Genomic DNA, 569580 nt, shown 5'->3' with positions numbered 1-569580 from the left:
CAGCGTCTAATTGGTCCAAAGGATCGTTGACATCACAGAAAAGCTAAAGGTCAGTCTGGGCCAACCTCGCAGATTCTTTGGTGCCAAGTTTTGTTTGAGAGTTGCCAGGTGTGAAAAGCTTTTCTTGTTGTTTTTGGGTCCATGTGAACATCTGTGCAACGCTAAACAGCCAGTGGACAGAAACAGAACGCTCAAGGCTTCACCGTCACACAGACGCAGTAGTTTAAAGAAAAACACATTAATAAGTGCAGAGGATGACAGGGAGTACATCGCCTTGATGTTAGGTTTCAGTATTATATAATGTGACACATCTGAGATTATTCATGCTTTATGCATCTTAAGAGGAGGCTGTCTTGCTTGTTGACAGAGATGAACTTGCTGAGGAGTTTGACGATGTTGAGAAAAGCTCCATAACTGGGAACAATTTAGTGACGAGAAATTTAATAAAACTGCTTAGTCGTTGATTTTAATATGCTGTGATGTTTGGGTTAATCTGCAGGTCAAAATGGTAAGAAATTAATCTAAACAGGCAAACTCACCTGTTCTAAGGAAGCTGAATGATTTTTTTTAACTTAAATGTGTTTCGTAAGCTGAGTACAGTTAAAACCCCAAATTACCCCAATATCACTTGCAGATTTAAATCTACATTTTTTTCTCCATTCAACCAACATATAGTTTACAGATTTGAAACGACAAAGGTGTCTCCCAAAATATGAAAAAGACAATTTTCCAGTTTTTTTTTATTTACATGTGAACCAAAAAAAAGCCAAATCCATCACACTTTTTTTAATATTCAATGGTAAAGCCTGTTTTAGCTATTACAAAATGCCCATCATGGATAAAAAATGAATTTTTTTGCACGTCATCCATGATTTGCTGCATCGTCTTCCTCCAACTACTTCCTGTCTTCTTCTTCATGGTTCGAACCAGTAGTAACATCCTGTTGTTGATCATGTGACTCATATGATGCGATAAAATAGTGTGGACACTGGAGCTTGAAGATATTCAGTTAAGCTGAAATGAAAACCCCAGGTTCCCACCAAGCTCTTCAGTTTCAGACATGACTTCCCCCAAGCACCAGCAGCCATAACTGAGCTGTTTGGATATAAAAATCCAAACACCAGATTTTTATATTGACCCTTACAATAATTTTTAAAAAAAATCAGATGATGTTTATATCCAAGCAGCTGGAACATCTGCCAAATTTCAGATTCAAAACATAAAGTTCTACAAGTTCTTTGCATGATAAAAATAGAAACTGTTCACTCATGCGTCCAGCAGTGTACCGCTGCCCCTGACCCCTACAATAAACACAAGATGGCTTCTTTCCTCACTGACCCAGAGGGTACAGGTGGCCGGCACGGACACCTCAGTATGGGTTCTGACCTGGGTTCAAAGGTCAGACCCTCAAATGATGGCCTTCCTTGCTGCCTCTAATTGCCCTGTTTATTTTTAGTCCACAGTGGGCCGTGTCAAGCTATTAAAAGAAACATGAACATGAGGCTGTCTGCTAATTACTGCTGGGCCAGGAGACCCTCACTTTCCCCCAATTGTTACCACATGCGAACCCGAAGAGGACTCTCATCTGTCACCTTCACTGTCTGTCTGTGTTTCTCTGCTTACAAAACTCTGCTGGATGGAACGGCATAGCAAGAAGGTATTCTTGACATAACGTCAGTGATGCCTTATTATGGTAAATAATAAGTAATATCCTCTAAAGGTAACAGTCAGCATTAGTATCAGCTGAAAAGCCTCATTAAGAAGATAAAGTCATGCATGGCTTAGGCAAATCAAAGCCACCAGTTTCATCGCATTGCTTTGAATGCTTCTCAGGTCACTGCTCACACAGGAAGTAGCGTTACGCTGCAAGACAACAGAAGGAGCAGATAGCACTGGGGAATATCAGAAAATCTTTAAGGAAGCACTAAGTAATTGGGTCGATTTAGGCCCATTTGTTGTCAGAAGGAGGTTGAAACAAAGCAGCAAAGGAGGCCGGTTTTCTGGAGATGAGAAGTTTACAAAGGTTTGATTGCAATAGGAAGCTGGTTCTGTGGATTAGAGTAAAGGCAGCACGTGCAAGGAGCTGCATGTAGAAGCAAGTTCCGCTAGCCTAGAAGGATTCTGGATACTTGGATCCTCTAGCTAAAGACCTTCTTTTGGGTGTCACAAAGGTATATACTGTATATGACTTTTGTCGTGGGTACATATAAACCCAAAATTCCAAAACCTTGTGGGAAACTATTTCATGTTATGATCTATCTGAAACAATACGTTTCTGTATACAACCTAGATCTGTTTGTTTTGTATTCTATATAAATGAACTGAATCAAATTAAATAAAACCAAAGCTAAGTTTTAAGGCTACAATTCCATTGAATTTGCTTGGCAAAAACCACAAAAGCAAGACCAAAAGAACTTCCTACGAACACGGGAACCCTGCAGCTTCATGTGAAATCAACATTTTTGTAGTTTTACATCATGTTATAATGATATTCCCTATTTTAAAAAATACATGGAGTGTTGCTTTGATTCTTTAGACTTAGACTTAGACTGACTTTATTGTCGTTTTGCATGCACAGGGTGTATACAGAACGAAATTTCGTTGCATACGGCTCAGGACAATGTTTTGAGCTTTCAATTGTGAGGTTACTCCAGAATAAAATAAAATACAGTATAAAATATGAATATAAAATATAAAATATAAAGTGCAGGAGTGACAGTAAAATATAAGTTATTTGGCTCTGTACATGTGCAAGGTATAAAGTGGAGACCAGATTTTAAGTGCAGAGAATCAAAAACTTCAACCTACTAAGACCAATGCATGTTTTCTTTCATGCATGTTTGAGAAAACCTTGAATCTCCATGTCAAGCTGTGCAAAATGTCTGGGTGGACCTAGCCCCGCCCTCGAGAGGCAGCTCCTCCTCTGAGCTGCAGTTTCCAAGATTTGCACTATGTGGCTGGAGAATACATAAATGTAGACAGAGTTTATTGTCATTCAATTGTACATTTAAGAATGTACAATTTTAATTTTATATAAAGCTGCCCCTGGGATTTTGGTTAAGGTAAAAGGAATTATTAACGGTTAATGGAAAGTCAGTTTGGATCCAAAACCTTCCGAAGTCTGCTAGAAAGATGAAGAGGAAGAGGCATTTTATTCAGTGACCCAAAGCATGCATCTAAATCCACAAAACAGTGGTCTACCCAGAAGAACATCCTGTTTAGGATAGCTTTTGAAAACATTTGCCAGGTAGAGTGGCATGCTGATTGACTCCAACTAACAGAATCCTGACATTAGACTAAAATGTCCTTTAAATGAGTATCAGTTTGAGGGTTTTCACACGTCTGTAATCAGGTTGTTACAACTTTTTTTAAAGTACATTTTTACACTCTTTCCCTCAAAGAGATGAGTTGGTTTTTCAGACAGACTGCATATGATATACTCTACCTTACATCAAAAGTGAAAACATTTTTTACATCGCCAGGCATTTTCACAGGGTGTGTAGAAAAGTAGGTTTTGCTCCGTTCTCCTGCCTCCTCCTTGTTCCTGTGAGTGCTTTAAGAAAGCGCTGCGTGTCAGCTGTGAACGCGGCGCTGTCAGGAAGGCCTCTGGACTTCGTCAGGCAGGAGAAGCCCACCCGATTCGCCTCGCCATGATGGATCGAGTTTCATCTACACCCAGATGAACACAAACCTGCAGCTTCCTGCAGACATGAATCACTGGGTGAGTGAAAATAGATATTCACTTAACAGCAATGCATTATACTATTAACACTTTTTAGGTGGCAATTATGTGTTGCTATGTTTCCTGACTTTCGAAACATCACAGTGAAGTTTAGTTCAGACCAAAAGGAAGGCCTTTGCTCAGTGATGGCAAAGATCTAAAAGAATTGGGACAATAATTATGACTTCATGTTTATCCATGTTTATTTATATGCCAGGCTCTACAGCAGGACAGCAGGGCTTCTGCAAAGTCTGTAAGAGTCATGAAAAAAAGTCTTGAATAGCCTCAGAAGTCCTACATTATGTTTTAAATTTGTGTGCTTACTTGTTCGTTTGCATCCTGATTCATTTATTGCTTCCACTGCAACTATATGATTAGAGATGCACAAGTTAACTGACCCCAGATCAGTTTTGGTCAGCTTCCTCTTGATTGACTTTAATTATGAAATATCTGATCAAACACAGGTAAATTGGATTTTACTTCTCTATTTATTCATTCAAGACTAAACACAGCCGCCATTTTCAGTGCATCAATGTATCAATCAACATGACTTTGCCGTACTTTCTAGAGTTGAATGCAAATCAGATGAAGGTTGGGAACATTCACGCCGATGTATTTACAGGGAAAGTTTTTTCATTTCATTTTCAGCTGCATTCAAAACATGTGACTCCATCAAGAAACATGAGGTAAATATGTTTATCTTAAACTAAATACTGAAATCAGTCCAAACTGAAATTGGCCTGCCAGACAAAGAACTGCTCATCTTAAATTACAAAGGAAGTTCATTTTAAATGATTGAGAAAATAACAATTTCTTAATTAATGGAGTTCTATTTAAACTCCATCTGTCTTTCAAGGCGTTTAAATAAAATCATCATGGTTTAAATTAAACTTGATGAGACTTGTGTACATTATTCACATTTATCTTAGTGGGACACAAGATGTATAAAGTTGGATTAACAGCCGTTTTCAATCTAAAATATTAGCAGTACATCTATGCTTCGGTAATAAAACCAACTTTCACCATCTAGATTACTTGGTTAGAATTAATAAAAACATGTTATTTTTGTTAGATACATCAGTCAGAGAATCAAAAGCTTCAACCTACTAAGACCAATTTTAGTCAAATTGTATTCCTCTTTAAGAATTTTTATTATTTATATATAGTTAAATATTGATTAAAAAATTTTCTGGCATTCCCACCATGAGGCAGAGGAGATGTCACACTGTGTGTGTGGGGGGGGGGACTGGGGTGGGCGCGTGTGTGTGAGAGGAAGCTTCAACTGTGAACAAAGGGTTCAAAAGCTAAAAAAACAACAACAAAAATCAAACAAAGCAAAGTTTGTGTAGTAGGTTCAAGTTGCCTAAAATCTTTCAATTGATCAATATGGTCCTTCTTGTACACAAGGTGGGTACAAATTAACGCTAGAGCCATTATCGTTTACGACTGTCAGCCTTTACATGTTGAGATCCAGGTTCTGCCTTCTGGCCTCCGGATCAAACGTCTCAGTATGAAGCAGCTAAACTCTCCTTCATCCTTCAGTAATTTATCTTTTTAATGCAGGACAAGATAGGAGGACTCACATCTGATTGTTGGGGCTGATTTCTATCTTTATGTATTCCTTACATGTTACATGTAACTGTCGCTGCTGCTCGTCCTCTTCCTATCGATTTTTATTTGATGTTGCTTTGCCACCCTGTATTGTCCCTCACTTTGTAAACTTTGATTGTTTGTCTCTTAGTTTTTATGTCCCTTTTTATATAAATACTTGTTGTCACATTACTTTCCATTGAGACTTGAATAAACCTGAATCTGACATCATGCCAAGGCACCTTTTCAAGTTGGGCACTAAAAAGACCAAAACTGCGTGAGTACTAAAGTGAAATGACCAATCTCTCCCAAAGCATTCTGAATGAAGCGTCTCAGTAGACAATAGTTTCCTTTTTAAGTAGCTTCATAAACTTTGAGATTCCCCTTTATTTCAGTTTTAAGCACAACTCTGTCTACCTCTGAGTCTTCTTCCTAACAACTGCGACAGTCAAGACTGTTATTAGCGTAACCTGGTAACGCTTATTCATGGAGTCTTCGGAAAACAGTTTGATTGTTAACTTTCCAACCAGCCTTATTATCATTAATGTGACAGTTCTATCCCCAACAATAACAGGCTGTTTTGCTGTGGTTCCATTTAGGGTTTGGTAAGCTTTACAAGCTATAGCAGCTATGACTGATTTAAACAGGAGACAATCTTCGTTCTCTAACTCTGACTGAGAGCTGAGGTTTTCTCCCTTCGTAAGCTGACATGTCCTCTCTTAAAGTGTATGTTTCTGTAATGCAGGTCACATCTTTAATGTGCAAAAACAAAATAGTTATCAACTGTCACACTTAACCAATGCAGAACACCTGCATCTTTAAGTTGGACACAAAAGCTACATAAGGTACAAAGGCACTGAAGAGCGATAACCTGCAGACACATGAATATGTTGCAGCAGCATCTGGCAATAATTTGTAATAATGGCAGCTAACCCTGGTTATCTGGACTGGGCAATGTGAATTACTCTTTTATCTCAGTGCTGGAATTTCAGACTCTGTGAAAGCTTTCATTGTAGAAAAATCTGACGTTTTCCTTTTCGGTTGGGCTTACTAAACTAACACCCAGCTGTTGTCGGGGTCTTAAAATCTGGACTCCATCACAAGCTTTTCTTGCCACTATTGCTGTTGTTTGTCTTTTCACTTGTGAGGAACATGGTGTGACTTTATATGGCTGAGGTAATTCCTAAATGTGCAGTGCAGATGCACAGTAGATTTCCTTGCAGTACGTTTCTTCCTTTCACTAAAACGTTTTTTTTTCGTTGTTGTTTACCATTGATGTCGACTTCGTCGCGATAACTTTCGATACTATACCTAAAGTTAGTATCTAAACACCTATAATCTGTCTGCCAAATGATATGTGTTGCTTTATTGCAGAAGTATTCCTACCACTTGGAGTTTTTCCATATTTTGTCACATTACAACAACAAACCTTCGTTCATTTTATTGGGATTTTATGTTAAAAGTCAACACAAAGTGCTACATAATTATATGTGTCAGTTTTTAAAATTCTTCTTACTGATAAAAAGTGTGCCAGGCATTCTTATTTTCATTTGTTTGCTCTGACACCCCTATCTAAAAGTCAGGGTGAGGAATGGCTTTCAGAAGCCACATAAAGTCCACCTGTGTCCAATTTAATCCCAGTATAAAAACAGCTGCTATGTCAAGTTCCCAGTTTTTTGTTGGTTTTTTAAAATAAAATATTGACTGGGTGGTGGCAGCATTATGCATTGGGGATGGACCAGAAAATTTGGCCAACAAAGGTCCTGTTGACAGAAATACAATTAGTTGTGTTCACAAAATTTGATTTTGGGACATAAAAGTCATTGTTGAAAGAAAGCCATAAGAAATCCCGTCAAACATATCGTCACCTTCCTGAGGGAAGTGGTGATTTTTTAAAGATTTTTTGGGGGAGAGGCACGGGGGGAAGCAAAAATAACTCTTGGCAAAAAATGACTTAGGCCATTATTTTAGGAAGGTGACAACATGAGGTAAAAAGTCTCCAGAAGTGTTAACCCGGTCGATAGACATCAAAAGACTTGCTGCTGTAATTGCAGTAATTATACAACTCAGCATTCATTTTATAAAAAGGTAAATGATCTGTACTTGTATAACACCTTACTAAGTCCACAGGGTCCCAAAATGCTTCACACTACATTAAATCATACACACATTCACGCACTGATGTCTGACAGGAGAGGCTGCCATGGGCCCTCTGACCAGCACCAGCAGGCAAGGCGGGAGGAGGGTCAACGATGGAGACGTTGACCCTCCCCTCAGCTCCAACAGGCAACCCACTGATTCCAGCACGAACTCCTACCACCTCTACTGAATTACCTCTTTAGTATTTCATCAGGTTTGGCACAGATTTGATTCAGGTGTGTTGGATTATAGGTGGATGTAAAACCTGCAGGACATTAGAGTGGGAGACGCCTGATCTATTTCATAAAATCTGCATAAAAAGTGTAAAAATATATACATGCAAACACTCACGATGATTTGTAACACTGTGGCTATGATATCACGCCTCTTTTGGAAGCGGTGGGGACCAGAAGACATCAGCAGACGGCGTCCCGCTGCTGCCACCTGGACCTGTGTTGTCGGACCCCCGGCCCACCTGAGCAGTAGAACATACACCTGGTGCTGCGCGCTGTTGTTCATTTGATTCAGGAGCCTGGCAGACAGCTGGACTGCTGATTTCAAGCAGAGCTCCAACATCAACACGGAAGTCAAGGGAAACCAAATTCTGAAAACCAACCTCATAAAATCGCAAGTCACACTTTAATGTTTTCCTTCAGAGTGTTGCCACTGAGGAGGGCCCGCTCTTAATAAGGCTGCGTTCAGTTATGCATAATGGCAGACACCATAATATAAAACTGCTGTGCAGCAGTTGCATGGGCTTCACATTTTTGAATAATCGCCAAACCAGTAAAGCATGAAAAAGTCTACAAGGTTGCTGCTGTACAGCATGAAATTTAAGACTTGTGTGTTCCAGACCTGGTCCCTGTCCAAAATATTCCCCAAACAGGATCAGCAGTTTGCTTCACGAGACACTCCCAGTTCCTCCGCTCCACTAATCTCCCTGAGAAACCAAGGTGAGACGCTTGGGAGAAAGGGTCAATGGCCCCCCCACCCCCAAGCATTCCTGGCTTGGCAGGGGGGCAAGGGCTGGGCTGAAATGGAAGAGCAGGGTGAAGCATTGAGGTAAGCATGGGCATTGTATATGTAGAGGAGGTGACTTAGTTGGGTTTGGTCCTTTGCCTTTTGTCAATTTTTTGTTGTCATTGTTGGCCAGGCCTTAACTCAACATTCCACAGCAAGTGTGTAGTTAAGAAAGGTACCAGTCAGGGGGAAGATGACAAAACAAATGGGATTTTAAATCTAATTGGAGACAATGGAAGGTGGTCCCTGGAGCAATACCGGGCCTCTGTGGGCTTCAGGGCCTCAACTAGAAAACTGCATGACAATAACAGTAAATAGGCAGATACATTTTAGTGACCAGTAAAAAGGCAATAGGGACCATCAATCAAATATATTTATTTGTTGGGCAAACTTTTTGAAAATTCTAAAAAATAAAAAATAAAAAAAAAGATTAGCGCTCCTCTTTAACGTGTATAAAGAATTTCAAATTAGATTTTTTTTTATTGGTAAACAACATTGCAAAAATTGACTGACAATCAAGAGGTCATTCATAAACCATTTCTCATAGACATTTTTCAAAATTAGAATGAAAAGAGAGCACTGAACTGAAACGAGGCAGATATACAAGCTTAGGTCAACCTCCTGACCTAAGCCTGTCCATATTTACAGACAGAGCAACATCTGCAAACTCTGGAACATCTGTACCTGGGATAAACAAGGCTGGATGAGGATTCAGGTTTACAGTATGATCAGGTAGAAGTTAGAGAACTGCAGCAAAGACTGGCAACTTGGAGTCGCCAAGTCTCTACAAAACCATTAGATTGTTGATGCCCAAAGTCAGGCATCAATTATTTTGATTGCGGGTTGCACCCACAATCCACAAACAAGTGTGGGGTTGTGGGTATGAATTTGAAAAAATCAATAAGATTTTATGGAAAGTCAAGTCACATCTTTGTTGTAGCTGTGTCACCTTTGATGCTCTCTCATTCCAAATAATGGCGTGCAATACGATCAGCGGAATGGAATTCAGTGTTCAGTTGGGGATGTTACTTATGCCTTAGCAAACCCATATTCTTTTATTACTTTTGCTTACTAATTATAGATCACCTGAACATTTTACTCCAATGCTCTGCCCTCAGATGGTCAGATATTTATTACTGGAATAATTTTGAAGTAGGTCACTCAACCAGTTTCAAGCGTCCCACTTGCCAACATGAGTAATGCCTCCACATAGCACAGCATGAAATTATGGTACCATTAGGTGTTTGCTGTAACATGACCACAAATAAATTCTTTAGAAAACCTGTGAGCTGAACTGGAGAGAAGGAAATATTAGGCTGGGGCTTTTCCACCAAAGAGGTACCGGTTCTGTAAACCAGTTTAGAAAAAAAACTGATTGCCTTTCCATCACCCAAGAATCAAATCAGAGCCATGTCATTACACACACCTCATTGACCTATTTAAAACTTCCTGATGTGTTAATTAAAAATAAAGCAGGAAGATAAACGACAGTCATCTTCTCATCCAACATATCATCCTGGCTACTTTTTTTTTTTACCCCTCCAGGGGGTCTTTTGTGGGCTCTAGTGTCCCTTAAATTACAGTAGGCTGACAGGAAATGGGGAAGGAGAGGGAGGAAGACATGCGGTAAATGTTGTCGGGTCCGGGAGTCGAACCCGCGACGAGGACTCAAGGCCTCCAAATACAGGTCGCGCTAACCGCTACGCCACCACGGCACGCCCCGCACCCTGGCTACTTTTACAGCTTTCATGTCAAAATGAAACTAAACTCCAAAATCTTAAATAAATCTTTTAATTTTACCAACATGATTCTTCTGGCTGGAAGTAATGTTAACCTGTTAGAGTGGCTCAGTCATTGAGCTGTCGAATGGAAAAGAGATGCTTCAGTCATTTTGTTCATTTATATTCGTCCAGAACACACAGAATTAGCTTCATAATAAAGGATTTCAGTTGAGAGATATTTCAAATCCAGATCAGGTGGAGTTTTTCTTCTTGTGAACTACTCATAAAATATGCTTTGAGCTCCTGTCTTCAGATTGGTTTAGTTCTTTTCTCTTTCTGCAGGTGTAGAGGCAGACTTCTAGAATGTTGACTTGTATTCTCTCTATGCTTCTTTCTGTAATCTACTCATATCTCCTCTTTTCCCTTTAAAACATTTCCCTGCTTTTCTCCCTTTCTTTCCTCCTTTCTTTTTTGTGTCCATGTCAATTATATTTGTAATAAATCCAAAGCAATTTCCAATAAAGTGTAATACACATATATATATCAGGTGGTGCATGACAAAAGGACAGGACACGTGAAAAAAAAAGATCAACCATATTATTTTCCAGGTAATTTATAAAGTATAATCTGAGAACAAAAGTGTATGAGTTATGATACTTTTTGACATAGACAGTTCAGTCACACCAGTTGTACATGTTGAATTTGTTCCAAGTACACAGCATTATTCTTCAAAGGACCTACCGCTTCTCTTTAAAGGCACGGTTAGTAATTTACTTTGAAAAGCTTTTTTTTTTAATCACCAGCTTGAAACAACAACACCAAGAAAGAAAAGAAAAAAACATCCATTTGCCTGAAGTGACTTGGTTTGGACTAATAGGGTCAAAGCTTAGCCAATTAACACTTTAACAAACTCCTTGTCTTTCTGTTTTTCAGATCTTGACTCGGGTTTCATAAGGCTGAGTTCGTCAGGCAGCATGGTCACCTGTTTGGCCTTTGCCAGCTGTGTTCTCTTTCTTCTTCTTCTTCTTGGAACAGATAACAGTTCTGTTCTGTGACAGAACTCTAGAGCCTTCTGTCACAGAAATATTAATGCGTTTGAAGTGCTTCAGCTTCTACGCGGCCTACGATACGGTTGCATGTTTTGGTACGAGCAGGATCCGTCAGCCTGTCGGTGTTACAGCCAGCGTCCCATCATGCCTGTTAAAACTCATTTAAATTCCAGCTCAGGTGAGCTGTTCCTCTGGATCCAGGTCCTACTTTTAAAGAAATGTCAGCGTGGATGAGTCGCCACAGATAATTATTTATAACGACATAATTTGCATGCATGGGTTTGGCTAATTGTGTGGTATGCCTGCCTTATTATGTAAAAATGTAACAGATACTTTCAGTTGTCTAACTACGACATCGTGTTTGTATTTGTACATCTGTCACGATGCTCCAGCTATTTATTTTCTTAGTTTTTGGGTTAGGATGTTTCTCTTGAAGCATATCTGTGTAGTTGCCCGGCTGAGGTTTTTGAGACAATCCCCGAGGAGCAGATTACGACTAATGAGGTCCAACCTTACATGACCGGCGAGAATCTGGCCCTGGTTTTCAGCTTTTATCACAAGATCTCTTCATGGAGCAGATTGAGGGACAAACCCACAGGAAGTACATCACTGCTGACGCCAGTCACGTCTGCTACAAATGACCTCAGACGACTTAAAAGGACATCTTGGAAAATATAATTAGGGTGACCAGCACATTTTTTGTTGTTGTCTTGAAAGTGTTTTCTTTTTCAGCTTCATCAATTTGCCTCATTTGTGATTCAGGAGTGTGCTCTAAATTTCAGGGCCTTCCAAAAGTATTCACAACCCTTGAACGTTTTAATCATTTCTCGCTTTACAACTACAAATCTCAAAATGTGTTTTTTTTTGTTTGTTTGTTTTTTGTATCAGTGATAGACAAACATAAAATATGTGCATAACTCTGAAAGAAAATGGTATATGGTTTTCCAATTAAACATTGTTCAAAACAGTGGCTAAATATATCTAAATATATATCAAAATCTAAATATAGACAAATCCTATTACTTCAATGTAAAAACATTTAATTAAATATTTTTTGGCAGTGCTCCCTAATGACAATGGCTATTTTTAGAACTTGCTGACTGACAATGTTCCCTCGGGCGACCAGGTGCCTGCGGGCACCGTGTTGGTAACCCCTGGTTTAAATATCGGCAAAACAAAGAGGCAATATTGCCAGAAGAAGGTCGTTAAATTAAAAATCTTCGATAGAGTGATATGTAATGTGACCCATTCAGTCTGGTTCTTTCTGTTAAATAAAAACTTGTTTAAACAATCGTTTCAAAGTCCTGGGGCTGAAAATTTGCTTCTGATGTGCTAAAACATTTAGTACTTGCTCATTTGTTAAACCAATACCAACTATAACCTTACAAGACCCTCAGTATTCTGCATAAATATAAGCAATATTGCTGTAAATTTTTACACAATAAATGTTAAGCACTATGTACCTTGTGGAAAACTAAACACAAGGTAGAAGCTGACAAGTAACCAATGCTTACAGTTCTAAACCGTTTTACTGTATTAAGTCTAAAAATGCAAATCCCAGTGAATCATTTGCATTTTGTTTCTCTTTCAAACTGATTAGTATTGATTAAATGTTACTGATTCACCCAATAAACTGATTTTGGAAATTATTTTGAGATTTAGAACAATAAACCAGCGGTTTTGATAATGTCATACTACGCCGGAGCCAGTGGTTTGTACAGATCAATTATTAAATATGAACAGATTTGCAACAGTATTTCAATTCTGGGGAGGGATAGTCATGGGGCGGGGGAGGTTGTGAAAAAAATTTGGATCACGGGGCATGACAGAAAATAATTGAGAAACACTGGATTGAGATATGGACTTTGACTGGACCAATCCAACACATGAATATGCTCTTATTCAAACAACTCTTCTGTTTGTTCTCCATTGTTCTCGAACACAACGCCAAGCCCTTCAGAGAACAGCTGCAATACTACTGAGGTCAAACTCTGTTTTCTACATCTGTGACTTCTGAAGGCAGTTGGTTGCATTGAATAATTGGGGATAATTCAGAAAAGAGCGGGCTAACTACAAAGACACAGCCCACTTTTACAAAAATATATCTAAAATGTGAAAACCATCTAATGTTTTCCTTTCACTTCACAATTATGGACTCCTTTGTGTTGATCTGTCACATAAAATTCCACTAGAATAGCCATCGCCTTCCTACACAATTCCACTTGATTCTCATTCCCTTTCAATGTTCCATCTGGATTTGTCCCATTGAGCACAATTCCTCAGGATGTTTTTCATCTTGGCCAATCAGCAAAGAGAAGGAAGAGTTTTGGATGATGACACTGAGTTGGTTGTATGGTTGTATTTTGGAAATGGTAAAGGAGGAAGTGGAAGAAGCCATTCAGTCCATGTTGACCTCGCTTCCTCGCTTTGCTGGCAAAGATGTAGATCGTTCCTCTCTTTCCAGTAAGGAATGTTTGTTTACAGTTTCTTCCCTGATCAAACTGGCGCATTATATACATCATGGATTGGCGATTGGGTAAAATCAGATCTAGTCATTAAAAACCTAAACAGAGCCCGCTCCTCCAGCAAGCAATCGTTTTCAGTAGCAAAGGGCCCAGGCCAGGGGTCAGCAACCTTTATGAATTAAAGAGCCATTTTTCTTTCAGGCCAGACAAAAAAAGAGAAAATATTTAGGGTCACAGATGTTACATGACCTTTTGAAAAAAAAAAAAAAAACATCTTATTAATTTAAATAAATACCTTGTTGTAGGTTTTTCTGTTGGATGGAAAATGATGAAATGATGAAAAAGCACATTCCATCTAGCATAAGACAAACAGCTCTAAAAACTTACTACTTTCAGTGTCTTTTTTATTTTGGGGGTAAAAACTTGATGAAAGTTTTTGCATGAAAAACTGTTAAAGCCCTGCATTTGTTATTATATCTATATTTAACAGGTTAGCTGATTCTTTTTATGTTTTAGCCAAAGTTATGAAGAACCATGGTGGAGGGTCCAAAGAGCCACATGAGGCTCCTGAGCCACAGGCTACAGACCCTGGTCCAGAACCTCTCTACGGAACAAGGGGCTGGTTTTTACCAGGTTGTTACCAAACAAATGGGCAAAAGTTGAAGGGGTGTGAATACTTTTGCGAGGCTCTGAAACATGACGAGACTTCAACACATTTCTCTACTTGTAATGTTCAGACCAGCTGATTGTTCCTCGTTGGGGTTTTTGTTCCCTGTGTGAACGCTTGTTTTGCCTTCCAGCTGCTTCCTCCTGTTGCTGCTGCTGACAGACAGACAGACAGAAGTGATCAGTAATTGTTATGAGGCTCTGTTGCCCAGAATCAATTATTTTTGCCTCCCTAGTGTTAAACCGCTCAGTTGGTTTAAACACAAACTCCCCCTGGGTAGGTCATCAGGCCTAATTGAGACCTGAGGCACTTCACCCAAACATGATTTAGTTTTTACGTGGTTTTTGTTTTGCCAGCATTTATGATAATAATTAATGAGGTATTTATAATTCTGTGTTTTGTGGGGGAACCACATAACCACATAACAAGAGCCTAACGCCAACACAGCAGCATCCTTCAGTTTTGACTTGATATGAATATTGTTAATGGGCGAGCAGCAGGTGGGGGAATAATCTGAGACCTGGAGCCCCCATTCACACACTCCCTGAGCTGCTCTGCTTTGTGTCGCTGATGCTGAGGAGGAGCAGAGGAACAAGACAATTATGACATTATGGTTGGGTGGTTGAGCAGCTAGTAGTCCCAGCTGGGGAGAGCAGCAGAGCGAGGGCTCCCTGAGGACAGCAATCCACCACATGGACACTCTGATCAGCCATCAGATTGTTTCTGTGGCTCTGCATCACGACTGAAACTACTTCAGTTGACATCTTGTTGTCAACAATGGATTTAACCAGAGTTTTAATCAGATTTAACTGGACTTTGAAGACTGATTTGAAGACTGCATAAAATTTGTTTAAAATGCAGGTCATACAAAATGCAGCCCGAAATTCAAAGGCGTGGGTTGAAAATAATATCACAGGCAGAGGTGAGTAGAGGAGCCAAACTGTACAGAAGTAAGGCTAGAGTTACTTCAACTTATTTTAACTCAAGTAAAAGTGAAAAGTAGATTTCAAATAAATTATTTTAGAATGAAAATGTATTTATTGATCTTATTGATCTCTAACAGGCTCAGCAGATAGAAAATAACAACAGCACCATGAACCTGGTATAAAAACAGGAGTACTCTGTGTCTCTGTGTGTGTGGGGGGGGGGTGCGTAGGCGTGTGTGTAGGTGTGTGTGTGTGTGGGGGCGGGGGGGTCTGATGTTTGGTGCTATGCTACCATTTTACCAACTCTTATTACTTTTGGTGTTTCTTGACATTTTAGTGAATTTAAAACTCATCCATAAATTACATTGCATTGCATGAACATATAGTTTATGATTGTGAGACTTCCTGTAGGACACTTGGCTACAGCAGATGTTCTATACATCTACATTCATAGAGTCTACATTTAGACAAATGATTTTGGGTCTAAGATCTTGGAATGTGTTTCCCTAATGACATCGAAGAGACCTGAATATTTTGGGTCTTTTTATTCTCCTTTTTTACATCCATATTCCCCATCTACTTTGTGACTATGCAATGTATTGTATTAGTTGTTTTTATTTTAATTCTTTCACCATTTAATAATAAAAAATGAAGATAAAAAAGAAATGAATTTTCCTGTAATGTCCCACTGCCAGTAGCAGCTTCTGTGCGCCTACAGCTACACGCATTGACACCTGAGTTATGTTCAGCAGTTATTATTTTCTCCGAGGTGGCAGACCTGTAATTTATTGCCATAAAAGAGGCGGCTGTACAGACATTACCGACAGTAAGAGGTGTGAACTCAATTGTTTTTGCCTAGAGTGAGATGCTAGGCACCACACTGTCTGTTAAAAATAATACATTCACTTTCCTTTTGTTATCTAAAGTTTACAGGCAGCTCTGCTGCTGCTCCTCTCTAAGTGACTTTTGCATTTTGTGTTAGAGAAAGTGTTGTAAGCTTAACATAGTTTCCCAGCAGTAATGATAGCAACCTGTGTGTCAGTGTATATTTATAGAATTGACTTCTGCAAAGTCGTCTGTTCTAATTCATGCACATCCTCTCTCTCCTATTCTAAATATTCTATAAGCAATAATGTTAGAAAAACCACAGTTGTAAATGGGTCATTCATTTGATATTTTCTCATCTTACAGTCACGCATTAACTCTGGAGGAGCTGCAGAGATGTTGGAAGAATCAGCTGACTGGACAACTATCAGACTTGGACTCCAGGGACCTGAACTCAGACTGCTGGGAAAATGTTGATAATAAAAACTGAGAGTATTTACGCCATATTTGGAGCACAGGAATCATTTGGAATATGATTTGTTCACACAAATGTAACTTTCTTGTTTTTGTGTAAAACGCTCTATGTGGTGGAAAACTAACACTGTACTCCACCCATAACACACTTTCCTCACTGTAAAGCATGGCGATGGCAGCCTCATGCTGTGGTTATGCATTTCCCCAACCGGCCACAGCTGATTGGAAGATGGATGGAAGTAAAGACAAAGAAAACCTGGAAGAAACTTTTTAGAGGCTGTTATACAGAATTTCAGTTAGGATGATATTACACTAGAAATGCTTACATTCTGCTGCACACGATATAAACTACTCTGTTGGAATAGGTCCAGAACGTCCAACAACTAGTTTACATGTTTATGCTTAATTTATGTGAATGTGTTTTATGTAGGTTGATAGATTGTTGCCTTTGTAGCATAAAGGATGCCTCAGCACAGAGAAACATGAATCATTTTTATGTTGACAAACTGGTATTGAGTACCACATCATTCATGTTGCAACTTACAAGACGTGCTTCATTGGTTCTAAATTGCTGTTTGAAGTCGCCAGGTTTAAGTTAAACAATCTTGTGGTTTAAACAATATATATATATATCTCCTGCCAGCCAGTCCCTAAATACATCAGGGACAAAGCCTCAACAATGTGCTCAGTGAATGTCTCAGACAACAGGTTGAGGTACCAGAGATACCATCATGGGAGGACAAGCCCCTACATGGGATGTACCACCAGCAAATAACCCAAGTGGCTGATATCAGTAAATCCTACCAATGGCTGGAAAAAGCTGGACTCAAGGACAGCACAGAGGCCCTCATCCTGGCCGCCCAGGAACAGGCCCTAAACACCAGAGCAATAGAGGCCCAGATCTACCACACCAGACAAGACCCAAGGTGCAGGTTGTGCAAGGAGGCCCCTGAGACAGTCCAGCACATAACGGCAGGGTGCAAAATACTGGCAGGGAAAGCGTACATGGAACGACATAACCAAGTTGCAGGCATAGTGTACAGAAACATCTGTGCAGAATATGGACTGGAAACCCCGAGATCAAAGTGGGAAACACCCCCAAAGGTGGTGGAGAACGCCAGAGCTAAGCCCCTGTGGGACTTCCAGATCCAGACAGACAAAATGGTAATGGCGAACCAACCAGACATTGTCGTAGTGGATAAACAACAGAGGAAAGCCGTTGTGGTAGATGTAGCAATACCAAGCGACTGCAACATCAGGAAAAAGGAGCACGAGAAACTAAAGAAATACCAGGGCCTCAGGGAGAAACTGGAGAGGGCCTGGAAGGTGAAGACCACAGTGGTGCCTGTGGTCATCGGGGCCCTCAGGGCAGTCACCCCCAAACTGGACCAATGGCTACAACAGACCCAGGAACAACATCAGACATCTCAGTCCAGAAATGTGCAATCCTTGGCACAGCCAAGATACTGCGCAGAACCCTCAAGCTCCCAGGAGTCTCGTAGAGGACCCGAGCTCAGAGGATAAGAACCACCCGCGGTGGGTGAGAAGGGAATTTTTTATATGTATATGTATATATATATATTGTTGCCAATATGACATCTGCTTTCTAAAGCCTGAACTGCATTCCTTTGCAGCCCTGCTGGGTCCAGCTGTTGGTGTCTCCAGCAACATTGCCCCATCCTCTGAATCCAATATTAAAGCGCAAGTGTGTTGTTCCCTCTCCACGCTTCAAAAGAATGTCACGGTAGAATGACCGTCCTGCCCCAGGCCCAGGAAAACAGAGACCTGAGCAGGAGCTGGACAGACCTGGTAGATTAAAAAACACATGTCTATCCTTGTATAAGTAAGATTCTGTGCAGATTCTGGATGGGTTTACTGGACCAACAAACCATAAACATTTTGAGACGCTAGGCAAGACAAGAAGTAGTGTGTCATTTTAATTATCACAACCAAGAGGTCATAATGTTAGCAGCCATAAAAGAAATTCTACCATCAATATCGAGAATATCCATGAAAATATTCAACAAGGCGAGGCACTCTGATGTCTCTCATCTTGGACATAAACGTCCACTTGCTTGGAGTTCACTATTAAGGGTCAGTGTGTCCTCCCTCTGCCCTGTCCAGTTGCATACCTTAATTGGCACAGTAGCTAATAAAGCTCAGCCTCTTTTGATGTCGTGTCCCACCCAGAGGCCTCTACTCACAAGAAAACAATACTCTAATTCATTACTAGACCTGCCTCTTCAAAGCTCAGCCATTCTGCTCTGGGAGACACTAAACTTAGGCCCCAGACAGGCTCTTTTAAATGCCTGTTCACCCCCCCACCCACCCTCCACCACCCTCTGGGCGAAGAGGTGGTGGCTGGATGAGTCCACATAAGTCGCGGTAGCCTGCACATATCCCACCCCCCTTCCTGAACCCTGCAGCACCACACCTATCCCCCTCAGGTGACAGATGTATTATTGAGCAGTGGTATTTCTGCATTATCCTATCCTATGAGCACTACCACCCCCAAATTCCCTCACACACACACACACACACACACATGCCCACCCACACACACACACACACACACACACACAGTCCGTTACGGAGTGTGGGAAAGCTTGGGACCTGTTGAGGTATTTGCTTTTCCAGCTTGTTAATGCAAACTCATATTCTGCTGTTGTTGTGTTATGGGCAGATTAACATAGTTGCCTGAAATCCAGTTTCAGTTCCTCATTCTTGTGTGACCACAATAAATCACATCACAACTGGATATTTGTTGTTGCTTTGTAATCCTTTGTTATGACCTCAGATGCTTGACTTCTCAGCCACTCTATGGCCAATTGAGCCACTTGAGTCAAACAGAAGCAGAGTAACTCCTCTGTTATTGACGCTCTCAACCAACAGCTACTTTGTCAACAGTAATTGTCTTCATTTGACCTGGAGAGTACAAAGCTGTCCTAAACAAACACTTGGGGGAAAAAAGTCAGTTTTGTACACTGTGCCTTGTACGGTTGCTTTTTGGAATGAATCAATGACAAGGCAAAAAAAAAAAATAAACTGTGTGGTTCAAGGTGAAGGAAGATGATACAAGTAAGACAACTGGAAAAGCCAACAGTAGATGGACCACGGCAATAGAAAACAACAACAGGCTATAATTCAAACAAGCTCACCAAAACTGGACAAGAGCGGACTGCAAGATGTTTCCTGGTCTGACCAGTTATGATTTGAGCTGCAACATGTCAGAATCTGGTGAAAACAAAATCAAAGTCCTGATCCAGCCTGCGTCGCATCACTAGTTCAGGCTGGTGCTTGTGATATGGCGGATGCTTTCTTGCCAAACTTTGAGTCCTTTAACATCAGTTGAGCATGACACAGCTTGTGTGAGTGTTGTTGCTGACCATGTCTATCCCATTATGAAGAAAGTGAAACATTCACTGCTGTACTTCCATCAGGATAACGCCCCATGCTACAAAGCTCAGATCATCTCAAACTGAGTTCTAAAACAACGACAATAGGTTCCCAGTACTCCAATGGGTTAGAAAGTCACCAGAACGTAATCAGAGCATCTTTGGGATGTGGTGGAATACTTGCATTAATCATGGATGTGGACAGTGTTGTATAAAGTACTGAAATCTCAGAGTCAAGTAAAAGTACAAGTACCTCTCCAAAATATGACTTTGGTAAAAGTCCAAGTCACTGACTGAAATGTTACTTGAGTTAAAGTCTTAAAGTATCTGAAACTTCTTGTACTTAAGTATGGAAATTACTGTAAAAATGGATGTACTCAAGTAATGTAATGAAAAGTACAAGTAAAAAGTAAAACAAAGCAAATGAAGTTTGAATGACATTTTTTATATTTTGGTAAACGTGTCAAATACACTTAAAATAATGTACACAACCAAGTGCAGGCAAAATTAAACCTGCTAATAGATATACCTGCAGGCATCATTTAGTTAAGAAAATTAGGTGCTTTACCAATAGCACAAGGTTAACTTAACCTGCTTTACAACTGAACCAGCTTCTTAGTAAACCCTCCAGGACAGAAAATACAAAGTTTTTGTAAGCCTCAAGTTTTCCCTTCAAGTAAGGTCAGTGCTGAAAATGAGAAAAATAAATAGTACAGAAAATGCGGCCAACATGAAGAAAAAGATCTGTTACGATTACTCTACTTCACAAATCAGTGAATCAGTCAATGCTACAGTCAGTAGGTGGTGCACACAACTGGTCATTATGCAAAAGAAAAAAAGAATTGGGAGGGAAATGCAGCTTATTGGCATCTGTAAACCTGGTTTTGAACTTGCATGCCTTTCCTATATTCGTTAAATTTAGTCTAAATTGCTATCGCTATGGCTTCTGTCCCCCCTTGAACAGAGGAGTCTAGGTAGCCTGCTACAGTCAACATTAAGCCTAAGCTAAATACACCACGTGTGGAACTGAAACAATGCCAAACAAAGTTCATTTATGGTCAACGTTTCACAATACAGTAGTGTCTAGTGACCAAGCTATAGTTACTGAAACAGGAGGATTATAACCATTTCATAAGACGTTACCTCGATGTGTTTCTTCAAGTTGGACGGGGAGTTTTTCTAAGATAGAATTTCCACATCTTCGGGCAGGAATAACAAACTGCATGCGGTACGACGAATTTTTAACACCCACGAAAGAGTATATTGTGTTTAAATAAGGCCATGGGCTCTCATCACCAGCTGGTGGTTCCCCTGGAGCCGTGTCCGACGTAGTTGCAGTCGTTGTGGTCTCCGTCTCCTCCTCCATGTGGCTGCTGCTGATTGCGAGACTTGCTTTGTGTTTAATGGGAGAAGTGAAACAGGTGTATCCTATTGGAGGTGAGTGCATGTTCTTACATTGGTGGTTATGCATAAGAGGAAGCTGAATTTGTCAGCATCTGATTTCTCCTGCTGTTTCCCTCTGTGTCCTCCTCCCTGAGCCTGTTTACCTCCAGCGTGCCAAGTCTGACGTCAGGCCAGCAGACACACAGGGTCCCAGAGAGAGGGTACAGTTTCTGTTTTGACACCTGCTCCTAATTACACATGTAAATGATTGATCACCTGAGCTCAGCGGAGGAGCGGTGGACATGGAAGTCCCTGCCACAAGATGACTCTGCGATTATGGCCAAAGTCCTGGACAGTCACTGGGAACATTGCCTGTAATGGCCCATAAAGAGCTTGGAGATTAACTTCTGTGCAACAAGCAAAGCTCCTCCTAACTAAAGACCATTGAGGAGCAAGTCACACAGGTGTGGTGAGATATCTGTGGCTCTTTGTTGGTTCTAATCTGACCTAAGTAAAACCAAGCCCCACTGCCTGCAAGTTTAAGCTGATTTTATAACACCTGAGGGCCCGTGGCCGCTGGACTGAAAGCAGAACACAACTACTTTTGTGAAATCTGATTTGGCTAATTGATTTTGGAGTGGCCAGTCTAAGATCGCCTGCAGGGGGAGAAAGCACAGGGAAACAACTAGGACCCTGGGTAAAATTAACCCATTGCTGCAACTGCTTTAGCGCCCTGCTCTCAGGTGCAGTGTATTAACTCCGAAATACAGAGTTTTAACCTCAAGTCTTAAAGAAAACAAATGAGTGAAAGCCAGAAACAGACTTGTGCTTTCACAGATGGGGTGAGAACTTCTGTCTGGCAACAGCTGTTGGCTTGACGGAGCTTTGACCCAGGTATGGAGCCAATCTGGGGCCAGGGGAGGTTTTAACCCCAATCTTCTCCTCTCTCTCGTCCCACAGCCTGGCACACATGAGCTGTGCAGCTGGGCTTCCCATTGATGTCCCGGGATGCCGGGTTGACTGGCTGGCAGGAGATAGATTGGAGGGGAAATGGCTTAATTGTCCTCTCTCTTACAGCTGGAATGCAAATAGCTACCACTGCTGGGCTCTGCTGTGAAAAGAAAAGATCCTCACACTGAAATGGTGGAAACTGAATAAATATAATAAATTGTAAGTTTATATATTACTTCATTTTAGACTAATCTACCTTTTGTCCAGTGATGTTTGATGACAGTAGCGTTCGGCACCTAGAGGGTAGAGACGGGCATGACTTGTGTAAAAGAGGTAAGACATGGAAGAGTTAAATGCTGAGGTGTATGTATCCTGTCTGACTTTGATCTCTGCCTCAGGTCGCTCTTCCACAGCCATCAATCTTGGCGGGGAGCTGATGGGCCCCCCACCCCCTTGGAAATGGGCTTGCTCAGACCTGGGCCGTCCCCTCGCCATAACACGGCACCATCTGAGTCACTTCGTTTTTCAGACAAGAAAACAGGAAAAACAACAACAAAATCCATGAAGGACTTTCTCCGATCGTATTCTCCCTCTCTCCTTCTTCTGGAATGCTTTGCAGTTGGTGGCGCACGGATGCAGGCAGGAAGGCGAGCTGGGAGGGCGTGGCTTTGGTGAGGTTCAAAGATGCACTGAGTGAGTGTCAGAGGCTTTGATGTTCCTTGGCAGGCTTCAGGCAGCCGCTGACAATCCACTGATCTGAGCTTGGGGTGTGGGGGTCTGTGGGAGGGAAGATGTCTTTCTTGAATGCCGGCCTCCGTCGTCTAGCCCTCCTGAGACAAACACTTTAATATGACAAGGTTAACCACCTGAAGCACTGCAGCAGAATGTTTCGATGAAGCCAGGGTCACTGGAGCGCCTACAATTTGCTCTGCAGCTGAATATCACAGTTAACTTGTCTTTAGTTCCATTTCACTTACAACCATCGGTACCCTGTAGATAAATACTGGATCACATGGTTAGTGTTAAACTAAATGATCATGTTGGTTGTGACTAACTTCTTTGGAAGTTAGTCACTTCTTCCCAAACAAGGGGTGGGGGCTCCAGCCCTACCTCTTGTTTTTTTGTTTTGTTTTGTTTGGAACATCTTTAAACATGTTTTTGTGGAATCCAGGATCTTTCAGATTGAATCACTTAGACAGACAGATCTACCTTTCTAGCTAAACTGAAAACCTAGTCACTCTGTCAAGGCGTTGGTTCTATGTCAACTTTCGTCTTTGTCAATTGTACCTTCATTTTGTACCCCAGGCATTGTCCCTCTAGGTAGGTAGTTCATAAATTATCAAGTTGGCTAAATTTGTCCTTACGTAATTTATAGAAAAAAAAGCCTCTATTATTTCCTGATCATTTTTAACCACACCCTGTTTACATTGAATATGTTTCTGATCCTTGGTTTGGCCAGCCGTCTGAAATATTGATCAATCAGCTTTTATTCATTTGTAAAAAATAAAAACAAAGACGCTCCGTCTTGGCATACAAGACGTCTTGGCGTCTCTTGACCATCTGAATCATTTTGTTCACGCAACTTTGCTAGAAGATGTCAAAGACTGAGAAGAAATGGTCAAGTGGATGGAGGAAAACAAAAGCTTTGTGAGAATGTTTAGCTTAGCGCTGCTTTAGCCATGCTCGACTTTCAAATTTTGCTTTCTTTAATATCTGGATTATTGTCACCTGATAAAGCATAGCTCTTTGAAAAACACCCTTGGCCACTAAGGAACCAAGGTACAGTACAGATCAAAAATGTCTAAGAGGAAAAACTAATATTTAAAGTTTATTTTTTTAAAATATGGCCAAAGGTTTTTGTAGGGATCTTCACGAAATTTTCAGTGTTTTTCATCCTAAGTTTTCCTCTTAGTAAATATGCAACAGGTGTCCATGACTACCTAGTAAGTCTTCTTGTGTATTACTTAAATATTGTAACTGAACACATATTAGGATCGCACACAGAGTCACACTGATGAATATGTAAATTTCTGTTTGTAGAGATTATTTTTTTTATAACTAATCAACTTGAAGACGTCATTAAATTTGCTCAGTTTAACTCTATTTTTCACTTTTTCTGTTTTCTTACTTAAGAGAGCAAACAGTTCTCCAGAACCACTGATTTGTGTTAACTAAAACAACTTCCATTGGTTGAGACTGTGTCCAGTGGTGAAAATCTGAGGCGACTTAGCATTTTAAAGACACTTGTTTTGTAAAACTTTCAAACATTATCACGAGTTTCAAACCTAAACACATACACGCATATCGCTATAACCATTTGCCAAGTTTTTTTCTTCTTCTTCTGGGGGACACCTGATAGGGAGCATGTTAGCTACTGGGCCCTGTGGGGCCTTTGTGTTCCATTGTAGGTCACAATGGAACTTAACACTTGACAGAGTCAGGCCTTGTTGTCAGGAGCTGAACTTGATCCTGTCAAGTTGTTCTCATTGAAGAGCTATAAAGAAAAGGCTTTGACCTCACAGCTTTGAAAGCTCTGTGTGCAACCAAATATTTATCCACTTTCAAAAATATCTTTAGTGTATCATCTGCAGATGGGTAAGATTGTGTACTATTCAGCCAAAAACCTGTTATGGCATTTGTCTTTCCACAGAAAGTCATTTTTTATGATCATTATGCATGTTAGGAGATAGATGTTAACAATCCACAGCCGTGTCACTTAACCTGGAAACAATTCAGAGATGACCCGTCCTGCTGCCAACACACAGCATCCAGAGTGTTTTCCCACATCGAGCCCTGGCATCCCACCCTAACACCCTGCAGAGCATAAAACGAGGGGGCTTCACGTTACCAAAGGGCCTGGTAACTTCAGATGGATAATCCTGGGACCTGGTAAACCGGTCTTCAACCTAGAGCCGTGTTATTGTGTGTCAATGTGTGTGTTTGTGTGTGTGTGTGTGGGGGGGGTGGGGGGGGGTGCATGTGTGTGTGTGTGTGTGATTCCCCTTGGTAAATTTTTGTGTTTAACATTAGCACCTCCACCTGTCAGCCCACCTTATATAAAGAAAGAGCAGAAAATGTAAAGCTGTTTACTCACTGTGAACAGCTTTCCTATCCGCACACATGTAGTTTGTTGGAAATGTCCGTCTTTAACGTGATTTTATAGACAGCTCGATCTTTTTCTTGCCTCTACTGAGCAAATTTATAGACTGTTCACTCTGACTTCCATCATGGTGGATGATTTGAAGGAAATCCTGCTGTGATGCCATGATAAAGTCCTCAGAAAGCTGTGCAGCGGCAGGCGATGCCACTGCTTCAGGATTCACACACTTTGTCCCCTGCCACCATTCCCTCCTGAGCAGCTGAAGTGTTTTGTTGTCTCCCTCCCACCCCCTCGTGATGCACTGTGGACAGGATTTACAGTGGAAAATAGCCTATAGTTTTTCTCCCATGTTGAGCTGCATAAGTTTGGAATGTGGTTTTTTTTTGGCAAGATTTTTTTTTTATGTCAGTGTGAAAAAACAAGAGGGCTGTAAACACCAAGGGCATGGTCCCAGACAGGGTTCCTTCTTCCAGATGTGGAGCAGACACACAGCTGTTTGTGGAGCCCAGAGCTGTAAGCCCCAAAGCGGTGCCAGTGCTGTGCCCTCCATGTCCCCCTTACTCTCCCGGCCTCCTGCCGGGGTTTCAGGGAAGGGTGACGGCCTAACCAGGCGTGTGTAGGGGTTCCACAAAACACCAAACCTCGCGTAGTTTAGACTAATGACGCCATGTTACTCCACTGCCCCCACGTGACACCAGACTCAGCACGACGGACTTGAGTTTACGATTACGGTAAATGGAATCCAGATTTTTCTTCTTTTTTTTTTTCATTACCGTTAGACCTTCATTCAACCAGCCAGGAGTTTAAATGCGACAACTACTGGACCAAAAATAAAACAGAAATAAAATGAAACAATGATGATAATAGTAATGAACAAAGTCTGGATATTTGCAAGCATTAATGCTCACGGTGTTACTTTATGTTGTATTGACAGAAAAAAAGCTATGTGTTATTTATAATCTGTTTGACTTTGACTTTAAGACCTATATAATATATGAAATAGAAGATCAAATATATATCTTTGTTTTCTTTTTTATTTTAGATTTTTGTTTTTTTTCTTGTAGCTACATAGACCATATTATATGCATAAATATATGAATATGATATTGTTCATTATTATTATTAACAATAATAATAATAATGATTATTAAACAATGAAATGACAGATTACTGATATTTTTTGTCTGAAGATTAAACTTAAAGTAAAGAAAATTTTTCTTTATTTTAAATATTTTGGAAGAGAGAGAGAGAGAGAGTAAACAGTCTGTACCTTATGGTTCAATATCTGGTGACAATAATAAACAGCATTGAGCTTCACAATAATACACATCAGTGAGTGTATGTTAAAAATAGACGTATAATAATATTCACCATAATAATCGGCAGTTGGAGCATTTTGCAGGTCAAAGTATAAATGGTGAGAAAAATAAACAAAAAAACAGAAAAGGTCTCATATCATAAATAAAACTGACTGCATATAATAAAACAATAAATGAAAAATCTAGTTGTTAAACAGAAATCACATTATTAAACTGCAACTAAGACTTTTAAATACATATTGCCATATGGATACAAACATGAAGATTTTGTTTCTTCAGAATAATCATTTCTAAGAGGAAACAGAAATCAGTTCATGGAATTAATGGGATTCTTCTTTGGTAATAAACTTGTCACTCGCAGTGTAAAGCAAGACTCCAGAAGAACATTATTAACGTATTCCTGTTTTTACTCACATGAGTCAGAATGTAGAAAGAAAAAAAAAACATTAGTCTGCAGAAGTGATGATCCGATTGTGCTGAACCCTCGACCCAACATGCCAGAACTATTTCTGCAGATAAAAATGGCTGCACTTGAGGAATGGGATTGGGGCCGATGGAAGCATGAGTGTTCCAGTGTGAAGACGCCCAGAGGACAGATTAGGGTCGATCATCCTGTGCCCTTACTGCGGCTCCTCCTCAGCTCCTTTTGCCTGCAGCAGAAAACAGTCATAGAAAAATGTCAGCCCTTTTGTTTGCCTTGGCTTTGTTGATGCATAAAGGACTGACAGCCGTCTTGTTTAGTGTGTTTCACTGCCAGTGAAGGCTTTTTTTTCTTCCTCCATACACAACAAAAACGTAGCAAGAGAACAGAAAGGATATTCACACTCATTCAAATTGGACAGGCTTTATCTGCTTTAGAATCATAGCCAGACTTGCTGTGCGATTAAATGGATACCTTCCTGCTTCTTGTAGCTTGTTTCACAGGGATGCACCACTGCTTTAGAAACCATGGTAACGTCCTGCATCAGGAGGGACACGCAGGGTTGCGTATGTGTCCATGATGGGGGCCTGAGCTCGGCCCCAGCAACAGAGGGTTACTTGTAGAACATGACGTACCAGAGAGGAAGATCACAGCTGCAGCAGTTGCATGGGAATGTGCTTTTAGTTTGTACACAAAGAATGCTGTCACTCTGCATCAACTGGTGTGTGTGTGTGTGTGTGTGTGTGTGTGTGTGTGTGTGTGTGTGTGTGTGTGTGTGTGTGTGTGTGTGTGTGTGTGTGTGTGTGTGTGTGTGTGTGCGTGTGTGTGTGTGTGTGTGTGTGTGAGAGAGAGAGAGAGAGAGCACCTCTATCAAACACACCTCCAGCAGCAGTATGAACCGTGCCAACTTTGCAGCCAACAGACGCCAGAAAGTCTGACCTGCATTCAGGCCTGTGACTGTTCCACACTTCCAGCCCTTTTTGGGTTGTGCTGGCAGGGCAACGACCCGGGCCAGGTCCTGCACAGCCCTGCATCATGACTGCAGGGCTCATCTTTGTTCTCCACCCGTAATGCTGACATAATTACAAGCCTTAAAAAAAAAAAAAGGTCCTCCTCCTCACCTCAGAGTCTCTGTCCCAACACCTCCTCTGCACGCTGTTTGGCTGTCACAGTCTGGTTCCTGTGCTTTCAGATGTCGAAGACGCCTCAGGATAGCCACCATAGTCTTCCCGGTCTTCAAAGAGTTCTATTTTGCTTTCAGTGCATGTGTCTGAAATGGAATTTCAGCTCACAGTGTTCTGCTGAACAAAAACGTAACGCAGAGACTAGTTTGTACCAGTGTGTTCCCACCGTTCCCACAGCCACGGGTTTGGGTTACATCTGCAAGGCCTCATATGGATGAAGTCAGAAATTTGTCGCCCACAATCATCTCCCCCCTTCCCTCTAAGTTGGCTAAATTTTTTTACAGTGATAATAATTTGTGGCTTTGTTCCGTCTTAAACGCTTGGAAACGGTTCAACCACCCCCTCCTCTTCTTGGGAGGACCGTCGTTTGATGCCACGGGTTCCCAGTAGCAGCACACAGGGTAGGACATGACCAAAATGACGGGGTTGGACAGCGGCTCGGCGCTGCCGCTCAACCCACCAAAGTTCTGTTAGTAATTTCGCTGCAGCACACATCGTGGGCCCAGTGATTTATTTTAGAGTAGAGGAGGTATCTGAATAAGCCGGGACACGAATAAGTGCGTCCAGGCGCTGTGGGGGAATTTTTCTCCACCTGTGGATTTGTTCAGCCCTCCAAAGAGTGTAAATCCAGGCTGAGAGGTGGACACAGGGGCATTCTACACTGCTGCGACTGCAGTTTCCTCCCTACTTCTACTAATTCTAAATAGAAACAGTAACTAATGAGTTATATGAGTTATATTCCTTTTATTAAAACGAGACGTCGTTTGCACTTTTGGATATTTCTGTTCCTGCTGTCCTAAGACTTGATCATAGATTTGAAGAAGACTTTCTGCAAACTCAGCGTATTAATAGTGAAACAAGGCAATACTGGAACTTGAAGCATCAGTATGAACAAATGAATGTTGCTGCTTCTGATTTACTGATGGTCAGTTGTGTTGTACCACAGGGATCTGTAATAGCCACCATATATATATATTTTTTTTTGTATTACAAATGACATGCGATGCATCAAATAGTCATAAAATATTAACCTTATTTGCATATTATTTAATGCCTGTGTACATTCATCTGATAGCTTCAAAAACAATCACTTACAAAATGACTGCAAAATAAAGATTTGTAATATTTAGCAATAAACAATAGTAATGTAAAATTGAAAGAGTGTATGAAAGCAAATATTTTGGAAGGAAAACTGAACAAATAAATAATGTTTAAAGTAGAACAAGTAAAAATACTAACAATAATTACACAAAAAATACATTTTATGGCAAAAAACATTATTCATTGTAAATGGCTAAATACTGATCTAATGCATGTACATACTAAGTAACTATACTATAATAACTATAAATGGTTTAGATTACTCTGATGCAATGAAGTAAGTAGACATCATTTTATGGATTCTATTATTTAGTGGAATTTAATGCTGGACTGGTAACGTAAAAAAGAAAAGCCCTCTGAACGATATTCAAAAATTGCTTCAATTTAAACAAAAATTTCAATTTCAATGTTTTTGGAGTTTTTTGTGTTTGTTTGTTGTTTTTTTGTTGGTTTTTTAAGGAAAATATTTTTAGCTAATATCGATTTGTTCTGAAGATTAATGTGTGGAATAACTGATACAGAATGAATTGAGTTGTAGATTTGAAAAATAAAAATATTTATACATTTCAGAAAACGCAGATAAATCTGTTCTCTCATTTCTGTTGTCTGTCTGCAGGGTTCAGCCTGGATGTGTTGCTGCTTTGGGACGTAAGTTTGCTTTTTAACTTTCATTTAATGAAAAATATTCATATTCCTCAAAGACAAAGTACCATATTATCTGGCCACGTTTTGTACTATGACATAAACCTTTTAGGTTGCACGAATAAAATGATTATGAAAATAAAATACTGTAGACTAAAGATGATCCTTTATTTACAATTTGAAGAGTTGTTTTTTTAAGTAAAATTAAAAACATGATTAAATACATTAAATGTTTTTTTAAGTGGAAATTCATTTCAATTTGTTATTACACTTTTCCATGAGAGAATATGGATTTTCTTTAAAAATTTGCCGAATTTTATTTTCGTTTGATCCATTTGATCTTGAACAGTGTGTTCGTCCGTCCTCTCGGAGCGCTGTGTGTTTAACCCGGGACTGATCCATGTATTCGCTGATCGATGGGAGGAGGTGTTCCCTGGCTGGGTCCCGTATTAATGAAGTTAATGGTGCAGCTCCGGTGACAGCCGACTGCTGCAGACCAATCAGAGCGCTCTGCGATGGAAGGCTGCGCGTTTGAGGCGCTGCACGCCCGATCCGTTTGAAGAACCATGTCAGCTCCTCTTCTGACCTAAACCCGGGACACCTTTCGCTTTTCATCTCCTTCCACCTCCTAGAGACACCTGTCAAAAAAACATGCCCGGCGCGACTCCGTCCTGCGTGGATGTTTGCCTCTCGAACGGCGCGTCGGATTCAAGCGGGGAATTGCTCCAGTTTTCTTTTGCTTTCTGACAGAAACTCATGAATTCCTCCTCAGAGCGGCAGCTTTATGGACTCGCGCATTAGCTAAATGATGTCTATGGGTTTCATGCCCGACAGTGTGAACGGCTCCGATCCCTCCAAGTCGGCCTTCCTGGAGTTCGGCCACGGACACCCGGCGCACCAGCAGCACTCCCCGGGACTCTCACACATTTACCCCGTGCATGGCCTCCACGCTGCGGGACATTCTCAGCACGAAGGTCCCTTTCCTGGCAACGCGTCCTACGGCCCCCCGCTGGGATACGCCTACCCGGGCACGGTGAACCCTCACCCGCCGTCCGCTTACTTGTCCTCCTACCAGCACAGCAGCCACAGCAGCGGCGGCCTGAGCCACAGCCGATTAGAGAGGACAGGTATGAGAGAAAAACTGCAACAAAAATAAATCAGTGCTAAAGTGTAACTGCGCACTCTGATATAGAATTTTATTTATACATATATATATATATATATATATATATATATATATATATATATATATATATATATATATATATATATATATATAAACCTTCTGTTTTTCTATTTGAATAAAACGGCTGCGGGTCGCCTGTGACCTCTCCAGCCTGCAGCCATACTTTAGGCCCGTCAGTCAAAAGGTCAAAAAGTGTCTAATAAAACTTTTATTGTTTTTATTATTATTATTATTATTATTATTATTATTATTATTATTATTATTATTATTATTATTTATATTATCTTTATTTTGTTTTTGTTTTGTTGGTGGTTTTTTGTTTTTTCTCCTGTGGTCTCTTTTAGATCCCAACAAATCCGGGATGACTGAAAGCAGGGACGTCCGTCTGGTGAACGGCAAGGGGAAAAAGATGCGGAAACCTCGGACCATCTACTCCAGCCTGCAGCTGCAGGCTCTGCACCAGCGCTTCCAGCAGACCCAGTATCTGGCTCTGCCCGAGCGCGCAGACCTGGCTGCCAAACTGGGCCTCACGCAGACTCAGGTGGGTTTTCCGCTCCTCCGCTGATCGTCACTGATCTACGTATCAATAAGTAGGTCAGGAGCTGGACTGACCAGGGATCCAGTTGGTTGCAGTGATATTCTAACGCACCAGCCAGAGCCGGCCGAGTTGTTTCACTGTGTTGTCTGATCAGGCGTGTGCAGCCATGTGGCTTTGAACAATAATGTTGAGCTCTGCTAAGTGAAGAAAGGGAAACCTTTTTATTCAGCAGTATTATCAGGGATCGCAGAACAAACCTGATCCTCGATCCTTTAATGCAGCTCTCATCTGTTGGCTTAATTTGCTGCTTGCTTTTCCCTTTGTTAGACATGCGGGCCTCCGCACGCGCAAATCCCCCAAATTAATAATAAATACCAAATTTAGTCAGCCAAAAAATGTATTTATTTATTCACTGACTTTATTATTAATTATTATTATTATTATTATTATTATTATTATTATTATTTGGGGGGGGTTAATTGGGTTGGAGGTGCCAGTCTCGTGCATGCGCTTCGGTTCTCGCGTGTTCCCATAAAACAGCAGGTGCAAGTGTCAACTAATCATCTTCAGGTGTCCTCGCGCTTTTTATTTGGCGTTCAGCTTTCAACAGAAAAGAGAAACAAAGGCAGACAGACAGACAGACAGACAGAAGTTGATCGATCTTTTTTTCTTGTCTGAGCCGCCTCCTGTAGTTTTCTTTAGACAGCAGAGTTTGGCTGTTTAAACGTCTGTAATATTCACCTCTTCGCATTAACTGTTAGAAATAAAACACGCATAATGTGTGTAATCATTTGAATCTCGTTCTGCCACCAGCGCCTTGGGCTTGTTTTTATTTCTTAATCCTGCTGATCTCGGTCTGAAGCTGCTACACTCACGCACCACTGGCTTTACAAAACAACCAACAATAGGGGATCTCAGTTTTAATAAGTTTGGAGTCACTCAACTATTATGTTTGTTTACCTCATAAAAAAAGTCTGGGATTTACAAAAGTAACTCTGAAGCTGGAGACCTGCCGGAGAAATGAATTGAGGGTTTTTTTTCCCCCTCCAATAATAATAATAATAACTGTTTTCATCCTTCTTTTCATTTTTTTAGGTGAAAATATGGTTTCAGAATAAGCGCTCCAAGTACAAGAAGATCATGAAACATGGCGGCGGCTCAGAGGGGGAGCACCTCCACAGCTCCAGCTCCATCTCCCCCTGCTCCCCGGCCTTACCCCAGCTCTGGGAGGTCTCCATGGCGACCAAAGGAGCCCCGATGCACCCGAACAATTACATGAACAGCTTTGGCCACTGGTACCCGAACCACCACCACCATCCTCACCAGGACGCCATGCAGAGGCCGCAGCTGATGTGAAGTGAACGGACCGCCTGCAGGAGACATGAACTCATTTGTCCTGAGGATGAACTTTACGGTTGCTCGTGCGCGTGCGTTTTGACTTCAGAGTTTTGCTGCGAAATTCAAATTCATGCAGCAAAAAAAAAAAAGAAAGAAAAACATATATATATATGTATATATATATGTTTTCAAGCGTCATCCTGCACGGCCTCACGTCCTTAGAATGTGGACTTTGTGTTTGAAGCTTAACTAGACACTGCATAAAGGAACTGTCGTGAAAATATGTGTTCGTGGATTTATTTCAGAAAGAAAGAAAGAAAGAAGAGCTTCATGTGTGGAAGAATATTCTGCTGTGTGCAGTTTGCTTTTAAACACCTTACTGCCGTTTTCTAAAAACGATTTTAAATCGTTTCAGTGCAACCTACTTTTACTTTCTTGATCCCGATATAATTTGTGAAGCAGTTCAGGATTTATGAGTCTCACAGTTTTATGTTGTTTTAAAACCACCCGGAAGCTTTAAGTTATTCCAGATTCATTGACTGATATATTTATCTACAGTCAGTTGCTGAAACTGATCATCTCTCTGAACTGAACTCCCAGAAACTTCTTTCAAATGGAAAACATTTGATTACGTGCTTTATTTTGTTTGTTTGTTTTATCAAGGTGTTCCATCAACGCATCGACTCTTATCTTTGAGAATTTTCCTTCATTTCAAAGTGAAATGACATAATTTAAGGTGCCGACTCTCTGCGCGGTGCTTAGGATTGGTGCAGCTTTTACGCGCGACTCCAAAGTCTTTAAATAGTTCCAACACATTCAAACTGTTGTCTAACGGGGATAACTAGTCGTTTTTTAATAGCTGGATATGAGCCTTCTCGTCTTCCGTCGGAAAAGAAAGGCTTGCATCTTTCTTTCCATTTCGCGTGAGAGGAGAAGAGCGCATGTTGAGCAGTCAGCTCAAACAACAAAATCACTGCTGTCATAATACAGTGACAAACGAGTAGACTATCCCCTCAGCAGACTGCGCACTGATTTGCCAATTCTTGCTGCTTGCATACAGTTTAATCAGGCTCAGACTGGGGTATTTATGTCTTCGCTGGTGCTCTTGATTAAATGGAGAGCTGATTTCTGATTAATGAAGCTGAAAAGTGCGTTAAAGAGCCATCCAGTGACTTTCTTTTTATGTTTTTCATTCATCACCCCGAACATTTCGGGCTGTCTGGCAAACATTAGGAGCAATTTGTCTGATGTCACATACAAGGATTAGAGGAATAACAAACTATGCATGCAGTTTTCCCCAAGATGTTTACCCTAATATTAGTAGTAACTGCTCGGGAGTTCACTGACTTCAATTCTGGCACTGTTAAAACAAACTGTTAGAATTTAACCAATAAAATCTGCGTGCCAATTAGTTTGTGTAGATTTTTTAGTGAGTATTTTTGATTTAAGAGCTAAAACATACGGAAATGAATGAGTAAAATGACTCAACTAATTCAAATTCTAGCTAATTAGGATCATTTTTTTCTCAACTCATTTGACCTCCAAGGTTTAAAAAAAATTTTAAGTTTTTTTTTGTAAACAAGGTGCCATGTCAGGCTTTTTTTGGACAGATCTCAGGCAATGATCTGATGAAGACTTTAGAGCTATCACTCTAATCATCCTGGATTGTATAAAACATTAGCTTTTATCGCTCATGCACCATTTCTGTTTGAAAATTTAATGTCGAAAATTGGTCAGTTTCCATCAACATTAACAGCTTCCACTAGATAATACTTGAAACCTGTTGGTCCTGTCAGCTATTTTTCATTCTGATTTGACTTTAGTGCTACAGGCTACAGCAGAGAACGGAAACCTGATTGTTTAGTCTGAGTTGCCTTGCGAGTGAATTTCTGTACTTAAAAGTATCGAAGACTTCCGGTTAAGAAGATTTCTGTATTCGTTAATGCTACAGAAGAACGCGCAGAAGAACCTGCTAGCAAGCTGAGCTTCTGAACCCTGAGCAGTAGTTGTTAGTGTGCAGAGCAGCAGAGCTGTGGTTGCTAGCTTTTCAAGACAACTTCAGAATTGAGAAGCTAAGTTGGCTAGCAAGTTAGACTTTGAAATTAGCATTGTCACTAAACCAGTCTACAAACTTAAATTAGTGTTCAAACACAGAAACTCTCTCAGCCATAAAGTCTTATGAAAGTTCTTGACTCCTAGCTGTTGTGAATTATTCATTTAACCCATATGAACTTTTTTTTATTTTTTCTATTTTTTGCTGGGCACCAAACACAACAAATAAAACGACTGACTGAACCAACATCTTCAGTTGAATTCTAACCAAAGGGTTTAGCTAGGAGTTGTAAACAGCAAAGCTGATAACATTTTTAGAATCTAAACATTACAAAACATAAAATGTACAAACTATTCTAGATTGCACTTTGAATATTTTTGATGGTTAATATAAGAATAGCTTCTACTTTCTGTTATCTAGTGCAGCATTAAGTCGAATTTGCTAGCAACCTGACCTTAAAGCTCAGACAAGCATATTAAAATTAGAAATCAATTTAAGAGTTTTCTACCTGTTAAACAGGCAATTTCTGCTCATAAATAATGACTGAAATATATTCAGATACAATGCATAGAAACATATACACTAAATTTACTGATTAAACTGTTTGTTTTTCAGTGTAGCAATTTTGATTTTAGAGATGTCACTAAGCTGGACAACAAAAAATGATTGCCTGGTCTTAAAATAAATTCTAATCCAAACATGAGAGATATTTCTGTTGGAATGTAACCATCACTGGAGGTCAAACTATAAACTGACACATTTGATTCCTTTTTTTTTTTTAATCGCTAATATTTAATCCCTTCAAAAAAAACATTTTTTATAGTGCAAATTTCCATTCTTCTGTCTCTCTGCTTCATGCAACAAAAATATGCAACTTCAATTTGACATCTTCTTTTTTCTTTTTTTTCTTTTAAGAGGACTCAGCTGTGAAGTTCGAGGAAGAATAACATTTCTAAGTGGCTGCCGCTGCCTTTCCTGAGCAGAACACTGACTCATTCAGCTCTTACCTCGCCCGAGGAGCACGTCCTCATCCAGGAGCTCTTCAGCCATCTGCCGTGTTTCCGTGAAGAACAAAGCGCACGCCAGAGCCGGCGAGTTTTTGAGCCCCTTTCCCAGCTGATTTTTCCTCTCATAACCGCCAGTTTTGTGGCATATTAACATCTCCTTCTTTGTGCATCCCTGTTTTACCTCCTCATCATTATGTTGCCTTGTTAATAAACATGCAGGAAGACGAGGCAAGCGCTGCTTGTGCGCTGAACCAAGCTGACGGAGGGGGGCATTGGGGAAAATTATAGGCAATTTCACATCTCTAGATTAGAATAATGGCTCTGTGGAATTGGACAGAGAAGAGTGGGAGCTTTCAAACGGAGGGGGACCAATTATCACGTAAGCAAAAGTGAAAAGGCCTTCCCCGTGTAATAGACAAGCTGAGAGGAGCGGATGGAAGGTTGGGCTGACGGCTGACGGCTCCTGATAAAGGAAGTTCTGACTGTATCAATGATGTGGAAGCTCAGGGTTATCAGATATGAGCCGTCTGATGGCTTTTAATTGCAGGATAGCAATAGGAGGGAAAATAGCTTGTTATTAAATCTCTGTTGCTGTGAATGGGTGAATGGCAAAGCAGGTCTCCAGGGTGATTATTGTTATTAACTTGAAGGATCTGACATGTAGGGTAATTGTAAGCAGCTTCCCCGCAGGAAGAGAAGTGAATGTGTGGTTTCATAAAATAGGCCGTGACTTTCTGGTTTGGGGGCCATGCTGCACAAACACACTGGAGGGGGAATGAAGGCTTTTACATAAGCGTGACCTATAAGCAAGCGCGGCATCAAAAACACGCTAATGGTGCATGCTGCGCCTTCTCTTCCACTCCAGCCTGGACTTGCCCTGCGCTGGCCGAAAACAGAGGTCAGCCAAGGTTCAGGACTCCACAGCTGTCCACGGTGCCTTCCTCCCTTCACTTCGCCCAGGTTTACAGCGAAATGACCAGCCTGAGTGATGCTAATGCAGCTGAGGACGAGCCCGGCCCTGGACAGCTGCTGGGAGTCTTTCCGTAGCCGCCGACCTCTGCCTCAACCCGCACAGGTGCACTCGAGAGACGAGCTCTGACACCACCATGTCGACAGCGGAGAGGGGTCACGGGGACAGGGCCTTATTTGTGGCCCTCCAAAACGCCACATGTTCGTGGACGTTTCTGTTTCATGACAATCTAAGGTTGGAAAGTCCTCATATTTAATTAAGCCATGGAAAAAAACATTATAATGTTGTAGCTCACTGGACACTGGAGACATTGGACAACCCTCTTTATGTGGTCAGGTTATTTAATTGTCACTTTCAACCACATTTACACGTCAGCATAAGTCTTTATGTAAATGTCTTTTACAAGGTGATTGTTTTTCATTATTTCTATAGAAGGAAACATCGTTTTCCTTGGTAATTTTACCCAAATGTCCAGGGTCACACTCATGTTCAGCTCTTCCCCAGCCACACCCACACACCCTCCACTGCTGTCACACTTGAACTGTTCACAGACGGCGCAAACGGCAAATGTCTCCCCTGACGGCGCACAGTCCAGGAGGCCCACACACACTGAGGGAGCCACCGGGGGGCGGCGGGGATCACATGTACTTTGTGATGAGATTTCATTGATATCAAAAGGCAATAGTAATCATGCCGCTTTTGTCAAATCAGCACTGGGTACATTTACATGCTGACTGACGCCACAGACAACTGGTGTTGAGTTCAGTGGATATAAAACAAGAAGGGGACTCTAGGGGGATGGGATTAAGGAGTTCTGAAACGTTAAGCTGTTTGTAGATGAATGTGCAAAGAAAAAAGATGTGCTGGCAGTGTGGTGCCAAGAAAATTACAGGTCAGAAGGGACAAAAAACTTGTTAACAAAAGTGGCAACAGGACATTTAGAAACGCTTTTTTTCTTCTACTTCTTTAAAGATACAACAGAGCGATACGAAAAGTTACATTCATATCAAGTATTACGGAGATAAATTTTGATAGGTTTAAACACTTATATTTTATTTAAGGGTGTGAAGGTTTTCACTGAGTGTTAAAGTAACATTTGTCGCCATTTTAGCTGCTGAATAAACCTCTTTAAAGGCCTTTTACGAAGCTGTTAAAACCTTTGCAGGTTTATTATCTTTTGAAGTTTGACATGACTGACAGCAATGAACCCATTTCAGAATTAATTTTAAATAGCGTCATAATTCAACACCTTGGCAGTATTAGCAGTAATAACAGTTATCACTGGTGCTGCCTGTAAAAGCAGGCCACTTCAGGAACAGCGCTGGATTAGCACTCAGGTCACATTAGGTGCCACATTTTTAGGTTATTAAAAAACTCAGAGAAAGTTAAAAGTGTCCTGCCCCATCTAGAAAATTATTGTCAAATACAAACAGAAAACATTGCAAAAAAAAATGTTTGAAAGGTGAAAGTCAAAATAAGAATGTTGGAGACTGAAAGGTAATCTCCACTGATGTTTAAAAGTGGTTTAAGGAAAAGAATTGAAAGTAAATATAAAGATGGCAGTGGATTTGTAAATCCACTGCTATATGAATATTGAAGTCGAATGAGGTTGAAAAGTAAAAAGGAAAGTCAACTTGTCTGGGTTGATCAAATTAACTTCCCAAACTAAGCTGGTTTTATGGTCTGGACGGAAAAAGTGGAGCAAAACAGTCTCATTTTGAACACACGTTTTGGGATTAATTAAGATGAGGACAGCCGTTAAAAAGACCACCAGGATACGGAGTGGGTTGTGACAGACACGACCCTGGTGTAGAACCGAACAGCAACACCTCCACGGGTGAGCGCATACCACTGCAGCTACTAAAAGCAGCAGAAACGATTCATTAAAGAAAAAGAACGAAAAACCCACCGTGGGTGCATTTTCTCTCCGTGTGTAATGGCGCACTGGTGGTCCATGTGGACGAACTCACAGTCAGCAGTTTCTCCATCATCTCTACTTTCAGCGTGTTTGGAACATCAACCAGCTTCTATAGCTCACATTAATAACGATAGGAGTTTAAAGAAGCGCAGCTGTATTGTTGTCTTTCTCGTTTCCAGTGTGACATGGTGTCTAAAGAACTCGGTAACATCAAAGGTTTTCTCACCGAGCTTCGCAGTGTCCCACGTTCCAATTAGAACATGAGAAACCTCCCCTACTTCCGGTCGTACGGCCATTTTTATCTGCAAAGATTTCCTCTTCCTGTAGAAACAAAGATATTTAAAAAAAAATTTTACCTAGAGTATTTTTTTAAAGGTAGTGTTTCAAATCAAAATTGTTTAATAATTAAGCACGTAGTTGTACTGTTTATTCATGTTCAATACGCTCAGAGGTGCGCGTGCGTCTATGACGTCTCGCCGTCTCCTTGCCAACGTGCCCTCTGATCCGGCAACAGAGCAGCAATTAAATCCACTGACTCCGGCATGTCTGCAGCTATAGTACCGAAAAAAATACATTATTATTATTATTATTATTATTATTATTATTATTATTATTATTATTATTATTATTATTATTGATTGTCCGATTTTCAGATTTGGGGACCAATTTAAAAAGCTACACAATAAATAGTCTTTTATTTAGTCTTTGTCTTTGTGTTTTTCTTCAGTAGAACTTCCGCGGGGTTTAAGGGTTTTTTTTCTATTTTTATTTTTTATTTTTTATCCTTTTACATAATCACATGCTCCAAACACTGGGCATACGGACGTCTTGTTGGTGTGTTTTTCAGGTTGGCGTATCTTGTCTTCATACCCACAAATATTCCACGGATCCATTTCAGATTCTGCCTTAACAAGGACATTGAAGGCCAGGCTTCAACCTTCCCACCACAATTAGACAACAGACGTATTTTCACGTCCCAGTTCATCACATTTACTTAGCATGTTCCTTTGAATTCCCAAACCACTTTCTTGTGTTTTGTTTTTTTGTCGGACAAACTTTGCTTCTGTTGCGCTCTTTAAAACGGTGTCTTGATTCCTCCAGCCGAGCCTTTAAATCTGTAGGTTTCTTTAAAAAGGGCTTGAGACACAGCGAGCATTTAACACCTTTATTCATCAGACAGGAAGGCAACAGTTGGACTCATTACATGAATATAAAAACGGTCTAACAGCACCACAGTGCTCTTTCTTGTTCAAATATGATCATAGTGGTTCTGCATATATATTTATATAAAAACATTTATTTACAACCTTCAGCATTTTTTTATACAAATCCTTATAAATATGTCCTGAGTTCTATTTTTTTTTTCTCTATTTGTAAAGTTCTCCACAAACCCACATGCACGATTGGCTGCAGCAGTTTTGTGATTTAGTTTGTGTTTAGGCTATTTGTTTTGGGGGCGGGGGGGGGGACACTTTGCATATCATTTACAAAAGGATTATACGGTAGAGGTGATAAATAATTTAAAAAATAAAATACGCCAGATGTCCCTTAAATATGCTGCCAGAAGTGATTAGAAATCCCTTATGTGCTTTAAAAAATAAAAATCTGGAAGTCCAGCTCTGAAAACTCTCTGCGGACATCAGAGACAGAAAGCAGGATTTGGTTTCCGGCCTCCTCTGGCTCCATTAGAGTTCACTCTGCAGAGTCACTGTGGGGAGAACTCGTAAAACACGACGTGGGTCTGGCGCCCCGAGTCCGAGTTAGTAAACGGCTCCCACGCTCTGCTGCGGCACCGGGTGGTGCACGGTGCCCGGATGCTGTAGGTGCGATCCCTGCTGGTACCAGTGGTTGGTATAGTCCTCCAGGTAGGGCGGCGACGAGCTGTGCGCCGGCTGCGACACCTGAGGCCGGCTGATCGGCGTGTTCTGAGGGGTGCTGCTGCCGTCCCAGACGGCGGGGGAGGGCGGGGAGTTACAGGCCATGGAGTCGCTGGCGTTGGGACTGTGCTCCAGGGGAACCTCGCCGTTTTTGTACAGCTTCTTGAACTTGGATCTCCGGTTCTGGAACCAGATCTTGACCTGAGACGAAAAAAAAACACAAAACAAACAAACAAAAAAAAAACAACGGGAGTTAATTACTGATCTAAAATAAAAATAAAAAATAAAACATTTGATGCCTTAATATTGCTAAAAAAAAGAAAAAAGTGTTGAAAACATAATTTTAACTAGGTTGTTTTTTTTTTATCTAAACATGTTTTATTCAATTTTTGTCCACGTGGGGGAAGTTTTCCTTTAAAAGGTTCTAAATCAGGAGCAGTCCGCGCAGCTCACCTGAGTCTGAGTGAGGCCGAGCTGGGCCGCCAGCTCCGCTCTCTCCGGCAGGGCGAGGTACTGCGCCTTCTGGAAGCGCCTCTGCAGGGCGGCCAGCTGGTAGCTGGAGTAGATCGTCCTCGGCTTGCGGATCTTTTTCGGCTTTCCGTTCACCATGCGGACCTCCGGCTCTGGTTCTTCTTTGACTGTAAATTTACAGCAAAAAAAAAAAACGAATGAATCAAACTGATCGCACATCATAACTGACGAGTCACAAAATAAAGAGGAAAGAAGAAGAACGGGAACAGTAAATGAAGCCTGACCTTTGTGCAGAGCGATTTTAAATGTAAGAGGATTTTTTTGTTGTTTTTAACTCAGAGTTAATTACTAATATAAAATGAAAAATATAAATTAGATATTCATGACATTTAATAACGTTTGACAAAATAAAATTTTAAAAAAGAAAAAACAACAAAAACAAAGTACTAAAAATAAATACAATTGTGAGTAAAAATTCCATGAAATCTAATTTTCAACTGAGCAAAGCAGCGCAGTACAATAACGTCAATTTTTCATTTCGTCTCTTTTTTCCCAGCTCCTATTAAACGGCTTTTATAGCATGGCCCAATCAAACCGTTTCATCTGTTTATAACTGTGTTATAAACATTTATTTCACTTAATTCGCAATTAAATAGTTCTAATATATTTTCCAACTTCGGATCAAATTTTGTCTTATTTATTTACCAAAATTCTAAGAGGGAAACGGTCTCGAAAATCTCTGAGGACATTTGGAATAAAAAATAAATAAATCATTTTAAGCATAAATGAATTCGAGCCAGAGGGGGAAACACTGTCGTGTTCTGGTTTACCTGAGCCTGGCGGTGAGGCCTGCAGGTGATCTCTGTTGTAATGTCCGTACTGTCTGTAGCTGTTCGTGTAGGGATACTCGGATTTGGTCGCGTACGCTCCCGCCGCTCCCATCCCGTTCAAATTGAACTGGTGGTGGTAAGAGTTCATGGGCTGTCCGTACGGCTGGCTCTGGTAGTACTCGTGGTGGCCGTGAGCCGTCTGTCCGCTGTAGTAGCCCATGTCCGTCACCGAGGACTCTGGGAGAGTCGGGGAGTCCTTGGAGCTCGGGTGGCAGCCCATAGATCCGGGGAGATCCGTCAGAATACTCGCGATCTTCTTCTCGTAGCTCTGTCCGGCGCTCATGGTGAAGGAGGCGCTCCGGAATTGTTCAAAACAACGAAAAGGAAGACAAATAAAGGAAGAAGAAGAAGATAAATCCTCCCCCCTCCCCTCCTGCTGGATTGATTAGCTATGAGGTCTCGCGTAAGGAACAGCAGTGTGTGCACTCCAAGAACGCGCGGAGGTGTTGCTGAGGATATAGTCCACTGAGACTCTTCCAGCTGCAGAAACTTTCTAATGGCATCGCTCAGCCTCTGTGGCACAGAGTTATAAAGAGCCGAGCTGCTCTCCGCCTTCCTATTGGCTGCTCGCTCGCCCCCTCTCCTCCCTCCTTCCTTTTGCGCTCCGGGCAGAAAGTCTTGATGGAACCCAGCCTTCAGCCGGGGGCGCATATGCACTCGTTGCCCCCCATAAACTCATTTTTCTTAACATTTTTACCTGCGAGCCGCGCGGGGCTCTGCACACATTAAAACCAGGTCACCGCCGATTTCACCCCCGTGACGTTGCAACGTGGTGCGGCGGGCATGTTTTCCAAAGACTAATCCTGCAGCCAGACCGTCTCCCTAATGTTTTATGCAATGATTTCTTAACAATGACTTGAGATCACACTTTAGTGAAAGACTGCCAGCCGGCCTCCCACTGGCTGCTGTTGTCATTTAAAGACAGCAGAGGACCGGGAAGTTTGCATGAAATGCGAAGGAAGAGAGAGAAGAAGAAGAAGAAGAAGAAGGTTAAAATAAAGAGTTCAACTGATGTGTCCTGAGGGTGAATTCCTCTGCTCTGCTCATCTTGTTTGTGAATATGCAAAACACCACTGCTACAAGCTGACCGGACTGAAGCGAGCAGTGCCAGAGGTAAAGGAGATATTCCTCTACACATTAAAATAATACAAATATTTAGTCAGTTTTATTTAAACAGCTCTTTTGTCTTTATTTCTCTCGTGCGTCTGTTAATAATACGGTGCACAGCGCCTCCTTGTGTAACAAAGTGATACATCTTTTTTTATTTATTTCAGCATTAAGGTTTCTGTTTGTAAACATAGCGCCAATTCACAAGTGTCTTAAGAAGGTAATAGTTAATTTTATGAAATCAACTAATAAAAAAAAGAATAAAATGGGGCTTCACTTTCTTTACAGCCTTATGCAAACGTATTTCCGCTTCAGCCATCTGCAACCAGCAATTTCTGATACAACACTGCCCTCTTCTGGCGACAACCGGAAATTCACACTACTATTATTATCACGATGATGATGATGATGATGATGATGATGATAATGATGATGATGATGATGAAACCAAATCACATTTACCTATCTTTAAAAAATCCATGTTTTGTGCGTAGAGTTTGGAAGAAATATTAATTTAACATAACATTTGAAAAAGTATAGAGCTGCGCTGTGAATATTTGCTGGATGCAGTGAACACGGGGGTTTTAGTGCTAATTTGAACAAACTGTGCACTCTATTTGGATATTTCTTGCCTAAGAAGGACTAAAATGCTTTATTTTGGTGATAAATTTGCTATATTAAAATAGACACTTATATATTCTTACACATATTGTAAATTCTTTCTGACAAAAGTAGCTCCTCAGCTCAGAACAATGGTCCCATGAAATGTAACCACAAATTCCTCATTAGCTCTTCTGGTCCTCTTCATGCATCCCGTTTCTCATTTCATACATCGATAAACGCGTTTCTGTTGGGAGCCAGCCATGATGGACTGAACCGCATCCAGGAGACGAAGACTATGACCACTGTTAATCCCAGAATGCATTGCATTAACCCATTTTCAGTTTCTAGAAGGAGCAGGAAGCACAGCAGCTTAAGCGCCCAACATGCTGAGTCAACTGGCTGCTAGTGTTGCATTCCAGTTAACTGGGACGTGGGAACTCAGAGCTGGGTTTGATGTCACACCCCAGGTAACAGTGTTCTAGTTAAGAGGTCAGAATTGTAACTTGGTTCCACTCACAGACATTGTTTGTAGTAACTCTTACAAACATTTTAATGTTTACTTTCCATAAGCAAACACCTTTAATTTGTTCAGTTTAAGAGTTGCGGCCACTACATGCAATATTGATTTTAGACGCGCCCTCACAAAGGTGTCTTGTAAAATAAACGTGTTTTCACAAGATCGTACTAAATGTTGATGCCAGGAGCGGCCATTTTGAAACGCAAAGTGAGCCTCAACAAATCTTAATGGGGTAGCAGGAGTTGCTCCCATACTTCCAGACTTTGGAGGGCCTTTTAGTTGATTTTTTCCTTTCTCCGACCTTGAAGTGAGAATTTCCCATTTTTGAGTACAACTGGAACGCAGCAACACTTCCTGCCTCTTTATTGCAGGGAACTGCAATGGTGAAGCACAGACAAGCATGTGACCCCCCCCCCAATCTTTGTTGGTAGAGAAGGGGAGAGTTTCATCCTTTAATGAACCCTGAATCTAAAGTAAAAATTCTTTCTACCATCTGTTAATCGGTGACTGCATTCTGTCTTGACCCAGCTTATTCAAAATTCCGCAGAAGGACTCTTTAAGTCACAGATTTCCTAAAGAGAGACGTCTCTGAATGTTCTCTCTCCACTGTCCTGTGACAGAAGACGGCGTCACGCTGGCTGCCATGCTGCCCCAGCTGCTTGTTCCTCCAACCAGCGCTGCTGCCACCGTCCTGCCCCACGTCAGGGACAATCACCAGCCAGGTGACCACAACTGGTTTTCCTCACTGAGATGCAAAAGCACCTCTGATCACTCTTATGATGGATGGATGGATGAATGGATATATTTACTCTTACCAAGAATTTCAAAGAAACACAGTGTACTTCTAGATTACCTGTGAAAAATCCACCCACACATAACAGCCTTTAAACCTAGAAACGGTTTTAGTCATGCTTTTTAAATCGTGGTCTTAGAAAAAGATATTTAAATCACGTGCATTTTCGTCCTGCGGCTTAAAACTACTGCAACACCACATTCTGCAATAACGACACACCTGTTTGGCTAATGGGACTTCAAAATGATTTAAGCTTGAATAATGCAATACTATGTTTGCTTAATAGTTGACTTTGAAGATGGCATGCCAGTGTAGAGCTGCAGTGTGTGCACCAACTCCTTCCATCATGGAAATTGTCTTGCCAAATATGAATTGAAATCCCACTTTGGAACACAAGCAGAACCTGTGAGGACCTTTTCATGGTGGGACATGATCTGGAAGCACAGAATGAGCACCCAGTCCCGAAGCTGTGCTCTGTCAGGTTAGTGTTGTAGTTCTAGGTGTTGTAGTTCTAGGTGACCAACAAGCTGTTAAAGAACACCACCTGTGTAGAGCTGTTGAAGTCATTGGCTGAGTTTCCACTATACACGTAAGACAAAGTAAATCTTTGTCCATATTCTGCTAATGTCAAAAAACACAATTTTGCAATTATAATTTCCATTAAGTAAGAAATTAAATCAAAAAGACACATGAATATGCAAGTTTATGCAGGAAGTCATTAAACATAATGGCAGCAACCACATCAACAGTTACATGAGATATATTCATAATTCAGCCATGTCGTTAGCGCTCATCTATCAGCCAATCAGCGTTTTAATCAGGCGTTGGAGGCTCTAGATCATAATGGAGCCACACACATATAATGTATCGGTTTTAGATGAATAAACTGGTGTTCACATGTATCATTTATAATAAAGAGGAAAATAAATGGTTCAGATGCCTACAGTTGGTAGTAAAACAAATGCACACTGAATGTTTGAATTAGCTGGTGGATGTTATTTCTTTTGGCAGAAATTAAATTAATGGCATGTTCCCAGCATTGAAGAAGAAGAACAGACAACCAACTCTTCTTCTACTGAACTCCAGAATTCAAGTTCAGGAGGATTTCCAACAACATTTCAGATGGTGACATTTTATGTGGCCAAAATGGAATCAGAGCAACGTTTCTGCCAAATAAAGTGTTACCAAAGTCACTCCCAGAGATGTTCACATCCAACTACATACCAATACTCATACAAACATTCACACTCCCATAGATTATTCAGCACTCTGACATCATAACAACTCAAGTCCAACTTCCCACACAACATCCCACAATGACAGTTCAATAGCAGTCACAGCGGCACCAGGAAAATCTAAGGTATTCCAACTACTGCCCCAATACAGTGTAGCAGATACATTTACCCACACAAACTCTACCATCATACACATATATACAATTCTGTTTGCCGTGTTAGAAGCGTCCATTCAATTTTAACCTCAGATCTTCATTCCTATTGAAAATCATCAGTCTGAACCTTTTCTTAAATAAACTTATATTGAGACATTGCTTCAATTCTAGGCTGTCTATTCCAGATCCTTACACCTCTGACTGAAATGCACATTCTCTTCATGGCTGTTCTGACCATCCTGGTTCTAAAGTTAAGGTCTCTCCTGTCATCATAACACTCCTCTCTATCAGTAAAAAGTAACAGTCTGGTTTTCAGAGACACCTTCTAAATCGACCCACCCACCAACGCTCCCTGCTTCATTAATGACCAGGTAAATGAGTCCGTTGAGATGAGAAACCATCCCGTCTGAAACATAAAACCTCATTCAAATTCTTTCTACAGAGTTGAGGTTTGTAATTCTGCATCAATATCGTCAGGGTAGCCCTCAGGGACCGGTGGGACCCAGTCGAGATCAGGCCATCCAAGGGTCTCATTGGCAGTTTGCTCTTCCAGCCATTTTGTTAGGGGGTCAAAGTATTTGAGTAATGAGGTGGCATTTATTTCACGTGTGCCTATGGCCTCCTGGAGCACGTCGGGCCAAGGCCTTGAAGAGCCCGCCTCGAGAACTTTCCTAGGGAAAAAGGAACACACATTGCAACACTGAAGTAAAATTTACTCATTTGTGGATAAAAAAAAAAACAGAAAAATAAATCCATTCCTACTTCAGGATGGCTCCAGCTTCTGTGGAACGGTAGATGTCACATGTGTGCAGAGGGCCGGTCTGATTGGCCACCTCACAGAGTTTCTCATGAAACTGAAATCGGAGGATGAAGCTAACAAAGTACCTGCAGGGGAAAGAAGAACTTCAGAAAACAAAAAGCCTCCCAAGCCTTTTTGCCTCCTCCTTCTGCTCCTACTTCCATCTGCAAATATAAACGGCTTGATCAGAAACCAAAACCAGGAGGGACTCATTGCTGTCGATCACACTTATGTGATGCTCACATCCTCCCCTTGGCTCTTTACACTGAAGCCTGCCATGACTGCTCACACTAGTTAACATGAGATGGATGAGGCCAACAGAGGGAAAAAGTCACTGTGTGGCCCAGGACTGTTTTCAGTGCACAGGTTGGCAAGTCTTTGGAGAGGCAGCTACATATGAGGGAGAGGCGGACCTGGATTAAAACACATCTGCAAGGGTTCGGAGATGCAGCCTTCAAGGTTACACACAAACAAAGAGCTAGGATTCTAGAAGTTGATTTTCTCCCCACGTTTGAAGACCACAATACTGTTGGTCTATTATTTCCACACCGCTTATGTAGTGCATTAATGCAAGTTGAAATGATAAAACAAGACGCAATTTCAACACCCATTTGGTTTTCTGTGGAAGTCTACCACCTAATAAAAAAAAAACAAAGGCTTCAGACTTCCAATAATGGGGGAAATGAGTTATTAGAGAGCTCATTAATGCATTTTTTACAACCTAGGTGGAACCTTATGTATGGTGTGTTTCCAGGGATGTGGTACTTTGCCCCAGCATCAAAGTGCTCCTCTGTGCGCCTGGTAGGAGGGCAAATTCCTTGGTATTTTGTTCTGTGAAGAAATTTAGAAATCACAAATGGGTCAACAGGTCCAGCTAAGATCTGGAACCACACAGTCAGAGTGACAGCAGAGAAAGTTTCCATAGGTTGTTGTGGCTCAGACTCTCTGTGAAAGTGATTTTATAAAAAAACAAAAAAAAACACACCAGTCCTAAAATGCAAGTTTTACTTGGTCTCACCTGAGGTTCCACCAAGCAGAGTTGTACTTCTCTGGAGGAGTGTTTCCATTGAACACATCCCATCTCCAGAGGTCAACAAGATAGCCAAAAGGAAGGAAAGCTATAGTCTCCAAAGCAGTCTTCAACAGGAAGTTCAGGTCACTTTCTGGTAAGAAATAATAATAATAAAAATTACAGAATGGTTATTCTGTTTAAGAGTCCGTCTGAATTAATGAGAGGATATCTGGTCAGTACCACTGTCAGAGGTCACAGACTCCAGCAGATTAATCTCATGTAGGTGCTTGGGCGTTGAAACTGAAAGTGACATAACGTCACCGATAGCTTCATGGAAACCAGGGTTGGCTCCATCACGGAAGCCCACAGGCTGATCCTTGTACTGCAGGTAATACTGGATGTGGCCCATCTCATGGTGTACAGTGGAGAGGTCTTCCATGCTTACTGTGGTGCACTGCTTAATCCTGCAGGAATGAAATATCGACCAGATTACTGGCATTTGAAATTGCTTCCCCTAGCCCCCAGCAGCTATAGTTTTCCAGGTTGCAGAGCAAGTGGGTTAGCTACCATAATGTCACAGGTTAAAAATTTTACCTGAAGTCTCTGCGGTTATGAAAGTCCCAGGCAGACGCATGGCACACAACCTCCCGATCTTCAGGCTTAACAAGCATCGACCCTTCCCAGAACTCTGGAGGCATCTCCTTCAGACCCAGAGAGGTGAAGAACTCCTCGGCCACACGGAACATGTGTGTGGCATTGTAGCCCTGCAGAAAATAAATGAACATTTTAAAGACTGTGAGAACTAGCTTTCTCCAAACTCAGTCCTTCATCCGCACCTGTCTGACCATCTCATCAGTCACGTCTAGGAAAGGTTTGGCAGGAAATGGGACCATCATCTCATAGAGGTTGTTCCATAACTGGGCCCACATATTTCCTGTTGGGATTAAGATGTAGTGGAGAAATCCTGAATTACTGTGAAAGACTAACTGGCACTGATGGAAATATCTTCATAGAGAAGGATCATTGACCATTTAGTGTCTCCATCGTGGCGTGGAGCTTCACTTGTCTGTAACACATGCATCTTACCCAACAGGTGTGCAGGGATGGGTCCCTTTAGGTTGATGTATTTGGGACCATAGATGTTGTAGAGTTTGCGTCTTACAAAGGCATGCAGGTTCAGGTAGAGCGGTTCAATCGTCTTGTAGAGCCTTTCTAAATCCTCCTGAAAGGTTTCCGTCTCATACAAAGAGCGCCAAGAAGCTCCAGTGTCATTGAAGCCTGAAAATGATTATTTTTTAAGACCCTGTCTGGATTTTTGCCATTTTATTTCAAGCCCATAGTTCTTACCATCCCCTTGAGAGGCTTGGTTGCTGAGCTCCACAAGCCTGGAGTAGTAACCCTTAACAGGCACACCTGAAACATTGTGCCAGCTCTCCCAAGCAAAGAGTAGTTTCTTATAGCTTCTGGACTTGGCCAGAATTTCCGAGAGCTCTGAGATAAATGACAGTTACCCATTAGACAGAAAAGCCAACACGTTTCTGCAATACGGGCATGAGTCAGATAACAGTCAAAAGCTTATTTTAATTATGAAGTTTTATTGTATAGCTTCCTGCTCATCAAGGGGATAAAAGTCCTAGCAACAAGAAGTTAGGTCCTGTTATGTCAAGACCATGTTATCAGAACTCCAAATATCATTTCAAACAACCAGGTTAAGACAAATGTGAAAGTTCATACATGGCATCTTCAGTTACACTGGATTTCTCCTATATTTGCAAAAGTGATTAAACAGACAAATGCATCATTGACAAAAAGGATCTCATTTTAGTTTCTCAGTAATTCTTTTAAGCAATTTTCCTTCATCTTGTCCATGGAAGTTTCCCTCTTCCAAATGCATTCAGCTCGTTTAGCCAACAAAACAGAAGGTCCAGTGATTGTGTCAACATTTCTCCTCTAGTAATTATTTGACGCCAAGGCACTTGTGTTATTAATATATAAAAAAATAATGATGAATTGTTCGCCACTTCCAGCTCATAAACATAGCATAATAAAATTGCAGTTTATTGATGTCGCCAACTAAAGACACTTGTAAATGTGTGATTACCAGGCTCCAGGTTCCAGGTAACATTTGGCAGTGGGCACACTTTACTTGTTGAATAAATATTCTCCATGGTGTTCAGGATGGTGTTATACTACAACGAGAAGCAAGTTTATGGGCATTAATAGGTCAGAAGAGACCATGTTACCGTAGTTACAGTGCATAAGGGCTACTGCACCTCCACTCGCTCGGCCTGTGGAAGGTTGGCACTACCCAGAAACTTGACACCAGCAATCAGCCTTCTGTCCTTCTCAGAAAGAGATTTAAGTACTTCCTTAGAGAAGATCTGCTTGGCCTTCATTCCCCAGGCTTCTGAGAAATTTTGATACACAAGGCTTGCAGCTACCTAAAAACAAGAGGCACCGCAAGTCAGTCAAACTCTAAACAAATGTTTAACATGAACGCCTTGAAACTCCTGCTTAAGTTAGAGGAAAGTTTGAGCTTTTTTTAAAGATGTCATCTCTCCTGTTGGGGCAGCAGCATCAGAGCCATCAGTGACTGCAGTGGAACGTCAAGAGATGAAGATTCAAAGATGAATTTTACATTAAAAAAAAGAAAAAAAGAAACACCCTATTACAACTATTCCTCCCACTGAGCCCCCAAACTAAAAAAACAGTTCAAACAACTTGAATCTGATCATCTATGGTCATTTTGTACCTCCATTTGTTGGGCTTGTTGTTCATTAAAGGTCGTTTTGAACTTTTGTCTGAAAATGCATTTCTGTGGAATTTTTTCCAGAGTCCAGTGAATTAATCTTTATTAAGTAGATAAATAAAAAGTCATAATTACTCGATTTTTAAGACAATTCGTATCGAAACATTACCCAGAAATGTTAGGTAGATTTCATCTAATTTCCTTTGGTGTTTCAGAGTTGTTGACTTTATGTTTCTTTAGTTTCTGCGTTCAGAGTGTGATGTGAAGTTTGTGTCGTGCGATGGAAAAATACCTGAGGGGCAACGCACGTCAAAACCCAACAACACAACCAATTTATGACATTCAAAAGTTCATTTTTTTAAAATCCACCAAACTATAGGACTGTTCATTATAATGCCTGCATTTGACTTTAAATGTCAGTGTTAAATTTACCCAACCAAACTAAGTGCAAATCGTTACATTTTCTTTTCTTAAAAACAAAAGGGGGTGTAGAGAAGTGAGTTCTATAGGTTAGAAAAGTATCAGAAAATGTCTCAAGTCAATATTTTGTTTCATTTCCCCATAATTCATGGAACAGAGTAGTTTGATGGCTTTTATCTAAAAAACAAAAAAAAACACCAAGTTCGACCTGCAGCCTGGAGTTGAATTCCGTCAGGTTGCTGTTGTAGCTCCAGCTGGCGGACACCAAGTTAAAGTAGACCTCCTCTGCAGTGCTGTTGTAGTCACTGAGGAACCTCAAGGCGTCCGAGGCTGTGTCCGCATAGTCCCCTGGCGTCCAGCGGACGGACAGAGCTTCAGACAGCAACAAGACGGACAGCAGCGGCAGCCAGGCTGATTTGACCAACCTGTGGACGCCGGGAGCCATGGTGGCCGGCGCAGGAAGAGAGGAGGGACAACTGGTCAGGAACGAAGCGCCTTCTGCTCCTCAGAGGCCACAGAGAGCTTTATTTAAAGTAGCACGATGACTCCACCCACAGTCTGGTTTCAACCCTCCCTCCAAATCAGAGCTGAGAAGAAGTGGCGGGTGATTGTGATGACCTGTCACTTTTCCAAGTGAAGCTCTGCCTCCTTCCCTCCGTTCAACTCCAGTTCCATTCGGTCGTGTTGACCAGAGGCGCTAGGGGGCGCTGTAGCTCCTTCTGGAGAAGTCATAGCAGAAAATATCAGATTATTATTTTCTTTTTCATCTAATATCAACTGATATTCTTTAATATGTGGTTGTTGTGATATATTCCCCGCAAAACACAACTAAGAAAAAAAAACAAAAAAAACAATGATTATATATTGAGTGAAAAAAAAAAAATCCCATCTCGCAACCAAAAATGTACTTGTGCCTATTTTCACTTCCGGTAAATAATAAAAATGAGCACGTCATTCTAAAATGGATCATTTTCTACTGCTCAATTCTCCAAGGATGGCAGCAACAGCTCAACGGGAAACTATGGATAAAACAGGGAAGGTCACATGTCAAATATTTAAAACAAAATATTAATAAATAATTATTGATACTGACTGATATGTCCTTTTCAGCCATATTGTCCATCTCTATATATGTTTTAATTAAACAGAATATCACTATCTACCATATTGGTGACTGTAGATGTCTGAGTCCTGGATTCTCCTCTGTTTTGTTTCTGTTTGCTGAGAACTGCAGGAACTAATGATCCTTCATAGCACCCTCGGTGGTTAAAGGCTTAATCCTGTGTTTTAAACTCAGAAAACTTGAGATCTCTAAAATGTTCCTTAGTGTTCCTCAGTGACTACAACATGACTGCAGAGGAGGGGATTATTTTTTTGGAGCATTTTACCTGGAGTAGAAAATTTGTGTCAGAAAATCAATTGCAGTTGAGTAATTGTTAAAAAGTTTCAGAGGATTTAAAACACACACTAACTCTGATCTCTTAGCAATTCCTCTCACTTTGTCCCGTAAGCCCACACGCTGCTGGCCACGGGGGAAACAACTTTCACAGCTGAATATAATAAGAGATAAAAACATTTTTTTCCATCTCTAAGTCCTTTAGGTTGGGAACTGCTTCCCTTAGAGGACAGTAGAAGGATGGAGATGTGGTGAGAACAGTTCCAGGATGCTGCATCTCCTGCACATTGACAGAAAGTCAGGATTTCTCAGACAACGGATAAGTTGATTTATTCTTTATTTTATACAACCAAAGCCAAATTAGAAACCTGAAAATGGGCAAAGTGGACACTGTAGTGGAGAAAGAGCAGGTGACTGAGCATCTGTAGTTTCTCCTGCAGTCTCACACATAACTAAAGTCACACTCACTCCTCTGAGAGTTTATTCTGAGAAGTAAAATAATTATATAAATAAAAAACTATTAAAATCGTTGAAGTTTTTTTGTCTGCTCACAGATAAAAGGCTTCCTTTCCATCAGATTAGATTTTAAAAACGTTCCTTCATGTGTTCAGTAATCCAGTTGAGGTCTAGCGAATCTGTCAGGAAAATATTCTGTACATCCGTTTTGTTTGTGTCATTGCTGTGTTCTTGGAAGAGTCAACTCCACTGACCGTCATGTCCACCCACAGGTCGGAGAATTCTTTGCAGATTTATGACTAAACTGCTTTGAAAAGATGCTGAAGAGCCTTCAGGTTACAGACTCTCTAAAAATGTTAGCTCTTTACCAGGAAACTGACTGCAATCCCATAACTGGCAAAAATGACAAACATGTTATTTACTCAGAACTCTTTCCTGTCGGTCCTCTCCTCGATGCCCCCAAAAAGCCGACACTCAGCTGACCTCAGAGGATCATTTCTGCAGGTAAGAAGAGCAAATTATTGCAGATTTGATCTTCCACCAAAGTATTTCTGATTCTTTTTCACAGCAGTGTTACATCAACCCCTCAAACATTTACCTTTTATATTATATAGTGGTGACATACTGTCAGGTTTGCATTAGTTAGTAAAGTTCAAACATGTTCTGCTTCAATGTTCAAGTTCACTATAGATGGTATTTATTGAGGTTTGAAGCTCCTACATCAGTCTGAGAAATAACTTCTGTGTTTAGACCTGATTCATCTGAACCACGTCCCACATAACCTATTTTTGGTCGATTGAAAACTAGCCAGAGGCTAAAATGTGACATTTACATGCAAATATTTATTCATTTGCTCTGTTCCTAATGTACATCATTTGATCCGAGTGGGGAAAGAAAAACATGATGAGGATTTGAACGTTTCAGATCCAGCTTCACCATCACAGCCTCCAGGCTCAGAGTCACAGAGAGACTCCCTCACTGGGTCCGGAGTTTCAGCTTCCTGATAAAAGTGCCTCACTGCTCACGCAGCTTCCACTGGACCGTCACTCGGCTCGGCAGACAGGGAGGAAAATCCTTCTGGTTCCACCTGAAACATTGCAGCTGCAGAGGCCCGTTCTGGTGGTTTCTCTCTCTGGTTTCAGAATGAACATGAACATTTATCAATACCAAATGTGTCAGAGCAATCAGAATAAGAGTAGAGACACGAATAGCCTAGTCAAACACTAGATAATATTTTGGCCTGTTGTGCCTTGTGGTATCTTTGACATGAACGGCTTTTTATCCACCAACTTCAGAAGATATTCCATATTCTTGACTGATCTACTGGAATAAAAAAACATATCTATGGCATATATCTCTAATTTGATAATTTAGTCTTCTGCACTGTTAAAATTTCTTAATCTAAAAAAAAAAAAAAATCAGAGCAACTAAACTCTGCCTTATATTAAAGAACTGAATGTTTCATATGATCCTAACAGAGCATTAATGCTCTCAGGATGAAGGTTTACAAATGGTTTATGGTTTTTAAAAAGTAGAATGGGGTTTTCCACTTCCTGTCCATGAGGTACACCCCTGTCTACGTTTGAGACTGAGGAAAGTGTTTTGATGCAGCTGGGGCTCGGAGTGGCTCCAGGTATCCTGAACTAGCCTTACAGTTGTGTTGCTGCAGGTTTAGGTCACCACTATTCTGCATTTATGGCTTTTTGTTGCCATCAACTATTCTTTGCCGTTTTATCTCTGTAGAGCAGGCATGTCCAAAGTCCGGCCCGAGGGCCAATCACGGCCCGCGGTCAGATTTCATACGGCCCGCAGCTTCGGTCTTATAATGTATTATTTATGGCCCGCCTCCACTGTCAAACAGAATAAATAAATCATAAAACTTGAAACTGTAATTCCTCCTTTCACCAAATGGTGGCAGCACCACTTTAATACTATCAGTCTCTGCCTCCGTGCAGCGAACCGCTCTCCGTTCATTTCTGCCACTGCAAAGAAAACAAGTTTACAGTGAGGGCCGCCGCTTTCAAGAGAGACGGGAATTATAACACTTCTTCACTGAAAATCAAGGCAATTGTGCTTGTCTAATTTGTGAGACGGTTGCCTTGTTTAAGGATTTCAACGTAAAGAGACACTACCAGACTAAACATGCTAACACATACAACAAGCTAACAGGAAGTGACCGTGCTGAAAAAGTGAAGCAGCTCCAAGCTGCACTGGCATCACAACAGCGATTCTTCACGCGGGCCTGTGAGTCAAAAGAAAATACCAAAAAAGCAAGATACGAAGTGGCCATGTTAATAGCTAAACATGGCAAACCTTTTACTGAAGGTACATTTATCAAAGACTGTGTTATGAAAATGGTGGAGAACATTTTGCCCTGAGAAGAAGCAAGAATTTGAGAAAAATGTTTGCCTGGCACGTAACAGTGTGGCACTGAGAGTTGAGGACATGAAACTGAATGTTTTGAACGGCAACGTCTGTCACTATCAGCAGTGAAAAGCCAAAAGAACATTTATGTACCTGGATTTATGGCACTTATTTTTATTAAACTCTTGAGTAAGATTTGGTTATTACTGTTGATGTTATGAACCTGTAGATGTGATACAAACTAAACTTTCTGAAAGATATTGTAAATGACAAGAGCAAAATTCACTTGTTTTAAGATTTAATAATAACAGACAACTTTGCATTACTTATAACTCCTGTTTAAAATGTTCTTGAGGCAAAGATATTTTTAAACTCATGTAAATTTAAGGTATTTCATACAGTTTGTTCAATGTTATCTGACTCTCCAGATATGAATGAAAGGCAGAATTTGGGTTTTTAGAGTTGTTCTCATTTGCCTGAGTGGCTTATATTTGGTTATTTTGTCATTTGAAAAATAAAGATAATTGTGACAATGAAAATTGTTTTATAACGGTGTGTATTTGCATGAAACTTTTGTAGTTAAAAAATGTCCGAACAAACTATTGGCCCCCGGGCATCTTCACTTTATCAAATCTGGCCCTCTTTGCAAAATGTTTGGACACCCCTGCTGTAGAGGGAAGAGCTGGTTCCACTTTCCTCCTAACACCTCAATGCAGTGAGCTGGGTTTCCTCTCCAAGCCTTTCACTGTAGAACAGGTTTATCATGAACTGAATCTGACTGGATTCCATTCCAGCTGGACTGAACCAGCATGGTTTAAAACTCCACTTGGACGGACTGGGGTTTGATTACAAAATAATGTCCTGTAAAGTGTTTAGATACGTCACTTGTGATATGAAGACATATAATCTGCAGTGAGGTTTTTTTTAAATAGTTACTTTGTATTGAAGATCCATATTTGCAATCGAAGTTCATTTGTTTTATTTATTGTCTTTTTGTTTCACAAAAGAGGCAGCCCCTCCCCCCACTTGCATTTAGTGTGTATGCAATATAATGTACAGTTTTGTTATCATTATGGTCATGTAGTATTAATCATGGCTTTAGCCATTACCACTTCAATATTTTAGCTTAATGTGTTATAATAAAGGGACTGTATGATGCTCTTAGTAGAGCATAAGCCTCATTACACCGTTTTTACTGAGCAGAGACAAAATAAAAACAAAAACTGCCAAAACCTAACTAGTGCAGAAGTTACATTTAACTTGGTTATAGGTTTGTTGGGGAAATGGTGCAAAGTACTTTGATCTACAATTTAATAAAAAAATGGACGTGCTCATACAACTTTTGTGTGCATGTGAATTCAGTGAAAAAGTTTGACTCACCAAACATAACCAGTCTTTGGTTGTTTCATATATGGAAATAATACATGTGTGACTCAAGCTGACCAAGAGGAGATAAACAGCTTGTGTGTTATTTGACCAAACCTGAATATAGTGGACGTGTGGGAAGTTTACCGTCTACATTTAAATGGAACGAGAAAATATGTTTGTTCAACAAGAAGGCTTCGGTACAATCAATCAATTCTCTATAATACAAAAGGTAAATAAATCCAACATATCAATCAACGTTTGTCATTCAACACAGCTTGTAAACAAAGTCCAAAGACAGAAATTACAATTTCTGACATTAACAAATGTATTTAAGGCTTTTACCTTACACAATGTATAAATTCAGACATGCTAAAATAAAAAGGTATAACAGCAGTTTCCTCAACTTCTTCCTAAAGTTGAAAAACAAAGAAAGAAATATCCTCCCCTTACCCCATCCTCACAATCCCACCCCCAAAATCTAACCACATCCATTAGTGACTTGTGTCCAGAGAATATGGTCAAAAATCAACACAAATCCTTCTACAGACAAAGCAAGAGGATCCTGATACAGGCTTTTTACTTATAAAAATAACTGATAGTACAGTTCAAAACTCAACTTCACAGTATATTTCATGATGCTAGAAGACACAAACTGTATTTTTATCTTTTTTCAAAACTAAACACAAATGGTCCACAGTCGTGAAAGAAAAAAAAAAATAAAACGCTTTTCTTTCTGAACACCTTAAAAAAAACAGGAGAAAGAAATGCAATTTAGAGAGAAAACTCAAACGGTTTAAAAAGGGCGTCTTAGGCGTCAAGAGGGGACATTGTTGCAAAAAAAAAAAAACAACAACAAATAAAGCAGATAAATGTCCTCAAGTCTGTCCAGGGTTAACATGGAGGTATCGCTCAACAAACCCATGTTCACACCACTGCATTCATCCGCCTCATTCAGAAACATGCCCCCCTCTGGTAGTTTGACCACAGGGTGGATTCGACAACAAAACAGGTGAGAAGTAAAAACATTGCAGCTGTGCAGATATGGTGACATCTTCAACATCTAAACATGAAGAGACTCAGTCTTTTTTACACAACACATTCTCCCTTTTGTTTCATTCTTATTTGAAGCATGTGGATAAGTGATTTCTGTTCCAAAGGGTTTGAGTCCTGAGTTCCGCTGAGCAGCAACTGAGATATTTAAGCGCCAGGCTTGGTTTGTACTCAAATAACTATATATTATCATCTTTTAGACCTAAATGTTTAACAAGTGATTTTGTTGTTTTTTAACCGTAGGAGAATAATCGTAGTTAAAGGAACACTGTTAAAATTTGTACTTTTGCACATTTAAAACAATAGTACTGTTTAAAAAAAAACAAAAACAAAACTGATTTATTCCCAGTGAAGAAGCACCACTTCAAATAGTTTTGTGATATCATTCCTCTGCTGTTGTCAAATGTTGCAGGTGGGTGAGGGGTCTGTAAGGAGAAACAAACACGGAGTTGTTACATTGACTGAGCGTCTGAGCTGAGCTCCAGGTGGAATCTTTACAGCGGGTTGGTACTCACAGTCACTGCTTGAGGCCACTGGAGCATCCGTGGAAGTCACCATTGGTTCGACCATTTCCTGAGAAACAGGACAACCTCTCAAGTCTAACTGTGACACGAAACATGTTTAACTTCAGTGAGCAGCTGTGAATGTGGCAGTACCTGTGTGTCCGTTGAGATGTTGGTGAGCTGAATGGTTTGAGAGAGCGTTGTGGTGAGGTGGGAGAGGCTGGTCCCTGCTGCCATCGCTGCAGTCTGTGCGCTGACGTTTCTCCGGTAAAAAGTCTTTGTCATACCTGGAGTCCTTGGTGTCAGAGTGATGGCGCTTCCGGTTCTCTCTTTCTTTGCTGCTTCTGTTGGCGTGGCCCCGTCCGGAATCGGAGTCGCTGTCCCTGTGCCGCCTCTTCTTCTTTTTCTTCTTCCTGCTCTCGGTGGCTCTGTCTGAATCCGGGTCAGAGCTTCAAGTAGAGACAAACAAAACTAAACTGAATAACCCATTCGACAATCCAAGAGTCAGTCATTTTGTATGGCACCCTCCCAAAAACAGGGGTGGAAATTAGCCCCCGCCACTGGCCAAACGCGGGTAAAAGTATGAGGTGGCGTGTAAATTGGAGCTAACGCGAGAGGGCAGGAGGTGATGTGAAATACAGTAGTTTCCCAGACAAAACGGGAGACTTGACAGGTATGGAGATAACACAGGAACCATGACGGCCCGTGGAATTAATAATGAACACATGAAAACGTATCAAGTAAGGAACAACAAATAGAACAGTTAGAAAACAGCTTTTGATACCATTTATGTTTAAAAATTACTAGACATATCTTCAGTAAATACTATCTCGGGGAGTTGTATCCAAAATGTGGAAATGTTCAAAATAGGAAACGATCGCAAGAATGTTAGGGTTGTGCAGCTGAAGTTTGCTGTTAGTAATTACTTCAAGTGAACGTATTGCACTACACCTCTGTTAAGGTATCCATGCTTTATGTTAAATTAGTTTGTATTTTATATATGTATGGTAAACTTATTTTGAGTAAATTGGTTTTCATAGAGTTAAGAATAAATTATGTATTTTATGTCATTACTGGTGGGGTTTGTAATTGAAAGAAAAAAAAACAAAACAGTGGCCGGTAAAAAATCTTTTTTAATTTCTATCCCTGCCCAAAAACAGCACCATATTTTTTCTCCCCAGCTGTTTGGAGGAAAGAAAAACGTTACTGTGCTGCTCAGCTGGAAGAATGTAACTGCTCCTCTAATGCTTGCAAGAAGAAAAGAAAATCTCCCATACTACAACTATTCCTGCTCACAAAATCCATGAGCTGTCAGTGTGGAAACATAAGGAGCGCCATCTATCACTCTTAATAAGGTAATGCAGTTTAAATAAGGCCCATATGCAAAGTCAGCAAACAAAAGCTGTGACTCTGTTACAATAAAAAGCCAAAATACACAAACGTTTGATCATTTGCACAATTAACAATTATTACTACTAAAAGTAGATTTTTTTCCTAGATTTTCAATATACATAACAAATACACATTAAAAATAACATGAACAAGTCTAGTCAGAGCGTTTTTAGTTATTTACAGATTCAGAATGTGTAGATTCGATGCTTTCCAGTGCTGTCAAACTATGGCTGAAACAATTCCTTGAGTGATTCGAGATCTTGATTATTAAAATTCTTTGGGGCAAATTAGCTACCTTGAAGGTTCGTTAAATTATGTTTTACTATTTATCGCACTGTGTTCCAACCGGGTGATTATTTATGTTGTACAATGCTTTCACTCCCACCTGTGAGTTGTTGACGGCTGACAAGTGCTAGCAACATAAAGTCCAGTTTTCAAGTGGGTTGACTAATGTGTTGGAGATGTTCATGAGTCATGTGTTTACTTCAAACTTGCAACTTATTGGGTGAATCCAAAACAAAAGCGCGTGTTTAGCCAATAAAGCCCAGTATGTTGATCAGCTATGAGTTTACTCTGACACAGCTCAAATTTACTCTGTAAATAAGCTGAATTCAAACATTATGTTTACGATTTGTAAACCTCTGAAATTGCTATTTAAAGCATGGATTGGTTTCTTCATCACTTGAACTAGCTTTGCAAAAAAACAGAAATTGGTGGATGTTATTCTTTATTCTCCAGTTCCTCTTTTGACTTGTTTATACATTTGCAGTGGCGCTTCACATATTACTTGGGCTGCATGATAATTGGAAAATGTAACTGTGATTTTATAGGTGAATATTGTGAGGTGTGGAAGTTGTGAAAGTTTAACCTTTCTGTGTTGTCGGGTTGATCTGTTCTGACCCACTCTACAGAACAAGTCTACAACAGCCTGACCTAAAAGCCTGAGTGTCCTAGAACGTTTTGACTCAGCTACATTGAGCCATCTAAACATTTCAAAGACATTTATAAGACACTTGAGTCCTAACATTAGGCAGCACCATGCTGTTGCTAGGGGACAAACCTTGATTTGAGCAGGTCTTACCTGCTCTCGTGGTGCATGTCTTTATCTTTTGACTTCTTTTTCTTCTTGCTTTTTTTGTGTTTTTTGGAGCGGCGGCCCTCTGAGCTGTCCTCTCTCTCCTTTCTTAGATGAGCAGCTGGCCTCTTGTCACTCGGCTCCTCCCTCTTAAGAGTGGAGTTAAAATTACAGAGGCGGTCCCAGGGGGGGGAAACCTTGGACTTGTTTATTTCTAGAGCAGTAGCAGCTGGGGAGGAACTCCTTTCTTCCCTATCCCACCCATTCCTTTTGTCCTTCATTGCCCAGGATTCCCGACTGTCCTTTTGCGACCGCCAGTAGCTGTGACACTCTTGAGGTTGTGGGTATCCCCTCCTCTCATGGCTCCCATCATACTTGTGGTAGTAATGGCTGGAATGGTACGAGCGCCGGTCACGATCGTGCTCCCAGGAGTGCGAGCCGAGTCGTTCCTTGCGGCGGTCGAAGTCCCAGTAGCTCCGTTCGGGAGGAAATCGATCCCTGTAGGAGCGATGGTGATCCCGGTAGTCTCGCCTATACCGATGGCGATCGCTGTAACTTTCTCGTGGTGGACTTCTGTCCCTGTAGTGTTTGTCTCTGTCTTTGCTATAGTCAGAGTAGAATCTGTCTCTGTCCCTGTCATGGGAGGACTGCCTTTCATGGCCTCTAGAACCGGGCTTGGACTGGCTCTGCCCCTTGTTCTCCGTACCACCGTCTGTCCGTGCTGATGGGCCGTTGGTCTGCGAGGAATCCTTAACTTCTTCCTCGGATTTGCTAATATTCTGAGCAGCTGTAGAGATCCCATTAACACTTTGACAGCAGACTGGCTCTGAGGGGAAGGCTGACAGGTCTCTGGGTGCAACAGCGTGCGTCTTGGAAGTAGTAGCTGAAGGTGAGGAGCTAACAGGAGAGGATGAGGTGTGGTGAGGAGGAGGAAGAGGTTCAGGCAGCGTTTTAGCCCTTTCATCAACAGCAGCAGAGAGGGGCTCTCTTTCATTAGCAGCAGGAGGAACGCTCTGAGCTGAACAGGTCTGCGATGAGGCCAGGTCAACCAGCTCTTTGCTGGGAACACAAAGAACAGAACTGTTTGAGATAAGTTTCATGGTTCACAGAGTATCTGTAGTAGGGATGTACCGATGCACTTTGTTCACTTCCATTACCAATACAGATATCTAAGGTTTAGTATTGGTAGATAGTTTTTTTTTTTGTTTTGGACAAGAGTTTCTTTTTTGGATAATGTGTAGTTACTTAGTTTCCATGAGGGAACAATAAAGTATTTTTGAATTTAAATTTCAAATAATAAATCATGACGTTGCTCGGGGGACAAAACATAGAATTAGACTGAATAGATGTGTTAATAGATCAGGGAGATTGCAAAGATTTAGGGGATAAAAAATCAGTTGAAAAAAATAAGGCAATTATTAATTGCAGCATCTTGCAAGAGCATTCAAATTAATATATATTTTGTGAGTTTATGTGACAAACCATGTTGGGTTTGTATTTGGTCCCATTTACTCCATCCCATATTGTCTAAATAAAGTGAGCTTGCCTTCCGTCAGAGGTCACCTGATCAGAAAGGAGAGTCCCATCATGTTTAGTCTCAGTATTAACACTGAATTCTTTACTGACATAAAAATATAACAAAATGTTGTCAAATGTGCAAAGCTGGAAAAGAAATGCCCCGTAAGTTATGCAGATGGAATTGTAGCAAATGGCTGCTCTTCCATTTGCTACAATTGAATTTTTATCACAATTCATTTACCCGAGTATCGACTCAAGAATGCTGAATGAATATGCACAGCACACTTTTCAGATGTTTGAACAAATGCTGAAAGTTATTTATTTTATATTAGAAATATCTAATCACGTATCCTTATTTTAAAAAAAGCTTTTCCCATACTTCAAGCTTGAGACAAAGTTAATTATATTATAAAAGGCTGTTTACTAAATGCCTACATTTAAGTTTGCTTGGTAATAAAAAAAGCTAGTGAAAGGTGTTATTTTTCATTTGCTTTTGTAGATTAAAAAAACATTTAATAGATCAAATGTTTCCTTATTAAAAACAGGAACTACTGACTAGCAATCTCTCTTTTACATATTTCTTTTACTGACTTCTACAGAACAGGACAATTTTACATTTGATTATGGACTTGATCTGCAGAATAACTGATAGATCACCGATTACTAAAATAGTTATTTTCGAATAGCCCTAAAATGCTTTGAGCCTTAGGACTGTAACATGCCTATAGGTGCATAAATACTTATGCAAAGGACTTTGTTGTTATATGTTGAAATGTAAACATGAATCAGACACATTAATCTTACTTGGGTTCATTGTGGTCACTGCCAAGTCCATTGGCAACAGCATTCACAGCTGAACTGTCCTGATTATGGATGGATCCCTGAGGAGCACACAACGCCGTTACTACTGACATCACACTATTCTAGCAACAGATCCTTTGCATATTTTACAGATCACACATGCATAATTTACCTTCTCATGTGTGTTGTGTCCATTAACTTTGTGGTGCCCATTAAATTGTCCATTTTGGTTTGTTTTCGTAAATTCAGAGGTTGACCCATTCACTTCACTGCTGTTATAACAGACATCTATTTCACCATTTGTGTTTTTAGAAGAAGAGGCACACACATCTCCTGTTCCATTAGTTCCCTTCGTCTGAGGCTTGGATATGCAGCCAGCATCCTGAGTGGTACCGTTCTCCTGGTCGGATTCTTCAGAGGACTCTTGACTGTACGGCACCAGTAAAGACGACCCGTTGCCCCTGGCGGGTTGGTCGCCGTTACTGCTGGGTGTGCCGTTAAAGTGGTTTAGCTGACGCGGAACAAAGTGAACGTCTGAGGTAGACTGCGAGGAAGATAACGAGCTGGAGGAGGAGCTGCTTGCAGAGGATGGGTGGCTGTAGGCGGATGAGGAAGATGCTCGGTTCTGTTTGCCTTGTCCAATAAAAAACGAAAGCTTCTGTCGTTTCTCTTGGTCTGGGATGGATGTGGGTCGGCTGATTGAGGAAGAAGCCAGGCCGTGGCTGGGTTTGCCAACTGCACTGCTGCTGGCCTTAGAACTGCTGGGATAGTCCCTCAAAGACCCATTCCCATTAACATGGAGAGTGTTCTGAGGCACAAGGAAAACAAAGAACAAAAGAGGATCACATGCTTGAATCTTTAATAATAACTAATCCTCAAACATCAGAGGGAACTCTTTAGCCCTACCTTGGTCATGTGTGGTGGTAGTTGGGGGCCGATGAAGCCAGTGTTGCCGTGGTGAACGGCGGTGTGGATACGAGGAGTTACCACCGGCCGGGGAGACGACTGACCAGACATACCTGGGTTATGGCTCACGTTGCTGAATTCCCCAGTTTTCTTCACATTACACGACCTGACAACAACAAAATGCAAGCCAATATTTTATTCATCATGTTTGAATTTTTTTTTAAAAGTTGCATCTGAAATATCTTTTATTACTAAACTATAATATTACAATAGCAATAAAAGAACAAAGTAAAAAATGTCAGAATCCTTAGATAATTTTACACAAATATCCACTTTGGTTACTTATAATATCTCACTGATAGAAGATATGGTAAAACTCTTTATGTGCCTCTCAACCTGCCTGCTTGGTGATGTGCTGAACCCTAAATATAATTTTATTGTCTTGTAAATCTTTTGTAGATTATGTCAATATCTACATTTATTGACCCTTAAATAGACAGGACAAACTCATAAATAATATATTATGTTAATAACTACAAGTCATTTTAAAGTTACAGTCTGCATTATAAAATTTGAAGTAAACGGATTCTTTTAGAGGTGCACTTATCACAGCACCCAGTCCTGTCCTATTCCTGTTCATTTCCAGTTCAACATTATATTTGACAATCAAATTATTAGCTAATTAAAACAATTTTATGATCTTTTGGAGGGAGGCCCACCTCATCTTCTAACTTACTTACAGACTTATTGATTCAGTGAAATAACTTTCCATTTAAATCTGCCAGGAATGTGGATAAATTGGGGATTAACAGTGTTAGATGTGAGCAGAAAATGCTGGTCATACATCACTTCTTTAGAGAACAAACACTTTGAGCAGCAATGAACTGAAACCAAATCTCACAAGCATCATTGTTGCCATTTCTGAATAAACATCCTAACTGCTTCAACAGTTGGTCATTTTTAAATTGCTTCTACATATTTTAATATAAAAACACCACCTAACGTTTGTTAATATTAATATTTCCATCCCAGTTTCTTAACCTATTGGAGGGTTGGAGTCTTTTTATCACAATTCATTTTACCTACAATGAATATTCTGTTCTGTCCATTTCCTATTTGTAATGTTGGACCCTTGCTGAGTCATGGTTTACTCACTTAATGTAGAAAAGGACGTAGGCCTGTTGGTTGAGGACTGAGCGGATGTCGCTCACAGAGACAGACGAGTCGTTCATCTGGTACCACTGACCGTTGCTGGCCTGTCACAAAACACAGAGGAACACTTTGATTCCATTTCAGAAAATGAAATGAAACGTTAAAACATAATGAAAGCAGCTAAACATTCAGCACAAACAAAGCAAAGCTGAACTATGCATTTGCAGGTTGGTGCGTTTTGTGTTCTATCTCTCTGTATGTAGATGTGTGTACAAGGCCAAAGCAGCGTTCTGACAGATGATTCACCTTAATGTAGCAGAAGTAATGGCCAGCGTGGCAGCTGAAGCCGGAGTGGACCAGCACAGCGTACAGGCCGTAGATCTGAGGCTCTTCTTGAGACTGGGACATGAAGGGCCGCAGCTCCAGGTACTCTGGATATTTAACATCCTAGTAAAGACAAAAAAAACTGTTGACTTTGCTCCGTTTCGCTAATCAGGACCATCATTATTGAAAATGATGCATATTGTAGCTAACAGCAATAAAAAGCACATTATCTAGCAGGTATTTTGACAGAGCTCTGGTCCGTGAGCGTCCACAAGGGACAGGTATGCTTTTATTTACATTTCTTTATTTACAATTGATTTTTTATAATTCTCATTATCACTTTTATTTGAAAAACATGAGAATTTTTTGAGGGACTCGTTATTGCACTCTATTGTTAGTGCTGCCGATACTTTCTAATGCTATTCTTACATGAAGGTCTTAAAGGGCCGGTGCAGTATGTGATGTAATACACAGGAAGATCTGTACCTTTGTGATTTTTCCTCCAGTGAAGTTTGCAAATCGTTTTAGTGAGAGAGTGAGCACATTAGGACTGCGGTGGATTGTGAATCTCTTTGAGGCTGTAACCATTTTTTTGCACCTAAAAAAAAAAAAGAAATTTGTTTTAATTAACATATTGATGCATAAAAAGAAACATAAAAAATGAAGATCTGTGCTTAGGGGCTTGAAGAGTTACTTGGTGCACTTGTAGGCGTTTTCTCCATCCAGCTGTTCTGGTTTGACAAATTGCTCCAGAGCTTTGGAGACACTGGGTGCTGTCTACATGGAGGAAAAAAAACAAAATCAAACATTTTATAGGTTCAGTATTAAGAAACAATTAATTATTTGGATTTGTTTGTCAATGGTGACAACGGATGTGGTCAGATTACCTTAATTTCCAGCGTGATGTCCAGAAAAGGATCAAATGTATCAGAAACTGATTTGCAGTTCAGACATTTCACTGAAAAAGAAACATTAGAAAGTTAACCAAATAACAAGATTCAACAATTTTTCTGCCAAAAACAAAGAAAAAAACAGGACAACAAATCAGCATTAATATCTCACCTCTGGACCTGAGGTACCCTCCAAACACTTGATGGATGAAAGTGGTGGCCTGCGTTTGCCTGTCCAATCTGCCACACAAGAAATGAGAGAAATAATTTCATAAATGAGTCATGAATGTACTTGCATGTGGCTACAGAAGAACAGCTGCACATCTCCTGAAAATCTAACAGACAGAGATCCTTCAAATACAACCCAATACAACCCTTCTGGCACAGCAGAAAGTGAAGAGGCAGTCCATTAATGTTCTTCACCTTGTGTTGTTTGAAATATTTTGGTTTTAGGTAAATTGAAGAATTAACAAATGTCAAATGTTTTCGTGTGTCATATATAACGCGATGCAATTACCCAAAATAAACATTGACAGAAAAATAGAGCTCACGCAACAAAACCAAAAATATGATCATCATATGCCATAAATCTTAAGATTTGTAACTTTGGCAAAATAACTTTCACAAAAATAGCTTATAGATTGGGGAAATATTAATTTGTTGAACACAAAGTGTAATTTTAAATAACAGCCAACTGATTTAATATTTTTTTTGTAAGGGTGCACTGATTGCAGTTTTCTGCTCTGTCACTGATCTTTAAAATCCTGACTTGCTGATTCTGATTTTGGCCCATATCTTTTTTTTTTTTTAATAACTGATGCTGTCGGGTGTTATAAGGTTACACACCTTTAAGGATCCAATCTCACTTTATTGGAAAACACTAAACAAACATGTATCAACTGCACATGAAGTATTGCTCTCAGATAAAAATAAAAAGTTTAGAGTGTCTCTGTCCAAACGACTAAGAAAATAAAAAATTTAAAAAAACAAAAAAAACGCCCCCGTTTTTTAAGTCTGTAATTTTTCACATCTTAACTTGAACAGGTTAGAGACTAAATATCTGTTTTGAGCCTCTTACCAAAACTAAAGAGCACAGAAGTATTTATTTGTATAAAATCAAAAGGTTTGTGATTTATTGATGACTAACAAAATAACTTAAACCACTAATAAACTATCCTAAGTTTATTAGGACACTTATAAACACTTATAAAGAATTTTGTTTTTCTTGTGGTACAAAAAAAAATTGCCCAAATGCAGCAGCTTTATGACTATTTAAATATAGATAGGATTGGTTTTTACATGCAAGTATTAGTGCACCTCTAGTTATTTTGCTTTTTATAAATCAGTCAAGTCTGAGGAACAGATTCATTTTGACTGGAAAATGTACAAGTGTCCATCTGAACTCAGTACCTCAACTGCAATTGTAATTAAATGTAAGATTTTTCCATTAGTAGTAAAAAAAAATTTATGAATGGTGTCTTTGGCCAAAAACACAGACTTGATAGAGATCCTTAATTAAACAGAACTCTGTGGTCCACCGCGGGGTAAAAATACCACCCTTAAAAAAATGCTGTAATTAGCCACAAGTGTAATCACACTCACTTGGTTCCAGGTAAGCAGGACTTTTGCATAGCGTCCACTGTGTACCGCAGGAACTCATGAGCATCCTCCTGGCTTCCATAGCGGAAGTGCTTTGCAATTCCTTTTGAAGGGGGGAAGAGTACATTCATAACAAAATCATCAAAATGCAAGGAAATATCTGGCTGTGATTAAGCACAGGACTGTTCCATTGTTGCTTGTTTCATAATTGCTGTATTATGTTTTTTATCCTGTGAAGGACTTTTTATTGGTGTAGCACCTTAATGAAATGTGCTACACAAATAAACCTGGCTTGAAAACATAAGAAAAAAGTTTTTTTTTCCCCCATCTGCCAATTCTATCACAATCAGAAGATTTCCCTCCATAAATGACAAGAGGTGACAGTAGTTTTAGCACCAACACCACCTACTTACTTTTAAGCTCATTGAGGACACCGATTGGCTTAATGACATTCCCAGAGTTAGCAAAAACCTGAATGATGTGGTTTTGCATGGTGCACATCATGCAGAATCCAGGCTCATGACCTAAAAGAGAAAGATTAATACATAAAACTACATTAAAAATGCTCAAAAAAACTAAGATAACTGATTATTTTTAGGTCAATCTGTTGCAATAAAAACACCAAAAGACTGAGCCTACAGGTTTTGGAGTGCTCTCTTGACAGCATGAAGCTGGCTAGCGGTGGAGTGTAGGTGAGGCACTGCAGGGCTGAGTTGAGGAAGCATGTGTTCCCCATGTTCTGCAGGCCGGCACCAATGCGGTGAACTTGGATCCACTTCAGGCTGAGCCGCTCTGGAGGAAACAGGACCTTCTGAGGCAGCTCTATGCCATCTTCACTGCTCATCACTGGGCAAACATGACAAGAGCTACAATCACAATCAGTGCAGAAAGTTTCTTTTGTTTCTAATTTTAGCTCAACCCAGCGACTGCATCACAGGCTTAAGTTGATTGATTGTGCTCCTGCTTTTAAACTAGCTGTTATGTAACTGGATGAATGAAAGAGCTGAAGGAGAACAAAACGCCCACATGAAGCAACGCGTCACACATGAGAAAACCATAAGCAGAGTGCAGCTTTTTAATTATTCACAAGTCATAATACAACCAATTTTACTTTGTTTTGTAGAAATACCAGCATATATATTTCTGAAGTGCGTCCTGTATATTTGTGTATAAGTCAACACTGTAAATCACCATTTTTCACTAGACTAGAAAAACAAACTATTAGCTAAAGCTGGTTTGGTGTGTATTAGTCCTGTTTGATCACATGCATCAGGTAACTCGGTGTTTGCTCTTTCAGAGGTGTGTGTCACTCATGCAGGTTCAGGTGTTTCCCTGTACCTTGGTCCTTGGGGCGGTCCATAGAGGCGGGTGTGCCGTTATAGACGGCAGCACCCGGGGTCGGACCCAGGCAGCCTCCTGAAGGCTTGAGCCTAGGAGAGTCACCGGGCATGCTGGGACCCACTGCCCAGCTGCTGGAACAACTGCCGTCCATCCCCACGTCTCCACTGGTGAAGGATCGGTTAAATCCAACTGACTCGTGGTCAGATTTTTCTGACAATCTGTCAACTATGGTCATTGTTCATAGCTGCATAGACACAAACAGAATCATACAACTTTAAAAGCTGCAGACAAGACAAGAATACAGCTTTAATCTGTAGTATTTGGAAAGAAGCAACAGCAAGAATAAAGGTATCAATAACAAAACAATTTGACATTAGGCCAATAATAGGACTTAATTTTCTGTGAAAAAGATAAAGCTGTACATCTAAGCTTACAACTGTTTTGGGAGAAAAAGGACGTCAGGAACAAAAGAAGGACGTCTGGTACAACTTCCTTTGCTTTGGAACGACCAGAGGGACTAACGGCTAGCGGTGGGCATTTATTAGGATTCATTTCTTATAATAATTAGAATTTATTGTTGTCATGATGAATTCCACTTAATGTTGTTTAACCACTCGCCCTCCAAACTGTTTGGATTACTAGTTAAGCTTTTTTTTTTTTAAAAACTGTTCATTCAATAAATTTGAAAATATGACTAGATACAGTTACTGTGTGTGGTCTAGTGATACAAATCGCACTTTTCCTAAAGAAACCGATTACTAGTGGGAATGTTTTCAGGAGAAGTATTTGTGTTGCTATGATTGCTGTGCCATGCAGTTACAGCCACACATTTACCTAAAACATAGTAATAAAAAGTTCTTAATGTAATTTTTATTGTTACCACAATAATACCACAAACTATTGTGGTAAAACTTTAAATCCATAACAACCACCCCTACTAAAGACAGACATGGTGTGTCTGTATTGAAGATGAATTTGGAGAAGACATGGCAACTCTCCTGACATTTTGTGGTTTGTTACTAAGGAAATCAGTGGGTATTGTAGGCACCAGCACCGCTCGCGACCCAGTAGGGATAAACATGTAAGAAAATGGATGGATGGATTAAGCTTTGGCCAGTTACCGGTATAAACTGTAACTGGCCAAAGTGAGCTTTGGCCAGTTACTTTTGCATTTTCAGTCATACTGTTTTTAGAATTTAAATTGAGTTGAATAAGAATCCAGAAACAGACTGGAAGAGCACAAAAAAGCTTCAAATGAAATACTTTTGGTTGTTGTTTATTTTAACCCAAACAAAGCAGGAGTTCTCAATTTTGATACATTTAATGAATATTAGGAATAAAGGATTTGTCAGTATTTGACCTGCCATCCTTAGCCGATTCTCATCTATGGCCGACTGATGAGTGCGTCAATAATATGTATTTCATATGTATTTAAGACTACATATGAAAATCCCTGTACGTGGTAAAGATAAGTTAACTAATTCAACATTTTAGTAGCAGGACAAAATGTGTTGCTATTTTTTTTTTTAAAAAGCAGTAAGATTGTATAAAATTGAGATTTTTGTAGTGATAATTTGTATCGATTCACTGAAGACAATATTTATTCAGCAGTATGGTGAATCAAAACTTTGGATTAAAGAAAATGTTTTAGACAATTCAAGACTTGAACTTGGCATCACAGGAAAACAAAACTAAAAAAAAAATCACTGTAATTGTCCTGATCAGTTTGCCGCTGACATAGTACTTGCTATTTTTTCCCTTCAAAACTAAATTATGTATGACTATTTCATTTATGTATGACTAATGTGAAATAATCATACATAATCATTGAAAAAGAATGAGCAAAGTAGCGCAAAAAAATCTTTTTTTTTAATTTAGACTTTAAATAAAACAAATATTTAAAGTCTAAATTTGTTTTAGGCGTCTGTAAAAAAAAAAATCTAAAGATTTGGCGTATCAAGAAGAAAAAGTAAATATTACCTGTTAAAATTGATTAAATTTGAAACTTGTTACGGGCGCAAGGGTTCCCAACTACCCCTGGAAGTTACACAACCCAGACGGGAACATTTCCTCGTTAGCAGCACGTTAAACTGCAGCTGTTCCCTCCCACCCGCTCCAACAGACAGACTAACAGGCTAACAGACGGTAGCAAGGCCTTTAACACGCAGCGCCTTTAAAACCGAAAGAGAACACGCAGTAACGCTCAGCTCACGTAAGAGGGCTCCAGATGTGTGTACATTTTTTTGCGAACATTGGAAAAAGACGGAGTTGTGATGAATAATCTGTTGCCAAACATTATAAAGGAGGCGGAGGATAGAAACGACAGCAGCGGCACAATTCCGGCTAATGCGGCTAACGGAGCAAGCTAGCTAGCAGTCTTAGTTGATGCTAGCTGACACCGTGATGAGTCCCGTGGCTAAGAAGTAGCATGTTAAAGAGACCTTGGCGGGCATGGTTTTAAATTGTACCGACTTCCATCAGTGTGGAGATTACAAACAGGTTGTCTAGTAGGATTATTGAAGAATGGGCTCCACACCGGCGGCTGTGTGCGTTTACTGCGTTGCTCTCCGACATGACATAGAGAACCGGTGTTGGGCTACTACAGCGAATTCCAGCGGTTTGGGCCAACTAATGTACCTCTGTTATCCACCAGTTCTAACATTAGACCGTAAAAACAAATCAGCACTCACCTGGAGTCTGTTATGAACACCTTAATAGCGGTTTTAAATCCATTTCTTATTTCCAGCGGGTGTCCGCCGGTGAACAATGACGTAGCTAATTGCCCCACGGCTACATCCGGGTACCTGCCATGAAACGACGTCTGTGATAGGTCCATCCGACACATATCCGTGAAGAACGTGTTTCGGAAATATCCGACGCATGTTCTTAACTCTGACCTTATTGTGCCTTTTCCACTACAGTGACAATCTAGCAAGCACTACAAACACGAATATTTCAGCACAAATACGATGAAATGATATTTTCCGAAAACTTTTGTGGTCAGAGCGAATCGCATTACATGTAGCCTGTACAAAACCATCTTTTAAAAACTGAGATTGAATAAATACATTGAATTGAATAAACTTGCGATAAGAGCATAAAAAGATGTTAGAAAAAAAATCAAAGTACTTTTACATTGTACGGAGCACCGTAACATTGAAACTGTCCTGTGGATGGGAGACTCAGGTTGAGAAAGACATTTTGCATAAACATTAAAATCAAACTAAATATCAGTGTTTTTGAAACACCTGAGATGGTTTATTTAGCAGCTGGATAAAACAAATGTTAAAAAAAAAAAAAAAAGGAAAAGAACACTACCATCTATAGTACAATACACTTAAATGTTCACACATGCAGGCATTTGTATCATGTCAAACCAAGTAAATTAGGGGCTCAATAAATTAAGTTTAGACAATCTGTTGATGTTTTTGAGGCTCAGGTTTTGTCCAGTTCAGTGAAGCTAACGGTGACTTTTGAGTTCTGAAGCTGACTGATCTGCCTCCTCAGCTGCATGATCTCCTCCTCCTGCTCTTCCACTTTTTTCTGTAAACCGTGGATGACCTGAAAAAGAAGAAAATAAATATTACAACTGGTTGGTAGTTATTATGGGAGCTTTAGCTCCAAGTGGAACAAAGCACAAAAAAGATGGCACTTTTTTGCATGACAAGTTGAGAACTTGAAACTAGGCTTGGGCCAGCAGTGACACTGGAAAGTAGGTTATGATGACAGTTTTACTTTCAGTTTCAAGCAAAGGAGACTCAGAGGAGAGTGGATCATGATTAGGGCAGACCAAACATTTGAACAGTGTCGCATGAGATTAAGTAATGTCAATATTTGGCCATTGCTGTGATATTAGAGTAGTAGTTGTGTAAATGCTACTGAAGTGGCAAATGTACAGTATATATGGCATGTGAGAGTTATGGAATTTTTCAATATTTTTGGGAGCCTGGCTTGTGTGGTGACTAAACTGTGTAGGCTTCAGTGCTGAAAGTGTAGGAAGGTGATGCTGGAGCATTATGTACATAAGGCAACACATCTCTTAGTGACACACAGTTGGGGCATAAGCAAAACATAAAAAGTTAGTAGTAGCTTAGTAGTGCCTGCAGCTGAATGTTAATTAGTGATGGGACTCTTTGAAAGGAACCAAATATTCAGGATCCATTTACTTTAAAGTACCTTTCAAAGGATTCATTTTTGAAAAGGTACATTTTTCTAATAAGTCCATTTATCCCTAATACAGTTTTATATTAATTGGTTTTGTGGATGAAGTTCATATAAAAAGTTCAATTATATGTATTAAGTTAAAACAAAAAAACTCTCTGGATTTTATTTATTTGCCGTTTAAATAAATCAAATTTTAAATGAAATAGAATCTTAGGCACTGCGATGTGTGCAGAATCCTATCGTACAGGGTAAAGAGCCGTTCAAAAGAATCAGCTCGTTTCTGAACCTCACTTCACTAATTACTGAACACCAATGTTCAGTAATGTATCCTTAAGAAAAAATGTCTTTGTGAGGGAAAAATGTAGTAGTAGAAATAGTTGTCTTTCAGCCAGATGACAGTGTCCAGAAATAGCCTAGACAGATCTACATCTAGACTGATCAGTCCAGAACTTTCTCTGGCGCCTCATTTGAAGTGCTTTAAATGAACTGGATGATGGCACATGTATGCCATTTTGTAACTTTGTAAACTCTACTATGCCTTAGTATCTGAATCTGGCCCAAACCTACTTCAAACTAAACACATGTGCTGTATGCATATGCACTGTAATCCAAAACTATATCTGCATACTTCAAGATTTCTGAAGAATTAAATGAACAGTATTAGGTAGATATTTATCCCGTACTACCATGTCTTTATTGTGGAACAGTTCACTCTCTAGCAGCTGGCTGGCTGCTGGCCGAAGGCTGGGGTCTTTGCTCGTCAGCTTTACGATGTATTTAGTCAGAACTGGCCATCTGTGGCAGAAGGAGTCTGGAATTTTCCCTTCTCTCAGGTCCCCGAGGGTCCGGACCCGCTCCATCTCTGTCCCAAACGGATGGAACAGCTCCAGAGCCAAAACCCCAATGCTGTACATGTCTGACTGCAAGAGTAGCATTTATACTCTTAGTGTTCAAAAAAACAACATGTACAGAGAAGAATGTGTTTAATCTAAAACATCATCCATTCATAAACTATCTAATCACAACACAAAGATGTAACAGTTTTAATTACCTTTGAATCATAATGAGAGCCTTTCAGTTGTTCTGGTGCAGCGTAGACAAACGTGCCGACACCTGATGTATGGGTGGAACCTGAAAACACAAAGAACCATTCAGAGGAAACGGCGCCATCTACTGGTGTGTTGTGAGAATGTAATAAGACGAGAGTTTAATAATTTACCATCACCAGGTGAAATTGTTCTTTTATGGTCATCTACTATCATATCCCTGCAAGCCAACCCAAAGTCTCCGATTCGAACATGGCATTCATGACCGTGGAGGAAAATGTTCCTGGGCTGGAAAAAACAAAAGAAGGAAAAATTATTAGGATGGTTTACTTAATAACCATCCTAATAACTGGTTCTTAGGCTTACCTAAGAACCAGTTATTAGGTTTACTGATAAACCTAATAACTAAAACCTAAAAGTCTGATCAGTTGTAAAAGTGGAGAAATCCAAAGTTTCAGGGAAAACATTTTTTAACTCTGCTGCTGCTAACACATCATCTGCCGAGTATGCAGAACGTGTCCACATGTAGGATTCAGGCTTTCAGAGAGAAAAAGTGAGACATTTGTAACCACTGAGACATGAGAAACAGATTTTGAGAAATAATGAAATAGTAGTGGGATCGTCTCACTTATGACTGCTGCAGAACTTTGCCAAAAGGATCTTATTCTTAGTTTTTTTTTATGCCTAACAGTGGTTTAAAAGTTAATGTTTTCAAGTGCTTGTAAATTTAAGATCAATTGATATAAAACATTAAGCCCCTGCAAAAAGTATTCTCTACAATTTTAAAATACTTTAATACATATATACATTTTAAGACATACATACATTTTGCATTTAGGATAAAAAAAAAACCTTATTTGTCTGTAAATCTCTTTTACCCAGAATTCCTCAGGTGGCAGAGCTTTTGCTCGACCTTGGTTCAAATTCTGCAACAAGAAAATCTCCTATTATGAACCTTTTGCTATTCAATCTTTTATCTGATAATTCCAAATATAACCACCAGCTTAGCCCTACTCTGTATTGATGTTAAGTCCAGCAGAAAGTGCGGGAGCTTTTCACATGTTGATGTCAGACAGATTTTTTTTTTTAGCTGCAGGTGCATCCTTTGCTACAAATGATGACGCAGTCACTAAAGGAATGCTGTTCATGCATTTATGGCAGTAAAATGTTCATTTTCTTATTTAAAAAATGAATTATTTGTTTATTTGAATCTTATAAAATATACTTCTAAAATTGTATAATCCAATTAATTGTCAGAATAAGCAAATAGTAAAATAATGGGTAGTCCCAGCTCCAATTTTTTTTGACACAAACATTCATGAAAATGTTGAAATAAAACAAAAAAAAGGAGTTTATTTTTGAAAAAAAAAAAAAGCAATATTGAAAGTTTTTGTCAAGCAGTAACTCCTCCGATGGGTGTCAACAGCCCCCATAACAGGCCCCGAATGCAGCCAGAGTTATCAGATCGGTCTGGGCCGCAACAGTAAAGTAAGGTCAGAATGACTCAGTACCAAACACAGAAGGAGAAGTAGTTGATGAGAACACCAAACACAGGGAAGAGGAAGTTGATGTTGACATTTCTTTTTAGATTTACTCTTTACTATGATAAACCAGAATAACTAGAATCAAACCAATGGAAGTCTTGAAGAAGACTCTCTAAGCAGTCAGTCGGCAATCCTCCACCATGGGCGAGGACCAAAGCAGAGATAAGAGAGATAAAATTATTAAGATTTACAGAAATGAATTCTACACTGCCGTTCTGGATGAAGATGTCAGAGGAATAGAAGACATGGTAAAGAAGTATGGGAGCAACAGTCAGATAGAGATACAGGACGGTTTATCAGGAGGAGTGTTCTGGAAGGTAAGGCCCTTCTTTGGAAATGGCTTCTAAGAGAAACCATTTTAAACTTAAATTAACAAGTAGCACCTTAAAAAGGCTAAATGCTAACAGAAATGCTGCAACTTCATGTTTAATGCTTGAAAATAAAATAAAGGTGGCTCAAACACACAGCTGGTCCATGGATGTCTCTTGTTGCATTAGGGCTTTGCCATCCTTCCCCTCCACCTGGCTGCTACGTACAGAAGAGTCCACAGCCTGCAGAGTTTGCTGTCAGCTGGAGCCGAAGCTCAAGTCAAGTGCGTACAAACATCCCAGATACGGGTTTACAAGTTCACACACGTTGCAACCAGAACCTGAGAGCTGCTGTACTCTACCATATTTTTACACTACCTGCTAAGAGTGCAACCAGGAAAAACGAAACAAAACCACAAAGTCTAGACAGTGAGCGCACTGGTCTGGTTTTGGAACACAGATACCAACGATGCCTTTTCCACAGGGACAAGCTGGGTCGGACGTCGCTACATTTGGTCATCATCAACTGGCCAATCACCACGACGACCCGGACAAAACCTTCCTCCAAGTTCTGGACCACTGTGGTGAGAGCAAGCAGGCAGGCTGAAGCCTGTTTACGGCTGCTCTGTGAGCACGGAGCTGACGTCAACGCGCAGGTGAGGTTTAACACGTCCTACCCAAGTTCTGAACATGAAATAAAATAAATAAATAAACAATGTCATTTTAAAATAGAATTTTGCAAATGTCAATTTGTTGTTTCTTACTAGATGGATGATCAGAGTCAGCAGACGCCTCTCCATCTGTCAGTGCGTTACAGAGCACTGTCTGCTGTGCGGCTGCTGATCAGCTGCGGCGCCAACGTGAACGCAGTGGACAGTAGTGGAATGACACCTCTGCACATGGCAGCATCAATCCTCCATCAGGACATAGCATCTAGTTTAATCAGCCACGGAGCTCACGTCAACATGGTTGGTATTTACGCACACACTTCAACTCATACCTATAAGTATGAGTTAAAGGGGCGGTATTATGTATATTCCAAGCACATAGTGCCATTTTACAGCACAATCATGTAACTGTGTTACCTTAAGTTACGATGCTGTGTATGTCATACATGACCTCTCACAGCCAGCTGAGCAAAGTGGGTGGCACCGGCTAACTCACTCTTTGGTTACCTAGCAACAACCTTTTGAGTTACTTGCTGGAGCAGCAGTTTCGGGTGCCGTGCCGCATAGCTGCTTAAAAATAATAAACAAGGGTGTGGAGTGAAAACTGGACAAAACAGGAAGTCACGTCCCTAGTGTGGCAGCATTTCAGATATTCAAACCAAAAGACTAATCAATAACTATCGATATCAACTGATTTTAAACAGTTATATGGTGATATGTTTTTCAGCCATACCATCCAGCCCCAAGTTGGCCTCTGTCCCTGAAGCTACTGCTCTTTCACTCCACCTTCAGCATGTCATTGTAGCAGTACTTCTCAATATGCCTTTTACAACTGTTCTTGGGAGGGCTGGACTGAGAAAGTAGTTGGGATGATAAACTCAGCATATGTGAAATTCCATCAGGTGTTTGCTAATTGCTGCTGGTCTGGAGGAGCTGATTGGAGGTGGTGGGGGTGAAGCTCAGCTAGAGACTGCAGCTCAGAGGAGGAGCTTTGTGAAAGCAAACATTTAGGCACCCCTGAGTGGTTGCCATGGGAGATTAAGGGATTCCTCAAACATGCATAAAAGAATCAAAGCAACACTCCAGATATGTTTTAACAATGGAATGACATTGTGACATGACATAAAGCTCAAAAAGGTGAATTTTACATTACCTTCCCCCTTTAAAGAATGCTATTTTCAACTATCTATTGAATGAAACTTTGTTTTCCAGAGGATGCATCACTCTGGGAACACTCCTCTGCACCTCGCTGCAGTTGCAGTGATGACAAAAACAACCAAAGTCCTGGATGAAGACGTGAGCTGCGTCTGTGAGCTGCTGGAGCACGGAGCGAAGCCAAACATTGTAAACGAGGCCGGCATGTCGCCATTCCACCAAGCGTGCAGCCTGGGGAACGAGCAGCTGGTGGACCTGCTGCTGAGATACGCAGCTGGTGTCAACAAGCCGAGCGCAGCAGGGGAGAGCTGTCTGTTCCTGTTCCTGAACCACACGCCTAACATGAGGAACGGCTCCCTGCTGATCAAACTCCTCACCCTGAGCGCCCCGCTCACAGTCTGCAGCCACGACGGCCGCTTACCCTCCACCTTAACTTAGCCACGCTTCTTTAAACAGAGAGAGCAACTGATCCAACTAACCCAGCAGCCAAAGACACTTCGGGATATTTGCAAAAGTAATATTTATCTGAAACACATCAGAGGAAGAAAGGAGGAGCTGAGAAAAGTTATTCCTGAAAGCTTGTACAACTTTGTCTTCAACCAATGGAAGATCCAAAACCTTTCGTTTGTGACAGAGAGTGAAGAGGCGGCAGGGCAATGTGCATGTACCTGAGCTACAAGATTTGAACCATTCAGCTGAGATGAGATTTAATGCCTTGCTAAAGTATTCCTTCACCTTAAAGATTTTCACTGCCTGTCACATTAAAAACACAAACTTCCTTGAATTTTATGCTGAGCAGTACATAACTAAACTGGAGAACAAATTATACTTTTTTTTCCTCAAATAAAATATCTAAACACAGAGGTGTGTTTCTATTGAACCTGTTACTCTAACACAGGGAACTGCAGACTTTACAAACCAAAGAGACACTTTTCCCCTCAGATAAACAAAAGCTACTTAGAGCCAAAATATGTTACATAACCTTCTCTGAAAGGCAAACTTAAATGCTTTAATAAATATTAATCATAGGAAATGTGTGGTCGTTCTTAAAGAACCCTGATTTTGTTTCTGTTTTTTTGGCTTCAAAACAAAAAAAAACACAAAACATTTACAAAAAAAGACTGATGCATTATTATTCTACGGGAAGATAATGTTGTGGAAAATTATGTAAAACATAAAAAAGACTGTTTCTAAGGTAATAATGAAAAATAAATAATATTACTGACGGTTGTGTCATTTTGTTGTGAAACTTCAAGACAGAATTGATTAAATACTGAAAAACTGTTAAAAATTTTACAGTTGTTACATCTCTACTAAAATAAAAACATTTGGTTAGCGAAATTTGTAAGAGCCATTGTGGATGTTACAAAGAGCTACTTTCAGCTCACAAGCCGCAGGTTGCAGACCTGTGCCCTAATGCAAATATTAAGACTCCAGTGTAACCACTTACCTTCTTTAAAAAAAACAGAGTACCTCAGAGAGACTACTGGCAAGTAAATGGTTGTTCTCTTGGGGAGGTAACTCACTCTGTCAGAACAAGCAGTTCCTCTCCAGTTGGTGGCAGCAGTGATGTGTGCTCAGTTAGGTGTATATCTATTCAAAACTAAACGTCTCACGGAGCTCTGAGAAACGCATCAGCCACAACAGGAATGAGTCAGACTTGGAGTCAGTCAAGAGACCAGTGGTACCTCTGGATGAGTTGCAGAGATGCACAGCTCAGGTGGGAGAATGTGTCAACAGGATAGATAGAAGTTAATTCCGATAATGTCACAATCTCTGCACCCCACAAGAAGTGTAACTGTAACTAAACAGGCAAACATACATACATGTACAGTATGTATGCCTACATATATAGATGCATAGATTCATACCAGTATTAATGTGGATTTGCTCAAAGCAATGGTTGTGACATGTCTGGAATGAATGAATAAAATCAAAATCAATCAATAAATAATTGCAAAAGGTGGTTCAACAGAGTATTGACTAATAGAGGAGCTGTAGAGAAATCCTAAAAACAATCCATAAAACAACCATCATTCTCCTTCCACCTCACAACTGTGCAAAGCTTTGTGTTGGTCTATCTCATAACGTTGCATTAAAAAAAGTACTTCATTTAAAATCTGTGGCTGTAGTGTGGCAAAATGTGGAGAAATTTAAAAAGGTTGTCCACACATTTGTGGACAATTTCCAAATTTGCTTTTGCAAAACAATTAAAGCTGTAGAAACCTAAATGAATAACATGAGAAATAAAATCTAGTGCGGTTACCTTCAAGTCTCGGTGCATTATTCCTCTGGAGTGAATGTATTCGACCCCTTGAAGAATGTTCCTCAGCAGGTTCAGTGTAAGTTCAGCATCAACACAGTCATAAGGAGCTGCAGACACATGCAGAAAGCAGAATTGACTGCTGAATTGAAGCAAAATATTCTATTTCCCAAATGGCATTCTGGAAATTGTTCAAAGTAGAGAATTCATTTCAAGTTGTATAAATATGAGGAAACTGAGTTTTTGGTGGATTGTAGAGAATGTAAAAATATTTACATCTTGGGATGTGTTCCTCTTGTGGCCTGGAGTTCCTGTCAGAGATCCAGTCCTTTAGTGAGCGCTCACACAGCTGCATCTGGATGTACAGCATCAGGTGGAACTGAACCTGCACATAGAAAAAAAAAACTAATATTAAATGATACTTAGGGATATACTGATCCACTTCTTTCATTTCCGATATCTGAGCTTTAGTGTCCACAGATACCGATCTGATACGTAAAAACAGCTGAATTAACTCAAAACATTTCTTTTTTAAACAGACATAAAAGTACTTACTAGTACTAGTAAATGCATTACTAGTTCATTTACTAACTGCACCAGGACAGCATACTGAAATACACAACAGCTCCACAAGTTTGGCCAAACATGTAAAAACAACTTTAATATATTCAGTCAGTGCAAATAGGAGCAGAACAACCAATGTAAAATAAATAATAAATAAACAAAGTAATAAAATCAATAGGTTGACTACCTTGGTCAAACATTCAAAAAATAAACTAACAAACCTTTCTAATGGTTCAGAAAGTGCAATTAGGAATTCTAAATATGAAGTAAAATAAATAATATGGCATGACGGTGCTCAGAGCACAAAGCATAGAATTAGACTGAATAGATCTGACTGATTGTACACATTGCTACCAATACCCAATCTGGAATTGTTTTCAAAATATGGAGGCCGATACAGATATTAATATCGGATCAGTGCATCACTATTGTTTATGATGTTTTGGTTACAGAAAAATTGGGGAGAAAAAAAAAAGACAAAGTAGTGGTTATGAGATTTTAAAACACCCACATCTTTAGAGGATCTTCTGGTGTGGATCTCAGCCCACTGCTGATGGTCCTTGTCAACACAGGAGTTGTTGTTCAGCTCAACGCTGCTCCTGCTCGAGTCCTCGTCCAACATGGCCGATCGATCCCAGCCCATTGCAGGACACTTGGAGCCATTTCTGGGCTCCCCCTGTCCCAGGAACACACAGGGGACGTAGTTCTCCGGGAGGAGGCGCACCGTCTTGGGACACGCCACCTGGCGGTCCTGGGCTGAGACTAAGGCTCTGATTGGCTGGCTCTCTGTTGGAGGTCCTTTAGCACTGGAAGCAGCACCAGTCTCTCCTTGACTGTGGCTTTGGAAAACTATAGAAGAGCTGCTGCTGCTACTGCTGTCAAGGCTGTCATCGAAACTGTGAATGAAATAATGAAGATATAAAGCATAGGAGGTGTACTGTCAGTTAGGGACAGCTGCAGGCTAATGCAACTAAAGGATATTGAGAGAAAGTAATGACTAATCGTACCCATCTTTTTGTCCAGGGGATTCCAGAGCAGGAAGGTGGGACTCAAGATCTACAACAAAGGAGGTCATTAAAGCCAGAGTTAGGACAGATCAGTCTAAATCTTCTCTCATTAATGTTGGGTCAACTTGTTTCCTGATGAAGACTCACGGACGGCTGGCTGAACATGTTCCATCCATGCAGTGTGATAGCCCACAATGTTTACATGCTGCAAGCTGGATAACACTTTGACTTCTCTAAGGACCTAGAATACACACAGGGGCCCGGTTAGATTGAGGCCCCGTCATAGATCAGGAGGAAATGTTAAACTCAAACATTTCTTTTGAAACAATTCAAAAATAAAACCCCTATCTAACAATCTAACAGCCTGATCCCCATCTAGCTGTGTGCCAGGTTCACATGGCAACATTTTAAATTTGTTGATTGATTTTCAAAGCCTGAGAGCCTAAACATGATGACAATAAATCATAGATATAACTGGTTTGGTCCTGCAGTGTGTGGTGTTCAGCCACACGCCTAAGACAACACACCACACACAGATAGATTCCACTCACCAACATTCAGATGATAGTCAGGAAATCTCACAAAAATCTCAAGATCAAACGTGAGTTCAGAGGAAATAAACATGGCCGACTGAGAACAAACAATGATAATAGTTTGTGGACTATTTTTAAGAGAAAAAAACGCTACAAAAAAGGTGCTGGTTAGAGGAGTGGTGCTCTAAAGATTATCTTTATAGTATCACAGTAATCAGATTAAGATTGTCAGAAGAGGAAAATTGGGTCAAACGTTAAAAATCAGCATAAAGATCTTGCCGTGTGAACCAGGCATTAGAAATACGTCGCCTTCCAAAAGGATTCACACTCATTGAGGTTTTTTAGACATTTTGTGAAGGACCCACACACAATTATTTTACTATTGTTCGTTATTGTTTAAGACTTTTACAAACAAAATTGAAAAGTGTGCTGCTTTAACCCTCTGGGTAAATTTTTTGTTGGACCACCGTTTGGGATGTGCCTCTACCAGCTTTGTCCATCTAGAAACATTTAAACCAACTGTTCTTTCCAAAACAAAAAGTTTTGTGAAACATTTTTAAAGTCAAATCCATATTTCTCCCACATGACAAATCTGAACTACTTTGTTTGGTCTATTAAATAAAGCCCCAATACAATATACTAAAGTTTGTCATTTCTGAGTAAAACTATAAATAAACAATGCTCTGTGAGGTAGTAATTGATAATATTCACAATTACATCCAATAAACTTCAAATAATTGTCGCAGCGGGAGCAAAACACTGTTGATCCCATGCCAAAGGCAAGCAGATGACCAAACACATGGATGATTTCAATTCATGTGTAAAAATGAAAATAAAATACAAAAAAATATTTTCTGTTGAGTAGGGTGAGGCATATTACATTATAAATGATACAATGCAGTTTAAATCTTTAGTTTTACAGAAGACGGGGAAGCCGACCTTCATGCAGTCCTCCTTGGAGACTCTTTTGATGAGAATTTTCTTCACAGCATAACTCTGGCCATCCAGTTTGTTTACAACCTACAAAATGATGACAAGAAATCACAGTTACAATTATATTAAAATAAATTAAATCTGAACATGAAAAAAGTTTTTAAAAAATTTGAAAAAAAAGATCATCGTAATACCTTAAAAACATTTCCATATGATCCTTTTCCAAGCCGACATATTTCTTCAAACTCACTAAGATAGCGTGAAGTCTGGGCTTGAAACAGCCCCTCCTTTGGCCTGTGGTCAGATCAGGCTGTTAGACTGCACAAAAAATAGCTAGAAAGGAAAACAGAAATAACTCTAGGCACGTTACCTTACAGCTGGGTTATGTGGATTTGTGCCAAGACATTGTTGGCCCTGTGAATAAAACAAAAGTAACAATAAATTAACTAATTTGATAAAGCAAAAACTTTTTTTCTTCCCCCCAAAGTGTCAAACACCATATCCACAACTTCATTAAACATCTAAGCATCCATAACACCTTCATCTTCCTGACATTTTGTCACAAACTTCAATGCATTTTATAAAGACTCTATGTGGCAGAGCAACACAAAGTAGCACAAAACTGCATTTACATTCCCCACAAGATTTACAGCAAAATGTGAAACTACAAATATAATAACTCAGATGTGCTGAACAAAAGTGCACACCAAATAGTGTTTTCATTCTTATTTGTAAACAACAACTCCTGCGATGCTTTGTGTCGATCACATTGATTTCCAGTAAAGTACATTAAACTCTGCTGTTGTGATGAGACATAATGTGTTCATTACAAAACTGTTGAACTGTACCTGTGGATAGAGCGAGGAGCTGGCGGCGTTAAGTAGCTCAGTGAACGCTCGGTTGTGCTGCAGTCTAATGGTGCTGAATTCATCACTGATGGCCAAAGGTGACAGAAGGTTCAAGGCTGCCAAACGCTGGCCGATCACTGTCAGAGGAGGAGAGCAATTCAAATAGAATAGCTGCTTTATGTGACGGTGTGTGAAACATGAAGCCTGCTGAGCGGCTACCTTTGAACAGCATCCGCGAGCGCGCCGGATTGCTCTCGTAGACGCAGCACAGGTGTTCCAGCAGCGAGCCGAGGAGAAGGTGGTTGGGGATCGCAGAGGCAAACTCTTGTACGGATGGGTAATGTCTGCCGGCCATCAGGAGCTCACAGTTACTCTCCGAATCGGAAGCTGAGCATACACACAGACAATGAATATTCTTTAAAAATATATATATATTTGGTTAATATTTGGAACATACTATACTTTAAGTTTAGCCACATACCTTCTTCAATTACTTTTGCTATCATTTCAACAATGTTTCTGTCTCCTAGGTCCATGTCTGACAATGAAAGCTTTAATGACTGTTCCCTCTGACTGCAGTACATGAAGTGAACTCATCTTGTTTTTACATAAGGGAGCGCCCAGCAGTCAGGCTTATCTACCATGTCCAGTGGAGACCAGCCCATCCCCTCTTCAACACACACACACACACACACACACACACACACACACACACACACGAGTAAGATGAGATGTGCCAAAAAGGGAAGGGAGTAGGGGGTTGCGGGGGCAAATGAGGCACTCGCTTTCTCCTCATGACGCAGAATGTGTGTGTATGTGTGTACCAATTGAGTGTGTCTTGATAGTTTTCAAAATACTACAAAAGGAAATCCAATGGAGCAAAGAAATAATATGAATATTTTTTAGAAATGGGGATTTACCAACAAAATAGACACAAGAAGCTTACTGGTATGAAAGCACACTAAGCTTTTTTATATATATATATATATAAAAAAATATTTTAAAATCCACTGATAGAGATCCTATAATTTCAGGCTCTGTTAAAGAAACGTCAGAGGAAGTGCCAGACTGGCCGGGAACTTTCCCCGGCTTCACAGAGAACTGAGAAACGGAGCGATGCTCTGCAGAAGTCAGAATAAACAAACTGTTTATTCATTCAGCTGAGTTTCTCGGAGTAGGGCTGCATTTTCTAGGATTTAAATTGTCCATTTATTTACTACTGCATAGCTTTTGTATGACTGTTTACTGTACTGTATACTATTTGAATAGAATAATCCTCCATTTGACCCTGACTGGGGACATTTAAGTTTATCGGAAGCAAAGGCACACAGGTAGCAAAAAATAAATAAATATATAATTTAAGTTTTAAAAAAAAGAGGCTGCTCAGTAATGCCAAAATGTATGTAAACATGATTATTATAATTAAGAAATAATAATAATTAAGAAGTTTGATTCAATTCAAAGATACCTTACCTAACCCAAAGAGAAATGAAATGTCATCATCACTCATATCATCTAAGTCTCTTCTAAGAGGCTTTGTGGTTTGCGATGCTGTGGGCAGGAAGGATCTTTCCTTCCAGGTAGCAGTCAGTCTCGCAACAAATACAAAAAAACCTCTGACTGAAGACAGTTGCAGTATGACAGCCTCACAAGTATCATGACATTCTAACAACTCCATTTCCAAGCAGCAAAGATGAGATTCCACAGTAGCATCTTTGATGACATCATCAGTCCATGGAAAGCTCTGCTAATCCTCCTCATTTGCTTTTGCCACTCTTCTTTAAATCTGTGCCTGGCCATACGGTTAGAAACCCGGGCAGATAAACGTTGGAGTCAGGATATGATGGTTTGATCTTCCTCCTTCTCGTTCTGCTCTGAATCCTCAAAGCCTCTTTTTCAACTCTGGGAACTGAGCTTTTTGAGACGCTGATCAGAATTGTAAAAACTATACCTTGTTGCCATGGCCATAATTGTCCAAAAGTTAAAAAAAGAAAAGAAATGAAAAGGCTAAAATTCCTCAAGAGTTGCACTGCATTCAAAAACAAAAAGTATCAAAAGTCTACACAAAGAACAAGTAAGAGCTGTTCCAAAATGCTGACACAATGAGCACTTGAATATGAAAACTCTTCAAATTGTGCTTTTAATATTTGTTTCAAAATACTATGGAAACCAGTACAAAGAATGGGAATGTTGAACGTTTTTTAGGTCAGTTTAAAGCAGTGATGGCTACACAGTGTAACACCTGCTGAGAGGAGTATCACCTGGGAACGCTCCTTTGTCCATCTGGATCACTGGAGGATCCATCTGGATCACTGGAGGATCCATCTGGATCACTGGAGGAGGTCCTCATAATGGTACTTCAGCCACAACTGAACAACAGCTGTTTGGCTTTAAATTAAGCAGTAGCTATAACTTTCCATTTTTTTGTTTTAAACTTTTTAAATACCAAGATACAGTGGTACTGTTGCCATCACCATGGAAATCTCATTACATAGTGGACATTACACCCAACTGCAGATTGTTGGTTTGGAATAATAATCTCTAAACCTTTACCTAACCCTTTACTGAATAACAAAAAGCCCAAAGTGCATCATAAAATGAGACAAAAATGTTAAAAATCACACGGATAACTAAGCTTAATAATACTGGGGAGAAAGAGGACAAACAGGATAATGTTCTTCATGAGCTACAATTGCAGGTAGTCTAGTCACACATAAAAATATGCACAACTTTGATCATTTTAATCAAGAAGTGTAGTTAGTCAATATGGCCTAAATTCCTAATATAGATAGCTTATTAACCATAATGAATAATATTTATGCTGGAAAGTTGTTTTTGTGAAAGCCATTAATTTGTTTTTAAGCAATAAAAAAAATATATATTATATAAATCATATATATATAATCATATATGATTATATATATAATTATATATGTATATATGTAAATTATTTCATTTATCACCTCTGAAATAGTAAATTAATTTAAAAATATACAGAAAACAGTTCATTCCCCTAACAGTTGAAGATTTTTAGAGCTTGCATCTTAAAAAATATAATAATGGTTGAATGTTAAAATTGTGATTATTTACTCCACAAAAGAATAATTAATTAAGATAATTCATTAAGAAAATTGGACAACACATCTGTTATGTCAATTTTAACTGTCATATCTTGAATCTAACATATCTTAAATTCATTCATATAATCAAATAAGGTCATAGTGATGTCTCATGGGTTGCAGCTAGCCTCGCGGGATCTGGAAAACCTGCATCAATGAACATTTTTTATTTTATTTATTTTGATTGTGTATCTACAAATGCGATGAAAACGAATTATTCGGTAAAAATGACACTCTTATAAAAGAAGAAAAGCTGCCTACTGTCAAACTGGACGTCTTCGTCCTCTTCGCTCGCCAAACTTAACAAGCTAATGCTGCTCTCAACCTGCCGTCTCCGGACAGATCTGAGGTTCCGGTGGACCAACAGGTTGCTAGCGCTGCCAGAACATTCCTCAGAGCGCATCAGACCGTTGTCCGGCGTCGAACTGTACATTTTAAACGCGAATAACAAAAAAATAAAACTAAACCATTTTTCTACAGTGTTACCAAGTTCTCAACGGCTAACCTCATGTTAGTCGCTAACTACGGTTAGAGAGTCGCTTTTAAAACTTTTACAGAACTTGTCAGAAATGAAAGCTGGGGGGAAAGTCCCTCGCGTCCCCTGTCAACTGTCGGCCATGTTTGAGGAGCAGCCGGTTTAAAGGGACCGTCATAAAATGCGTTAACTACAATAAGAAGACAGCCTGTTCCTTAATAATCATTCTCCAAAACAAGAAACACTTCAAAAATTAAAGTAATTATCTAATCATAAAAGCAAATATTTAAAAAAAATAATTTGCATATTTGGTACAATTATTTACTAAACATAATAGTATTCGTTTTTTAGGATGTACGACAATTATCCATGAGCCCTAACACCCGATGATGAAATTCAACAGAGGTTTGGGAAATAGTTTTAAGAAAAGTACCACAAGGTGCATTCTTTGTTTTATATTTGGGTTCTAATTACACGTTTTGTGTATTCTTTATAGAGCTTAACCTTTACATACTTTTCCTTCTTGTGATAGTAAGCTGCGCAGTGTTGCGCGGTAGTAATGCTCACGAACATTGTGCGTAAACGGCGCGGGAGAGCTTCATTTTTGTGTTTCTGTTTCACAGGGAATCGAGAATCAGTGAACACAAACTATATGGTACATAACCAGCTGATGTAGCGGTCCGTTTGAGTTCAGGCTGTGGGGATAGGAGGAGGAAATCCGGGGAAAGATGTCCGATGTTTGGTAAGTTAACCGTATCATTTTAGTTTTTCCCCTCCAGAATTATTGGTCTTTTATGACTTGAAGCTGTAGTCATTTTAGTGCTTCAAGTCAAAAATGAAGGGCTCTAAAGTCCAGGGGACCTAACTCTGTGAAACTGCCTTTGCTGTCTAAATCTTGCACTGGCAGTATACCCTCTCATTGACCTCTTTCATATTTGGTGGTTCGTAACTGAAAAGTAGCAGGGAAATAATGAGTTGTTTTAATTTTATTTGTCTTGTTGTGAAACCCCTGAAAAATGTGAAATTGTGTTCAGCCTCCAAATCACAAACTAGAACCTGTTTTCATTGTAATTAGGGCTGCAAGTGTCTTTAATTGTTTCTCTACTTGCTGAAATTTCTGCCCTCTCTTCAAGCCCAGTTTGATGAAATGGAGAGCATCTCCAGGCATTTCCAAGACTTGGAAATTGGTGCAGTCTTTCAATTGGATTTAGGTTTTGACTGGGCCATTCTTATATGTGTTTATGCTTTGATCACCTTTCCAAAACAGTGGGCGGGCTCTTGGGCTCTTTGTTTGGTTAGGTGAATGTCCTCTCTGCTCTCCAGTCCCTTGCAGCGTCTAACAGGTTTCCTTTCATCAGTGCTCTGTATCTCTGTATCTAGCTCCATTCTTCATCTCATCAGCTTCACACCTGCTTCCCAGTCCCACCACATGTAACCGTAGGTTGTGTCTGTTCAGGCTAATGTGTACTGCTAGTTTTCCTTCACACACATTTTTTTGCATGTAGTTGAATTTTGGTCTCATCAGACCAATGCAGGAGAACTCTGTATGTATTAGGTGACATTTTGAAGTAAAAGGAATTAATCTTAATGTTATTACTGTTTAAAACTTCATTTATTTTTGTCTATGGCAACATGTAAAAGTCCATGGTGTCTATTGTCTATTTTTAGCATGAAAAGTTTTCCACCTGCAGCTCTCACTGCTCTTGTTTCTTCTCAGCACTTCTGAGCCTGCTGGAGCCATAAGGGCCATCGACAAGCACTCAGTGCATCGGATCTGCTCTGGACAAGTAGTTCTGAGTCTGGCCACGGCCGTCAAAGAGCTGGTGGAGAACAGCATTGATGCAGGAGCAACCAACGTTGGTGAGCAGGGCACAAAGTGTACTTCTGAAACACAAAACAGATGCTTTATCTCATAATCTAAACTCTAGAATGTATCTCTTTGTGTATTTAACAGAAAGCTTTGCACATTTACCTTTTAGTTTGTTTATCTGATTCTCAACATTTCTACCAAACCATTAGATGCTTGTGTTATTAATATGCTTCTAGAAAACTAAGGCTGCACATGTCTGCTTGTCTTATTAACATACCATCGTTTATTACTCCAGAGGTCAAGCTGAAGGAGTGTGGTGCTGAACAAATAGAAGTGTCCGACAATGGCAGAGGTGTCGAAGAGGCGAACTTTGAAGGACTCGGTATGTGGGATCTTTGTAATTCCAAATAATTTAGAAAAATCTGGAAAAGTATGGGATTTGCTTTTTGGATAAGTATAGACAAATATTTCCAAGTATTTCCAGGCTTTGCTCCCTTACGCATTGTCTAAATGTTTGTTTCAGGTCCCCCTTGAAAATGAGATCTAGATCTTAACGGGGTTTACCTGATTAAATAAAGAAAAAAAACATGTTATATCCGTCCGTCCGTCCATGCATCCATCATTTTGTTTTTAAAACCAAACCTCTCCAGAATCACCTGTAGTAAATTCAAAGTCCATTTGATCTGCAACTGTACTTGAACTGAAGTTTGAATTCTGGAAATCTGGATTAGAAAAAGTAAGACATTGTGAGATGAAAAACCTCTATGAACCGTGTGCACATGATGCTGTGCCTTCCTCTCCTGGCCGCTCCACAGCACTAAAGCATCACACGTCAAAGCTGAGGGATTTCTCTGACCTGATCCACGTGGAAACATTCGGCTTTCGAGGCGAAGCCTTGAGCTCTTTGTGTGCTCTCAGGTAAAGTCACATTTATTCTGTTCACAAAGCCCACAGCAAAAGTCAAATTATAATCACTCCTTGTCCCAACTTGTGGTTGCAGTGACCTGAGTGTGATTACATGCCATGAGTCCAGCCAAGTAGGCACCAAGTTGGTGTTTGACCACAAAGGTCACCTTGTGCAGCAGTGCCCCTGTCCCAGGCAGCAGGGCACCACGGTAACGCTGCAGCAGCTCTTCTACACGCTGCCCGTCAGACACAAGGAGTTCCAGCGGAATATCAAGAAGGTCAGCAATTAAACAGTTTATACTGGGATGTCCATGGTGGAATGTATATAACAAGTCATATTTACACTAATTCTTTTTAAAAAATTTAGCAAATGTGTACTTCTAGTTGTAGAGTTGATTTGTTAGCTTGATGATCAACAATATGGAAAGATCTTAGAATACCCAGTATGTTGCTTCCCTTCTTAAAGGATTTTATGCTGTAATCTGGTGATCAGCGATTGCAGCTGAGAAAAAAAAAAGCAATCAATCAATTACAAAACCAATTGCTGAATTATATTACACAATGTGAACTAAGAACAACATGTGATGTATAACAGAAGGTCTCTTTGACAAAAATATTGTTAGCTTCATATAAATCTTCAAAAGGTTCCAGGAAACTTACAAGTGAAAACACAAATGAAAGAAAGAATAAAATGATGAAGCTCATTCAGTCTGACTCTGTTCTGGAGCATCTGAAGATGACATCGCTCAAGGGATTCTTCATAAAACACAGAACATTTTGGACACAACACTGATCAGACTGTCATCCAACAACAAGGTGTCTTCAGTCAGAGGCTTCTTCAGGTCCTCTAATATTGACTGCTATAGGAGATCCTTCCCACCCTCAACCAACAGCATCTACAAAAACCCTTTGATAAAAATTCTGTAATACAACCCACAAAATGTAATTTTCTTTTGGGATTAATAAAGTATATTTGAACTCGATAGAATGAAATTGTACAGATGGATGGATAGATGGACGGATGGTACACAGCTGGATGTTTTCCAATTTTCTTTCCCGCTGCATCATTCCTTATTCCCAAAATGTATAAGTAGATTAAAAACTTATCACCAGATGCTCATAGTACTTTAATCACCCACTAATTAAAGATTGTTGTTGTCATCATGTTAAATAATCAAATAACGTTTTTAAAACAATCTGGTTAGAAGTCAGACATGTTCTCAGCTTTGTCTCAATTTTTACCTTAACTGTGTTACGTTTCCTTTTATTTGAATGTAGTAAATACATACCCAGTTGTTTTCATCCTTAATCTGAAACGTTGCTGTGTTTTCAGGAGTTTTCCAAAATGATCCACGTCCTGCAGGCCTACTGCATCATCTCTACAGGAGTCCGCATCACCTGCTCCAATCAAACGGGCCAGGGAAAGCGCAGCGCTGTCCTCAGCACCGGCGGCAGCCAGAGTATGAGAGACAACATTGGAGCCATATTTGGACCAAAACAGGTTCTGGCTTCTTTTACCCTAATTTAAGGCAGCAGCACCAAGATATTCCCGAAGCCAGTTTTCCTCATCACTGGTTTTCCTTCCGTGCCCTGCAGCTGCAGAGTCTTCTCCCGTTCCGGCAAGTTTCTCCGCTAGAGAATATTATGGAGGAATATGGACTTAAAGACGGAGACTTACCCAAACAGCTTTTTACGTGAGTGCTCTGTTTTTAATAAATGACACCGTTCCTATTGTTGTTGCTTTAAATCCAAATGCTTTGTGCAGGATTTCAGGCTTTGTGTCCACCGGAGACCACGGCGTGGGGCGGAGCGCCTCAGACCGGCAGTTCTTCTTCATCAACAGCCGCCCATGTGACCCAGTGAAGGTCATTATTGTTGAGAGCTTTTAACTGAGTTAGTATTTTCCACCTGACTACTTTTTTTTTTTTTTTTACCTTGTAGGTCAGCAAACTTGTGAATGAAGTGTACCACATGTACAACAGACATCAGTATCCATTTGTTGCCCTGAACATAACTGTTGCCTCAGGTGAGAAAATTAACAAATTAAAACGTTGTTCCAGAAATAAACTGTCGAATTATAGGTTCATTTGCCTCCTACAACACCATGAAATTTTATTGAAGCGTTTTCCAGCTCAGTTGAATTCAGTTTCAATTAAACGTTGTCTCCAGACACTTAACAAAGACAATGAATGAAGCAGCCGGGACACACAGAGAGCTGAGCTAACGTGGCCATGGTGCAAGCTGTCCACTAATTAAATATAGTCACATTGGGATTTACAAGGAAAGAGAGAGACTTGTCTAGTTCTGATTAGGATAAGGTGAATAATTAAATGCGTTAGTTAAGTAAACAAAATATTGAATATAAAGGTAAAAGTGTACTTACATTAACAGCAGTTAATTAGATACAGTGCATTTCTGAATAAAATATTTCCTAATTAGAATCAAGTTATTTATAAGTTACACATTTGCTTATGAAATACACCCTGTACATAATAGGTTAAGCTAGAAATATTATTATTTGTTTAATGAAAACCTTCTAACAACCTCACATAAAAAAAATGTAGTTAAATAGAAGAATCAGAGTTTGGAAACATGTTAGTATTAGTAGGGCTATTGTCGGTAGAAAGAAAACAAAATTCTCCCAAAAATGTCAGAAACTTTGAAGTTATTCTCAGAAATTAGAAAAAAAAACCTTTGAGTTTCAGTGACCAAAGGTTCTTGACTTTTGGAAATTTTTTGAATTTCAACCCTTTGGAACTCAGAAATGTTCTTGTTTTTTCTACAAAATTTCTGTGATTATTCTGAAAATGTCTGAGTTTTTTTATGGAAATTTACTCTTTTTTAAATTTTTCTATCTATACTGGCTCTAATACGTCGTTGTAGTGATCTCTAAAAGTTAAATCCATCCATTGTCTTTACATTCTCCTTTTTTCAGGGTAAAAATCGAGTGTGAAAATAGAGTCTTCACAAGAAATGTGGTAACTGCAGGGTGTTTTCTGTGATTTTTGGTTGGTTGTTGTTCCCAGACTACGTGGATGTGAACGTAACGCCTGACAAACGACAGATTTTCCTTCATGAGGAGAAGCTCTTACTCGCCATCCTAAAGTCTTCTCTCATCAACATGTATGAAGCTGGAGTAAATAAGCTCAGCCTGAACTATACACCGAGTGAGAACTTGTCTTTGCACACTTCTATAGTGTTCTTATTTTTATTTTACGTCTTTTATTTTGAAAGTCTCTGTTTTCTGTCTCTCTCTAGCTGTATCGTCTGCATCTAAAGAAGTTCACCTTCCTGTCGAAGACAAAGCAGAACCTGCGGAGAACAACCAACCCGGGACCCTGAGCCCAATGTCAACCTTGAACCTCGCTGCCCTCAAAGCTGCTTTCTCAAACCAGAACAGCGCCCTCTCTGGGAGTAAGTCAAACTCGGAAAAAGCTTCCAAAAGTGGGCCAAGCCAGAAAACGCTGCAGTGTTTCTTTAAGGGCTCAGTTAAATCACCAGTACGACCCAGAACAGAGGCAACTAAAGGCAGCCTGGGAGCGCGGGTGGAACTCCATGGGTTCAGGAATGAAGGGGTGTCAGTCAGGGAGAAGGACTCTGAACGATTCTTGGCAGTGGAATCACCAGATCCACAGCACCCAGACTCCTCCGAACCAGTTGTTGAAAATGTCACACACGACTCATCGGTGAGCCAGAACCTCCCTGAGGACCCAGGGTTCCAGACCGAAGCACGTTCACCTGTCGAGGACTCCGTCATTATCCCCGATGCTAAAAGAGCCAGACGAGACGATCCACGTTTCACCGCAGAGCAAACGTCCGACACGGCTTCCTCCACGGCCGACGTCCCCGTCTGTCTGCGGAGGAAGACCGTGCCGCTGCATTTCTGTCTGCAGGCCCTGGCAGCCGGCATCAAGAGGCTGCAGCAGCAGCAGAGACAGCGAGCTGCAGACAGGCAGCGCTACAGGCGCTTCAGGGCCAACATCAGCCCTGGAGAAAACCAGAGAGCAGAGGACGAGCTCCGCAGAGAGATCAGGTGGGACTGTACTCGGTCAGGGCTGGACGATATGGACTTACAATTTTATTATGATGTTTTCTGTTGCTATAGGGATGAGGATTAAAAATGATTTTCTTTTCCTACTTTTTGAGGTAACTGTATGGTCATGACTGCATATAGCCCCACAAATCCTTTTTTTGGAAAATCATTTCCATGATTTGCTTGAAAACCAGTTATTTAAAAAAACAAAAAACTGTGATTTTTATCACTAATCCGCACACAGTAACTGCATTTATTAATATTTTCTCCCTTTACTGATATTTATTGTTGCTGTTGTGGAATAAAGAATGAAGAAAACAGTAAAATTAACATCTCCAATAATACTTTTTTTTTTAAACATTTTTAATTCAATGCTATCAAGACGCTGCTCACTTTGAAAAGCCCTGGTTTAGATCAGAGACTACTCACATGTCAGAACAACTCAGTCAAAGCCCAAATAAATCATAATCTAACCTCACTGAGCTAGAGAACCACAAAGCATCTTTTTATTCCCAAAATCCAATAGAAAACCATGTATTGTTCTACTACTGCTTCACAAATATTAGTACTTTGTGTTGATCTATCCCATAAAATTCTACTAAGCAATAAAAGGTTTGTGGTCAGAACCTGACAAATGTGGAAACGTTCAGCTCTAATCAACATATCTGGCTTTTCTTAGCAGGGTTTGTGTGCAATTTGTGTTAGAGTACAAATAGTTATGTTTTTTCTACTTTTTGTAGTAAGGACATGTTTAAGGAAATGGAGATCATCGGTCAGTTTAACCTAGGCTTCATCATCACCAAGCTGAACTCAGACATCTTTATGATTGACCAACACGCCACCGATGAGAAATATAATTTTGAGATGCTGCAGCAGCACACTGTGCTCCACGGACAGAGGCTCATTGTGTAAGCTGCTAGCATACTGCAGTCTACTTGGTATTGTGTCCAGACTCTCCAATCTGTTTTGTGTCTTATGGCTCCAGCCCACAGAAACTCCACCTGACTGCAGTCAGTGAGAATGTGCTCTTGGAGAACGTCGAGATCTTCCAGAAGAACGGCTTTGAGTTCCTGATCGATGAAGACGGTAGGACTGTCATCAGAGGTCTTCTTCAAGAAATGTTCCTGCATATTCTCACTGTGAAGTGATTCCCTCAGCCCAGGTGATGGAGCGAGTGAAGCTGGTCTCCTTGCCCACCAGTAGGAACTGGACCTTTGGGCCGGCCGACATCGAAGAGCTGATCTTCATGCTCAGTGACAGTCCGGGCGTCATGTGCCGCCCGTCCAGAGTCAGGCAGATGTTTGCTTCTAGAGCGTGTCGCAAATCAGTTGAGCTCACTTTTAACGCACACACACACACAGACACACGCACACACAGAGAACTTACAATTTATTATATCAGTTCCCTGTTTGATGAAAGCCAATAGATTCCTTACACAGTTACGTTTTATATGCAATACTAATAGAGATAAATAATGAAAGTAAAAGTGTGAATGTTTTTCTGTGACAAACTTTCAAGGGCTATTATTACTAGTAAGGCTGTGACTAATGATTATTTTAGTAATTTATTATTAATGTGCTAACTGATTGTTAGCACATTCGGTTTTCATTTGACCACTTAAGTCTTTTTTTGTACAATATTAAAAATACATAATAAGATGCAAATACATTAATAATTCAGTTACTTTTTATTATAACAACATAAACATCTTATTGACTAAAATTCAATAACAGCATTTCTTTAGTGAACTCTTGATCATGTGCAGCAAAAGAGCTGCAGCTAAATAAATCCTTCTAACATCAACATGTGAAAAGCTCCGTCTTTCTGCTGGACTGAACATTAATGCAGTTCTGGGCTGATCTGTTTTTTTGTCTTTTTTCAATTAACTGATTTATAGTTGGATCACAAAAGGTGATTAATTTTTTTTTACAGAATTTGAACCACGTGAAGCTGAAACTAGAGCATATTTATATACAAAATATATACTTTTATTTTATATGGAAAATGTTTGTATATTTTGTACAGTTTTGGATTAATTCTGCTCCGACTGTTGTTCTGTAAGCAAATGGCCTTTTTTGAATCTTTATCCTCTAATTATCAATTAATTGATTACGAAATTAGTTGATGATTATTTGAATAATCGTTCATCAGCTAATTGTTGATCAACTAATAAATTCAACTAATTGTTTCAATCCTAATTATTAGACTGAAACTGACGAAAAATTACCGGACTGGGCTAAAATTATTTGCTCACCCATCAAAATCAATGAGTTCATTTGTTCAGTCGTCACTTCCATGGCAACACGTCTATAACATCAACCACCAAACTTTAAATGAGCTTTAGACTGGCTGAAGAACATTGTGCAGAGAGCTTCATGGGATGGGTTTCTATGGGTTACTGGATCCAAACCTTCCATCACTAGTTAGAATGCAGAGTTCTGGATACAGTGATGTGAAGCAGACTGCTGCTGGGCTCTAGAGTAGTGCTTCCCTAGAGTGATGAATCATCATTCTACTCTGTCTGGTCCATCATATCCCAGGAGAGCAGCCTCCGCCTGGCTGCAGTTGGTCAAAGTTTACGGTTCAGTTTGGGTCTGCTTGACAGAATTTGGGTCCCTTTGGTCCAGGCACAGGAATTCTCAAAGACTCAGCATGCAGAGACATTTAGGACTTTTTCATGCTGTGGAAATGGCCCTCCGGCATGACAAAGTATTGCAGAAGGTACTGCAACAGACATGGATTAATAATAAAAATAATAATAATCAATTTTATTTATTTTTTATCAGAGAGTTTGATGCGTAAGCACTTGACCAGCCAGAGTTCAGAGTCCTGACCTCAACCCGACTTGAACACCTTTGGAAGGAATAATATCTGAGATTGTAAGACAGGGCAGCTTGTCCAACATCAGTGTCTGACCTCACAAATGTGCATCTGGAAGAACGACATAGGTGCAACAGGTGGACCAGCAGAATGTTCAATCCTATAGGCTAAGAATGGAGAGTTACTCAAGTCAGTGTGTGTGTTAAAGCAGACAGGCAAATAATTCATAAATCTAGTGTAGATGTAACTGTGTTAGGCAGTAGATAGAAATATAGATTGATAATAAGTTAGAAGTAATCTGAACTGTAAAATCCTTTTGTCAGACCATCATTTTGTTGAGTTGTCTAACAACATGTAGACGGTTAAAGAGTTTTTATAGTTGTTGTTTTGTGTCGCAGTATTTTCTCAAAAACCTGATTGTTTGTTTCTGCTGGTATCTGCCTCCAGGTGATGATCGGAACAGCTCTGAGTGTCGGGGAGATGAAGAAGCTGGTGATTCACATGGGAGAGATCGAGCATCCATGGAACTGTCCTCATGGCAGGCCCACCATGAGACACCTCGCCAACCTGGAAATCATCTCACAGGACTGAGTCCAGAAATAGACGAAACACAAACTTTGTACAGACCAGACTGTGTGTAAATGTTCTGACACTTCTGTCATAGATTTATCTTGTAATTTTTACCTTCTTTTTTGAATGCTAGTTTTCATTTAGTTTGATTTTTTTATATTAAATAGATTATATAATTTTTTATTGTTTATATCCAATAAACAATGCACAAACACATGCTTCTTACGCTTGTTGAACTGAGATAACAGATCATTTATTATTACAATGTAAAGAGGTAATTCTGAATAAACACTGGGATATTGATTGATAATGTGTCAATTAAAGAGTCCTGAATTGTGTTCAGAGCTAAGTCAAGCATTTTTTCTCTTGCCAATTAAAAGGTTATAGATTGATTTCCAATTAGAGAGGCTGTGGTGAAATTTAGATTAATTGGAAGTTAATTAATGTAAAGATAAACATAAACGTTTACTTATAGAAGTTATGTTCTTTTTAATGTACTTGTTTTTGTCACAGCAAACGTGAACAAGTAGTATTTTTTCTTAAAATGTCTTTCAAGTTAAAGGGCAAAAACTAACCTGGTATGCTGTTTATATTGATGTAACTGTGGACGTGAAGGGAAGTGAAATGTAAAATGTTTTCTTTTTTATGTAAAACGTTTCTGTTTATGCTTGATTATGTGTACGATTTAAAATGAACAGCTGTCAGGTTTGACACCTATTAAAGACAAATTAAACAGACACAGAAAATATAAGAGAATTAGATTCTTTTGATCTCGCGAGGAGAACGGATAGAGATGTGTTTCCAGTCACAAATCTCCAACCGCTCTGAAAACACATTTGTCCGCTCCTCTCTTTTTATTACTTTCGGAGTCCCTATCACAGAGAACACTGCAACTCTAAGGGGTGGGGGCAAAACACTTCATCACTTAGTTGCAGTGCTAATGACAATCACTAACTAAACACATGTTATCTTGCACTAGATTATTCGGTTCCAGACACAGAGTAAAACAGAGCAAAGTTGCGACGGTTTTATTGCTATCTAACAGGTCAAAAGAAGAAGAAGAAGTTCCTGCTGAGTAATAAACCCTGTGAGCACGGTTGTCACTGCTTTTCTTCAGGGAGGCCCTCTTGTAAAAAGGAAACAAAGTAATTCAACAACACAGAAACATTCTTTATGCTGAAAGAAAAGAAAACAATAAAGGCATATAAGACAGATTATTATATAAGCAACACTGTTAGGATACATGAAACAACAAATATTTGATAATATATACATTTCACCTAACAACAGCTTACAAAGGTTAAAAAAGGAAGAACTTAGCGTTCGTTAGTTTTGCGCTTTTTGACTGACTTAGGCTGCCGTAGTTAGAAGCTTTCTCGAACGTTACCATAGAGACGTTTCAAGTCGCTTGAGAAACATAAAACGAAGGACATTTGAGGGAGTAAACGTGGCCATGGAGGTTTTAAATGCTGAACTGTGCGACGAAGAAATATGTATGGAAGCAGAAATTGAAAACAACGAGAGTGGCGGTGAAAACTTAGATGAAAGCTTGTTAAGTTTATCAGAAAGAGTAGCTAATATTCTGCTGAGGGGCTCGGAGAGTAATGACCGAACCCAAACCGAAGACATTTATGATCTCCCTGATATAATTTGCCTGAAAATACAAAGGTATCTTAAATAGTTATTAACCTAACATTTAATAAAATGTTTTAAAATGTTCTCAAATTGTAATTGCTGATAAATCACTAAATGTAGCAAGATTCATTTTTTCAATCGGATTTGACAAAATGGCAGTGCAGGCCTCAGGTTATATCTGGCCCTAAGCAGGTTTACATTTGGGGCCCCTCTTTCTGGTGGTACCTGGGAGGGAGAAGGTGTGGGGAAGGCAAGTTGAACTAATTGATCTTAAAAGCAATTAAGAGATTATTTGATATCACTTGCTTAGATGTATTTGTGAATAAACCGAACTCAAAACACAAAGAGAACAGATTGTAACTACATCTACAAAACAATGGAAAGTTATTCTTTATAGTAAACTTGCCAATTCCTTTTTTATCTTAAATAAAAATTCTAAGCAGTTCAAAAACTTGTTGATCTGTGCTGAAAATATACTTTTGCAAATTTGACAAGCCCTAAGCGTCATCATCATAGTTGGCTTGTGCGTTGGACTAGCTCTGCTTAAATCCAGTAGAGTGTATAATTTTGTCAACGTCGACAGGTACAAAGGAGAAACCAGTGATGGACAGATCAATGGAGAAGGTGTTGCTTCTTTTCACAGAGGACATGAGTACAAGGTGCATTGACTGACACACAAAAAGTTGGATATTTAGATTTGCCTCCACGTTACACAAAGTCATTTTCATTTAAATTGATTAATCAGTTATGTAAATTGTTTTGTGAAGGGAATTTTCTCCAAAGGACTCATGGAGGGATTTGGTACCTTCACACAGGCAGATGGTGTGAAATATGAGGTATGTTCCCTAAGTGATGCATATAATCACTGCCTAAACATGTGGATTTAATCATTGTATCTGCTCAACAAAAATGTCAAAGTGAGTTAAAATTTTCAATGTTGGCAGGGAGACTTTGTGTGCAACTTGCCAATGGGCCAGGGAACTTTCACATGGCTTGATGGTAGCACCTATACAGGGGACATCAGCAGAGGTATAAGACATGGAAGGGGAACCTACAAGTGTCCCAGAACCGGTATGTCTTACAGTGGGCAGTGGGACCACAGCAAGAGGCATGGAAAGGTAGGATTTACTCTTACTCTTTCTTCTCTTTTTAAATGTTTTTTTTTTCTCCACACAGAATGGCAAAATTAATGAATATGCATAGCATATACATACACCCCACTGATGTTTGAATAAATGTTCCTTAGCAGTTCCCAGGGATAGTAGTTGGTGGCTACTTTTGTAGCCACCAACAACCTACTGACATGGCCGTGGTTGAACAGTCGGGTGCTCTTCTTCACAGATTTTGTAAAGCTCATTTAAATTAGTTACCTAGACCAGACTTTTTAAATGTAGACCTCAAATTTACAGCTTAATATTAACTCGCTTCATCCAATCCGAAAAACGTTTTGGGGATAATTTTACTGCTGGACCGCTTGACCATGTGATCATAGAACATCCTCGGTAAATTTAAACTTGTGCATCCGGTCCTTCTATAATTCATACTTTGTACGATAAATAAAAGATCAATTTAACGTTAATGTGACACTTATCCCCATGATGGGTGGATGTCAGCTTTTAACCTGAACTCTGTTTATTTAGGGTAAAGTGTATTATAATGAGGACCAGACCTCCTGGTATGATGGGGACTGGGTGGTGAACAAGAGAGACGGATGGGGAGAGAGGGGGTAAGTGTGTCCTTGATCACTTCCTACCTTGTAGTTAATATTAGTGAGATAATATTAAGTGGGTTTTAACAGTTACCCGTCTGGAAACACATACACTGGTGAATGGAGGAACAATCTGAGGCATGGAGAGGGAACTATGAACTGGACCAAACTGGGACAGCAGTATGTTGGGAGCTGGAAAGATGGTGTGCAGGTATGAAAGAACTGAACTGAACTGTGAACTGAACACATATGTAGATACAGTAATTAATTATTTAGTTTTAATTAACCCTCTAACCGTTGACCTGGAAAGAAACTGCCGGGACACTTTAGTCATTTTGCAACAATGCCATATTTTAATGTTTATTACGAACTGGATTGGAGTCTTGGTTCTTCATCTTCCAGCATGGTTTGGGCACACACACCTGGTTTTTGAAGCGCATTGATGGATCCCAGTATGCCCAGAGCAACCAGTACAGTGGGGAGTTCTTTGAAGGTCAGCGTCACGGAAAAGGAATCTTTTACTACGCTGGTGGTGCGATCTACACAGGAGAATGGAGGAACAATAAAAAACACGGGCAGGTTAGTGTTCATCTGAGAAATATAGAGGCTTTAAAAATGATCTGAAATCTGGATTATAAATCAGATGCAGACTCTGATAAATGTGTTAGTACACCTGGTAAACTTGTTTATAGATTTTACTGGAGTAATATAATCTCACACTTCCATATTTTGTATTTAGTTTTTATTATCAGTGGCACCAACAATGTCTTTAAAATGAAAGCTTTACTTTTAGGTTATGTTGTTTAGTAGCTATGTGTATAAAAATATCATTTTGAGGAGGATGCACTGCTGACTTTACTAACCCATCTTTACCAGTGCTGTCTATGGGGTATACTAGAAGAAGTTATCTTGTTGGCAGCTACAGATGAAGCTACTCAAATCTCCCAGGAAGAGTTTTGATCATTTTGCTTTTGTAATATTTGAAGCGTTCTAAGATGTGTGTGTCCCTCGGATTTCAGGGCAAGCTCACTGCGAGGAGTGGCCGTGTATTTGAATGCGACTTTGATGACGATCTGATCTTAGCCAGCCTGAATGAAGACAGAGCTTCACTGCCCCTCGGTAAAGAAATGCCCCATTTGAGCGAACATTCAAAATACATTTCCCAATTTTCACGGTTTTACAGTCGCCGTCGCAGGCATCCTTCCGCTGTCAGACAACGACTCCAAGATACTAGGATCTGACATGGCTTTCAACATCCAAGTTCTCCTGAATAAGATCCCACAGAGAGACCGTGAGGCTGAGCGCATGAAGGTCAGCTCCTCCGCCTTTATGACGCCGTTCCGCTGCTGTTCCCCGCCTCGCACTGTGTCTGTGCTGTCTCAGGTGGAGTCTGTGGTGATGAGCCAACACGTGGAGCTGAGGCTCATCTTTGGTTTCTACAGCAAACTCGGCCTCTCCAGTCGCTCCAGTCCTCCTGACAACATCTTCCTGCTGTCCCACCTGCAGTTCTGGCGCCTGCTCAAGGACTGCAACATCCACCGTCACAGCGTGACGCTGACACAGATAGAACGTTTGATCAGAGGTGAAGGAGTCTGGTTTGTAACGATCGCTATCCAGGACGGGTTAGCTGCTGCAGACGTTTAGGAAGCTTGTTCTGTTGTCTTCCTTCTGTGTTTCAGAAGATAGAGGTGTAGCAAAGACCTGCTCACCTTTCACGTTCATGCCGCTTCATGAGTTTCTCATGGGTCTAGTGACGGTGGCCTACTACATCTACAGGGAAGATCTGGTGTAAGGAAAACATCTCCTCCAGTAGATATTGTGTAAAAACATTCAGCTTCAACCAAAAGTGTCACATATTGTGAAGAAATAAAGAAAATAATTTTTTCAAGAAACCTTCTCAGAAATAGCGTCCTCACAGCATGATGCTGCCACCGCCGTGTGTTACAGTGGGAATCTGCAGTTTTAATATTCCACCATATGAATTTTGCGTTCATCTGAATGAAGTGTCTTCTTCCACATTGTTACTGCGATCAAAAGTTCAAGCAGTGTAAATACTTCAGCACAGCCCTGTTGAATAATAAAATAACTTAGATTTAGTTATGATCCATCTGGGTTTAGAAAGAGAATCGAAAGCAGATGATCTGAAAGAAATGTATAAAACCTCACCAGGAAACATTTTTATCCTGCTTTTTAGTTGTGCAGAAACAAAGAAGACATGATGAAATATTAGACACCGTGAGAACTTTAGAAAAAATAAAAACATAACGTCTTCTCTGTTTGCAGGTCGGAGAAGCACCTGTTGGCCGCCTGCTTTTCCAAACTGATGACGAACGACGTCCTTCCAAACGCCAGGAATGTAAAAGGTGCTGATCTATTTTACTGGTTCCCAAAATAAAACAGAACAGAAATATCCAGCGCAGTGGAGAAATTCAGGTGTAAGAGCCGCATCAAGGCATGTAGGCTCATACAAAAGATCAAAACGTACATTAAAACAAGATTAACAATAATAATAGTAATATACTATACAAGATTAAAACATAAAAAAATACTACAATTATCAGAAATAGAAGCGTCAAACTCTGAGCGACCTGCAACTCAGTCGGATGAGCTTTCTTTTTATGTACATAATTTATAAGTGTATGGAACATTAAAGACAACTGACTACTTACAATACAGCATATCAGTGCAGTGCAGAAAAAAGACAGAAGTGCAATAACAGCAGAAATGTTATTTAAGATTGAGTAAATGACTGTAAATGCCAGCAGGGATGATGGACTGGTAGATTCTGTTGGGAGCAGTGATGGTTGTAGAGTCGAACTTCTGCTGGGAGGAAGGTTCTGTGAAACGCTCCTGGTTGTTTAGTTTAAGGTTTCCAGGGAAACCCAGCAGAGTATTCATGCAGACATGAATATTTGGTAACACTTTATTTGACGGAGTGTGCATAAGACTGGCATGACGCTGTCATAAACGTGACATAGCTCGTGTCATGAAGGTGAAGGAGTCTTCATGAATGTTTACGACTGTAGTCATGAAGTGTCATTCTGGAAATAATGACACCCCGCAAATAAAATATTACCGAATATTGTTTTTTTATATAGTTGTACATATAAAATGTCTAAATAATACAATGATAAACACATTTACTGAATACACATAAGTAAAGTATTGAATGGTCGGGCTCATACTAATAAAAAGTCATTCCCGTGTTGCCTTACATGTTGTCTTTGAGCTGATTTAATAACTGCAGCCTTTTTAACGCAGGCCTCCTGTTCAGCCAGCCAGACGTCACACAGGAAGCTCTGAAGTACCTGAACAAGTGCTGGGAAATCTTTCAGTATTTCTGCAGGATCTACTCAGCCCACAGGAACGAGACATGCATGACCTGCAGACACCTGCTGAGGATGTTCAAGGTGCCACAAGCTGCACGCATATCAATCAATCAATCAATCAATCAATCAACCAATCAATCAATCAATCAATCAATCAATCAATCAATCAATCAATCAATCACTCAATCAAGTTCATTTGTATAGCACATTTCAGCTACAAGGCAGTTCACAATGCTTTACATCAGAAAAAGCACACACACACAAATGCAAAGCTGTAGAACACACATCTGTGTGTTGCACTGATTCATTCTTTTACTTCTGTTTCTTCATTTGATAACCAGAGCCGTAAACCTACAGAGTGATTTTTTTTTTCTTGCCAGTTCTCTCAGAACAGCTTATGCTCTGTCAAAGTGGATGGAGAGGCTCTCATTTTAGGCCTTGTCACAGCTTTATAATTAGATTTAGTGCTTTGACTGGACCATTCTTACAAATGAATATGTTGTGATACAAACCACTACTGCTCTAGCTATTTCTAGCTAGCTTCCCGCCACCTCTAAGTATGTGGCTGTTTTTTGGGAAGAGAAGCCCATCCAGTTTTTTCAGAGGTGTGTGATGTGAGTTTTCCGCCACACAGGTGTTATTTTAGGATTTGACTATTCTGATGATTAATCAGATATCATTTCTGCATATTTTTCATGTACTATTTGGAATTGTTTTAGAATACAAATATTTTCATTCCTATTAATAAAAGAAAATGTCATTGCCTAAAAAGCAGTAGCAGCATTCCTTTAGTGAACACTTGATCATTTGTGGCAAAGGATGCATCTGCAGCTAAAAAGTCATTCTGACATCAACATGTGAAAAGCTCGGCCCTTTCTGCTCGCTGATCTGGTGATTCAATTTTTGGATTAATTGGAAAGCAAAATGTGCACAATATTAGATTTTTTATGCAAAATTTGAACCAGGTGAAGATAAAACTGTCACTTGATGAGTTCTGTGTAGAACAGATTACAAATAAATGTGACTTTTTAAAATCTGTACAGTTCAATTAATAATTAATGAATTTCTAAATTAGTTGGTGATTATTTCAATAATTAATTCAACACCATGTATGGGGTTAATTGTTTCAGCCCTGGTTGCTGGTTTTCCTACATGGCTTGTAACAAACTGCTAATGGAACTACTCTCCTTAAAGCCCGTGGCAGTGAAGCATCGATTGTCTCTGCAGGTCCTCCAGTCATTTTCAGGTGATAGACTGATAGAATGTAGATGGTTTTTATAATCAAACCTTTTAAGAACCTCTCTACCGCCTTCTATAGGCTACAGATTTAGTCTTCAGTTACTGTCTCCTACCCTGCAATATCTCTAATACATGGTTAAGGCATTAGATTAATAATGTTCTGTTACCTTCCCAGGACCTCGGACTGTTCGATCAGCGGCTCACCACAACAACATTACTGGAGTTCCTCATTGCAGAGCACTGTCTAAGCGACAACTGGCCTTCTCGTGTGGACCTGGAGGTCCGCCTCTCCGTTTCCAGTCAGTTATCATAATGTGCTTCATTTAGCGTTTCTTCACTAATGCTTTCGTGCTGATCTCATCTGTAGATTGTGTTCCTGGAGTTTTTTGAGGTGCTTTTGGACTGTGCAGAGTTAAAGTTCCAGCAGGTTTTTGATGAGCCAGAGGAGAGCACGGTCCAGATTGCGACCGACAGCCAGATTACAGAGGCGGAAGAAGCCTCGGGGGAGGAGGAAGCAGAGGCTACAGCCGAACATGTCCAGGAAGTGAGAATCTTTCTTCTGTTTACTGTCCTACATAAATAAAAATTGTATGAGTGATAAAAAATTCCTGCAGAGACGAGTGTTTCACATCAGACAGTCTAATATGCAAAATTCACTTTTGAAAAGTGTTGAAGTGGGAAACCAAATAATGTTGATATGATCAGCACCTATTCAATATTTTTCAAACCTGGCCTCTAATAACTGATTTTCTTTTACGTGGAAAAAGCAAAGTTTCTTGCTAGAACTTACTGTAGAATTGATCGAACTTATTTATATATTATATATATATACTATATATATATTTATATATAAAAAGTTCCATGTTTGTTTTGTATTTTGTTGAAAATCACAATAAAGCAAAGTTGCTTCACATTCCCTCTGGTGACATCATACAGGGATAATGTGAGCGGTGGACTTCTGCGTTGTGTGTGTGTGTCGTGGTGATCGGACAGACCACAACACACCAAGTCTGGGTTTGGAGGCGGTCTCCGTTTATTTAATCTGTCAATCAGGAGATATTAGCATTAGCACATAGCATGTGCTCCAGTTCTCCAACCCGATCTCGCCCCAGTGGAACGAATAAGAAAAGGGCCAAGCTAACATACCTGTCATTAATACAGAAGGAAAAATATAAATGAAAGGATTCCAATGGATTATAAAACTTGCCTCTCCCCGGTGGAATGAGTAACAAAAGGGAAGAGGAAATTAATAACTTAATATTTGTAATAGTCCTGGAGGACCCTGAACAAAAGAAGAAAGTAAGGCGGAGCTGGAGGACCAAACCCCTTATAGTAGACACAGAGGAACACAAGGACAGTCAAGTATAAGCAGACAGATACATTAAAGAACACATTTTGCGTACATATACAACTATTAATATAGACCCAGTTACACTAACGCAAATAATTCAGAAACTACCACCTGTCTGGCGTCACTTTTATACTTGTGCTTCTTGTGATGTCATCAACCCAAATAAACAGGAGAGTTAGCACCTTTATTTTCCTTCTGGATGCTTTTTTAAAAACATATTTGGTGAACTGTGTAGTGGAAGTCCAGACTTCATTACACAGCTGTGTTTTTTTTACATTTTTGTATAAAGAATAAACTCTACTGGATGCCATCTTTAATACTTCTGATTAATATCCACACAAATAGTCACCATAAACTAACTAATCATGTTGTTGTAGGAAGAAAATGACCCTGTGCCAAAAATGGAGAGTGAGGAAGACGAACCTGAAGAGCCAGAGGAACCACAGCATGCAGGTTCAGCCTGGTTTAGTTGTGTTGCCTCCATCTGCAGTTTATTTTAGAAATCCTTTTTTTTTTACACAGATTGTATTCAGAATAGAAAGGACATTTGACATTTAGTTCATAGTTTTAAAAAGAGCTAAATCTTATGATTGCCTTAGAAATCATCTGCAGGAATGTTTCATTCAGCAAAAATTTGGTCTGACTACTTCTATTTCTTTGCCCTAGACTTCTTAGAGGATCATAGCAAGGAGAAAATGAGCGAACATGAATCCAGAGACCATCAAGAACCAAGCACCATCCAACAGTTTTTTACCCACTGCTTCTTCCCTGCAGTTGAACATCATGTTTTGGTTACCAGGAAGATGGAGAAGCTTGCTGAGGAAGTCCAAAACACCAAAGTATTTCACTTTATAGAAAACTAAAGCTAAGAGGTTTTAATTCCTAAAATAACACCATCATGAGCGGGTAAAGCTAACAATTGTTAGCTTTGTACTTACTGTAATTTCCACTTTTTTTTCTTAATACTGGCTTAAACAATGATGCATAAGTATTTTCATTCTTTTAAATGTCCTAAACTTTTGTTCCGTTAACGAAATGATACTTATCCTCCATCATTGCGTTGCAGGAACCAGAGGCAATAATAAGCTTATATGAAGATGAGGAACCAGAATCAGAGGACACTTGACATCTTCAATAAAAGAAAAGCTTCTGTTCAATGTCTATTCTCTCCATTGCATATATATATATATATATATATATATATATATATATATACATAAAATTTAAAAAAATCTTTGGAAAGGCTTACAGCTGGTCTGTGATGGAATGTTAAGCAATTTCAGAGACACTTTGCAAACACAAAGTTTAATTCAAAAGAAGCAAAAGAAATATTTTCAACTGAATATATAAAATAAAAAAAAAAAAAGACAAATTTTTCTTTTTTTTCCAGACGTTGAACATGTTTAGTCAAAACAGAACAATGTAAGAGAAGCTTTTATACGTTTGGAGGGGTGAAGACCATGAGGTCACTTGGACAGGTGGACGGGCGTATCCGGTCCTTCAGGTCCGGGGTGAAGAGCAGCAAGGCCGACTGCGCAGTCTGCACCTACAAATACACAAATTAGATTCAAAATGAAAGAAACCAGTACCAGAATGGATTAGTTATTAATTATTAAAGCACAAAGAACTCTTGTGTGCTGGTTTAAGTTAGTATTTGTTTTTGTCTAAAGAAAAGTAATAAAAAATAAAAATGACCTGTGGTGATTGAGGACTGAACACTGAAGACACCGCTGAGAGTGCTGTTGTGACAGATGAGCAAAAAATGTGAACAAACCCCAAAGCATATCAGGCAGGCAGCAATAAGTAGGAGTACACTTGAAAAAATGAAAAAAAAAAAAAAATCAGAATTCATTAAGCAGAAAAATAACTAAATATATGTAGATTAGATTTTTGGTTGCAATTTTAATAAATTGTTTCTTGTAAAGTTCTTCATACAGCTCAAAATGTTTCACTCGTGTAATCTTGGGGGGATTTAAATAAGGTATAGCATAGCTAAAATGGAAGGAAAAGAATCCCTGCAGTTCAGTTAAAAATTTGCAGTTGTAACAAATAAATAAATACATTTTGTAGCTTCCTGCTTAATGAAGCTTTAACAGGTGGAAATCCCAGAAGTCGGAGCTCATGCAGCGTTCGTCATACCTGGCTCTAGATGAGCAAGCAGCTCTGCAGGTTGTCCTTTAGGACTCTCCATTTCTACATCCGCTCCCATGGATGACGACATCTCTATGGCAACAGTGTCCCCCGGTGACATACTGCATCTCTGCGACGGCTGGAAATAACGTTCAAAGTCCAAACCAGGAATTTCCTGCATTTAAATTACCAGAATAAAATCTGAGCAACACATAAAAAGGACTTTGTGTTGATAAATACATAAGTATTTGGATCAGACCTCAACGACTGAAACATCTGGAGTGGGAGAGCTGGGCGGCTGGGTCTCCATGGGAACCTGATCGGATGGGGAACGGGCCAGTGGTTGGACTGCAGAAGGAGTTTGACATGAAGACGGGGAAAGTCTGGCGCTGAAGACATCACAGGGTTTGTTGTCCACAGAAAGAGTTGAAAGGTCTTCGGACGCCATTTCCTGCTCAGAGCGCTGGTTGGGACTCGTCTGGTTCTGGGACTCGTCTGAAGGAACTTCCTTTACAGGGGAGAAGCAGAGAGAAGCGTTCTGCTTCTGGGAGGCCTGAGGAGCTTCTTGCTGGGATTTGTAGTCCAGGTGTTTCTGTGCAGAGTGGACAGGCTGAGCGGGGGGAGCAGGAACGGGGGTCTGGGTCAATGCAAGGGACTGGCGGGTGACTCTCCTGGGTGAGGGGTGAGCTGCCGCGGGGGAAGCCTGGGCCAACACCGTCTGGGGCAACGCCACCGCCGCCGCGCTCAGGCGGCTGGATCGCCGGGCTGAAAACACAAACATATGCGCCAATTAGAAAGATGATTCTAAACAATAAAGCATAAAGAAGTGAACCTGTATTTGTCACTCACTTGACGGTCTGGCTGGGCTCTCCAGCTGGGAGAGACCTTCCAGTGGCTCCTGCCTGCCAGCAGCGCCCCCTGTGTCCTCTGCCTTCTCTGCCTGCTGCCGGGCTTTCATGGCAGCTTTCACCGCCGCCAGGCGAGATTTGGCTGCAGCTTTGTTTCCTGGCGGCTTGGCGGGAACGGCCAACGTTTTCTTTAAAACAATCAGGACAGGTTAGGATTTTTACTGGTTAGAGCCTGACCTTCAGTACTTCAGTACTGTTCTGCTGTGCAGATAAACATGGGAGGGAATGGGACACAAATTATAAACTAAACTGTCTGGTCACATTCTGCTACTTAGATTTTATTTAGATAGATGCGACAGACTGGCGACCTGTCCAGGGTGAACCCCGCCTCTCGCCTGGAACGTAGCTGGAGATAGGCACCAGCAACCCTCCCGACCCCATTAGGGACACAGGGTGAACAGAAAATGGATGGATGGATGGTAGTTTGGAGGATTTTCAGTGCAAAGAACAACCAATTTAAAATGTATTTAAAGGAGGAGTTTTTTTATTTTGCTCTTTTCTGATTGGCTGACTGGTTTTAAGCTTTGCATTACGCTGCCCCCTATAGGATTAGCATGTTTAAAACTAGAGATGCACCAATACGATATTAATATCTGTATCAGTCCAGATATTGAAAAAAAGTTCTATATTGGGTATTGGTGACAATGTGTCCGATCCATAAGGGCATATCTATTTAGTCTAGTTCTATGCTTTGTGCTCTGAGCAACGTCATGCTTTATTATTTATTTTACATTATATTTAGAATTCCTAATTACACCATTGAGCCAGTTGAAAGAAGTTTATTTCTTCATGTTTGACCAACAGCATATTGTTTTTATTCGTTTCTTTACCATTTATCGGTTGTTCTCCTCCTATTTGCACTGACTGAACAATTTTACATGTTTGTTAGCTTGAAGCTGTTGGTGGATTTCAGTGTGCTGTATTGGTGCAGTTATGAAATAAATTAGGCATTAAGTACATCTATGTCTGTGTTAAAAAAAAAACCAAACATTTTGAGTTAATTCAGCTGTTTATCTGTATCGGATCGGTATCAGCCAACACTGAAGCTCAGATGTCGTTATCGAAAGTGAAGAAAGTGGATCGGCGTGTTCCGGTTTAAAACTCTCAGGGGGGATAGAAAGATGAAAACCTTTCTGAAACCAATCCCGTGTTTGTGATATTATTACTTTACGATGCATCAGAGGAATTTGTTTTTCCAGGCCTGTTCTGCAGAGCTCACCTTCACCGCTCTCCTCTGTCGTGGGGGCGGCTTCAGCTCCTCCAACCAGCCGCGGCCCTCTGCTTCTCTCAGGGCATCAAACTTCCTGTTGACGTCTTCCACCTGGAAGGTAGCACACATCTGGCTACTCTGCCGCGTTTGAATCTAAAACCACTTCCTGTCTGCCCCACAGAGGAGCCCTACCTGGAAGTACACCATGTCCCAGAAGCCCTGCAGGTCGGTGCAGGTGGTGACCTTCTCTCCGCGGCTCAGCTCGCAGTCGTCCACCAGGCCGCTGAACTGCTTGAAGCGCTCCTTCATCAGCAGCCTCGCCTGGCCTACTGCTGTGCGCATTCGGTCTCTCACTGTTACAGAGTCACAGCGGCGCTGAGTGAAAACGGCTCAGCTGACGACACGAGTCTGGGGTACTTCAGGTTTACACTCACTCTCTTCTGGGATGGTTTCGTCCTCCACTCTGGACTCCCAGCGGAGACAAAGGTCTGTCAGTCTGTCCGTCTCGTTGGACATTTCTGATCTGAACGAACCAGAAACCAAAAGATGCTTCAACTCTCCCAGCTTTAAAACGAGGAAGAGAGCGGTGAATTTCAAAGTGCCACTACCTGAAGTACGGCACGTCATGCTTTGACTCATGCGGGCTGGCTGAGGCCGAAGCGATGCGCAGAGGAGAGCGGCCGGGAGGCTCGGGCGGAGTGGGCTCTCCAGGCTCAGCTGGAGGTTCATCACTGAACACTGGTGCTGGTAGGGAACTGAAACTGGGACTGGATAGAACCAGAGCACAGCATTTACATTAAAAACAAGCCGACATTGGTGAGAATAAGAAGAATAATATCCGTTTGTCAGGGTTGAAAAACTGTCAGAATTTAAAGGTTTCTTATCAGTCAATATAAATAATTATTAGTTTTAACTATCTGAAACAGTTCCATGCTGGAACGCAACCTTTTCCTGTTTTATTCACAGTTCTCTCTCCATAACATTGTTTTTTTTTTAAAGCAGTTGTGAAGCACGATGCTGAAATCTGAAACAGCTGCTGAGCAAGTTTCCAGACAGGTTGTTGCTAGGCAATCAAAGAGCAACCTAGCTTAGCAAGCTGTGAGAGGTTAAGCAACTAAGCCTTTCCTCCGCCTACAACTCCCAGAATGCTGTGCAGTTCTGGATCAGAGTTCAGTGAAATTACTACATTTTCTATCAGATGTATTATCTATGGATATTGATCATGTCTATCGCAAAACATTTATTGTCCAGCCCAAGTTTATTTAAGCAGAAATGTATCCCCACTCTAATATTAACATTTCTGCTTCAGCCAGTAACCAGCATTGTTCACATTTCTCTACCTATTTGTCAGTGAAAACACACACAGAGCAGGCTTCATGTAAACTCCCCACCATCCTGCATGCATCACCATCACATGACCAACTTCCTCCCCTCACACACCCAAAACTGGCAACAAGAGGGAAAGACACATTGGTTATCGGAGCGCTACGATGTTAATGCCGATGCATCGAACCGAATCAGAATGTCAATCACCTCGGAGTGAGGAAGGCGTCTGCCGATCGGGGGGTGAGAGGCTCAAACTTGAAGGCCGACAGCCCGGCAGGGGCCTCAAAGATGAAACCGTCAGGGGCAAATGAAGGAGCAGCAGAACCCTCAGCAGGGGCGGCTTCCTCTGGAGCTGGGCTCACTGCCGTGGCTCTGTCCTCGCGGCCAGGCGTGGGGCATGGAGGACAGACTGCTTTCTCTTGTTCCTGGACCGGAGGTTCGGTGAGCTCGGCCTCCTACAAAAAGGAAAATGGCTGCAAACAACCTGATGTGTGTCTCTCTGACTTTAATCTCACTGTAATCCTGTGTTATGGGACACTGAGGGAAAACACTCACCTTGTGCTCATCAGGCTGGACTGTGGTGATGACAGCTGTAGAGATGTAAACACCAGAATTCATATTTAAAAATAATTTTTATGTATTTTTTTTTAATGGTGTATAGCTGGTGTATTTATTTTACGCCGTCTTTCATTGTGATTTGATGGTCGTTGTGAGTCGTTTATTGGAATTTTGCTAGATCCACTCAGGTGTTTTACACAATTGACTGGTTGCCATGGAAATTAAAGGATTTCTAAAACAGGCATGAAAGAGTCGAGGCAACACTCCAGGTGAGTTTTTGATGATGAAACATTATAACATGACAAATAGATTTTTTTTTAAAAAAGTCGATTTTACATTATAGTGCCCCTTTAATGCAGGTCAGACCTTTGGGAAAATACTTTGTACCTTTACAGTTCCTTCCTTCTCCAGACGAGGGCGGTAGAGGGTTGATAACTGCTCTGTTCCTTGTGGTTCTTCCATCTGAGAACAGAGACAGACTTTACATATTCAGTTTTCTGAACCAACCAAATCAAACAGCTCGTTAGCAGCAACTAGGAAGCCTGTGATTGTGTAACGTACCTTTGGCCTTAGGATTGTCTTTCACCTCAGCCTGAGCTCTAGTAACCGGAGGCCTGTTGGCCGATCTGGTGGATAACGCTCGGCCGCCTGGCCCTGACGCAGCAGGACAGCCTGACAGACACACAGATTGACATGCTAATATGGAAACACTATAGCTGCTGCCGAGGCGGGCGTCCCGTCCCGTCCAGCGGGTTACCTGCACTGGTCTTGGTGGCAGCAGAACGGGTCCTGGCCGGCTGGACTGAAAAGGAAGAAGGGAAGCTGTCAGTTAACGGCTCAGATCGATCTAAAACATCATCATCATCATGGAAGAGTTGGAGTCATCCAACTCAAAGGAAAGGTTGTTACACACACTACTTCCATTTTGATGATTACTGGTTACATCCAAAGGAAAAGCCAAAAATTCTGTTTCTCAAATCGTTTGTATTACATGACACCCATGAAGGATTTTAATTCAGAAATATCAGACTGCTGAGTCTGTTGAGCAGGTGTCAGGAGTTCCACATCACATTTCTTTAATAAAACTCCTGTTCTTACTGATATTATGTAATTTTCTGAAAACCCCAAATCATTTAAAATACATCCCACTATGAGCAACAATCTAAACAATGAGTTACACATTTTTTAACTTAACCACCAAAATAAATTCACTTTATGATATGCTAATGCACCAAGTTCCACTTAGGGAAAGAGGTATCCCGATCCGATAACTACATCGGAAATCAGTCCAATATCAGCCAAAAAACAGGTATGGGATTCTATCAGCCTGCATAGAAACTCTGTGATGCAAGATTAACGCTGATAGAATCACTCCATTCCAGCATTTAGTCTGCTCCTGAATTTCTGTCCTGCAGACAGACTGGTTGGATAATAAGAAGTGGGTCAGTTGTTCTCATCCTGATTGTTGTTGACTATCGTTCTGAGTAATATCACTTAATCACAACTTTCCTAACATTCCACTACATAAATTAAGTAATAAAAGCATATGATTTATACTGATATCAGGACGGATCTACTTAGGGTCGCACGACATATGGCCACTGATATCAGTATCAACTAATAGTTATATTTTAACACATTGGTATCAGTCTGATAAATAAAACTGGGTCGATATTTAGAACTGATTTATTTCCATTTTGTTGCTTTGTGTTTCTGTAGGTGCAGGGGAGCAGAGTGGTCATGTGACAGAGATGCAGCAAAGGATTGTGGGAAGTTTAACTGAAGCAATGCTGAAGTCAATGCTGTGGTTGTTTTAATCAAGGTTTTGAAAGAGTAGCAACATATATGAAATGTAAATACAATGTTGGTAAATATCTGTTATCGGCCATAACAGCAATATTTATATTGCATATCGATATCAGTGCTCCCCTCATTTCACTTGAAGGTGAACATGTTAAAATAAGCTGCTTGCTCCTGACTTACCTCTGTTCGCCCGAGTGTTCTGATGCTGCGTCACCAGAGGCTGCAGAAACTTTTGCAAAAGAAGAGCAATAAAATATGCTTTATATTTTACTTGGTGTATTACGGATGGATATCAGAAAATCCTCAGGATCAGAATCGGAGGACTTACCCTCTGTGGTTCCTGCTGGGCCTGTTTCATGGAGCGAGTGACTCTGCTGCTCTGGGGTGGAGCTACATTCATCTTTGTCTGAAAGAAAGCCATCATCAGACATTTATTTTTAGTCAAACGTGTTTTTGCTTATCTAATATATAAACAGGAGCCAGATGTGTGTGGGATGGGTGGATCAGCACCTCTCTGGGTCTGGATGTAGCAGACGGGACGGCAGGCAGCGGAGCAAAACTGAACATGTCTTTGGGTTGATAGAGGCCAGTCTTGAACACTCTTTTTGACTCCCTCTCTCTTTTTTCCTTTTCCTTCTTCAGCTCCTTCTGCTCTTTCCAGTTCTGTAGCCGCTGCAGCCTGTCTACTACTGCGGCTGTAGGAAAACACATTTCGAAAGCCACAATTAGTGGCAAAGAAGTCCAAAGAAGCCAAGAATCCAGAATGTGACATAGATTTTTAAAGCATCTCTAGAGATGCCCGTGTGTGGAAAAGCGAGCTCATACTGTTAGCTGGTGTGGCCTTGATCTGTGTCTTCTTCTGAACAGTGGACATGTTGGTAGTCACCGTGGAAACGTCCAGAGAAGACACGTCCCCTTCTGGCAGTTTGTCCAGCTGCCTGCGAGTGTTCACCATCCGCTCCCGGTTCTCTTTTTGGCACTGAGATCTCCGGCGTGACTGCTTCACTCGGAGCATTGACACGCTCATGTCTCGCCGCCGAAGGTCAGCAAATCGAGAATCCATTTTTGAGAGCTCTGCAGGAATGAAAAACAGAACGCATCCGACTTTCAGCTTCCACAAATGTTGACGAAATAAAGGAAATCTACTGCGAGCTGCTATGATCAAAAGGTACAGCGTGTGTGGAACATGGCAGATATTGGAAAAATAAATACTGGTTGAGATGTGGCTGCCAATAACTTCATGTTCCCATTCCATAGATCAGTGGTTCTCAAATGGGGGTACGCGTACCCCTGGAGGTACGTGGAGGTACTGCAGGGGGTACGTGAAGCTTTTCAAAATACCTTTAAAAAATCAGTAGGCTCCTCATAATTAGTCTTGGGAAAAATTATTTTGTAAAAAGTTCGATAAAATATAAATGTGTGTTCATACACTGAATTTTATATTCAGTATTTACAGGGTATTTACAGCACTGTACCTCTTTTTTTATTCCAAAAATGTTTTGCCCGTGTCATGGGGTACTTGACTAAAATTATATTTTTAAGGGGGTACATCACTGAAAAAAGTTTGAGAACCACTGCCATAGATGACCCAGTTGGTCCTGCCGTTAGGTGTTTGACTCTGTCTCCACATTACTGTAATTATTTTCTCTTTACTTTTTATTTAGGATTAAACATACTTCTGGATGAGTGCTTCTTTGTTTTTGTGCATCTGTTCTGTTCTCTAAACCCCCATTTGCTCGTTTACATGGACTCAGGGTATGGTGCTGCTGGAGGTTTCTTCCTGTTAAAGGGGAGTTTTCCTCTCTACCTTTCCTTTTTTTTTTTTTTTACACTAGCAAATGTACTGCAACTACTTACTACCCAGGTAGTAAGTAAGACATAACACATCTTTCTGGGCCAAAGTGACTGAATATACATCACCCAATCAGCCCTTATACGGTAAGACGGTCTAAATTCACTCAAACTTGCTGCAGTAATTTAACAACAATAAAATTAAACTAGAATATATTTATTTATAGTGGACGATCAAAAATAACCCAAAGCTAGCTAAGCTCATTGAAAACACAGCAAGCCTTATATTCCTTTAGCAGCCACCAACAAACAAATAAATACTAAATTAATACTAAATAAATACTAAATTAATACTCTACCTGATGTTCTCTCTAAGAATAATGCGTAAGAATCGTGTCTTCTTTTCAAAACAGCAACTTAAAATCCGGACGAGCCCAACGAACACAGTGAAAGCAGCCTGATTAAGAAACATAACAATAATGGCGGTTGAATTTTTTAAATCCTGTTAAAGTGACGCTGATTGGTTGCCTACCACAGGACTGGGCTTCTGATTGGTGCGTCTCATCTTCCTCTTTTTCTTGGCGGATCTCCAGAGGTGCATACTGCCACCTACTGTACATGTTTACCTCCACAGCCCCCCATGTTTTATTTTTTTTTTACAAAAATGCTTTATCATCCTGATTTTCTCCTCATCGTCTTTTGTTTCTAACATTCATTTTAAACTATTCTTTTCGTATTTTTCTTACTTTGCTCCTATTCTCCTTTAGTTGCATAAAACACTTCTGACTGGTGCTTTTTCTTTGACGTTTTCTTTAGTTAATTCACTACTAAACAGGAAGACATTTTCAACAAACAATCCTTGTCCTTGTTTGGTTGGAATCAGTAAATCAAGTGCAGAATGGTCTATAGGAAGTTTAGTTTAGCTGGTTAATGATGTCTGTTCCAGTGGTAGACTGTCTGGTATGAATTAAATTCCAAGATTGACAAGGACTTAGAGCTAAGAACTATCTTTAAAGTATAGGTCCTCAGATTGAGTGTTTTCTATATTTTAGGTACAACTTTACCATATCAAATTATAACTGCTTATTTGTTTCCAATTAATTGTAATTAGATATACTATTCATTAGGGCATATGTTCCCCACTAATAAATGTACAGTGACAACAAAATATCTGGCTAATGAAAAACATTTTCACTTAAGTATTTCACAAAATACAGTGTTTAAAAAGCTCACTGAAACAGAACAAAACAGCTGATTCGGCTTTGTATTTTTGTTGACATCACAAGGAGTATAATAATCAAGCTGCTGTGTTTAAACATGGTAGTAAACCACAATTTCTTTCTACGGTAATCTACTGTGTCCAGGAAATCCCTGTTTAAGCTTAATGTTAATAGTGACCCACAGATGCATGTTTCATAGCCTTTACTTGTGATCTAAAGCTAAGAGTAAAATGCAGTTTATACATTTAGGAAAATTACTTCATTTATTATTTCAAGTTAGTGCAGTTGTATACAAACCCTAACAATAGTTCCGACATGATGACATCTTAAAACCATAACTGATCACCAAATAAGACTGGAATGAACACATCAGTACATGTCAGTTTTTAAATTAGAATGAGACAATATCATGATCTCAATAAAAATATCCACAAATATATACGGGCAAACTTAAAACAGATGACAAAATCATAAAAATATGTACAGACAAAATGAGATGCAGTACATGTAAAGTCAAATCTGTATTTTCTTTTTTACAGGTAATTACAAGATAAAATTACAATTTTAGTCTATTAAATAAAAAACTTGGTGAGAAAGCTTTTCAACAATATTGTTTATTTTACAATGCAATTATTGCATTACGTTGATGCTGCCGCTGAAACCCTGACAGTTTTTAGTGTGATCAGTCGCCATCTTGTTTGCTCAGTCCAAGAAGAAAATGTTGTTGAATTGCGTCGCACAAAGCCTCTTCACTTCCTCTGGAATTCAAAAATGAAAATGGATGAGGTTGAAAACATGACAGCACATTCTGGTTAGAATACACAACTGTACTTCCTGCTGAAGGACATACCATTTACTTCAATCAGATTGGCGTTCTTTTGATTTAGGATCACATAGAGCTCTCTCTGGTCCGACTTCTTGCCGACGACCCAGTAGTCCGTCATGGCTTTTACTATGATTTCCTCATCTTCGTCAACCCTTGGGAGCAGATTGGTAGAAATCAGGATGAGGAAGTACATGCAGTAATGTTTATTGTACTTTGTATACAAATAGATTTTTTGAGGCTTAAAGTTGCAGTATGTAACTTTCATTAGCAAAATGTTTTTTTTTTTTTTTTTAACATATTTGTTAATACCGTCACCATGTCATGACTGTATAACATGAGAGTGATTATCTGTCTCCCTGTGACTTTACAGCCATCTGCAGAAATACAGCAGTCAGAAATAACCAATCAGAGCCAGGAGGAGGGTCTTAGTTCTGTCAGTCAGCTCGTGTTCGCTCTGCTCAAAAGAAATGGAAGTAACTAAAGTCTTGCTTTAGACCGCCTTCAGGGGCAGCGGAGCTGGACGAGACAGTTTAGCCTCAACCATGGCAGCACAATCTCTTTTTTTAAGATGGCAATGAGGAGAACTGCAGCAGGGATGATGCAAGGCATTTTTTGGCCATTTTGGTGCCCTTAGCAAAAGTCCTGCTGATTGGTTTTGTACATTTATGCTATTCTTTAAATTTTTAATAAAACTTGAAATGTAACGTCTTGGTATATTTTCAAAAAACAAAACATTTTTTGTGAAGGGCAACACAAAAGCTCACAACCCCTCCATATGACTCTCTGTGCGAGAAAAGTAGGTTTTGTCGTCCTTCAACATAATTTTCCATACATTTCAAATCAGATATTTACATAGTTACCCTTGATACTGGCCAAATGTATGTAAACTTGAATTTGAGGAAAGCTATAAAAAAGAAATCATTTATTACCAGGTTTTCTGGCATTTTGCAAGTAGAAATAATTTTGGGAATTTCTAACAAACCTAATACAAGAAAAGTTTGGTCAAATTTAACTTCAAACAGTGAGAAAAAATGTGTGTGTGTCTTTTCATTCAGTGTATGTAAACATATGGTTTCATTTGTACCCTACAGCTCAAAATACGGAACAAGGAATTGATCCCATTTCTGTAAAGTACACTGCTATTGTTTGTGGAATGTCTTTAATGCCAAAAATGAAAGCTTAAAAATAAACTAAACCATAAAAATTATAGCCATTTTATCAGTCATTTTGCAAAACTTGTAAAAACACACAACATAGAATCTCCAACGTGAAAAATCTCTCAGAATGATGTGGCTCTCTGTGGTGTTCTCTTACAGGAACAGAGCACTAAAAGGTTGACTTTCTCCAACTGAAACTAATCACTTGTATCTACTTGGTGCTTTCAGGACGGAGCAGATTGGCAACATGGCACTAGGAAATAAAAACACCACCTTGGATATTTGTTTAATAAAGCTCCAGGATCTGCTGCTGTACCTCGCAAAGTCACAGTTGATGTCTCCCAGGATCTTCATGAGGTCAGGGTGGACCGAGGTCAGACACACACTGGCGGTTTTCCTCATGTGAATGGTGCTCTTCTCCGCCAGGTTCATGTGGTTAAAGTAGATGAACTTGAACTGGGGCTCCTTCTCCGGCCTAGAGCAACAAAATGGGAGACACACAAACAGGACAGGATGAACCAAAACAGCTGAAAGTGGGTTTTAGTAGCAGTTTGTCATTCCTATGAAAGTGGGATCAATTTGTTTTATTCCAACAGGAAGTGGATCGCTGAGTGGAAGGCAGCAGAAGCCCAAATTCAGGATGGAGATGTGAATGATAGCTGAGGAATTTGGAACCTTATTATTTATTCAGCACATTCTTTACTAAGTTGATTACGAGGAGCCCATCGAATTGCCAGGGCAGGTCTAAGATTACGGATCTGGAGCTAACTGATGGGGTCAAAGACACATGGACCGGGATGCCAGTCCTTAGTGCTGCCTTGCTTGAGTTACCCTTTAAGAGCTGCAGTAATGTTAGAGTTCTGTCTGTGTCTGCCAGCCAGGCAGAGGTAACACATGATGACAGGTGAAATTCAGAACTGGAATCACAAAGCCCTCGCTATAGCAACAGCATTCAGGTTAAAGCAGCATGCAAACATTGCTACTTACAGTAGTTGTTCCACAAAAACATTTCTCCTGCCCTGATGGAGTCTTTTTTTTTTATTTTTGCTAATAGGCTACAGAAACAGTAGTACAAAATAATCACCTAACTGACCAGTTTGAGGAAGAAAAAAGTAAAAAGCTGGTAAGTGTTTATGAAAGCTGTGTGTGTGTGTGTAGGGTCAGTTATAAAAGTTGTTATAAAAGTGCTGTACATATTAAACATAACTTCAAAGAAATTTGACTTTGTAATTTGATGCCTTGAAATTGTGCCTCCGTCTCTTTAAAAAGCCCCCGTTCTTTCCGACACTGCCTTCAGAGCACCATCACATTAATACTCCTCCATGATGCCGTTTACAATGACCTTCTGCTGTAAAGAGTGTAGTTTTGCCAAGTGAATTCTATCCCAACATTAGTGGGACAGTATGCATCATTTTGACCAGATGTGCATCACAGAATATCTACGATAAACAATTGCTTTTCTTGCTTGCTACTATTATTACAATCATTTATTGTATTATCATTCAACAATGAAAAATGTGTCTTTAAAAGCCCAGAATGAATATAACATTCATAATCTTCATTATTAGTATGTAAACATTCGACTGAGTTGTATTTGTGGACCCGAAAAGGAAAAGGACAGTTTTAAGACAAGGTCTATTACTGAACACAGTTCATGCATCACACTGAGGCTTTTAAGATGCTTTATAAGTTGCATGACTATTGTTATTCATGCTACGAGACACTAATACAGCTGAGAAGAGGAGTAAAACTAAATAAAACTTTATGGGGGAGGAAGCGAGAAGCTGGCACTGACCCAGATATCCTGCGGTTTATTGTGAACTGTTCACATATATCTGATGCCAGCAGAGTCAGCTGAGGGCCCACCAAGCCGTCCAGCTGCTCACAGAACTCCCTGGTCAGCTCCACATTGGCTGGGAAAAGATGGCGGAGGGAAGAAATTCAGTTGCCACAGGATAAAAGGTCTTATTTCAGCTTAATATGAGGAAGAAGACAGCATGAATCGATTAAAATAACAAAACAATAAATAATGTAGGCTTTAACTTACCACTGATCATAAAACAAGCAGCGGCGCTCATCGCCTGCAATGAGAGAAAAAAAAAAAAGGAAACCAGTGCAGAATCTAGGTCAAAAAGGTTGAAAATTCACACTAATCGGATGATAAGCATTGCTGGAAGTACTTCATTTTAAAATTGAGCCACGTAATCCAGAAAAATCCATCCATAGAGAAGGAAGAGATTTAATCCTACAGCTACCATGATCAACAAGAACCAAAATCCCCTCCATTACAGATTAGGTTAGAAAATCATCCTGATAATGAATGACCTGGTCACTGATACATTTATAATATGAGCGAGGATATGAATGGATCAGCAGCAAAAAAACAACAACAAAAAACAGAACAGTGTCAGTTTTGATTCCACACACCTTGTAAACGATCAGATGCAGCTCCTCATATCCGTCTTCTGCACTCACAAATATTTTGGGGAATCGGAATTTGGCCTCTGGGTCTTTGAGGTTAGCAGGTCCTGTCAAAAACCTGAGGACACGCGGAGACAGGGGAGCGAGGACTGTGAGGTGGTCTGGAGTTTTACACCAGTTAAAAGTTACACAATACATGTAGTGGTTTTGAAATGATGACATATTCAACATCCATCGTCCAGAACCAAAGCAGGAGTCTTCAGCCGGAATATCAAAGCAGTAAGGAAGGGAGCTAATGTCAGCGTAGCACCGTCGTAAGCATAAATCCAGACAAAGATCCTCAGAAGAGTGAGATGCCTGTCTAATCTATAAGTTTTAAGTGAAAAATGTACCAGGTCATATAGACCCAACAAGTGAATGACAAAGGTACAATTATTTTAGATGAAGTCTTCACCACGGTGACTATGATTATTTGTGAATGAACTTAGCTTCTATTATATATCGGCACCTTTTTTTGTTTTTGCCAAAAGTGAGTTTTGTAAAAAAAAAAAACAACAACAACAAAAACCCACCTCTTTTTGGCCAAAATATGAGTCAGGCAAAAAACAGAAAGAAAAAGAAAATCACTTTTGGCAAAAAAAAATGACATATGCCATTATTTTAGGAAAGTTGTGATATGAAACTTGTTACTACAGATATCCTAATAATGAAATAGTACATTTTTAAGAACGCCGGTTTATCAGCACCCATTGCTCCCTTAGACAACCGTTTTTTTTAATAAATGCCTCTGAAGGGCTAAAAATGTTTCTGGTTGCCGTGTCCTCCCTAGTTTTGTTGCAGCCATCTGAGCCGGGCCGTAACAGCCACAATGACAAGAAATTAATTTAGGAAATTGGTTGTTTTTATTGATCTGCTAAAATGTTATCTTGGGGTTCATTAGGTATGAATTCCTTACTTTTGGGAGATGAGTGAGGTAAAGATAGGTTTTGAATAATGCCATATTTTAGTACAGTGACATAATCCACCCATCCTCTGTCCAAACCTGCCTATACAGCAGCATCAAACACAGACTGCTGAAAAACATGATGCAAAAATTCAATTAGCACATCCAGTGCATGCCGTGATGCACAGGGATGAGAGCAGCAGATGAATTCAAATGTTTTTTTTATTTTTTACAGAGTACAGGATTAAAGAGAAGATGGAATTACCTCCCATAATGCAACAGATTTCCTGTGACTTCAGGCCTCAGAGGAGAGTCCCTGCCAGCCAACTGCAGCAGGAAACAGGAAAAACACAAAACAGTTCAGTTTTAAAAGGTACAAGGCCACCAAAGTCATGTTATTGTAGAGAACATGGAAAACTATTAAATGCTCAAGATCTTGATGCAGGATTGAAACACGCTGTGAAATAATCCTGATAAATTCATTCTTTATGAATTCTGATTCTCTCTACTAAGGTGACTTGTGGAGGTTTTCATACCCTCAAACTTTTGGAAATGAGTAACAAAAAGTTGTCTTTATTTTTAGGTCCGGACTTTGAACGTACTTTGATCATTAGCATTCCAGTGCAGCTCTACCTGTATCCTTATCTACTTTAGGTGAACATTTGTCCGAGTTTCAAGTCTTCTCTTCTCACTTTGCTACTTTCTTCTTCTACTATTCTCCAATTTGGATCATTTGCTGTCATTTCAACTGTCAACTTTTTGTGTTCTCTCAGTTATTTTTCTCTCCATTAAAGCTGCACCCGGTGTGGCGTTCCGTTGGCTGTGGTTCCTTCCAGGACGAGGGAATCAGCTGACATAATGCTGCCTTCACCTAAACCTAAACCTTCTCCATCTCCTGCTGTTAACTTCTCATTAGCACAAAACAAACATCTTTATATCAGCTCATCTGTTTCTTTTCTGTGTCTCTGTGCTCACACTGAGCCAGGTTCTGGTTCTGCTGGAAGTTTCTTCCTGTTAAAAAGCAGTTTTTCCTCTCCACTGTCGCTACATGCATGCTCAGTATGACGGATTGCTGTAAAGTCAACGACACAATACAAGAGATCGTCTCCTGTCGCTACATGTTCATCCAGGAGTGAATGCTGCAAGTTAATGACTCGATTCAATCTCCTTGGTTTCTCTTAAATAGAAAACTTTGTAAACTAATTTGAATAATAAACTGAGCTTAATTTATAACTCACTGCAAAAACACAAAATCGTACCTAGTAATTTTGGTCTCACATCTAGAGAAAATATCTTGGTACATTTGAAATGAGATAAAATTAACTCACGAGTAACTTTTCAGCAAGATTTAGGAGTTTATTTTAAATAAGTAATTCCGTATCATTGATGAAAATATACTTATTCTATTGTCAGATTATTTCACTTATAAAAAGACATTTTTTTCATGCTATAAGTTAACTTATCTGCCAATGGACTAAAACCTTTTCATCAATAGGAATTATTTACTTAAAACAAGCCTCTACATCTTGCTGAAAAGTTACTTTTAAGTTAGTTTGTCTTATTTCACATGTACTGAGATATTTGCTCTAGAAATTAGACCAAAATTACTTGGTAAGATTTAGTGTTTTTGCAGTGTAGGATTAATTTGAATGTATGTGTGATAGAACTGAAATGACTTTCTTCTTCAGAGACGACATCTGTAGTGAATTGGTGCTGTGGAAATAAGCTGAACTGAGTCGACTGTCTTGTATTTGGCTTCATTGTCCCTAACAGCAGGACACTTCTCTTCTTGGTGATTTTGAAGTGTGTCATTTTAACACTAAAATGTGAAAACGTCCAGTAGGTATGAAGACATTTGCAAGGCCTTGTGCCCAGGGTTCACCTCCATGTACCTCGGGCTCTGAGTGCCTGGGAAACAGAGACGTGGTGAGATACTTGTAGAGGATCTTCATGTCGTCCTGCTCCAGACCACTCCTGCACACACAACCATGACAACAACAACAATAAAAAATGCACTTTTAAACCCTTTAAAAATGATTTTTTTTGTCTTGTAACTAAAGCTCAGGCGTGAAATGGACACTATGAGTAGACAGAGTATCTGTGTGCTAACTAAATAAACCCCCTCCTGTCTGAAGACTGTTTACTGTGAATCACCTTTAGTTAACATCCATGTATTTACCTACTGATCTAGCAGGCTGACAATGTGTGACCTGTCAGGTCGCATGCAAACCATAAAGAAGATCAGGCTTCTTGTTCAGTACCATCTCTGTTTATTCAGCATGTTTTTATGACTTAATCGTGGGATTATAGTGTTGGAAGTGGCTGCACACATGCAGGGTTGTTTTAAAGCAGTGGGAGTTGCCGATTCTGGTAAAGAGCGGATTAGCTGGATGAGCGTGTAAAGTTTTAACAGTTTCTACCAGATAAGCTGGTCGTTGTAGAGGAAGGCTGTGTATTTGATCAGGCTCAGGCTCTCCTCCACTCTGTTGACAAAGGACTGGATCTTCAAGTAGGTCATCTTGTCCAGGGGGAAGAAGCTGATGCCTCCAAAAACGTCCAGCAGGTCACAGGACTGCAGATGGAGCGTCTGCAGATACTGGACAGCCCAGAGTAAAGACGAGACAAAAACAACAAAGGATTAGTTTACAATGCAATAAAGAAAGCAGACTGAGAAGTTTTTGACCGATGTGATGCAGAAGCTCCTGCATCAGAGAGGGGATAAGATGTTCAGCTGACATTCAAGCTCAGACACAGAACACCGCAGCGTCTACTTTCTCTTCGTGTTTAGGTTACACGGTGGAGAGGGAAGCCTGGATCAATTTAAGGTCTTCCCTAATTAAAAATGAATTTTTTAAACTTTTATACAGAGTTGGTTAAGGCAAGAGTAGGCCTGTCACCGTGACAAATTTAGCTGGACGATAAATTGTCCCAGAAATTAAGGCAATAAACGAATGCAAGTTCGCCGTCTAAAAGGTTGACAAACACCAACTTTGCAAAGAGCATTTAACACAAGAACTTGAAGATAGTTTAAATAACCAAAAAAATAAATAAATAACCAAAAACAATAAAGTGCGGAAAAAAAGAACAAACATAACCCAAAGCATTTATGAAAAAGATTATTAAGTCTATAAATAAAATTGCCCTACAAAAAATATTAAAAAGAGTGAAAATTAATTATCTTATTTAAATTTATCATGCAATTAATTGATTAATTGGTCAATGTGACAGGCTTAGGCAATTATGTTGATGGTGAGAAGTGGACACAGTCAAGGCAGGTCGCTAAGGGCCGAGAAATGAACCATGACTCCAAACATCATCCTGCTGTTTACACACACGCTCGCACACACACACCGACAAAGTCTCTGGAGCCGAGGAGCCAAAACTCAGATGCTTATGGAAACACCGACAGGCTCTGGTGACTTGAAAAAAGAAGCAATGCTGGACTTAGTTTGACAAAGACAATATGTACAGTCCAAAACAAGGCCAAACAAAAAGACACCTAGCAACAGCAGTCGGCAACATTTACCCTGTAGAAGAATTTCTCAAGCTTCTGGATGAGCAGCTCCACTCCGCCGGATTCCATCACTCGACCGAAAGTCCCGTTAAACAGCTGCAGAACCAGAGAAATAACAAAATGATTAAAACTACGATTTAAAGAAAGTATGTTTTTACTGGTACCAGGTGGTCTAAAGCTCTCACCTTGTACATACTGTAGCACTGCCGGACCACCGCACCATAAACCGTATCCTTTAAAAAGAGAACATGGTGGCAAATTGGAAAAAATAAATAAACCACCTGAAGTTCATGTTTTATCTGTATCACATGACTCCAGTGGAAGTAATGTTAATGTTCTGGAGTGGCCAAGCCAGAGTCCTGAATTGAATCAAATAATCTGTGGAGCGAGCTTTAGATTAGGGTGATGGTTAGGAGGCTCTCCAACTCCAAAGAGCTGGAGCTCACTGCTAAGAATTCATTGATAATTAATGAATTCTTTTCAACATATGAATAATTTTCAACATCTTTTTTGTTAAATATAGAAAAAGTACATAAAACTTATTTTTTTTAAAAACTGACATTCCTTTTACATTTCTTCCTTATCTTTTAAGAGATGCTCGTCTGAATTCCTATCAGAACCAAACTCCTTGGTTGAAGGAAGATATTTATAAATCGAATATGCTGTAATATTGATGCATTTTGGAAATCCCTGAATTCAAGCTAAACCCTGGAAAATGTATACTGTTTCCACAAAAAACTGACCTGCTTGTCTGTCAATAGCTAACAATAGCATTCGATTGTCTATCCCTACAGAAGCTATAACAGGCCAAAGAATGAAAGAAGCATGGATAAGAAAAAATGTAAAAATTTTAGAATAAACTAAAGATAAAGGTCATTTAAAGGGGCACTACTAAGAATTTTATAGGTACAAAATATTTTATAGCACGATCAAGTGACTATATTACCTTGGTTAAACATGACTCAAAAGAAATATGACTTTATAATTTAACGAATTGAAATTGGGCCTGTCTCTTTAAGAAACTCCTGGTCTTTCTGAAACTCCGCCTTCAGGAAGTTATCACAACATGGCTCCTTTCTTAACCCTTTAACATTTTTACCAGATTTCTGCTGTAGTCTGTGGATTTAATTCTATACAATAATTAAATCTTAGACACAACATTTAATGACTGCAATAATCAGCATTATATTTTAGAAGCAAGTGAATGATTTATGATTTTTCTCTTTAATAAAATCAATAAGTTGAGAAGTTTTAAATGTTTTGTTAAAAACCCCTAACAAGGTACTCGTCATTAACTCACAAGTAGTTCTTCTTCTTGATACTCTATTGTGGGAGGTTTGCCATCTTTGTTCGGTTTCTCAATCATTGGGTTTCGAACCACCTGCGGAACAAAAGCACAAGAAAAACAACACAAAAAGTTACTCTGACTAAATATCAAAATAAGTCCAGAGGAATTGAGGCAATCTGTAGCTGCTGTATACCATGACAATCCAGAAATTTTCTTCTGGCTCAAAGAAAAACTGCCGATTCTTCTGTGTGTGAAGGGATTTTGCTGGTTTTGTTGGACAGAAAGTCCTGGAACAAAGAAGTGGGTGTGAAAAAGAGAACGCATTAAAAAAAGATAACTAACCGATCTTTTGTGGGTTTTTTGATGAGGAATTGATTATAATGTTACAGAGATATTTCCTCATTCCCGCCAGCTTTTTGTTTTTTCACAAAGTACCTGCAAATGTGGAACCATCAGCCTTCCAGTTGCAACTGCAGTAAAAATGAGCTTCTACAAAGTCTTAAAGGGGCAGTACTATGCGTTTTCCAGGAACATAGTACCATTTTATAGCACAATCAATTATGTTAGCTTCAGTTAAAAATGCTGTATATGTCAAATATGACTTAAAAGAAATCTGACTTTGTAATTTAACCCCTTGAAATTGGGCCTCTGTCTCTTTAAAAGCTCCTGCTCTTTCTGAAACTCCGCATTCAGGAAGTTATCACAACATGGCTCCTCTATTAACCCTTTAACAGGGACTTTACTACTGTTACACTAGGGAGTAGCTTATAATGAGCACTGCTGATACGAGTTCCACCAGGTGTTTGCTAATTACTGCTGGCTAGTCTGAAGGAACTGAGTGGGGAAGTCACAAGGAGAGGGTTGCTCTGTGAGACAGAAGCTCGATAGCTTGGTTCAGCTGGGTGGGATAATCAATGGAAAATTTTAGAATTATGTGGTGCATAGCCGTTGCTAGGTCCACCCAGGTGTTTTACATAGCTGAATGGTTGCCACGGGAGATTAAAGGATTTCTCAAACATGCAAGAAGAATCAAAGCAACACTCCATGTATGCTTATGAGGGAATAACATGAAGTAAAGCTCAAAAAAGTCAATTTTACATAGTAATACCCCTTTAACTCATGGGAGCTAAATACAAATACACAACCCACTGTCTGATTTTCAGTCATCGTTTTCCTTCCGTTTCATAACTATGTACAGCTTCATGTTGGTGCATTACATTAAATCCCAATCAATTACTTAGGAGTTGGAGGTTTTAGTGACAAATGACCTGAATATCGTTTTTGCAGAGGCATCGTGAAATCAAGTGTTAATGATGTGTTGTACCTGGTGAATTGAACAATGGCTTCACAAAGGCCCACATTTCTGATCTTCTCATTCTTCTCAATCTCACTGGGGTGATAAAACAAAATCTTTTTCTCTTCCTGAGAGAAAAAAATATGATATGAGAAACTTAGTCCAGAACAAGGTTTGGCAGAGAAGCCAGAGAGATGTCCTCCACTGAAAGCCCCCTCTCACCTCTCCTTCGCGTGGTCCAAACGTAGGGTTATAAATGAAAAAGCTGAGAAGGGATGGTGTGTACTGTTTGTCTTGTGTTCCTGAGGCCATTTTAGGACTGGGAAAGGACAAAGACAAAGAGTTTGGACATGGAAACCTTCAGTTTAATCCAGTCTGACCCAATGCCATCAATGAATCTTTCTTACCTAATCATTAACATTAGTGAAATTTGGGTTATGGTTTCCTTTCCTCAGGTGACAGTCTGGTTACCATGCCGTGTGCCTGCAGGAAGAGTAGTCATATTCTAGAAATTAGAATATAAGAGTCTCATTTGTCAGATCAACAATACCTTTTGTAAATTCCAACCTGTAAGCGGTTATTAAACATACTTTTCATTAAGCCCATATTTCTGCTTTTGAAAATAGTTTTTTATTGGTCTCACATAATATTCAAATTTTAAATGTCATGTTTTCATTAGCTGTTAGCAGAAATATCAATTAACTTGATAAAATCAATCTGTGTGGGATTAATCTATATATTTTCAATAATATTTTCATTTATTGAACAGGTCTGAGGGCTTCTGAGGGATTTACAATTATAGTATTTTTTTCAGTCATCACTCAAAATGTGATGACTGAAAAACGTGATCTTCGATATCAGAATTTTACACATCTTTGTTGACTCATGATAACATTAACTAGCATTAACCTTTATTTCACGTTTTCCCATGAGTGCTTTAGGGACTGACACAAAAAGGAGGAATGTTTATGATACAACTTACAACTTTACTTAAAAAAGACAGGCAAATAGGATTATGAGAACCTAAAAGACAGACTGCCTCTTGAGAAGCTTCTTGTTTCTTTGATGTGTCTCATAATAACACTTTTTAAGACAGATCACTCAGACAACAGCTAAACAGCAAGCATCAGTACAAAAGTCCTCTAAGTATATTGAGTTTTTAGTTGCGTTTTCAAAATGCTCAACAGAATCCACCGACCCCAAAGGGTAGAGGGCTTCAGAGTTCTTGGGCTCCTGCTACCTGGCAGAGACTGTGCTCACGTGACCTTATCTGCAATCTGTGGCTCCAGAGTCACATGCGGCCCCTGTGCAGATTGGCCCCTGCACAATCACTCTTCTTAACTACGACCACAACTGATAGAAAAACAAGAGTTGTCTCTAATACAGATGCAACAGCACGACTGGCTTCAACAGTTATCTTTATCTATGTGAGTTGATTTAGACATGAGGTTTTGAAAGACCCCCCCCCCCCCTCCCCCCCAAATAAGAAACACATTTTGCATTTGCATTGGGCAGCAGCAGTTTTTATTGATTTTCCAAAATATGGGAATGACTTCCGGTACTTGGATTCAAAATAAATAATTTTTATTAAAATTATTTCAATATAGGGAATGTTGTACAGCTTGACTAGTTTTATTTATTTATTTTGTGGCTCTAACTGATTTTATTTAGCAGGACCATGACTGGCTCAAGGGACTTTAAAAGTTGCTGAACACTGTCCTAGGGACATTCAGATGGAAACGTTTTGAGATCTATGCCAGAAACTGACTATTCAAAACCCTATAACTAACAACCAAAATCATAAAGTGATGCGCTTGAATGGATGGGGGCCTGTGGAGCAGGACAAGAAACAATGTGACATGAAAAAAAGTGATTTTCTCTGAAATCTGACAGCAGCATACTGTACAACCTGCAGACGGTCCAGGGCTGCTTTGTTTAGGCAGCTAAATAATGAGTTGCAGAAATGAAAATGATGAAGAAACAAATACATGACAAACAATTTCCAGTTCTGTTCTAGAGATGATACTACTTAACCTAACAATATTTCATAAGTCCAAATATACCTAAAGGTTCCTGATGGAAAGTTTCCATTAGAGTTGTGTGCTTTTCTGGAGCACAAATAAGTCCAGTTTTACCTTTGAGAAACATCAGACACAGTCTAAGCAGTTGTGCAAGACATGTTGTTCTGCTTCCTCATGAGGCCTTAAAGAAATGTAGAACTGAATATCATCCGTGTGATGATAGTGATGAGATATCTTTAAAAGTGCTCAAAATGTGCTCAAGAGGGAGCAAGTAAACCAGAAATAACAAGGGCCCTCTAAAGGCAGACGTTCCATGTCCGCAGAGTGAAAACTCACTATTTATTGTCGAAGTATTCAAGTCCCGCTTCCTAAAAAGAATTGATCTGCTCATGTAAGCAGTTAATTCGCTGTTTAATGTTGTCATCAAGTCTAAGACGGAGTAAAACCTACAAGCCGAGGCAAAATCTCACCAAAAGAAAAATAAGTAAATATGTAAGAAAACAAAACATTCATTAACGTCCTTTAAAATATTAGTGCTGCATCAAAATGTAACAAGGTGAATTCAGATGTCAGGCAGGTTAGAGCTTAACGAGGATCCTTTAACTTCTGCCCATGAACTGTTGCTCAGCCACCGATACAGCTAGCATAACCCGGCTAACAGGCTAACATGTTCCTGTAGCTCACCTCAACCGCAATGAAAAATGACCGGAAGCACTCACCTCGCGAAGTTTGCAATTAAGACGTCCAGCTGCACCTAGTTATTGTGCAAATAAAGGGGGAAAGTATGGAAATAACTCAAAGAAACAACATGCCGATCACATTATAGCAGTTTCCATCGTTCACTTCCTGCTTTTGACAGTGAAGGGTTACAGGCTTAGTTGTCCGGGTAGTAGAGACTTCAAGCGAATTAAAAGTTCCGACTGCAGTCGTGTATCAGGAGTAAAATGTCAGGAACTGTCCAACAGTGATGTTGTTTTATTCAGATCAAGGCATATATCTGAAAAATCTGGTGTCACTTGGAATCATCAGCAGTTAGTGCTAGACATCATATTATTCAATAAAGATAACCTCAACCCTCCGAAAAAACAACTTTCTTTCCGTAAGTGACTGGTGTCTGATTCGAGTTTTCATGTAGTTCTTTATATTCCTATTTAATTCATAATCAAATTCAGAATTTTAAGCGACTTACAGCAAGTCTGCAGCAAAAACGTCATGTATGTATGTATGTATGTATGTATGTATGTATGTATGTATGTATGTATGTATGTATGTATGTATGTATGTATGTGTTTGGCAACAATAAAACTCATGATATGGTTTGTGACTGGAATGACACAATTTCAAATCATATTGCCAATGCATCCATATTGATGATTTTCAATCTCAACTGTAAGAAAGAGAGTATCTTCTAGGTTTAAGAACCTAGAAGATACTCTGACATGACTTCGGTGTTCCCTGGGTTAGGGTTAGGGAACACCCTAATACGTTGGACTGTATGTCCAACAGCCATATCTACTGTTGGACAACCTGCAAGGTCATTGGTACAGTGTATCTCTGTGTTGAGCTGGCTATAATAACAAATTTAATATAAAATTTTGCCTGTTGTCTGACTGTTACACCTGGTGGGTGTGGAAAATAAATCAGTGAATGAAAACTATGCACATATATGCTTCCAGATGTTTATTTCATTCTTTATTACAGGCGGAATGTGCTTAGACAAGAAACAACGGACCAAGAGAAAAGACATCCTGAAGCTTGGAGTCTTGAAAAGGACATGTAAGATCATTTAAAAATCACGAGCACACACAGATTGAAATAGAAAACATTTGAAATTCCTGGGAATGGACGCTCCTATCAGAAGACTCCAGAGGTTGGGGAATGGCCAGAGGCTTCTTTCTGTTGGTAGACCTCAGGACAGGACCATTGTCTGGAATTCTGGAGAAAAGTGAAACATATTGAGTTAACCACGATTAAATTGTATTCAACATCTGAATTAAATGAGCCACAAGACAAATATTTTTTGTCTTTAATCTAATTAAGCACATGGCCTCTGATAGCCTGAAAACATAAAACTAGTATGTCTTAAATTGTCCTATGCACATAATGCTGTTGTCCTCCCCAATTGATTTTGTTTTTTTACAGTTCAAGTAAATTTATTTAGCTTCATTTCAAAATACATGTCATCTCAACAAATTTCACAAAGTTCATCTATATAATGTTCATTTATACATAACAATTCTGATATATCAAACAATGCAGTCAAGTTCAGTTTATTTTTCAAACTGGTTAAAATGCATATTCCTCCTCTAACCTAAATGCATGCACAGTGTCAAGAAAATCCGAGCTCATCCCACTTCCCCATGCTAGAGATTTTAGTTTAACAGTAATAATAAAGTTATCTTTAAAATGAATCACTCAAGTGATATCAAGGCCCAACAGTAGACTTAAGTGTCAATAAAATAAATCTGGTTGTGTGTGTTGTTTTTGTCTCATGCAAACTTTGCTTTAATTCTACTTTTTTCTATCTAATCATAAGAAATCATAGTCAGTCAGAGAGAGTCATTAAACAGGAAAAGCAGGTTTCCTGGAAAAAGAGGAAGTTTCCAGCCTGCAGATTTATAAAAATAGCTGAGACTATTTTAAAGCATGAAAGTTTTAAAAAATTAAATCTAAACATTATTAGTAATTGGATAAGATTCAAAGTAAAATACTTATATGAATATTGGTTTACTTGTAATAATACACTTATATTTGTGGGAACTACAAGAAAAACAAGTAACTGTAACTTTAGTAGTAAATAATTAGAATCATGTATTATTCTTGGTTTCTTTTCAGAAAAACATCTGTAATAACTCACATTAAGATTATAATAAGAATAATTAATAAGTTATGGTTATAAAATCATAAATGAATGATAGATCAGAGAAGCTGAAGAAAATAAATGTGATATAAGTTATGGTTATAAAATTATAAATGAATGCTAAATCAGAGAAGCTAAAGAAAATAAATGTGATATAAATGTGATTTTGACATTAAACTTGAAATGGTGTAAAAAGGTGTAACTGCAATTAAACATCACTGATATGTTGGAGGTAGAGAGTAGGTGAAAGGTTGTGCAGGCAAGGGACACAGGAGGTTGAGCAACCCTGAGACATTGGCACAGACATCAGGAAATGTCTGTAAGACAGTGATGGATATGAGATCATCTGTCTAAGCAGACAGCAGGCGCACCAGGGGGGTGGATGAACCCTATATAAGGTGAGTGCAAAAGAGGAACCTTTTGTTGGATCCTCCGGGCAGCTTCGAGCCAAGATCGAGATGGACAAAGAACTCTGCAGCTGAAGAAGAGCCGGGGCCACGGAGCCGGAGACTGTCCTGCACATGGAGACCAACCCGTCTGGCCCACAATCTGTGGCTTTGAATCGCACTTCTCTCATCGGCTGGGTTCAGACCCCAAAGACAAAGATGAAGACAAAGACAAGGAAGAAGAACTGGTGCCTTTTTTCCTGCCAGCACCAAGTCCTGTGTGACCTCAGCATCCATGCGGAGAGGAAGCTCATCAGACCTGCGGAGATCCTGGCCTTCGCCGATCAACATCTTCCTCCTGCTGCCACACCTTCTTCATCATCAAGCCAGGTCTGGGGTTCGAAACGCCAAACTCCGTCCGTCTCTCTCAAAGGTTCCCTTTTTTAGTTCTCAGTGTCAGCAGTAGGGAAAGATAGACTAGATGATTGATTTTACTTATTTGATTATTTCTGCTACTGAATTAAGCTGTACTGACCCTTGCAAAAATGCCTTACTAATAAAATATTTAGCATAAAGAAAATCTAAAAGATGTTGTGGACATTCAGTTAATGAGTCACCTTAAAGTTCTTTGATGGTTGTAAAATAGCTGTGATGTTTGATTCTGGAGAGGAAGAGGTGGAAAATGTTTTTAGGTTGCTGGTAGCCCATATTTAAAACCTCATCCTTGGGACTCGCCCGAGTCACTAAAACCTACCTGGTTCAATAACAAATGCAAGTTGCAAAATAGAGAACGAGCGACCGTTAACAGGTGTGCTCTGTGAAACTAGTTGGCTGTAGGCTGCTCAGTCTGGCTAATTCACAGGGGGAAGAAGGGTGGGACACCTGGATGTAGGCCGTCAGATAACCAGGCGAATCGTTTCTCGAAACCAGCTTAAACAGAGTTTACTTCAGTTCTGGACAGGGTAAATCCCAGCAGATTTAGGAAACTCAACGGACCCGTTAGACGGAGAGCTGGTAGCACATCTCCCCTCTCAGAAGAGGAAGTACGAGAGTGAGAGAGTAGAGACAGAAAGGAGGGGGGGGGTGTTGCGCAACAACAAGTGGCGCCCAACGTGGGGCTCGATCCAACGGAGTAGGAGGGCCCCATAAACCAAGTCAGTAAAAACAGATGTGTGATTCTGAATAGCTCACTTGGATGGTTAACTCTTAGGGAATAGAGTTAACGGTGACTGATAAGGCCGTCAGTCACAACCCTTGCAGTAACTGTATAGCATACAGGTGAGGGAAGGCTTCTACTGAGGATAAATGACCGGATCCAGACAGTGAAGCTAGTAGCCAACATAGTCTAGACCCATCCCTGCTCGAAGGCTAAAGAGAGGCTTTGGGGGATAGACAACTCGAACCGACAGAGAGACGGAGTGATGGATGATCACTTCGAGGAGGAAAATCTGGGGAAGAAACCGGAGGAAGCCGGCCGCCCAGATCGTTTGGAAAAGGAGGAGACCTCAACAGAACTGCATCAGCTTTCTGCACAGCTACCCAGGGCACCCAGGGCAGCGGATGGAAGGTTTGTTCATCAAGAGCACAGTCCCATGGGGTTCAGTCTGCATGGACGTAGCAGAGCCAATGGGGACAACAGGAAAGAGAGGTGAGAAGTACCTCTTGGTGCTGATGGACACAGTGACAACTGCTAGAAGAGCAGGTCTTCCCCTGCAGAGGAACTCCGTTCACATCACAGAAAGCAGGGAGGCGAAGACACTTCTCCTTTTTGCTTAGAGAAGGAAAAGGGAAGTTGCAGCTTGAAGTGTCACTGAAAACAGGGCAGAGAGTTTGGATTAAAGCTCAAGATCGGCCTGCAACTACGGTGATCAAGCTGAGATTCAACGCCCAAGATTTTGTAAAGTAAGTACTGAACTTCAACACAGTACTACTGATGAAGAAAGGGGTCCATGAGGAAGCAGTGCTCAAGCCAGTTCTTAGCTACAGCGAACCAGAACATTACAAGAAGATGGCCAGAGAATCAAGCACCATGCCATCCTACAGTAGACTGGTCACTATTACAGGAAGGTTGCCGTTCAAAGAACAACTTCAAGGCTTTGGACTGGGAGGGCCGTGAAGAAATTGGATTATGCTAAAGAAGAACTCCTGTCACAACCTGATGGATTAAAATGGAAAAGGATCATGATTACGGATAAAGCGTCATGATGCTTATGCTTTTTGCTTTGCTCTGCTGAACAGCCAGAATTTGATTTTTTTTTTTTGAGGCCTTCTGTCTCAGCCCATCTTCCCTAAAGAACCATTCCACATCCTGAAGAACCGACAGTTCATCCAGCGAAGGTTCCTGTAGAAGAATCAGAGCGATCCAAGTTTTCTTCGACATTCATCACCTCATGGGGGAAATCAAAACTCCAAAGAGGGGGTGTCAAGAGAAGTGGAGTTTTGATGACTACACTGAGCCCTCTGTGAAAACTGAGGATGAAGAATCTGCATCTTCACATCCCAGACGAACTTCTTCTCTTTCTAGGGGATGAGGACGGCGAACTGCAGGAGGGTGATGGACTCCCAGCATGTGAAAGGTCTGACCTCGTGGAGGGGGTGTCAAGAAAATCCGAGCTCATCCCACTTCCCCATGCTAGAGATTTTAGTTTAACAGTAATAATAAAGTTATCTTTAAAATGAATCACTCAAGTGATATCAAGGCCCAACAGTAGACTTAAGTGTCAATAAAATAAATCTGGTTGTGTGTGTTGTTTTTGTCTCATGCAAACTTTGCTTTAATTCTACTTTTTTCTATCTAATCATAAGAAATCATAGTCAGTCAGAGAGAGTCATTAAACAGGAAAAGCAGGTTTCCTGGAAAAAGAGGAAGTTTCCAGCCTGCAGATTTATAAAAATAGCTGAGACTATTTTAAAGCATGAAAGTTTTAAAAAATTAAATCTAAACATTATTAGTAATTGGATAAGATTCAAAGTAAAATACTTATATGAATATTGGTTTACTTGTAATAATACACTTATATTTGTGGGAACTACAAGAAAAACAAGTAACTGTAACTTTAGTAGTAAATAATTAGAATCATGTATTATTCTTGGTTTCTTTTCAGAAAAACATCTGTAATAACTCACATTAAGATTATAATAAGAATAATTAATAAGTTATGGTTATAAAATCATAAATGAATGATAGATCAGAGAAGCTGAAGAAAATAAATGTGATATAAGTTATGGTTATAAAATTATAAATGAATGCTAAATCAGAGAAGCTAAAGAAAATAAATGTGATATAAATGTGATTTTGACATTAAACTTGAAATGGTGTAAAAAGGTGTAACTGCAATTAAACATCACTGATATGTTGGAGGTAGAGAGTAGGTGAAAGGTTGTGCAGGCAAGGGACACAGGAGGTTGAGCAACCCTGAGACATTGGCACAGACATCAGGAAATGTCTGTAAGACAGTGATGGATATGAGATCATCTGTCTAAGCAGACAGCAGGCGCACCAGGGGGGTGGATGAACCCTATATAAGGTGAGTGCAAAAGAGGAACCTTTTGTTGGATCCTCCGGGCAGCTTCGAGCCAAGATCGAGATGGACAAAGAACTCTGCAGCTGAAGAAGAGCCGGGGCCACGGAGCCGGAGACTGTCCTGCACATGGAGACCAACCCGTCTGGCCCACAATCTGTGGCTTTGAATCGCACTTCTCTCATCGGCTGGGTTCAGACCCCAAAGACAAAGATGAAGACAAAGACAAGGAAGAAGAACTGGTGCCTTTTTTCCTGCCAGCACCAAGTCCTGTGTGACCTCAGCATCCATGCGGAGAGGAAGCTCATCAGACCTGCGGAGATCCTGGCCTTCGCCGATCAACATCTTCCTCCTGCTGCCACACCTTCTTCATCATCAAGCCAGGTCTGGGGTTCGAAACGCCAAACTCCGTCCGTCTCTCTCAAAGGTTCCCTTTTTTAGTTCTCAGTGTCAGCAGTAGGGAAAGATAGACTAGATGATTGATTTTACTTATTTGATTATTTCTGCTACTGAATTAAGCTGTACTGACCCTTGCAAAAATGCCTTACTAATAAAATATTTAGCATAAAGAAAATCTAAAAGATGTTGTGGACATTCAGTTAATGAGTCACCTTAAAGTTCTTTGATGGTTGTAAAATAGCTGTGATGTTTGATTCTGGAGAGGAAGAGGTGGAAAATGTTTTTAGGTTGCTGGTAGCCCATATTTAAAACCTCATCCTTGGGACTCGCCCGAGTCACTAAAACCTACCTGGTTCAATAACAAATGCAAGTTGCAAAATAGAGAACGAGCGACCGTTAACAGGTGTGCTCTGTGAAACTAGTTGGCTGTAGGCTGCTCAGTCTGGCTAATTCACAGGGGGAAGAAGGGTGGGACACCTGGATGTAGGCCGTCAGATAACCAGGCGAATCGTTTCTCGAAACCAGCTTAAACAGAGTTTACTTCAGTTCTGGACAGGGTAAATCCCAGCAGATTTAGGAAACTCAACGGACCCGTTAGACGGAGAGCTGGTAGCACATCTCCCCTCTCAGAAGAGGAAGTACGAGAGTGAGAGAGTAGAGACAGAAAGGAGGGGGGGGGTGTTGCGCAACAACAACAGTGATGAGGAATTGCATGTGAACTTCTGAAGAAATTGACCAGAAACCTCAATGTATTTTGTAAAGTGTAAAGAAAATAACGTATAGTTTAAACTGTTTGCAAGTAAAAATCTGAAAACCGACTTTGTGCATCTAGAAACGACATAGTTTGCCAATTCTTTGCAAAATAGCTCAAGGTCAGTCAGGTTGGAAAGGGAATGTCTGTGAACATCAACATTTCAAGTCCTGCAACAGAAGTAGACTTATAGTTTGTCTGATCTGAACTTTTCTGTTTAAACTCCAGCTGTGAATTTAGGATTGTTTTCTTGACAGAAGGAGAGATTTCTGATTGGGCATATCAAAGGAAAGGGACTCAATTTGAAGTGAAACATTTTGAAAACCATGCAACATTTTCCTTCCACTTCACAACCGTAAGCTACTTTTCATTGATCTATCATAAAATCCCATTTAGTAAAAGTTTGTCATTTTAAAAAATGTGGAAAACCTTAATGTCACTAAGGTGTAACACATCCGAGTAAATTTAGCGTCATAAATTTGCTTGGATGTTTTTTGTTTTTCTTTTAGTTCTATGATGGGAGAGTTAATGGAGTCAGCGCTTCCTGTCATTTTAAACCTGGACGATGTGAAAAATGAGACACCAACCATCCGCTCCAATTCTGCCATCACTGTTCTCATCAGCTGATGAGACAAATTTCTTGGTTTCTGCATCGCTCAGGGTCCGTGCACCAGGGACGAACCGCTGCAGGAAGAACCTACAAACACACACACACACACACACACCCGCACACACACACACACACACACACACACACACCCGCACACACACACACACACACACACACACACACACACACACACACACACACACACACACACACACAAACATCAAAATATGACATTGAAACACTCATCACTGAGCTCTGAGAGGCTGAATTATATAACAAAATATAACAAGAGTGCTTCTCCTGGTGTCTGACTTGTATTGAATTTTTGTTTTCTATCTTATGCAGTTTACTTTTACTTAAGAAAATGTTTAAAATCATTGGTTATTAAACATGTCTGTAAATGCTAAGTTTTTCAAGTTCCAAAAACTTTTACCAACATTGCAGCAAGACAAGGAATTGTTCAACTTATGGTGTTATGTCATGAAATTACAAAAAGAAAGAACATTCTCCTCCTCTGGCTGTTCTTGATTGATTGAAGGCTGTTTGCTGTTTTGTTTTTGCTTGAGAAGTTGAAATGTCCAAGTATTTAGTCTGAGAAATGAACAGAACGGTTCCTAAAAGCCTGAATTTTGATAGGGAATGTCCCAGTTTTCTCGTGCTTTAACCCAGACCTCAAAATCCAATATGGCTGCCTTACATTTAGAATTTGCTCAAAGTTGTGCAGCATTCGTATCTCACTTTATGTTTTCTTCACACAGAGTGTTACACAATCTCCATTAGTGAAGATGTTGCCATGGTAACTGAGAGAATAAAATGCATCAGAATAGAGTATTCTCATCCTTTAAGAAAATTACTGACAATCCAGAGTTTCCTCTTCATGAGATTGTTTTAGAATGTCAGAGTGGCTTCAGTCAGAGGCTTCTTCTGAACTGCAGTAATACAGACTGCTGTAGGAGATGCTTTCTGCCCTCAGCCATCAACATCAACAACTCTTTAAAAAAACGGCATAATATGAGTTACAAAAACGTTTAATTTAAGAAGAAAGTATTTTGGAATGAATTTAATTTATTGTTGCGAGTTAATCAGGTCTCTGAATGTATTGTTTATCAGATTTCATTCCCAAATCCGAGTTACATGTGCACTGCAAAGTAGCCAATTTACTCATATTTACCAAACAAATACTATAGCTAAACATTGCTGAAAGGCTGAAAACTACAGGAAGTACTAAGTGGGATTGTCAGTGTCTGAGGAATTACAGGCTCTCTGTCTCCCAGATGAGTTTTTACCCACTTGAGCTCAGATTCCTCGATGAAGCCGCTGTTGTCCTCGTCAAGGATCTGGAACACGTCTCGCACCTCCTTGGGTGTCTTTGAGGACAGACCACACAGCTGGAAGAACTTCTTATGGCAGAACGATTCTGGAGCTGCTCAAAAACACACACACACACACCCCAACACACACACACACACGCACACACACACACACACACACACGCACACACACACACACACACACACACACACACACACACACACACACACACACCCACACACACACACACACCCACACACACACACACACACACACATTTAAAGCAAACACAGAGAGTTTATCATGACCCTGACAGTCAGCTGGTTGGTCGCGGTTGTGAGGATTAAACCAGCATGTGGCTGTGTTCTTGTTTTTCATTTTTAAAAGCCCACAGACATGCCCGGTGCTACAAACGGAATGAATCTTTTCAGACATTGATGTAAAACAAAGTGTGGAGAGGATTAAATTCTTCTATGATGGAAAGTGCATTTAAGATATGCATAGCACTTTGAAGTATTTATCACATTTTGAAGTATTTATTTGAATCATTATTGACTTAATCTTACAAGCCTTCTGATCCTGTTGGGAAACTCAAGCTGAATTACTGATTGAACGATAATTGACTGAATTTAACAGGAGGATGTATTTTCAAGACGAGGTACCTTCACAGTCCTTGACTGCATTTTCAATGGCCTCTGCTGAAAGAATGGAGGTGAGTGACATGTTGGTCCTGTAACATACAAAAGAAAATAATAAATTGGGAACATGAACACACAAAACACGACTTTCATGCTTTATGTGTTTCCTCTGGATCTATTTTTGTGTCACAGTGTTTTAACCTTTCAGCTGTAATTAGGTTGACATCAGGACCCCAGAAAGTATCCACACAGACCTGTTTGCATCTGAACATACTTTTGAAAAATATTTTTTAAGTATGTATTTTATTAGAGTTTTAGAACTGTAATAAATTCTTTTGCATTTATGCTTGCTCCATGGGCTTCCTCATTAACTTTCCACACTTTGAGGAGCGAATGCTGCAAGTCTCAGGTAGAAAACTTTTTAAACGAATTTGAATGATGTACTAAACTTAATGCATCGTTTGATAACTAGGATTAATTGGAATGTTTGTATGGCTGAAATGAAATGACTCTTTAAAGTGGCTGAAGATGAATTCTAATGTGAATTACCATTATATAAATAAGTTGAATTAAATTAAATGAAATTAATGATTTGCAGAGGTTATAGGTTGAACTAAATAGAAATATAACATCATGTTTTGGTGTAAAATGTGGAGTTATAAAAACAGTATATCACTGTAACATGCACCTTTAAAATAGTAAAAAGGGAGTGGCTCAGTTGGGACAACATGAGTTTTTCTTTTTTTTTAATAAGCTCATCCATCCTCTACATAAACCACATATAATGCATTGAAACAGGTTCAGACCATGCTGGAAGTTCCCAGTTATTGGATGCTTAATGCATGAAATTTATCAATAATAATTTGAGTTAAATGCAGTAGCTGCAGTCAACTTACTGAAAAATGCACATTTCAAAGTAACATTACAGTTTTAACAACAGCTTTTATATAATCAGCAGTCAGCCTAACCTGTCTACTCTGCTGTTAACTACCATGTTATTACATTCATTTGATTCATTTGCATGTTGACAAAGAAGTCTAGGTAAAGTTTTAGATATGAAGTTCCATAGTTCAGCTGAACTGCTGAGAATAAATGTCATGCTGCACCTGACCAACTTCCTGTGCAGCTGTGGGACTCACCACTGTTGACTTGTTCGTTTCAGTCCAACTCCAGGGCAGCAGCAGTAGTTAAAACTGCTTCCTGCTGACAGTTGTCTTATATATTCCAGTCACAATGTTCAGAAGGATGCTTGAGTTTCTAATGAATCCGGGGATCAAATTCTCCTGCAGTCACAGCAGCCTGCTTCTCAGATTCCCGTGTCTCACCTGTCTTATTAACCTTTCTTGTTTATATCCAGCTCTGCCTCTGCCCTGCACTCCCTTAACTCTACTGGGTGGATTTTATCCAATCAACTTTTTTTGCGCTCAGCATCTCTCCCCTCCCTTTTGTTGCCTGTCCATCCTCCCTCTGTTCAGGTGCATCTAGAACCTTTAGCAAACAATCTCCTAAAATGTAGAGAAATACAGGCTATATATATTTAGTGTTGAATATTAGATCCTGTTTGTTACATTACATTGGTTTGTAATTTGGCTATGTAAAGAAATTTGGCTATGTAATTTAGCACCATGAGGTTCGGCCTCTGTCTCTTTTTTTGTCTCTTTTTCTGCCTTTTCTGAAACTCCTCCTTCAGGGAGTCATCAAAACATGGCTCCTTAATCAACCCTTTAACAACGTTTTTACCAGCGCTGCTCCTACAATGAGTTCAGCAGATTCAATTAAATTCAAAAGTACTTTATTAATCCCAAAGGGAAATTAAATAAAAATAAGATGTGCAGATTCACCCTCTGTTTGCTAATTGCTGCTTGCTAGTGTGAAGGAGCTGAGTGGGGGAGATGTGGGATAGGGCTGCTTTGAGGAGGAGCTGCTCCACCCGAGCAGATTGCACAGCTGAATGGTTGCCATGGAGATTAAAAGATTTCTCAAACATGGATGAAAGAGTGAAAGCAACACTCCAGGTATGTTTTTGATGAGGGAAAAACTTTATAACATGATGTAAAGCTCAAAAAAGTGGATTTTACATGATACAGCCCCTTTAACTTTCTGATACTGAAGGCGACCTGCAAATTTAAATGGTGGTTCAGTGGGAAAAGCCAGATCACAACTGCTCCAGAAAGAGCAGTTTAATATTTTAAACACATTTAAAATATTCAAATTGTGTTTTCATAATTTAAGAAATGATATTATATTTATATGCTAGTGTATGTTCAGAAAGTAGAGTGGGATCTAAGATGCTTTCATGCCAAAGTCTGGCCACTTAAACTGATGATCTTGTTGCCTGCCAGGGGAAACTTGTCAAACCATCTGACGCTCCGCCGTCCCTGGAGACTGCAGTCAGCAGTAACGGCAGCAGCTGGGAGGAACAAAACTGCTTTTCTAATGAGAATCAGGGGAATAAATCCTGCTTCCCCAACTCCACCTCCAACTTTTACTTATTACGTTCTAAATGAATTCTTTTTAAGTCTATTTTCTAAATCGTACACTTAACTCTTAAATCATTTGGTACATAAAATAAAAATGACTAAATGTGTCAATTTTTAGTCTCTATATTTATTTTTGAAGAAAAAATACCAACTTAAAATGTAGGTGACTTACTAGCACCCTCTTGTGGCTATTTTACATTAACGCAGAGCTTGTTCACACTTCTGATATAGGACTGAATCTCTGAAGTAGGCTATGTGCTGACTTTGTATTTCCTATACTAGGGGATTCAGAATGATTCTGTGTAAAGCAGACTTCGACTCTTCCTTATTACTTCCTCATAACTTCATGGCAGAGAGAGTTTATGTGTCACTCTCAAAGAGTTCTCTGTGTTCCCGGTTCAAATCTAATTTGCTCAACCTCTTTGTGCCTCATTAAAGTTGGAAGAACAAATATGATTATTATTCCCTCCTGATTGTTATTGTATGCACACAGTGGTCTTCCTGAAAATAATTCCATAATTATTTGGTATCTATCTTTAGTGATTCAGGGTATGTCTTGATATGCTTCATGTACTGTTCTTATGACTTCATAATGTTTAAGATGATTTATTACATATCTACCAAAATTCAGTCCTTAATTTAAGGGAATTTAGAGTAACAGATCTGTGGACTGTGAGCAGGGTTGGTCCAAGCCTTTTAGGGGCCCTAAGCAGATTCTCATGTGGGGCCCCTCAAACCAACAAGTCATCACCAGATGTTTCATCATTCCTAATCTGCTCCAGGTGTGAAATATATCTACAATCATTAGCATTGTTTGTAATTAGCTTGTATCATACCGCTGTTGTTATGACTGTTATGACTTTAACCTTACACGAGTGGCAAACCTCCCAAAAATATTGAATTTTGAAGTGCAGAGTGTTATGTAAGCATGCCATATTATTTTAGGAATTTGAAAGTAACACCAACTGATAATCACTAAATTTGCAATAAACAAGTTTGATGTCTTATATTTCCCTAACAGTAGAGGCAGCCAATAGCAAGAAGAGATTAACCATTATTTTTGTGGCAGCAACTATAAAAATAATAGAATCGTTTTCCCATGTGTAATAGCATTTAGTTTGTATTATTCCATGTTATTTTAAATATATATGTTTTTTTATCATGCTAGCTTGATGGTTTTGGGGGGCCCCTGGCGGCGTAGGGGCCCTAAGCAGCCCTGATTGTGAGACTAAAATGAGATTTTACTGTTTGACAATGAGACATAACAGTGGAAATTAGAACGCTAACATATTAAAGATGTAGCATTCTTTAAAGAAAAAAATTCAAAAGTATATTTTTTGATATATATTATTCAATAAATATTATTCATCCAATTAAATATTGGATGAATATTCAATTAAATGTTGAAAACATGGTCATTAATTCTCAATATGTGTCCTGATGAGAAAACATGACCTTTAAGCTAAGCAGATATTAAATATACTTTTCATTAAGCTCACATTTTCGTATTAAAGTATTTTCTTAATTGGTCTGATGTAATATTATAGACTTAAATGTCAATTGAAACTTATCATAATTAAGATAAATAAATGTTTTAAAACTCCATTCTCTATGTAAGAATGGAGTGTAAATGGTTGTTTCTTTATCACTTTAATTTAGTGATAAAGTTCCTGAACTGAATGAACTTTTCCATAATATTCTAAGTGTCAGGAAATGTCTAGTTTATGATAACTTACTTCAGTGACATCATATTGGAATGATATTGAAAAGATTATTTCATCTAGACACCAAATAACGTTTTAGTAAGATGTAGGCACTCGCTTTAAGTCAATAATTCACTAATATTCTAGAAAAAGTACTCGTTCTACGAGTTGATTATTTCACTTATAAAATAAGTGGGGAAATGTCTAAAATTGGAATTATCTATCTATCAGCCTATAAGTGAAATAACACTAATAATTCATCATTATTAGTGTTTGAATTCCTGATGTTTCAAGTTAATCTTGGCATTTTAGGTAATTTTTAAACTAGCTTTAAAATTTTGTTTCAAATTGTTTAGCATACTTTGTAACAGTTCTGAATAAATGTTTTCAGGCTCCTTATATTTGCTTTGTAATCCTGATTCTGGTCTCAACACTGCAGCTGAACGCCCAGAGGCATTTTCTAACTTTGGTACACAGTCAGTGATTAGCTTTATGGCTTTTCAAAGCTTACTTAAGATTTTTGCAAAACCTTTTAGCTAGTAAAACAATTGATTCAGACTGTTATGAATTAGATTTTTTTCTTAAAGTTTAAAACTAAAAGTATTTCCTTTTCTAAGATTCAATTCAGTCTGTTTGAGGTCAGTTTCTTGACAGCGATCTATCAACCCATATTGGCCCCAATTTTCTCTCGTGCATTTTTCCTAAGCGAACTGAAATTTGGATGAGCTGGTAGCGCTGCTGCCTTGCAGCAAGAAGGTCCTGGGTTCCAATTCCAGCCTCAAGTCGTTATTTCTGCATGGAGTTTGATGTTCTCCCTGTGCATGTGTCGGTTCTCTCTGGGTACTCTGTCTAGTTCCAAACACTATTTGGAACTAGACAAACAGTGTCTAGTAACCGATAGTAATCGGTTACTATTGCCTTAAGTTGAATGTGTGAGGATGGTTGTTTGGCCTGTGGGTGTTTGTGATGGATGGATGGATGGATGGATGGATGGATGGATGGATGGATGGATGGATTGATTGATTGATTGATTGGTCCAGCCTGTGCATTATCAGTTTTACCTCAACAGCCTATTAAAAAACAGTTTCAGAACGTTGTTATTGAAAAAGAACCTTTATTGTCTCATCGTCCGTCCGTTTTCCATAAAAGAGCATCATTGTTGATCTCACAGCATGCAAATCCCACACAGTAAAACGACGACAGAAGTGAGAGAGAGAGAGAGAGAGAGAGACACAAGTCAGCCACGCCATACATTTAGTCAGGTACATTCATCGTGGATAGCACTGGGGTGAGCACGGTCTGAGAGAGAGAAAGAGTTGTTCGTCTGGTCAGGGGGTCAAAGGTCAAATATATAAAAGTGTTGCAGAGCCTACAAGGGGTAGAGTGAATGGGAAGAGGAGAAGAGAAGAAGAGGATGTCTTTGGCTCATGTTGTTCCTTTAGAGTTGTGAAGCCAGATGTTGGTCAGTTTGTCCATTTAACCCTTGACCATGGCAGCGAACTCTGCATAGAGAAAACAAGAAAGGTATTTTTTAACTTTCACGCCTCATTACTCCAAATGGGTTTGGCCTAAGGAGGCACTTCCTCACCATCAACTCCGATCTTGCCATCACCATCAGAGTCACCAGCCTGCATTAAGGTCTTTGTCTCAGCATCAGTCAGAGCTCTGGCGCCGGCAGAGAAGTTCTGCAGGAACAGCCTGGAGAGGAAAAGGAGGGAAGTTTATTGAGTGATATTAACAACATGTTTTATTGTGTGCCTAACAAGTGTCTTAGCTCATTTGCTTGGGAATGTTTTACACAACTGTTTGATTGAGGACACAATTTATGGAACCAATTAATTGGTAATTCTGCTATTCCTTGAACTGACTACCAGCTGGACCTTTCCTGTTGCCTTTAGCTTGAAAGTTAATTATTTCTAAGTATTTTTATGATTTCTCTTGGACTTTCTTTGGTTACATTCTTTCTGAATTTACCCTCATCAAGACAGTCCATATCGTAAACCTTCAAAAGCTAAAGTATAAAGAGAGATTAGAGAGATTGGTTACTTCAGCTCATCCTCCTCAATGAAGCCGCTCTTGTCCTGGTCAATGATGGCGAAGGCCTTCTTGACGTCATCAGCAGACTTGGCAGTCAGGCCGACCTTGGCAAAGAAGTCCTTATGCTTGAAGGAGTCAGCGGCTGTGAGGAGACAGGGAGGATGATCACATCAGAAAGTCAAGAAATCATTCAACACAAACCTGCTGCTGGTGCTGTTTGCAAGGATTAGTATTTACTTGTAACAATTCTGTCTTAGCATCAGTCAGATGCTAAGCCAGACGTAAAAAAGGCTTTGCCACAATGTTAGTTTTGCATCTTTTTCAGTGTTTTAAAAGGTTGCAGCCTTTTAACTTGATGGTTGAAATAATATTTTTAATCGTCTGCCTTGCATAACAGGTCTACTAACATGTACAGCTTTCTAAGTAGCTTGAAGAAAGCGGAAAAAAAATTGACTTGACAGTTTTATTGCTTGGTTTACCTTGGCAAGCTGCAATGGCTGCACTAATGTCAGCATCATTCAGAAATCCGGCGAATGCCATTTTTAACTGAGAAAGAAGAGCAGAAGAAAAATCATCAGTCCAGGACATCAGCTTTGGGAACATCAAACACATTCAAACAGATTAAGTCTGGACCAAAGAACATCTCAATGTACTTTGAGTTTACAACGTATACACAACTATAAGTAATCTTCAGCCTCTAAGGTTGTCCGGATCAGTAAGTAATCCATGAAAACAAAAAGATCATTTCAGGTTGTCCAGGTTTTTCCAAAACCAAACCCTCCAAGATAAAAGATCAAATCTTCTTTTGGTCTCAACAGGTCGAGTTTTTTCACCCCTATTTTGTTTCTTTTCCAGTCCAAAGTCAGACACCGGGCCCCTGATGTTCAAGAAACAGACCTCTGTGGCCCTTCATTTGATTTATATCCCATTTTACGAAAGAACACCCTTTGAACCAGAGGCCACATTCGCCTGCAGGTCTGCCGCCCTCCAGTGAAACTCACCTCGAGGTTATCTCTAAGACTAGAGAGGATTCGCTCAGATGAATCTGCCGACTGCAGTGAACACCCTGGCCGCTCTCACCGCCTTATATATGCGCCGCTCAGCCGAAATATGATGCATAGGCCATGTAACGGACACTGTGTGCGAAGAAGTCGGCTTGAAAAAATGTGTCAAGTAGACAGAGCCGTTCTATTTATAAGTACATAAATGAAGATGCTTAAATGGTAGGCCAAGTGTGGGCCCAAGCAAAAGTGCTTGATATTGCATCAGGCTAATAATAAATGCTGCTGATTTGGGTAAAACACACTGTGCTAGCAGCCTGTTGGTCTGAGCTGCTCCTTGCAGAGTGAAGAGCGATCTGAGGCCTAGAGTTGTATCAAGAGGTGGTTCACATAATCAGACAGATCCAGCAGTATTAGTCTGGATCCTTCGTTAGTTTGCCTTTCAACAGGCCTTTTACTGTACTATAAAACAAAGCAGCAGTTGATTTAATATTTCTCACAAAGAAGGGCACATTATTGACTATTTTGGGACTGAATGTCTTCGTCTTAATTTAAAATAGTTTTGGTAGGACTTTTAAATGACAGTTTGACTTATTTTATAGAACCTGCTGACAGTCTCATGTCAGGAAGATGCAGCTGTTGTGACAGGACTGAAGCAGTTAAAACATTATTCTTAAAAGAGAACAACTATGAAATCTAAAGCATCACATGTCCAATCTACAGTCCTACTCAATAAATATACAATAACAGCTTTTAAGCAGATGTTAAACATACTTTTCATTACATACACATTTCTGCTGATAAAGGTGGTTTTATATTTGTCTGATATAGTATTCAAATCTTAAATATAATGCTTTCATTAACTGTAAGTAGAACATCATCATTACTAGCTCAAATGTTAGATACACACAGGACTCAGTGCTTCCTGTGTGTAATTATTCTACATAATGTGTTTCACTAAGTGATAAAGTTCATGAAATAAATGGACTTTTCAGTAATATTACATTTTTTTTAATGGTTCTATATGGTTTCTGTTCTTATGTGCTTAAATATAAAAGAATAATGTTTGACTTTCCATAATGATTATGACGCACAAATTGTATGGTAGTCAGAGGAAGTGGAAATTGATCATTCCTTTCAGTCACAAGTGAATTTTATTTCAGGCCTGAAGTGAAGGAAAGACCATTTAGGTCCATTGAATCCTATTTCTCCACCAGCTTGATTTGTTATGGCGTCGGTGTGACAAAGGACGATATTCGATATGCAAGAGGCCGACATACATGTATCTAGATAGATAGATAGATAGATAGATAGATAGATAGATAGATAGATAGATAGATAGATAGATAGATAGATAGATAGATAGATAGATAGATAGATAGATAGACAGATAGATAGATAGATAGATAGAAATAAAACACACTTGTGAGCTCTTATCTAAAACAACAGCATTTATAGCCAGACTTTCTACTTCACAGCTATGCATTACTTTGGTTTGATCAAATCGACTCCAAAAAACTAATCTGACGTATTTCAGAGTACTTTGTGAAAGAGTTACAAGGATAACTCTTTCACAGTTGTCATTTCAGGTAGTGAAATGACAATACTGTCATTTCACTACCTGTAAATAAAGTTTATGTTGCAAAAAACAAACACAGAAATCCTTAATCCTTTTGGCAACTATAGGATAAATAATGTTAGGAGTGCACGGCGTGCAGCAGCCTGCAGGATTAACGGGAATGTTTCAATTTAACCGTATCATCATCATCATTTACTGAATGGCACCGGACAGCTTCTATTTTTGGACCTGCTCCACTTATTCGGTCCATTCCTCCTTATGGGGATGAAACTATTTGTGATGCTAGTTTAGGAATCTTTAAAGGCTAATATGATCTGTCTCATCATCGTAGCTATTATCATCTTCCTCATCATCACGTTGACACCAGAGCTGGGTTACATAATGAGCTCACAGCCTGAACCTAAACAATGAGATTGAAATGGGGAGTAGCACAGGGGTCTTTCCTTGCCATATTTGCTCTGGTGGACTGGTCCAGGCTGCTATGTGTGTCATTTTACATTAGGTGGCAGTAGTGAAATAATTCCATTATGGTTGCAAATAGAATCGCTTTGTAAATACTCAACTTTAAAATTTTGGATCATTGAATTGCACTAGCTGCTGCGTTCTCAGCTGTAAGAGGAAAACTATAAATGTAGAAGCATTTCCAAAGTTTTTCTTTCCCTGTGTAAAACATACAGTACATGCTCTGGTTAAATGAGGTCCTCACCTCAAACGACTTGGCCACAGATACTGTAACTATTCCTGCCTGTCTTCAGTATCGTGATAGGATTACAAATATCTAACAGCAGGAATGACACCCATCAAGCAGGACTGTAATTTTATACAGTGCAGGAACATCCCTGTTACACTCTGAAATGCTCCCTACTAATAGTGTAGTGATGGGATTTTCTTTTTTTTAATAATTCGTAAATTTTTATAATCAAACAGTTTTTCATCTTTTTTCATGATGTTCTTGGTTTTAAGTAAGTTTTAGGCAATTACATTTAAATTATTTGCTCAAATCTCCACCTTTTCCTTCAGTTATGCTGCAAGCAGAAATAGATGTGGCCCCCTTGTTCACAGTCCCCCACCTTGAAAGAAGAGCTGTGAATAAATGTGACTCCCAGACAGAAGCCCTTTAAACTGGCTGGTTCAGAAACTCTACCCCGTTCCCAGACATTCCCCTGGGTCACCACAGGAGACCCGGCCTCCTCCCTGCACCAAGACTCTATAGAAGCAGTGCCAGACACCAGCCTCCTGGTCCTCCCTCTGCCAGAGCTCCAGCTGGATCCCATCTGCACACTTCTGTTCTCACCGATGATGGTTCTTGTCCACCATGTTGAGAGCGAGGTGTCAAATAGCTGGTAAATCCCTGGTACTGATCCATTAAACCCTGTTCAAAATAATTTATTCAGCAAATAAAATGGGGTGACTAATTGGGGCGACTATGGCTCTGCGGGTAGAGTAGTCGTCTTGTGATCGGAAGGTTGTAGGTTCGATTCCAGCTTTCTCCTGCCACATGTCATTGGTGTACAATTGTGTGAGTGTTTGTATGGGTGAATGTGTAAAGCGCTTTGAGTGGTCAAAATGATTGGAAAAGTTCAGTCCATTGACCAAAAGATAAACCACAAAAAAATCTGGCCATTTACTGTAAGTTTCTCTAGTCATATGCCCCATATTACTGGACCATATAAAAATATGTTTATGTCGTCCATATTGAAAGCCCAACTGTATTTTAAAATCTGTTCTCTCAGAGAAGAACTTTAGAACTGGGTGATGTGCTCTATCTTTCTGGTTTTAGTCAGCTTGCCAGCAGCAGCATTCTGGATCAGCTGCAACTGTTTGATTGAATTTTTAGACAAACCTGTGATGGCACCGTTGCAGTAATCAATGCAACTAAAGTTAAATGCATGAATGAGTTTCTCCGGATCTTGCTGAAACATTAGTCCTTAAATCCTAGAAATGTTCTTCAGGTGATAGATCAGTGAATTTATAAATGTCTCGATGTGACTTTGAAGGTTCAAGTCTGAGTTCAGCGCTAACCCAGATTTCAGGCTTGATTGCTGGTTTCTAGCTGTGATAACTGTGTGCTTTAAAGTACATATTTTTGTCAGCAATCTAAAGTTTATCTCATCTCAGTTTGTGTTGAAAAAGATAAGATGTAAACTACACCTGACTAACAGAGTGCCACAAAAACACACTTTATCAAGAAGCTTTGCTGTCTCGCTGCATATTTACTTTGCATTCATTATTAAACATTTTGACCTATTTATAAACAGTTACAGACAAGCACTTCCTACAACTTTTAAAGTCAAAATTTGCAGTGTGTTTCATAAAGGGTGACTTCACTTTGTCTTTCATTGTAGGTCATGTCTCGTAGATTGGACCCATAAACAGCAGGCCTGTACTGTCGCGTTGAGTTTTTGTGATTTTAATGAAAAGATTAACAAACTTACTAGGAGATCCAAAAAGTCAAATAGGAACACAGACATGAAATCTGGGGGAAGAGGATGACAGGGTACAGAAAGGAAAAACAACAGGAGTAGATGAGAAAATCCAGCAAGGAGTGACTGAGGATGAGGTGCTTAAATATTGGGGAGATTGAACGCTGAGACAAAAGACTGAATGCTGATGAGCTAACGAGTTGCAGGTGTGAGGAGAGAGTAGGAGGCAGACTGAGGAGAGAAAGAGAGAGGGAAGGTAGCACAGGGTGGCGACTAGACTAACAAAAAACTATTAGACTAGAGAAACTAAAAATAACTTGAATCAAGAAATGAACATAACTAGGAACATTAACTTAAGTAAAGTAAAACAGAAACAGGACTGATCTGATCAAAGAAAAGATTAAGACAGAATAACCAAACTAGGATAAATAAATCAAACTCCAAAACAACTGAACAACTCGGGATCCTAACAAGTCACTGTTTGTGTAGCCTCTCAACAAAAAAAATGCTTAAATATATAACTGCATGTTTGCTTTGGATGGTGTCTGACTTTATCATTTAATTGCTATAAATAACAAGGATTGCATCTTTTAGAGTTTGGAAGGAGCCATTCCATTGCAAACTGAAAACATTTGAGGTGCAAAATATAAAGTAACAATGTCAACAATGATGAGGTCAGCACCAAATTCTGGTGGAATAATATATGATAGCTGCAGTACTTTATCACAAAACAGCATTTTATCACAAAACTGTCTGCAGGTGTTTGGTGTCACCTGCAGACAGTCATTTTAACCTCTGCTGCATTATGTATTAAAAGAGGATCTGACATCATGCTGCTACATCCACCTGATCTAACCTGGGCAGGTACTGTAATGTGTGTGTGTGTGTGTGTGTGTGTGTGTGTGTGTGTGTGTGCGTAAACCGAACGGCTGTCAGAGAGGTTATATTTGGCATATCTGGGGGAAACCTGGCTCGGCCTGCGTTTCCTCTTCACTCGAGTTTCCAGCCGTGGTTGCTGACTGCTCGTGGTTGCTCTGCTCTGGCAGTGTTTCCTGAGGCTGTAAACATCCTGTTATTAGGGCCTCCGTCACTTTCAGACTTTACTCCATGGGCTCCCTCCGCTCACACAGCCACATTGTTTGCATATGCAACATTTAGGTCTGTTCACCACTGGGATAGTCTGTTGAAAATGGAATAAAGGCATGCTGTGGATAACATTCACCCTTATGTTTGAAGTTATGCGATTCTAGGTCTACTTTTTGTATATGTACACATAGAGATACAACCTGCTGCAAAACAAATGGAATAACTACTTTTGGAGAAAGTTCAACAAGTTATTCTACTTTGCTTCAAAAAAGGGATTGCAGATCTGACTTAAAATTTATAAGAAAACAAAATAAGCACAAAATTGTAGCTTTGTAAATCATATTGAATATAATAATAATGACACTGCCGCAATAAATGACAAACCCGTATTTTCAGATCAAGTTGAGGGAAAAAAATGTAGAATCATCTCGTAATTTGCATTTGTGAAACAACTACCTACATAAAGGTCTGCTTGCAGATCTTAAAAAAGTAGTATTATGTAAAATCCACTTTTCTGGGCTTTACATCATGTTATAAAGTTATTCAATCATCAAAAACCTATCTGGAGTGTTGCCTTGATTCTTTCATGCCTGTTAGAGAAATTATTTATCTCCCGTGGCAACCATTCAGCTGTGCAAAACGCCTGGGTGGACCTAGCCCCGCCTTCAAGACACAGCTCCTCCACAGAGCTGCAGCACCCGGCCCCTCTAACTCACCTACGCCACCAGGCGTTGGCAGCTATTAGCAAACGCCTGGTGAAACTGTGCATCTGCTGAGCTCATTATAGGAGCTACTTGTCAGTGTAGCAACATTACATGGTTAAAAAAAAAAATCTATATATTAGATTATGTATATATATGTATATATTAAATGAATCAAAAGATGTTGGTCATTCCCAGTCAGTGGCTGAAACTTGAAGCAAAGAAAAACATTAATGTACAGTATATGTAGGTAGACATTAAAATGTCAGGACAGAAAAGTCAATATATTATGGCTTGAAAATAAGAAAAAAAAAGAGTAAGAAATAAATGCATATAAATACATTTTGCATACAATCTATTTAATGTTTTATTGAATTTTTACAAAATCTTTAAGAACCTAAGACTAATAGCTTTTAACAAACACTTTCATTTTAAACCCTTTTCCCTTAGTAAAGATTCATTTTAACATACTTTCAAAATATAAATATATGTCTTGCTATCTCTGAGTCTTTGTGATTTGAGAAACTAGATGGTTGCAAGATGCTTTAACATGATGTCCTAGTAAAGACAGGACATCATTAGTTTTATATATCACTCAATCTATGGAAATCTATGGAAAACCCCATGCTGATAAATTCTCACACTGGCAGGTGGGCTGGAAGTTTCTGGTAGTTCCATCCAGGAAATGAATGGATGTTTGTTGGCAGACTAGTGTTCTTAGTCACCACTGGTGCTCCTCGTGGCATCTGTCAACACCACATTTGGACTCTCTTCACTTCCATTTTCTGCTCATTAAAACTTTCAGGTGCAGATGCGTAACAGGTTGCCGCAGCTCTCACTGCGTCACAGGACAGGCCAGTGAGAGTTGGCTCAAGGACCAACAGTGTGACGTAAGAAGGGTTTCCTCAGGATGGACTACGCTAAGGCCTGCAGCGACCAGAGGGGCATGGAAACGACAAAAACATCCTCTACCCTCCATCACGTACAAACCTGCCGGCCTTGTGCCTTTCCATGCGCTGAGGCTTGTTTTCAGGAAGAGCAGACTTCCTGTGTGATGGAGAGGTGGATGAGAGGAGGAAGAAGGGGGGATGGGGCAGAGAGGAAGAGACAGACACAGAGAGGGCCAGGTTGAGTTGAGGGGATGTCAGTTCAGCGTTCTGCTTGTTTGTTGTTGTTCTGTCTACGTGCAAGTATGAGGGAGGTGGAACATTTTAAAAGGGGAAATGACAAAACAGATAGAAAGCAGTGATTTTCTTGGTGGGATGCACCTGCAACATAATTTGTCTCATATCATCAAACCTATCAGAGGGTGTCCTTGGTTCTACTGGGTGTTTAAAGTAAGTATACACATGATTATGTTTTAAAATATTTTACATCCAATGCCTTTCTGTCATTTGCGATGGATGATATTGAATAGTAGGCAGAGCTAGAATCAGAATGGGATAGAATATGAATATGGCACATGACTAACAAAAAGACTTGGTAACTGTCCTATAATGTCACTATCCGGTGACCATTTCCAAGTACTTTGCTGTATTGGGTTAAATAGCTTGGATTGATTATCCTCATCAAGTATTCAATGAAAAAAACCTAATATTACCCTGTGAGTTGGGAGGCGCCATCATTTACATTGCATAAACTATTTGTACTCCAGATGGTTTTGGTTTTTTTCTCAACATGTCTTTTCTCTAAGGTTTAGTTTTCTGTGAAATTACCTACAAGGAAACAGAAGTGATATCCACTCTGTCATTCACTTACTTTATCATTGTTTGAATATGGTGAAAATTAGATCCAAAATATGAACATATGTAATAATATTCGGAATGATATACATGTATGTTAGTGACTGACTTTCAGGCTCTGTCTCTCCTTGCAGTAAAATTACTGAAGCGGTGTTTGACATCATGGGTTTGTTTTAAAGCCAGTTTCTTTTACCTGCTGAAGCACAACTTATTTGGACACTTAAAACCAATGTTTTCATTAGCTAATATGCTGATGGTAGTTTATTACATGTGCATGTGAGCTGTTCTCATTTTTAGCTGATGGTACCACGGCTGTTGTTGTGAACAAACCTACTAACATTACACATTTATAAAACTGGCACATTAGTTACTTTGCTTGTTGAATTGAGCTATTCCGCTTGATTCAAGTCTCGCTTACTGCACAGTCTGGGCTTTCTCCCATTCACTTGGGTTTCTTCAGTAGAATTTCAACCAAGCTATTCAGTATGTTTTCTTGCAACCGATTTAAAGTTATGTGGACAGTGATGTAACCACAGTGCCAGGTAAACTAAATATGCTAACAACCAAACAATTTCATCATCTCATACAGAAACATTGAAGCACTTTATTCAATATACCTTGATGTCTGTTCCTGTTTTTCCTGAGCTCAGTTACTTCCTCAGCTATTTCTGTTTGACCTGCTGTTGGCTGGGCATGCTGTTTACGCTTTCAAGTTCAGCCGAGACACCTGGCTATTAGTTTTTGTCCACCTCTGTCACTGTGTGGCATATGGCTGCCCAGGGGCGCTGCTTTGTGTCTGTCTGCCTGGGACTGTGGGTTGCAGGCCCTCCACTATTCTCACCTCTCTAAAACCTGTGCTCCTCCAGTTGACAAATTTGTCTGCATACACCTTCTCAATTATTCCTAATTAACTAATTAACTAATTATTCCTGCACATAGGCTAACCACTTCTAATATCTGAATACATTTCAAACTAAGCTCTGTTCAATGCATTATCTGAAACTGGAAAGAGGTTAATACAGTCAAAAACCATATAAGGCACAGCATTGCATCTGAACCAACAGACTGATTAACAAAAACCTACAGTAAATCACAGAAAGAGCCAAGAGGCCTGTGGCAACTCTGGAGGAGCTGCAGCTCAGCTGGAAGAATATTTTGAGGTGCAATGGTTCTGAAAATATAATAATAGGCTGTGATATTCATTGAAAATTAAAAATTTCAGACTGTTTTGTGTGGTTTTTCTAAAAATAATCTTCTGAGTCCTTTGATGGTGGATGGTCAGTCCATCACTTTGGGAGATATGAAATTTACCTACACTTTATGAAATATATACAAGAAAAGAGTTTTTGTATCTTTTCTTTCTTTATCTTCTGATTTGTGGGGCTGTTATCTTCATAGGAATATGAAAATATCTTATACAAATGAAAATATAATATCTTCTTTTTTGTGACTCATGGAACAAAAGGGGATCCTCCTCTGCTTCTTCAATGAAACACAGCCTTTCCTCTGCCCTGGCTTCTTGCCTCATCTCTTTGAAATGTAGCTATGAGGCAGCCCTGACTCATTGCATTTTTGACTTATATGTGGTCGCTGCTTTGCAACTGGATCGGAGGGCCTGACGAATGCCAGTCAGCTTAGGATGCAAGTGATACAGGACAGGGTGAGAGGGTTTAGTAGATTCAGGAACTTCCTCAGACAACTCTGAGGAGTGATGAGACCATGCTTACAGCAAATATAGAAGAAAGATGTAATCTGACAGTTATATTAGCTTTTCAAAATACAATTCTTCTAACTGTCACAAAGGTTTGCAGGAAATTTTCCTCTAAAACAATAATAATTTCATGAAAAAGAAAGGCGATCCCTTACCAAGTGCCTGAATCCCTCATGAAGATATTTCTGTTTATTCTAGACCAGAGGCTCATCGCTTTCAAGATTAGCTGCTGAAACTCATTTGATCTTATCCGTTCTGGCCTACGTATGCATGTAAGAGAGAGCTCTGTCAGCCCGTCTATAAACACTTCAAACCACTCAAGGAAACACTCAGCTGTCCCCAACTGTGCATGGTGAAGTACCTATATGCTTGTGGGGGAGCGCATGCACAAGTCAGAGGTCCAGGTGATGGGTTTTAACGCCGTCCTGATCCTCTACCCATCCGTTTCAACCATGCATTCTCTTGACATCTGCATGCAAGTGTGTATGTGTGCGGGGGTGCGTTGGTGTGTGTGTATGTGTGCGGGGTTGCGTTGGTGTGAGGGAGGAGGGGTATGTGTGTGTGTGCATATATGTGGTTTGGAATTTGATACATTGTAAGTACATACTACTAATACTAAGTTGTGGGGACGACTGCTCCTTATTGGACCTTTGGGTTCCCTAAGAAGAAGACTTGGTTTTGAGTTATGGGTTAGGGTTAGGACTAAGGTGTGAATTGAGTTTAGGTCAGCAGCACTGGGTGTGCTACAAAAATGTGTGAAAAATAAATGGAAATAGATCCAAAGTCTTTCTGAAGACAGAAAGACATACCATGTTTGAATGTGTGTGTGTGTGTATGTGTCTGTGTGTGCGTGATCTTGTTTTTAATCACATCATGGGGACTTCAATCTGTGTACACAGTCATGTCATGGGGACCTCCTCTCTCGTGGGTACTTAAAAGTTGGTCCCCATAAAGAAGGTGGGTTTAACTGACTGTATAAGCCCTTTTAAAGGTTCTTGTGAAGTTTCCACAATGGCCCATATCACATGTTTTTCTGTCACTTTTGTGTTAGGGTGTGTGACCCGATACTGCCCCCTTAAGGTTTTAGATTGGTACTGCACCTCATTGTAATTCACACACTTTTCCAAATATGGTGGGGTCCCACCTTCTTCCTGGTCCCCAAAAAGAAGGTTATGGCAAGAACTTGAAATTATTTGGTTTAAAAGACAATATAAACTTAAAAGATAAAATCCACAATGCAACTTAAAATTTAAAATTTTCTACAAAGATTGGCTCAACTGATTCAGTGTTTAGACTTTTGATTCTGTGAAAATACCCACCATCAAGAATTGTTCATATGTGTGTATATTGTCTGTTTACTGATCTTTGATGAAGTTAAGAAAAGACAAAAATGGGTGCATAGTTTGAATTTATTAATAACAAAGTATGAAACATAGTTCATAAAAGACTAAATGTGTAAACATTTGTGCAAATATTTAGTTAACTAATATTCAACACTACAGTTTTAGAGCAGTTTTAAGACAGCTCTATATATTTGTTTATCCAACTTTTTCAACTACAGTTATTTTGTAATGAAGTATGGGCAAGTGTTTCAGTCTCTAGATCTGCATTGATGTTGAAACCATAAGGTAAACAATAACAGCGAAAGAATTTGACAGCTTATTGATCGAAGTGCATAGTACACAAATGGAGAACTTTTCAGTTTTATTGATAAATTGTAAAAGAAAATATACAATATATTTCTTTAACTTCACAATTAAAATTTCTACATGTTTACTTTTAAATAAATTGCTCATAGCATATATTTAAGCTTGGGGTCATGAAACAAAAAATGTTAAAAGGTCCAAGGGGTTTAGATACTCTGTTTCTGGCAGTGACTTCGTAGCAATCACCTCTCCTAGATTGATATGTAGTAAATGGTTGTAGTAAATTGCATCAGGTGCTCATTGTGCTGAACTTCCTTCACCAATTCCTGATGTTTAGAAGGCAAATAGTAGCTGTGGAGACTAATTTTTTTTAAAACAAAAGAAACCTCTAGTAGAACTTAACAAAGTGTCAGTGACTATTTGCCATAAACAACTAGGACATACCTCCTCCCCAGAGCAGAATCTTTGGTGAATGCAGATATTAAAGTCTGAGGTTATTTTACAATATCTACATGCATTTAATTTTGATTCAAAAACATATTAGGATATCTAAATGTAGATACCAAAACATACTATATGCTGAGGTTGAACAAGTTAGCAAAGGAAGCTTAGTCAATACCTGCTACAACATTCCTGCTGTGATGCAACAAGCTACATTATTTTATTTTCTCTACTGCTTTTTTATTTTTAATGCATTCCTTCAAAGGGCAATGTTTGTCATAATATTCCTGGAATATTTCTAGAAATGTATCATAAGCTTCATTAATATGCTTGTGTTGACAGACAATGGAATTTTGTTCAAAATTGACAGACAAAATTCCTAGCATTCCTAGTAAATTCCTAGTAAAGGATTTCCTAGCATGCTCCCATCTTCTCTAGTGGTGCCACGTGACTCCCCTATTTTTAGCCTTTTCTGTCTCAAAAACTCTTTATTTAATGAAATATGGAGGGCCCATATCACCATAACATTTGATAGGAACAAGCTGCAGCAATGGGACTTACACTTCTGCAATTGTTTCAAAGATGAGATGTCAAATAGCTTATAATAAATTTGATTACATTTGACCTCTCCTTGGGCTGTCACCTTATCGTGGTGGAGGGGTTTGAGTGCCCAAATGATCCTAGGAGCTATGCTGTCTGGGGCTTTATGCCCTTGGTAGGGTCACCCAAGGCAGACAGGTCCTAGGTGAGGGACCAGACAAAGTGCAGCCCAATGACCCCAATGATGATTAAAAACATTGGACTTGGCGTTCCTTTGCCCACTCTGGAGCCAGGCCTGGAGGAAGGAACGACGGTAAGCGTCTGGTGACCGGGCTTTTTCCCATGGAGCCCGGCCGGGCTTAGCCCGAAGAGGAAACATGGTTCCCCCCTCCCATGGGCCCACCACCTGTGAGAGGGGCCAAAGGGGTTGGGTGCATTGTGAGATGGGTGGAGGTCGAGGGAGGGGGCCCTGGCGGTCCGATCCTCAGTTGCAGAAGCTGGCTCTTGGGACGTGGAATGTCACCTCTCTGGTGGGGAAGGAGCCGGAGCTAGTGTGTGAGGTTGAGAGGTTCCGGCTAGAAGTAGTCGGTCTCACCTCGACGCATGGCTCTGGTTCTGGAACCAGTCTCCTTGAGAGGGGCTGGACATACTTCCACTCTGGAATTGCCCAGGTGAGAGGCGTCGGGCAGGAGTGGGCGTACTTGTTGCTCCCCATCTCGGCGCCTGTACGTTGGGGTTTACCCCGGTGAACGAGAGGGTAGCCTCCCTCCGCCTATGGGTGGGGGGATGGGTTCTGACTGTCGTTTGTGCTTACGGGCCAAATGGCAGTTCAGATTACCCACCCTTCTTGGAGTCCTTAGAGGGGTTACTGGAGAATGCCCCTCCTGGGGACTCCCTTGTTCTGCTGGGGGACTTCAATGCTCACGTGGGCAATGACAGTGAGACCTGGAGGGGCGTGGTTGGGAGGAACAGCCCCCCCCGATCTGAACTCGAACGGTGTTCTGTTGTTGGACTTCTGTGCTCATCACCGCTTGTGCATGTTCTCATGCTTGAACATGTCCACACGTGCACTTGAACACTCTAGGCCGCAGTTTGATGATTGACTTTGTCATTGTTTCATTGGATCTGTGGCTGCATGTCTTGGACACTCGGGTGAAGAGAGGTGTGGAGCTGTCCACTGACCACTACCTGGTGGTGAGTTGGCTCCGGTGGTGGGGGAGGATGCCGGTCAGACCTAGCAGGCCCAAACATGTTGTGAGGGTCTGCTGGGGACGTCTGGCGGAATCCCCTGTGAGACAGAGCTTTAACTCCCATCTCCAGCAGAACTTCAAACACGTTCCTGGGAGGTGAGGGACATTGAGTCTGAGTGGACCATGTTCTGTGCCTCCATTGTCGAGGCGGCTCATCTGAGCTATGGCCGCAAGGTTGTTGGTGCCTGTCGTGGCGGCAACCTCAAACCCGTTGGTGGACACCTTCGGTGAAGGATGCTGTCAGGCTGAAGAAGGAGTCCTATTGGGCCTTTTTGGCCTGTGGGATTCCAGAGGCAGCTGATGTTACTGGCGGGCGAAGCGGCATGCGGCTCGGGTGGTTGCTGAGGCAAAAACTCGGGCGTGGGAGGAGTTTGGAGAGGCCATGGAGAAAGACTTCCGTACGGCTTCGAGGCGATTCTGATCGACCATCTGGCGTCTCAGAAGGGGGAAGCAGTACAGCACCAACACTGTTTACAGTGGGGGTGCTGCTGACCTCGACTCAAGATGTTGTGTGCCGGTGGGCAGAATACTTCGAAGACCTCCTCAATCCCACCAACATGTCTTCCATTGAGGAGGCTGAGTCTGGGGATTCTGGGTTGGGCTGTTCAATCTCTGGGGATGAGAGCGCCGAGGTGGTTAAAAAGCTCCTCGGTGGCAGGTCCCCGGGGATGGATGAGATCCGCCCGGAGTTCCTTAAGGCTCTGGATGTTGTAGGGTTGTGTTGGTTGACGCGACTCTGCAGTATCGCATGGACATCGAGGGCAGTTCCCCTGGATTGGCAGACTGGGGTGGTGGTCCCCCTGTTCAAAAAGGGGGACCCGAGGGTGTGCTCCAATTATAGAGGGGTCACACTCTTAAGCCTCTCTGGTAAGGTCTATTCAGGGGTCCTGGAGAGGAGGGTCCATTGGATAGACGAACCTCAGATTCAGGAAGAGCAGTGTGGTTTTTGTCCTGGTTGTGGAACACTGGACCAGCTCTACACCCTCGGCAGGGTCCTGCAGGGTGCATGGGAGTTCGCCCAACCGGTCTAAATGTGTTTTGTGGACTTGGAGAAGGCGTTCGACAGTGTCCCTTGGGGAGCCCAGTGGGGGGTCCTCCAGGAGTATGGGGTACCGGGCCCCTTGATACGGGCTGTCAGGTCCCTGTATGACCGGAGTCAGAGTCTGGTCCGCATTGCCGGCAGTAAGTCAGGCTCGTTTCCTGTGAGGGTTGGACTCCGCCAGGGCTGCCCTTTGTCACCAATTCTGTTCATTACTTTTATGGACAGAATTTCTTGCGCAGCCAAGGTGTTGAGGGGATCCGTTTTGGTGGCCTTAGGATCTCATCTCTGCTTTTTGCAGATGATGTGGTCCTGGACGTGATCTGCAGCTCTCGCTGGAGCAGTTCGCAGCCAAGTTTGAAGCAGCTGGAATGGCGATCAGTGCCTCCAAATCCGAGGCCATGGTCTTGAGCCAGAAAAGGGTAGAGTGCCGTCTCTGGGTCAGGGGGGGATGTCCTGCCCCAAGTGGAGGAGTTCAAGTATCTCGGGAGCTTGTTCACGAATGAGGGAAGAAGGGAGCGGGAGATCGACAGGCAGATTGGCACAGCATCTGCCGTCAAGCACTAAAATCATCAGTGTATCCCTCATTCCAGGTATCAGGGGTACCCACAACACAAATTTGGTGGCTTTATGAACTGCCAGTGCATAATGTCACAGGACATTATGCATCATGCACTGTAATGCAGTGCATAATACAGTGCATAATGCAGTGCACTACTAGATTGCACTGCAGTACATAGTTATCCAGTGCATTACCCAGTGCATTGGGTAATGCACTGGATTGCAGTGAATTATGCACAGTGCATACCCCCAGTGCATACTGCAATGCATTACAAAGTGCATTGGCTGATGCACAGGATTTTTTAGTGTAGTGCATTTTCCAGTGCATGATGTATTGTAATCCAGTGCATTACTGGATTACAGTGATGCACTGGATTATCCAATGCAGTGCGTAATGCACTGCGTTATGCACTGCATCATGCACTGGATTTTCCAGTGCATAGTGGATAATCCAGTGCATTATGCACTATGTGTTTCTTCACTGATGAAGAAACAAATAGGCTGGTTTTAGGACAAAGGGGATACAACGGTTGAGTGATTGAAAAGCTGACATTCTTCTTACACTTCTTGTTCTATATCATAAGTGTCGTTTCTTTTAAGCAACATTTAAGATTTATTGCAATTTTTTAAGTACTTGATTAAATTGATGTAATGCTTGGCTTGAACATCTGCAGACTATCTCAATCATCTACTCACTACTGCCATCCAGTGGAATGAAACAGTAGCAGCATACCACTTAATGGGACTAATGGATTGGAACGTGTAGTTCTGGTGGATTCCATGTGAATAAAGACCTTTTTTTAATATTACCTGGATCTGCTTGGATCTTTAAAGGTTTTAAAAGTCACATTTTGATGGGGCGTGATAGTGAAGACTCGGTCTCAAATCTCAAGGTTGAACAGATTTGATGTATAATTAAGTTATACATGGACCTGCCAACACATTTTGCAAAATATGGCAGCCATTCTTGTACCATATTGAGAGACTCCCAGACAACTCAGAACAGGGTCAACTAAGATTTGAGTTGTTTTTTTGTTTGTTTTGTTTTGTTCCTCTCTTTATGTAATAGATTTGTGTATTTGAGGTTGGATTTGAATATATAAGTAGTGGATTTATTTAGCTGAAAACTTAATGAAAATATTCAAATAGAACCTTTAGTCCCAACCACAATTTCATTTTGAACTCAGACTAGAAATAACTCAGGGTCTTTAATGGCTTAAGAATGAGAAAATTGTTTATTTTGGATTTTCATTTGATTATCCACTTTTTACTAACAGCTTAGATAAAAACTACCATTTTCTGCTGCTGCAATTATCTATTAAACATTGGATTGCTATGTAAACATACTAACCGTAAAAGTAGGTCCTGTACACAGAAAAAAAGACAAAAAACAAACTACAAATAAAAATGATTCCAATTAAATTTAGCAGTAGCGTTTAGATGGTCTGTTACAATAAAAGCAGCAAAACAATACTGCATTATCTCTTCTTTAAAGAAAATGATACTGAATAGCTTATGAAGTTCTGCTGGGATAATGTTACAGAATGAAACATGTAACCATGTCCTGCTTGGCACAGCTTGTACCTCAAACTTGTAGCAGGCACATGTTACAGTACAGCATGTTACACTGACTGCTGCAGTCAGTCCTAGTGTTTGAAGAGTGGCTAAAAATCCATGCAATTAGATTGTGACGTATTCTTTATTTGATGGCCGTGTTTCTCTGGCTTTTGTTACGGCTCACGAGTCAGGTCGTAACAGAGATCCATACATTCAGAGCCACTCTTAACCAGCAGACACACATCTTGGTGAATAAGTAAGATAATAAGAAAGCAATACATAGAGGACCAGATAACAAATTAGAAATAAGTTAATAATTAAGTAAATATCTAAATAGGTTCATAGGTAAGTAATTGGTAATTTATCAAGAAAATAAGTTGTAAACAAATCGATAAATAAGTTCAGTAATAAGAAAATAGCAAAGTAAGAAAACACATATGTGAATAAATAGGTAAATAAAAAAATATATATATAAGCCTTCATTGTAGCAGAGCTGTTAGAACCACTGCAATGCAACAGAGAAACTCCAGTTCAAATAAAGCGACCAGTAGTGTTTCAGCAGTACAGTACAAAAAGCACCAGGGACCACCTGGATGGACGGATGGATGGAGGGAGGCAGGGACTGTCACAGCTGCTGTTGTGCAGTGACCACTCGCACCTGATCATCATCCTCCTGATCTCCAGCTGCTGCCATATAAGGACGGAACTCTCCCTGCACGCGTCAGATTGTTGTGAAACCCTCAGCGGTAACACCTTCAGACCTGCTACTGAGACTTGAGCTGACTGCCCAGAATCTAACCTGTCTGTCTGTCTCTCCCTCAGCGATCCCTCTCCTGTCCCTGATCCTCTCTGTTGGAAAAGGACCTCCTGGCTTCGACCCCCCCGGCCTGTCTGACCGGATACCCGTTTTCGACCTGGGCTCTGGACCCGCGGGCTCGGATCCCCTGTTTGCCCGGCCCGAAGATCAGGGGCCGCCTGATCCTGATTTGATTCCCTGGTTCTGACCCTAGCCTGTCTGACTAAGAGTTTGTCGACCTCCCAATAAATACCTGGTTGTAATTTTCTGTTCAGTCCCTGTGTCCATCAGTGCCTGAGCCTGACAGGGACAGACAGACGGACAGACAAGATAGTGGATAAAAAACACAAACAAATAAGTATGTAATAAAAGAGGGAGTAGATAGAACAGTAATTAGGTTAAATAACATAATTCATATATAAAAAGGTAATGTCTTAATCAGTATGATTAGTAAGACAGTACGTAGATAGATGAATAAGTAAACTAAGAGAATCAAATAAACAACTTGAGAAAGAAATTAATAAGTAAGAAGAATGTAAATCGCTAAGCAAGTAATGAGATCAGGAAAAGTAGGCTGATTAAAGAAAGTAAAACACTTTGCACAAGATTCTCCTCCCTGTAGACTTTGTCCTCTATTCCATTTGCAGTTCCTGTAAAAAACTGTTTGTTTGTTTTTTATCAGCCAGATAATTACCTATTTATAACTTTTTTGAAATAACTATGGAAGAGGGCTATGGCCACTGGAAAAAAAATAATAATCCTGAATTTTTTTCTTTCTTTTTTTCTCAGAATTTTGACTTTAATCTTTTGAAATAAAAGTCAAATTTCTTTTTCATTTTTTTCAGTGGCTCCAAATTTCTTCCATAAATAATAAATAATGATCCATGAGGAAATGAGCAAAAACAGACTCATTGTAAAGCACTCCCTGCCCCAACTACATCTGTCTGTCTTCGGTCTGATGTCCTAAGCCCCGCCCACCTCCCCACATAAGGCATCAGTCCCTGCAGACGGCGTCCCTACATGTGGAAAGATGGGGAAGCAGCTGTGATCAGAAATATTCCAGATGAAGTGATTTGATCCACATTACAGCCACAAACAGGCAGAACTGGGTAATGTTTCCACTCTGAACAAAGTTTAGCATCCAAACAACACAAAGCTATTATGAAGTTGAAGCCACACACCTTGAACCAACAGGACATACCAGATTTACCACTTTAAGTTGTCTCTCTCTCCCAGCCCACAACCCCTGCACACTCTGCCGTGTCCAAATAAAGGCTGTGAACAGCACTTTCAGTGGTCTGACTGAACGCTGCACTGGCCCATATTACCCACAATCCATTGCCTCACTCCACAGGCCTCAGACAGAGACAGTGCTTTATTCCTTCTTGAACTCGCCCCCAGTGTATTTGGCATGCTCAGAATAAGCCCAATCCTCTCCAATTACACTCCCCTCACAGATTGTTGGGTGTCACTTGCCGTCTGCCGGCTGGATGTGATGATTCTGTGCCTGCAGTGTAAGTGGATACAGCACTTTTTGGCATGTAGTGTGTAAATTACAACTCAATCGGAGCAGTGGGCTACTGTGGTCCTAAAACAGACGGGTCATAAATTTCAAGCTACTTAACAAACGCATGAGAGAAACGTTGTTCTTTCCTTTCACACCCACTGAGGTGCATTTCTCTCTGGGAGAACACAAAGGAGCTGACTCTGATCGAATAAACTGTAACCCAGAGCAACAAGCTGCACACTAGTCAGGGCACAGTTCTGAAACCAAAGAAGTATCAATCATTCATCTGACATTTGGATTCAAAAGCCAATGGCATATCAGATTATGAGATCCTCACACTGGGCACGTCCATCATAGCTCTGATATGAAAGTAGACCAGGAAACAGACAAGGACAGGTCCATTCAGTCTTCACATGTGCTTCTGGGTCCAGCATTCGCTGTCCCGATTTGGGATTCATTGCAGAGGACGGACGCATGTCTGAATATGGGAGGTAGAACTGAAAGAAGTAACTCTACCATCTGTCCATCTCTTTGTTTCTCTTTTTCTAAGCATTTCCTATGGTTTTTTGGGGGGTGGGGGGTCATCTGCCCTCACTGGGAACCAGAGATGGACTGAATGGTGACATTGTTGCCTTCTGGGAACAACATCCTGATGTTGTCTGAGTGTGTGAAGCAAAAACTCCAGCATCAGTGATTTTGTTGCCAGCAGAAGGACAAAATCTGCGTAAAACTTGTGTGGAACACGTGTCCAGATTTATTGTACAAGTATGTAACCAAAAGGGGCAGTAATATCTATTTTAATTTAGAAAGAAGTATTCAGTATTAGTGGCTGGGAAGTTATCAGAAAATAAATACAAAGCAGAAAAAAATCATATACCCATAACCCATGGTATATATACAGGCTTTTTGACAGCTGCATTTCTGCCATTTCTCAATCATAACCTGAAGAGGGAGCCAATGCTTACTGATAAACGTCTACAGGTTATGCATTAAATATGGACTCATATTCAATAAATACAAATATTTCAATAACTCTATTCACTAAGTGAAAGATATTATGTGGATTAATTCCACAAACTGATGTTTTCAAGAGTTTATTTCTTTTAAGTATGATGTTTATATATGTTGTTCTAGCATTTAATTTTTACTGATAAAAACAATTATAGAAAACACAATATGATTAATTTTGTAATTGACAGGGTCCCATTTTAACTAATTTCTCTGAAAAAAAAATTGTGGAGGGCCCCCTGTTGGTCAGGGGCCCCTGGAATTGTCCTAACTTTTGCCCACTATATGGCGCCCCTGGGTAGCATAACTTATTTTATCCCTCAGTTTTGAACAGTTATAGAAGCCAAGCTAGCTACACTGATAACATGCTAACCAACTTCAAAACAACAAGTTAATGGTGGGTAACTATGGCAACCAGTGACAGTTTAAAAGTCCACTGACACTTTCTGCAGTCAGGTTGAGCGCGCATCCACTGTGATAGTAAAAAATCCATCAGACAAGCCCGCTCTGAATATGAAATGAAACTGTGACATCACAATGTGACATGACAATAAAACTCCAAAAGCAGAATTCTGACATCACCAGTGATTATATAAGTTCCTCACATCTATCTACTTTCATCACAACCTTTTAGCAGCCGTTGTTGATACGTTCCTCTTGAGAGTTTATTGAGCAGTTCACAGTAAGATCTTCAACTTTGTTTGGTGAACATTTCTTTTGGAGATCGACATCAAACTTAACTTGAAATCTTTACTGAGTTTTTAAAGAAGTGATTTATCTTAGAACCTGAAACAAGCAAAGGTTACAATGCAGTCCAACCAGCCTAGAGTTGAAGAGGTTGAATTCGACAAAATTGTCGAAAGGAAATTACAGCCACCCAAGCCACCCAAGCACAAGAAGAAGAAGGTGTCATTTGCAGTCTGGTGGGAGCTGCACGCAGCTGAGGAGCTAAAGATTTCTGCTGAAAATATCCAACAGCAGGACCCTTCACTGGTGGTTGAAAATGGATCGATTGCCAAAGCAAAGGAGACAGTGGATCACAAAGGGGACAGACCGACACCTGAGAGTGAGACCAATGAGAAGAACCAGGTACCATTTAAAACCTGGTCGGAGGAACATGTCCCCATTGACCAAGAGATTTCTGCAGGAAATATTGAAAAGCAGAACGATTCACTGCTCAGTGAAGAAGAGTCCATCACTAGAGTGCAGGAGACAATCAATGTAGTAGAGAAGGAACAGCCCTCTAAGTCTGAGGAACAGCCACCAACCACCAGGCGCCACAAGAAGAAAAAGATACCGTTTCATATCTGGTTGGAGAAACATGCCCCCACTGATCTAAGGATTTCATCTGAAAGTGCTGGAACAGAAGATGTTTCACCAGTTACTGAAAAAACATCGATCTCCGTACTGCAGGAGACAATCAATGTAGCAGAGAAGGAAGAGTCCTTTAAGTCTTGCCCAGAAAATGTTAATAAGCAAGACACTTCTCTGACTGAAGAGGAAAGTGATCAGGCTGTTTCCTTGAAAAAGATTTGCGCCGAGGAAACACCACTGGTCACTGAACAAGATTTCATCTCCAAAACACAGGAGACACTGTATCAGCAAGAGGAGGAACAGCCACCAACCACCAGGCGCCACAAGAAGAAAAGGATACCGTTTCAAATCTGGTTGGAGAAACATGCCCCTGCTGATCTAAGGATTTCATCTGAAACTACTGGAACAGAAAACGTTTCACCAGTTACTGAAAAAGCATCGATCTCCGTACTGCAGGAGACAATCAATGTAGCAGAGAAGGAAGAGTCCTTTAAGTCTTGCCCAGAAAATGTTAATAAGCAAGACACTTCTCTGACTGAAGAAGAAGGTGATCAGGAAGATTCCTTAAAAAATGAGATTTGCGCCGAGGAAACACCACTGGACACTGAACAAGATTTCATCTCCAAAACACAGGAGACACTGGATCAGCAAGAGGAGGAACAGCCACCAACCACCAGGCGCCACAAGAAGAAAAAGATACCATTTCAAATCTGGTTGGAGAAACATGCCCCTGCTGATCTAAGGATTTCATCTGAAACTACTGGAACGGAAAACGTTTCACCAGTTACTGAAAAAGCATCGATCTCCGTACTGCAGGAGACAATCGATGTAGCAGAGAAGGAAGAGTCCTTTAAGTCTTGCCCAGAAAATGTTAATAAGCAAGACACTTCTCTGTCTGAAGAGGAAAGTGATCAGGCTGTTTCCTTGAAAAAGATTTGCGCCGAGGAAACACCACTGGTCACTGAACAAGATTTCATCTCCAAAACACAGGAGACACTGGATCAGCAAGAGGAGGAACAGCCACCAACCACCAGGCGCCACAAGAAGAAAAAGATACCATTTCAAATCTGGTTGGAGAAACATGCCCCTGCTGATCTAAGGATTTCATCTGAAACTACTGGAACGGAAAACGTTTCACCAGTTACTGAAAAAGCATCGATCTCCGTACTGCAGGAGACAATCAATGTAGCAGAGAAGGAAGAGTCCTTTAAGTCTTGCCCAGAAAATGTTAATAAGCAAGACACTTCTCTGTCTGAAGAGGAAAGTGATCAGGCTGTTTCATTGAAAAAGATTTGCGCCGAGGAAACACCACTGGTCACTGAACAGGATTTCATTTCCAAAACACAGGAGACACTGGATCAGCAAGAGGAGGAACAGCCACCAACCACCAGGCGCAACAAAAAGAAAAAGATACCGTTTCATATCTGGCTGGAGAAACATGCCCCCACTGATCTAAGGATTACATCTGAAAGTACTGGAATGGAAAATGTTTCACCAGTTACTGAAAAAGCATCGATCTCCGTACTGCAGGAGACAATCGATGTAGCAGAGAAGGAAGAGTCCTTTAAGTCTTGCCCAGAAAATGTTAATAAGCAAGACACTTCTCTGACTGAAGAAGGTGATCAGGAAGATTCCTTGAAAAAGGAGATTTGTACAGAAGAACCTGTGATTTTTACAACACAGCTGGTCACCAAAAAGAAATCCATCTTGAAATCACAGAAGAAAGTGGATCAAAAAGGGGAGAAACAGACATCAAAGACAAAGCGCATCAAGAAGACGCCACTATTATGGAAATCTTTCCCCGAGTCAGACGCTTGTGTAGATCTAACGTTTTTGACACAAGATAGTGACGTCAATAACGGTCCTCTACCAGAAAAACCAAGTTATCAGTCAGCTTTGCCCAGCAGAGGAAAGAAAACATTTTGGAAAGTGTTCCCTGAATCAGAACCTCGCATTGACCTAAATTTCTTTGCTGAACATATCGAAGGGCAAGATGTTTCAGTTCCGGCAAAACACGGTGAACAGGTAGCTTCCTTGGAAAATCAGTGTTATTCCAAGGACACTGTGATTTCCACAACAAGTCAAGCAAAGTGTTTGTGTCAGGCCAAATCGAAGGAACCTGAATTGGGAAATATCGAACTACAGAAATACTTAATGAGACAACTTGATGAGATGTTTGACATAAATCGTAAACTAAGTGCTAAACTCAAATACCAGAACGATCTGTTGAAGAAAGTATTCTCAGAGCAAAGACAAAACAGGAAGTCAACGGGGTGGGGCCACGTGTGGGTTGAGTGATTGGTGGGAATTTAAAAAGAGCTTCTGATGTTGTTAATTGGACATTTTAGATAATATTAAAAAGCAAAGACATCAGTACTCATGTTCATCCATTGTAAGATTTTTATTTCGAATTGTAAACAGAAAATAAGACAACCACATTTATTAATTAAAGGGAGATTTAGAAAAAGAAAATGTAAACAACATGGAACAAAAAGAGCCTTTTAGAAGTTTAAACCTATACAAATTGGGGAAAATTTAGAAAACTATCTTTCTGGGAAAGATATATCTATATCTAAATATATCTATCTATCTACCTAGAACCTAGATAGATAGATATATTTAGATCTATCTATCTATCTATCTATCTATCTATCTATCTATCTATCTATCTATCTATCTATCTATCTATCTATCTATCTATCTATCTCTGTTTATCTGCATATCAATCTATATATCTATCTCTCTTTATACATATATAAATCTATATATAGATATCTATATATATCTACATATCAATATCAATCTATCTATATATCTTTGTATTTATATAAAGATATATATTGACATGTAGATGTAGTCTCTCATATATATGTCTATATAGATAGATAGATAGATAGATTATATACATATATACAGTATATATATATATATATAGATATCAATATCAATATTGATATGATATTGATATCATATCAGTATCATGATATTGAAATTGATATGTATATATCAATATATATATCAATGTATATATACTGTATATATATACTGTATATACAGTATATATATATATGTATATGTATATATATATATATATATATATATATATATAGTCAAGCAAAGTATATATATACTGTATATATATATACAGTATATATATATATATATATATATATATATATACTGTATATGTATATATCTTTATATACATCTGTGATATATATATATATATATATATATATATATACACAAATCTACATACAGATATATATATTGATATATCTACATATCAATATATATCAAGATATATATCAATATACTGTATATATATATATATATATATGTATATACAGTATATGTATATATATTTATATATATCTGTGATATATATCTCTCTATATATATACACAAATCTACATATATATATATAGATTTATATATAAATCTATATATAATTTTATGTATAAAATCATAATGCATATATATATATATATATATATATGCATATATATACATATATATTGATATATATTGATATATTGATATATATATATGTATATATATACACTGTATTTAAAGTATATATATATATATATATATATATATATATATATATATATATATATATATATATTGATATGTATATTGATATATACATATCAATATCAATGTCATATGATATTGATATCTAGATATATATATAAATATCTATCTATCTATCTATATATATATATACACAGTATATATGTATATAATCTATCTATCTATCTATTGATTTCTGTTTATCTGCATATCAATCTATATATCTATCTCTCTTTATACATATATAAATCTATATATAGATATCTATATATCAGTATCAATCTATCTATATATCTTTGTATTTATATAAAGATATATATTGACATGTGGATGTAGTCTCTCATATATATGTCTATATAGATAGATAGATAGATAGATAGATAGATAGATAGATAGATAGATAGATAGATAGATAGATAGATAGATTATATACATATATACAATATATATATACACTGCTCAACAAATAAGGGAACACTTAAACAACACAATATAACTCCAAGTAAATCAAACTTCTGTGAAATCAAACTGTCTACTTAGGAAGCAACACTGATTGACAATCAATTTCACCTGCTGTTGTGCAAATGGAATAGACAACAGGTGGAAATTATTGGCAATTAGCAAGACACACTCAATAAAGGAGTGGTTCTGCAGTTGGGACCACAGACCACTTCTCAGTACCTATGCTGTCTGGCTGATGTTTTGGTCAGTTTTGAATGTTGGTGGTGCTTTCACACTCGTGGTAGCATGAGACGGACTCCACAAACCACACAAGTGGCTCAGGTAGTGCAGCTCATCCAGGATGGCACATCAATGCGAGCTGTGGCAAGAAGGTTTGCTGTGTCTGTCAGCGTAGTGTCCAGAGGCTGGAGGTGCTACCAGGAGACAGGCCAGTACACCAGGAGATGTGGAGGAGGCCGTAGGAGGGCAACAACCCAGCAGCAGGACCGCTACCTCCGCCTTTGTGCAAGAAGGAACAGGAGGAGCACTGCCAGAGCCCTGATAACATGTGCAATGACCCTCCAGCAGGCCACAAATGTGCATGTGTCTGCACAAACGGTTAGAAACCGACTCCATGAGGATGGTATGAGGGCCCGACGTCCACAGATGGGGGTTGTGCTCACAGCCCAACACCGTGCAGGACGCTTGGCATTTGCCAGAGAACTCCAGGATTGGCAAATTCGCCACTGGCGCCTTGTGCTCTTCACAGATGAAAGCAGGTTCACACTGAGCACATGTGACAGACGTGAGAGTCTGGAGACGCCGTGGAGAGCGGTCTGCTGCCTGCAACATCCTTCAGCATGACCGGTTTGGCAGTGGGTCAGTAATGGTGTGGGGTGGCATTTCTTTGGAGGGCCGCACAGCCCTCCATGTGCTCACCAGAGGTAGCCTGACTGCCATTAGGTACCGAGATGAGATCCTCAGACCCCTTGTGAGACCATATGCTGGTGCGGTTGGCCCTGGGTTCCTCCTAATGCAGGACAATGCTAGACCTCATGTGGCTGGAGTGTGTCAGCAGTTCCTGCAAGATGAAGGCATTGAAGCTATGGACTGGCCAGCCCATTCCCCAGACCTGAATCCGATTGAGCACATCTGGGACATCATGTCTCGCTCCATCCACCAACGTCACGTTGCACCACAAACTGTCCAGGAGTTGACGGATGCTTTAGTCCAGGTCTGGGAGGAGATCCCTCAGGAGACCATCTGCCACCTCATCAGGAGCATGCCCAGGCGTTGTAGGGAGGTCACACAGGCACGTGGAGGCCACACACAATACTGAGCCTCATTTTGACTTGTTTTAAGGACATTACATTAAAGTTGGATCAGCGTGTAGTGTTATTTCACTTTAATTTTGTGTGTGGCTCCAAATCCAGGCCTCCATTGGTTAATAAATTTGATTTCCATTGATGATTTTTGTGTGATTTTGTTGTCAGCACATTCAACTTTGTACAGAACAAAGTATTCAATGAGAATATTTCTTTCATTCAGATCTAGGATGTGTTATTTGAGTGTTCCCTTTATTTTTTTGAGCATATATATATATAAATCTATATATAGTTGTCTAGATATTAATATCAATATTGATATGATATTGAAATTGATATGTATATATCAATATACATATCAATGTATATATAGTGTATATATATATATATATATATCTATATATATATATATAGATATATATATATATATATATTAATATATATATATATCGCTATATATATATATATATATATATATATATATATATACCCACAAATCTACATACAGATATATATATAGATATATCTATATATCAATATATCAATATATATCAACATATATATCAATATACTGTATATATATATATATATATATATATCCTGTGTTTCAGATAAACAGCTATGCCCTGCCAGTAATCAGATACCCTGCTGGAATAATTAGCTGGCCAAAGGAGGAGATAAAAGCCATGGATATTAAGACTAGAAAACTACTAACAATGAATGGAGGGTTCCATCCCAAATCCAGCACCCTGAGACTGTACACGAGCCGCAAGGAAGGAGGCAGAGGACTAGTGAGTGTGAGAACCACAGTCCAGGACGAAACAACTAAGATCCATAAATACATCAGGGACAAAGCCTCAACAGACAATGTGCTCAGTGAATGTCTCAGACAACAGGGAACGGAGGTTGAGGTGCCAGAGATACCATCATGGGAGGACAAGCCCCTACATGGGATGTACCACCAGCAAGTAACCCAAGTGGCTGATATCAGTAAATCCTACCAATGGCTGGAAAAAGCTGGACTCAAGGACAGCACAGAGGCCCTCATCCTGGCCGCCCAGGAACAGGCCCTAAACACCAGAGCAATAGAGGCCAAGATCTACCACACCAGACAAGACCCAAGGTGTAGGTTGTGCAAGGAGGCCCCTGAGACAGTCCAGCACATAACAGCAGGGTGCAAGATACTGGCAGGGAAAGCGTACATGGAACGACATAACCAAGTTGCAGGCATAGTGTACAGAAACATCTGTGCAGAATATGGACTGGAAACCCCGAGATCAAAGTGGGAAACACTCCCAAAGGTGGTGGAGAACGCCAGAGCTAAGATCCTGTGGGACTTCCAGATCCAGACAGACAAAATGGTAATGGCGAACCAACCAGACATTGTCGTAGTGGATAAACAACAGTGGAAAGCCGTTGTGGTAGATGTAGCAATACCAAGCGACTGCAACATCAGGGAAAAGGAGCACGAGAAACTAGAGAAATACCAGGGCCTCAGGGAGGAACTGGAGAGGGCCTGGAAGGTGAAGACCACAGTGGTGCCTGTGGTCATCGGGGCCCTCGGGGCAGTCACCCCCAAACTGGACCAATGGCTACAACAGATCCCAGGAACAACATCAGACATCTCAGTCCAAAAATGTGCAATCCTTGGCTCAGGTCAACTTTGTATCTATATATCTATATATCTATATCTATATATATATAGATATATATATATATCTATATATATATGTGTCCGAGAGGGACTCAGAGTAGTGCCGCCGCTCCTTCACATCGAGAGGAGCCAGTTGAGGTCAGGATGCCTCCTGGACGCCTCCCTGGTGAGGTGTTCCGGGCACGTCCCACCGGGAGGAGGCCCCGGGGAAGACCCAGGAAAACGCTGGAGGGACTATGTCTCTCGGCTGGTCTGGGAACGCCTTGGGATTCCCCAGGAAGAGCTGGAAGAAGTGGCCGGGGAGAGGGAAGTCTGGGCCTCCCTTCTGAAGCTGCTACCCCTGCGACCCAACCCCGGATAAGAGGAAGAAGATGGATGGATGGATATATATACGGATAAATACTGTATATAGCGATGGTGAAATTAGTCTCTGATTTACAGCTTATTTTTGTATTATTAAAACATGTGGACGTCTTTTGGCCACATGGAATTCAAAAGGTTCACTTTTTTAAATTGTTTTGAGTTTTAGGAAATATGTAAATATAAAATGAATGGAGGTAACTACAGAACTAGCCAGAGTTATAATAAAATGCTTTAAATCAACACGTACACATCTATTAGAATCTATTAAACAATTGGATTTAAGTCTAGGCTTAAATCCAGTTGTATGTTTGTAGTAAGTCTTGAAAAATTATTTTCATAGGTGATCTCCAACCAGTCTGTCTGTTGTTGAGCGGGAAGATGGGGCAAAGTGAAATGTTACCTGGTGAAGAAAGCTAAACCCACCATCCCACAGTGGAACATGGTGGTGGCAGCATTATGCTGAGAGGATGCTCTCCTTCTGCAGGGGTGGAGTTGATGAGAAGCTGCAGTCCTGTCATAAAAGCTGTTTGAGTCAGCAAACCACGTGAGAGTGTGGCAGAAGTTCACCTTCTGTTTTGGTTTATCACATAAACTTTATTGAACTTTCAGTGAAAAAGAAATTTAATAAAATGTGCAAAATTTCAATGGGTATCAATACTTTCACACAAAACTGTGACACCTACACTGTTGGTCTTTATAACTGGACTCTGTGTTACATTAGCGCTGAGGTTATTGATTGCATCCGGCGCTCTGCTGCAGAAAGGCCAGGAACCTGCTGGCGGAGAGACGGATATGTAAGCTCTTTGTCCTTTCTTTGTCCTCACACCGTTTTCATCCCTTCTATACATTCGCTCTTCTTCGCCCTCCTCCCTTCCATTTTCAGAGCATCTCCTCTGTCTCCTCTGCCCGCTCTGCCTCGTCTCTTGCAGGAAACTCGACAGGGTGCGCCACGGCATGGTAAAAGCAGGACGATGACTGAGCTCTGAAGGATGCAAGGTAGGGCGTGTTTGTGAAAAAGCTGCTGCTTTATCTTGTTTGTGGCTGCAGAGACACTTTGCTGCAGCATGTTGTGCAAACTCATGAAGCTGCAGATTTGAACACGTTCTGCGTTTTCAGAGTTGAACTACAGCAGGGGTGGAGCTGCCCTGGTGATTTCAGTGGACAAGTTGTTTTCAAACAGGAAATGCAGCCTGGACGAAATTAAAAGAAGGTAATTTCACGTGCATATGACTGGATTTCTGCATGAGGACACTAAAGATGTGAGTTGTGTCTTTTGCTGTTGAAGGCACCACAGTGTGTCTGTTTTTTAACTGGTTGTTTGGAACAGTCTCTTTCTCCCTCTTCCTCCTGAGCCCCTCCACCTGTTACACAGTGAGGTGTTAATTTACCCGAACGGGGCAGATTTTATCCTCCTCCCAGGTGTGTGTGTGTGTGTTTGTATGTGTGTGTCTCCTTTTACATCCCTTTACGTCACAGCTGCTGTGAGTCAGCTCCTCTCTTCCTTTCCTGAGTCACTTGTCCAACGGTTGCTTGGTTACTGCAGAGCAGTAAAAGTTTCCTATTGCGTCTTTGTCTCTGCAGACGGAAGACTGCCGATATTTATTCAGGCCTGGGACTGAGAGACCCAATAATGGACCCGTAAGTGTGCATGAGCGCGTTTGTGTGCAGAATGCGCAACAACTGGCAAATCTCTGTCGTTCAGACATTTAGTAGAAAGTCTCCTCAGATTACTCCAGTGTGTGATTCTGGGATTATCATAGTGTCTCTCCTCCAGTCAGTGAGCAGTGGTAGAAACCATGCCCTCTTTTTCCCATAAAGTAACAGTCCTCTCCTTTCTGCTTGTAATCTCACCAATCTGTGAATCAGTATATCTTCAGGTGTACTGAAACTGCCCTGAATCATTGATGCAGGAATGAAGAGGAGTGTGAGGACCATGAAGTGGGTTCCTGCATCTGTGTCCTTGATTGGACGGAGTGTTCAGCCCCTAACTCACAGAGAAACACTACGCACACATCAGATTGGCTAGCTTCATCACGATTTTGTTTCCTACAACTCTTCTGTCCCCCATCGGAGCTCAATGGACAGCTAAGGTTTTTAGATCCTGTCATCAAAGGTTTACCAAGCCAGGCCAACCAGGAAGGTACCACTTTCCATATGGCGGACATTTTTTATTGGATTAAAAACTTTTTGAATGAAGCAACCCAGCAGCATGCCATCGTCATGGATTCCTTCAACAGGCTCATCATTCTTTCTGATAATTATATAACTACAAATAAATTATGCCACGTTTACGGCTCTCGGAATTTGAGGACATTTATTAGACATAGAGGAAGTTCTGGAAGAAATAGCAAGATGTCTGCTGTAAAACACGACAACGCCCAAAGATCTTTTTGTCTCAAGACGAGCGGCGAGGACGAAGACAGGGACAGCTTAAGGACGTGGAACCCTGAGATCCATCAGAAAACCCGTCAAAATGACAATCATTCACAAAGACCATGGAGGAGGAGTAAAAGTGAGAAAATGAAAATAAAGAAAAGTGTTTCTTTTGAAGAGGACGTCATCGTCTACCTGTTTGATCAGGTAATGATCGATCATTTCAGTACAGTTCTAGTTTGTTGTGTTTGAAGGGTCCGGGGGGAGGGGAGACTTTAAAAAAGATTTATTAATTTCTCCCCTTTTGCTGGACATCATAAAATGAATGCTTAATGTTTCAGCTGCTGTCTGTGCTGTTTACACCAGACAGACATCTGTCAGGTCAGCACAGCCCACAGAGCAGGTGATGTGACACAGATGGAAAAACTCAGGCAGAAAACTGGTCATGATGTTTAAAAAATCTGGACTTATCTCTGGAGGTGACTGTTGCCCTGCAACAGATATCAGGAGTTGAGTTTAGTCTTTAGGCTCTGACACTGATCCTTTAAAAAAGGTGCTAAAGCTTGGGATTGGAGGGACGACCTCAATGTCTACTTTGGGGTTTTGTTGTAAAATCAACCATAATTTTCCTGTATTTTTTTTGTCTATGTTTTGACAATCAACTGTTGATTCTTAGGAAACACCCACTCTCAAGCTGCCTTCAGAACCCTCCACATCTCCGCCCTTCCATTTTCCCAGCATCCAGTCTGATGTTATGTCAGAGGACAATGGTAAGACTTAAAATGACCATATTCTAATTATTCCCAAATTGAATATCATTTACATATGCATAGTTGAAACCAGAAATTTCACACAGCGTTTTTTTCTAACTTTTTGACCTTCATTTTGATAAAAAAAAACCTTTGCTGCCTCAGGTCAGTTAAGATTACGGAACTTAATTCAATTTGCAAAATCCAAGCATAATAATCTTCTTATATTCAGAAGTTTACAAACATTACTATCAGTATTTGAAACAACTACTTTCTAAAAGTGCCTGTTTGTGGTCAAATATTCTCACAATAGTTTGCTGGAATATTGACCCATTCCTCCAGAAACATCGGCTTACACAAAACGTCTTATAACACATTTTGTACTGGACTGACATGACTGGATAATGACGCTCCGTCAGCCAACATCTTCGCAAAATCTATGATTGTCTTCAGATTTGTTGAGAAATTAAATCTTTTTGAAATTTGCTCTTTGCGACCCTGTGCCTTCAGCGCGTCATCACCACAAAGCTCCTTTATCGAGCATATAATTATGTTTTCACTAGAGTTTCGTTTCATGGCGATGTAGCTCATATGATGAGCTCAGCAGATGCACAGTTCTAACAGGTGTTTGCTAATTGCTGCTGCCGCTAGTCTGGAGGAGCTGGGTGGAGAAGTTGCGGGGGAGGGGTGCTGTGTAATGCAGAAGCTCGGCTTGGAGACTGCAGCACTGAGGAGGAGCTTTGTGCAAAAGGCAATGCCTGGTCACAGGACTTGTTTCTGCAAGCAGAGATGAATAGGGAGATGCTCAAAGCAGCAGTAAAGATTATTTTTTTCTTTTTAAAGGGATGTCGTTTTTTTTAATGCAGAGTTTCATGCCAAATATATACATAGATTCTTGCTGTAGCACTTAGACTTCCAAAACTTTTACACTTTTAAATGAATAGATTTCTTGTAATAGATTTCAAAATGGAAGAATCAAAGCAACACTCTAGGTGTGTTTTTTAATGAGGGAATAACATTATAACATGAAGCAAATCTCAAAAAGTTGATTTTACATAATACCGCCCCTTTAACACTTCAAGAAACTTTCGAGTGATAACAAAATTACATTCATGAATTGCTAATGTTGTTTGCGGCTTCAGGGTTGCAGTGGGAAGATGACTTCTCAGCGTTGGAGTGTGCTCCACCCTCTGGCATCGTGTCCCTGCCGACCAAGAGCTGGACTTCTCAGACCAGGCCAGAGCTTTGCTCTCTGGCCCAAACTTGCCTGTTCCTCACCTATGTCACCAAGTCAGACCTTGAACTATGACACAAAGTGTGAGTGACACACACACATACACACCCACACACACACACACATACAGTATATATATAATTTGAGCTCTGTGGTAATTTGGTGACATAGTGGTCAAAGCCACCTCTCTATCTGAATACCTCTCCTCAGCCAAGGGCTACCCAGCTGTCACCATGGCCTAATGTGACATCCACTGTTGTTTTTCTGTCAGACGGCCAGCCTTGACCAAACGGAAAACCTGAATAATCATCCAGATCTCAGTTCCTTCACCTGCCCCCCCCTTTATGAGTCAGGGATTTCAGCAGCTGCTTTCCCCTCTCTCTGCTCCAAAGCACTTACGGTTGATGACATCACATCCTACGTAGGGATGTGGCACAGTGCATTCAGCTCTCACTGCCATTAGTATGACACGAGCAAACAGCGTGTGACACAGTTCAATATGATGTAGTTACATAACTGATCTGGGGTCTTTCCAGTTGCCAACCAAGCTATGAAGGTTGCATCAAACATACAAGCTTTCAGAAGGAACCCCAGGACAGTCACAGTGATAGAACCAGCTTGTTTTAGTAGAAAAATTATGTGAAAGGCCTGATAGCTTGCCTCATCACTGAAGTGTGCTCTTCAGACCAGAATTTATCAGTTGCTGTGGCAAAACAAACAGTGTAAGCCGATGCAAGCAGAAACTGAGCAAACTAAAAAAGCAACAGATAATGTTTCTATTGTCCAACATTGGGTGAGGTTTGGTTGACTACATATGGTGTAACTGAGGAGGGAAGGAAACCTGGCAGGACCCAGGCTGTGATCATTAGAAAACAAACATATTCTTTCATTTCTACATGAGCAGAAACACAAGAACCTCACAGAATTCTTAAGAATCAGGTGAAACGGAAACCAGTTCCCATTTAGTATAGACTTGTAGCAGGTCCTCCAACGTTACTGTGTAAACAGGTGTATGTTCTCACACCTTGAGTAGTCGTCGAACACATATTGGCACCCTCTGTCTTCCAGCTCACACTTATGCACATGTTCACTCAGTTTGTTCAAGGACATCCAAGCCAAAAGTTGCTGTTTGCTTCTGAGAGCTGGGAGCACCACAGCTGTGATCTCACAAACTCGGCCCTCATTTCATAAAATACATACAAGTAACTGGAATTACCGTTCACCTCTGGTAGCTTCTGGATTTACAACATATATTTATGTGACAGAGAAAAAGTAATACAAAGATTTTTTTTTCCAACGTTCACCAGACTGTTTGAGGTGCCATGGGAGTTGCTTTGTCTCCTGTGTATTTTGGATTCCCCTGTGTGTTTCCATCACCGTGCTTCCTAATTGGCTACATGTCACAATCAGTAGCCTGCATGCTCATCTATGATCAGGAAACACCACATGAGCAACAACATCAGGCCAAGGCAATCCAACATGGTGAATATCCCCCAATCTTAGATCAGAGCAGTTCTGATGTCCTTCCAAGTGGAGCAGATTACTCTTAGCACACCACACACAGCAGGAATATCACTAGAGATAACTTAAAGGTTCATCTGTTTTTTTCCAGCAGATCCACTGTAGTCCAAAGATTGTATTCTTATGGTACTGCTGGTCACTTGAGTGTCTTGTCAGATTTGGCTTAGTGTTGACCTTATGTGTGGGTTCTCCTGGTTCTGCTAGGGTTCTATCAATTCCTCACTCAACCCCCTCAGTTGCCCTTAGGTCTTTGGTTCCTTCACAGCAGCAGCTGTTTGTAATCACTCGCTTGTGTTCTATACAAGACACTCCGTTCCCATAAAAGCATCATGCTTTCATCCACTGTCAGATTCTCCTCTTAGCTCCTTGTTATCTGTGCTAGCTTGATGTTTCAGCCCTTAGGATTCCTCACATTTTTGTAAATTTGGACTTTGTCACCTTTGATTAAACGTGCCACTGCATTTATAATCTGCCTTCCAACTACTGCCCTCCTGTACTTCCATTCTTCTCAACCTGCAATCATGTCTCTGCAAAGACCCCAAGTTTTTAGGCCATTCATGCTTATGGTGATTGTGATCAAACTTATAGGTTAACAACTGTTTTAAAGCCTTCGGCTTTTTGTCCTCTGCTTTTTAACTGTGTTGTTTGATGGGTGGATCTGTCTAAGAAAACACAGCGACACCATATACGTAGACTGGGTGGGGTGTGGATAATCAGAAGGTGGCTTCCCCTAAAGTAAAGTTAGAATGCCAACAACGAATAATCCAAACAGTGAAGGTGCTGGATGAAGAATGATCTTAGCTGTTTTACTTTCCTATTTATAGTTTTAAAATTTGATCCATGTGGCATTGCAGACACCACCATAAGGATGTCATCAGATTGTTTAAGAACACTCTCAGCTTAACTTGCACAACTGATGCTTTTCAGTTTTGCAGCGCTTTATCAACACCAGAGATAATAATCCCAACTGCCAACAGCTGCCAGCAGGTAAAACAGAGAATGGACGATTTACTCAGAAAACACATTCCTGAGCGGAAGGGGATTAGATTAGTGATTCCTAAAATAGGTAATCATTTAAATAATCACACTTCTAATGGTTTTTAAGAGTGTATTTTAGTTGGCATTACACAGTCATTACAGAAGTGATGATGTCCTAAAAGTTAGGGAAGGCAGATACTGTGACATGGCTTAAAAGGACCTACCTCTGGTCTGGCAGGTGGAACCTGGAAGACTATTCAAATGAAAGAGTGGAAGGCGATAACCCACAATGGAAATTATGTTAACTGCTGGACGCAACGAGCCTCCCTAAAAAGCTGAGCTCAACTCTGCTTTAGCAGGATTTCATGTACAGCTGTGTGTGTTAAAGCAATATGAGTTCATTTGAGTCATGTAAGTATAATATTCCTAATAATATTATAATTACATGTAAATAGTTCAGCAGGAATAAAAACGTGTACAGTTTTGTTTGCAGCTCTTGAAGAGTTCATGTGAGGTCAAAATTTCACTGAATGCGACAGTAAAAACCCAGATCACTCCCGTTTCACAGAAATGACCGTAGAACAAAAAAAGTGGTGAATTACATTATTTAGTAGAGAATATATTTTTATGAAGGTACAAAACAACCTCTATGATTGATTTCTGAGTTTGTTATTGCTGTAAAGCCTTAACCAACCTTGATAAAATCAACTCTGTACATGTGCATACTTTAATGACGTCGCTGAAGCAGCATAATAACCTTTCAGCTTTTCATTGTGTCATACATCATCTTCATCATTCCAGTTGACACCACAGAGAAACAGTAAGAAAAATGCAACCTTTTCACCAGGCAGTGAAAAGATCGGCTGACCTTGTAAAGGTCATACACACAGAAAACTGCATGGACCCCAATCAGATGGGAAAAAATCTAACAGGAATATTAGCATACTGGTAGCAGCAGAAGTTCATCATTCATGGCAGGATGCATCTTGGGAAAAGAGGAGTGAGGGAGGATTATTCATTTATATTCAAAAATACTTTTCATCCCAAAGACAATTCAACTGATGTCATAACTCACATCATCCAAGTATATTCAAAAACCTTCATTGCAAATGGTGATGCTGTCGTCTAGAAGCATCTCTGGTAGCAGTCAGTCTCGCTACAAATCTGCAGAGGCCTCTGACTGAAGACTGTCTCGTAACTGTCATGATGTGCTAACAGTTCTATTTTTGGGCAGCAGAGACAACTTTTCACAGTAACGTATCCTGGATGAAACCGGCAGTTATTGGCAACCACTGCTAATCCACCTCATTTGCTGCTGATACTTCTTTTTAAATCCTTGTCTAGCTTCTGCATTATGGTTAGAGTACCAAATGCAGAGAAACGTCCTGCTTTTTGCTCTGCTCTCTGGTCCTGCTTGGCATCCAGGAAGCCTCCTTTATAACACCTTAGGTTGTTGTTCTGGTTCTATTTGAGTTTTTGTGATGCTAATCAGCTCCCAGTTGTAAAAGTAAAGCTTAGTTGGTGGTACAGTAGAACAACTGGAGGTAAACAAACAAACAAATAAATAAATAAAGTAAGACGGAGATCACAGTTCCACTTTACAAATTCTAGTAATACCAGCTGAATTCTCCAGTCTTGTGCCTTTTATGATGTCATCAACTAAAATAAACACAAATACAAACTTTTGCTCCTCCTTAAAAAATTTTAAGACATTATGATTTGTGGAAATCAAAACTTCTTCGCACAGCTGTGTTCTCATTATCTGGACACATTTGTAAGTAAACATAAAGGCTCCGGTGGTTAGCAGCTTTAAAACCCGGCAGCAGCAGCAGCGGCAGTCTGTCGGGTCAGCGGCCTGCGGCTCTGCTGCTCGGGCAGACTGGGCTGAGTGGGCTGGCTCTCTGATTGGCTGAGCAGCGCGACGTGTACATCTGTCAGCTACAGGTAGCGCACATGTGGCAGTTATCTCCGCGCCGCGGTGACGCTCCGCAGCTTCTCTCCGCTGCTTTACCGACTTTCTGCTGCTGGTTTATGAACGGAGCGATTTTCAGTAGACGCTCAGCGGTAAGTCTCCTCAGCCCACTCTCCTTTCTCTAACCCACTTTCACGGCCGTTTCGTTTGCTTTCCTTTCTCTCTCTGTGAACCGTTGGCCGGAGTTGCTTCATGAGTTCTGCCGTTAGGTGATTGCAAACTGAGGTTAGGGAAATAAGGAGCTACACAGGGACGGAAAGATATCTGGAGGGTTACACTGTGTAACTTTTATTATTAAGCGCTCTAATCTATGTAAAACACCCAGCAGAATTTGTTTTCTACAAGGCTTTTCAGATCTCAGAATTAAACTACTTAATGTTTAAAATAATCCGTCTGCGTTATGCGTCATTTTCCTCTTTATTCTTCAATTAAGTAGTGAATTTATTCACATCTGGAGACTGGTAAGTTTTTGTTCTGCTGCTATGAATATTCTGCCTAGTTTGTCAGTTAAGTTACAGAGACAAGTGAATAAACGAAATGCATAGCAAGAAATATCAAACAGTAACAAAGAAAGTGATATATCTCCACTAGTGTGGAACAATTTGTTATTGCGACTGAGAAGACATGCACAATGTTACATTATGTCTTAAAAAATATCAACCATGTAAGCAAAGTTAATACTCACTGAACTATTTCACATAAGCTCTATTTATGCTCGAAAATGTTCCATCTGGACTCATTCTAAACACATATGAATGTTTGTGTATAAAATCAGTTTTTCTCAGGGCCAGCATTGGGTCCCTCGCGGCCAAAACCTCTATTTTTTTATTTTTTAGACCTCACTGTTGGCTGCTTCCCCTGTTTTCGTGAGCACAACCTTGAAGCTGACATTATCTCAGATGTGACGGGATAAAAGGTGCAACATCATGGCGTTTTCACACCGTCAGATCAGATACAGGAGGACGCCGAGCACTTTTAAACTAAAAATAGGTAAACAGACTAGGGTAGGGGCTTTCAGCTCTGGTTCTCGAGGGCCGGTGTGCTGAAACTTTTAGATGCGTCTCTGCTTCAACACACAAATAATGAGGCGATTAGCAGGACTCTGGAGGACCCGACTGCACACTGAGGAGGTGATTCAGCCCTTTGACTCAGGTGTGTTGGACCAGGGAGACATCTAGCAGCTGCAGGACACCGGCCCTCGTGGACAGCAGTCGAAGACCCCTGGACAAGGGACTCAACCGACCAACTAATCAGTTAATCAGTTAATTGGCACCTTTCACATGATTTCAACACAAGATAGTTTTTTTTAAAGTGACCCCAATATTGAAATATCTCAAAATGTCACGAGTTTTATTTAGGCCATTTAAAAGAAATAAATTAAGCAACTTACTAATTTACAGATTTGTGTTTTAAGTAACTATGCACCTGATTTGATTTGTTAAAACATTTTTTTTAGCAGTTTAAAAATGAGAGTTAATGATTTGTAGAAAATGCACTGTAGCTCTCTAATTCTGTTTTCTTAACTAATTATGTAGTCCTGGTTTTTTGGGGGGTCAGTCCCAGAAGTTATAGAAATTCAAAAGGTGCTTGTTCAAAAAACGAACAAAAAAAAAAACAACGCATAAATGTATAAATTAGTAAAAAAAAAAAAAAAGGTATTTTAACCAAAAACAGAATCTATAAACAATACCAGTCTGGTTTCTGCCAGTGTCACTGCTTAGAATCATTAATGCCTTTCTGATGGCTGCAGTTTCTGCTCTGGTTTCTCTTCTTACCCTCCTTTATCTGAGGACTTTGATTCCATCTCCCACAGTATTTTCCTCCACAGGCTTTCATCCCTTGGCAATACCCCCACACCCATTAACTCAAATCCGTCAGACCCCACTCTTCCTCTGTTAGTTCAAGTTGTCCCCCAAAGTTTTGCACTGGATCCCCTTCTTTCTTTACTAGCCAATATTTCCCATAAATTCAATGTCAAGCGCGATAAATTCAATGCTTGACCGATGACACCCGGCTCTTCTTACCCACTTCACCAAACTCCTCACTTTCACCCTCCTCCCTCACCACGTGTTTAGAAGAAATTAGAGATGCTCAATATATTGGCACTAACTGATACCTATATATTTTTAAACATATCTGTATCAGTCTGATGAATAGAACTGGGCCAATATTAGCAACTGATATTTACCTCCATCTTGTTGCCATTTGTTTCTGGAGGGAGGATGTTCAGGTTTTGTTTGTTTGGTCATGTGACAGTGACGGTAAAGCAGTGAAGGATTTTGAAGAGCTTAACTGAAACAGGGAAGCAACGGTGAACTCAGTGGAGTGGTAAGGCTGATAACCAATTTGGTATTGGTTATCAGCCTTACCACAATACCAATTTAGTATTGGTTATCAGCCTTACCACTAATATTAATATTGGAGATTGTAAGCTCAAACTTTCATTTCCATGCATCCCTAGCTGAAATAAAATCCTGGTTTGCATCAAACATCCTCAAACAAAACTCACTGGCACAGCATCCAGATTCTACCTGTCAGTTGACGACTCCTTGGTTTCTTTCTTGGTTTAGTCTAAGTGTCATGCTCGACAGCACTTTGTCATTTCATTCTCATATAAATAACATCGTCAGGACTGCATTCTACATAACATTGTAATTCAACAAAGGCCTTTCTTAGATGATGAATATCATTGAAAGAGGCAAGGAGTAATGAGTGAGACATGCAATCCGATACTGGGGTTGGTCCTTTAAAGTCAACCACCGAGGGACTCGAACCCTCAATCTTCTGATCCGAAGTCAGACAGCTTGTCCATTAAGCCACGTGGTCCTGGTTCCCACCACAGTATGGTAATTGGAATAGCCAAGTTCTGAGCAATTACTGAACCATTTAACTCATTCGGTGACCAGATAAATGCCCAAGGACAGATATTGCAGTTAGCTTAAACATAAGTGGTACTCTTGATATTCTTGAAATGAATCAAAATCTCAAGGTGTAAGGTCATTCTAAATGGTTTTGTTATATGAAGAAGCTTTGAAAAATGTCTGACTTGCAGTAGATGCACAAGGACATCAAAGGAAAACTTAGAATAACGGAAAAATAAATGAATGATGTCAGCATAAGGTCTTACCTGGTGCATTGTGTGGCCTAAATATTTTTTCTACAAACTGTACCACTGTGTTTGACTGAACATGGGTTCCACTACTTAAGGCTTTGACATGGAAGTGCTGATATTTTCAAGACGCAAGTCCGAAAACATGTTCTTGAATTGGCTAGTCTTGCATGAATAACATGTCAGATTCACTTTTTCTTTTGTGTCTTAATGTTCTTGTCTGTGCATCTAGGACTTTTATAAGTTGGGAGACTTGGTTGGAGACTGTGAGGTGAGAGGAAGCAGCACGATGAAGTCCAAAGAGAAGGCAGTGAGACCCTCCAGGAGGCCCTGGTCCGACCCGGAGCCGGAGAACGAACCGGACACAGAGCCGGGCTCCAGCGAGCAGGAGGGCTCGGAGGCCTCGGTCCGGATCGGCGGCTCCTGGAGGGGCTCCCTGAGGAGCCGGGACGGCAGGCGCCGACAGGGAGGAGGAGGAGCAGGTGGGGGAGGTGGGCGGCGGCGCAGGATGTACGGGTCCAGCACCAAGGAGCGCAGCATCCGGAGGCTGGAGAGCAACGAGCGAGAACGCCAGCGCATGCACAAACTCAACAACGCCTTCCAGGCGCTGCGCGAAGCCATCCCACACGTGAAGATGGACAAGAAGCTGTCCAAGATTGAGACTCTGACTCTGGCCAAGAACTACATCAAAGCCTTGACCACCATCATCGTGGACCTGTCGGGGGCCTGCCTGCCCGCTGAGGCAGGGCCCCCAGGGGCCAGGGCTGCCAGGCTGCTGCAGTGCTACCAGCAGCACCTGGAGGAGGAGGGGGAGGACGGCCTCACCCAGTACCTCACCCACATGCAGAGCTTCGGCCAGGAAAGTTAACAGCCTGAGACTGTAAAAGGGTTTGGGACCAGGAGCCCCCTGCTGGATGCGGCGCCCTACAACAACTGACTGCTGGCCCACAGAGCCTCGCAAAAGTTTTCATACCTCTTGAACCTTTTCACATTTTTTCAAGTCTCAACTCCAAGCTGTCAGGAAATAAATTAAATATAAATATTTATTCACATCCCTTTGTTCTGGTTCCCCAAAACAAATCCCAGGTTTGTTCTGAAATGGTCTAATTAGCAAAGTCAGCCCACCTGTATGATGTTTGTTATGATCCTGTTTCTTTGACGAGAAAACAGAACCATGGTGACCTTGGAACACAGCAGGTTAAAAAACTAAATGGCAAACTTTCCACATCTCGCAAAGCTCTGTGTGGCATCCCACCAGGAGGAAACGGAAAAAATCTGAACACAAATCTACCAAGAAAAAGTGTTTTTTGAAAGAAAGTCATAAGAAGTTCTGCTTGCAGTTTGGTACAAGCCATAAAGGCATGGGCTGAGCCAGGGGGTGGTGAAAGGTGGCCATGGTGACGCCTGCTGTTCCCTTTCAAAACAGCTGGTGGCAGTAGTGAAATATACTTATACAGCAAAAATGTATAAATATAGGCATATACTTATTCACTTCGAGAACATTTTTTCTTTCTTTGGTAAATTAGTTAGAAAATATAAATGTTGCGCTCTAAAGTGGCTCAGTTTTTGCCCGCCCCCCCCATGAGGGGCCACCCCTACGAAAATTGTCTGGCTCCGCCCCTGCATATTGGAGACATGTGGAAGAAGTTTCTCTAGTCAGATAAGAACAAAATGGAATGTACTGCACATCATTCCTTGTTGACGTGGTGGTGGCAGCATGATGCAGTGGGAAGGTTTTTTCCTGAGGAAGCTAAACAGAGCTGGTGGGAAGTAAAAAACCTTTTACGGCCTAAAAAAAGAGTTTAGCCTGGAGTGAAGGTCACCCTTCTAAAAGTACAGTGACCCCAAACCTACAGCCAGAGATACAACAGCATGACTTAGACTTAAAAACTGATTTTTACAAATGCTCAATCTCACCTCGAGCTAATTTGAAAATAAAAAGGAGAAATAATTTCATTATGTTCATTTGTAAAATGGTTAGACACACCGGAAAAGACCTGCAGCTATAATGGCAACGAAAATGTAGTTCTACAAACTACTTATTCAAATGGGCCAAATACAAATGCACACCACACATTTCAGATTTTTACTAATAAAACAGGTTAAAAAAGCCATGCATCAATTCGACTTTGCATTGGTCTGACACATTATTCTCATAAACGTACTGAAGCTTGTGGTTGGTAGTGACAAAAGTGGAATTAATTGTTCAAGAGATGAGAACATGGTTGCGATGCGTTGTAATCCTGTGAAACACACTGAGGTGGCCAGAGAAAAAGACTGCAGTGGACACCAGAGCAAAATGTGAAGTGCTTGTAAAGACGAAGGGCTCAACCGACCTTTTGCTTTTTTTTTTGCTGTTTGAAATGACTTTGTTCTCTTTTTCTACTATCTTATGATCTCCCTGTGTGTATGTGTGTGTTTTGTTAGGAAACTTGCTGAGTGTAAGCTTCTGGTCACAACTGTCACAGAAAGAAGAGAGAAAACGAGCAGCAGGTTTTTGTTGCACAAGATCGTGTGAGACCCCGATAATCAACTATGATTAAGCTGAGATGGCCTTTGCATTTTCTGCATCATAATCTGATTGGCTATGGTCAGCTTTAAAGTGTGTTTTGTTTTTCTTTATTTTCCTCCTTTGTTTCCATTTATGCCAAAGTTTCTGAAAACAAAAAAATCAGAAAAGAAGAAAAAAGCTGTTTGAGTAGTTGCTATCAATAAAACCATTTATTTATTGACTCCAACTTTTTTTCATTTTGGTCAATGCACAACTTGAACATATTACACAAGATGATTACTATTTACAGACAACAGCTACATATCAGAACACGATCAACATTTACTAATGATTCAGCAGTCAGACAGTAGGTCGCTATGCCAGTTATTAAAGCACCATTTTCTAACCTAATATATCACCCCAGTCCTCAGAAACAGAAAATCCATCTCTATACATTATCTTTACTTTACCAATGCTTGCTATATTTCTATTTACAATAACCAAAATAGTTTTTTCTTTACAGATGCTCAGTCATTGTCTCATCATCTGGTCAAAGGAAGTTAACAACATGCAGATGCAATCACCCCTGAGAAAGAGGAAGGGTTAGTTTAAGCATTTCAAATACCATCTTTTTTTTCAAGTAATCCCCTTATTTCCTTTTGATAATGCTAAATATTGCACATGCACAACAACTTTTCAAAAATAAAATATTTCAAAGTGGCTAGCTCCATTGACAGTCAGATGAAAGCAGTTGTGATACATGGGTGTTTTGTGTCTTTTACCATCTTGTTTTTTCAGGCTTTCTGCTGCTTAAAAGATTAAAAATGACTGTTTATAATTCATAAACTTTGCTGGGATCTGTAGCATTAGTCAACGAATCTTCCTGTTCCTGAACCGATTATCAAAATAAAAGAACCGGTTGGAGACGCAGTGCGGCTAAAAGGGTGTAAAAACAACAAAAAGCAGCTCCAAACAGAAGCAGCCAAAGAAAAATGGTTTGAACTTTGACTTTTTTTCCAGCCTGTTATTTATACAACAACTCTTAAATGTCTTCAATAACCGCAGAAAAACAAAAACGTGGACATTTTTCCAAGAAAGCATAAGGCTGCAAGACATCTCTTTTGAAGGAAACATCCAGAACATCATACCCAAGCTAAAACTGGTAGTGGCAGCATCATGCTCTAGGTTTGCTAAGAGAGGTTTTTGTCAAGAATAGATTCACATAAGTCAGTTTTGGCCCAAAACCTTCACCTAGAAAGCTTAACCTGCTAACACTTTTTTTTTCAGCTTTACAGTTGTTAAACAAAAATAACAATATCATGTTAGGAAAATGGCCAGAGTTCAGAACTAAATCCAACAGAAAATTTATGGGCAATTACTGTGCTGCCTAATTAAGTAAAAAAAGAACATTTTTCTATTGCCACGTTAAATTGACTTGCAGAGATTGACACAAACAAACCACACACACAAACACAAAATAAAGAATCCACGATTAGGTCTACTGAGAAAAATCCATCAAGCTTAGCAGCAAAATACAAACACCACTATCAAGGAACAAAACACACAGAAAACAAAAACTTACTTATAGACCTTGAATGTCTGGTAAAATATTAGACTGGCTCAGCTTATCTGAATATAACACTTGCCCACAACTTTAAACCTAAAAGGCCAAAGTGTCTCTTAAAAGTGAGTGCATTACAAAGTTATCCTGGAGTTTAACGGGACGGCTCCGTCATGGAGGGAAGACAGATCCGAGGTGGCTCCATGGAGTTTGCTCTCACCGTAATATGGTCCCATCCGCCCTGCAGAGGAAGTAGCAATTATAGTAGCAATTCTAGCAATTATAGGTTCATATCCCAGGAGTGTTTGGATGTTTATGACATTAAATTCCACTAGTGTCAGACTCCCATCCTGAATAGTTTTACCCCAATGCCATAGTCCCATGATTGTCCCTTGGGTTCCATGGGCTGGACTCCGAGTCGATGGCACACCGTCCCACAGCTCAGACTGTGGCTGCCCTGAACCTTGTCTGCTATGATCCACACCTACAGCAACACATGGAGCAATTCAATCAACCCAGGAAGCAACAAACAGGTGCATGCTAAGAACTGAAAATGTAAACACACATTCATCCAAGCCCCAAGCACAGAGCAAAAAAAAAAACTTATTTGTGTAAAAAAGAAATCTTTCCATCCCAAATGGTTTTCTCATCGTCTCTTTTTTTCTGGTGCCAAACAAAATGTCTGGAATATTCTTGAGCCCACCTGATCCAGGGGTCCCACAGAGACTTTGCGTACGTTGTTAGAGATGTGCTCCCAGGAGGAGCCCTGAGGGTAGCTGGGAGTCACTCCCTGTCTGTACCACAGGTTACCTACACATGAGCAGAGAAAGAATACAAAAGGCGCTCTGTACAGTCAAGTTGTTCAGAAGGTTTTGCCGTAAACACAGAGGCAGTGTCCTTACCATTTTCATCCACAGTGTAAACAGACGTCCTGCCTACAGACACCTGCTTCAGCTTCTGCTTAGCCGGAGAGGGGATGTGGTACCAACAGTCCCCTGCAGATGGAGACAGAGCACTTTGATAGTTGAGCGCTAGGCTATCTTTAATCAGAAGCAGCATAAGTTGCTATATTTAGCTTCTTTTAATTGGCTTGATTTTATATCAGTGTTAAAGTCTTTAAACAGAACTGAGACATTTTTTGTGATGTTCAGCTCATGGTTTTCGGTCTCAGATCCTCCTGCTGACCTGCTGGGCTTGGTCCTGAGACTGACCCCCGGTAGAAGGCAGAGCCGTCCCGGGCCACGCCCCACACCTGGCTGGCAGCCCCAACAGAGATGGACTTGAAGGGCTGGTCTGTCCCCACATGAAGCCATGAGGTTCCCTGACATACAGGCAGGAAGACATAACAACTACCACTTAGCAAAAGTATTATTCACACCCCATGAAGCTTTTCACATTTTACCACAAGTGGAAGTATTTCATCTGGACTTTTTGTGACAGACCAACACAAAAAAATGCATGATTGTAAAGTGGAAGGACAATAAAACATAATTTGAGAGACAGACAGACAGACAGCTGGATGTCAGCTGGTGTCTTGGTTCTTCATGACTTCACCTCCCTTTCTGTGTATTCGATACTTTTTCCCTCTGCCATTTTCTATTATGATACATAACTTAAATGTTGAACGCATTTGTTTTGGTTTCTTTCTATGGATGGACTATTTGAGAACATTTCATGTCAATAGCACCTTTAGGATATGTTCACTATAAAAACTTGTGATGTGTTCAAAAGTTATTTTACCTTCTGCATAATGAGTGACAAAATGACTGAACATTTTTCACTGTCTTCTCATTTTTGGAGTTGTCTTGCTTATTAGCCAAATATCATTTGATCACCTGGTTTCTGTAATCTACGTTCCCTCATTTTGCCCCAGAGCTTTCTGCCATTAATGTCTGATTAAGGCATTTAGGGAGCAGACAGTAACCTTTAACAGTGATATTACCCCTAATGTTAGAAAACTCTCATTGAAGTGGTTATTATGGATACTCATAAGGTGTCAGGCTGATGCTTTGAATGTCATTTTGCACATTAGTAACTCACAGCAGGTGTCAGCAGGGTGACTCCCAGTCGACACAGGACATCTCCTTTGTTGCTGATGGCCCACACAGGAACCGTATCCACACTGCTCTGAGCAGCACAAGGCAGGATTGTGACATCACTCAGTGGGATTGGTGGAATTTCTTGCCAAGGTCCTGTTGTTGTCAATTTACACTTCCTATACAGTGGGGGAAATAAAACAGAAGCGGGAAGCTTATGTTAAAGCTCAAAATTGTAAATTTTATTTAAAAAAATGTTTTTTTCCTTTTTACATATTTGTTAAAACTGTTACCATGTTGTGACAATATAATGTGAGACAGGCAATCTGTGAAAATACTGCCAGTGCCGTCTGAAGAAATACACCGCTGCCCAACAAAAACAACCAATGAGAGTCAGGAGGAGGGTCTTAGCGCTGCCAATCACTCTCATGTATGCATTGCTCAATGTGCTAATGGAGAAGCAACTTACTGTTCCAGGAAAACTGCTCCGCTGTTATCATTGGCAATGCTAACTAGCCTTAGCATTTCTGGCAGACTGCTATCGGGAAGAAGCTTTAGCATAGCAGAGGACAATGGGGAACAGCACATACACAAGTATGATTGACAGAGCTAGGCCCTCCTCCTGGCTCTGACTGGTTGTTTCTAGTTAGCACTGGGAGGGGGCAAAGAAGTTTACATTTTTTCACAGATTATCTGTTTCAAGCCATATTGTCATGACACCATCAGTTTTAACAAATATGTAAAAAGAATCTTTTATAAGACATCTTAAATATTCCAAACAAAACAAATACAAACATCAAGTCCCAACGATCCATTTAACCCACTAACAGAATACTTCACTCATCACTAGTTTGCTCTTTCTGTAAATACCTGGCCCATCGCCTACGCCGCACAAAGTCCTTTATGGTTTTGAAGCCATGATAGGACCTACCAGAGAACATGGAGGGAGTGGATGAATTAGAAAGAACAGAAAAAAAACAAATGAAAGATTAAATCCCTTAAAGTGTAGCCTGAAAGGAAACCTACGCTGGAAAATCTGCAGCATATTGCCAGCCCTCTCTGTCTGTTCCCCCGGAGACGCTGTAGTCAACAGCCCAGTCAGACACCTGGACACGGTAAAAAGAAGTGAAACATTTCATGCACCTGCAGCTGTTGGATTAAATGCTCTCAAAAATCAAGAATAAACACTAGAGGTGTGCTCAGATTACCCATGTCCACTGAGGAGAAGGGGGTTTTGTACCAGTCTTTGTGCACTCGTGTAATCCTGACGCATCACTCCACATGTAGCGGTCTGTTGGAAGGCCTCTAAAATGAGGAAAGCCCAATTTACACGGGTCAGAAAGAGCGTAATATAATTACTAAATAGTTTAAATCACAATAAGCCTAAGTGTGTTTCATTTATGATTGCTTTACACAAAGAACTTTAAACATCTGCATGTAAAACACCTGTTGGTGTAGCCAGTGACAGGGTTCCATCTCTGGTTCTCATAGATGTAAACGCTCTTGACGTCAGTCTGGGTGTAAATATTATCTGTGCTGCTGGCCAAGCCCTGGAAGAAGCCTCCTCCATACCCTTCGGTGTGGACCCAGGCGGTGTGGTCAAAGCCGATGCCCCACACTATCCCCAGACTGTTGCACTCCACTAAACGCAGGTGGCCTCCTACCTGCCGCCAGAACCTGCACCAACAAAACAGAAAGGCTCACAGCAAACTCACAACTGTTTATGCTCCAATGTATTGGGAGTTACATTTGTCTTCATTTGTATTCGTTCCTCTGGAACAGCATTGTTATGCTATACTCTCAAACTTCATTGTATTTTATTAGCATAGACCAACTCAGAGTAGGGCACAAATATGAAGTGAAAAAGAACTCATCCATGTTTTATTTTATTTTTTCAAAAAACAATCTGAATTTTTTTTTTTTAAAGCATACCCCAAATACAGTTACAGACAGAGTTTTTTAAAGGTACGTTTTTACCTCCATTCTATTTTTACAGATTAAAATTTTTGCCTATTCTTTGTAAATTAGCCAGAGTTCAGTCAGATTGGAAGAGTGAACACCACGTCTTGCCACGTAGGTTTGAAGTTTGATGGACTGACACTGGTAGAGATAGTTCCCCTGTAAAGTTTTAGCATGAAAAACCAAACTGGTCTCATCTTTAGAGTATTTGCTGCATTTCCTAAATGACTGTGGCAAACTGCAGACAGAATGTGTTATAGCTTTCAGACAACAACAATGTTCTGTGAAGGCCAGTTTTATTTAAGTACATCACAGGGGCAATACTAATGCATTCATTTATTCATAGATTTATTTATATTTTGATATTTTTGCATGTGCATTCTTGTTATTTTGTTTATTTATTTATTTTATATATTTATTTTATATTTAGTCATATTTAAATCACAATATCACACGTATGTATATATTTTTTTATAAATTTTATATTGCTTATGGTTATATTTGTATGTACCAATATTGCCAATATTGAACATACAATATTGGTACATACAATAATGGAGCAGCTGTCAGCATACAAGTAATTTCCCCTTGGGGATCAATAAAGTATATTCTAATCTATTCCACCTAACAATCATGGACTACCTACTGTTGGTCGGTCATATAATATCCTAGTTAAACACAATGGGGCTTGTGGCCTTAACATAGTTCATAGTGAATGCTCTTGGCGGTTTTTCTTACATTTGATCACAGGGTGTGGGGTAAGGCATGGCTTCGAGGGCAGAGGAAGGCTCACTGACAAAGATGTCCCCTTTACAGGTGATGGACCAGATCGCCTGTTTGGACGGAGAACCGTGGATTCCTCTGGAGTCACAGCAGGAAACACTCAACAAAGCCAGCTGGAGAGCAGAAAGAATTTTAAAGAGAGCAAAACTACTTTATATGACCTGCTTTTGTGTAATCACACAAAAAAGCATGGTAAAAGACATGAGCAGGTATTCATCTTCTTATCAACGTTGTGCCAACAGGAATTACGGGACTAAAATGTTTCATTTTTGATGTAGATATCTCCTTCTACACACCCAATCATACATCTCCAGCTCTGTGCCAGCTGCCACTCTTATTGGCCACCTCTGTTTGGTACGTTCAGGAGTGTAAATGGCAAACGTGTGCTTGGAGTCGTTGAGAACAGGAACCAGGATGGTTACTTCATTAATGAAGGCATGGAGGTACTGAAAAAAAGACAGAAAAACAAGAAAAAGTAGAAGAATGGAAAACATTCCTCTTTGGAGTTTTAGTCTTTAGACAAACAGAGACACAAATTCAAGCTGAGAATTTATGCAATGCAACCAGAGCTCATACACATGTATAGACAATAGCGAGTATAAATTAGACATATTATAAATGCATGAGTCAAATTCATGTTGCGAGCAAATTGCGTTTTTTTAATTAGTTTTACCAACTTTACATTCTCACCTTCTTCTCCTCATAATAATTGTAATAAATGAATAAGATCCCATCCTTGTGTCCCTCGGCTCCAGAAAACTGTTCCAGAGCAAAGTGAACATCGATCCACTTGTGCGGCTTCCAGTCTCTCCACCACTGCATGGCTCCCTTCTTTACCCACACCGACTGCCAACAGAGACAAGAGTACAAGTCAAATCGTGAATGCGTGTCAATGAAAAGATACTCTATATTATCTAAAGTCTTATCATTTTTCAGAGTGTACAGCATGCACCTGCTCAATGGCTTGTTCGTAATGTCTGAAATTATCCATCTCTCTCCTGGACCTTTCACTAAGCTGCTCAAAGATTTGTTTCCGCCAAGCAGCTGTCTGAGCAGGAGACACGGACAGACTCATGGACTGGACTGACTGCAGCATGGCTGGTGAAAGACAAGTAAGAGAAGAAAAAGCATCCTTTGCAAGAAATGGTCAAATGTTCGTTAAAGGAATCCTGTTATTGCATTCTAGGCAACAAAATCTACAGAATGTGCCAATTTTTTTATGTAGTTAATCTATTAATCGCCAGAATAATCAATAGATCAATCAAGTTCTAAAATAATCATTAGCTGCAGCCCTATATCTGGGTGTTTATGTATAATTTTGACTGCTGTGGGGGGGGGAAAATACTGAACTAGGGTATTGTATCATCAATCCGACTGAAAAAGAAAGCTTTAAATAATTAGAAGCCCAAATTTGATATGATATTAATGCACATGATATGTTTATGTAAACATCTGACTGGAATTAGACATGATATTTCAGAATTCTAGCTGTCAGAAAATTTCCCATTGAAATTTCACAACATAACATACATGTGTTCAAAGAGCAGCTGAACCAGTTGAGTTGAGAGTGGCTGTCCACAGAGCAGCCTCCTCCGCTGACCCACGCCCACAGAGGGTGCTCGTCCACCCCAAACTGATCCTCCATAGCCAGGCTGTAGGTTGCCACTGACGACAGGCTGCAGGAGTCAGCTGAGTCTGCTCCTGTTTGGCCGTGTTGGATCTGTGCCTCCTCCAGATCTACGTTACTCCACGGGGGGTCAGGAGGACCGCCAGACCCAGTGATGGTAACAGCACTGTTACTGGACAGAACGTCCGTCTCTCCTTCACCAGGGACGACCTCCTCTAGGACAGCGGCAGAGGCTGATTCAACACCTCCAGATGTCTTTGCTGGTTTTCGGTCAGAGACGAGTTCAGAGATAAAGCTGTCGCTTGTGACCTTGGGGATGTGGGGCTTGACGCACGGTTCTGATGAAGAGTTTGCAGGGGCATCTACAAAGGAGTCTGGGCAAGGGAACGTGACACTGCTGATGGCTCCATCCCCTGGTGGATGTTCAAGGTCTAATTCAGCATCGCTGACTCCTGATGGAGCCCGCACTTCACCAGAGAAAAAACAACCCGCACTGTGGAAAGGACAGAGATTCAAGGCAGCAGAAATTAAATCATGAATTAGCTCTGCTTTACAGGCATTTGAATATTAGCATGCATGTCTGTGGACACAGAAAAAGATGTTGGTTTGAGTCCTGTAGGATGCCTTTACCTGTGTTGACTGTTTGCACTGGCACTGGAGTGGGATCGCTCCCCATCTCGAGGAACGCTGATGGCCTTCCAGGTTTTACCGCTCAGCTCACTGGAGGTAACACCCTGTCTGAAGTACACCACCCGGTCCTCACAGCTAATGGCCCACACCTTAAATGGAGATGAGCCATGTTAAGACTTACTGACAATTTGGCAGAGCCTCACAAGATTGTCCATAACCCACATTTTTCCAACATAATGTGATAGACTAACAGAAAAAGGGCAGAAATGGTGGGATGGAAATAAAACAACTCATGATTTTAGCCCTTTTAAAAAAAATAAAAATCATGCATTTGTATTCAGCTGGAATATAGTCCAGTCCATCCATCTGCATAAAAAATATAGAGCCCATTTAATCTCACTTTACTTATGACAGTTTTGTAAAAGCTTCAGATGTTTGTTAGAAAATGTCGGTGAACCAAATGCATCATGAAGCCGGGTCAGGGAGCAACCCTAAACATAAAACATGAGTGACTTTAATGGTTTATGTTCATTCATATTCATGTGTTAGAATGGTCTAGTCAAAGTGCAGACCTAAATCCAAATGAGAATCTGACATTCAGAGCTTTAGTGGAAAGAAGAATGGAGCTAAACTTTAGCCTCTATTTGGTAGAAAAATACTCCAAAACACGTACTGATGAATGGAAAACAAAAAATCTTTAAGGGGGTGAATATACATCACACAACATTCTCCATATTTCTATTATACTGTATGTAGGAACAAAGTAACAGATATTCTTATCCACAGAAGAATTGGACATTTCTCTAACAGTTAAATATAGAGAGTCTGGATTTGTTGTGTCACCTGGTCGTTCAGGCCCACGTTGATCATAATCATTTCTCCAACCATGTTGATCCATCCGGAACCACAGGGGTTATGAGAGTTCACACCTCGCCTAAACCACACCTAGGTCAGCAGGGCGACAAGCTACTTCAACAATGATTATATTCCCATCATTCTTTGTATGCATTCATCAGTTAAAAGGTTTGTTTTAACCTTGCAATCCTAATCCTAAAGTCTTAACTGTAATAAATTTCACTGTAGCTGTCTACAGATGCTACTTCCTTTTTGCAACACCAGATGGTGTTTCAGTTTCCAAGCATAGCTAATTTTAGTCTTATCTAAACCTTGACATGATTTAAAGTTCTGAAGGCATGAGGTACAGGAGGGTAAATCTCGAGGATATTTATTTTTCTCTTACAGTGGTAACAGATGGCTACAGTCTCTCTTTTCTCCTCTGAAATCAGATAAGGTGATTTTTCTGCTTCTTCAAATGACCATCCACCATTGGGCAATTGGAAACATTTGGAAAAACTGATATATCTAAGTGTAGAGGTTCATACTTTTGTTAATATGATTATTACATTGTCAGAAAACAGTTTGAAATTAAGAATGCAAAGAAAAACATCAATACATACATCTATACAGACATGCCAATTTCTTACTGTATTATCTTTGGTCACAGCCCAGACCACATTCATTCCTACAGCGACATGTATAGCGCCCACCTCAGGGCTCGGAGACTCCACCTCTGCCCAGGAAGTACCTACAACACGCAGGAAACAGTTCTCAGACAAAAGCCACACACTTCAACACTACAGTACATGCGTACAGTTCAGTGTGTACCTCTTGGGCAGTCTCGACTAATGCCCTCCCTGACAATTAGGTGCCCCTCCCACAGCACAGCCCAGACCAGGTCCCCGGGGCCGCAGCTGATCTGGACCACTTCTCCAGGAGGAGGCACCTCCACCCAGGAAGAACCCTCAGGGTTCTGGTGAGAGATTCCTTCTCTGAACCACACCTAGATAGTAATAGAAACAGTATTAGATAATAACGAGTGACAGTACACTTGCTCTTTGGTCAACTGCATAATATTATTTGAATATAAGTGTCAAATACCACCCCAGGAAAGAACCACTGTCTGATTTGCTTTAAACAAGCTAAACAGGAAATAAACAGCAGAATAAAGTGGGCCGTGATTAGTGTTGTGTGTTGAGGTGAGCTGTACCTTTCCTTGCAGGGACACGGCCCACAGAGACAGCCGGCCCCTGGGCTCCTCACTGATCTCCCAGCCTCCACAGCTGATGTCACTAAAGGGATCCGGTAGAGTTGTCTGCTGTGAAGGGATCTGCCAAGACACAATTAGAATGAGACAGAGTAAATAAAAAAGTGTCCTAATGTCATAGAAACACCTTTGCCAGACTTTCTGGACTGATAGAGAGATCTCTTCTAAAAACGTTAGTTGAATTACAGTTTGTTCAAGACAGATAATTACTTTTTCCCCAAGAAAAAGGAGGATTTTTATATTTACTCAAGTTATCTTTAACCAATATTAAAACTTGTTTGATGATCTGAAACTTTTAATTGTGTCAGTGAAGCAAAAAAATTAAAAATAGAAGTATCCTGTAAGAGGGCAAACATCTTATTCACTATACTGTATGTGAACATACTGGTACAGATATTGTGACACACACACACACCTTAGTCCAGGTGTCCATGGCTTTGTACCTCCTGTAGCGGAGCCATCGCCTGCGACGGACACAGGAGTTCCACTTCTTGTCGTTGGTGTAAGTGGCAGGAAAATCCATGGCATACGTCCATCCCTGCAAACACAAACACTGAAGTTATTAGTACAAGATGAACGCAAGAGCAAAAAGGAAAATGAGTTCACCAAAACACTACCTCTTTTTCTGTGGGCTCTCCGTCAAGGTTTTCATCCACAAACCAGTCTCCCTCCCACTCCCAGCTGCTGGAAGGGAGCTGGAAGCTGGCTATGGGTTGATACTGCAGGCCTGTGATGTCACTCCACTGCCAGCGGTCACTTGGAAGCAGACGCTCTGAGAAACCGTCAACGGGATTCCATCTCTAAAAGAAAAGCAGGGAGAAATTATTTCATTTTCGTGTCTAGCCATCCATCCATCCATCCATCCATCGTCTATAACTGCTTATCAATGCGGGGTCTGGGACTACTGAAGACCTCTGGTTACTATCTTGAATGTTTTTGGGCAAGAGGATGGGTATACCTCAGACTGGTGACCAGTCCATCTCATGGTGACACAGAGATACACAGGTAAAATTACTTCATCTCTCCCCCAAAAAATAAATAATGCAGGAAGACTCTCATACCAAGAGTCAATTTTAGAGCAAATTTTAGTGTTTTGGATGAACCCAGAGTACATGAAGAAATACAATACAAGCAAAGGAAGCACATGCAAATTGCATGGAGAAACAACCCTCTTGGTTCTCTGGGTTTTTCTCTCTCTCTCTCTCTTTCTGCAGGTGTAGAAACAGACCTCTAGCGTGCTCTCTTGTATTCTCTTCATCCTTCTGTTTCTCCTCTCTTTTTATCTCCTTTCCATTTTAACTTTTGGTCTCACTTCTCTCCCTTTTTTTGTCATCTCCTTTGATCTATTGGGCCAAGATCTGATGACTTTTGAGACCAATGGAGGAAAGTGAACTAACTGTGAGGTATAAGAAGTCATTCGGACATAACTTAGCTCTGTGAAAATGATGCTTTGTCTCGCTGGAAGTGTGGAACTGGGGTCTATTTGTGTTAATCAATCAGACGTACCAAATAAAGTGTGCATGAGCTTAGCTGATAAACAGATCACTTTTGAAGATTTTTTCTCTGGAAAGTTTCTCCTAACTGAAATTTACTAAGTTCATGAATGCAATCTGGGGGGATAAAAGCAGCACAGTCCTTGTCAAGCTAATCCTCACATGTTGCAATGAGACAACATTTAAAGGAGCCTGACCTGATTTTCGTATGTGTCCTCTTGGTAGCGGACAGGCAGGTCAGACGCATGGACGTTCAGGTAGATGCTGCTGTCACAGGCAATGCCCCAGCAGCACTGCTGAGCTGCTGTCACCCGCTTGAACTCCATGTGGGCATTGCGGCAATGCTCCCATTGCTGTCCCACAGTGGACAGGCTGTAGACACGCCCGTACACGTCCACTGCCCACAGCAGGGAGATAGGCATGGCTTCACCTGGACCTGGAGACAAGCAGCAAGAAAACTGTAGATTTTTTTTTTATATGTATATACTGTATATAGTGCATAATGTTTAACAAAACTACACAATCATGAGCAAAATGTACCAAACTCGTATATCATTACTGCAGGAAGAATAATCAACACATTCTCACTCCCGACTCGTCATATATTGACGAGTTGGGACGATTTCTGACCATGCATCACATATTGACGACTTGGGCAGGGTCCTTCAGCGTCATATGTTGACGATTTGGGTAGGTGACATGTTTTACGTGGATTATTGACGCGAACGGTTCTCACAATCGCTGCCGAACCTTCAAAACCCGACGATTTGGTTAGGTTTAGGGCAAAAATTACGGTAAGGCATAGGGTAAAACCCCTCGAGTCATATATTGACGCGAAAGGGGTACCCTGCGCGTCAATATGTGACGAGGACGGACTGTCCGATGAGTCAATATATGACGAGTTGGGAGTGAGAATGGGTTGGAATAATACAGCATTGTAGTTTTCACAAAAAATGTCATTCTGTTGAAACTTACACCAGGAAAAAAGGAGCAAAGGGAAATCATAAAAATCCTCCTGTGATCATAACTTCAGTCTCAAAATGTGGTTTCCATAATAATTCTAAAGTTTACATTCATTCATCTGATAGACATACTCTATGTCCATCTCACCCAAATTCATATTTGCAGAATTCACATCACACAAAGGTAGCATGTCTTGTTTAGACACAGCCATAGAAACAACTAAATTAATGCTACTTTATAGAGCTTCTGATGGATATTATTAGTAGGGATATTATTAGCCAGATGGTTCTAATCAAAGTCATTTCAACAACTGATCACCAACAGGCAGGACCACCTCTATAAATGAGGGAATTTCCTGGTTGGCTGTTTGCTAGCACATCAACAGTGACTGTAGTGAAGCAACTGCTGCCAACAATTTGAGAAAGTTACCATGGGCATTGTCATGTAAAATAAAGTGTGTCATTCTAGAAAGACAAATTAGAAGTTGAAAACATTTAAAGTCACCAAACCTCTCAGCAAATTCATAGCAAATTCTTCAAACTTCAGACAGTTCAGCAGTCAAATAATTAAAAATAAAACCTAAAATGTTAATTATATATTACATGGACATCTGTTAACATGATAAATGTTTAGATTCATGACATTACAATTACAAGCCTGAGAAAGTACTGCTTGTCTAGAAAGGACGCAAGGAGATTCTCTCTACACAGAATATGAAATGTTTTGGATCGTTTCACCTGAGTGTACAATAAAACTTGTAGAGACTAAGGCAAATGTGACTGCTTCAAGTTATCCTGTGTAACTGTAGTTTGAAAAGAAGTATAATCACAGGGTCTACTTAGTTTATATATCAACACCCCTAATGTTGTTTTAAGAAATAATTTTCCTTTATTACTTTCTTACCATGATTCAAGGTTATTTTTGTTATTCTGAGACCAAATCTGTACTGAGTAGTTGGGGTTGTGTGTTGAAGGACTGCCTCTGGCTCTTGCTTTATACGTCTCACCTACATTTTGTTGATGTCACATAACTAAACTGAAGTACTAAAGTTTGCTTCCTCAAGATAATCCACTGTTTTTTATCCCTACCAGATTTTTCTTTAAAGATACAAAAGGACATTGACATGAACTGTGTATTCCACAAACTCTATAAAGAAGATCTGTATAAGTTATTCCAGTTTGGTACTTTTTCACTTATTTGTACATTCATTTCCTACAACATTCTCAACAACTTTTCCCTCGCCTATGCAGACATTAGGGCTGGACAATATGACTGAAAAACGTATCATATTGAAAGCATTTCATACCAGTCGATAAAGATAATTATTGATTAAACAATCATGCGCGCACACACCCATACCTAAGGAGAATTTCAGGAGATCAATCAACCTGACAGTCATATTTTTGGATTGTAGGAGAACCCATGCATGCCCAGGTAGAACATTCAGAAAGACCCCGGGCCGGGATTCGAACCCAGGTCCTTCTTCCTGCAAAACAACAGTGCTACCAACTGCAACACCGTGCAGCCCTTATCTATTATCTATTGATACTGATCATGGCTTATCGAGATATTGTTAATAATTTTCTGTTAATAATAACCCCTAGCGAGTGTGTTGTTTAAATTCTTATTCTACTAATAAAACAGATAAATTGTATATCATCAGCCTAATTTTATTACTTGCAAAATACTATATACATAAATCCAAATTTTTCAAATCACACATTTTCCTTCTTAATTTTTTTAAAGGAGTTTAAGCAATGCACAACACTTCAACATTCACAAAATAATACTGAAGTTGATATGTGCACTCTAACATGTTTGTGAATTGATTTTCATTTCTATCTGCTGTATAACCCTTGGCGTTATTGTTTTGTTATAAATTCTTTCTGTGATTGTGATTTTGATTTGGCTGTTTTTGCCAGCAGATTAATTGAAAAATAAAAAGTCACTTAAATTTCAGTCTACACTTGGAAAATTACAAACTGCTTTCAGTTACCGGCACAGTACACGTGGGATGCATTTAAACTGTATCTTAAATGTATGCCAACGCTAATTATAAAATATATGATACCTCATTTGGCTGCGCACAAAAGTGACGTACACTCGGTGCGTGAGGTTAGTTACATTGTAACAAGCTAGCTGTATGTCAACACCCTGTCAAGACAAGCCTCATTTACAGACAAACACGAGAATAATTTTTCCAAACAACTGCAAACTGTAACCTAAAACTGGCTTCGGAGTATCACTAAACTGCTGACAAATTCTTCTTATGTTTGGGCACGGTTTACCGTAAAAAGTAAAAGTGACAATATTTAAATTTAACGAACCTAGACCCGCCTATAAAACGTCCGCCGGTGTAGATAACAGGTCGCCGCTCTTTCTTCTAACAGCAGAAATAAATGGGCAGCTGGTCAAACCATGGTGTGTCAAGTGGCTGCTAATATTAACATCTCAGTATCTACCTGCTATGAAACCGGAAGCAGTAGTTCCTTATATCCTATTGGATTAGTTGTTTACAACGCAGACCTCCAACAGAGGGCGCTCTCTGCTCAGATTTTACTACTAGGTTGCGTTCACTGTTCAGCAAGAATCAAATATTATGCAAGTTTTCTGCTCAAAATTGTTAAACCTTTTTCAACTTTACTTATTTTCTTAGTTACAAACACAAATAGAAATCGAACTGGTATATCTTATTCTCTTATATAGCTGGTTGACTGATTGAAGATTGCTGAAAATAACACAGATGAACAAATTCTATACAATCTGACTATCCTGAGTTGTGTAGTACTTATAGCTCATATGACTTCCCTTGCTTGTAAGATGTTACCAAAATACACAAACTCAGTAAAAATAAATCTGATGTTTTAATGGGCAACATAATCAACATATGGTTGGTACGCTGACACTTGGCAAACGTTCTTTGCCACATCTTTCATACGTTCACAAAATAATAATAATCACAGTAATGATGATTTTAAAAAAGAAAACCCTTTGGAAAACCTAGAGATATCAATAGACCACTTTAAAAGAAGAATTGCTCTTACAATTTAAAACCGTTTGAGATTGTATTAACTACACACAGACTGATATTTTCTTGCTTTTATTCCTGTTAATTACAATGATTTTCTGCTTACGGCTATTGAATAAATGACATTAACGATTAGAAAATTCCACCAGACGGAAAAAACATGTCTAATACAGACTTATTTAGTTTAATATACATATTAAACTTAATGAAAAGTTTAATGTGCTTCATACATATTTAAAGGTTACTTTCAAAATGTTGCTTTTAACCTGACACAAAAGCTTTATCGGATCGCGTAATTTATCATATTGAAGCAAGAACTGAAGTTTGGCTCCAGAGACTTGCCGTTCCCTCAGCCCCGCCTACTCCTATAAAAAACAGCTGCGCCTGTCCTGTAGTTCTTCTCTTTCATTAAGCGCAGAGTGGATTGTCTGATTGCTTCAGCGGAGCTTCACTGTCGAGGTAATGCTACAAAATCATCCCTTTTTAGCAATTTTTATCCTCATTTTCAAGTGTTTCATAATTTGCTTGACTTCACCTTATTTCCTCTCAGGATTTTGGCACTTTGTTCAAAAATCTATTTATAACGCCATTAAAAACGAGTTCGCACCTCTTGTGACGAGTTTAAATCTTAAACATGCATTTTTGACTGCTCGCGCTCCTAGCCGGTTCCTGTGTCGCTAAAATAGAAGAGTCTGACTGCAGGCAGTGGGAACAAAGGGACCATGTGGCTGTTAAGGCCCAGACCTGCCCTGGTAAACTATGCGGAACTGTCTTCTTTATTTACTGCAAGTTCAAATTCGCGACCACCATCTGATAACGAGACGTTTCCTGTGAGGATGACGCTGGTGTCCGCCTGCCCAGCTGTCCAGGAGAATGCCGAAGCAGCCGGCGGATTTAGAGCTCACTGCACTGAGCAGGCAGGCAGGCAGGCAGCGCTGCAGAAGTCCAGGCCCGTGCGCACCTATCAGTTTTTGCCGCGTGACGTCCACGTCACAACACAGGAAGGAAACTATTGAAAATCACGAATGTTGACGTGGTGACGGCTGTCATTTATTTTAACGCAACTTTATTAGGAGAAAGAAATTAAATATCTTTTACTGTGTGCTAAACAAGTAGCTTGCGCTTGTAGCCATGAACTAAGTCGCAGATTGCGACTAATGATCTCTTTCACTGGAGCTCTGAACGCCACCCTGCTCCATCAGAGCATTAAACCTGCGGGCACACTATGCGACTTCTGTCCCGATTCCCTGTCGGGTTGTCTGGATCTCAGCAACTTGAACATTTATCTGTCACTGTGGGACGTGAAGACCACACCTAAAAAAAAAAAAAATCAATGTGTTTATTTATTTAATTTTTTTTTATTGCTGTGGGAATAATACAAACCATCACCCATCTAATTCTAATCATGTAGTGTTAAACAAAAATACAGATACATGGGACTTAAACTTGTTGGGCAACGAAGGGATTTATTGAAATAAGAAAAAAACTATTCGCATGTTGAACATCTGTGGGTTTAACTCTGGCATTTCTTAATGAAATGTTTTTCACATATAGTAAACATATTCAATATGGGTTCTTTATTTGCGATGTCCTACCCAAACATGTTGTCTAAGACTGAAATAACTGGTGATGCACCGATAAATCGGCGCCAGTTTCCTTAATTTTGGGAGATCACTCACTCACTTTCTGATCTTTTCCAATGATGTTATCTTCCTCAGCAACGGCCTAAAAATCAACCACTGTCCTCTTTCTCACTGCTATGAGAGGGTTGACTGATGGACCCACCAGGTCAAGTTTGCAGTTAACAATAGTCATTCCACTGTTGGAAAACTCCATGACTTTAGTTTCAGACAAATAAAAAATCAGTAGACCAAAATATGAATGAGCAGGTCAGGCTTTTTAAAAGATCTGTAATCTGTGATTGGCCAGAAAACGGGAATTGATGCACTCCTAGAAATAACCTTGTAGATTATAGCCAATATTGTCATTCTAAAGCACATGAATGTCCTCATGTAAATCTTCTAAACTCAAAATGCATATAACACATAATGAAACTATTCACTTATATGCTAAACTTGTCTTTCAAATCACATCTCTTTGATTTTATGTGGGAGTGGAACAGAGTGGGTACAGTCAGTGGTCTCTAACTCCGGGCTGGTGTCCTGCAGCTTTTAGACACCTCTCTGCTTCAGCACACCTGACTCCAGCATAAGCTCATTAGCAGAGCTCTGTCCAGCTTGACTGCATGCTGGTGAGGTAGTTTAGCCACTTAATTCAAGTGTGCAGGACAAAGGGCCCATCTACACCCCGACCCTCCAGGACCAGAGTTTAGCCTCCATTGTTGTACAAATTCTAAGAATGTCTTCTACTAGAACCATCTACTGTTACATTTGGAGCCTGATCTCTTAGCAGGTCCAGTTCAATTCAGTCTTAATCTTTTCATAATCTCTTATGTTTCCCAGTAGTATTAAAAAAAGTGGAATATATATATCAAATGGCAGTTCATTTAGTAAATATAACTGCTACGATTTACAATGCCTGTTTTATTTTTAGATGTTGCCCAATTTTGGATAAACATATCTTGATTTATAATGTACCATTTTTCTCACCACTTTATTTTGAATCATGCCCCCTCTACTTTCTATTAGCTTTAAGATCTTGGTCTGTTGAGTACAACATTTGGCACCAACATTAACAGTCAGAGTCCCTTTGTTCCCTCTAAAGTCACTTTAGATAATACTGTGGTGTTTAATAGGAACAGTGACAAATGGGGATTAAACTTGAGCTCTTGGCATCATGGCAAGGCTTCAAATGTGGAGCTAATAGTTAGCAGTAGCTCTCTTCATTCTGTAATCTGTGTGTTGTGCTTTATGCAACTTAGAATTGGAGCAGCACTTTTTATTCTGGGCACTAACATCTTGTGTCATTAGACAAGGAAACCCCTGCACTATAGAACTAGTTGACTGGAAATGCTTTAAATAACAGAGTTATGTCTGTATGACTGGATTGATTATTGGGGAAGGAGCATTTACTGTAGAGACTGTAAGATGAATGAACAGGAAGTTGTCTGTAGCTCCCCTGGCAGTGGTAAAACCTAAGCTGTGACCTTGTGTGGGTGTGGCTGTTGGTAGCTGCCGTTCTGTTCTGTCCGGGTGTCTGATCCTCATTGACCTAAGTGGAGCGTTACTCGGCTCGATGGGGTCGGTTCCCTCGACAGCCGGCCCCCCAGCTCCTCGTGCCAAATGCAGCCCGGTGCTGTGAGTGACTGCCAGGCTGGTTCCTCCGGTCCACCCCAGCTGTTCTGACACCCCCCTCTCCCTGTCACACACCCCCTCTGAGTCACACTGTCTGCTGCTTCGTTTCAGAACCATGGCCGAACTGCAGGAGCGTACCTTCATTGCCATCAAGCCCGACGGTGTGCAGCGCGGCATCATCGGCGAGATCATCAAGAGGTTCGAGACGAAGGGCTTCAAACTTGTTGGCATGAAGATGCTTCAGGTGAGGACAGACCTGAAGAGCTTAAGTCTTGTTATTTTGAGCCACGTTCACATGACTGTAGAGAGCACCAGCAAAGATCTCTGGAGAACTGATTAGCCATCTGATCTATTCCTGACTGAGGAGAGCTGGCAGGACCCCACTGCAGCTTTTAAATCATCTGATCTGGAACGGAGTGCTGTTGATCATGTAGTCATAAAGGGAGTTTCATTTCTACATCAGCTTTATGGAAGGTGTTTTTTTATTCACACCAGTGTGGTGTGAATAAAGTGCAGTTCTGGGTGACTGAGGTTAAGGGATTAAAGTAGCTGCTCAAGTGAAATCCTTTAGTCAGTAATGTACTGAACAGATTGAGCAGCAGAGGTCTCTTAGCATGTATGGACAAGGATTTGGATTATTGGACCCTCTCTAGTGTATGTGGAGCCAGCTAACCCAGGCAGGCCTCGTTTTGCTGCACTAAGTTTGATCTCTTACATGGATGTCAGTTTTCATCTGTGGTGCTACAGTTTGATGAGCCAGGGACTTTGTACAGTAGAAATGAGATGTATGTAGGATTGTGTAATTCCTCCAGTAATCGGATAACGGCATGCTTTCAGCAGATGTGTCCTCTGCCACCGGCACCTTTTTTTAGCAGAACTGTCCGTGACGCATTCATGCCCAGATCCCAGCCAGTGCTGCGGTCACATCAGGAATCTTCAAGTTTTTTCCAGTGTTATAATTTAAAAGTACATGATCAAAGGGTGGCTTAAAAAATGATTTGAAGCATTTTTCTCTAATTGTTTATACAATGTAGCAATTGTATTTTGCTTCTCTGGCCGCAGCAGTAGATGTATCAGGTCTGCAATTGTTTTAGGGGATTCTACAATGAATGCAGCACCTGCTCTGCATTGTGATCCATCACTTTGTACTGCTGCTCCATGCTACAACAGTTCTGTGCTGTGCTGAGTATGGCACAGCAGCTCAATAAAGCTCAAAGTTGAAATTTGTTGAACTTTGACCCTGGTGTGCTGTACGGGACAGGATGTCCATTGCGGTACTGCAGAGAGGGGAGCGGCTCAGTCGTAAGCTTGGCATGATGATCAGGGTCCTGCAGATACAAACTGTAACAAACGGTTTTGGTACTTTACAGATTGGATTAGCTTTTCAAAATAACTGTAGCTATTAGTCTGGGTTTAATTAATGTGTCTGACTGAAAACAAATGTGAAATTTGACATGATAAAAAGTGGTTTAATTTTAATTAGTAGAATTAAAATTAAAAACTACTAATTCACAGAGTACCTGGTACTCTGAAACTACAGAGTACTTGGTAAACAAAGAATCAAGGCAAGACTTTTTCTAAATGTCAGAATGCATTTAGAAAAAGATTTTATTCTTTGTTCGTGTTCAGTTTGCATTTCTTCAGCATTTGGTGAAGTTGCCTTCCATATTGTACAACTTGACTCCAATCTTTCAAGGTTTTTTAACTCGTGGGGGTAGTTTGCTGCCCCCTAAGGGCTTTAGGATGTCCTTCAGCGACTGGGTAACCAAAGTGATGGTTCCTGGTTGATGGCTTTAGATGCTGCTGAATTATTTCCATATGATATTCTTTCCTCATGATGTGCACTACTTCCTTCCTTGGTAAAAAAGCCACACAGCATGATACTGCCATCTCCGTATAGTTGGAATGGTGTCAGACTTGCAAGTGTTCCTCCAAATAAGATGTTGCCTTAAAAATCACCTGCAGGTGCACCTCCATTTAACTCGATAATAAAACGAAAGTAGACAAACCATAATGTCATACTGTAAATCTGTTTATGATCTGTTGTTCTCCGGTGTGAATAGGGAAACTGGTTCTTGCATGTAATAACTACAGCAGCTTTGTGAGATGTCAGTCATATGCAGGAAACTTTAAATGACGTTTGTCCTCTGCAGGCCTCTGAGGACCTTCTAATGCAGCACTACATTGACCTTAAGGACAGACCCTTCTTTCCTTCCCTCGTCAACTACATGAGCTCTGGTCCCGTGGTTGCCATGGTGAGAACCCAACTTGTTTTTTTACAGAAGAAGAGGCTGGTATGTTAACAGTCCTGACTGAATCCCTGCCCTTTATGTTCCAGGTGTGGGAAGGAAAGGGAGTGGTGAAGACTGGCAGAGTCATGCTGGGTGAGACTAACCCTGCTGACTCCAAACCTGGAACCATCAGAGGAGACTTCTGCATCGACGTCAGCAAGTGAGTGTCGTTTGGGTCCGTTCCATCAAAACTGTTTGTCTGCACTCAATTAGCCAAAGAGTAAAAATAAATAAATCATAATAGCTACTAAAGTACTAATTGATTAATCACAAAATCTGATTCAATTTGATGAGTGATTCAATCTTAGTGAAAAATGGTGAGTAAATTACAAAATGGGGATGATGCTAAGGAGACCATTGCCCAAAATGTACCATAAAAATTGAAGCTTTTTTTTAATTTTTATTATAAAGTAACAGGGTGATTTAGAGTTGAGACCAAAACTGAGAATTATTTCCAACACAACAATAGTAGGCTAGAAAAAATGTACAATTTAAAAAATGTTGCTTCCCTGATGGGGAAACCAGTAGAAAAATAACACTTAGCATAAGTGCTCATATCTTTTGTTTCCGTATGAACCTTTGAGTCAGTCATGCAATCATTTTATGACAACTTTTATGTAACTTCCTGCAGCGAGTTGAGTGACTGCCGCCTATTTGAACAGATGCAAACAAATCAATTTTGAGTCGAATGGTATTTTGAATAATTCAGTTTTCTGGTATGGAGACGTGGAATGTCCCCTCTGGTGGGGAAGGAGCCTGAGCTGGTGTGTGAGGCTGAGAGGCTCCGGCTGGATGTAGTCAGATTCACCTCGACACACGGCTCCGGAACCAGTCTCCTACAATTCATATTCAGGCATGCATTATTGATCCCAAAGGGAAATTAAATGTTGTAACTCATTAATATAAACGGCACAAAAGGTTTGCAGTCTTCAGCTGTAGTTCAATGGGAGAAGTGACTGACTTACCAGAATATTGTGGTTTGATGCCAGAGTCTCTTTCTATGGTGTGGATGTGTGAGAACTGCCTGAATTAGATGCTTTGATTAGCCAGGTTAACTAGAACAGTTTAGCATCCATTTACCTCTTCTTCTTCCTCTTCTTCTCCTCAGGAACATTATCCATGGCAGTGATTCAGTGGACAGTGCCAAAACTGAGATTTCCCTGTGGTTCAAATCAGAAGAGCTGGTCAACTACACAAGCTGTGCCTTCAGTTGGCTCTACTGAGCTGTTCAGGATCCCTCTGCTCAGACCCCTGACACTTTGCCTCAGTCTTCGTCTGTAGCTTAGATGAGGAATACGAACACGACCCACATTCCCCCACCCATCTACTCATCATGCTGTCCTTGGATGTGGTCATGAGGTGGACCTTGTGTCATTCCTGATTTCATTCCTGGGAGAAAAGAAACTAACATTCCATCAAGTCCTGAATATCTGTAACTATGACAATTTTGTTAAAGGTTGATCCGCTTTGCAATAAATGCACATGATCCTAAGTTTCCATTTACTATGTTTGTGTACACACACACCAGTTAGATGTGTGAAGAGGTTGTATTCTAACTTCGATAGAGCAGAGGGGATTTTTACTAAACTATATATTAAATTCAGGTTATTTATGCAGAGACTCTGACCCTAATTCAGTGTAGGTGCTAATTCACAACATGCTATCTCAAATCACTTAGTGGTATAGATTCCTCCTGTACATGGATTCCAAATTGATCCCAGTTATTGTTGTATGTATGTATATATATATATATATATATATATAATGGATTTTTTTTTCTTTTCAGAAACTGATTGTATGATGTCTTTTCAGCTACTTTAATATCATACATTTAAAAAATATTTTTACCCTAAATGGTCAGTCACACTGACGGGAAAAAATTTAAGCATATGATCTGTAATTCAGTCTGGCTTAACGGCTCTTATGGAAACCCCCCAGAGCATCCTCTGCAGTAGACTGCTTTACACTGTTTTTTTTTTTTTTCTCCAGAGTCACCCTACAGGGGTCCTTAAGGGCCACTGTCCTGCAACTTTTAGATGTGCCTCTGCTGCACCACACCTGAATAGAATAATTAGGTCATTAATACTCTGGAGAACTGATCTACACAAGGAGGTAATTAAGCCATTTCATTCCAGTGTTTTGTACGTGTGGTACATCTAAAAACTGCAGGACAGCAGCCCTTGAGGACTGGAGTTTGAGACCTGTAGACTGCTACAGGAGATCCTTCCTGCCTACAGACATCAGCATCCACAACAATTACATTTTCTTTAAATATTTGACTAATAGAAATCAACAATTACATTTAAATAACATTTATCATAAATACAGGCAACGTTAAACCCATTACGTTTTACTTGTTTTCCTTCATATTTGATTGGAATGAGACAAAATGTGGAAAGGTTCAAAATATATACTGCTCAAAAAAATAAAGGGAACACCTTAAGTGTTAAACACCTGTTTAAGTGTTCCCTTTATTTTTTTGAGCAGTGTACTTTTCCATTGCTCTCTGAGAGCACGTTGCCCGTTAGAGGCAGCGACTTCGGTTGGGTTGCACCCAGCGCTGACGTGAGCAGCTCAACGCTTCCGGTTAACTCTTCGAAATAAGAGTTTTAAGTGACGTCGAGGCCATGTATGTGACTCATAGATGTAGAAAATGATTGTATACATGAAACACTGTGCGTCGCGTTGTTTGCCACGCCGTTGTGCTCAGTCACTCCTACTGGAGTGATTTTGTTTGAAGGTTGAAAGAAAGTTCAGTTTCCGGTTTACTGCGAGCTCTCTGGGTAACTTGATGACTGTAACAGCCGGTGTTGATACAACCAGGAGATAGGCTGCTGCAGACGTCTGTAAGTGTCATTTATTAAAACATGTTCATTTGTAATTATTGTAGAGGATATTAGGCCGCAAAAATAAGCAGTACTGTTGAGTGTTTTACTGGGACTGTGTGCTTAACTGACCTGTATCTCTCACTTAGCAGCTACTAAACCTAGCTAATATTAGCTTATTTGACTAGCTGAGTGGAGAAAGTGTTGAGGGTTTTCTGGCTCATCGTCAGGACCAGGGTCCTCATTTAGCCGGAAAGCGGTTTAGTGACCGCCGTATAGTTCACTCAAATGTCACAGATACTCTTCGGTAACAGAGTCCCAGAGTTTAGCGTGGACTGGACGGCAAATTCTTAAAGGAAGTCGCAGCAATGCGTCAACTAAAACGTCAAATCTCTCAGACATGACGGGGAGCTGTTTAACTTTTAGCCCTTATTATTCACCTTAAGCTAAAAAGAGCAACCTGTAGCAATAACTGCCATTAAACTGTTTTTCTTTTTCTTTTTTTCATTTAAAAGCTCTTTGAAATTTCAGGTTTACCGACCAGTTAAGTATTTTTTTTACCAGTTTGTATTCATGGAGTAGAAAAGAATGTTCTGGAGATTTTTAACTACTTTGAAAGAAACAAAAGATCAAAACTGAATCAGTGTGACAGTCCCAGACTTTGGAGCAATAGTTAAATATTAATCCTCTATGGCATGACTTTTTATTTTTTTGGGGAAAAAATATTTTCCTGCATACTTTGGGAGCTTGGTGGTCCCCGGAGTACCTGGAGAGAACCCACCATGCACAGGGAGAGTTGTTTCATTGTAGCTAAGGTAAATTCACAGCTGCACACATGGGATAGAAACCAATGGAAACAACTTCATGAATGCTGTGAAGGAGGAAATAAGCTTCAGAAACTTCAATGACCTTGTTAGAGTTCATGGTAAAACATTTTAGATGGGATAAGAAGAAATTTGTGGTGTCAATGAGTTTTGGTCAAAACCTGCAGATACCCAGGATAACACCACAATCTGGAAAACTTTCAGCTCATCTGACTTACAACAAAATTCATATTCAGAAGTTTACAAGGATGGAGAACCATGGCAACAGTTATTGTCTGGAGAGTCTCTTCTTCTCAGCTGCTGAAGATTGTAACTCCTTCAGTGTTGTCATGGTGACGGAGTTTGTTCTTCCTGATCTCAGATTGTGATGTCGCATTAATCATGTTGCATTTTCCTTCAACTTTTTGATGAATGATTTAATGGAACTCCAGGGGATGTTTAGGACCTTTAGAATTTTTTTGTGTCCATCCCCTGACTTCTACCTTTCAATAAACCTTTCTCTGATTGGTTGGGCGTGTTCTTTAGTTTTCATGCCAGAAATACTGATGAACTTTCCAGACACAGCCGTCTTTATACTACAATCACTGGAGACAAACTCACTGCACTCAGCTGAACTCCAGTCCACTCAGTGTGGGACCACTAGTACCAGTTGGCTGGACCTCTGTTGAATTAGGTCAGTCACTTTAAAGTGGTGGGGAGAGTACTTCTTCTGTCAGTTATGTTAAATACATGAATCTTCATTATTTTGTAGAAATCAGTTTTCACTTTGGAATGAAGGATCTTTTTTATTGTGAAAGCCAAATTATGTTGATCATTATTGATTTCTAAGTGTAACAAAATAGTAAAATATCAAAGGAAGTGATTACTTTTCATAGGCTCTGTATGTAATAGAAAATCAACTTTTCCTGGGTGTCTCCACAAGTTCTTTCCTGTATCTACAGACCCATGCTATAAATTAGAATATGATTGAAAAGTCAATTTATTTCAGCAACTTTATTATTAAGTGAAACAAATTATATAGATGAATTACACACGGGTGTTTTGTCTTAATCATAATGATTTTCTGCTAACAACTTATGAAAACATGACATTTAAAGTTAGAATATTACATCAGACCAATAAAAAGTATTTTTAAAAACAGAAATGTGAGATTACATACCTACTGACCTACTTATTTTCAAAAGACATTTTAAACTGACAAATGAGACGTAGCTACTCTTAATTTATTCAATGTAAGATGACGGTGTAATTAAATTTTTCTCCAAACCACAAAGCCTTAACTCGGAAATAAGACACTTTTGTGTGATTTATTTTGTTACTTTGATTTAATTGAGCCTCCTTCATAGATAGTGATCCTGTATTTATTGCTGGGTGTCCAGGCTCAGCTGCTGCCATTTAGTTAAATGTTGTTCTCCTTCTGCCTGTCTGTCACTGCTTCTGATCTTAAATGACAAAGAAACGCTGGAGTTGCAGACACTCTTTTTGTCTGAATTCTTCTGAGATGGACGTTGGCGTGTCCAAGTCCCGCGTGTTTGTCAGCTACAGCTCCCAAGTCCTCCTCTCCAAGTGAGACAGGCCTTTGTGCATGGTGGTGCTGTGTGATCTGGAGTCATTCATTACCCCTCTCTGCTCTAAGTGTTGGCTCCTCATCTCACTTTGCTCAGTCTAAAGCATTATTTAGAAAAAACACACACAATGCATGGAGCGAACTGTTGGAATGTCTGACTGAATAAAGTGAACAGCATGAACCTGCAGCAGCTTTTGGTGCTTTTCATGCAGCAGTCAAGGTCAGGAGGGCTGTAGTTATTGACTTGGCTACAAGCAGTGTGGTGTGTGTGTGTGTGTGTGTGTGTGTGTGTGTGTGTGTGTGTGTGTGTGTGTGTGTGTGTACCACAGAAGCTAATTGTTAAATTAGAGGATGTTGTATTGCTTGTGATTGTTTGTGCTCAGTTTGTATCTTTTTTAACAGATTGTGATGAAGTGAAAATGGACACCTTAGTAATATTAAATGTTTCCTGAAGTGAAGTCTTCCTGAGAGTAAAATGAACAGCAGTGTTTAGTTTGTGACATTGTTCCATACTGGATCTGCTTGAATTCAGGCTTGCTGCTGCTTTTGTTTCTTTGCTGCATGACTGCTGCAGAGCTGTTCATCAAAGACAAACGCTAAAGACTTCCCTTGACCCCAACTAACACTGAAACACATTTGATGTTTTTAATAAGAAAACCTGAATTAGGGATGCACCGATAGATTGGCCATGCTTTCCTCAATTTATGAATGTGAAGTCGATCTTATCTACTGATCTCTACTATTTCTGCAAAGGTCTAAAAATCAGCCAGTGTCCTCTTTTGCTCTTTGTTCCGCTGACTGACAGATATTCCCCCGCTCCCCGTCCACCAGGTCACGTTTGCACGTGTGCGTTTAACAATAATCACCCCACCGTTGCCAACATGGAGACTTTGTTGCTATATTTAGTGTCCTCATCTGACCTCAAACATTGTGATTTGTGTAGCAAAATAATGCTGTGCACTTTATACTGTATTTGGTAAGATGCTCAAAACAGGCCTGCAGTCTAACCTGTTGTGCAAAAAAAAGGCCCAAGTCACTTATTTTTTTTTAGTTTACTTAATTTAGTAGTTTGCGCAGAAATGCTAAGCTTTTTATTTATATTGGAGAGCACTACATCATTTGCAGGTTAGGGCTGCAACTAACAATTGTTTTAGTAATTGATTATTTTGACGATTCATTGATTAATCAGGCTAAAATTAAAACGTATTTCTAACACATAATATTAGAAATACTTTAAAAAATGCAAATAACCAAATATTTCAGTTGATTTTTCAAATAAGAAAATAAACATGTTATTGCCTAAAATGCAATAACATCCTTTCATTTAGTGAATGTTTGATCATTTGTAGGAAAAGATGAGGCCGTCACAACATGTGAAAACTCAGTCTTTTCTGCTTGTCTTAACATCGGTACTGCATAGACTGATCTGGTGATGATTTTTTGGACCATCAAAAAATGTATTATTTTTTGATTATTTTTATTTTTGAACTTAACCAATTAATAATTGGATAGCAAAAGATTTTTCTTTTACAGAACTTGAACCAAGTGAAGCTACATCAGCCATGTGGTTTTTTTTTTTATTACTTAAATGCAATATATATATTTTAACAAATTTGACTTACTGCTCCAAGTGTGTTGTTCTTTTAGCAAATGGCAATTACTAAATTAGCTGACGATTATTTCAATCAACGAATCATTACGATGATTCTGATTAAACGTTTCAATCCTGGTGGGATTAAAGCAAGTTTATATTGCTTCATGGATACTATTTTGTGTTTTTCAGTAAACTAAGATTGGAACATTGAAAGTGGATTTAGGGATGCATGATATTGGATTTTGGTCGATATCTGATATGCCGATACACTAAAACTCATTTGGCCAATAACCAATATCAATACAGATATTTTTTTCCTATACCTACTTACTGAAACTATATGGCTTTCTCTACTGTGGAATTAAAATACTGCATCTTCTTTGTCAATTTAGCCTGCTACCAAATGCAAATGCTAAAAAGGAGGCTAAAATGACTTTCAACTTGCATTATGTTTAGTGTCAAATTTACACATGACAATGACAACACTCAAACAGTGCAAATTTGAAGTCGTGCTGTGCTGCAGGCATTATTGTCACTGGTTAGTCACAACACCTTTTATATCTGTGAGTTATTTTGATGGAATCACCAATGCCAGATATAAAATTTTACAGCTAATATCAGCCGATACCAATACCATGCTGAAAATATCGTGCATCCCTAGGTGGATTGTGACCTTTTTATTCCAGACAGTGTCAGTTATTAAAAAAAGTTGGTGTCAGCCAAAACCGCAACCTGCAGGTCAGACGTTTTAAAGATCGGTGATTGGCCAGAAAATTGCAGTCGGTGCACCCCTAACGTGAACATGCCATGAGAAGTGCTGGACAGCAGAGAGCTGTTAATGCCCTTGTGTGCTGTCTCAGGTGTAGCATCCCGCTAAGTGTGCGCTACGTCATGGATGCTGTGAAGGACGGACCCAGAGGGAAAATGGTAGCTCTGGCTGCAGGCCTGTCTGTTGGAGCTACGATAGGCTACATTGTTTATCGCCACATCAGCAACGCCAGCAGCGGTAAGTTGGTGCTGTTATAAAACAAACGCATATGAATGAATAGATAATCAACCACTAAGTGTATTTTTCATTCTCTGATCTCCTGACAGGTCAGGAGCCTGACGCTGAGGAGTTCAAAATGATTCTTCCTATTGAAGTGTATAGAAACATCTCCAGAGGCCATGCTGCATTTCTGGATGTGGTAAGTAGTTCACACCTTCGTTCATCTTATTTTGCCTTTAAGGAGTCTACTTATTATTGTGTAAGTAGAGGCCTAGGTAGTTTACTTTGATCAGGAAGTAAAGAAAGTAGGTAGGGTGGAGAAGTTGGTCACACTATTACAAGCGTAGTGCGCTGCTTGCACACTCTGCTCTGCAGAGTGATTCTATCACCGCAGAGTGAGTCAGGTGCAACACATCCTTGATGATTTGCACCTGACTCACCCTGCAGTGACGACAAGCGACAAGACAGAGCTGGAAGATGTTAAACAAAAGCTATTAACAGGAGTTGCTTACTCAAATGGTTGTCTAAAAATGAAAGTAATAAAATTGTAATTAAAATATGTCAGGTTTACTTTGGCGTCCAGCCTATAATTAAAGGTTAATTAGTTGGATTGGATTGGACTGGACTCGAACACAATGACTGCAGGCTCTGACTGGGTCAAGTTAAATTTTTTAGGCCTGATCTAAATTCTATTTTGGAGTCTTGATTCAAACCTGAGCAGAGCTGTTTACACTCATTTTCATTACCAGCACCAGAATAGATTTATACCCTCTCCACACAGAGACAAGCACGGAATATCTTTGTAAACGGTTAAGAAAAACTGTCAGGTCTAAATACCTATTAAACAAACACAGGAAAGACAAGAGAGTTAAATTCTTTGTTCTCGCGAGGAGAGCAGAGGAGACATGCTTTCAGTTACAAATCTCCAACCGCTCTGAAACACATTTGTCTGCTCCCCTATTTTATTGCTTTCAGAGTCCCTATCACAGAGAGCACTGCAACTCTAAGGGGTGGGGTCAAAGCATTTTAGTTGCAGTGCTAAATGACAATCACTAACTAAACACATGTTATCTACACTCTAGATCCCTTTTGCTCCAGGCACGGCGTCGAATAGGACACGTTGTATAGCTTCAAAGCAACGGCTTTGTAGCACAAAGAAGAACAGAGCAGAGTTTATTGCAGGACTGTAAAACTCTGCTGGGAGCAACTAACACCTCCATCTCCCAGGGAGTCCTGCTGAGAATATCTATCACCTCTCTCTCCCAAGGAGGCCTTAGGAAGGAATCAGAGCTATTTAACACACAGAAACATTACTTATACTAAGAGTAAAAGAATAAAAGCATATAAGTAAACATTATCTAAATGTAACTACAAGGCTACATAATACAACGAATATTTGACAATACTAGTAATACAATTTACCCAACAAAAACGATGTGTGTCCACATGACAGGATGCAGCACCACACAACAACAATGTAGTAGGTGGTGATGTAACATGGCCAAAACTGCACCATATTTGTTATTTGTGAAAGTGTTAGAGATTTAGATGCAACGTCAACATCAATGTTTAAAAAAAAAAAGACCTGGCCACCAGGAAACATGAAACCGCCATTCTGCAGTGGCGGTTTCATGCCATTGCAGAATGGCATAAAACTGCAATGATTTCATAAATGATCAATTCTGGTCTCCTAAGACGCTGAGTCCATGTGGATGCTCAGCCTAAACAGCACAAAACATTTTGTGGATACACCTAAAATCGTCTCCGTGGACAGGGCCTCGGCCTGTTATTTTCTCAAAACTGAACAACACAGTCATCATGTTTTACCCTTTATCTGGTACATGTCTCAAGTACACAGTGGTTCATCCTTCTCGGTAAGCTCCTGCCTCTTTCTGTTTCTGTTTGTTTAGGTGACCCAGAAGTCTGGAGCTCATGTGAGAGTTGCATCATACTTAGAGGAAACTGGCCAGAAGGCCGCTGTGTGTGTCCAGATGCAGGGCTCAAAGGAGCAGGTCCTGTTGGCCCGCTGTGTCCTGGAGAACCTGGCTACAGACTGTGAGCCAACAGTGGAGGTTTTAGAGGTTCCTCAGAACGCCTTTGGACGCGTTATAGGTACTCTCATTTATAGAGTCAACTTGTTTTCCCTAGGACCTTTTTTCCTTTACTGATGAGACTTTGGGTAACCAGATTTCCATGGTCTGCTGTTGGGAATAGAATAGAATAGAATAGAATTACTTTATTCATCCCAGCAGGGAAATTATTTCGCAGTTACAGCAGCATAGAGACAAGACACACAACCACCACCACTGAGTAGCAATTGTAGACAAAATAAAAATAAAAATAAAATGTAACATGCTGTCAATATAAAAAGCAGTTTAGAGCAGTCCTTGCAAAGATTCAAAAAAATGCAGATACAGTATGTATATGTAAATATATGTACAGCAAGTGTGCCACAGTGCAGTAAGTGTACAGCAGGAAATTAGCTAGTGGCTAAATTTGGTGAATCATCTTTGTGAGCATTTATCATATTGTTGCTGGAGTTTGTAGATGTGGCTGTTATGAAAGTGTATTTTAGGTAGGGCTGCATTTATTGTTTCTGTTTTACTAGAATAAAAAAAAGATGACTAGTAGGCCCCCATTTTTTTTGTTTGAGTTAGTCATTACAATAACAACACGATCAATACAATAAGTTTTTGAACTGATGTGGTTTAAGAAACAGGTACAGCGGACCGTCACTGACATAAAACTGCTAAGCGTTTATTGAAAGTCTCAATAATATTGCTGGGTGTAGTATAGAAAATGCAAACAATAAAATGGGCTGAATATGAAAACTCAAGAAATCCTACAGGTTAAATCTGCCTTCTTTTATTGAATATTTTGCAACTAGTAGTCGTGTTTGTGTGCATGTGTGTGTATCTATTTGTCTGTTACAGGACGTGGTGGTGAGTGTTTGAAACTAATCACAAGAAGCACAGGAGCCAGAATAGTTTGTTCCAGAAAGAAAAAGCACAGCCCTGGAGAAAAGGGGAGTGTGACCATCACCGGGAGTAAACAGGAGGTCAAGCAGGCCAAGGTGAACGACTCATTTGGATTTTATAAATTCAACTCTTTATTTAGAGTTAGACTCACTGCCATTTTTTTTACTTGCAGGAGATGATTCTAGAAAGAGTTGGAGCGGATGCAGTGGTGAGGTCAAAGATCTCACAGTCATCTGCCCTTCGCCAGAAACGTGGACATAAAGTCGTGAATCCAGATCCCTGCTGCATGGAACCCAAATGCCTCGTTGGTCTGAACAACAACGGCCCTGTCTCCTACACGGAGAAGAATGGACTTGATCAGTCCAAAGAAGCCACGACTGAATGTCTACTTCTCGAGATGAAGGGGCTGAAAGGCACAGATGAGCAGGAAGAGGAGAGCAGCGTGTCCACAGATACACTCTCTGAAGTGTCCAAGTTTGAAAGTCAGCTCACTTTAATCATGTCTCAGCAACTCTACCTGTATTAATTTTGATTCGACTCCAGTTGTTTGACACAAAGGATTTTGACGTCTTCTGTGTGCCCCAGTTCCCAGTCCAGACCTGAGCTTCCAGCCTGATGAACACTTAGAGGTTTATGTGTCTGCATCGGAAAACCCAAACCACTTCTGGATCCAGATTCTGGGCGTTCGCTCCCTCCAGCTGGACAAGCTGACAGAGGAGATGAACAACTTCTACACAAATGAAAACCCCACAGTAAGTACATGTGTGGAGTTAATCATGTCACACTTTATGGGTCAAAGGTAAAGCTAGCAGTTCATTGAAGAAGCATCATTTGTTATTAGCAAATGATGGTGTACTGTTGACATTAGCTTCTTAGCAGTTCTAGCCATGTTCCCATTCATGTTTTTTAGTGTATTTTAAAGGTTCACTACACTAGCAGACAGCAAAATGCTACTGCTGTGAAAACAAGGAGCAGGACGTTATAACATAATAAATTTATTTGTAAAATAAAGTTTGCAGCTTACTGCTTTGCTGTGTCTGTCATTTCCATAGTCAGAAAAAAACTCAATAAGATCAAGAAAAAGTACTATTTAACCTGCACTTTGAAGACTCTCTAATGGTGGGGGTATGTTAAATTGAGTTACGGTTTAACTCATCCACTTGTAGCTTCAGCATCTTGGAGTTTGGATTACAAAATTGCTGTGAGAAATACAAAACAAATTGGTTAGCTGGAAGTCCATGACCTTGTTTTGAAGTTCCAGAGCAAATACTGTGACATAATAGTTCAAAAGATGGAAGGAAATAGAAAAAAACTGAAAACGCAGCACTGGGAGACACTAAATAGAACCTTCCTTAAAGTACACAACAAAATGTGTGAAAGGGTGAAATAAAATTGCATTATCTTTTCCCTTTAACACTATTTAGTCAGATGTGCATTTACTTTGTCTTCCATCCACCTGATGTAAGACAGAGAAGCATGATTAGTCTCTTCAGGGACCCTTCCAACGTCGGCCCAACCCGACCCACTACTTTGTGACTGCTTGCTGTACACATTGTTTTCCTATCACTGATTAGAATATTTACTAGTGAGAAACTTTAACCACTGAACTAACTGGCTAACTGAGCTCCTAAATTGAGGCATTCTTTCATAAATGTTTCTAGAAGTCTTCATGCCTAAGGGACCAGATTTTATACAGCTGAGGTCTAGAAGGGCCTGGAACACCAGAACTGTCTACATACATTTGTTAAATAAACGTTGATGCAGCTGGTGTTGTGGGTCTGCAGGAGCAGCGGATGGATAGCATTTTGGTTGGAGATATTGTGGCTGCTCCATATCGAGACTACAACACATGGAACAGGGCCAGGGTGCTGGGGTTTCTGGGATCTGGACTGGTGGACCTTTACTATGTAGACTTCGGGGACAACGGGGAGCTTTCCAGGGACAGTTTGCGCCCCCTCAGGTAAGAGATGCCATGATTGTAAGGTGGACTTATCTCTAGAGGGAACAAACATGATTCGATTCCCAGCTGAATTTAACCCCCTTACTAATACTTGAGTTGCCAAGAGACAGTTTTGATGGTTTGGAAAAAATCTTTGAGGAGTGGAGCATCCTGCCAACACTCTGACCAACTACAACAATTGTCTTCCCACTGTTCTTACTAAATCAATTAGAATGGAAGATTAAAGATTTGTTTTACTGAAATACAAATCAACATAATAATATTGTGTTATTGCTGCATTTTTGACTCTAGTTTCCATGTAATTGTCACAAAAGACAATTTAGAATATGCATTTAGAGATCCCAGTTTGATCAGCTTTGCAACAGTACAATCAGAGTGATCAGCCTTAATCTGTGATTGGCATCCACACAATAAAGGAATTAATCTGCAAAAGAGAAACCTTTTACTTAAGAGTAGTTGCCTCAGGAAGCTATCAGGCCTGCAGGACCTGTCAGTGAGATGTTTGCAATGTTAAGAGCTCAAGTAAAGGACAAATAGATTTTAATAATGAAAAATACACAACGCTGAAATTGCATGTTTGGCCAGCTACATATGAAAACCTGTTCTTAAAAAATCCAACATAATTGGTTCACTTTCTTCTAGCAATAACTTTTTGACACTGAGCTTAAAGGCAGGTGAGTTAATGAAGAATTGGTCTTTTTTCCCTTGATGCTGAAACTTAAAACTGCAACATAAGTTGCTGTTTTGATGAGTACATGTGAACATTGTTTAAACAATATTTAGCTTCTTCCCAAAGATGTGGAGCTGCAGTTTCCATTTAACAACTTCATGACTTTCAGGACGCTGTAGCAGCTTGTCATTAACATTTCATTCCAAATGAAATGTCAACCAATGACTTGCTTTGTCCATGAATCTGTGACCAGACTAGTGATTTGTTTTTTATTGTAGTCTCAGAAATGGAAAGCATTATAATCTGCTCGGGTTTGCTACAAGAACCTCAGGGGATGTCATAATTATCTGAAAGGGGCATTATTAGGCAAAGTCAACTTTTTGGAGCTTTCCATCATATAATAATATTATTCCTTAATCAAAAGGATTGTCTTGATCTTTCATAATCCTTTAATCTCCCTGGCAACCATTCAGCTCTGCGAAACACCTGGTTGGACATAGAGCCATCTTTGAGCTCCTCATCAGAGCTGCAGTTTCCAAGCTACCACCTCACAGAGCAGCAATTAGCAAACACCTGGTGGTACTGCACATTTGTTGAGCTCATTATAAAAGCTACTTCTCAGAACAACGCTGGTAAAAACATTGTTAAAGGGTTCATAGAGGAGCCATGTTGTGATGACTTCCTGAAGGCAGTTTCAGACAGAGGGCCAATTTCCAGGTGTTAAATTACAAAGTCACATTTCTTTTAAGTCATATTTGATACATACATAATTTTTTCTAACAATTGAAGATAACTTAGTTACTTGATTGTGCTATAAATTGGCACTTTGTGGAAAATGCATAAGATTGCCTCTTTACATCTGGAGCATCATTTGTTGCTGTGTGAGAGAAATGGATTTTATTGAAGTGCAGTGAACTTTCATGTCTCCACTTTCCTGCAGGGCGCTTTAACTCAGCCAAGTTTTTGTTCTGTGCTCCACAGCTGCTGCCAAGAGCACATTCGCATGCAGCACCTGCTTCAAAACTTAATAACAGCTTCTTGCTTTTGCTCCACTAAAATTCCAGGAGCGACTTCCTCAGCTTACCATTCCAAGCTATTGAGTGCAGCTTAGCAGGAGTGAGGCCAAAAGGTAAAATATTCAGCCCAATTAGAATTACATTCACAGACATGCAGTTGAAGCCAGATTTCTATATACATTGTATGAAAAGACTCAACCTTTTTGTCTGACATCAATTCAGACTATCTTGAGTTAGGACAACCAACATATTTTTATTTCCTAAATGAAAGAATGAGAGAAAACTTTTTTAGAGAAGTTTTTTTTTTTAAAAATGTCTCTTCATATTCCAAAGTTTCCATATGTTTCATCAGTATTTGGTAGATTTACCTTTTTAAATTGTAGTATTTGGGTCAAATGTTGGGCCTTTGTTGTTCGTAAGCCACTTCGTTGGTAATCTGGTGGAATGCTGAAGGTCACTGTTTATTTTATAGACCCATTTGTGTCAAAACTTTTACTTCCTGCCTGATGTGTTGGGCAGTTGGTTCAATGTTTCCTTCATCCATCCTCCATTTGACTCAGAAGTTGTGAATTAAAGTAGCAGAATCTTGCAAAGCCATGACATTGTCTGGGTTTTCTCCGATTTTTGGCAGCCATAGTCACCTTAGAACATATCAAACTTATGACTTTTTTAAAAAATTATAAAAATTCTTCAAATATGTAGGAATCTATATATCTAGACCTCAGGAATGTAGCAAGTTTAGTGTAGATAATCCTAACTAAGCTAAAACTGGTCGGTTTTATGTCGGACAGAACAAAAGATTATGTCTCTTCTCACACAATGTATAAGCTTTAAATATTAAAAAAGCAATTAGAAGCTTCTTGTTATTCTCTTTTACATTGACTACAGATGTGCCTGTATTTTTCAGATGCTGTGTCTACAGACATGTTTCTGTTTTTTCATTCAGGAGAGTTTTGGACTGAAGCAGCTCTGGACATATTTGAACAGTTGACATATTGTGCTAACTGGAGACCCCTACAGGCCAAACTCTGCAGTTACTCCCACTCGGAACTCTCGTCCTGGCCCAGTGTTAAGCTGTATGACAACAGCAAAGGAAAGGTTAGTTCGTTTTTATGCTGTATTTATCCAGGCCAGTTCACCCATTTGTGAATTTGTTCACGTATTTCAGACCTACGCATTGCCGTTTAGCTCTGTTGCACCAATGTTGCTAAATAAGTTTTTTTTCTTTGTTGTTAGTTTATTTTCATGAATTATGAAGATAAACAAAAATGCTCTTTTTTAAGAACTGAAGATGTAACAAGGTGGCTTAATGCTTTCATGACTGTAGGAGCTAACCGAATTAGTTAGATGCAACTTATTAGGTAAGTAACGTATTAAGTTACTCATCTTGCTTAGGTTGCTATAAGTTAGGTTATTATAATTCACAAAATCAAGGCAAGTTTATTTTTACATCACATTATAGCAAGAGGGCTATTCACCGTGTTTTACATGATTTCTTCCTACCAGAGACAACTGTCACTTAATGGGAGCAAAGGAATCTATGATATTTGAAATTTTAGGATGGAAGTTATCTATCTACTCATTTACGGAGTTAATGAGTATTAAAAAACCTATTCCCAGGCGTGCCGTGGTGGCGTAGTGGTTAGCGCAACCCATATTTGGAGGCCTTGAGTCCTCGACGCGGCCGTCGTGGGTTCGACTCCCGGACCCGACGATATTTGCCGGATGTCTTCCCCTCTCTCCTTCCCCGTTTCCTGTCAGCCCACTGTTATTTAAGGGACACTGGAGCCCACAAAAGACCCCCTGGAGGGGTAAAAAAAAAAAAAATAAATAACTATACCCACCGAGATAGTGGGAAAAAAACAATGAGACAGCTCTTTTCAATGAGTCAGTAGAAATGATGTTTTCAAAGATACCAAAAAAATGGTCAGATAGGTCGACATCAGTTACAAAAACCTTTACTGATGATCAAATACACAGTATACCCCAATTTGTGTATTGACTGTTTCAACATGTTGAGTCAAACCAAGCACTTTAAGTGAGCCACTTAAAACATGTCCCTTCACCTCAACAACCAGATACTCAAAAGAACATATTTTTAGTGAATCATGAGACCCGGTAGTAGGAATGGAGAGGAGTAGAACAAATATATGAATTTGATTTCAACGTTTTTGAATAGGGTCTTAATTTTAACAAACTAAATTTTGCTGTAATGATTAGTCAGAGGAGCACATTTCCTTAGTTAAAAAACTACTTTTACTTTTGTCAAAGTAGGTGAATAAATATAACATAATACACGTAGATGATAGTTGTATCTGTGAAAATATTCCACAGTTGACAGCACCATTTCACAAAGGAAAACAATAGTACTTAAGACTAAAAACGAAAGGTAATAAATATGAAAGGGTGAAAAGACCAAGATGTGGACTACTTTTTTGTTGAAACATGTATTTAAACAAAATATTAAATCTGTTTCATTTAGGCTGTGGATATCGGTGAGGAGCTCATACGGCTGGGCCATGCTGTCAGCTTCCAGGAAACATTTAATGAGAAGGTAGAAGGAGACAATCTAGGCTGTTTGCAAAGGATGTTGGTGAGTCTTTTAAACAAAGTGTGAATTAAACTTAAATGTCTCCAGAGGTTTTACAAGAACTGGCATGGTTTTTTTGTTGTTGTTTTTTTTCACTCCTAGATCAGTTTTGGGCTTCATGGCCCAACATGAACTTACATTACATTTGTTTTAAATCTGACTATTTGAAAACATCTTCAAGTGGATTTGTTGTCTCCTTGCAGGATGATGTAATAGGAGCAACTTCAGAGCTCAGTCTGTCATGTATCAGTTTGTCAGGTGAGTGGAAAAACTGGAGGTAGGTGTGAAGAGGGGCGTATGTATATTTATACACACACACACCAAAATACACTAACCAGAGTCTGCAAACAGCTCATATAGTATTCAGAATAAATCCTATGTTTATCACTGAAACACAAAATCTTGCTGTGTTCAGTGATTACTTGCTATGTTTGAGATGAAAACTTGCATTGTGGTTAATTTTTCTTATTTCTTGGAGAATATTTTTCAAGCAGGTTCTAAGTTACCACATGAGGACAAAACCCTAAAAACTTAAATCTGGGAAAATATGAAAATGTATTTTTTCTAAATACCCTCAAAGGTGTGTAATTGATGAGTGCTGTTTGTCTTGTCAGGTGGAAAATCCTCCAGGTGCAGATTTTAGCTGTTTGATAGTACTCATTAAGCGGAAAACCTGCATTTCAGCTTCAGTCATGTCACAGGCAGACAGGCTCTTTCTAGTGGGATGTGACTTCTGACGTGTTTGTCTTTTATCCCTCAGAAGCTGCTTCAGTCTCTGGAAGTGTGGATGACGGTGTAGAAGATGAGCTCCTCTGAGGCCAAACAGATACATAAAGGCATTTTTTTTTTTTTGCTACTTAAACATTGTATTTGTTGAAAATGATGACATTATGCCTCCTGTGCTTCAGCTTTAACTAAGCACTCTTTTCCGTTGGTCCAGGTTGTATAACAGGAGGAGCAAGAATGTTTGTCCCGTGTATAACCCCAATGTGGAGCCTTCCCTACAAGTGGAACACCGTTTGTCCAGCCATTTTCATTTCCTTGTTTTGCTTAAGGGTTTTTGTACCCTGTGCTGCTGTGCTTGAAAAAGTTTGGGAAATTTGTGTTTAAGATTCCTCAGACGCACTGTTATGAGACTTAGTTTACTTGAAGGAAAAGGGTTGAGGCATTTTTTTTTGTATATATTGTTTATTATATATGTTAGATATATTGAAGTTCATCTAATATTTTTGAAAAGAAGTCAGGCAGTATTGCTGAATGAACAGAATCGGTTCACTTTAAAAAAAGGTTACATGAAGTGGTCCATTAGCCATGAAACATTGTTCTTCACAGAAATATTATATTGACCTATATTACAAATATTGACCTTATTTTATTTGACAGAGATTGTATCTTTATTTTCATTTCACATTTCTAAAGTAAACTGAATAATAACCACAATGCAATAAAATAATGTTCTTTCTTCATTGTTCATCGGTTTATGATTAAATTGTGGTGGCCATTCATTCGTTTCCTTTAAAGACTTCTCTGTTTTGTTTGTGGATCTGTCGATGACCTCCATTCGGAATTGACCAATCAAAGAAAAGTAGGTTACGCTCGCTCATGCGCAGTTGGGCCAGAGTAATTTGTTGATATCCTATTCACTAGTATTCATTTAGACCTTCGTATTCTATAGTCAGCTTTATCCACAGCGCGGGAGTTTAATTTACAACAGGAAGCAGAGCTAAGATAAATGTTTTCTATATGAGGGGCTGATGGAAGACGCACGGGATTTGGTGAGTGACTTTGAGACATGTTTGGGCCTGAGTTAGCGCTCCTCCTTTGTTGTTATCGCTTACGCTAGCAAGCTAATGCTTCTGACAGGGTTGTTTATTTGAAAGCGTTCATAAAAGCTTTGTGGTATAACCAAAATGATCGAGATTGACCTTAACTTTACACAAAAATGTATGTTTTATTTTAACGCAATAAAAACTGCTTCTTTGGCAAAAACAAAATTAAGAAAAAACGATTTCCGCTAGCTAGTTGTGCTAGTGCTTCTCGACAGAACTAGCATAACAGGCTAGTTTCAAAGTTCCTCTTATTTTTGTTTCTATTCTTTTTTTCTTAAATGTTGCAGTCTTCTGTTTTGTTCATGTATATTTTTATTTAGACTCTAATTGATGGCAGGAACATTTGCCCAGCATCTTTGTATGTTTCAGTGGGCTCAAATTCCACCTGTAATAAACTAAAGAGGAAGTAGGAATGTTTTGATGGCACTAAATGCTTAAAATTTGTTCAGGTGTTTGGAATCGACTGGCGAAGAATGTTGGCTTTCAAAACATCTTTTAAAATATGTAGATCAAAAAATCAGGATTTTTGTGATTAGTAGGAATGATCAAACAGATGCAGAATAGACCGGGGTAGTCTTATTTTTAGTCTTGAAAGCTTGCTTAAATTATTTGGTCAATATTAAAGTATATCAAATTGTCCACTTAAAATGTAAAGATATGTTGATCATTTTGGTGATGTAAAGTCGATGTTTTCAAACTATTCTTTTGAATTTTAAACTCTTATTTACCTCGAGCAGCAGAATCATAACATGAAACTTTTACATCAAGATCCTGCAACCTTTACAGTCCCAAAAGCAATGTTTGACCTCTGTCTACTGTAGTTATTTAAAAAGTCGCGTTTAGAGCTGCAAACGTTACATCACCATTTGATAAAAGACAATGTATGATTTTAACCATTTATTGTAGCAGATATGCTATTTATAAAGTATCACTATTTTATTGTTAGGTGTAGGTTCTAGAATAAAAAAAAATAACAAAAGAACGTTTTGCCAAAGGGGATACATTTTCTTCCATGGCATGTTACCTGAGCAGAATGCTAAAAAATAGACATGGTTTTAGATATAAAATAACATTCCTAGTCCTGTGTCATTCTGTATAAAAACTGAAACTGCTAAAACGCACATTTATCATAATATCTATATTTAAAATAATTTGTTGGTGCCTTATATATATTTTTATATCCAAACATAAACACATTGCTCAAACTTTGCCCAATTACTTATCTACACAGTATAATGGCGCTCTTTTTGCAAAGCTCCCTTGCTCCTTCGCCATTTCCTACTTTTGGGGTGTTTGTCCAGAGAACTGTTCGGACTGCAGATGAATTCATTTGCTGACAATTGAGGCATTTTCTGTACTTGAAGTTTGCTGTATGGAAATTCACTTACATGACTGATGAATATACAGGAATATCTCAGCAAATGATTCCAGTGACATAAATAACTTTTGAAAATAACCTCTAAGGTGGTATTAAACATATTTTTCACTAAGACCATATTTCTGTATTAATAGTGGGGTTTTTTTTTATTGGTCTGATGTAATGATCTTAAATGTTTTAACTGTAAGCAGAAATAATGGCCTGAAAATATCAGTCTGTGTGGAATTAATCTATATAATGTGTCACCTGGTCATAGTTACTTAAAATAAATTCATTTCCAATAATAATTTAGGTGCTAGGAATCACACCCTCCTTTCTCCCCAAAAAACTAATGTGGTTTAATCCAGAGTCAATACAATATACAATTAAAATACACAAGAGGTTTAATCATTTTTGAGACTTTTTTGTATACTAATAGGTTGGTTAATAAAATACACATAGTAAAGGACAGATTGGCAACAACAGACCCTTATTTCTGGGTATGAAATGAGGGTCTGACTTTGTGGAAGTGTGAACTGACCCACTTTGTCCCTGTCCAGTTGCCATCAGTGCCACAGTCTTAGAGAAGCTTTGGTTTAGCAAACTGATTAGTCTTTACCTTCTCCTTGTCTGAATAGTACAAACCTAACCACACTGGTTAAATTAAACTACATTATTTTTAAAACTAAACATTTACATAAATATCTTTTTAACCTTCAATGCCAATTTCCCGTTTTGGTGAAATGCACAAATAGTTATTTCCATGTTGATTTTATATTGATTTTCTCTTAATGAGAACAGAACCATATGAATATTCATCAGCTGCTCTGCTTCACTTGATAAACTTGAACTGTGGTTATCAGGAACAACCATGTTGACAGTTTGTTTCTGGCTGTTACAGTCCAAAAGATATAAATATGGGTGTTTCACAAATTTATTCCATTGCTGCACTTGACATGCTTTAATAATAGGCTCACATGTGCATCAAAATGTGTTTGGTATGACTTAGTTATCACAACATTTAGCAAATAGTTTTATTTTTGTTGTTTTTTCAGTTGATATCAATATTGTCATTGATGCCTCTTGGTACCTCAGCTTTAACTTTGGGAATTATTTTAATTATTTGATCCAAAACCTGCAGAACTAAAAGAAATCTCTGAATTTTCACTGCAATAATTATACTTCTTACTCCAGCAGGTATTTTTATGCAAATATGTGTTCACACATCCTCAGTCGACTTTAAAATCCATGACCTGTCTGTATTTTTGCTTGAAGGTAATCATTCAACAATGGTGCATTACAAATGATGCAACTTAAACTGGTGGGCCTGTTTTACGGGTCATGATGTATGTGTGATATTTGTGTAGACATTTTTTTTCCTCTGATCTTTGCCGTTTTCCTGTCAAGGCTGAGCGCACTGCACGTTCAGAGCGGAAGCGCCGGGACTCATTCGGGATGTTTGATGGCTACGACAGCTGCAGCGAGGAGTCCACCAGCAGCTCCAGCTCAGAGGACAGTGAGGATGACGTTGTGCGCTCCATCCCAACCAGCCTGCCCATCATCAAGAACAACGGACAGGTCTACACCTACCCTGATGGCAAAGCTGGGATGGGTCAGTACATAACAACTGCTTCCTTTGCCTTCTGTTTGAGAATCTTGACAAAACATGTTGAAATGGCACTTCTAGATGGGGATCACTTGGGTTGTTTACCTCTTTTCTTAAGCATTTATTGTTTTAAGTTAGAATTATTTTTAGTTCTCTCTCTTTAAACACTTTATGGAAAGTGTCCATAACGGTTCCACAGTTTAGACTAACTGAACTGGGAACAAACAGCTTTGTTTCCATGGTTTCCGTGAACATTTCTCCTGTCAGGGTCATGTTTCAGCTACTCATTCACATATTTGGTCTGGCATTTGTATTATAAAAGGGAATGCCTTAGTTTTTATACTCATCTGCTTGGTCTAAGCAGTTGCAATGGCAGGTATATGTTATATATATATATATATATACTTTCCCACTTGAATTAAATGTTTGTGTAATCTATTTTGTGATCTCTCCAGCTACATGTGAGATGTGTGGAATGGTTGGTGTTCGAGACGCTTTTTACTCCAAAACCAAGCGCTTCTGCAGCGTTTCCTGTTCCAGGAGTTATTCCTCAAATTCAAAAAAAGCTAGCATTCTCGCACGACTTCAGGTAAATCATCTGGATTAGGAGCTTGCCAAATCCTGGTATTTCAGTTCACTGACCCTGATGCCTGGCTCGTTTCGTTCCACAAGGGCAAGCCTCCGACAAAGAAGGCTAAAGTCTTGCAGAAACAGCCTCTTATGGCAAAGTTGGCAGCTTATGCCCAGTACCAAGCAAGCCAACAGAACCAAGCCAAGTCTAAATCTGGTAAGTCAGCAAAAAGCATTGATTGTATTTGATGAGTGTATGAGTTGTAGCCTGACCTTCACCTTCCCTGGACCTTCCTAGTCATTCCTGCAGAGAGCTTTGACTGGGGAAGGTATATCTGCAACAGTAACACGGTGGGAGCTCCCGTCAGCTGTTTTAAGCATGTAAGTTGCAGCTGAATATCAACAGGAGAGCCATGAGCTAAACTGTCTTGACTGAATATTGTGCTGATTTCTGTGTAACATCAGGCCCCTATGGGGACATGCTGGGGAGACATAAAGGAAGGAGTGAGGATTGAAGTGCCCAACTCTGACACCAACCTCTCCACTAAGGTCTACTGGATTGCAGAAATTATAAAGCTAGCAGGTAAGACTGTCAGAAAAGGTAAATGGTTCTAGGGAACAAGCTAGTTTCTGTGCAAATGATTTGTCAGGATATAGGAAAAAAGATTCCAATAAAGTTTTTTGTCATTTTCTAATAGTCCCTAGATAATTTCTCTAGTATGTGTAGGAGGTACACAGATGGTGCAAGAAGATGGCGCTAGCCAGTATTTTATTTTTTAAAAAAGTGTTGACTCGACATTAGAAATGCAAATCTTTCAGCGTCTTTTGATTCAGAAATGATTTTTAACTCGGAAACCAGTTTTTCTATTCAAACGGTCTACAGATTCTGTTTAAGTTATATTACTGACAAGAAGAAAAGACAGTGTACACAAACAGAACATTTATATAAAAATATTGTGTAAGATTTATTAAATATAGAATTAATTATATGTTCTGCAACTAAATTCATTCAATTTATTTTAAAAACTGGAAATGATTTAATAAATTATTTCATGTTCCTGAACTGAAGCACATTATGAATGGATTTCGACTTTTACCAACTTCACCAATCAAACTCAGTGGGCGGGATTAGAACTGAGACCCTGGCTTCTGATTGGCTGCTTCAAACAGCAAGTCAAGAGAACTTCTTCCACGTTTGCTTTGACTCTGTCATAAATCATTTATTTATTTGTTAATCTGACACTCTTCACTCTCATTATTAAACTAGTTAATTAGTTAAATTGTCAAGTTGAAAAAAGGAAATAAATGGAAGACGGTGGATTTTTAAGGCTGTTTTTTTCTGACTGCATTTTATAAAAATGAAGTGTTTTTTACAGGGAGACAGTAAATAATGTAGAAAATGAATCTAGTGGTTAAACGTAAATTCCATGTGTTTCCATGTTAAAGCAGAGGGTTGTGTTCTGTGGCTCTGCAGGGTTCAAGGCACTGCTGAGGTATGAGGGCTTTGACAATGACACCAGCAAAGACTTCTGGTGTAACCTGTGCATCCCTGAGGTGCATCCAGTAGGCTGGTGCGCCTCCAGCAGCAAACCACTCGTACCTCCAAAAAGTGAGCGTTGCTCCTCACTCGTTCAGAGTTTGATCTTGAAGCTGCTAAGTCTCCTTCTCGTTGATGCTAACTGCTGCTGTGACATCTGTCACCTCTCACCTCTAGGCATACAGCATAAGTACTCTAACTGGAAACCCGTTCTTGTGAAGCGTCTCACTGGAGCCAAAACACTGCCAATGGACTTTACTGCCAAGGTGAAACACGCAGCTTCCTACGGTTGCAGCCCAGCTTTGCCAAAAGCTTCTTTAAATCAACCGCTAACTCCATGCAGACAATTTCTGGTCATCTTCCCAACTTCAGGTCCGTGAAAACATGCAATTCCCATTTAAGAAGCTGATGCGGGTGGAGGTGGTGGATAAGAACTACTTGTGCCGGACACGGGTGGCTCTGGTGGAGCAGGTGATCGGAGGACGCCTCAGGCTGGTCTATGAGGACGATGGCCTTGATGACTTCTGGTGCCACATGTACAGCCCTCTGATCCACAACATCGGCTGGTCACGCAGCATTGGACACCGCTTCAAACGATCTGGTAGGAGGTGAAAATATCTCACACACTTTGCACTCCAGTCCATTCTGAGACTGGGCCATGTAGCTAAATGTACTGGATCATTTGTCCAAATCCTTGATTTCTGGTGTATAAAATCCAATAGTTAGTCATGCAGACTGTTTCTATACACATTGGGTTGTTCTCAGGAGCTCAGTGAACTCCAGCGGTACCATGATAGGATGAGAGGATGAACCTGAGCATTAAGTCTAGTGATTAAAGTTCCTAGTGATTAAAGTTCCTCACTACTAAATATTCCACAGGAGGCTACAGTCCTCCACCTGGCCGTCCTGAGTTCAAGCCTCCATCCTTGGCCCCTTTGTTCCTCTAAGCCTCCTCTCTGCCCCTTCCCCTCTGATTGGCTAATAGATGATGACCGCTAACACCATGACTGAATTATGAATATATCTCATGTAACTGTTTACATCTATCGCTGCCATGATGTTTCCCAACTTGCCGCATGAACAGGCTTATTCACGTGTTTTTAATTTAATTTTGTATTTGATGGAAGCACTGAAATTGTGAAAGTTTTGACATTAACAGGATATCAGCAAAGATTTTCTCACTTTTGCAGTGGAAACTGAGCTATGACAGGACTAGTTTAATTCATTCATTCTTTTTGCTGATGTAGCATTTTGTTTCCTCAGATGTCCCAAAGAAAGCTGAAGGACAGGTCGATGCCCCCACACAACTCTTTCAGAAGGTAAGAATGTCTGACCTTCCAGTGGTGCAGGACGTGCGTCATCAAGTGTGGTGAGGCGTCTCCTTAAATCAGGGATTCTGTTTAAATTAATAGTTTAAATGAATTTACATTGTTTATGACAACCATCATTAAAACTGTCTCTTCTTCCTTAATTCTTCCTTAAGATTGTAATGTACCATTTTATTATGCAATCAAACCTTTTATTGAAATGTGTCTGTTCTATCAATATTATTATCCCAGGTAAAAGACGTTGAGCAGAGTGAGGAATGGTTCAAAGATGGGATGAAATTAGAAGCTATAGATCCCCTCAACCTCTCTGCTATCTGTGTTGCCACGGTAAAAAAGGTGAGCGTGTTCACTTGACGTGATGTGGATGAACAAAGCAACTGATTTTGTTTTCATATTTTGATCACCTTTGAGAGGCAGCCTGATTGACATGTTGCTCTGCAGGTGCTGGCAGATGGTTACCTCATGATTGGTATTGATGGCTCTGAGGCCATCGACGGATCAGACTGGTTCTGCTACCACGCCATGTCTCCCTCCATCTTCCCTGTCGGCTTTTGTGAAATCAACAACATTGAACTCACGCCTCCAAAAGGTACACTTCAGTTTCTCAGCCCACTTTAAGTTTAACCAACACTGTGTTTCAGTAACTCCATTCAGAGGCAGAGTCTAAGTGGCTTTTTGCCCTTGACTTGTCAATAGAAGTAGTTACAGCTGATATGTAAGCTGGGCCCAGCTGGCTTTCAGATGTAGGGACAGATGATGCATGTGAGACCAGGTTTTAGATTTAAAACCCTAAACACATGCTTAGAGATCATTTGATAGAATTTGATGACCAAAAAGAGGATCACTGCATCCAACATGCATCGTGTGTGTAGAGCCGAACCGCTCTGACGGTTTTATTTCTGAAAACTCACAGCAGTGCGGAATATTAACATCTCTACTTGTTTCTAAATGGGCGGAGGGAGTTCAGAGCTCTTTAGCTTTATAAGGCTATGTTCACAGCAGGGCTTAATGCTCAATTTCATTTTCATATTATTAAAGACGACCGCAATAAGACTTTACATCCCCACCGCGACCCGCATGCGCAGAAGAAGATTGTAAACGTCACACAGCAGCGCTCTCTTCACAGGTGTAATAATGGACGCCACCGTCTATGGTTTACGTTGGTTATTCAGAGCCGTCAGCATCGTCACAGGATCATAGCAACACAAGGGAAGCTGATGAAAACAAAGTGCAACTGTTGGCAATCAGTTTTGGTTTTTTTACTGCGGTGAAAAACTGGATTTGGGTTGTGTTTTCCGGCTTTGTGTACGTAGCCTAACAGATGTTAGGTTCTGATTGGATCTTTTGTTTCCTTGGCTGTTCTCCAGGGTACACTAAGCTGCCATTTAAATGGTTTGACTACCTCAGAGAAACGGGCTCAGTAGCTGCACCTGTCAAACTCTTTAACAAGGTAAGATTTACTGGCCTTCTTTATCCTCTGGAGTTAGAAGTGACCTCTTGATTCAGTTCCTTTCCTTCCCTTGGTGTGTATAAACCGCCTCTACCATGCGGCTTCCAGGAGGTTCCCAATCACGGTTTCCGGATAGGCATGAAGCTGGAAGCCGTAGATTTGATGGAGCCACGGCTGGTGTGTGTTGCCACGGTGACGAGAATCGTCCACCGGCTGCTAAGGATCCACTTTGATGGCTGGGAAGACGAGTATGACCAGTGGGTGGACTGTGAGTCACCAGACCTCTACCCAGTGGGCTGGTGTCAGCTAACAGGCTACCAGCTCCAACCACCTGCCTCACAAAGTAAGAACCTCATGCAGCCCGGTTCCCTCATCCTCCTCTTTCTGCACCTGGATCCTGGTTCCCTGCTTCATATGCACATACACATGATGACGCATCAAAGAGTCAGGCAATCAGCAGGTCTGCTGACGATTCAGTCAGCAGATTCAACAGCAGGGTTCAGATCCTTCTGATTCTTCACATTTCTGTGACATCGTTTCAGCTCCAGAGCTCAACGACATGAAAGAAGGAACTGAGACTCAGTAACGTGGGACGATGCCAAAACAGCATCAACCTACAGAGATCCTGAACAATAAGACCTCTCTAAAGTAACTTGCACATTTTTATCAGTTCATGAAAACTGCGAGGCGTTAATGTGATGGCGCTATCCACTTATGGAGAGATTTTGTGTTGTTGCATGAGTTATTTCAGGACATGGTGTCTGCTGTAGGGTCAGTCTGATCCAGAAAGGATGAAATGTGACCAACATGTTAGAGAGAGATTCACATAATCATGTAACATCCGGGTCTCCACTGATCAATACAGACTTGTGAAAGTCTAACATGTAAAACCATCACTGCAGATATCTGACCCAGTTAGTATCTGTTTAATGTAAGCTGCCAGCTAAATGAACTGTGGTAACCCTCTGTGGGATTATTTTATTTTTTATTTTTTACCACAATCCCTTCAGGTAAATAAAAGCTGCTACAAATGCTGTTTTTTTTTCTAATGATCAATTATTCCTTGGGGGGGAAAAAACTTATTTATATATTTACTTTTAATAATTTTTTTTTTTTTTTTTTAAATAATCTCTCAAAATAAAATGTACCGTAGGTAACATTTTTCATTTAACAGTGTCAGTTATTTGTATGACGTACCAGCTTTGACATGACAAATGTAAATGTTTTTATTTATAATTTAATTAACACGTTACTTACTTGCATGAATTTTGATGAGTAAAAGTTACATCGTATTTTCAGGGGGGTTTTTTTACATGCAAAAGTTCAGAGCGGAACCTTTGTATTGCGTTTCTGTCACGTCCACAAATCTGATGCACAAGCAATGTCTGCAAACAGCAGCACTGGATGACAAAGCCGCTTCTCTCTGCCCAATTTTAGTTCACTGCTGCTTCTAAAAATAATCTGATTGGATGTTGGAAAAGCCTATTGTGCTAGGAGAAGCTATTCAAACCTGATTTTTAAAAAAAGTTTAATTTTGTGTTGTTTCCTCCCCTCCTCCCACATCCTAGTTTGTGTCCTTTATTGATGCCATAAGTTTGAGTTTTGGTCTCTGTTTTCAGGTAACAGAGACACACCTCTGTCTGTGCCCAAGCAGAAGAAGAAGACCCCTCAGTACAAAGGACAGAAGAAAAGTCAGTATGCTCTTATGCTCGGTGTCTTTCCTCTTCCTCTCTTTCCTCTTCCTCCGCCTGTCACTCGCTACTTTGGTGCTGGAAACTCATGCAAAATGTTTTTATTGGACCCAACGTGTCACATTGCACAACGTAGGGAAAAGAAGAAAGTTGAGATAACTCTCAGAAGCAGGAAGGATTGTGTCAGACCTTTCGGTTTGTGTTAACATCACCCAAAACACAGTGCTAATGTGAACACTAGTGGACAGTGGTAAACTCGGATTAGTGGTCAGGAGGTTGAAGAGTTTCTTTCAAATCACGGGGGATGTTGCTGCATTTGGGGGGCTTCCACTGAAGATATGGCTTCCAGGGTCTGAAGGTTACCTGAGTGTGGACATCTGCAGTGGTGGAAGCTTTCAAACTGAACAAGGCTGTTAAGGGCTGGTAATCTCCAGGAACTCCTGAAACAGCAGATGGTTTTAATAGTGGTGGACCTAATGTAGTTGTAGGAAGGGTGGGAGGAAAACGAAGAGGCGAGGTTGAAATACTTTTGTTTGGCCTCAAGAAATATCAACTCAAAAGGGAAAATAGGGAGGGAAGTGAGTCCATCGCCAGGGGACAGTGGTGGATGCTGAAGGCGACATGTTTTTGCAGCATTGTGGTTGATAATGTGGCATTGAGGTCTGGGGCCGATCCCACTCTAAAAAAAAAGTCTATTCCAGACATCGATGGATCCCAGGATCTGTGAGAAAGTTTACTCCCTAATGTTGGTTGGGAGGTTCTGACCTTCAGAAGGAGCAGTGTGGCTTTCACCCTCGTCAACAAACTGACTGTGGAGCAGATCTACACCGTGGTGGAAGTTTGCTTGGCAGATCTGTGGGTCTGAAGAAGGTTCTGGTTCATCTGTGCAACATCTTGTGGAGGTGCTGCCGGGCGCCGGGTTCTGTTGATGCCTTAGGGCCGTCCTGTCCTTTCACAGGACGGCCAGAGCAAGAGCCGCCGCTGCTGCTGCTGCTGCTGCTGCAGATGATGATGATGATGATGAATTTGCTGGTCAAAATTATTTTTTTAAAGTATTTTTCCCAGTTAGTCGACAAGTCGATGTGTATTTGAATTCATTCATTCATTCATTCATTCATTCATTCATTCATTCATTCATTCATATCATATTGTATTTGACCTGGAAGAGCCAATGACAATGACAGTGTTTCATTGTTACAATGGCAATAAAGATTGTATTGTACTTTCCATGTTGGCCTTTTATATATAGAGTTTTAAAGAGAAAAATTATTGAAGCTGTTTTGGATTAAACCTGCAACATAAAATAAAAAGGTACAACAGTTGGTCATGTGTACCCAGGACAAATGTCTTCCTGTTGCTCTGAGTCCAGAAAGTGGTTCTGGTTTTAGCTTCCTTGTCTTTTTGGTAAATTATGCAGCATTGGGTGAGGCATTGATAAAAAATATACAAATATGTAAAAAAAATAATAATAATTCCAGTTCCAGTCAAATGCAGGGATTGCAAACAGTGACACAGAGAGAGTTTGTAAAGCTGCTGGTTTAATATCACTGAGACATTTTGGATGTCAATTGAAATCCGTACAGATGTGTACGGTTATAGATGAATGACATGAAAGCAACGGCATTAAAGTTTCTACTAAATCAGGGTAGAAACAGTTTTTTATAATTATACTGCTGATTTTTATGCAAGTTTACTCACTGTATCTATGGAAACACACTGGAATTGAAAATTTTCTAAAAAAACAAAATTAACTGCAATGAATTAAATTCAGAGGAATCATCATTTTTGCAGTAGCATCCCACCATACTGATGTCTGAAACTCGATGTTGGAGCTGCTTTTGACCAGACTTTGCTCAGTAGCTGTTCACATACGAGCTACATTTTCCACTAAATGTCTCAGCAAAAAAATAGATATATTTTTAGGAAAAATAAATTGACTAAAAGACAAATGTTCCATCAACAGTTTGAGGCCGTCACTCATGTCTCAGTGCGCCACCTGCTGGGCTCCCTTCATGAGTCTTTGTTTCAGAGTTCTGAGTTCTACCTTGATGTTTCTGTCGTGATGCGCTGTGATTGTTTTCCTGGGTTTCAGTCAGTGTATAACTCTGGAACGTCATCATGATAATGTGCAGTAACAGGTGCCTGTGCTGTGGGCTCAGTCTTTAGATCTTCCAGCGTTTCCCATCCTCTGAGTCCGTTTTCAAATTAAGAATACCGTAGAATATATGTCAGGTACAGAGTTTCCCCCAGAAAACCTGCGGAGCCCGATGTAGGGGCGCTAGAGCGAGTGGCCCACTGGGTCTTTGTTAAAAAATGTGAGATGCATGAGCAGGCATCATAATTCATCATAATCATAATGTCATATGTGAGGCCAACAGGAAGGTGCAGTGACGATGCATTTGGTCAGAATCAGAATTGCTATCGTATAATAAACAAAATTTGTTTTAGTCCAGCCCATCCAAAGAAACAACGTCAGACATGGGTAGACAGGCGCCTGAGGCTGCAGCCAGCATGGGAAGAGCTGCCCTTTCATTTGATGAGAATAAAAATATGAGGAAAGTTTGTTCAAACAAAACAACTGTTAAACTGTTTGGCCAAAAATAACGAGAAGAAAGTTTAGAGGAGTAAACTAAGATCAAACCTAAATACACTTAAATTAATGACAAGAATGGTGGCGGGATTGTGTGCTGGTTCTGTGTGAACTCCTGCTTTCCTCTTTTGTTTTTCTCTTCTTTTTCTTTGGCTGAAGGAGGAAACAAAAACCTCTGCACACGAGAGAGGACATTTGGGAGGTGTTTATTGCTATGCAGGGGTGTGTGTGTGTGCTGGTGTGTGTGTTTGTGAGTAAGTCTGTGAATACTGTCCCAGATAGCGACCCTCTACACCCCCAAGCATTAGTCCTTGATAGTTGGGAGTGTTGGGTCAGGTCCACAGAAATCATGGCAGCAGATAGCCTCGAGGTTTATATAACATCCAGGAGAATTTGAGATAGCCAGCCGTCCGAGGCCGACGCAGAGAGAGCCAGTTCAGATGACGGTTGCTTTTGATCAGGCTGGCTCTGTTCGTTTTTCCGTCTTGAATGTTGGAAAAGCCTCTTGTGCTAAAAGAAGCTATTCAATCCTGATTTGAAAAAAGTCCTCACTGGAATGGCCCATCCATCCACACACACACATAAAAACATACACGCACACACACGTTTGCGTGGCTATCTACAGCCTAAACCTTACCCTCACCCTAACCTTAACCAAAACTCAATTCACATCTTAGTCCTAAATCTAACACCTGGCCCAAAAACAGTGTTTCCCCTTGTGGGGCCAGGCTTCAGTACCCACAAGGGGATACACTGTTTTCTCCTTGCCTTGTGGGTCCCCACAACATAGTATGCATCAGGAAAATGGTCCCCACAAGGAATTACAAACAAACACACACACACACACACACACACCGGCCAGGCGGCCTAACTACGACCAGGACAGCTGCCAAGATGGTGCACACCCAGTTCAGTGTGTCAACTGTAACCCTAAATTATTTTTGTCTTTACTTCTACTGTTGTATAAACAAGCCTGTACAAAACAAACACTTAGTTTGGTGGGGAGGCAAGTAAAGCCTGGTGGCCCGCCAGGCTGATAACACACTGAGAAAAACCCTGAGGTAGTTCATAGTGGGCAGGATGGAAATATGGACGCGGAAAATATCAGACACTGGAAGCAAAAGGTATGAGGGAGAGAGGGAAGAAGAAGTAGGTTAGAAGTGTGCAAGGAAGGACAGAGAATGCAAAGGTAGGAGGGACATGAATGGTGGCAGTGAGAGCAGCTCACCAGGGGCTTATTCAGATGGGAGAGTGGATGATCTTCCCAGCACTGCTTCATTGAAGGTGGCATCCTGAGCTCTAACCTTTTACTTTCCTTCTTGGTTCATGATTGAACTGCTCAACTGAGCCCTGTGTGCAATAAGCCCCTGGTAGCTGACCCCAGTCTGGTTGGTGTTTAGAGAGGAAGATTCCGGTTGGTCGACGGCCCTTCAGTCAGTCAGGCAGGAGGAGGAGCAGCTTCTCAGGAGACGAAGAGCACAGCCCACCCACTTACTGTGTCCAGGGGCCTGCTCGGCCCCGAGCACACCTGCACCCCATCCACAAATCAGGTAATGGCACACTTCTGACTACATGAGATGGGCCAGGAGCCCCAAAGGCTCGGGAGGCGGGGCCTCTGTGTGGAGACGCAGGCAGCTGCTGCTGCTGCTGCCCGTCTCTGGTTGGACCCGTCGCTGTCCCCTTTTAGAAAACCTTTTATTTCTGTTTTACTTGATGTTCTCAGTGCTTGACCTCCGGGGGGCCAGTGGAGCACCTGCACTGCAAAAACACTAAATCTTACCAAGTATTTTTGGTCAAGTTTCTAGTGCAATATGTCAATATTTGCACTAGATATTAAGGAATCCATTAGTGGATTGTTTGACTTATGAAAAAAATGTCTTGTTATAAGTGAAATAATCCACCAATGGAACTAGAACATTTTCATCAATATTAAGGAATTATTGACTTAAAACAAGTTCTTGTATCTTGCTGAAAAGTTACCTGTAAATAATCTTTCTTATTTCAAGTGTACTAAGATATTTGCACTGGAAACGTGACCAGAAATACTTGGTGAGATCGAGTGTTTGTGCAGTGAGCTGCGTGTGCAGCAGCGTGTCTGATCCCTGCTCTCTCTGCTGTCCCCCTGCAGAGTCTCTGCTGCGGATGAAGGAGGACCCGGCCGACGGGGACGAGTTCACCTTCACCCAGGGAACCTCGGACCAAGAGAGCAACGGCTCAGGCAGCTACTACATCAAACAGGAGCCATGAAGGGGCCCCGACAGGAAGCAGACAGGGCCCCGACAGGAAGAGACGACACAGATCTGGAAGCCTGTCGGACCGGCTTCAGGATTACTGAGAAACCCAAACGGGAACATGTCTGAACTGCTGCTGCCCGGCAGCTGTGGGTACCGGATCTCTGAGTTCTGACCCGACCCACAGACTCACTGAGCAGCTGTCACTGAGCCAGAGCTTCAGTTGTGTTGTTGCTTCGGTTGGTTTTTGGTTTTTGGCAGACGACAGAGACCTTTCCTTTGGAGCAGTACGGACAGATGGCGTTTGGTTTGTTTATAGTACTTGAAGATTTGAATTGATTTCTACTATTTTTGGGGTTGTTCGTTTTTTGAGGTTTTTTGTGTTGTTTTTGTTGCATTAACTTCTTTGGTGGCTGTGTGGAAAATGTAACTTGTTGTTCCTTAAAATCTTTTTACATTTTTTTTTTTTTTTACTCAGAGGTTTGTGGAATCCAGGTTCCAGATGTACATAAGACAGACTGGTAGAGGTCCAGTGCAGCTCAGCATTACTCTTCAGCTCTTTGTGTTTCCAGCTCAGCGTTGTTCCACAGAGCGCAGCGTGTAAATCTCTTCCAGCTTGTAGGCTTCTGATCAAAGTTTAGCCAATTTCAGTCCCAGCAGCTTCCCCTCAACAAAACTTCTTCCTTTCATTCGTAAGTCAACCGCTGGTTTCCCACGACAACCAGCTTTGTGGGTAGGACGTCGACAAAAGCTGAGGGAAACTTTTTGGCGCAAGATCCCCATAATGTTCTGAATCCTAACTGTCCCCAAAAACCCTTCAGCCCATTCCGTCGTGTTTCCAATGTGTTGTTGTTAACTCTGCATGATGTTTCCATGGGAACAGGCTGCCAGCCGCCCTCCCTCGGTCTGATGCTGATGGTCTTAGCAGCGGCGGCGGTGTGATCAGACTGGAACGGAACGTGTTTCGGGGGGAGGAGCTGCGCTGCTCCTGTGGAGTCGGCTCATTTACTGTTTCTTTACTGATTAAACACTGAATGCGTTCTACTGAGGAACCTTTCTGCTCAGGCTGGAACGATCCAGCAGCCCTCTAAAGAAGCTGTTTTCATTATGTCCATTAGTAATATGTGGGTAATATTTAGTGTTTTTTGTTTGTTTTGTTTCTCTGTGCTCCTGTGTGTGAGATCTGAGCCACAGAACGACACGATGCACTGCTTCCCCTGCAGTCCAGGCCACAGGCAGGAACACACAGAGCTCCACTTCCACATTCATACGGTCTACACAGATATATAAATATACATATATAATAAGATGGGACTCGTTGGGTCGTTTAAGCTAGACTTTAGCAGCTGTTTATCTTCTACCTCGTGATGCTGACAGCTAACAGATCAACCACAGGATGAGACGGATGATGGCAGCCATATGCAAACACATCCTGATCCCTTAGTGATCCACACCAAACACATCCATTCCTTCTCCTGCATACCAGGTCGTCTCATGTCAATGTTATGCAATACCAGAGCTTATATTGTTTGGTTATATGAAATAAAATTTATCCCAGCTGCAGCCTCTCAGATCATTATAGAAATGTAAGGAATAGAGTGTCTAACAGAAGCTTCTAACTGTGATTATTCAGGGGTTTCCATGGAATTGGCGCCGGATGGAGATGCAGGGCAGACGGTAGAAGGTCCACACGTAGGCTCAGAGTCACTTCTCAGGATGTGTTCCTTTAGCTGCAGCTGGAGCTGTTGTTTAGGACCAGGGTGGGGGAGGTGGGGGGTTCAGGATCTGCAGAATTTTGGGAACTTGAATTGTTTTCATATTCATTATTCTTCTCTGGAGCCAAAGCAGTGAGCCGATGCGTCAGCCCCTCCACTGTCAGCAAATCCAAGTCAAATTCTCTTTCTGCTAAATCTAACTGACTAGAATTCAGTTTTTGGTTTCAGTTACAGTTATGTTAGCGGTAGGGTGCACCGATTGCAGTTTTCTGGTCCATCCTGGATATTTTATATTTTTCTCTTTCCTGGAAAGTAGCTCAGTTAGCAACAGTGTGGTGTTGCTAACTGAGCATGTGCAGACGTGACCTGCTGCACAGGATATCCTCTGTGCAGAGGATAAAGTTGACAGCAACTGATTTTCAGATTTTTCCTGTAGATACGGTCGAGTTGTCATGTAAATCTGAATGAAGGGCAGGTCTGAGCCATCGGTGCACCTGCACTTAGCAACTTTTACTCTTTTTGTCATTGGTGTGGAAAATATTTGACTTCTGTGATCTAAATGTTATTCAGATATGAGAGCAGGTTTGTGAATCTGAGGGAGAAGCAACAGCATCAAATCTGGTTTCGGCACAATCACAACCAAACGACTGTTAATCACATTTAAAATGAACTTTTTAACCAAGACTAGCTTGGAGTTTGTTTACTGAACCTTTCTCTGTTTTTAGTGCTGCTAAAAACACAACCAGATGCAATGACCCATCTACACTTTCAGCAATAATTTATAGAAGTTGTAATGATTCCAAATGAATTTATGGTTTAATTTTTTATCAAAGGAGATCACCTCCTTTAAGACTTGTGATAACAGCGTGCGCTGCGGTCACAGTTGTATTTGGTTCGGAAACATTTTGCCTCAGGTCTGCCAATCCTGAAAGGATCTGTGGTTTCCTGATGGATGCAGCTCATGTGAAACAGCTTTTAAAGGAGCAATAATCGCTGCACATTAGTTCTGTTTGAGGTAGGATGAAAGCATTAATGTTTTGGTCCCAAAAGCTGTTGCTGCTAAAGTAGGAGGAGACGAGAACATCACTGTTAGATCTAGGAAATGATTCTTGTAGATAAGTCAACACTCCAGTGTCAGCCTGACCCTGCTGCTCATGGTCAGCCGCACAGGACGACATGGAAGTGATGATTTGGACTCATTTGCAGAAGATTTTGTCCAGACGTGCTGAGCTGCAGGCCCTCTGCTCCCACCCCGTACACACCGTCTCTGTCCTGGGTCACTCTAGATGTAGTTGGTCGTCCTCCAGTCGGTGTCTGTGGTCAGGAGCATCTGGAAGTCCAACCCCACCAAGAACTGACAACTGTTTTTGGAAATGGGAAGCTCAGGTCTGCTTTTCTGCAGTTTAAAGGTTTCATTGAAATGTTGTGAAATTAGAAGCTAAATTTTGCCCAAGAAGGTCAACTGCAAATGAGTTTTTAACGGATTTCTAAAGAACCGGTAACGACCGCCTGTTCTTAGGTGATTGACTCGTTCTCTTGGGGTTTCCCTTGAATTCGTCCCTGGTGGTTCTCCCCCTCCCCCTGCAGATACTAACACGGGTCTTTTGTATGTAATAGCCCTCAAATAAAATCATGATATAGTGGTGCTATATATAAATATATATATATATATTTATATTTGATAAGAATGACATTGTCTTGTTACTGTCAGAAGATAATTGTGTGTTCAGATTATGGTTTATGGGGTAAAAAAGAAATCTATTTTGGATACAAATTTAAATTTAGTTGGGTAAATTTGTGCTGTGATAAATAAAGCTTTGATAGACTTTGTAAATAAAGCCAACAGTTTGGACCAACTATAATGAAAGGTTTTCTTTGTTTTCCTTGTGTTACGAACTGTTTTCCGCATGGCTGTGAAAGTTTATCTGGTGGTTTTTGTAAAATCGGACTTTTACACTGAATAAAGAGCTTATGACGTCCGACGCTCGGAAATCCTTTTTCTCAGAAAGTTGAAGGAAATGATTTTCTTCACACAACAGAAGAACACGAGTCCTTTACCAATGATCCGTTTAATCTTCAGATATAATCGAGACACAAACAAATCCGTCTGAATATACACTTTCAAATCTGCAGCATGTACATTGTTGACTGTCCTTATGGAAGCATCTCAGTTCATGCAGAACAACCAAACAGTAAAAAAAGAAGAAGTTTTCTTCTGTTCTTGTTTTTACTTTAAAAACATTCATCTGGAATTTCAAATAAACTTCTGTCTTTCAAAAAAACTCCTGCTGACTTTCAGTAACATAGAAAAGTTTCCAGCCACCAATAATTAGCTTTGCTTTCTTTAGTATGAAAGCTTTTTTAGAAAGCCTGTATAATATATGACTTTATATAACTGATGAGTTCAGTGAAAGCCCTGACCTCAGTGTGACCAGTAGTGATCATCAGAGGAAGATGACCAGCACACACCAGGCTGCTTGGCCTCAGGCTTTTATTTAAGTCTCAGTTCTGTCAGTGTTTTTAAAAACTCTGCATGAAATGCAACATGTAGTTATGGCAAGATTTCCAAATAAAATGATCAAATTCAAGCTAACAGCATTCTGTCACATTCCAGCACGGCCAGGAGCGATGTGTGTGTTTTTTATTTTATTTATGACGCTTATTTTAAAGTATTGTTTTGTCTGATCTGAAGACTGTAAGGGAGCGATCTGCTCTCAGGTTGACGCTCAGGTCCTTCGTGTGGCCGTGACCCCGCCGTGACCCCACTGTTCCCCGGCCAGCTTTCCCAGATTCACCTAATAATCAAAAATTTTTAGATTATTATAGGACCAGAATCTCTGGATGCTTTTTAGCCAATTCAGATATTAAATCTCTGCACCATAAAATTGACCTCTATAAGTTGAGATCCTTCAGCTGAGTTTTAGATTAAAACTAGAGGCTGAAGCAACTGAGGCATAAAATGCATCTAGAAGAATCTGGTAATTCAGCACAAACATCCATTAACAAAGTCATAATGTAGTAGATTTGGCTGAATGTAGGTATGAATAAAACAACTCAATCTGGATCCAAACGCAGCAGAGAGAAAAACTTGTGGGTCATGATGTTTTTAGAGGTAGTGACAATACATCCGTTAAAAAAAAAATTTATTCAGGTTTTATGGCAAGTTGTCACTTCCAATGAAAAGTTTGGTTGTTTTCAAGCACCAACAGATTCCGACGTTTCGGTACATTCAGCAGCAGCTGCAGGAAATAGTTCCCAACAAACTGGACTCAGTTTCCATGCAGACGGCAGAAGTTCTCAGGTGGTTGAAGAACAAGGAATTATGGGATTGTTCTGGCTCGATTAGGACTCAAAAGTCGGAAAAAGATCTTCACACCGAGCCAAAACTCAAAATCAACATGGCTGCCACGCTACTACAATAGTGACAGCTGCAGTAATAAATGGCTGCCGTTCTCTCAGCTCGCTCCATAAAGTCTGTGGCAAATCTGTTAGCGCACATTTTGCCCTCGCTCCTTTATTGTGGGAATGGCTAATAGCGGCTAGCAGTTAGCCGGTTACTGAGCTAAACGGAACAAATCCCTCTGGGTTTCTGACTAATGGAATACAAAAAAAAAATCAAAACAATAAATTTTTTAATCTTTTTTTTTAATCATAAAATCTCATCTCTTTTTCAATAATTATTAAAAGTATCCATTTAAATGCCGTTGTTTGCTGAAATGTTGTTTGCCATGCTCATCTTTCTGATTGGCTGCCAGTCAAATTTATGAACCTGCTTTGTTCCTCAAGCAACCATAGCAACCACGAAATGCACAAGAAATTCCAGGTGTGCCAGTAGGTTTTAAAAAATATAGATTTTATATAAACGTGCATATTGCCACTTTTGAGTGGAAATCACATGGCAGAAATATTTTACTATTTTAAAGAAAATTTTGTTTGGATCTTCTACAATTGTTATATACACGTGTATATGCATACACATATCTACATACATATGTATATGCCTATACATATGTATATGTGTATATATGTATCAAACCTATTGTGTGGCAGAACATGGGGACTGCATGCACCAAACACTGTGACACGCTGCAGACGGACACACCGGGCCAGACGGACACACAGGGACAAACAAAATGACCTCCAACATTTTATTTTCACTGGAAGTGGTTGTTTAACAGCAGTAGTGAGAACTCTAACCAGTAGCCGGGTTCATGGCATCCTATTGCTGAACTGTGCTGGTGCATGCTGGTCTCAGCTCGGGTGACCATGATGATCTCAAGTGATTGGCTGAGGAGGTCTCCAGGGAAACCGTTCATATCATGTTTGTAAAGAAGTCAACTAAAAATCCAAGAGATGAAATAAAAGCTTTAAAAAGTGTTTAAAGTTATTGAGAAATAGTTCAGGATTTACACTAAATATTCTCCACTTCCTTAGGTTACTATTTTTCTCCACAGCTTATTTTAGGCCATTTCTCTGAAATTCTTGCACACATTGAGGCTCCATAGTTTCAGGCGGTCATGTTTTTTTTTTGTTGTTTTTTTTTAGCCCTACATTTACATTTAAAGAAGGGTAAAAAAAAGGATGCCACGTTTTTGTGAAGACTGATGAACTATGATACACAGTGATGAGGTGAATGTCAGCTGCAGCGCTCTACGGGACGTGGAGCATTCCTGGAGAACATGCACATGGATCCTGGTGGTGGAGAACAGAGCGGAACCTGGGGAATATACAGTAAACATGTCCGACAGCGTTCCTCACGCCTCTACTACCACGTGGAGGTGCCGCAGGTCCGGCTCCGGCTCGGCCAGCTGCAGCAGCAGGTCAACCACTGTCCACCATGACACCTGCCCCTCCCTGCAGGGGGAGCAGAAAGGCTGCTGGTTTCTCGAGGGAACCAGCCGGCGCCCAGAGCTGCCAGAACATCATCGTCCTCTGATCAGGGCAGTGAGGTTGGGGGGGAGGGGGGGGGGGGGGGGCTTTAGAAAGGAGAGTTCATCCCAAGTTTTGTTTCAAACTGCAGCTTCTGTCTCTTCTGGTACCGAACCCGATCCCTGAAGAGAGCAGAGAGAGAAATGAGCTGACATGATGGAGGTGAGCAGAACCCTGCAATGTTTTTTTTTTTTTTTTTTTAGAAAACCATGCATGGTTAGAAAAAATAAAAAATAAATTAAAACAACTGTTTTACAGGATTTTATAAACATATGCTACTTCTTTTTTTAAAAAAAACCAAAGTGGGATATTTCAGATTTTCTTTTACTGTGTTTTATGTCTGATTTCTTGTCACTAACAGACACTTTTTCATTGCTGCTGCTGTTTAAATCAAAATGTTTTACTTGAATCGTAAAGGGAAACTAAACGTTGCAAAACTCTTCTGCTCTGACTTTGTATTTCAGCCGTTTGAGTTTTGTCAAGAAAATCCGAGCTCATCCCACTTCCCCATGCTAGAGATTTTAGTTTAACAGTAATAATAAAGTTATCTTTAAAATGAATCACTCAAGTGATATCAAGGCCCAACAGTAGACTTAAGTGTCAATAAAATAAATCTGGTTGTGTGTGTTGTTTTTGTCTCATGCAAACTTTGCTTTAATTCTACTTTTTTCTATCTAATCATAAGAAATCATAGTCAGTCAGAGAGAGTCATTAAACAGGAAAAGCAGGTTTCCTGGAAAAAGAGGAAGTTTCCAGCCTGCAGATTTATAAAAATAGTTGAGACTATTTCTTAGTTTAAAGCATGAAAGTTTTAAAAAATTAAATCTAAACATTATTAGTAATTGGATAAGATTCAAAGTAAAATACTTATATGAATATTGGTTTACTTGTAATAATACACTTATATTTGTGGGAACTACAAGAAAAACAAGTAACTGTAACTTTAGTAGTAAATAATTAGAATCATGTATTATTCTTGGTTTCTTTTCAGAAAAACATCTGTAATAACTCACATTAAGATCATAATAAGAGTAACTAATAAGTTATGGTTATAAAATTATAAATGAATGATAGATCAGAGAAGCTGAAGAAAATAAATGTGATATAAGTTATGGTTATAAAATTATAAATGAATGCTAAATCAGAGAAGCTAAAGAAAATAAATGTCATATAAATGGGATTTTGACATTAAACTTGAAATGGTGTAAAAAGGTGTAACTGCAATTAAACATCACTGATATGTTGGAGGTAGAGAGTAGGTGAAAGGTTGTGCAGGCAAGGGACACAGGAGGTTGAGCAACCCTGAGACATTGGCACAGACATCAGGAAATGTCTGTAAGACAGTGATGGATATGAGATCATCTGTCTAAGCAGACAGCAGGCGCACCAGGGGGGTGGATGAACCCTATATAAGGTGAGTGCAAAAGAGGAACCTTTTGTTGGATCCTCCGGGCAGCTTCGAGCCAAGATCGAGATGGACAAAGAACTCTGCAGCTGAAGAAGAGCCGGGGCCACGGAGCCGGAGACTGTCCTGCACATGGAGACCAACCCGTCTGGCCCACAATCTGTGGCTTCGAATCGCACTTCTCTCATCGGCTGGGTTCTGACCCCAAAGACAAAGATGAAGACAAAGACAAGGAAGAAGAACTGGTGCCTTTTTTCCTGCCAGCACCAAGTCCTGTGTGACCTCAGCATCCATGCGGAGAGGAGGCTCATCAGACCTGCGGAGATCCTGGCCTTCGCCGATCAACATCTTCCTCCTGCTGCCACACCTTCTTCATCATCAAGCCAGGTCTGGGGTTCGAAACGCCAAACTCCGTCCGTCTCTCTCAAAGGTTCCCTTTTTTAGTTCTCAGTATCAGCAGTAGGGAAAGATAGACTAGATGACTGATTTTACTTATTTGATTATTTCTGCTACTGAATTAAGCTGTACTGACCCTTGCAAAAATGCCTTACTAATAAAATATTTAGCATAAAGAAAATCTAAAAGATGTTGTGGACATTCAGTTAATGAGTCACCTTAAAGTTCTTTGATGGTTGTAAAATAGCTGTGATGTTTGATTCTGGAGAGGAAGAGGTGGAAAATGTTTTTAGGTTGCTGGTAGCCCATATTTAAAACCTCATCCTTGGGACTCGCCCGAGTCACTAAAACCTACCTGGTTCAATAACAAATGCAAGTTGCAAAATAGAGAACGAGCGACCGTTAACAGGTGTGCTCTGTGAAACTAGTTGGCTGTAGGCTGCTCAGTCTGGCTAATTCACAGGGGGAAGAAGGGTGGGACACCTGGATGTAGGCCGTCAGATAACCAGGCGAATCGTTTCTCGAAACCAGCTTAAACAGAGTTTACTTCAGTTCTGGACAGGGTAAATCCCAGCAGATTTAGGAAACTCAACGGACCCGTTAGACGGAGAGCTGGTAGCACATCTCCCCTCTCAGAAGAGGAAGTACGAGAGTGAGAGAGTAGAGACAGAAAGGAGGGGGGGGGGTGTTGCGCAACAACAAGTGGCGCCCAACGTGGGGCTCGATCCAACGGAGTAGGAGGGCCCCATAAACCAAGTCAGTAAAAACAGATGTGTGATTCTGAATAGCTCACTTGGATGGTTAACTCTTAGGGAATAGAGTTAACGGTGACTGATAAGGCCGTCAGTCACAACCCTTGCAGTAACTGTATAGCATACAGGTGAGGGAAGGCTTCTACTGAGGATAAATGACCGGATCCAGACAGTAAAGCTAGTAGCCAACATAGTCTAGACCCATCCCTGCTCGAAGGCTAAAGAGAGGCTTTGGGGGATAGACAACTCGAACCGACAGAGAGACGGAGTGATGGATGATCACTTCGAGGAGGAAAATCTGGGGAAGAAACCGGAGGAAGCCGGTCGTCCAGATCGTTTGGAAAAGGAGGAGACCTCAACAGAACTGCATCAGCTTCTACACAGCTACTGTGACTCAGACCTGAAGCAAGTGGGGAAGTTGGTTCCAAGAATGAGGAACTGAAACATCAACCCCTGACAAAGGAAAGCTGGCTCACTCTTGCTGGAGTGGTTCGTGATGTAATGCTGACCAGACCAGCCAGCAACCATGCAGAGGAGACGGAGAAAGGTGTCATCAGCCGACGATGGATGAGCAAGCACACCGCGTCCTCCACTGCAGCCATCGAGAAGACATCCGGCAACAGAGGAACAAACACCAGCAGCTGACATCATCACACAGACGCAGACATGGTTAAAGACATCCTGCTGGACCCGGAGCTTGAAATTGGGCCAGCACAACCCACCAGTAAGAAACGACCGCAAGAGACATCTGAGAAGCCAGAACAACCGGAATGGACAATCTACACCGATGGATCCAGAAAGGGGTCCGACCAGTCGGCATACTGGGGATTTATTCTGAAGCAGGATGGCAGAGAGAAATGCCGTCAGAAAGGAAAAGCTCCCGGTAGTGCTCAAGCCGGAGAAGTAACGGCAGTACTGGAAGGATTGCTGGAGCTGGTGAAAAGGAAAATCAAGAGTGCCAGGTTAGTAACTGACAGTTACTACTGTGCTCAGGCCCTTAGAGAGGACTTGGCCATTTGGGAAGAAAATGGTTTCGAGACTGCAAAGGGCAAGCCCGTGGCACACAAAGATTTGTGGAAAAAGATTGCTGAGCTAAAAATGCAGTTGGAGATAGAAGTTGAGCATCAAAGAGCACACACGCATGAGGGAGCTCATTGGCGTGGGAATGATGAAGTGGACTGTTATGTCCAACAAAGGAAGATCGTCTTTGTCGGTACCGAGAAGTGGGACAGTACTCCCAGAGGACGGGAGGTCCCAGAAGAGTACGTGGTCGAGGTCGTGCGGAGCGTGCATGAGGCCCTTGGACATGCAGGCGTGCGACCTACCCGTAAGGAGCTGGAGGAGCAAGATCTTTGGATCCCAGTGAAACAAGTCCAACGCGTGCTGAGGGACTGTGAAGTGTGTGGTCAATACAACGCAGGTCGCCGAGGGCAGCGGATGGAAGGTTTGTTCATCAAGAGCACAGTCCCATGGGGTTCAGTCTGCATGGACGTAGCAGAGCCAATGGGGACAACAGGAAAGAGAGGTGAGAAGTACCTCTTGGTGCTGATGGACACAGTGACAACTGCTAGAAGAGCAGGTCTTCCCCTGCAGAGGAACTCCGTTCACATCACAGAAAGCAGGGAGGCGAAGACACTTCTCCTTTTTGCTTAGAGAAGGAAAAGGGAAGTTGCAGCTTGAAGTGTCACTGAAAACAGGGCAGAGAGTTTGGATTAAAGCTCAAGATCGGCCTGCAACTACGGTGATCAAGCTGAGATTCAACGCCCAAGATTTTGTAAAGTAAGTACTGAACTTCAACACAGTACTACTGATGAAGAAAGGGGTCCATGAGGAAGCAGTGCTCAAGCCAGTTCTTAGCTACAGCGAACCAGAACATTACAAGAAGATGGCCAGAGAATCAAGCACCATGCCATCCTACAGTAGACTGGTCACTATTACAGGAAGGTTGCCGTTCAAAGAACAACTTCAAGGCTTTGGACTGGGAGGGCCGTGAAGAAATTGGATTATGCTAAAGAAGAACTCCTGTCACAACCTGATGGATTAAAATGGAAAAGGATCATGATTACGGATAAAGCGTCATGATGCTTATGCTTTTTGCTTTGCTCTGCTGAACAGCCAGAATTTGATTTTTTTTTTTTGAGGCCTTCTGTCTCAGCCCATCTTCCCTAAAGAACCATTCCACATCCTGAAGAACCGACAGTTCATCCAGCGAAGGTTCCTGTAGAAGAATCAGAGCGATCCAAGTTTTCTTCGACATTCATCACCTCATGGGGGAAATCAAAACTCCAAAGAGGGGGTGTCAAGAGAAGTGGAGTTTTGATGACTACACTGAGCCCTCTGTGAAAACTGAGGATGAAGAATCTGCATCTTCACATCCCAGACGAACTTCTTCTCTTTCTAGGGGATGAGGACGGCGAACTGCAGGAGGGTGATGGACTCCCAGCATGTGAAAGGTCTGACCTCGTGGAGGGGGTGTCAAGAAAATCCGAGCTCATCCCACTTCCCCATGCTAGAGATTTTAGTTTAACAGTAATAATAAAGTTATCTTTAAAATGAATCACTCAAGTGATATCAAGGCCCAACAGTAGACTTAAGTGTCAATAAAATAAATCTGGTTGTGTGTGTTGTTTTTGTCTCATGCAAACTTTGCTTTAATTCTACTTTTTTCTATCTAATCATAAGAAATCATAGTCAGTCAGAGAGAGTCATTAAACAGGAAAAGCAGGTTTCCTGGAAAAAGAGGAAGTTTCCAGCCTGCAGATTTATAAAAATAGTTGAGACTATTTCTTAGTTTAAAGCATGAAAGTTTTAAAAAATTAAATCTAAACATTATTAGTAATTGGATAAGATTCAAAGTAAAATACTTATATGAATATTGGTTTACTTGTAATAATACACTTATATTTGTGGGAACTACAAGAAAAACAAGTAACTGTAACTTTAGTAGTAAATAATTAGAATCATGTATTATTCTTGGTTTCTTTTCAGAAAAACATCTGTAATAACTCACATTAAGATCATAATAAGAGTAACTAATAAGTTATGGTTATAAAATTATAAATGAATGATAGATCAGAGAAGCTGAAGAAAATAAATGTGATATAAGTTATGGTTATAAAATTATAAATGAATGCTAAATCAGAGAAGCTAAAGAAAATAAATGTCATATAAATGGGATTTTGACATTAAACTTGAAATGGTGTAAAAAGGTGTAACTGCAATTAAACATCACTGATATGTTGGAGGTAGAGAGTAGGTGAAAGGTTGTGCAGGCAAGGGACACAGGAGGTTGAGCAACCCTGAGACATTGGCACAGACATCAGGAAATGTCTGTAAGACAGTGATGGATATGAGATCATCTGTCTAAGCAGACAGCAGGCGCACCAGGGGGGTGGATGAACCCTATATAAGGTGAGTGCAAAAGAGGAACCTTTTGTTGGATCCTCCGGGCAGCTTCGAGCCAAGATCGAGATGGACAAAGAACTCTGCAGCTGAAGAAGAGCCGGGGCCACGGAGCCGGAGACTGTCCTGCACATGGAGACCAACCCGTCTGGCCCACAATCTGTGGCTTCGAATCGCACTTCTCTCATCGGCTGGGTTCTGACCCCAAAGACAAAGATGAAGACAAAGACAAGGAAGAAGAACTGGTGCCTTTTTTCCTGCCAGCACCAAGTCCTGTGTGACCTCAGCATCCATGCGGAGAGGAGGCTCATCAGACCTGCGGAGATCCTGGCCTTCGCCGATCAACATCTTCCTCCTGCTGCCACACCTTCTTCATCATCAAGCCAGGTCTGGGGTTCGAAACGCCAAACTCCGTCCGTCTCTCTCAAAGGTTCCCTTTTTTAGTTCTCAGTATCAGCAGTAGGGAAAGATAGACTAGATGACTGATTTTACTTATTTGATTATTTCTGCTACTGAATTAAGCTGTACTGACCCTTGCAAAAATGCCTTACTAATAAAATATTTAGCATAAAGAAAATCTAAAAGATGTTGTGGACATTCAGTTAATGAGTCACCTTAAAGTTCTTTGATGGTTGTAAAATAGCTGTGATGTTTGATTCTGGAGAGGAAGAGGTGGAAAATGTTTTTAGGTTGCTGGTAGCCCATATTTAAAACCTCATCCTTGGGACTCGCCCGAGTCACTAAAACCTACCTGGTTCAATAACAAATGCAAGTTGCAAAATAGAGAACGAGCGACCGTTAACAGGTGTGCTCTGTGAAACTAGTTGGCTGTAGGCTGCTCAGTCTGGCTAATTCACAGGGGGAAGAAGGGTGGGACACCTGGATGTAGGCCGTCAGATAACCAGGCGAATCGTTTCTCGAAACCAGCTTAAACAGAGTTTACTTCAGTTCTGGACAGGGTAAATCCCAGCAGATTTAGGAAACTCAACGGACCCGTTAGACGGAGAGCTGGTAGCACATCTCCCCTCTCAGAAGAGGAAGTACGAGAGTGAGAGAGTAGAGACAGAAAGGAGGGGGGGGGGTGTTGCGCAACAACAGTTTATTGGGTTTTATGGTTTTATGTATCCACATCTCCGCCACCTCTTCTGCACACGCTGCGTTTACTGGGACGTTCTGGCTCTGGTGTCAACGTACCGTATCTCATGCAGCTTCACCACTTCGTTGACCAGCACTACCAGCAGCGGGGACAGGGAGGCCAGCAGCCACACCTCCAGGGGAATGCTGGCCAGGCTGAAGGTCAGAGGGCTGCTCTGGTCCCGCCACAGCTGGTAGTCCACTGTGGCCTGAACGCCCTGGCCCAGCAGTCTGGTGACAACGTGAGCAGGTTAGGAACTGATCTCAAGAGGAGCTGTGTATGTGCTGGACATGAGGAGGAGGACTTACACCACGGGCACAGTGAGGCACCACCAGGTGTTGTTGAAGGGAGTCTTCCTCCACAGAGGCTGGGAGCGGTGGACGTAGCTGAGGGAGATTGCCACTGAAAACAACCGCAACACTCTAAATGCACAAAGAACACCAACCGCGCTGCGCCTGTGTGTGCAGTGGTGGGCATTTATCGTATCGCTAAGTATTTGTATCGGGATAAATTTCTCAGGATAAAAATTTGGATTTATTGTCACAATAAATCTAAATTAGTTTGAAACCCCACAAAACTGTCCGCATTGCTGGAATTGTTAGTGTTTAGTATTTTCTCCACTGTTTGTTCAATAAATATCAATACATTTGAGAATATGATTAAATTCAGTCACTGTGGGGAGCTTTGTGATACAAATCACTTTGTTACGTGACTGGTCACCTAAAGCAGCTGATCACTAATGATCAATATTTATGTTTTTGTCTGATTGCTGTGTCATGCAGTGGCAGCTAGAAAAGAGGTAACACATTGTTTTTATTGTCACTTTCATCGTTATCACGATAATATCACTAAATATCGTGGAAAAACTTTGCGTCCATTTTGCCCCACCTGTGTGCAGCACTAGAAAACCAGCCATGAGCTTCTGGGTCAGCAGCAGGCCGTTGGACAGATCACCAAACCACTCCAGAGGCTGTTGTGATGAGCTGCAAACACACACACACACACACACACACACACACACACACACACACACACACACACACACACACACACACACACACACACACACACACACACACACACACACACACACAGGTCAGACATGTTTGATATTTCATGTTTATTACCGATTCGTCTCCTGGTACATACCTGGCTGTGAATATGGAGCTGCATGTTATGGAGTTGTTACTCAGGGTGAGGTTGGTGCCAACAGGGCACACAGTCTGCAGGGTGAAGCCGAACACCAACAGGTACACACACACCGAGAGGCCGAACTTTAAGAAGAAACAGCCCAGGAAGTAGTTCTGAGTCTGGAAGGACGGGAGAAGAAGAAAACAGTCAGACTCACCGAGAAACGTTCTGGAAATTTTTTGTGCAGGAAAGAAACTTTTCCAAGAACTTTGATGAGATGTTTCTGTCAAACCAAAACATGTTGGGATTTTTTATTCAGCCAGATTAAAACCAGCTCCAGCACTGCCTCTGCTCTCAACTCATTTCTATTCAGAGGTACTTTATCATTCTTAACAGAAAATGAGGAATTGTTGTAACTCCTATTATCCAGATTTCTTCAGCGAGTTGTTAATGGTGGCGGCTGTGGACAGAAAGGATCGCCTGTAGCAGTCTGTATTACAGCCATTCTAAAGAAGCTTCTGACTGAAGACACTATCTAGCTGTATGACAGTCTGATGAAGAGGATGCTCAGGGTTGATCCTCCTCCTGCTTAAAGCCTGTGATCTTCTTCATCACTAACCACACACACATCTCTGATACTGATTCTCTGTAGTTTGCTCTTCAGCCTCTCCTTACTGTTTATAATTTTTACTTTAAGTGTACCCCCTAATAAACCCCTTGTCCCTCCGTCAGTGCTCTACTGGGAAACCATCTCAGTGTTTTGGTTCTGATGGTAATGTTCACACAGACATTTATATGACAGTCAGTCTGTTCATGTGGCTGGCACAGAGCGTCCCAGTCAGTAACCTGAAACAGCCCTGAACCTTCTACAGGTTCATCTAACCATCTTCTTACATTTAGCTTAAATGATTCTGGTCTAGATTCTAGTACAAAATTAACTTATAACAAACTACAAAGGGCTTGTTTTAAGTCAATAATTCCCTGATATTGATGAAAAACTATTTGTTCATATTGGCAGATTATTTCACCCCTAATATGGAGAAAATGTCTTGTTATAAGTGAAATAATCAGCCAATGGATTTGCGGAGTGAGTTCAGGTATTATTTGAGATTTTGAAATGTTGATCAGCTATCAGGTTATAAAATAAAAAAACACTTGTTGTTATGGTTACACATCATAACTTACGGAGCCTCTAGGACATGGGGAATTTTTTTTTCTTGCGTTCCCTTGCAATACATTTGCGTTTCCTCACAAAACTGTACTGGTCAGTTATGCGGCATAATTGAATACTGTAAGCCTTTCTTACGGTGGGCGCCGTACTTTTTGCTTTAATATAAGGTTATTTGAGGTTTTTCCATGAATGTTAATATCTCATTGTGAAATATCTGAAGTTTTATATCTTTCTTTAGGGTAGAAAGGCACCACAAACCTACGATATAAACAGAAACTTTTCGTAAGTAGGAAAGAAATAAAAATACATTATAATTTAGACTATTTCGGAGTTATTATCGCGGGTAATAAATCATCTGACAGTTTTGATTGTGTCTCTGTTGTGTTCGTAGTCTGAATGGTTTAAAGAGCTGCTTTCAGTTCCATCTTAGCCTTAACAGACATAAACATGCAGTGAATAAATCGACTTTCAATCAGGTTTTTTTTTGCACCAAAGACTAAATAATAATAAACACATTTTATTATTAAAAACACGACAAACTGGGGTGCTGTGCTGGTCAGTACAGTACTGTGAGGAAACGCAAAACAAATTTTTTTCCCATGTCCACTAGAGGGCTCCGGAACAACTATCCAGCAGTAAAAAAAAAAAAATGTTAAAAATCGCCAAACATTCCAGCTGTAGCAATATTTCCAAAATCACAGAGAACAACTGTTCAAAAAAAGCAATGTTTCAACCAGAAAAAGAGAAACAATTAAAAAACATAAAAATAAAAAAGAATCACAATGAAAGTAACAAAGCTTACCCCCTTTCTGAAAGAAGCACACGTTTCCATTACTGGACCTGGAGTGACCAGTAATGGTCACAATTTTGTTTTCTATTACAAAGCTCCTCTCAGCTCATCCTACCTTCTTTGGGATTGAATCCAGGTTCTTCCCTGTGGCAACTGTCATAACCGAATTGTCCGGTGGCTTTCCCAACAGTGACACACTGCCAAAACAAATTCAACGTTAAAACATTTGACAGATCAATTAATGCGACTGATTCATCATCGACATGCGACGTGTGTATGTACCTGAGTAAAGGGCAGCAGAAGCAGGACATCCAGAGGATGTCAGTGGTGTTCATGGGAGGAGGAAGCTGAGCGAGGCAGGCCAAGAACTGCACAAAAACACAACACACACTTTCAGATGACGCATGGCACAGACAGGCCTGACATTTCTGGGGTTTACTGTCCCACCTGAAGAATGACCAGACTGAGCTGGCACTGCAGCAGGAAGAGAAAGCACTTGCGGATACTAGACGTTGTGTGTCGTGCCTGCAAAGTAGTTCAGCAAAGGTAAAAATCAGTATCAATTGAAGATGTGTATGTGACTCAGTGACTGCTCGATGTGACAAACCTGCTCTATGAGTTTAATCAAGCTAACGCTGTTTCCCTGGTGGAAGGAGACGGAGCAGCCCAGGCTGTTCAGCTGTCCTGACAGTCTGAGAGGAGAGAGTCCTTCAACCTCTCCGCTGAAGCCTCCTCCTGTGGCGTAGCCAAAGGTCTCCCATGAGCACTGAGATGGATACAGAGGGTCCAGCCCAATGCTGCGGAGCCCAGAGAGTGGACAAAATGGCGTCAGCTGATGCGATGGGGACGATTCGGATGTGCTCGGCTTCAGAAACGTTGTGAAAAATGTGGAGAATGAAAGCCACCTCTGTACCTGAAATCGCTTTGCAGAAAGAGGCGGCTGTTGCGGAAGTTGGCGGAGCTTCCCAGACAGCAGGTCACCTCCCTGTTCTCCTGCATGATCTTCATCATCTCACACATGGCTGCAGAGAGGAAGACCAGCCACAACATTTCAGTTTAGTTTGTCCCATGGATAACAGAGTGGGCCTTGATGACTCGGAAGATTTACAGCTCTGGAAAAAGTGAAACTGAACTGAACCCCATTAGAAACCTCCTGGTTATTCCAAAGATATTGATTTCTGAACTCTTCGAGATAAAATATTAGTATTGTTGTTTCTAAATGAATATGAACTTGTTTACTTTGCATTATTTAAGGTCTGAAAGCACTGCATCTTTTTTGTTATTTTGACCATTTCTCATTTTCTGCTAATAAATACAAATGTTTTGCTTGGAATTTCAGAGAAGTGTTCATTTTACTCAAACATATGCCTATGACAAGTAAAATCAGAGAAACTGAAACTTAATTTTCTCCAGAGCTGTATATATATACGGAAGAAGACTGGAGCTACTGAGAAAAATAAAAACTAAATATTAATTCTGACTTTTCTTTTCAGAATTCCAACTTTAACCTCAGAATTCTGACATTTGATCTTAGAAGATTGTCTTTTCCGTGGCCCTCGTCCATGAAGCTATTCTCTCTTTGTGCTGATCTCTGCCTTTGTGTAAAACATGGTTGATTTGTTAATCATTTTGTCAAACAGGTTGACTGATTTGTCTAACAGATGTTTGACAAGTTCTTACGTTTCTGTCAGAACAGAACGCTTCAAATCCATGAAGCGAATTGAACACAGCAAAAACCAAACGGCTCGTCCGTTGGCTATATTCTTGACTTGTTTATGGTTTTGGGGAGAGTGTAGAGCTCTTCATGTGATTCTATTGGAGAAATTGAAAAATACAGTTCAAGTATTCAAATAGTAAATGTTATTGATTTTTACCCAGCTGCTGTGGAAACCCACAGCAGCAACAATTACGTGCTTAACAATAAGTCTTTAACAGTCTATATCAATGTAAATAGTTCTATACTTATAATAATGTTTAGTTTGGAAATGATATGAAGTTATTTCTTATAATCTTTTTATCTTAGCTTCTGTAAGACAGGGTACAAAAAAAGCACAATTCTTATTTCAGAGGAATGACTGAATTTTATTCTAGATTTATTTATTACTTTTGTGAAACCAGGACTTGGACAAACCAAATCCAAGCATCAAATCAATTCATTCAAATGATTAAAAATGCTATTCTAAAAAAAAAATGCAGTATTTGATTAAATACATATCACGGTCTTCAGGCTCCATGTTAGTTTTGATGTTGACGTCTTTGTGCTTGAGCTAAAAATGCAAATGAATGAAACTGTAGAGGTAAAAACTCTCCTCAGTCTCCAGAAGGATCATTAAAAAGCCTGTGGATAGTCAGACACCTGGAGGCAAAGACTCACTGTCGGGGGTGCAGTCGGTGAAGAGCGGCACTAAAAGAGGCACATTGTCGATGTTCTTCAGATGAGGACGGACCTGGTGGATCCCCCGAGGCAGCTTGGCCTGAAACAGAGCGCAGCATGTCAGCCAGAAAACAACAGCCTGAGTCAGGACGGCGCTGGACAAATCCAGTTACAAACGATCTGAAACGTTTCATTAGCACAGAACGCCTGGCAACAAAGGCAGAAGGTCTGCTGAGATGAGCCCTGCTGCATAATGTGACTGAGGTGATGATTACTCTGTTACAATCCTCCAGGAAGCTTGGCACGTCGCTGTCTGTCGGCTGGAAGCTGGCCCGGTCGGACTGGGCCTCCTCCTCCTGCAGCAGCGGACCCTCCGCCTCGTCCCGGGAGTCTTCAGGACAAAAACGCAGGAAAATGGACACAGTACAGATGATGACAGATCTGTTATATTGTTGTCATTGCCTTGATGGGACCATTCCAGTTTCTAAGTGGTAACAGCAGAGATCAGAAGTCAGTATGGCTGCTAAGCCTCTGACTGCAGGGCAGAGCACCAGCCTGGGTTTGACAGCCTGCAGCAGCACCGAAACTTCTTTTTGGCAAGCTAGCGTCTCTCTCATTGAATACAAAAAACATAAATAAAAAAATCGCGGAGAGGGACAGCCCACATACCCTGGTGGAGGTCTTCGTGCAGGGAGCCGTGTCCCGGGCTGGACGGAGGCCCCTCACAGGGGCCGTCTCCGTTTGGAGTCAGAGATATGTGACAGTTCCAGCCTGTCTCTAAACCCATCTTCTCTGCAAACACCTGCACACGCACCCATACACACACACACACCCCAACGCACTCGATGAACCCACAGCAACTTAGCTTTAACACACTTTATGTGCCAATATGGATATGAATAATTGTCCCAAAAAGACTAAAGTCGACATGAAGGACAAATCATAACTAACAGAACAGATCTACCTGACACACTGCCACCATGGGAGGAACAATTCTACAGCTCAATGCTTTCACATTATGTCCAACACTTCTTCCAAGATGTTTGCTCACCTTGCTGCGCAGCTCATCCTCCATGGAAAAATACACAAAGCGGATGCAAGCAGTGACCAGCGCGTCGATGAGACGGACCGTGTCCAGCTTGGCCTGGAATTGAGACGACACCATCCCCATGAAGATCTGTCCACTCAGCGCCTGGACACAGTCCTCCCGCTCCGCTCCCTCTCCGATCCCCTCTGACAGAAACACACAGAGTCCATCAGAACCTCGGCCTGCGGGTCTGAAGGCCCCGCCCCGCCCCGCCTTGTCCCACGCCCACCGTCTGAGCTCCAGCTGTTCCTGCACAGGTTGTGTTTGATGGGCGTGGTGGAGGGCAGCTCAACGCCAGAGAACAGGCAGGGACCGAAGGCCAGCTCCACACACTTCCCGTTCAGCTGGCCGGACAGCGACACCTGCATGGGTTTGTAGGAAAAGGCGGAGCAGTAACCTGACAGGCAGGCACGCTGGTAGAAGTCCAGCACCTTTTTCCTGTAACACAGAGGGGAAAAAAATTAAATAAAAGAGGTTAGATGCTCAGAAAGACAAAAACAAATGTGAATACCAGCCTGAAACTCCAAAAGCAGACCTGTCTGAGCCTGAAAGGGGGTAGATATCAGTTCCATCCCAGAAGTCAGTGCAGGCCTCTAGGATCAGGTCAGCTGAACCATGTGACAGCATCTGGACGCTGTCTGCAACAACACACACACGTTTTTATACCCACAGAGCAGCTGGCACGGGCCATGCACACACACCATGCAGGACTTACTGGAGGAGGAGTCTCGCACACACAGGGACATGAGGTGGGAGATGGGGGGCTGGCGCTTGGTGAAGGATGGGAGGCGACGAGAAGTGAACTCCTTGGTCTTCTCTCTGGATGGCAGCTGGTAGAGGGTCAGGTGGTTCTCCTGTTTAAACAGCTCCCTGGCTCCAGGAGTGAAGCCTGAGACACGAGCAGCAGGACAGACATGATGGGAAGTTATTTACACATGCATAGTCTGCATATTATACACATCCATGAAAAAGGTCTGTTCTAAAAAATAAAGACTATCCTCGGTTCAAAGCTGTTGGCTCATCGTCGTCTCATCGTCTGTGTGTTTTTCTATCATATTTAGATGTATGGATACTAATAGTCAATTTTAACGTTACTAGACAATTAATTTTATATTACAAGCAAACAAGCAAAACTAAAAAACAGAAGTTTTTAAATATTATGTAAAATGCTACTTTAAAGAAATGCTGTTTCTGCTATGGATAAATCATATCCACTTATTACCACTAAGAAAAGCCAAAATCACATGAAAGTAAAAGATATCAAGTCAACATGATCAGATCATCAATACTCTGGGATGTAGCAGGAATCAGGGTTCAGTAAATAGCTTGGGTTTAAAGTTACAGTACGCTTCAATCAGGACAAGAAAAAATATGTATTTTTTAACTTTAATCTTCATTAATGAGTTACAACATTTTATTTCCTTTTGGAATTGGTAAAGTATTTTTGAATTTGAATTCAACATTGAGCAAAGAATGTTAGCATGTTCTGACAATCAGTGGATTTTAAAAGTATGATCAAGAATTTAAAAACATCTGCTTCTTAAAATGAAGAAACATTTATTTTCCAACAATAAAGTCACTAGAAAATGGTGAGAGTTGTTGTTCAGACAGCTTTGTGTTAAAATTTAGTTATACAATGTATTCCATAAAGTTCCAGTCCAAAGTACAAGGTGTGACACTATGAAGCACCCACTGAGAGGCTGCAGGTAAAACCCAAAAAAGATGCATTACCAGAGAACAGGAAGGACATGTAGACGTGCAGCGCTGCATGTTTTACCAATCAGCCTGGAGAGCTCACAGAGGCCCCAGGGAACGTAGACGGGCAGCACGGAGCCGTGGCTCTCCTGCAGGGCCAGGTTGGACAGATGGTCTGAGAAGCGGCACAGCTGCTGGGTGACCCCGGCGTTGCACAGGTTCAGCATGATGTTGAGGCCCAGCGGCTTCAGAGAGGGCAGGTGGCACTGCCAGGAGAGATCGTCGAACTGGATGCTGGTCGGGTTCTGCTGGTCCTGAGACAAGCTCAGCATCTCCAGGTGGTAGTCGCACACAAAGTCCTCTGCCTCGGCTTCTGGACAGCCCAGAGCAAAATCCTGGACGACCAAAACCAAGATACAGAAGAGAGAGATGGAATCCTCACATAGGGCTAAACCTAACATTTTTCATAACCCTAGAAGATTTTTTTTTTTTTCCTATGCTGTTTGGCCCATTGGGCTTTTGTTTCTTCCTGCAGTTACTATTATTATTTTTCTAAATATCTTTGATCTGTATTTGATTTGTGCAAACTAAATCAAACTAATTATGGAATATGAATGCATCAACATTATTAACTAGATTAATTTTCTTGCAGCTGCATACACTCATTTCTTAGACGTCTTATTTTGAGATCTCCTCACATGTTGTTGCACATTAATGAATGCTGCAGTTTGTTTTCAGTTGGGTTTTTTTAGTGCCAGCTGTTTCAGTCTCGCTCCCCGGCCTGTACCTGCTCCTCCTCGCCTCCCTCGGTGTCGTGGCTGAAGCTGACGTTGGATCCAGAGTGATGTTTGGTCCGGGAATGTGTCGTGGGCTGAACAGGCCGCCGGAGTCTGACCGTCTCAGATGGGCGAGCCGCGTCATGCGACGTTGTCTCAGTGGGCTCGGCTGCGTCCCCCAGCTGGACGGCGGGCTCCTCCGGGGGACAGAGCAGAGTCTCTGCTTCTTGAGACTGCAGCAGAAAGAGGATGTTAAGAAAGGGGGAGCTAGAGTAACTCACAGTCTGTCAGGTAGACACCTCATCCCGGTCATCTTCGGTTTCCATCCGGCAGTAGGAGTTCACCGACAGGTCGTCTCGGAGGTCGTCCTGGCTGCTGTGAGGCGGTTCCACTCTCCCACTGAAGAACAGAACCGTCTCTGGACTCGGGTTTGGCCATGACAGGACGCCCTGCTTGTCCACGCAGCACAGCACCTGCATACGGAGGGTAAAACACAGGATGAACCAAAGGTAAAAAAACATGAAACCATAGCAACAAATCGACAGCATACTTCCTCCTTCCTGCATTCAGCAGAATTCTGACATTTGAGCTGACTTTCCTGTTATGCGAGATAGGATGAATTGTTTCACGATTACACTGCATCCATATTTAAAAGCTAAACAGTATCTCAAAGCATGACACATCCACCTCCATGCTTCATAGTTGGTATGAGGTTCTCTTCCTGGATTCCTGTGTTTGATTTATGTCAAACATGTCCTCTGTTCTGTGTCCACATGATTTCATTTAGACTCATGACTTCAGAAGTTCTGGTCTTTGTCTGCGTTCTCTCTGGTGACCTTCATGTTTCTCTCAGACAGTAAAAGTTTCCTCTTTGCACAAAACCCAGGAAGGTGAAACTTGTTCAGTAAAGTTTAATCCTCATCTCATATCCATCAGGCATTTACCGCAACAGTCAAGAATTACTTCATGTAGAGGAAACAAAACATATATGTAAATCATACCTAACTATAAGTCACAGGCTCAGTAAAACTATGAAAAAACATGCAACTTGCAGTCCATAAAATATGGTAATTGTCATGTATAAATAAGCAGAGCTTTTTAAAATCACTGAATGTTCAAATTTCATTGAAATTTAGTTTGATATTTTTTTTATCTGGAGTAATTTTTGTACAAACATTAAAGTGATTATATCATAAACCATGGTATATCTAGAAGTGAAGAAAGAAATCAAAACTTGGCCATAAAAACAAGAGAAGGCCTTCAAAGAGTCGTACTCACAGTGACAGAGCCCAGAGTGTGCAGCAGGCTGGAAGTGTAGCACAGAGTCTCAGATTCTCCCTTCAACACGCCAACCATGTGTCTCCAGACACAGCGCAGCAAATCCTGCATCCGTAACAAATACCAGCAGGTTAAAATGACACACCACCAAAACCAAGAAACCTCCTAATAAAAGAGCAGGAGTTTGTTACTGAGGAGAATACTTCCCAGCTCTAAATCACAGAGAATTCCTTCATCAGTTCTGAGATGAGAGTAAAGCCTGTAGAGTACAAGTCAAGGAGGTGAAGTGGTCAAAACAGGCATTCAGAGACTCAGGCTCCGATTGGATGGAATCAATGAAAACTTTTCCACAGGAAGAAAAAACAATCACAAAGAAACCATTCAGTATATGGACGCTTTAGCTTTCCAGTGCTAACACAACATGGCAGTCAGACTTAGCAGTGAAACTGGACAGTTTGTGTTGAGTATAATGAAGAAACCACACTGTGCATCCCTATGTACAGATCCAGCTCTCAGTGATCTGAAGTCATGTTTGGTTTTCAGAGGGATCTGCTTGTATTCTGTACGGCTGCAGAATCCTCCTGACCCAAATGTTCGGAACACCAAAAGGTTTCCAGGTAAGTGACTTTATTTCACTTTATTTCTGCTCCTGCTAATAATGATCAGCTAACACCACTTCAGTGAAATCTTTTCATAAGAACAGGTTCAACTTGTAACATGATGATAAGTGGACTAGAAACACTTTACTATTCTGCCCTAGACTGTTAGGAAAGGCTTTGAGCTTCTCCAACTGCTAGGTCTATGTTTATCAAATGATTTTATTTAAAGGCATATTAGTATATGTAAAATAAGTCTCTTTAAAACCTTCCAGTGGTCTTAGTGTGGTAGATGTCAGACAGCAGGGAAATGGGGGGAATGTCCCATCAGACCGTCAGTTCCCGAAACCACACACTCAAAAAAAAGAGAGAAAAAAAATTGGTAAAAGTACATTCGGGGTCAGTACGACCCCACCAGGTAAAAAGCTCATGGGTCCAAATGACTCCATTTCTTAAAACCGTGGGAGGGTTAAATAAGGTAAATATTTTTTTTTCTGCTAGAGGAAAAACTCAGCACCACCTTTCTCCTCTGCTAAGAATAGTTCAGTAGATGTTAGATGTTGAAGGATTATGCTGGGACCAGACTGTTGAGTCTTGTCTGTAAAAGTTTTTTCCCCCTCAAAGTATGAACACAGTCCTGTACCACCTGAGGAGATTTTTGCAGGCTTTGAGTCAACCCTTAGTTTAATTTAGTCATCCTCTTCTTTAATCTTTTAGCACAAGGGTGTCAAACTCCAGTCCTGCAACTTTTAGTTGTGCCTCTGCTGCACCACACCTGAATAGAATAATTAGGTCATTAGCAAGGCTCTGGAGAACTGATCTACACAAGGAGGAGGTAATTAAGCCATTTCATTCCAGTGTTTTCTACCTGTGTCACATCTAAAAACTGCAGGACAGCGGCCCTTGAGGACTGGAGTTTGAGACCTGTGCTTTAGCAAGATTGTTTGTGGATTTGCTTATAGTTTTGTTCTGAAGTCTGATTGAGAAAAACAGAAGGCCAGTCTGAGAATGTCCTTCCAGACTGTTTAGTCTGTTTGGTTCCCACAGTTCCAGGACTGTGGGAACTGTAGCTGCTGAGTTCCAAACTCTGTTCCCAATCAGGTGCACCACAGTCTAAGACTGGACCACAGACTATTGCCATAAAATCACCAGAGTTTTAGACCAGAGTCACGTTAAACTTTGTGATCTAGTTTTTTGTCACAAATTATTCTCACCTGAATTATGAATAGGTAACTCAGAGCCTTCTTATGACCCAATAGTGGAGAATCTGAGGTCATCTTTGCTCGACGGCATAATGTAGCACATTTAGAAAAGGGGAAACAGTAACAAATGCGTTTGAAACATCAGATCTATAAATAAAAAACCTGTTTAAAATAGGTAAATATATTGCAAACATAAGATACAAAGAATATTTCTTTGTAATATTTGTTCCTGTTAGAACAAAACAAAGGACGGAGGGTCAAAAGGGACAAAATTAATTCAATAAATCATTAAATAAATGTACCATGGTGACGCTGCAGGAACAGGAACCATGAATAAATACACACTTAATTATCTGCATTAGCCATTGTACGTTTGAATTGTTTTAATAACTTAATGACATACTGAATAAATTATCTAATAAATAAATTATTTAAACATTTTTATGTTACATTTAATTAATAATTTAATGATGTATTTTTTTATTGTCCCTTTTTACAGTCTATGTAAAAGTACCAGTAAAACTCATTTAGATATTTTTTTTGTCATTACAATAGAATGACAAGAAACTTTTTTTCTTTACTTTTGGTTTTGTTTTTCATCATTTTCCACAAATATCTACATCCCATAGTAGAAAATCAATCCATCCTCTATGGCAAGTTTGATGTTCTTCTTTATTATAAAACCTAAAACTAGAAATAAAATGGCGGCTTTTTAAAAATGAAAGATTTTCTACAATTTCCTACAGCTTTTTCTCAAAAAATTGTAAGCTGACTGCTCCATGCAAGTTTGGTGCATTCAATAAAAACATATTAACAACATAATAAAATATGTCAGGACTGTAGTGTGGATCACCAGCACAAAGTCTTAATTACCAGTCAGGTTCATGAACAAGTAAGCCACTGTCTCAAGTTAATATCTCTACCATATTTCACATGTTCTATGGATTCATGTGGATGGATGAGCAGTGAGATTTGACTAGAAAATGATGACAGCCAAAGCGTTGCAACGACAGCATTCTGAGCAGAAGCTGAGAGAAACAGAAGCATGCATGGAGAGAGGGAGAAGCGCCTGTAAAACATGGACATCCAGAGGTGCTTGGTGAAGATGGACAGATTACTGATCCATACATAATGTGACCCAAACGGTCACGGTTAGGAAAACTGTGGAAAATTACTTTGCAAAAATCAATGAAACAAAAAGGAACCCACAGGATTTTAAGCAAAAACAGCAGTGTGATATAGAAAGTGGCCCGAAACATAAATTGTTGAGTATTTTCATAGCAATACAATTAAAAGATAGAAGCTAGCGGTAATGATTCAAAGCAGTTGTGGGTCCACAAGGGGGAGCTGCAGGACGGTGAGCAAATAAAGACAAGCAGGTTGAGGGGTCAGCCAGGAGTAAAGCAGGTGTGAGGTGAGCAAAAGCAAGACAGAGAAGGGTTATACCTGCGAGGAAACTGCTTCGGTGTAGCTGCTTAGAGTGTCCTCAGAGAACTTAGCAAGCTAGGGCAAAAGAAGAAGCTAGTTAAAACCCAGAGGGAGGCTGGCAGCACACCTCCTCTGTGTGTGTGTGTGGGTGGGCGTGTGTGTTCGAGGGATGAATCCCTCCGCACTGGGCTCATCACAAAACTTACAATTTCAAAACTACTGAAGGACAAAAAACAGCTTCCACCAACCACCTATGTTTACCAGTCTATTAAAAGGGAAGTGGAAGTTCCTGCAGGACCAGAGGTGATCAGGCAGGTGACCTCTGGTGCCTTAAAACCAACAATTATCACCCACAAGCGTGCTTTAAGCCACACTTTAGGTTTAAGGTGTTAAATATATATTTCTACAATATAATGTAAGGTCATTAAAGGTTCAATGTTTTCATGCAGTAGAGAAAAAAAAGTCCAGAGAAACTATTTGAGTCAAAATGATCATATCGGATAAAACAACACTGACGGTCATCCTTAAGACAGCGGTTTGTTAAGGACCATTTGGAAGAAACATTTGTCCCCAAGCTTTTCCATCCTGGCTGATGTCATGAGATGCTGCTTCAGTATTTCTACTGTACATAATGTTTTCTTACGATGCTACTTATATTGTGAAGTGCACCATGATGAGCCTTGCGAATCTCCCCAGTGTCCATGTGACCACAGGACATGTGTCCAGACATTCAGCTCTTTGTCCCCGAGTCCATTTGCAGTCTGGAATCAGATCTCATTTTCTTGTTGCTTTTGGAGTAATTAATGGCTTCTTCCTCTCTGAGTGGGCTTCCAGACCATGTTGGTGCAAAATCTTGTTCTAACTTGCCAATTCCGATTTTGTCCAATAGTGATTTGTTTTTAATAATTGATACTGTCAGGTGTCAACTTTATGCCCCTTCAATGTTCCAATCTTATTTTAATGAAAAACGTTGAACAATACCTGTGAAACAATAAAAAAATGCTTTAACTGCACCTGGGATAGTGCTCTCCCACATAAATGAAAAGTAGAGAATTGCTGCTAAACTACTAAATTAACAAAAGTAAACAATTATTTAGTTTAGTCTTTCATTTTTCACATTTTAAAAACAAACATACCTTGAACAACAGGTCAGATTGCACAAATGTTTGGAGCTCTTTCCAAAAATAATTTGCTTTTGTCAGAAAGCCTCTTTATAATTCCCCTAATCTTCATCAGGATTTTTCTGAGTCCCCAACAAGCCTGGGGGGTTATCGGGTTTTATCCCCCCCTACGCCAGGCTAAGCGATGCTTATTCTTATTTTAAAAACTTTTTTTTAATACACCAGTAATCCTGACCTCCATGCATGTTTTCCACGCCCCGCTCTGCTGCACATTCAGCGGTGAGGCGGAGTAATTCCTGAAAGAAAGGTTTGTAGTTGATGCATTGAACAGGGCAGGAAGCCGGGTGTGCACCGGTCACACTGTCAGTGCCTTATATTTCATTTAATCATATTTTTTTGTCGTTTAAGTATTGTCAACAATGTCTTCTATCAACGTTGTTACTGAAATGTCATATTTCTTTTCCATTTCCTGTCGACTTGACATTTTTAAACATAAAAACACAGTGGCCTGCTGGTGGACCTGGCTTAGGAAGTTTTCTAGGGGAAACCCTGTTCATCCACAGGTTCAGTACTGGACTGTGGCTGGATCGCTCCAAAACATCAATATTACTTCCAGTCAGAAAAAACATTTTTGGTCACTTTAGCCAGGACTATGGATACTTTGGGGCTAACTGTAACAGTATTTACTATGTCAGTGTGTGTATGTGCGCATATGTGTGTGGGTGTATGAGCGTGTGTGTGTGTGTGTCCTACCAAGCCAGCTGGAGATGCGCGACTGAACTCAGACAGGACTCTGGCCTCTCCAAAGGCATTTACCAGGACCCACATGACAGGGAAGAGCAGCGGCAGGATGGGCAGCACAGCCATGAGCTACAGCACAACAACACACTGACACCTTAGTCCACTCATCCTGTCATTAATCTGAACTGTTCACAGCAAATGATGAACATTCCTGGGTAGTTCCCAGGAACCAGGGGAGTTTCCTTGGTCCATTCTTAACGCCCCACATTTATCAGGTCAAAAACAGATCAGCAGGGTAGAAATTTGGTCCTGAAATAGGCTCTGGTCAGGATATTTTTAATTTAGCTGGAACTATTGGATGGGGGTTAGTGGAAGGAGAGTTGGTTGAATTTGTTCAACATTATCATTTAAAATAGTCCACTGCCATTATTGGAAGTCAACTTTTACTGTAACAGATTCTAAGTCACTGAGGTCTGTCAACAGCCAAATGTGGAGAAACAGGGAAGTAATTCCTTCATTCAGAGAAAAACAAACCTCTATGGACCATTTATAGATTATAGAAACGATGAGTTGCAGCTACAGCGGTTTAAGCTAGTTCGGGACTTGTCTCTCGGGTTTTATTCCTGCCAGTATCAGTGATCGTTACAAACAGTGATCGCTCTGATTTCTTCCCCTCATGCAGGTTAAAGCTCTACACGGAGATCTGCCATCTGCAAAATCCCTGTTAAACTTTTTCTAGTTGAAAGACAGAGCAGCGTTGACAGAATCAATGGGTTATACAGCATTAGGAGGCCATACATGAAACTTGGTAGGGCTGGGCAGTACTTGGTCTAAACGTCGTCTCACCTGGAGCTGAAGGAAGTTGTAGCAGGGAGGAGTGATGCTGGGGGCCTGCCAGAAAAAGCGAATTGTGTTCACCACCAGGAACGCCACCTGCAGGAAGGACCAGGCAAATGTTTCCTTCTGCTCTTCCAGGGCCACTGAATGTGTAGAAGATTCCAGCTCACCAGCACAACAGGACAGACGAGCTTCGTGATGATGGACTGAACAGTAAACCTCTCATTATCCAGCACTGTGATGGGCCGGGACAGGGCCAGCTCCAAAGCGTTCCTGTTGATTTAAATCAAACTTCCATTTTTGTAAAACGTTATCAGTGACTGAGATTGTTATAGTGGCAGAGCAACTGATCCCAGAACAACGAAGATGATCCAACCACCTAACTAAATATGATCCAGCTCCCTACCTGACCGGCTCCAGCACCGGGGTCCGAACCACTCTGAAGTGGCGGTGTTGCTGGGGGCTCTGGGGCCCCCTCTTCTCAGTCCGAGGTGAAGGGGGAGGCGATAACGGTGGGAATAAATCTCCTGGTTCCAACACTATGTGCTCATCGTCCTGAGAAAGAAACAAAGATAGAGCTCAACGCCATTCCCAGTTCCCACTTCTAACCCCAATCCCACACCTGCTTTAATAAGCACACCTCTTCCATTAGCCAATCATGTGGCAACATTTCTAGGAAGTAATTCCTCTAGATGTAGGAAAGACAATTATCAGAGCATCAGAACAGGGATTGGAGAGATTTGGCTCTCCAGTTGACATGCGGTTTGTGGATCTGAAGGGTTGTCCAAGTCATCAAGGCATTTTGCAGTTTGGGTGGCAAGGGATGTCTGTAAGAGCCATCTTGTCTTTGTATTACGAAGCACAAGCTGGGTCCACTTTCTAGGCCCCAGTTTGAGCTAAACGCTGCGCAGGTTGGCCTCCGTCAGGACTGCTTTACGTCACTCATCTTGCTTGTGGTGTTGATGTATCAGTGGGAAGGGGGCGGTTTGGGAATCTCAGGGTTTTATTTGTTTTTGTAGATTTTAAGGTTCTGTCAGCGTCTTCAGGCGCATTGGATTGGTTTGCAGCAGAGTGCGAAGTGGTCTGCATGAGGTCATATGGTTCCAGACCAGTAAAGGGTGGAGTGCTCCATCCGGGTCTGAGGTGAAGGACCTGGATGGCGCTCGTTCTGTTGTAGAAAAAGCTGACCTAGAAAGCAAAGCTCCTGATTAACTGGTACATCTACATTTTGTCTATCAACTATGGTGATGGGGTACGGATTATTACAGAAAGAACAAGACTGTAGCTACAAGCATCTGAAGGGAGTTATCTCTGCAGAGAGGCTGTGCTCACAATTAGAGGCAAGATTGAGGAAAGTCATAATCTCGAAGGCTTGAAGTCAAGTCACTGCTCCTCAGTTGAGAACAACAGAGCATCTCATCACTCTGGCATGTAGGCCTCTTTCCCCTGGGGAAGACCCAGAACTTCCTGCAGATGCTACATAATCCCTCTGGCCCCCAACCCGCACCCCCGGGGCCTGTTGCCCCTGTGATCCGATTTCAGACAAACAGAAAACAGAGGATGGATGGAAGGGGATTTCTAATCGCTTTATTTCAAGGTTTCATTGAATGTCTGCAAAGATCTTGTATATTTAATATTTGCAAATCAAATATTGTGGCTTGCAAGTCACTACAGCCTGACCTTGACGCCCTTGAGAGATGCAAACGCCTGCTGGCCAGGTCGTAGAGCAATGATGTCTCCTTCCACCAGCAGACTGACGGGGAGGTTAACCAGCTGGGAATCCCGGTAGGTCCAGTGAAGTGACCATGATGGAGACGAGGGCGTGTAGAGGTCAGGGTAAAGAGAAGAAGGCCACTGAATTTCAGCCACACACCCTGACAGATAATCTGGATTAAAGAAACACCAAAATAAAGGGGAAGTATCAGAACAGGCCAGAGAAATAATAATAATAATACACTAATTGCTCTGTAGTGATCACAATAAAACAATCACACATGTTCCACCTTTGACCCTTATGAGAAAACCTAGGCATTTTCTTGTCATATCCCAACTCACCATTGAGCTGTGCGATGATGCGTCTGAGGCGCCGGACCATCTCGGTTTTGTTGAGTCTCTCCTGGCGTCCGACCAGAAGCAGGTTTAACAGGAAGAGAAGGAGCAGGGCTGCAGAATTCACCATCTCTATACCAGAGCTGGGAACAAAAGACACATTTCATTTATATAATCCCAATTCATAACAGATGTTACCTCAAGACTCTTTGGAAAAGAACAAAAATTTATTTGTATTCACAAATGCACAGTCAGTGTAATTCAATCATAGAAACAGATTCAAAGTTCATTATAACTTTTAAATAATGCAGACATGTTCAGTTTCTTCTTATAATTGCTTAAAAAAGTTACAACTAAGTAACAGATTAGATCAAGTCAGTGACTTGCAGAATTCACTAATCCTGGATGAGAAAGTAGCAACAACCAACCTCCTTCTTTTTCAACAAAGCTACATTGGCTAATGCCACACACAATGAGGAAGTAACACAATGAACAAGAACGGAGCTTCAATTTGTGATAGGCTAGAGATTAAATTGGTTTTCTAAGGTAGAGTGGAAGTTAAAAAAGGAACAGATTCATTAACAGTATTGTCTGATAAAGATCTACTTTAGTGACATTATATATGTGAGCACCAGGTCTACAGTATGACAACAAGAGTGCGTAGGTCTGTGAATGTTTTGAGTGAAGCCACTTGAGTTTAAGGTAGTGTTGATTTGAAATGTTCACATTAATTATTGTGCTTTTACTTTACGTGTTATAAAACCGTTTTACATTCATAGTCCATGACAGGATAGTTGAGCTAAATAGAGTTTGGCTACCTGCCCTTCGGCTGGCTGCCATGGCAGCAGAGAAGTCCCACCACCACCAGAAGAGTCAGAGCCCCGCCTGGCCAGTGGAGACAGGATTGTCGGTTGCCATGGTAAATGAAGCTATTTTGCCATTGTTCCTATTAAAAGAATTCGAAACAAAAAGAACGTAAACACAAAATTCTGTTTGTGACACAGAGCTACAAACCACAACTAAAACAGTACAAACATCAGAACAACCAGTTTGCACTTAATGGATGGAAACTGTTTGTTACTAGAAAAGTTGGAAAAGATAAAACCTAAAACATCTGCCAGCATGTGTTGTGTTTTAACAGTTGGATAAAAAAAAAAATGCTCAGACTGATGTTTTTCCTTTATTGAGTTTGAAACTCTTTTTGTCCATGAGTGTGATCATACCAGCCAAGAAACCCGTCTCCGTGTGGCTCTCTGGTGCTGCTCCAGCAGGATGCTCAGCTGGTCCCGGAGCTTCACCAGAGCCTGGCTGGTGGAAAGGCCACGAGTCACACCATCTGCCTCCTGCCAACACAACAGGAGCAGGAGCTCACACACACCATAACAAGACCAAAGGCAACGTATTTATCAGCATGATTTTTAAAGGTTGTTTAAATGCAACAGGTTTTCTTCTCGATACAGGTTATTCCTGCTTCATTGGCATTTTAAGTTTATCAGGATAAATAATGCTCTGCCTGCCCTGTTGTTCTATTGATTATTCTAGCAATCAGATAAACAAATTGACACATTCTGCAGAGTTTTCTTTTGACAACTGAAGTCATTTTTTATGCAAAAAACAAAAAATCGAATTCCTCTTTTAAATAAGAAGATAAACATTATATTGCCCAGAATGCAATAGCAGCATTCGTTCAGTGAACACTTGATCATTTGGCAAAAGATGAATCTGCAGCTAAAAAAAATAAATATTCTGACATCAACATGTGAAAAGTTCAGCCTTTCTGCTTGACTTAACAGCCACAGTGTTGGGCAGATCTGGTGATTATTTTTGGGATTAACCGATGAATAACAGAAAAGCAAATCATGCTTAGGAGGAGATTTATTGATGTGTTTACTGACTCTGAACCAGGTGAAGCTAAAACTGACACCTGGGATGTTTTCAGTAGAGCAGATTCACAGACAAAGAAGGTGTTTTATTTCTAAATACAAAATGCATATTTTTGTACAGTTTTGGCTTAATTACTGCTCAGAGTGTGTTCTTTCAACAAAATGGTATTTCTTTGAGTCCTTATAAGCAATTAATCAATTACTAAATTAGTTGACAACTCTTTCAATAGTCTATTGATCACTCTTAATGTGATTTATTATTTCAGCTTTAATATTTACTATCAAAAACAGAACCATCTTGCAGAGCTTTCTGTTTCTGTCCATGGAAAAATCGAAGATGTTGTGATGCACCAGCCAAGCAGCCAGTAACTGAAATGTCTAGTCAGCAGATGAAGCCCTGACCTGATCCTGGATGAGTCATGATTTACCTGCATGTGTGTTCAGGTCATTATGTAGGTCTGTGGAAAATGAAGCCATTTCACAAAGACACAGAGAACTGGGCATGTTGTTTCTGTTCCAGCTACAGACTAAAATCAGAACAGGAAGACGCAGTATAAGGATAAAATTAGAGCCTGAAAACACATCAAGTCAAACATAATCACAGTATCACAGTTAGCAATACCATCAAATAAATGGAAGGTACTGCTTGGATTTTAAAGCTCGTCTTAAAACCCATCTATTTTATTTGGCTTTCAACTCTAGCGGGATCTAGTTTTAAATTGTATGTTTTTGTTTTTAAACTGTAAGTTTTTATTTTATGTTTTTTTTATTGTTATGTTGTGTTTTGATGTACAGCACTTTGTATCAGCTGTGGTTGTTTTAAAGTGCTTTATAAATAAAGTTGGTATGGTATGGTATGGATGTAATATTTAGTTTAGCATCATATATTGAGTGCCAGACTCAAATTCATTTATCTAAATGAATTCGAACATGTGGTACTCAACACGTCTTCAGTCTTTAATACACACTGCACTTCTATTTTTAGTTGCTGAAATACAAAAGCTGACAGAAAATGGAGACACTTTAATAATGCAGAGAAAAAAAAAGACTGGGAAATTAGTTTCATCAATATCTTCATGTGTTGCTAAAAATCACTCCACACACTCCATAATTATGCTGTTTGCAGTTAAATTTGAATTAAAAATGACATTTGTTTATTTCTTTAATTCAAATAAACAAAGTGCCATTATGTGCATTATTTTTCTTAGAGTCACTTGGTTTGGGGGGTTGGATAAGACAATGGACAAGGAAAACAAATCTGAAATTATAAATACTTTTCCATTTTCCCTACCCAGACCTGGAACATTACAGACTTTTCCAGATTGCATAGAAACCCTGGTTAGTCACATCAGGGAGAAACTACATTTCCCATCTGTCATCCCACTGACACACACACACTCGCACGCACACACCCACACGCACGCCCGCGCGCACATTACCAAATATGACAATTCCCTTGAACCTGAGTTCAGATTAAAGGACCAACATCCTATGCAGCCAAGACAGAAATAACTTTCCCAGAGAAACTAAGAATCAACAAAAATCCTCCATGGATACATGAAGCAGACCGGAGGACCAACAGAGGCAAAGCAGCTCCTGACCCTGACTACATGCTAACAGATCATTTCTCTTTAACCAGACAGTGGAGGAAATATGAAGTAAATCTGCCTTTAAAGAGAAATGTACAGTAAAGCATATATTGCTGAGCATTTTCTGTTCCTGCCTTCAACACTTGTTAACCAAACTATACAAGTCTAACTCATAGTATGTGACAATAGTAAACATCAACAACAGTGGTTAATAAGCAGTTCTCCTTGCTCTGAGGCTGGGAGAGCAGTGGAGGCTGCAGAAGCTCCACCTGAAATCTTTTTGCCACTCTATCAATAGAAAATACTTCTAATAGAACAGGGTTTCTCAAACTGGGGGCCGCGGCCCCAAAAGGCATTCGCTGGTCAGGACCGCACAGCATTCTGGGGGATGGAGGCAGAGGAAAGGCTTTAGCCTCTCAACCTCTCATGGCCAGATAAGAAAGTTCATCAACTAACTCTTTGGTTACCTAGCAACAACCTCTTAAGTAACGTGCACACTAATAGTTCATGTACAACAGCTCAAGAGGAAACTGTGGTTAAAACAGAAAAGGCCACATTACCCCCGAAAAAACCAATCAATAATTAGGACTGATATAAAAACCGTATATTGTGATGCTACTCCAGAAACAAAATCTGCTTCAAATCCAGAGGACCAACCAGTTTAATACTAACATCATCACTAAGGCTCAGGGCTGCAGTGTAAAAAAATCTTCAGATGGTGATAATATTGATAAATATACGATAAATGCCCGTTTTCTTCTTTACTGTCTTTATGATCTGTGCTTCCTGCTTTGTGACCCCAGTGTGAGCTCTGGCTGCTGTTAGCCTCTGTCCTACTGGCTAAATATTGTGTTATACAACTTCAAAACTTGTAAAATACATTAGCCAACAATTACTGCATTCCAAGCAGCCCTGTGTGATATGACTATTGTACACACTGACACCGAGATGACGATGTATTCACGATTTATTGTGCTGCTCTACTAAACATAAATGTCACTGATTTGTCTCTGAGATTTTAAATAGTTATTCATTTATTTTCATTTCTATCCATTTAATAAAATCTTATAAGATCAAATCAAAACAGACAATGACAGGTTCTCACTAGAGGTGTAACGGTGCATGTATGCGTGCTGCAGATTCTTGTTTCGGAGTTCTACGCTCTAGAAAGCCTGCACCTTTACAGGAAACAACCTGAGCAACATTCAGCAACAAAACTCACCTGCTTCTTGTCCTGCGTCGCCATGCCGACCCTGACCACTCCACATGCTCTGCTTCTCAAGCTGTCATCGACGCCTGGCAAGAGGCCTTCAGTGCCACCGCAGCGCGTCCAGACGTGGGGAGCCCACAGCGGGGCCGTTTCTTCCCGACGCCTTCAGGTCACTCATATGCAGAGGCGAGGAAAAGCAGGCGGAGGCAGGGTGGTGCTGCTGGGAGTTCCCACCTGGAAACCGTCCTCTGCCAGAGTGACAGGAAAATGCAGCAACACCTGCAGGTTACCACCAGGAGATGGGCTCTGGTTTTTGACACCGACTGTTGAAGTGAGAATGAACATCGGCAGTCTGGTCAGGAAAAGTTTTTATAAGCACTCAAAATAGCGCAGCTGACCAAAGAGCTGAATAGAGATAATGCAAACGCATTAAAGCACAAACACGTCTTTTATTCCTAGCTATCTGATTCGATTCAATTCAGAAACTATTTTTAATTCAGACACAAATTTTTCAAGTCAGTTTAAATTATGGGACTGACAAGAGGAACAGTGTGTAAAAAAAAACAACCATTTGTATAAAACAACAAACAATAAAACTACAAGGTTCCATACTGTATCAAATTCTATCAGTTAAAACAAAAATAGGTTTGTGCCTAAAATTCTGGAACTTAAATGACCAGTATTAGGTTAGCTTAGCTGCCTGGCCTTTTTCTTAAATAAATTAAAAAAATCAAAGAACTATTCAAAAGCCATTTGGTGGTCGAGTGGACATGTAATGCAATATGAAATAAACTCACAAATAGGCAAAGACGTACAAATTAAACACATTTTAAAATCCTTGAGCATTTTGAATTTATTCCTAATTCCCAGGACTAGGAGTTGCATTTTGTTTCTTTTTTTAAACCTAAAACATGCCAATAATTTCACCGAGAACCAGTTGACAATTAAGAAATTAAAACGTTCTGGGCCTAGTCAAAGCCCAGAATTTGATCTTATTGAAACAGACTCAACATGCAAGAACTTCTCACACATCTGGTTGTTTCTAATAAAGCTGGCAACACCAGATCTCAGGGGCCAAACTCAGTTCCAAAGCAATTATCTTTTTTGTGTTTCCCTATAATTCTCATTTTGGTAGAACTAAATATTTAAATGAGGAGTCCTTTTTTTTTCACTGTTATGTATGAATTTTCCTTTTTAGTGAAAGGGTAATAGGACCAGCCTGTGTTAGCATTGCAGCTGAAGAGAAAATGAGATGTAGGTGCAGAAGCCACAGCCACCTGATCCACTGACATAAGCAGCTCTGTGTGGAACAAAAAGCCAGCTCTACTGAGTCAGCAGCATGTTCTGACAAACAGCTGATGATGCTCAGTCAGAGAGGAGGGGAGGCAGACTGTAGAGCTGAGAGACAGATCCATCTGAAAATCAAACAGGCCGTCCAAATGAGAAGAATTATTTATGACTGAAAATGTTCACTTCAAAGATGGCCGACTGTCTGGTTCTCTCTGAAAGTCAGGTTGGTTAAATCAGTGGTTCCCGACCTTCTAACCATTCTGTGGACAGAAGGAATGGAAGGTGTGTGTCAATGTTCTAGTGTGTGTCAGTGTGGTAGTTCCTGGACAACTAATTTACCAGAACGTCTGTTCACCATCAAAAACTCCTGAAGAAGAAGAACCAGCTGTCCTTTTCTGACTTCAAACTCAGTCTCACTTGGTTTAAGCAGCAGGACAATGATCTGAATTGCACCAGAATTTTCTAAAAGAAATAAAATGAAGGCTTTCTAGTGGCCTAGTCAAAGTGTAGGCTTAAATGTGATTGAGATGTAGTGATATGATCCTAACTAGGTTTTACTTATTGTTATGGTTTGAAAACTACGTTCACTCAGGCTAGCTCAGGCTCATGCTAAAATCCAAAACATTTACATACGACAAAAAGTGAAGGAGGGGGATGTTTTAGGGATTGTGGAGTCAACGACTGGAGGAGCGAATGCTGCAGAAACGTCTGTGTTCCTGTCCATCAGGCTCCTTTAGAATTCTGATACTGCATCTCAAATACTGAATCACTTTTTCCAAACCACCTTGGGCATCGTAGTTTCTCCTTGCTTCAATAACCAAAACACCAGGGAAAAAAACCCCAACAACACCCATGAAGTCAATCAGTAAATGTTTATCAGCAGCTTCTGTATACTATATAACATTTCAACTTATGATATAAACAGTAAAGTTGAAACTGAGAAAGCATAACTTTTGCATCACTGTGTGTCTATGGCTTGTCCTCACCACAGAGGGACTGAATATAATAAACTAAAGTGTGAGGAAGAACATTTAAAGAGCTTAGAGAGGACAACTTCAGAATTTTTTAAGGTATCAATTGGTAAATTGCACATTTTCACTGTGGCTTGTGAATGTTACAGCTCCTAGTTATAAAGATGGTATTATAATTATGCTTCTGTCAGCAACATTTGAATCATTTGCATGATGGAGAGATGAAAACATAAAGGAAAACCAATGAGTTCCATCTGATACAGGGTTTCTACGCATTCACCAAGTCACAATCTCACATTTTTCTAGAATCAATTTCTGGAATTATTAGTCAGTTATTGAACTGTGTAACCATAAGACTAAGACCATTAGTAACAGTTGTGGTCAGAAGTTTACACACCCTCATCATGGACACATAATGTCTAGAAAACATGGGGCTTCTAATGATTTATATGTACCGTTCACAAATGTGACATTTTTATTATTATTGACAAAGTTGATCAAAAACATAAGGTGCATGAGTCTGGATTTGTTGTAGGTGTTCCATAATCACCAGATGATTACAATTATCTGTTGAGCTGTGTGTATTTTATCCTGTATGTATCAACAATTTCAAGCTATTTTGTTTGTATGTTTCTTACCAAATTCTTTCACATTGACAAAAGAACGATTCAGTTAAAGTTCAAATCAATGACATTGATGCCCACGATGAATGTGGTCAGAAATCATTTACATTGAACCAATAACTGGTGAATAGTGAGGATTATTCTGCGTCCAAGAACCTTACGAGTGTAAAAATGTAACGACGCAACAGTTTGAATGTCTGCTCAATCAGCAATCATTTGTATATTTAATACAGTTAAAATATAGCCTTCAGTTTACAACGTTGGGCCAAATGAACAATAGTCTCGAACTGTCGACTGAAACGATCTAAAGCGGCTCTAACAACAGCTGGTGAGAAACCAGAGCCGAAGCTTTGCTTTTTGGACATGTTCTCTAATACACACCGATTAAATTAATAACACGACTGAAGAGATATTTGTTCCTTCTTGTCAACAGATGCTGCAGACAGGCGTCCACCCATCAGCAACTACACCTACGTAATTTGCGGTGTATAAATGAATTGGATCCGCGTACAACATTTTCCTGTGCGGACTCACCTTATGTGTCTTTTAAGCAGCTGTTGATATCCTCCCAAAGTTATTTTGTTCTCTCAAACACTAATGGACTTTTCTCCTTCACTGTTACTGCAGCAGCCATCTTTGGACAACGTCCGTATTGCAGGAAGTAGGCTGTGATTGGATGAGTGTAAGGTGTTTTATTCTCTGATTGGTTAATTCACCTGCGAAGACATTTGCTATTTTAAACACTCGTCTAGCCGGGCGTTTAACTTTGATAACCCTTTGCTCCCCGTTTCGCCCAGCATCTGTGCCTGGGTCACACCGGTCAGCATATGAGTGAGACTGGCCGAGGTGGAGGTGGAGGGGCAGGACGCAGTGGCTAGTTTAAGTTTCGGCTCCATCTTGCGGTCAGGTCCAAGAACTACACAGCTGTATTGACAATCAAATAGAAAAATTGCTTCAAATGCCCGTGTAAGTTTAGGAAATTAGATTTTCTCATCGGATTCAGAGATAAATAATAATAATTAAAAATAAAGAATAAAGTATTTATTCAAAATAAAAAAAATTCTTCATTTCAAATTTTAGCCGTTGTTCAATTTGTTGACGAACGACGGAAAAAAGAAAAGCTCACATTTATTTATTTACAAATGTAATATATTAAAGACACTAAATCTTTGAGAAATAGAAATGTACAAACTTTTGCATATTTCAAGACAGGCACCGCATTCTACAATAATTATATATTCTGACTAAAGGACGCGCTGTTTCCGTCAAACATCTTGACAGGAACGTCCCATGTGACATATCTGGTTTGCCGTATCCTGAGAAAGTTATCAGGCAGGCTACCACAGAGTGAAGGAAAGCAACCTTTTGAACAATTTACCCATTGCTGTCTAATAAACCGTCATTTAGAATTATACAAATATAAATACTAATATACTAAGGGACACGTGCGTTTGCTGTGAGAAAGATAATCATCCTGACCATCAGCTGTGACTCCAACCTATGCCCTCTACTTATACTAGCTATGCAAAAACACTGCTGGGATGCATGTTAATGAAGCTTACTTTAAATATTATTATTTAAAGTTATACTGATTACAAAAAACGTCTGTAGGTATGGATGATAAGACAGTGGTGGGCCGTCAGGGCCTGCAAGGCCTTCTCTGCTGGCCTAAAAATATCTGAATCACAGACTGATGTAAATTATATTTTGTTCATGAATACGTATTAAATAATTCCAAATGGTCTGTCCGCTTCCTTTCATTGCTAACCCCCTGGTTGTGCTGCTTCCAGACGTGTATTTTCATATTTAAGCATTTAACCAATCACATTTCAGCCGCTATTTGTTGCCAGGGTCAAAGAAATCTGCCTGGGGGCCTTTGCAATCAGTTCCGCGGGCCCTGTAGCATAAAATAAATGTCGATCAAACTGTTGCTTCAACCAATCAGATTTTGAGTTGGCGACACCAAGGCTCTCTAGCAGGCGTACGGAAACGTCAGCGTATTCACACGCTCTGATTGGCTAGTCAAAGAGTGTACTAGCCAGAGCTAGCAAACTGCATCTGTAGCGAGCTGCACAAGCAAAGATATTGTTGTGTTGATTTAATAGCTGTTTTGTCAACCCACAATGGGTGAAGGAGAAGAAATGGATTTGGTTGGAGATTTACTGTCAAAGCCATTTTCAAGAGGGACTTTTCAAGAAAAACTGGACATTGTTAAACAAGGTCGGGCAACTCCGAAGCTAGCGAGCCTGTCACAACCGGGAAAAGGATTTGTCCACCACTTTCAGTCTACTAACTAAAACTTATGCCAGAAATACGACAGGGCAGGCTCGACTTTCAGCATTAGTGATAGAAGAGGACTTCTTTATGGAACTGAAACGCAAGGATAATCTGCACAACAGAGTAATTGAAATCTTGAGGAAAGAAAGGAGGATGGATTTTGTGTACAAATAATCAGGATTTTTGGTGAGTAAAATGTTGCTATATTCCTAAATAATATTGCAATTTTATCAGGTTATTTTTGATGTTTTTTTTATGTGTGTCGCAGCTGTAGAAGTTTTATAGCCATAAATTGAGGGTTGGATTGATTCAGACGGAGCACTACTGAAGGCCTTGGTGTGAAATGCACGGCCCTCCACTGTGATAAGACATTCTGATTTATCCACTTTATAGATATAAACAAACAAACAAGAAAGGAACATTACAGTACAGTGGAAAAATAAGGAGAAGTCATAAACACTTGTCCAGACTAAAACTAATCTTATAATTTACACATTCCTTAGCCAGCCAAGGTGTGCAGAAAAAAAACAGCGCCTCCTGGAGTCGAAATATATGATGGTATGACGGTTCTTTCTTTTAGAATTATGCAAATATGAAACATTTATTTTGTTTCTGTGAGTGAGAATGTTTTTTGTTTTTACTATTTCAAATACGAAAATAAAATGAATCCAAATGTAACATTAACATGTAAAATGTAACTGCAACATACATTGATTACAAAATATATCTATAACAGAAATTTAAACAAAAATTGGGAAGAAGAACATACACGACTCTGAGTATAAGCTTGGGGTGATGATGGAGCGTGTGGCAAATGGAGAAGAAGCTATTGGTAAATCTGACCATGTGAGACTTCAATGGCCTGAAGAAAGACCAGTGAAGAACTTTGAACTGTCTTGTTGCTGGAATGTGATATACTAATAAACTTGATTGACTGATATGAATGAAAGTATCCAACTAAAACATACTCACACACCAGGGTCATGACAAACGCGAACAAAGAACAGGTAAGAGTGTAAGAAAAAAATCCTAAAGCTGCTGACATGAACTTCTCAGTTTCAATTCGATTCGATTCAATTCAAAAATACTTTATTAAGCATAAAGGGAAATTAAATGTTGTAAGATCATTAATTCTTCAAAGAGTTATTTCATAGTTAAAATTTACTTTGCATGGCATAAGATAAAATCACAACCAAAATTCCAAAAGGAACTCAGGAGGAACAAAGTAAAGGTTTCATAGTTTAAACCAGGGGTCTCAAACTCCAGTCTTCGAGGGCCGCAGTCCTGCAGTTTTTAGATGTGCCACAGGTACATCTGGAAAACACTGGAATGAAATGGCTTAATTACCTCCTCCTTGTGTAGATCAGTTCTCCAGAGCCTTGCTAATGACCTAATTATTCTATTCAGGTGTGCTGCAGCAGAGGCACATCTAAAAGTTGCAGGACTGCGGCCCTCCAGGACTGGAGTTTGAGACCCCTGGTTTAAACACAGTATCTGGACAAGGAGAACAGGGCATGGCATACTGGCAGAATATCAGGAGGAACCACTAACAGACAATGAAAACCAGGGAGGTTATATTATGAGTTGAGTAGAGAATGGCATTGAATGCAGGTGAGTTAATCAGGGGAATGTGGAACGGCTAGGAGAGGAGAATGATGAGCAGCGGAGGGAAACAAACTAGAAACAAAGGGAATTATAAACCAGGGGGAAATATACTAACACTGACCTAAAACATGGAAGTCCAGCTCCAGGCCACATGTTAGAGGTGTAGGCTAGTTATTTCTCTGCAGCTTCTCAGGAGCACATCCAGTGTTCCAGTGTAGGGGATGAATGAGTCTGACTGAAACAGTATTAGTCCCTCAGTATGAGGGAACAGATAATAATAAAATAGCTACATGAAAAAGAGGAGCAAAAACTAAGGTGTTACTACCAAATTATCTACAATAATTTTATTGCTTGTTGAAAATGGCCAAATGAAAAAAATGACCCAACCACACCATTAGTCATAATAAGTTTGACAAAATAATTTTGACTTTAATGTTTTGTCCCCATATTTTGCAGAAGTGTTATCTTCCACAATCATATTCAGATCTATTAAATCACAATACGTGTCATTTCAACTCGATTGACACGCTAGTAAATTTTTATCTTCAAAGCATTCAAACTTTGACTCCAGAATATATGCTTATAATACGCTTCGATCATTCAAGCTAATTAACAATGACTGTCTTCAACTGTCATGTACAGCTGTTTTATGATTTTTCCAAGGAAATGTTTTCTTATCCAACGATACTAAATAGTGACAATTTATTTCTTTATCCATAAATGTATTTCAGGTAATATCTTTGTTTTAATATATACATAATAATATCTAGCAACAAAGTGTTTATGGAGATATTGGCAAAAAGAAAGAAAGGTGAAGTTTCCTGACAGAGAGATTGAGCTGAGCAAGAATTCAATTTGTCTTTAAAGTCTAAACTTAAAGCTGTAGGATGTAACTTTTATATGAAAAAAATATCTGTTACATATTTGTTAAAACATGAGACAGATAATCTGAGGAAAAAAAAAAAATCAAATTCCTCTGCCTCAAACTAGAAACATCCAATCAGAGCCAGGAGGCAGGTCTTAGTGCTGTCAATCAAGTTTGTGTTCACACCCTTACATTCTCCTGGGCTTCAGCCTGTCATTAATGTTAAGACTAGTTAGCATAGCCACCGATGACAGTGGATGAATAGTTTTACCTGTAACGGTGAGTTGTTTCTCCACCATCAACACAACCGCCTTCTGACCAAAAACATCCGACCTGTTTTTGGTCGGGAGTGGTGCATCAGAGGAGCTGGAATTTTTTCACAGATTATCTGTCTCATGTTATACTGAGACAGGATATGTTGACAATTTCACCAGCTATGTTGAAAACATTACTTTTTTTAAAAATAAAAGTTGCATACTGCAGCTTTGAGGAGGAGGAGGAGGAGCCTGATCCAGAATGGAGCCACTGGCTTGCAGGAGATGACCTATGGTCATACCGTACCAGGCATATAGATAGATGTGAATCTATCTATACAGACACAGAGAGATATTTGTATCTTTTTCTTGGTGTATAAATATCTGTTTCAACTGTGCCTTTTTTTTTTTTTTTTTTGGGTGGCCATGTTTCATGTTTTGTGACTTCTGTGGTCAAAAAGTTCTTGGCACAAGGTGAAGAGCAAATTAAAGAAAGTATCAATTTTATGGAAACCAATGATTCTATTCTAGACTGTTTGTCTTTCCTGATGAAATTTTCCATCATTTGTTATAATTTTGGTTTGTTGTTAGTCCCAGTTCTGGATGATCTGAAGCAGAGACACGTCTTTGGTGGCAGTTATGAGCAGATGTGTCTAGTGCGGTTTGTGTTCATGGGTTTGCTGCAATGTGACATTGATGAAAGGAAAGATGGACTACAAATACCATCAGACCTGTTCAACAGTCTCACTGGTAAACCGGATGTCATGTACCACCTACCTAACAAGGTTTTTTTGTTGTTGTTTTTCTCATTTATTTAATTAACATCTGGTTAATTAGTTGCCTGTTTGGCAGCTTTCAAAAATAATTTGTCAAAATAAACAAAAAAAAATCAGCCATGTGTTAATAGTATGTCACTTTTTATTGCAACAATTTTTGATGACATAAAAATGTTCATTTCTAATATTTACATGTAAATACAATTAAGCATTACAACAGTTTTCAACAATAGTCATAACAGTTGGTAGTGATAGTTGAACAGAGCAGGTTTCACAAGTGCCTTCACAGGCCAACATCCACATTTGTGTTTTATGATTCTGTATTTGAACTTAATAAAGTCCAAAGAGTCTTTATCCCAAAGTCCATGTTTTTGTGGAACTGATCGTATGTCTTGGGCTTTGGTATCTTGACAGTGTTTGAACAGGAAAGCGAGGTTTGGTCTGTCTCAAGGAGAATCCTAGCAGTCTGGTTTCTTCTTGTCGTCTGGTGCTGCCCTTTTCGCTGAGCTGAACTTCAAAGATTTCCTCTAACATTTCTGATGTCAGCTTTTCCACCCTTGTGCACATAAAGGGCCTGAACACAGAAGCATGAAGCTCCAAAGCATAAATGACATCCAGGGTTGAAAGGCCATCCTTGAATCTAGAAAACATTTAGAACAACCATCACTTTAATAATGCTAAAAAGAGCATGATATTAAATGGATGTTTTACAGTCACACGTAAACATTAATATCTCTAATCTTGTTTCTTGTTTAGCACAAGTAGTATTACAAAATTTATTTATTTTTCCTGAAACTTGAATCAGGGTCTTCTTAATTATTTGTCTGCTGGCTACTGTCGATTCTTACCCTACATTCGCTTGTTTTAACTGCAACAAAATAGTAACTAAATTAACATAGTTAGCAAATGTTAGTTTGTTATTGAAGGACCTACTTCACATGATCTCTGTCTCTTTATTCTGTGTCCCGTCCTCAGCTGTCCCCCTGATGCATCAGGAAACTTCTCTGGATTCCCAGCAGGATTTCCTGCGTCTCCTCAGTCCTCTGTGTCTTCTCTCTCCTCATTGGTCCAGTGATGTTGACTTGTCTCAGTCATGCTAGTGAACCAACACATGATCAGAGACGCATTCCTTAATTTCTGTCAAAATAACAGATGACTGAATCAGACTTTCTGATCAAGTCATAATCATGACCTCACCATTTATAAAATCTACTAGAACCAGTAGATCAGCAGGTCCTCTGCTCTATTCCTGATCCTCCTTCCATCAGCACAAAGCTCATCAAAGCTCTGCTGTTATGAAAGGACTCAATGAAAAAAATCAGACAAAACAAAAAGGTCAGTGAGGAGAAAGTACAGCAAAAAGTAGGAATCAGATTTGAGTATTGACCTCAACTTCATGCATGTTGAAAACTTTTGGTTGTGTAAAAGTAAATGTTCTTACTTTTTTTGTCAACTGGGTTCTCTTATCTTCCTCCACCTGACTGGTGGTGTTGAAGGTGGAGGATTCCAGGCTCAGGAGATCCAACCAGGGATGATCAGAACATCAGAGATCTGAGCAGTCTGGACCTGGGATCAGAAACTAGTGTCAGTATTTTTTAAAGTCTATTCTCTTTTTGGGATCTTTCTGTGTTGCAACACATGAATATGGCCACATAAACTATTTGTTTTATGAGATTAAAAGTTTACTCCACATCCTCTTTATTTCCATCCCTTCGATCCTGTTCTCTAGTTTCCCTCTGGATAAAAGCTCTTAATTAAATCCCTCAATCATAAATTCTGTCTTCTAATTTTTTATTGACTTCCTGCTTTAATTTGGCCTCTAATACAAAATATTACCAGGCAAACTTTCCTCACTTAATGTAAATTTTAACTCTATATGGAGGAACACTTTCTAGTAATAGTGAATTTCTTTCTATGTTTACTTGGTAAAGCTGATGGTCGCCAATGCCAGCAGGAGGCCAGCAGTATTATGTGTTGTTGAATGCAAAAACTTACAAGCAGGAACCACATGGACAACGATGAAAGAATCCAGCGATGAGCAGCTAAAACCTGAAAGAGTAGAACTGGGAGAGTGGATTAATGGAGGAACAGGTGAGAACAATTTACTATATTAGAGAGCACCGTGTGGGGAAGCACCGCTACTACACCCTGAAACATGGGAGAGTAGAGAGGAAAACAGAGACAGAAGCACAGAGAGAATCTTGGAAGAAGCAGTCTCACTGCCAGCTGCTCTGTCTGGGACTGATACTTACTTTTGCCTTAACCTGAAAGGTGACTGCAGCTCCTGGTGGTCCTCAGAATATGTCTATGGTGGTCCAAGTCACTGGACCAAGCCTTAACCAAATATTTATCTCTGTCTTTTTCTTTTATTCTTAAAGATTTTAATTTGTACTCCGCGTGTTGTTTTAATTCCTCTACATTTTAATTTGTCCACCATGACATCATGTTAGTCCTAAAAGATTTTAATTTCTTACTACTTGAAAGATTTCATTTGTCCGCAGAAGCGTCGTCTCCGTCCTTAGAGAGATGAATTTGTCAAGAAAAGCGTTATCTCTTCTCATTCCTAAGAGATTTTAGGTTTGACACCCAGCAGCATTACTAACCTTTAAAATCATTATCACCGGAGTTTAAATGTTTTGCTCAACGACATTTTAACATGTGGACTTGAAGGTTTAGGAATCCAGCCACCAAATGATTGATCCGTGGGTCAACAGTTCATATCCGCGATCCAAAGGTCCTGCCTATTTCTCTCTTTCTCTTGACATCTTTGAACATTTGAATTAACTTCCGTTGTTACTGTCGCTGCCGTTATTTCATACGTAAATTCGCGTCACTCTGTGTGGATTTTATAATGTCCAGACCAGAATGGTTATAACTTTAAAACCGCTGTTTCAATCCGTTTATACCAGAGCTCAACCGATTATATTGTGTCTCCATTTGTGTTTTAGAACTGTCAGAAACGTTATTTAAATTTTAAAGAGTTTAATTTCTCAATTGTATCAATTCCAGTGTCCCGAGCCGTGTTGTCTTAATCGTTTTGAGGTTTGATTTTTACCCAGCAAGATTGTTTTAGATTTAGTATTAATCCTGTAGCATTGTCTCATTCCTTTTAGCATTTATCTTTTACGCACCAGCCATGTCCAATTAATTTTAGTGATTTTTGTTCAGCAGTGTGGTCTTGTTTGTCATAAATTTAAATTAGCCTCCTACAGCATTTAGTCATTCATTGATTAACAGCAAAAAAGTCAGCATTGCCTGTCCAGCCAGAATCCTTAACATCTAAAATGAAAAATCTAGCAGCGGGATAAAGAAAAGCCCCGGCGCAAGACACTACCTAAGGCATCCTCGGTCCTGCTAGAATCCTTAACATCTAAAATCTAGCAGCGGGATAAAGAAAAGCCCTGGCGCAAGACGCTACCTAAGGCATCCTCTGTCCTGCTAGAATCCTTAACATCTAAAATCTAGCAGCGGGATAAAGAAAAGCCCTGGCGCAAGACGTTACCTAAGGCATCCTCGGTCCTGCTAGAAAGCCATTGGCTTTAACAAAAACAACAGAGAAATTATGATATCCTAATGGGACTTCTCAGGTATGTCTTCAGTTTTTCATGATCCCAATCTAATCAGAGTCACTCGACAAGTCGTAGTGAGGTCTAAATCACGAATGTCTGAAACTCTCTCTCACTCTAATTCCGTCTGGTCCAATCCCAGCTGTTGATGGTATTGGTTCCTCTTCTATGTCCTCTTCAGACTCCACCCAGATACAGTCTTCAGGGGATGACAAACCTGAATCATTGTCATGTGCTGATGGTGAGAGACCAAGGACAGGGAAAGAGAATGGAATCTTCAAATGCCAATGTAGGTGAAGGACTGAAGACACAAAATTGGCAAAATTGGATCCTCAAAAATTTCATCCAATTGTGATGCACTGAAGACAGTGGGCGACAGAAAAGGATCCTCGTGCAATATTTTATTGTGACGGACTGATGACAGGTGATGACAGAAAGGGATCCTCTTCAGCAACACTGTGCCTAGTCTTCTTGCCAGGGGGCTCCTCTTCAGCATCACTGTCCTTTGTCCTCTTTCTGCAGGTCGAAGATGTCACATGACCCCGTTCCTCTTCCAAACCTAGCCTTTGTGGAGGACTGATGTCAGGGAATAACAGAATGTGATCTTCAAATGGAATTGGTGAAGAACTGAAGACAGAGGGTGGCAAAATTGGATCCTGCAAAATTAGATCCAATGGTGAGGGACTCAAGACAGTGGAGGACAGAAAAGGATCCTCATGCAATATGTATTGTGAGGGACTGAGGACAGGGGATGGCCAATCAAGATCCTCATATGCCATTATACATAAGGGACTGAGGACAGGGGATAGCCAAACAGGATCCTCGTGCGCCATGTTTTGTGAGGGACTGAGGAAAGGGGATGACAAAACGGGATCCTCTTCACCAACACTGTGCCTTGTCTTCTTGGTGGGGGGCTCCTCTACAGCATCACTGCCATTTGTCCTCTTTCTGTTCATGCCAGTCACAGATGTCACATGACCCTCGTCCTCTTCCAAACCCACCTGGTAAGGTTGAGAGGTCCCAAGAAGCAAAACCTCATCTTCACTGGAGCTGCTAGTACAGCTGCTGCTACTAGTACAGGTGCAACTGGAGCTGCTAGTACTGTTATTACCAACCTCGTCTTCACTGGAGCTGGTAGTACTACTCACTGTGATTGGAGGTGAAGTCCAGCGTGACTCCTCTTCCTTGTCTGCAGAAACTGATGGGGAGTGAAATGTGGAAAAATAGAATAAATAAAGCTAATCTTTTGTAACAACAAAACAGAAAAAAAGAACAACATATTTTTACATAAAAACAAGAACACATTAAAACTAATGATCAAACATGTATGGACAATCACCACTCAGAGAAACAAACTTTGGTACCAATCAATCATTAAAAACAGCAAATCAAATTTTGACTTTTTTTTTTTTTACCCCTCCAGGGGGCTTTTGTGGGCTCTAGTGTCCCTTATATGACAGTAGGCTGACAGGAAACAGGGAAAGAGAGGGGGGAAGACATGCGGCAAATATCGTCGGGTCCTGGAGTCGAACCCGCGACAGCCGCGTCGAGGACTTGAGGCCTCCAAATATGGGTCGCGCTAACCCCTACGCCATCACGGCACGCCCAAATTTCGACTTGTTGATAGTTCATCTTTAATCATAAACTCTTCAACATAAATTGAAGAGCTGTAGGCTGTGTTGAGGAGTTTTTAATAGCTAATAAAACACCTTTAATCTTAGATTGTACCATTTAGTGTGAATAAAATAAAACACTTCAACAAGTTTCTCAGTTTACCCTTCTGTAACAACCCATACTCACAAATCTTTGATGCTGCAGAACAGATATGTTTTATCTTTCTTAATAGCCAAAATAAAATACACGATGCATTCATTACTATTAAACTTAAACCCTTACTTACATAACTTTAATATTATAAAAGTATTCCAAAGGTTTCAAAAATATGTCTCTATTAGCATTTTTCAATGACTAAAATGTTAATAGTGGTTAATCAAATTAAATCCCTTTGACCTCAACAACTTTTCAGAATCACAGTAAAAGCTACTCTGACAACCAGTCAGTAAATCCTACGGTATAAATAAATTCCTTCATACTACTACATATAGCCAACAGCAGAAATGTACGTCTATAAAACTCAGAGTTTAAAGACTGGGGATCTAAATAAACAGCCTTTCCTGAGTTTCCAGTAACAAGGGGCTCCTACAAAACTAAAACTGTTTATCTGCTTTAGAAATCTATATTCAATCTTAAAATGGCCAATCCAGCAATAAACTCAGATGAATGTTCACACAATCATATTTGCTCCAAATGCTTCTTTCAATATTACCATTTCCACGGAGACAAAGAATGTCAACAGAATGGATACTCTTGAAATAATTCTCTCAAACTGCAATAAGTTTTCCAATCACCACACAACTATTAGTATTGCTGACTCTTATTGAAAATGTAATCAGCTTGTAAATATATTACAGCTCCAAATATGCAATGGACCAAGACAGCATTTTGTAAATAACAAATTATTCAAAACTCCTCTTTCTTAGAAAAATAAAACTGCACAATAATAAATTTAAATACCAATTAAACAATTTAGTAAGTTAGTAACAATACTAGACAAATATATATCTAAATTTTTTTCCTAATCTTCAAGCATTAACATTTTATATCAAGCAACGTATCCAAGGAGACCAAATGTGTTTTCGAGGCATTTTTTGAAAACTTCTACCATGCACCGACTGACTTTTTATTCCAAATTTCTGAACAAAACATGAAAAACTTTTTAAACCACAGAAGCAGTTTAACCCCCTGCAATTCAAAAAAATATTAACTAACAAATAAAGCACAACTGGACTAACTGAAACCGAGACAATTGTTTTTCTAATGAATTTTAACATTCATTGTTGACATTTGATAGACTTTTGAAAATGATACAACATTAAATGCAATGATGCAATGGTCTTGAGCAATTCCAATAATTTAGTTACTTTGTGAAATCAACAGGCACAAATTGATTGTTCTTTAAAGATTTTTCATAAGAATGAAGTTGTGTGTTGTTTTTTAATCAATGTATCCATGGAGACGACATATACCACTTTTTCAAAAAGCTGGTTCCAAAACTACTTTCAAATCAAAACAACTACAAACGGTATTACTGACATTTTCAAAAATTTGAAATAACTAACATTTAAATCACAAAAATCCAATTAACTCACAAATGTTTCATTCCAAAAATGCTAATTATACCTTCCTAAGCTATGTTTTTCAAAGAGTCACAATTTCCCAAACTGTTAAAAATTGATTTTAATTTAAATATTAAATTATTATAGAAGGTACATGTTTGAAAAGTGTTTCTTTCAATTTTTATTTCACGTCATTTTATATAATTTTACCAATGTATCCTTGGAGACTAAATATGTTTGTTTGAGCATTTTTCAAAAAAATGGACAAAGAACCAGCCAGTCATCCAAGAACTGGATACCAAAGTCATCAAAGCTGTTTTTCATAAAGAAATCATTATTTTGTTTGTGAAAATCAGCTTTCATTGATGATCACTACGACTAAACACGATTCATTGCTTATTAGTGCTCTATTATTAATGTGCGCCCACACACACACACACGATGTAGTGGTAGGAGTTTGCCCTGCAATGGCCCGCCTCTGTCCTTGAGTCCTTGGTCAAGAAACTTCTCCCACCTTTCCTGCTGGGTTTGGTCAGACGGGCCAATGGCATGATATAACAGCTGTGGCTACAATCCATTAGAGTATCACCATGAACGTGTGCATGAATGCAAATTACTGATATTATCTTCCGTCTTCGAGTGTCTTAATAAACCGGTCATTTCCATGGAAACCAAATATGTTTATGAGGGCATTTTTCAACAACAAAAAAAAGTAACAACCAAGAACCATCTATTTTTCCAAGAATTGGACAGACATTTAACTGTTTTTTCAAAGGCATAGGGGACATACAATTTTTAAATGTTTAAAGAAAATAATTAAATATTTAACGTATTTCATTTAGCGTATCCATGGAAACTCATTTTTATCACAATTTTTCAAAAAATAACGGTCAAATTCTAAGCTTAACATTAATTCAACTAATTTGACCATAATTAACTAAAAACATATATTTCGTAAATCATTACACCACAGTTGAACATTCCTGACATTTACAGCGAATTTCAGTCAAGAAAAAGGCTCAATAGATAAGAAGGATTTATGCTAGCAAAGCATGCTAATTATCGTTTTTTTCTGTACAGCAGTCGGAATTTCTTTAAAAACACACACAAACACAAAATAAACTAAACAATTCACTAATATCTTAGTAATAACTTGCTTTTGTTTATCAAAAATAGTAGAAGAACGACATTAACCTTCAGGGTGGTCACCCTGCTGGTGCTTGTTCTGACCAGGATCCATCTTTCGCAGGTTTTCCAACCACAGGCTTCTGTCAGCAAGTGCTTCTTCAGCGAGTTTTGCAAAGCAGACTTTATCAACAAGTTCAAACCTTCCGGGGCTGTTAAGGCTCTTTCAGGTGTCTCCTTCAAAAGTCCAGTTTCAAAGGGGAAGAATTCCGACGGTCACGGCGATTTATAGGGTTGCCAACGCTAACGTCGTTTCCATGATAGCATTGACGAACGCACGCGCTGGTGCGTGGGAGATATAATGCAAGTATCGAGTTTTCTCGTTTATCACTCCTTATGCTGCCACCTACTGGCCAACCAGTTTGAGTCCACAATGAAATCTTTAAAGCTCACATTAATGGTGCGGTATTATAGTTCTGCTTTCATTCTTAACTATGTCAGTTTCGGTCCTTCAAATGGGAAAACGTCTCTCTGCCGTGAAACCTAGATTGACAATATGTATATATATATCTATATCTATATAGATATATCTATATATATAGATATATAGATATATAGATATATCTCTATATATATATATTACAGACCAAACGTTTGGACACACCTTCTAATTCAATGGGTTTTCTTTATTTTCATGACTATTTATAAGGCAAGAAATCCCACTTATTAACCTGACAGGGCACCTATGAAGTGAAAACCATTTCAGGTGACGACCTCTTGAAGCTCATCAAGAAAATGCAGATTGTGTGCAAAGCAGTAATCACAGCAAAAGGTTGCTACTTTGAAGAAACTAGAATATAAGGGGTATTTTCAGTTGTTTTACACTTTTTTGTTTAGTGCATATTTCCACATGTGTTATTCATAGTTTTGATGCCTTCAATGTGAATCTACAATGTCAATAGTCATGAAAATAAAGGAAACTCATTGAATTAAAAGGTGTGTTCAAACTTTTGGTCTGTACTGTGTATATACAGTATATATATACACAGTATATATATATATATATATATATATATATATATATATATATATATGTGTGTGTGTCTGACAGATTAGATAGATAGATAGATAGATGCATCAGAAAGGTTTAATAGGAAACAGGAATTCTAAGGTACAGAGTAGAATACGTTCACTGAAAGACAGGAGGTACAATACATAACATGACTTGTGAAGCAAACTTAACACTGTAAAATGTAAGAAAGAAAACAAATGTGAAGGTTAGTAAGGTAGTAAAGAGGACTGTACATTCTATGACTTTGTATTTTGTGTTTTTATGATGTAAAGCACATTGAATTGCCTTGTTGATGAAATATGCTGTACAGATAAACTTGAACTTGAGAAGAGAATGGAAAAGAAGAATACTGTGGGAAGCTGATCAATACTAACAATTAGATATGTTCTCCATGTAGAAGTTATGTTATGACATAATATAATATGTTAAGTTATGTCATATTATCTTAGTCTTCTACAATGGGAATTTAATGCAGAAGAAAGATTGATCAATCTAGTGTTGATTTATGTTTTCTGACCCGTATTGGCAAAGTAACTATTCTATCAGTCATTAGGCAAGAGGTAGGTTTTACCACAGGCAGATCATTAGCCTGATACAGGGTCAGCATGAGACGATCATGCACTTTCATACTCACTTCTCAGGTGGGTTCGAACCAACTGACTCTGGACTGTTGCTCCATATAATACCTGGTAAACAGACTGAGATATCACAATATGATGAAACAGGGTGAGCAGATACTGCAGCAATTTAAAGGTGTTCAACAGAAAAGCCTCCTCGTTAAGTAGTGATTTGTACAATAACAATTTTAAACATTGTCAGACGTTGCTCCTGTCATGAAACGGTGGTGTGAGGTGATGAGGCAGACGCAGCAGACCCAGGTGTAGTGAGAAATGACGGTTTTAATGATAAATAAAGTCCAAAATAGTCCAAAAATACAGGCAGCACGACTGAGCGGAAGCCAGGGCTCAACGTTGGTAACAACTGGTATAACAAATGGACAACACAAAGGACTGAGCACACATTAGACGAGGACCCGACAAAGACACAGACACACAGGTGACACTAAATACACAGGAGGGTAATCAGGGAATGAGAAACACCTGGGAGTAATCAAAGGGAGGACAGGACAACACGAAGACTCGGGGACACAGAAAACTCTAAATAAATACACAGAAAAACAGAACATGACAGCTCCTGTTCAGAGCCGATTATATTGGAAGGCTTGTTTATGACCCTTTCACCTTTAAATTTGTTTTTAAAAATGTGTGGGTTGAGCCCTCACTCAGTTTCTTTGTCACATCCTCTTTGTCAATGGCAAAGAGCTTCTCCTGCTATTGACAACTGTATATTGGATATTAAGAAGAGACAATACAGAATATCTTCCTTCAACAAACAGGGATCGCACTAAATTTATGATGAGTTACTTAGACTGCAATGTGTCCTATAGACAAAAGCCCAGATGACTCTGATATATGCTACTAATCTACAAAATTCCTGTCAAATTTTGACTATGATGTCACTCAGTTCACAGATAACAACCGGTACTTTGTATCCGAAAACTAGAGAAAGAAAAGCTCTCCTATGGCCTTAGCCTCCAACAAGCATACTGAAGCTTACAATGAAGCTCACAGCTCAGTATTAAAACATCCCTCTGTAACTGAATTTTGGACCTGGCAGAAAGACAACCAACAGTACATGCCAGCAGGACGAATTTATGCTCCATCAAACTGGCCTCGAGCCCCCCTTAAGTGTGTTCAGTCCTTTGTTCATGACTCTGATGATACATGACTAGACTGCAATATTTAGTTCAAATAAGCTCATATTGGGGGGTCGGTTTGTGGTACTGCAGCAGCCCTGTATTTGGACCAGGGTTCCTGACTGAGAAATTTTCTTCTCTCTTTCTCTCTGTACCCATATTCTTTTGGATCTGCAGCAAATAAAGGCCACTAATGCCAGAATAAAAGTTAATTAGGATAATTTAAGATTCAGCAATGAGAATGAAATAATTAAAGGGGCAGTAGGTATTTTCTGGACATAGTCCCATTTTATAGCTCAATGCTATGATACTTGCAGTTGTTATGAAAATACTGCATATGTCAAGCATAATCTGACTTTGCAATTTGACATTTTGAAATTGGCCTCTGTCTCTTTAAGAAGCTTCTGCTCTATTAAACTTCAGAATGTCATCCAAATAATGCATCTCATTATACCATTAACAACAGTTCTTTGGAGTGTGGGACTGTGAAGTAGTTGGTTTGATTGTTAGCCAGGTGCTGCTGCTAGTCTGGAGGAGCTGAAAGGGGGCAGTGTCTCTTCTGTGAGGTGGAAACTCTGCTTGAGACTGCAGTTCCAAGGAGGAGCTTTGTGAAAACAGGCAGTGCTTTGTATAATTAATTATTTGGGCATCCCTGAATGGTTGCCACGGAAGATTTGTGGAATTCACAAACATGTATGAAAGAATTTAAGCAACATTCCAGATATTTTTTTGACGAGGGAATAACATTGTAACACAATACAAAAGTTAAAAATAAAGTTGACTTAACATAAACTACCCTCTTCCCCTTTAACACAGCTAAGTTAGACATTAGCTGTGGGAATGACAACCTGTTTTAATATCAATAAAGCTAAACCCTTCAGGAAAGTATTGTACATGCTGTCGAGTACACCAGTGGCTGTTTTTACCTGCTTTAAAATCTTTTATGGGAAGAAAAGCCCTACTGCATTCTGATGAGTCCATATACTGAAACTACACTGTGGCTTACAGGCTAGCGGGGAGTCAGCAGTCTCTTCCTTATGAACCACTTTCAAAAAGCAATAATATTTTCTCAGAGTAATAAAAAGAAAATCAGAACAAGACTATGTTGGTATAATTTTAATTTAATTTCCATGAACTTAAGCTGATTTTAAACACAGCATGCAACCTGTTCCTGAAATAACATGACCTGTGCTGCTATCTGTTTGTTTTACTATCTATTTAGCAAGATAGAGTTTGCCTTTGTTATCTCTGTATTGCCACAGTAGCCGGGTTAAGCGAGTCCTTTCTCAAGCCTGACCCAAATGATGAACTCCAGTAACCCAAAGAGATCACGCGAGAGCTGCAGGTGACGTCAACATTTGGCCCTGCCTTATAATCACCTTATCTCTGAAAGTCACACACCTCTCTGTGGTGATTGGATAAACCCTCACACCTCCGCTGCGTGATTGGTCAAGTCAGACGTCATGTAGAATAGTTCATTGTTGACGTCAACATGTGAAAACACCGGTCTCGTGGAGTCGTTTGTACTTGTGCATCATTTAATTTTAAGATCGTAAATGAGAAATAAAAGATAATAAAATGCTTGGCATTAAACCGGTGCTTTTTATGTGAAGTCTTTGATGGTTTAACGTCAGTTTTTCCCGAGTCACTTGACCAAATCTAGAATAATTATTTGAACAATTATTCAAAAAGTAGAAAGTCGGTTTGTTCAGCCAAAACTTCGCTTACTGAGTAGTACATTTTTCGGGCAGTAGGAGCAAAGCGACTCGGGACGAGTAAGAGGAGTCTGAACTGGAGTAACCCCCCTGCTAACATCTTTTTTCCTGTTACGTCGGAGGCCAACGAATTACTCCATCACTGGCTGGACCTAGAAGCTCTGCCTCTCCTCTCATTGGACTGTACCGTCAAGCGGCTGTCAGCCCATGTGGCGTGGCCAGGCATAATACAGCACATTTATATTCATCAGAGAAAAAAAAAGGGAAAGAAGCACGGAGGCTGAACATTGAGGAGATTAGCCGGTTACCGACGAGACCTAGCTGAACTGCCTTCCGAACGAATTCAGCACCGGGACACGAAGAAGAGTCTGAGACAGGTGAGCTCTGCTTTTCCACAGGGTTTAAGCTCTAATTCTCTCATGTTGCTGCGTCACTTAAAAAAAAAACAAAAAAACTTGGAATGTAAATATAATTGATAAACATAAAATTTAGCTTAGAATTTGAAAAGCTTGACTAATGGTTGATGCTTATTTTTCTTATAACTGTGCTCTTCTAACCACAAGAGAGAATGTGTTGGGCATCACTGCAGTGACTTTCCAGTTCTAAATACCTCCTTCTAAACGTTCCAGTCGCTTGTAACCAACCGATCTGCTGCTTCAGTATCAGGTCTGGCTGATCAGGTTCCTGGAAGAAGTGACTGCACTGTTAAAGATTCCCTGTATCCTCTTAATATGGATGGCACACTGGCTTTCTAGGCACTAAGCCTAGCACTTTAATTATTGGGTCAAACTAATATTTGTCTATGATTGTTGGACCTTTCTATAAATTAAAAATAAGTTAATGTTTTTTATTGCTTTTGCTCTGCAAGTGGTGATAATTTATCTCATGAGGAGTTTGGAATATAGATGATATGATAGGTCTGTTGGTTCAGTTTATTCATATAGTGCTAATTCACAATAAAGGAATAGGTCCTAATTACACTACATACTTTAAACACAACTGATTCAAGAAAGTCTTTTTCTATTAAACAGCTTTATATTTTTTTGCTCTAAATATTTTTGTTATATCAGTCATAATGAACAGAATGCTGTTTAGAATAGAATATAATAGAATTCAACTTTATTGTCATTGCACTGTCACAAGTAAGATGTAGTTTGCATCTATCCAGAAGTGCTCTACGAGATATAAATATTTATTTACAGATGTACAAGATTATGTATGTATGGACTATAAGGAGTTATAGCAAGAGATATAGATATTGTGTATAAATATAAATATGGGAGCTATATGCACAGATTATACAGAATATACAAGGATGTTAGGGAATGGATTATAGATAAATAATGGCAGATAAAATTTACAGGTTGTATGTGTGTGTGAAGAAAACAGTCCGTGATGTGAGGACTTGGCACTCTGTGTGTGTGTGGGGTGTGTGTGTGGGTGGTTGTGTGGGGACGGTGGGGTCAGACAGGGGGGTGGGGGAGCTCTTCCAGAGGGACGTTGGGGACAGAGCCATCACTTATTTGGCTGCTCCGTGAGAAACAAAGTGGGGCTAGGAAATGCTGAGAGCTGTTTCTGTTGATCTCAGTTATAAGGGATGCACCGATATGAAAACTTGGGCCGATATTATAGCCAATTTTAATGCTGTTGTTATGGCCAATAACTGATATTTACTAATATCATACGTCATAAAAACTCTTTTAATAGTCTTCTAATTTCGAAAAAAAAAATCATTTCACATTTGCAGTTTTTCCATTAAATAAAAAATACAATTAAGATGATAAGTAAGTCTGCTCACACAATACATCATTAAAAATCTTAGTGACTATAGATGTAGACACATGAGTTGTATTCATATTTCAGCCACAACCTTCAATTTCCTGAGGGAGTCTTCCCAAGGGATCAATAAAGTACAAGTCTAAGTCATCGTCAACCATCAGAGGAGGCGTCAGCGTCTTACACTTAGAAGCGATCTTAGAGTTCTCTTCCTTGGACTTTCCCAGGACTCCGAATCACATCAAAGTTTTGCTTTTGAACGTCAACATCCATACGTTTTACTGGATTGTCTTGGAATAAAGTGGACTGAAGTGAATGCATTTTAACATCGAACCTGTTTGCTTTGTACGATTCTTGAAATGATTGTTGTTGGGGAATTGGTGATATTTGTGTGAATTGAACTGATGCTGCATTCAGTTCAGTGACATTTTATAGATGACCAAACAAAACATTTTATTGGATGCTGTACTAGTAACTGACTAGTAAATGAATCATAATTCACTCACAGTGTTGAGCAGCATTTAGCGCATGACAGACGTGATATTCCTGATCAGTAGCTTCACTGTGAGATGACTGCAGAGATTGTGGAGACGCTGATCAGGAATTTGAGTAAGCTGGTTTCCTGTTATTATTCAGCAGTTTCTCCTTATTGGATATAGAGGAGGATGATATACAGGTAGCTTTAAAAAAATTTAATATTATGAAAAAGTTCAGTAATTTCAACATTATATAATTGTCTGAGATTCTGAGTTTTGGGTTTTTTCATTTTCTGTAAGCCATAATTATCAAAACGAAAAGAAAGAAAGGCTTGGTATATTTCACTTTAGGTGGAGGGTGTTGCTTCCTTAATTAGTGACTAAATTATTGAACTTCATCGTATTTAAATTTTTTCTGAAGAACCTGTCATTGCCTGGGGAGCAGTCACAGAGTTCAGTATGGATATTGTGTTGTTGTTTTCATCAAGCTGCTGACTCGTCTTCTCGTGTTGTGGCATGCTCTGGAGCTAAGCAGCACCACGTCGGTTTAGACTGTGTTCAGGAACTGAGCTTCATGTACAGAGGATAGCTGCTGTTTCCTTTAAGTGTGAGTGCTGGTGGTGTGTGGTATGGGTTTGTTCGATATGGCACAGGATCTGTTAACAAATTGTCTAAGAGCCCATCTCTCTTTCTATTCATTAAAGTGTTAAGGTGTAATGGCTAAAATGTATTTGTGAATGTTTCTCAGCAGATCGTCCAACCACTGCATTCTGCTCTGACACTACTAGTGTTAAAGATTTCTTCTGTTTTTTGCCGTTTAGTCCCAATCAAATGTTTCTGATCATCAAAAAAGTTTAAAATCAGACAAAGAACTTTATCAGATACAAACAGCAAACAAGGGGTTCATTTATTAAGAGAAACAAGCTGTCCAAACCAACCTGTCCCTCTGGGTAACAGTATTGCCCCATAAACCTAATAACCAGTTGTGCCACCCTTAGCAGCAACAACTGACATCAACAGTTTCTGTTAACTACAGAGTCTTTAGCGTCATCTCTGAGGAATCTTGGTCTGCTCTCTTTTACAGAAATGTTTTCATGCAGTCACATTGGAGGGTTTTACAGAATGAACAGCGTGTCTAAAGTCATACCACAGTATCTGAATTGGATTTAAGTCCAGACTTTGATGAGGCCACTCCAAAAGTTTGTTTTTTGTGCTCCTTGTTATATTTTTTGGATGCCTTGCTACTGCGTTGTGGGACATTTTCTTGCCCCTGCAGAACCACAGTGGGATTGGGCTTTAGGTTCTGTACTCATGGTTGGACATTCTCCTGCAGGATTTTCTAAAAGAGAGCAACATTCATGATTTCATCAATTACAGCTTTTTGTATTTCTTCAAGATATGCTTATCAGAATTTTAGCTTTGTTTGATGCACGCACATTTTTTAGAACACTGTACTGATGTGTGCTGTTCAAAATCTTCAGACCAGGGAGGAAATTCCAGCTACTGTCTGTTCATGCTGATGGATAATACCCTGACTCTAGGTAGTATGTAAAAAGGCAACTAGAATAAATGGAAGCAGGAGAAACAAAACAAATCATGGGACTACATGGCTGTTCATCAATACTTTAGGTCCATTAACCTTAAAAAGTACAATCTGCCCATAAATCTTGTCAGGTTTACTCTGTCAGGCCCTACTGGTGGCAAAAGCAAAAAGGCTCATATAGCAAAAAGAACTAGTCTGAGCACAAAGCCCTGTGGTACTTCACAGAGAACCCTGGAGTATATGCAGATGATTTATCGTTCACATGAACAAACTGGAATCTGTGGGAGAGAGGATTTAAACCAGTCTAGTGCTGATTTATCTTGATTCCTACATGTTCAAGCCGTTCTAAGAGAATAGAACGACTAAGAGAGTACAACAGATACTTAGTCCCTGTAGCTGTTGTACTCTATAACCATTATTACTGTCTGATTTGCTTGATAATTATTCATTCTGACTGATGCTCTGTTATTATCCTAATTTATTTTTAATTTTAGAACTTTTTTTTTTATTAACAGACATAATGCTTTAAATGTCTTATTCTCCAGGCTTGTTTTGTTGAGGGAATACTTTCGATTATACGTATGCTACTAGCAAGGGATTCTACTGCATGGAGATAACTGATGAGTAGCCATGTTGACTCAACAGAACCAACTCTTCCCTTCCCTCTCAGATTATTGGATTAATGGTTTCTAGAGGTTCTAAAAGTAGAAGGGGAGGCAGAGCACGTGGAATAAGCTCCCAGATTAACATCCAGAAGCAAACATCCTGTCCAGAATGAAAAGGTTTTTTTGAATGAGTTTACTGTCACTTTATTCTACTGTTCTTTTCTGTGTTTACAGTAATCCAGGATGGATGAGATCGTCATAGCAGGAATATCAGGCCGCTTGCCAGAGTCTGACAACCTAGAGGAGTTTTGGGAAAACCTCATCAATGGTGTGGACATGGTGACAGAGGACGACCGGCGGTGGACCCCAGGTCAGACATGCAATGTGGAATCACTGGGTTTGAATTATGGTGTAGTAAATTATATCTGTATATCTGGACATGGTCAGTCAAAAATATTTTACTTGTTTTTCTCACATTCTCATTTACGCATACATATTGGTTTTATTAGTAATTCAATTCAATTCAATTATGTGTTAAACCTAAACATACACAGATGAAAAGATGTGAAAGGAAATCGGCTGCAGGTGGATTTCATGCTGCAGTGCTTTTTCAGTTGTATTTTCTGACCATTTCATTGATTCATTCTAAGTATTTTAAAATTGCTGGAGGATCAGCTTCTCCACCAGGTTCATTTATGTGATCTAAATCCGACCTTTATTATGAAAGTCTGTGCTTTGCTGGACCATTTCCCTCTGCAGGTAACCACATCTTCACATCCATCCAGTAGATTTAAAATCATTTGGACTCTGCATGACTTGCAGCTTTGCTTGACTACAGTGATGTCTCTTTAGACACTGTAGATCATATAATGACTTAATATGAGGTACAGCAACATTTAACTTCCTTCTGGGATTAATAAAGCATTTTGGATTTGAATTTAAATAAATAAGTCGTGTCATATTGAACCATCAAAGCACTTTAAACTAAAGCCAGATTCATTCAGCTGCACTCACGTTCACACACATATCGCTGGTGTTTGGTGTCAGGTGCCTTGTCCAGTGGTACATTAATGGGAAGAAGCCATATTAGTCTTGTGTAATTAATTTTGGAGAATAGGAGGATAAAGAACACAGTGCACATTGTCTAAATATTTGCATTAGTATTTCATTGACAACATCTATTTTTTATGCTTGCCACATTTAAAATATGTGCTAGTAAATAGCTTATTTGGATTTAAAATTGTTCCAGCATTGTCATCAAACGCAGTACGGACTCAACTGAACTGTAGTCTTTCTGCTTTTCCGAAGGTTTGTATGGTCTACCCAGAAGGAACGGCAAACTGAAGGACATTAGTCATTTTGATGCAGCTTTCTTCGGAGTTCACCCCAAACAGGCCAACACCATGGACCCCCAGCTCCGTCTCATGTTGGAGGTCACCTACGAGGCTATCATGGATGGAGGTGGGTAAACACCGTGAACTACTAACAGCATCCAAATTGTAAAGCCTACCTGAGTTGCCATTGTTCAAAAACTGTTGCCAACAGGTCTGAATCCGAGCAGCATGCGCGGCAGCAGGACGGGGGTCTATGTTGGAGTGAGCGGCTCTGAAGCCGGTGAGGCTTTCAGCAGAGACCCAGAGGAGCTGCTGGGCTACAGCATGACAGGCTGCCAGCGCGCCATGTTGGCCAACAGACTCTCTTACTTCTTCGACTTCAAAGGTGCACAGTTAGTGGCCAACACTATGCATACAGTCGCATTAAATAAATGAGAATATTACTGAAGACTTACTTTGTTTATTTCAATTACTCCATCTCTGAGTGGAACACATTATATACAGTAGATCAATTAAACTCTATCTGATGTTTTCAAGTTTTTGTTTCTGTTAATTATAATTTTCTGAAATTCATTTTTGAGTTCATGAAAACACAACATTCAAGATTGGAATATTCCATCCATCCATCCATCCATCCATCCATCTTCTTCCGCTTATCCGAGGTCGGGTCGCGGGGGTAGCAGCTTCAGAAGGGAGGCCCAGACTTCCCTCTCCCCAGCCACTTCTTCCAGCTCCTCCGGGGGAATCCCGAGGCGTTCCCAGGCCAGCCGAGAGACATAGTCCCTCCAGCGTGTCCTGGGTCTTCCCCGGGGCCTCCTCCCGGTGGGACGTGCCCGGAACACCTCACCAGGGAGGCGTCCAGGAGGCATCCTGACCAGATGCCCAAGCCACCTCAACTGGCTCCTCTCGATGTGAAGGAGCAGCGGCTCTACTCTGAGTCCCTCCCGGATGACTGAGCTTCTCACCCTATCTCTAAGGGAGAGCCCAGCCACCCTACGGAGAAAACCCATTTCGGCCGCTTGTATCCGCGATCTCGTTCTTTCGGTCATGACCCAAAGCTCATGACCATAGATGAGGGTGGGAACGTAGATCGACCGGTAAATCGAGAGCTTCGCTTTTTGGCTCAGCTCTCTCTTCACCACGACGGACCGGTACAGCGCCCGCTTGACAGCAGACGCTGCGCCAATCCGCCTGTCGATCTCCCGCTCCCTTCTTCCCCCATTCGTGAACAAGATCCCGAGATACTTAAACTCCTCCACTTGGGGCAGGACACCCCCCCTGACCCGGAGAAGGCACTCTACCCTTTTCCGGCTCAAGACCATGGCCTCGGATTTGGAGGCACTGATCCCCATCCCGGCCGCTTCACACTCGGCTGCGAACCGATCCAGCGAGAGCTGCAGATCACGATCTGATGAAGCCAAAAGGACCACATCGTCTGCGAAAAGCAGAGATGAGATCCTGAGGCCACCAAATCGGATCCCCTCAACACCTTGGCTGCGCCTAGAAATTCTGTCCATGAAAGTGATGAACAGAATCGGTGACAAAGGGCAGCCCTGGCGGAGTCCAACTCTCACCGGAAACGAGCCCGACTTACTGCCGGCAATGCGGACCAGACTCTGACACCGGTCATACAGGGACCTGACAGCCCGTATCAAAGGGCCCGGTACCCCATACTCCCGGAGAACCCCCCACAGGGCTCCCCGAGGGACACGGTCGAACGCCTTCTCCAAGTCCACAAAACACATGTAGACTGGTTGGGCGAACTCCCATGCACCCTCCAGGACCCTGCTGAGGGTGTAGAGCTGGTCCAGTGTTCCACGACCAGGACGAAAACCACACTGCTCTTCCTGAATCCGAGGTTCGACTATCCGACGGACCCTCCTCTCCAGGACCCCTGAATAGACCTTGCCAGGGAGGCTTAAGAGTGTGACCCCTCTATAATTGGAGCACACCCTCCGGTCCCCCTTTTTGAACAGGGGAACCACCACCCCAGTCTGCCAATCCAGGGGAACTGCCCCCGATGTCCATGCGATATTGCAGAGTCGCGTCAACCAACACAACCCTACAACATCCAGAGCCTTAAGGAACTCCGGGCGGATCTCATCCACCCCCGGGGCCTTGCCACCGAGGAGCTTTTTAACCACCTCGGCGACCTCGCCCCCAGAGATTGGAGAGCCCAACCCAGAGTCCCCAGGCTCCGCTTCCTCAGTGGAAGGCATGTTGGTGGGATTGAGGAGGTCTTCGAAGTACTCTGCCCACCGGCCCACAACGTCCCGAGTAGAGGTCAGCAGCACACCATCCCCACTATAAACAGTGTTGGTGCTGCACCGCTTCCCCCCCCTGAGACGCCGGATGGTGGACCAGAATCGCCTCGAAGCCGTGCGGAAGTCTTTCTCCATGGCCTCTCCAAACTCCTCCCACACCCGAGTTTTTGCCTCAGCAACCGCCCGAGCCGCATGCCGCTTCGCCCGCCGGTACCCATCAGCTGCTTCCGGAGTCCCACAGGCCAAAAAGGCTTGATAGGACTCCTTCTTCAGCCTGACGGCATCCCTCACCGAAGGTGTCCACCAACGGGTTCGAGGGTTGCCGCCGCGACAGGCACCGACAACCTTGCGGCCACAGCTCCGATCGGCCGCCTCGACAATGGAGGCACGGAACACGGTCCACTCAGACTCCATGTCCCCCACCTCCCCCGGGACGTGTTCGAAGTTTTGCCGGAGATGGGAGTTAAAGCTCCGTCTCACAGGGGATTCCGCCAGACGTTCCCAGCAGACCCTCACAACACGTTTGGGCCTGCCAGGTCTGACCGGCTTTCGCCCCCGCCACCGGAGCCAACTCACCACCAGGTAGTGGTCAGTGGACAGCTCCGCACCTCTCTTCACCCGAGTGTCCAAGACATACGGCCGCAGATCCGATGAAACGATGACAAAGTCGATCATCGAACTGCGGCCTAGGGTGTCCTGGTGCCAAGTGCACATATGGACACCCTTATGCTTGAACATGGTGTTCGTTATGGACAATCCATGGCGAGCACAGAAGTCCAGCAACAGAACACCGCTCGAGTTCAGGTCGGGTGGGCCGTTCATCCCAACCACGCCCCTCCAGGTCTCACTGTCGTTGCCCACGTGAGCGTTGAAGTCCCCCAGCAGAACAAGGGAGTCCCCAGGAGGAGCACTCTCCAGTACCCCCTCTAAGGACTCCAAAAAGGGTGGGTAATCTGAACTGTCGTTCGGCCCGTAAGCACAAACGACAGTCAGAACCCGTCCCCCCACCCGTAGGCGGAGGGATCCTACCCTCTCGTTCACCGGGGTAAACCCCAACGTACAGGCGCCGAGATGGGGAGCAACAAGTATGCCCACTCCTGCCCGACGTCTCTCTCCCTGGGCAACTCCAGAGTGGAAGTATGTCCAGCCCCTCTCAAGGAGACTGGTTCCAGAACCAGAGCCATGCGTCGAGGTGAGACCGACTATTTCTAGCCGGAACCTCTCGACCTCACGCACTAGCTCCGGCTCCTTCCCCACCAGAGAGGTGACATTCCACGTCCCAAGACATTCCACGTCCTCGGTTGCAGAAACTGGCTCTTGGAATATTCCATCGGACCGATTAGGAATAGGTGGTTAGTGCTAAGTACATCTAACACCTGGCTGCTTAAAGTACATCTACAAAAAGTACGTTTTATCGGACAAACTGGCCTCAGCTGGATGGATATTCATGGATATCTGGAAAAATTACTGTTTTCCAGGAAAAAAAGTAATTTAATAATAATTGCAATGACAGAAAGTTGCCTGTGAAAATCTTGTGTGGCCAAACTGCAATATCCCAAAGAAGCATCTGATATAGTTTATGTGTTCTTCAGCCATGATAAAATCTGAATACCTTACTACACAGTCCAACAACAATTCTGATTATTGTAGACTTCTAAGTCTTCATCAGCTACTCTTCCAGTCCACAGGGGTTCAGAACACCATGAAGTACTGCTTTATTTTAGATAAATGTTTGCTGGATCTTTTCTTGTTTTAACACAACAGAATAACATTAAAACACTTATATATGCCGACTAACACAACCAGAGGCTTGATGCAGTGGCTTGCCTTTCACTTCTATGTGTGTGTTTTACTCATGTACATTTCAAAAGAGACAGATGACATGAAAATAATACCGTTTTTACGCAACCTTTCTTCTTCCTGGTACTGTTTTAGAAATGATCCTATTCAGTTCCACATTCCTTTGGATCAGACTATGCTATGTTTGATAACTGCACAGTATTTTGTGTTGTAATTTTCCCCTTACTGTAAGTATTTTATGGAGACCCTAAAGGGAAATTGAAAGAAAAAATGAAAAGATAAACTTTCTGGTTCGCATGTGGTGCCACCACAGACCAACTTGTGCGCATGAGATAGCATCTATTTTCTTCAATGTCCCTTTAGGGTCTCTGTAGTATATTATTCTTAATTTCTTCAGTTAGTTTTTAATATATTCTTATTCTTTTATGAATAAATGAATGTACAAGAGTTGATGTCCTGTTACTTTGCTGTGGCTACACCTGAATTTCCCCTCTGAGGGACAATAAAGGATATTTTATTGTAAATGGTAAATGGCAAATGGCCTGTACTTGCATATTGCTTTATCAGGTCTGGAGAATCCAAAAGTGCTTCACACTGCATTCAGCCATTCATTCATTCACACACTGATTGTGGAAAGCTACGTATATTCAATCCTATTCTATTTAGTTTTTGCATCCCCCCTTTTGTTGATTGACTTTTATGTCATTGCCTCCAGGTCCCAGCGTTACCATAGATACAGCCTGCTCCTCCAGCCTGCTGGCTCTGGAAAATGCCTTTCATGCGATTCGGCAGGGCCACATCGATGCTGCCCTGGTGGGAGGAGTCAACTTGCTGCTTAAGCCAAATACTTCAGTCCAGTTCATGAAACTGGGGATGCTGAGTCCTGAGGGGACCTGCAAGTCTTTCGATGCATCAGGTAGACGAATTTGGCCCAAAAAATATTTTAAAAATGTTAGTCATAGTTAAGTTGAGTCATTCTTACAAATTCAAGTGAATAGCATATGACTGTACTCATTGTCTTTTCATTATTTTTTTATAAATTAGGAAATGGATACTGCCGTTCTGAAGCAGCAGTAGCGGTGCTGCTGACCAAGCGATCTGCAACAAACAGAGTCTACGCAACTGTAATCAATGCTGGCAACAATACGGATGGATACAAAGAACAAGGTCAGTAGACCCACCAAAAGTCTGTAAATTTAGACGATTTGGCCTCTCTGAAATATTATATACTGGATAAAATGCATTGATGTAAGAATAAAGGCAAATTATTAGAGCTTCATGATTTAAATGCTTTTAGTAAGTGGACTGAATTCATCTAGTCACTCAAAGCACAGAGGTTTCTCAAATCTTAGAGCCACCAGTCTATTGCAGGACAGCATAGAGACACACAGGACAAACAACCATACACACACTATGGCACAAACCACTATTTTTATGTTCTGTGCCAGTTTGTGTGCTGTATTGGACTGTTAATTAGCTTAAAGGAATTAAAAGTTCCTTAGAGTGTTAATTTATGTTGTATTCACTTTATTTGCCAGGTTTCCTTTTTGGTTTTCTAATAGGCCTCTTGTTGCCTCAGGTGTAACGTTTCCTTCGGGTGACATGCAGCAGACTTTGGTTCGTTCTCTCTATAACGAGGCCAATGTGTCCCCTGAACAAGTGGAGTACATCGAAGCCCACGGCACTGGAACAAAGGTTAATACACAGCTTGTGGTGTCATAAAAACACCATTCATCTTCTTAATCTGTTTAGATGTTGCATCACCACACACTGTTCTTTTCTCATCTGTCTAGAATATGTCACAAGGATTATCTTGTCTCTGCTGCATCTCTGCTTTCTGCTTGCAGGTCGGAGACCCACAGGAGGTGAATGGGATCGTCAGTGTTTTCTGTCAGGCAAAGCGAGAGCCCCTGCTGATTGGCTCCACCAAATCCAACATGGGCCATCCAGAACCTGCTTCAGGTCTGGCTGCCCTGGCAAAGGTGAGCAAATCAGAAAGCCTCTTACCATCAGGCTTGAGACTGATATGGGAAACCTCTGATCAGTGTCAGAGAAACCAAGCAGAGGTTTCTCAAATTTTTTTGTTTGACTTCCTGTTTGTGTGCTGATGGATAAATAAGAAGCTTGGGCTAGAAACTCTAAAGTGTTGTCGTCTCCTCTGCAGTCACAGATGTTTTCATCTTTTCCTCAGGTGGTTCTGTCTCTGGAGCGAGGCGTTTGGGCTCCCAACCTGCACTTTACTCACCCTAATCCTGACATTCCTGCCCTTACTGACGGTCGGGTCCAAGTCATTGACCGGCCCATTCCCGTTCGGGGGGGCATTGTAGGGATCAACTCTTTCGGATTCGGGGGCTCCAATGTTCACGTCATTCTTCGCCCAGCTAGCAAACCAACAAACTCACCCATGCCACGGACGGTTCCCAGAATTCTTCCGGTGTGCGGCCGTACCGAGGCTGCAGTGAACGCGGTCATCCAGAAGGGGAAGGAACACAGCAGCGATGAAAACTTCTTATCTTTGCTAAGCAGAGTGTCAGACATCCCGGCTGCCAGCATGCCCTACAGGGGCTACGTTGTTCTCGGGTCTCAGAACGACATAAAGGAGGTTCAGTTGTCGCAAACTTCAGCCAGACCACTGTGGTACATCTGTTCTGGTGAGTCATCATCCACGTTCATTTAGTTATACAATCAGACAAGTGTCAACATGTAATCCCAACATTCCTGCACTAGCTAAAGCCAGTGTCGCTGTGTTCGAGGCATTGAAGAACTAATGTACCTCATCATAATCAGCAACCTTCCTGTGCATAAAACGTTCCTGCTTGCGCACAGTTCAGAACTTCATCGGTAAAAAAAAATACAGAAATGCAAAGGATGTATACATCTAGTGAAAACAAAGGGGAAAAAAATCAAACCTTTGCCTTAATGTACACTTTGAGTTCCAGCAATTCAACTGAAAACTTAATAAGTTAAGTTGGAGACTGGTCCAACTTTATTATTACTGCAAAGCAGTTAGCAACCATTGATAAACAAACTCAACACAAACTTTCCAGCATACAACAATGTGTCTGTTTGTGTTGTGTGTGTGGGTGTGTGCACAAACCTGTTTAGTAAGCCTTTGTAAAATGACTGTGCATGCACATGTTGTAGAAAGGTGCTGCTCCAGTAGAAACATCTACTGAATTATGTAATGATGTGGAATCTGGAAGGAAGCCAGCTGTGATTGGTTAGTTCTCAAGGAATGTTGAAGATACAATGGCTCTGAAAGGATACACACCCCTGGTAAAATTCCAGGTTTTTGTGATGTACACAGGTGAGACCTTTACACCTCTACTTTTATTATTATTTTATTTATCTTTATTTCACCAGGATAATCTCATTGATATTAAAGAGGATCCTGAGCAAGACGAGCAGCAGCACACAGATTACCGAACATTCACACCAGAAACAGAAAAAGTTAACACTTTTTCCAATAAGGATGTTGAAGAAGCTTTTGATTCATTTTTAAGAGTAGTTCTTCTTGGGTTTATGCTTGATTAACCTGAAATATAGGTCAGGTGTTCTTGTAGAATCCTCCTGATATGTGTCCATTTGCATCCTTTTGCTGAAGCCAAAGTGATACATCCTCCACAGTGAAGGCAGTCACAAACAGTCGAACAAATGGAGTTAGTGCCATTATAAAAACTGAATATTTCTCCAAACTTACTGAAAAGACAAGACTGAAACCAGTTGTGATTGGTTAGTTCTCAAGGAATGTTGAAGGGGTAGGGGTGGAGTGCCAGGGTGCTGAGAGCAACACTGGAGATTTTCCATCAGGTTGTGTCCTACAAGAGACTACAATTTTCCGTAATCTCCATATCTAGACTAAGAAGCAGTTCTGTAAAACAAAAGTCTTTTCTTCTAAAGAAAACTCAAAACTCTCCCAAAGAACTTTTAAAGGCAGAGTGAGCCTTTAAAATATTACCAAGTCAAAATAAGAGATGATGACAGACTGCTTCCAAAGACTGAATCCTGAAACAGAATCAAAACACTGGGTCAGTATTTTTTTTAAATGTGTTTTCCTCTTGAATTGTACAGGATACCACAAACTTTGCAGTAAAACATTAGAGTAAAATGTTGGGAAATGATTTGTAATGGCTGACTTGTTTGCATCACAAAAGCCTGAATCAGTTCCCCTCCAAAACAGTTGGTGGCAGCAGTGATATATATTTACACAGCATATCAATTAATCAAGTTTATGTATACAGCAGTTTTCAGCACAATGCAGATCAAAATGCTTAACATTATGAAACATCATAATATATCATATAGCCACCAGTTGTGAAACCAGCTACAGACATTACATTTTGTCGAGTTCTATCAATAAAATCATCAATACACATTAAATCTATTGGTTAATGTTCCAGTTAATATGGCTCAAAGCAGGTGGGGTTTTTAGCCTTTATATAAAGGAACTCAATGTTTATGAAGATTGCTGTATATTTATTCGCTTCAAAAGATATTTTCTGTCTTTAGCAAACTATTTGGAGAATACAGATGTTGTGCTCTGAAGTGACTGTGGTGCCAATCAGTTGTTGCCCGAGTAAACAATGATCCCAACCTTGACCCCCAAGAAAATATAGAGGTTTTGCCTCTATCAATACAACACTGCTCATAACTAACTGATTAGTCCATGATGGTGCAGAAAGCTTGGTGTGATTCAGCACAAGGAGAAAGGGGAAAAGACTTGTAGTTTATTTGAACTCCCCAGACACACACAAGGTGTTTTTGCTTATTGTAGACTGGATTCAGACTAGCATCTGTTGACAGGTATGGGAACCCAGTGGGCAGGTATGGGCCGCAGTCTCATGCAGCTGGCGGACTTCAGAGAGTCCATTCTGCGTTCTGACGTTGCCCTGAAGGACACTGGCCTGGTTGTGTCTCGGCTCCTCAGTGAAGCTGATGATGCCACTTTTGAGGACACTGTCAACGCCTTCGTTGGTCTCGCTGCCATACAGGTACGCAGCCTTTCTCCTCCTTCAGTGTGCGAACTGCGAGCAGCAGCTCTTAAATGTGTTGTGTTTGTGCATGGTGTTTACAGATAGCCCTCATCGATGTGCTCAGGAAGATGGGTCTTCAGCCTGATGGCATCATAGGTCACTCTGTGGGAGAACTGGCCTGCGGATACGCTGATGGTTCCTTCAGCCACAGCGAGGCCATTCTGGCCGCCTACTGGAGAGGTCACTGCATCAAAGTAGCCGACTTACCTCCAGGAGGCATGGCTGCAGTTGGTAAGGAACCTAGCTATAAGCTCTTTTTATTGTCTATGTTTCCACTGAGATTCCACAACAGCCAATACAATGACGGCAGAAGCACAAATTACTGAGATTTAAACCTGGTAGAAACAATCTGCATTCATTTTAAAGCTTACTGAGGTCGAAACTAACTACAAAAAGATTCTTACTCATTTTAAAGAGCATGACAGAATCAGAACCAGCTTTGTTTGCCAAGTTTGTGAATACAAACAAGGAACTGAACTCTGATTTCACTTTGCTTTTAATGTACACACATTTAATAGAGAAGCTATGTTGTGATGACTTCCTGTAGGAATTGTTTCAGAAAGAGCAGGAGCTTTTAAAGAGACAGTGGCTCCACCACCCAACCCCAGATAAGTGGAAGACAGTAGATGGATGGAATGGATGGATGGGATTTGTGTCTATAGGGACGAGTGTTGACGAATCTCATACACTTGGATGTTAATATTCTGTTTTAATTTTCAATGTTTGACCTCTGCTGGGCTTCTGGTTCCATGAAACAAATAGGATTATTGGTTTAAAATTAAAATGCTAAACTAAAGAAAAAACATTACACTCATCAAAACCCATCAGAACAATAAGGACTTCCAGCACCACTGGGAACATCAGATAGCTGGATCCTTCTTAATAAACCGGTCAGCTTCAAGTTCAGCTGCAGCCAGTCAGAGTTCAGTTTTAGTTCTGCAGGAGGCAGTTTCACACGACGGAGAGCTGTTTGTCCCAGAGACGATTTACATAACAGAACCTTACCTAACTCCCTCTGGATGCTACCCAGTTCCTGAATCCCATTGGAAACATTAAACATATCTAACACTGCCATATTCTGATTATATTTCAGAACATGGCAGTGATGTGACCTAATTTGTCCAAGATCTTAATTTTCGGGTTGAATCTCTTTGATGTTTCAAAATGATGGATTCTGTTTGAAGTTTTAATAAAGACTGTAAATAACATTATTTCAGTCGGCACTATTGAATATAGATTTTGTCCTCCATACGACAATAAAACAAGATCTCAGTATATGTTGTCATGCTGGTCAGATTTTGCGTTCTGTCTTGATTAGCAACATTTAACAGTTGAGTAAAGCTCCCGTTCTTTCCAGGGCTGACCTGGGAGGAGTGCATCGCTCAGTGTCCTCAGGGAGTCGTTCCTGCCTGCCACAACGCTGAGGATTCTGTTACCATCTCAGGCCCTCAGGTTAGGCTTTTACTCCCACACAGTTCTAATGCTGATTTCCTAATGAACCGGCGGAGGACTGGTTCATTTCCACCAGCCTTCAGAGCAGACAGACCCTCGCTCAAACCTCTGAGACGTTCCTGCGCTCAGACTGTCTGAAGGTCTGACCTCCGGCTGCATATGCGGCTCCAGGACCATTTTGCAAGCGCTGATGGGAGAAAGTTCAGACAGGCTGAAACCAGCGTTGTGCAAGTTTACAAAAACTGGTTCTCAGCTCACAGATTAAAACTGAGTCATGTATCAGTTGAACTTTATATATAAAGAGCTTTTCAAATAGAAGAGTGTAACAGTATTGTATGGAGAAGGACAGGCATGAAACTACTGGAGAAGCACCATGTTCACATTCTGTTAATTTTCATTCATATTTTTATTCATGAATTTAATGTAATAAAAAGGGCAATGACAACGATTTCAGTTCAGAATCATAACCCAACCCTGTGCCACATGCTACTTCCTGCTGTTTGATCACTGAGTTTCTTCCACGTCAATATGTATAATAGCTACATAAAGAAGATGCTAATCTAGAAGCCTGTGGATGTTTTTCTTAACTAATGGTGTGTGTGTTTTTCTGCAGGAAGCAGTCCGTGCGTTTGTGTCCCAACTAAAAGAGGAAGGAGTGTTTGCAAAGGAGGTTCGCAGTGCTGGCGTGGCTTTCCACTCCCACTACATGGCCTCCATCGCTCCTAACCTGCTGGCTGCTCTGAAGAAGGTACGCAGTCTTGCTGGAAGTCAGCAGAATCCAACATATAAGTTGACTTAGAGCAACTGCACAACACATTTCCTGTTATTTTAAGGCACCTTAAAATAAGGTGCCTTATCTCTGTTATCTTAAAATAACAGAGATGAGAGAAGAGATGAGATTACTGTCTAGCCATCTTCGGGTTATGCTGTTCAGTTTTAACTGAATATGATGCATCCTTTAATGATGTGAATCTGAATAGAATAATTTTAAACCTTAAATCAGATTATAATCACAATGCTAACTTTCATCTTTGAATGCATGTTTGAAGAGTTATTGTCTTGAGAGATGAAAGATTTGGAAGAATGTTTTCCTGGTCCGGTGTTAAAATCAGGTCTCCCTGTTGATAAAGTTATCTGAGCGTTTTTTCACACACATCTGGTCTGATTCCATCTGCTGACTGCTCTGGTGTTCCTGCCAGGGCAGTTTGGGCCGGTCCTGGCTGCTTATTGTTTATGCCAATAAGCAGCCAGAGACGTCTTCTGTCCTTGTAGACTTTCTCCTTTTCTGACTGATTCCTGCAGCAGAACCCAGTGGTTCTAGAACGGTCCAATGGTGTGTGGCGTCGTCCCCAAGGCCGACTCAAAGGACCTGTGCTAATATTCCTCCATCTCAAAAGACGAAGGTGGGGTGTTGGGCTCTGGCCAACCGGTGACCTAGATCAGAGGACAATCGGACCTGTGTTGTTGGCCACAGTGAGACTGAATGTGTCCAGTGAGATGTAACTGGATCCGGTTTTCTTTCTGAACTCTGGTCTTTTCTGTTTCGGAGTAAGAACTGGACACTAGAGAAGAAATAGGACTCCTTTTCACACTAAGTCTTTGAAAACTTTGAAAAACCTCTGAGAGCTCCTGGGGTTTAATTAGTTGAATTGAGTTAAATTGCTGAATATTTGTCTATTATTGTGCCCAAATCCCAAGTGGCATTTGTCAATAGACATAGTTTTAGCTTTTGTTTTCTATCTCTCTGTGTCTGTTAGTTGTTACTTAAGTTTACATTCAGTAAATGTGTAGAAATACGTTTATTTCATAAAGAAATGTTTCTTTTTTAATTCCAGCTTATGATGATTGTTTCCTAATCTTTACCTGACTTTTACATTATTTCTTATTCAATAAGAAATTTTTGAATGCGTAATAAATCCTTTTCTGCTGGTTTGCATTGGTAGATGTATGAGAATGTAATTTTTACAGTAGGATAAGTTAAAATGGCACTAATATGCTAGCATATATGTTTTCTGGTTATATCCCCATAAGATACTGTACCTTAAACGACTCTCCCCTATGTCAGGTTTGTTCATTAACTGGTTTTCAGTCTGTGTGTTTCACATCAATATCTGCTTCTGTTTGTGATGTTAAAGGTGATCAAGGAGCCACGGCAGCGCTCCCCTCGGTGGGTCAGCACCAGCATTCCTCAGTCTGAGTGGGACTCTCCTCTGGCTATGCTCAGCTCAGCTGAGTACCACGTCAACAACCTGCTGAGCCCCGTGCTGTTCCAGGAGGCCCTCAGTCTGGTGCCTGACAACGCTGTGGTGGTGGAGATCGCACCTCATGCTCTGCTGCAGGTACTTCCATCTGACGTAAAATACTGTAGTCAATTCTTATTGCTTCATGCTGTTTGTCTATATTAGATTGTCGTTCAAAAGGGGATTAGACTGCTGATGCTTTTACTTGATGGGGTCATGAACATGTTTGTGGCCTGCTAATGGTTCCTAACTAATGGTAGATAAAGTGTAAAATAATAAATAATATAATGTCTTTTTAAAAGAGGTCACTGCTTCCTGCAGAACTTTACTATAAAAAGCGTTGCTATGGCATCCTTACATTTTACATAAGTTTTAATCAAATCCAGATGGTTTCTGAGACCTTTTAAAAGAAGAGTAATTATATCTTTAAATTAGGCGTTGAATACATAAACTTTCTTAAAGGGGTGGTACTATGTAGAGCTTTAAATGTGTTATAATGTTATTCCCTCATCAAAAACATACATCTTCCTGTCCACTAATGTACACTGCTCAAAAAAATAAAGGGAACACTTAAACAGGTGTTTAACACTTAAAGTGTTCCCTTTATTTTTTTGAGCAGTATATTTCATACAATCCATAATATGACATCCTTGGTCTGTGTCCCAAATAGATAATCTATTACTCATACTTCATAATCAAATAAGATTATTCAGACACCCATCTGAACAGTAAGCACCAAGAAAACCATACTGTGTGTGCATGCCTGTGTGTCAGAGTGGCAATAGATAAACTGACCAGAGCCCCATATCTGTCCTGTCAGCTCTTACCCAGCTGGCTGAATTTATCTAAAACACTGCATCACATCTGATTTTCACATGTTTCTGTCCCCTTAAACTCACACTTAAGAAGTAAATATATCCTTTGCACCGATATCCAGACCCTGCTTCTCCTGAATGACAAATTTTCTTCCTCAACAATGGTCAAGATAATGCCTACAAACGCTGTTATCAAAGACATTAGATTTTAGTTTCAGAGGCATAGAAAATAGGAAAATAACACACCTTCCCACACATTTAGCACTGGAGCATTTACTAATTGATCTCTGCAAAAACCAGCAGCTGTGGAGTGGCACAAAAGATAAAAACTGGGAGTAGTCATGGAGCATTCATTTCAGTATATTGATATTTTTATATTAAAAAAAGTAAACAGTAAGAGAAAATGATATAATGTAGCAGAACACCGGGATTTCCACATAACTGAACCCACTATATATGCTCAATACAAAACAGGAAAAATACGTCAATACCTCAAAAAATCTTTTGTTTCTCTCATTTTGATCCACATAATGAGCACCTTTCAAAACACCAGTATACATGGCATGTGTTGTTCTCTAAATTGATTGATCTTGGATTAGTACAGGTATAAATAATAACTAAACCAATGTTTTCCTCTTAGGCCATCCTTAAGCGCAGCCTGAAGCAAACATGTTCCAACCTTCCTTTAATGAAGAGAGGCCATGCTAACAACCTGGAGTTCTTCTTCTCAAACATTGGCAAAATCTACATGAATGGGTGAGTGAGCGCCTCAAACATGTTGTGTTTTTTTACTGTTAGTATGACTTCTGGATTTGAGCTTATTTTCTGCCTCCTAATTTTTTCTCTCACACCATGGATTGTTTTGGTCTGAACTGTTTTAATTGCACTTGTTTAGGATCAACCTGGATGCTAACAGCCTGTACCCAGTGGTGAGCGGTCCTGTCCCAGTTGGCACTCCAATGATCTCTCCCTTAGTGCAGTGGGACCATTCCCAGGTTTGGGATATCCCCAAAGTAGAACATTTTTCCCACAGCTCAGGAGGATCTAAATCCGCTGCCGTCTATAATATCGGTAAAAATGCAGTTTTCGACTTCATTGCTTGTGTGCTCATTCAGATTTCTTATGACTTTTTTTTCACCATTGTCTCTCTGATTGAAACAGAGATAAACTCTGAGTCATCAGACAACTATCTCATTGAACATTGCATCGATGGACGCTTTCTCTACCCAGCAACGGGTTACCTTGTGCTGGCCTGGCGCACTTTGGTCAGGAGTCGTGGAATCATAATGGAATCCACTCCAATCAGCTTTGAGGATGTGAAGATCCACAGAGCTACCATCCTGCCAAAGACTGGTGAGAGACCAGCAGGGCTCAGCATGGATTCCAGTCATGGATTAATGACCCAGTTATCCCAGTTAAGCTGTTTCACTGTGTCTCAGGGTTGTGACAGTACTACAAGTTCCAATTCAATGCCATTTCCTCTTTTCAATTCTGCACCATTTTCAGTAGTAGGGAACCATATAACAAGTAAATAAACATTAGGAGACTGTAGTCAGTAACAGTATAAGAGCGTTTTTATTGTCTTAATTAGCATAATTGTAATCTATTGATGACAATGACAAATAAATCTTATCTTATCTTATCTTATCTTATCTTATCTTATCTTATCTTATCTTATCTTATAAGACCAATAAGTAGTGGATAACCCAGTATTACTATTAAGTAAACATAGCTTACTTAATAATAATATATTTAGCTTTTAAGCTAAGTAAACATAACTTCAAAGTGTCCCCTTCCTATATAGACAAAACAATAATGCAACTGTTAATCCTTGATGGAAGTATGTAATTTAGTTGAACATGTTGAACAACAGGCGTTTTAGTGGAAACAAGGATCTGGTTCATTCCAGTGTATCCAGCAACAGCCACATTTCCTTTCTGTGTGTTCTGATGATTCAGGATCCTACTTTCTCTGGTGACGACTTGCAGTCAACAGGGTAGGTAGAATACAGAGTCCAGACTATTTTCACTTTTGCCGACTTCACTTTGAGTTTTTAAAATAGACTTCAAGCACAAATCTCTTAAGTTTAAGTAGTTTAACAAGCTGACCTTGCATCAATTCATTCCCACATTGATCCTGCTAAGTACATAGCATTAGCTTCAAGTGTTTTACTGTTGCAGAAAGCAGCTTTATTTACCTTTTGGGTTGCCTCAAAAAATGTGTGATCTTTAAGAAGCTTCACCAATTTTGTAAACCATGCTTTTAATTTTATGTTTTCAAACAATGAGATCACAAACTTACCAGGAATTTTCAAACTTCTAGGTACAGGTGCTGTAAAACGTGAGGGCCTAAGTGTTTGTGGACCAAATTCAGAAAATAACTGGGTTTATATTTTGATTCAAATGGATACTTAAAAAAATAGATATTTTGTTTGTATCAGTTGTGTCAAAAATATCGGCTATTTTGACAAGCCTATCATCTTCAAACTTCTGTTCATTGCAGGCTCTGTTCAGCTGGAGGTGCACCTCATGCCAGCCACCAACAAGTTTGAGGTTTCAGAGAATGGAAACCTGGTTGTCAGTGGTTAGAGCTCTTTGCCTCTTTGTTACATTTCATATTTTCAGCAAATACACACAATCAAGATATTTTACTTCTGCGGTTTACATGTCATTTCATTTCAGGTAAAGTAAACATCCTTGAGGATGCAGACCTTCAATCGTTCCATATTCAAATAAATCAGAAAACCGACAAAAGGAATGATTCCAATATGAAACTTAAGTCAAATGACGTCTATAAAGAACTGCGACTGCGTGGCTACGACTATGGAAAGACTTTCCAAGGCATCTTGGAGTCCAGCAGTGAAGGTAAAAAAAAGTATGCATGCATTCTATAGGATTTAAAAATTATTTTTTTGTAATACACTGACTGATACTTTAAGAATAAAACCATAATGCTGGAAATAAATTAAAATTTGCCTTAAAGAAATTTGACTTCTCTTTGAGTTTTTAAAATAGACTTCAAGCACAAAACTCTTAAGTTTAAACTACTTAGCCACGCCTTTTCTCTAAGGGCGTGGCTTTAACTGGTTCTTCCCCATTTTTTGGAGTCGCCTCACGGATGGTACAAGCAAGCCAAAGCCAGATAGTGCACACAAGTGTTTTGATTGGCAGCAAACTGCATTTGTTGATTGGTTCATGGATTCCTCCTCTTATAAGGACATCTCAACCAATCCATGACAAGACCACAGTCGCAGGTGAGATGGCGTGCCATATCAATTGTGGCAGATCCATCCATACAATAAACCTGCACTGGTACCAAATTATATCCAGTTTGGATTGCTCCGCCTTTGTGCCCAACTTTCTTGTCTTTTATCAGTGCTTCCTAACCCTTTGGTACACTTTATTTAAATAAGTTGGTCATGAGCAGATTTCTGCAGAACCCTAGTGGGATTTATGAGGAGATAATGGACTCATTTGAATCAGGATTGCTGGAGCAAGATCACATATAAGACAATCTGGACATTGGACGCTGGGCACGAGGGTTTGGCTCCACAAGTTTTTACCCATGGACAGACGATTAGAGAAACACTTGTGACTCCCTTAGACAAGTTCATTCTGCAAAAGCTAATAAGCTTTACGGTAGAAAATGTCATTTTCCACCGCATACCTCACCATATCGTATTTGATCTGTTTGATTCCAGGAGACAGTGGAAAGCTGCAGTGGACAGGAAACTGGGTGACCTTTTTGGACACCATGCTGCAGATGATGGTGGTCGGGCTACCAGGTCGCAGTTTGCGCCTGCCGACCAGAATCCGCTCTGTACGCATCGATCCTGCTGTCCACCTGGACAAAGTGTGCGAGTATGCTGATGAACTGCAAGGTGAGTTTAACTGCTATGTTCAAACTTGACACTTTTAGGTCTTAACTACAGGTGGTGATATGGACTTAACATTGTATCACAATATGTTGTGGTACTATTCTGAAGAACATTTCTTTTCTGTTTTTTAGGTAATTTGTTTTACATGTTTTTAGGCTGTGACTGCATGGCACAGAAATCCCATTTGTAGTCTGGACACCTGACACATAAAAACTGTGATTTGTATCACTAAACTGCACAGAGTAACTGGAATTGGTAATCTTTTCAAATTGATATTATCATTGAACACACAATGGAAAATTTAGTAGCAATAACAGTCCTGATAAGATGAATAGTTTTAGGAGGTATTAAACATAATTAATTTTAATTTATTGAGCCAACAATAAATCAAAATTCTTATCATAAAAAATAAATGTTTAGCCCTGGCTTTCATATTAGAGGTGAACCAATAAATCACCTGTAATCAAGGTGAATTATTGGTTTACTGCTGATACTTACATGTGACACACATCAGGTTCTACAATTATTCACTACCTGCCTCCCTTGTTGATGGATGTATTCATTTAAACCAGTGACACGCTCTTAATCATGAGAATGTATCATTACATTTATCTTTTTCTAAGTTCTTAACTCCTCTAAGTTGATGAATCTGACCAGTTAGTCGACCAGCAGATTTTCTGGTTCTCTCCAGACAGAAGTGCGTTTATGTCTTGAAGCCTGAGCTCGTCATTGACCGTTTCATTGCTGTAGCTGTCGACGTCCACGTGAGCCGCTGCCTGGACAGTATTGCTGCCGGCGGAGTCCAGATCTCCGGTCTGCACGCCACTGTGGCCCCCCGGAGACAGCAGCAGCAGAGCCCCCCCACCCTGGAGGAGTTTGTGTTTGTCCCGCATGTGATGACAGAATGCCTGGCAACCAATCAGAGCCTGACTGAGCAGCTGAACCTCTGCAAAGGTAGAGATTTTATAATATTTGACTGTTTGTGTGATGGTGTAGCTGATGGCTTTGTCAGATTATGATCAATAAAAAGCTTGAGTCACTCTCTATGAAAACATTAAAGGGGCAGTATTATGTAAGATCAAAGTTTTTTTACATCATGTTATAATGTTATTTCCTCATCAAAAACACATAGAGTGTTGTTTTGATTTTTTTCATGGATCTTTGAGAAATCCTTTAGTCCCCATGGCAACAATTCAGCTGTGCAAAACTGCTGATGGACATACTGCCTCCTCCTCAAAGCTGCAGTTTCCAAGTTTCCAAGCTTCTGCTTCGCAGAGCAGCTACCGTACCTCCCCCACTCAGCTCCTTCAGACTAGCCAGCAGCAATTAGCAAAGACCTGGTGGTACTGCATCTGCTGAGCTCATTATAGAAACTACTTCTCAGGGCAACGCTGGTGAAACAATGGTAAAGGGTTAATAGAGGAACCATGTTGTGATGACTTCCTGAAGGCGGAGTTTCAGAAAGAGCAGGAGTTTTTAAAGAGACAGAGGCCCAATTTCAAGGTGTTAAATTACAAAGTCAAATCTTATATCAAATCTTATATTTTATATCAATATATCATATTTGACATATACAGCGTTTTCATAACAACAGAAGGTAACATAGTTATTTGATTGTGTTTCAAAATGGCAGTGTGTACCTGGAAACCACATAATACTGCCTCTTTAAAGACTGGAACTGGAGAAGTCGTGGTATGATTTAATTCTACATCTTCTCTGCAGGTCTGATTCACACACTACAGCTGAAGTTGGCTCCTCATGGTGTGAAGCTGGCCATTCCTGGGTTACCCGGCGACCTGGTGGGTTCTCCGCCCGGCCAGGAGGCATCAGCGCCCTGCCTGCTGCGCCTGCTGAGTCTGCTGTGTGGCCTGGAGCTGAACGGAAACCTCCAGTCGGAGCTGGAGCAGGTCCTCGTCCAGGAGAAGGCCTGTCTGCTGCAGGACGGCCTGCTGCATGGCCTGCTGGGGGATCCTGTCCTCCGCCACTGCCTGGACATCAGCATGGAGAACTGTACGCCTGGGAGGATCAAAGTCCTGGAGGTAATATCGATTTTTTTGGATATGAGCAGTTGTCATCATGATCCATGCATCCCATAACGTATTCCTCTCTCTTACCCCCCCAGGCTTTTGCAAACGATGGCCAGCTTTTCTCCCGTGTGGTTCCCCTCCTCCACATTCAGCCGATGCTACATGTGGACTACACTGCCACAGCAACATGCCTGGATCTGCTGTCCGCCCATGAAGCCGCGCTGGAGGAGCTGGCTGTGGCTTCAGCGCAGTGGAACCCCCTCAGCGAGCCGGCTCCAGGGAGGATGGCTGCCGGGGCGGACCTGGTGGTGTGTAACCACGCATGGGGTCCCCTGAGGACGGACCCCGGACAGCTGGTGGCTAACCTGGCCTCCGGTGCCAGAGAGCAGGGCTTTGTTCTGATCCACACCCTGCTGAAGGACCAGACTCTGGGAGAGACGGTGGCTTTCCTCACCAGCATCACCAAGGGCAACGAGCAACGTGGCCTGCTCTCACAGGTTCATGGAAAACATTTTATGATAGTAGTGATATTGATGTCATAATAATAATAATAATGATTTATAAAAAATCAATTAGTAATCTAATAGAGCTTTTTCAAGAAGTTTCTTCCCTCTGATGACGACTTGCTGTGTTTTCTTTGTATTTCTCCATCCAGGCTGAGTGGGAAAGCGTGTTCTCTGAGGCCAACCTGGCCCTGGTAGCGGTCAGGAAGTCTTTCTACGGCTCCGTCATTTTCCTTTGCCGCCGCAAGTCTCCCAGCAAGCAGGCCATCTACCTGCCTGTGGACAGCACCGACTTTCTGTGGGTGGAAAAACTCAAGGTGGGTTCCAGCCGGTTTTATTCACTCAGGTCACTGATGTGCCCTCAGCTCTGCAGATGTCTTCATTTGTTAGCTCTCCTGTCATGTTTCAGGAATTCACTTCACTTTTATGGTGTAAAAGAAAATTTTTTGGATCCTGTTAAAAACAAAAAGCCAGATCTATTTTTTTCTTTTTTTGTCCATTGTAAGGTTTGTGGTTCTGTTTGTAGTAGAATTACAGCCAAAGTATTACTGACCAGAGATACAGTGAAATTCATCCTCAGAAATCTGAGATCAGATTTCTGATCTGGTTCTGATGCGGTTTTAATCCGGTTCTGATGTGGTTCTGTGTACCAGGAGATCCTGGCGGATTCCTCGGACCATGCTGTGTGGCTGACTGCCTCTCAGGCTCACAGTGGGATTGTTGGGATGGTAAACTGTCTGCGGCAGGAGCCTGGGGGAGAGCGGATACGGTGAGGCAGATAATACCTAAGCTTGTTTTTTTTTATCTGTCTGGTGCTAAATGTGTTTGTTTCTCCTTCTTTGTGCCCAGCTGCATGTTTGTGTCCAACCTGAACGGCTCCTCAGCGCCACCGATTCTCCAGCCGGGCCAGAAGTCCCTGGACTCGGCGCTGGAGGCAGACCTGGTCATGAATGTGTTCAGAGATGGACAGTGGGGCACTTTCAGACACCAGCTCATCTCCCACGGTATCAGATTATTAAAACGTGCTTCATATAAATAACAGCAGTGGATTCTTCCACTGTTGCTCCTTGTATCCACAATATTAGGTTTACAGCAGTAACAGACATTCCTAATGTGTAACAGTAGCTTGGAAAATATGACCTTTTTCACAATACACCAAATTTAAAGAAACGGTTTTGTTTGTCCCTTCAGCTATTGTTTGTCTGTTTTCCAGACCTGAAGGAGGAGCTGACAGAGTCTGCGTTCATCAACGTGTTAACTCGAGGTGACCTGTCCTCCCTGCGCTGGATCGCCTCCCCCCCCCACCGCTCTGACCCCAGCAGCCCCGCCCTGCAGGCCTGTCACGTCTACTACAGCTCGCTTAATTTCCGAGACATCATGCTGGCTACTGGCAAACTGCCACCAGACGCTATCCCAGGTAGCTATCAACATCCAGGTCAAAATCACTGCCCTTCATTAGTTCATAGTTATGGAGGATGATGCTGACATAAGATTATTATTATGGAGGTTAAGCATCTTGATAATGTTGAAATTCTGTAGCATGAGCTCATCTAGAAAATATTTTCAAATTAAGATGTGTGAAAGTTCCAAACCCAAAAGAACATAAGGACCCATCTCACATTTACCAAAGAAAAGAACAGTTGAGACGTTGTGACGTGACTTTAACTAGGCCATTGATTCAGGAAGATCCTGTGACTAAATTTCAACAATTCTCCAAAGAAGAATGGCTCAAGATTTCTCCACAGAGATGTAAAAAGACTAGTTATGACCTAATGGTAGGTATTCCTGCATGGTGTAAGGACCAGTTATTAGTTTTTATAACTTCATCACATTGGTGCAGATCCTCTATAGTCCCTGTTGAACATGTCCAGAAAGTATTACTATTACCCACTCCATCCTGTCTGTGTGCTTTTCCTTCAGAGAAGTCATTTTTCCTCCTTGTTGTCTGTTTAGGGGACATGGCTCTGCAGCAGTGCCTGTTAGGGATGGAGTTTTCTGGTCGTGATCCCAGCGGTCAGCGTGTCATGGGGCTGCTGCCCGCTAAAGGCTTGGCAACGGCTGTGGAGGCTGATAAACGATTCCTGTGGGAAGTTCCCCTCAGCTGGTTAGTGTCACTCCTGCTGCTAAATGTTAAACTGCCAACATTTCCAGTGGCTCTGTTTGACCTCCACAATGTTCTCTAAAGACCTGACCGAGGGGTGTACAGGTTATTTACACCTGTTCACATAAAGGGTCTTATTATGTAGAATCCACGTTTTTGAGTCTTACATCATGTTATAATGTTATTCCCTCCTTAAAAACATATCCAGACTGTTGCTCACACTCAGTGTGTACCTAGAGCGGGTACTCAGAAAGATATTCTTTTATGCTTGTTTGAGGAATCGATCAATCTCCCATGGCAACCAGTCAGGGATATATAAAATCTTGGTCCCATAAAGCTTTTTCCACAAAGCTCCTCCTCCTGTGAGCTTCTGCCTCACAGGGCACCTCTTATTGCACCTTCCCCTCTCTGCTCCTTCAGACTAGCAGTAGCAGCAATTGCCAAACACCTGGTGGAGTTGCGTGCCACAGGCCATTGACTGCATTTCCTCCTCTTCTCTCGCTGCCCTTCTTCCTGTCTAGTTGTTAATGAATAAAGGTGGCTAGTGCAACAAAAAACTTTAAAAGAAACTGGGCTGTTCGGCCAAATTGACCGTCGTTACATGTGGAGGAGAAAGGAGGAAGTTTGCCATCCTGGAGGCAGTGAAGCACAGGGGCAGGTACTTTACTGCAGGAGGGCTGGTGCACTTCATAGAGTAATGATGACACAAACTAAGAACATCATGTAGAAATACTGATGCAGCGTCTCAGTATATCAGCCTGGAAGTGAAGTTAAGGCTTGGTGACATTCAGGTCTTTAAAAGAGATTATGTCCCTCAGTACACCAGCAGATTAGTCACAACGGGGCTAAGAATTGTTTTTGGATATCCTAGCTGACCTAAAACAGGAACAGTTTATTCTGATCTAATGTCATAGTGTGGGGAAAAGGTCAGTTTATTTTTACAGGACATGTAATTTTTCTCATACCTGTGTGTTGGGGTGTGTGTGTATGTGCGTATGTGTATGTGTGTGTGTCTGAGCAGGACAATGGAGCAAGCGGCCTCTGTGCCAGTGGTGTATTCAACAGCGTATTACTCTCTGGTGGTGCGGGGCAGGCTCCGCCCCGGTGAAACCGTCCTGATCCACTCAGGCTCTGGAGGCGTCGGCCAGGCTGCCATCGCCATAGCACTCAGCAAGAACTGCAGAGTTTTTACCACCGTCGGTTAGTACACCATGCTCTGTCTTTCTGTCAAGTGTTCCGTTTGCATTTCTTTCTCTTTAAATATTTGTTTTTTATTAAAAGAATATTATTTATGTATACTATATTTATGTATAGTAACCCCACAAGGCTCTGATAAATATCTTACTGTTTGGATTGACTAGGCTCAGCAGAGAAGAGGGCCTACCTGCAGGAACGCTTCCCTCATCTGTCAGCAGAATCATTCGCTAACTCCAGGGATCTGTCTTTTGAGCAGCATGTTCTGCTCCACACAAAGGGCAAAGGTCAGCACCTTCCTCATGTTATCAAATCCTGTTAAGCACACCTAGCTCAACATCGTTTATGTTATGCTGTCTGTGGAATTTGGAAAATTGCTCATCTCCTAACATACATTGGAGAAAATTGTCATCATGAAGCAGGTGTGACAAAATCCACTGTAAAAAAACAAAGAATTTTAAAATTGAGATCTATTAGCTCTGATTTCACACAAAGGGCAAGAGTATTGAAAAAACCTGCTTCATCACATTACATGAAGCTGAAATAATATTTTATTCCACACACTGAGTCAGAGACCTAAAGATTGTTTATTACCTTAAAATGGAATCTGGTCCCTGTTTACTCTGAATCAGGTTGAATGTGGGACTCGTCTCATCTCAGACTTCTGCTCAGTCAGTGATATTTAAAGTAATCCATCTGGTTAACTTTTATTTTCCTCACTTTCTAATCACTGATGTTGCAGTGAGTTTAGTTTTCTTTTGCCTTCACTCACCTGCAGCAGAAATCATCAGCAGTTTGAGAGAGGAACCCAGTGAGGCATTATTCAGAGGTCAGAGCCACAGGTTGGCCTGAGGGTGAACTTCACAGCTAAACCACAGCTGCCTGTTGACACATTCTTTGTTGGCAGAGATAGGAGAGTGAGAACAGCAGCTCCTGAGGTCCACATGCCTCTCATGTATTGTGGTGGTTTCATGGTGACCAGAGATGAATGATTGAAGGTGGCTGACTGGGATTTCCTTCCTCCTTCTCATATCCAGGCATTGCTTAGAGTTGGAGTAACAATCGTTTAAGATTTCATACAATGAGCCCTGGACTTCCTCTTTAATAGAAGAGAAGCACACTATAAAGTGTTGCAAAAAGCATAAGATTATCCCTTTAATCATTGACAAATAAATGCATTTTAATAAAGCACAGAAAACGCAGGCAGAGGGAGAAACAAACACTTCCGGACAGGTTTTCTCTCCTCAGTTCTTTGGTTAAGCATAGAGCTGGAACTGGACCAGTCAGCGTTTCCTTCTCCACTTTCATTGGGTACCATGTCCTCCTGTTTAGATGCACAATAAGGATACAACAACCATGTAGAATGTGGTGATATTGAGAAAATTTTGACACACGTTTAATTATTTGTCATTTTCAAAAGCACACTGGCGTCTAACAGGACCAGAACAGACATACGTCCATCATCTGAGGCCAGGAGAATATTCCTTTCAACAGAGCTGTTTCACTCAGCTCTGACACCTCACTGAAACTCTCCAAACACTTCATTACTGTGTAGATGCTCACACACTTGATTAGCTATTAGTTTATAAAGAGTTTTAGGTAAGAAAGGAAGATTAGATATAGGTCTGGAATTTAGGTTGTTCTTTTTTTTTGGCTGTTAATTGTTGCAGTTCCCTCATTCAGCCTCCTAAGGTTGGCATAGCAAATACAGTAGACAATCAAATTCAGCACATTGAATTGGGATGAAAGTCCAATCTCTGTTATCTCTTCAGTGTAATTAGGATATAATATCCAGTATCAACTGTTTGTGAAAAGGGGGGGAAAACGTCTTTCTTGTGTTTTTCTGTATGAGCCATTAAGAAATCCCCACTCAGTCATGTTTTCTGCGTGTTTCAGGCGTGGATGTGGTTTTAAACTCTCTGGCTGAGGAGAAGCTCCAGGCTAGCATCCGCTGTGTCGCCCGACACGGACGATTCCTAGAGATCGGAAAATACGACCTCTCCAACAACAATCCACTGGGTCAGTACGGAAAGTTCTGACACTCCAAGTACTATAAAGAATACAGTCAACTCATTGTTACTCATTACAAATGAGACGTATGGGTCTGCCTGTGAAGGGAAGCTTGCTGGTGTTTGGCTAATTGTCAGGACTCTGAGCTGGTTGAGTGTCAGCTGTCTTGTTTTGGGCCGATCCCAGGTATGGCTTTGTTCCTGAAGAATGTGGCCTTTCATGGCATCCTGCTGGACGCTCTGTTTGAAGAAGGCAACAGGGAGTGGGAGGAAGTGTCCCAACTGTTGAAGGAAGGCATTGTGGAAGGTGTAGTTCAGCCTTTAAAGACTACAGTTTTTCAGAGGGACGACGTTGAGCAAGCCTTCAGATACATGGCCCAGGGAAAACACATCGGCAAAGTCGTCCTGCAGGTTGGTGCTCTTTGACTTTCAGAGATATCAGAGTGGCGGATTTTGGGAGAACTGTAGTTCATTTACTAATACTTTTGTCTGATTGTGTGTCATCTGGATGTCTCTTGTCTTTACACAGATCCGTTCTGCGGAAAAGGGCGCAGCCGTTCAGCCTGCATCCCCGCTGCTTCTTCCTGCTATCTGTCGGACTTCCTGCCTTCCGTCCCACTCCTACATCATCACTGGTGGGCTGGGAGGCTTTGGCCTGGAGCTTGCTCAGTGGTTGATTGAGAGAGGAGCCTGCAAACTGGTGCTGACATCTAGATCGGGCATCAGGAATGGTAAGGCACAATAGACGACGCTAATATCCCTGGGGAAAAAAAGGAGACAGAAACAGAGTTCTCTGTTTGTGAAGATCAGAGGTCAGAGGACTCCGTCCTCATCCTGAAATGTGCATCACAATGAAACCCACTAACCTGATCTTCCAAGCAGAGTAGAACAACGAGGAGTGAAGATGCACATGTAATTAGTTTGTTGTTCTGCCTGGTCTTGTGTCAGGTTACCAGGCAAAGCGGGTTGACGAGTGGCAGAAGCAGGGCGTGACCGTTCTGGTCTCCACGAGCGACATCAGCACACTGAAGGGGACGGAGAAACTGGTTGCTGAGGCGTGTGCACTGGGCCCAGTGGGCGGAGTCTTCCATCTTGCCATGGTAACACCCGCAGTCAGCTTCACCTATTTCTTCATGTTGCGCTCCTGATAATTAGCTGTGGATGTCTATCATTTCATTTCTAAAACTATTAGAATAAACTCAATTACAAAGTAATCAATGGGAAAACGAATATAGTTTCACCAGCCTTAGTTGTCATTTGGATGCTGCTAACTACGATGCTACCTTGTTTTAAAATTTGGTCAGCTACTGTACTTTGTAGAAGCATTAAGGATGTTTGTTAAATGAACAAATTCTTAATTCTTCTTAACCATGTCTTATTTCTTCAAAGTTTAAACATTTAATTCAACAAACGGCACCAAGCAAAAATCTATATCAGAATGAGTTGAATGATTTGACAGATACAACGAGGGCAGCTCTGACGGTTCTGTTTAAATCTGTATGGCTGTAAAGTTAGAAAAGGAGAGATGTTACATTAAGGGACACAAACCTTGCTCTGTATGATGGATGGAAGAGGTGGTTTGAACTTCCTCCATGTCTCTCTCAGTTCAGAGAGAGCTGAAGATGCTAATCAGCTGGTACCAGTTGTAAAAACATTAACAGTATCTTGTTGCTAAAGTTCTGGATCATAATAACTGTTCAATAGTAAAAAAGTAAGAGGAAAATTCATTTCAGCTGCACAGCATCCAAAACCAGAGGGAATATTTGTCCAAATATGACTAAAACATATGAACTAAAGTTTACAAAATAAACAAATCAGATCTAACATAAAAATCTACTCTAACATGCTGCCACCATAAGCAGTGCAATTGTGTAACCTAGTGATGATAGGAGAGGGAAAATGTTTCCAGGTTGATTATTTTGAGGGGAAGGTAGATGTTTGATCTATTTGTATGGTTCTTTAAAATAATATTTTTTTAGTTCTCCCTTAGTGTTTCTGCTTTTCGGTGAAACTCTTGCTTTGTGATCCTCAGGTATTGAAAGACGGCATGCTGGAGAATCTGACGCCTGAGCTATTCCTTGATGTCAGCAAACCAAAATGCGACGGCACCATGAATCTGGACAAGTAAGACGTTTAGTCGTGCTTCACTGCATCGCTTTGTATTTTAAAGAAGGCCGGGTTGTTTTGCCTTCTCTGTTCCTCTTCGCTGACGCAGTAATGTCTGATTAATTTTCAATGTCTCCCTAGAGTGACGAGAAAGTTGTGTCCAGACCTCGGCTACTTCGTGGCTTTCTCCTCTGTCAGCTGTGGGCGTGGAAACGCTGGCCAAAGTAACTACGGTTACGCCAACTCGGTGATGGAACGTGTGTGTGAAAAGCGGCGCTTTGACGGATTGGCTGGATTAGCAGTTCAGTGGGGCGCCATTGGAGATGTGGGCGTGGTGCTGGAGACGATGGGTGGAAACGATGTAGTGATTGGGGGAACCCTACCCCAACGCATCACTTCCTGTCTGGAGGTGCTGGACTTCTTCCTGCACCAACAGCAGCCGGTCATGTCCAGCTTTGTGTTGGCGGAGAGAATAACAGTGAAGAGTGAGGCAGGGGGTCAGAAAGACCTGGTGGATGCTGTCGCTCACATTCTTGGTAAGAATCAAAAGAATATTTTGTGAATAATTCTTGAAAATATTAAGAATGGCTTTTGATTCCCACAATTTGTTAAAAAAGAAATAAAAGTCTCATTTTGTTTTAGTTGCCCTGAAGTGATGAGGGATAAAGCCCACTGTGTTTTTGTGACTTTTGTTCACAGGCGTACAGGATGTGAACTGTCTGAACGCTGACGCCTCGTTAGCAGACTTGGGCCTGGACTCCTTGATGGGTGTTGAGGTTCGCCAGACTCTAGAGCGAGACTACGACATTGTGATGGCCATGAGGGAGATCCGCCAACTCACCATCAACAAGCTGCGGGAACTGGGCAAGGGCAAGGCAGAAGGAACAAACGGTATGAAGATCTAACCTGCTTAAATCATTTAAGCAGGTTAAGTGGTGGAGAAAGTTAGTAGGGAAGGAAAAACAAGTTTTATTGTTTAGCACCATCCAACAAGCTATACAAGAAATTAAAAATCAATAAGTAAAAATAAACTAAAAAAATCATAAGTTTTGCCTTAACAGAGGGCTTCATTTAAACCATTACTTTAAATGAAACAATTTTTAGGTAAAATTTTATCTTTACTTTGGCAGAAAAATGTAAATAATCTAACTCTGTCATCGTCAGTATTTAAACTACGTAGCAGTTAAATCCTCTCTCTGATCTTTACATTGTTTCATGCTGATGCTAATGAACACCATCACAGTTCAGTCACACACCAAGTGACTAAAGAGCAAAGGACTGAGCACACATCTGTGAGGAGCTCCTGCGCTCAGTTTGATGTGAGGCAGTTGGAAAGTCAGTTAGACTTTCATTCAAAACAGACTTTACACAGTCATCTATGTACACAGATGACTGTGTAAATAGTTGAAGAAAACCAAATCTCATGTGTAAGATGATCCTACAATGATCATACTTCTTTTTAAATAAATTTTAAAAATTGCAGCGTTCTCAAAATATTATAAAAAATGTGTCCAAAACAGTGCCTTGTAAAAGTTTAATAACTAGGGATGGACTGGTTGCAGTTTTCTGGCCATTCACCAGTCTGACCTGCTGATTCAGATTTTGCCTGATACAGATTTTTTTTTTTGTCTAAAAACTTGCTAAACATAGTGACAAAGTCTCTAAGTTGACAGCAGTGGGTGATTATTGTTGACCATGCAGAATCAGGCGTGATCTGGTGGATTGGTCAGTCAGTCACTGCAGTGGCTGATTTTCAGAGCTTTACTGTGGCAGATAAGATCAGCAAATAAGACGTCATGTAAGTATTGACCGATTGCTGATTTCCCAAAATTAAGGAAACTGGAGCCGATTTATCAACCGAATGATTAATTGGTGCACCTCAATTTATAACCCTTTCAATTTTTTCCTATTTTGTGTAGGTGCAATTACAGACTTCAAACACATATAACACTTCCCTTCCACTTCACAATTCTGTGCTACATAGTGTAGATCCATCATGTAATATCCCAATAAAACATCATTAAGGTTTGTGATTGTAATAAAAAAAAAGTTCATAATATTTGAGCACTTTTGCAAGGCACTACATACAGACAGAGACCAGACAGCAGAGCAACTACAACTCAGTTGGTTCTGACTTTCTGAACTTTCAGGCTCATCATTCCTTTTCCCTCCCTCCTAATAATATCTGTAGAATGCAACCAGACCAAAGCCACGAAGGATCCGGCTCGCTCCGTTTTGGGGTCTGATGTGACCCAGGTGCTGGTGGACCCCAGCGGCCCCACTGTGATCCCACTCAACAAGGCCCAGAGCCAGGAGAGGCCCCTGTTCCTGGTCCATCCCATCGAAGGCTCCGTCTCTGCGTTCAGGACACTGGCCTCCAAGCTCAGCATGCCCTGCTTCGGCTTACAGTGCACCAAAGGTACATCAACCTCATTGAATATGGAACTATGCCTGAACTGATTGGCTGTAAAGTGGGAATAATATGAAAGTCCTCTCTCATTGTGAGTTCTCTCTCTTTACTATTCTGGGAGTTTATTAATTAATGCACAACCATGTTAAGGAGCTGCTGGATGATTTTAATTAAGTTAAGGGTCCAAATTCTTCTGCAACATTTTTCCTTATTATTTTGTCTGTGTTTCGACTAAACCCACTGATCCCAGTCTGTTCCTGTTCTCCTCCCAGCTGCTCCTCTGGACAGCATCCAGGCTCTGGCAGCGTACTATGTGAACTGCATCAGGCAGCTGCAGCCAGATGGGCCGTACCGGATCGGGGGATACTCCTTTGGTGCCTGTGTGGCCTTTGAAATGTGCTCCCAGCTGCAGACCCTCAACCACAGTGTGGAGCATCTGTTCCTGTTCGATGGCTCACACTCCTATGTGGCAGCTTACACACAGGTCAGAGGAAAGAACCAGTACACACACACACACTGGTCCCAGTATGCACTTTTATTTCAACTAGAGGAGAGAATTTTACAAAAACGTGGCAGAGAATAAGATGATTATTTTACTATAAGTTTCCCCCTAACATAATTATTTCTATTTGTCAAAAATCAAAATAATGGCAGAACTTTTTTAAGCATTTAAGCTGTTGGTTTAAGCCCAGAGGATGATGTCATCGCTTTGTAAGTTTTCACATCTGTGTTAAATCCCCCCTTTCATTATTCATTAGCAGATATAATGTTAGCAGTAGTTGTCTTTGATCAGAGGCTTTTTCAAATTCGCTGTAACACAGACTGCTACAGGAGATCTTTCCTGCCCACAACGATCTCCATCTACAATAACTCTTTGAAGAGTTTTAAATTAATTTGAGCTACAGCAACATTTAATTTTCCTTTGGGCTCAATACAGTGTTTTTGAATTGAATTGAATTAATTCTACCTGAGCTAAAAAAGGAAATGTTTAGTCTAACATAATGACAGTAGAAGGCTCAGCGGCTGTGATCAGTGCTTTTAATCTGGGTTTCTCAGTGAATGATGTCATAATGTGTTGGTTGCAGAGCTACAGAGCCAAGCTGACTCCAGGCAAAGAGAGTGAGGCTGAAACGGAGGCCATGTGCGCCTTCATCCAGCAGTTCACAGACATGGAGTACAACAAGGTACTGGAGCATGTTCTGACAGACAGACAGACAGACAGACGCTCACTAACACTATTGGTTCATCGCCTGGTTATCATTTTCTCATTATTTGTGAGAACAGTGAAATTAAGAAAAAAGGAAACAATTAGAGGAAATCTGTAGTGCATGTAAACTCTAACATCTTGTCAGCAGTGTTTGTAGTGAATAAGCAGAATTTAAATTGTTTGTTTTTGCAAAGAGATTGTTTGTTTGAGGAGTTGCTCAGAATACACACAGCGTCATTTAAAATGCACATTTGAGGAAGCAACAATCAGACTGCATTTCAACTTCAGGAGATAAAAATCAAAGTTACATAAAAATCAAAACATGATCATAAAGACACACAAAAAAGATAAATTCATGGTAATTTCTAGAAACTAATAAAATGTAGAATTTAAAGTCTTTAGAACTACAGTATGGTTGCATACTTGTGGCTCTATTAATATAGTAAGATATCAAGATAAGCTATCTATGTAGCTAGCTGTCTATTTGGCTAACTAGCTAAATGGCTATATAGCGAGGAGATAGCTTGTAGCTGTTTAGCTAGCAGACTAGCTGACTAAACTGAATATGTTTGCAGCATAAAGACATTAATTAATCAGGAGTCATATCAGCTCTTCTGTTTGTTCCTGACTTACTGCAGCATTTTGGACAAACTCAAGTTGATCAAAGGCTTTTTTTTCTCTTTTTTTTGGTAATACATCCTGATTTATCTAGATTTACAGCGTTCTCCTGTATTGTGCTGCAGCTCTACAAACTTCCTGCATTTCAAATGTTGTCTTTGGACTCTGGCTTTTGTTTTTTTTTAATTTAGGACTAATTCTAATTGTCAAAAAATTGTCAAGCATAGTTTTGGTGCCTGGATAACGTAGCCTGAAAAACACACTGAGAGAGAAAATGTATTGATATTGAAATATTCTGATAGTATTGTTCCTGGGCAGTGGCAAGAGGCACAGTTGTATAAAACTTCTTATGTTGCGATTTTCAACATACTACATTTGTTTGGTTTTTTTTGGCTTAGCGTGAAATTGATATTTATCTTTGCTTGCATAGTGCATGAAAGTAACTAAATTTTGCTATAACATTTAGGGACAGTTCAGACCCAATGAATCAGTCCGAGCCGTTTTGTCCTCTGCTCTGGTTCCACAGCTGCTGGAGCGCCTGCTCCCGCTGTCAGACCTGCCGGCTCGCGTCAGGGTGGCGGTGGACCTGATCATCTCCAGCAACAAGAACATCAGCCGTGACCTACTTGATTTTGCGGCTTCCACCTTCTACCACAAGCTAAAAGCTGCTGACGGATACGTACCTGCGATGAAATACCATGGCAACGTTGCGTTACTGCGCGCCAAAACCAGCAGTGAATATGAACAAAATCTGGGAGAGGACTATAAGCTGAATGAGGTAACTGATACATTCATTCATGGTCATTATTATTACTGTGAAATGTTCACATATTGATGTCTAATCTTATTTTTTTGTAAGAGGTTACCCATAACTAATGACACTGCATGGATGACATGATTTTAAAATCCCTTAGCAGACTCTTCTGATGTTCTCATCATGTGCATATCATGAATGTTTGTAAGATTGTAGCCACTTTATGGTAGAATAAATGTGGAATTATCTTTCCCACATTTTCTATTATTAAAATGTATCTTAAGCATCCTGTGACAGACTGGCGACCTGTCCAGGGTGACCCGCCTCTTGCCCCAGAACGTTAGCTGGAGAGGCACCAGCACCTCCTGACCCCACTAGGGACAAGCATGTTAGGAAATGGATGGATCTTAAGCATCCATATTCTCCAGACATGGTAGAAAAATCCTGACTGTTGTCTTTACCCTCCACTTTCACTCAACAGCTGACCTATGAACCTAAAACAACCTGAAACCAGATCCAACCCTCAACACCTTTTACCCTTCTGAAAAAAAGTTAGAAAATATAGAAAACTAAATGTTTTTCCCCTTATGAGTGAAAAAGAGTCTGCAAATAGAACTAATATATATATATATATATTTTTTTTTTCTCCAAAGAGTTTTTGCGGCGCTAGTGGCTCGTATTTTTTCTACAGTAGGCAGACAGGAAGGAGGGTGAGGAGAGGGGGGAAGACATGCGGCAAAGGTCGTCGGGACCAGGAGTCAAACCCGCGACGTCCGCGTCGAGGACTAAGGCCTCCAAACGTGGGGCGTGCTAACCCCCTGCGCCACCACAGCACGCCCCATATATATATATTTTAAATCAAAACTGAAGAATTATTTACTTGAAATAAGCTCCTTTACATTGCTGAAAAGTTGCAGTGGATCATAAAGCCGGTCCTCCATACCTGGCCCTGCATGTGGCTCCCAGTGAATGGCTGATTCTCAGGCTGCTGCAGCATCTTGGTGGCTGCAGAGGAACCAGGTTTGCTGGAACAGAGACGCATCCAAAACATGCAGGGGAGGGGACTGGAGGCCTGGCTTTGGGAACCGCTGGACTGAGGTGTTTGCTCCAAAAACTAGAGATTTGTGTTTTGGCAGAGTAACCTGAATCATTCAAACGAAGTTTCGATTCTCTCACTGCTGAAACGCCGACAGGATCTGAATCTCACGTCTCTTTCTCAGGTCTGCGATGGGAAGGTGTCGGTTTACGTCATCGAAGGCGACCATCGCTCTCTCCTGGAAGCAGAAGGAGTGGACTCCATCCGCAGCATCATTCAGAACTCGTTGGCTGGACCACGAGTCACCCCAAAAGAGGGCTGAGCCCCCCCACTCGCTCCCTCCCCTCTTTTAAACCACAGGCTGCACCTTAACACCACCTCCACTGGGTTCCAACAACATCCCACTTCTATCATTTTAAATTCAGGATCTGTAGGTTTAACTGTTTGATGAAGCGTTTCCCAAGCTGAAGGTGTAGCAGCTCTTAGTAGTGAGAAAAGCAAGAGACGGTTTTTCACTGCTGACGTTTTACTACTGCATTTTGCTCAGTTACATTTTGCTGTGTTGCTGTTCATCATCACTTAATGCACATTTGTTCCCCTGGAGACGCTGAGAAACTTTTCCTTTTGTGGCTTCGTGGGGACGGCTTCATCTGCAGCATCCCCACACACAAAAACATGGTGGCTTATTTTTCCTGAAGGTACGCTTCTGTGGACTTATTACTGTAACAATGAACATTTGATTATTATAACTTTGAGAGAGAAATGACCAAACTAATTTTGATGAGTAGAATGGTTCCCAAGCTGATATTCAGATGTAGTTTAGAACCTATATCTGAGTTTATACAAAAGATGTGTATTTTTTTTCCTTTTTATTAACATTACGTTGATTCTGATGAAGTAGAAACGCGTTTCTTTTTTTATTCGAAGAACAAATGGAGTTCTGCTTGGAGCTTCATGGGACCGCAGTGAATCCTACCAAGATGGATGAGTGTCTGTGTTAACCAAGCAGCTCTATGGTTCTGCAAACCTTAAACATCTTTAGTTCTCATTAGTTCTGGTGGAGCGACATGTGAGTTAGCTTCCATTGCTGTAATCTGATTTGTTTACTGACTTAAAGCACTTAGAACCTGCTGTACTGTAGCTGAATGTCTCCTCTACACTGATGCAAACTTTAACTCAAGCGGTCTCACTTGGTGGAAACAGTGAGTCAGTTATGAAACACTGAATAATTTTGTGGTGTGGATGATAAACTGTTTACTGCTCAGTTCTGTTCCCTGACCTCTGAGACCTTAGCGGTCAATGAAGGGTCAGGTGACTGCAGTGAGTGAAGTAATGAAGCTTCTTTGTCTTAGAAATATTTCCAATGTTTAAAAGAAAAGAATAATAAAAGCCTCTGAGTGAGCATGATGTCTGTGTGTGCAAATCTTGTCCTGAATGAGTTCAGCAAATGAAAACTCCATGCAGATATGATACAATAACACAGAACATGAGTTCATTCACATAATCAGCTGCTCAGGCTGACTAACATAGAAGCAGTAAACACTATAATATACTAGCTGGTACAGCACAAATGATCAGTGTAACTGATCATTTGTGCCAGAGCAGCAGCCACATCTCAAAACCTTGACATATTGCATATGCAATATATTTTTCTTTATTGCATTGCACAGGAGCACCACAGGGCTCTGTACTCTCACCATTCCTCTTCTCTCTACACTTCAGACTTCCAGCACAAATTTGACTTCTGTCACCTACAGAAAAACTGATGACTCTGCTGATGACTGTAACGGAGGACCGAGGCTGTACTGGTAGCCTCTTGTCCATCAGAGACGGACAAGAGGCTGAGTACAGAGAGCTGGTGGGGCATTTTGTGTCACAGTGTGGGAACAATCATCTCATGTTGAAATAAAAAAAAAAGGAGATGATTGTAGATTTCAAGAGGAACATGATCTGATCAAACTATTTCCATCATGGGAGAAAGAAGTGGGGGTTGTTGAGGAATATAGATACCTCAATGTTCATCTGGACAACAGGCTGGACTTCATGAGACAGTCTTGGGAAAACAGAGTGTCTTCAGTCAGAGGCTTCTTCAGATTCACTGTAATACAGACCTCTACAGGAGAAATTTCCTGCCGACATTCATCACAATCTACAACTTTTTGAAGAATCTGAATTAATGAGCTACAACAACATTTAACTTCCCTTTGGGATTAGTCAAGTATTTTTAAAATTAAATTATTGAATGAATTCAATGTTTCTTGCCAGTCATCTCAGAATGTGAAACTCATATATTACCTATAATAATCACATAGTGGAATAGTTCAAGCCTTTGGTTTTTGTCATTTTGATAATTATGGCTTCCAGAGAAGGAAAACCCAAAATTCAGTGTCAGAAAATCAGAATAGCGTTTAAAATGTCATTAATGAAAACTCCTGGTGTCCGCCCCCATCAGCTGATTAAAACACCTCAGAGGTCTCACTCTGGGTCTAATTACCTATTGAAACAAACAAGTCCCTGTTGATCAGTCTAGTTCTGGTCCGATTGATGAACAGACCAACTCTCTAATTTCTTTAGTTAAGGAAGTTGGAAAATTCCAAGTAGATCCTGGTGGAGTCCAGATAGTCCAGCAGGGTGGAACTGTGGGAAACCAGTCTTTGATATGAAGCAACATGCTGAGGCTATTAAAAATCAGAATACATGCATATGCATTTGATCACGTCCTAATCATCTGAAAATCAATATGAAGAGATTTGCAAAATGTGCCTCTGATCAGACTGTCTGGCATAATGATTCACAACAATTCGTTTTGGACGTTTCATTTCATTTCTGTTTTACAAATGTACAGTACAGACAGGAGAAGTAAAATAATGACATGGTGAAATGGCATAGATCATTACTGCACATAGATAAAACATATATACTGATGGAGAGAAGTATTTCATCCCTGTCAGGTTTGCTCTCTACATTTTATGTTGGTTTCATTTTAGCGTGGAGAAACGGACCATCATCCTAAAAATCAAATTTGGATTGCATTGGATAAAGTTACTCATTTGCCCCACGGTGACTCTGATGGTATCACTGTAATGTTTTTGGCAGAAATATATGTGAATATGGAATGAGTACAGAATGTGCAATAATGTCAAGATATGACTATGATAAGAAAACCTGTAACCGGATCACTTCTGGATGTCCACTGTTTAGCAAACTAAACCTTTTACTGATAAATCACTTTGACTTTAATCTCTTTAGTTTTAGGTTTAAAAGCTCTTGAACCAAACGGCTCTTGACTTCCTAATGGAGCCTCCGACATCCCAGTAGGAGACCACCACTCTACCCGGACCTGTGACGCCTCTTCTAAGTTATGGATGAGTTAAGCAACAAAATGGCAGCATGTGAAGCCTTTGTGAAGGTTGTTCCACCAGGCAGCGGCTAAAAGAACGAAGTGTCTGCAGAGAAGGCCCCCGCCAGCCTGAACTCATCCTTCATCAGCACGCAGAAGAGCCGCTGAGGCAAAGCCTTGGAGTACGGAGCGGGTCGGGGAACACACGTTCTCAGCAGGATCTCCCGGCCCGCAGGAGGAGGGAAGTCCGGGATTTTCCTGCTTTCAGCAGCCGGTTCCAGATCGTCGTCCACTGGAGCCAAAAGAGCCGCCTGAGGAACAGAGGACACTGTCTGCAACTGGGAACCAATGGAGGACCGAGACTGTACTGGTGAAAAACTGTCACGATATAAGTGTTTAATATCAGTTGATATCAATAATTATTGATTGTAGTTTTTTGTTTTAAACATATGAAATTCTGTCAATCTGGTGCATGAAATTTCCTGTTTCAGTTTCCATTCAATGCTGTTATTTTTATTATTTTTAAGCAGTTATGAAGAATAGTGGAGTAAACTGAAACTGCTGCAAGTTGTTGCTAGGTAACCAAAGAGTGAGTGAGTGAGTTGATGCCTCGCTGGCTATGAGAGGTTGAGCCGCTAAAGCCTTCCTCTGCCTACATTTCCCAAAATGCTGTGGGGTTCTGGATCAGAGTTCAGTTAATATTTTACATGTTGAATATTCTATCAGACGTATCATCTGTTAATATTGTGATATATATTGTTACTGATTTACTGTGTTTGTAGCAAAAGAAACCAAAAGAAAATTACAATAAAAGGAAATGGTCTCAAAACAACAAAATTGTTTATTGCCAAATTACTGGGACAATTTGTCGTCCAGCAAAATGTGTTACAGTGACAGGCCTGGTTATTGTTCCATTAATGTGGCCTGCCTACTTGAATGCTGGATTTAGTTTGTATTTAATAGTCAACAATGCAGTCAGGATTCTGCCAGACGTCTGGATCTGATTCAGACCAGAACCAGATCCGTTCTGGGCAGCCAGCCTCTCTGTGGCTTACGCTGAATAGAAATGAATGGAAGTCAATGAAAAGTCCCCACAAAGATAGTCACACAAACGTGGGTATATGCGTGCGTGCTTGTGTGTTAGCAGCCACTTACCCGCTGAGCGTTAATAAACAGTCTGTGAATGATTCTGCCGATGCGAGCCTGTCCAGCTCCAAGCACCACTACCTCAGGCTCCTCCAGCAGCGAGATCACAAACCTTCAACCCACACACACACAGGACACACACACTAAACGCCCAGCAGGAGCTTCCTGTCCGGATCCATGACGACCGTTTGGAATGAGCTCAGCTTCAAACTCTGAGCTGAACTTACTTCTCTAGTTCGTCTGCAGCTTGGCTGTTATCCTCTTCCTCGTTAACAGCAAACTTGGCCTTGAGAGAGCGAGCTTCGGCGATGACCGTCTCCATGGTGACCAACTGGTTAATAAAATCCTGTGTGGAGAGAAAAGTGCTGTCATAACAGAAGCATAGAGAAGTCAACAGGACACACATTATTCTCTAGTTCATTAACAAGTTAGAGCAGTTCTGAGGTCTGGACTTTGACTGGGCCACTGCAACACCTTGTGTCTCAGTTGATCCGACCAGTCTGTTGATGTTTTGCTGCAGTTTGGAATCACTGAGATGAACATGTAGTTATTAATCCCTGTGGATTTTTTTTTAAATAACACACTATCAAGACACTTTTATTCTAAACCAGATTATGTTTAAGATTATTATAATATTCTACATCTACAGTCATTATCAGGGCTCAACACAAATGTGTTCCAGAATCCAATATAATCCACTAAAGCAATTCTAGTCAATAAACTAAAAGAAAATGTTAAATTTCTGAATGAATGAATGAAGAATGGCTTTTATTTTGATAAGCAGGATGTGTGCTTGTAGCGACTGTTAGAATAATTATCTAAGTTCATTTACTTGTGAGTTTATTTGAAAGGTTATGTTTTCATATTATTATTTTGTGTGTAGTTTAGTTGACTTCTTTTCTTCTGTGAAATACTATTAACCATTTGTAGGATGTTTGCCTGGAGGCTAGAGAAGTTTGCACATTCCTGTGGTATCAGCTTCCATCTGTAACTGATTAGTTGTGGTCAGCCATGCCCTTTTAAGGGCATGCCCACAGAAGGTTTGAGAGCACCCTGTAGAAAAAGGTCATTGGTCAAATTCTTTGTGTGACTATGTGAGAAGGCCCAACCTCCTTCCTTGTATTTTCTAATAAAGCCAAATGCAGAGAAAGATCTGGCAGAGTTGATCCCAGACAGTGTTTTACAGCGATTTGTCGCGTCTCGGATCTTCCCTCATTTTCTGCAGAAAAGACAATTGCCTTGGTCTGAATCCTTGCTAGATAGGAATTAAAATAAACCTATCAGCGACGCAGCAAGGTAGGTTCTTATTTTGCTCTTAAACAACCTGAAGTTCAGACTTCAACTCTGCAGCTATAAACCATCAATATTCTGATGAAAATATCCTTTATTAATCTCATTCAATATTAAAATTTTCTGAGACGCTGAATCTGGGATTTTCATTATCTGTAAGCCATAATTATCAACATTACAATAAAAAATGCTTGAAATATTTCACTCTATGTGTTACAAATCAATATTGTTCATTAGTTTCAAAAATGTCCAACTTTTTTTTTTGTGCAATATTAATTTTTTTAATCTGTACCTGGATAAAAATGACGATAAAACTTGCTTTCCTTTTTATTTGCTCTTTTAATGAAGTCCAGAACAGGAAGTACTGACCTCTAGCTTCTTGTAGTCGTAGTTAGTCGAGTGCAGCAGTTTGTTGGCTTGACTGGCAGCTTGCTGAATGCTTTTCTCAACTGACGGAATGTTTTCTACCGACTCTGTTGGAGAAACATACAGAAAACACAGTTAGAATAAGGATTATTAAAGGGCCTGACTTTAATAAAACACTTCAACTTGTGCAGCACACTGAAGTCGTTGCTGACCTCACCTCCTGAATATCATCGTCTCTACTTTGATTTATACCCTTTTTTTTTATAAGTTCTTTTTGCGTGTTTATGATGAAACTCTTTTGTGAAAGAGACTGGTAAATGTAGATGCTTAGAAAACAGACATGAAGCCATCAAACAGGACTCACCTTCCTGCTTCAGTTTCATAATAGCAGCATGAAGCAGGCAGGGCAGCAGGTGACGGGCCAGGTCTCCGGGCTTCAGCATCGCCAAATAGTGCAACACCTAAAATAAAGAAGAAAGACATATTCCTGTGATGAATTTTGTTTTTACATCTGATACTGAAATGTGGATTTTTGTGGTCTTCCTAAAATCTTAAACCACTAAAAGAATTATTTGATGATTGAACTGAGGTGATTTTTTACTAGACTGAAACAGCTTGACATGGTAATGGAACCATCATCCCAGTTTTTAGCAGCTTAAATATTTTCCTAATATTTTGCAGCTCAATCAAGTGTGATCACTTATGAATCATGCGTTCTGTTTCCCGCTGATTGGGACCTTTTCTGCCTCCTTGGTGTCATCAAACAGCCTCTTCTGGCGCCGTGCTGGGGTCACCCTGGCCGTGTCCCACGCCTCCACCCACATGTTGCCGGGGATTTTCATTCTTGCACTAAGTTCTCCTCTGATGACAGTGGATCCGTTCCCGTCGACCACTTCTTCTTCTACATAATCCCTCGGAGAGTACCAGCGGACAAAGTCCTCCAAAACGCAGCCAGGGTTGGCTGCCTGGAAAGAAAAAGAGAAGGTCATCAGAATAACAAAAAAAAAAGGATTGCTTCTGCTAATTTTCAGATTCTTCTTTCAAACCCTAAAAGAACAGTGGGCAAATAAATAAATACAAATTTAAGACACTGTGTCCTGCTGCTGCTGATATGACGGCTCATGTCTGTCCAATCAGAGAGCAACTGAACAAGCTGAACATTCCTGAGAGGAGAAACCTTTACTGTCTAAGACAAACACAAAGGTCAGACTGAAGGTCACCAAAGCAAACTTCTGGAATCGAGACAGAAGAGTCTTAGGCTATGTTCACACGGCAGGTGCAGTATTTAACTTTATAAAAAATAGATGTTTTTTTACATACATATTTCCCCAGAAAACCTGATAATCCCAGTGGTATCACCAGGTTTTTGTGTTACTTTTTTTTTTTAAAGTTACAAAAATGTGAAGGTGCACGTTAAGGCATCATCATTTGGACATAACAGCTTGTCAGGTGTGCACCCCCCAACACCCAGTAGCTTAATCTGTCTTTACTGTCACTGGTGTATTAAAACACCATTAAACAAATGAGTCCAGCTTTAAACCTAAAAAATGTTTTTTTAAGTCATAAACACAGTGGGCTGCTGGTGGACTGCTCTAGCGCCCCCTACCACCAGCATTAGTAGGTTTTCTGGGGGAAAACCCTCAATACTGGTCACATTACTACCAAACAAAAATTAGAAATGTAAATGTAATCATCTGTCCAGAACAGAGGACATGCTTGGCATAAACCAAAACACAGCAGTCCAAAGAAACTGTGTGTGTGTGTGTGTGTGTGTGCTCTCCTCACCTTAAAGGATTCCATGTCAGAGAGCAGACATGCACTCTGCATGCGAGCGCGGAGGTGAGTCCCCTCAGCCGACGTGCCGAGCTTAGCCAGGACTTCTGACTGCTCCTCCAGCTGGTCCTCTGTCATGGGGGCCGGCTCCTGAAAACCACCATCACACATTCTAGCTAGCAATCCAAAGGAGAAAGCAGAAGACCGGCAGAGGGAGGGCGTTACCTGGGTAACGGGGACATAGAGCAGCTCTGCAGAGTGCAGCAGGGTCATGTTGTTGTAGGGGTGCAGCCTGCCGTCTGCCTTCAGCTTGCTGCTGTCCTTTTCTGTCTCGCTGTGGGAAGACTCCATCTCCCCCTGGTCGCTCAGGCACTCAAAGAACTCGTCCTCACTGTCGCTCCAGGAGTCCCAGGATTTACCCTGAGGTGTTTCTCTGGTTGTGGACGCAGAAGCTCTTCCACCGGATACTTTGCGCTCTCTCTCTCTGTTTCCCTCCTGCGCCTTGCGAGCTTCATCTCTCGCCCTCTTCCTCTCGATGCAGCAGTTCAGCATCTACCCACAGGCAAACAGCAAGTGTGTTCAGATTCACTGCAACACAGACAGCTACAGGAGATCCTGGCCACAGCTAGAACCATAATGACTAACAAAACCTGGACAGTGAGAGTTACATCATCATCTACCATCACTAAGAGTGACTTCCCTTCTGGGTTCCTGGATAGTGTTTGTTTTTAAATTGTACAATTATGCTATTTGCATGAACATTGCCAAAGTTATAGCATTTGAAAATGTTGTGTATTCTGAATGGGAATTAAAATTTGTCATTATTATTATTTTTTTATGTATTTAATGTTCCTTTCAGACTAAATGCATCAATTCTATTGCTTCTGCATTGTCTGCCATTGATTCCAATTAAAAATTCATTTTTTACTAAGCTATTACTGCAATTTAATGTGTTTTTTTATTCCCTTGTTTTTAAACCCATGAAAATGATCTTATTGTATTATTTTCTGATCAGTGCAGATATTAGTGTGCTGAAAAGTAGGGGTTCAGCTTTCTGGTCGATTGCTGACCACCGATCTTTGAAAAGCCTGACCTGCTGACTCAGATTTTTGGCCAATATTGATGTTTTTGTTCTAAATGTTGATAAATATAGCAATATATCACTGAGCGAGTGACTATTGTTAAGTACAAACATGCAGATTTGACCCGGTGGGTCTGTCAGTCAGACTCTCTCACAGCAGAATATAAGATCAGCTTCACATGTACATATCGGACCATCACCAATCTCCCAAAATGAAGGAAATGAGGGCCAATTTATCGGTGCACCCAAAGTTAAAATCTATCAATGTGCATATACAGTGTGGGAAAAATCAAACAAACCAATAACGTTTTGACACATTCACTCTTATCTGATTAAATATGAATAAAATAAGAGTCACTGTCAATTTTTGACACACACAGGTTGGAATTCAAACATTTTTCCCCTAACACTGTAATGTGTTTGTGTTGTGGGTGAAAAAACGATGGGAGAAAAATGTTGGACCAAGTCTCTGACAATTAAAATACTAATGATTTTATTTTTTTTAATGGAAATGTTTCCAATTACTTTTTCAGAAAAGGGAAATGTCATTTTAAAAAAATAATTATATTTAATGAAACCGATTTCTTCATATCAAAAGTGTCTAGGAATAATCTTCATCAGATTGGTTTTAAAAATGACCTGAAACTTTTGATGCAGAAGACAACAGCGGAGATCTGGAGGTCCGCCTGTTAACCTGCAAATAAAACAACGGTTAAAGCACAAATTTAGATTTCCATAGGTATAACCTGAGTTACTTCAGCTACTCTGGGTTATGAAAATCATTAACCTCATTGGCATGTTTACAATCATAACTGTCGAAAAATAACATTAATTTAAGAGCATAATTGACCCAACTGCTCAACTTTCAGTGACCAAACATAATAAAGAATAAATCACTGTTTCAAGAAGAAACAGCTTATACCCATCAAAGCATTTATTGATGGGTATAAGAGTATAAAGAGGGGAGAATAGAAAAGCACACCACACTTTTCAGATTGTATATTTCTAAAAAAAAAATAATAATAATTTTTTTACAAACTGTTCACCTCAGATTGTAATAAAAAAACCCAAGAGGTATGAATATTTCTGCTTTGCAGATTTACTTATTTTATAATTGACATGTTTTCACACACAGTTGAAGAGTGCTAATTGAACATAATGCTAGAAATGTGTAGCTGTCATGCTGACATGTTGATGCAAATCAACTAAAATCTCCGGTGATTGGTATGGAGCTGTGCAGATGAAGTGTGTGTTCAGCCACCCGTAGATGAGGTAGTTGTTTTCCCAGCGGTAGCGCAGCTCCAGGACAAACTCCTGCCAGAGGTGTGCGACAGCCGCCAGGCCACCGTAGCTGTAGTTGACCATGCAGAGACACAACGCCAGGCGGTAGGTCAGACTGTCACAGGGCGCCGACTTCAGCTGGAGGAACAGGTTCTGAGGAGAGGCAGGAAACAGAAAATGACCTGCTTATTTAAAGGGACAGCTTCCTCTCAAATGAAGCATTTACAGTGACTTCTAATAAACTAAACTTAACTGGAGTGTTTGAAGTGACTATTTTTATAAAGTGGCCTGAGACAATATTTGCTGTGAATTAGCGCTATAGAAATAAAGTGAAATGAATGGAACTGATGATTTTGGGGCAGTATCTTCTGTTTAGAACAGCAGAACTGATGACTTAACATCCACATGTTAAATCTATTAGAAAAACTCATTTTTCCCATAACTGTATTTATGTGGAGCCTCGTTCTTTCTGATCAAACTCCACTGCTAAGGACAAGGCAATGCTGGTTCAGAACGTGTTGATGGCCAAACATACATCATCTGGGCTCTTCTCCTGCTCAGAAGTCCTGCAGGAGTTTGCTTGTGTAGTTTTCTCTTTGTCTGACGACTTTTCCACCGCAGCATCAGGGAAGAGGTACTGAGAGGTAAAACAACATAGTCCAGACAGAAACATGAATGTTAGAGTGAAAATAAACATTTTATCAGGCAGGAAAATGGTGACCTTTGAATATAAAATGCTGCAACATGTATATAATGAAGGCCAGGCTGTATAAAGGATCAACTGTGTGGGGATTCCCCACATTCTAATCTTCCAGTGAAATTCATGTCAAAGCTGTGCTGAATAAAACCCTGTGGCAGTCTAGACTTCTGAAGGCTATCAGTCTGATTTGTCCATGGGTTGTGGACAACGTCCTGTAGATTTGTCTCTGTCCTCACACTGATTCATGTTTCATGTGTCACAAAACGAGCTTGTACGAGTAAAGCGCACCAGAAGGATTGAGTTGAGCATGTCAATGTGAAGCGGTGACTCATCGACGTGCCGGTGGCGGCGGATGCGTCTCCGGGCGTTGTGGACCATGCTGGACACGGACAGTTTGCTTAGCGGGACCTGCGCTGTTGGCTCAGTCAGCTTAGACAGGGCGGAGCTGATGTCGCTGTTTTCTGCAGGGAAAGATTACAGCTTACACTTACACATGTGTTAAAGAGGCAGGATTATGTGTGTCCTTGACAATTTGTGCCATTTTATAGCACTATCAACCACATTCACTTCAGTTGTCATAAAAATGCTGTACAAAGTAAAATTTATTTTAAGTCATATGTGATACATACAAATATAACTTAAAATAAATTTGCCTTTGTAATTTAATGCCTTAAAATTGGGTCTCTGTCTCTTTAAAAACTCCTGCTGTTTCTGAAGCTCCGCCTTCAGGAAGTTATCACAACAAGGCTCCTCTATTAACCCTTTAATAACGTTTTTAGTAGCTTCTATAATGAGCTCAGCTGATGCACAGTTCCACCAGGTGTTTGCTAATGGCTGCTGGCTAGTCTGAAGGAACTGAGGGGGGCAGACACAGAAGAAGGGTGCTTTGTGATGCTTTAGGTTAAATGAATCCTGAAACCACAAAAGGCTCGACTAATTTAAAGCAGCTCAGTTGGAAGCTCTGTAGCTCTGCAGTAAAGACTGGATTATCACACTATAAATGTAGAGTCCTTAAAGTACAGTTTGTGAACTTTAGTTCATGTATTTGGTTTGTAAAATCTCTAAAAAGTTGTAGTCTTATGAAGTTGTTTTGCATTTCCCCTGACCTAGTTACAGACGTTAATGATTGGGTAAAATTTAAAACGCCAACAGGAAGTAATCGTTTCTCAGTAGCGGTGAGTCCAGACCTTCTGGATAACGTGAAGCATAGAATTAGTGACTGGTTTTTACAAAAGAGTAGAAGAAGCAAACTGACCCTGGCCGCCTTCTTCAGCGTTGCCTCTACCCAGGATCTCCTCTGCAGACTCTTTCCGACAGCAGAGCTTAAAGAACTCTGTGATAAAGTCTCCTACAAGGAAATGAAAGTCACACAGAACAGTTAGATGACAGTTTTGTAGTTCAAACGTATTCTGCTGAGCCATATAGGGCCTGTTCCTACAACAAAGTTGAAAAACCCCTGAAATAGCAGAGGTGTGAGTGAAAACAAGTCAGCCACCTACCCAGTAAGCACTGAAGGTTGTCAGCAGTCCGAACTCGAACAGACCAATGAGGAGCTTGGAGCGGGTCAAGGTCACTGTTGGATAGCAGGAGATGAGGTTGAACACATTTCACATGCTATCAGTTAAATCCCTCCCAACAATCTACTGCTACTCAAACGTTTATGCAGCTTTTAGAACATCCTGGATATTTGAATAGAACGTAATGAACACCAACTTTACTGATATACTAAATTATGATAATATTTTGAGATAATCAGTTCTGCAAGTGACAGACAGTTGTTGTGCCACACGGGTTGGGGGAACTGTTAGGACTTAAAACACTCACCTGTACACGTCGTTATCTACAACGATGCCCTCTGTGAGGTGAGGCCAGGTGGTTGCAAGATGAAGTTCACTTCAAAACAAAACGGGGAAGAAACAAAAGGAGTCATATAAGTTGGCTTTTCTTTTCTTTTTAGAAATGAACACAGAACAAGCACAGCATCATGCCAAAAATCCAGATAGAATCTCATGTATGTGCAAAGAGAGACCTAGATGGCATAGAATGGTCATGTAGTAAAGAATGACTTACTCACAACAGCTAAGCATAAAGAAACACATACTATGGGCCTGGATGCCATATTTGGGCCATTAATGATTTATTTGAATAATTTTTTAAATAAAATGTCACAATTTCAGCGACTTAAAAAAAATAAGAAAATAAATGCTTGCATTTCTGGGAGATTCTCTTAAATCCACACAAACTGGAGGCATCCATCTTGGAACAGAATCTTTTAAAAAGTACTTCTGAAGGTTCTAAGATGTTTTTTCATTTGACAAGATTATTTCTTGTTAGTCATTGACACATGTCATTTAATTATTCCAAAACATACATCCAAACTGTTTCTGGAGTGGGAAAAGCAGGCAACAACAAGCTTCTGGAGTGCTCTTCCCAAAGACGAGGCTTCAAAAACCAGCAGCATTTCAATAAAAAAACTAAACATTTTTATTGCTAAATTATTGAATAAATTGACATACGAACTCAAAAACCATATCTATTTCTTTTAAATCTGTTATTCATGTTGTTCAACCATCAGACTGGAGCAAAATGTTGTTCTATCTATTCATGTTTCCAGAGTTTCAGGAACTCCTGATTATTCATAGAACTTCTTTAGAAATGTGAATGCTGACATTAGCATTGGGGACGTCTGTTCTGCTGCTACATGTTTAGCATTGAGATGATATTTTAGGCTTGAATAGCTTCACTGATAGGCTAACTCCTTTTAGCACAACTTGAACACAACAATAGTGTTTTGCAAATGCGTCCAATCAGTTCGCTTTAGAAGCAGAAATGAACCCCAGTGGGATGAGAGAAGCGGCTTTGTCTTCCACTGCTGCTGCCTGTGCGTCAGATTTATGAGTGCACCAGAAACAAAATACAAAGGTTCCATACGTTCATATAGAAAAATAAGAATACAATTAAATGCATTAAAACAAATTTTAATACGTTAAAATTTTGTATAATTAATTTCTTGAAATCACGGCTCACTGTAATCAGAACAATACATCTGGTACTGTACTAAGAATATTCTGTAAATATTAGTCATCATTTTGTCCTAAATATTATTTAATACTCTCACCAAAAAAATGCTATTACCTGATTGGCTCCTCACAGGCTCCAAAGGGAAGATTTCCAAACTCCACTCCTCCTACTTCACCTCCGAGCAGCGTATCAAAGTCTGACAGGAACAGAACCCAGCCAGTCAAAAACAGAGCAAAAACACCTTTACTGGACAATGGCTCATCATCTGGGACACACTCTGAACCCTCTGTGTTTTATATATAATACATCCAATGAGCAAAGATATAGAGTTATACAATCCAGATTTAATGGGACACAGACACAGTGAGCTATTGGTGTGAATACCTGGTGGCTGCTGCGGCCATGAAGACTGCTGCCAGTCCTGCAGAATGTAGGTGTAGCGAATAGCGATGTCAACTGGAGGCAGAGGGAGCAGGTTGCAGCCCTGAACCAAGAAAGGAAGAGAAAAACTGAAAACCTGAATTTAAACTGGAATGGCTTTCTGTCTGTACACCAATCTGGTGAAAGTTCACTGTAACACCGGCCTTAGAGTGGGGGGAGGGAGATTTCTAGTGAAATGCATAAAAACATCGAACCGTTAGCCTTTGATGTGGAGGAGTCAAAAGACATTAATGTGAATGACACATTACTGACTTAGCTGAGTAACTATCATTATTAAGTTTGACAATTGTGATGACACCATGATACCACAGGCTGATGTTCCTGTAGTTTATGTTCATATGATCTGCGATCATTTCCATCTTGGGTGGAAACCTTTCTATTTTGCACATGGCTTTCTTTTCTTTTTTCTGTTTTGAGCTGATGTCTGCCTGGAACAGACTGATTGGAGTTAAATTACACAGAACACTGGAGCTCATCCTCAAAAGCAGAGGAGCTTGGAGAAACAACAGAACTCAGCTGAAAATGGAACAAATGTTGCAGTTTTGGTCTCCAATCGAACCGACTCTACCTGACTGTCAGGTATGAAAACTCTACCACCATATTATAAGTTCCTAAAAACATTCATGTTGGACAATTAGATCGCTCTCTTTCACTGACACACTGCTTTCCAATTAAAGTCCAGCTTAATGCAGAACAAAGGAAAAGCAGGACCACTAATGTAGACAGCAGCACTACTAAGCATTGCTGACGGAAGCTGATTGAAGCTGTTGAAGTAAAAAGAAAAGAAAACTTTGCAATGACAAAACTGTCAGTAATGTGGAATGATGGTGCCAGTGTGTATATATTGTTTTCAGCTAGTTTTTCTGCGATGTATTTTCCTCCTCGGTACTCACTATTTTAGACTTAAAGATGTCCAGGAGGCCTGACAGGTGGTTGTACTGACTCGGCACCTTGCGCAGATGGACAATCTCGAAGTCGGTGCGCACGCCTGGGCCTTGGCACTCCCCAGCATATATCCGCCTCCACTTCTGCTGGATCTGCACAAACATGGGGACCTGACTGGACACACATGATGAAACAGAATGGTTTCAAGACACATTGCTTCGCACTGCTCAAGAACCAGCTCAATATTCATGTCATACAGATCATGCTTCACTGCACTGTGCAGAAGTAGTTGATGTTTACAGTAGCTACTTCTGAATAATCTTCACATGCTGACACATCTCTTTTATTTTAGAACTCTTCCCCAGATTGATGGACAAAAACAATTTCTTCTGTCCATTGTTTTACCACAGACCTGCAAGCTTTGGAGCAGCAACATGTCTACACCGCTGCTGTTATAGAGGCTTCTGCCAATCATCACTTGATCAAGTGTCTTATAAACAGAATTGGACTATTAAACCTTCCTATTTTTAATCTTGTGGAAGCATCAGTGGTATAATGTTTGGTTTTGGCTCCCTCTTTGTTTAGTGCCTCATTAAGAATCAGCTTTTCTACAGTTTAAATCACTTTAGAACTTGGTACAGATCACATTCATTTCATTATGTCCTGATAAATAAAACCTGAGACTATCAGGATGGACCATCTACCATATCTCATTATTACTACTGTGACTGGCAGTGTAAAGCAACTACTCATTGGGGGCTAATGAAGCCTAACTGAATCTCTACCTGCTAATCCAAAAGCAGGAGAAAAAAAAACCCATTTTGACATTCAACTGGTAAGTATGTTGATTTGAACTTGACTGGAGGTAAGAATGAGAAGACAAATTCAAATATGTCCAGCATGAGCTGACAGAGGGACTCACCAGCCGCTGTTGGACAGAGACATGGAGACGGAGCTGAGCAGCAGGTTGCATTTGGACTCGCTGATGATGGCTTCACAGTTGGCCCCAGGGCTGATGACCACAAACTCCCGCAGGCCGTACCTGCCAACATAACAAGGAACAGAATGTTCACAGGAATACTGTAGAAATGATTTAAAGAATGAACAGCTGGTCAGATTTAAATACGTATCCATTTTCAATGAAACGTCTGGAAAAAGTGTCCAACATGGTTTCTAGATGCAAATTGAATTGTTTTAAGACCTTTTTAGGATGAGTAAAAAAAACCCCTTAAGGTTTAAAAACATGTTTTACTTTAACTTGCACAATAACTAATGCATAACAAAAGTGAAAAGTAACCAAACAGTAAGGTTAAATTCAAAATCTTCAGGTCTGTTCTAACACTGAGGAGGTTTTCCATCTAGAATAGTTACTTCAGCCCCTTCCAACAATATACAGAACCTTTCATAACCGTTATTGATGGTGAGCTTAGCTTAGAAAAATTCCTGGTTTCAAATAAAATCCTGTAAAGTATTCAGTGGAAATGGTTGTAGATAAAATGCAGCAGTTAGGAGCAGAGGTCGTCCATGCTGAAATCCAGAAATTCCCTCAAACCGTAATTATTTATCAGAATTATTGTTTCCCTAATCCTATGTGAAAATCAGCAGATAGTGAGACACCACTAGCTCTTCCACCACCTTAGTGGATGGGTTCCACTGTTCCCTTGAGCAACACAAACTATAATAAGCTTGAATGACATGCAAAGTGCCCACTGCTGCATGTGAGTGACTGCAGTCAAACTTGGCACACCTGCTTTAATCCTGCACAGACCTGCAAGTTCCCACTGAGATTATACACCAAGAAAGTCATTGTTGACACAGTGGGACAGATTCAGCCAAACTGCAGACACAGGTAACCGAATCAAACATGGGATCAGGGGGAGGAGGATGCATGCTCCCTATTTTCAGCATAAACAGTGACACTTCTGCAGTTTCATGAATAAAAATTGCCCCAATGGGACTGATGTTCTGTCATTAACCATATTCCACCCAGCCAATCATTTTTCAGTTTAGAAACTTTGAACAGTCTGGTTAACACTGTTTCTTGCTAAATTAAAGATAACCTAGTATGCTGTGCTTCTACTGGAGGAGCTACTGGAATGCGTGAGGAATATTGTCTTATTTCTATATGGATTAAATGATCATTCATTTCTTTGAATAACATGCAGAACGGAATACAGTAGACGCACCATCTGACCAGGCAGTGGGCTCGAGGAGGGAAGTCGTTGTGCATACACAGAAGATCTTGCATCGCCAAAGGTAACGTATCTGGACAGAGGAGAGGAGAATATGAGACAAAACTCACTAACACACAAAGGAACATAATTACTAATCTTCTGAATTGGTCCCCAAAAGAAATTTTCTCATTTGATTAACTTTGAATTACTTTGCTTGAAGTGTAAGACACATCCTAAGATGAAAAAACTGACCTGAGACAAGTGAAGAAAACAATTCAGTTGAAATTAGATGGTAGAAATTGTTACTAGAAGAAAATAAAATATCCATCACTGGGTTCAAATTTGTTTAAATAGTTCTAGAATCTTTTTTGCTGAATTAGCTGGAATATCAAAATGACTTAATAATGTATAAGTTTTTGGTTTTTGGGAGGGATTTTGGTGGTTTTGGTTTCGTGTTTCACAAAAACACTTAGATTTTTGTGTTAGATCAATTTCAACCTGTGGCTCTCCATAGAAGTGACACCTAGCTTTTTGTTTATTTTGACAGAGATAGTATTAGATCAGTTGAAGTTAGAAACACAAACAAGGTCATAAGCAGGTTTATAGTGAAAATGCATTGAGTTTTCAGCCATATTGGAAAATGGCTGTACCCTCTTCACTCTTCCCATTCTCCGTTTTACAATCTTCTTTCAGAAAGTGATGGGTGATGTAGAACTTAAAGTCAGCAAAGTGAATATCCAGCGACTGCTCTCCCCAGCTGCCATTGATGTATGCACCCTGTGATCACATGGCATCAAATAGTTATTCATAATCCATGATTAATTGTCATTCACAACCTCATACAAATGAATTGAAGCAGCTCACCTTTTCTGGAGATGTTTTTTCCACGTAGTTTTCAGTCAGCTTCCACTCGTTCAGCACTTCCTCAACTCTGGACACAAACCTTGAAAGAAAAAACTGAGTTTTGCTTCAAGGCAGGAATGAGTCACACCGTCTAGCTATGCCATGTGTCCATCCTCAATTCTCTGACACAGAAAGTCCAAAAGCTTACTATGACATTGAATAATTCTAATTTAGTTCACGAAATACAACTGGCTTTAAGAGCAATAAATACAACAAATACAGAAGCAGTTTGAAGCAGCTCAACAAAATATTCTCTAGCTGGTAGGTTAAGTGGTGGTTCAATTTGAAGCAATTGTAAGGAAACCAGGAAGGTCGGTATAAGGAAGTATAAACAAAATGTCCAAGGCGTAAGCTTTTAAATTAACCAAAAAATAAAAAGTAAAAGAAAAATAGAAACATCATTTCTATCCAAACAGAAGAAAACGGTTCCAGTGGAAGCAGCCATGGACTGGAGAGAAAAATAAGATCCGGGGATAAGACCTGAATTTGGATTGGCTGGAACCATCCTAAAGAAATATGTAAAGATGACTACCTGAAATAAACAGGTACTTTCCAGGCTGCATGTCAGGTAGAGCAGCAGACAGAAATGCACAGAACTCTCTTTCCATGTGTCTGACTAAGCTGGGTGAGGATGATGTTTTTTCAAGCTGATAATACATCTTTCCACTGAGCAAATATTGTTAAATCTTCTCTTCAAGACAGGAAGATCAGATCAATGCCAGCAACGAGTCCTGACATCAATCCAATTGAAAATGTAGGGGGGGACATAAAAGAAAAAGGTACCTAACAAGACTACGTTCTGCTAAGCTGACCTGTCAAATGCCAGGAAACAGCAGCTGAGAGGTCATTGAAATTTGAATAAAAGTTAAAATATCAATGTTATTTTGTGACATACACTTTACCTTCACAAACCTAGACTTTTGGAGTCATTGTGGCATTTATTAATGTCTCATTTCAGGTATTTTATTTCTTCCACCTCCTGTGAGGAAACAAAAATTCTGCATTTTTTCTAAGGAACAGCTGCTTCAACCAGGACAAGCATTTTGTAATTTTATGGTAGATATTTGTAGATATAAGTGTTCAAACATTATCGCTTGAATGTGTACGAGCCTAATGATGACAACACAGAGACAAAAAAGGCCAACCAATAACTAAATATCCAAACTGTAGGTCCTCCATTAGGCTCTGAAACAGGAGCTAAGGTTTTGCTTACCGCTCCCATTCAGACGCGGTGGTAAAGTCTGTTATCTCAAAAACCTCCGACTCGGGCTGCAGACAGAAGGAAGACATGTTCAACATATGTTCTGTTTTAACTCCAAAAACCTAAGCAAATAAACTTACATCGTTGTCAGCAGCCATGTTGAAATACAGTTTTGTTATTCCGTTTTTTCTTCTCGTCAGTCTTTGGCAACTAAACCTTGCGTCAGTGTAATGCTGCCCCCTTGTGGAAGCAGATGAGGGCAAAACGAAAAAATGTCGGCATTTAAAAATATAATTATAGGTGAAAATATTCACATGGAGCCTGAAATAAATGTACTGAAAACGTTGTTTTGAAAGTGAAACAAAATTCGGTTGTAAAAGAAAAGAATAATTAAAACAACAAAATTTTCACTCTGATTTGTTTTTTAATCCCAATATTTGGGATTGAAATATATTTTTATACTCAATATTCAATATTTCTATTTAGTGTCGTTTTAAGCTGCCTTCGTTTTAGCCCCACATTGTATAAAGGAATCGACTACATTCTATCTGATTGATTGTACATGAACTAGACTTCTGTCTTGAAAACAGTCTTGTTTTGACGTTTATTTTTTTAATGGACAATTCAAATGAACTGATTTTGAATTTTGAATTCTTTTATATTCTATTTAAGAGCTGGTGTGATATGCAGCACTCGTAGACATGAATATTATGTGTAGAACTGAGGTATCACTGGACAACGTTCGTTTCCATATTTGTATGTATAAGGTATTAGATTTATAAGAATTATAAATAATAAAAACTTCTGTGATAGACAGCTGACTGCAAGTATGGGCGCGCGTCGATTTAAAAAGTCGCTTCTGCCTCTTCCTTCACTCCAGTGGATGGCGCTAGAGGGACAGGAAAAAGACGACGGCAACAGAAGTATTACCCACAATGCACTGGGCCACAGTGAGAGCGCGCTATTATTAGTTGATAGGGGAACGGAAGATACACTGTATCGTATGAAAAAAGTCTAATGCATGGGTGTAGCCATATTGCAGTGTCTTTGAACTGTTCACCCGCTTCTCCGTTTCTGTTCAACGTCCTGCTAGGCGTTGGAACACCGACATGGCTCCATATAACCTACTGACGGCCACGGCTAGCCTCATGGCTAGGTCATTCAGTGCATTCTACACAAACACGCCTGCAAGGTAGCGAACAGCATGTTTCTGTTAGACTGATGATGTTTGTGCCGAGCTATAACAATATAGTGTTTACCTTCAGTTTATAGATTCTAACGTATTTGCAAAAGTTTAAACGTCTGCTGCAGCTTTTAGTTTTTATCATTTTTGATGCACCGTCTTCTTGACAGAATATGTCATGATACATATTTATAATCTCGTAATAGTTCTGTGTTAAACTGCTGCATCTGAAAGGGTTTATTGTTAAGGTTTAGAAAAGGAGGACGCGGCTTTCAGGGTCAGAAGTTCAGATCCGTTCATCATGGGCATCCTGCTCTTTTCCAACAGTGGCATGATTAGGCAACTAACAAACTGTTTATCAAAAATATCCACAGAGTTGTCAATTTTCCTTGGATTTTTTTTCTAACCTACTCAGGTTCGAAACTCTGCGTACTGGCTCCAACACGCGGTTGTAAACAGTGAATTTTTAAAAAAAGACTAATTTTCTTACATAAAATCAGATCAAACTTTCCCTGTTTTAGGTCAATCAAAAATAATTTTGATTTGCTAAATGCCAGAATACTGAAATATTTTTTTTTAAAAGTTTTTATATATGTATATATATATATATTTTTTTTCTTTTTCTAAGTCTACTGCACTTCTAAACCATTTGGAAAGCCCAAGCTTCTGATAGGTTATTTTATTTCACAACACTTTGTGGATGTATTGTTTTGCAGCCTCAGCATATTGTGCTGAGGCTGCAGCACAATATGCTGCAATATGATTATTGCAATATTAGTGTATGCAATATTTATAGTGCAAATGACTGTTTGGATATCAATAATTGCAGACTAATATATTCCAAGTATTATGAACCTTCATATTTCATGCTAATCTAATATTGAACCTGTGAAGAAAATAGGCAAATGTCTCAACTGATGTCATTAATAATATTTAACAGCGTTGTCACTAGATTTTCTAATATTGTGCAGCCCTAGTTCTTACTGAAGTACAGAGGTGGCAGTATCATGCTGTGAGGAGGGGTTTGTCATGCTGTGAGACCCACATGCTGCAGACATCTCTGTTCCAGACCATCATGAAGTGGTGACACAGTGAACCTACTGTGGTTTTCAGTGGTGATGTTGGAATTGTCTGTTTGGGAAAAAGCTCCAAAGGTCCTTCTCAACCTGTGTAAATGTGCAGCTCTCCTTCACAGGTCTGGTGTCAAACAAATCTTTTATTAATTTGGCCAAAGAAGTTCAAAGGTCTTTTCGTAGCAGTCTGGAAGCCGTTGAAGGCCAAATTTATCCTCATCCATGTTTATGGTTATTTGAGGGAAGTTTCTGACGGAACCTTCTGGTTGCTTCTTGAAATGTTATTGTTTGTGACAGAATGAGGGGGCAGCAGCCTGATGTGTAAAATGTGAATGAATGTCTGTTGCTGTTTTCAGATGCGCCAGTATCGTCTGCGGTGCAAATATCAACCCAGTGAAATATCTGACCTGGCAGGCCAGCGGCCCACCAAAGAGACCTCTAAACGGATACATGAGATACGTTCTTCAGCAGAAACCAGTTGTGATCAGTCAAAACCCAGGTAACCAGCAGCTCTGACCTGTTAAGAGGAAAATATCCACATGACATGTTGTAGGGGTACGGTAATCGATCTGCCCTGATTTTCTTAGTTTGGGGCGATCGGTTGATACTAGTGAGTAAAAACCGATCCTGATCTTAGCTTCCTCCACAAAGGTCTGAAAATCAGCCACTACCTATATTATCCTGCAGGGCATTTCAAGGTGTGGAGCGTGTCACCTAATGGGGGGCGCCAGAGCTCTTCAGCTTGGTCTTTGTGACATGAAGAAAAAAAATAAAGAAAAAGTATTGGCAAACATTTTACCAACTTGACATGATAGATTTTGTTTACATCCAGAAATTTGGCACCTGTGCACAGTGCTGGAGTGTGTTTCAGTTCAGTTAAAAAACAAAAAAAAGGCGACACACACACACATCAACTCTGACAAATCATCAGTAGAGCAGGAGTTTAAATGAGCTGATCAACCACTGCTGTGTTCAGACAGTCACTCATTAATAATCACAAAATAAACATCAAGCCTGAAAACACAATACTGTAACGGACTGAGTGTCCTGTCCTCTGTGTGGGACATGTTTACATACAACAGAGGCATTTGTGTCAGTCAGTTGCTATGGCAACAAGTCTGTGTGCGACATAGAGAGTGAGGAGAAAAGAAGAAAGCCAGTGGTTTTCAGTTGTTCAACAGTGTTTACAGAATTAGCAGGTGAGGCTTTCATAGATCAATTATCGGCTTGAAAACAGTCCATTCCTAATTTCCAGTGTTTTGGGTTTTTTTTCTTTACTCTTCACGGTCTCTGTGGGCTTTGACTGGACACTTCCAGAACCAGCTGAGCTACGTTACAAATGCTGGTAGAAATGGTGACTCTGACAACTTTTCCTCTACTGGAAAGTTGAGTATCTGCTGAATAACAAGAAAGCTTAACATTTCATCAGAACAAATCAGAAATCCACTTAGATAGTCAGATCCATAATATTCCGTTAAAAAGAGTGCATACAGTAGGGTATGTTTACTGTATCCTAGTAACCGGGCTGGACGGTAGTAGCCTCTTCTGCTAATCTCCTCTCAAGCCGGGTTTAATAAGTCTTTGCTGGGACGATTAGATTAGATGTTAATCCAGTTTCATCACAGCTCTGAACTCGTAATGGCAGAAACTGCAGATCTGAACCGACAAAAATGTGTCTGTGTGATTTTTGAGTGTCCAGCTGTTAGAGGACATCAGCTTTTATTCAAATAAAAACTGTTCCAGCTGTAAGATTACTAAGTTTTTTATTCTGATGGGATTAATCTGAAGATGTTTGTTTAGATTAAAACTAAACTGACTTTGAATATGAAGGTTTCTCACCAATGCCGTGGACCACCTTAGAGACATCTAAAAGATTAGTGAGGTCACAATGAAGAACAGTCACACTCAGTTCCTGATTCACAAACTCAACATGTACATAATTATTAAAAACCATGATATTTAGAGAAAATAAAAAAGAAGGTGATTATTAAACTCAATTTCTAACCTGTAATGGATTAAAGTCTGTGTATGGTGTTAGGTAAATTGTCTGAGTCTGTATGAGTTGCAGACTTAGTCCAAGTCAGAGATGATTCTCATGTGGGGAATTTTGGATTTTCAATTTTGTAAAGTTGAATCTGTCTGTCCAAGCGGTCAGGTGTGTGTGAAAATGACAGACGACCTTCTGATTTTCCCATCATAGTTTAGAAAAACATTCCAAGATGAAAAATATTCAGTTGACACGACCCCTGATCAGATGTGCAATTAATGTTTAAAATCTTTTGCACATATTATGGTTTTACATTGCCGCTGCTGGGAGCTGATCATATTGAAAGCTTAAATATCCCGTGGTGGATATTTACATGGATGTGATATTTAATGACTGAGATGTCAAAGCTGACATGGAATGATGAGGAAACAAAAGAGGTAGACAATGTTCACAATCATCATTTATATAGCTTTTGCAAAATTCAGCAACAATATGGCAAACACAAGCCTAAGGCCCGTCTGGTCTTTCTCATCTAATTCTTGACCCTGGATCAATGTGCAGGCACTGAGAGGAAGAAAAGAGCATGAAGCAGATCATGTGATTCTAATCAGTCTGTCTTTCATTGGTTTCCCTTCAGAAATCAAGCTGGTGGATGCAGTCAGGAAGATCGCCGAGCAGTGGAGGATGATGAGCCCAGAGCAGAAACAGGTGTTACTAACTCCATTAGGATTTGTTGGAGACTTCCTGAAATAAAAACCAGACTCTTCCGTCTGACTGTGTGTTTAGTGTCAGACTTGTTCTCATGTGTAGCTCCAGGCTTCTACCTGCTGCTGCCTCCATGTGGTAATCATCATGTCAGCCTCCTGAAGCCCCAGCTGTGGACTAAATCTGTTGTCTCTCCTCCAGCCGTTCCAGCAGGCCTCGGTCCAGGCCATGAACCAGTTCAAGGTGGACCTCCAGAAGTACCAGGCCCAGCTGAGCCCGGCTCAGCTCCAGCAGCAGGCTCTGGAGAAGAGACAGAGGATGGCTAAACGAAAGGCCATCAGAAAGAAGAGGGTGAGAAGATGATCATCCGTTTGGCATGCAGGGTTCTTCCTACATAGCCTGGAGGAAAAGTCTGGAATTACATCTCAGGATAAGTGTGGAAAAACAAAACAGCTATTTTCAGACTTTAATTCCACCTCCAATGTCTCAGTGATGGTTCCTTCCTTTCATCCCTCCTCCTTTGTGTCCTTTCTTCCATACTTCTCCCTCACTCCATTCTTTTCTTGTGTTCTTCCATCTTCTTGTCCTTTATTCCATCCTTTGTTCCTTTCTCCCTGATCCTTTTACCTGCTTTCACTCCTCCCTTTCTTTTATAGTGTCCTATCTTTTTTCTCTTTACTTCCTTGTGTCCTACCATCCTGCCTTCCTTTCCTTCCTATAATCTTCCTTCATGTCTTCCCTTCTTTCTTTTCAATATAAAGAGTCATATCTTTTTCGATATGAGAAGTTCTTTCCTTCCTTATATTTTTCCTACTACATTTTTGTTCTACCTCCCTTCCTTCCTCTGGTCAGTTTTTCCTTCCCTACATTCCTTTTTCCTTTGAGTCATTTTTTCCCTTCTTTAAATCCCCTTTTCCTTCCTTATGTTCATTTTTCCTTCGCCAGTTCCTTTTTTTCTTTCTTTAGATTTTTGTTTTACTGCCTTGGTTCCCTTTTTCATTCCTTAGCTTTCTTCTTTCCTTCACACTCCTCATTTCCTTGCTCTACCTGCTCATGCTGCATTCAAGTACAGTTGGGACACTGGTTTTTTTTGCACCCAACAGACTTAAACATGTTTTTCTCAAATATGGCCTCAGTCTCATTTAAAGATTTCTAAGCCCTGACTTTATGTTTTCCATTTAAATAAATTCAACCAAATCTCCAGTCAGCTTAAACTTTCGACCTTTTTTAATTTTTAGAAAATAATCAAATGCACTTCAGGAAATGAAAGATACTGCTGACAGTGTTTATTTTTAAATCTGTTTTTTTGTTGATTGAGCCATAACAAAAACATATTGTCACCTTCCCAAAAAAAGTCACTTTTTTTTCAAACTCTGTTCGACATAATATTATATGTTTACGACTGCTTTAATATATATAAAAAATCCTCTAATCACTCACACATTATTAAAATGCAGCTGTGTGTAACTGTGGTGTAATTGAGTTTTGGCTCAAAGTCAGTTTATTATTACTGCATAAAGCTGTGTGTGTGTGTGTGTGTTTCAGGAGTTGAACGTCCTTGGGAAACCCAAACGGTGTCGAACTCCTTTCAACATCTACATGTCGGAGCATTTCCAGGAGGCCAGAGGAACCACCACTCAGGTGGGACGACCACACTGTGGTCCTCATTCTCTTCCACTTTGTTACTTCACCAACAGCTGACCGGGGAATTTAGTAGTGAGGAACTTTAATCACAAACTTAATGCTCAGGTTCATCCTATCATGGTACTGTTGGAGTTCACTGAGCTCCTGAGAACAACCCAATGTGTATAGAAGCAGTCTGCATGACTAACAGCTGAGTTATGTGTACCAATGTGTGACACGGTGTACCAAGACAGTGAAATCCCACCTTAACTTCTTTACAGTGAAGAATGTAAACTGTGAACACTTGTGAAATTTACTAAAACATATATTGTCGCGACTGTTTCAGGCCAAATTGAAGTCGCTGTTGGATGATTGGAGGAATCTGTTCAGCCATCAGAAACAGGTTTGGGTCCTCCATGATTGACTTCTTTTTTTGGTTTGCTCACCTGTCGAGTGTATCTAGATGTTCTGCTGATCCTTCTTTTACGTCTCAGGTCTACATCCAGCTGGCTGAGGACGACAAGATCCGCTACAAGAACGAGATCAAGTCATGGGAGGACCACATGGTGGATATTGGACGTGAAGACCTGGTCCGGGAACAGACCCAGAGCAAAAAGAAAAAAACTGCTGCTGTGAGGAAAGCAACAAAGAAGACGGCAGCTAAATCGGTGAAGAAGGCCTCTCCCACACAGAAGAAGTCAAAAACATCCAGCAAGGCGAAACCGAGTGCTTCAGCTAAAACTGTCCAAAAAGGCTCTGCAAAAAAAGCCTAAGATGTGATTAGAAGGGAGTCCAAACGACTGAAACTAGCTCACCTTTTTGTTTTGCTTCGTTTCTTCTTTTTTTTTTTGACCGCATCACGTTAGAACTGACTCATATTCTTCTTTTATATATTCTAACAAATAAACCTCTACTTTCGTAGGTCTATTTTTACATAATGTGAGTTCATTATTTCTGTCGCAGCTCAGTCTGAATCATGTCAATTTGTATTTACAGTGTTTTCTTCTTCAAACGAACATCTGTGTTGATAGTAAGACTGGAAGGTTTTTTTTTAGAGACATTTAGAGACGGTTGTCTCTTCAGTCTGCATTGATTGCCTCTGTACAAAAACAAGTCCTCTGAATTATAGTATTACTGGAAAGACTGAGCCTAGATGAGATATCCTGTATTTGTTACAAAAAGAATATGAAAACCATCAGTGTCTGTTGTTTTTCTAAAAAAAAAGTTTTCAGTTAGAGATGGTGGATCCTGACTGCTGTCTGCATTTGTTGCTGCATCTGAAGGCAGTAATATGGATGTTACGTAAAGACTGTATGAATATTTTTATGATAGTATTTGTTCTCTTTAGCAATGAATTTAATTCAATACTTAGTCACAATAACTCAAGGTACTTTATAGTGATGGTATCTTGGTGTGGGGAATATTCCCCTGGAACATTTGGACCTAGCCTGATCGTTGCCTTGCTGTGCAATTCTGCTCATTTCAATTCTTGCTTCACTGCACAGGCTGAGTTTTCTCCCATTTACTTGGATTCCTTCAGGACAGCCAGCGAACAAAAGGGGAAGTTGTGAAGGATGACGTCAATTCTCTGCGCTGTTTTAAAATTGTAGTCTGCTTGTAGTTTTAGCGACGGCAGCAGAGGAAGTGAAGGAAGCTGTTCAGTCCATGTTGGTCACACTTCCAGAATATTAACATTAACAGTCGCCTCATTTGGATCAGTTCTTCTCTCTTTTACAGCACAGGGAAATTTCAGTTAGCATGGCCACCAATGATGGCAGATGCATGGATTTCCTGTAGCGGTAAATTGTTTCTTCACCATTAGCACATTGAACAGGGAGTACACAAAGTTGATTGACAGCGCTAAAACCCGCCTCCTGGCTCCGGTTGCTTTTGTTCGGCAGCGGTGCATTTCTTCTGACGGCGATAACTTAGAGAAGCCAGAGGAGATGGAGCTACTCACAGATTATATAATACTGTCATGACATGGTCAACAAATATGCCAAAAATATATAGTTTTTGTCAAAGTTACACAGTGCAGCTCTAAAGATAATAGTTGTGTGCTTAAAAATGTTATCATTTTGGGCTGTTTTTCTTTGAGTAATGCCAAATTACATCAATATGAAAATATGATTCAATGTTATTTAATTTTAAGAAGTGCTCAGAGAATGCATCTGTTTGTTAAAATTTTAGCAGTTAAAATGTGTTTTATGAATACATTCTGCCACTTTGCAGATATTTGAAAGCTTGATTTGGCTCAAAATATAAATGAGTGACAACCCCGGTGTAATTGGTGGATCTAATTGTAGAGGGAATATTCAGAACTCACCTGAAGCTCAGAATGAATCTTGTTTATTAGTCTCAAAAACATCATCAAAGATTTTTTAGATTTACTAGGTTTAAAGATTTCTCACAGTGAAAGTAGAAAAATAAGTCATCTTTATGAAAACAGAATGCTTTTTCAGTAACAAACGTTGAACTGTCATATTAGTCCAATAGTCCAGTAATTCACAGTCTGCAGACGTGAGCCTCATGGCTGCTGTGCAGTCGCCTGCCTCAACAAGGACTGGAAGTCGGGAGACAAAACCAGCTTGTGACGGACGTTTCCCAACACCGTCATGTTCCCAGTTCTCCCACCGGACAGACGGACCGACACCAGTTGCTGAAAGATTTTAAAAAAGCAGCATTCCTGTCAGAGGTAATGGGGATGGAAGCTGGAGCACAGGAAGCTTCAGCAATGAGAAGAAGCCAGGTCTAGAAAACACTCAGAATATTACTGAAATAATCAGAATATTTCATATTAAAATGTCATGGCAAACAGAAGGAAAGGCGTGGGAACATTTTAGATTTGTAAACATTTTGCAGAGCGAGGATCAACAACATCTCACAAGAAATACATTTCAATTTAGCCAACTAAACCTAGACTCAAAATGATTAGAAATGATTTAATTGCAAAAAAAAAAAGGTGATCTTTTAGTCCAAAGACCGACACTGAAACTAAATTCAAATGTGCTTTAATAACTAACATTGTTGCCATGACAGTCGATCCGACGTAATGGAATAATTTTGGAAACAGGAACACTGACCTGCAGGAAAGAAAAGGCAGCTCCTTCTGACACGTCCAGGATGACGTCACCCAGCTTTAGCTCCACCTTCCCTGACTTCCTGATTTGTAGTTTGCCCAAAAATCCCTCAGGGAATTCTGAGAGGACAAGGGAGCCGTCCATGTTGCCGGATACCTGGAGAAAGACGGGGATATGAGTGGACCAGGTGTCATGGCTACCACCTTTCAGGTTTCTGCATATTTTATTCCCATTTTTGAATTACAGGCTTTTACAAACATCTCTGTTGTTTAAAGTCAATTTAAAATAAAAACATTTATTTGGAATTTATGGCAGAGGCAGAGTGAAACTAAAATGCGGGAAAGAAATAAGAAGAGAACTCCTTCAGTGTAGTCATGGTAACCTGGTGTCCTCTCAGTAGTCTGCTTCCTTGTCTCTCATGTTGTGAGGACAGCCTGATCTAGGCAGAGCCCCTCCTTTATGATTCTTTTTTTAAAAATTGTATTTAACTGTGGTTATTTTGTAGAAATCATTTTCACTTTGGCATTACAGTTTGTTGGGGTTTTTTATTTTATTTTACTGCCATAAAATCCAAATTATGGTGATCTAGGCTAATTTTTCAAACCAAGGTTATGGCGATGAATACTTTTTATCATCACTGCTTATGCTAACTTGAATAGAAATGATTTTAAATGTAAATCTCTCAGCGGTGGATATGATGTGTTTCCTAATCATGTCCAACCCACTGATGATCAGTGATGAGCTCAACTTCAAACCTCATGACAAAAGCTTGTGATTACTTACAGTATATACATGTGGTTAATTTTGTTTTGTAGAAATTTAAACAAATTTCTACAAAACATTTTTACTTTGCTATTATGTGAGTGCAGACCTTTCAGGAGGGAATCAGTTAAAACCATTGTGGAATAAAATTGTAATAATAAAATAAAAATCTGAAACAGTGTGAAAACTGTCAGATTTGTGACAAGTTTATGCTTTTAGCTCATCAAGTCTGATGCGTAAGCCTTATTGGAAAGCATCGTGGCATAAAGTGCAGTTTTCACTCACTTGCTGTGCTGACTTTGCGTCTGTCTTTGAAGGTTTCCCTGACGCCCCTCCATGATGAAGGTCTGCTTTCGGTGCAGAGTGTCTGCCAGGAAGACAGTCTGGAAACTGCATGAAGAACAGCTCTTCTCCTCCTGAAACACTGAGTTCCTGCAGCATCTTCACCAGGGACAACTGCTCAGATTTCTGCCAGTCAGTCAAGAGGGCTGCTTTTCCATCAGCACCACAGTGTGGCGCTGTTAAGACCGGGAGGTCATCTTGACCTGCTGACAAAATGTAATGCACCAGTGTGAGCAGCAGGTAAGGAGAGGAAGCTTTAGAGTCACATTTTATGACACACCCTGCTCTTCTTCTCACAACACAAAACTTTAAATTCTGAACGACAGAGCTCCTTTATAGCTGTAGTATGTAACATTTATAAACAATATGTTGTTGTTTTTTTTTTTTTACATATTTGTTAAAGCTTTCACCAATATGAGACAGATAATCTGTGGAAACATTGAGCTCCTCTCCCTTCCTGTGGTCCTACTGCCATCTGCAGAAATGCAGCGCTCTTTGAGAAACAACCAGTCAGAACCAGGGGGAGAGATCAATTATGCCTGCGTTGTTCACACCCTCCCCCTTGGTCTCTGCTAAGCTACGGCTAAATTCCCACAGCGGATCTTGATGTTAATGCTCAGGCTAGTTAGCATGGGCACTGATGACGGCGGACAAGCAGTTTTCCTTGAATGGCAAGTTGTTCCTTTCCCATTAGTTCACTGAGCAGTGTGTACACAAGTATGACTGACAGCGCTAAGACCTGAGTCTGATTAACCTGGAGAAAACAAAACTGAGTTGCAAAGTTTTTGCTGCTATTTATTAATAGAGAACCGCCTGAAAGCTGAAAGTCCATGAAGACAGGAAGTAAAAGGAAGCAGAGTGGACGAGTGGAAGCAGTGAAACCCAGACTGATCTCTTACGTGTCGCGGTGGACGACCTGGGGCGCCTGGAGAAGCCGCTGGACTGATACAGAGGCAGGGCGATGGGGTTCAGGTGGGCGTCATTCCTCAACTCTGGATCAACTATGAACTGCAGGAGTAGCAAACACATTGAGTTAGAACCAGAGGATCTTTTACTCTAAAGAGTCCTGAGTTAACCTTTACTGTGTCTAATGCAGCACCATTAATCAAACGTGTTCAGCTGCAAGTAATAACAAAAACAATGGATGTTACAACTGGGCCACATTAGCTTGGTTTGAAAGTTGATGAAGAAATAAAATTTTTTATTCAAAGTCATGTCTTGATTTATTCCATAGTAAACCATTTATCCATTTTCTTACACACTTGTCCCTATAGGGGTCAGGAGGGGTGCTGGTGCCTATCTCCAGCTAACAGGTCACCAGTCTGTCGCAGGGAAACACAGAGACAGACAGGACAAACAACCATGCACACACACACACACACCTAGGGAGAATTTAGAGAGACAAATTAACCTAACAGTCATGTTTTTGGACTGTGGGAGGAACCCAGAGTACCTGGAGAGAACCCACCATGCACAGGGAGAACATGCAAACTCCATGCAGAAAGACCCTGGACCTTCTTGTTGCCTTGCAGCAGTGCTACCAACTGCGCCACTGTGCAGCCTGTAAACCAGGCTGCACAAATGGTTTTATTGTGATTTCACTGCTGATTCCGTTTGCTTCATAGCAAAATCGCCTCTATTTAAGAGATTTATTAATTCTGCAAGAGAGACAATAAACAGATCTCTGTGAAATAAAAAAAAAAATACAACTGATCGTTTCGTTAGGATCATGTTGGTATGGATCACTTCTCTTCCTTACTACATAAAATCATCATTTATAATCAGCTTTTTGGGTGATATTAAAATTAGTTTAGTGATCAGAAGCGTGGCACAAAAAGGGGAAAAAACCCAGAAATCTTTCAGGTGCTTTTCACTGCCCCTTCCAAAGCCAGAGTTACAGGTGTTGTTTTAGGTCACATGTAGCGCAAGTGAAAAATGAAAAATGATTTGAGAGAACGTGTGAATAAATCCTAATGGGCGTACAAAGCTGCATCAGGAATCACTCACGTCGTCTCGCTGCAGTTTACTGAGAAGATGATCTTCATCCTCCGACGAATTCTTCCCTTCTTTTTTCACGGGTCTGCAAACAGGAGATGTGGAGGAGCTCTGCAGGCCTCTGGCACCATGCCGGCCTGGAGGGAGAAGGACGACATCAACCTGGAGTTCATCAAGCCCAAATGTGCTCATGTGCCACTGAGAACGACAGGAGAGGCTGAGAGAAGACAGAGGAGGCCCACCTGTTCTGTAATTGGAGACACCAGGACATTGTTCAAAGATGGAGTGGGACTGGATGACCTGAGGTCTCGCTTTCCTCCCACCTCTGCTCTCTTTTCTCTTCGCATCCCTCTCTCTTTTTTCCTTTTTAGGAGCCACGGGGTTTTCTGCTTGCAGCCTGGGGAAGGTAGCTGGATCAAAGAGGGGCTCTTGCAAAAACCTGCCGTGTTTATTTCAGTTTAACAGTCACTCACTCATCTTTCGGTTTTCTCACAGCGTGGACGTTAGGCTCCCATGTCTTCTACAGAGCAGAGAAACAGAATAAATAGGATATAGCGTAAATATTTGTGTTTATTTAAAAATAAAAAAAATGCTGCATACATATTAGTTTAGCTTAGACAAATACAGATGAACTTGGCTAAGATTAACTTATTTGTACAGTAAAAAAAAAACAAGAAAGAAAGATATGTAAGTGGAGGGTTTCCCCAACAGCTGCATTCAGGGGAGGCCATATTAATAGTTTATCAAATATTGTCAAAATTTGTTTATCATAATAAAACTTTTTGATTGATCATTTTCAGGATAAATTTCAGTTATTGATGGTAAATCATAAAACAAAACTGACAGTACAATTGGAAATGCTACTTTTGCAAAAAATGTTTTAACCACTTAAGCATATCTGTAAATTCGGGCTGGACAGTGACGCAGTTGGTAGCACTGTTGCCTTCCAGTAAGGAGGTCGTGGGTTCGATTCCCAGCCTGGAGAGTTTCTGCATGGACTTAGCAGGGTGTTAGAAAAGGAATGGATATTAGTAAAAAAAATTAACTGCGGTTACCGTGTGGAGCTTAGTGATATAAATCACACTTCTTTCAGAAGAAGCTAAACTGAGAATGTTTTTATTAGTGGATTAAAATTAAAACTTAATCTGCAGCTCTTTAGATAATTGAACATGATTGGCTTTATTGTGTGTTATCATAATTATACCGTTATAATTAATAATTAAATTATAATTGCTTGACATTATTAGTGTGATTGTCGTGTTTCAGCAAACTGTCTAAAAAGCGGCCCCTACCTTTGTCTTCCTGACGGCTCCCCCCAGCGTCAGGTCCCTGGTTCTGAGCGACGGCAATCTGCCCCGCTGACTGGAGGAGCTCAGGCTCCAGACTCGGCTCTGCTCGGCGCTTCCAGTCCGCTCTGGCCCGCTTCTAAAGCCGGAGCAGCTCGGGATGCTGGCTGGATTCCCCGAATCGCTCATTTCTAGAAGCAGTTTGTTTCTCTCCTTCAGGTCTGACTTTGATATGACTGGACCTCAGGTTTCCTTCTAGTAACAGTACTCGATTCACTCAGTGTATAAACACATAATAACACAAACAGTTTTGTAAAGGCGAATCCAAGCAAACTTCGTCCTCCATATTACCTTCTTATCTTATCCTGTTTTAATAAGTGATGCAAAAAACACAACAACAAAAACAACAATCTCTTTGCTTCCCGGAAATGAATGTATTGGCATCAGATCCAGCTTCTACATCAATATGATGTAGAATATCAATATGCTAAGCCAAAAATTTCCAGAACAGCATTAGCATCTGTATTTTAGCTTCAGCCTTTAATTTCTCCAGAAAATGAAGTTATTTTTCATTTAAAATGGTGGTTTTCAAGAGGCTTCGACTGCAGGAAGGAAGCATAAAAAAAAAAAGAAAATACTTTCTATTTGCTTTTGTCCCTGGCTTTGAAATGGCGTCGATCTTTTCTTTCCAGAGTTGATGCTTCTCACTGCTATTTTTACTGATCGTTCAAAACAGCACACAGCGGTAACAGCTTCTTCTTCTTCGTCGTAGTTTTCTTCTTCTTCTGCTACTTGTTCTGGCGACGGCAGACATGTTGTGCATAACCGCCACCGTCTGATAAAGGATCATTTTGCAGTTTGTAGGACGATGCTCCGGGTACATTTTGGTGATTTTTGTTTACATCAGAAACCAGAAATAACAAAACAAACAAACAAACAAACAAAAACAGGTAATTATTTATTTTTGACTTAAAATACAAATTGTGAAATTCAAATATGAATCTTATCGTTTCTGAATCTTATCTAAAAGAGGTGATGGAAGTTTTATGTTTGTTTTCGTTTTCGTTTCATATTTAAAATATTAAAAATAGAAAATAATTTGGTTCAGAGAAACGAAAATAATAATTATATTTTCATCATTCTAAAAGCAGGAGCCTAATTCTGCGACTATCGTATATTGTGACTCTAGGGGGCGCTGTTTTCCCCCTTTAGACACCTTGGTTTTCCCCTTTAGGCAGAGGATGTAGTAAACTGATAGAAGTGGGACTGAAAATATTGTGTTATCTAAAGAATGTGAAGGATTTTAAACACCTACAGAAATAAGGGTTATTAAATACGATTGATGTTTAAACTGTTTCCTTAAAGTCCGTATAAATGCATATTTTCTATTAACAGTCATCAGAATAACTATGTCCCTACAGACTTCTCTTGTAACTAGGGAATAGGTTGTATAAAAGTATCTAAGTAAACAGCAGTAACATGTATGACGGCAGTGTTATTGCATAGTTAAGTACAGACAGATATGGGACATGAACAACTTGGAATCACAGGAACTGGCCGCTGATGGTCATTTGCTCACCAGGTTCATAACATTGTATTTACCTTTAATTCTAAATGAGGCTTTAATAAACAGAAATAGGTCATTTGTTCACAAAGTTGTTTTTCCCTCACACAGTGGTAGCCTGCCTGACGAGTGTTTCTGGACACACAAAGCTACGTCATGGTATATTCCTGTCAACATGGCCACAATTCATTTCGCTTGTGTCTTTATATTTATTCATATTAAATATGGATCAAAAATGAAACAAAAATTTTTATCAACAATTAATTCTGCTGAACACAATGAGTAGTCAAAAACCCGATAAAACATTTGCTCTAGCACAGCAGGACCTTCCTTCTGCTAATGTTTCCTTATAGACATGTTTGTGCATATCCATGACCCATTTTTCTTTTCTATATTTAATTTTTAACTCATCACTCCTGTCATCTTAATATTTCCTTAAACCTCTATACATAGATAGTATTTTTTATTTTAATTGTTTCCAAGTATTAACAATAACTTACTTAGTCCAATATGTCCTACTTTCAGTGTTGTATCTCTTCTTGTCTACTTCTTTTACTTTACCCATGGCACTAAAAACATGTAATATCTTTAATAAATGTCTTCATTTGCTATTTGAACTTTTTCACTCTTGCCACATATGGCTAATTTTAAGCCTGTTACTTCAGCTCATTCCTCACTACTTCTAACCATCATAAATATATTCTAGACTGATAGCCCTCTGGTGCATAATGATCTGCAAATTTGTTCCCGAAATTAACTTTCAGAGATATTCAAATATCTAAAGCCACCTTTCCATCTTAAATAAACGCAATGTTGCTTCGTAAATAAAGTCTGGTCTCTTGTGATATGAGCACAGAAAGCTTTGCATAGCTGACAGAACATAAACACTTGCTGAAGCTGCTGGAAAGTGCTTCAGAGAGGCCATCATTCCTGCTGTAAAATTACTATTCTTACTGAGAATGAACCTGGTTCTTTAGTAAGAGGACATGGCTGTAGATGGTGGTGTTAAGGAAAAAAACTGAAAACCAGGTGAACTACCTTGATTGAATTATAGACTTTGTTTAGTTTATTAGTGTGTTACAAAATCTAACATTCACAGAATATGGTGTAGCCATGTTTCTTCTTCTTTTGCCTTTCTGTTTAACAGCAGATGCATTCAACTTCATTCAAGGAGTTACTTCCCTCCCATCAAAACTAGCAGAACTTATGTTACTCCCTCACAGTGAACTGTCAAAGAGACATGTCTACCTTTATTTTACACTTTCACTTAGTATATATATTTTTCTTTTTTTACAAGATGACATCAATCTAAAACAAATGGACTACAAGCAGTTGAGCACAGGGAGCAGGTTAGGTTGGGCATCCAAGATGAATGGTCAGAAAATAATTCATTAGACCACAACAATTACAATGCCATGTTTTATCATAAGCTTTTCTTTAATAAACATGAATGGGAAAACATTTGTTCAGCTAAAATTTAATTAATTTCTTCCCTTGGAAGAATGGTGCAGCATGTATTCAGGCACACACAATGGTGTGGAATTCAGTTAAATTCAAAAATACTTCATATACTTTAACTTATGTTACTCAGGTTTTTTTTAAAAGTTGTCGAATAGGCTGATCTCCTTTAGCTGTTTGTACTACCATGGACCTGAAGAAGCCTCTGAATGTCAACAACATGTCATTGAATAACAGTCATTGTCCTTTATATTTCTTATTTTAAGAATCCTTCTTTGCAAGATCATCTCTAGAGATCCCAGAACAGAATCTTTGTCAGTTTCTTCAGCTTTCTAAGTCCGGGGTTCTCATGCTGCTTCCCCAACAGGTAATGCCAGATGACATGGCTCCCTCCACAACAGGCTTATAGAAGATATGCAGCATCTTGCAGTAAATACTGAAGATTGTGTGAGGAGGCACTACATGTTTTTTGGTAAAAGACATGGATTAAGAGGAAAGATGAAATAATTTGCTTGATTTCCGTTAACTGCAAAGAGCAAGAATTGGATCAGAGTATTTTGTATATTCAAACACTGTAAGAGAACTTTTAAAGTGTTTCTATGTGTCTGGGATCCAACCAAACCGAATGCAAATAAACTGGTTTCTACCACAGCTGCCTGGTGGCACATTTGCTAGATGTGATGTAAGTTTTCTTTGTCTACATTACTGCACCTGCACTTTCCAGGGCGTAGGTGAGATTTTATGTACCATTTCTTGTGAACTGACATTGTATGAATGAAGTGAATTATAATTGAAATGAGCTGTGATCTTCTTAGATGGAAGAATGAACATTTTTATATGAGGCATGAAGCTTGAATTAAAATTTTAAACAACATAGGCTATTGTTGAGCTTACTCTTAATACAACATAAATTTCAGGTCAGTTTTCTTCCTCTAAACTCAGTAAATCTCAGGATTTGAATTGTGGGACATTTTTGAAATCTTGCTGATCTGTTAGAAAAGATTTAAGTCAGGACTCTGTCTGGGCACACCTTCATATTCTAGTCAGAGGAAACATAAAAAGTTTAAGCTTATCAGGTAACTGGGGTAAAAAGGGAAGGAGTAACCGGAAGTCGATTTATTAAGCTAGTATTCTTTGAATTCTCCGTTTTAATTTTCCCCTTGACATTTAACTAATTAAATTCTTAAATAGTAAGGAATGCTGGAAATAGTTTTCAGTCACGTTTTATAGACATAAATGAGATATCGTATAATAATAATAATAATAATAATTAATAATAATTAATAATAATAATAATGATGATATTATTATTATTATTATTATTATTATTATTATTATTGTTATTATTACTACAACAACTACTACTACTATTATTATTATTATTATTATTGCTGAATTTAGATCTGCTTCGCTTGTCTTATTTTTTAGGCGACAACCGGAAGCCGACCCTGGCTCTGCTCACATTAACGGCAGTAGGAAGTGGTCAGGATGTGTTTGTGTCGCTGTTCCAGAAATGAAAATCATTGAATCAGCGTTGGACAGGGAGCTAAGCGTCCCCGCTGGACGCCGCGCTGTGTCACGAAATCTGTGCCGTGGCGTGGCTCGGTAGTTTACTGCCTGCTCTCCTGGTTTCACCCGAACCAGCCTTCACTCGAAGGCATTTGACATTTACATCAGAATTGTGTGATTGCGAAATGACAGCGGGAAACGCGAAGTGCTACATTGATGGCTTTCGAGCGTTACGTTAGGCGTTACGACCCAGGTCTGTCTTTTGAACTTTCGGGATGTCAGGAGCTAGCGTCATGGAGTCCACCAAAGCGCTCGGCAAACTGGAACTGAGCCCCGGATTGGCCGCTATTGGGGACAGCGCCTCCATGAACAAGTCCGGCCAGCAGCTTCTGGGACCACAGGACCACGCTCACCTGAACGGCTGTGTCCCACTTTCTCATCAGGTGGCAGGTCACAAGTATGGAGTGAAGAAAGTTGGTAAGTAAAGGCCTGTATATTAATAAACTGCATCTGTACGTGGCTAATGATTTACTAGTGGGGTAGTAAGAGTAATAGAAAACCAGCAGCAGTCAGACGTTTGTAGAGCTGTTTGCGGACGAATGATTCATTTAAAAGGATGTGGATCATTCCAGATATTTTCAGGAAAAAACGATGGGTGTGACCAAGTTTCAGGTCCAAAGCAAACACGGGCGAGTCCCAAGTTAAGTTCAGGCCATAAACTTTAATTGTAATCACAGTAATAATGTAAGAACTCATACATTGAAAAGATGTATTTGTTAGCCCCAACAACCAGAAGGAAACTTCAGAAATATGGCACATAGTTTTTTTTCCTGTTGTAGAACAACATAGAATTAACATTCATTCAAAAGACATTACAATGTTAAATTTAGCTTTCATTTACATGGCCAACCTGGGCAAGTGGCCTGAGAGATGTAGCATGTATTTTGCTGCAGCTTGCGTGTTGCTGCAGCTTACGTGTTGCTGCAGCTTACGTGTTGCTGCAGCTTGCGTGTTGCAGCAACATATGGAGAAACTCTGCTAAAAGGCCAGAGGTGTTCAATGGACCAGCAATGCCCCCCCCCCCCCCCCCCCCCCACAAAATCCAGAATGGATCCATTATTATGCTCTGTGTAAGATATCAAGGAATGTCAACTTAAAAGGCTCAAATCCAAGTGAAATCAAGACATTTCTGATTTATAGCAAGTCAAGACTCAAGTCATTGATTTCAACCTGACTTGTCTTGTACCTGGGGTCCGTACTGAGAGCTGGGCAATGTAGCTGAAAAACAAGGTATCCTATGTTTTTCATACCAAGTCCGATTTCTGATCTGAATTTTTTTCTCACTTTCACCTCTTAAAAAGTTCTTACAATGTCAGTATCAAATTTATTTATATAGCACTTTTAAGAACTGGTTTAAAACTGCACCAAATGCTATACAAAAACAATGAATAGATAGAAAATATTTTCAAGAACTTGCTTTTATGTCAGTCATCCCTACTGACAGTTGACCTGATTTTTAACTAAATACAAGTAGTAAAAGCGACTCGTAAAACAAGATGGTGGTCCCTGGGTGGCCTGGCTGACTTCATTCTTTACTATGGAAGGCCAAAGAGTGCATTAATGGAAAAACAAAAAATCAGATTTTCCAAAAGTTAATGCTTTGTAAACAGCAAATTTGATGAATTGGTAATATTGATTTGTTGGTCAGCCCCAGTCGTAGTGTGATTGAAAAGTTGACTGGACGGGTAGAACTGGGGAAAACCTGTGTTGACATGAAACAACAGAAATGTGAAGTTCACTCGTCTTTGATGACTTTCCTTTAAAGCATTAATATATAAATAACACGACCAGAATTTTCTAACATGTATGATTCAAACAACTTTCAACAGTTTTCTGGACTGAACATAGCTTTGAATTAAACAACAAAAACAAAACCCCCCCCAAAAAATTAACAAAATAAAGTTAAACCAATTTTTGCTTCTTCATTGTCCTCCATCGTCCTCCATTGTCCTCCAAAAGCAACTGTGGTACTTTAGCTAAAAAACAGCCATTACTAAACTACGTTAAATATTGTTCTAAACAATAGTACAATATTATTACTCTATTTCAGTGAGACGACTAACATGTAAAGGTTTAAATATAGTTCTTTAAAAGAAGAATAAAATCCGTTTGAGTTTGGGACCTAGGCTCTGACCTTGCCACTTCGTTTACTAAGTGAGAATTATGGTGAAGTTGACATTCCCAGTCAGAATTCCAACTTCAGTGGTGTTCTCATTGTACTTCCTACTTAGGACTAGTTCAGCAGAGCTAAACAAAATCTTTAGTGCAAAGAAAACTATCCATCCATTATGTTCCACTCATCCCAGGTCGGGTTGCGGAGCAGCAGCTTAAGCAGGGAGGCCCAGACTCCCCTCTCCACAGCCACTTGGCCAGCTTCTCTGGGGGAATCCCAAGGCAAGAGAAACTCAGGCTACTTCCACACAGCAGGCAAAAGCAACCCAAACCCAATATTTTTATTTGTTTTTGTCCAAATGGGACTCATCCAACTTTTTTACTTGAGTCTGAACGGCCCAATTCCAATCTTCTCACCCCCCCCTCCCCAAAATCCAATTTGTGCCATTTCCGTAAGTGGTACTAAATGAAGTGTCAAAGTTTTCAAAGTGTCTGGTTGGTTAAGCCATATTTTATCTGACCTTTTCACTCATTGAAACCAGAACTTCTTCTGGTCATAATTCTACACCAGAAGAAGCCAGATGTGGTAAATAGCTGAGACTCTGCTCAGCTTTCTGCTCCACCTGGAGGCGGCGGCATCATTATTACTGTTGGTGCGCTGCTGTGTGACGTCTACGTCCTTCTGCGCATGCGGGTCTCGTAAACCGTTCACACAGAAATCTCGTTACGATTGCACGTACTATGAATGACCATTCAAAAAAAAAAAAAAAAAAAAAGAATCGGATTTCATCCAAAACTTGGAATCGATCATTAAACATGCTTTGTGAATGTAGCCATTCAGGGAAAAAATGTGTTTTAATCATTCCATTTTTTCCAGTCTCACTGTATAAAGAGTTGCTTGCTCATTTCTGGTGACAAATACACTAAAGAATGAGGATCAGGCCATCTTGAATCGGTGTCAAAAATAATCATATTTAAGTAAACGGCTGAGGTAAGTAGCTAAGTATTGCACAGGGTGCGCCGCGGTAAGATCCAGGCTAAAAGCTACAGCTGGTACAAGCTACAGTGTCCAGCTGTTGTAAAAAAAAAAAAAGCATTTTTTATGCCTATAAACTTTTATAGACTGTCAATAATTAATCGGTTCCCTGCCAAATATTAACCAAGATGATAACATTTCCCACTACAGGCAAAGAGAAGTGCACAACTATGAAAGGTCTATCAAGTTAGTACAAAACTATTGACATTTTCTTCTACTACTTCTGTACATTATCAGCTTTTAAAACAGCTGAATATAAAAATCTTTATAGTGATGGCTTTCACTATAAAGAAAGACGGGACCTTTTCACATAGTTATGAGTTATGGCTAAGCCCCCTTATCCAGGCCTCCTTCCTGTTCCTTTAGTGATCTCAAAGTGGGGCAGAGAGTAAAAACCACAGTTCACAACAAGCTACAGTGTGTTTCCACATTGTTGTGCAGGCAGAGAGACTGGTTGCACAAGATTAAGAGTCAATAATGTTAATAACTGTTTTGTCATTGACTTACCAGGACGACGCACAGGTTTCTCTCATGTTTCCCAGTGACAGAAACATTCTCATGCCTTGGCATAATCAATGAACACATCAGAAAAGTCATTCAAGAAATCTTTGTTATATTTGAGAGTCCTGTAAATAATCTCCACAGAACACTGAGAGTGAGCCAGTTCAAGCATACTGGTACATCTCAAAATATTGCATAAAATTTCATCATATCTTGCCAGTCGTCTCAGAAAGTGAAACAGTCATTTTAAAGATATTCATTACACGCAGAGTAAAACATTTTAAGCTTTTATGTTTTTAGCAATTTGAATGATTATAGCTTATATATTTTTTCTCTCTCTCGAAAATGCTCAAAAACATTGGATTTCCATGACTGATAGCTCCCACCTGCAGGGGGCGGTATTTATACAGTTAAAACAAAAGGTCGCATTTTCATATAAATGTTGCTTAATTCCTTGCAGATATTTACACCACCAAATCTGTTATTTTGACTACAAAAAAAAAAAAAAAAGCTGGAGGGGTTGGTAAAGAGTACTGGTAGACTGTATATAAGTATAAAGATGGATGACTGGGAAAATATATTGGGTAATGCTAAGAGTTGACAGATAAATGAAGGTGGATATTTTATCATGACAATGAATCTAAACATACAGCAAAAGAAACTGGCATTTTCATAAGAAGGAGTGTAACCGTGCTTGAACGGCCTTAAGCTCCTGGATTTAAAGGTAATTGAAGATCAATGGAAAAACCCTGAAGACTTGAGTGTTTAGTAGAATCCTTCACAACCGCCAAGATGTGAATAATAGTTTCTCCATACAAGAAACATCTTAAATGCATCTTACCTTTTTGCCAATGTCCAATTCCTTTCCCGTCAGTCACTTGTTTTGGAGGAGAAACATCATGTTCAATAGTTGATCAGCCATCTTTGTGTTCTTCATGTTCCTGTCTGAGGTTATTCTTTACACCTGGAAGCTCAACTTTCCGAACAGCCTAGGGATAATAATAGATCAAAACAATGAATAAAGCAGATACTGAATTCTTTTGATGGTCATTAGCATAATTCTGTTCTGCATAAATCAGCATAAGCATTGTATTCATAAACATAACTGAATATTCATACTGTCTGTCTGTGTGCTGCAGGTATTTTACAACACCCAGATGGAACGGTCTTGAAGCAAGTTCAGCCTCCACCCAGAGGACCACGAGAAATGCAGTTTTATAGCATGGTAAATAAAATTCTCTCACTTTTTGTCCAGACAAATATTTCAGTTAGTTTGTTTTGGGGGGTTTGGAAAAATGAAACAGATTTTTGACTGGATTTTTGGAGTGGACTGGTGTAGGTTCTCAGCCGAGTGCTTCAGTAGAGGCAATTTGGACTTCTTCCCCTGTCTCTGGGAGACTTTTCACCTCTAATTCAAAAGATGGCTTTAGTTCTAAACATGGTTGGAAGTAACATTCTTTTAGATTCAGTCAGAACCGTCGCAGTAAGAGAATGGCTTCAAGCTGCTCCTGGATAACAGAGATCCTCACCTGATCTCTGCGTCTGAGTCCAGCCAGCTGCTCCTATCTGGAATCTTCTCCTGTTCATTGTGATCCACTTCTTAGGATCCTAGGAATCTAGTTTCAGCTCCTGTCCCTAAAGGCTCATTCACACCAACCTTGGTGAATCGGCTTTAGTGGAACTCCAGTCTGTTTGTCCAGAAGGTCTGGTTGGTTTGGTGAGGTGTGGAGGACCTAAAAAGTGAACTCTGGTCTGCCGACAAACCCAGGAGTCGGTTTGATTGAAGTGAACTCTGGTGCGGTTCAGTTGCATAGGTGAACGCCAAGCGGATATATCCATTCCAAAAGCAGGAAATGGATTATAGGGCAAGCCATTCTGGGTAAATACAACCAAAACAAACACGAGAGTCTGACTTTAGCGGGAGAAATGGCTCATAGTCTTTTACCAAATTTAAAAGAGAAATCATTTCACCACTAAAGTCTGACGTCACTCCATTGTTGTTCACGTTTTGTGAAGGAAGTTGTGCTGAGTGTCTTCTTCAGAGGCTTTTGTGTTCTTTCCTTCAGTGGTTCTTGGTGCAGCGCCCCCACAGGTGACATGGGGAACATGTTTTTCGAATGGTTTGGATTGTCTAACACAGTGTAGTGCGAAAGAGAATCGCAGCAGCTGGAAATGGAACAAAGGTTGTAGTTTTGGTCCCCAGTAGAATCGTGTCTACCAGACCGTCAGGTGTGAATACACACCAGGTTACTTGAATATTTATTGGAGACCAAAAAAAACTTAATGACGTTAAAACTGCTGATAGTTCTGTTCTTATTCTGTCACAATGGGATGTTCTCTTTGGAGAACATTTCAAACATTTCCATATGAGTCAAAGCTGTTTCTGCTTCTGGTCTGACAGTACGGCATGAGTTTCATTGTGTGTGTGTGTGTGTGTATGTGTGTATCTGGATGTTCATCATAGGTGTTTGCAGAGGACTGCTCTGATCCTTGTCTGCTGGACCTCCAGAAACACCTTCCCAAATATTACGGCACCTGGTCGTCTCCTGACAGTCCAAACGGTGAGAAACAAACTATGGCCTCATCTCCTTTTCACAACTTCACAGTTCATGCTAAAAGGCCTCATTGACTAAAGGAAACTAATTTCTATACGATGACTCTTTGTGATGTCATTGACGCAGAGCTCTACCTGAAGCTGGAGGATGTGACGAGTCGCTTCAACAAGCCGTGCATCATGGATGTGAAGCTGGGCCGCAGAAGCTACGATCCGCTCGCTTCCCAGGAGAAACGGGAGCAGCAGATCAGAAAATACCCTCTGATGGAGGAGATCGGATTCCTGATCCTGGGCATGAGGGTCAGCTCTTTATGTTGGCTTAATAACTGACTGAGTATAAATAATATTTAGAATGATATTTTTTCGCCATGTGGAGTTGATCTGCAGACCACAACACAATATATTTATTTTCATCTTAAAACTTCTTAAGCATAAAGCTGTTAAGGGTTTTATATTGTAGAGATGGTTGAAATGTTGCTAACAAATGATCCAGATCTGAGGTGAGTCCAGCTGTACAGTTAGTGTGACTCGACCCAGACTGCAGCTGATCATGTAGCATGTAGCATACTTCAGGAGGAGCTCCAGAGTCTGGACATTTGGCCAAAAGCCTCTCCACAGCATCCACCTCTTCACAGTGATGCCACATTTTACTGATGCTGTGAGGTTTACCTGCTTTAGCTGTGTTAGCAGTGTTAGCAGCTGTGTTAGCAGCTGTGTTAGCAGCTGTGTTACCTGATGCTTCAGCTGCCTTGTCATTTATAGAGCTAAACGTATCGACGACTTTCTGCTGCAGTTCATTTAGCCTCCTGTAAAAAAAAAAAAAAAACAACCTCTCAGACAGTGGAGCCTCTTCAGATCCAAAGCATGAAAACTCTATACTTAATTTTTTCTTTATTTTGCTTGGTCCAGCTTCAGTAAGTAAGTTTTATAAACAATAATTCTAATTTTTTAAAACATTTTTGTTAAAATATGTCTTGATGGGCGTGCTGTGGGGGCGTAGGTAATAGCGTGACCCTCGTTTGAAGGCCTTGAGTCCTCGTCACGGGTTCGACTCCCGGACCCGATTATATTTGCTGCATGTCTTCCCCCCTAACCTTCCCCCTTTACTGTCAGCCTGCTGTCGTATAAGGGACACTAGAGCCCACAAAAGACCCCTGGAGGGGTAAAAAAAAATATGTCTTGATGTCAGAAACTCTGTCAGAAATAACCAAGATTGACTAGCACATTGACTAGCACGTACACTGGCACGACTTACAGCGCTAAGACCCTCCTCCTGTCTCTGATTGGTTGTTTCTGACAGAGTGGTGTATTTCTGCAGATAAGCGTAGAAAGTCAGGGAGATGTCAGAGGAGCTTGATTTTTTATTTATTTATTTAGTCTCATGTTCCACTATCACAATGTGACATTAAAAAACAAAACATTGTTTATAAAGTTATATACTGCAACTTTAAGATTAAATTCTAGTTGTGCTTTTATAAGGTGGTGTTGAAGTAACGCCTGGTGGCCCGCCAGGCTGATAATAAACTAAGTTTGTAGAAAGAAGTTGATGAATCCTTGCTGTTTTTCAGGTGTATGATGTTCGCAGTGAGACGTTCAACTCCTACAACCAGCACTATGGAAGGGCCCTGGCTCAGGACACGGTTAAAGACGGTGCGTTTGTTCATCTTATCTTATTCTCACACTTCTATATTTGCCTAACTATTTTCATGAGTAGCAATTCAAACAGACAACAACTTTAGTTTTAACAATTGAGACAAAGACAGCCAATAAGCTGTCCTTGTGTGTCCGGTGTTCCTCTGCAGGTTTAGCTACGTTCTTCGAGAACGGCGTGTGTTTGAGGAGGGACGCCGTCCGGGCCAGCATCTGCAGGGTGCAGCACATTCTCAACTGGTTTCACTCCCAGCACCAGCTGGCCTTCTACGCCAGCTCCCTTCTTTTCGTCTACGAGGGTCTTCCCTCCTCTTTCACCTCATCCTCCCGGTCATCTCTCCTCATCGGCCCATCAGTCGGCGACGCCGTGGTGAAAACCGCCCATTCGGTGCTGGTTAGCGATGGCGGTCAGAGGCAGGAAGAGGAAGCGGGTCAGCAGGAAGCTGGACAGGAAAACAAGCTAGCCGAGTACAACAACAACACCGAGGTGGGCGTTTTATGGGACAGCAGCATCTCCACGGTTCTCACCAATCACAGGAAGGACGGGGACACGCCCTGTGTCCGGGGTCACCACCACCTCAGCAGGGTGGACGATGTAGTTGCCGAGGTAACGAGAGCCTCCGATCACGCTCCTGCGCCGTACGAAGAAGACAACACATGTCAGAGGAAGGCCGACCCGAAGCTGTCGCCGAACGGGAACAGAAACCAGGATGGAGACAGAGGCAGGACAGAGGAGGACGAGGACGGGCTGGAGGGACAGAGGGGGACAGATGGACAGGGCGGGACGGGAGACGCAGCCGTGGAAGTCAGAATGATCGACTTTGCTCATGTTTTCCCAAGCGATAGCCTGGACCACGGCTACATCTACGGCTTGAAACACCTGCTGACGGTGCTGGAGCAGATCCTGTGTGACGCCGCTCAGAGCGCGCTCAGTCCGCCTACCTCCTGAAGTCCACAACCAACCACTGTGTCTTCTTCTCAGCTAACGCAGAACTGGAGCAGACTGAAGTCTGATGGATGAGCCGCCATTGATTCTTCTTATCCTGATGGCTTTAGCTGCATTTCTGTTAGTGACTGCGTCCCGTATTTTATCACAGGTTTTATTGTCGTGAACATGCGTTAGCGCCTCAGCTTTTGGTTGTCTTAGAAAAGTTCTGGATAAATAATATTTTAAGTTATAAAAACAGAATGCAGCCTGTATTTCCCACAACTTGTGGGTTGTTTCTCTGCAATTTAATTCCACAGAACGTACCACCTGGAAGTCCCAGGAGTTCATCCTGCATCTATACTACATGTTTCGACGCCGTACCCTGATTCCAGCTGATTAGGTTCCAGCCCCCCCAGTCCCCCCTCCTCCCAACACCCTGTAAGTTGTGGGATGCGCAGGCTGCATTACGACCTGCTACCTTCATATCATCATCCCCTGATCACTGGAAAGTCTTTTATTTTTAGCATGCTTCAAATGTGCAACATGTTTCTGTTTTTCTCATCTCTTTATAAGATATGTGTTCTATAATATCACTTTACATTATGCAACTGTATAAGCTCTATTTTGACAAGATATAATGAACTAGTGACGTTTTCAGACTGTCTGGCTCTGTGTCAGGCACATAATCAACTCCTAATGCAACTCCCAGTCTGATCACCTGACTAATTATTCATTCATTCATTCATTCATTCATTCATTCATTCATTCATTCCAGAGGAATTAAAAACAAAGCTCTATCAGGAATGGAGTTATGCTGCTACTGACCTGATCCACGTCTTTAGGAAAAAAACCAGATCTGTCAGTCTTTCATCAGATCTGTTTGAGTTTAAATCGCTTTCAGCTGAGAACTGGACTGACTTTATATTTGTTTACAGGAGAAAGCAGGAGTGAAAAAAGGTAAATCAGGGGTTTGATCAGCTGTCCATGAATAAACTGCAACTCATTTCTTAAAAGCTTAAAGGAGTCAGTGGTGGAAAAGACTCGGAAAATGATGATGTTGGAATCAGATGTTAATTTAGTGCTTTTCTTTAAACCACTGACGACTAACTCAGGTATCCTCCCTATCTCTTTAGTGTGTGTGTGTGTGGGCGTGGGTGTGTGTGTGTGTGTAAATCAATGCTATATGCTGTATAACTGGTGGTCTTTCTACTTGATGTTGGTTGATTTTTATTTTTGTAATCTCATGGCTAACCGGATTTCATTGCTGTTGACCTTGACCTTGTTTTAAACTTTTATATTTGATTTTCATTTTTACCTCTTGACAGGAAGCTTGATGTATTTACCTTTTACTGTTGCTGTGTAAAACGTTTCCTTTTGGAATCATCTCTCCTCCTTGCTGGTCTAATTTTTCTCTCCGCCTCCAAACGATGTGAGGAACAGGAAGTATCTGACGTTCCACTGCTTGTTTCTGTTTTAGAGTTGCAATATTATTTCAAAAAGCCTTTAAATTAAACTCACCAATTGATTTCCACTGAGGTTCGTCTTGAAACGAACACAGCTATCAGTTGGAGATTATTCCACTCTGTGGAATTATCTCTTAGTTATTATTAAAGGTTATTCCCAAACGTTGGATTTGGGATTTAAATCCTCTTTCTCTTGGTTGTTGTAAAGGAACTTTTTATACTGTTCTGCTTCCACACTGATCATTTAGACTTTCGGGCGGTATGAGGACGAAATGGGAAAAACTGCTCTTAACCTGAATGAAGCTGGTTAACAGTCTGAATGTGTTTCAATGAGTTTTCTGCAGTAATGTGCTACTTTTTATGAATGAAAACACTGAGCAGCCCTTAGTTTTGATCTAATCTAACTATTTTACCAAAGTTGGAACGATGGCTCATCTCCCACTTTGTATACATGTGACAGTTCTACTACTGTCAAGCCATGTCTAACAAAAATGGCTGAATAAATTTAAAGACCAAAGTTGTTGTTTTTGTGAACAAATGCATATGTAAAGCCCATCATAATGTTGGGCTTTACATATGCCCAACATTATGATGGGCATATGAATTATTTACTTGAATTATTTACCACCAATTATTGTTTGCCCAATCTAATTTATTTTTATGTATTTTCTTTTGTAATTTCTAAAACTCATTAAGTCATTTCTTAAAATGTTGGAAGCTTTTAGCTCTTGGTCTGCTAAAACAAGATTCTGAAGCATTTCACAATATTTGTTTTCTATATCATTTTCATATCAAAAAGCTTTAATCTAAAGTTTATTTATATATCAAGAAATAATTCAAGTCTCTTAAAGAAACATGTCATAGTAGGAGTTGGTAAAAAAAAACAACTCAGTTCATAGGTGGAGTTCTTGCTGTAAAAATCTCAGTTCAATCTACAGAAAAGAAACGTATTCTCCCATCTCTTTTGGAATAAAATGTTTGTGTTTACCAGCTCTGCTGCTGACATTTGGATAAACAGACTTGATCCGCTGCAGAACACCAACTGCAGCTTCCTGCAGGTTGTCACATGTTGCCATCAAGTTCTCATTGATTTCTGTTTGGAATTTCATCTATGTTGGAGACGCTGCCATTGTCTGTGATGTAGCGTGCCCCATGTTTTCTCATATTATTGAGTTTGTTTACTGTGCCATGGCATATTTAATACTGTTGGGTTTTCTGTGCCCTCCTGTACATTCAGATCTTTTGGAGCCATTTCTGCTCTCTGGGAACGGCGACTTCAGAGAAAGAAAGCAACTGTCAGGAATTCCTGCGGCAGCTGAACTTTGTTTTCGGGTTATCACGCGTACAACTGATGTTAGTTGGGCACCAAATAACAGTGAATGGATGGTGAAATGATAAAAAAAATGTCTCTGGATTTTCTTTATTTTGAATAATTTCTTCAACAGATTTTCCCCTGAGATGAATTAAACCGCATATATTTCACATTAAGGGGACAAAAAGTTTTGATCTGATTAATGCTGGTCAGATTTTCCACAACACAAGGCAACATTTTAACAGGGTGAAACCTTTTGAGAGCCACTGTACGTTTAGTTTTTGTACCACTGTTAAAACACTGGAGATGCTTTTTAATGCTATGGTAAATCTCAGTGCTTCAGTCCTGTACAAAGCCACATCATTTTAACCCGCGACAATGAATTAATGTGATGCTAAACTTTATTCAGTAATTGTTTTAACCTTAAAAAGACTGAGATGTTATGTTTTCCCTAATATGGCTATTTTTAATAAACCTTGTCTTTTGTAATAAATAAATCTGTGCAAAATGTTTGTCTTCTTTTAGGATGTTTTCCAGGAATTACTCAAGTTGTACCGTTATTTTTATTTTTCCTCCATGGGCCAACTGGTTTAAAGCTGCAGTCTCCTGTCTTCATACTCTGGATGATGTGCTGATAATATGATGCTGTGTGTGAGCAAGCAACTTTCCTCACAACCTGATACAGTCTATTTTTTAATCACTGCTCTGATACAAAAATGTATTTGAAACCAAATCTTTATCGGTCAAACATTTTTAAGAGGAGGGGTCATTTGGACCCCACTAGATATTTCTCCTGTGTGAGGCATGGCAGGGCCACGTGTGTCTTTCTGCTTGTCTTTGTGTGACTTTGGCAACTGATGGTTTGACGAGACACCAAGGCCTGTCACGATAACAAATTTTGATGAACAACAAATTGTTCCAGGAGTTATGATAAAAAATGATGTTTTGAGACAATGGTAATGGCAAAATAATAATGCAAGAACACATTCTCAAAGATCTGTAAACTTTAAATTCTTATAAACATTTAACTCTGGAACTGGAAGACATTTTAAATATCCAAAATAAACAAAACAGCAAATAAAATGAATTTTGAAGACTTTGTAGACAAAACTGTCCTTTGAAAATAAGAGCTAATTGAGACCAAACCACCAAACTGAAGACTTTTATCATCCAGTTTTTGTTAGAGAGGAAAAAAGAGAAATGATATATCATGCCAATGGAAATTGAGTTTAATTTATCATGCCATTGATTTGATTATTGTGACAGGTCAAGGGACATGGCTCCTACTCCTCTTCTTCATCCAGGTTGTCTCAAGGCTAATATATGTAGCGGTTCTGGGTTCCAGTTTGCAGTAAAGTGGAAGGATAATGAATAATGATTTGAATTATGAGTCATTTACTAGATCTGTGAAACACAGTTACCAGAAAAATGGTAGGTAGTGTAAAATAAAGGAGTCTATCTTCAAAATATTTTATTATGCAATGCAATCATAGAAAATATAATTTTGACTTGATTGGAAAGTCATTCAAAATATTTAATAAAACGTATTCCTAAATATTAATAAACAGAACAAAGACATGGTTGAGGCTCCTGCACCGTGTGAAGAGGTGAGGGGTAAACCAGCTAACTGGGGCTGACAGGGAGAGTTAGCCATGGCTAACATGGGATTCTGTTGAGAGGATGCAACCTGTCAAGCACAAATATAGTAAAACTTTTTTTTTTCTCTTGCAGTTAAAGTGAAACATTTCATACCTAATCTGCACTAGGTTGTAGTGTTTTCAATTGAAACGTTCTGCAAATATGTCAATATGAACTCCCTTTCTAAGAGCTAGAGAAGATGAATCCATTAACTACAGAAAAATGCCAGAAGAACAAAAATATTTTGTAATAAACATTCCTTGAAATAAGGTAATTTCACCTGGATTATTGGCACTAAATTATCATGGTTTCTTCTAAAACTTGTTCTAAATGTAATTGTTTATTATTAACAATTCACTTTAGAAAATAGAGCAATAGGAGCAGGAAGCCAGTTTGGACAGAAACTGGCTGTTACCCTAACCGCATTCTGACACCTGGTGTGATGTATGGATTGTACTGAACCAGTTTGACTTACTGTATGGTCCCCTGAGATGGATTTTGTTGTGAGTAGGCACTATACTATTTAAAGAAAGTGGAATGATCAGAAACACATAAAGCATAGAGTTGATTTTCATCTCAAACAGTGAATATACACCCTAATCAAAACCCCACTAAATAATTTGAACAATAACACAGCCTTCACATTTTCAACCACATTAACTATTAAAGCTGCAGTATGCATGTAATCTGTGAAAAAGAAAAGGAAAATAAAAATCAAGTTCCTCTGCTGCTTCCTGTGGCCCTACAGCCAACTACAAAGTTCTGTCAGAAACAGCCAATCAGAGCCAGGAGGAGGGTCCTTAGTGTTTTCAATCAATCTCATGTACTTGCTGCTCACATGTACATGAGCAACATGTACATGAGCAACATGTACATGTGCTCATGTACATGAGCAACATGTACATGTGCTCATGTACATGTGCAGCTATGCTGCAGCTTCTTGAATGCAGAGCTTGACAACAGCTCAGGCGAGTGATGGCGACACAGAAACCTCGGCACATGCTTCGAGAAATCAAGATGAAACCCCGAGTTGGAGGTAGTATCACTTTAAGGAAAACCACGTGACCGACACGGTTCCTGTGTCGTTTGGTTGAGAACACATCAAATTGTATTTATAATGGAGAAAATGTATTGACACGTTTATGGGTTTTGTTGGATGGAGATACTTTGTGTTCTTTGCTTTGTGTTGGTTTTTGGCTCGTATTTGAATATCAGCATGAATCAACCAAGGAAGAGAAAGTTTTCTACCGTATAAAAAAACGGATAATAAGGTAAATGATTACTCTATTCTCATTTCCACTTTGATCATTTATCTTTTGGATTACTCCAATTCCTTTCCATAGAATATTTGAATTCCTTTACATGGCTTCTATTTCTATTCTAGGTGAAATGTAGGATTTGCCTAACCCTAACCCAGTGGTTCCCAAAGTGTGGGGCGCGCCCCATAGGGGGGCATAGTGCCATTGCAAGGGGGTGCGGGAAGCGGTATGGATGAAAAAAAAACCCCACTTACACAAAAGTGTTTCACTGTAAAGATGGTTTGTAGTGTGTTTTGTTGCAACCTGAAGTGTGAAATAAACTTCAGTGGAGTTTGAAAACAAAATATGTGTATAGGTTTATGTCTGGTTGAACAATGTGTGTGTGCTCAGTTGATTTGTTTTTTCTTTTTTGGGGGGGCTTTTATTGTAATCCATAGGGGGGCCAGAAGAAAATCTTTGGGAACCAATGCCCTAACCCATGAATATCCAGAGGTATGAGGAGAAAAAGGAAGAGGTGAAAAAAGAACTGCAGAGTGCAGTTGCAGTTAGCCTAACAGCTGACATGAGGACATCCATCAACATGGAGGCTTACCTGGCTGTGACCTGTCACTATGTCAACAGTGACAACCATACATTGTGTAAATAAATGTTGGGAGTGGAACACGTCCCTCAGCAGCAAACTGCTGAAAATCTGAACCAATAAAACAAAACAATAAATGGTAGAGTGGGCCATGTCAGAGAAAGTGCTATGGCTGGTCACAGATGTAGCCGTGTTTCTGACACACGGTTGCATGTGTCAGAAAGTTCCAAATCAGGCACACAATTTGCATAGCCCATTGCTAAATTTAACAGTTCGAAAATCATGTGACCAAATTGAGATACTCACTGAGATCAGAAATAAAACAGTTTAAGCTTCCTGCTTAAACAGTCATCATAAGAGATGGGGTCATCATCTCCCACTAGCCCCCACCAGCACTGAGCCACTTTTACAAGTCTTTTTTGTGTGATTTGGGGAACTGACGGTCTGATGGGCCACCCTTCTTGCTGTCTGACCGTGATATTTGCCGCGCTCCTCCTGAGCGTTGTGCCAAGACTGCGGTAAGGATTACGAAATATGCTAAAAAACCTTTTTCTTTATAAACATTACATACTGCAGCCTTAATATGCTCCTTTTTAAAAAAGTATTTTTGTAAAAGTGATCAGTAAATTAACAGTTATTCCCAATAAAACCACACACACCAATCAGCTGCTCATTTCAATAAATCATACCAACAGATTATTTCAGTATATATCTCTACAGTATCTATTTGCTGATGCACTGGGACAGTCATGGGATGGGGGAGATGGGAAAGTTTTCTTCCATTTGTCCATTTGTTGTAGTCTCTTCATGGCTTGAGGGTAGTACTTGAGGAAAATTCTGTGGGCGATCTCATAAGTGTCTCCCTGAGGTTTGGTTGGGTACTTCCTACCATTGTAAATGAATCCCTGTTCAACCTGGAAAACTGCCTGGTTGAAGGTATCCTGCTTGTATGGAAGTCCACGGTCCAGACACTCCACCAGCATTTGGACAAACAACCCCCACCGCTGAGCGTAGTAGTCTTCGATAAGACCCCCCCACTGTTTGTTAGCATAGTCCAGGATCTCGCCGCTGGGACCCCACAGAGTGACTTGGTTTCTGGCGTTCATGTCGTAAAGCTGTGCCTCTCTCTCGTTCAGGGCCTTGGATTGGGCTCGCTCCAGCCACGTCCCTAACAGGAAGTTCTGGTTGCTACTTAACAGTCGGTTGAGTTCAGGCAGGAGGTCATACACCAGCACACCACCCACAGTCAGCAGCTCTGGCATTTTTTTATTGGCGAAGGCGTCTGCGATATCCTGGTAAAAAGACGATGTCAGAACTTGCAGGACCTGCCGGGTCACATCGACTAGATCGTACTGGAAGGTCTCTTTGGTCATAAAAGAAGGAGCCGCTTCCATGAAGAGTCTCCAGGCTTCAAACAGGTCAGCAGGATCATACCACAAGTCTGTTCTCATCCGAAAAGAGGGCCTGCGTACGAGAGGGCTGTGATTGTGATTGACATACCCCGCTACGGTGCAGTTATACACACTGGTGAATAGGAGCTTCCATGCAGCTGTCAGGTTATCATTCATGCCACCGTAGCGCCGTACTGCATACAGGGACACCCACTTTGCAAGATTGACTGGCTCTTTGCGCCATGCCAGTTCACTCATTAACTCATAGATAACAGGATTCTGCTCAATACCCTCAGGTGTCATGCCTATTCCTACCAGAGTGGAGTTTGGGAAGTTTAGGGCTTTAAAAGGCCCTGAGTTGATGCTTTCAATAGTGCCAAAAAATCCATTGTTGCCCCCAAAGTTGTTCAGCATACACCAGATGAAGGGCTGTCCATAGAAAGACTCTGTGTATGTGAAAACTGGATCGGCCTCTGCAAACAGATCCAGCACAATCATTCTTCCCAGGGGAACTCCGTGGAGTAGAGCCTGGATCTGTGGCGGCTTCCAGAACGCCTGATCGCTGAAGAACAACCAGCCTTGCATCAACCAGATCGCATTAGGATCAACTGGAGGGAAAGACATTTGGAGGGGAGTCAAAACAAGGACAACTTTTGTAAAAGTTTGACGGTGCCTCTGTGGAGCAAAGTCAGATTCAAAACTTGATACAAGAACACAGTTTCAGACACCGAGACACTCACCGGCAGTCATTGAGGCAAAGACAGAGCGGCTGACTGCAGATAGGTAGGTGGGGTCAGAAGAAGGTGGGGTCATCTCATTGAAGGTGTCAGTGTTGTAGATATGGTCTGTGCCAAACTGCTTTACCACCTCAGACAGATAGAGGGTGCCAATCTGGAGAAAAAGCGGGTCCCTTGGATCCAGGATGTAGGAGCATGAGAAGCTGCAGTTGAAATGTGCCCACGGTCCCAACCTGGTAACATTGGCTTTCGGGTACAACCTGGACACACAGGCCAATTACACAAGATCAGACAGAAACATGGAAGCCAACTGTGATAGGCCTGCTTTGTGTCACTTGGTGAAGGAAAGATGAAGCAGAACACTGGTGAATAGGAGCTTCCATGCAGCTGTCAGGTTATCATTCATGCCACCGTAGCGCCGTACTGCATACAGGGACACCCACTTTGCAAGGATATTCAGAGAATAGCTGTCTATTTCACCAAACTGCTCCAAACTCAACCTTTATTGTGAAACTGCTTCTTTCGAAGTTAGCCACACCCTAATTCCCTGGAAAGAAGAAACTATGAAGAAAAAAAAGAAGAAGGAACTATCTACAGAGCCAGACCAGGTTCTGATCTACTTCCACTGGGACAGGACCTCCTTTCTACCTTTGAGGCAGAACAAAAACCTTTTCTCCACTGCTCTGTTTGGGATAAAGGCTGCATCCATGGGTGAGTGCAAGCTATCAGTTCCCTAAAATGTTGAGGTTAACTGATCATGTCCAAGAATCAACCAGGTTCTCTCTTTAGAGAGGAAGTTGGACACACAGGACAAAGTGAGTCCGCTACAGGAGAAACAGCAAGAACACAACTAAGCATGAAACTCATGAACATCCTGGATTTGAGTCCAATTTTTTTGACTTGTGTAATATTATTCCAAAAACATGATTGTGAGGCCCATTGGTTAAACTAAATAGCTTTTAGAGATGAGTGTGTGTATGCATGTCTGTTTGTGCAATGTGTCTCTGTGGGTACAGAAAGAATTGAAGTCATTATTTTGTAAAACTGATCAGCTGCTTCTGCCAAGCTGGTAATATTTTCTATTCTATTTTTTGTTAATTTTCAAATAAAGTCATCCTAGTCTCTGGATTGTAACTTCACGCTTCTTGTTTGATTGGTTGATATAACTGCTTTCAGTTTTTGTTGCGCTGTGAAGCGTGACCACAGGGAAGTTCATCTTCACCTCATAAAAACTATAAACAAAATGAATTATTGAGTGAAGCAGAGTTTAATGGCAGTTTGGTTTCAGAGATGTTACTCTGTTTTAGAGTCAGGTGACTCTGTTATGACTGAGCTCCAGCAGATCGTCACCTTTGTATTTATATTAAGGATTATCATTAATAACAATTGTATAAAGGCATCAGTCAATGAATGAATACATGAAAGACACATTCCTTCATTCTTTGGAAGAAAGAACAGACTTTCATGATCAGTTCCCATTGAACATATCTCTACTTTTGAACACAACACACACACAACTAAAAGTAATAACTAAAATGTGTGAGAAAAATAAGGATGTGTTACCTGAGAATTCCTCTGGGAACGTTCCCTGAGAAGGCTGGCAGCACAGGTATCATTCCAAAAGCTCTCATCCGCTCTAAGATTTTAAACTGCAGGAAGAAGGAAAGGTGATGAGGATTCAGTTACTCAAAAAATGTACTTGCCATGAAAACTGTGATGTTAAAAAGTTTCCTACTTGTTAATTAAACCAATCATGACCTCAGCCAATCACAACATAGTATCTCTACAACTAGACTTAGTGGGACATCTCTAGTAAACGGAAGGCCACCATGTATACAATGAAACCTCAATCAAACCTGAACTCACCTGACCTGGGTTTGCATGTTTTCATGCAGAATTACCTTTTGTTTGTGAAGTACAGGTAAACTTTTTTTTAACCTAAGAAATTTGAAATAATGTGTTGTGGTGCCAATAAGCAAAATTTTTTTTTTTTCCAGGAATGAGGAGCAAAAGATATTTCACTTTAGGTGATTGTCTGGTTGTCTGCTGTGTTTGTCTCACAGTCGGACTGTTTCATACTTTGCCAACTTTGTGGGAATATTGATGAACACAGAAGTCCTGCGACCGACACAACATGCATGTCCAGACACAAGGCGAGTCCAGAACTCAAGCTTGGAACCAACAGGTCAACTTCTTCTCCCTAACCATGATACATGTGGAGCTTACTTTTTAAAATTACACAGGCGGAGGTTTAAAGGTTTAAAAAGCCTTAAATTAAAAGCATTTTGGTAAAGGGACCCAAGAAGGCACCTGTCGGGTCTGATTGTATCAAACAGTCACAATCCCGCTATCTTATTTAAAATGATTAACTCTGTTCTAAATGATCCACATAGTGGTTTTATGTGAAAGCTTTTTACACTTTTTTGATGAGAAAGTCGCTTCTATTAGAGCCCAGATCGTCCCTTCTGCTTATGACCCTTCAGTCGTTGTGCTTGTTCTGCTGTTTCATTCACAGCTTTGAATGTGTGACCTTGCAGTCATTGCAGGAGGTGGTTAGTCACTTAAGGAAACTTCACTTCACTTCGAAACAGTGATCCATGCATTTGTGACCACATGGCTGATTACTGTAATGCACTTTATACAGGAGTCAATGATTTATGTATTTTCCAGCTTCAGAGGGTACAAAATGCTGCTGCACGTTTTTTAACATTTGACCATATTTCCCCTATTTTAGCTTCCTTACACTGGTTGCCAGTACATTTTAGGATTAATTTTAAAATCCTTTTATTTGTTTTTAAAGTTCTTAATGGCCTTGCCCCTCCCTATCTGTCTGAGCTGTTACATTCTTATACGCCTTCCTGCTCCCTCAGGTCAGCTGATCAGCTGCTTCTGAAGGTACCAAAGACAAAGTGTAAGCTCAGAGGGGGCTGTGCTTTTTGTGCTTTTTCTGTGGCAGCTCCCAAGCTATGGAATGATCTTCCTTTGGGCATTAAGTCTCTTCACTTGCTGTTTTCAAGTCCCTTTTTAAGACCCATCTTTTTTCTTTTGGCACAATCTTTTACACTTTATTTTATTGTGTCTGTATATTAATATGCATTTTATATTCGATATTTTCTATTTTACAATTGCATTGTATTTTATGATTGTGTATAGCACTTTGGTCCTGTCGGTGTATAAAGTGCTTCATAAATAAAATTGGTATGGTATGGTAAGGGACAGTATTATGTGTTTTGCAGAAAAATAGTGCCATTTTATCAAGTAACTATTATTTCAAGTAACTATTTTACCTTCAGTTGTTATATCAATGCTATATATCAAATGTATATATCAAACATGACAAAAGAAATTTGACTTTGAAATTTAACCCCTTGAAATTGGGCCTGTGTCTCTTTAAAACCTCCTGCTTTCTGAAACTCTGCTTTCAGGAAGTCATCACAACATGGCTCCTCTATTAACCCTTTAACAATTATTTACCATTCCCATAATGAGCTCAGGAGATGCACAGTTCCACCAGGTGTTTGCTAACTGCTGATAGCTAGTCTGAAGGAGCTGAGTGGGGAAGTCGTGGAGGAGGGCTGCTTTGTGAGGTGGAAGCTCAGAAAGTGCAGCTCTGAGGAAGAGCTGCACTTTCCACCCAGACTTGTTTTGCACAGCTGAATGGTTGCCATGGAGATGAAACGATTTCTCAAACATGTATGAAAGAATCAAAGCAACACTGCAGGAATGTTTTTGATGAGGGAATAAAATCATAACATGATGCAAAGCTCAAAAAAGTGGATTTGCCATAAGACTGCCCCTTTAAAGAGAAGCATCAGCCTCACTAGAGGAGCATATGGATAATGAAGCGATGCAGCAGGATTTCACAAAATATGTTGTTAAAAAGTTTTAGTAAATAAATAAATAACCAAATAATTCCCCTTTGTATAGCAGCTTGTGAGTCATATCAGGAAGTGATCCTAATCTGAATGTAACAGGGTAACCTGTTGATCGGTGCAATCAAGACGTAACAACCAGACTTACAGACAGTATGATCTTGTCTGTGTCAAAACTGCTGCTCTACATTCAAACACATTCATACAGCCTCACTCACTGGTTGTATTATCAGACAGTCACTGTGATTGTAAACATTAAGTGTTAAAGTGTGTTGACATTCAAAGAGTAATGAATACTTGGAGGTACAGTTGGTTCACATGCCAGGACTGAGGCAGAGGCCCACCAAACTTGTCCATGTTAGCCATCCGGTTCCAGGCAAGAAACGCCGGTCCAGAGAAGAACTCTTCCAGCTCCGACTCGTTCAATCCAAGAGCTCGGTACACCTGAAGGGCAAAGGGCAAACAGGTTCAGGAGGTCATCACAACTGCAGCTGCCCAAATGAGACCAAGCAACAACCTCCATCAGCAAGTTTTCTCTTCCTGCTGTAAGTACTACATGTTCTGTACTGAATCTGCTCAGCCGCATAGTAAAATTATTTAAGTTTACCTATAAAGGATTTTTCACCAGCAAAAATCACAAAGTGCGGCAGACATAAACATTTAAAATGTTAAGTTAAAACATAATTAAAATGCCCCCCCCCCCAAAAAAAAAAATTAAGGATACAAGAATTAAAGGAAATATTCAATAATATATAAAAGATCTTAAGGTTAAAGCATGTTTGAATTTGAGTCTTCAGCTGCTTCTTAAATCAGTCCAGACTCTTGAGGCACCATAAAAACCATGGAAGATCGTTCCACTGTTGGTATGAGACACATCAGAAAAAGAGAGGAAGTAAGAGCAAAAACTTCAAGTTTCTGTTTTGAGACAAACTTTTATCTACAGATGTCAGATGTTAAAACTGTTATTGACCATGGTCTGACTTCTCAGGGGTCAGTTGAATTGTTTTTTCAGCCAGACCATACTTTTTTCAGGACGTGAAGCAATTGACCACCTGACAGTCTCAGAATGTTAAAAGGAGCAGTACTGCTAAATATCATCTGCATAAAAGTTTCAAAAATGTATTAATGATTTGTCCAAGTGGGTGAATAAATAGCTTATAGAGAAGTGGGTTCTTTTGTACTGTTTTAAAAGTAATGTTAGTTTCCTTATTAAGTTGAAAAGCTTCATAGACAAACCTGAAAGAAACAAAGAAGTGTACACCAATTTGTTGGATTTAATCTTAAACATATAAGGGTAATCTGTTCTTTCTTTCCAGAAATGCAGTGGTAGGGTTACAAGAAATACATTTTGAATGAGAGTCAGTGACATAAAGCAGTGTGTTCATGGAGGGAACACTGACTGTGTTTTAACACATACAATAAAGGTTTTATGAATCCTAAATTATGTTTAAAGAATTTCTGTTCAGTATAGAAGAATCCAGAAGTTTAGGTTTCCACCCGTCCAATGTCATGTTTCTTCTGAACGGTACGGTACAGGTTGGTGTGCTGCTGGTCTGGTTTGTAGAGTAGGAACTGACAGTGGGCAGTTCTATTCCTACATGCAGACTTTAAGTCCAAGTCTACACGGTGTAAAGGAAAATGATTATTTAAGTGCTAAAATACTTACAACATGTGTAAAGGTATAGCCAACACTTTTATTGGAACAGTTTTATGTTGAGCATGGGAGAGCTGACAATAGCAGACATTTAAACAAGCAGGGCTTTTTCCTCCCCCGCTGAAGACAGAGTAATAAATTTACATTCCGATAGGGGGCAAGAGACTTCTTGGCGCCTCTCCTCGTGCCAGACAGAGATGAGCACGAAGTGGCCCTCTTACTGAGATAAGAACCAGACCTCTGAGCTGTATAGGGGAGTGTCCGGGGTTTCTTTGGGGCCGAAAACAGGTCTCTGATTGGTTGAACAACGGAACGCCTTCTTTGCATATATTAAAGTGAGGAAACGCCTAGTCAGTATAAAGTACAATGTAACGCTAATACAGGGAGAGAGTTTTTCCATTTTTCCTCTCCACGTTGGGCGCCGTTGTCTGTCTATATGTTCTGTGTTCGTTTGTCTATCCCTTGTGTGTCTGTTATTTTATGAGTTAATGCATATCTCTGTATCTCTGCAGCTTTGTTGTTCATCGCTTTCTATGAATTAAACTCTGTGATCTGTGACGTCAACACGCTGTGTTAGTTTCGTTTTAGCAGGACGCCGCCACTCGCCAAGGACTCGGGAGAGAAAAGAGGAAAGAGCCAAAACTTTTTGTCCAAAGCTAGCATTAAATGATCTTCTTCTTCAATAATTGGGGGCTTCGTCCGGTTCTGGAATCTTGGCGGGTGGCGGTCTCTCCCCGATCGATCCGTTCGGCTCGTGCGGTAAGACATGTTTTAATTACTCCTTTGTTGTCTACAGCGCCATGTACTCGGACAGGGGAGGGGTGCTTGATTGTTGTGGCTGTGTGCAGCCACGCGGAGTTGTCGGAGCTGCAGGGATGCAGAGATTGTGTTTTTAAAAGAGTCTTTATAATAATTGGATTGAAAATACACGTGAAACAAGAGGTTCGTGACGGTTCCAAACATAGGATTTGCTACCCTATTGTTGTAAAGGTCGGGTTTTTCTTAGTAGTATTCTTTTCCCCGGAATGTTTAGTCTTGGACTTCCAAATAGAAAGGAAATTGTGTATTAAAAGTTAGTTTGAGTTTGCATCAGCTGGGAGATTTCGGCTCATCTCCGATGGACTAATAATTGGACAATCAGAAAGGTCTGCGGTAGACCGACGGGAAGAATTTGCGGTAAATTCTTGATGTAGCTTGCGGGAAGCTTTGATGTGTTTTGTTTTTGGAATAGACGAGTCTGGGGAAGACTGTAATGGATAGAATTTGTGGTAAATTCTTGGAATAGCTTGCGGGAAGCTTTGAAAATAGTGTGAGGTACACTTTAAAATAGCTTGCGGGAAGCTTTGGTTTGTATTTTTGTTTTGAGTTAGACAGGTCTGCGATAGACCGACGGAAAGGATTTGCGGTGAATTCTTAGCATAGCTTGCGGTAAGCTTTGATGTTGCATCTTTTATTTTTAGCCGGCGCTTTCTTTGTATTTTTGTTTTCCTTCTCTTTCTGTTTTTCTATTTTGTCTATCATTCTGTTTAGTGTATCTGTGTTTGTCTGTTTGTGGTGCTTTTGCAGCCAGCTGCTCTTCTGTGTGAAGTGTGTGCAGAGATCTGCGTGTGTGTCTGAGTGTGTGTCTGCGTGCGTGGCCGTGTGTGTGTGCGCGTGTGCGAGTTCGAGCTGGCTGTGTGTTTGAGCGGAGTGTTACGTTGTGTGTATCTGTGTGGTGATTTGTGTGCTTGTTGCCGCGGCACGGGGCTGTTTGTATCTGCGTGTGTATCTGTGTGATCGCTCTGAGCGGAACGCTGTGTTTTAAAAAAGAGGGAGCAGTTTGTGTGAATTTGCATTGATTTTGCTGCGTGGTGTTTTGAAAAGTGAAGTACAGAAAACACGTGGTGTTTTGGTTTTAAATTAAGGGTTAAGTAAAATACTGGTACCAGATAGCGGGAAATTACTCATTGCTGAACAATTTTGACATGTCTCTTTGTGAACGTGCACGATATTTACAACAGGTTCCTGAAGACTAGAGTTTAAAATAAATTAAATTGACACGTGAAATTATGTTAATAAAACGTTGGACAATTTCTGAAGCTTCAGTAAATTTGATGAAATTACAGTAAAACTTTGATGAAATAATGGGGACTGACTGACACTTGGACTGACTATAAAACTGGCCAGATGTGTTATGTTTGTGTTGTATGTCTTCGTTTGTGTTGTAATTCATGTTGGTGTGAAAGTGTGTGTCTGCAGATAGGATACCACTTGGTATTTTGTGTCATTTAACTACCACGAGAAGGTAAACAGCACCTCTGTCAGCAGATGCCATAGGCAAGAATTTCTCACTTGGGACACCAAGTTGAAGTAGAAATTACTCTACAGAGTATTTTTTAGTGCTGTCTCGTGGTGTAACAATCTCCAGTTTTTAGAACACCCTATGTGTTAAACTGGACTAAATTATTAAAATTAGGCAATAACAGCAGTTAGTGTGACCTGCAGTATAAAGATTGGAAGGTTATTTAAGATAGAATCCTGATAAAATAAAACATCTGAACAAATTGAAAATAAATTATGGGTTCTAAGGTTAAATAAATAAATAAATAAATAAAGAAAGAATAAGCCAAAAAAATTAGGTCACAGAGGATTGTAGACATGCTGTCTTGGCAAATTAATAGATAAATACATAAATAAAGTGAATGAATACATAGCTAAATACATGACTGATTAGGTAGAGAAATAAAAATAAAACTGTGTATAGAATTATGCACTAAAATAGTAGATATAAATGTTGATAGAATGAAATACAATTAGCTACAATGGGACTTTTAAAATGGGTGGAGGATGCAGACAAAACAAAGATCTTTAGGGAAACAGGCTCTAACTGTAAGAGGGATTGATCAGATAACAACAAACTGTAGCATGCTGCTGATTCTAGATATTTTCACAATCAGTCTTTTTAGAACTGACCAAAACTTCAAGATAGATAAAATATTATTAAATCTACAGGACTTACTGATAATTAGACAGGATAAATTAGAAGTAACTCTCTTGTTAAATAAATAGACATTGATTAGATATAGAAAAGTTTGCTGAAATTTACAAGATTTGTTGTTCAAGGATAATATTCCGTTTGGAATAACTTATTGGTTAATAAAAAAAAAAAAGATCATATGGCACTAGTGTAGAGAATCAAGATTGAACTGTAATAAGAGATGATTAAACGGTGCCTACAGAAAGAAGAGAGTGCTGTGAATAAAATAAGAAAATAAAGTAGTAATTGAATTGGGAGTTCCTCCTGCAAGTCCTTCTTGGTTTTTCTTTTTCCTGCCATGCAGTCGGCCCCTCCGAGAAGTCTAAAGGGGGTTTTATGGTGGGCTTAAGACTTTGTTTTATGGGCTGACAATCGAGATTGCTCAGAATAGTGTAGTGACTTTAGAATGTCAATTGTGAAATCTAACATTACAGTATTTAATTAATTTTTGTGTGTCTTTACCATCACATAAGACAGGATTTTGATGCTGCTTGGTTTCCTAGCTTTAGTGAACCAGTTTCTCTTTCAGGTAAATAGTTTGACAAAGCACATACATAGTGAGCAAGGACTAATGTGGAAAAGGTTGAATATAAGTTTTTATCATCAAAACACTGAGTCTGTCACACACAGATACTCTTGGTAATGATTTTCTGTTTTCTTTTCATATTATTTTATATTGTTTGGGGAATAGTTTAGATTTTTTGTTTTGAATTTGTTTTCCTTAGTCTGACTTTTTATTTAGCTATTCGAGTCAGTTCTCTGTCTATTTTGTTAAGTATTACAAATTAATTTTTTTCTTTGGAGTTACTAGTTTCCCCTGGACCCGTTCACCAGGGGACAGGGAACTTTGATCTTTAGTTTAATTTCTTTCATTTGTAAATTTAGTGATATACTGACCTGTATTTGTTAAGTTTTTGTGTGTTTAATTACCCTTTGCTGTGTGTTAATGGTCTGATCAGCCAGTATCTCAGTTTCCCTCGTGTCTTGGTAAGTCCGTTTGTGCCTTGAGTCGTTCTATTACTGCCTGAATTGTGTTTTGATTATGTTGATCTCAGTTTGGGCCCAATTTCTTATTTTTTGGATTTTTCTTTGTTAACTGTGTTTTGATTTTTCTTCAACGTCTCTCTGGCTGGTTTATGCAAAACCTTCACTGAGTCTTAATTGGTGAACATGCTTTGTCAGCCATTAGTAAAAATTCTTGAGACGTTTTAAACAAAATTATTTGACAATCATGAGTGTAAAATTGAATACTGAGCTTTAAAACTGTAATGTGAAGTATTTTGGGAACATCGTATTCTTGACGGTTTAACACATGCTAAAATGACGTATTCTGTTTGTTTTGCAAACTTTACTTTTTAGAAAAAGGCAGCATTGCATATCGGTGGGGTTCTCAGCTAACATGTTAACCCTGTTTCATCAACATTTTTATTTCAGGTACTGGGAATGATGTTGCATTTAACAGTTAATGCATCATCAACAGGGGGAGAATATGTTATGGGTTTATTTTACTTAATTAGAGATTACTGAAATTTATATTACTTAGACAAAACTTTTGAAGGACATGTCTGATCTGTGCTATACATAAAAGTGAAAGGAAAATATGGTCTGGTAATATATGTGCTTATTTTAAATGGATTTGAGTTGTTCTTCATTGAAAAATGTTCTGACAATGGGCTAAAGTATTTTGAAACCAATAAAAATTTATAGTGATAATGAAGCATATTTTGGTTAATTAACTTGGGAAAATAATTATAGAAATTAAAAATAGTATTGCGCTGGCCATTTTCAGAGCATTAATTTAATGGAGTAAAACGTTTTAAGAAATGTTTTGAAGAATCTGTTTTTGATTAAAGTATCACTAATCAGTAGAAGCACTCAGGGGGCCTGAGTTGTGGGATTATAATGATTTTTCTAAACTGGATTTTTGTTTTGATTTATATCCATTTAAAACGATTTTGAATAAAACTTTAAATTCGACAGGCAAAAGACCTAGGTAAAAGTGGTATATTTTGAAAATGTCTGGATTTGTTACATTATAATTTCTCCAGGTTTAACTCTTTTGAATTTTTGTTTAAGGAAAGCATGTTGAATGTTTTAGACAAACAACCAGTAAGATCTAGTTTGTTTTATAAAAGTAATTTAAACTGGACTGTTTAATTCACATTAATATTCATTGTTTTGATGGTAAATGTAAGCTTTACAACTACATTTTTAAGCTTTTGTTATTATTTTGTTTTTGTTTAATCCTATTTTTACAAGATTGGTTTAAGAAAAGATCTGCATTTGTTTAACATTCTGGCAAAACATTACTTTGGACACATGTCTTTTGAAGCAAGTGATTACAAGGTTTTGGCGTTTTCCACCAGTTGGAGGTATGATATGAAATAATTGATACGTAGGTTGAATGGATCACATCCTACGTCGAATGTGCAGAACGAGACAGGTATGAGATCTGCTCACGGTTTTCTACATATAGACTGGACTGAAGTTCCGAGCTCCAAGTCTGACTCTGGAATTTACGGCAAATGCTGTTGTCTTAGAGGGGGTGTGCAGCTGCTTGGAGGAGCGGTTTCACATTTTTTCAAAGATAACAGCCACAGAGTCACGAGCGGGGAGGATTCACTCGGACACGAGTGAATTGAAGATATTTGTGTGGTATACACAAATGAATGATGCTTTTGGAGACTCTTACATCTGCTTTCTCATTTCAGTTTGCTGTTGTTCTGGTGCCTTCTGGATGTGATCTCCTTCAAAGTCTGCGTTATTTGATAAAGAGTAAGAAATAATTCTCCTGATGGAAAATGACAAAGCACAAAATTGTTTTTCAGTGAACCCATTGTTTGATTATGATGATATTACAGAATGTTGTAAGTGTGTTTCTGATGCTAATGAAACTTATGTTGAAACAAAATGTCTGTTTTATAAACTGGTGTCGGGTCACGTGGCAGGATCTTGTTTTCTCAGGACGAGATTTCACCTTCCTTTTGAAACTCACTGTTATATTGGCATAATAATCCAATTTTCAGTGAGCTACAGCCACTCAGGTGGGAAACTTGAGGTTTCCATCCGAGGAGGATCAGGCTGCAAGAGGATCATCATTAACTTTTTATTGCGTGTTTTCGTTCGTTGCGAACTCTGAAAAGGACTTTCGTTTTTGCGCGCATATTTTTGAACATTTCCTGACGAAGACTGCGTATTTTGTTTTTCAGAGACTATCGATGGACATAAAAAAAAAAAAAAAAAAAAAAAAAAAAACAGAAAAAGACGAGCAACAGATTGTACTTTTGTGTGTTTTTCATTTTGACAGATTGTAATTTTGTGATGTATGTTGTCTTTTAAGTTGCAGAGCATTTCTTATTAATTTTTTGTATATGTCCCTGTTTTATTTTTTGTTTCATATTTTGGGTTTTTTGTTTGTTCTATTTTTTGGTTGTGTATTGCGCGGCTTGATAGATTTTTATTGAGGTCTGTTGTTTTCAGACCTCAACAGGGGGATTGTAAAGGAAAATGATTATTTAAGTGCTAAAATACTTACAACATGTGTAAAGGTATAGCCAACACTTTTATTGGAACAGTTTTATGTTGAGCATGGGAGAGCTGACAATAGCAGACATTTAAACAAGCAGGGCTTTTTCCTCCCCCGCTGAAGACAGAGTAATAAATTTACATTCCGATAGGGGGCAAGAGACTTCTTGGCGCCTCTCCTCGTGCCAGACAGAGATGAGCACGAAGTGGCCCTCTTACTGAGATAAGAACCAGACCTCTGAGCTGTATAGGGGAGTGTCCGGGGTTTCTTTGGGGCCGAAAACAGGTCTCTGATTGGTTGAACAACGGAACGCCTTCTTTGCATATATTAAAGTGAGGAAACGCCTAGTCAGTATAAAGTACAATGTAACGCTAATACAGGGAGAGAGTTTTTCCATTTTTCCTCTCCACGTTGGGCGCCGTTGTCTGTCTATATGTTCTGTGTTCGTTTGTCTATCCCTTGTGTGTCTGTTATTTTATGAGTTAATGCATATCTCTGTATCTCTGCAGCTTTGTTGTTCATCGCTTTCTATGAATTAAACTCTGTGATCTGTGACGTCAACACGCTGTGTTAGTTTCGTTTTAGCAGGACGCCGCCACTCGCCAAGGACTCGGGAGAGAAAAGAGGAAAGAGCCAAAACTTTTTGTCCAAAGCTAGCATTAAATGATCTTCTTCTTCAATAACGGATACACCAAAACTGAGTTTTGAAAACATCTCCACTTTGACAAGCATTTGAAGATGTGTATTTTTTTCCTCCACACGGCACAAAAACAGCAAAAAAGCCTTTAGAAAATGTGTGTGTCAGTACAGAGAGTCCCCAGTTTAATGAGGTTACTGTAACTAGTTCATTCAATCATAACTCAGCTCTCACTGATTTTTCTGCCTCACATGTTCAAATCTCCTTTTTGTCACAACTTAAGCAGTAGCTTTGTTCACTGATTTGTCATTTCAATAGATTATTAAGAAGACACACTTGTTGCTTAATGAATAATTACCGTAGATTTTTTTTAATTTAAACTCAGAGATAAAAAAAAAACTGTCTCTCACCTCTTGCCACAGAGCTTCTTGGCCAGTGAAAGCCAGAGGCAGATTGATTCCATTCAGAGCCATCCAGTCGATCTCCTTCTCCCATCTTGGCCAGTCCCACCACACAAAGGAGTAACTGACGGTGCAGACATTCTGGTAATACCGGAATCTGGACACAACCAAATAAAATTTATTTACTTAACTTTTTTTTAATGATCTGAACCAGAGGAGCTTCACCGAATACATGGAACTGGAAACTGAAGGTGAAAAACAGAACAAAAAAAAATTTCTTTTGCTTTTTTGTCAACAGTGTTTTAGGTAATCAAACAAGTTATAAGATTAGTCAATGATAAAATGATTAAATATAACAATGTAATGCAAATTATAAGTGATTATTTTTATTAACGTAAAAAAAAAAAAAAATCAATCCAAGCCAACCTGGCTCATTGTACATAAGTAGATGTTCCATAAACCTGATAACTGATTTGCCACCCTTTGCAGAACCGGCTGCCATCGATTGCTTGTATAACTGACAACGAGTCTTTGTCAGTGCTGCGGAGAAATTCAGACCCACTCAGTCTTGAGAAATTGGTTTATTTCAACCAAACTAGAGGGCTTTCCTGAATTAACAGGTGGTTTAAAAGGTCATTCTCCTGCATCTCCATCAGATTTGGTTAAACTACAGGGTCAGATCAGTGTTCAAGCTAACCCCGTTTCTCCTGAAATCTACAATCAACACAGTGTTAGTGTTCACATTCAGGCTAATTATTTCCCCACCATGCAAAGCCTGAACTAAGCTGTTTGTAATTGTGGAAGAATCTTACTGCTCCGTTGGGAATGATGTTGTTCACTCAGAAGTTTGTTCATTCAGTCACATGCTCAGCAATGACAATCCTCTAGATGTGGCTGGAACAGCATCCCTCAAAAAACAACTTCAGCCTTCTGTGATCATCTTCTCACAGTTTTCTTCATTACAGATTGCCTCTGGATTAACATTAGACTAATATTCTGAGCAGAGGAAGTCTTTCTTTAGGGATGTATGCACTCTTTACATAAAACAAATACAATGTGTTGTTTCCTCTGGTAGAGCATCTGAATAACGGATACATGATTAAAATCTCCAGATATTGCTACGTACGCATTGGGGTGTTGTACTTTAGCAACCACTGATATGATCAGATTATCTGGAGTGTCAACAACCACAGAATGTACACTGTAGCCAGAAAAAACACTGATGAGCACTTTGGATAAATAATATGGCAGAAAACTTACTGCTAAAAAAGGCTCAATATCCAGGTCCCAGGGACAATACTTCACATGGATTACACTATCTGTTGTTGATAAGTGCTTAATGTATTTAATGAACAGGAAAAAAATTCTGAAGGACACATTGGGTGTACTTCAGAAGTGAAGGTGGGAGAAGATTCAGGCTTCTTCCGGTCACTTTGAAGGACAACATTAGCTTTAACCAAACACACTGGTTAAAGCTAACCAACATGTTTGGTTTAACCAAACACATTAAATATAAGATAGAATCCTGGGAAAACCCAAGTGAAACTTACTTGCCATAACTTTTAGAGCCAACTGTAGTTGGGCTCTACTTCTGTCATAACTATAGTGAGCTGATGCGTGTAATAGGAAGTGGTCCAAAAAGGATTTAACCACAGAGCAAATGCTTACATTTTACCCTGGTAGCGAATAAAAAATAATGTGACAACACTCAGTCATATATCCATGCATCCTTCCTATCCAATCATAAAACTCATGCACAAAACGAGTTTTTGCATAAGGGAAGCTGCTAAAGGCAGCTTTTTAAAAATGATGTTTAGGCAGCTCATGTAAACCTTCAACCATTTCACCAGCACTTCCCTTCATAAAATGTGAACTTACTGAGACTGTGAAAGCACCTTCCTGTAAATATGAACTTCTGTGGTTGCTGCCTCAGTGCAGCTGCTTTTTATCAGACATACTTTGTGGCAAAGTATCTCTAAAGACAGACACTACTCAAGTTAACTGATTAAAAATGTATTTAACCATAAGAAATGCGAGACTACTTTGAACAGGTGATCTTTTTCTGTTTAATTAATTAAGAAAATAGCCTGTTCATTTAAATGCCTGATGCCTGTAATAACCAAGAAATAAACTGGCCAAATCATATTTGAGTAGTTTTTGTAAATTGATATGTAAATAATTGTAAGAGCGGCCTATGATATGGCATCATATCAATAGCTGAACTGAATCGTACTCGTGTCATGACAGAATATGATATAACGAGAAACATATAATCATCCAAACAAATTGATATATCATATTGTAATAAAGCTCCTAGTATATAGGCTGCATAAACTGGTACTCATACACATAGGCAGAGAAGAAATCTTCTCAAACTTGTATAGGAAAGATGAGAAAAATATTGTTAAAGAGTCATAAAACACCTATAGGTTATTTGCTTCAACAGATCAAAAGTGAAACAAAAAAAATCAATATCGCGGAAGAAATGTTACTCATTTTAGAGAGTACAAACTCACATCTCATGGAGTCACATCTTCATCAGCAAAATAATTTAAATCGCCTGCAAATATTTCCTGGGCCTCTGATGGTCTATCAGAGGCTAATCATTTCCACTGGAACAGTGCTGAACTGGGGACACGATTCGGGTCACTGACCTGTGAGGGGTGTTGATGCGCAGCACGCCTGTCAGCTGCGGCAGAGGACTTGGGACTGCTAGCTGGTTCCCCGACCAGGAAACATGGCAATTACAAAAGTATTTCAGATAGTTATAGATCCCAGAAGCCAGGGCCACTCCGGTGCTGCCTGTCGCCACAATCTTATTGTTTTTAGCTGATCTGAGCTCACAAACATCCAGGCTGTCATTGGAGAGGCTCCTGTTGACTGACACTATGAACTCTGTGGATCTGTTCCCCAGCAGCCGCCTCAGCAGCCCGGACACCGCTCGCGCCTGCTCCTTGTCGCTAGCTTTGGGTTTGATATGGTCCAGAGTGGAAAACTTACAGCTTACAGTTAGAAAAAAACAGACGACAATCAGAGCCACATATAAGGCCTTTGTAGACGACATTTTAAACCCGTATTCCCAAGAAGGCACTGTGGAAGAAGTTTAAAAACAACTGAATTTCTTTATTTGCTGGCAACCAGGAAACTGTAATTGACAGAAAGCATGTTGGCCAATCAGAGTATAAGATGCTGACGCGCTCATATCTCCCACCCAATAAGATGAAAACTGTTTTGCAAAGTGGTTTCACGTGATCAATCTGTCATATGACAAGAAAAAAAAAACTAGAAACGGGAATTCCGATTTTTTTTCGAGATCAGCATTATTTGGCTTCATCTTTTAGAAGGCAATTTATACCGTTTGTGTTTTTAACACTTCTCAGTAATCAGGTAGAGTAATTATTTCACAGCAGGAAACAATAACAATAGTAATGGGATGGAATATGTAAAATTTGGAATATCATATGCTAGAGTATAAAGTTATAAAACAAACAATAAAAAGCAGCGAAAATTCTGTGAAATAGAGAACGGAATTTTAATGAATACAATTTAGTCGTGCAGAGTGTTTCTTTTCTTACTCGTGGCAATGGGAGGTAATTTACTGAGTAACAAACACTACAGATAATAATAAGCAGAACATACCGTAGATATGCACGCATACAAAATCACGGAGATTAACTTATATCAGATCTTTCATACACAGAGAAGTCATCTAATAAAATAAATCAATCAATCGTTCTCATAACTGAACTGCCTCGGGCCTGACCGACATCCCAAGACTAACCCAGGTACAAGTCAGGTGACTAATTTAAAAACATCACAAGATCAGGATGTAATTCACTTCCCTTAAAAGTGTTTGTTTTACAAAACCACCGATACTGGTTCTCAAAAGTTTACACACCTTGTTGGGAATTTTTGTTGTTGTTGTTTTAATTGGGTCTCGATAAATCAGTTCAAAACTTTTTCAACCTTCATGTGACATTTATCCTGCACAAATCAAATGAAAAGCAAAAAAAAAAAAAAAGAGAGAAAGGGCCGGGGTGAGGGAAGCTGCATTGATATTGCATACAAGTGCAACACTTAATCTAATAATTGTTTTAACAGCTTTTATATAATTTTTCAGCAACGAAAAAATATAGGCTCACACCTGCTATCAATTAAAGAAAAACTGATTAATGCTACAGAGAGTCAGGCCTTCATAGAGCCACTAACCAAAACCAAGATTTTGCTTTCATACAGTCACTGATTTTCATTATTGATTTTGATAATCAATAATAAAAATGATTGATTACAACCAGACAAAAGGAACAAGGTAAACCATCAGTCAGTCAAGTCACTTTAATTTGCAACTGACCATGCTCAGTGCTCTGTTCCTCTGGAAAAGCCTTTACTATGCATCCTCATTATTTAACTAGGGTCCAGTTGTTTTCTTGGGATTAAACGAATTCTGTTTATTTCACTTTGATTGCTATATTTGTTCGGAAAATGTATTGTTTTGGTTAAGAAGCAGAGCTCACTGAGCTACACCCAGAAAACCTGCCAAATCCTCTCTGCTAATGCCAAACACTCCTCAGCCATTTGTCTGAGGCGAGGCTGTGGCTGGGCGCTCCGGCACAAATGGGTCTCACAAGATGATCCATAAGGGTTCAGTGTTGCTGAGGTCAGGCCATTCAATCCTCAGCTATCAAACTCTAGAGGTTTGAGAGGGGAGCATTGATATAATGTAGCATAAAGGTTGGTCCCAAAGAATTAAGCTGCCACTCGTGCACAACGTTATTCTGATGTTTCTCTGCATTGACATTGCTTCTGATGACAAACCTCGTTTTTCCAGTGAGGGAGGCGCCGCCATGACATGGTCTCAACTAAACGCTGCTTGACATTGGCAGAGAGGATTTAACAAATTTTCCATGGGTGCAACCCCCCCAAAAAACCTACTTCCTTTTCTTACAAATGTGGCACCACAGATGTCACACTGAAGTCCCTGAGGCTGTTCTCCTGACATTTTATTGGTGAAACAGTGTCGTACAAAAAACAAACAAAAAAATACAACACCCAGACAGATTCCTATTTTATACCATAAAAAGAAAGTCAGTGGAAAATATTGTTGAAATATTACAATTTCAACTATTAAAAACAAATCATTGTGAAGAAAAAGGAGTCCTAATTGGTGCACACTGCATGCCCCAAACTTAAAACCAGCAACACGCAGCAGTTATTTTGGAACTGTTCGGGGTCACTGACCTGTGAGGGGTGTTGATGCGCAGCACGTCGTTAAGCTGCGGCAGAGGACTTGGGACTGCTAGCTGGTTCCCCGACCAGGAAACATGGCAATTACAAAAATATTTCAGATAGTTATAGATCCCAGAAGCCAGGGCCACTCCGGTGCTGCCTGTCGCCACAATCTTATTGTTTTTAGCTGATCTGAGCTCACAAACATCCAGGCTGTCATTGGAGAGGCTCCTGTTGACTGACACTATGAACTCTGTGGATCTGTTCCCCAGCAGCCGCCTCAGCAGCCCGGACACCGCTCGCGCCTGCTCCTCGTCGCTAACCTTTGGCTGGATGTGATCCAGAGTGGGAAACTTACAGTTAACAATGAGAAAAAGACAGAAGAAAACTACAGCCACCTCACCGCTCTTAGTGGGGGACATTTTAAACCCCAATTAAAAACAAAACACCTGTTCAGGTTGGAATCATCTACGTTTTTAGATAAAGACCAGGAAGTGGTGCATGATGATAAGTTATCCATCAGAGGCACCTGATGGCTACTTTTGTAGCACCTTTTCTATAAAATTAAACTCGCAGAACTGCCCTAACGAGTTAGACCTGGAGGTTTTGTGAATTCCACTGAGATGATCTGTGAGAAAAAACTTGCAGTACTTCCCTAAGATGTGTTCCAAGGCAGATACTAAACCATGCAGAGTTATGTGATTGTTGGAGTTTGAGGGTTGTGTGCAGTACCATAGCTGGTGGACTGAGAGCTCAGAGGCTGTTCCTGCTGCAGCCACTGAGATCATCAAACTTCTTTCCATTTTGTATTTTCTCCATGTTACCCTGAACATGCCGACAGTAAAACCTAGTGATGGCAACAACCTGCTGTGCAGGATTAATGGAGTTAATTACAGGACTACCTGCTCCACCTAGCTGAGCTAGAGCTTTTTTGTTGGGAACAAAAAAGGGCAAAAATGTACAATCTCAGCTTCTTATTGGTAAATAATTTTGATGTGTTCATTTCAATCCACTTTACAGTTCTATCATTTCTGTTTATGACAAAATCCCAAATAAAAATATAGAATGTTGTAGTTTGAAGATAAGAAATCTTATGTCCATCGGTTACACAAAAGATTCACTAAAAAGGTATTTTGATGATTTTATTTTAACATGGCATAGTAGAAAACAGCATGGTATCACATTCTTCGGTATTCTATTGAAAAGTAAGTACAAAAACAAAGTCAATTCATCGCAGAAGAAAAAGTTGATCAGAAATAAAAATTAATGAATACACACTATGTACCTAGCAACCAAGAGTATCAATCTGAGAGATGCACTAAAAGGTAAACATCAGATGTATATCAGCGTCAAAACAAAAGTACCTAAAATATTTCAGACACATTAAGGAAAACTCTTTCAACACATAGTTTATGTTTAAACCTTACAGACAGAATTCACATGGCAGAACACAACTAGAGATTTAAAGCTGATTGAGGAACAGTAATAGTTCTGTTCAGACACAGTTAGAACTCCACTTGAAGGACTGAGATTATTTACTGCACAGTAGAGCTCATTTCTCCAGGGTCAATAGCTACCATAAGGATTTCAGATAAGAATGTTTTTCTTGTAATTTTATTCATTAACCAACTGTGACTACTTATTTCCTCTAATCTGTGACACCTTCTCTTAGCTCTTGAGGTAAAATGTGAGGCTGTACAGACAACTAGCTGGGTGTGGTCTGATTCCACATTTCAAAAGTGCGGCTGGCTCATTTTGTTGTAATCAGAGGTGCCGATCACTGATCGCTGATTGTAGTTTCGGGCTGATCACTGATCACCTGACCTGCTGATTCCAATTTTTGTCTGAGAAGTTGCTAAAAATGTTGCGAAGTGGAGTGACTACTGTCAACTGAGCATGTGCAGAAATGACCTGGTGGGCGGGGCTTTCACTCAGCCCTGACATCAGAGCAGAAAAGCAGAGTGGCTGATTTTCAGACTTTTGCAGAGGTGGGTAAGATCAGTGGATAAGATCAGCTTCTCCTGCAAGTATCGATCAATCTCCCAACATTAAGGAACTCCAGGTTGATTTATCAGTCCAGCCAGTTTTAACAAGCTTCCTCCTCCAGTTAAAGTTTTAAAAATGAGAATTTAATTACCCTTTGTCATAATAACCCTAAACAAGTATTTTCTATGTAAGAGTTTTATTAATGTTCTAACCATTTTGCCTCTAATAAATTCTCTGTTACAGCATGTTTGTGCACAGGAAATGTTTTTGCAAGTCTGCCAGCTCCAACACATAAAAAGGCACTTTAAGACTTTATTTCACCTTGTTAGGACACATTAGTTAGTGTAAATGTGGGTGTTCAAGACGAAGGTTTTAGGATTAAACTCTGCTTCGTTCTAGTGACACCCAGCTGTCTGCTTCACGTTGCATAAAACAGCTCTATATGAAATTAAAAACACTAGCTGAATTTCGAACTCAAAGCAAAAACAACAAAAACTTAACAGTAAAATCTCATTATTTTACATGTTTCAGCACCTCAAGTCAACATGATGCAAGGCAGTACGGTGGAACAGATGCACTGCAAGGAAAAATACATCTCAAGACATTCAATTACATTTTTAACACTTAAAGTTAGACTATGTAACTTCTGAGGAAGGAAACAAAAAGATCTACAGAAATCTAACCTTTGTATCCTATATTCTTCAGGAAACCTAGAAGCAGCTACTGACACCGTTTGTGTTATGTAGCAACTAACCAGCTCAGCTCAGAGTCAAAACTACAACCAGGACCTGCAGATGATTTAAAGTGATGCAGTTCACACAAATGTGCAGACAGTACATAAAACACATAAATGTGTTGAGTGGTAAAGACACTGAAGTTCTCTGTCACTAGAACCTACAACTGTGTGGCAGAGCACTTCTGCACAGACACTCTCCTCTTCTTGGGTCTCCTTTTATATTAACTGATTTTATTATCCCTTTGTTGTGTTTGGAGCTGCAAAAACACAGCTGGGGCTGAAAACAAAGCAATGGGAAGAGAGCTGTCAGTTCCAATCTCATCACTGCAGGCTCTGGTGCAAAACATGCATTCAGAATTTATCCGTAGAAAAGCGCTCCTATGTCAAATCCTACATTTCCAGAGGACAGCATAGAGAATCATCTAACCTGTGTGAAGGCACTAGTCAAATATTTTAGTATTTAAGCGTTTGGCTTGTTGCAAGTGGCAGTCTCTTCTTTCCTACACATTGCAGCACCTGTTTGAGGCAGAGGGGGGCAGTGTTTCACTCGTTTTACATTGGAACCCTGATATTCCAGGATTATTATGTTTTCTTTTAAAGCACAAAATTAAGGAAACGTGTTTGATCAATTATGTCTTTGTTGTAGCAATGCCTCTTGGCTATGCGTTTGTTGGAAAGCCTGTTCATTTCCCTCAACATGGAGACACATTTGTCAGAAAAACTCATCAGTGTCGATCTGCAGAGTTCAGTTTGCTGGTTCCACCAAAGAAAACCCAGTGAAACCCTCTCTGCCAACGCCAGGCAGCTCATTCTGATGATTCTGGATTGGAGCCGTTTGTTGGATTAGATATTGAAAAGGATAAAGTCAAACACGCATGTTTCCTACATGTCATCTTTGTGTTAATATTAATGCCATCTCATATTTCATACAAACAGGTTTCTCTTCAGAAGGGTTAGAAAAAGAAAGAAATTAGAATCTGTTTTTTTCCTGTAAGTTCAACAACCATTCCAATTTATTTGGACCAAACTGATTAATAATTGGTTTGAATCAGCCATAAAGTTGAAGTCACAGACAGATGAAAAAAACTGCAGCTGGTCTGATGGTTGACACTTTTTGTAAAGTCAAAATTACTGGGGCGCAGTGGTGGCGCAGGGCAAAGAACGACCCACGTATTAAGGCCATAATCCTCATGGCAGTAGTCGCAGGTTCGATTCCCAGCCAGGCGACATTTGCTGCATGTCTTCCCCCTCTCTCATTACCCTCTTTTCTGTCCAACTACTTTCAGATAAAGGGCACTAAAGCCAATAAAACCTTTTTTAAAAAGTTGGAAATTACAATCAACAATAAGTGACATGTTAACTAAACGTGTCTCTAAGTACCATTTGTGTTGAAGGCCCCTGGTGTTTAGCAAGAAGTTACATAGTATCCAAGTTTTTCTCTCTTTAAAGTTTTTAGACAATATGTAATGACAGATTTTTATTGCTAATAGAAAATAGATTAATTTTTTAGTACTTATTCACAGATAACTATACAATCATTTCTGGACAAGCTTTTTTCTCCCCAGTTAAAATGTTTCCTCATGTCTTGCAGGTTCATCAGCTACACATGAACTTACTGTACAGCTTCTACTGAAAATTACTGCATGCCTAACCTTTTTATAAAAAAAATACCATCAAGCAAATTTAGATGAGAGAAACTCTGGTGAGCATGAGAGGATATCAGCCAGCAACTATAGCTCTATATTCTCCTCATATGGACAAGCATAACTAAATGCTAAAACCGAACTGTGAAGTGGATTGAGGTGTCGATCAAGCTGACTCTTCTCTATTATTGCCCGTCAGGATTTTTGGGAGTGAGTGTTAAAAAGACAAAAAAACAACCAAACATAGAAACAACACAAAGGTGTGCAGCGGCTTCACGTTTCAGGTTCAGGACTGCTGACTGCTCCACTGGTTGGCCATGGGCCTGCGAAGCAACTCCTCCACATGACGGGCAACATCCATCGTGTCCTCCAGGTTGAAGTCTCCCTCCGGATCCAGCAAGTTGTCACTACTGGCCACACAACAGAGGCAGAAGTTAGGAGGTCAATGAAGCACGGGAAGTCAGGAATCATTCTGTTTACTGAATGATTGCACCGTAAACTCACTGGCCGCTTTATTATACACGGCAGCAACTTGATGCATTTAAGCATCTAGATGGACAAACGTTTTCTGCACCTTGTTGAACCCAAGAACCAATCAGGCATTAGCAAGGTGTAGCAAATAGGGAAGCACCAACACTGCTATCGGCTTACAGTAAACACTTTAACATACTGGATCGGACCAATAAATAAAGTTGCAGAATGTAAGTTTAATAAGAAAATATGTTTTTTACTTCAACTTTCGCTGTGTTGTGACAGTAAGACACATGATCTGCCTCCTCCCTGTGGTTCCACTGCAGAAATACACCACTGTCTGTCAGAAACAACCAATCAGAGCCAGGGGGAGGGCCTTAGCGCAGTCAATAACACCAGTGTATGATATTTACATATCTATCAAATATTTATATCAGTGCATACCTAATATCAAAATTTTTTTATGTGAATTTTATTTTGTATGCCTGCTATTTTGTATATCATTTTAAAGATGCAGCTCAAACTAAAATGTTTCATAATTTTACAACCAATGATTGGTTGTTGCCTCTTAATTGTATCAAGGACCTTAAATCATTCATTTTCATGCTGTTATGCATATACTGAGAGCAATAGAGCTAATGCTCTTAAGGCTCATACTTGGACCAATAAGAAATTCAATTGCTTGATTTTGCTTTGGTGTACAAAACTCACAAAATATTTGCTTTCATCTGTTCATAAGAAAATAATTTTGAACACAAAATGCAGCAAAGGAGTGCTGCAATCCAATTGTTCCAGGTTTGATTGTAAACTGTACATAAGGTGCCAGTGTAACTAAACAGCAGACGAGCTTATGAAGAACACCACTGTGTCTTTACATGGAGGAGTAGACACCAAAGTTGTTGGAATGGCTCCCAGAGGACGAAGCTGTCTGGTCCATGAATACAACTCCAGTGGCGGGTTCAGGTTTTGGGGTGGTGAATCTACCAGAGACATGGAAACGTCTTCAGTAATAAGAACAATAAATAAAAACAGAAGAATTGCAACATTAAGATTTACAGATTGACTCAGTGAATCAGAGATTCACAGTTTCAAAATCCCAAATATGTCCAACCCTGAGTAAGACACTGAACAGAGCCGTGTGTCTTTGGCCTCATAGATTCTGTTTCACAATATGAAGCAGTCTAAACAATCACAGAAAATAAAACATCATGCACACGACTAAAGGAACCTGAGAGCAGGTAACATTATGTAATCTGTTTTATTCTCTCTCTAGAAGTTAAACCTAGCTCTGGTATTCTAGAAGTGAAGGGGGAATCAGCTGACCTACTGCTGCCAGTACCTTCACCATCATCCTATGTATAAGGGAGAGCTGCAGAGTTAACAGGACCATGCAGTCCACTGCTGCTACATGCTCCGAAACATTTAGGTTTGAATGAAAAAGCAACAACAACAAAAAAAGTCAATCTTTAAGAGGAAAGACATTTCCAGACCCTTGAGAATGAAAACATATAAAATACTACAAGAATGGCTGAAAAATGATATTTATGTTATGGGCTTTTGTAGTACAGTGGTTCATTTTCCATTTTACTGTAAAGTTAGTTTTAAATAATCTTGTCCTTGTTCTGTAGATACTGCATGAGTTTTTCTGTTTAGTTTATGACATGCATTTTAATATCCATTAGACGACAGTGCTGTAGCAGAACAGCACCGTCACAATCTGAGTTTTATGGATTAACTTTTGGGATTTAATACAACACTTTGATACTTGCTAACAATAACTGTCAGATATTATGGAATCAACTTACTCTGGTACAACTTGTTTGATTTGCGGTTTAACGTATCCATCCACTGGTTTCGCTGGAAGATAAATAACCCCCTTTAGGTTTACAGCACCACTTCCAGTCATACTGATGAAACCCTTTAAAAAGTGTGTGCTGATGATCAAAACTAAGCAGTCGGTACACATACAGAGTGGAGGGGTGTAGTACTTGGCGAAGACCTCGTCCTTGGCCCGGTCAGGGTAAAGAAACAGAAGATGATTCAAGTCACTTATGCGGTCAGCTAGGGAGCGAATGGAGAAGTCCTTCGTTGTGTAAGGCAGCAGATTCCAGACCAGCCTTTCACCTACACAATTACATCAAAGATGACAATGCTAGATTCAGTAAGGATTGGTTTCTGACTGGGGCTACCAAAACCACCATACACACTAATCGACCAATAGGAAGACGTATAAAGCCTTCCTATTGGTAATAAAATATTCCAGGTGTTTATAGGATGCTGTTCAAGCCACTGAAGGAGTTACTGCTGTCATTAACCCTTTACTTTCTCATCTCTGTGTTTTAGTGTGCATGTTCTGTCTTCTCAAACCTCCAGTCGCCCAGGACTGATGGCTGAGCACACTGAGCTAGGTTCTGCTTCTGCTGGAACTTTCTTCCTGTTAAACAGGACTTCTCTGGACTTCAGATACATAAATGCTCAATATGATGAACTGTTGCAAATTAAATAACTGAGTTCCCTTGGATAGAAAACTTTTTCAATTTGAATAATAAACTGAACTTGACTGCATTGTCTTATAATTGGGACTAAACTAGAATCTATGTTATGGACTCTGAACCTGTCTGCATGATTGAACTGAATGCACTATATGTTTTTGCAAATAAATAAGATTTTATTCTGTTCAGTGCCTAAAGATGATAATTTTTTGACAGGTGTATTAATAACTGATGTGAACTGAAAACTGTAGCCTGTGGTTTGTGTTATCTTATTAAAATCTAAGGTGTTTTAAAGTCTCTCCTTCTAGTTCCTGAACATTGGTCTGTTTTGGTTTTAGGCTCTTATGCATTATACTGTTAACTGTAGGCTACCTGGCTAAATGTTTTAGCAGATTACTTTGTGACCTGGTTATTCTGTAGTGTCTGCATAGCCGAGTTATTGGAAGAAGTGTTCATATATATTTTGAATTATGTGTTTTTGATTGGGTTTTCTGCAGATATTCCTCTCGTCTAACGTACTTTTTCAAACAGAATAGCCAAACTGCAGCTGTGTTTTGAACTAAACTGGTTGTCCTGCTGTTGGAAGGGATGCAAAGTCTAAGGCTACATTCACACAGCAGGTCTTGATGCTCATTTAAAAGGTTTTGGTGAAATCCAATTTTTTTGTGTGGTCGTTCATACAATTAGTCAATCCCAATAGTTGCTTTGCTTTCAGAAGTAATAACTTCGGCTCCATCCACGAACGGATTTTGAAGTTTATTCAGCAATGGGAGCCAACAGTATTGTGACAGAATTCTTACATAACATCATAAACATAATTTTCAGCCTTTGTTTATGTTATAATTTACTGGCTTCTTCTGTTGAAGAGTTATGATGCATGTCTCACGTCAATGACAAACATTATTACATCGATTAAGAATATTGTAATATTCAACTTACATGTCATCCAGTGCAATACTGCCGAATTAGTTTTTTTTACCTTGTTTGTTGGGATTTTCAGCCACCCAGGCAATAGTGATGCCTCCGATCTCAGAGTCACTGAAGCGCAGCAGGAAGGTGCCGTTGGGTTTAGACAGCAGCATGTCCTGAGCCTGCTGCTTGTTCACAAACCCAAGAATAGCCCTGAAATCACAGCCATGGGGGAAATTAACTTAGCTGTCTTTTTTCTGGGTCAAACATTAAAAAGTGTGAAACTTTCAATAAATGCAGACAGTGACAAAAATAGACTAATAATGCACCATTTTAAATTTACATTAAAAAAACAAACAGTTTTTTTTTCCCAAAAAGGGTCACATAATTCATTACCCATCATTCCAATGAGGTTTCAGGTGTTTCTTCATGAGTTCTACTACGCCATCAAACCACTGCCAAAAGGTAAAGTTGCGTCCAGGCAAGTTTTCCTGTTAAATCACATCAAAAAATCTGTCAATTTGTTTCCAGAAGTTACTGAAAAATTCTGAAACCAGAGCTGATTGTAACAACACAGCAAGTTGGTTAATATAAAATGCCTAAGTATTATGTAGCACAGCTTTAACAAATACAACTAACAGTGACAGAGAAGTCAAGTTGTCATGTTCCTCAAATATACTTGCTCTACTATCAACTTCATTAGAGTAAATGGCTCTGATACACTAACTGCTGCAAAGGTCTATAACAACGAGGAGCTGCTACTATTTAAAGTTTCCCCACTGCAAATAATTAAGCTTCGGTTCCTGTGACATTTTATTGGTATTCATTTAGTCTCAGTTAGGAACAGTCACATTCACCTGCTTGGAGAAAAGCTTAAATGAGAAAATGAGCCGGCCTCACCCGGTTGAACTGGGCCCAGGAAATGGTCATGTTACGGTAATCCTCAGGGTTATTACTGCTGTTTGAAAACGCTTTCTGTGCCAGGAAGACCAGGTTATCTTCCGTCAGGCCACGCCCACTGTGCATTTCTGCCTTGTACTTCATATCAAGGGCTTCACATAGCTGGGTCCACAGCACTTTGTCAGGGACAAGGAACGGCACTCTTCCCTAGTGAAGGAAAAGGTGAAAGAACAGTGTTAATAAAAGTATAGCTAGCTAAGGCAGGGCAGGGATTCCTTTAATTTACTACTATTTTTTACACTACTTTTATTTTGTCTATTTTAGATCATAAACAGCCAAATCCTTTCTTAGTTTAGAGCATTTAATTGTTGCAAGTTAAAACTAAAAACATGTATTGTGTTTAATATAAGGACAATTTGAGCTTCTTAGCCATTAAAATGAATAACTAGAAATCTGTTGGTACATTCTTACTTTAAACACCTTATTTTAACTTCATCTGAAGACAGACATTTACATTTTCCTCTGTGCTGACTTCTTAGAAGCATTAGAAGAAAAAAAACCTGAAAGCATTTTAGAAGAAATTAAAACAATTACAATGATTACCATAATATAAAAAGCTGCATTAAACATTACTCTGGTGTTTACTTGTGTGTATATATATATATATATATATACATATATATATATACACTTTTAAGGACAAGTATCTTACTGGCTCAGCAAAGGCGTTGTCCCACAGGACTGTTGCCGTGGCGTTATTGTCCTGACTGCCATGGACAATCACAACGACCGGTAAAGACAGAGTCTGCAGGTCAAACATAAAACATTAAAGTCAACAGGTAAACAAAAGCATTCTGAAATTATTTGAATTTGCACAATTACAAAACAGAATTTCATTGCTATGATGGGTTAGGCTTGAACAGAACCATAGAACAGTACTTTTACTGGACTGTTTTCAGGGTTCTGATAGCAAAAAATAAATCAAATCTTTTAAGGCTTCCATGTGAATGACCTTGACATGAAACACCAGCTCGTTTCCTCCAATGCTGAACTGGGACTCAAACAGAATTGTAAACTTCTCCTCTGTCACAGACTCGGCACCTCGACGATCCGAACGCTTAATTCGCTTCAGTGACTGTGAAAGAACAAACAAGCAACATATTAGACATGAAGCACTTCACCACAACAAGCAGAATGGTAAATGTGTAACTTTTTAAAACCAAAAGCTGCCACACAGACAGAAAGGGGATCAAATCCCTGAACTGGCTGAGGTTTTGGGATTCACTGAACTTTGAGCTTTAAAGCTAAAGAAATGACCAACACATACAGACTGGATCACTTTGTCAAAATGATCCAAACTGTACACTACAGTAGTGTTTTACATTATGTATGAAGTGATCAAAATTTAGGAAATCAATACTTATTATTAGGGATCCACAACAGATTGACATCAACAAAGGTATAGAGCTTTGGAACCACAGTTACTGCGTATGACGTTTACGTCTTGCTCTGCGCCATCTTTAAAGGCCACAGACCAAAACAAACTTTATTCCGGCGTTTTCAATGAGTTACCAACTGCAGTGAAGTTGTTTTCAAGTTGGATATTGGATATCTGCGCTCCGCAGAGTAAGGGGTTTTTAGCTCAAGGTTGGACCGATTTATGAACGCTAATTCCGGCCAGCTGTTCTCTAACGCTCCTCCCTCCTCAAGCGCTCGGAGGTTCGGTGACCGTCAGTTTCCGAACCAAACACTCCTGTAAATAAATGCCTTGCCTTGTGACCAACTGATACAAAAAAGTGGCAATTTATGCTGTTACACAAGGCACACAATCCTCTATTAAAATTTTAAGTCAATTCAATATTTTAAATAATTTTTATGTTTTTTTCAATAGCTTCCAAATCGTTGCCCCATTAACTCATAATCAGTGTGAAATTGTTCTTTTAGACTGTACAGATGAAGCACACATCTTTATTACATTCTGACCCCTTTTTCTTTTTACTAATTTTATATTTAAAAAATGTATTTTTTAAATGTTTATAAAATGTATTACCTCAGATGATCATCACATTTGTTACCTGTAATGTTCAATTACATAAAATTCTAGGACAGGATCTATTTCATTACATGTTCACTACTTACCTGAATTATGTTAAATACAACAAATATTTACTTAAAGTGTGATCTATTTCATAACATTTACTTGTCACATTTATTGTTCACTCTGAATTGTTTAATTACACATTAAATGTTTAAAGATGGGCTCTTTCATCTGGTTTTGATTGTTTACATTTAATGTTTACTGGAAAATGTCTGATTATGTAATTGTTTACTTTAATCACATAAAATGTTTATTTAAAAATATAATCTTTCATTACATGCATATTTATTACCTGAAATATTTTAAATATCAATTTTTTACTTAAAATGTGATTCATTTCATCAACTGTTTACATGCAACTTGAAGAGCTTGAATCAAACGTTTCATGAATGTTTTACCACATTAAATGATTAAATGACAGAAAACAGACACTTCCAACTGAACACATATTTCAACGCCAATGGTTCATGTTCCTCTTCAGAGGGTGCAGCCTTGCTGAGCTTCTCTCCTGGGGTTTCCTCCTCAGCCTCTCCAACTTGCTCCTCTTCTACAGCCTCCGCTGCTGTGTTTTCATTATTTACCTCTTCTGGGGTAAATAATGAAAACACAGTCTCTGTAACTTGTTGATCCACCGTAGTTTTGCTGTATCACCTCTTTAATTTACGTGCATGTCGGTCCGATGTTGTGGCGTTTACCTCGCCTTACCATTTCAAAGGTCGGTTTGCCTTTAAGAGGACATATCAGAACACACATCAGTATTAATGTGGTAAATTTGATAACACTAGTAAAATAGTTTACTTCACAATAATGGAATAACCTCGATGTCCACTGACAAAACTCGGACTATGCTACATAAAAAATAGAAGTCCAACCTAAACAAGGTTGACCCACTTAAATGAACTCAACTAACTGAACATGAGTGACCCAGACAAAATCATAGCAAAACATTATGACACAACAACAACAAAGCAAATTTAGACACTCACCAGAATGGACATGTCTGGAGCAAACTTGTAGATATCTTGGGATGTTGGAGAACGTAATATCAGGACGTCTCACCGCTGATACCCAGGATATTCGTCTCCTTTTCGTTAGCTCAGATAACTTAGCCCCCTCACGTTGTTTACAGGCAGGAAAACAGTGAAACGAAAGTCCGTTTTCCATCTTTTTACCGTTTCGGTTGTCACTAGACATTACATCCAATAACGCAGCAAGTTCGAACCATTGATAAATCATTTTAAGTAACTTAGATTAAAAATATCTTTGAGACAGTCGTTTTTTGTCGGTTATGTTTATGGCCCCTGAAGATGGCGCTCATATCCCCACGTCTAGAGCAGTGACGTCACGTTCCAACGCTCTATTAGTCGATGTTAGTAATTTTTTTCACACATCAGTATCTGTTCGATATGTGAAACTGGGCCGATATTAAAACTGACGTTTATTTCCATCTTGTTGCCATTTGTGTTTCTGGATGTGGATGTGTGGCTCTTTGGTCATGTAACAGTAAAGCAGTACAGGTTTGTAGGGAGTTTAACTGAAGCACAGTACAAATGTGTGTTTTTTCATGGTGTTGAAAGCTGAGGGAAATATATACAGCTCTGGTAAAAATGAAGAGACCACTTCAAATGATCAGTTTCTATGATTTTACTTTTTATAGTTATATGTTTGAGTAAAATGAACATTGTTCTTTTATTCTCTGATCTACTGACATGTCTCTGAAATTCCAAGCAAAAAATGTGTATTTATTAGCAGAAAATGGGAAATGGTCAAAATAACAAAAAAGATTAACTGCTTTCAGACATCAAATAATGCAAAGTAAACAAGTTCATATTCATTTAGAAACAACAATAATGTTTTAACTCAGGAAGAGTTCAGAAATCAATATGTAGGAGGTTTAAAATGGGGTTCAGTGCAGTGGGCTCTTAAGTTTTTCCAGAGCTTTATATAAATGTGACATCTGTAAATCTTGGTTATCGGCCATAAAAGCAATACTAATATTGGATATCGATATCAGCACAGATTCTCATATTGGTGGATCCCTTGTGATTCTATAAGTAAAAAAAGGCAGACTGAGTGCAGTAAAACAGTTTACCATGTTCCGGAAGTGTGCACTCAGAGTGCCTGTGGCCTGATGGTACTCCATGACACAGTTGTTGTTAAGGATTTCTCCACTGCTTTCACTGTCAAGGGGAAAGACAAGCAGACAGACATTCATTTCTCTATATTGTCCCTTTAAGAAAAAAGTTAAACTAAAACTAGCTCAATTACATTTGATCCAAGCCTAATTCAAGTTAATTATAACAATAAAACATCTTACATAATAATGACCTTTAAAATGATGTCAAGATGAGAAACATAAAATCTCATTTCAGCTCATACCCAAGGCAGGATTTCCCCCAGGAAACCTAAGACCGGTGGGTGGTATGGCGCAGTCTTGCATCATGACTGAGCTCAAAATGTTTAAAGTTGACGGGAAATTTGAAAATATCACTAGGTAATTATGTGTTATTGGAAGACATTATTAAAGATACATAACCAAAAACTCTTAAGTTTAAAAAACGCAAACAAAAAAAACATAGAATAAATATATATTTTTTGCACTTCATCTTAATTAAAGTGTCTACATTTTTTTATTCTTTTATCTTTGACTTGTCACTTTATTTTTTGAAGTTGTTAGTGTGTAGAATGCTAAAGACAGGCAGTAGTTGTAGAGTTCAGGTGAATTAAAACGTCTCAGTCTGTGTTCACATACTGACTATACTATGTTGTCACTGTGAAACTGTGAAATGTTTCACCTAAGAAACTCTTTAACCCGTCTTTGCAATCACCGTTACTGCTGTATAAAAAAACTTAAAGTAAATAAAGAAACAATGCTTAGCCTGGTGGGGGCACAACTGAAGCCTGTTGGCCCTCCAGGCTTATGATGCACTGGAGGAGACCCCACCCAGGGTTAGCAGAAAGCAGTCTTTTCACCAGGGCAGCTATTTGTCTCAACTCATGGAATGTATCAATTACTGTACATCTATATTAACCACAACTAAAGCTGTAATGTTTTATTTGAAAAAATCTGAAATATTTGCCTTTTCTTATCCAATAAAATGTCTGGTGGAGGTTTTGAATGAGACAAGTTTCCATCCAGCTAAGCTCCTCACCTGTGTGTGCTTTCATTCTTCAACAAAGCTTTGGCTTGCTGCTCACTAACAATGACAGCCTTGACCTGCGGTGGGTTCATGTGGACATTGAGCTTCCCCCCCACTAGAAGACGGACTGTAGCTGCGAACTTCGTCTGAGTCTTTAACACCTGGGGCGGCTGCTTTTCAATGATGAAGGTGCTGAAAAACAGAAACACAGTAACATGTTGATCAGCAGTTTACAGCTGACTGATGATCAGAGTATGGATTAAGAGAACATCGATGAGAGATTATTCACTGCACCAGAAGAAAAGTTAAATGGGGGAAAAAAAAAAAATTTGTAGTAGAGTTGTCACCATCCTAATAATTTATACCATTTTTAATATTGCAGCAGTATTTTTTTGTTAAAGAAATGGTTCTTTGTGGTAAAGAGAAAAAGTACAATTAATTCCAATAAGACAACATTTTAACTTTCTTAATTAGGGCAAAACTAATAAAACTGAGCTCTTGTTTAGAAAGATATATAAATATTAATATCTTGGCAAGTGTAACGTCTCTTGTTAAATCCCCAAAATATAAAACAATATACCAGTATAATGTTAATATTCCTAATATACAGTTTAACATTCAGTATGTTGGTGCATGTCGGCTGTATGAGCGACATGCACCACACATGTCGCACCGCTCAGTTGTGGAAAACAATTTGATCTTTTTAGGACTGCTTGGGAAAGATTTAAAGAGAAAAAAAAAAAATCGGATTGATCCAAATACACATTGCACATATAAATGAGATCTGTTGAAAGTCCCTATATGACTTTAGGTGTTCAATATGGAGAAATAAGTGGCAGAGTTTTACCTTGTGACCAGGGCAGAGATGATGTCAGTAATGTCAGAGTTGAGTTTGGTGAGCAGCTCTTCTATTGAACCAGGCAAAGGGAGCTGCTGGGTAAGATGCTCACAGCGCCGAATCTGCTGTCGGTTCTGCCAAATCAGGTCCGCCAGCTTCTCGCACCTTTACAAGACAGAAAAAGGAGAAATACCTCACAAAGGTTTATTCACAAAATAAAATGAATGTCTATAACATGCAATTTTTTTAAATTCAATATGAGAATAAGAATGTGTCCCTCCAGGATTTCGTGATTGTTTTTGCAATCAAAATCACTGATTATGTGGTGCTACTTTAGAAATATTTGTAAGAATTTAGCAATAAATTCTTCATATAGATCATGGACTTTGACCGCAAGTAAAGCTGAGACAAATGCACGGTAGAAGTTAGAAATGCTGCCACCTGCAGGTGGGAGTTAGAATCACTTTAAAGCAAAGTTTTTGACAATTTTTGCTTCAAATTTACATTAAATTCACAATTACTCAGTAGCACAAAAAATGCAAGGATCTGATGATATTGCATGAATTTCCTTGATCACAGAATTGCAAAAAAAAAAAAAAGAAAAGAAAGAAAAAGCTTGAGGGAACAAAATCTGTCCAGGTTTTACCAGGACTGCAGAACGTCCAGTCCGCCCTCATGAGGACCCCCGTTGCCAGCCAGCTGCTGTCTCCTCTTCCACTGAATGAGTTCCTCGTCCAGGATCAGAGTCTGCTGTTTCCTCAGTAAACCCAGAGTCTTCTGGTGCTGATCTGCCAGGTCCTACCAGCAGAGAATCATCTGTGTAAACCTGACTTCATAAGCTCACAGCAAACAAACTCTGGTCCAATGAAAATGTCACGTTTGAACACATCCTCTGTCTCAGCCACAGTCACAGTCCAACAACATGCACCGACACGTCGACCTGGTAAGCTGTGGAAAACTATATGAGCTTTTCAGGACTGGTTGGAAAAGATTTCCAGGAATTATTTCAAAACCATTAGCAAAGCTCTAGATCCAGTTAGCAGAACTTGAGCAGATCTTCTGAAAAATTAAACATTGCGAAACTGAGCATTTTAATAAATCAAAACCTAAGACTCATTTTAAACAGACATTGTTTGTCATGTCTTGTAGTTTCCTAAGAGCAGCTCCCTCTGAACGTCTGTAACAGCCAGAAGGTTCGAGTAAAGCTGCCTCATTGCTACCTCCTTTTTAAGGATCTAGTGCTTACAGTGAGCCCTGATGGATGTTGTAGGAAACTGAGATCAAAGACAACACCCAGCGTGTATGAGAAGCCTGGCGGGTCACCAGGCTTTACCTACGCTCCCACCAGGCTACTGACACTTTTTGTGCAAACAGCAACTGTGTTTTGCAAAACACTGATAAGCATGGGGAACATAAGACTAATAATAAGTAGTGTGTATTCATACAAGCCTGTATTTCTGTAGTGTGCTGGCCTCTCTGGCGAGCCAGGTCTCCACAGTGGCCCTCTTGCTCTGCAGGGTGGCTTCCCGCTGCGTTCGCTCTGCTAGGGGGACTGAAGACAAGCTGCTCAGCTGGGCTGGCACATGGAAGGGCAGACAGCATGCAGGATGTTAGAAACCCACCCTGGTGCGTACCTCAGAGAAAAGACCATGACAATGCTCTGGTGACACTAAACCAGCCGGTCATTGCAGTAAAGCCTATCTGAGCCATTTCATGCATTGCAAGACACAAAGGCTGTGTACTAAATCGAGATAGAATTGATAATGAAAGCAATGTTTGCTCTCTGTTTGCGATTAATTGATTTCATGCATTAAATCAGTTAATCTCCTGATGGATGAAAAAAAGCTCAATAATTTCCATGTGCATGATTTACAGTTTTTCCTCTTTCCACCAAAATCTGGATGACTGGCGTCTCTATCTGGTGTTTTGGTCTCACTTAGTTTTTTTTTGAAGGACACTTTTGTTTACAGAGACTTTATAATTCATTTTATTTGTAGTTTCTGTTTTGTTTGCTTATTCTGGATATTTAAAATGTTGTTAACACTTTAATTGACTGGTTGTGACTAAGACTGTCATGACACCGTCATAAACATGACACCTGTCATGAACAAGAGTAAGTCTTCATGAATATTTATGACTGTCGTCATAAAGTGTCATTCGGTAAATCATGACAATTTTAATACAAAGTTGACATTATTCAAATTGTCTTCGTTATGACAACTTGTCATTAACCAAGAGATCATGATCTGACATAACTTTGTTATAAAAGTATTACTGATTAAACTTTAGCTTTAATAACATTAAGCTACATAATTTTTAAAGTTTAATCAGTAATACTTTTATAACAAAGTTATGTCAGATCATGATCTCTTGGTTAATGACAAGTTGTCATAACGAAGACAATTTGAATAATGTCAACTTTGTATTAAAATTGTCATGATTTACCGAATGACACTTTATGACGACAGTCATAAATATTCATGAAGACTTACTCTTGTTCATGACAGGTGTCATGTTTATGACGGTGTCATGACAGTCTTAGTCACAACCAGTCAATTAAAGTGTTACCAAAATGTCTTTCAGTCTCAGTGTTAAACGTACATTAGAATTTAAAGTTTATTGAATTTTGAGAATGTGTTCATGCATTATTATGAAAGTACCATTATTTGAAAATTATCTGAAAAAAAAAAAACCAACAAAAAAAACCCAATTTCATCATTTATCGCAATAACTTCTGGAACAATTTAACGTCAAGCAAAATGTGTTACTGTGACAGGCCCAGTATGAAGACATATTTCAAAATATTAGAACACCCAATGACAGCCTGCATGTTTAACATACTGTATTTGACATTTTAATAACCAGTTCAATTATATCAATACTGGGAAGTTCTAGTAATATACCAAATATAATTAAGATGGTAGAAAATACCTTTGAAATTCTATTCTAACATTCAATAAAAATGCATTCTCTGAAGCAAAAAAAATTAAAATAAAATAAAAATAGGACACCCTTAAATCACACCACCCTCATTTCAGGTGAGAACTTTCCGTCTCCACATTTTAGAGGAGGTTTGCTCTGTTCAAGTCTCAGACATTTAGTTCAGCGCTATGGACTGTGAAAGTGAGAGTGAGCATGATGGTGAGATATAAGAACCAATTGAAACCTTCAGGGAATAGATTACAGATAGCAGCTCCTGAGTCCGGTAAAGGTTTTAGAAAGTTCTCAAAGGAAATTAAAATCAGTCATTCCACTGTACAGAAAGTAGTCTGTAAGTGGAGGACATCCTAAACACCTGCCATCATGTCCAGATCTGAGATCAGACCTCAAAATGCTAAAAGACAACAATATTATAGTTTATCACAATAACTTACAAAAACTCTAAACTATTATAACAAAGCCATAACCTCTAGTTGCTGTTGAAAGTCCATGTCTGTCCAATCAGAAGAGACTGAACAAGTTTCACCTTCCTGGGTTTTGTGCAAAGAGGAAACTTTTACTGTCTGAGACAAACATGAAGGTCACCAGAGAGAACGCAGACAAAGACCAGAACTTCTGAAGTCATGAGTCTAAATGAAAGCATGTGGACACAAAACAGAGGACATGTTTGACATAAATCAAACACAGGAATCCAGGAAGAGAACCTCATACCAACTATGAAGCATGGAGGTGGATGTGTCATGCTTTGGGGATATTTGTTATAGAAAGACCTGACAAGAGTATCAGACGGTGTCTAAGGAAAATGTCAATAAAAACACTAACTCTAGGGTTTAGTGGGCACGTTGCTCTGATTTTTCCCTCAGGAAGGGAAAACACAAGAAATGAAAGTCAGAGTAAATATCTGGTTTGAAAATGTTCATTATTGAGGTTTGTTTCACCAAGTTTTCTTTGTACGACAGTCTCACCCTGGATGCGCAGGTTTTCCTGGTACTGGATGATGAAGTATTCCTGACTGTGCTGCAGCTTCCTCAGCTCGTTCTCTGTCTCTTGTGTTGCTAGGCGCAGCTCTTCAAAAGCTTGGTTGATCTGTTGATGTCGCTGGGACAGCGTGTCCATGGCCTGCCCACCGCTCCCAGAGCTCGCCTGCACACCGAACCATTAGGAAACGTACTTTCAATTTTGACGGCAACAATTACAACCGACAATGTGTTATTGTTCTTAGTTTTATTGCTCTGCTGCAGGCTGGGAAGTAATTTTTTTCACAAATGTCAGCTTATGATTAAAAAACAAACAAAAAAAACAACAACTTACATTTGTTGCTTCTTGAACTAGTCTCTGCTCTGACTGCAGGATGTGCTTAATGCAGCGCACCAATTCAAAAGGACAGCGGTCATAAGTGCTCTGCAGACAAAAAATGATTCCATGTGGTTAAAACTCAGCATTTAATGTCACTTTAACTCACATGACACAACTGTACTTCTCTGGCACAATGCAACAGCACCATCCAACACCAACATTTACAGTTCACTGGCACCTGGGGGGCTGCTGATGTCAATGTGAGGATCCCTATAGATGCATGCATTTCAGAAGTTTGTTGTTCTGGAACAGGCAGGAATGTGTCAACACAATGCCAAGAAGGAAAGATGTCTGCAGTGACCATAGAGAAGTAAGTGTTGAAACTCCTCAATCTGGGAAGGGTTATCATTTCTAAACCTGTTAAAATCCAATCATTCCACACAAAGAAAACATCTTCACACGTGACAAAGAATTCAAATGCTCATCAGGAGAGGATGTGCCAGGAAGTTTACACAGAGGCCTAACTGGAAAAAAACTAACTCAAGAGCTACCGTATTTTCTTAAGTAGCTCCTGTTATTTTATTTAAAGTTATTTAAAATAAAATTATTTTCCATAATTTCTAAGTTAAATATTTCATTTTGACTTCTTTTGTAGAGCTATGAATTAGTGATCCTGGTGAACTCTTATCCATTTTTACATGTCAGATTTGACAAGTTACTTTAAATAAACTACGTATATACCCACCAACACTGTAGTTCAGTACACTAAACAAATCCATAATATTTACACTAAAAGTGTTTGCGGCGTAACCTTTGAAGTCATGTATAAGATTATTTTCCCTAGATTTCCAAATGAACATGTTATCTCACAGTGTATGATCAGTACTTTTCCTTGCTTTATGTCTCTAGGCAATACCTGAAAAGCAAAGCCACCTGAGGAATCCTGAAAATCCAGTTTTGTGCTTACCGTCAGACTCCTGGCCCTACGCTGAAAGTAGTAAAAGGATCTCAGCACACACGCTGAGGGATGCAGGTAGCACAGCTAAAGAACACACGCACTTAAAATGAATGAACCAACAACACACCCAACCACAGGGGCTCCAACAGCTACCTTGAACTGGCTGGCTAAATGCCCCAGCTTGATCTTGAGAAGAAAGCCATCCTCTCCTCCCTGAATCTGGGCTTTTTTCTGCAACTCTGCCACCAGGTTGTCAAGCAGATGCTTAGCTTTAGTCTCTTCTCCTGGGTTATCCAAATCCACAGAGTCCCTAAGAAACAAATACTTTATTAGATCTAAAGCACTGAAAAGGACAACACAATTTCCATTCATTGTGAAAAAAAGGGAGAAACATTTCAACAAAACTATGTAACCTATTTGCTTAGATCACAGAGACAGAATCCAGCACAGGTTTGCTGCATACCAAGGCTGGCTTTCAATCCACTGGGCCAGGTAGTGTCGCACCTCGATGGGGAAATGCTGACCGTACAGCGCCTGCATCTGATGCAATGCGTCACCCTGAAGCTGTTGGGCCTGAATCCACATCGCCATGGTGCAACCTGTGGAACCAAGACGCAAATCGGAAAAGAGGCCTGGAAAACAAGGTTTATAAACAGTTAAAACTGAAAACCATTCAGAACACCGAGAATGAGACTGCGTGAAAGAACAACAGCTGTGATGTGTGTTCAAGAAAGGTTAGCATGTTTGCTTCCAGTTAAGTGAAGCGATTTAAATTCTGCAATAAAGAGGAGAACTAAGTGCATGCAGACTTTAACTAGCCATTTATATGACTTAGCAGAAGATCAAAGCTTCAACGCTGTTGTTGGTCTTGTTAAGTTACTTTGAACTGTTGTAAAAGTCAGAAGAAGAAGAAGTCAGCCACTCCCTAAAAAATAGGGGTGCACCGATTGCAGTTTTCTGCCGATAACTGACCTTTAAGAAGCCTAACCTGGTGGTTCTGGCCCACACTGATTTTTTTGGTCTGAAAAGTCGCTAACTATACCAACAAAGTCTCTAAGTTGGCAACAGCGAGGTGACTGTTAGCAGCGCTCGCACAGACGGGTCTTGTTGGGCGGGTCTGTCAGTCAGCCCTCTCTCACATCACAGCAAAAAACCGGGACAATGGCTGACTTTCAGGCCTTTGCAGAGGTAGTAAGACCGGTTTCACATGTAGTATCACCTGATCACCCAAAATTAAGAAAATCAGGGACGTTTTATTGGCTGGTCGATTTATAGTAGCATCCCCACTAAAAGCTCCTGTGATTGGACAGCTGAGGAGAGGAGCAGACGCTGAGCCTGTCAGATACTTTAGCATTCTTGTTATCATTAGGAGTGGGCTGTGTGGTAAAACTTAAACTTACTTCTACCTTTCTGTAGATGTAAATATACTTCTACATACTTGCATAAAACTTTGTTTTGCCAGAATAAAAGCATACAATATAAAAGGTACATATATGTTTATCATCTACACATCTTCTGCTTATGCAAGATCCTGTTGAGTGTGTGTATGTATCCATGTGTGTGTGTATTACTATTACTTAAAGTGTGTGCAATTTCCAAATCCTTCCATCACTTTGCTACTAAAACAAAAAAAGTATTATTGTCCCACTCCATGCTATTTTCCAGGGGAGTCCTGAACTGCTATCAGCCAAGAAACGGGTACAGGGTTACCAGCCAGGAACTAAAAAATATATATAAGCACACTATAGAGTCACTCTGCTCCAGCATTTAGTCTGCCCCAACATTTCTATCCAGCAGCTCTTGCATCCTGCAGGCAGATTTAATAAGAAATGGATACGTTTTTTTCATATTGTTGTTGACTATTGTTTTCTGAGTAATATTACTTCATCAAGACATTCCTACATTCCACACTATAAAGTCAGTAATAAAAGTATGAATGATTCATGCTGATGTATCGGGTCAGTACACATTATTATATATATGATATATCGGTATCATCCAATACGCAAAGCTGCAATATTGGTAAGATAAAAAGTTGTAACTGGATATCTCTACTTATTCTATTATATGGAGCCCTCTATGGGACATGGTTTTTCTTTTTTCCCCTTTTGGATTACCTCGTAAAACTTTTGCGTTACCTCGCAACAGGTTTTCCGTTTTCTCGCAATAATGTACTAATCAGTTCATGTGGCATAATTGAATACTGCAAGCCTTTCTTCATCATATTTTCTGCTATAATATAAGGTTTTCATGAGGTTTTTCCATCTATCTTAGTATGTTGTTGTGAAATATCTGAAGTTCTATATTTTTTTCTTTAGGACAGAAATGCACCACAAACCTATGATATAAAACACAAACTTTCCAAAAGTAGGAAAGAAAAAAAATACATCCAAACTATATCTGAACTATTATCGCAGAGTAATAAGTCATCTGACAGTTTTGTGTTGATAGTCTGAATGGTTAAAAGGCTGTTTTCGTGCAGTTCGATCTCAGCCTTACACAGACAGACATAAACATTCAGTGAATAAATCGATTTTCAAACAATTATTTGCACCAAAGAGTTAAGAATGAACAGGTTTTCACTGAGGCTCTTTAAATGTGTATATATTTGAAATTTTAAATCGACATTCGTCACTGTTTACGAAATAGACCAGCAAATATTGTAGTAAGCATATTGCGAGGTAACGCAAAAGAAAAAAAATGTTCCCCATGTCCCGTGGAGGGCTCCGTACTATTGATATAAGAGTTCATTAGGTACAACAGAAACACAAAAAGCACAATACATCAAAGTTATGCGACAGGTTATAATGATATAGATTGAGACTTTGTTTCGCCTACTTTAGATTAGTCAGCAAAAACATTAACCCGTCAAAGTGTATCAAGGTGAATAAAAAGTGCATTGTTGGCTTTATGGTAGTGTGAGAAGGTTTCATCGGTTCTCATGTGGAACTTCCAGGTAGGAAAAGCCAGTTTGCCTGGAAGTTAAAGACACCGTAGCTTCTAAGCGGTACAGTCCACCGATACGGGCGCAGAAAGCAGAAGTTCTCTGGAGAGAACGCCTTTGTGTCCCGCTATAATAATGTGTACAAGGCGAACGACACAGTAGTGGAGTTCTATTCAATAAGTTACTTTTAAAGCGGTACGCCAGCTAGCTATTGGTAAGCTATCCCGTTAGCTAGCAGAGTGAGGAACAAACAAAACTTCACTTCATGCTCCAAACGCAAGCGTTTCACTTCCTGAGGCCTTCACTCACCTTTGTGGAGGCTGCAGCTCCCCAGTGAACGCCACACACGAGAGGTAAAGGTTCAGCTTAGCCTGTCATGCTGAAAGCTTTTCCCTCAACATTACTTATGATTCTGCTAAGCAGACTGTTGCTGAAATCCGCTCCGTCACCAATTAATATAATGCAGTCAATTTACGAGTTCAGACTTCAAACTGCAAATCTCGCTAAATCTCGCTCTGATAGATTGGTGTTGGCGGCGTGTTCGTGTGACTGAGAGTTTGACGTTTGTATTTTGCTGCGCACCGAGCTATTTCCGGGTGTATTGTTGAAGCTACAGACGGTCTCAGAAAGTCCCACCTCTTCCTACCTACAGGGGCGTCAGACGGCCTGACACCAGGTGTGTCTAAAACCTGCGTGTTTCCTGCTGACCTGCTGGATATACACCATATTATTCATTTTTTTCATGACTGATATAACAACGTGTCTCCCAATAATTATAGAAACTCAGTAAGTTTGGCATGTAGCAAGAGCACTCTAATCCTTTTCCATATTGACATTGTTTTACAATTATAATTTTGTTTATTTAACGTATGTGATGTTTGTATAAAGAAATACACTGGATTGGAGTTGATGTCGCTTTACTAGTCAAGTCATACAGCGACACATGGCTACAATCCGTCTCTGGATGTTATCTGTTCTCTATAACACACGTGCGCACTGGAACAGTTTTTCTCCTGGTGAGTTCACTGACAGTCTGTAACATAAATGTATTAGCGCCGCTGTATACATTATAACATCTGGAGCGTGTTTTTTATTCCTCTCAAGTTTTTTCTCATTTTAATCTGATATTTTTTCCAATTAAAAAAAAGGAATTCTGACATTTTAATATCAGAATTCTTTTCTTTTTTTCAGTGTCCATGATCCTTTCATTCTGTTGTAGAATTTTGATGAAAAAACAGCCGAAACCGGCATTTATTATATATTTAACAACACTAGTTAAGAGCCACTGTGGCTCCAGAGTCATAGCTTGCAGCTCCCTGGTGGTGAATTTTTGATGAGGTTTTTTTTGGTTGATGTTTTCTTCACTCTTCATGGCGGAGTTGTTGGACAGACTAGCCACACCCTCATCCTGATGAGCCAACTGTAAATATGGATTACATCAGGATGCTTCACTGGTGGAACATCACCAGCACCCTTCTTTCTGCAGAGAAATGGTTTCCACATTCTGGACATTGAGATGGATGATCCATGAGGAAAATGACTTTGCTCCAGTCTGCAGTAGTCTCCTCATTAGAGTGATTTCACATGGTAATATATGGTGTTAAGAAACCTTTTAAATCTAATTAAACTCTTCATAAGGACATTGTTTTATTCACTGAGGGAGTCTTTTTGACTTCAAAATTTGCCAATTAAAATAAAATATTAAATATTATATAAATATTATTAAAATATTATTTTAATAGTTAGTCCTTTTTACAACTGTTGAACCCATTTTGCATTCACTGCTTCCAAAGCAAATCTTACTGTTTTAAATCACAGAACTAACAGAAACAAAGCGGGGACACGTTTCCCCACTAGGTTTGCGGGTTCATATAGTTGATTATAGATCTTCCGAAATGGCTTTTTAATTTTTTACCTTCATCACCAAATTTACTAAAACAGCAAACTCTTGTGCAATTGACAGAGTGTTGTCCCCACCAATCAATGCTCTGAGAATAGAAGTTATTAATTTATATTCAACAAAAAAAAAAGAAAATCAACACAAAAATTGAATGACACTATCAGAGACAAATATATTCAACAATGTTTTCATATGCTAAATACTGGGCATTAGAAACAATTAAAATCTTCCACTGAAATGAAAAATCTTTTAAATCACATTTTATAATGTTAATAAGTTTTTAGTAAACGCTCAATAAAACACAGAAACTGTGACTCAGTTTGGGTTTTATTCATTAAATCGTTAGTGGTTAAGCTGTGTTGCCAGTCAGCAATCACATACAGACAAAGCAAAAGCAGGAAACTGGATCCAAGAGGTTGGATATTAAAACAGGGAAGATCATTAAACACAGTCATACATGGAAATGGCCTGAATATCTCATCTTTGTTTAATAATACTTATGGTGGCTTCCATATGATGCACTGTGCAAAAACAAAAGTTCAGCATGACTGCAGAGTTCAGAACAAGTGCATGTGATGAACAGCGAGAGGTTCTGTTGAAGTTAATAATCATCTGCTCAGATAACGCGTCACATTATATACACAAGACTGCAGGAGACATAGCACAAGGAAAATAGTGCTAAATCTAACCTGGAAGCTATGATCTCAGTTACTTTTGGAAGCAGAAGTCCTGTTTAAAATTAATGTTATGAAAAATATGTGTTTCATAAAATATGACCCCCTCCCATAGCCTACCCAGCTGCTGCCAAGAATAACAACACAGTTTTCATGTACATTGCTGGAGTGCAGAGGTGCCTGAATCCTGTCCTCAGTATCGGGCCCCTCTGAGCTGAAAGACTGCAGAGGGGATTTTACATCTGGTCCAGGATGTTAGAGAGGGGCATGCAGGACAGGAGCCCCCCCAGGACTGGACTTGGGAAACCCTGCGTTAAGATCCTCTGAACACAGATTGGTTAACATTTCTCATTAAATTTATTTTGGAGCAGAAAGTAGTCAAATTAAAATTCTCAACACTAGGGGTCAGTCTTACACAAAGGCATAATAGGTTTAGCTTCAAAGCAGCCTGTTACTAGGATCAACTGTTGGTTTGGTTCCGCTCTGGTGTGTGTGTGTGTGTGTGTGTGTGTGGGTGGGTGGGTGGACGTGTGTGTGTATGTGTGAATTCAGAGAGAAAAAAAAAACAAAAGCAAAATTTGTCCTTTTTATGGAAAATTACAGTGATATGGTCAGATATATATGTATAAATTGACAGTGAAGTATCATATGAAAAAACACAGTGTGTGTGAGCAAGTCTGCCAGCACTACGAAGGAATGAAAGGAAAATAATATAAGATGGAAAATGTTTTATACTATAGAAAACACTAAAAAGCAAAAGCAAGAGTTCTGCAAAAGATAGAAGTGACAGCAGATATCACTGTGCCTATAAACAGATAGATTAATCAGAAGAAGATCATATTTAACTCATGATTTAAATAGATAAACAGCAAAGAAAATGTCAGAAAAATGTTTTGTGAATTTATATGAGAAAGGGATTTCATTATAGATAAGAAAGTGAGTTTATATTTGTGTTTCTCTTGTGAAAGAGTATATTGAATAATACCATAATATCTTCCTTTCCTTCTTTTTTTTAACCTTTTTTCTTTCCTTCTTATTTTTTTTTACACTAATCTCATTGTATATTTTTGTTATGGTGCTCCCTCCAAACCTGATGATGATACTGCTCATTATAAACAAAACACATGTCTTCTTCCCTCTTTTATTATTTATTCTTATTCAAAATAATTAGAAAAAAACAATATGTTTTTTTTTACATATTTGTTAAAACCTTCATTATGTTGTGACAGTATAACATAAAACAGAAAATCTGTGAAGAAAATCAAGCTCTTCTGCCTCCTCCCTGCAGTGCTACTGCCATCTGCAAAAATACACTGCATTGTCAGAAACCATTAATCAGAGTCAGGAGGCGGGTCTGTGTGCGGTCAACCATGTTTGTGTATGTGCTGCTCACACCTTTCCTCTTACTCTGTGCTGGGCTACAGAGAGCTCCTCACACCAGAGCCCACCTTTAATGCTCAGGTTAGTTAGCATAGCCACCAATGATGTCAGATAAACAGCTTTCCAGTAATGGTAAGTTGTTTCTCCACCATTAGCACATTGAGCAGCGCATACAAGAGTTACTTGACAGCGCTATGCTCCTCCTCCTGGCTCCAATTGGTTGCTTCTGATCAGTAGCGGTGTATTTATGCAGATTACATTTAGACCACAGACAGGAGGTCTCATGTTATATTTTCACAACATACTGATCAAAAAAATATTTATGAAAGCTACGTACGTCAGCTTTAACAAAATTCTAATTCTAGTTGTCCTGGTCAATGGAAGAAAGAAGGGAAATCATGTAATGATCTCCAGACTGACTGATGTTCTGCTTGTGTTTAGTTTTGGCCATCATTTCTACTCTATAATTGGTGTAAGCTGGTGACACAAACACATGTAGCTATTTATGTCCAAACTGAGGAGATTGAAAGTAAAACTTTGAATGTTTGTTGTTTGTTATCAGTTTTTAGGTCTTTGTGAGTGCTAGAATATAAGACTGAAGTAAATGTGTGATGGACACATCCAAACTGTTAGTGCTAGATCTGTGTTTTCAGAAGACACTGTAAACCATCTGTCATTAGTAGAAATGGTGGCCAAACCTGTGAAAATAAGACCTGCATATTATCACTGTCCCAGTTATTGTTGAATATTCTTTTTAATCCAAATCAAGCCTAAATCTCAGTGTAGATACAAAGAATTGGTCTGAATGGATGAAGGTTTCTTTGCTCTATATTTAGTCACTGTCTTTATCGTCGTCATCATCCTCATGTAAGGCATCATGGCTCTCTTCTTCTTCATCCTCATCATGCTCTTCTTCATCCCCACCTCCATTCACCATCTCCATCTCAATGTCCACCTCAGTGTTGTCTATTTCCACATCCTCGCCGCCTATTGGCTCCACTTCCCTGGACACCTCCACCATCTCGGTTCCTTGGACCACCTCCACTTCACCCTCACGGATCTTCTTCACGTGGAAGGTGAAAGGGGGCACCTTGTAGACGGCGGATTTAGAGCGGGCGTAAACAACGTGGTCCGGTGTGAAGGCCTTCTTCATCTTGTCACCAGATGTTTTAATCTTCTGTTTTCGCTCAGGGTTCACACTCATGCGCGTTCCAAGTTTACCCATCTTCTTTTCGATGTTGTGACGTGTCTTCTCCAGATTCTCCTTTGTTTTCTGCTTTGTCTTCTCAATATTTTCCTTCGTTCTTTGTCTGGTCTTCTCCAGGTTCTCCTTTGTCTTCTGCTTTGTCTTTTCAATGTTTTCCTTGGTTTTTTGTCTGGTCTTCTCCAGGTTCTCTTTGGTCTTTGCTCTGGTCTTATCCATCTTGTCCTTGGAGAAGACGGTCTTCAGGGTTTGCACCCGCTGCAGACTGGTGCGCTTGATGCGTTCAGCTCGGGTCTCCTCAATGGTGTCTTCAATTTCCACCCCCTCTTCATCTGAGGAAAGGTCTACATGGGGTTTGTCCTCCTTGTCACCCTCCACTGCTTCTCCAGGTTCCTCCACAGCCTCTTTGAGCTCCAGCAGACTGCCTCCTCTGCTTCCTGACACAGACTCAGAAACTTTCAAAGACTTGGAGATGCTGAGTTTTGAGGGCACTTTCACATCATCCTGTGGAGAAAGAAACACAAAGACTTTGATGCATACTGGACAAGATCTTGCTTACATATAATAACCATGAGGTGATATGTGCAACATAAAACATATTCAGTATTTAGTGAAGAGGATAGTTTTTGAATTTGTATTAGTTTTCACTTTCATTGATTTTTTAATGCATTTCATATGAAGCTGTGCTGTAAAATAAACTGCTGAGAAACATCATATTTACAAACTACTTTCAAAACTACATGCATGATAAAATACAAACAAATCCTACAGTAGACTAACGTTTTTAATAACATTCATAATGTTTGTTTGCTGGTGTGAATTCAAATTCCACTAGACTGAAGCTGAAACAGAAATAATTACTTTAACAGTCTGCAGCCTTATTACTGTAGCTTTTTATTTTTTGTAAAATATTTTGTCCCTAAATACATTAGTTTATACTTCTACATCCAAGTCTGTTTGCCCATTTATCTTTTCTTACTATGTAAAAAATATTCCTCAGGCTACAGTGAGGAAAAAGTGGAATCTTTGGCCTGAAGCCACGAAGGACAGTCAGAGAAAAATGAGGAGGGTTATTGGAATGACAATAACTGGAGGGTGTTTTCTGCTGCAGCTGTGGAGAAAGTGTGTAGCAATAAATTCAAGTTGGATTGGAAAGATGCATTTCCCCTTTGGCTCTTATTAAAAAGATAAGATGTACATAGTGTTGACATCCAGTTACACGCAGGGGCATGTGGAGAATGTTTCCCTCTGCTGCCATATCCTCAGATTGCTTCTTTTTGGACCATGGACTGTGTTGGATTGTGTAAACAGCTTAATAAAGGAATAGAACTACAGTAAACCAAATCTGAACTGGAATTTTTTATTGAGGTTTACTTTAAGTGTGCTCATCTTTGTTTGTGGTGAATTTTGTAAACTTGATCTAAATTAAAAAAAAAAAAAAGAACTTAACACTTTTTGATTTAAACTGGGTTTGGCCTTCTTGAAGCAGACATAATTTGTCTGCTTCAAGACAAATTTTGTCTTCTGGTAGGCTAATTCCCAAGATCTGAGCTAAATGGAGGAATATGTATTTTCAGGCGACACCTCAAGCACACTGTGTTGTTTTTGTGTGACATTATGGAAAAATTTAGAGAAGTCTGAACGGTGCATGGACCTCCACCAGTCTAGTTCATCCTTAGGTCCAATTTCCTGATACCCAAAGTTTCCACATTCATCTTTTCTAACAATTATATCCAAGTATAAGATCATGGGGATTTGTTCATGAAGGAGGCGGGTTCTGTTTACCAGAGATGAACTGGTTCTGGTGTGAAATATGTGAATCAGTCCCAGAATCAAAGAGAAGGACTTAGTGAAGATGCAGCTGAAGCTGGTAGCACAGTGCAGAGCCAGAAACCTGACCCGGTTACATTGGTTCTGCCAGGAATAATGGGTGAATACTCTAGCATTCTATTGTGGGCGTTGGGAGGGAAACCCAAAATATCTGACATAATTCAGACAGATTATAGGAAATTTGACCAAATACTGGAGAAATGGATGGAAACTATGCTTTAAAGTTGTGTTTATGAATCTCTCAATATTCAGTCAGTCAGCAAACAGAAATAATTTAGATCATCCTAACTGAGCTAAAACAGTAGGTAAGTCTGATTTCATGTCAAACAGAGAAATCAAGATCTGTGTTTTTCATATAGTTTGTGTAAATATCTTACTGAGCTCCTCTCCTGAAACTTCTCTCCACCATATTGCCCTCCTGCTCTCATAACCTGGATCGTAGTGAACAGGAAGGATGCTCAGAGGACCGCTGTTCCACTTGGACTCCTGAATGTCTGCATGTACAGCTTGTAATTCCTGCTGTCTTTTCCTCTGGCCCTCCACCGCCTCTTAATGGAAACGGCAGAGAACAAAGGAGTCCCAGAGTGTGTGAGGCGGCCGGGCTAAGGTGTGGAAAACTGACATGTTTTTCTCCTGTCGTTCCTCAGAGTCTTGGAAAACCATCTGTCCAACAGGAAGATGATAGCGTCAAAGTGTTAGCTGGAAGGTATGGGAAAGTGAGCGGAGGGTGGAGACATGTCTATTGTGTTCCCTTGGAGAATGCTGATGGTTGTTTGGAGGTATTGTGCTACAGTATCTTGGGTAAACTTGACCTTGCAAGGAGGGATTTAGGCTTTCCTGAGCAGCTGTGTTAACAGGCAGGGAGGAAAGGAAAAACTGCCTCATTTTCAAGCAAACCATGTTGGACTTCACTACAGCAGGCCCTTTGTGCTAACAGCGATCTATTATAAGGACCCAAGTGAAATCATATAATGATTGCTTTGGTACTTGTTAATAAAATGTGACATTTTAACGTAAAGAAATCAATGCAGCCATGTAGCACCTGGTATAAAAACATAAAATGTGCCAGAACAAATAAATAACTGTTGATTGTATATCAAAGCTGCTTTTCAGGTTATATTAGACAGACAAAAGAAAAGTAAAAACTGTAGAAATATGTAAGGGGGCACAGTTTTTGTCTGTTTTTCTGGTTACAGTTCAGTCTAAGGGTTGGAGTTCACCTTTACTAAGTCTTACCAACTATTTTTTAAAGAATTATTGGTTTCTTCAAGTTGAAAAGGCTGGCTGGGAGCTTATTGCTACTGTAAAAGTATTCATACTTGTTGAACTTTTGGTGATATTACCACCACAAACTTGATTGCCTCTTATTATGATTTATGTGACAAACCAACAAAAAGTAGAGTCAAAATGTGAAGTGGAAGATAAAAGTGATCCAGGTTTTAACATAAATAAAAAATTAGAACCTGACATTTTGTATTCGTCACCATTGAGTTTGATCCCTTAAAAAACTCCAACTGCCTTATTAGCAATGGAATTAATGGAGCATGGCTCCATTAATCCCATTAGAACCTCATCAACCTGTCAGCAGGTCAAACTCTGCAGAAAACGCTTTCTTTACTGTCTAAGCTATGATCAGTGTTGCTGAGGTCACAAATGGTCACCACAGCCGACTGTAAGCTGCTTGTTTATTTGCACACAAAGCATTTACACTGAACATGTGTCTTATGTTGAGGTTTAAAGATGATTCCACTTTAACAAGAGGTTGCTCAGGAGTAAACGTTTCATCATCAATTTCCTTAACTAAAGAGACTCAAAGTTATCAGTCACTGTCACTGGGTAATGAGTCTATAAGGAATTACTTCAACAGCTGAGGAAATTCTAGGCTGCATGCTTTTCCATGTCCATGGTGCATGGAAAAAGTTGTGGGAAGTCTAGGTATTCACCTTGGTGTTTCTCACTTCCTGACCCTCCTCATTTAATGGGACATTGTTCTCGTTGAGGCAGCTACCCCAAAGGCAGGAAGGTACAGTCAGAGCCATGGAAAATAGATGAACGAGGTACGTCATCATTCTAAGCATGTGTAGGGGTGTGTGTGTGAGTGTGTGTTGTTGTCAAGGCAAGGCATTGAGACATAGTTTTGCCCACATTGCTTGCAAAACACAAGCAGGCAATTTCCATATCTAACTCAGCCCCAGATTACAAAATAATTGCTGGGAGGAAAGTTCAGGAGAAATGTAGAGGAGCAGGCTTCTCTCTAAAGCCCAAACACGTCGCTATGTCTTATAAATAACAGAAAATAACTGAGCCCCTGTGGTTCTCAAAGTTTGATCTGTGACTGCCAATGAAAAACAAAACATATTTGTATATCAATTTTAGAGATTTTGAGATATTCCTATATATAATGCATTTGCTAGAGATATACATTTAGCCCTATAGTTGGTTATCATTAGTCACACGGAAACATTGTGTGTTTCATAAAACAAACAAACAAAAAAAAAACAAACAGAAAAGCTAAATTTTTTATGCAAATTTGGATTTGTGAGTGTAAAATCTGAAGTAACATAGATTCTGATTTTTTGCCTTTTTGTTGAGTCATTTATGAATAAATTGCTCCACTTATGCTAATTTGATACAAAAATACAATCATTTATTATTATTTTATTGTAGTAAAAGCCAATATTAACTGCAGTCCACACCACGCATGGCAAATATTCTGCTTTTCTTTAAAGCAAACAAATAGAGTAAAAAAAAAAGAAACGTTAATTTCTTTGCCTACACTACATGTTTTCTTTGAGGCCAATAGTGTTGTTAGCATTCTGATATGTAATGAAGTGGTAACGTTACAGTCCATGTAACAACAGTAAATCAATAAAACATACAACTTTGAGGGGATTTGGATAGCATGACTAAAAAAAAAATATTTAAAAAAAATTATTTTTGAATTTGAATGAATGAATTCATTGCTCTATTAAATTAAAAGGAACATGGAAGCTTCCCCCAAGATTACACAACCTGTTGAATTTGATTCCATTTGCATGGTTTAATGCCAATGTTCTGGGAAAAATGTCTCATTACTTATCCTAGAGAACCTGGTTGTGTTTTTAATTTTTCAGCTGAACAGCACTATGAACACACTGCAGATAGTTATGGCTTTGGATTAAAGGTAAAAATGAACAGCATCATAAAACAGAAAAACCTGCATGAGGTTTTATGTAAATGAGTGCAGAGAAAACCTTTTAAAATGATTTTACATAGCCGAGATAAGGACTTCATATAACATTTGGGTTACTATGGACGGAAAGTTTGGCAATGAAGTAGTCAACAATTAATCCTGATATTGAACCAAATTCATTCTCTCAAGTTTTTGCGTAGCAGCTCAAAATCTGGAATTTTGACTGCAGGCATGAAATCACCAACCAACCAACCAACCAAACAAACAAACAAACAAACAAACAAACAAACAAACAAACAAACAAAAAACCAATTACAAAAGAGGGATTGGAAAGTGAATATTCTGGGCTGGTCTGAGTCCCTCAATAATCCAAAAATGATTGTCTTCAACAAGTCTCTGCAGCAGACCATGGTAGCACCAGTTTGAAATCAGAAAACTAAACTGCTACTGTAAGTAAAGAGGAAGCTGATATTGCCCTCATCCAACACAGATGTATTTAACATCTCAGGAATGTTGGATGTAAGTTTGGACCTCTGGGCTTTTTGAAGGGTCAACAAACACTGAGGAAAAGCCCTGGTTTCATAAAGAGTAATCTGAAGCAGTGGAATGTACTCCGACTGCCTCCTTGGCCTAAAGTCACACAAAGCATCATAAGGTGCCTTCCGAAGCTGTGGAACATTATGAGCTAAATGAAAAACTGACTAATACTACCTATACATCACTAGATGTCACCATGACAACTTGGTGCCATTCATGAACAAACTATAGTTTCTTCAATAAAAAAAAGGCCTTAAGCTGTTCAGGGGTGTGTGTGTGTGTGTGTGTGTGTTGATGTGTTGTGTTTGTTGGTGATACCAAAAAGCTACTGACTGGTTTTTATCCAGCATATGTGCTTCTAAAAGTGTGTGTCTGTGTCGCTCCTCCTCACTGCTGGCCAGGCAGCAGGAGCTGTTTGTATCTGAGTTTGGGATAATAAGCACAACATAGGAGCTTCTCACACTGCAGCCACTCACCAGGCAGAGAGAGAGAGGGAGAGAGAGATAGAGAGAGAGAGAGAGAGAGAGAGAGGAATCCTGCGGTAACACACCCAGCTCTGTTTCTGGTTTCCTTTAAACTCAAACCACCTAAACTCCCCTGCCAGTGTGTGTACGTGTGTTTTGATTTGACATTCCATCACACACATGCAGGGTAGGATTTTCCAGCAGATCCCGGAAAACGGGGAATCCTTTGGTCATCTCTGCTGATGTAGGAGGAAACCTGGAGCCTAGTCATGGGCAGAGTTCTCTACTTCTGGAATTGCAAGAACGCAAATTAATTCACAAATTCATCTTACTACTTACTGGTTGTCTACAGCTGTTAATTATGTTAATTCACATGGAAACACAGATAGCTATTGAATTTCATGAGTCATCATGTTCTCCCTGACCATAAATGCAGGCTTTCACATGGTCTGGCCAAAACAAACTATGGTAACTATGGTAACTTTAACACATCACAGTTACAGTAGAACACTCAGACCAGGGAGGGGTTTCAGCAGCGACAGGATAGCAAAGGAGAAACATCAGTTGGAGTTTAGTTTGTCAGATAAAAGTTATCTTGTCCTGAACAAAATGGTATTCAACCTACAGCCTGCCAGGCATCTAGCTGAAAGAGGTGGACCATTTAGGTCAGAGGTCATCCAATCCAGGCCCAGGTTGGTGTGCTGTAACTTTTAGATCTATCCCCGGTCCAACGTCACAGAATCAAACGGCTGAATTGCCTCCTCAGTGGCAGCAGGGTCCTTCTAATGACCTCATTATTTCTCTAAGGTGTGAACTCAGCTCCTCCAGACGAGCAACAGCAGCAACTAGCAAACACCTGGTGGAAATGTGAATCTGCTGAGCTCATTATATCAACCACTTGTCAGTCCAATGCTCGTAGGAACAGCTGTGAACTCCATCATGGAGAAGCATTGTTGAGACCTGCTGAGGGTGGAGTGGAGAGGGCAGGATGTTCTTACAGACACAGAGGCCTATTTCAAGGCATCAGATACAATGCAAAGTCAAATTTCTTTTAAGTCTTATTTGATATAAATATTGTTACTGCACATAACATAGCTACTTGATTGTGGTATAAAATTTCTCCCCGTAGAAGCTGCACCTGGCCTGGCAGTCTGTTTGGCTGTGGTTCGACTGAGAGAATGCTGCCAACAACTAATCATTCAGCCTCTGCTGCTTTTAGTGTTTTACTTTCATCAAAAATATCAAAAATCATTCTACATTAGTTCACATGTTTTAATTTGATAACTAGGATCAAATGGAATGTATGTATGATTGCACTGAAATGATTTTTTGTAAAGTGGCTTTGAAAACAACATTTGGTGTGAATTAGGGCTATATAAATAAACTGATTATGAATTGAATAAAATGGCATTATGTGCCTGGAAAAAAAACATAAAACTCCCTTTTAAAATAGTGATTTTTTTTAACCAGATTTGTGCTCTGTGTGTGTGTGTGTGGGCGTGTGTGTTGGGGTGTGCGTGGGGGTGTGTGTGCATGAAGGTTATTGAGTTCATTTCTTTTGTGTGCCATGAGAAGGAGTGTGATGGTCATGAGTAAAACTTAGGAGAACTTACTCCCTAATCATCTCTTCTTTCCATTGGTTCCCTTTAATCAGAGCTATGAGAGCAGAGAGGGAGAGCGAGAGATTACTATATAAAGCGATGGCATGCTGCAAGTCCCCAAGGGAAGAAAGAAATAATGAGTCACCAGGCTAGCGTTAAACACAGCCTTCTTCTTTCTTTGCTCTATTATTGTTCTTTTCTTACCTTCTCTTTATTCTGCTTGTTGGTGAAATATGAGAGTTAGTTAAAGTGCCTGATTTTTAGCTTTTGTTGCATGTAGCTGTTATCCACAGTGCATCTCTGATCATAAATCTATTTTGTCTTAAATAAATGTAAGATCTTCATCAGCTTTTATCAAGGAGCAGAAAACACAGGATCAAAGTGTGCCAAGTCTGCAGAAACATGTGAGGTAACTCCACGGTTTTCATACTGACCGCAGAAACAGCACACAGCTCTCACTGCAAGACACAGCCTGCCATTGTTAACAATCACATGGTGCCGTTTTAATGGCACACTTTATTTTCTTGGTATTCTGACCATGTCCTCTCATGCAAAAACACATCAGCAGATCAAATGTAATCACAAAGAGCCACACAGAAATATTTTCTCATGTGACTAATGATTGCAAAATTAATAACATGGGCATGATGAGTGTAACTTTCCATCAAGTCCAAGGGAAATGAAACATGACACAAGATGAACATGAAGACTTTCTGCTGGTTTGAACAAGAAGGAAATCAACAGAAGTTTGGCAGCGGGCCAGCAGGCCTTTCTACCGTCTCTCCTCTTTGTGCCTGCAGGCTCTGTTTACAGTTCTCCAAGCCTGACTAAGAGATTTGGGTATTAGCTTAAGGGATGGCACTGGACATTTCCATGGCAACCCTTTGTGTTTTCTCTTTATAGGAACAATGGAGACTGATGTTAATTGAGAGATTTATGAAGACGGAGAAAAGTGGGGTTTCCCACTCCTGTTGGCTTCAGTCCTGCACGTTACAGTGTTTCCTTTGCTTAAACATAACAGCTATTCTATATTCCTTAAAACTACAGAATTCCCTAGAGATCTGTTATGACTCAAAGGATGTGAATATAACACCACTGGGTCAAGTTGTCATTGTGGGATTAGGTGTTTTGTCTATAGTTGAACTTCTATGGATTTCACTGTGTTATATAGCAAAGTATCAAAATGTCTTGTTCTGCTCCACAATTAGTTGACTTGGTTTAAATTTGATTCTGAAAAGAATGCAATCATCTTCTTTCTTGATGTCTTTGATTATGGCATTTGACAAAATGTAATAATGTTCTTTGCTTGTTTTGTAATTGGTTACTGTATTATGTTTTTATCATGTAAAGCATTTTGAACTGCTTTGTTGCTAAATGTGCTACAAAAAGTAACTTCAGTGTATTTCCCTCTAATGTGTAGTTTATTATTATTATTATTATTATTATTATTATTATTATTATTATTATTATTGGCGCTCATTGAATGTACTGTGGTCACTATGACATGAAATGGTTCAATCAAAGGGCAAAATGTCAACATGTGGAATATCCTGTCACTTTAAAGAATCAGTTGTTCCAGGAGTTCATATCTCTGTGTTGTTGAGCTTTGAAAAATTTCTCTTTGCTTCCTCTTTACTTTTGTGTCTCTTCAAAGCACACAGAGAACCTCTAGCTGAAATAACTCCACAAATATGTCTCAGATGAATGACCGCCATATTAGACTTTAAATAGTAATATAGTTCCAGTGATTTAGAGTATATAAGCTGTTACAGGAACATCAGCGGCTTGTTGACTGTTCAACAGTCAATCCAGTCTGTGAATCCAGTAAAATAACTGGATTCACAAATTTGCACACTGTTATTCATGCAAATTTTTCAAAATTTTACAGCTATGACGTTGACATAAATTCGAGTCATCTCATTAGGGAGTTAACCCACCACCATGATGTTCCTCTTTAATAAAATCTCAGTTCAGTTTAAGGGCATCATCTGAAGCTTTAGTCATATAAACAACTTTTATCTGGGTGGGTCTTCCAGTTACTCACCTGCCAGATGGCAGAGATGCTGCAGCATTCGGAGCTGCAAAGGGAGAACAAAGGCCTATATGACTAGTAATGGACCCAAACAAAGCTGTCTCTGCTGCCTGTGTACACAGATGCTCAGACACTGAGACAAAGCTGCAGCGCATTCTTTGTGAAAACTCCAAAGTTTGCCCCTTAATAACCAAGTGTTCATCTTTCATCCCCCCAAAACAGAGCGCCTTTAAATGATGTGAAGATGAAAGTAGTTATTCATGCTCCTCACTTGAGAACAGCAGCAAAGTTCTTAAAAACGTGAGCTGCACTCACGAACGCGTTCATGCACAACACTGTTGCTAGGAGACATAATAATACCGCGTCCTCCAAAGCAACCGACAGGAAGCAAGTTGACTAACTATTGTGCTCTGCAGTGTTTATATTATAACTATTGTTTTTATTAGTGCACACACACACAGAGGTCCTTTATGATCAGGGTTGTATTTACATCCATCCCATTCACTCAGTTACCGAAATGTCTGTACAATACTGTTATGTCTGCACTGCACTGATGTTTGCAGGGCAGACCTTCTCACCCAGTCTGCACAGATTAGCCCTCTGAGGCCACCGTGGAAGTTCACTGTTTGCCAAACACTTTGAAACATGCCAGCGGTAATCAGTTCATTGATATTCTATATTGATGATGAATACCCATCTGTTTACTACAGCAAGATGTTTATATTACCACCGACTCCCTGTAAAGTGCAACACTCAACAGAAGGTAATCAGCTGAGAGGACTCACAACAGAGTTATACAACATAAAAACACTCCTTCTCTTTAAACCTGAATCCAAGCTCACAGGATGGAAAAAAAACATTTTACCTTCGTATTTGTTTTTTTATATGAATGTTTGTTTTGGAAAATTACAAAAGTGTCTCTGTTCAAGAAGCAGTTCAGCCCTAACTGAACTCACATGGTGGAGAGGCTCACGGAACCAAGCGCTCACATGGCTCATAAATGTCTGACTCATGTATGAAAGTAAGAGCATCAACACAAAACAATTCAAGGTAAAAACAAAGATCTGACAATAACATCTCACTTCTTTTCTCACAGGAGAAATCTGTGGCTACCCTCACTGTAGGCACAATGCTCAATTACAGTTTTTTGTGACATTTTTTTTCTTTTTTTTTGCATGGTCCTTCACATTTCTAAATATGCAACATGTACGTGTCCCGCATGCGCAGTAGAGGACGCAGTAACAATAACAGTAACATATAAGTGGAAGTAATCATGGAGGCTAATGGCGGATTTTAAAGTTGTTTCCGACCGCAGCCAACACATTAACAACTTAATCCTCATTATCATCCACCTTGGTTGTGGCTTTTCTACCAGGTCGCAGAACAGCGACCTTTGTCTGGTATCGTTGCCTTGCAGGTTGGATGAATGCGACCTAGCCGTACATGAACTGGTCACATTTGAAAAGATCAGAAACGTGTCTGATTCAGGATCACAGAGCCAAGTGATTTGTAGAAATCTGATTTGTGTTGCTCAGATTGTCAAGACAAGATCAGATTCAGGTTGCATGAGGGCTTCAGGCTGCATTGTGAACGTAGCCTACGTCTAAATTTGGACCATACATTAGAAAGATATATTTTAATCCATTTTGGTTTTAATATAGGAGTACTGGAAACAGTACTGCTCTTTGGAATCCATTCAAACTGCTTGTTTGTTTATAAATTGTTGGGATTTTCAGGTGAAGGTGTTGGAAGCTGATGCTCAGCTCTTCACTGTTGAAGAACCAGCAGATAGCCAGGTCCCTGAGCCAGAGTGGAGTCACCCAGGGAAGATCCCTCTGCAGGCTCTGCAGTCCTGCAGCAGAGCCTGGACGTCAGGCAGGCTGGGTGACCTACGTACCCAGCCGACCTAACAAACATTCCCTGCTCAGATACACATCCACTGAGAAGGTCACTATGGTAATTGGTAAGTACCTTCTAGGAGCCAGAGTGGGTAACATCTGGCAAAGGATGAGAGTAAATAGAGAGTAGGTTGTTTTTTTCTCTCTCTCTTTTTAACTTCTCTTTCACTTATGAAAAGCTGGTTGCTACCTATAGGTTTTGATCAGTGAAGTGCCAAAGATTCATCTTCATCCCATCCATCTTGTACAACATCAACTGCTTGGTAATCTGCACAGAAAGAAGGTAGCTACCACACAGCTGGCAAGTCCAGCAGGATGAAGAGAGGTTGCTATGAAGCTGGTCAAAAACAGAAACACAGCAGTGCCTTTTTCTGGATCAGAAATGTAATCTTCATTGTTAACAATGGAACAATCTTACATTCCTCATTTTACAGTATACACACCATGTGGTAGGAGTTAAGAGGTGTGGGCATTTTTATGTCAAGGATCCATTATTAACGTACCAGGAGGGTCAACTCATTATTCTTTTCTTGGCTCCTAAAAGAGTTTTAAACTGGAAACTGGAAAGTGACTAGAACATAATTAATGATTTTCTGCTGCTGTTACATGCTGGTCCAGGAGGAGTGAATGCTGCAAGTCAATGACTCAATGCAATCTGCTGGGTTTCCTTAGATAGAGCCACTAAATTACTTTGAATGATTAATTGAGCATACTGTACTGTTTGATAACTAGGATCAATCGGAATGTATGTATGATAGAATTGAAAGCATTTTCTGTAAAGTGCCTCAAGACAACATTTGTTGTGAATTGGTGTCATATAAATAAAATTGAATTGAATTGTTCTTTAAATAATGTTGGGTCTAAATACCTATTAAACAAAACACAGGAAAGACAAGAGAGTTAAATTCTTTTTGTACTCGCGAGGAGAGCAGACAGAGAGATGCTTTCAGTTACAAATCTCCAACCGCTCTGAAAACACATCTCCCGCTCCCTCTATTTTATTGCTTTTTTAGGGGACCCTCTTACACTGAGCGCTTTAACTCTCAAAGGGAGGGGAAAACAATTTATCACATTGTTGCAGCGCTAATGACATTTACTATTAGACACATGTTATCTACACTCTAAATCTTTCTGCTCCAGTCGAGTACCAGACACGGCGTCGAGTACCACAGGAGAGCAGACAGAGTTGTCTCCGCTATCTCCACGAAGGCTTCACTGCTCTCTTTCTCAAAGAGGTCACAGAAAGGAATCATAATTATTCAACACACAGAGACATTACTTAGAATAGAGGAAAAAGAGAAAAAGCATATAATTAAACATTATCTAAATGTTACTACAAAGCTACATGATACAACGAATATTTGATAATTACTAAAAATACAATTTATCCAACAAATAGTTACCAATTGTTAAGTCTGTGAAGCCTGTGTGACGTACAGTTTTGGTCTGCTTAGATTCTGAATGTCCGCTTGAAGTGATGCATCCCCACAGGAATAACACTTTTAACATTTAAAGACACACAGCCGAGGATTATCAGATGATTTTCCCGTCATTCCGTCCTCGAAAGTTCTTTCACTGTGTATTTTTTTCTGATCTGAAACCAGTTACAGATACCTCACAGAGTGCCAAGGAAAAAATGGAATCCTTTCAAGCTTAAAAACCTTATATCTGCAAGGATCAAACAAGATCATCAATAGGCCAGTTATCTGCTTACTGAACAGATCAGTGGATTGGATCTCCCAAACCAAACAGGAACACAATCTGAAGGTCCTTTCTTTCTCACAATCAAACAAGAATGCAACAATCGCTATTTTTAGATTCTCTCTCTCTCACTCTCTGCCTCTTCTATCACCCTCATTTTCAGGTTCTCCATGTTTCTCGACTATTTCTTTTTTATTTCCACAAGTCATTTTCAGTGATTATTATTCAAAGATGCTTCATGTCAACACGGTCTCTGCCTGCTGTAAACACAGTAACTCACTCAGCTGAAACAATGGCCTTTACAATCCTGCACATTGAAATGAGGGAGGAACATTTCTGTCTCAAATGTCCATATATGGGGCTGAACAGACCTGCTTGCTCTGGTTGAGCCTTCATGAATTTAAATGCAATGCAGCCTGTTTGCTCGGGGGGGTGAAATGGTAAAATGTGCTTTACGCAACATTTTCAGATCCTGACCTATTGGTTTATGAAGAGATGGTGTTTCTTTCTTTGTTCTCTCACTCTTATCACATCCATGTCAGCTGTCACTGAGAATGCAGCGAACTCAGCTTGCAGCTTGTCTGTGTCAGTGATAAAGCATTAAGTACCGTGTTCACACCTGGTTTCACTGTTACACTGTGTTGATCTGATCACAAGTGGGCAGCTCTAAATACATGTGCTCACAACTTGCAGTAATGAATCTCCACTCACACCCATTACTAACCTGACTACAGCTCCCCACACAACCAGCGTTTGTCATGCAGACAAATACTTGTTTTTGTCTGGACATTAGCATCAGTTTTGTACCATATTTCTTGGGGAAAAAATGAGAATGTGTAAATTCCACACTTCTAGCAAGAGACGTCTACATGTCACTTTCCAAAAAGTCCAGTTCAGCTCTTTGGGAGACCTGATCAGGTCAAGACTTTAAAACTGAGTCAACATTTCTTGACTGCAGAGACATACAGTAGCTCCTTGTTTGCAATATCAAGGTGACCATATTTTGATTTCCAACAAAGAGGACACAAAACAGATCGAAACAAAACAAAACAGATGCACAATACATTGGTATCAACATCAGGGATTTATCTAAAAAAGAGAAGCACTGTACACTGTAAGAAAAAGACATCTCTAATTGACAGTAAAATGCCAGGAGCTGTGGTTGTGGATTTTGCTGTATGTATACGTAAAATTCTGAAAACCACAGCTGATGGTATTTTTCCGTAAATTAGAGACTTTTTTTTGTTTTTACAGTGTGGTGTGGTAGCTTCTATTTGGTATCAAAAGTCTAGCGAAATACATATAATATGTATGAAATCAGTCAAATTGGGTAAACACAACTATAGCAGCAGTATTTATATTTTTACGTACAGTAGATATCAGTTCAATTTGTAGTTGGTGAGAAAACCCCTAACACAGAATATTTTCTTCAGTCTATGAAATTTCTATATGCCCCAGAAACATTGTGACACGGAGACATGTTTGGGGGAAGGATGATATTTTGTGACTATAGAAATATAAAATCAATGTTACAAATGACATTTTTGAAAATTATTTTCATCCCAGTGTTGCAAATACACATGAATTCTGAAACATTCCTTTGCTGTTCTTTTCTAGAAGCTTTCATCCCGTTTACTGATAAGATAATCTATTGTAGTAGGGTACTTGTTCAAATAAATTATTTGATTTTTACTTTTTTACCATTTAATTCAAAATGTTATAATGCACAGAATTTACTTACTTTTTATATAACTATACCTACAATATACATGTTGCTTCTTAAAACTAGTTAACTGAACTTATAACCATTGCTTAATTACCTAGTGTTGCTAAAACACTTCTTACCCAAAATTAGAAATAACTTTCAGAAATTTGGACACATCTACTTCATCATATCACACATAGTAGGTATCAGTAAGCTTAATTTTTTTTTTTTATCATAAAACCTAACTCAGGGATTATCAGCTAAATTCCATCCATTCTGCCCATTGCAAACTGACACTTCCTTAAATCACATGTAGTTCCCACTTCAACCATTGGCTAGGCCACATAATGGTCTCCTCTAATGGTAGGAGGAGACCATTAGAGGCATATGTATCAACCAACATTTCTAGGATTCATGTATCCCCTGGCTTTATTAACAACAAAAAAGATATAAGCCAATTAGTTAGCTATTGGCTAATTAGGGGTTGTCTTCGAGTTACCCATCCAAGTCAACTCTAAATCTTTGAGAGGCCAGTCTAAGTCAAGTCTGAATCTGTCAAGTCATTTTCCGTAAAATTTCTTCTGATTTCTTCGAAAGAAAAATAATCAAACTGCAGTATGACAGCTTGGCAAGTCAGGAGAACCTAATAAAGTTTAAATTGGCTAGAATGAAGAAGAGAAAAACTGAGAAAACGTAACATCACAGTCAAGTCTTTACCTTTAAGACTTGCTCACTTAAAGGTAAAATTCACTTCAAATGCAAATGTCTTAAATGGAGAGGACTTGATTGTGTGACTTGTTAGAAAGTGGTTACAACAGAGAGCTGGAAATTCCTCTGCTATGAGTCAGCTGTCTAAATATGGTCCCTGGTCTCCATCATTACACACCCATCCACTCCCAGTTCAGAGCCGGACACCTCTTCTTTTTCATTTAACCTTTCACTCTTATCCTCCTTCCATACAGAGATAAATAACACCACACTGTGCCACAGCAGCAGAGAGTTGATTTGGTTTACAGAATCCTCTGGTAAATTCTTTACACACCAACAGAAAAGGTGAAACGTCTTCAAAAATACCCAGGAGGCGTTTTGGATAAATTGGTTTCAGCCAGTTGGTGAAAGTCAACGATAATGGTTGCCGGTCCCAAATATTTCTGCTCTGTTTCTGTGTGTCAATTTGGGGAATTTAAAGTGTGACAGTCACAGGAGTGACATGAATTTGCCTGTTTAAGTAAAATCAAGTCGTATTCAGAGGTTTGTCTTTATTTGATAAAATGTCACATGACACCCTGGGCAAGTGCCTTTGTTGCCCATATCATAAACTGGTTCTGTGTTTGGGAGAAAACTCACAAGAAAGGGAGGGGCTCTTTGCTTGTTCAGTTAGAGGAAACTTCAGATCATTCTCTGGCATCTTCTTAAAAAGAAGAAAAGCCATATTGTTAGAAGATGGGCACTATGGACACTAACAGTGTCCATAGCTGAACATTGTTAGCTATGGTATATACACACTGTTTATGTAATAAAATAGTTGTGATTTCTGCCCTGACACACAAACATTTTAAAAATGAAATGTTTGTGTGTCAGGGCAGAAATCACAGCTATGAGTTTTACAGAGGGAAGAGGAGAAAAAGCTATAGAAACAGGAGCGATGTACATAGAATATAACATCTGGCTATTTACTGTCTTCATTAAAATAAGTAGGTTACAGGTTCATCAACAGTGGTCATATCAACATAGTGATTCCCAGTGTTGTATAAAGTACTGAAATCTCAGAGTCAAGTAAAAGTACAAGTACCTCTCCAAAATATGACTTTGGTAAAAGTCCAAGTCACTGACTGAAATGTTACTTGAGTTAAAGTCTTAAAGTATCTGAAACTTCTTGTACTTAAGTATGGAAATTACTGTAAAAATGGATGTACTCAAGTAATGTAATGAAAAGTACAAGTAAAAAGTAAAACAAAGCAAATGAAGTTTGAATGACATTTTTTATATTTTGGTAAACTTGTCAAATACACTTAAAATAATGTACACAACCAAGTGCAGGCAAAATTAAACCTGCTAATAGATATACCTGCAGGCATCATTTAGTTAAGAAAATTAGGTGCTTTACCAATAGCACAAGGTTAACTTAACCTGCTTTACAACTGAACCAGCTTCTTAGTAAACCCTCCAGGACAGAAAATACAAAGTTTTTGTAAGCCTCAAGTTTTCCCTTCAAGTAAGGTCAGTGCTGAAAATGAGAAAAATAAATAGTACAGAAAATGCGGCCAACATGAAGAAAAAGATCTGTTACGATTACTCTACTTCACAAACCAGTGAATCAGTCAATGCTACAGTCAGTAGGTGGTGCACACAACTGGTCATTATGCAAAAGAAAAAAGAATTGGGAGGGAAATGCAGCTTATTGGCATCTGTAAACCTGGTTTTGAACTTGCATGCCTTTCCTATATTCGTTAAATTTAGTCTAAATTGCTATCGCTATGGCTTCTGTTCCCCCCTTGAACAGAGGAGTCTAGGTAGCCTGCTACAGTCAACATTAGACCTAAGCTAAATACACCACGTATGGAACTGAAACAATGCCAAACAAAGTTCATTTATGGTCAACGTTTCACAATACAGTAGTGTCTAGTGACCAAGCTATAGTTACTGAAACAGGAGGATTATAACCATTTCATAAGACGTTACCTCGATGTGTTTCTTCAAGTTGGACGGGGAGTTTTTGTAAGATAGAATTTCCATGTGACTGCTACTGATTGCGAGACTTGCTTTGTGTTTAATGGGAGAAGCGAAACAGGTGTATCATAATTAAAAGTAAAAAAATCAAGAAATGGCAAAAAATGTGGAATGAAGATAAGAAAGGAAGAAGATTATATGAAGTACAAAAGTCAGTTCAAATTCGAAGCATTAATGAAAGAAACAGAAGAGAAGAAATAATAATTAGTAGATTAAGAGTAGGTCATACCTACTTAAATGACATGCTTTATACAATAGGGAGGAAAAATAATGATAAATGTGAGAGATGTGGAGAGAAAGAAAATGTAGAACACATCTTGATGAACTGTAAGTCAAATGAACTCGAAAGGGAAGAATTAAAGAGAATAGTTCGAAACATAGGGCATGAATGGAATCTTAAAGGTATATTAGGAAATGAAGGAAACATAACAGATATTCACAAATTAAGGAAAGCATTGTTTATTTATCTTAAGAATACAAAATTAAAAAATAGAATTTAATAGATGTGAAGTAATGCTTCTACACATTCATGTACAGTAGGTGGCGGTATGCACCTTAAAGTTGCTTGTGATCCGCCATAATAGAAAAGAAGAAGAAGAAGAAGAAGTATCCTATTGGAGGTGATGAACAAGCCCAGACAAGCAGGCTACGGACTTTGTTCGGTAGCCTACTTGCTACTTGCTAATCAGTAGGTGGGTCAAAACACTTTGTTTCTCTCTCGCGCTTTTTTGTAACGAGTAACTAAACCACACATTGAAAATGTATCGGAGTAAAAGTACGCAATTAAGTTCGGAAATATAGTAAAGTGAAAGTCATCAAAAATTTTCATACTCCAGGAAAGTATGAAGTACTCCAAAATATACTTAAGTAAAGTAGTGAAGTATTTTTACTTCGTTACTATACAACACTGGTGATTCCACAGTTTTACTTGATGAGTATTAGCAGACATGAGTCTAAATCATTCTTTATAATGATGAACCTTCCTCTGATAAATATGTTTCCATACCAGTTGGATTTTGAAACAACGTGTTCTCTAAATAAATCAAAAAATGCACATAAAATTGAAAGCAGAGCAGCAAGCACATGCATGCACGTGTGCGAGCAAATTTAATTATGATGAATTCTTTGTTTTCTGGTAACCATAAATAAACTCAGTGTTTTGAGTTAGTCAAGGAGCCCACAACTAGCATCTGAGGAGAAGTTTGCCTCGCCACAGAGCCCAACTCTTGCAAAATCCCCAAATGTTTATAGTTTTTGACTATTGGATGTTTTAAATATGCTTCATTGGAAACTAGAAAGCCACAGCTTTATTAGATCCCAATCTCGAGGAGATTTATGACATTCACAGATTGAGAAACAGTTAAGCTCAGCCTTAAGGCTCTTCCCTGCTCATCTGCAGTTTATTAAACATTCTGTCTTATGCTGCCGTGTCAGTTTACAGAAACTTTGGGCATACTGAAATGCTGAACTCTGTCTCACAGTCAGTCTGTTACCTAATGTGAAATGTACTGTAGCTGCTGGAGTGACTCGGAGGGGACAGAGAGAGCAAACTCGTTCCAAACCATGATGTCTGAGTCAAGGGTGGAAACTCTGAATGTTCCTGCACTACGGTTCATAAATATAAACCAGTCGCACACACACACACACACATGCACCCCCACACACACGCCTACACACACACACACACACACACACACACATATGCATGTGTGCACAGAAGCAATGAACTCACAGTCTAAAAAAAGTTGGGGTTTCCCTCAGCTTCCCTCACAAACGGTTCACCCTGTCTTGAAAAAAGAAAAACTGCCATCACATCATTTAAAATGCAGGTTATGGCTTCATTTGAATGTTTTTGGGCATATGTAGGAAAAATGATCTCATTGGGTTTTATATAAATTTCTGTGAAATGCACTTTGTACAAGCTTATTAGTTATGAGTAGGGGTAGAGGTGTGCAGATTGGGAGCACGCCCACCACACGCACACACACCTATATACACACACATACACACCCCAATCTGCATTTGTATGCTGTCTGACCACACAAAGTGCCAGAATCTGTCAGAATCATAACAACCTTTAAGTCTGACTTAAACTTTAAACTAGTCACTTGTTAAAGAGAAAAAGTGTGAGATAATACATAGACTCATAATAGGTTTCATTTGTAATTCTTCTCTGTGAGTTCTTGCTGAGCTTATTCCAGACTAATAGTTTTGCACACACCTACATGTCCTATTAAAATCAGTTCTGAGGTACAGAGGAAGGGCTTCAGGTAACAGCAGAGAACCTGGAACCCCTCCCTGAAAACAAAGTGGGATCATCTTCAGGAAGCTTGTCCTGTTTCATAAACCATACCTGAATCTAATTTTATTATTATTATTATGTAAACTAGACTCCAGAGTATCAACTGCTCATCATGCTGTTCAGTACACCAGTGTGCCACACCCATTTCTCATGTCAGGCTCCGACAAACAGCCTGATGTTTCAGAAACCTCAGTAAAAGCAAGCTAACACTCTCCCACCTGGTACACCATGACTTTAAAGTTGCGCCTCTTCAGCAGCTCTGCCTCGTTGTTCTCCAGCTTCTTTATCTGGCCGCCTTGCTTCTCCAGCGTGGCTCGGACGGTCTTGACGTTGACGCTGACCTTGCGCACCTTCTCCATCATCTTATTGACGCTGTTGGACGTAGTGCTGTGGTTCTTGCTCAGCTTGGTCAGCTCTCCTTGGATGCTGGTCACCGTGCGCTCCATCTCCTGTTGTCTGGTCTCCAGCCCGCTCTGGGTCTGCTGGATCTGGTCCACTGCGCCGATGATCTTGTCAAGCAAAGACAGAACCATCACGCCGTTTACTTGCGTGTCTGATGCTTGCACCTCATCCTTGTCTTCGTTCGTCTCTTCCTCTGTCCCCATGGCATGCAGGTCTTTCTTGGCGGCAGAAAGGGCATTATCTTCTTCATCAGAAGCTGGCAGATTGAGCTCATCGTCGGAGACTTCAGTCAGGGTCTGAGGCTCCAGCATGGCACTTGAGGATTCCAGTGCTTCCATGGTTGCCATCTTGACTAATTTGAGGTGCTGAAACTCGCTTAAGCTTTCTCAGTTATTTAGATTCTTTCCCTCTCACCAGGTTCTTCTTTTTTGTTTGCTCTTTACTTCTCCTGTTTCTGCTGCATGCAGCCTGTTTTAATGCTGTTCTATGTTCCACAGGTTCCCGGAGTCTGAGAAGAAGACAAGCAGTGCTGGATGTCACCACATAAGAGTTGTGGCAGAAAACCCCAGCATCAAACTACAGCCTGCAGGGTATTTTCTCTCTAGCCCCTTTTTCCACTGGACTCCCCCGTCTGCTCAAGCTCCTCCTTTATCTCCTCCCAAGACTCAACCTCTCCGTGAGTTAACGACACACCCTCCTGGTCTGCCCTTGTGCTGTTGACATGGCAGGAACAGCCAGCAAAGCTGCAGCAGTATGCTTGGATACAAGCCGGGGCACAACTCAGGAGGAATGTTAGGCCACATCTGCTCTCGTTTCCTGTTCTTTCTTCATGCCCTGCAGAGTTTCTTCTACAAAGGCAAAGCAGGGCTTGACTCATCATGGACCAGAGCCACCAGCGAGAAGAAAAGACAAAACAAACTCAAATTTAGAACAAGCAGTGGTTTTATAGTAGAAGGCCACACTTGTGGTGTCAATGTGTTGATCAAATGGAACCTAAGCTCTTTGATTATCTAAATAAAATTGAATGCAGAAACAAAATCATCTATTTGCTGAATATCAGAAGAGTCAGACACTTTTTTTTTCTGCTTTCAGATTCAGAAGCTGGGCTGCACAATGGTACAGTAGGTAGCACTGTTGCTTTGCAGCGAGAAGGTCCTGGGTTTGATTCCCGGCCTGGGGTATTTTTGCATGGTGGGTTCTCTCTGGGTACTCCAGCTTCCTCCCACAGTCCAAAAACATGACTGTCAGGTTATTTAGTCTATCTAAATTCTCCTTAGGTGTGTGAGGGTGTGTGTGCATGGTTGTTTGGGCTGTCTGTCTCAGTGTTGCCCTGTGATGAACCGGTGACCTCCTGACCCCACTAGGGCAGGGGTGTAAAGAGAATGGATTCAGAAGCTCACAGATTAATTTATTTGCCTTTAAAGCTGTAATATGTAACTTTTAAAAACAATATATATTTTTTTACATATTTGTTAAGTCTGCACCATGTTGTGACAGAATGAGATAGATAATCTGTAAAATAATCGATCTCCTCCAAATGCTCCTATTGCCGTCTGCAGAAACACACTGCTCCCAGTGAAAAACAACAAATCAGAGCTACGAGGAGTGTCTTAGTGCTGTCAATCACACTAAAGTATGCACTGCTCAATGTGCTAAGAATTACTGTTTATCAGCTGCCATCAGCTGATAAACAGTTGTGAATGCTAACTAGCCTTAGCATTCACAACAGGATCTGTTGTGGTAAACCAGCCGTAGCGTAGCAGAGAACAAGGGGGCGGGGGATGTGAGCAGCTGGTTTTCCCACCAAGAACATGCAAACCCAAACAAAAAGTAAAAACAGAATGATTTTCCTATAAAGTGACTGAGAATTACCTGTGGTTCCATAAATATACCAGCTCCGTCCCTATCACACCAAGGTTATGAAAAGCAGATATCAGTCCAGAGAAATAAGGCAAAAGGCGACATGGAACTTAGAAAATGTCTGCTGCAGTATTTCACAAACCTAGTGGGAGTTCTCCGCTTCCACAAAACTGCTCAACAATACTTCATCAGTGTCCTGTTTGAAACCCTGCACAGGTTGGGACTCTTATATGGAAATGTTTGAACAAGACTGATCTTTATTAAAGAAAAAGTATGTAGTTGCACCCCTGGGTTGTTATTTGCTGAGATGTATTAGTGATCAAACTGAGCTCTAACACAAAGAAAAGATTAAACTGGTAGGATCAGTTTGTAACTATGGTAACACAATAATCAAACAGAATATGATTCTTTGCACTTTTACAAAGTAAACTCACCAATTCTGATGCATTTTTACCAGTTTGTTTCTTTTATTATTATCTATGCTGAAAGTGTCAAATCAAATTTATTAATATTTTCCTCCTCGATAAGCAAAAGTAAAAATTCAGATCTGTGTTAAAATGCAAGTCTGTATGGGAGGCCCCTTGTGGCCTGGGGGACCATTGTTCTCTTGTGCCTTGGGCCGGCTCTGCTTATATCAATAGTTAAGAATAATGATGGTATCACGGTGTGGGGAATATTTACTTGGAAAACTCTGGGCCCCTTCACACCAGCTGAGCATCATTTAAACCATATGAGTACTGATACTGACCGTGTCCATCCCTGACCCTTCCTCTGATCCATCAATTCCAGCAGAATAAAGATCTAAACCAGCTTGAGTTCTAACAAGCTCAGACTGGTTTGAACTTGTTAGAACTGGTTTGTGTCCTGAACTCACCATCATGTCGCCACATCTCAGTGAAGAAACCTGAGGATGTGGAGGAACAGATTCTCATCATGGATGTTCAGCTGACAAATCTGATGCTATAAAGTCAATATGGACCAAAATCCATGAGGAATGTTTCTGACACCTTGTTGAATAAATGCTGTAAAGACCTCAGGCTGTTCTGGGCCCAAAGAGAGGGTCCAACCCGGAACTGACATGGTATACCTCATAAAGTGGCAGGTGTTTGCATATTGGTTGAGGTGTGTGTTTATTTTTTTCAGCTTGTGTGCAACTGCATAAATCAATCCTCCTTTCCGGTTATGATTTTCGAAATAAAATAATTTCTAAATTTGATCTATTGCCATAATGTTATAATACTCAGATGTGTTCAAATAAATACGAATATGAATAGATATGCCATAAATATGAAAAAATGGCAGGTAAATATTAGACTTGTGACTGGAAAAATTTTATTTTTTATAAAATAAACACTTGGTGGTATTTGAACCTCCCCGCTCGGTCTGATGGATCAGCCTGACGTCCCGCGGAGCGGCGGAGCGGCGCAGCATCCAGCATCCCTGACGTCGTGACAGGCAGCAGGAAGAGCCGCTGCTCCTGGAGCCGGAGCTGCTGGTGGAGCTGCTGCTGCTGCTGGTGGGACCTTCACTGGGAAGCTTGATACATGTGAGTATTTCGAGCTGTTTTCCAGCTTTCCAGCGTCAGACACTGTGGCAGCTTCATAGATAATAAGCCGTAGGAAGTGCGTCACTCAAATATTTCCTCTGTGTCGGAACACAGTGACCGCGTAGAGACTAGAGACTATCAGCGACAGCTGAAGTCCTAAATACCGGGAACTATAATGGTTTTACCGGCTTTGCCAGGTATGAGGCTCGGTTAGAGCGCTGATGGAGAATCCGAGGTGAGGATGAGGATGGCAGGCTGCAGCATCATGGCGTCCTTGAGCGCTGAAGGGCAGAGCTGCAGCGGGAGGGATGCTGGGACATCAGGCGGCCATGATGCCGAGTTCTGTGGGACCGGTTCTGATTTTCAGAACCGGTCCGATCATCAGGAGCTCACACAAAAGAATAAATAAAAAAAAAAAAAAAATTGAATGGAGCTCCAACGTAAAAAAAAATTAAAAATTATTAATTTGTTACATGTAATCGAATTAAGTATATCTAAGTAAATCTATTTAACAAGCTGTAATGTTAAACAAACATAATAAACTCAATTTTATTACACCGTTGTTGTTTTATTAAGTTGTAGCTCCATTCTGTTTTTTCAGTGCGTAAAGAAGATGTGGCTGAATGTATCTGAGCTGCATTTTCTAGTTTCCTGACTCCAGCCTCCTTGTTCTCAGTCTGTCACTATTGTAGCTGAGTTGGTGTGTGACGGTCACCATGGGGGAACTGTTCAGAAGTGAAGAGATGACACTGGCCCAGCTCTTCCTCCAGTCTGAGGCGGCCTACTGCTGCGTCAGCGAGCTGGGAGAACTGGGCATGGTCCAGTTCAGAGATGTATGTTCATAAATCCTAAATCCTGTTTCAAAATATTTGAATAAGTTTCAGACGTTCCTAGCATTTCCATTTGACTGAGTTGGTGATAATCATTTGTAATGGAGATGTCATTTGTTTTGTGTTGCACAGCTGAATCCAGATGTCAACGTATTCCAGCGCAAGTTTGTGAATGAAGTGAGAAGATGTGAGGAGATGGACAGGAAGCTAAGTGAGTAAAGATCACACCGTGTTGCTCTCGTTTATTAAGATCTCAAACCTGGAATTCAGCTTTGAATTAGAAAGTTACAATATTATCAACCAGGCATCTCTGAATATATTAGCCACAGTAATCTTAGTTTATGTAATTTTATTTTACTCTTTAGAAGGTAATAAAAGATATATATATCTCAAACATAAATAATTTTGATAATCCTAATTGATAATAGGTTGTGGAATACACTTTAAATATACAAAATAAGCAAACAAAACAACAAGTAAAATGAATATTGAAGTCTTTGTAAACAAAATTGTCCTTTAAAAAAGGGCAAGTTGAGATCAAAGAACCAGACTGAAGACTTTTTATCATCCAGTTTTTGGTAGAAAGAGAGAAAAAAGAGATAAATGATTAATCATGCCAATGAAATAATTGAGTTTGTTTTAATTTATCATGTGATTAATTGATTTATTGATTATTGTGACATGACATGCCTACCTAACATATCATCTCAATGCTAAGCATGTAGCAGCAGCACAGATGCTAATGTCAGCGTCAACAGTTCATATTTTGTTTAAGTCTTTATTGGCTCTAATGGCCTTTATTTGATAGTTAATTGACAGAAAAGAGGGTAATGAGAGAAGGGGAAGACATGCAGCAAAGGGAATCGAACCTGCGACGGCCACGTCAAGGACTATGGCCTTAATATGTGGGTTGTGCTTAACCCCTGCGCCACCACAGCACCCAACACAGTTCCCATTTCTAAATAAGTTTCATGAATGATCAGGACTTCCTGAAACATTGGAAAGTTGAATGGATATAATAGAACTTTGCACCAATTTGATGGTTGAAGAATGTGACAGACTGGTGACCTGTCCAGGGTGACCCCGCCTCTCGCCCGGAACGTTAGCTAGAGATAGACACCAGCACCTCTCGACCCCACTAGGGACAAGGGTGTTAGAAAATGGATGGATGAATGGATGAAGAAATAAACAAGAAATTATAAACATCTTTGTTGTTGAGCTATTTGTTCAATAATTTAGCAGCGTTTTTCAAATGCAAATGTTGCTTTTTTGTCAATATATGGTGTTCGATCTGAGATCAATTAATTACAGAACCCAAAATTAACTTCAAATCCCACCACTACTATTTTTAGTGTATACAAAATCATTTTTTCTCTGTACATAACAGAATTTCTGGTCAAACAGGGTTTGTTGAGAAGGAGATCAAGAAGGCGAGCATCCCGATGGTGGACACTGGAGAGAATCCAGAAGTTCCTTTTCCCAGAGACATGATCGACCTGGAGGTTGGCACAAATCTTCCTCATTCAAACAAATGTTTCATCTGTAACACATATGGTTTTCTCTGCACTCAAATATTCAGCATCGTGTTTTAGCTTTCACACTATACGTAACCGTAATGCCTCACACTCGGCAGGCCACGTTTGAGAAGCTGGAGAATGAACTGAAGGAGATCAACACCAACCAAGAAGCCCTGAAGAAGAACTTCCTGGAGCTGACGGAACTCAAACACATCCTGCACAGAACCCAGCAATTCTTTGATGAGGTTTGCTCATGTGAACACACACATTCTCTGTTTGTACTTTGTTTAATGAAGAGCAGCATTGCAGCCAAACCAATAAAACAAATCCATGGTTATCATGTAGAAGGAAGTGATGAAGATTTCTTTGCTAGATGGAAGATCCCAACCTGCTGGAGGAGTCGTCAGCGCTGATGGAGGGCAGTGAGGGGGGCCGCGGGGCCCCCCTCAGGCTGGGGTAATGAATGTATCAGCTTCCTGTTGTTTCAGCTGCTCATGTATTAACTTGGATGTGTTTTGACATATTAATTTAAAAAATCAACATCTTTGAAATATTATTTTAGACACTACCTTTAAAGTTCGTATAATTTAGGGTTAGGGTTAAACAACAGTTTAATTACATGCTGTCTTTAAGTTTATTAAAGATTTTTAATGAATAACTTGACAGAAGAAGTGACCCATTGTTAGAGCCTGCAACATTCATTTTTTTAATATTAACAATTAGCTGTCTTATCTTTTGGAGTTCCTATCTTTTTTTTCCTCATGTGATCTGTGTGTCAAAATGATACACAGATCACATGTTTCATCATGATGGTTATGAGTAACCTCGTTTAAAAAACATTCACACAAGAATTTTTGTGAGGGCTGACAAAAAAATCCTATCAACTGAGTTATTGAAAAAGTGAATTAGACTCAAACACACACGCACGCGCCCAAACACACACACACACACACTTTGTGTCTTTCTATCTTCACAAGGACTGCACATTGATTTCCATTCATTTTTTATTAATTTCTATTGCCTGATTCTAACCTGAATCCTAAGTAATGAACCATAACTCAAAGACAGCACTTCTCCTAATGTGTTCTTCATGCAGGTTTGTTGCTGGAGTGATCAGCAGAGAGAGAATTCCCACCTTCGAGCGGATGCTGTGGAGAGTGTGTCGTGGTAATGTCTTCCTACGGAAGGCGGAGATTGAAGACCCTCTGGAGGACCCTACCACGGTCAGCATCAGACAGAAGGAATTTCAGACAGAGCGCAGTAGTGGGCATGAATTAACTGTAGCTGAACAGCAAGCACAAAAGATTCAGGAGAAATTCTCCACACTAATTTATCCAAACTTGCTCTGTATTTTAATGTATCTTCCTTTTTCTTATAGGGGGACCAAGTTCACAAGTCGGTGTTCATCATCTTCTTCCAGGGTGATCAACTCAAGAACAGGGTGAAGAAGATCTGTGAAGGGTGGGCCAGCTGTTTTCCTGCTTTTCCTTCATATTGTTAACAGTCATGGCTTTAGATTGGAATATTGTTCAGCTAAAGTGAATATATGCTCTGAGTGAGTATCAATAAAAGCACATTCAGGAGGAGGGCACTTATCAACATAATCATAGTTTACTGGATTAATACGAGTTAAGGAATGGAAGAATATGATAAGGATGAACCTGGAGGTTTTAGCTCATCTGGAGACTCCTTTGGTTTGTATGTAGAGGAGAAGCAGTCCCCAGCTGCACTACTCCTCACTGTCTAGAGTCTCTCTTTCACACTGTGCACTAACATCTATTCTGATCAGAGATTGGATTGTCTCTAGTCTGTGTGAAATAAACAGCATTCTACACACAGTGAGGAAGGGTTTCTTCAGACCATTTTTCAGAGGATTCAGGGGTCCTTGTGCCCCAGGGTGCATGGCATCATGCATTCTGGGACACATATCACCTCTTATAACTGGACATACAGGCATTATGTGTCTTTCATTATGGGTCCCTCTTGAAAATGAGATCTAGATCTCAATGGGGTTTACCTGATTAAATAAAGAATTATTAAATTATTAAAAATTAATAATTCATTTTTCCATATGTGAAAACATGAAATGGGAACTTGCAATTATTGGAATATATTAGAAATAGTGAGGTATGTCTGAAAGGGGCAGTATTACTGTGGTAAATGCACCATGGGTTGGTTTGCCTCATTCTTCTTCTCAAGAGAAGAAGAGGAGGAGGAAGAATAAATTCAGCTGTTTGATTCAGATGTGAGGACTGTGATTAGATGCTCTCCATATGAGCTGTGCTCACTTGAGATCATAATGTAAAAATCAGGCTTAATGACAAACAAAGTCAGTGATTTTGGAGTGTCCATCACAAAGTCCTGAGAGCTGAGAAGGTGTGTGTGAGCAGGGAGGTGTGTGTGAGCAGGGAGGCCTCCAAACCTGGCTTAGTATCACTGGTTCTCGTCAGCAGGAGTGGGGCAAAATTATAGGGGACTTTTGTAAGTAGCTTGTGGGAGGAAAAAATGAAAAATTTGACCCAATTCAGGCATTTTAAAGGAAATTTTACCAAAAACAGTGGAAATGGAGGGAAACACATGAATATGAAGAAAGTTGTTAGAAAATCTCTCTACATAGTCTGGCATTTAGCAGCTTAAAATTGTATAGATAATCTTTACAGTCTAAAACAGGAAACTAATTTAATGTCACACATTAAAAATGGATGTTTTAGCTACTTAGCTAGTTTTAGCTGATTTCATTTGTACAACAAAAAACAACAAAGATTTTCATCTCATTTGATTGTAATTTACTGCAAGTTAGGGTTGGAATAGGTTCTGAATATACAAACCAAATATATTTGGTATAAAAACGAATCCCGTTAACATTTTTCCTTTTTGTCACTGGACACTATTCAGAGAACTGCATTTAGTTTTGGGTTTTCATTTCATACTGGATTAGAGTCTTTGAAGTCTTAGAAACTGGGTTCAGTTCTGTCCACCTGGTGATCCGGTGAATTCCTCCAGGTTCCGAGCGTCTCTCTACCCATGCCCAGAGACGCCCCAGGAGAGGAAAGAGATGCTGGCTGGAGTCAACAGCCGCATCGAGGACCTCCAAATGGTGAGTTGTTGTCTGTTTTAAGTAGAGTTTGTTTAGTCAAATAAATTACAGAAGCAGATGTTCAACTTGAGAGAATATTTAGCGAAAAGCTGAGATTTTCTGTTTAGCTGCTCTGCTCTTCCATAAATGACATGTTGTCTCTTTAAGCATGTTTTTATTGCACATTGACTCCAGAGAATTCACTTTTAGTTCAGTTTTATTACTTTATGTCTTTGCCAGATGAAAGATAAACCTCATCATGAACAAAGCAGACAGATTGAGGGGTTCTCCAGGATTTTATCTGTGCCTCAACTCCTCTCCAGCCTTTGTTCATACAGGATATTTATCAGAAAGGCTTTTGGGTCTCCTTGTTTTACTAGAACCCACCAAACAAAGCGGTAATTCATCAGGAACATTGTGCTGCAGAACACCTTTGTTCTGGCCTGTTCTCAGTTCTCTTTGATTAGAGGTGCTTTTCTGTGAGTTTATGAAAGTCTCATTGTGTAAAGATGTTTTCTTCTCCACAAATGAATGGCAGGAAAAAAGCTTGGATTTGGCTGTAGAAGTTAGTCACCTCTGTGTGTGTTACACCCTGCTGTAATACAGAGCAGGCTTGGATTCAAAGAAAGTAAAAATAAGACATATCTTATGCATTCCAATAACATTATTAAATGGACTGAACTTGTACAGAGCTTTTCCAGTCGGAGTGTTTTACACACACAGGCCACATTCAGCCACAATGACTCATGGGCACACACTCACACACCGTCCTAATTGCTAGGCAACTTGGGGTTAAGAGTCTTGCTCAGGGGCACAGTGGCATGAGACAGGAAGAGGCACATAAAAGCGCATACACAAGCACGATTGCCTGCACTAAGGCCCTCCTCCTTTGTGACCAGGAGCGATGCACTTCTGTAGGTACAGAGCAGTGGGACGAGGTGGATGAGTTTGATTTTACAGATTATCTGTCTCATGTTAACAGTTTTAACAAATATATAAAAAACATGTTTTTGTAAAAGTGACATACTGTAGCTTTACTGACTGTGATGCAGAACCAAGAGAAGAAAGTTATTGAAGAGATTTGCGGAGAATTGTTTTTCATGCTTTATGATAATGTTGGTTTTTGTACTGAAAGACTTTATTTAAGCCAATGTGCGATGTAGTGCACAGGACCAATTTTCTTTTCATGAATACCCCAGCTCTGGTTGTTATGACTACAAGCACAGCAATGTTTCCTTTGCTTATCCTGGAACATCCAGAGCAGAAATCCGGGCAGCTGGTTCTGGTCGGTACTGAAAGCTCTTCTTCCCCCTCCCCTACTGCTTTAGGTTCTGAACCAAACCGAAGACCACCGCCAGCGCGTGCTGCAGGCTGCCTCTAAGACCATGAGGGTTTGGTTCATCAAAGTGAGGAAGATGAAGGCCATCTATCACACCCTGAACCTCTGCAACATCGACGTCACTCAGAAATGTCTGATCGCTGAAGTGTGGTGTCCCGTCTCAGACCTGGACTCCATCCAGTTTGCTCTGCGCAGAGGAACGGTGTGTTGACCTGTTTATTGGTTCATTACACACACACACACCCACACGGCTACCCCCCCACCCCCCGACCCCTCACACACACCTCCACCCCCTCCCCCCCACACACAACCCAGGTGTTTCAGCTTCATGTGGGTTATCAGCACTAAACTTCAAGGTAAATAATCCTCAGTGAAGTAGCTTCTATTGTAAAATTGATGAACTACTGAGTAAATTGATTCAAAAGTCTGTTTAATAAAAACAGCATTTCTAATTAGTGTGTCTAAAATTTTTTTAAAGACTGAAAATGTTCTTTCTATTTTTATTTTCAGAATCACAGTATGAGCACTTCAATACAAAAGTCACTGATTCCACTGGACGTATGATTGTTATACTGATCCTGAAAACGAAGGCTTTGTTTGACAGGAGAGGAGCGGCTCGACGGTGCCTTCCATCCTGAACAGGATGCAGACCAAGCAGACCCCACCAACCTTCAACAAGACCAACAAGTTCACGTCGGGCTTCCAGAACATCGTTGATGCCTATGGGATCGGGAACTACCGGGAAATAAATCCAGGTTTTACACAAAATGACTGTCTGCATCCTGAAGCTTGTGTCTGTGCCTGTTTGAATGAAACGAGAGACAATAAGTGTGACTATTTATATGTAGTTAACATAGCTGATTAGCATAGCAGCATCAGGGCAGAGAAAATGCTGTGAAAAAGTATTTGAATCCTTAGTGAGTTTTATGATTTTTTTTTGTTCCACTTCAATATTTCCAGTGGACAAATTTTAATAGCAGCAAAGCATAACCTGAGTTTCACTTTATAATTTCATTTATTGAAGGAAAAACAATTCCAACCAGAGCCTTTGTGTAAAGTATTGTATTGTTAGACCATTAAAGTCATGATATCATATTGAACCTTTCAAACAACAGGAAGTAGGCTGAAAGATCAGTAAAGTGATCGAAAGAAATTGAAGAACAAATGAGATTCACTGATAGCTTTCAGTTTGAAAGGCCTGGTGACTCCACAGTGGGAACCACTATCCACTGGTGGAGAAACCATGGAGCAGTGGAGAACCAAAATGAATGCAACGACTCATCCAGGAGGTCCAGAGGACATGAATGTGACGGTCTCCCTGCCTGATGGGTTTTTACCCTGCATAGCTCTGTATAATTAACAGGATGTCCTGCCTGTGGTTTAGCTTCGTTGATTGTTCGTGAGCAGAGCTCCCCAGAGACGAAAATCCAGCGCTGTTAGGTTTCTCACATGGCCTCTGAAGATCGAACAGCTTCAGTCGAACCTGCTCCATCATTACACCATTCCAGAAGAACAGATAACTAAATGTTCTAAATGTTTCACCAAGAGTTTCATGTCAAGTGATTTAGAAATGACATGGTTTATTTATCATTTTTAATAGTTGTGTTCCCAGCAACGTGCATGAAAGTATTGGCACCATAGGACAATAAAAACTGGAATAAATTTCAAATTTCAAGTATTAGCTTCTTTCCATGTGATTCCAGTTCTGTTTAAATGACTGAAGGCATTTATCACCATCATATTATCTAAACATTGACCGTTTCCACCTTTTCCTCTCCTGTGCTGCAGCTCCATACACCATTATCACCTTTCCCTTCCTGTTTGCTGTGATGTTTGGTGATATGGGTCATGGGGTGTTGATGACCGCTGCTGCCCTGTACTTGGTCCTCAGAGAGAGTCGAATCCTCGCACAGAAAAGCGACAACGAGGTACCAGTGCTCAGAAAAACACCAGGGGCCTCGTGCATAAAAGAGTGCGCAGTGCACACTACTTGGCATATGGAAAAATTTAGAAAAGTGCAGAGCACAAAAAAAAATCGGATGCACGCACGTGGACGCACACCTTTCCTTTATAAATCCTAATTTGCGGGAAACAGAGCACAGCTGCTGGTCCGCCCTGTCGCTTCCATAAATACATATGTAAATTAGTATAAATACCCGGAAGTCTGCCACCACGTGAAGCAATAACCATGGCAACATCCTTGTTTGAAGCAGTATAAGTATTTACAATAACAATGCTTATATATTTTATTTTAAAGGTGCTTTGAGGACACATAATGTCACCTCACAAAAATAAAAATACATTTTAAAGAAAAAAAAAAATCCAAATAAAAAAATTAAAAAATAAAGAGATCCTGCCTGTTTGAACAGCAGAGCATTCAGATGGGATTTAAAGACAGACAGCGAGTCAGAGAGTCCTTTGAGTGGGAATGTGGACGTTTATTCTAAATAGTAGAATGCTTTATGTCCATAAGGCGCATTCACAAAGCGGGCGACTTGACTGAAGGAAGACTGCAGCTGGACCGGTACCGGTACCACATGGCTCCTTCTTTAAGTTTTTCCCAGAGCTCCAGGATGATCAGTCTGGATTAATCTAAACGCTCATAAACCATCATCAACATTTCCCAGCAGATCATTATGATCTCTGTACACAGGTTCCCTCTGAATCCTTCTGTTGGCGATGTTCTCCATCAGAGCCACAATTACTCAGCTCACCTTTGCGCAGCTACTTATATACGTGTGATTGCATACATACCTTGATCACCTTAAAAATAATCACACCTGTTGATTATTTTTAATCAGCAGGTTGGAGTTAATCTGCTGATCCAATTTTAGTGAGAATGAAATTACCCCAGGCATTTTGCGCTTTGGCGCACGGATCGATGCGTTACATCTTTATGAAACAAAAACTGAGAAAAAGTACTATTTACATTCGAGCGAGGTTTTTACTTACTTTTATTTTTATTTTCTTTATTTTGTGTGTGTGTTAGCTTATTGTTTGAGGATAAATGCGGTTCAGTTTCATCGTTTACGTTTAAACAATAAAATATTAAAATCTTGAAAAACATCGGGTTTGATGCTTCTTGGTCTAAATAAAACTGAATGTAGTCAGATTTCAGTGTATTTAGGTGAGCTGTGACGCTTTGTAGTTTGATATTGTCCACACATTTTCACGCCAGCGAAAAAGTGTGCGTACATTTAGCAAACTTTGACGCAAAGTAAATTTTTATACATGCCGACTTGTGCATAAAATATGGCGCCGCACTTTTTTGTGTGCACGGATGCTTTATGCATGAGGCCCCAGAGACCCACAACCCAGGCAGAGAGGCCGTCTAAAGCTGTCCTTTGGGATTGCAGATGTTCAACATGATTTTTGCTGGTCGCTACATCGTCCTTCTGATGGGGATCTTCTCAGTCTACACAGGCATCATCTACAACGACTGCTTCTCCAAGTCTCTGAACATGTTTGGCTCTGGTTGGAGCGTCAGGCCCATGTTCAGTCCTAAAGGAGCCAACTGGTCGTAAGTCAGCTGCTCTCTTCAGCTTCCCTCAAGTCAAATGTCATAATTCTGTCTGAGCTCTTAATCAGAGTCATTTACACCTTTGTCAGAACCTGGGAACAGTAGCTAATCTATGACAGGTGTGCCTAACTCATTTTCATTTTGAGCCAAATCAAGGTCATGAATATCCTCAAAGGGCCGGTTGAGGCACTGACAAAACGACCCTAAAATAAATAGCTGCATTCTATGAGTGCTTCTTATGAAATGATATTGAACATCGTTTTATATTTGGCACTAAATAAAAACTGCTGTAATTTGATTGGTAAAATATCTAACCCTCAATTGTTATCTTGAAAGTACTTTTTATGTGGCCCTCTGAACTCTAGAGAGCCACATAAAAAGCTATGCTGGATTTGGCCCCTGGACCTGGAGTTTGACACGATTTGCTGTTAATTTGTCCCAGGTCTGAGACCCTTGATGGGAATGCAGTTCTCCAGTTAGATCCAGCTGTTCCTGGGGTCTTCAACGGACCCTATCCTCTTGGGATTGACCCGGTAAACCACTGACACAATTATTAAACCACAAAGTCATATATATTTCATATCTCTCAATACAAAAGGCTGAATCTGCATTGATCTATCCTGTATTAATGTCTTAACTCATAAGATATAAATTCAGTTTAGGGCTGATGATTATTTTACTAATCGATTATTCTACTGAATATCCTGACGATTAATTGTATGAAAACAATTGGTACATTCTGCAGGTTTTTCATTTAACCACATAACCCTTTTTATACAATATCGAAATACATTGAAAGAACTAAATAAACAAATAATTCAATTTTTGCATAAGAAAATCAGCATTTTATTGTAATAACAACATTGGTGAACACAAAGGATGCATCTAAAAAATCCTCTTAACATCAGTATGTGAAAAGCTCAACCTTTCTTTCTGCTGGACTTAGCATCAATACATTAAATGTTATATATATATATATATATATATATATATATATATATATATATATATATATATATATATATATATATATACAGTATACACATGTATACACGTATATACGGTACATGTTGTTCTTTTTGTAAATGTTCTTTTTGACTTTGTATGCAGTTAACGATTAATCAATTACTGATGATTATTTCAATAGTACAAAATCATTGTTTCAGCCCTACATCAGTTTATCACATGTGCAAACAGCTTAATAATGATAAACAAGTATTTTGGATTAAATAAACGATGAGCCGCACCGTGTTGTCTTTGCAGATCTGGAATGTTGCTACCAACAAGCTGACTTTCCTGAACTCATTCAAGATGAAGATGTCAGTGATCCTCGGCGTCATCCACATGCTGTTTGGAGTCTCTCTGAGTCTCTTCAACCACCTGTACGATTTCCTGAGCTGCACACTCATGTGTTTTTCTTCACGTTTATTGTGGACAACATTATCTTCATTCGAGTGACTATCTGGTGTGACTTTCATAATATTTGTATGCTCCCAGAACAAACTGGGAGCATACTGTTGCTCATACAGTTAAAAGCAGATAGTTTTAACATTCCTGTACCTACATGGGCTGAAATGCCACTCCGAGAGAAAGGACACTCACAAAAAGCAACATTAAACGGGAGATTATAGTTTGCAAATTGTGAATTGTTTTGCTGCAGGAAGGACTGGTGCACTCCCCCACAAAAAAGGATGTTTTTTTTATTCAGGAACAAACATGTTGAAATTTTTAGTCACATTTTAAGACTTTAAATGTTGTACAATTCCACCAAATTGGCTACAAAGTGGCTGAAGGACAACAGAATCAGTGTTTTAGACTCTCCTTCACAAAGTCCTGATCTCAGTCACAGAGAAAATGCTAGTGGGCAGAGCTGTGAAGGCGTGTGTGCGTGCGTGGGGTTGTGTGTATGGGTGTGTATGTAACAAATCAGTACCACCAGTTCTGTCAGGAGAAAATGGACGGAAACTTCTGATTTCTTCTGAAAAACTGGGAAGAAAATCAAACAAACAAACAAAAAATACCCTTAAATATTTTGACATTTAGCAAATTGAAATAATTTAGTTAATCCTAGATGACCTAAAACAGGAAAATCTTAGTCAGAATGAAGAAAAAAGACTTTATCTTGTTATAGAGTAGATATACATATTTAGTACCTTTTGCAGATCTCTGATGTTGACCATGTTCTTCTCCAACTTGCTGCTCTGCAGGTACTTTAAGAAGCCTCTGAACATCTTTCTGGGCTTCATCCCAGAAATAGTCTTCATGTTCAGCCTGTTTGGTTACCTCATCCTGCTCGTCTTCTACAAGTGGACCGCATATGATGCCTTCACCTCTAAAGACGCCCCAAGCCTGCTCATCCACTTCATCAACATGTGTCTGTTTAACTACAACGACCCAACCAACAAACCTCTCTACGCGGGCCAGGTCCTCCTCCCAGACCCGCCCCTGATCCTAACCCTCCTCACTTTTACTTTACCTTTCTGACATATGATGTAAACTAAAGGATTTGATCATCAGCTATAAGCGGCAGGTTTAGAGAACAATTCAGGTGCATCTCAAGAAATGAGAATATTATAGTACAGTTTATTTAAGTTTGACCTTTATGGAAATTTTTTTTACATATCTGCTGAGACTGTCACTATGTCGTGACAGTTTGTGAGACAGATAATCTGGAAAATAAAAATGGAGCTCCTCTTCCTTCTCCCACTGCTAGAAACAACCAATCAGCCAGGAGGAGGGTCTTGGCGCTGTCAATAATCCTCATCCTGCCTTCCCTATTTGGTCTCTGCTACACTGCAGCTAGCATAGCCAGTCATTAATGCTAAGGCTATTAGCAGAGGGTATGATTGACAGCACTAAGACCTGCCTCTTGGCTCTGATTGGTAGCTTTTGGATCTGGTTAAAGTAGCCATTTTTGACGTGTTGAGGGATCTGCTGCTGACTCTGCTCTGCCTCCGCTGCAGATGGGGATCCAGGTCCTGCTGGTGCTCATTGCCCTGGCCTGTGTTCCCTGTATGCTGATAGTAAAGACCATGGTGCTTCGGCGTCAGCACCTGTGGAAACGGCATCTGGTGAGTGACCCCTGCCCCACCCATGTCTTCCAACTAAATTTAATGCTTTACTGTCAATTGGACCTTTCTCACCCTTATGTTGTCATTCATTTCAATGCACGTTGTGTCGTATAAAGTGAATTGTTGTGTTGCTGTAAAAATGCTTAAAGCCTGTCTTCTGAATAAGCCCATTGTTTGATGGAAGAGAAGTGATAGGTATTTTCCTTTCGAACCTAAATAAAAGAAAGAACCACAGACAACATATATGAATTTTACGTGGAGCTTTTGCAAAAGGGAAGGCTCTATCAAACTTCTCCTCCGATCAGTTCCACAGAGCGTTCTGGGCTGCCCTTACAACGGCTCCTGTTTTTATTGTCAAAGAAGGACAGGCAAGGGGGCAGTCAGGAAAAACAGCAGAGGTCGTAAAGCTTCTAACCCAAACATCTAACAACCCAGGTCCAGATGTGATATCTGATCAAAGGTCTGAGCCCGGTTCAAATCTCGGTCAATACTGTCAAGAAAACAAAATACGACTGCTCACAGGTGGTTACTAAATTAGGAGGTGTTCTTGCAAAAGGGTTTAAAGTCTGAGAAACTCAGTGTTATCTATTTCTCGTAAAGTTGAACAGACAGTAGTGACCTCCAGGTCATTTAAAGAAGAGAACACTTTAAACAGAAAATCACAAAGATCTATAGACTTAATGTGAACTAGAGTAAGAAAATAAAATGATAATACCAAAAAATCTCTAACATTCCCCCCTTTTATCATTTCATTATGCAAAAGCTAAGCAAAGAAAAGAAAAGAAAAGAACCAATAAATGCAAGATTTTCTTTTTTTTTTTTTCTAAGCTAAACACAGAAAATACACAGTGAATAATTGGAAAATAATGTAATAAATGAAAAAAAATAAAATAAAAGAAACAGCAAAAAATCAAAAGCAGTTTTCTCATCCTTAACACCACTTGTTTAAACATTTTCAGTGTAGGAATCATTCAGCAAATGATTTTTCCGTTTATTTATTACAGGACTTCATCATTGTTCAGAAAATCGACAGAAACTTGAAACAGGTCATCTTCAGTTGTCTCATATGATGCCTTTGCCAACTGATAGCTGATAACAGTTGTGTTAATTGTTTTAAACATCATTTTTTGTAGACAAGGAATAATGCAACCCGTAAAAAGGCAGAACAGAACTAAAACAACCAGAATAGGTGTCACAAGCTTTAACAGCAAATTCCACCATGGTCCAGATGTAAGCCATGAAAGCAAATCAAAAGAAGTTGAGCCGCGTGTTCCACTTTCTACATATTGTTTTAGATCTTCCAGCTCATATAGAGCATCAGAAATAGTTCCTCCAGTACCTGTTTCATCAGGTACAAAAGTACAGCACGTTGGGCCAATGATTTTACAGACCCCTCCCTGAGGGGCCGTGAGGAAATCCAGGACAACACGATTTTGCATAACCATGTTTCTCAGTTCAGTCAGTTCTTCCATGGTGCCATTGGCCAGCTGGTATGTGATGTTGATTAATCGCAGTAATCCGTACCTGTTTATCTCAACATGGTCCCGAATCTCACCTATTCCAACCCACGGAAACAGACTTTGCATAAATTTTTTCTCCGCCGTTCCAAATCCTGAATTCCCATGGAACTCCAGTATGTGTTGTGAGGCCTCCCCATCTTTTGACCTCTGACATAACCGTTCGTTTGGAGCGGGTGTGTGAATCATCCTGTGCTTTCCTGATGAATGCAATCGGGTTGATCAAGGGAACCACAGCACACAGTCCTCCCCAATTTTTCGGCAAGAACATGTACGCTTCATTTCCACATATGAAGTACCAATCAGATAACATCCTTGAGCCATAATCTCCTGGCACTATGGCGCTGCACAGTGTTGTCTCTTGTCTCCTCTTTATCTTATGCGTGATGTTGAAACTCCTCTCCTGAAGCAAGTTGTCACAGTCTGGGTTTTCCTTCCAGCCTTTGCAGTGTGGAGCCATCCTTTTACCCCTGCAGGCTACGCAGGTGATGTAATCCTGTGTCGGTTCGCAGTAGGTGTAAACTCTGTTACACAAGTTCCAGGGCAATGTCCCTAGAAAAACATTTCCATTATTATAAACACAGTTCCCCAGAGATCCTGGTTTAGCTCCTGCTAATGAAATGATCTCTGGTATTTTCCATACAGTTTGTTGAGATGACGAAAAAGGAAGTACATCCTCTGCAAGTGAACAATTCAAAGATTGAAACAGTCCTTGCACAGCCTCACCCATCCGGAGGTCAGCTGAATAATCCTTCTCACGTGGTCTGTCTCCCCTTAGGGGCGGGACGCGCCGTGGTCTGGTGCTTAGAACATAGAGACACATCTGTTTGTCGTCTGTAATGTTACCTGGTCGGAGACCTGAGTTGTGTATGGAAACCGGCAGCTGCGCACACACGTAGCAGTTCACAGCATGTCCTTCATAAACAGTTCTATTCATCAGTTTCCACCACAGGTTGGTGCTGTAGTCGTGTGGGTGGAACTCAGGCTCACTTCCTTCTCCAAACATCAAACATACAGCAGTCACAGCACAGTAGAAGATCCATCTTGCATATGGAGTCCCCATTACTGCTCGGCGTGCAGAGATGTCAGAACCCCCAAACTAAAAGAGTGAGAATCTTAGCAGTTCTTCGCTGGGTTTGAGACAAAATAATACTAAAAATTAGAATGCCTGTGTAGCCCAGAGGCTAAAAGCCCACCTTCCTCCCTACTCCGAATTAGGGGTCCAACACTCTCTGCCGCTTACAGTGACTAAGATGTATCCAGCTGGGTCTTTCAGCGATCTTTATAGCTGTTGGTGTGGTCATCAGCACTTGGAACGGTCCTTCCCACCGTGGACTCGTCCAGTTCTTTCGTTTGATGACTTTTATGTAGACCCAGTCACCTGGCTCAAGTGGAATGGCTTCCTGTATAGGAGGAGAATCAGAAGGCAGTAAATTCGCACTGGACACTTCCTTCAGTTTAAGAGTCCTGATCATATAATCTGCTAATGTCTGTTCTTCATCAGCTTTTTGTATGTCTGGAGCAAACAGAGGCAATCTGTAAGCTCTCCCATGAATTATTTCAAAAGGTGTTAGACCGTCAGCTGTTGAGGTGATTCTCATATAGAGCTTCACCAAGTCTAAACATTCTGGCCAGGATCGGCCAGTGTCTGCCATGCACTTTCTTAATCTACTTTTCACAGTAGCATTTGTTCTTTCCACCAGCCCTGCACTCTGTGGCTGATAGGCACAGTGATTCTTTAATGTCATTCCCAAGTGTGTAGCCATGTTTTGTATCACTCGGTTAACAAAATGTGGTCCATTGTCACTATAAACAGTCTGTGGGATGCCATGTGTTGGGATGATAGTTTTACAAATAGCCTTAGCTACTGTCAAAGCATCTGCATGCTTTGCTGGAACTATTTCAACCCATTTAGAAAAAGCATCAATCATCACCAGACAATATTTATATGGCCCACTTTGTGAAAGTTCAATAAAATCCATGTGCATAGTTTGAAAGGGATAAGATGATTTTGGGAACCTGCCTCGTTTTGGCCTTATGTTTCCCTGAGGATTGTATTTCACACAGACTGGACATGCAGTACAAAAAGATTTTAAGTAAGAAAAGTAAGAATTTAAACCATACGTTGTGAAATGCTGTTTTATTATGCATTCCATCCCCCCAGTTGACACATGGCAGCACCCATGTGACACAATTGCTGCTGCTTTAAATAAAGACTTAGGAAGCACTGGTTTGTCATTAACCTCAAAAATGTTCCCGACATTCATTTTTACACCTTTAGTTATCCACAGCCTTTTCTCAGCCTGTGGTGCATTGTCCTGCATGTCTTTTAGTACTGTTTTGTCTATCATTTGTTGTTCCCCTTCAGTCTGTGCTGAGAATATACCTTTCCCATGCTTCCCTGCTGCAGCTTCTTTTTTTTTATATAGTTTGGAAGAATCAAAGTTGTTGCCTGCATTAATGCTTGTTTTAAGAGCAACAAATCTTTTTTCAGCTCCTGGATTCCAACTTATTTTGTCAGTCATGGCCATTGGGGTGCCATGAATCAAATCCTGTAAAGCCTGTGTTTTTTCAGCATAGTGTGGAATCCAGGCTCTGCAGTAATTGCAAAGTCCGAGAAATGACTTCATTTGCTTCTTAATTTCTGGTTTAGGAGCTTCAGAAACTGTCCCTTTTCTTGCTTTTTGTATCTGCTTCCCCTCAGCAGAAAGTGTGTGTCCCAAATAATTTACTACTTCCCTGACCCACTGCAGCTTATCTGTGTTTACTTTGTTCCCTGTCTGACAGAGATGGTGCAGCAGAGCGAGTGAATCTGCTCTGCATGCTTCCTCGCTTTCAGATGCTATCAACAGGTCATTAACATAAATTAAGAGTTGACTTTTTTTTTTTTTTTTTTTTTTCTCTGGGCAATGTCTAGCTCAGTGGTCAGGATGGCCACAATTCCAACATCCATCTGGACGTTGTGGTTTTTGAGGGGTATAGTTTCGGGGTGGCTGCTCATAGCGACCTCCTCTGCTGCTGTTTTTCCCTCGGCCTCTTGAGGAGCCGCGGAAAAAGACAGAGGTATCTACTTCTCCAAAATCCTCCAGATGAAAAATATCTGATCCTGTTTTTGGTTTTTTAACTACTTTTTCTGCATGACGTGCCACGTCATCAGCTGTGGGACTGAGGCAGCATCATATTCAACTAGGTGTTTTTTAATCCAGCCCTCAATTTCAGGGCGGAAACTTGACATTAAAGCGTTTTTTAACTGTTGTTGATATACACCCTCTGCTCCTGCGTCATAAGTGATCCCACTGTGAACTTTGAACTCCTTCTCAAACCGCAGACGAAAATCGTCTACGTCTTCTCCAACTTTTTGTTTAATTCCTGACAAATGACTATAATTCGCCCTTTTACGGAAATTTACTCTAACTCTCTCACACAATGGGTCCCATTGTGCTTTAAATGCATCAGAGAGAGCAGGGTTAGCTCCTGGAGGGTATGAAATTGGAACTAACATATTATTATTATTAGTTTCTTTCCCTGTATAATTTCCCCTCACTTTTGCCCAATCTTTTCCTAATGAGGACATGGCTGCTTCTCCTGCTTCCACTCCATTTAGTCTATATGAATGGATTAATCCAGTCATATCTTCTACCCACTTATCGGGGTCCTCTGATGCAGGTGTTATTCCTTCTACCGCCTTTCTGGCCTCTTTCAAGGTCCAGGGTCTAAAAACATAAATATGTGGTGACTGGGCATCTCTAGGATTAGGATTTGGGACCTGGATCATTGGATATTGTTCTGCCCCTTCAGAACTGTACATAACTCGAGGAGTTCTGTACTTTCTCAGATCATATGAATGTCCCAGACCACTTGGACCTGCACTTTCTTCATTATATAATGGGGGTGGAGAGACTGGAAGAGGAGGGTAAATTTTGGTAGGTGTGAGACCTGACACTGGGTCTGTGGTCAGTTTGATACTTGGGGCTCGTGCTGGAGTGAGAGTTGGAGGAGCTGAGGGTGGTGGGGGCTGCATATTTGGAGGAGGGGTTTGAACTGCACTAAATATGGGCTCATTATCTTCTGGTCTTACAAATAAGATAGTGGCTTCCTCACTGGTATTAAAAGGTGCACTCGGCTGTCTATCCACCGAGCTTGGTGGCTCTGAGACAAGGGCAGACGAATCTGTCGCAGCGGTTGGGGGAGGAGCAGTCGGCCGTACCTGCTCTCCCCGTCCCACACAGGCATTCCGCCTGTCAATATCTACTGGCCTTTTTTCTTTAACCTTTTTAATTTGTTCTTTCCGGTCTATGGCTGCTTTTAACCATAATTTGGCACACTTTAGTTCATCTTCCTTTCTACCTTTTTTTATCCCCTTTTTTCTTGCTACACTACTCTCCAAAATTCCCACAATTGCTTGCCATTGATCAATTTTTAGCTTCCCATCTATTTTATATTTCTTTTTCCATTTTTTTATATGTACAATGCTGCCAGGAAATCTGGACATCATGTACTTTTCATCCCCTTCGGGGCCCTCAATAAGTGAGGAATTACAGGAATTTGTGTTTCCCATTGTTTAAATCTCTTGCTTAAAAATACTAGTATCGCGTGCTCTCTCAGAGAAAGTGCTGTAAGTCAGCGCTCAGTGCCTCCTGAAAAACAGGCTTCTACTTGGAGCCGAGCTCCAAGCGGTTCTTCACTTTGGATTCTAATTCCGAAGGCAGAGAGTTTTACTCCCAGAGAGAGAAACACCATTCACTCCTTCATGCACACACAGCAACAAAACAGCAAACAAAACACCAATAGCAGCACAGCAAATTACAAACTTTCTATCTACATGAGGACTTTCCCTTAAGAGGCGTCCTCTAATTAAGGAGGCTCTAAGAGCCTATCCTTTTGCCTTTAGTTGAAACTCTCTGTCAACTGGGACTCTAACCCTTCATTATTCTTTAGTCAAATTGAAATGTTAATATTTGACAAGGACTCAAACCTGTATTTCTTTAGTCAAATTAATATTTGACAAGGACTCAAACCTATATGACTTAAAATTCACCTACGTTTCTGTAGTTTTCGGGTTGTCCAGTCGGATCTCGTCACTCCGCCGTTGGCAGACAAAGTCGGATACGTCGCTGGCCCAGCGAAGAATTTGCTTCCTGGGTTTTCCTTTCCAGGTCCAATTGACTCTGGCCGTGCACGGATTCAACGCGTCTTCCTCTGCCTGACAGCGGGGGAGGTGAGAGATCCCGGGTTTCGGCACCAAATAATGATAGGTATTTTCCTTTCGAACCTAAATAAAAGAAAGAACCACAGACAACGTATATGAATTTTACGTGGAGCTTTTGCAAAAGGGAAGGCTCTATCAAACTTCTCCTCCGATCAGTTCCACAGAGCGTTCTGGGCTGCCCTTACAACGGCTCCTGTTTTTATTGTCAAAGAAGGACAGGCAAGGGGGCAGTCAGGAAAAACAGCAGAGGTCGTAAAGCTTCTAACCCAAACATCTAACAACCCAGGTCCAGATGTGATATCTGATCAAAGGTCTGAGCCCGGTTCAAATCTCGGTCAATACTGTCAAGAAAACAAAATACGACTGCTCACAGGTGGTTACTAAATTAGGAGGTGTTCTTGCAAAAGGGTTTAAAGTCTGAGAAACTCAGTGTTATCTATTTCTCGTAAAGTTGAACAGACAGTAGTGACCTCCAGGTCATTTAAAGAAGAGAACACTTTAAACAGAAAATCACAAAGATCTATAGACTTAATGTGAACTAGAGTAAGAAAATAAAATGATAATACCAAAAAATCTCTAACAAGAAGTCTTTGTCAGAGGGGACTGGGCTGTCCTCAGTCTGACCATCTGCTCATTTCAGTCTGTCCTTCAGACTTGAACAGATATGAAAAGTTTATAAATGAAATAAATGTTTCTACTCCATGTTGGAAAGCAACAGAATATTCACCATTTTCCCCATGTTCACTAGAACACATGATCCAAACTGTTCACTTTGAGTCAGTCAAAAATTGCTGACTCTCACACATTCAATACATTTTAGATAGTTTGTATTACAGTCATATTCAATAAATAAGAATATTATTTTTCAGTATCTCCACCACAAATGATGGAAATTTATTTCTCTGCATTATGATGATTTTTTTTTTGCTTACAGTCAATGAAAGCGAAATAATTTAATAAAAATGCAATGGTCTTAATGAAAAATGAACTCAGTGGAATTTCTTGAATATGCCTGTATGATCTTTGTTTCTGATATGGAATGTTCAAAAATTCTTTTATAACTTCTCAAATGGAAACTTTATCCTTTCAGTAAACAAACAAAAATAAAAATCATCTGTCATTTTTTCATGTATTTGTCACATCTCTGAAGGTTTCCACTTATTTCTGTGACCATTCCTGCTCTCCAGCATTCTCAGCAGCAGGTAGAGCAGAAGCTGTTCTATTATTTATAATCTGAGAAAGAAGGTCCTCACCAACATGATGGTGTCTCCATCAGACCAACACGATGGTGTCTCCATCAGACCAACACGATGGTGTCTCCATCAGACCAACACGATGGTGTCTCCATCAGAGGTCACCAGGAGACATCTGTCTTTTTTGCGTGGAAACAACATGTTTTGTTCACTTGACCAGGATTCTGATCCCAGGGCAGAGACACTGACTGCTGATACTGCTGCTGTTCTCTGCTTGTCTTCCATACTTTCTCTCATGAACTACACTATTTAGCTGTTTACATGTAAGAATTTTCATTATTATTGTCCCGTTTATGCAATTTGTTACATTTGCATAAATAAAATGGATGCATCATCCATTAGAGTTTGGAATGAAATTACATGTTGCCTTTTAAAAATGATGATGCCACTTAACATTCTCTTGTTTTTTTTAAAGGCTGGTCTGCTTACAGATCCTTTCTGTATTTGTCTTGTCTCACTGTTTGGCCATCCTGTTTCATGTGAACTGAGGACAAAAAGTTCCTTCTAAGGCTTGCTTTATGCTAGACACAGCTCTTGTGGCTTTTGTATCTAGTCACAGAAGAGGGAAGAAACCCCTGCAGAGAATCTAGAGCAGTCTTTAGAGCAAACAGGGGTGTCCTCATCATGCACCGGACTCACCCAACAGGGCACGCAGAAGTTCGGAGGGGTGCGGGTGGGCAACGGGCCCACGGAGGACGAGGCTGGCATCATGGACCACGACCAGCTCTCCCAGCACTCCGACGAAGGAGACGAGGTGAGCCCCTTTCACCACATGCAAAATGTTTAGATGGAAAAATAAAAGATTTATTGGCATTGCAGCCTGTCACATTACACCATGTGGCATTACAAATGTGCAACAGTCCTTGGTTTGTCTGAGATATATTTGCGTAGTAAATCACATTTTTGCTGTTGTGCAACGGGGGGTTAGCTGGAAACATGTTAAAGGAAGATATGCGAGGCAGAAGCAGATGACAGAGAGATTTCCCATTGCAGAAACATAAATGCTGGTTTTTCTGGGAGCTGGCTGGAGGGATTTCTGAATATAACACGCTCATTCTGAAGGATTCTTTTTTAGATGCACACAAACATAGACGCCAAACTAACCGCATTTTTAAAGAGGCATTCAACACAACTCGCATGATAAATGGATATTAACGTATTTACCATCAACCGAATCCTTCCTACCATAAATACTTTGCAAGGAAGCATCGATTTTAGGTCTGGAATTTGAGGAGAAATGCTTTAAAGTTGTCTAAATCACATAACTTTTATTATTTCTTACTACATTTGTTATGCTGTATATTTCTTCTGTTGGACTGCGAAATTAGTTTTTAATATTTGACACATAATCAGTCATGAGTGATATAGAATCAGTGATATCTAGTATGAACTACAGCAGTTAGAAACGCCCAGTCAGTTTGTGTGGATCACATGGTTTTGTCCTTGAATTCCTGCCCTAATCTTTCCCTTTTCCTTACTTTCAAGCACTCAGAAGAAGAACCGGTGAGAGCTCCAGTTTTGCATCTTCTTAGCATGTCTGAAAGCTGCCTCGCCCAGTTTGATTTACTACTTCCAAATTCCAGGATGTCTTCTGAAAGTGCATTATTAGCACATATGTAGCCTTTTCCTTATGAGTGCAATTCTCTGTGCCAGGCACGCATGTGTTGGTAATTATGAATGTCTATGTTTGAGCATGCAACTCTAAGTTTACTGATCTATAAAAACTGGGCAAACACAAACAAGTCTGGATTCACAGTTCACTCTGGATTTTTCCGTACTCCCCATCTTTAAAACAAGAAAGAGAAAGAGCTGAAACCTTAATAAATCTATTCTAACGTCATTCCACTACTCTGTAAATAAACCACACCACTTTGTTTTGGTCACTATTATTACTGTTTTGTTCTGATTTGCCATTCCTCCTCCAGCACTGGCTCTGTGAACTCTGTTTTTAAAAGTCAAAGGACAAAAGAAAAATTTGTAAAGAGGAAACCAAGCAGGTTCCAAGCCCAAGTCAACAATGTTAAGTAGACCAATGGCCTCCAGTGTTTCCCCCTTCCTGCTGCTTTGAAACAGGAAAGGATAGTCCTGGTTGGGGATGGAAAGAACACAGGGAATGTGTTGACCCGTCAGGATACAATAGCTGTGATCCTGCTGAGGAAAATGATGAAATGAAACCAAACAAACTGCTTCGCTTTGCTTTCAGCTCCACTACATCTAAATCTCCACTCTAATTGAATTATAGCTACTTTTTAGGATACTAATACCTTAAAAATATATCCATTTTAATACAGTGATACAGTCCTACTTTTCTTATATCTTGGATTACTTCTTAAGGCCTCCACGTTCTCCACCTGAACAGAGGAATGTTCTCTCTCCCAGCGATGCAAGAACTCAAGAACTGCAATCCTGATTTTGGAGTTCTTGCAGGTTTTTCTTTTTCTTGCGTACTGTCAGAGAAATATGAAGTTAGGGTGCTGCAGTGGGAGAAACCTCCTGCCGGCTCTGAATGCGACCTCTTGTGAAGTATGAAATGTATTGTCCAGAAAGCCGTTGTTCTTATTGCCGCAGCAGAGAGGATTCACTATGACAGCCTGTGGAGTGCAGGACGCATCGGACCTTTTGTGAAACCAGTGATGCACCTTTTTCTGGCTACAAATATCACTGGAAAAGCTCCAAATAACTGTCTGTTACATGGAAAATACTGTGTTTATTTTTCAGACAGTATTTTAACTGTTGCTAAAATACTGTCTTTTACTCAACATAGAAATAGTTTGAGGTAAAGCTTTCAGTATGAGCCAGAAGAAGTGACAACCTTTTCTGAGATGCTATGTGCTAGGTGACGTTCTGCTTCCTCCTGTACAGTTTAACTTTGGTGATGTGGCCGTCCATCAGGCCATCCACACCATAGAGTACTGTCTGGGTTGCATCTCCAACACAGCCTCCTATCTGCGCCTCTGGGCCCTCAGCCTCGCCCACGCACGTGAGTGACTCTCTGTGATTGAACAGCCGGGCTGTAACAGAACAAACCTCACTCACTGTAAGCAGTCAGATGTTCCATGTCCTGGTGCTAACATGACTGTGTTGTGTCTGCAGAGCTGTCTGAGGTGCTCTGGTCTATGGTGATGCACTTGGGTCTGTCCTCTCGCAGTGGAGGCGGCTTCTTTGGCCTGTCAATCATCTTCTCTGCTTTCGCCACTCTCACTGTTTGCATCCTGCTCATCATGGAGGGACTGTCAGCTTTCCTGCATGCCCTGCGCCTGCACTGGTCAGTACACACATGCACAGAGCAAAACACAAAGGAGATGGAGGAGATAGGTTGTTTTCACAGATTATCTGACATGATGACATCTTTAACAAATGTGGAGAAAACATAAATTTTTATTAAAGTTATATACTGTAGCTTGAATAAAATTACCTAGCAGTTTTTGAGAAGTCTGGATTGTTTAATGTATGTTTTTCATGTTGCCTATGACTGTTGCTTGTGGGGAGAGACATTTCAGTAATAGAAAAAATGTAAGCAACCTACTTGCATAATGTAAGTGAACTGGATGTAAAATTCATGAGCAGTAAATATTGTCCTAGTATCAGTATTGGACCAAAGAAAGCAAGACAGTTGCAAGCCTTTAAATTGTGATGCTTTTGATAGGTCAGATAGACTCAAAAAAATTATAATACCAGCTGTTGGGGGGGGGGGGGGGGGTGCCCAATTTAATTTTTTGTCATGGGGCCCAACATTCCTGGCGGCGCCCCTGGTTAGGAGTGATCATATTACACACAACATTCAAACACACATCAGTTCTGATCAAGCATTTGTTCATCTCTAAAGCACTTTGTGTTCCACCTCACTGCATAAAAAGTGTTTTATGAATAAAGTTTGATTAAAGTATCATTTCTAAGTTAACCTCTGCCAGTTTCACCGCCTTACATTCACATGAGGAATGTTAATGATGAGATACTACAGAGTTAGTTTATAACAGGAATCCAGGACAGGCCAGGAGCTCCATCATCTCCTGGTACCACCAGCACTCCACTGATCCACCTGGTACCAGAGAGGGTGGATGAATGATAGGGAGGATCATTACAGCATACCAACCTTATGAGGTCCAGCTGGGCCATAACAACAGTGAAAACTTGTGGAGCAAATGCTTCAGTATCTTTGGAATAGTAAAGGATACATACAGATACATATTCATATTCAACACTGGAGGAGAACGGGCTACGGTGAATGCGTTTGGGTCAACGTGGCTCTAGTGTAGCACTTTAACTGCTCAGCATGACACCAAAAGGACCATAAACTGGCAAATCCAACTAGTATCAATGCAGGTAGTCACTCTGTTTTATTATAATTTTGGTTAAATTATTTGCTTTTTTTAAATCAAAATGATAATAGTTTGATTTAATATGGAATCGTTTATTTCATTGTAGATGTAACTGAAAGCCCACTGTCTGTTGCAACAGGGTTCTTTCATCATTAAAGCTGTTTTCACAAAGATGACTGAATGGAAATGTATTCAAACGAAGCCACAGTCAGTGACCAGTCTGCCTTTCACACTCACTGCTGAGGAACTCTCTCCTACACAGAGACACACACAAATACACACCCAACAGAGTCAGTTTTCCACCTCCCCAGCTGTGGAGAGAAGCAGATAGAGGAATCTCTTATTTCTAGCCTCCTCTTTAAGTGTTGCCCTCTGAGCGCTCTAGCTGGCCAAATATTTGCCACAACTGGGAGACATTCCTGGGCACTCCCTTTGCCGACTGAGGCCAAAATGCAGCTCCTGCTGGAACACACTTTGACTTTTCCCTATTGAAATGACGTCATCCAGGCCTGTCCTCGTCTGGGAGTAGGATGCAGATTTATGTGTTGAGGTTTATGTGACAACTCAGACGGATTTACCATTGGGGAAACACACCATGTTCTATTTAAATAAAACAATTATCTTTTTTTATTAACAAAAAAAAGCTTGAAAGGAAAATGGAGGGCCACCTGAAACGTAAACCACTTAGCAAACAAGACTCTGGATGTGCTTAAACCAGACAATCAGGTCTTCACTCCTCTAAACGTTTCTTGCTTTATCACTAATGTGTGCTCTTTTGCGCATTTAACCTCAACTTTATATTAATTAGACTTGATTTAACTTTAATATGTTGAACAAATCTTTTTCTCCGCCTGGTGTTTTCCCCTTAGGGTGGAATTCCAGAACAAGTTCTACACAGGTCAGGGCTTCAAATTCGTCCCCTTCTCATTTGAGAGCATCCTGGAGGGGCGCTTCGATGACTGACCGGTCCAGGCCCGACCACAGTGCAGTCACAGTCCCCATCCAGTCCACTCTGCTTTGACAATGTGTTTGTGTGCACAAGACCTACTGCGGCTCTCTGTCTCCCTCTAGTGGCATCTAGTGAATCAGTGTTATGCATGAGATGTAACGGTCCTGAAGACATTTCCAGCGTGCTGCCTTCTCATGGCAATAATGAGTTGTTGTTTCTGTCATCCTTTGTCGTAAAATGTCAGCCTTCCTTCATTTTGCTTTTATCTTTCATGGCGAGTTATGTTTGTGTTGAGAGAACGTCTGAATCACTCGGTCTTATTTTGTTTTCTCAGTTCAGAGATAACAGATAGGGCTCTAGAAAGGAGCCTGAGTAATGTTTGAGTTTTAAAACCACTTCAGCATCTCAGCTCATTTTCAGTATAATGAATGGATGAGTATTCACTGACTGTTTATCACCGTCAGTGATTAACACTCAGTCAAATGTTCTCACTTATAGTTCTGAGTTCAGGACTATAAGTTAAGTTAAAAGTTAAAGACAAGTTAAAAGTTGAAACCAAAAAAAATCTGAAAATGGATCAATTAAAATAAAGGTGATCAGAGTTCCCACACAGTCTGGAAAAGTACGGAATTTCTTTTCAGCATGTTCCAGGCCTGGATATGTGTGGAAAAACAAAATAAGTGTATGGAAAAGTATTTATTTATTTGCTGTCCCATTGTCTAGATATTCTGGTTTGTTCTTAATTTTCTCTCATATATTCTGTCTTGTTCCTCGCTTCTGTCCTTTCTTTTCATTCTCACTTGTGTCCTTTCTTCCTCTCTCCTTCCCTCTATCTCTTCCTTATCCTCTTACTTCCCCCTTTTTGTCCTTTCTCTCTCTTGTCCTTTTTCTTTCCTTCCTTGTGCCCCATGTCCCTTCATCTTTCCTGTGTTTCTTCTTTCATTTGTCTCCTTTCTTCCTCTCTTGTGGCCCTCATTCTTTCCTTCCCTATGTCTTCTCTTCTTTTTGCCTTTCTTCCTTCATGTTTGGTTCCTTCCTTCAGTCATAGAAAATCATCTCCAATTATTTGACAACCCCCCCCCCCCCCCCCCCCCCCCCCCCCCATTTTATATCTTTTGCATCTCACAATCATCCTATTACTGTAATTTATATCAAGATTGTGGATTGTATTCTATTTTGGTGTAAAAATAAAAGTTTATCTTTAAATGTGGGACTGATTTGCTCCATCTAGAAAACTGAACCAAGCTGTTCCTGGTGATGTACTGTGGTTTCTGATGTTCATGTCTGACCTGTGTGAACTCTGTGGTTAATTAAAGCTGGAGTGTCCAAACAACATGCTGCGTGAGGTCTCTTTTAAAATGCTTCCTACGTGACACAGACTGAACTTGCTGTACTTTCAGAAAATAGCCGTTTGTGGCCAATCAACAGAACTTGGTGGTGATTCGAGGTAAGAAACATTGAATCCATGAGGTCTAAATTTTAATAAGTAATCTTCCGCTCTGCTTCAGAGCTCTAAAAAGGTCTGCTGAGCACAGACCGTTTTTAGGTCTGTAGACAGCACAGTGATTTCTTTCAATCATTAAAAATAAGGCAAAGTGTCTAATAAAACAGCCTGCACAATAACAACCAGATGTTTTTTTTCTTTGGTTAAACAATTAACAGAAGAAATACAACATAGAGTTGTAGGCCCTAATAACAAGAATATTGTAGTTCTAACTGATATCAGGGGACTCATACTCTTACATAGAGCTGCGATCCCCATCTATAAAAGTCTGCTTTTATTTGTTGACAAATTAATCGCTGTTTTATTTTGAAGGTTTGAACCGGATTTGCTTTACCTCCTCGGATGCAGCTCGAGTTTTAGGAATGTGTGTCAGAGTTCGGAAGAATAAGTCGTCTTTCTGTTGCTGTCCTGTCCTCAGATAGACGGCTGTCTGGGACCAGAGGCTCGGTTTGCACCGCCGTCAGAACCTGAAGGAACACGCTGGCTCCGGTTCCGGTCTTTACTTGGCGCCGTTTAGAACTAACAGGGCTGTTTGGGGTTCGTTTCTGTTGCTTCTCTATAGTGTAAAACAGAAGGACCTTATGAGGGTAAGTTGCTGATAGGTGATATTCTTTGTTCCACTTTGTGAATGTCTGTTCAGAGTTCTACTCTTCCAGGTGTTGAACCTGAAAACGCGCCCAGGATAACTCGGGATTCATTACTTCGTTGGGATCAGGGATTATTTGGGCAATCATGCTACCGCGGCTCCAAAGCGCCATTTAAAGAGCCGGAAATGACTTCCTTTAATTTCATGTAGCCAAGAAGAAGAAATATGCTAATGAGAAGGACTCTATTTTGACTTAACAATAACTTCTTCAGAGGTTTCCAGTGTGGTGGCAAACTTCTGAAATTGTTTTCTGTCAGTTTTATCTGTTGAAACCATTAAAACGAAGTTAACCAGAAATCTGCCCCATGATGCCTAAGACACAACCTTTACAGGAGTCTCCTTCAGTTGGGTGATGCCTCCCTGTGGCCCCTGCTGCCTCCTTCACACAGAACGGGACTCATTTTCAAACTAGATTTTTATTTGTATCTGAACCACACATCTACACAGTTTATGTCGTTACCCTACTAATCAAAGCTAGAAAACACACATACGTTATGCTCTGTTATTCATTATTTAATCCTATCTAGTTTTTAAATTCTGGGGATTGATCTATTACGATATAGAAAGAAAGTATACCGTCGTCATTGCTTATTGAACAAAGGTTAAATGGCATGCTGCTCATGAAAAGTTAACCACAATTTCATATGTTTAGCAGCAATGAATGCTAATTTGTTTTTTTTTTTTTAAATGAATAGAATAGAACAGAATAGGATAGAAATAGCTTTTAATGTCGCTCACTGGAAAAATTCAAGTTTAATTGCAATATTGGTAAGATAAGATCGGTGAATAAGATCGACTTCACTGTGTCGATCAATCACCTATCTCCCAAAATTAAGGAAATCGGCGCAGATAACTCGACTGGCCGATAACTCGGTGCACCCCTAGTAACAAACTCTGATGACAATTACAGTGGAGTTGCTATGACAACAAGAAACAAGCTTAGGATTAGCTCTCCCCTCGCTCTCATTTAACTTGTATATAATATAAATACATTACAACTATTACTCAATAACAATTTCTGAGTAAACTACCCACGTCTGTGTAATGATAAGGTAAATATCAGTGATATTTACAGTAGTACTTACTGCCAAACTAGCAAAATTAGCTAAGCTAATGTAGTTTTTATCTGCAAGCTAGGACGGCCATGTAGCATACGCATGTGTAACTACATGTACTTACTCTGCCAGTCACCAGAATCTTATATTCATGAAAAGAGTTGGACCTCCTTTACAAATCAGTTTAAACATTGACTGCAAAGCTCCTCCATGTGTTTTGCGATGCGCTTCCCTACCAAGATGGAGGTTGAGTGTTTGGATTCATACTTGTGGGAACTGTGAAGAGCCATGTTGTGATAACTTCTGGAAGGTGGAGTTTCAGAAAGAGCAGAGGCCCAATTTCTAGGCATGAAATTGCAAAGTCAAGTGTTTTTGGAGTCACATTTGATACAGCATTTCTATAACAACTGAAGGTAACATAGTTACTTGACTGTGCTAAAAATGGCACCATGTGCACACATAATACTTTAAAACAATACTGTTTATATCTAAAATTATTTATGAAAGTGAGCTCAGGCAACTGCAGATCACTAATTTTCCTGCTTTCAGAGCAAGCTCTGCTAAATGCAAAGTGTTTTCAATTGCAAATGCTAATCATGATAAATGACAGTGGTTATTATTATTTTTTGCATGATCCATTCGACTCATTTTGTATTGTTATTACAGGATATTTGTTGCTTTGAGTGAAGGTTCTGACTGCCCCCTGCAGGTCTCCATGTGATGGAATGATGCCAGCCCAGGACGGTGTTGGGAGCGACTGCAGCCCTGGAGGCTGATGACCCCGCCCCATTGGCCAGCCAGGATGCACATAGCCTCGGTGGGCGTCAGTAAGTCCTGCTTTCTGTTCTCTCTTGCTCTCTGCTCCCTCCTGCTGCTGCTCATCCCGGCCCTCAAGTCGCCCCCCCGCCAGCTGGAGCCGCCTCAGCCCCGACCCCACGCTAAGTCTGTCTCAGCAGAGCAGACTCACCATGACGACCTACCAGCAGGTACCGCCAGCGCTGGCGGTACCGACATGGCCACAGGGCTCAGTAGGAGTTCAGAGGTCATAGGAGCAGCTGCTAGAACTGACGTTCACTCTCCCAAGAGAACTGTGGAATCAGGGCCTAGGAATACTGACCAGCTGGAGCTGAAGGACATTTTCATCGCAGTGAAGACCACCAGGAAGTACCACAGGTCCAGACTGAAGCTGCTGATCCAGACCTGGGTGTCCCAAGCCAAGGAACAGGTGAGTGATGCTATATCATTTGGAGAAAAATGAGGAGTCAATATATTATGTTATTATGCTATTTCATCTGCTGATATTTTGTTGGGACCTGTTTGCTTTTTTTGTATAGCTTGTAAAATAATTTTAATTGTTCAGTCGCAGTGGTGTGAAGAAGTTGTTGCTTCATATTTATGGAAGCACAACATATCGGCACTAACATCGGTATCGGTCCCATGAATAAAACCAATATTTATTTCCATCTTGCTGCCGTTTGTTTCTGGAGGGAGAGGAGAGAAAGTTGGTCATGTGACAAAGACAGTGATGCAGCAAAGGACTGTGGATCTTAACTGAAGCAGCTATGAAGTCAGTGTGTGAGTGCTTTTTTCCACGGTGTGAAAAGAGAAGTGAAATATATATGTATAAAATATCAGTTATTGGCCAAAAAAACAATATTAATATCAGATAAAGATGTCGGTGCATCCCTACTCATTATTATTTATGTTGATTTGTTTTATTTTTGCTCTGATTAAAATATTTCATATGTCAGACAAGTATAACCTGAGTAAATGCAAAAAGCTTTTTTAATTAACTGATAAAAGTTATTTAGCCCTGAAGCTATCTGGCAGCTTGGAGTAGGTTGAAAGATTTCCAAAGCAACACATAAATCAAACTATTCGCGTTTGGTTTCATTACCCTCAGCCGGGCCTGATTACTGCCTGATGTACAGAATCTAAAAATTCTGCACATCAGGCGGGAAGAGCTCAAAAAGCAACGCCTCATGCCTCTATTGAAAGAAATTGTAGCGTAGCAGAGAGCAAAGGAGGTGGAGCTAGGAAGGATGAGCAGCTTGGTCACCAGGTGATTGCCAGCACCAAGACCAGCCCGTTGGCTCTGATTGGTTGTTGCTAGTTAGCGCTTGGAGCACTGGATAGAAGACAGAGGAGTTTTCTGGATGCTGGATGTTCCTGCTAAAGGCAAAACTGGTTATTTACAGGTTGGTCTGATTAGCCTTTTTCCCTAATAGACCAAATCACATTTGGAAACTTTAATGTTTACTCAGGATATCTTAGTCTTATATTTAAATGTTTGATGATCTGAAACAGTTGAGCTTTCAGAGGAAATGTCCATGCAGTCTGCATCTACAGCAGTTTGCTGTGTTTGAGCTTTGAATCCTTGGCCCACCAAGTTCTGAACACACACAAACACACAACTCACACCGGCAGAGAGCAGCCAGGTCTTCATGCCAGCAGTAAAACGAAGATTTGTTGCTGACAGTTAATTTAAAGTCTTTCCACTGCTGTTTATTTCAGTCTGCATGTGCACCGAGGGTCGCATATTGGTGCAATTACAGAAATGATTAACATCTGATTCCACTACAGCTGGTTGAACTTAACTTCTCTCATAAATGCTGGTCCACAGTTTGAGCCTTTCTCCTCTGATCTCCAGCGTTGCGTTGAGTTTTTTGTATTTTGTATTTTAGTCAACAAATATTTGTCTCTAAATGTACAAACATCAATGTTTTTGCCGTTGGTGCACCACAGATGTTTGTTTATCATGGTGAAAAGTCATATCTAGGATTGTCTGTAACTCGTGTCAAGATGCCCAACTCATCTCTCATTCTCATTAGCATATGGAAAACAGAATCAGATTCTGTTCTGCATACAATAGACCGGGATCAAAATGAGTGATGCACAAAATGTTTGCATCAATATCTCATGGTCTCTTTGTTCTACAACCACAGTCACATGCAAGCAGCTCCATGTCTCAGCTAGTGAAGCTTGCACACTAAGCGAAAAGGCTGCAGATGCCAAGAAGCCTGTGGTGGTCATAATGTTTGGCTCTGATCATTTCATAACTGCCAGCAGATGATCTGATTGGCCCTCATAACAGGTGGTGTGAACTGCTGTTTGTTCCCTTTAACACACTAAGGGGCCTTTCTGTTCCAGACCTACTTCTTCACTGATGGTGACGACAGGGAGCTGCAGCTGAAGACAGGTAAGCAGCTGAAGTGAAGAGTGTTGCTGTTCTGACCACATCAGCCTGTCTGTACGCCGGATTATTCTGGGATGTCTCTGCCTCAGGAACTAACATCATCAACACCAACTGCTCAGCTGCTCACAACCGACAGGCTCTGTGCTGCAAGATGTCTGTGGAGTACGATAAATTCATCGAGTCCCAGAAGAAGTGAGTCGGACGTTCTGAAACACAGATACGATGTCAGGGTTCCTATCTGGACTTTGGTTTTTCAACGTCTCAAAATGTACCGAGAAATGTTTGTATTTCTGGGCTTTCGTTGTCTCTTTTGTTCTTTATTGTTTTCTTTTTTGCCTTCTTTCTTTTTCTTTCTTCCTTTCTTGCTTTTTTTCGTACTTGCTTCAGTACATCCATCTGAAAATCAACTCTAGAGTCTGGGACTTTCATAAGAAAATACAGACCCATCCAATAACTCAGAATGTTATTGAAAAGTTAATTTCCTTCAGTAATTCCTTCACCAACTGAAACACAGATTATACATTGTTTTCATACAGACTGATGTTCTCCAGCAGTAATCTATGATTTTCGGCTTCCAGTCAATAAAAACATGAAATCGAGTTCAGAATAATTTTTTTAACACAGAATTACAACTTAATCAAAAGTATGTTTAATACTTGCTTAAAGGTTATTTTCGAACTGTGCTTTTAATCTGAGACATGAGTCTCATCAGAACTAGAATCTGACTGAAGGATTTAGACTGAACCAAACATCCAGCTATTGATGATGATGATGATGATGACTTTTTTGACCAATGTGTGCTGCTGATGTTCTGTGTGTTGTAGGTGGTTCTGCCATGTGGATGATGATAACTATGTGATCCTGCCCAGTCTGCTGCGACTGCTGTCCTCATACCATCACAGCCAGGACATCTACCTGGGCCGGCCCAGTCTGGACCATCCCATAGAGGCTGCAGAGAGGGTGAAGAGCGACGGAACGGTCAGTCTGCTTAAACCTTACTCTGTTTCCTGCTCCTCTCACTGCATCACGTATAAACCTGTTTAGAGTTAGCAGATTTGAACCGGCCGGCGTTTTAAGCCGTGACGTTTTGTGTTTTTCTCTTTTGACCTGGTAGCATTCGGCTGATTTGCCATCTTCTTCATTTCAGGTGTCTGTGAAGTTCTGGTTCGCCACAGGGGGAGCGGGGTTCTGCATCAGTCGAGGTCTGGCTCTGAAAATGAGCCCCTGGGCCAGGTGGGCCAACAGTCACATAGTTATTATCATCAGAAACAGAACGACAGGAGAAACGCTGCATTTATTTCCTCTGAATATAAGAATCTACACAAGCAGATGTGATGATGATTATCAATGTTTGTAAGGAAGCGACATTCGAGATGAAAAGAGATAAAATAACTAGTAGTGGGACTCGATTAAAATGTTTTTAAAAAATTTGTTGCATTAATTGCAGCATCTGTGATTAATTGATTGCAATTAATAAGATTTTAATCAAACTGCATATTGATTTGAAAAAAAAAGCAAAAACACTTTCCTTCAAAACCATTTTTGCTCCTACATTATTGAATAAATAGACATATGAACTCAACAATTATTGCTTTTAATCAGTTATTTAGGTTACTAAGGCATCAGATTGGTGGAAAGTTTTATATTAGTCATTCAGCTCGCCAGTGTTTCAGCTTGTGGCCCACTTCCTCTCTAGTAGATGATGTTCTTGTTGTGGATGAGACCCAGTTCTGTGACTTTGCTACCAGCTGGGCTAACAAAGGGGCCCAGTTCCCATCCCTGAGGGGCTTCATGTTCTGCATGGGGATATTTGTCTGCAGGGGGCCCAGGAGCCCATTCTAGATCCAGATGTTGAAACCAAGCTGCTTTGGTTTCTGAGTTTGTTGCTGCAGCAATGGGTTAAATGTTTAATGAAAACCTATAAAGAACATTCTGACATTTGGCCCCAGATGAGTGAGGGCAGAGGATGCTGCATCACTGATGTGGTGGGTTGAATGATAGCAGTTCAGAGGAAGGATTTGATATGATTTGAGACTAGATGTTCAGAAAGATGGAGGCTAGCACCACAGAGCTGTCCCAATGTCAGTATGTTCAGAAATACGGAGTGTTGGAGCAGCTCTGGACAGAGCTGCACAAAGTCCAGTTAAAACACAGAACCCATTTCAGGCAGTTTGGCCCTTTAACAAACAGGCTGAAATACCAGATTATGTAATCCCATTGTGACCACATCAGCTAATCCTGCTGAGTATTTCAGGTAGCTGGTGAGCTTGACGACTGTTGTGCCTTTATACGCTTTTTCTTTGATTGTATGTTTTTTTTTTGTGTTTAAATCGCTGCAGATACATTAGCAGTCATTAGCCGGGTCACACATTCACCTGGAGCGTGTGGAGTTTAAACAGCTGTTGTCGTGGAAACGTTCTAAATGCTGAAACATTTTGTGGTTTCAGTTTGGGGAACTTCATCACCACGGCAGAAAAGATCCGCCTCCCAGATGACTGCACCATCGGCTACATCATCGAAGCGCTGCTGGAGGTCACACTCACTCACACACACCTGTTCCACTCTCACCTGGAGAACCTGCAGAAGCTGCCCGTTCCCACCGTGCTCCAGCAGGTGAGTTAGCAAGCACCTCTTACTATTTCATTCATTTTGGAATTTTGATTTCTGCCCTCTTTATGAGGCACACTTTTCAGTTGCACAACACATAAAGCAATTTAGTTGATCACATTGCAGCAACTTGTGGCATTTTTGGGAAATATCCAAATATCAGCAACTAAAACTCACTGAAGAAAACTACCTGGACTGGGGGAGTAATGGTAAATAACTGAAAATGAGTGAGAATAAGAGAAGAGGATGGTTTAAAGGAAAGTGACAAAGAGAAAGATGTGTGGTGATTAAACGGGTGGTATTATGTATTATTTTATTGTATAATCAAGTAACTATGTAACCTTCAGTTGTTATAAAAATACTGCATATATTAAGCATAACTTAAAAGAAAATTGAATTTGCATCATAGCTGCATGTGACACCTTGAATTGGGCCGCTGTCTCTTTAAGAGACTCCTAGTCTTTCCAACACTCCGCCTTCTGCTCTTCATCACAACATTTCCCGATTGATGCCGTTTACAACCGTACTTACGAGTGTTGTAGTTGGTCTAATAAACCCAGTAGACACACAGTTCCTCCAGGTGTTGACTAATTGCTGCTGCTGCTAGTCTAGAGGAGCTGAGTGGGGGAGGTGTGAGGCATAAGCTCACTGGAGACTGCAGGTTCAAGGAGGAGCTTGGAAATCTAATTATCTATATTAATATTTATCATCTTGTATTTTTTTTTTATTTAATAAAAATGTATGAAGTGTGGCTAAACAGAGACATGTACAGTTAAACCCCAACTTACTGCAGTTTTACGTCCTGACTCCATAACTGAATATTGCTGCTGACCGTGTCCACATGTTTTATGACCAGTGGACCAAAGGGGCATCCAGTACCAACAGGGTGTTCCTGATTTAGTGTTTTTTCTTCTAATTTCTCATTTCTCCACGTCTTTCACAAGGTCACTCTGAGTTATGGAGGCTTTGAGAACAGAAGAAACGTGGTCAGCATCGTTGGGGGCTTTTCTCTGACTGAAGACCCCACCAGGTGAGCAGGAAGTGTCTGTTTCTGCATCAACTTTCTGAAGGTTTCCCAAACAACCTGAGCTCCTGTTTAGAGCTCTGAACTAACTGTTTCATGAAGCCTCCTGACTGTGTGGATGGTAGACCCTGTTTGATGTTCTTCAGTGGCTAAAGTTGGGACCTAACAAGCACATTTAGCTGTTATCTGCTGGGCCTTAACACCTAGATTAAGTTAAAGCTAGTAGCCAACCTTAGGTTGCGCATCTTCAAAAATGGTAAGATTCTTAGTTACAACTTTTAAAGAAACTGAAGTCAGCAAGACTGATTGTAGTAAACGTACACTACAGTATAAGTGCAGGACAAAGGGAGACTTTGTCCTATGGATGGATAATGTTGTGATGTTTCTTTAAACTGAGGTGACATTTTGGATCTGGAGTTGAATGAAAGAATTTACACGACACAAAACCTGACATCAAATAAGGTTAAACTTTGTTTGTTTTCAGTCATTTAGAATGATCAAAATTATTTCTGTTTGCTTGAATATTGAGAGTGAGTATTTATCGTTCAATTAACTTTAGATATTACCATTCACTAAGATTAATGCACCTTTAAACAAGTTTAATGTTCCTGTAAGCACCTCAAATGCTTTTGTGTGTGATATCATAAAAAAATGTAAAAAGCGGATATCTGTCAGCCTATATCGGGAATAGGCTGATGGATGAACCTCCATCAGTCGGCGTGTCCCAGAGCAGAACGGGCTCCAGAGGGAATCAGCACCAGAACAAAACGCTGCTATGGCCTGAAAAGCCGCTCAGTCACAAAGAAGCCATTAAAAGCAGAAGATAAAGGCAGATTAGAGTCCAGTGTAAAGACCATCATTACATTGGGGTCAAACCTTAGAACGCCAACCCAAGTAGTAATCCATACTGACATAAAACGGAAAACGTTTAGCCTGATTTATCAAGAAAAAAAAGGTTATGTATTTTTATAGTTTGGACTGTATTGAGGTCTTAGTTTGAACATGTCACAGATTCAGTTCTTGTCAGATTCAACCTCAGAGCTTGCATGCTAACCCACCACAACCTTTTTGTTTAAAAGGAACCTGACTGACTCACTCACTTAGCCTTCAGCCATAGAAAGTAGTTGTTTTTAGAACATCTGATAAAACATGAGCTCTGACTTGAGAGATGCACAATCCTTGCCTTATGGTAATACTGGACACACCTCCATGCTAAGGTAAAGCTCGACTTCTTAATGTGGAAAAAACTCAACACTTGTGTCTCTGTCCATCCTGCAGGTTTAAGACGGTCCACTGCCTTCTGTACCCAGACACTGAGTGGTGTCCAAAGTTAACACCTGGACACACAAACTGAACATCCTGGAAACAACTCAGCCCAAGTGTTTCAGCAATAATTCAATATGTCAAAAATAACTTCCCTGTTCCTGGACTGATGTCATGTCAGTGAGGAGATGGTCCATCCGCTGTATTCCTCCTGATCCGGGATCCTGGGGACAGCACCCTCAGTAGCCTTCCCCCCCTGCAGCCCCCTGGTCCAGCTCCGCCTGAGGAATCCCATGGCGTTCCCAGGCCAGCAGAGAAATGTATTCCCATACCCTGACCTGGGTCTGGTCCAGAGGGACATGAACACCTCCAGGAGGAATCCTGACCAGCCAGCTCACCTGGCTCCTGTCTGCTGCTTGTGGACAGTTAGTTATCTGCTGTTGTTTTGGGTCCACCCTGGTACTATAGTAGGTACATATTTTTATGCCATTTTTTCATAATTAAGTCAGATTTTCTGACTAAATGTTATAATCACCTGATGTCTGTTGCCAAAGCAACCCTTCAACCAGCAGCAGTGTTAACTCGGGGAACCTAAACACCCAAAAATCTGGGGATACTTGTTGATGATCCACAGACTGGTTCATTTTTTTACCTTGCTCACAGACGTTTTGAAAAAATTCCAGTTATGGAAAATGTGCAAATTGTGAGTCATTAGGCACACCTGGAAAAAAACAACAATCACCATTCCATTTTCTATCTTCTGGTTTATTGACCCAAACTATCATTTCCACTCTGGGAACCAGACTTGCAGCACTGGATGGAAGAATGAGTCATTATCACCATCAAGCCCCGCCGTCTCTCTAGACGAGGAGAGATGTCTGCAGGGAAAACATGGAGAGCAGTTTATAGATGGAACCTGATTTTACTCCTTTCCTTTGATGTGCAACACCTTTCAGTATTTTCATTTCCTTATAAAGACACGATGTTTCAGTTTAATACATTTTTTGCCATTTGTTTGAATGTTTTATTAAAATGAAGGAAATGTTTAAGATTCTTGTAATAAATGAGTAATAGCTTCTCAGATGTTAATGGAGCAGAAAAGAAATGATCAAAACTCACGGCACTCTTTCAGTCTGTACCTGATAAATGCTTTTATAGACTCAGCCAAATATCTTTTCCCAGTTTATTTCCTCTTTTGCACTCTTGTCACATGCTTTATGTTATCAGCTGTCGTTGAATATAGTATTGCATATTGTATTGATGTCAAATTGGATGAACTATATTTTTTATTTTTGTTTTATGGTGACGGAGTCGAGACATATTTTCACAATCAAGGTGTAAAATCTGGACCTGATGCTATCAGGATGAATATGGCTCAGATTGTTAACATGTACTTGTCTTTTTTTGTGTGTTTGTTTGTTTTTAGTTTTCATATACTTGGGTTCTGTGGTGAAGTTATTGGTCATCATCTCACCTGAAGGTGATTTTCTTCATCTTAAAAAACCTTCAAAGCTCCAACATGTCGCTGTGGTTCATGCAAACACTCAGAACCCTCTAAAACTGTGCTTCCCTTCTCTTTGTGTGTGTGTGTGTGTGTGTGTGTGTGTGTGTGTTCAGGGTGTAGAGGAGCTCACAGGCTTGTTGTTTCTGAGTTTATCAAAATCTTTGACAATATAAAAGTTTCTCTCTTTGAAGTAGTCTGAAGAAAGGTGAGCTCATCAGTTTTCCACTCAGTTCATGAATTTCCCGTATCATATCACGATGCATATGACCTCTGACTCCTTTGACATGTCAAACAGATCATCTCTGTTTGACATGTTCCCATGTTAGGTTTGACATGGCTGCTTTCAGCTCTTGTGATGTTTGCAATTGGTTGCTTGCATACAGAGACAATTTAATATCACAGGTTGAGAGTTTACAAGGTTTTTTTTTAGTGTTTGATTGAACCACTGATGGTGTCAGTTAGAAATCTTCACTGATTTGTTAAGACATTAACTAAAGAGAGATGATCTGTTTGATCAAAGTGAAGATGTTTACATGTTAACTGCTGCAGGTAAGATGATGACTGCTCATTACCTCCTACAGAACCCCTCCTCATGAAATTTAAAGTGTTGTTAGAGGCAACCTTAGCTTTATTAAGCATAATCATCAGGAGTTTTTTCTGCTCTAACCCTCTGTTTTCACACTGAGCCTGATGCTGCCATGTGTCTCAGATAACAACCCATCGTGTGTGTGTGTGTGTTTCTCCTGTGTGTTTGTGTAAAGCAACAGACTACCTCTGCACAGGAAGACTAGAACCCAAAAGCATGAGTCCCACTGTGGGTCGGTGGGTCAGACTGTTTCTGTTAACTCGTGTTCCTATAAGCTGCGGGACAAAATTAAAGCCTTCATGTTTCAGACTGAGTGACTGTTTTTGAAGCTGGGCATCACATTTCTCTGGGTTCAGAAAAGGTCGCTCATTTCCTGCCGTTAAACTCTAAAACTGGATGAATGGAAGCAGGAGAGTGAAGATGTGTATGTTGACTGACTTCTGCAAACATTTTTTAGTATCTCATTTGTAAATCTGAAGATTTCTGGCAAATGATTGTTTGGAGAGTTTTGACCTATGAGTGATGCATCAAAAGTTCTGAAATCAACTATCATTCTCAAGGAGGCTCCATCAGAACACACTGGACCAGATGTAGGGCCATTCCAAAAAAATCCAGGAAGTTTTTGGTGAGGGTCAATCCAGACACACCTTCAAATACATCTGGCCAGAAAAGTCAAGGCAATAAATAGGAGTCGATCTTTGAGAGAGCTGTAAGGGTTCAGCTGGAGGAAGTGACTTTTCAATTAAAACAAGCCAAACAATATCACTAAACTTAAGCAGAAGATAAGAAACCAAGGGACATGGACTGATTAATGACGACTACAGATGTTTATGATTCACAATAAAACCTACAGACTTGTCTAAAGGAAATCAATTTCCACAGCTACTGATATGACACCTAGGCTGAAGCAGTCCAATTAATTGAGATTAATAAATGATTGCAACAATCGTTAACTAATTTAGGAATTGATTAATCATTAAGTGGAGTATGCTGTGTATGACCATTTGCTGAAAGAACAGCCCATTCAAAAAATTTATTTTGCATTCAAAATGAAAAAACCAAAACAAAACCACTTTGTGAATCTGTTCTATACAGAAGTCATGAGCGGCAGTTTTACCTTCACCTGGTTTAAATCCTGTAAAAATACAAAAAACAAAACAAAGTGCTTACTAAAGGAATGCTTAAGCAATGAAATGTTTTTTACTTAAAAAATTAATTGAATTATTTATTTTCATTTTCTTATATATATCAAGTATTGCATATGATAAGCTTAAGTGCTTAAATAAAAAATCCACAGAATGTGGTTATGCGATTAATTGTCATAAAAATCAATCGAATAATCTTTAGTTCCCGCCCTCTGTGAGGCAGAGCGGCAGGACGGATGGCCGTCCGTTTAAACATCCCGGACTCCCTGAGTGAGTGAGTAGTGGACTATGGTCAGGTTATGACACACTGTAACAACTTCATGTGTGTGTGTGTGTGTGTGTGTGTGTGTGAGCAATTTGTTGATGATTCCTAAACGCATCAGTACATGGAGTTGATTTGGAAGCTGTGGTAGCCCAAAACACAAAACTTTATCCTCATTATTCTGAGATTGTTAAATGATAATGGGAGATTATTTCAAAATGATGACATACACGTTCTTCTTTTTGTTGCTTTTGTTTATTTATCAGAGTGGCAGGTGAGCTTCCAGCCCAATCAGAAGCTGTGTGCAGTGTTGAGGGTTTAGTTGAACGGTCATGTAAACACCAACTCATGCTCAGTCGATGAGAGAGCAGCAGCTCTGACCTGGAAGTGAAACAGGACTTTCCTCCTGGACTTTCAGGTTGGGTTTCTGAACCCGGATCTGCCTGCAAAAGGTGAGTTCTCTTCACGGTACCAGTCACATGAAGGACTGTCTCAGTTTCAAATGAACTGGAACTGAGACGGATCCACCGGAAACTTGACCGAAGCTGCTGTATGTTGTCTATTTGCAGCTGATCGCAGCCGAACCGAACCGAACCGAACCTCTCAACATGGAGATTTCATTTACAGGCAAACAGGCGCTGGTGACAGGAGCAGGAAAAGGTGGGAATAATCCTTAGAGGACCGGGACGGTACCACCGGCATGCAGAGCGGGTTCGGTTATGTGTTTATGCGGAAGTTGTCTCTCATTCCAGTGTTTTTAATAACTTTATCTCACAATCAGTCTAACGGTTTCAGTTCCACTTTACCGTGATATTCACAAGTCAATCCTTGACTGGAATATTATATAGAGAAAGATGATTAAAATGAATTTAGTGAAACAGATCATGAAGTGATTCTCATCATAGACCAGAAGAGATTCCTGCACCACGTGACATCATAGGTCAGTTCTGAACTGGATGACCTGAACCTCCACAATATAATCTGTTTTCACTTTTTGAAAGTCAAATTAGAACATGTTCAGATATTCTGCAGTCTGTTTGTCTGACTCCATTAGTTGGTTTCTCTGCTCTGTAACTCGGGTCTTATAGAAACATTCACAGTTAGTGTTCAGTTTGCTGAATTCACCACAGGCTATTTGACTTTTAGAAACATCAGAAGGAAGATCAGGGTTATGTCATCACAAAGGCTGAATAGTTATAGACCTGTCACCTTTAGTTTTTTTTCACAAAAAAAAAATATTTTTTTCATTTTTTACATTGTAACTATTTGGTGTAGAAATGAAATGAATCCATTCAGTAATAAAGCTGCAGCCTGGCAAACAGTGGCTCACTGGGAATCTTTAGTCAGACGATGCTTCAGTTCTCTGTTCTTTATTCTCCATCACAATCCATTCTTCATACTCCGGATGGTTGAGGCTTGGTGGGCGTTAAATCGCTACCACTGATCCAGTTTCCTCACTGCTTTCAAAATAAATTGTTGTACAATATTGTTAAAAATGAAGTGGTGAAAATTTTTTTGTCATTTCAAAAAAAGAAATTTTCCCAAAAATATTCGTGTGTGTGGAACCTCTGGATGAAGAAAAGACGGATTTGACATAAAATCAAGAAAATGATGGACAACCCTTACCTCGTCTTTATGAGGCTGTCATAGACGGAGAGCCTTCAGTCAGAAGCTTCTTCAGATTCACTGAATACAGGATGTACAATAACTCTTTGACAAATTTGAATTAATATGACTTACAGCAATGTTTAGTTTTACTTTGGGATCAATAAAGTATTTTTGAATTGAATGTGTGTTTGTTTGTAATACCTTGTGGGGAGCATTTTCTTGACACATACTACGTTGTGGGGACTGAAGCCTGGGAAACGCTCTTTTTGAATGGAAGTCAAAGGAAAGTCCCCACAAAAATAGCCATGCAAACATGTGTGTGTGTGTGTGTGTGTGTGTGTGTGTGTGTGTGTGTGTAGGTGTGTGTGTGTGTGTGTGTGTGTGTGCATGTTCGTGGATTTGTGTGACCCGGCAGCTTCAGTCTGGATGATGATGTATATTTTGTGTATCAGGTATCGGCAGGTCCACGGCTCTGGCTCTGGCACGCTGCGGGGCTCGGGTCACTGCAGTCACACGGACACAGGCTGACCTCAACAGTTTAGTGCAAGAGGTAACCCCCCCCTATGGCGACCCCCCCAACACACACACGCACACACACACGCACACACACACACACACACACACACACACACACACACGCCCACACACACCACCCCATCCCCATTCTTATTTGATACGAACTCCCTGACAGTTTGGCTTTCTGTAGCTTTGCAGACTTCTTGTTCATTCTCTCTCTGCCTTCACCTTGAAAGTAAATACTCTGACTTCCTCCTTCACCCCCCTCCAGTGTCCAGCCATCGTCCCAGTGTGTGTGGACCTGGCGGACTGGGCAGCCACCGAGGCTGCCCTGAAGGACGTCGGGCCCATCGATCTGCTGGTGAACAATGCTGCCTGCACCAAACTGCAGCCATTCCTGGAGGTCACACCTGACCAGTTTGACCTGTAAGGCCAGAATGACACCATTTTATTCTCCTAGATACAGATCAGGCCAAAGGGTGAGAACAGGAACTGAGTTACTGGTTTCAACCAACTGTTGTTGTTTTTCAGATTGTTTAATGTGAATGTGAAAGCTGTGCTACACATTTCTCAGGTAAAACAGCCCTAAAGTAAGATCTGCTTATTCAGCTTCTATTTGCATCTACATTAAATTAATTTATTGAATTCATCTAAACACTTTATTCATATTCTTCCTCACTAGTGATTTCCTCAGAATGACCCTAAAACATCTGCCACTGTCACTCTGAGGTGGACTTTATGCTGTGCAGAATGCAGCAAAACACAAAACTGCTGATGGCTGTGAATGCTTAACTGCGATATACACACACATAGTTAGATGGGCCATGCAATCCTTTACTGTAAACAACTGAAGTTACCTGTTTCTGTGTGTGTGGTAGATGGTGGCTGGTGGGATGAAGGCCAGAGGGTCGGGCGGCTCCATCGTCAATGTGTCCAGCCAGGCATCCCAGCGCGCCCTCAGGGATCATACTGTTTACTGTGAGAAACAGACGGCTTGACATTCACTGTCTTCTCCTTCACCACACTTGGAGAAACAAACGGAAGAAATGAAATATTTCATAAAATAAAAGTGCAATATTTCTTGCCAGCCCTCTGAGAGAGTGAAACAGTCATTTTCGAAAGAGTCATTGACCACAGATTGAAATATTTCTAGCTTTTGTCCTTTGCAGTTTTAATAATTGTGGCTATAGGTGAAGAAAAGCCAAAATTCAGTGTCTCAGAAGGCTAAAATATCAGATTAGACCAATCAAAAACAGATGCTTTGAGCACAGAGGTCAGGACTCTGAAAGGTATGTATGTTTCTGTCCACTCAATGCTTGGTCAGTCTCCATTTTCATTTAAATTACTGGATCAATGCGCCGAGGCATGGAGGCGACCAGCCAATGGTTCTGTGTAGGTGTGATGTTTGGTTTGAAATCTGCCTTCTGCTCAACTGCCCTGTTGGGTCTGGTGTCTCTCATCTTCCTCTTGACAACAGCCCAGAAATGATCAAAGGGGTTAAAGATCAGGGGAGTTTGTTGTTCATCTTCATCCAGCTGGTCAGCAGAGGAAGCATGAAGAGCTCTAGATTCTCCTGGTTGATGCTGCATTGACTGTGGAAACCCAGTGGACCAGAACCAGCAAAACATGATACCCCAAACTTTACCATGACCAGGTCCTGCCCTTACCAGGTCCTGCTGACCCAGAGTGACCTTGGAGGCTCAGGAAACATCTGCAGGTGTTTTAGTTAATCAGATGACTGGGGCTAACACCAGGAGTTTCCAATAATAACCTTTTTCACACTATTCTGATTTTCTGAGACACTGAACTTGCATAATCATCAAAATGACTAGAAACAGTCTTGGGAAATATCACTCTATATTATATGTGATTATAATACATAATGAGTTTCCTTTTCTGAGATGACTGGCCAGATATATTGGACTTTTTCACAGTATTCTAACTTTGATGTTCTAGTAATCACTTCCAGTGAGAGTTGCTGTGTTGTCATTCGGCCTTGCTCAGGTGCAACTAAAGGGGCCCTGGACATGCTGACCAAAGTGATGGCCCTAGAGCTCGGACCCCATCAGGTACTGCTTCACTCAAACCTGCAGGAGGGATTCGCTAAAGTAGCCCAACCTCAGTCTGTTTTAAACACCAGAACAGTCCCAGAGAACTCTTCTTGAACAGAGGACAGCTGCTCTTTTTCTCTTGTTTCCTGAAGCTGTTTGACCTCTAATCCAAAAGGCCACTTTAGAATTAAAGGTCCAAAAGTGGCCTCTAATCCAAAAAAGTAGGTATCATCAGCATATTCTAAATCATATCTATATATATTCGAGCAGCTCTGAGCTTTAATTAAACCATAACTTCAATAAAACTTTGTCTGTAAAGCCTAAGGTCAGCATGTATCCAGTCTACCTAGCAACAACACTGACAGTTACTGTCCGGAGTTTTTAAAAAGTTTTTTGCATGACCTCTGATATTATTTCCACACAGAAACATTCCCAGCTCATGTCTGCAGCAGAAACTTTTAACTGACAGAGCATCCTCTAAAAAACCCAGACATCAGTGACTTAGCAACAGAAACTCCTGTCAGTGTGTGTGTGTGTGTGTGTGTGTTCTAGACACACATCGTGATGCTGCCATCTGTGCTCACTCAGAAACTTGTTTTGTGGTCCAATCAGATCCGTGTGAACAGCGTCAACCCTACAGTTGTTATGACAAAGATGGGTCACCTGGGCTGGAGTGACCCGGAAAAAGCCCAGACCATGAAGTCCCGCATCCCCCTGGGCCGCTTCGCAGGTCAGATGCAAAGGTCACGACCTTGTGTGCTCACAGTGTTATTTGGTAATCTGTGCTCTTAAACAAGCAGCCTTCAGAGATTTTACCAATACTTTTATCTGAAACCTGACCAGAGTGGGACTCGCTTTCAACCTGACAGTTTATCACTTAAAATAACTGAAATATCTGAAATATTACTTCAGTATGTAAGAGTCCTCTTCATCCTTCACAGCTTTTTATGATTTCTTTAAAATTTTTACAATTTTCACCAAAAGAAGTTACTTTAGAAAATCCAGTGATTATCACAACTCTGTAAATGAGTTGGTGAACATCTGCAGTATCAATACAGAAATCACCTGCAACAGCATTACAAGAAATATACCAACACTGACCAGGCTGCTGAAACAAACTGTTAGAATTGTTCTTATGGTAAAATGTAATCTTGTTGATTTTCATCCTGGTTCCTTTCTGTTTTAAATATAAGAGTGGCTAAACTGAGTAGAGTCAGTGACTCTCAACACTGGCAGCCATTTCTTCTCTGGCCTGTTCCCAACACGTGGAGTAAGAGCTCTGCACGTGTCACTTCCTGCCTTTGTTTCGGACAACTCATAGAAAACTGTTTAAAACGTCTTTCGAATGTTTTCTGAACAAACTAAGTTTGACTTACAGCTGAAACCAGATATTTACATAATGTTCTTTTTATAAAACAAACAAGAACTGGCCTAATCGTTATGCTGTCTGGTATTAAAAGTCGATTTGAAAAGATGAGTCATTTAAAAACTAAAACAAGATCTTAGCATCAGTTCTAAAAGAAACGGGCAGCCAGTGGAGGGAATACATAAGTAATAAAAGCATCAAGGGCGTTATGGGGAAGATGATCCTTGATTTTACTAATCAGCATCAGATGATAAAACCTAGAGTGGAATCTGAATCAAAGATCATCGAACACAACCAGACGAGTTTAATGATCTGCTGCTTTCTGTCAGCAGGTTCAATTGACCAAATAAAATCACTTTTATTGTTTTATTGCAGAATATTCTCTGGTTTCAAGTTTCTCTCACGTTCCTCCAAATTGAATATATAAAATGAATGCAGTTTGTAGAAGCTTGTTTGGAGCTGAAGTGTGTGTTTGTGTGTAGAAATCAATGGAAAGTCCACATGTGTATTTGTGTGTGTGTGCAGAGGAGGAGGACGTGGTGAACTGCATCTTGTTCCTGCTGAGTGAGAAGAGCAGCATGATTAACGGAGTCGCCCTGCCAGTGGACGGAGGCCACCTGGCCTGCTGAACATCACCACGAGTTCCAGCTGATCAGAGGCAGATGTGCTGACAGCTCAGGGTTTTACCCCAACATTCAGATGGTCCAAAATGAACGGGTTCATTGTTGTTGAATCATGATTTTTAATTTGTCTGTGTGGTTTTGAACATCAGAAAATTACATCCCAGGTGTAGATGTAGATCTCAGTGAAATAAAAGCATAAAAAAGCCATGATATCATCCGGATTGATTAAAGGGATTTTATCTATTAGCCCTCAGACAATTAAATTATAATATGATTAATTTAAAAAATAATTAGAATAACTTTTTTGTTTTGTTCTGTGTCCTCCAGTTATTACTGGTTACTAAATTAGTTGATTAATTCAGGCATCTCATTATTCTGGCAATTAGCAAACAGAAATATTTCAGCTAACTGAGCTAAACCAGGAAATGTTCTGAGTTCATGTCAGACTGAAGGACAAAAAATGTTTTCATACATTTTAAAAAGCTTTCCAGTGAAGATTAAACTCCTCCCTTCACCACTCACCTGCACCACCTTCAAACACTGCAGCGTATCAAACACACGACACTGATTCCTCTGCGTATCATGTCAAATCACGACAGCAAGCCATGTTCTTTACGTATACATTTGTATTTAGTATACAAAAATGAGTTTTTTTAACCACACCAACATGTGAATTAATTAATAAAAAAGAAGACAAACAGCTGAAACAAGTATACAAGTCATCTTACATACGTACATGGCCGATGCATTTCATCGTACAAGCTCTCAGAAGATTTACAGTGGGCCAAACAACCAGAAAACTTCCATGCAATAATAGTATTACAGTTTTTTTTTTCTTTTGCTGTGTTTCTCAGCTACATATCGACACCTTAGCTAGGCAGGACCACATGACATGATTCAACCACACAGCATGACAGGCGGAGACCGCCCCCCTGCACCCACCCCCCAACGCAGCCCTGCAACCAGAGAGAAAAATCTGCTCATAAAGGTGCAATCTGCACTGTTTGCTGCAATGACAAACTGCACAAAGATTGGCCCCTTTATCCTATACACTGTTAGCAACACTTGTAAATTCAACATGAGCAACTAGAATTTCTTTAAAGTTAACTGTTTTACTTTTAGGAAGGTACATATTTAGGTACATACAGATATTCCTAATGCGTTGCGCATTCTGTACATCACTAGATGTCATTAAAACCCTTTTTTTTCTGCCTTAATGTCCACACAATTTTTGAAAACTCCCGTGTATTACTACAATATGAAATTGTACCAAAAACTGGACACTAAAAAACTTGGCTTAAAACAATGTTATCTTTAGTCGCCATCCCGATCAACACCGTGTCACTGCTACCGACACGAGCCTGTTCACACACAAATACCAGCGTCTATTTACATGCCTGTGACAAACTCACTCACACGCACACACATGAACAGAGAGTAGATCTAATCAGTGGGATCATGAAGACAGAGCATATTAAGACCATGCAAGCTCCTCCCTTTCTGAAGGCAGATCTCAGGCAGCAAGGTTGGACAGCTCCATGTTTGGCATGCTAGTCTGACGCACGTCCACGGCTCCAGAGCAGGAAATAAGAGAAAGCTCTGCTGTTTCTGTAGGTTTACCTTCTTACTGAGGATCACATGGTTTGTGATGTTGTGGCAGATTCATTTAACAGTCAGACACAGAATAGACCCAGAAACACTGAAGTATTTCTGCAAAACGAATGGAGTTTGGGCAACCACAAGGCACACAGATTACAATCAGTTAATCAATCCATCAATAACAGATACTATCCAGGTGTTTTTTGTCTACAGAATCAGCTTCTGACAGCAGCCTACTCAGAGAGGACATCAGGGGACAAGAACTTCAGTCTGAAGTTTGGTTGCTAGGTAACGCCAGTTAAAGACCATGCAGTGTGTTCAGTCTGCTGCTCCATGAAGGGTCTCACCTCCAGGTGGATGACAAACGAGAGGCCAGGAGCATCTGGACCACAGGGGAATGGAATCACTACACTGACTAAGTAAAGGTCAAAGTTCAGCTCCCCATAGAGAAGGCACATGACCAGGTTCTTCATTCTGCAGGTGTTAGGTGGTGAGGAGATATTGAGACTAAAGCCAAGCTCTACGGCATCAACTCGACCTGCTGAGAGCTGATAGGGCCGAATGATACGGCAAAAAAACCTGTCACAATGTAAGAGTTTCATATCAGTGGATATCAATAATTATTGATGCGTTTTTTTGTTTTAAATATCTGAAGTACTACCAAACCGGTGGCGTGAATTTCCTGTTTTATCCAGTTTTCACTCCATGTTATTGTTTTTAGTTTTTAGCAGTTATGAGGAACGGTGGCGAAACCTGAAACAGCTGCTATGCATGTTACTCAACAGGTTGTTGCTTGGTAACCAAAGACTAAGTGAGTTGGTTGATGTCACCAATGTGAGCGGTTGAGCAGCTAAAGCCTTTCCCCTGCCTACATCTCCCAGAGTGCTGTGCGGTTCTGGATATTGAATGTTCTATCAGACGATATTCAGCTCTAGGTACAGGATGAATGGAAGGGCCTGAAAACGGAACCACGACCAGTAAGCATCGACTAGAACACATCACCATGGCAATGGCTTCCAGAGCTCAGATCTGCAGAAGCACCGTGCTGAAAGGTTTCTAGCGCTCCTCACTCAGATCTGTCTGACCCACTGATGGTCCAGCAAGCCGCTGTGCTTCCAAACAGCCTCTTCCACCAACATCACAGCAGGTTTTGATCAAATACTTCTGAAGAAAATTTGAATCGAAATCACATTTTGTTTTCTGGATCTTTCGCTGACATTTTGTCTCTCTATGTTAAATTTAAACTACAACAAAAATTAGAGACTTTTCATTTTCTGAAAGCAAACCTACAAAAGCCGCTCTGATTTTCTGACTGTAGTTGAAGTTTCCCACTGATTCTTGTCTAAGATCAGCTGCTTGCCAGAACTGAGTGTTGAACAGCAGAATCACTGGTTTGATGAGCCTCACTGGCACCAGATGAGCTCTCAGCCCAAATCCCAGCTTCTAGGAAACCAGGAAGTCGAGTTCAGTGTTTCAAGCTTAAAGAATTTCCTTTGAAAAGGAAAAGCTACTATGAAATTATGACTACACGTTGTTTCTATAGAGATGTAAATAAAGGAAGGCAGGTGAGAAGTTACAGCTGAGCTAAATTCTCATGGATAAATAATTATAGCTTAATCCATCAGATGGCATAACCACAGTGTGTTACTCTGACTGCAAACAGGCTGGAGATTAATTATTATAATCATTGGGCATCTTTTTAAAAAAAGCCTCAGATCACATGATACAGCTGTGTTAAATATTTTACCTACTTCGTTTAGGCCTAAAATATAAGCTGTGCTTTCTGCTTTGACCATAAACAACCACATTAGTCTGAGCTGCAGATCTGAACTCAGCGGTCAGTAATCAACTTCTTACCATTCTCAGGTGGTCTGACCAGGATGTTTTTACACAGCTAGACATGTTTATTATCTCAAAGTGCAGCTCACAAAATGATAGCTGTGATATGCTGCATTCCAGTTGTACTCGGAACTGGGAAATTCCGATTTCCTGGTTGGAAAATTCAACTTGAACGCCATCCAAAGTCAGATTTCCCAACGGGAAAGTGGAGCAACTCCGACTTTCGCGCTTCAGTATGGCCGCTCCTTGAATCAACAGTAGTAAGCTGTGGTGGAAAAAATGTTTATTTTGCAAGACACACATGTAAGAAAAAAATCAATATTACATGTAGTGCCTGTAACTCTAAACCGAACAAATTAAAAATGGTGTTTCCCTATGAACAGTAAAGCTTAAAACTATGTTTGTAAGAGGTACTGTGAACAAGGTTTATGAGCTTGCCATGTTCAAATCCCGACTTTCTAACTTAAACGCCAAGTCTGACGTCAAACCCAGCCCTGAGTTCTGACTTCCCAGATAAATGGAATGCAGCATTAGCAGCCAGAAGGTTTTCAGGGCTGAATGAGCTGATCTTAGACAGGGAGCTGAGAGGAACTTCAACCCTGAACCTATCAACACCTGACGTTCTGTGTAATTACCACTGCGTTAATTTAAGCAAGCATGTCTGAGAGAGAAGAGAGCAGTAGAAAGACGGTTGTGGAAAGCTGCAGTCCTCCTGGCAACAGTACAACGGAGACAGACAGTCAGTGCCATTCACAGGGAACCTACCATCTTATTCAGGAATGGTAAAAAAAAAAAAGAATGTTGGTCGTCTAACCAATATAGTTCTGAAAAAGAAAAAAAAGACTACAGAAAACAATCACTGAACTGCACACTCACTCTCACCAGTTTTAGCTCTCATTCTCTCAAAGAAAGTGTGTGTGTTGTTCATGATGATGTGGTGTTGTAGCAGTGCCTCTTCCTCAGAACATGGTGCATCTCTTCCCTCTCTTCTTCACCGGTGGGGGGCAGAGCACGGCTCGGATGGCCTCGTCAAATACTGTCTTCAGGCCTCGCTGGGTCAGTGCGGAGCACTCCAAGTACTTCACAGCCCCTGAGGACCAGGAAGACATGGTGGGAGAGAAGGGTGAACGTCCTAACAGGAGGATGCCCAACATGTACTCTACATGTTTACAGACAGACTATCTGAAAAGGACAAACAGCTTAAGGGTGTTTTTACACCTGATAGTCTGATAGACTCGGTTTGACTGAGGACCAAAGTTGCAATGTTTGTTACATTTTCAGCTGCTCCACTTCTCTTCCACACGACACTGAGTCAAACAAATGAAACCCTTTGAGCAACCTGTACCCCCCACCCTCACCTGTGGGGGCGCTGCGCCAAGAAACACAACACAAAAACCTCCACTGAGCACAATTTCCTTCTTCACCAAAATAAACAAAAAACAAGCCATTTGTCCAGCTAGAGCTAGACTTGCATGTTTATTTTGGTTGTATTTACCCAGAATGCCCTGCACTGTAGTCCGCTTCCTGCTTTTGGAATGCATCCACATATGCATAGGCGCTGCACATCAGAGGCGGAGCTAAGTCCATCCATGCGTTTTGCACAGCTGAATGGTTGCCATGGGGATTGAAGAATTTTTCCCAAACACGTATGAAAGAATCAAAGCAACACTCCAGGTATTTTTTTTGATGAGGAAATAGCATAGAAAAGAGTCGATTTTCCATAATACTGTCCCTTTAAGACCAAACCACCACAGTGGCCACTACATCACATCTAAAGAAACATAAACCCTGCATAGTAAACTACCTAAATTACCCATCCTTCACTTGAGTTTCATATTCTCCATTCTAGATGCATTACTCATAAATGAGAGCTAACAAATGTGTTTTGTCTGCGCTGCACTCTCACCGATCTCCCTCGCCATAGCCAGACCCTGAGGATAGGTAATGGGAGACAGCTTCTTGTCCCGCAGCCTTTCGATGGTGTCCTTGTCATCTCGAAGGTCCAACTTCGTCCCCACCAAGATGATGGGTGTGTTGGGGCAGTGGTGTCTCACCTCTGGGTACCACTACAGCACCAAGGGCGCACACAGGGGCGTGTGCACAAGTGGATTTACAGCGACAACGTCAGTGGAGACAAGAAACGGGAGAGTTAGTATGCAGAGGACGAGTGTTACACGCCTCTCCACAAGGATGAGCAACACGAAGGAGTCAATATGAAAAGTTAGAGCTGCAGTATGGAACTTCAAAAATCTGTTTTTTACATATTGGTTGAATCTGTCCCCATGTGATGACAATTTTTTCCACAGATTATCTGTCTGATGTTACACTGATACAGTGACAGCTTCAGCAAATACATAACAAATGTTTTTCATAAAAGTTATCTACAAATAATTTGAAGGTTGAACAAATTTAAATGACATGATGAGGAAGTTCTGCAGAGGGAGGTGGGACCTTGTTCAAGGTGTGATTTCACATGAGAGCGTCTCTTTACGCTCAGCACGCCAAACCTCAGCGGCCGCCTCTCCCTCCGCAGAGCGCCAGCACTGCTTCAGGCCTCGCTTTGCAACGGCTCTCTGCTCCGGCTTCAGACGGAGTCAGCTTAACTTCTGACCATTCCAAGCCGAGGACTGAGCGGCTGCAGTGGCCGTCTCTAATGCCAGGGGGCGCTATAGATGTGCCTCCTAGTGGTCAGACTGGGCTCGGGCAGGGTAATGGAAGGGGGCGGTCAGCGTACTGACCTTAGCTCGGACGTTCTCAAAGGAGGCCGGACTGACCAGGGAGAAGCATATCAAGAACACATCCTGGGAGAGAATCAGAGAGATCGCTGGTTGACAGGAAATCTGTATGTTTGTGTGAGTGTGTTCGTGGCAACGAAAAGGTTTGAGTTTATTTATAAAAGTACTGGATCAATTAATTTCTGGATCACTATCTATAGACCAATAATCAAATAATATGAAGCTTTAGATTCAGAGAGCTACAGGAAGTTGTTTAATTCCTCTTTTACTTTAATTTACATTTCCTTATACCAGACGGTCAGACGTGTGTTTTTCTAACATTTGGATATGTGGAAATTTTATATAAATTTTTAAAAGAACAAACAGTCATAAAAAATGAATAAAAGACTTATTAAAGTGTTCTGTTAAATATAAACAAACATTTCCTGGAGTGGCTTTCCGGCTGTCTTTGATACAGACTTTGTCTTTACTCAACATTTAACACTATTGTCTTATTGATAAACCAACTGAAAGCTTTTTTCCACACAAACACCCCATTAGAGCTAAAAACATGATTGTTTTCCATATTTTCCTGTATGTTAGTTTCTTAGATGTGCTGATTTTAATCCTTTGCAGTGAATTTTATATTTATTTGAATCATTTTGCGATGTTGTTTTCTTGACGCTGATAGAGTCTGGTCGGTGACTGGAGGTCCAGGGCGCGTCGGCAGGAATAGAGTTCAAAATGGATGTGGAAACATTCGTTTTTCAAGTTTAAAAAGATATGACCCAGAATATGATCATTATAAGGAAATGGGAAAACCAGATGTTACCTGGCAGCTTTGTTGGGAAATTTAGTTGAAGACAAAAAACTTAAGCTAAGTAAATTTTTTTAAGTTGCTTAAAATATTTACATAATGAACATTTACTGTATTATGAATTCATTTTGATATAGTCAGTAATTTATTTGAGTTTTTATGGAGGGACACCCCACCTACTGGCTTAAATGGCTAACTGCATGTCCTAATTTTTCACTTGGTTATATGAACCTATATGTACATTTGTCCGTACAGTGGTTCCTACATGACACAGAGAGAGGAAGTGATTTTGGGAGGAAGGAGTCGGAGTACCGTCTGTGGGTAAGACAATGGTCTTAATCTATCATAGTCCTCCTGTCCTGCCGTGTCCCAGAGGCCCAGGTTCACTGGCTTCCCATCCACCATTACGTTGGCAGAGTAGTTGTCAAAGCTGGAAGAGACAGGAGAGCACACGGTTTGGAAAAACAAGCATGAATTGTATAAACTCCCAGCTGATCTGAGTCCTGATAAAGAATTGGGTGGCAGCAAAAACAGATGTAAACTTAATGATGAGATCAGAGGATGTTCAGACGTGGCTCTGGAGAAAAGCTGAAACACCTTTTAGCTACACTTTTAGCGAGGTCAGACTCTTTTTCATAAATTGGTTAGTTCTTTGACTTATGTCAGGTGACTTACATGTGTTTTTTTTTTTGCTCTTCACAATTCACTTTTTGATCTATGTGTTATATGTTAAATAAGACCAATGGAAAAATCTTTGTAATTAATTAATTACATTGATTTTAAGGCATTACAAATTTTAATGCAATTAAACACATTTATTTTATGTACAAAGGTTCCAGTCAATAAATACATTATATATTACATTATTGATGTGACCTTCATTAAGATCTACGCTTGTTCTTCACACCATGACTTTATGGCAGAGGGTTTCCACTCACTGCTACGGTTTCACTGCCTGTCTCTGTTTCTGGTAAAGAAATAAAGACTTTGTGTTTTATGCTGGACTGTTGATTTGTGCTTATAATGATAGAGTGTGTACTTTCTTTTGTAAATTCTACATGCCATGTTTAACAGAGAAGGTTTACTAATTAGTATTCTACTCGTTATTTTGTAGCACCATCATCCCTAACTGTTAGGGTAAAATGTGTCATCAGCACGAGTTGTTTTTTTTCTTCCTCTGGTGGAAGTGTTTGCGGCTCACTCACACAGTGGGGATGTATTCACCAGGAAAGGCATTGGTGGTGTAGCTGATCAGCAGACAGGTCTTTCCCACAGCCCTGAGGAAGAAGAGAAACCAGGGCACATTTATCAAACAGGTCCATACATGCACAAATGGAGCAGCCATGTCTGTACGGAGTGTGTGGACGAGCCAATAATGTCTGACATGCCTGGAGGTGGAGTGTGTGGACAGGCTACTACTCCCCTCCTCTGGGCCGCACACACACTGGCCCAGATTCATGTTGCCCGGGGACACAGTGGCCCTCTGTGACACAGTCTTCACCCACTACTGTGAGCACAAGCTCATTCTCTCTCTCTCACACACCACACACACCCCCACACGCACACACGCATGCACATGCAGGACCTGATCCCCTCCTATACTGGACTCACAGGCTGCAGGACTGTCCTCAGACTGACGATAGCATGGACATTAATGATAGTACTGTTAATGCAAGGGCCCTGTAAATCTGGGAGACTGGCCCCAAACAATCACACACTGTTTACTGGCTGTTCAGACTGGGAGCTGGGGTGGGGAGAGACCAAAGGCAGATTAATCTTGGATAAGGAAATACTTGGTTCCAGGATTGGAAAGATGTCCACTTCCAGTCAGAACAAAAGCTTGTGTTTTGGCAAAGCCTCCAACTCATTTTTTATTAATGTCCCTTTTGAACAGTACCATGTTTGATTATTCATTAACTATACAGCCAGCCCTCCATGAAGGTCTGTGTTGAGTTTAAAATACAAGCCAGAGGCTAAACTCAAGCTAAAACATGATGGACATTAAGAGAAATCACTATGAAATTTGTCCAACAGCTATGTAACTGCAACATGCCTATGCTTTAAACTTTTATTTAAACAACACAGTTCAATTACAAGACACTGTAGAAGAAAACAACATGTGCTGAAGAGGTTGCAGTTAACTGAAGAGCCAATCCACTGACCTAAAGAAAAATGGAGCAACATTTCTGGATGGATGAAAGAAGCTTTGTTGTTTTCAGGGTCAGGGGTCTGAAAACAAAACTGAATTTGTGTCACACTACAATACAGTTCACAACACATCATCTCTTCTTTATAAACAAAGGAAAAAAAAGTTACGTCGATCCAATGTATAGTTCAGGTTCAGTTTATTATTCAAATTGACTGAGAAGTTTCTATCTAAGGAAACCCAAAAGATTGAGTCACCGACTTGCAGCATTCCTCCAGGAGAAACACGTAGCAACAGTAGCTTGTGCTGTTTCACTGACTTTTCAAACATCCCTCATACTGAGCATGCATGTAGCGACAGTGGAGAGGAAAACGTTGCCTTTAATATGAAAAAACTTCCAGCAGAACCAGAACTTGAGTCAGAGTGAATGGACTGGAGACTGAAGCATGGTGGCTCAGGCATCATGATATAAGGATGTTTCTAAAACTGTTGGGTCCATTTACCATGAAATTAGAATTTCAACATGCCAGTGACCTCAAACACACCAGTAAGCAGCATCTTGGTTCTACGCCAGTGGCTCCCAGTCTTTAATGGAGTCCAATGGTCCTGACCTGGATCATAGTGTCAGAAGTTGGTCGACTTCATGCAACCCAAAAATTCCCACTGTGTCAGGCATCAGCTTTTGAAACCTATAAGTTTATTATTCTTCATTGTTCTAAAATTGAGCTGAATGTTGAACTGCAGACTGTAATGTAGAATCCAGACAGATGGATCTTTAGGGGTGTGATGACGGACCTGAGTGCAAAGGAAACACTTTCACAGAAGAAGAGAACCCAGTGATCATCTGATTAGCTCACAGCTAACTTCCTGAGCCCAGCTGATTAATAGTAGTAAACGTGACCAGCCAATAGTGATGCCTAATTTATTACTGAATATTTACTTAGTTTTAAAAACTTTAAATCGATTTGTTTACGGAAGTTATTAGCAAATTACCAATAGGTACAGTAATAGCAAGATTATTCTTCACTGAACTCTGAGCCAGAACTGCACAGCATTCTGGGAGATGTAGGCAGAGGAAATTCTTTAGCCACTTAACCTCTCATAGTTGAGCAGATAGCATCAACTAACTCACTCACTCTTTGGTTACCTAGCAACAACCTGTGGATTAACAGGTTGTTAATCCAAAGGCAAATTCAGACTGATTTTGCGCAAAATCAGTCTGAAGTTTCACCATCGTGCCTCATAAGTACTTAACAACAAAAATCAAGGGTGTGGAGGGAAAACTGTGGAAAAAAACTGTAAGCGCCACCAGTTTGGCAATATTTCAGATATTTAAAACAGAAGAGTAATCAATAGTTATCGACATGGACTGATATGAAACTCTAATATCATGATATAATTTTCAGCCCTACTTGTGCTAACACTGAAGCCAACTCAATCTAAAAACCAGGAAATGAGAGGAGACACTACCTGCCTTCTGGTATGGAAAGCCAGTGAGGACAAATCAATGGCACGCAAACAACAGCTTTTGTTCGGAAATGATAAAAATGAGAAACAGAACTTGTCATTCTGAGTGAAGACACACAGGATGTGAACACGTCCATTCATGGTGTGAGCAAGCTGCAATTCCTGTCAGAACCAAGTGGTTCTGGAAAACCACAACCTTTAAGAATAACTGGGAGCAGCTCCACAACATGGATGGAGTGAAAGTGTGTGTGCAGCACAGCACAGGATCATTGTCAACACCTACAGTGTGTGGGCCGTTAGCGGTTTCACATCTGTACAGTCTGTACCAGAGCTCAGGAAAACTCATCACTAAACTTGTTCCAAGGCGTCTAAGCTAAGATTAATCCTGGCCTCTTTCCTTCCATAAATCAACAGGAAATGAATGGTTTATGAAACCACTGTAAACTCTTTGATTAACTCAGTGACAAAATGACATTGATGATATCTATTAAGCATCACTGAGCTCTCCATCCTGCCTGGAGCCACTTGAAGGCCAGATATACCACTAATATGTAGAGCGTGAACTCTTTGAAATATAAAATTGCAGTACTGCAGACTGATACTGAGATGATCACTATGAAGCATTCAGCTTCTATGCACCACAAATCTGGAACAAACTTCCAGAAAACTGCAAAACAGCTGAAACACTGAGTTCCTTTAAATCAAGGCTAAAAACTTGCCTGGATAGAATTGCTTTCATCTCATAACTACTGGAACATTGATCAACATATTTGATGTGTATTGTTGATTTTGATGGTGGCTCGTGACATGTAAGGCACTTTGAACTACCTTGTGGCTGATGTGCAAATAAACTTGATTGATTGATATTGTGCAGCTCTAGACAGGCTCACTTTTTAATTTTTTAAAATAAAGTTTAGATGACTTTAAAAACAAATGATACATCTATTCAATCTTACAGACATTTATTGTCTCGAGTTTAATTTTATTTCAATTCTACTTCTTAACAGTTTTTGCAACTTTTCTAAGATCTCTTTATATTGTTTTGCATCTGTAAAGGAGTCCACAGTGAGCCAGGGGTTTAAAACTGCACACTATCTATGATGCTACTTTAAGATTTAAGTGCTTTTTTTAATGTAACATGAATAATTCCTTTCAGCAGGTTATGTGTACATTCTGAACATCATAATCTATGCTGCAAGTTATGGTGTCAAAAATCTCTAGAATGATGGGATTTATTCCAGAATTATACAGAGGAGGAATTCACAGCTGTGAATTGATTTATTTATTTATTTTTGATATGTATTCTGACATTCAGCCTTTTTGAACTCATTGACTCATTCAACATTTATGAATCTGTCTAGTAAAAACAGCAGTACGGATCGTGAGCGGTGACCGCTGCAGCAGGCAGGAATCTGGGCGCTAGAAGACAAGGGGCTGGGTGAGCGGTTACAATAGCGGGGCCTGCTTGCTGCTGGCAGGGAGGGCCACGCATTCCTCAGCGTGCATCAGCACTTCAGCCTGCCTCCACTGGCCTACGATGGCCGTGTTCTCTGCGAGGCTTCCCGAGGCGCCCGGCTCCTCCCTGCACGCTGCAGCGGCCGGGATGCAGCCAGAGAGCCGCTAACAGAGGGGCGAGTCCACCGCTAACCCGGAGAAAAACGGGCCAGGCGATGCAGCGCTCCGTGAGCCCCATCCCTTTTTCCACATAGCATCCTCCCATCATCCATCTGTCGGCGGCCGCATCACATGAGCAATGCTCCGCTGCTGGCCCGTATCATCTGAAAGAGCCCTTACCCGTCGCCGACCACCACACATTTGATCGCTTGCATTTGGACAGGAGCTGGACGCTTTCCGGGCTGGACAGTTCAGGGATCCGACAGTCCGCGCTGAGGGATCGGATGAGAGCAGCGGGTTAGTCCGCTTGGCGATGAAGCCGCAGTGAAAGAGGTCGATGACGGACTGCGCCGACTTTTTCCGGGAACAACCGAGTGCTGTTAAAGGGACAGGCCCGACAGAAATGCCTCGTTCCAGGATGTGAAAATGACGTCACAGTCAGACAGGCCGTTTTCCAGTTAGACGTCAGAACACGGGTGGGTTCCAGTGATCAGGCTAACATCTGCTAACAGATGCTAAACTCACAGCTGGCCCAACGTAATACAGAGTATTACAGTACAGTGTTCGACTTGGGGCCCCTGATCCTGTCCCTTTACCACCAGAGGGCTCCACCTTAAAGAAGAGTTGCACTACTTCAACATTTTTACTCAAGTAAAAGTAAAAAGTGGCTTTCTTCTAAGAATTTCCTCAAGATTGAAAACGTATTTGGTGAAAAGGCTCATTTAGTTCTGGCTAACAGACCAAAACATCTGTCTGATTACAAAACATGATGTATTACATTTGTTAAGAACATCTACTGTCTAATCTTCTGTTGCCAAGTTATAATGAAGATGATGGGGACAGAATAATGTAACTATGACACATGTGTTGTTAAAAATAAATAAAAATAAACTAAAAAAATACATGATGTAGACGAATATAGAAAACTATGAATACATTCTACTATTTCAAAGACAAAAATAACAAATGAAGTTAAAAATAAATTCAGGTATATGGAGCTCCAACGAAACCATGTCCAAACTCAGACTACCACAGAGAACAGCTGCAGAATAATCTATATCCAACTTACTGAAAACATCAAATATATCTGATAATGTAACCAAAAAAACTTAAGAGGTAAATTTTATATTATCCTCTAAACTTAGATGTTCTGTAAAATTGTAACTGTGGTAACACAACGATGAAGATCATTATTTGCAAATATAATAAAATAAACACTTGTACTACTAAAACTAATGATACAAGAAAATAGACATTTATTTTGTTTTTGACAAAATCACAAAATGGAATACATTTGGAAAAATAACATGATACAAAATATTTCGTTGTGATATAAAGATGCAATTAGAATACAAAGTTTGTGTAAAAATGAACTCTATGATCCAATCAGAGGATCATCTTGCTTCACTTCCTGTAAAAAAGGAGCTCACATTTAAAAATATTTGTAAACTGGTGAGCGGGATTGAGGACGGTACATATTCCAGCGCTAACAGCGGCGCTAGATGAGCAGTCACTCCAAGTAGCAGGAAAACAGACAAAACAAAAAACATCACTGCCTCACAAATAAAGAAGTAGTTTACTGAAAACAATAAGCTTCAAGATTCTCGATACTTTCCTGCTGCTGTTTCCTTTTACTGACCCAAAGGGGAAAGTTTCCATCTTTGAATCCTGTTAGCAGAAAATAAGAAACTGAGATCAAACAACTGATCTGAGTGGTGAGATTGATTTCAGCCATCAAACGTTAAATTAAAGCTATTTATTGGTACAGTAATATTGCTTTATTCTTTAAAACCTTGTTTAGAATGTGCATGAATTTACACATTTATTAACATAAATACAAAATTTGATGAAATTTAGTGAATATTGGGTAAAGAGCAAACAAATGCTGATGATCGACAGACTTTCTCTGTTTTTTATGTTCATAAACTTAAACCTAGACCTGTTCTGCTTCGTTCCACTGAAAACTGAACCTCCAGACAGCACACGACTCAGGATGTATCCCTGAACTGGACCCATTAATCCTTGGGGTTTATGTCTGTATCAGCACCACCTCAGGCCAAAAACTGACGGACATTTTAATGTTTACAGTCTGGAGGGCAGTGGAGCAGAAAGAACAGAGCTGCTACAGCTGCACCATGAGAAGCTACTGTCTCCGGTCATCATCACCATGGTGACCATGGGGCAAGAAAAAAATGAAAAAAAACCTTTGCATGACTGTTGTCCACCTCCAGTTACCACACAGACACTCCCAAACACACACCAGAGAGCAAAGGGACCAGAGTGGGGAGGATGAGCCCCAGCCTGGTCAGAAATGAAAACTTCCATGTTCAGAGCTCTTCTAACGTCAGTGTTTCATGGCGTCTAAAATCTGTCAGTTCCAGTGAGGTGTAGTGACTGGAGAAGGTGTTCACTGGTCATGAGTGGGATTCTACTGGTTCCACTACTTGTTGGGGCTGCTGTAGTGTCCCAGCGGGGAGCCTTGAACGTAGCTGAGGATGGCGCTCTGCAGGTAGCTGGCTCTCTGGGCCTCGTCCTCCTTCATCCGCTGGATCTCCACTTCCTTCAGCCGCAGCTTTTCCAACAAGGAAGACTTTTCACTCTCTTTGTCAAGAAGCACTTCACGGTGATTATTTGTCAGAACTACGAAAAATGAAACACACAAAACAGGCATGATATGTAACAGATGTGTACAGTTTTATGCAATAAATTAAAATATTAATGGACATTTCATGTCTTTCAGTAACTCATAAGTTATATAATATAGAGACCTCCCACATTCCCTATACTTTTTGTTCAAAATATTATTAAAATAGTTTAAGGTATGAGAACCTTTTCTTGTTTTGTAAATGAATTAAAACTGAAAATGTCCAGATATTTCACTCTGTAAATGCATTGACAATCTTCAACACATTTTTATTTGAAGTGAAGTGAAAACTGGATGAAGTTTATGAAAATATGCTATTTTTTGTTAGAATTATTTTTTACTATAGGTTAAAATAAAATTTAAAAAAAACAAAAAAAAACAACCAAACAAATGTTTTAGCTAAAGTTAGGATGATCGAAGTTATTTCTGTTTTGTAAGAATCAGAATTTTCTATACACTAAGAATACTATCCAGTACAAATACGTGAAGCTAATTTACAATTTTATTCTGCTAATAACTAGCAGAATAAAATCACTTTAAGAAATATTTGAGCATTTATTCACAGGCATCTAAATGAACAGCTCATCACAAAGGCAAACAATCTGTGGATTACAGATTATTTAGCTCAATCCGAAGTCAAGATGAAAACATCCTGCTGTGAAATGTTTGCCTGCTGTTAAACCCAAAATTATTCACACCTCTAGTAGATTCAGATTTAAGATTATTTTCATTCCACAAAGACATTTGTCTCTGATCAAACATGTTCTATCAGATAATAAAACAATGCAAAAGAAATATTTTTAACTGTTTTCAATTTAAATTTGTATAAAAATGGACATGTTTTGTTTATAATTTCCTCTTTATATTTATTAACATTACAACAATCAAACACTAATCTGTAGTTCTGTTCACAGATTTTGTCCGGACTCTGGCTGGGCCGCTACAAAATATTAATGTTACTTCTGATGGGAAGAAACATGTAGATCAAGATAAAATATTCCATTAAACCAAAAATCTGACAGGAATCTGAAGGATTTTGAGCAAACTGTTTACTAATAGATCAGATTTTTGAGGTTTCCAAAACATTATGCAACTTGAAACAAAGCAGCAAACTAAAAAGTGGATAATGTACCTTTCATCTCTCTCTCCAGAGCACCGATCTTTACTTTGAGCCCCTCTTGTGCCGCCCTGTCTGCTTCCAGCTGTCCAATCTGCTCCAGCAGCTCCACTCTGACCCTGCTCACCTCAGCCACCTTCTCCTGCTCTTTTCCAGACAGATCCTGCAACAACATGCAGTGTAGGAAGGATCCACACCAAACCGCTGCCGGCAAACCTACCCAATCAAAGAAGGGCTGGGCGGTACGGCAGAATAACCTATCACCATGTAAGTGTTTCGTTTTAGTCCATATCAATGATTAGTGATTACTTTTTTGTTTTAAATATCTGAAATACTGCCGAGCTGGCGGCATGAGCTTTCTTACTCAACAGGTTGTTGCTAGGTAACAACCTTTTTTTTTCTCTTCACATAGAGGGACTATCAGTCGACATCGCGTTGCGTCAGCAGCCACTCTACTGCCGCCTGCAGAAGGCAGGCAACAATACATTATTCTAACTATTTAAATGATTTACAATCAGACTGATAAAATCATCAACAACTCGCCGCCAGCGCAGATCACCTCTCTTCACCCGGCGCAAACTGAAACACGCAGCTTTGAGGGACCTGCAGATGTCAGAGGCTTTATTTTTAGTACATCATCTGTGAACCTCGAACTACCTCTGATTCAACCTGCTGCTTTTTTGATTTCAGCTGATGGCTGAAGAAATGATTGTATTTCATTTATCCTTTGCCAAATATGAATTTCGGGGGTTTTTGTTCGCTTTTTCACCTTTTTTTAAAAAAACTAAATTTTTAGGAAAACTCTATTCCAGTGCTCATCTTATTTAGAGAGACTCGGCATATCTCGTTGAGAGCTGATGATGTTACCATGAATAAAACTGCTTTAATATTGCCAGTAATATTAATATTGCCACTGCAGTTTGGGCCATTTTGTCCTCATTTATTCACTCACCTGCATGTAATGTGTATTAATGGGTCACTAATATCAATATGGTAGCATAACTTACTTAATCACGCAGTGATAAACAGCTGAAGTACGCTGACAACATAATAGCTAATATTAAAACAGCAAGATAAATGTGGGTAACCATGGCAACCAGTGAGCACTTGAAGACTGTCGGGTCTTTCAGCAGCATCCGCTGTGTTTACAAACAGATAATCCCTCTATGGGCTCCACCTGGTCTGGTGTTGGTGTTAGGGTGTGAGGCCTTCCACAGAGCACATCCTGTGTGTCTCAGTTGTGTCTGAATTCATTTTGAGCTGGTTTTGCAGAACGGCTGATTAACAAACAGCAGCAGCAGCAGGCGGCTGGGCGCCTACCTGCTGAAGCTCCTCTATCCGGCGCCGCAGGCCGTCCATCTCCACGCTCTGGTGGCTGCTCTTCGCCTGCAGCTCAGAGATGCTCTGTTTCTGCTGGGAACAATGCAGCTGCAGCTGCTGCATAGACGCACGCAGGGAGCGCAGCTTCTCCTCCAGGGACGACACGTGCTCCTGCTGCTCGTGGGAAGAAGCGTAGACGTGAAGTTTTGAGAGCAGGAAGACTTTCTCTTCTGTTCAGACGTCTTACCTCCTCCAAGCGCATTTGAGTTCGCACTTTTCCCAGTTCCTCCTCTGCCTGGGCCCTCTCTGTCACAACGGCTGCTTTCGTTTTACCCAGCTCCTGCAGCAAGGAGACAAAACCAACTATCTGAAAAACTCTTACACACGGTTATGAAATTATTCTACTCTGCCAAACGGAAGGAAGCAGGACTGGTGACCTCTTCCAGCTGGATCCTCTGCGCCTCCAGTTTGAAGATCCGCTCCTGCAGAGCTCTCTCACTCTCCTCTAGATGCCGGCTGACGTTCTCCACCTGTACGAGGATGTAGCTGTTAAAAAATGTCCATTCAAAAGTTGGCTGCAGTACTGCAACTTTAAGCATGCAAGCAATCATATATACCAAATATTTATATCAACTCTTTGAAACAAGAAAGGCAGCAGTTCACAAAGGACCAGGTCTGATATCACTACAAGTCTTTTACCAGACAAAACGCTTTGAAGGATGTTGAATTAGCAGAATTACAACATTTCATTTGGAATGAAATGTTGTAATTCTCAATAAAGTATTTCTGAATTTTGCACTGGATTGAAACTGAGAATAGCATGTTATTCATGCGCGGGTTCCAGCTGTGATGTGATGCATGTTGTGTGAAGAGTGTGATGACGGGTGGAGGACGCAGCACCTCTTTGTGTCTCAGGCTCTCCATGTCCTCCAGGGTTTGCTTGGACCGCCGCTTCTCTGACTCCAGCCGATCTGCGGGACAGACGGGACATGAGCCGGGCCTTGTGTGGGAACACGGCCTGCTCCAGATGCTGCTGCTACCTTCTGCCTTCGTTAGCCGCATCTTGAGCTCTGCGGTGCTGTTAGTGAGCTCCTGCTTCAGCTCAAAGATCTGCTGCTGCTGAGACTTGCACCTGCATTCCAGCTCCTCCACCTGACACACATCTATTACTGACATGATCGCCACGTTCATACACTACAGGTAGTCAACATTTCCTCTGCTGCACGCCATCAAACAAAAGCTCAACTTTTACATTTGATGCTGGTTTCAAAGACAATATCAAGAAAAAGTTCAGGAAATGCAGTATATAAAAGCATAAAAGTACAAAAAAAAATGGTTTGCATGTCAGTAAATCATTTTTGGCCATTCTGCTGATGTGATGCAGGAAGACTCCACCATGACATTATTACTGTTCTGACCTTGGATTTCACAGGAGTTAACCCCATTGGCCTCAAGCGACCTTCAGATCATGATCAAGCCTCTCCTGTAAAGCTGGAGGCTTTCACACACAGACGATGTTATGATCCAGAACATCTGTGCATGATAACCTGATTTATTTCTGAATTGTTTCTATTGAAGGGGAACAAATACATAATTCACTCAATGACACACAAACCAATTTTCTACTTTGACCTAAGGATTTTTTCTGATTTTCTCATTGGTTCTCTTACTCTCTATCAAAATATGAAACCAGCATAAAATGTACAGAATGGGCTTTTGTGTATGTGTGTGAGAACTTAGAGAATCAGCCAGGGATCAAATACTTATTTCCCACGTTATGAAATAGTCCTTGTAATGCCACAGGTGTGTAAAGTTAGACACATAATACTCAACAAGCAGGGCTCATACTTTATTCCTGAGTTGGCCGTTGGTTTCCATCAGGTTCTGGATCTCTCTGTGGAGTTTTCCCTCCCTGAGGGAACTTTCCTAAAGGAAGGGAAGACAAGCACAGAGGATCATAGCATAGTCCTGTATTGACTAATGTTCATTTGTTTGTTTGTTCTTTTGTTCATTGAGAATCTGTGAAAATTGATGCTCTCTATCCAATCTGACTGAGCTTGAGCTGTTTTAGGAGAGCTCTGAGTAGAAATGTGCACCTGTAGATGTAAAAGCTGGTAGAGACAAAAGACCTTCAGAGGTCACTGCAGCAAAACGTGGTTCTACTGAGTCTGGACTCCAGGGCTGGACACATTTTAAGATTTTTATGTGTGAAAAAATCCAATAAAGTACAAGAGAGGTTTGTTTTATAATTTGAAAAATGTGGCTCGAGTCATTTATCCAGATCTGTCCGTGTAACTGCCGCTTTAAAACACATAACTCAGACAGCCTGATGATCTCCAGCGTTTCCACGTACCTCTTCCTGCTTCTTCCTCAGTCGGCTCTGCTGCTCCTTCTGCTCTTCTTTCTCAGCCTTCATGCGAGACAGGACCTCACCCATACTCTGACCTTTCTGTTCTGAGAGGGCCAGAGCTGCTTCTGTCATCTGCAACCTGCAATGTCAACAGAAACACCCACAAACCTCACTGCTTCCATCCATTCCTGCAGTCGTCAGATATAGCTTCTTCAGAGTAACAAAACTCATCATAGTTAACTAAATATCTTAGGGGTTTTGGGAACATGTTTGAATTTTGTACAGCTTTAGCTTAATTACTGCTCTGGTTGTGTCGTTCTTTCAGGAAATTGTCTTTTTTTAAAAATCTAAAAAATGAGTCTTGCTCTTCAGCAGGAACATTTGAATGTAGCATGAAAGAATCTGAAGGAATTACTTGGCAGTGAGGGAGTTGATCGCTGACTTCCTCTCATTCAGAGCTTGTTGGAGTTGACCAATCTGAGCAGAGGTTGACCTAGCATCAGAGGAGGTAAACGGGTCATATTTAAAGAGACAGTAGGTCTAACATATTAATTTTGTAGGTAATAAGTCACAGACTTCATAAGTAAATTTGATTCCTTTAGGGTTTATAGTGTCTAATGGTTCATTAGACCTGATGACCTCAGGAGTGTGACCAATAAGGTCCGTTACGGATGTTTAACAGGCTTAATGACAGTCAAAGCTACACTGTCCCTATAGAGAAGACTGCTGTCCATAGCTGAAGTTGTATGTTTAGAGGTAACCAAGTCTTGTATGGTAAACTGTGTTTGCCATCTACAATCCAACTCTTATGTCTCGTTTCCACTGATCGGTACTGAACCGCTCCGACCTTTACTGCTTAGTGGAAGATTGATCTGCTTAGTGGCATTAGATTCTTCCCAGGTCAGTGTAGTGATTACTAATATAGACTTGTCTAAAACAAGTCTATAAATCCTCCTTTACTCAGATAAGTCTGTGTCATCTCACCTTGTCATTAGTGAAGGAACTAAACCCACTTTAAATACACTTTAGGTTCATTTAATAAGTAAGTGTTTAAGTCTTTGTATTTAAAGAAGGTTGTGTATATCAGCTTTAAGGCTAATTCATCAGCCAGTAATTATACAAAGTAAATGAACTCACTTGGTGGAGCGTCCCATCTCCTCCCTCTGCCTGTCTATTGTCTCCATCAGGCTGAGGAACTGGAGGACAGTTAGGACAACCAGAGTCATGGTCAGCATAAGGAAATCACAAAACACTCATTTGAAATAAGACACAGTAGATAAGATAGAGAGAAAACTCTCTCTCTACTTACTGTCTTCTCCAGACAAAATGTGCCAAACTGACAGCTTACCTGGCGACCCTTTTCCTCCTTCAGTGACTGGATCTCTCTGCTGAGGACATGGGTCTTGTTGCGGCTTTCTCTCAGCGTGAACTCTCTTTCAGAGTTGTGTCCTGTGCTCTGCTCTAGAAGAGTCCAGAAAGTTCACAAAATGAGCCGCAGAGATGACAGTGGGTTTGTTGAGGCATTTATATGACTCCAACTCCACCAATAGGTGTTTGTTCTCTCACTCAGGTGGACCAATAGGAGTTTCTCCAGAACCTTCAGCTGTGTTACATTATGGAGCTGCCCAGTCATAGAAAAAAGACTCCTATTCACTATTATTCCTGTCAATACTAAAGTTATTTTGGTGACACTGCATGTGTAGCATATTTAAAACAAAATATGCATGTCAATCTGGTGATTTCACTAATAGTATTTTTGGATGATTTTTATTGTTTTTGTGATATTTTAGTGGAAATCACACTTACAGGAGGAAATGTGTGGCAATCTTACCCAGAGCTTTGAGAATGTCACTGGGAATGTTGTTTCCTGCCATCTCGAGCTGTACTACGCTCTTGTTCTTCTGCAGGGCCTCCAGCAGGGACCTCCCACCCAGCAGACCGATGTTGTTCCACCTCAGGTCTGGAAAAGGAAGAGTGAACTATCATTAGTCACACAGCAAAGATGTTTGGTTTATACCAACATCTCCACTACATCAGGAGAAGTACAACAACAACAAACACAACAGGTTATGGACTCCTGAGACATTGAAAGATGAGTCAACATGTCTGTTGCACTGCGGTTGGTCAGGACTGATGTGGTCAGTTCCACTTCACCTAGCTCCTGCAGGGTGCTGTTGCGTCTGAGGGCCAGCGCCAGCTCCGAGGCGCCGTGGTGGTTGATCTGATTGTTGCGCAGGTCCAGGTGTGTCAGAGTGATGTTGGACGCCAACCCATCACAGAACAGCGAAAAGGACTCTTCCCACACACCCAGAGCATTCCACTCCAACACCAGCCTGAGAACAGTGTTCACACTGGGTCACTATTATCACATTATAAACGTATTTCCCTCCTCAGGCTGCAGGGATTTCATATTTATTAAAAACAGTGGAAACCCTAGAAACCAGTGCTGTCACAAGATTCTCCAAAGGACAACATTTTGTTCATATTTGTAGTTACACCACTACATTTTATACTGACTAAAACAAGTAAAACTGCTGTTATAGTTTTACTGACAGCATCATCTTAGATACACAGGTGAAAATGACAGTGTTTAAAGATAACACAGTGGTTCCCAAAGATTTTCTGGGCCCCAGAAAATGGGGGGATTTTTATTACAATAAAATCCCCCCAAAAAGAAAAAAAAATCAACTGGGCACACACATCATTCAACCATTCATAAATCTATACACATATTTTGTTTTCAAACTCCACAGAAGTTTATTTCTTACTTCAGGTTGCAACAAAACAAACTACAAACCATCTTTACAGTGAAACACTTTTGTGTAACAGTTTTTTTTTTTCATTCATCCATACCACCCCACACTTTGGGAACCACTGCATTTGGAGAAATGTATCAAAAATGTTCTCCCTCCTCACAGAGAGATGAATAAGAAATATTAGATTGTTCAAAAACAGCAATGTCAGCATTTTTTCTTTACAAATTCCTACAATGTCTGTAAGAAGTGAAAATGTTTGAAGATTTCTCGTTCCTGATTGAAGCACTTTGTGATTTTTGTCCATGACAGATGCTTTACTAATCACCTTTACTTCAGACAGCAGCTTTCACTACACTTGGTAAACATTTTAGTGAAAAATCACTAAACATCATATTTTCCCACAATGATAAAAAGAGGATCCCTAAGTTAATATGTTTTCAGTTGTTTTTTTTGACAGATAAACTCACCTGTGCAGTGTCTTGTTACATCCCAGCAGCTTGCCCAGAACCTCAGCTCCTGTAGATCTCAGGTTGTTTCCCTGGAAACAGTTTTCAGAAACTCACCGATAAAAAGAGAGTTTGTGTTCAGATGAATTATTTTAAAGTGTTTCTGCCTGTGTGTTTAGTGTGTGTGTCAGATTTGACAGATGTTACCTTTAGATCCAGACATTTCACTGATGTGTTGTGAAACAGTCCAGCCAAAATCATCTTGGTGCCTGAAAGTCACGTCAGAAATGTAGACTGTTACATATATAGACATTTATTATTCAAAGATGAATAAGATATCTTGATGGCTTTTTGTTAATGCCACAGTCTCTAAACAATACATCCCAGTGGTTCCCACTATTGACTTGTACATGGTACCTTCTCTTTCACTCATCTTGATGCAGATCAAACTCGTGCAGAGGCCTGCTAACGAACCATTCAGCTGATTATGGTGTTGGACCAGAGAAACATCCAGAATAAGCAGGGACCCACCTGGGTTTTGAGGACTGGAGTGTAGCACCTCTGTTTTATAGCATCATAAAGCCAACATGGCTGACAGTCATACACACCTTCCTCTGTTAGCATGCAGTCACTAAGGGAGACCTCTGTGAAGACGGCGTCCTTCTGGAAGGCCCTGGCCAGGACGCTGCAGGTGTCAGTGGACAGGCTGTGTCCACTCAGGTCCAGCCTGGAGCTGTGGGCAGCCCTGCTCTCCTGGAGCTGAGCCACAACACTCTCCTGGGGCTCCACCCCGCCCTCCTTACACAGCTGCAGGTATGTCCACCTGAAGTCTTCCATACTGGATGGAGCTGTTCGTTCTTCCTGCTGCCTGCCAGGACCTGAGCATCAGCTGAAAGGAAATGAGACATTTTCCTCAACAAACTGCTGCTTCATTCATTTCTGACACAATGAAGTTAAATAGTTTCTAAGTGTTGCTTTCAAATTGTGATCATTTATCACTTTCAGACTCTTCATGAAGCTGTAATGTCATCCACCGTTTCACTGCCGTAAAGGTTAGAGGTCAACCAACTGTGAGCGGTCAGTGGCAATTTAAACATTAGTGGACCTGTGAGCTGTTGGCTGATTTGCTTTTTTTCCCCATCTGTTATTTTTTATATGAAGGCAGCAGCTGATGCTAAGTGGCTATGCTATCTGAAGTTGAGACATCACTGTGGAGGAACTCTGGCCCACTCTGCTTTGCAGAATTATTGGAATTCTGTCACATTTCTGCCAAGACCTCCATTTTCATGGTCCTGCATAATCAAAGTGAGCTTGAGCTGCTTTTTGTGTTTATTCAGGTTAACTTTGTCTGATCTGAAACCCAGTTTGATGATCTGAAACATCCAACTGGGACAAAAAAAGAAATAAAGTTTAGAAGACATTATAGACCTGTCATTATGGTATCAACCTTCCAGACCGCTCAGGGGTTCTGGTTCTGGTCTGCTTTGTATCCCCAGAACCAAACATGGAGAAGCAGCATTCAGCTCCTCAAATCTGGAACAAACTTACAGAAAACTGCAAAACAGCTAAATTTGAGTTTCTTCAAATTTAGATTAAAACCTGTTTGTTTAGAGGTGTGTTTAATTCACATAGATGAATTCCAGTCTTCATTCTATTATTTTATGACAATGATATTTGATGATATTTAAGAAAATTGCCTATTACTGAAATATGGTATGCAAATAAATTTGACTTGCCACAGAAATCTATGTTATTCTAATACCCCTAAATAAAATCAAGTGCAATTGCCTTTATACATTACCTATATAGTAAATAAAGTCCACCTTTGTACAATTTAATCCCAGTAAAGGTTGGAAGCATTATTGTGATGTGGGGATGAGTTTCTTTGGGACTGACAGGGTCGATGGGAAAATGGATGGAGGTGAGTCCAGGATAATCCTGGAAGAAAACTTGTTGTAGGCCACAGAAAACCTGAGACTGGGATGGGGGTTCACCTCCCAGCAGAACAAACTCCTTAAACGTTGATCGTTTCTCTCAAAGTATCACAGATGTTCTCCTTCTAACTTGACTGATCGTGAGCAATTTTGCAAAGCTGATAGACACAAATCAGAAAACACCTGCACTTGTAAAACCCTGTTGTAATATCATATTAACTATGTGAATATGCACAACACATTTGTCAGATTGTCATTTGTGAAAATGTTGAAAATCATGCATCCCCCCCGCCCTCCTCCCCCCCAACTTTGCAACTATGTACCATTAAGTTTATTGGCAATTATCTTGAAGTTATAATAAACAACATCCGGAGAGTCACTTAGAACAACGCAGCTGCAAAGTCTATCCCGGAAGGTTCTGAAAACCCACCGTCATATTTGACCATATTCTATAAGACAACCATTATGATGGTCCACACTGATGCAACTGGAAGTTTTAGCTGTAACTGAACCACAACATAACCGCGTTAACACAGTGAAACCCAGAAACAGCGACGGTATCCAGAGAAACATGGCGTTTACTCTACAAACTAAAAATAGGGACAAAAATCAAGACCAACCTCTGAGAGCAGGAAACGACTACCTAACAGAAAGCGGTTGTTTCAGACACAGAAGCTAACAGAAAACAAGCCAGCGAGTAACCAGGAAATGAACTAGACACGCAAAGCATCGTGGTCTGTGTAGTTTTGTAAAAACGCCTTAGCGCTAGCTTCAGTTGACATCGTTTACGTAGCTCTACCGCCCTCTTTTGGCTAGGGCCTAATGATAATCAGAACAGACGAGTATTATGAGACGAGATAGCTATGTAATAATTATGAGATATGATCTCAATATTACGATACTAATTAAGATTCAAATTTGAATCTTAATTATTTGAATCAGCATACTTCCATTTAGCTGTTTCATGCAGAAATATAGATCTTTCTTTATAATATAATGAATATCAAATATTTCATGTAATTTCAGTACTCACTGTTATATCTTATTTTGGAATTTAAAAGGCGGCAAAGATTGGAAGTCATTTTCCAGATGTGATTGTTTACTTCCCAAAACAGCAGAGGGCAGTAAAACACCATTAATTCGCTCTCCATAAAAGAAGAAGATGAACATCTCACAAAAACAAGCATGGCTGGGAATGTGAGCGGCGCGGCGGGACCAATAAGTTCTCTGTCTAAGCTTCAGTCTTTAAATGGATTGCTCGCCATATATAAGAAACAAGGGCCGACATCTGCTGATGTGTTAAACAAGTTCAAAGAGACTTTGCTCAGAGGTAAGCCTGCGCAAACAACAGCAACACGGAGGGCTACTGCTCATTAAAAGGCTTTACTTCTGTTCGTCCAGAGGCGGGAGTACAGAACCCAAACAGCAGAAAGAGGAAGAAGCAGTACCTGAAGATGGGCCACGGAGGGACCCTGGACAGCGCTGCCAGCGGGGTCTTGGGTAAGAGGCGTTCACTGTCCGCCAGGAGATGTGAGCGTTAGAGTTTCATTCCACTCTAATTCAAATAGGTACCTGCATGGCAAACAATGCGGCTGTCATAAATCATTCAGTCCAATTTAATTCAATTCAAAATGCCAAGTCCAATATAAGTAAGCTGGGTTATTTGATGAAAGAAGAAATCCTATACCATTAATTTTACGAGCTTCATTTTTTCCTGAAAGGAAGAAAACCATTCCTCACTCTTTTCTTTCAGTTGTCGGTATTGGGAACGGGACAAAAAAGCTCAGCACGATGTTGACTGGTTCAAAGGTGAGTTTGGTAAAACAGCATATGAAAGTGAGGCTCAAAGCAGCAACACTTGAGGATAAATTGACACTGTTTCTTAGCAACGCATCTAATCGAGGTTAGATTTTATTTTTGTGTACTCTAATTATATCCTTCAAGAAATACATGGCTGTGGGAGAACTGGGAAAAGCAACAGATACTCTTGATGCCACTGGAACGGTGATCATGGAGAAAGAGTTTGGTAAATGTTTCCTTTGCAGCAGAGTTCCTACAGGTTTCTGCAGGGCCATAGTAGCGTTTTCTGTTCTCTCCTTCTAGAGCACATAACCAGGCTGGACATGGAGGAGAAGTTAAAAGCTTTTACCGGTGACATCATGCAGGTTCCTCCACTGTAAGTAACCCCATCTGAACAGAGAGGTGTTTATATCGGAGGAGAAATTTACTCATCTGATGCTAAACAGGTGATTATCGGCAGACATGGGTGGGAAACTTACAAACCGGGAGGCTGGCCCCAGTAACAAGCTCTGTGTAGAAACAGGCCTGCTGGGACCTTCACAAGTCATCACATCCTTTAAACCTTTTAGCATTTGGTCTTGTCACAATCAGACTTTGAGAGATTTAGTGCTGCAGACCAGCTCCAGGTAGTGCATCATTTGGAAGCAGATGGACAATCTGTGGTCTTCAAAATGTTTTACAAATAACCTGAAAACTTCCTGATGTGTTTGTATTGGCTCCTTTAGAGTCCACTCGTAGAATCAGGTGTTTTGGGGAAATGCCATGTTAATAACAGGAAGGATTTTGCTAACTTTTGAGTCACTGACACAATAAATTAAAATGACAGCAGTAGGAAAGAAGTGTATAATCTAAATTACACAACAAGCAGGGGTTCACTGGGCAACAAGGCAAGATAAAGTTTACCTCATTAGTGCAACCAAAACATTTGGATATTTAGGCATGATGATGACCCAGCAAACCTCCCAACTGTACAGGACAGTCTTTGTTCCAGCTGCCAAATGAAACATGTTTGAGCTGAACGTCTTTATCAATATTTCCCCAAGGCTAATGCAATAACATAATATAGCAGGACACATGGTTTATTAGAACTTCATTCTTTTTTTTTTTAGATCTCGTTGCCAAAATGTTTTTTAATTTGGAGCAGTCCCACAAAATGTGTGTGTGTTTGTGTGTGTGATACATTTTCTCTATTTCTATTATATAGAAATAGAGAAAATATAACAATATAACAACATCTATTATATTTTGTTGTACTGATCAGATTTTTTTTAATCGGTTTTATTTTAATGTCAGGTCCTTCCTTCACCTTTGTGGCTGCTTGTCTGGGTACCGCTGTCGTTTCCCAGCCTGTCAGTGCAGCTGTTGGTGGGCCGTCCTCTCTCCAGGTCCACTTCATGGATTGTTCATGTGGTTTTAAAACCTAGCCCTGATTTGAACTTCTCCAGCTTTCTCCCTGAACTAAATTATGTGAGACATGAAGGTAGTCACATGGCTGTTGATGTGACTCCAGAGTCAGACATGAGTAGAGCGTATAAGGCAACAGTTGGATACTTAAATATTATTTTTATCAAAGTTTTTATCCATTTACTGCCAAATTACATCAGTCTCTCCAGTTTTGTGTGATTCTGTAAACATGGAAATGTATGCAAAATCAACACATGCTCACTTTTTTTGCATTAGTGCATTATTTATTTATTACGCTTATTCCAAATTTTCCACAATGATCAAAGACATTGGGTTTAAGTGGCTGCTTCCTCCCACCTGCAGATGGCAGTATGTCACATTTACTTCACTTCTGCCTCAGTCTACTGATGTCAAGTTAGTCTCTAATTGACATGATGAGTAACAAAAAGTCACATTTACTGTCGTCCAGAAGTCCAAACGTTTGAAAATGTCCATTTTCTTCCCCAATGATGCACTTCTTTGTTTTGATCTGTGAGATGGACTTTGTGATTATAATTTTGTGGCTCCTTTTACAAGACAATGTATGTGCCATGGAAACCGATGGGAGGGTTCCACGGAAACATGGGCATGTGCAGAAAACCGTATTTCCCAGATGAAGCTTATGTTGTCTGAACTCTAAAATTCTCAGTACAGTGAAGTTTTGTTGTTTGCTAGCTTCTCCGCCCTGAAGAAAGACGGCCAGCGTCTGTCTGTGTTGTTGAAGAAAGGTCACCAGGTGGAGGCCAAACCTGCACGGCCCGTCACCGTGCACAGCCTGACTCTGCAGGAGTTCAAACCTCCTCTCTTCACTCTCGGTTAGCTCAAACTGCTCCATCCACTCTGAGCTGTTCTGTGCAGCATGATGACTGTCATTCCTTCCCTTTCCACTCTGACTCTGTGACAGATATCGAATGCGGTGGAGGGTTTTATGTCAGAAGCCTGGTGGACGACCTGGGGAAAGGTAACGCTCCAGATGATCTCGGTGAAAGCATCGGAGCTAAAATTGGTGTTTTGTAACGTGGCTGCTGTGGTTTGGTGCTGCAGCTCTGTCGTCATGTGCTCATGTGAAGGGGCTGGTCAGGATGAAGCAGGGCCAGTTCACCCTGCAGGATCACGTGCTGCATGAGGAGCAGTGGACGCTGCAGAGCGTCGTTGGGGCGCTGCAGCCCTGCCCAGAGGAGGACCAGAGGACGGACTCTCCCAGATCCCCACAGATCCCTACCTAACAGCTGGCATCGGGCAAAAGGAAGAGCCGTTTGGTGCCATCCTCTACCTGCTTTGTCCTCCAGAGAGAAGATCAGATGTAAATATCTGAGATCGTTTGGTTTGTTTAGTGACTGGTGACAATAAACTGACTGATGGTAAAACCATCATTGCTCTCCTGGAGGTCAGTGGACTAGTCTGAACTGCACTGACTCTGCTTTTTGCGATTGGTTAAATATAATTATTGCTTTTGTTGAAGGTGCAGTTTAACTATTATTTGAATTTTTTTTTCTTTTACATATTTGTTAAAACTGTCACCATGTAGTGACAGTTTGACATAACCTGAAAATATCAATCTCCACCTCCTCCCTGAGCTATTATTGATCTGCAGAAATGCACCGTACCTGACCAAAAACAACCAATCAGAGCCAGGAGGCGGGTCTTAGCGCTATCAATGAATATCATGCACTCACTGATCAGTGCGCTAATGGCTGGAGAAATGACTTTACCTGCCACAGAGTGCCACATGAAATAGTGATTGACAACAGTAAGACCCTCCTGGCTCTGATTGGTCTCTGGGTTGTTGTTTTTTTGTTTGTCTCATATTGTCATGACATGGTGACAGTTTATACAAATATTACAAACTTAGAGCCTTAGGGACCATTATCCTCATTGAGCCTTTTCATTTCACAGCATCATTCAAATTAAGTTTATGGACTTTCTTGCTGTAATAAATGTCTCCACAAGAGGTCCCTACTGAGCCTTCTCTTTGTGTTTTGGTTGAACGTCTGCAGGTTCAGACCTCCAGCATCCTTCCTCAAGATAATCCTCATTCTGGACCCTGGGATTATCTTAGATTATTTTAGCTAAGCTTCAGGCTTCCTCCTTTCTGTGTTCAAGGATTGTTTTTTTTTTTATTCTTTCTTTCCATTTGTACAGATAGTTTCTCTCCTAATTGAAAGGGTGTGTGTGTTATCCAGCTTTAAACTGCAACATAATATCCAAAGTGACATACAAGTAATGAAAGAAAAAATAAGAGCAAACTGAAGAAAACGATGGGCATAGGATCAGATATTAGTTTCAAATTTGTCCTGGAGAATCTACCCTGATTGCACTATCGCTAAACAAGATGTATTTATGATTATTGATTTTTATTATTGAACAGCTACAGAGTTCTGTCAATGTGAAATGTTTAGAAAAATCAGGCATGAATATTTAAGACAGTAAAAGTGACTTTCCAGGTTTCCTGGTGGAATATATGTGAGCACAGTTGTTACAGAAATACATAAAAAATTGAAACAATCCCATCTCAATACTTTCATGAAACATTTCTGATGTTAGGAATCAGTGACCAATACAGACAGTCCAGTTTTTATCGGTTCACCAGGGCTGAGGTCAGTCTGATCTGTTTTGTTTGCGAAGCAGCAACTAAACGTCTCGTCATTCCTCCATGTTCTCCGTCTTTACAGGCTCTGCTGCTCTTCATCCGTGGATGTGATGGCTCTGCATTAAAATTCATCTTTTTAAAAGATGGGACGATTTCTTTTTAATTTAATTTTTTTTTGGTTCATCTTCATGCCAGTACCTTGCCTCCATTTTTCTGTTACCTGGTTTTGACCCATCCACTTTAACAGTGGGGAAAGGCCAGTTCAGTTCAAAAATACTTGGTGCGGAGAGAAAATCAATGTTGTAACCATACAGTTATCTTTAGACTAGTAGATGCAGGAAGGAAGGATCTCCTGTAGTGGTCTGTATTACAGTGACTCTAAGGCAGCCTCTGACTGAAGAGATGGTGGTTATATAATGTTGCCTGAAGAGGATGATCAGGGTTGTTGTTAATGTTCTTGATTTTATGAAGAATCCTGTTGAATGATTAGATTCAATAAGTGGATGTTTCCTCAGTTGGATGTCATGCATCATCCTGGCCTTGCAGACATTCTGGCAGCAGAGACAACAACCTGGTTCTGCTGCACACACCGACTGGCTTCTAGATCCAGCTGAGCAGAACGGACTTCTGATTGTTTTTAAAGCGCATTAAATAGTAATTTAATCAGGTTAGGTTTTCTTATTTGTATTTGTGATAGCGATACATGTGATTCCTGTTTGAATTGAGTGTTTGTTTTTTTGTAAGAGGAAAATAAGAGAAAGTAATGTTTCGTATTATAAACAAGTCCATGTTTCATATGAGCTGAGGTGAAGGAGGTTGGTGGTCAAGTGGAGAACTTCACAGTGTTGGGGTCAGTTGTGTGTTTGATATGTTACTCCTGAAACGTGTACTGCAGACATCACTGCACTATTAATGCATGCAACAGAACACACATTAAATAAATATATATATATATGAGATATATTGTATTTCAGGTGCTCGGTCCTCTTCAGTGGACGGTGTCCATCATTAGCATGTCCACATGTCCACCAGCTGAATCTGGTGTTTGAAGGTCCTGATCGCCTCTATAGTGACTCCCTGAAAGGACACAGGATGTAGACGGAGCCTCTGCTGTCAGACATCCACCGCTATAACTACAGATACTATATATATATATATATTAGTTATCTATATGGATTTTTGATGGATTCATTCAAATATTTGTTCTTATTAATATGCGAAATTTTTGTTTAAACTGAACGAATGAAATTATTATTATTATTATTATTAGAAGAAGAAGAACTTATACGACGTAACCTTGCTGTTTGTAGGGAAGACTCAGCAGCCATCAGTGATCACCATGAGGGAACACACCTGCAGACAGGTGTTACTCCATGACACACATCAACATGGAGGAAGGTGGCGCCAGCTGCCAGGGCGGATGGGAGAAGTTATCAGTAGATTTTGGACAGGAGTCTGACGCCAGGAGAGGCTGGTCGGATCAATATGCCGCAAATATTGGCCGCTGAGAGCTTCTTTTAAGTCTTCAAGGCCGCTCATTTGTGTGTTTGCTGACTTTATCTAAATTACGGCCGTTAGAAAGTAACATGTAGCGGAGCGCGCTTTAACCACGTTATCGAGCCACTGGATTTATTGTGGGGACCCTGAGGCCCTCCCACGCCGTGGTGGGGGGGTTAGTAGCTCTGATGGACAATAGCGCGTGCAGGAGGGGCGCCTGACGTGCCGTGTCCGTGCTGTAACTCTGAAACCCAGAAGTCCCAGGTTATTCTTTAACACTTACTGAAACCTCCTTGACGGAATAAACATGCACTTTGGGAGCCATTACAACAATTTGCATTTATTGCCATTATCATCACTTCACTGGTGATCTCCTGATGCATGAAATTCACGGGAAACCTCCAAACATTCAAATTATGAGTTAATCTCCCTCCATTCAGCTGCTGTCCACAGTGGATTGCAGCTGAAACCACTGTGGAAGGCGTTTAACGTCCACTAATAAAGATAACACTCCAAACTGTTTGAGACCTGAGGGTAAATCCAGGGCCAGTGTTGTGGTTTAACATGGCCTCCTGTCAACTGACAACCTTCGTTCTGCAGAAAGCATTGGTGCTGGCTGCTAGCAGATAGGACAGGTGTTACGCCAGATTCTGGGACCAGCACATATTCAGTTTGGTTTATTTAAATTGTTCCATTTCATGACAAGTGTTGCACAAGACAGTCAATTCAGCCATATTAACAGATTCTAAGCAAAATCTGTTACTTTTGTTATAAACCAATGCAGTCAAATTCAGTTTATTATTCCTATTGCTTCAGTTTTCTATCTAAGGAAACCCAGCAGACTGCACTCATTGACCTGTGATAGTAGTCATTTGCATTTTGTCGTTGGATTTCCCTCATACTGAGCAAGCATGTGGCGACAGTAGAGAGAAAGAAATGTCCTTTAACAGGAAGGAATCTTCAGTGGAACCAGAACTAGCCTGGCTGAATGTGACCTGCCGTCTGCAACAACCGACTCAGATTCTGAGAAGACAGAAACCCCAGAAGAACTCGTCTGATCCTGATAAATAAAGACTCTGAATCCTTTCTACACTCAGGAACTCTAGGATCCAGCAGTAGACCGGCAGTGAGAGCAAAGCGCTCTGTTAGAAACGTTTGGAACGATACAACGTCTGATGGAACTTGACTGGCTTGAAGAGCTTAACATGTTAGAAGACAAACTTCAGTTTCTGTTCTGGATTTCACAGGAAGTAAATGAAGGGAGGCTAAAATAGGAGAAATACAATCTCTCTCTTTTTTTTTACTTTAATCAGAACTCTTGCTGCGGCATATATTGTGGCTCCAGGGGGCGCTGTTAAAAAGCAGGACAGAAATACAGATTGCTACTGAATCAGAATCAGTTTTACTCGCCAAGTTTGTGCACACAAAGGAGTTTGACTTTTACTTTGCTGTTCAGTGTTCATCAGGAGGCAGCCTGACCCGTATGGGGTAGAAACTATTTTTTTTTGGCAGCCAGTTTTTACAAACTCCTGAAGGGGAAAGTTCCAACAGTTTGTGTCCATGATCTGTGGTGTTTGCAGAGATGTTAGCTGACCTTTTCCTGACCCTATACCTTTAAAAACCCTGGATGAAGATTGGCCCGTATGATCCTATTTGCAGACCTGATTGTTTGCTGCAATCTGGCCTGTCCTGCATGGTGGATGAGCTGAACCACAATGTGATGGACGAACACAGACACATGTAGAACATCACCTGCTCCTGCGTACTTCTTAAATTGCCGCAGGAAGTGCAGTCTCTGCTGGGCCTTGCTGGGCCAGTGTGCATGTGTGAGGAACAGCTCAGGTCTCGATAAAAAAAAAAGGCTCCTAGGAACCGGAAGTGATCCACTGTAGACACTGTGTTGTTGAGGACGGTGGGGAGGGAATTCTCAGGACCATCACCATCATCACTGTCTTGAGCACGTAAAGCTCCAGGTGGTTCTGGCCTCAGCACCTCACCTCTGAGTGAAGTCATTTTTATAGAGAGAAGAGGAGTGGGGAGAGAACACACCCTTGGGGGGCGCCAGTGCTGATGGATCTTGTGCAGGAGACGAAGCTGTCCAGCCACTGACAGGTGAGCATACTAAAGAGATTAAATTTTTACACTCTCAAATGTCTTAGAGGTCACCTGGAATAGTTTGATGGGAATATTAAGATTTTTTCTTTATTACGGTCACAGCTATGAAAATATGTAATCATATGTGTTCCGATCGTCTTGAGTCAATTATGGACAATCACAGAATCTGGTGTAAATCAGAGCAGAAAGCTGACCTGTGTCCCAATGTTACACATGAGTGTCTGGTGTAATGTTTGGTTATAGAGAGCAGTCACAGATAATCTCAGTTCAGCTGAGTTTATTCATACGCTAGAGTCAATTTATATATATTTAAAAAAGCCAAACAAGTCCAATACACATACAGTAGAGTAAAAGTTATTATAATTTAATCTTGGTATTTTACATTTCAAGCCAGTAGTGTACAGATAAAGATATGATTGAATAGAAATAATCATTATTTCCCCTCAGTAGGGAAATTCAGCAGCAAAGTGACTGGGCACCTTGAAGAATGTAGACTGATACAAATGTAGACATATAAAAACAGAAGAATAACCTAGACTGAATTTCAGAATCAGAATTTCCATTCAAACCCAGTAATGCAGTTCTACTCAGCTGATTGAAAAATAAAAACACAATACAAAACACATAAAACACTGTAGACATTGAATTCATTTTTTTGATTATTTGATAAAATTGATAGTAGAACATTTTAAAATGTGACTTCATAAAGTTGGATAATCTGTAGCAGACTTTTAGAATAAAGTCAATGACACAACGTAAGTGATTATTACCACGAAGTGAAGCTGCAAGTCAGTGACTATGTGCAATCTGCTGCTGGGTTTCCGTAGATAGAATTTTTTTAAACTAATTTGAATAATTAATCACTGTACTGAATTAATTAGAATGTATGTATGATTGAAATGAAATTAGTATTAAATTTTTTTGTAAAGTGCCTTTAAACAACATTTGTTGTGAATTGGCGTTATATAAATAAACTGAATTGGACTGAATTAACAGTCAGCTAAGTTTACCAGTGATTTAACACATTAGTGGAAAGACCGATAGTCTATTAATGCACAGAGCAGATCAACCTGGAGCCACGCCAGAGCTAACAGCCTATAGGACGACAGATCACTGCAGGTGCTGAATCTGATGACTTTGTATTTTTGTGTTTATGATGTAAAGCACTTTGAATGGCTTTGCTGCTGAAATGCGCCGTATAAACATGATTGACTGATCTGTAATCCAGACTCTTCGTAGAAATTAAGACTAAATAATAAATCACTTACAATTAAAGGTGTTTGTTTTTGATTAGGAAAGTAGTCAATAAAGGTTTTTCTTTTCTTCAAAAATGAATCCAGGTTACATTTTGACACTGAAATGAAGCTTCTGGTGGATAACGGAGCAACTCTGGCTCTGGAAAAAAAGTTCGTCTGATAATGGTTCTAAAACTATTTTGATATCTTAATAACATAAAAATGGGAACCATACTTAAAAAGCTTTGGTTTAAAAACACGTTTAATCTATTAACTCAGTTCTCGAAAACGATTCTTTTTCTAGGAACATACCTCTTTCTTTTTTATTCATCTTCTGTAAAAGATGCCAAATTAAGTCATTTAAATATGTACTTATTTTGTTGCCTTTCAGTTTAAGGCTGAACTTTAAAAATAGTTTCTTCTGGTCTGTAGCTGAGTGTTTAAAGGGATTCCTGCAGCCGTGTGTCATTACACTATACTGAGCTGCTGAAGCGATGTGACCACATTAACTATATTCTCAGTATTCATCTCATCCAGCTGATATTTGGGCTTTCAGATCTTAGATTCTCCTGAAAAGCAGAAAAAGAAAAAATAATCTCCCCTCACTGCGGGGCGAGTTTGGGTCTCAGACAAAGCCAATCAGAAACGGCCACCAGCCACCTGCAGGAAGTCGGCCGTCCATTTATCTCCTCCCTTCTGCGCGTGCAGTCAGATAACAGACCCAGCGGTTGGATCGAGTGTCAGCTGGCCAGCAGTCCGACCTGATGGGCACCAAAACACTGTAACTGCCCCTGCGCAGCCCGGGGACCCTCTTGGTTAGTGGAAGTGGGGAAAAGTGCGCTCAGCGTCAGAGCTGGGAGTTACAGAAGGCTCTGGATTGAAGACGTGAGGAAGGTGTTAGATTTATGCTAGAAGAGACGGAGAGACGCAGCGCGTCCGCAGCGGCACACACCATGAGCGTCCCGCTTTACGCACCGACCCCCATCCAGCCGGCTCACCCGACCCCCTTCTACATCGAGGACATCCTGGGAAGGACTGGCTCGGCCGCCATCTCTTCACCTTCGTCTTCCTCCTCCTCCTGCTCCACTCCGGTGATCCCCACACCAACACTCCCGTCAGCGAACTCCTCCTTCACCAGTCTGATTTCTCCCTATCGGACACCGATTTACGAGCCCACGCCGATCCACCCGGTTCTGTCCCACGCCGCGCTAACAGCGACTTACGGCCCCGTCGGAGCCTTCAGCGGCTCCATCTACCCGTTCCACCAGCAGCAGCACCGCTCCATGGGGGAGTACGCACAGGCGCTGCTCCGACAGGACCCCCTCGGTGAGCAGAGACCAGCGCGCCCTTTTCACTTTCTCCATTCTGACAGTTGTTTAACTGACAGCTGGTCTCTTTCCTTGTGCGTAAACTTTGTTCAGGGTGGATTCTTCCACTTCATCATCAAGTCCCATTGTTACTGTTACTGAGCAAAACTGTGTTTTCGGGTTTCCATTGACCGTTACATTAGTTTGTCTTCCCATTGTTTTGTGTGAAAACATATCTGGGTAAGGGTGTCTGAGTTAACATATCATCATTTCCCAACATCCATCCATCCATCCATCCATTGTCTGTTCACCCTTGTCCCTAATGGGGTCGGGAGGGTTGCTGGTGCCCATCTCCAGCTACGTTCCGGGCGAGAGGCGGGGTACACCCTGGACAGGTCGCCAGCCTGTCGCAGCATTTCCCAACAATCAGGTCTAAATATGATCAATTCTAAATTCCGGCCTCTATGACTGTAACACCATTCTCTCTGACTCAGTGCAGGCGATTTTCTGCGTTAACAAACTTCGTTTCAGTGCCAACGAAACCGTTTTTGCATGAGTATCACGCTTGGTGGTGCATATCGAACTTCAGATCTTCTCCAGTTGCATGTTCGCTATGTGCAAAAACACATATACACACGCACGCACGCACGCACACATACACACCCACACACACACACACCCACCCCCACACACACACACACACACACTGTGCACAGGACCACAACCAGCTGGAGACTTTTGCACAGTTTTCCAAAGAGCTTCTGCGCATGATGGCTGACCACGCACACGTGAGTCACGCTGTTATTGTGACAGACAGTTAGGGCCACAATAGCTTCAGGCATATCCATTCAGCGCGCTGGGGTTGCGCTGGGGGCCCTGAGTGGCCGACCTTGACTTGTTCTCCGGGGGCCCATTGTTCTGGAAGATCAGAAGAATCTCCTCTATCATGAGCAGCTGACTGTTGGTCTGGAGACGTGATGATTGGTGTGATATCAAGCAGGCCTGGCTGGACTCGGCTGAGTTCAACTTAAATTAGATATGATTGATAGTGGGTACAGGACGGTCCTCTGAAGTATAGTGATTTTGGGTTAGTGAGCAAGCCGGGCCTTTTTCCGTTCATAGCGGAAGCTGTGAGCCTGTCGATAGGAGTAAATCTGCTTTCAGAAGCTGTTAAATGTTTTCCTGTCTCACCCCGGCCAGCCGCTTCCTCGGGAGGCCGCTGCACGCTGCTGATTATTTTATCGACATCCTCAATACAGACATATTCAGGAAACACTCGGCCTCTGATAGCCCGGGATCCGTTTTTCACATATTGTTGCACTTCCTCTGCCGGGCCCTGCGAGGATGTGGCTGACTTTCTTCATGGCAGGCGGCGAGGCAGAGAGAGGGGGCACGGGGGGGGGAGGGGGGGGGGGGGGGGGGGGGGGGGGCACAGAGAGGGGCCCCGGGCCCGGTGGGACCCCCACAGCAGAGATGGAACAAGAAGAGCCTCCGGGTTCCAGACTGTGAGTCGCATGACTGCGGCTCATAAACTGATCACCTCTAAAGAGACTCCACTTCAGTTTGTTGAAATTATGTAATAATCTGGTTATTTTAATGGAGGTCTATAATTATTATTTTTTAAAAGAGCCGCTTTGATGTCAAACGGGTTTATGCAAAAACTGCAACAAAATGTACTTTATTTTACTTGTAATAAAAAATATATAAAAGTTTGCAAATAACTCTAAAAATGGAGTTTTGTAGTTGTTTTGTAACAGTTTGTAATTGTTCCGCGGAGTTGATTTTAGCCTCCAGTGGGACTGATTCTTGTTTCTGTGTTTCACGTTCCTCCAGTTTTGTGATGATTAAACTGAAAACCGTCTGAGTGGCGATTTGATGCTGAAATCTGAACAGACGTGAGTCCAAAACGTCTGTTTTTGGTTTCTGAATGATTATTCAAACAGTTTATCATTTAACTAAAACCTTCACAAAGAGTCAACACGACTGGTTCCTCACCATCCACTGACAGGATGTGACGTGCGTTCGTTTGTTTGTTTGTTTTGCCTTATAAACTATTAACAGACATTAATAGAGAATAATTGCCGGATACTAGAGTTGAGCTTGTCTTGTATATCAGGCCACTAGCACCTTTTTTGGCCTTTCCACAGCCTTAGACCATCATTGTGGTCATAAGAGGGTGAAAATGCCGCAGATTGCATGAAAAGCTGCACATGGCATCATAGTGAGTGAGAGCAGAGGCCTGCTCAGTGGATAGCTGCCCTCCTCGTCTGTAATCACAGCAGAAAGCAGGAAGCACATGAAGCGGATATTTGGCCATAGTTTTCACTCTGTCACGACCTTCCTGAAAAGACAGCATGCAGCAGGCGGCTGGCTGCTGCTGTTTGTTCCACACCATTATTACTGGGAGGAAACTGCGCTGATTCCGCACATCTATGCGGCTCTTTTCTCTGCTGAAGCTCCCAGTATTGCTTTCCTAATATGGGCTTCCTGTATAATCCAGGATGCAATTAGAAATTCTAATAATCACATATGAAGCTTTGTTTTTGTTGTGTTTATTTCTTAATATTTTAATTTTAATATTGCGTTTCAGTTTGCTCTGCTTTCTGTCTGTATTGTTGAATTGTTGTTTTCCTGTGAAACATCTAACATCCAGCAGCAGCAGCAAAACTAAAGCGGGAACCGTCTGATTGGGCCGGGTCACCGAACAGAACCCAGCTGATAATGCAGGTGTGTGTGTGTGTGTGTGTGTGTGTATGAAGGGAAGCCCCTGCTGTGGAGCCCGTTTATCCAGCGGCCCCTACACAAGAGAAAGGGAGGCCAGGTCCGGTTCTCCAACGACCAGACCGTCGAACTGGAGAAGAAGTTCGAGACGCAGAAATACCTGTCCCCTCCGGAGAGGAAGCGTCTGGCCAAGATGCTGCAGCTCAGCGAGAGACAGGTGAGGAGGCCGAACCCGCCCAGAACCGACCGAACTTTGTTTCATCTCAGCCTTTTTCCTCCGGGAAGACGGGAGCTCTGTCTGTCTGGCTTCAATAATAATAATAATAATAATAATAATAATAATAATAATAATAAATAAAATAATTATTATATATATATGTACTGTTTAAAATATATATACAATCGAGAAAGGTTTAAAAATCCTATAAGCCGCTGAATGCACCTCAAAGTTATGCGGTTTTTTGTTTTTCATTTAGTCATAAACGTTAGCTTCGTATTCGATTTGAAAATAATATTTGATCTGTTTTTATCTAGACTTGGACAATTATTTCTCCCCTTTTTATTTCTGACCGGGACAAACAGCAACCCGACCCGCTGCGGCTCCGCTGGTTTTCACTGGCGCTAAAAATAAAAGACGATTATAAATCCAAATTTTCCATATGGGTATGAATAATTTTGGGATTACTAACTGTGAATGTACAATTTTTTTACGCTGTTTAAAACAATAGTTGTTTAATTTTAGAGTCATTTCTTAAAGGACTGACTGAACAGCCGTTCAGAAATCTCTCGTTCAGTTCGGGCTGGATGGCCATGACCTCCTGGACTGTTATCGTTCAGTCTTTTTAAGAGATTCTCATGCTTTATGTTTAGTGAAATTAAACTATTTTAAAAGTATGTTTATTATTATTATTTGACCTTTATTCATACAGGTTTTCTCATTCCAGCAGTATAACTCAGGCTCTCCGCTGCAGGTTAACCTGAGTAAATAAAAGCATCAAGTCTGATGAGCTGCAGGAGAATCCTCCGCCTGACGGGCGGGGAGGATTGTCCAAAAAATTCAAAAAATAGAAAAAATCAAACGACACAACTTTCGGCCAAGTCATTTATTTTGAGTTGAATTTTAATTTGACATTTTTCAATTCAAGTCTTTATTTTAACCATTAAATGAATCTATCCCATGTATCATTTTTGCATTTCCCGTTCACATTTTTTCACAACACTATAATTAATAAATGTTCTTTTTTTATTCCTTGATGTTGAAGTTTCAGGTTTCAGTGTTTACCAGTAAACTGACTGACATGAAGCGCTTTTCTAATCATCCCGACCAAAGTCCCATGCATGTGTCATGGTGCTTATGGCGTAAGCTAATTTGCAGCTCATGGGCTTTTCTAATCTAAAAACTATCAGTAAGTGAAATAGTAATTAAATGAAAGTTTAGAGCCCTCTGGGCAGCACTTTAGGCCTGCTCTTCCCACGGACCCACAGTGAGGGTCACAGTGAGCCTACATGAGGGTCATTCTTCTAAAATATCTACTTTTTGCCGATTTTACATCCAAAAACAAAACAAATCCAGCATGTCCACGTTCAATGTCCACCTGTCGATAAAACCAGCAGACAACAACTTCAAAACTAAGAAAATTACGCATTTATTATCATTGATAAAGCGAGGACAGGAACTGCCGTTCATAGCAATAGAAAAGCAATTCTATTTTCTAATAACTCTTTGACCTTTTATAAAATATATGAATTTGTGTCCAGTGGAAACAGGCAGTGAAGAGACAGCTAAGAATGATCAGTGATCATACGGGCTACTTTCTATTCTATTGTTTTTAAGCTAAGACCTAGCCTGTGTTTAAATTCTATAGCGATTATTATTTTTTTATTGATATTCTTATGCTTTATTATTTGATATTATTTTTAAATAGTACAAATTTGAATCACATCATAATTTGTCAACTTTGTTTTCTAAGTGTTAAACATTATATTGACTTTCTTTGTTGTTTAATTCTGAGAATGTGACAAATGAAAATTTGTGACATGACAGGCAAAGAACATCCGAGTGTTTTTGTGTTTCAGGTGAAGACGTGGTTTCAAAACCGACGAGCCAAGTGGAGAAGATTAAAACAGGTGAAGAGCTTTTTAAACAAAGTCAGCATAGAAACATCCGTGTGGGCTTTAAATCCATCTTCCTATCTGTGGCAGGAAAATCCCCAGGGCGGCAAGCGGGAGGTGGAGGACGACAGCGCGCTCGGGAGGAACTGTAAGTCGGATAAATTGACGGAGCAGGTGGGGATCCAGAGCCTGGAGCACCGGCAGACAGGCCCAACCCCACTCCTGACCCCCGGGGGTCACCGTGTGCACTCTGGGTCTGTACAGTCCCCCACGGAGCTGGACTCTGATGTGTCCGATGATTCAGACCAGGAACTGGATATAGAAAATAACAGTGAATTAACACTAAACCCATAATTGTGCAGCGTAGGTCAGACGGCCTCTCAGTGTTCTGGCTGGACGATGAACTCTGTTTCTAAAACTTGCTTTATGTGCCTTCCTGGGAAGTAGGAATGCAGAAATAAGTTCAAATAAAAGACTCAGCCCGGACTTGGAAATGTTTTCAGTTTTTTGACTGAACCTTGTATTGCTTTATCTCCAGCCATGGCTAATGCTGCTTTCTGCAGCTCTGATTCACAAATCTATTTAACATTCAGTCATCAGCGCTGTGTTTACCTCTTGTATATCATGTATAATAGTTTTTGGGTTGCATTAGTAGTGACTACTAACGATCACTGTAAATATATGGTATTTCCCTCTATCTTTTATTGTGTATGTTCAAATTGTTGTATACAAATGAATAATCAGTGAAGCTTACAATGTACTTTTGGAGTCATGTTTAAGAGTCCGTTTTCTTACCTGAATAAAAACATGTTAGCTTACATTTAACATAAATGTCATTTTTGTTAATCAGGACAAAACTGCTTTTAAAGAAAATCTATTTTTAATTTACCGTTAGCTGTATGACTGGATTTTTACAGTTTATGAACTTTAAATACATGAATAGTACTAATAAATAATAATAATAAATAAATAATAATCTACATTTAAATGATAAAATATATTAACAAAGGAAAAATGCCAATGTATATATTTTCTTAATATGATAACTGGATATTAATCCTGCTGTTTACATAGTTTTAGCTGACTGAGGTGCACAAATGTATTTGTATGAAAACTACTTTGAACCATATTTTTAATCAAATTAGATGTTTATCTCGATGTGCAAAATCTGTGCAGAGTTCAAAGAAGACTTATTTGTATGGATTTTAGTAAACTGACTTTGTTTCAGTTTCTGTTTTGTCTTTTTGCTCTTTATTCTTGTTGCACTATTGATCATAGAAAAGATTCCATAATCCCAAACATCTGAGCGACTCTGTCCAAATGTTCTTTAGCTCCTGTCTCAGTAATTGTGATATCACCAGAACACACACACACACTTCCATCTTTTAATTTAAACCTAATCACCGTTCTTCACTGAGCTGCTTCTCTTTGTCCCCAGATGTTGAAATAAAAACAGCCACAGATTAGCGAGCCATTCGGTCCATGTCGATTGTTGTCCCATCACCACATCCAACTTCAAATAGCTTATCAAGCTGCCATGCAAACAGTATGAGTGGGACTTTTTCAGTGAGTAGATTAGGTTAATGATTGAGTGAACCTTCAGAGAAGCAGGAACAGAGAGAGCTGATAGACATGCGACAAAAACCCGGGTTGTTCACATGCAGGACATTTTCACAGGAATAAAAAAAATGAGCAGATTTCAAAATAATCCTAAAAATTCTTTAAATGCAACCCAGACCTGTGACTGTGTGTGATAATGTGATGCATATCCAGTAATCAGCTTGTTTGGGTGACATTACTGCGGTTCAATGGCCTCCACATGCAGGACTATTCTACAGTCAACAGAACATTCATTGATCTCAGCTTCTGTATTGTGTAATGGTTCACAAATTGTGCAGAGTAAAGTCAACATTCGAAGGAAAGCACACACAGTTGGTAGGTGAAATGTTCAGCAGCCGTACACAAACACACACACACACGCCCACACACGCACACGCACACACGCCCACACACAAATACAAAGGATATTGATAAAGAAATCAGCAGTGATCACAGAGGTTTGTTTTCTGACATGATAAAAAAGAAAGCGGCTTTTATGTGAAGCTGATGGATTTAAGCAGAGCCAGTCTTCCTCGTTTGGTCAATTCAAGCACCAAATGAAGAACAAATACAAGGTGATTAGAGTCTAATGACTAATTCACACACATACATTTCAATGGAATGTTTGAAGAGGTAATGAATGAGTGAGGAGTATTGTCAGTCAGCCCAGTGTGTGAGGGCGAGGTGAAATCTGACTGTCAATGTTTCCCTATGAGAACACTAACTGTAATCAGAAAACAGACAGTTATGTCTTTATTCGTTCATATGTAACGCTCGACATGTTTAATGAGGAGGACTTGGAACTGAAATATAATCAGATAAATAAAAAATCAGATCCCAGTGAGTTGGAGTGTTTTAATGAGACATTTATCAACACTTCCTTTTTATGCTCCCTGATTATGAAAGCTGTCATCTTGTACCAAATGTTCTCCTCCAGTGTATATTTGGGGGAGCAGTTTGTTGCCATGTTTCTATGAATGGCAGTGCATTTAAAAGTAAAATAATGTAATTTATTTATTGCTTGTTTAGATATTGAGCTCAGTGACAGAGCAGAGTGAGGAAATAAAACAGAACTACCTGAAGTGAAAATGATGAGAAACAATCAGATCCTGAAATTATATGGAGATTAGACAGAACAAGTCCACTAAAACACACCAACTATATTTTCCTGTATGTGTGTGTGTGTGTGTGTGTGTGTGTGTGTGTGTGTGTGTGCGTGTGTGTGTGTGTGTTTGGTGGTATTGATGGACACAAGTTAATGTGTGGATATATTTGAACGACTGAGGAATGTGTTGACTGTTGACCTTGGCCAAATGGAAGCCATTATCTCCCCCTGCTGAGCCCCCGCAGCCCCCCCCCCCTCCCTGACTCTGTTAAACTGATAAATTAATGAGGGACAACATTGCTCACATCGATACTGGTGTCGCCAGCCGGGACAGAGGCGCATGTGGAGAGGACACACAACAGAAAAAAATGGCAAGACTTTGATGAGAAGCTACTGCTTAACTGTCTTTATGTCTAACCCAATTTCATTCGTTTATTTCTCAAAGTCAAAAGAATATGAGTAAAGATAAAAGTCAAAAGCCAGTCCCTCCACTCTGAGCCAGCCGGCCTCCAACACTTTGACAATTAGAAACATCTGAAGGCAGCCTGGTAAAAAAACCCCCCCTCCTTGTTCTACGCTTTGCTTAGAACAAGGAGGGTTCTGGCTGTTGAGAATCGATTGCTTCCTTCTGTGGACATTTTAAATTTGACCAAATTGCTAACATTTGTCCATGATGTATGTAATGCGCCAGTTTGACACTATGAAGCTTACTGGAAGTTCCCTGTGCTGTAACCAACTGTCCTCCACTGTGAAGAAAGAACTGATCTAAATGAGGCAACTCCATCCATCCATCCATCCATCCATCCATCCATCCATCCATCCATTTTCTAACACCCTTGTCCCTATTGGGGTCGGGTAACCAATCAAGAGGCGGGGTACACCCTGGACAGGTCGCCAGTCTGTCGTAGGGCAACACAGAGTCAGACAGGACAAACAACCAAGCGCACACACACACACCTAGGAAGAATTTAGAGAGACCAGTTAACCTGACAGTGGGAGGAAGCCAGAGTACCTGGAGAGAACCCACCATGCACAGGGAGAACATGCAAACTCCATGCAGAAAGACCCCGGGCCGGGAATCGAACCCAGGACCTTCTTGCTGCTAATGTTAATTCAATATTTTGGAAGTGTGACCAACATGGACTGATGGGCTTCGTTCACTTCCTTTGGTGGCATTGCTAAAACTACAGGCAAATTCTAAAACGGCGCAGAAAATGGATGTCATCCTTCTGTTCTCTGATTGGCCCGGTTGAACCTGGACTGCTAGAGGTTTTGGCCCACGATGGTATTTGTTGTTCAAATCTAAACATGTCACACAAGCAGAAATCTAAAATCTAAAATATGAACCATTTGGATCACCTAGCAAGAACGGAAAGCCACAAGTGCCACAATTAAATGGATTTTTAAAAATCCTAAAATAGAGTTTTTTCATGTGATTATTTTTATAAAACTTGACACCCGTGTGTCTGTTAATCCATTTTATCTTAAGAAAATAATAACTCTATAAACTTTCTTTAATTTAAGTCTTTTGCAACTATTTCATATCTATTTAGCCAGTTATGAGTTTCAGAACTTTGTGAATTTGTAATATCTGTCCCCTGTCTAAAGTCACTCAGTGTGGCAAAATATACTACAGAATAGGTGATTGGTCTGCAGACAAGTTTCTGTGCAGATCTGTTCAGGAAAGTCATTTCAATTCATTCAAACATACATTCCAATTGATCCTAGATATCAAGCAATTAATCCAGTCCAGTTCATTATTCAGATTAGCGCATATGGTTTATTATATAAGGAAACCCAGCAGATTAAATTGAGTCATTGACTTGCAGCATTCATTCCTCCTGGACCAGCATCGTTTTATTGTTGACTTTGCAGTAATCCCTCATACCGGGTGGTATTGAACAAAGTGACAAGGGAATACACAGATTCCGTCAAATTGATTAAAGAACTGCATCTCATCCCCATTTAAATATAATATGGGTTGCAGAATATATTTTATTGCATCTGTTCAGTCATTTGGCCACCTTTGAGCTCAAAGTTAATTAGCCGGATGATGATTTGTGTTGAAGGAAGGCAAACATCTCCTCTGATGTGTCCCTTGTAGGAGCTAGCTGCGCTCTGCGCATCTTAACGGTGACAGAGGCTCACTTTGGGATGTAGCATGTGAGAAAAATGGCTCTGCACAAGATTACATTGCTTTTATTTACATTTTAATTTGAAACGACAAAATATAGACATATTACACTTGGGTCTGATGGACAAGAAGAAATTATCCTCTGTCCTCAGACTGAATATGACTGACAGTTGGGACTGAAATAACTAACTGAATGTAGCTGGATTTGATTAGAACCCATCTGCTTTTATAGAAAGTGCTCTGAAATGATTTTTATGGAGTGATTTACTTCAATAAAATAGACCGAGTCAAACCTTTTTCAGTTAATGTCATAGCTCTTACACTCTTTGTATGAATGTGTGTGTGTGGGGTGTGTGTGTGTGTATAACATCAGTTTTTTTTTTTACCTGAGTGCCTGACAGATAAATGATCCACTCTTGGAAGCCATCATAAATGGTTTGCTTTATCTGTTGTGTGTACAGCGACACCCTCTGAATGGAAGCATTTTTGTTCCTTTGGCACCGCAGTCAGTGCGGACTGATGCACATGACCCATGTGCATGTCCACCCCTAAAACCATCCAGTGGTGTTTGAACAGCTACAGAATGCAGACTGTATGATGGTATTTATCTGGTATAATAGAGTCATAAATAATTCATTTACGTTATGAAAACGTCTCCTTCTGTTCTTCAGAATTTCTCTGATAGTTTCCTCGTAACACCACACTGACATCCATGGAGATTATTCAGCAACACTAATGAGGTCATTTGTACCCAGAATAGATTAAGTTTGAAGGCTGCATGCTGAGTGGACAACCAAGTTAATGCTGACACAAGTGCCTAAAATAAAGAAGTGAAACCGTTATTTACTCCAAAGAAAACTCTAACATGGGCAGCATCAAACCTGCAGCATGTGATACAAACTAACTGTCTAATTGAAATATCCAGAGAAAAGTATAAATGTTTGAGTCATCTTTATTTATCTGTTTGCTGCTATCATTGTTAGCTAGATGTGTTCAATTATAATTTACATACTTACATAACCAAAGCAGAAATACAAATAAAACACAAAAAACGAAGGATCATGACAATGTGGCAAACAGACAAATATCATCCATGATGCTTCCAGTACATTGTTGTAGTATAGTTTGATATTAAATACTAATTACTACACAGCAAATTCAAAAGTGTTAAATGTTTTGGTGTTAGTAGAGTTTATGCAAAAGCAGAGTTAATTTGACTCTAACAGAGTCACATTCTGTTTATGTAACTCTGGGGTGTATCATATTAGTAGTTAAAATCCAGTGTTAAAACAAAGTGTTTCCGTATCAAATCTAGAGGTGTTCAAATGGAATCAGCAACTCTTGACTTCTTAACTCTGAACTCCTACAGCGGCTGTAACACTAAAGGATTTCCTTCACTGACTCCGGCCCAGAATCACAGGTTCCCACCGACAGAAGCCAAGTCATTTCAGGACAATTTACTTTCCACATGTCTGAGTTGTTCACTGTGCTTGGTAAATAATTTTTTCTGAGATGGTTTATAACTATTATTTTGAGTTGAGATCAAGCTGTATGACAGACATCACGTTCGCCACACGGCTCGGTGTTAGGATATTTAGCTTAGCATGCTGAATGTTTGCGGAGTATAAGGGTTGAAAAAAAAAAAAAATCGAGCCGGTGAACATTCAGTCAAATTCTTGCCTGACGAACAGATCAAATGAAATGAAATCAAATCTGACAGGGTTAATTTGGGCCTGCTGGATTTGCTGAGTAGGATTATTTCTAGGTATTACCACTGTTGTATTATTGCTAAGTTCTGTTAAAAAAGTTATGAACACAATCTACATTAAAGGGCAGTGCTTGTAGAATCTAAAATTTACTTGAGATGGATCAAACAACAAGAAATCCATGCAATGGGAGAGAGTTTGTTCAGTGTTCAGCAACCGAGACAAAAACCCAGTGACTTACCTGAGTTTGACCACTGGCAAAATCCTTATTTCTAATACACTGGGATAAATCTTAACAATGTGTGGGCAGTTTTATCTCTACCTGGAGCATAACTTCCAGCTCTCTTTTTTTAAAAGATGCTTCATCACCCTGGAGCACAAACCCAAGAGCAGACCAAAAAGCCTTGGGACTGGAACAATTAGGTCTTCTTATTTACATATTACCCAAATCACAATTCACTGTGTAGTTCACAGGAGAATGTTTTCTCTCTCCTCTGGCTGAATTCTGGAGGCACTGAAATTTGGGATTTTTCAGAAATGTTCTGAGTCTTAACAGCAGCTCACCTGAACTATCTGGTAACACTTTATTTGACTGACGTGACTCTATCAGAAACATGACAACAACTGTTATGAACATGAAGGAGTATTCATGAATGTTTATGACAGTTATCATGAAGTGTCATTCAGTAAATAATGACACTTTTAATGGACTTTACATGCTAGTTTAAATGGAACTTAGCTTTAAAACTGTGATTATTTACCTAACAATGCAAAGTTCACACTTTTAATGGTCTTTTGATGCACCTTTGCATAAAAGGTGTCTTGTGTCAGGCCTAAGTGAAGGCATTTTGCAAACAACTCATTCATGATCAGTTTCTGATTATTACTGTATGTGGAGGTGATTTCCTATGTCTTATAAAAATACTGTTCCTGTACAGCTCTGGTTAATCAGTCCAGCAGCGTTCTGTGTCGCAGATGGTGAGTCAACATTTAGGGCATGAAGCTGTTCCAAAAACCACTTAATCTGTGTGTGAAAAGGTTAGACACTGAAACATTAATCCCCCAAACAATAATACAATAGATAATGTGTGACGGAGGCCATTTGAAGCAATGGAAAACAGGAGAGGTCAAAGAAGGCTTTCATTCCTCCGGCAGCTAAGGAGATATCACTCACCGATTCATGGGTGCAGTCAAGTGTGCTATTTGCTTTTCAATTAGGCCATAAGCAAATGGGAGATAGGGAGGTTTTAAAAGTATTCACCAGATACTTAGAAGAGTACAGGATTTTCTGCCTCACCATCCAATTTACAACGAGTCCACCTGAACAATTAACTCTTCAAACAAGCCATCCTGGCACGGCAAGGCTACAGATAATAAATAGTTATGGCCAAATGTAGCAAACATCCAGGTGAATTAAGGGACTTAAAGAGCACAGGGAACAGTTTGGGAACAACATGAACTGTGGTGGTAAATATCTATATGGGGAGGGGAGAGAGGAGGACAGAGCAACGAGTCAGAGAGAGAATCTTAAAGGCAGGTATTAGACATACTAATCATTATTTCTGTATCAAACTGTTGTTTTTTTGTCTGATGTATTATTCTTATCTTAAATGTACTCTGTGTGGAAGTAGTTTCTAAAATGAATTTCTCTGTGGCAGCAGTGATCACACCCACTCCAGTGTTGGATCTTCAAAGTGAATTGATTTTGAGTGTTAGGTTGGATGCTCCAGAAATAACTGAGTTCAGAGAATTTGTCAGCTTCAGGTGACCAGAGAGACTGTTTCTCTGGAGGTGTGTGTGCAGTAAGAAGAACTGTTTGACTGCCTTGTGTTCTTCATGAAGTGACAGTAACTAATTACTAAAACACTAATTACTTCCGGGCTGCACAGTGGCGCAGTTGGTAGCACTGTTGCCTTGCAGCAAGAAGGTCCTGGGTTCGATTCCCGGCCGGGGTCTTTCTGCATGGAGTTTGCATGTTCTCCCTGTGCATGCGTGGGTTCTCTCCGGGTACTCCGGCTTCCTCCCACAGTCCAAAAACATGACTGTCAGGTCAATTGGTTTCTCTAAATTCTCCCTAGGTGTGAGTGTGTGTGTGCATGGTTGTTTGTCCTGTATGTCTCTGTGTTGCCCTGCGACAGACTGGCGACCTGTCCAGGGTGTACCCCGCCTCTCGCCCGGAACGTAGCTAGAGATGGGCACCAGCAACCCTCCCGACCCCATTAGGGACACAGGGTGAACAGAAAATGGATGGATGGATGGATGGACTAATTACTTCCAGCTATCAGCAGTGGGACAATTAATGACTGTCTGGATCTTCTCTGGATCTGTCTTTACCAGCCCGCTTTCAGGTATGTATTCATAAAAATATGGAGCTAGAACTTTTCTGCCTCAACATAGAAGTGATTCTTAAGGAGACACTGAAGCACTGGGTGAACATGATTCTGGTGATTTCTAAGGGACTTACAAAAGATTATCCAGATGAACAAAGACAGGTAACTACCAGGTAAGACAGCAGCACAGTCAGCTGGCATAAAATAAGATCTTAGAAGTTAATAATATAACTTGACATAAATGCTTATGCTAATAGTGCAGTGGTGTGATACATATGATTGAAAATACTAAGCAGAAGATGTGATGTTGAATGGTATTGGTGGGACCAAAGTTCATACAAAGTCAAGTTCATCAGAGGAAGATCTGAATGTTTATCAAGTGAATCAAAATGGAAACTTTCATGAGTCCCAAGAAAACTGCCAGAGGAACAATTGAAGAACATAACAGGAAGACAACAGGGAGGAATGACGGTGTATCAAAGATAATCACAGAGGATCAGGTAAGGAGCCATGGAAGAACAATGAAACAACAACATTAAATTTACACTGAGGAAGGAGTGGAGAATGAGGAGCTAAGCCTTATGCTTATCATTTTCCTCCATTTGTTATGTTACAAAATGCATTCTTACCTTTGTGTAGCAATTTAATAAAACTTTTTATTTTTATTGAAGAAATGAACAACACGGCATGACACAACAGTATCGTGTCAAAAACAGAACCAAACTCAGTGATAAAACTCTGTCCTATCTGCATGTCAGCATTCAGACAAATCAAAAAGCCTCAGCCTGGACGGGCTTTAGCAGTTTCTCCTATATAATATTTGATTGTAGCATTTCAGGTAGCATGTGACAACAGCAAGTTAAAATAAATAAATACAATTTTTAAAAACGGGTGGCATTTAGGAGCTAAGAGGTGATAGTATTTTACCTATCTTTTTAAACTTAGTCATGATGGGTCAATTACATCATTCTAAGCACCATGAAGGTAGAGAT

General features: G+C 40.3%; 34 protein-coding genes and 3 long non-coding RNA genes across 76 annotated transcripts; 17 read left to right on the top strand and 20 right to left on the bottom strand.

Annotated features, from left to right (window-relative positions):
• The first annotated feature begins 30397 nt into the window (after positions 1 to 30397).
• Positions 30398 to 33436, top strand: dlx4b (distal-less homeobox 4b). Its single transcript, XM_028028788.1, has 3 exons — positions 30398 to 31220; positions 31624 to 31820; positions 32913 to 33436. Exons 1-3 carry the CDS (start codon positions 30899 to 30901, stop codon positions 33171 to 33173), a joined length of 780 nt encoding a protein of 259 aa, XP_027884589.1. The 5' UTR covers positions 30398 to 30898; the 3' UTR covers positions 33174 to 33436.
• A 6817-nt stretch (positions 33437 to 40253) lies between these two features.
• Positions 40254 to 42853, bottom strand: dlx3b (distal-less homeobox 3b). Its single transcript, XM_028028801.1, has 3 exons — positions 42282 to 42853; positions 41434 to 41618; positions 40254 to 41181 (listed from the first exon to the last, which is right to left on the bottom strand). The coding sequence occupies exons 1-3, from the start codon at positions 42622 to 42624 to the stop codon at positions 40864 to 40866; spliced, it is 846 nt and encodes a 281-aa protein (XP_027884602.1). The 5' UTR covers positions 42625 to 42853; the 3' UTR covers positions 40254 to 40863.
• Positions 42854 to 46045: 3192 nt separating this feature from the next.
• On the bottom strand, positions 46046 to 52423 carry ace (angiotensin I converting enzyme (peptidyl-dipeptidase A) 1). The gene is made up of 12 exons (XM_028028933.1): positions 51940 to 52423; positions 50836 to 51003; positions 50664 to 50751; positions 49910 to 50053; positions 49649 to 49840; positions 49399 to 49496; positions 49157 to 49326; positions 48803 to 49026; positions 48569 to 48713; positions 48283 to 48381; positions 47514 to 47636; positions 46046 to 47422 (listed from the first exon to the last, which is right to left on the bottom strand). Exons 1-12 carry the CDS (start codon positions 52174 to 52176, stop codon positions 47188 to 47190), a joined length of 1923 nt encoding a protein of 640 aa, XP_027884734.1. The 5' UTR covers positions 52177 to 52423; the 3' UTR covers positions 46046 to 47187.
• A 4821-nt stretch (positions 52424 to 57244) lies between these two features.
• Positions 57245 to 72874, bottom strand: usp42 (ubiquitin specific peptidase 42). The gene is made up of 18 exons (XM_028027432.1): positions 72557 to 72874; positions 69864 to 70110; positions 69165 to 69371; positions 68939 to 69049; positions 68529 to 68628; positions 67099 to 67166; positions 66924 to 66994; positions 66731 to 66813; positions 66523 to 66634; positions 66019 to 66159; positions 65716 to 65816; positions 64561 to 64726; positions 63827 to 64462; positions 63658 to 63734; positions 61342 to 62394; positions 59022 to 59317; positions 58881 to 58938; positions 57245 to 58790 (listed from the first exon to the last, which is right to left on the bottom strand). Exons 2-17 carry the CDS (start codon positions 70099 to 70101, stop codon positions 58883 to 58885), a joined length of 3516 nt encoding a protein of 1171 aa, XP_027883233.1. The 5' UTR covers positions 70102 to 70110; positions 72557 to 72874; the 3' UTR covers positions 57245 to 58790; positions 58881 to 58882.
• Positions 72875 to 73096: 222 nt separating this feature from the next.
• On the bottom strand, positions 73097 to 88664 carry eif2ak1 (eukaryotic translation initiation factor 2-alpha kinase 1). Of its 4 annotated transcripts, none has more exons than XM_028027435.1 (16): positions 88280 to 88664; positions 85381 to 85437; positions 85119 to 85286; positions 84900 to 85036; positions 84422 to 84465; positions 84246 to 84345; positions 84058 to 84138; positions 82733 to 82826; positions 82586 to 82634; positions 82090 to 82474; positions 81291 to 81399; positions 81018 to 81124; positions 75250 to 75364; positions 75082 to 75161; positions 74714 to 74950; positions 73097 to 73427 (listed from the first exon to the last, which is right to left on the bottom strand). In XM_028027435.1, exons 1-16 carry the CDS (start codon positions 88449 to 88451, stop codon positions 73302 to 73304), a joined length of 2061 nt encoding a protein of 686 aa, XP_027883236.1. In that variant the 5' UTR covers positions 88452 to 88664; the 3' UTR covers positions 73097 to 73301. The 4 variants fall into 4 exon arrangements, with proteins under 4 accessions (XP_027883236.1, XP_027883237.1, XP_027883238.1 ...); XM_028027436.1 differs by having other exon boundaries at positions 74717 to 74950; XM_028027437.1 differs by lacking the exon at positions 85381 to 85437 and having other exon boundaries at positions 88280 to 88663.
• Positions 75371 to 79977, top strand: LOC114150767 (ankyrin repeat domain-containing protein 61). Its single transcript, XM_028027440.1, is given in 5 exon segments — positions 75371 to 76937; positions 77118 to 77212; positions 77413 to 77584; positions 77696 to 77896; positions 78809 to 79977. Coding segments are annotated over 5 exon segments (1260 nt in total). The 5' UTR covers positions 75371 to 76760; the 3' UTR covers positions 79424 to 79977.
• Positions 88665 to 89041: 377 nt separating the features above from the next.
• On the top strand, positions 89042 to 99378 carry pms2 (PMS1 homolog 2, mismatch repair system component). Of its 3 annotated transcripts, none has more exons than XR_003596832.1 (15): positions 89042 to 89235; positions 90211 to 90353; positions 90599 to 90685; positions 91119 to 91221; positions 91304 to 91487; positions 92543 to 92710; positions 92806 to 92903; positions 92975 to 93074; positions 93151 to 93235; positions 94236 to 94376; positions 94468 to 95242; positions 95983 to 96150; positions 96228 to 96328; positions 96405 to 96569; positions 98510 to 98675. XR_003596832.1 is itself a non-coding variant. In XM_028027433.1 (15 exons), the coding sequence occupies exons 1-15, from the start codon at positions 89222 to 89224 to the stop codon at positions 98651 to 98653; spliced, it is 2481 nt and encodes an 826-aa protein (XP_027883234.1). In that variant the 5' UTR covers positions 89047 to 89221; the 3' UTR covers positions 98654 to 99378. The 3 variants fall into 3 exon arrangements, 2 of the variants coding, with proteins under 2 accessions (XP_027883234.1, XP_027883235.1); XM_028027433.1 differs by having other exon boundaries at positions 89047 to 89235; positions 96400 to 96569; positions 98510 to 99378; XM_028027434.1 differs by lacking the exons at positions 89042 to 89235; positions 91119 to 91221; positions 91304 to 91487 and having other exon boundaries at positions 96400 to 96569; positions 98510 to 99378.
• Positions 99379 to 100008: 630 nt separating this feature from the next.
• Positions 100009 to 109241, top strand: rsph10b (radial spoke head 10 homolog B). Of its 6 annotated transcripts, none has more exons than XM_028028702.1 (18): positions 100009 to 100300; positions 100851 to 100926; positions 101035 to 101103; positions 101212 to 101385; positions 101908 to 101993; positions 102066 to 102186; positions 102378 to 102554; positions 102995 to 103094; positions 103171 to 103286; positions 103359 to 103557; positions 103655 to 103763; positions 104259 to 104338; positions 105237 to 105385; positions 106719 to 106823; positions 106911 to 107087; positions 108272 to 108347; positions 108561 to 108733; positions 108961 to 109241. In XM_028028702.1, the coding sequence occupies exons 1-18, from the start codon at positions 100086 to 100088 to the stop codon at positions 109018 to 109020; spliced, it is 2262 nt and encodes a 753-aa protein (XP_027884503.1). In that variant the 5' UTR covers positions 100009 to 100085; the 3' UTR covers positions 109021 to 109241. The 6 variants fall into 6 exon arrangements, with proteins under 6 accessions (XP_027884503.1, XP_027884502.1, XP_027884501.1 ...); XM_028028701.1 differs by having other exon boundaries at positions 103159 to 103286; positions 103658 to 103763; XM_028028700.1 differs by having other exon boundaries at positions 103159 to 103286.
• Positions 109184 to 118118, bottom strand: dlgap5 (discs, large (Drosophila) homolog-associated protein 5). Of its 6 annotated transcripts, none has more exons than XM_028028694.1 (19): positions 117980 to 118118; positions 116655 to 116903; positions 116340 to 116524; positions 116158 to 116235; positions 116010 to 116058; positions 114784 to 114828; positions 114588 to 114722; positions 114414 to 114488; positions 114024 to 114058; positions 113676 to 113923; positions 112751 to 112909; positions 112577 to 112665; positions 112335 to 112495; positions 112152 to 112253; positions 110874 to 111060; positions 110284 to 110789; positions 110034 to 110199; positions 109590 to 109633; positions 109184 to 109440 (listed from the first exon to the last, which is right to left on the bottom strand). In XM_028028694.1, exons 2-19 carry the CDS (start codon positions 116890 to 116892, stop codon positions 109330 to 109332), a joined length of 2613 nt encoding a protein of 870 aa, XP_027884495.1. In that variant the 5' UTR covers positions 116893 to 116903; positions 117980 to 118118; the 3' UTR covers positions 109184 to 109329. The 6 variants fall into 6 exon arrangements, with proteins under 6 accessions (XP_027884495.1, XP_027884496.1, XP_027884500.1 ...); XM_028028695.1 differs by having other exon boundaries at positions 109184 to 109434; XM_028028697.1 differs by having other exon boundaries at positions 109285 to 109440; positions 114588 to 114698.
• Positions 118119 to 119080: 962 nt separating this feature from the next.
• Positions 119081 to 133194, bottom strand: ccz1 (CCZ1 vacuolar protein trafficking and biogenesis associated). Its single transcript, XM_028028620.1, has 17 exons — positions 133024 to 133194; positions 130691 to 130766; positions 130506 to 130602; positions 130314 to 130411; positions 129183 to 129276; positions 129002 to 129082; positions 127887 to 127934; positions 127714 to 127797; positions 126608 to 126783; positions 126080 to 126161; positions 124453 to 124514; positions 123251 to 123362; positions 122871 to 122904; positions 122619 to 122736; positions 121140 to 121298; positions 119691 to 119818; positions 119081 to 119598 (listed from the first exon to the last, which is right to left on the bottom strand). The coding sequence occupies exons 2-17, from the start codon at positions 130702 to 130704 to the stop codon at positions 119543 to 119545; spliced, it is 1443 nt and encodes a 480-aa protein (XP_027884421.1). The 5' UTR covers positions 130705 to 130766; positions 133024 to 133194; the 3' UTR covers positions 119081 to 119542.
• LOC114151425 (uncharacterized) lies at positions 123370 to 124106 on the top strand. Its single transcript, XR_003596937.1, has 2 exons — positions 123370 to 123541; positions 123581 to 124106. It is a non-coding gene; the product is annotated as an uncharacterized LOC114151425 (long non-coding RNA).
• A 777-nt stretch (positions 133195 to 133971) lies between the features above and the next one.
• On the bottom strand, positions 133972 to 144153 carry pvalb9 (parvalbumin 9). Its single transcript, XM_028026964.1, has 5 exons — positions 143920 to 144153; positions 142805 to 142872; positions 142122 to 142254; positions 140809 to 140918; positions 133972 to 134239 (listed from the first exon to the last, which is right to left on the bottom strand). Exons 2-5 carry the CDS (start codon positions 142863 to 142865, stop codon positions 134214 to 134216), a joined length of 330 nt encoding a protein of 109 aa, XP_027882765.1. The 5' UTR covers positions 142866 to 142872; positions 143920 to 144153; the 3' UTR covers positions 133972 to 134213.
• A 3904-nt stretch (positions 144154 to 148057) lies between these two features.
• pvalb3 (parvalbumin 3) lies at positions 148058 to 150132 on the bottom strand. Its single transcript, XM_028028982.1, has 5 exons — positions 150002 to 150132; positions 149480 to 149546; positions 149010 to 149142; positions 148552 to 148661; positions 148058 to 148465 (listed from the first exon to the last, which is right to left on the bottom strand). The coding sequence occupies exons 2-5, from the start codon at positions 149538 to 149540 to the stop codon at positions 148440 to 148442; spliced, it is 330 nt and encodes a 109-aa protein (XP_027884783.1). The 5' UTR covers positions 149541 to 149546; positions 150002 to 150132; the 3' UTR covers positions 148058 to 148439.
• Positions 150133 to 179380: 29248 nt separating this feature from the next.
• Positions 179381 to 191513, top strand: bhlha15 (basic helix-loop-helix family, member a15). 3 transcript variants are annotated; one of them, XM_028027384.1, is made up of 6 exons: positions 179381 to 179474; positions 179846 to 179902; positions 180175 to 180844; positions 181314 to 181407; positions 182529 to 182703; positions 190433 to 191513. In XM_028027384.1, the coding sequence occupies exons 5-6, from the start codon at positions 182692 to 182694 to the stop codon at positions 191066 to 191068; spliced, it is 648 nt and encodes a 215-aa protein (XP_027883185.1). In that variant the 5' UTR covers positions 179381 to 179474; positions 179846 to 179902; positions 180175 to 180844; positions 181314 to 181407; positions 182529 to 182691; the 3' UTR covers positions 191069 to 191513. The 3 variants fall into 3 exon arrangements, with proteins under 3 accessions (XP_027883185.1, XP_027883186.1, XP_027883184.1); XM_028027385.1 differs by lacking the exons at positions 179381 to 179474; positions 179846 to 179902; positions 180175 to 180844; positions 181314 to 181407; positions 182529 to 182703 and adding exons at positions 186702 to 187183; positions 187928 to 188081; XM_028027383.1 differs by lacking the exons at positions 179381 to 179474; positions 179846 to 179902; positions 180175 to 180844; positions 181314 to 181407; positions 182529 to 182703 and adding an exon at positions 186882 to 187183.
• Positions 191514 to 192899: 1386 nt separating this feature from the next.
• Positions 192900 to 208335, bottom strand: tecpr1a (tectonin beta-propeller repeat containing 1a). Of its 2 annotated transcripts, none has more exons than XM_028027381.1 (24): positions 208175 to 208335; positions 205082 to 205320; positions 204009 to 204191; positions 203807 to 203929; positions 203335 to 203454; positions 202953 to 203127; positions 202772 to 202872; positions 202131 to 202232; positions 201288 to 201436; positions 200561 to 201150; positions 199983 to 200131; positions 199721 to 199876; positions 199327 to 199476; positions 198986 to 199143; positions 197735 to 197965; positions 197497 to 197593; positions 197315 to 197394; positions 197159 to 197215; positions 196293 to 196467; positions 195438 to 195573; positions 195155 to 195247; positions 194956 to 195062; positions 194617 to 194736; positions 192900 to 194493 (listed from the first exon to the last, which is right to left on the bottom strand). In XM_028027381.1, the coding sequence occupies exons 2-24, from the start codon at positions 205304 to 205306 to the stop codon at positions 194407 to 194409; spliced, it is 3564 nt and encodes a 1187-aa protein (XP_027883182.1). In that variant the 5' UTR covers positions 205307 to 205320; positions 208175 to 208335; the 3' UTR covers positions 192900 to 194406. The 2 variants fall into 2 exon arrangements, with proteins under 2 accessions (XP_027883182.1, XP_027883183.1); XM_028027382.1 differs by having other exon boundaries at positions 199983 to 200128.
• Positions 208336 to 209196: 861 nt separating this feature from the next.
• On the top strand, positions 209197 to 215912 carry LOC114150747 (nucleoside diphosphate kinase B-like). The gene is made up of 5 exons (XM_028027386.1): positions 209197 to 209334; positions 212241 to 212373; positions 214283 to 214384; positions 214468 to 214580; positions 215529 to 215912. The coding sequence occupies exons 2-5, from the start codon at positions 212245 to 212247 to the stop codon at positions 215641 to 215643; spliced, it is 459 nt and encodes a 152-aa protein (XP_027883187.1). The 5' UTR covers positions 209197 to 209334; positions 212241 to 212244; the 3' UTR covers positions 215644 to 215912.
• A 1138-nt stretch (positions 215913 to 217050) lies between these two features.
• tdrkh (tudor and KH domain containing) lies at positions 217051 to 232903 on the top strand. 3 transcript variants are annotated; one of them, XM_028027913.1, is made up of 15 exons: positions 217063 to 217266; positions 219526 to 219635; positions 222091 to 222236; positions 222326 to 222417; positions 224129 to 224330; positions 225152 to 225291; positions 225369 to 225678; positions 225782 to 225948; positions 226981 to 227156; positions 228891 to 228955; positions 229789 to 229940; positions 231325 to 231435; positions 231636 to 231690; positions 232193 to 232268; positions 232373 to 232903. In XM_028027913.1, exons 2-14 carry the CDS (start codon positions 219571 to 219573, stop codon positions 232246 to 232248), a joined length of 1737 nt encoding a protein of 578 aa, XP_027883714.1. In that variant the 5' UTR covers positions 217063 to 217266; positions 219526 to 219570; the 3' UTR covers positions 232249 to 232268; positions 232373 to 232903. The 3 variants fall into 3 exon arrangements, with proteins under 3 accessions (XP_027883716.1, XP_027883714.1, XP_027883715.1); XM_028027914.1 differs by lacking the exon at positions 219526 to 219635 and having other exon boundaries at positions 217067 to 217266; XM_028027915.1 differs by lacking the exons at positions 231325 to 231435; positions 231636 to 231690; positions 232193 to 232268; positions 232373 to 232903 and having other exon boundaries at positions 217051 to 217266; positions 228808 to 228955; positions 229789 to 229941.
• Positions 232904 to 233040: 137 nt separating this feature from the next.
• mbtd1 (mbt domain containing 1) lies at positions 233041 to 251315 on the top strand. Of its 3 annotated transcripts, XM_028027909.1 has the most exons (17): positions 233041 to 233207; positions 236026 to 236230; positions 236680 to 236813; positions 236897 to 237011; positions 237093 to 237175; positions 237260 to 237377; positions 238269 to 238403; positions 238509 to 238597; positions 238704 to 238932; positions 239595 to 239650; positions 239891 to 239995; positions 240101 to 240248; positions 241027 to 241109; positions 241218 to 241452; positions 242729 to 242800; positions 246791 to 246940; positions 247519 to 251315. In XM_028027909.1, the coding sequence occupies exons 1-17, from the start codon at positions 233187 to 233189 to the stop codon at positions 247635 to 247637; spliced, it is 2097 nt and encodes a 698-aa protein (XP_027883710.1). In that variant the 5' UTR covers positions 233041 to 233186; the 3' UTR covers positions 247638 to 251315. The 3 variants fall into 3 exon arrangements, with proteins under 3 accessions (XP_027883710.1, XP_027883712.1, XP_027883713.1); XM_028027911.1 differs by lacking the exon at positions 246791 to 246940; XM_028027912.1 differs by lacking the exons at positions 242729 to 242800; positions 246791 to 246940; positions 247519 to 251315 and adding an exon at positions 241652 to 242145 and having other exon boundaries at positions 241218 to 241553.
• Positions 251316 to 251386: 71 nt separating this feature from the next.
• Positions 251387 to 287951, bottom strand: tmem94 (transmembrane protein 94). Of its 2 annotated transcripts, XM_028027907.1 has the most exons (32): positions 287732 to 287951; positions 284326 to 284636; positions 280855 to 280974; positions 280450 to 280577; positions 279638 to 279774; positions 279263 to 279468; positions 277989 to 278137; positions 277753 to 277855; positions 277592 to 277678; positions 276758 to 276874; positions 274902 to 274958; positions 271658 to 271762; positions 270679 to 270852; positions 270391 to 270612; positions 269686 to 269998; positions 268624 to 268797; positions 268444 to 268546; positions 268138 to 268346; positions 267873 to 268054; positions 267491 to 267623; positions 267097 to 267212; positions 266822 to 266921; positions 265361 to 265469; positions 265055 to 265244; positions 264895 to 264972; positions 264730 to 264815; positions 264563 to 264644; positions 262505 to 262665; positions 262244 to 262338; positions 261664 to 261757; positions 261415 to 261585; positions 251965 to 254387 (listed from the first exon to the last, which is right to left on the bottom strand). In XM_028027907.1, the coding sequence occupies exons 2-32, from the start codon at positions 284347 to 284349 to the stop codon at positions 254315 to 254317; spliced, it is 4098 nt and encodes a 1365-aa protein (XP_027883708.1). In that variant the 5' UTR covers positions 284350 to 284636; positions 287732 to 287951; the 3' UTR covers positions 251965 to 254314. The 2 variants fall into 2 exon arrangements, with proteins under 2 accessions (XP_027883709.1, XP_027883708.1); XM_028027908.1 differs by lacking the exon at positions 274902 to 274958 and having other exon boundaries at positions 251387 to 254387; positions 287732 to 287949.
• A 5147-nt stretch (positions 287952 to 293098) lies between these two features.
• Positions 293099 to 296275, bottom strand: LOC114150501 (uncharacterized). Of its 3 annotated transcripts, XR_003596762.1 has the most exons (5): positions 294970 to 294986; positions 294416 to 294540; positions 294172 to 294278; positions 293908 to 294070; positions 293099 to 293614 (listed from the first exon to the last, which is right to left on the bottom strand). It is a non-coding gene; the product is annotated as an uncharacterized LOC114150501 (long non-coding RNA). The 3 variants fall into 3 exon arrangements; XR_003596761.1 differs by having other exon boundaries at positions 294416 to 296275; XR_003596760.1 differs by lacking the exons at positions 294416 to 294540; positions 294970 to 294986 and having other exon boundaries at positions 294172 to 294403.
• A 634-nt stretch (positions 296276 to 296909) lies between these two features.
• LOC114150528 (uncharacterized) lies at positions 296910 to 301411 on the bottom strand. The gene is made up of 2 exons (XM_028026962.1): positions 300911 to 301411; positions 296910 to 297738 (listed from the first exon to the last, which is right to left on the bottom strand). The coding sequence occupies exons 1-2, from the start codon at positions 300954 to 300956 to the stop codon at positions 296942 to 296944; spliced, it is 843 nt and encodes a 280-aa protein (XP_027882763.1). The 5' UTR covers positions 300957 to 301411; the 3' UTR covers positions 296910 to 296941.
• Positions 301412 to 305225: 3814 nt separating this feature from the next.
• Positions 305226 to 345966, top strand: fasn (fatty acid synthase). Its single transcript, XM_028028362.1, has 42 exons — positions 305226 to 305761; positions 310019 to 310154; positions 311093 to 311245; positions 311330 to 311503; positions 315898 to 316098; positions 316227 to 316349; positions 316762 to 316877; positions 317030 to 317164; positions 317374 to 317833; positions 319986 to 320173; positions 320257 to 320446; positions 321573 to 321667; positions 322281 to 322415; positions 323803 to 324006; positions 325363 to 325478; positions 325618 to 325793; positions 325884 to 326075; positions 327225 to 327305; positions 327404 to 327586; positions 328423 to 328602; positions 329350 to 329553; positions 330322 to 330638; positions 330722 to 331123; positions 331282 to 331446; positions 331783 to 331898; positions 331979 to 332133; positions 332343 to 332546; positions 333083 to 333233; positions 334252 to 334430; positions 334592 to 334711; positions 336321 to 336443; positions 336621 to 336844; positions 336963 to 337164; positions 337382 to 337533; positions 338466 to 338557; positions 338681 to 339075; positions 339239 to 339430; positions 340731 to 340958; positions 341222 to 341433; positions 342035 to 342133; positions 343301 to 343552; positions 344749 to 345966. The coding sequence occupies exons 2-42, from the start codon at positions 310028 to 310030 to the stop codon at positions 344884 to 344886; spliced, it is 7551 nt and encodes a 2516-aa protein (XP_027884163.1). The 5' UTR covers positions 305226 to 305761; positions 310019 to 310027; the 3' UTR covers positions 344887 to 345966.
• A 1398-nt stretch (positions 345967 to 347364) lies between these two features.
• On the bottom strand, positions 347365 to 364392 carry rab3gap1 (RAB3 GTPase activating protein subunit 1). The gene is made up of 24 exons (XM_028028364.1): positions 364307 to 364392; positions 364179 to 364234; positions 362927 to 363005; positions 362713 to 362839; positions 362075 to 362153; positions 360811 to 360930; positions 359897 to 360062; positions 358947 to 359046; positions 358677 to 358758; positions 357366 to 357434; positions 357041 to 357114; positions 356797 to 356889; positions 355830 to 356002; positions 355377 to 355478; positions 354822 to 354994; positions 354200 to 354254; positions 352705 to 353031; positions 352492 to 352629; positions 351444 to 351671; positions 351071 to 351167; positions 350710 to 350813; positions 349278 to 349396; positions 349060 to 349162; positions 347365 to 348215 (listed from the first exon to the last, which is right to left on the bottom strand). The coding sequence occupies exons 1-24, from the start codon at positions 364322 to 364324 to the stop codon at positions 347994 to 347996; spliced, it is 2904 nt and encodes a 967-aa protein (XP_027884165.1). The 5' UTR covers positions 364325 to 364392; the 3' UTR covers positions 347365 to 347993.
• Positions 364393 to 365095: 703 nt separating this feature from the next.
• On the top strand, positions 365096 to 371935 carry tfam (transcription factor A, mitochondrial). The gene is made up of 7 exons (XM_028028307.1): positions 365096 to 365358; positions 366779 to 366921; positions 369047 to 369117; positions 369316 to 369465; positions 370660 to 370755; positions 371084 to 371140; positions 371232 to 371935. The coding sequence occupies exons 1-7, from the start codon at positions 365276 to 365278 to the stop codon at positions 371508 to 371510; spliced, it is 879 nt and encodes a 292-aa protein (XP_027884108.1). The 5' UTR covers positions 365096 to 365275; the 3' UTR covers positions 371511 to 371935.
• A 1133-nt stretch (positions 371936 to 373068) lies between these two features.
• LOC114151222 (DNA-directed RNA polymerase III subunit RPC4-like) lies at positions 373069 to 379054 on the bottom strand. Of its 3 annotated transcripts, none has more exons than XM_028028306.1 (8): positions 378209 to 379054; positions 377390 to 377433; positions 377159 to 377313; positions 376929 to 377053; positions 375821 to 375929; positions 374865 to 375127; positions 373821 to 373973; positions 373069 to 373396 (listed from the first exon to the last, which is right to left on the bottom strand). In XM_028028306.1, the coding sequence occupies exons 1-8, from the start codon at positions 378389 to 378391 to the stop codon at positions 373265 to 373267; spliced, it is 1164 nt and encodes a 387-aa protein (XP_027884107.1). In that variant the 5' UTR covers positions 378392 to 379054; the 3' UTR covers positions 373069 to 373264. The 3 variants fall into 3 exon arrangements, with proteins under 3 accessions (XP_027884107.1, XP_027884104.1, XP_027884105.1); XM_028028303.1 differs by having other exon boundaries at positions 377390 to 377436; positions 378209 to 379050; XM_028028304.1 differs by having other exon boundaries at positions 374865 to 375124; positions 377390 to 377436; positions 378209 to 379050.
• A 3620-nt stretch (positions 379055 to 382674) lies between these two features.
• On the top strand, positions 382675 to 396527 carry ipmkb (inositol polyphosphate multikinase b). Its single transcript, XM_028027291.1, has 6 exons — positions 382675 to 383210; positions 387582 to 387667; positions 388907 to 389003; positions 389124 to 389296; positions 390565 to 390646; positions 390799 to 396527. The coding sequence occupies exons 1-6, from the start codon at positions 383009 to 383011 to the stop codon at positions 391593 to 391595; spliced, it is 1437 nt and encodes a 478-aa protein (XP_027883092.1). The 5' UTR covers positions 382675 to 383008; the 3' UTR covers positions 391596 to 396527.
• Positions 396528 to 398361: 1834 nt separating this feature from the next.
• naglu (N-acetylglucosaminidase, alpha) lies at positions 398362 to 418815 on the bottom strand. 2 transcript variants are annotated; one of them, XM_028027289.1, is made up of 6 exons: positions 418299 to 418815; positions 413070 to 413217; positions 404124 to 404270; positions 401518 to 401603; positions 399958 to 400214; positions 398362 to 399825 (listed from the first exon to the last, which is right to left on the bottom strand). In XM_028027289.1, exons 1-6 carry the CDS (start codon positions 418706 to 418708, stop codon positions 398528 to 398530), a joined length of 2346 nt encoding a protein of 781 aa, XP_027883090.1. In that variant the 5' UTR covers positions 418709 to 418815; the 3' UTR covers positions 398362 to 398527. The 2 variants fall into 2 exon arrangements, with proteins under 2 accessions (XP_027883090.1, XP_027883089.1); XM_028027288.1 differs by lacking the exon at positions 418299 to 418815 and adding an exon at positions 415715 to 416218.
• Positions 418816 to 419414: 599 nt separating this feature from the next.
• LOC114150687 (signal transducer and activator of transcription 5B-like) lies at positions 419415 to 442245 on the bottom strand. Of its 2 annotated transcripts, none has more exons than XM_028027286.1 (19): positions 441947 to 442245; positions 439157 to 439325; positions 438847 to 439003; positions 437751 to 437840; positions 437405 to 437582; positions 434945 to 435075; positions 434146 to 434297; positions 433509 to 433664; positions 432674 to 432853; positions 431614 to 431701; positions 428436 to 428558; positions 428136 to 428228; positions 427424 to 427630; positions 426920 to 427014; positions 426594 to 426736; positions 425091 to 425246; positions 424928 to 424979; positions 423998 to 424102; positions 419415 to 423061 (listed from the first exon to the last, which is right to left on the bottom strand). In XM_028027286.1, exons 2-19 carry the CDS (start codon positions 439282 to 439284, stop codon positions 422938 to 422940), a joined length of 2358 nt encoding a protein of 785 aa, XP_027883087.1. In that variant the 5' UTR covers positions 439285 to 439325; positions 441947 to 442245; the 3' UTR covers positions 419415 to 422937. The 2 variants fall into 2 exon arrangements, with proteins under 2 accessions (XP_027883087.1, XP_027883088.1); XM_028027287.1 differs by having other exon boundaries at positions 439157 to 439292.
• On the bottom strand, positions 429421 to 431201 carry LOC114150690 (uncharacterized). The gene is made up of 2 exons (XR_003596811.1): positions 430508 to 431201; positions 429421 to 430246 (listed from the first exon to the last, which is right to left on the bottom strand). It is a non-coding gene; the product is annotated as an uncharacterized LOC114150690 (long non-coding RNA).
• Positions 442246 to 443846: 1601 nt separating the features above from the next.
• On the bottom strand, positions 443847 to 468081 carry LOC114150689 (caveolae-associated protein 1-like). The gene is made up of 2 exons (XM_028027290.1): positions 466986 to 468081; positions 443847 to 447299 (listed from the first exon to the last, which is right to left on the bottom strand). Exons 1-2 carry the CDS (start codon positions 467514 to 467516, stop codon positions 446424 to 446426), a joined length of 1407 nt encoding a protein of 468 aa, XP_027883091.1. The 5' UTR covers positions 467517 to 468081; the 3' UTR covers positions 443847 to 446423.
• A 2346-nt stretch (positions 468082 to 470427) lies between these two features.
• Positions 470428 to 498510, top strand: LOC114150880 (V-type proton ATPase 116 kDa subunit a-like). 4 transcript variants are annotated; one of them, XM_028027627.1, is made up of 22 exons: positions 470428 to 470575; positions 471252 to 471408; positions 471538 to 471616; positions 472810 to 472907; positions 473039 to 473167; positions 473296 to 473378; positions 474019 to 474145; positions 474301 to 474383; positions 475926 to 476019; positions 477327 to 477539; positions 477942 to 478092; positions 479126 to 479265; positions 480694 to 480857; positions 481300 to 481390; positions 482121 to 482239; positions 483065 to 483281; positions 483821 to 483928; positions 492461 to 492661; positions 493393 to 493410; positions 494770 to 494887; positions 495001 to 495172; positions 497096 to 498510. In XM_028027627.1, exons 2-22 carry the CDS (start codon positions 471292 to 471294, stop codon positions 497187 to 497189), a joined length of 2616 nt encoding a protein of 871 aa, XP_027883428.1. In that variant the 5' UTR covers positions 470428 to 470575; positions 471252 to 471291; the 3' UTR covers positions 497190 to 498510. The 4 variants fall into 4 exon arrangements, with proteins under 4 accessions (XP_027883428.1, XP_027883430.1, XP_027883431.1 ...); XM_028027629.1 differs by having other exon boundaries at positions 492554 to 492661; positions 497096 to 497270; XM_028027630.1 differs by lacking the exon at positions 493393 to 493410 and having other exon boundaries at positions 492554 to 492661; positions 497096 to 497270.
• Positions 498511 to 499003: 493 nt separating this feature from the next.
• Positions 499004 to 510869, top strand: rfng (RFNG O-fucosylpeptide 3-beta-N-acetylglucosaminyltransferase). The gene is made up of 9 exons (XM_028027636.1): positions 499004 to 499266; positions 501090 to 501605; positions 503531 to 503579; positions 503666 to 503768; positions 504401 to 504554; positions 504724 to 504809; positions 506024 to 506189; positions 507128 to 507213; positions 508486 to 510869. Exons 2-9 carry the CDS (start codon positions 501156 to 501158, stop codon positions 508559 to 508561), a joined length of 1170 nt encoding a protein of 389 aa, XP_027883437.1. The 5' UTR covers positions 499004 to 499266; positions 501090 to 501155; the 3' UTR covers positions 508562 to 510869.
• A 1396-nt stretch (positions 510870 to 512265) lies between these two features.
• On the top strand, positions 512266 to 518341 carry dcxr (dicarbonyl/L-xylulose reductase). 2 transcript variants are annotated; one of them, XM_028027637.1, is made up of 9 exons: positions 512266 to 512419; positions 512537 to 512627; positions 514028 to 514125; positions 514363 to 514517; positions 514623 to 514665; positions 514970 to 515069; positions 516048 to 516160; positions 516755 to 516872; positions 518034 to 518341. In XM_028027637.1, the coding sequence occupies exons 2-9, from the start codon at positions 512576 to 512578 to the stop codon at positions 518135 to 518137; spliced, it is 783 nt and encodes a 260-aa protein (XP_027883438.1). In that variant the 5' UTR covers positions 512266 to 512419; positions 512537 to 512575; the 3' UTR covers positions 518138 to 518341. The 2 variants fall into 2 exon arrangements, with proteins under 2 accessions (XP_027883438.1, XP_027883439.1); XM_028027638.1 differs by having other exon boundaries at positions 512270 to 512419; positions 516096 to 516160; positions 518034 to 518195.
• A 398-nt stretch (positions 518342 to 518739) lies between these two features.
• On the bottom strand, positions 518740 to 530838 carry rac3b (Rac family small GTPase 3b). 4 transcript variants are annotated; one of them, XM_028027640.1, is made up of 6 exons: positions 530508 to 530770; positions 526306 to 526377; positions 525413 to 525530; positions 524308 to 524370; positions 523476 to 523635; positions 518740 to 522659 (listed from the first exon to the last, which is right to left on the bottom strand). In XM_028027640.1, exons 1-6 carry the CDS (start codon positions 530540 to 530542, stop codon positions 522529 to 522531), a joined length of 579 nt encoding a protein of 192 aa, XP_027883441.1. In that variant the 5' UTR covers positions 530543 to 530770; the 3' UTR covers positions 518740 to 522528. The 4 variants fall into 4 exon arrangements, with proteins under 4 accessions (XP_027883441.1, XP_027883442.1, XP_027883440.1 ...); XM_028027642.1 differs by having other exon boundaries at positions 522599 to 522660; positions 523473 to 523635; positions 530508 to 530838; XM_028027641.1 differs by lacking the exon at positions 524308 to 524370 and having other exon boundaries at positions 530508 to 530801.
• Positions 530839 to 531566: 728 nt separating this feature from the next.
• Positions 531567 to 543642, bottom strand: lrrc45 (leucine rich repeat containing 45). Of its 4 annotated transcripts, none has more exons than XM_028027632.1 (18): positions 543515 to 543642; positions 541569 to 541849; positions 541168 to 541229; positions 540982 to 541052; positions 539913 to 540091; positions 539590 to 539718; positions 539107 to 539219; positions 538896 to 538954; positions 538174 to 538251; positions 537762 to 537897; positions 537257 to 537334; positions 536449 to 536560; positions 536309 to 536379; positions 535846 to 535938; positions 535656 to 535748; positions 535409 to 535582; positions 534104 to 534251; positions 531567 to 532967 (listed from the first exon to the last, which is right to left on the bottom strand). In XM_028027632.1, exons 2-18 carry the CDS (start codon positions 541795 to 541797, stop codon positions 532768 to 532770), a joined length of 2025 nt encoding a protein of 674 aa, XP_027883433.1. In that variant the 5' UTR covers positions 541798 to 541849; positions 543515 to 543642; the 3' UTR covers positions 531567 to 532767. The 4 variants fall into 4 exon arrangements, with proteins under 4 accessions (XP_027883433.1, XP_027883434.1, XP_027883435.1 ...); XM_028027633.1 differs by lacking the exon at positions 543515 to 543642 and adding an exon at positions 542762 to 543452; XM_028027634.1 differs by lacking the exon at positions 543515 to 543642 and having other exon boundaries at positions 541378 to 541685.
• A 390-nt stretch (positions 543643 to 544032) lies between these two features.
• On the top strand, positions 544033 to 548100 carry trub1 (TruB pseudouridine (psi) synthase family member 1). The gene is made up of 8 exons (XM_028028342.1): positions 544033 to 544224; positions 544296 to 544394; positions 544648 to 544703; positions 544839 to 544920; positions 544998 to 545070; positions 546813 to 546952; positions 547042 to 547098; positions 547182 to 548100. Exons 1-8 carry the CDS (start codon positions 544080 to 544082, stop codon positions 547361 to 547363), a joined length of 834 nt encoding a protein of 277 aa, XP_027884143.1. The 5' UTR covers positions 544033 to 544079; the 3' UTR covers positions 547364 to 548100.
• Positions 548101 to 553958: 5858 nt separating this feature from the next.
• On the top strand, positions 553959 to 560945 carry hhex (hematopoietically expressed homeobox). The gene is made up of 4 exons (XM_028028340.1): positions 553959 to 554900; positions 557641 to 557819; positions 559679 to 559729; positions 559805 to 560945. Exons 1-4 carry the CDS (start codon positions 554480 to 554482, stop codon positions 560066 to 560068), a joined length of 915 nt encoding a protein of 304 aa, XP_027884141.1. The 5' UTR covers positions 553959 to 554479; the 3' UTR covers positions 560069 to 560945.
• Positions 560946 to 569580: the final 8635 nt, after the last annotated feature.

The sequence above is a fragment of the Xiphophorus couchianus genome, chromosome 9 (genome assembly GCF_001444195.1).
Source record: "Xiphophorus couchianus chromosome 9, X_couchianus-1.0, whole genome shotgun sequence".
Lineage (NCBI taxonomy): Eukaryota > Metazoa > Chordata > Actinopteri > Cyprinodontiformes > Poeciliidae > Xiphophorus > Xiphophorus couchianus.
The sequence above is the reverse complement of the archived record's forward strand: the minus strand, read 5'-3'. Positions and strand labels throughout refer to the sequence as shown.

Bases quoted from the DNA above. Each gene is read 5' to 3' on its own strand.
- eif2ak1 (XM_028027435.1), bottom strand. From the start codon at position 88,451: ATGTACAGTTCGACGCCGGACAACGGTCTGATGCGCTCTGAGGAATGT. The intron at 82,827-84,057 runs GTCGGCTTCCCC...TGTGTATTCTAG, and splicing joins CCAAGGAGGACTGCATGAAG to GTCCTTAGAGAAGTCAAAGT. The intron at 81,400-82,089 runs GTGGGTGTTTTA...TTCTATGTGCAG, and splicing joins CCAGAAGATCCTCTAAAGAT to GTTCAGTTCCACCTGATGCT.
- lrrc45 (XM_028027632.1), bottom strand. From the start codon at position 541,797: ATGGAAGACTTCAGGTGGACATACCTGCAGCTGTGTAAGGAGGGCGGG. The intron at 539,719-539,912 runs GTGAAGTGGAAC...TTCCTTTTCCAG, and splicing joins CAGCACCCTGCAGGAGCTAG to ACCTGAGGTGGAACAACATC. The intron at 538,955-539,106 runs GTAAGCTGTCAG...ACTGTCCTCCAG, and splicing joins AGGAGGAAAAGGGTCGCCAG to TTCCTCAGCCTGATGGAGAC.
- dlx4b (XM_028028788.1), top strand. From the start codon at position 30,899: ATGATGTCTATGGGTTTCATGCCCGACAGTGTGAACGGCTCCGATCCC. The intron at 31,221-31,623 runs GTATGAGAGAAA...GGTCTCTTTTAG, and splicing joins CAGCCGATTAGAGAGGACAG to ATCCCAACAAATCCGGGATG. The intron at 31,821-32,912 runs GTGGGTTTTCCG...TCATTTTTTTAG, and splicing joins TGGGCCTCACGCAGACTCAG to GTGAAAATATGGTTTCAGAA.
- tmem94 (XM_028027907.1), bottom strand. From the start codon at position 284,349: ATGGCGACGCAGGACAAGAAGCAG. The intron at 269,999-270,390 runs GTACAGGCCGGG...TTGGTCGTCCAG, and splicing joins AGGGAGGCGAGGAGGAGCAG to GATTTTGCTCTGGGCTGTCC. The intron at 268,055-268,137 runs GTGGGCGTGGGA...TGTTTCTGTCAG, and splicing joins GAACAGCTGGAGCTCAGACG to AGGGGATCGGAGAGGGAGCG.
- tecpr1a (XM_028027381.1), bottom strand. From the start codon at position 205,306: ATGCCTATCTCCCTGCTGTGGGCAGTGGACGTGTACGGGCGTGTCTAC. The intron at 204,192-205,081 runs GTCAGGCTCCTT...CTTTTCTTTTAG, and splicing joins AGGACACATACGAAAATCAG to AGATGGAATCCCGTTGACGG. The intron at 195,248-195,437 runs GTCAGCAGGAGG...CTCCATCTGCAG, and splicing joins CTCAGGACCAAGCCCAGCAG to GGGACTGTTGGTACCACATC.
- dlgap5 (XM_028028694.1), bottom strand. From the start codon at position 116,892: ATGGATTCTCGATTTGCTGACCTTCGGCGGCGAGACATGAGCGTGTCA. The intron at 114,829-116,009 runs GTAAGTCAGGAG...CTTCCTTTTCAG, and splicing joins GAACACTCGGGCGAACAGAG to TCCAGCCGGCCAGGACCCGT. The intron at 112,496-112,576 runs GTGAGTGTAAAC...ACTCTGTAACAG, and splicing joins CGAAACCATCCCAGAAGAGA to TGAGAGACCGAATGCGCACA.
- LOC114150689 (XM_028027290.1), bottom strand. From the start codon at position 467,516: ATGGCAACCATGGAAGCACTGGAATCCTCAAGTGCCATGCTGGAGCCT. The intron at 447,300-466,985 runs GTGGGAGAGTGT...CTTTCTCCACAG, and splicing joins TTAAAGTCATGGTGTACCAG to GATGATGTGAAAGTGCCCTC.
- bhlha15 (XM_028027383.1), top strand. From the start codon at position 187,073: ATGTGGCAGTTATCTCCGCGCCGCGGTGACGCTCCGCAGCTTCTCTCC. The intron at 187,184-190,432 runs GTAAGTCTCCTC...CTGTGCATCTAG, and splicing joins TTTTCAGTAGACGCTCAGCG to GACTTTTATAAGTTGGGAGA.
- rab3gap1 (XM_028028364.1), bottom strand. The intron at 362,154-362,712 runs GTACAGCCATTT...TCCTCTGTCCAG, and splicing joins GAATGGGAAGAGTGAAGAGG to ATACGTTACCTTTGGCGATG. The intron at 354,255-354,821 runs GTGGCTGAACAC...TTTTATTTGCAG, and splicing joins AACAACTACCTCATCTACGG to GTTAACAGGCGGACCTCCAG.
- ace (XM_028028933.1), bottom strand. From the start codon at position 52,176: ATGGCTCCCGGCGTCCACAGGTTGGTCAAATCAGCCTGGCTGCCGCTG. The intron at 50,054-50,663 runs GTAATCACACAT...CATTTATCTCAG, and splicing joins TACCTGGAACCTGGAGCCTG to AGCTCTCGGAAATTCTGGCC. The intron at 49,027-49,156 runs GTAAAATTTTTA...TCATTCCTGCAG, and splicing joins CATAACCGCAGAGACTTCAG to GATTAAGCAGTGCACCACAG.
- LOC114151222 (XM_028028303.1), bottom strand. From the start codon at position 378,391: ATGAGCGATTCGGGGAATCCAGCCAGCATCCCGAGCTGCTCCGGCTTT. The intron at 377,437-378,208 runs GTAGGGGCCGCT...TCTGCTCTGTAG, and splicing joins GAGCCGTCAGGAAGACAAAG to AAGACATGGGAGCCTAACGT. The intron at 377,314-377,389 runs GTGAGTGACTGT...TACCTTCCCCAG, and splicing joins GTGAGAAAACCGAAAGATGA to GCTGCAAGCAGAAAACCCCG.
- naglu (XM_028027289.1), bottom strand. From the start codon at position 418,708: ATGTCCCCCACTAAGAGCGGTGAGGTGGCTGTAGTTTTCTTCTGTCTT. The intron at 400,215-401,517 runs GTAACACATCCT...CTGTGTGTCCAG, and splicing joins GTTCCCAGAGGAATTCTCAG to GTTGTACCCGAAAGCCAATG. The intron at 399,826-399,957 runs GTGAGTGTCTCG...CTTTCCCTCCAG, and splicing joins CTTTGCCTCAATGACTGCCG to TTGATCCTAATGCGATCTGG.
- LOC114150747 (XM_028027386.1), top strand. From the start codon at position 212,245: ATGGCCGAACTGCAGGAGCGTACCTTCATTGCCATCAAGCCCGACGGT. The intron at 212,374-214,282 runs GTGAGGACAGAC...TGTCCTCTGCAG, and splicing joins TTGGCATGAAGATGCTTCAG to GCCTCTGAGGACCTTCTAAT. The intron at 214,581-215,528 runs GTGAGTGTCGTT...TCTTCTCCTCAG, and splicing joins TTCTGCATCGACGTCAGCAA to GAACATTATCCATGGCAGTG.
- dcxr (XM_028027637.1), top strand. From the start codon at position 512,576: ATGGAGATTTCATTTACAGGCAAACAGGCGCTGGTGACAGGAGCAGGA. The intron at 515,070-516,047 runs GTGAGAAACAGA...TTGATGTTCTAG, and splicing joins CAGGGATCATACTGTTTACT to TAATCACTTCCAGTGAGAGT. The intron at 516,161-516,754 runs GTACTGCTTCAC...TGGTCCAATCAG, and splicing joins TAGAGCTCGGACCCCATCAG to ATCCGTGTGAACAGCGTCAA.
- tfam (XM_028028307.1), top strand. From the start codon at position 365,276: ATGGCTCCATATAACCTACTGACGGCCACGGCTAGCCTCATGGCTAGG. The intron at 366,922-369,046 runs GTAACCAGCAGC...GTTTCCCTTCAG, and splicing joins TGTGATCAGTCAAAACCCAG to AAATCAAGCTGGTGGATGCA. The intron at 369,466-370,659 runs GTGAGAAGATGA...TGTGTGTTTCAG, and splicing joins AGGCCATCAGAAAGAAGAGG to GAGTTGAACGTCCTTGGGAA.
- mbtd1 (XM_028027909.1), top strand. From the start codon at position 233,187: ATGGAAGACGCACGGGATTTG. The intron at 237,378-238,268 runs GTAAGACTGTCA...GTGGCTCTGCAG, and splicing joins AGAAATTATAAAGCTAGCAG to GGTTCAAGGCACTGCTGAGG. The intron at 238,598-238,703 runs GTGAAACACGCA...TCCCAACTTCAG, and splicing joins CAATGGACTTTACTGCCAAG to GTCCGTGAAAACATGCAATT.
- LOC114150687 (XM_028027286.1), bottom strand. From the start codon at position 439,284: ATGGCGATGTGGATTCAGGCCCAACAGCTTCAGGGTGACGCATTGCAT. The intron at 435,076-437,404 runs GTGAGACTGTCG...TCCATGTGCCAG, and splicing joins GGAAAACCTGCGCATCCAGG to CCCAGCTGAGCAGCTTGTCT. The intron at 427,631-428,135 runs GTAAGATACTTG...TTCCTTCACTAG, and splicing joins ACAACGCCTTTGCTGAGCCA to GGAAGAGTGCCGTTCCTTGT.
- rac3b (XM_028027639.1), bottom strand. From the start codon at position 526,559: ATGAATCTGGGCCAGTGTGTGTGCGGCCCAGAGGAGGGGAGTAGTAGC. The intron at 525,531-526,305 runs GTGAGTGAGCCG...TGTCTCTTCCAG, and splicing joins GGTGAATACATCCCCACTGT to CTTTGACAACTACTCTGCCA. The intron at 522,660-523,475 runs GTGAGAGTGCAG...CCTGGTCCTCAG, and splicing joins GGCTATGGCGAGGGAGATCG to GGGCTGTGAAGTACTTGGAG.
- ccz1 (XM_028028620.1), bottom strand. The intron at 127,798-127,886 runs GTGAGAGCTTTA...CTGGTTCTGCAG, and splicing joins AGTGCTACAGTATGTACAAG to CTGTTTAACGGGACTTTCGG. The intron at 123,363-124,452 runs GTAATTCCATCT...GCGTGTCCTCAG, and splicing joins AATCTGTTGCATTATGGGAG to GTTTTTGACAGGACCTGCTA.
- LOC114150528 (XM_028026962.1), bottom strand. From the start codon at position 300,956: ATGGATCCTGGTCAGAACAAGCACCAGCAGGGTGACCACCCTGAAG. The intron at 297,739-300,910 runs GTTAATGTCGTT...ACTCCCCATCAG, and splicing joins GCAGGGTGACCACCCTGAAG to TTTCTGCAGACAAGGAAGAG.
- tdrkh (XM_028027913.1), top strand. From the start codon at position 219,571: ATGGACGTTGGCGTGTCCAAGTCCCGCGTGTTTGTCAGCTACAGCTCC. The intron at 222,418-224,128 runs GTAAGTAGTTCA...CTGTTTGTTTAG, and splicing joins ATGCTGCATTTCTGGATGTG to GTGACCCAGAAGTCTGGAGC. The intron at 229,941-231,324 runs GTTAGTTCGTTT...TGTTTCATTTAG, and splicing joins ATGACAACAGCAAAGGAAAG to GCTGTGGATATCGGTGAGGA.
- pms2 (XM_028027433.1), top strand. The intron at 91,488-92,542 runs GTCAGCAATTAA...CTGTGTTTTCAG, and splicing joins TCCAGCGGAATATCAAGAAG to GAGTTTTCCAAAATGATCCA. The intron at 92,904-92,974 runs GTGAGTGCTCTG...TGCTTTGTGCAG, and splicing joins TTACCCAAACAGCTTTTTAC to GATTTCAGGCTTTGTGTCCA.
- ipmkb (XM_028027291.1), top strand. From the start codon at position 383,009: ATGTCAGGAGCTAGCGTCATGGAGTCCACCAAAGCGCTCGGCAAACTG. The intron at 387,668-388,906 runs GTAAATAAAATT...TGTTCATCATAG, and splicing joins AAATGCAGTTTTATAGCATG to GTGTTTGCAGAGGACTGCTC. The intron at 389,004-389,123 runs GTGAGAAACAAA...TCATTGACGCAG, and splicing joins GTCTCCTGACAGTCCAAACG to AGCTCTACCTGAAGCTGGAG.
- pvalb9 (XM_028026964.1), bottom strand. From the start codon at position 142,865: ATGTCACTCACCTCCATTCTTTCAGCAGAGGCCATTGAAAATGCAGTC. The intron at 142,255-142,804 runs GTACCTCGTCTT...GTTTTTGAGCAG, and splicing joins TGCAGTCAAGGACTGTGAAG to CTCCAGAATCGTTCTGCCAT. The intron at 140,919-142,121 runs GTGGGTAAAAAC...GTGTGTTTGTAG, and splicing joins ATCGAGGAATCTGAGCTCAA to GTTCTTCCTGCAGCGGTTCG.
- LOC114150880 (XM_028027627.1), top strand. From the start codon at position 471,292: ATGGGGGAACTGTTCAGAAGTGAAGAGATGACACTGGCCCAGCTCTTC. The intron at 474,146-474,300 runs GTCAGCATCAGA...TTTTTCTTATAG, and splicing joins CTCTGGAGGACCCTACCACG to GGGGACCAAGTTCACAAGTC. The intron at 495,173-497,095 runs GTCAGTACACAC...TTTTCCCCTTAG, and splicing joins CATGCCCTGCGCCTGCACTG to GGTGGAATTCCAGAACAAGT.
- usp42 (XM_028027432.1), bottom strand. From the start codon at position 70,101: ATGACCATAGTTGACAGATTGTCAGAAAAATCTGACCACGAGTCAGTT. The intron at 67,167-68,528 runs GTGAGTGTGATT...CTTGTGTGGCAG, and splicing joins TCCTGCTTACCTGGAACCAA to ATTGGACAGGCAAACGCAGG. The intron at 66,160-66,522 runs GTACAGATCTTC...TGTCTTTACTAG, and splicing joins CTGGAGGAAAAATCACAAAG to GATGTTAAATATCCAGAGTA.
- rfng (XM_028027636.1), top strand. From the start codon at position 501,156: ATGACCCCGCCCCATTGGCCAGCCAGGATGCACATAGCCTCGGTGGGC. The intron at 501,606-503,530 runs GTGAGTGATGCT...TTTCTGTTCCAG, and splicing joins TGTCCCAAGCCAAGGAACAG to ACCTACTTCTTCACTGATGG. The intron at 506,190-507,127 runs GTGAGTTAGCAA...GTCTTTCACAAG, and splicing joins TTCCCACCGTGCTCCAGCAG to GTCACTCTGAGTTATGGAGG.
- trub1 (XM_028028342.1), top strand. From the start codon at position 544,080: ATGGCTGGGAATGTGAGCGGCGCGGCGGGACCAATAAGTTCTCTGTCT. The intron at 544,921-544,997 runs GTAAATGTTTCC...CTCTCCTTCTAG, and splicing joins GATCATGGAGAAAGAGTTTG to AGCACATAACCAGGCTGGAC. The intron at 547,099-547,181 runs GTAACGCTCCAG...TTGGTGCTGCAG, and splicing joins GGTGGACGACCTGGGGAAAG to CTCTGTCGTCATGTGCTCAT.
- dlx3b (XM_028028801.1), bottom strand. From the start codon at position 42,624: ATGAGCGCCGGACAGAGCTACGAGAAGAAGATCGCGAGTATTCTGACG. The intron at 41,619-42,281 runs GTAAACCAGAAC...GTAAATTTACAG, and splicing joins GGCCTCACCGCCAGGCTCAG to TCAAAGAAGAACCAGAGCCG. The intron at 41,182-41,433 runs GTGAGCTGCGCG...TTTTCGTCTCAG, and splicing joins TCGGCCTCACTCAGACTCAG to GTCAAGATCTGGTTCCAGAA.
- hhex (XM_028028340.1), top strand. From the start codon at position 554,480: ATGCTAGAAGAGACGGAGAGACGCAGCGCGTCCGCAGCGGCACACACC. The intron at 554,901-557,640 runs GTGAGCAGAGAC...GTGTGTATGAAG, and splicing joins GCTCCGACAGGACCCCCTCG to GGAAGCCCCTGCTGTGGAGC. The intron at 559,730-559,804 runs GTGAAGAGCTTT...TATCTGTGGCAG, and splicing joins AGTGGAGAAGATTAAAACAG to GAAAATCCCCAGGGCGGCAA.
- pvalb3 (XM_028028982.1), bottom strand. From the start codon at position 149,540: ATGGCATTCGCCGGATTTCTGAATGATGCTGACATTAGTGCAGCCATT. The intron at 148,662-149,009 runs GTAACCAATCTC...TTTCCTCTCCAG, and splicing joins ATTGAGGAGGATGAGCTGAA to GCTGTTCCTGCAGAACTTCT. The intron at 148,466-148,551 runs GTGAGGAAGTGC...TTCTCTATGCAG, and splicing joins TGGCAAGATCGGAGTTGATG to AGTTCGCTGCCATGGTCAAG.
- rsph10b (XM_028028700.1), top strand. From the start codon at position 100,086: ATGGAGGTTTTAAATGCTGAACTGTGCGACGAAGAAATATGTATGGAA. The intron at 100,927-101,034 runs GTGCATTGACTG...TGTTTTGTGAAG, and splicing joins ACAGAGGACATGAGTACAAG to GGAATTTTCTCCAAAGGACT. The intron at 101,994-102,065 runs GTAAGTGTGTCC...GGGTTTTAACAG, and splicing joins GACGGATGGGGAGAGAGGGG to TTACCCGTCTGGAAACACAT.
- fasn (XM_028028362.1), top strand. From the start codon at position 310,028: ATGGATGAGATCGTCATAGCAGGAATATCAGGCCGCTTGCCAGAGTCT. The intron at 316,878-317,029 runs GTTAATACACAG...TTCTGCTTGCAG, and splicing joins CCCACGGCACTGGAACAAAG to GTCGGAGACCCACAGGAGGT. The intron at 340,959-341,221 runs GTACATCAACCT...TTCTCCTCCCAG, and splicing joins CGGCTTACAGTGCACCAAAG to CTGCTCCTCTGGACAGCATC.